Below are 576,716 nucleotides of genomic sequence, written 5' to 3'. Positions count from 1 at the left end.
CCTACCTTCCAGTCCATAGTGCTTGAATGAAATATATAGACCCACCCTGGGCTAGAAGGAAACACACTGCCCAGAAAGGAAGGAGCCAATTCTGGCAGAACCTACCACCTGCTGATGAAAAAGCCCTTGAACCTCGAATAAACATCAATGGTAATCAGGCAGGAGTCACCATAGGCCTTGGGCAAGACCCAGTATTGTGCTAGCTTCAGGTGTGATCCAGCACATTGCCAACTGTGGTGGCCTCAAGCAACCTACAGAATGGGAGAAAATTTTTGCAATCTATCCATCTGACAAAAGTCTAATATCCAGAATCTACAAGGAACTTAAACAAATATACAAGAAAAAAAAAAAAACAACCCCATCCAAAAGTGGGCAAATGATAGGAAAAGGAACTTCTCAGAAGAAAACATTTATATGGCCAGCAAACATACGAAAAAAAAATTCAAGATCACAGATTATTAGAGAAATGCAAATCAAAACACAATGAGATACCATCTTATGCCAGTCAGAATGATAATTATTTAAAAAGTCAAAAAACTGTAGATGTTGGTGAAGCTGTGAAGAAACAGGAATGCTTTTACACTATTGGTGAGAACCTAAGTTAGTTCAACCATTGTGGAAGACAGTTTGGCTATTCCTCAAGGATCAAGGACCAGAAATGACCCAGGAATCTCATTACTGGGATTTAGATTTTTTTTACCCAAAAGAATAGAAATCATTCTACTATGAAAACACATGCACATGTATATTTATTGCAGCACTGTTTACAATAGCAAAGATATGGAACTAACCCAAATGTCTGTTGATGATAGGCTTGATAGAGAAAATGTGGTACATATACACCATTGATTACTATGAGCCATAAAAAGGAGTGAGATCATGTCCTTTGCAGGGACATGGATGAATCTGGAGCCATCATCTTCAGCAACTAACACAGGAAAAGAAAACCAAACACCACATGTTCTCATTAATAATTAGGAGTTGAACAGTGAGAACACATGGACACAGGGAGGGGAACAACACTCACTGGGGCTTGTTTGCGGGGAGGGGGTGAGGGGAGAAAACCTAGATGATGGGTCAATAGGTGCAGCAAGCAAACCACCATGGCACACGTATACCTATGTAACAAACCTGCATGTTCTGCACATGTATTCTGGAACTTAAAGTAAAATTTTAAAAAAAAAGAAATAAAAAATATGGAAGCACATATACAAGATTTGAAAAATAGCCTTATTTTTCAAACAAGGGCAAATTTAACATTTATTGGTCTCAGAGGGAAGGCAGAGAGCGAGATCAAAGTAACAGAGTTTATTCAAAGAGATAATAACAGAGAAATTTTCAAATCTGGAGAAATATATAAATATTCAAGTAAAAGAAGGTTGTGGAACACCAACAGACTTAATACAAATAGCACCACGTCCAGACATTTAAAACTCAAACTCTCAAATGTCAAGGACACAAAAAGTGTCCTAAAAACAGAAAGAGTAAAGAAAAGAAAAATACAGGAGTTTCAATACATCTGGCAGCTGACTTTTTCAGTGGTAACCTTACAGGTCAGAAGAGAAACTGACATGATATATTTAAAGTGTTGAAGGAAAAAACAAAACAGAAAAAACAAACAAACAAAAACACCTTTTATCCTCAAATATTATACCCAATGAAAATAGCCTCCAAACATGAAAGATAATTAAAGACTTTTGCATATAAACAAAAGCAAAAGTAATTATCTATATCTGACCCATCATATAAAATATGCTATAGGGATTTATTCAACCTGAAAGAAAAGAATGTAAATGAACAATACCATCAGAAGGTACAGGATTCAGTGGTAACAGCAAGTACACAGACAAATACAGAATATTATAAGGCAATAATGGTGGTGTGTAAACTGCTACTATCTTCAGTAGGAAGAAAAAAATTTAACCTATCTAAAATAATAACTACAACAAGCATTTAAGACATAGACAGTATAGTAAGCCATAAATAGAAACAAAAAAAATTAAAAAGTGAGGAGATGATGTTAAAGTGTAAAGTTGTATTAGTTATCTCTTTGCTTTTTTGTTTTTGCAATCTATGTTGTCATAAGTTTAAAATAATGGGTTATAAGATATTTGCAAACTTCAGAGTAACCTTATATCAGAAAAACATACAACAGATACACAAAAACATGAAGCAATACATGTTAAAATACCACCAGATAAAAGCACTTTCAGATAAGGGAAGAAAGGAAGGAAGAAAGAGGAAACAACAAAACAAACAGGGAAGAACAAAATGTCAGAAGTAAGTACAAATCAACAAAAGCATTGAATTTAGATAGATTAAACTCTGTAATCAAAAGACATACAGGGTTGAATAGATAAAAATCAAGTTCCAATGATCTGTTACCTACAAGAAACACGCTTCATCTATAAACACACACAGAGATGGAAAATAAAGGGATGGAAAAAGATATTCCATGCAAATGGAAAGCAAGAATCAAAAAAAAACAAGAGTAGCTATGCTTATATCAGATAAAATAGATTTCAAGGCAAAAAAAAAAAAAACATAAAAAGAAACAGTCATTATATAATGATAAAGAGATTAATTCAGCAAGAAGATAGAACAATTGTAATATATATACACAATGCTGATATATATGAACCTACAAGCACCCAGATATACGAAGAAAATATTATTAGAGAGATAGAGTTCAATACAACAATAGTTGAAGAGTAAACATTCCACTGTCAACATTAAACAGATCATCCAGACAGAAAATCAACGAAGAAACATGGGACCTAATCTGTACTGCAGACCAAATGGAACTAATAGATATTTGAAGAACATTTTATCCAACAGCTACAAAATACACACTATTCTCCTCAGCACATAGATAATTCTCAAGGAAAGACCATATGTTAGGCCTCACAATGAGTCCTAAAACATTTAAAAAATACTGAAATCACATTTTCTCTGATCAAAGTGGAATAAAACTGGAAATCAATAACAAGAGGAACTATAGAAACCATGTAAATACAGGGAAATTAAACAATATACCCCTAATTAGCAGTGGGTCAATGGAAAAATTAAGAAAGAAATTTAAAAATTTATTGAAACAAATGATAACAGAAACACAACTTACCAAAATGAATGGGATATATCAAAAGCAGTAGTAAGAGAGAAATGTATGGCTATAAATACCTACATGAAAAAGAAAGACTTCAAACAAACAACCCAAAGAGACATCTTTTTTGTTTTTTTTTTGAGATGGAGTCTTGCTCTGTAGCCCAGGCTGGAGTGCAGTGGCTGGATCTCAGCTCACTGCAAGCTCCGCCTCCCGGGTTCACGCCATTCTCCTGCCTCAGCCTCCTGAGTAGCTGGGACTACAGGGACCCGCCACCTCGCCCGGCTAGTTTTCTTTGTATTTTTTAGTAGAGACGGGGTTTCACCATGTTAGCCAGGATGGTCTCAATCTCCTGACCTCGTGATCCACCCGTCTCAGCCTCCCAAAGTGCTAGGATTACAGGTTTGAGCCACCGCGCCCGGCCCCTCCAAAGATACATCTTAAAGAACTAGAAAAACAAGAGCAAAGCAAGTCCAAAATGGGTAGACAAAAAATAGTAAATATCAGAGCAAAAATAAATGAAATTAAAACAATAGTACAAAAGATCAACAAAATGAAGAGTTGTCTTTTGAAAAGATAAGCAAATAGACAAACGTTTAGTCAGACTAAGAAACAAGGGTGAAGACCCAAATAAATAAAGTGAGATATGAAAAAGAAAGTGTCACAGTTGCCACCAGAGAAATGCAAAGAATCACAAGAGACTACTATGAGCAACTTTATACCAATTAAATGGGAAACCTAGAAGAAATGGATAAACTTCTAGACACATATAAACTACCAAGCTTGAACCATGAAGAAATAAAAAACCTGAAAGACCAATAACAAGTAAGGAAATTGAAGCTGTAATAAAATGTCTCCCAGCAGAAAAACAAACAAACAAACAAAACAAAAAGCAAAAACATATGGCCTGATGGATTCATTGCTGAATTCTACCAAATGTTTAAAGAACTAACACCAACCCTACTTAAAGTATTTCAAAGAATAGAATAGAAGAGAATAACTCATTCTACAAAGCCAATATTACATGGATACCAAAACCAAATAAAGACACATCAAAAAGAGAAAACTACAGGCCAACATTCCTGATGAACATTGTTGCAGAAATCCTCAACAAAATACTAGCAAATGGAATTAAAAAAAAAAAAAGTTAAAAAATTATTCATCAAAGCCAAGGGGGATTTATCCCAGTGATTGAAATATGGTTTAAAATATGTAAATCAATCAATGTGATACATCATGTCAATAGAATCCGGTCTGATCCGGTCCGATCCGGTTTTATGCGGTTTGATCCAGTCCGATCCGGTTTTATCCGGTTTGATCCGGTCTGATACTGTTTGATCCGGTCTAATCCGGTTTGATCCGGACCGATCCGGTTTTATCCGGTCTGATCCGGTCTGATCCGGTTTGATCCGGTCTGGTCCGGTTTCATCTGTTCTGGTCCGGTTTGGTCTATCCTTATCTGGTCTCGTCTGGTCTGGTCCGGTCTAGTCTGATAGGATCTAGTCTAGTTTGATATGGTCTAGTCTAGTCTGATGTGGTCTAGTCTGATATGGTCTAGTCTGATATGGTCTAGTCTAGTCTGATATGGGCTAGTCTGATATGGTCTAGTGTAGTCTGATATGGTCTAGTCTAGTCTGATGGTCTAGTCTAGTCTAGTCTAGTCTGATATGATCTAGTCTAGTCTGATGGTCTAGTCTAGTCTAGTCTGATATGATCTAGTCTAGTCTGATGGTCTAGTCTAGTCTGTCTAGTCTAATCTGATTGTCTAGTCTAGTCTAGTCTGTCTAGTCTAATCTGATTGTCTAGTCTAGTCTAGTCTGATATGATCTAGTCTACTCTGATGGTCTAGTCTAGTCTAGTCTGATATGATCTAGTCTAGTCTGATATGATCTAGTGTAGTCTGATATGGTCTAGTGATATGATGTAGTCTAGTCTGATGGTCTAGTCTAGTCTAGTCTGATATGATCTAGTCTAGTCTGATATGGTCTAGTCTAGTCTGGTCCGGTTTGGTCAAGTCTGAAATGGTCTGGTTTAGTCTGGTCTGGTCCGGTTTGATCCGCTTTGACCAGGTCTGATCCAGTTTGATCCGGTTTGATCTGGTCTCATCCGGTTTGATCCGGTTTGATCTGGTCTGATCCGGTTTTATCCGGTCTAATCTGGTCTGATCCGGTTTGATCTGGTCTGATCCGGTTTTATCCGGTTCGATCCGGTGTGATCTGGTCTGGTCCAGTTTGATCCGGTAAAAACCGGTTTGATCCGGTCTGATCCGGTTTGATCTGGTCTGATCCGGTTTTATCCGGTCTGGTCCAGTTTGATCCGGTCTGCTCTGGTCTCGTCTGGTCTGGTCCAGTCTAGTCTGATATGATCTAGTCTACTCTGATATGGTCTAGTCTAGTCTCATCCGGTTTGGTCAAGTCTGATGTGGTCCGGTTTAGTCTGGTCTGGTCTGGTGCGGTTTGATCCGGTCTGATCCAATCTGATCCGGTTTGATGCGGTCTGATCCGGCTTGATCCGGTCCGATACACTTTGATCCAGTCCGATCCGGTTTGATCCGGTTTTCTCCGGTTTGATCCGGTTTGATCCGGCCTCATCCGGTTTGATCCGTTCTGATGCTGTTTGATCAGACCGGCTCAAACCGGTTCAGAGCGGATCAGACCGGATGACACCGGTTCAGACCGGATGGAATCAGATCAAACCGGATGAAACTGGTTCAAACCAGTTCAGACTGGATCGTACCGGCTCAAACCGGATGGAACCGGATAAAACCGGCTCAAAAGGGGTTCAGCCGGATCAAAGCGGCTCAAACCGGTTCAAGCCGGATCAAACCGGCTCAAGACGGTTCAAACCGGATCAGACAAGATGAAACCGGTTAACATCAGATCAAACCGGATGGGACTGGATCAAACCTGATCAAACCAGCTCAAACCTGTCAAACCAGATCAGACCAGATCAAATCGCATCATGCCAGATAAAACCGGCTCGAACCGGTTCCAACTGGCTCAAGCCGGTTCAAACCGGATCAAACCGGATGGAACCGGATAAAACCAGATCAAACAGGATGGAACCGGATCCAACCGAATGGAACCGGATTAAACCAGCTCAAACTGGTTCAAACCGGATAAAAGCAGCTCAAAACGGCGCAAACCGGATCAGACCGGAAGTAACCGGATCAAACCGGTTCAGACCGGATCAAACCGGATCATCCCGGATAAAACCGGCTCAAACCGGTTCCAATTGGCTCAAGCCGGTTCAAACCGGATTAAACCGGTTCAGACCGGATCATAACGGATAAAACCGGCTGAAACCGGTTCCAACCGGCTCAAGCCGATTCAAACCGGATTAAACCGGATGGAACCGGTTCAGACCGCATCAAACCGGATGGAACCGGCTCCAACCGGATCAAACTGGTTCAAACCGGATGAAGCCGGCTCAAACCGGTTCAAACCGGATTAAACCGGATGGAGCCGCTTCAGACCGGATCAAACCAGATGGGACCGGATGAAAACGGATCAAACCGTTTCAAGCCGGATCAAACCGGATCAGACCGGATCAAACCGGCTCAAACTGGCTCGAACCGGATCAGACCGGCTCAAACCGGTTCAGACCAGATCAGACCGGATGACACCGGTTCAGACCGGATGGAATCAGACCAAACCGGATGAAACCGGTTCATACCAGTTCAGACTGGATCGAACCGGCTCAAACCGGATGGGACTGGATCAAACCGGATCATGCCTGATAAAACCGGCTCGAACCGGTTCCAATGGGCTCAAGCCAGTTCAAAGCGGATCAACCCGGATAAAACCGGATCGAACCAGATTAAACAGGATGGAACCGTCTCCAACCGAATGGAACCGGATTAAACCAGCTCAAACTGGTTCAAACTGGATAAAACCAGCTCAAAACGGTGCAAACCGGATCAGACCGGATGAAACAGGTTCAAACCGGTTCAGACCGGATCAAAACGGATCATCCCGGAAAAAACCGGCTCAAACCGGTGCCAACGGGCTCAAGCCGGTTCAAACCGGATTAAACCGGATGGAACCGGTTCAGACCGCATCAAACCAGATGGGACCGGATGAAACCGGATCAAACCGTTTCAAGCCGGATCAAACCGGATCAGACCGGATCAAACCGGCTCAAACTGGCTCGAACCGGATCAGACCGGCTGAAACCGGTTCAGACCGGATGGAATCAGATCAAACCGGATGAAACCGGTTCAAACCAGTTCAGACTGGATCGAACCGGCTCAAACCGGCTTCAGCCGGATCAAACCGGCTCAAACCGTCTTCAGCCGGATCAAACCGGCTTCAACCGGTTCAAGCCGGATCAAACCGGCTCAAGACGGTTCAAACCGGATCAGACAGGATGAAACCGGTTAACACCAGATCAAACCGGATGGGACTGGATCAAACCGGAAGGAGCCGGATAAAACCGGCTCAAATCGGTTCCAACCGGCTCAAGCCGATTCAAACCGGATTAAACCGGATGGAACCGGTTCAGACCGCATCAAACCAGATTGGACCGGATGAAACCGGATCAAACCAGTTCAGACTGGATCGAACCGGCTCAAACCGGTTCAAACCAGATCAGACCAGATCAAACCGGATCAAGCCCGACAAAACCGGCTCAAATCGGATGGAACCGGAGAAAGCCGGCTCAAACCGGTTTCGGCCGGATCAAACCGGGTCAAACCGGATAAGACCAGATCAAGCCGGATCATAACGGATAAAACCGGTTCAAACCGGTTCCAACAGGCTCAAGCCGATTCAAACCGGATCAGACAGGATGAAACGGGTTAACACCAGATCAAACCGGATGGCACTGGAGCAAACCGGATCATGCCTGATAAAACCGGCTCGAACCGGTTCCAACGGGCTCAAGCCGGTTCAAACCGGATCAAACCGGATGGAACCGGATCAAACCAGATCAAACCGGATGGAACCGTCTCCAACCGAATGGAGCCGGATTAAACCCGCTCAAACTGGTTCATACCGGATAAAACAAGCTCAAAACTTTGCAAACCGGATCAGACGGGATGAAACCGGTTCAAACCGGTTCAGACCGGATCAAACCGGATCATCCCGGATAAAACCGGCTCAAACCGGTTCCAACTGGCTCAAGCCGGTTCAAACCGGATTAAACCGATTCAGACCGGATCAAACCGGATGGAACTGGCTCAAACCGGAAGGAACCGGATAAAACCGGCTCAAACCGGTTCCAGCCGCCTCAAGCCGATTCAAACCGGATTAAACCGGATGGAACCGGTTCAGACCGCATCAAACCGGATGGAACCGGCTCCAACCGGATCAAACTGGTTCGAGCCGGATGAAACCGGCTCAAACCGGTTCAAACCGAATCAGGCCGGAGGAAACCGCTTCAGACCGGATCAAACCAGATGGGACCGGATGAAACCGGATCAAACCGTTTGAAGCCGGATCAAACCGGATCAGACCGGATCAAACCGGCTCAAACTGGCTCGAACCGGATCATTCCGATTCAGACCGGATCAGACCAGATGACAACCGGTTCAGACCGGATGGAATCAGACCAAACCGGATGAAACCGGTTCAAACCAGTTCAGACTGGATCGAACCGGCTCAAACCGGATGGAACCGGATAAAACCGGCTCAAACCGTCTTCAGCCGGATCAAACCGGCTCAAACCGGTTCAAGCCGGCTCAAACCGGCTTAAGACGGTTCAAACCGGATCAGACAGGATGAAACCGGTTAACACCAGATCAAACCGGATGGGACTGGAGCAAACCGGATCATGCCTGATAAAACCGGCTCGAACCGGTTCCAACTGGCTCAAGCCGGTTCAAACCGGATCAAACCGGATGGAACCGGTTGAGACCGGATCAAACCGGGTGGGACTGGATCAAACCGGAAGGAGCCGGATAAAACCGGCTCAAATCGGTTCCAACCGGCTCAAGCCGATTCAAACCGGATTAAACCGGATGGAACCGGTTCAGACCGCATCAAACCAGATGGGACCGGATGAAACCGGATCAAACCGTTTCAAGCCGGATCAAACCGGATCAGACCGGATCAAACCGGCTCAAACTGGCTCGAACCGGATCAGACCGGCTCAAACCGGTTCAGAACGGATCAGACCGGATGACACCGGTTCAGACCGGATGGAATCAGATCAAACCGGATGAAACCGGTTCAAACCAGTTCAGACTGGATCGAACCGGCTCAAACCGGATGGAACCGGATGAAACCGGCTCAAACCGTCTTCAGCCGGATCAAACCGGCTCAAACCGGTTCAAACCGGATAAAACCAGCTCAAAACGGTGCAAACCGGATCAGGCCGGATGAAACCGGTTCAAACCGGTTCAAGCCGGATCTAACCGGCTTAGGACGGTTCAAACCGGATCAGACAGGATGAAACCGGTTAACACCAGATGAAACCGGATGGGACTGGATCAAACCGGAAGGAGCCGGATAAAACCGGCTCAAATCGGTTCCAACCGGCTCAAGCCGATTCAAACCGGATTAAACCGGATGGAACCGGTTCAGACCGCATCAAACCAGATGGGACCGGATGAAACCGGATCAAACCGTTTCAAGCCGGATCATACCGGGTCAGACCAGATCAGACCGGCTCAAACTGGCTCGAACCGGTTCAGACCGGCTCAAACCGGTTCAGACCGGATCAGACCGGATCAAACCCGCTCAAACTAGCTCGAACCGGATCAGACCGGCTCAAACCGGTTCAGACCGGATGGAACCGGATAAAACCGGCTCAAACCGGCTTCAGCCTTATCAAACCGGCTCAAACCGGTTCAAGCCGGATCAAACCTGCTCAAGACGGTTCAAACCGGATCAGACAGGATGAAACCGGTTAACACCAGATCAAACCGGATGGGACTGGATCAAACCGGAAGGAGCCGGATAAAACCGGCTCAAACCGGTTCCAACCGGCTCAAACCGATTCAAACCGGATTAAACCGGATGGAACCGGTTCCAACGGAATGGAACCGGATTAAACCAGCTCAAACTGGTTCAAACCGGATAAAACCAGCTCAGAACGGTGCAAACCGGATCTAACCGGATGAAACCGGTTCAAACCGGTTCAGACTGGATCAAACCGGATCATCCCGGATAAAACCGGCTCAAACCGGTTCCAACTGTCTCAAGCCGGTTCAAACCGGATTAAACCGGTTCAGACCGGATCAAACCGCATGGAACCGGCTCCAGCCGGACCAAACCGAATGGAACCGGATTAAACCAGCTCCAACAGCTTCAAACCGGATAAAACCGCCTCAAAACCGGTTCTAACCGGATCAGACCGGCTCAAACCGGTTCAGGCCGGTTCGAGCCGGACCAAACCGGCTCAAACCGGTTCAAACCGTATCAGACCGGATGAAACCGGATAAAAACGGTTCCAGCCGGCTCAAACCGGATGAAACCAGCTCCAACTGGTTCAAACCGGATAAAACCGGCTCAAACTAGTGCAAATCGGATCACACCGGATGAAACCGGTTCAGACTGGATTAAACCGGATGGGACCGGATTAAACCGGATCGAACCGGTTGAAACCGGATCAAACCGGCTCAAACCGGTTCAAACCGGATCAGACCGGATGAAACCCGCTCGAATCGGTTTGATCCTGTTCTATCCGGTTTTATCCGGTCTGGTCCGGTTTGATCCGGCCCGATCCGGTTTGATCCGGTTCGATCTGGCTCGATCCGGTTTGATCCAGTTCGATCCGGTTCGATCGGGTTTGATCAAGTTCGATCCGCTCTGAACCGGTTTTAGCCGGTCCGATCCGGGCTGATCCGGTCCGATCCAGGCTGATCCGGTTCGATCCGGTTTTATCCAGTTTGTTCTGGCTCGATCCGGTTTGATCCGGTTCTCTCCAGTTTTATCCATTCTGAACTGGTTTTATCTGGTCCGATCTGTTGTAGTCTAGTATGATGGTATGGTCTAGTCTAGTCTGATATGATCTAGTTTAGTCTGATATGGTCTAGTGATATGATGTACTCTAGTCTGCTGGTCTATTCTAGTCTAGTCTGATGTGATCTAGTCTAGTCTGATATGGACTAGTCTAGTCTGGTCCGGTTTGGTCAAGTCTGATCTGGTCCAGTTTAGTCTGGTCTGGTCGGGTCCGGTTTGATCCGGCCAGATCCGGTTTGATCCAGTTTGATCCGGTCTGATCCCGTTTGATCTGGTCTGATCCGGTCCGATCCGGTTTGATCCGGTCTGGTCCAGTTTGATCCGGTCTGGTCTGGTCTCATCTGGTCTGGTCCGGTCTAGTCTGATATGATCTAGTCTACTCTGATATGGTCTGGTCTAGTCTGATCCGGTTTGGTCAAGTCTGATGTGGTCCAGTTTAGTCTGGTCTGGTATGGTCTGATTTGATCCGGTCTGATCCGATCTCATCCGGTTTGATGCGGTCTGATCCAGCTTGATCCGTTCCGATACGGTTTGATCCGGTCTGATCCGGTCTGATCCTGTTTTATCTGGTTTGATCCGGTCTAATCCGGTCCGATCCGGTTTTATCCGGTTTGATCAGGTCTGATCCGGTTTGATCTGGTCTCATCCGGTTTGATCCAGTCTGATGCTGTTTGATCCAGTCTAATCCGGTTTGATCCAGTCTGATGCTGTTTGATCCAGTCTAATCCGGTTTGATCCGGTTTTCTCCGGTCTGGTCCAGTTTCATCTGTTCTGGTCCGGTTTAATCTGTTCTGGTCCGGTTTAGTCTAGCCTTATCTGGTCTCGTCTGGTCTGGTCCGGTCTAGTCTGATATGATCTAGTCTAGTCTGATATGATCTAGTCTAGTCTGATGGTCTAGTCTGATATGATCTAGTCTAGTCTGATATGGTCTAGCCTAGTCTAGTCAAGTCTGATATGGTCTAGTCTAGTCTGATGGTCTATTCTAGTCTAGTCTGATATGATCTAGTCTAATCTGATGGTCTAGTCTAGTCTAGTGTAGTCTAGTCTGATATGATGTAGTCTCATCTGATATGATCTCTTCTAGTCTGATATGGTCTAGTGATAAGATGTAGTCTAGTCTGATGGTGTATTCTAGTCTCGTCTCATATAATCTAGTCTAGTCTGATATGGTCTAGTCTAGTCTGGTCCGATTTGGTCAAGTCTGAAGTGGTCCGGTTTAGTCTTGTCTGGTCGGGTCTGGTTTGATCCAGTTTAATCCGGTTTGATCCGGTCCGATCCGGCTTGATCCGGCTTGATCCGGTTTGATCTGGTCTGATCCGGTCCGATCCGGTTTGATCCGGTTTAATCCGGTCCGATCCGGTCTGATCCAGTTTAATCCGTTCCTATCCGGTCTGATCCAGTCCGATCCGTTTTGATCCGGTCTGATCCGGTCCGATCCGGTTTTATCCGGTTCTATCCGGTTTGATTGGTCTGATCCGGTCTGATCGGGTCTGATCTGGTTTGATCCAGTCTGGTCCGGTTTCCTCTGTTCTGGTCCGGTTTGTTCTAGCCTTATCTGGTCTCTTCTGTTCTGGTCCGGTCTGTTCTAGCCTTATCTGGTCTCTTCTGTTCTGGTCCGGTCTTGTCTGATATGATCTAGTGTAGTCAGATATGGTCTAGTCTAGTCTAGTCTAGTCTGATATGGTCTAGTCTAGTCTAGTCTAGTCTGATATGGTCTAGTCTAGTCTGATATGGTCTAGTCTGATATGGTCTTCTCTAGTCTAGTCTAGTCTGACATGGTCTAGTCTAGTCTGATATGATCTAGTCTAGTCTGATGGTCTAGTCTAGTCTAGTGTAGTCTAGTCTGATGGTCTATTCTAGTCTAGTCTGATATGATCTAGTCTAGTCTGATATGATCTAGTCTAGTCTGGTACGGTCTAGTGATATGATGTAGTCTAGTCTGATGGTCTATTCTAGTCTGGTCTGATATGATCTAGTCTAGTGTGATATGGACTAGTCTAGTCTGGTCCGGTTTGGTCAAGTCTGATCTGGTCCGGTTTAGTCTGGTCTGGTCAGGTCCAGTTTGATCCGGTTTGATCCGGTGTGATACGGTTTGATCCGGTCTGATCCGGCCCGATCCAGTTTGATCCAGTTTGATCCGGTCTGATCCGGTCCGATCCGGTTTTATCCGGTCTAATCCGGTCCGATCTGGTTTGATCCGGTCCGATCCCGTTTGATCCGGTCTGGTCCAGTTTGATCCGGTCTGGTCTGGTCTCATCTGGTCTGGTCCAGTCTAGTCTGATATGATCTAGTCTACTCTGATATGGTCTAGTCTAGTCTGGTCCGGTTTGGTCAAGTCTGATGTGGTCCGGTTTAGTCTGGTCTGATATGGTCCGGTTTGATCCAGTCTGATCCGGTTTGATCCGGTCTACTCCAGTGTGATCTGGTCTGGTCCAGTTTGATCCGGTAAAAACCGGTTTGATCCGGTCTAATCCGGTTTGATCTGGTCTGATCCGGTTTGATCCGGTCTGATCCAGTTTTCTCTGGTTCGGTCCGATTTGAAGCAGTCTGGTCCGGTTTGATCCAGTTTGATCCGATCTGATCCCGTTTTATCCGGTCTGATCCGGTTTGATCCGGTTTGATCCGGTCTAATCCGGTCCGATCTGGTTTGATCCGGTCCGATCCCGTTTGATCCGGTCTGGTCCAGTTTGATCCGGTCTGGTCTGGTCTCATCTGGTCTGGTCCAGTCTAGTCTGATATGATCTAGTCTACTCTGATATGGTCTAGTCTAGTCTGGTCCGGTTTGGTCAAGTCTGATGTGGTCCGGTTTAGTCTGGTCTGATATGGTCCGGTTTGATCCAGTCTGATCCGGTTTGATCCGGTCTACTCCAGTGTGATCTGGTCTGGTCCAGTTTGATCCGGTAAAAACCGGTTTGATCCGGTCTAATCCGGTTTGATCTGGTCTGATCCGGTTTGATCCGGTCTGATCCAGTTTTCTCTGGTTCGGTCCGATTTGAAGCAGTCTGGTCCGGTTTGATCCAGTTTGATCCGATCTGATCCCGTTTTATCCGGTCTGATCCGGTTTGATCCGGTTTGATCCGGTCTGATCTGGTTTGGTCCGGTTTGGTCTGGTCTGGTCCAGTTTGGTCCGGTCTGGTCTGGTCTGGTTTTGTGTGGTCTGATCTGGTCTCGTCTGGTCTGGTCCGGTTTGATCTGGTGTGGTACGGTCTGGTCCGGTTTGGTCCGGTTTGGTCCGTGTGGTCTGGTCTGGTCTGGTTTTGTGTGGTCTGATCTGGTCTCATCTGGTCTGGTCCGGTTTGGTCTGGTCTGGTCCGGTCCGGTTTGATCTGGTTTGATTCGGTCTGGTCTGGTTTGGTCCAGTTTGGTCCGATCTGGTCCGGTTTGGTGTGGTCTGATCTGGTCTCATCTGGTCTGGTCCAGTTTGATCTGGTCTGGTCTGGTCTGGTCCGGTCTTCTCTGGTTTGGTCTGGTCTGGTCCGGTTTGGTCTAGTCTGATCTGGTCTCGTCTGGCCTGGTCTGGTCTAGTCTGATATGGTCTAGTCTAGTCTGATCTGGTTTGGTATGCTCTAGTCCGGTTTGGTCTAGTCTGATCTGGTCCGGTTTGGTCTAGTCTGATCTGGTCCGGTTTAGTCTGGTCTGGTCGGGTCTGGTTTAGTCTGGTCTGGTCTCGTCTGGTCTGGTCCCGTTTGGTCTGGTCTGATCCGGTTTGGTTCAGTTTGGTCTGGTCTGGTCTGGTTTGGTCTTATCTGGTCTCGTCTGGTCTGGTCCAGTTTGGTGTGGTCTGATCCGGTTTGGTTCGGTTTGGTCTGGTTTCGTCCGGTTTGGTCTGGTCTGGTCCGGTTTGGTCCGGTCTGGTCTGGTCTCGTCCAGTTTGGTCTAGTCTGATCTGTTCTCATCTCATCAGGTCCGGTTTGGTCTGATATGGTTTCGTCTGGTCTGGTCCGGTTGGTCTGGTCTGGTCTCGTCCAGTTTGGTGTGGTCTGATCCGGTTTGGTCTGGTTAGGTCCGGTTTGGTCTGGTCTGGTCCGGTTTGGTGTGGTCTTATCCGGTCTGGTCCGGTTGGTCTGGTCTGGTCTCGTCCAGTTTGGTCCGGTCTGGTCCGGTTTGGTCCGATTTGGTCCGGTTTGGTCTGGTCTGGTCCGGTTTGGTGTGGTCTTATCCGGTCTGGTCCGGTTGGTCTGGTCTGGTCTCGTCTGGTCTCGTCTGGTCTGGTCCAGTTTGGTCCAGTTCGGTCCAGTTTGGTCCGGTCTGATCCGGTTTGATCCGGTCTGGTCCGGTCTTGTCCAGTTTGATCTGGTTTGATCCGGTCTGGTTCGGTCTGGTCCAGTTTGGTCCGGGTCTGGTCTGGTCTGGTCCCATCTGGTCCAGCTTGATCTGGTTTGAATCGGTCTGGTCCGGTTTGGTGCGGTTTGGTCCAGTTTGTTCCGGTTTGGTGTGGCCTGATCTGGTCTCGTCTGGTCTGGTCCGGTTTGGTCTGGTCTGGTCCACTTTGGTGTGGTCTGATCTGGTCTCGTCTGGTCTGGTCCGGTTTGATCTGGTTTGATCTGGTCCGGTTTGGTGTGGTCTGATCTGGTCTGGTCTGGTCCAGTTTGGTCTGGTCTGGTCCGGTCCGGTTTGATCCGGTTTGATCCAGTCTGATCCGGTTTGGTCTGGTCTGGTCCGGTTTGGTGTGGTCTGATCCGGTCTGGTCCGGTTGGTCTAGTCTGGTCTCGTCTGGTCTCATCTGGTCTGGTCTGGTTTGGTGTGTTCTGATACGGTCTGGTCCAGTTTGGTCCAGTTTGGTCCGGTTTGATCCGGTTTGATCTGGTTTGGTCTGGTCTGGTCCCATTCTGTAGGTTGCCTGTTCACTCTGATGGTTGTTTCTTTAGCTGTGCAGAAGCTCTTTAGTTTAATTAGATCCCATTTGTCTATTTTGGCTTTTATTTTCATTACTTTTGGTGTTTTTTTCAAGAAGATTTGCCTATGCCTGTGTCCTGAATGCTACTACCCAGGTTTTCTTCCAGGGTTTTTATGGCTTTAGGTCTAACATTTAAGTCTCTAATGCATCTTGAATTAATTTTTGTATAAGGTTTAAGGAAGGGATCCAGTTTCAGCTTTCTACATATGGCTAGCCAGTTTTCCCAGCAACATTTATTAAATAGGGAATCCTTTCTCCATTTCTTGTTTTTGTCAGGTTTATCAAAGATCAGTTGGTTGTAGAGGTGTGATGTTATTTCTGAGGCCTCTGTTCTGTTCCATTGGTCTATATCTCTGTTTTGGTACCGTACCATACTATTTTGGTTACTGTAGCCTTGTAGTATAATTTGAAGTCAGGTAGCGTGATGCCTCCAGCTTTATTCTCTTGGCTTAGGATTATCTTGGCAATGTGGGCTCTTGTGTTGGTTTCATATGAATTTTAAAATAGTTTTTCCAATTCTGTGAAGAAAATCATTGGTAGCTTGAATGGGATGGCATTGAATCTGTAAATTACCTAGGGCAGTATGGCCATTTTCATGATCTTGATTCTTCCTATCCATGATCATGGAATGTTCTTCCATTTGTTTGTGTCCTCTTTTATTTCATCAAGCAGTGGATTGTAGTTCTCCTTGAAGAGGTCCATCACATCCCCTGTAAGTTGGATTCCTAGGTATTTTATTCTCTTTGTAGCAATCATGAATGGGAGTTCACTCATTATTTGGCTCTATATTTGTCTGTTATGGATATATAAGAATGCTTGTGATTTTTGCACATTGATGTTGAATCCTGAGTCTTCGCTGAAGTTGCTTGTCACCTTAAGGAGATTTTAGGCTGAGATGATGGGGTTTTCTAAATATACAATCATGTCATTTGCAAACAGGGACAATTTGATATCCTCTTTTCCTAATTGAATACCCTACCTTTATTTCTTTCTCTTTTCTGATTTTCCTGGCCAGAACTTCCAACACTATGTTGAATAGGAATGGTGAGAGAGGGCATCCCTGTTTTGTGACAGTTTTCAAAGGGAATGTTTCCAGTTTTTACCCATTCAGTATGATACTGACTGTGGGTTTGTCATAAATAGCTCTTATTATTTTGAGATATATATCATCAATACCTAGTTTATTGAGAATTTTTAGCATGAAGGACTGTTGAATTTTGTTGAAGGCATTTTCTGCATCTATTGAGATAATTATGTGGTTTTCATCTTTGGTTCTGTTCATGTGATGGATTACCTTTACTGATTTGCATATGCTGAACCAGCCTTGCATCCCAGGGATGAAGCCAACTTGATCTTGGTGGATAAGATTTTTGATGTGCTGCTACATTCTGTTTGCCAGTATTTTATTGAGGATTTCCACATAGATGTTCATCAGGAATATTGGTCTAAAATTCTCTTTTTTTGTTGTCTCTGCCAGGCTTTGTTATCAGGATAATGCTGACCTCATAAAGTGAGTTAGGGAGGATTCCATCTTTTTCTATTGATTGGAATAGTTTCAGAAGGAATGGTACCAACTCCTCTTTGTACCACTGGTAGAATTCACTTGTGAATCCTTCTGGTCCTGGACTTTTTTGGGGTTATTAATTATTGCCTCAATTTCAGAGCCTGTTATTAGTCTATTCAGGGATATAGCTTCTTCCTGGTTTAGTCTTGGGAGGGTGTATGTGTCCAAGAACTTATCAATTTCTTCCACATTTTCTAGTTTATTTGCATAGAGGTTTTCATAGTATTCTCTGATGGTAGTTTGTACTTCTGTGGGATCAGTGGTGATATCCCCTTTATCATTTTTATTTCATCTATTTGATTCTTCTCTTTTCTTCTTTATTAGTATTGCTAGCAGTCTATCAATATTGTTGATATTTTCAGAAAACTGGCTCCTGGATTCATTGATTTTTTGGAGGGTTTTTTGTGTCTCTATCTCCTTCAGTTCTACTCTAATCTTAGTTATTTCTTGCCTTCTGGTAACTTTTGAATGTGTTTGCTTTGCTTCTCTAGTTCTTTTAATTGTGATGTTAGGGTGTTGATTTTAGATCTTTCCTGCTTTCTCTTGTGGGCATTTAGTGCTATAAATTTCCCTCTACACACTGCTTTAAGTGTGTCCCAGGGCTTCTGGTATGTTGTGTCTTTGTTCTCATTGGTTTAAATGAACATCTTTATTTCTGCCTTCATTTCGTTACGTACCCAGTAGTCATTCAGGAGCAGGTTGTTCAGTTTCCATGTAGTTGTGCAGTTTTGAGTGAGTTTCTTTATCCTGAGTTCTAATTTGATTGCAATGTGGTCTGAGTGACAGTTCATTGTGATTTCTATTATTTTACATTTGCTGAGGAGTGCTTTACTTCCAACTATGTGGTCCATTTTAGAATAAGTGCAATGTGGTGCTGAGAAGAATGTATATTCTGTTGATTTGGAGTGGAGAGTTCTGAGAATGTCTATTAGGTCTGCTTGTTGAAGAGCTGAGTTCAAGTCCTGGATATTCTTGTTAACCTTCTGTCTTGATCTGTCTAATATTGACAGTGAGGTATTAAAGTCTCCCATTATTATGGTGTGAGAGTCTAAGTCTCTTTGTAGGTCTCTAAGAACTGGCTTTATGAATCTGGGTGCTCCTGTATTGGGGGTATATATATTTAGGATAGTTAGCTCTTTGTAATGTCCTTCTTTGTCTCTTTTGATCTTTGTTGGTTTAATCTGTTTTATCAGAGCAGCCCCTGCTTTTTTTTTTTTTTTTTTTCTTTCTTTCCATTTGTTTGGTAGGTCTTCCTCCATTCCTTAATTTTGAGCCTATGTATATCTCTGCACGTGAGATGGGTCTCCTGAATACAGCAAACTGATGGGTCTTTACCCAGTTTGCCAGTCTGTAAATCAATCAATGTGATACATCATGTCAATAGAATGAAAGAGAAAAAAAATATCATTTCAATTTATGCTTACAAAACATTTGATACAATTCAACATCCCTTCATGAAAAGTACCATAAAAAAATTGAGCATATAAGGAACACACCTCAACACAATAAAAGCCATATACGAGAGACTCATACCTACTATCACACTGAATGTGGAAAAACTGAAAGCATTTTTCTCTGACATATGGAACAACACAAGGATGCTCACTTTAGCAGTCTTTATCCAACATCATTGGAAGTCCTAACTAGAGCAAACAGATCAGGGAAAGAAATAAAAAGCCACAAAATTGGAGTGGAAGAAGTCAAATTATTCTTGTTTGCAGAACATACGATCTTATATTTAGCAAATCTTAAAGACTCTCCCAAAAAACTATTAGAGCTGATAAATAAATGTATTACAGTTACTGAATACAAAATCAACATACAGAAATTAGCATTTCTGCATCACAACAGTGAACAATCTGAGAACAAACTCAAGAAAGTAATCCCATTTACGATGGTTACATATAAAATAAACTTAACCAAAGAGGTAAAAGATTTCTACAATAAAAACTATAACACGGTCATGCAAGAAATTGAAGAGTACACACAAAAAATGGGAGGATATTCCATGTTCATTGATTGGAAAAAAATCAATATCATTAAAATGTCCATACCACTCAAAGCATTCTACAGATTCAATGCAATCCTAAGAGAAATATCAAACATATTCTTCACAAAAACAGAATAAACAATCCTCAAATTTATGTGAAACCACAAAAGACTCAGAATAGCCCAAACTATCCTGAGTAAAAAGAACAAAACTGGAGGAATCACATTATATTACTTCAAATTGTACTACAGAGCTTTAATAAGCAAAGCAGCAGCATGGTACTGCATAAAAACAGACACATAGATCAATGGAACAGAATAGAGAACCCAGAAACAAAAGCACACCCCTACAGTGAACTCAATTTCAATAAAGTTGCCAAGAACAAACATTGGGAAAACAGTCTCTTCATTAAATGGTACTGGGAAAACTGCATATCCATATGCAAAATAATGAAACTACACCTCTATATCTCACCATATACACAAATTTTAAAAAATGAATTAAAAATTTAAATCTAAGCTATCAAACTTTGAAATACTAAGTGAAAACGTTGGCAAAAATCTCCAGGACATTGATCAGGGCAAAGATTTCTTGAGTAATACCCACAAGCACAGAAAACTGAAGCAAAAATAGACACGTGGGATCACATCAAGTTTAAATGGTTTGGCATAGCAAATGATACGATCAACAAAGTTAAAAGAGAATCCATAGAATGGGGTAATATATTTTCAAACTCTCCATTTGACCAGGTATTAATAATCAGAATACACAAAGAGCCCAAACATCTCAGTATTTAAAAAACGCTAATATCTAGTTTGGAAAAGGGTAAAAAAATCTGAATAGACATTTTTCAAAGTAAGAAAAACAGATGGAAACAGGTATATAAAAGACACTCAACATCACTGATTATCAGAGAAATGTAAATCAAAACTACAATGTTATCTTATCCATCTAAAATGGCTTTTATCCAACAGAGAGGAAATAATGAATGCTGGCAAGAATATGGATAAAGGACAATACTAATAAACTGTTGGTGGGTATGTAAATTAGTATGGTCACTATGGAGAACAGTGTGTAGGTTCCTCAAACAACTAAAAATAGACATGTATATGATCCAGAAATTCCAGTGCTAGGTATATGACAAAAATAAAGAAAATTAGTATATTTAAGAGATATCTGTACTCCCATATTTATTGACTATTCACAATAGCCAAGATTTGAAATCAACCTGTGTCCATCAAAAGATGAATGGATAAAGAAAATGTGGTACAATGAAGTACTATTCAGCGATCAAATAGAATGAAATCCAGTCATTTGCAACAATATGGATGGAACTCAAAGGACATTATGCCAAGCAAAATTAACCAGGCACAAAAAGACAAACTTTACATGTTCTCACTCATTTGCAGGAGTTAGAAATTATAACAAACTCATGGAGATACAAAGTTGAATGACAGAGATTTAAAAGGGATGTAAAGGACCTCTTCAAGGAGAACTACAAACCACTGCTCAGTCAAATAAAAGAGGACACAAACAAATGGAAGAACATACCATGCTCATGGATAGGAAGGATCAATATCATGAAAATGGCCATACTGCCCAAGGTAATTTATAGATTCAATGCCATCCCCATCAAGCTACCAATGACTTTCTTCACAGAATTGGAAAAAACTGCTTTAAAGTTCATATGGAACCAAAAAAGAGTCCACATTGCCAAGACAATCCTAAGTCAAAAGAACAAAGCTGGAGGCATCACGCTACCTGACTTCAAACTATACTACAAGGCTACAGTAACCAAAACAGCATGGTACTGGTACCAAAACAGAGATATAGACCAATGGAACAGAACAGAGTCCTCAGAAATAATACCACACATCTACAGCCATCTGATCTTTGATAAACCTGAGAAAAACAAGAAATGGGAAAATGATTCCCTATGTAATAAATGGTGCTGGGAAAATTGGCCAGTCATAAGTAGAAAGCTGAAACTGGATCATCTCCTTACTCCTTATATGAAAATTAATTCAAGATGGACTAGAGACTTAAATGTTAGACCTAATACCATAAAAACCCTAGAAGAAAACCTAGGTAATACCATTCAGGACATAGGCATGGGCAAGGACTTCATGTCTAAAACACCAAAAGAAACAGCAACAAAAGCCAAAATTGACAAACAGGATCTAATTAAACTAAAGAGCTTCTGCACAGCAAAAGAAACTACCATCAGAGTGAACAGGCAACCTACAGGATGGGAGAAAATTTTTGCAATCTACTCATCTGACAAAGGGCTAATATCCAGAACCTACAAAGAACTCCAACAAATTTACAAGAAAAAAACAAACAACCCCATCAAAAAGTGGGCAAAGGATATGAACAGACATTTCTCAAAAGAAGACATTCATGCAGCCAATAGATGCATGAAAAAATGGTCGTCGTCACTGGCCATCAGAGAAATGTAAATCAAAACCACAATGAGATACCATCTCACACCAGTTAGAATGGCAATCATTAAAAAAACAGGAAACAATAGGTGCTAGAGAGGATGTGAAGAAATAGGAACACTTTTACACTGTTGGTGGGATTGTAAACTAGTTCAACCATTGTGGAAAACAGTATGGCGATTCCTCAAGGATCTGGAACTAGAAATACCATATGACCCAGCCATCTCATTCTGCGTATATTCCCAAAGGATGCTGCTATAAAGACAAATGCACATGTATGTTTCTTGCGGCACTATTCACAATAGCAAAGACTTGGAATCAACTCAAATGTCCATCAGTGACAGACTGGATTAAGAAAATGTGGCACATATACACCATGGAATACCATGCAGCCATAAAAATGGATGAGTTCATGTCCTTTGTAGAGACATGGATGCAGCTGGAAACCATCATTCTCAGCAAACTATCCCAAGAGCAGAAAACCAAACACTGCATGTTCTCACTCATAGATGGGAATTGAACAATGAGACCACTTAACATGGGAAGGGGAACATCACACACCAGGGCCTATTGTGGGGAGGGGGGAGGGGGGAGGGATGGCACTGGGAGTTATATCTGATGTAAATGAAGAGTTGATGGGTGCTCATGAGTTGCTGGGTGCAGCACACCAACATGGCACATGTATACATATGTAACAAACCTGCATGTTGTGCACATGTACCCTAGAACTTAAAGTATAATAAAAATAAATAAATAAATAAATAAAATAATGAATAATAAAAAGAAAAAAAAAGAAAATGTAGTACAATGAAGTACTATTCAGTGATCAAATAGAATGAAATCCAGTCATTTGCAACAATATGGATGGAACTCAAAGGACATTATGTCAAGTGAAATAAACCAGGCACAAAAAGACAGACTTTACATGTTCTCACTCATTTGCAGGAGTTAGAAATTACAACAAACTCATGGAGATACAAAGTTGAATGACAGAGACTGGAAAAACTAGTTACCAGAAAGAGAAAGGGGGATGGCAAATGGGTACAAACACATAGGTATTTACAATGACTAAGATTTAGCATTTGATAGCACAACAGGGTGATTACAACCAACAATAATTTATTATGCATTTTAAAATAATTCAAAGAGAATAGTTTGATTGTTTGCAACACAAAGAAAGGATAAATGCTTGAGATGATGAATATCCCCATTTACCCTGTTGTGATATTACACATTGTATGTCTATATCAAGTATCTTATGTACCCTATAAATATTTACACCTACTATGTACCTGTATTTTTTAATTTTAAATTATTAAAAGATTTTAATAAGTATTTAACTTTAGTTAAGACTATGCAGATAATTATTTAAAGGGTATATAAGGTTATCAAATTTTATAATTCAATTTTCTACATTATGGTAAATAATTAATTTTTCTACAGTAAGCAACACCCAGTTTTGAGTTCAGCTTTGTGAGTTTGGAGAATACAATCTTTAATCCTCAAAATATCACATTATAGAACCATTAAAGCTTGGTACAGTATGTTTTCATTGTTCTAAAAGTTCCCTGTGCTCCATCTACTCATCCTTCTCTTCTTTCCTCAACTTCTGGCAATCACAGATTTTTTTTTTTTTTACTGTTCTATTATTTTCCCTTTCCAGAATGTCATATATATTTGGGCCGCTGTACCCACCAATTTGGCATCAGTGGATTCAACCAACTGTGGGTTGAAAATATTTGAACAACAAAAATGACAATAAAACAACAAAACACTAAAAAAAAAAATTACAGTACAACAACTATTTACATAGCATTCATAGCATTTATATTGTATAGGTATTATAAGTAATCTAGAGATGATTTAAAGTATAGAGGAGGATGTGTTTGGTTATAGGCAAATACTGTGCCATTTTATATAAGGAACTTGGGCGTTTGCGGATTTTGTAATCTGCAAGAGGTGGAAAGGTTCTGTAATAAATTCACCCACAGATACTGTGGGGAAACTGTAGTTGGAAACATACAGTATGTAATTATTTCAGACTTGCTTCTTTTGCTTAGCAATATGTATTTAAGTTTCCTCTGTCAGAGGTGTTCAAGCCAGAGCAACTCCATCTTGAGTGAGAGCTAGGAAAATAAGTCTGGGAGATGCTGGGCTGCATTTCCAGAAAGTTAGGTATTCCTAGCCTCTAGATGCTTATGGTTAAGGGAACAGGTTGATAAGGTTTACTAAACAGTCCCAGACTTATGAGTGTCCTGATATCCCAATATCATGAGAACACAATTCCTAATTTTGCTTTAAAGATAATATTGATTCTTGCAAAACATAATAATTAAGAAAATTAATCCTTTACTACAAACCCTTGTAGCAGAGTACATCTGCCCATGATCTTTTCTTAATCCTATATATAAACAAGTACTGTACCTAGGATGGACCCCTTCCTCCTCTTACTATCGTGAACACCCTGCACTGTTTCTGGAGTAGCTGTTCTTTCACCACTTTACTTCCTTAATAAACTTGTTTTGCTTTGCACTGTGAACTCACCCTGAACTCTTTCTTGCGCAAGACACAAGAACCTTTTCCTGGGGTCTTGATTTAGACTGCTTTCTGGTAACATCTCCATGTCTTTACATGTTAGCTCATTTTTTGGTCATGGATAATGTTTCACTGTTTGAATACGCTATAGTGTGTTTATCAGTTCAGTTAAATAAGGATATTTTGTTGCTTCTAATGTTTAGCAATTATGAAATGAAGCTGCCATAATTATTTATGTTAGGGTTTTGTGTAAGTTTTAAATTAGGGGTAGAAAATACCTAGAAGTGTAACTGCAGGACCACATGGTAAGACTATGATTAATTTTATAAAAAACTTTCAAACTCTCTTTCAAAGTTTCTCTATCATTTCGTATCCCAACAATTGATGGATGAGATTTGTTCTTGCTTCATATCCTGGCCACCATAGCCAGTGTAATTACTGTTTCAGGTTTTAGCAGTTTTAATAAGTGGGTATCTCACTGTTGTTTCAATCTGCAACTTTCTAATGACATCAGAAGGTGAGTTTCTTTTTATATGCTAATGTTCTATCTATGTATCTTCTTTGACGGGGTGTCATTTAGCTCCTTTGCTTACTACTTCATTAGATTTTTTTCTTATTGTTGAGTTTAAGACTTCTTTGTATATTTTTGATACACGTTCAGTATCAGATACGTGTTTTGCAAATATTTTCTCGCTGTTAGTGGCTTGTTACTGTATTAGTTTGTTCTCATGCTGCCATAACAACAAATGCCTGAGACTGGGTAATTTCTAAAAGAAAGATATTTAATTGAGTCACAGTTCTGCAGGGCTGAGATGCCTCAGGAAACTTAAAATCATGCCGGAAGATGAAGTAAACACAAGCCAGCAGGAAGGAGAAGAATGAGCAAGGAGGGAAAAGCCCCTTATAAAACCATCAGATCTTGTGAGGGCTCACTCACTATCATGAGAACAGTAGCATGGGGCTAATTGCCCCCTTGTTTCTACTACCTCCTATCGGGTGTCTTCCAGGACATATGGGGTTTATGGAAACTAAAATTCAAGATGAGATTTGGGTGGAGAAACAGCCAAACCATATCACTTGTGTTTTTATTATTTTACAGTATATTTCACAGAGCAAAAGTTTTTTATTTAATGAAAGCCAACATCATATTTAGATTGCACTTTTGGTTTTGTATATAAGCAATCACCACCAAACCCAGGGTCATCTATAGTTTCTCCAATGTTATCTCCTTGAAGTTTTGTATTTTTGCATTTTATATTCATATCTATGATCTATTTCTAATAAATTTTTTGGAAGAAATCGAGTCAGTGTCTAGATTTATTTGGGGGTTGTGTGGATGTTCAGCTGTTCCAGCACCCTTCATTTGGAAGGACTACACTTTCCCATTGGATGCCCTTAATCTTTTGTCAAAGGTCAAGTCACTAATTTGTGTGTCTATTTCCGGACCGTCTGTTTTGTTGACCTATTCATCTGTCCTTCCACCAATAACACATTGTCATGGTTACTGCAACTTTACAGAAAATCTTCAAGTCCCGTACAGTGTCAATCCTTTGACTTTGTTCTTCTTTAGTATTGCCTTCCCTTTTCTGTGTCTTCCTTCTTTCCATATAAGTAATAGAATAAATTTGTCAGTGTTCACAACCTAACTTGCTGATATATTGAGTTGGAAATATTAAATATACAGATCAAATTGAGAAAAACTTATTTCTTATCAACACTGAGTCTTCTTCTTCATGAACAAGTAACATATCTCCATTTGATTTGATCTTTGATTTCTTTAATTATAGTGTTATAATTTACCTCATCTTACTCTATACATATTTTATTAAGTTTATACCTAAGTATTTCTCTCTCTTCTCTTGTTGATGCTGAAATATACAGTGGGGTTTTTTTTTTTAATATTGAATTCTGATTGCACAATCCTGTTAAATGGGAAAGCAAGTAGCTTCTGTATATCAACCTTGCATCCTGAAGCCTTGCTATAATCACCTGTTAGTGGTAAGTTTATTGTTGTTATTGCAGATTTGAGGGGATTATCTACATAGATAATCATATCAACTGTGAACAAAGACAACAGTATTCCTTTATTCCCAATCTGTACACTTGTATTCCCTTTTCTTTTATCATTACATTTAGCTGGAAAGTTGAATAGGAGCAATGAGAATAAACAGCCTTGCCTTGTTCCTAGTCTTGAGGAAAACGTGTCTAGTTTCTCACCATTAGATATGATGTTAGTTATATGTATTCTACAGACATTCTTTCTCAAGTAGAGGAAGGCCTCTTTATTTTTAATTTGCTAAGGTTTGGGGTTTTTTGTTTGTTTTGCCATGAGATTATGTTGAATTTGGTCAGCTACTATGATATAACTTTTTTCATTAGCATGGTGACATGATGAGTTACAGTAATTAATTTTAAAATGTTGAACCAACCTTACATACCTGGAATAAATATCTCTTGGTTATGGTATGTACTTACGTTTATTATATTTATTGGCCTATAGGTTTTTTTTTTTTTTAATTTTCTTGTAATGTCTTTGTCTGCTTTTGGTATTAGAATAATACTGAACTCATAGAATGAGTTAGGAAGCATTCTCTCTGCTTTCATTTTCTGGGAAAGATTGTACAGTATTAGTGTCATTGTTCCTCAAATGTTTGGTAGAATTTACCAGTGAAACTATCTAGGGCTGTTTTCTATTTTTGAATGTTGTAAATTATCGATTCAATTTATTTAATCAGTCCGGGTCTATTTTTATTATATATTTTTCTGTGAGTTTTGGTAAATTGTGTTTTTTTAAATAAATTGTTATATCTCATCTAAGTTATAAAATTTGTAAGCAAACAGTTGTGCACAATATTTTTAATCCTTTCAACGCTTGCAAACGGTAGTGATGGTCCCTCTTTCATTTCGGATATTAGTAATTTCTGTTTTTTATTTTTCCTTGTTAGCCTGTCAGGTTTTATCAGTTTTATTGAATTTTTCAAAGAACCAGCATTTAGTTTTCTTTATATTCTCGTTGTTTTTCTGTTTAAAATTTCAGTAATTTTTTTTCTCTGACTTCACTGTAAGCTCCGCCTCCTGAGTTCACGCCATTTAGCCGCCCCAGCCTCCGGAGTAGCTGGGACTTCCGTGTCCGCCACCACGCCCGCCACCACGCCCAGCTAATTTTTGTTTGTTTGTTTGTTTGATTAGTAGAGAGGGGTTTCACCATGTTAGCCAGGATGGTCTTGATCTCCTGACCTCGCGATCCGCCCCCCCCTCGCTCTCCCAAATTGCTGGGATTACAGGCGTGAGCCACTGCACCCGGCCTTTTTCTCTGACTTTTATTATTTCTTTACTTCTACTTACTTTTGATTTACTTTACTATTTTATCCAACTTTCTAAGTTACATGATTAGATTACTAATTTTAGATCTTTCTTTTTTCTTAATAAATTAATTCAATGCTATAATTTTTTCTCTGAGCATAAGCTTTTCTGCATCCCACAAATTTTAATCTGTTTTATTTTAATTTTAATTTAGGGTAGGGATGGGATTTCATCATTTGGCCAGGCTGGTCTCGAACTCCTGACCTCAAATGATCTGCCCACCTTGGTGTCCCAAAGTGCTGGGATTACAGGTGTGAGCCACCGCAACCAGCCTTTCCTTCTCATATCTTATAACACTAGTATCATTAATTTAATTATCTTATAACACTAGTATCATTAATTTAATTAATTTAATTATTAATTATTAATACACTATAATAAACAAATACTTTGTGCTATTTTTTAAACACAGTTTTATATGATAGATCAATTAATAATTAAATAATTATATTTTACCTTTTTTATTTCTTCTTGAACCCTCTCTCTTTATGTAGGTCTGAGTTTCTGAACAATATGATTTTCTTCTCTCTGACCAACTGTAAACATTTACTGCAAAACAAATCTATTGTCAAATAAATTTCCTCAGTTTTTGTTTTACTAAGAAAGACTTTGTTTTTCTTTCACTTTTGAAGAATAATCTTACTTGATACAGAATTGTAGGCTGATAGTTGTTTCTTTCAACACTTCAAATATTTCACTCCACTCTCTTTGGTTGCAACGATTTCTGAAGAAAAAATCCAATGTAATTCCTACCCTTGTTCTTCTGTAGATAAGGGAATTTCTTTTTTCTCTAACTTCCTTCAGCATTTTTTCCTGTCTTTGATTTTCTGCAGCTTGAATATAATATGCCTAAGCATAGCTCTTTAGTATTATTTATTCTTCTTGATGTTCTCAGAAACCCCTGAGTCTGTGCTCATATCTGTCATTAATTTTGCAAAAATCTGTTATGATTACTGCAAATATTTCTTATTTTTTCTTCTCTATTTTCTTTTTTGTGTTTTCTCTATTCTCTTTCTGGTACTTTCATTATATATGTTACGTATTTTGAATTTTTTCCCAATTCTTTGGTATTCTGTTCTATCTATTCTGTTCCTTTTTTCTCTTTGCCTTACAGTTTTGAAAGTTTCTTTTTATTTACAAATATTCTAGCTCACTGATGTTTTCCTTTTTCATGTGTAGCCTAGTGATGAGCTCATCCAATGTATTTTTAATTTCTTCTAACAGTATTTTGATTTCTAGCATTTCTTTGTGATTTTTTAGTTTTCATTTCTTTGCTTACAGTAACCATGTTGTACATTTTTCTTATTTGATCCTGTAGAATATTTATCTTAGCAATTTAAATGCCTTATGTGATGATTCCAATTTCCTAGAGACTTTTTATATAGTTAAATAGGGTTTGAAGCTTTAAGGTTTTTAAGTTATAAACCCTGTTATACAGGAACCCTGTTGATGTGGTGGTAAGGTGTGGGACATTGTGAAACATTATATAATTTTATGATTAGGTACTCAATCTTTTAGTGAGCCAGAGTTGGGTATTTCACATCCCCCAAATCAGTTTGGTTCTAGAAAACTTCAACCAGTTTGGCTTTGGCTAAGTGATTTCATTTGAGTTATACCATGTAAAGGTAAGTGGAAATATCTGTTTATTTCACATTGGTTACCTTTTCCCCTCCCACTGCTTGGAATGCACATTTCTCAGATTTTTACTGTGAGAACCTAGTTGTACTCCTGAAGTTAAAACTCATGAAACTGTTGCTCCTACCAAGACTGGGCTCCCTATGAGTTTTTAATTTTCAAGCTAGTCTTCACTGACCCTCCAGCCATTTCTCAATCATAATTTAAAGTTTACTTACCTTTGTTGGTTACAGTTGTGAGCTTTAGTCCCCAGGCTTTTGCTCCTGGTAAGTTGTAATTCTCCATATCTACTTGTCTGTTTGTTTGGCTTTCGGGGTACAAGTTTGTCTATGATCTCAATTCTCTGGTGAATCTAAGAAGAATTCTTGTCTTTTCAGATTCTGCAGGTTTTTCTGGTTTGATAAGATGGACGTAGTGACTTTGAAGCTCTTTTATGTCAGGTGGAAAGGCATTAGGTGCTTTCATTTAATATTTAAAAATTCAAAACAAATTATAAAGTCCATAACATTATTGACCAAAGTAGAACTCCAATTAATATATTTGTAGGATATGCTTCAATATCTTAGAATTTAATAGGCAACTGGGGCATAAACTCTCTTAGGACATTATGAAGTGTATTTATCTTAGGCAATTGATTCCTTCACCATAACTCATCATCTATAGAAGCCAAAATTTATAGGAGTGGCTTATGCTTGCTGTAAAAGAAATTTAATGTAATATTTACCAGAATTCAGATTTTAACATTAACATCAATTTAAATTTCGGAATGATTTAGTGAAGCCACTTAAAGACTTCAGTTTGCTTTAGAGAACATGGGAAGCTCTTGTTGACTTTATAAACTTTTTAAATAATAAAATTAAAAGGTAAATGTCCTGAAGCTCAGGAGATATTGAGATCTTAAGATAAATAAGGAAATAGGTTTTAAATACTGTAACGACACAGGTAATAATGTTTCTTACACCCTACAACTTGCATTTTTGCAAATGCTTAATGGGTCCAATGCCTACAGCAGTAAATTATTTAACTATCAGATCATAAATGACTTTGGAAATTAGTTGGAGGTTAATTCTTTGCCTCATTGTCCCCCCTCAAATGGATAAAGAGTAATTCATTTTGATGGCATTCTCAAAGTATTTTACCCTATTGAATAATGGAGTAGCACTCCCAGAGACATCCCTGGGTACCAGATACAATTAAGTGGATATCAATGAGATGTCATTGAGTTTATGCTCATGCATATAGTCAAGCTGGGCCTACCTTTAGCAGTTGTATTGCTTTAGGGAAACTATAAATTCTAACATTTCAAAATGCTTTATATGTTCGACAAAATATTTTTTACTTAAGTAAAATATCCTGAATAGATCATGCTAAGTTTTTGAAGGCAATAAAGCCAACATTGAATCCACGAGGGGCATTATGGTAGGTAGAGTTTTTACTTCCCTCTCACTCTCTAAAAGATATCTGCTTCCTAATCTCCCAAAACTTACATGGCAAAAGAGATTTTGCAGATGTGATTAATCTTGAAATTGGAAAGCTGTCTTGTATCATCCAAATGAGCCCAAATGAGATTTTTGTAGGTAAAGGAAAGACACAAGAGGGTTAGAATTTGAGAGAAAGTTGACGATACTATTCTTTTAGCTTTGAAAATAGAAGAAGGGACCATGAGCTAAGGAATTCAAGTGGATTTCTGGAGATTAAAAAAAAAAAAAAAAAAGACAACTGATTCTCCTCTGTAATCAACAAAAGGAATGAAGCTCTGTTAACAACTTGATTTAGACCAGTAAAACATACTGAATACATCTGACCTCCAGAGCTTTATGACCAATTTGTGTTGCATTAAGCCACTAAGTTTGTGGCAATTTGCTACTGAGACAAAGTAAAATACTACACACTGAGTTGAAAAATTCTGGGATACTCTTGATGATGAGGGCAACATAACAATGAACAATTGCTGAGTTACTACTGTGTGCTAAGCAGTAAGTCTAATGCATGTTATGTACAATTTAACAACCATCAATTATTTATATATAGGTTTGGTGATTATTTCCATACTACAGTGTCAACCTTGAGATTCTATGTAGCTGGCCCAAACAAATGTAGCCAGACTAAAGCTAGAATTCTAACAAAGGAAGTCAGATATGGAAGACAGTGTTCCAAGGTACTAAAATACATCATTTTCCTCTATAAAATGTTCTATTTTTACATAAAGGCTAATATTGAGCTAATATATTCATTGCAGTTCCTCCACCAAAGGCACTTGTAAGGATTAAATGCAACTCCTGTCTTTAGGACTACCAAAATAGTAGAAAAGAAAAATTCAAAACAAATTACAAAGAGTCTTCTATTCCTATGATACTAGAATAGGGATTATGAAAGTCACACATTAAAAATATATTATTCCTGTCTTCAGGAATTGTATATTCTATTTGAAAATAAAAACATCTGGAATATTCAAATACACTCCTCAATATTTAATTAAAGTCTGTTCTTGGATATTTGCCCTTGGGCTAGCATTTCTATATGCAGTTTAATAATTGGGAAGAAGGGATGATATAGACGGGGGGGCGGAGCACGATGGCCGAATAGGAACAGCTCCAGTCTCCAACTCCCAGCATGATGCGACACAGAAGACCGGTGATTTCTGCATTTTCAACTGAGGTACTGGGTTCATCTCACTAGGGAGTGCCTGACAATCGGTGCTGGTCAGCTGCTGCAGCCCGACCAGCGAGAGCTGAAGCAGGGCGAGGCATCGCCTCACCTGGGAAGTGCAAGGGGAAGGGAATCCCTTTTCCTAGCCAGGGGAACTGAGACACACAACACCTGGAAAATTGGGTAACTCCCACCCCAATACTGCGCTTTAAGCAAATGGGCACACCAGGAGATTGTATCCCACACCTGGCTGAGAGGGTCCCACGCCCACGGAGCCTCCCTCATTGCTAGCACAGTAGTCTGCAATCTAACCGCAAGGCAGCAGCGAGGCTGGGGGAGGGGCGCCCGCCATTGCTGAGGCTTAAGTAGGTAAACAAAGCCGCTGGGAAGCTCGAACTGGGTGGAGCTCACAGCAGCTCAAGGAAACCTGCCTGTCTCTGTAGACTCCACCTCTGGGGACAGGACACAGTTAACAACAAAAGCAGCAGAAACCTCTGCAGACGCAAACGACTCTGTCTGACAGCTTTGAAGAGAGCAGTGGATCTCCCAACTTGGAGGCTGAGATCTGAGAAGGGACAGACTGCCTGCTCAAGTGGGTCCCTGACCCCTAAATAGCCTAACTGGGAGAATTCCCCCACTAGGGGCAGTCTGACACCCCACACCTCACAGGGTGGAGTACACCCCTGAGAGGAAGCTTCCAAAGCAAGAATCAGACAGGTACACTCGCTGTTCAGAAATATTCTATCTTCTGCAGCCTCTGCTGCTGATACCCAGGCAAACAGGGTCTGGAGTGGACCTCAAGCAATCTCTAACAGACCTACAGCTGAGGGTCCTGACTGTTAGAAGGAAAACTATCACACAGGAAGGACACCTACACCAAAACCCCATCAGTACATCACCATCATCAAAGACCAGAGGCAGATAAAACCACAAAGATGGGGAAAAAGCAGGGCAGAAAAGCTGGAAATTCAAAACATAAGAGCGCATCTCCCGCGGCAAAGGAGCGCAGCTCATCGCCAGCAATGGGTCAAAGCTGGATGGACAATGACTTTCACGAGATGAGAGAAGAAGGCTTCAGTCCATCAAACTTCTCAGAGCTAAAGGAGGAATTACGTACCCAGCGCAAAGAAACTAAAAATCTTGAAAAAAAAGTGGAAGAATTGATAGCTAGAGTAATTAATGCAGAGAAGGTCATAAACAAAATGAAAGAGATGAAAACCATGACACGAGAAATACGTGACAAATGCACAAGCTTCAGTAACTGACTCGATCAACTGGAAGAAAGAGTATCAGCGATTGAGGATCAAATGAATGAAATGAAGCGAGAAGAGAAACCAAAAGAAAAAAGAAGAAAAAGAAATGAACAAAGCCTGCAAGAAGTATGGGATTATGTAAAAAGACCAAATCTACGTCTGATTGGGGTGGCTGAAAGTGATGGGGAAAATGGAACCAAGTTGGAAGACACTCTGCAGGATATCATCCAGGAGAACTTCCCCAACCTAGTAGGGCAGGCCAACATTCAAATCCAGGAAATACAGAGAACACCACAAAGATACTCCTTGAGAAGAGCAACTCCAAGACACATAATTGCCAGATTCACCAAAGTTGAAATGAAGGAAAAAATCTTAAGGGCAGCCAGAGAGAAAGGTCGGGTTACCCACAAAGGGAAGCCCATCAGACTAACAGCAGATCTCTCAGCAGAAACTCTACAAGCCAGAAGAGAGTGGGGGCCAATATTCAACATTCTTAAAGAAAAGAATTTTCAACCCAGAATTTCATATCCAGCCAAACTAAGTTTCATAAGTGAAGGAGAAATAAAATCCTTTACAGATAAGCAAATGCTTAGAGATATTGTCACCACTAGGCCTGCCTTACAAGAGACCCTGAAGGAAGCACTACACATGGAAAGGAACAACCAGTACCAGCCATTGCAAAAACATGCCAAAATGTAAAGACCATCGAGGCTAGGAAGAAACTGCATCAACTAATGAGCAAAATAACCAGTTAATATCATAATGGCACGATCAAGTTCACACATAACAATATTAACCTTAAATGTAAATGGACTAAATGCTCCAATTAAAAGACATAGACAGGCAAACTGGATAAAGAGTCAAGACCCATGAGTCTGCTGTATTCAGGAGACCCATCTCACACGCAGAGACATACATAGGCTCAAAATAAAGGGATGGAGGAAGATTTACCAAGCAAATGGAGAACAAAAAAAAGCAGGGGTTGCAATACTAGTCTCTGATAAAACAGACTTTAAACCATCAAAGATCAAAAGAGACAAAGAAGGCCATTACATAATGGTAAAGGGATCAATTAAACAGGAAGAGCTAACTATCCTAAATATATATGCACCCAATACAGGAGCACCCAGATTCATAAAGCAAGTCCTTAGAGACTTACAAAGAGACTTAGACTCCCATACAATAATAATGGGAGACTTCAACACTCCACTGTCAACATTAGACAGATCAACGAGACAGAAAGTTAACAAGGATATCCAGGAATTGAACTCATCTCTGCAGCAAGCAGACCTAATAGATATCTATAGAACTCTCCACCCCAAATCAACAGAATATACATTCTTCTCAGCACCACATCGCACTTATTCCAAAATTGACCACATAATTGGAAGTAAAGCACTCCTTAGCAAATGTACAAGAACAGAAATTATAACAAACTGTCTCTCAGACCACAGTGCAATCAAACTAGAACTCAGAACTAAGAAATTCAATCAAAACCGCTCAACTATATGGAACCTGAACAACCTGCTCCTGAATGACTACTGGGTACATAACGAAATGAGGGCAGAAATAAAGATGTTCTTCGAAACCAATGAGAACAAAGATACAACATACGAGAATCTCTGGAACACATTTAAAGCAGTGTGTAGAGGGAAATTTATAGCACTAAATGCCCACAAGAAAAAGCAGGAAAGATCTAAAATTGACACTCTAACATCACAATTAAAAGAACTAGAGAAGCAAGAGCAAACACATTCGAAAGCTAGCAGAAGGCAAGAAATAACTAAGATCAGAGCAGAACTGAAGGAGATAGAGACACAAAAAACCCTCCAAAAAATCAATGAATCCAGGAGTTGGTTTTTTGAAAAGATCAACAAAATTGACAGACCGCTTGCAAGACTAATAAAGAAGAAAAGAGAGAAGAATCAAATAGACGCAATAAAAAATGATAAAGGGGATATCACCACCGACCCCACAGAAATACAAACTACCATCAGAGAATACTATAAACACCTCTATGCAAATAAACTAGAAAATCTAGAAGAAATGGATAATATCCTGGACACTTACACTCTTCCAAGACTAAACCAGGAAGAAGTTGAATTCCTGAATAGACCAATAGCAGGCTCTGAAATTGAGGCAATAATTAATAGCCTACCAACGAAAAAAAGTCCAGGACCAGATGGATTCACAGATGAATTCTACCAGAAGTACAAGGAGGAACTAGTACCATTCCTTCTGAAACTATTCCAATCAATAGAAAAAGAGGGAATTCTCCCTAACTCATTTTATGAGGCCCACATCATCCTGATACCAAAGCCTGGCAGAGACACAACAAAAAAAGAGAATTTTAGACCAATATCCCTGATGAACATCGATGCAAAAATCCTCAATAAAATACTGGCAAACAAGATTCAGCAGCATATCAAAAAGCTTATCCACCATGATCAAGTGGGCTTCATCCCTGGGATGCAAGGCTGGTTCAACATTCGCAAATCAATAAACATAATCCAGCATATAAACAGAACCAAAGACAAGAACCACATGATTATCTCAATAGATACAGAAAAGGCTTTTGACAAAATTCAACAGCTCTTCATGCTAAAAACGCTCAATAAATTCGGTATTGATGGAACGTACCTCAAAATAATAAGAGCTATTTATGACAAACCCACAGTCAATATCATACTGAATGGGCAAAAACTGGAAAAATTCCCTTTGAAAACTGGCACAAGACAGGGATGCCCTCTCTCACCACTCTTATTCAACATAGTGTTGGAAGTTCTGGCTAGGGCAATCAGGCAAGAGAAAGAAATCAAGGGTATTCAGTTAGGAAAAGAAGAAGTCAAATCATCCCTCTTTGCAGATGACATGATTGTATATTTAGAAAATCCCATTGTCTCAGCCCAAAATCTCCTTAAGCTGATAAGCAACTTCAGCAAAGTCTCAGGATACAAAATCAATGTGCAAAAATCACAAGCATTCTTATACACGAGTAACAAACAAACAGAGAGCCAAATAATGAATGAACTTCCATTCACAATTGCTTCAAAGAGAATAAAATACCTAGGTATCCAACTTACAAGGGATGTAAAGGACCTCTTCAAGGAGAACTACAATCCACTGCTCAGTCAAATAAAAGAGGACACAAACAAATGGAAGAACATACCATGCTCATGGATAGGAAGAATCAATATAGTGAAAATGGCCATACTGCCCAAGGTAATTTATAGATTCAATGCCATCCCCATCAAGCTACCAATGAGTTTCTTCACAGAATTGGAAAAAAACTGCTTTAAAGTTCATATGGAACCAAAAAAGAGCCCGCATCTCCAAGACAATCCTAAGTCAAAAGAGCAAAGCTGGAGGCATCACGCTACCTGACTTCAAACTATACTACAAGGCTACAGTAACCAAAACAGCATGGTACTGGTACCAAAACAGAGATATAGACCAATGGAACAGAACAGAGTCCTCAGAAATAATACCACACATCTACAGCCATCTGATCTTTGACAAACCTGACAGAAACAAGAAATGGGGAAAGGATTCCCTATTTAATAAATGGTGCTGTGAAAATTGGCTAGCCATAAGTAGAAAGCTGAAACTGGATCCTTTCCTTACTCCTTTTACGAAAATTAATTCAAGATGGATTAGAGACTTAAATGTTACACCTAATACCATAAAAATCCTAGAAGAAAACCTAGGTAATACCATTCAGGACATAGGCATGGACAAAGACTTCATGTCTAAAACACCAAAAGCAATGGCAGCAAAAGCCAAAATTGACAAATGGGATCTAATTAAACTAAAGAGCTTCTGCACAGCAAAAGAAACTACCATCAGAGTGAACAGGCAACCTACAGAATGGGAGAAAATTTTTGTAATCTACTCATCTGACAAAGGGCTAATATCCAGAACCTACAAAGAACTCAAACAAATTTACAAGAAAAAAACAAACAACCCCATCAAAAAGTGGGCAAAGGATATGAACAGACATTTCTCAAAAGAAGACATTCATACAGCCAACAGACACATGAGAAAATGCTCATCATCACTGGCCATCAGAGAAATGCAAATCAAAACCACAATGAGATACCATCTCACACCAGTTAGAATGGCGATCATTAAAATGTCAGGAAACAACAGGTGCTGGAGAGGATGTGGAGAAATAGGAACACTTTTACATTGTTGGTGGGATTGTAAACTAGTTCAACCATTATGGAAAAAATGGTGATTCCTCAAAGATCTAGAACTAGATGTACCATATGACCCAGCCATCCCATTACTGGGTATATACCCAAAGGATTATAAATCATGCTGCTATAAAGACACATGCACACGTATTTTTATTGCAGCACTATTCACAATAGCAAAGACTTGGAATCAACCCAAATGTCCATCAGTGACAGACTGGATTATGAAAATATGGCACATATACACCATGGAATACTATACAGCCATAAAAAAGGATGAGTTTGTGTCCTTTGTAGGGACATGGATGCAGCTGGAAACCATCATTCTTAGCAAACTATCACAAGAACAGAAAATCAAACACCGCATGTTCTCACTCATAGGTGGGAACTGAACAATGAGATCACTTGGACTTGGGAAGGGGAACATCACACACCAGGGCCTGTCATGGGGGGGGGAGGGGAGGGATTGCATTGGGAGTTATATCTGATGTAAATGACGAGTTGATGAGTGCTGACGAGTTGATGGGTGCAGCACAGCAACATGGCACAAGTATACATATGTAACAAACCTGCACGTTATGCACATGTACCCTATAACTTAAAGTATAATAATAATAATAAATTAATTAAAAAAAAGAAGGGATGATATAGTGTTTTGTAAAGTATCCAAACAATGAGGGGAATTATTAAATCAAATCTAGGCCCCACCATAAGCTCTCAAATTTCTGCCAAGGACGTTTATTGAAATATTCCTTAATTTACTTCAATTTTATTTAAATGTCTCCCTTCTGAATCTTTCAAACGGTGAAGGTTTGTGAATCTAAAACAGGAAAACTATTGGAGCTGAATTTACATATAAATAATTCAAGATATGGAGTTCTTCAAAGCATCCATTTCTTCATTGATAAAAATAGAGATTAAAATGTTTACTTTTATGATTAGTACACTGTTTAAAGGATTTAATGGACATATTACACCCAGGACAATGCCAGAAATTCAAATGTACAAATAAATAATGCTTCTACTATTTTGTAGTTTATATTTTTAAAAGTAATCTTTAGTATAAGCTCCAATTTCATCTCAGTTCATGAAGTTTGTGTAAGATAATTTATGTCATAGTTCTGTAAGTTTCGCCCACTAAGTTTGCCTGATTAAATCCTACGCCCCTTTCTCTTTTAAAAATTGTTTTTCCTTTGTTCTCTTCTCTGAACCGTGTTTGACAAGGTTGAGCACAGAGTCCTTAGAGGCTGGATAGAGCTACTAATAGGTCTAATAGCTGGAGAGTAATTGTTCCTCAATTCTATAGCTTTACTAGGAGACTATTATTGTTTTCTTCAAGCTGTCCCAGAGCTGACTGCTTAAATAATGAAATTGTTTCAAAATAGATTTTTACTGACAATTTTTCCACTCAATAATTGGGGTTTCCAATGAGCTGCCTCTGTGAACTTGGTTTGCTTTTCTTCTTTTAGGAGGCTGATGGATGTCTGAGGTTGTTCAGAGATGCTGCAAAGAATTAAGTGTAATTTCTTCCTCCCTTGACTGCCTCTTAATATGAGTGGTGGGTTTTCACAGACAAAATGTAGCAGGAAAACATTCTCAAATAATTGATTCTGACTTAGTAAAGTGTATGTTATCATTGTTCTTTTCACATTTCGTTCTTGAGATGATTACAAGGGTACTTTTATTTTGTGGTATTTTTGTCTTATAATTTTACCAAAAATACTACCTCATATATTATTTCAATTTGGCTACTCTCTATACATGGTGGTTTCTTTCTACGGTTCACAGCCTTGTATTTGATTATAATTTAATGAGTGTTGTAATAAATACATAGTAAATCAAAATACAGAACATCTAAAACAGCCTGAAAAATGTTTCCAGAACTTAATCTAGTCTATACTTCATCTGATTACTGAAAAATATTAATTTATGCTTTCTCGGCAGCAGGAACAATCTCTCTCTCATATTTGACTCAACTATATTCACTGAAAAAATTTTTCTGGATGTCTGGATCTTTAAAAATGGAAAGTATCATTCCTAGTAATAACTTTGGTACTTCAATGATGATGTATTCAAAAGTGCAGATGGTATTATCAGATGGCAAATAGTTACGGTATATTTACTTTTTATTATTATGAAATAGAATATACCACAAATAGCAATGCTTCCTTATTGTAAGATATGTTCTTGTTGATGTACAGTTGCCAAACAGTTAATAATTATAAATTAACTAAACGGTGAAAATTTGCATCCAATATGGATATATAATAAATGTAGCATATAAGAAATAAAATATTCACAAAACATTTATTTTCTTCTTCCTTCTTTTTTTTTTTTTTTTTTTCTTTTTCTTTGAGACAGAGTCTTACTCTGTCACCCAGTCTAGAATGCAGTAGTGCGATCTCATCTCACTGCAACCTACCCGTCTTGGGCTCAGATGATTCTCCCGTCTCAGCCTCCAGGGTAGCCGGGATTACAGGCATGCACCACCATGTCCAGCTAATTTTTTTTCTTTTCTTTTTGGTAGAGATGGGTTTCACCATGTTGGCCAGGCTGGTCTTGTACTCCTGACCTCAGGTGATACTCCTGCCTCAGTCTCCCAAAATGCTGGGATTACAGGCGTGAGCCACCATGGCTGACACAAAACAACATTTATTTAATGTGCTCAGAAACAGTATTACTATATTATTCTATATATTTTGCTAGAGATGTTAAAGACACAAACTGAGTTCAATGCAATCATGTTTACAGATATGAAAAGAAACAATATGATATGACTCAGGGTGTTCAGTGGCAAAAATAGGGCAGTTCTCATTATTGTGAATACATTCAATATCTTATCAAGATTAAATATGACTCAGCAAAAGTGCTTTGATAAAATGTTTTGTAATGGATATACATTTTAATTACTGATGTGACTTTTTTCCCCTAATATAGGTATAAATTAGATCACATTAAAAGTAACCAAAAACATTTCACTTCTATGTAAACTAGAATAGCAAATTCCTTCAAATTTCTCTCTTCAAATTATTTCTTGGTCCCTCAGGGGTATGTCACACACATAATCCTTTTGTGTCCTTTTACTCCAGCCTCCGTCATTGATATCTGTCTCAGAAGCCAATTGAGATGGTATTCTGCTACTGCTACCAGCATCCTCCATTATAACCAAGGAGGGCTTTGATAAAAGTCCTGTTCGTTGACATGTCATGGTTTTAAGCCATGCCCTATTCTACCTCAAAGTGGAAAGAACTCTCCTGTCTCTACCCGCCCCATATTTCGTTACCTGGGTATCAAAATGGTCATGCTTATGTCTCACAGAATCCCTCATGAAAACAGTTACTTTTTTTTTTTTTTTTTTTGCAGACCATCTCTCTCTTTACACGTTCTCTCCAGACAATGTATCTGAGAGGCTGTGATAACAAGTGAGTTTTAACTACTTAAGACAAATAACACACTGGCTTCCAGGGCTTCAACTGATCTTCCACCTTGTAAAAACTCTTTCAGCAACAAACTTTCCATCAGATTCCTCTGGGGTGCTTCTGTTTGCTATATCATTACATAAGTCTAGTATTTCAGAGTCAAACATGAGCTACAAGCTCTATTTACATGGAAACCTCATTGAAAGGAAATCATAAATGATTCTTAAAGTTTCATGTTTGTATCCCGTTCAAAGGCTAATGAAAAAAATTAACAAAAATACACTGTATTTTTTATATCTTGTGATTGGAATGTTCAATAATTTTCTGAAATAAGCTTTTAAATAAAAGAGAAGTCAGTGTGTCTCATCTCCATTTCTAGGATCGGCTTACTTAATCTATTCTTTACTTAGTGCTTTCAAAAAGAAGATAATTTTGTTTTCTTTGACAACAGTAAACTTCCTAAAAATAGTTTGAAGCTCAGAATCATTTTTATATCTTTATATACTCTCATTTTGATATAAGTTGATTAGTAGCCTAGTTTTTAAAGCACAAATGGATTCTCATTTTGTTCTCATGACAATTTTTTTCTAATAATTCAAGGCATGCTCATGAATTCAATGAAAATGGGAAAATTATTGTGTCCAGAATTGGTCGGTTCTTAGTCTCACTGACTTCAAGAATGAAGCTGCGGACCCTCGTGGTGAGTGTTACAGTTCTTAAAGATGGTGTGTCTGGAGTTTGTTCCTTCAGAAGTTGAGATGTGTCTGGAGCTTCTTCCTTCTGGTGGTTTCGTGGTTTTGCTGTCAGGAGTGAAACTGCAGACCTTGGTGGAGTGTTGCAGCTCTTAAACGCTGTGCGTCTGGAGTTGTTCGTTCTTCCCACTGGGTTTGTGGTCTCTCTGGCTTCAGGAGTAAAGCTGCAGACCTTCACAGTGAGTGTTACAGCTCATAAAGGCAGCATCAAAATTTATTCCAAAGAGCAAAAGAACAAACCTTGCACAGTGTGGAAAGGCACCAAGCAGGTTGCTGCTGGTTAGCTTGGGCAGCCTGCTTTTATTCCCTAATCTGACCCCACCCACATCCTGCTGATTGGTCCATTTTACAGAGAGCTGATTGGTCCGTTTTGACAGAGTGCTGATTGGTGCGTTTACAATCCTTGAGCTAGACACAGAGTGCTAGAGGGAAAAGTTCTCCAAGTCCCCACTAGGTTAGCTAGACACAGAGTTAGCTAGATACAGAGTACCAATTGGTGTATTTACAAACCTTGAGGTAGAGACAGAGTACTGATTGGTGTATTTACAAACCTTGAGCTAGACACATAGTGCTGATTGGTGTATTTATGATTCTCTAGCTAGACATAAAAGTTCTCCAAGTCCCCATCCAGCTCAGGAGCCCAGCTGGCTTCACCCAGTGGATCCTGCACCAGGGCTGCAGGAAGAGCTGCCTGCCAGTCCCAAGCCATGCCTGCACTCCTCAGCCCTTGGGCGGTTGATGGGACCAGGTGCCACGAAACAGGGGGTGGTGCCTTCCGGGAGGCTCAGGCCTCCCGGAGCCCATCGCAGTGGGGGAGCTCAGACATGGCGGGCTGCAGGTCCCCAGCCCTGTCCCGCAGGGAGACAGCTAAGGCCCAGCAAGAATTTGAGTGCAGCGCGGGCGAGCCTACACCGCTGTGGGACCGGGCACAACCTCCGCAACTGCTGGCCCGGGTGCTAAGCCCCTCACTGTCCTGGGCCGGCAGTGCAGGCTGGCGGCTGTGTGTGTGGGGCCGCCAAGTCCTCCAAGCCGGCGCCACCCAGGAACTCACACTGGCCCGAGAGCACAGCCCGGGTTTCCACCCGCGCCTCTCCCTCCATACCTCCCTGTAAGCAGAGGGAGGAGGCTCTGGCCTCAGCCAGCCCAGAGAGGGGCTCCCACAGTACCGTGGCAGGCCAAAGGACTCCTCAAGTGCCGCCAGAGTGGATGCCGAGGCTGGAGTCGTCGAGGAAGCGCTGAGAGTGAGGGCTGCTAGCACACTGTCATCTTTCAATATTACTTTTTATTCTAAAATGTTTGCATCACTTATCTCTAAACCATGTTTGCATTCTTATCAATCTTTTTAACTAAAGGTGTAAAAAAAATCAATATAGATAAATAATGATTAACAAACCTTTAGAGATTTTGCCATATGAACACGATATTAGTGAATATTATTTCTTTCAATTTCTGTTGCCTTCTGTGTCTTTCTAGGAGGCAATTGTAAATACAAATCCATGGTGAATATATATATTTACAACATATATATGTCATCTATCTCTACCTATTATCTGTCTATCTACCAATGTAATTATTATTGAGACCATAAATAGTGGATGTGTGGGATAAGAGGAATCTGAGTACAAATTTCTGAGTAAAACCAGTGTAGAAACAAAAGTGATGAAAAAAAGAAATCCTGTATGTGATTAAGTTGCAGTGGTTAAACAGGTAGGAGAAATAGAAAAAAGAGGGAGAGACTTGTCAAGTTGTACATATAATAGAAGTGTGCAACTTCTATTCCCTTTAAACATTTTTCTCTGTTATGCATTGAGCACAATATAAATGTTATTTTGTTTGTTTGAAATCATTACCATGGCTGCCACTCAAACTGTATCATCTTCCTGCAATTATGTACATATTTTCTTGTTAAATTAAAGAAAATATTCTCGAATGACTATTGTCTCTCCCTATATTTTTAACATTAACAGTAAAACATCATATTTATATGATCCTTTTTATGAAAAACACATTTGACATGTTTCGCTTGATCAAACTGCATGACAGATAGAACAATTTCCTAATATTTCACTTGCATTATTTTTCACAACTGCAGGCAAAGACTTATCAGCATGACTTGTCTCATAAAATCACGAGGTTTTCACATATGTTGACATCTAATTTTTTCAGGGATTGTTCTTAGAAAGGGATTTTAGAAAAAAGCATACTTTGTATTCCATTTATTAGAAGACTCACTTCTACTGAATCTATTCCTGTATTCATTATACTTTTACAGAACAGAGGAAATTTGGTGAACACTATCTAAACATCTGTTTCTTCTATTTCACATTTTGAGGTGTGAAGTTTTGAGATCATTTAGACTGATAAAATATCTAAAATATCATCTGTTTTGGAGCCTTATATTTTGACTTTTACTCAGGTATGAGATGAAGGTCTTAGAAAAAAAAAAACAGTATTTCTTTTTATATTAAATATAGAAACGAATAATATGTGTGGCCGTGACATGTATTTTACCAATCATGATTTGAATGTGGAAAACAAAAACAGTACAGATATTTTGTGCAAAGATTATTTCTATTTGCAGGAATTCCAAACCTTTTAAACATGTAGGTTGTCTATTTTTTTTTCTTACTAATAGTCAATGAGTAAGCAATGTAAGTAATAACTTTTCATTTTCCTTAAGCCAATCCTAATCTCAAAATCCTCCTAGTCTCAAAATAAGTATTTACTGCCAAAGCAGCAAAGTTATTTCAGATATCTTCCTTTTGAACCCAAGCTAAATTTTCACTTATGGATCTTTTCAGCCTGATAAATACATTTCTTTCTTACTTAGGCTGAATTATGTAAAACAAACAGAAATACTGGAGTTTTATGAGCACGAATTAATTCTTCTAACAGTTAAATTCAATTTTCTCTTTTTCTCTCTAAATCAGTGAAAATTATGATAAATCAAAATGAAATTGTATGTTTCAGTTACCTACCTACTTCTTATGTTTTAATCAGAAACAATCAATGGGTTCATCAACAAGCTAAGCCTCTGGCATCCAGCAATTATAATTACTTAATAGGTGGTGAAAGGCAAAGCTAGTCTCCAGTAATCTTTACCCTAGCTCCAGTAGGTGCTGTGTCTATACACCCACCTAGAATCAACAGGGCAGAGCAAGGTGGTTAGAAGTTTGTTTCAGCTTCAAATGGTTTTTTTTTTAATTAAAAAAAAAAAAAAAAAAAAAGACTTTCAGGCCAGACGTGACAGCTCACGCCTGTAATCCCAGTGCTTTGAGAGGCCAAGGTGGGCAGATCATGAGGTCAGGAGATCGAGACCATCCTAGCTAACACAGTGAAACCCCCTCTCTACTAAAAACATAAAAAAGTATCCAGGCGTGGTGGCACATGCCTGTAGTCCCAACTACTCGGGAGGCTGAGGGAGGAGGCTTACTTGAACCCAGAAGGCAGAGGTTGGAGTGATCTGAGATCACGCCACTGTACTCCAGGCTGGGCGAGGGAGTGAGACACCACCTCAAGAAGAAAAAAAAAAAAAGGATTTTAAAGAAAATATCATAAAAATGTTTCAACAAGCAATTACATATTTGCTTGAAAAAATAAAAATCTTAGGAAAATAGAAGTCATAAAGAGAATCAAATGGAAATTATAGAATTGAAAAATAAATTAACACCAACAAAAATGTGCTGAATATGCTCAACAGTACAATGGGGATGATAGATAGTATCAGTGAGCTACAGGACAGATCAATAGAATTTACACAATGTGAAAAAAAAGAATATAAACTGAAAAAAAAAAAGATGTCTCAGGGATCTGTGTAAAGAAAGCAAAAAAACTAACATTCATAGCATGGGGGAGGACAACATGAATAGTTGTATATATTCTCCATATCTAAGGAAATGAGAGAGACTGTAAAAAATATTCAAGGAGATGATGGCTAAAACTTCCAAAACTTACAGACAGACATGAATGATTTCATTGTTGAGTGAACCTCATATAGAATAAAATAAATTGAAACCAAAACATCATAAACTTCTGAAAACGAAATACAGAGAAAAATCTTGAAAGCAGCCAAAAGGTAACAGTGTTATTACTTATATAAATTTGCAGTAGGTTTCCTATCTAAAACTACTGAGGTCAGAAGGAAGTGGTATAACATCAACTACTGAAAGAAAAGTACTGTCAACTGAGTTTGATAGCTGATGAAATAGTCTTCAGGAATGAAAAGAAAATAAAGAAATTGCAAGGAAAGATAAGAAAAAAAGGTCGTTACTTCTAAAGAATGGCTAAAGAACTTTAAACAGAAGGAAAGTGAAAGCAGAAGTCTTAGAACTTCAGGAATAAAAGAGGAACATAGACTTAGGTAAAAACATCTGTAAATATATTTTCTTTTCCTGGGTTTCTTAAATCACATGTACAGGTTGAAGCAAATGTTATAACAGTACACAATGTGGTTTTCATTGTGTATAGAGGAAATATTTAAGTCAGTTATATTTTTTAAAAGTTACAAGGGTAAAGCAATTTAATGGAAGTAAGGTTTCTATACTGTACTTGAAGAAGTAAAATGCCAATGCAAGTACATTGTGATATAAAATATATATGTGTTGTGTATATATACAATGTAATATGTTATATGTTACATAATACTAAATATATAAAATAATATATAATATGCACATTATATATGTTCCTATATGTATATAATCTCTATAATTTTCACAACTACATATAAAGTTAACCTTAAATCAAAATAAAAATTTCAATAATTGACATAAAAAGTAGAGAGAGACAAATCCACAATTATAGTAGGAATACACACACCTATCCAATTGCTAGTAAGACAAGCAGAAAGACAAACCACCAAGGACAAAGAAGATCCAGACAACACTCATAAGTTTACCCAATATCTGTCTAGAGAACATGGCAATCAATAATCACAGAACTCACATTCTTTTCAAGAACACTTGGTTTGGTTTTCCAAAGCTGATCACGTACTGAGCCATAAAAACACCTAAATACATTTTAAAAGATTGGACTAATTTGTCTTGTTCCCTTAACCACAATGGAATCAAACTAGAAATCAATAACAGAAAGGTAACTAGGAAGGCCATAATCTTCTCAAAATTAAACCATAGATTTAAAAATAATCCATGGTGGAAATTTGAACCAGTTCTGCTCTTCAGTCTTATTAGCCATATTGAAACTGCTCAATGTATATGTAGGTAGTACAATCAGAAAGTGAAGCAGAAGCAAGTAAGACCATATTAAGGCCAGAAATCGCAAAAGATTTCTCACTTGAGTATCAGTATTTCCTATTGTACATTCATAGTATCAACAGTAGATAACTGATACAAGAACATGCTAAATATATATAATTCTATGTTAACAGACTTTTTGTCTTTAAGCATTTTTAAGTTATTATTTCATTGCTTGTTTGGATGTTTTTTGCTAAGTTCTATTGGTTACTCTTCTCTTAATTTCCTTATGTGTAATGGTATGTTTTTTTCTGGCCATTTTTAAATTGTTTTATTCAAGGTGTTTTATAATAATTTTATTTTAATGCACCTTGGTATTTGTTTGAGTTTACTTTGTTTATTTTTCATTGAGCTTAGTTTATCCATGAGTTAATTTTCTTCCTTGAGTCTGGAAGTTTTTAAAAATTATTTATTCAAATATTTCTTCTGCTCCCCACCCCCGCCAAAGAACTCCAATTACAGATATATTGAACTACTAGGTATTCTCCCACAAATGACTGTCTCCCTTTAGTTTCCTCATTTTTGCCTTTTCCCTCCTTGATATTTCAATTTCAAAGGCTTCAGTTGTCCTCTTTTTCATTGAAACATTTTCTTCTATATTATACAATTTGATATTAAGCCTGGTGAGGAATTTTTTTTTTTCATTTCAGCTATTGTTGGTTGAGATCTGGAAATGTTATATTTTGATTTACAGTATCTTCTATTTCTATAATCATTCTATTCATGCTTTTCTTTAAATTCTTTTTTTTTCTTTTTTAGAAATGAGGTCTTGCTTTGCTGCCCAGCATGTAGTGCAATAGCACGTTTATAGTTTGCTGCATGCAGCCTCTAACTCAAGTGATCCTCCCACATCTGGGACTGCAGGCACTTGTCACCAGGCTCACTATGTTTTCCCAGCTGGTCTTGAAACCCTGGCCTCAGTGGATCCTCCCACCTTGGCCTTTCAAAGCATTGGGATTGCAGGAATCAATCATCACACCTGGCTCCTTTAAATTCTTGAACATCTTTTAAATACATATTTTGAAGTTCTTGACTGACAATACTACCATCTTAATTTTTGGTTCTGTTTCTATTGATTGGTTTTTCTTGTAGTTGTGTCTTATGCTTCTTGCTATTTTGAATATCTATTAATGTCATTATTGTACACTGGATATTTTGAATGGGTATGTTTTCTTTTAAACAGTATTTTCAGATAGTTAACTTAGTTTTGCATAAACTTAACTCATCCAGGCCTTCTTTTCTAAACTTTTTAGAGTAGAGAAAGGATAAATATTACTCTAATGCATAGTTCTAGCTGTACTCAGGTTTTCAACAGTATCTCCTCTGTGGCTAATTGAGACTCCAACATCTCGCAGGATTTCAGAAACTCTTGTTCTCCAGCTTATTGCTCCTTCATAGTTACTCTTGGATCGTCACTGTGGAAGCTCATTCTCAAAATGTACAAGGTAATATTCAGCAATAATCCCAAAGATACTCTTAAAGACATTTTTTTTTCTTTTTTATTTAAGTAGGTTTCTCCTTTCTGCTTCTCTGGTACTCTTACCTGAAAACACCAACTGCTTCTAACCATTGTCCACCACTTCGACTACACACCAAAAGAAAAGACAAAAGAAAAGAAAAAAAAAAAAACAAAAAAACTCTGTTATCTCCCCCTGGCTTTTATGGTCTAGAAAATGTTGTCGGGGAACAAACATGGACTGCCATAGTGGGTGCCTCTCTTTTAAAAAATCTCTCAGGAATAATATTCTATTTCCATGTTTCCAATTTCTAAACATCTGTTTTTCCCAATATATTTTGTCCAGTTTTCTTTATCATGGTCAGAAAATGCTAATTACAACTGATCTTATATTGACAAATAATACTGTGTATATATCTAAGTTAATTAATTAAATATCTGAATGTATTTTACATTTTAACATCATAAGATAACCACTAAATTTTACTACTGAATACTAATTTACAAATGAAATGTCTTTTTCTTTTTAATTGAGTAAACTTTAACTTGCACTTGTCTGTATTCTAAATAAAAAATAACTCTAGAGTGTTATCAAAATATAACAACAAAAAGGTAAAACTAAAATTGTAAAAATTAAGTCTTCACATGCAGTTCTGTCTTAACTGAGAAATGCCACCTAATACAATCTCTTACCTTAATGGATAGTGATCTCTTCTGACAGATCTGTCTAAATTTCTCATTCTGTAAATTATAGGTGTATTCAAATTATATTATGAGCATATATGGCTTTTAAATTACCATGATTTCAAAAGCTTATCGATAGTATAGCAAAATCAAAATTTTACAACTTTAATATTGCTATTAACTTTCCAGTAGCAATTCACTTACAATAAATAGTATCCTACTTTATTGTGCTCAAGGTACTATTTACGAAAACATCTTAGAACTGTTTCCAAGTTACCACATTTAATATACTAAAAATATTTTTAAAGAAATTATTGTATTTAAGATATATGTATATTTACCAACAGTTATTAAATGCAATGTAATGTTTCAATAGAATGTTTTACACTGCAGAATATTGAATAACATATTTAAATTGAATATTATATTATTTTCCTCATGTGACTACAAAAAAGAGAAAAAATGATGTAATAAAGCTACGTCTCTTGAACATTCTGGTTATTTACATATTTTAAAATTCTGTTTTATTAAAAGCCAAATAGAACATGAAAAATATAATGCTATTCAGCAAAAGAAAGATGTTAATGTAAAAAAATGGATTTCCTATTTGTTGGTTGCCTTTATGTTCAGTGGCTCTCCAACAATGAAAGAAATGTTGTATTATGTACTGGCAGCATGGGGCAATAATATTATGTAGCAAAATATGAATTAGCCATGATTAAATCAATAGGTAGTTCACCTGTTTGCCCATTACTTGAGCATGAGATAAAGAATAGCTGAAAGTTTTATTTTTTAAAAGTCAGCTGTATAGTCTTTTTGGTCATCATAGCTAGCATTTGTAATATAAATTGCTATTATTAATGTGTTTTCACATATGTTATTCAATTGAGACTCCTCTAAACTTTGTGAAGGATATTATATTAAAATGTACACTTTAACATTGAAGTAAATGTTAGTCAAAGTAGTTAAATGACTTACTCAAGGAGATACATAGAAGTCGCATCAGCAAGAAATTAACCTTTCTTCCAATTCTGTGTTCTCCAGTAACCACTATCCATAAATGTTTATTTAAACTTATAAAAATTACACAAAATGAAAAGTTCTGCTCTTCAGTGTCATTAGCCATACTGAAAGTGCTCAATGTGTATGTAGGTAGTACAATCAGAAAGTGAAGTAGAAGCAAGTAAGACCATGTTAAGGTCTCTGTGAAACCTCAGTGGTGATGTTTCTGCTGCATTTTAGAGGGTAAATGTGTGTAGGCCAGAGATTAAAAGGTAAGGGAACAATGATATGTTTCAAAAAGAAGGAACAGCGTATCTCAAGGCATGGAGGTATGGAAAAGCAGCAGTAGTCGAGAACCGGCAATATATTTAATATGAAATGTGTATTCTGATAAGGTTATATATGTAGCAGGACTTTAATAGGATGTAGTTGAAGTGATAAACAGAAGCCAAATAATAAATTACTTTCCATCACAGACTAAATTTTGTTTTCCTGAAGGGCAATTTTAAATGATACAAGTATGGGGGTCAGAAGACATAATGTATGTTTACCTTAGAACTATCACTTTAGCAAAAGTGAAGGTAGTGCATTATTGGCAGGCAACACTGGAGGAGATGACCAAATGAGTAGATTGCTGATTTAATCAAGACAAACAGTTCTTCAACAAAAGGAGAAGCTGTGAAAAAGGGTGAAAGCAGACAGTTTCCAAAACTATTCATAAAAGAATGAATCAATTGGTTAGTACAATAAAATGCGTCTCCATAATTTTTTATCACTAAAATATACAGACTGTTTGTTTTAACAAGGTCTCAAACTACAATGCAATATACATTACGTTGTATGTATACTGCAAAGTATGTAATTTATGGGATTTACAAAAGTTCAAGGTGTTTCTATCATATGTCATTTTAACCTTTCTATTTTGCAAAGTCAACGATTGATTACAGTGGAAAAGCAATGACATATCAAATAAGCTTTGGCATAAAGTTATTACATGACATTAGTACAAATTGTAAATATAATAAAGAAAGACACTTATGGGACTAAATATCCCACTCAAGAGGCCAAATTTCTGGAAGGTCCAAACTGTGTATACACAATCAGTTTAACCAAACATACTTTAGCACTGAATCCCCAAGAATTAAAACACAAACTTTCCAAATTTAGGACTGAATTTTAAATGATTGCATTAATCATTTTACAAATATTTATAAGAATTTCTTGTGTATACGCCTCATCCAGAAACTGGAAGTAAGGATTGCAGATGTAATTTTAAAACAGATTCTCTGTTTGAGAATATCAAAACAGAAAATTCCTAATCAGTTTTACCAAATGTACTTCAGAATTCAAATTTTTATTTGGCTGGTTGCATTATTCATATATTCATTCCACTCATATTTATGTAGCCCCTACTTACAAATACTATTCAAGCAAGAACTAGTAATAAGAATGAAGGTATATTTTCTTCTTTTCTTGAGTTTACAGATTGAAATGTGATTTCTGTACTATCCAGCTGGCTGGCAAGTAGACCTTTGAGGATAACTTTACATTATGCTAGGAGATACATCTAGGAGATATATCTTACAACTTCTCATAAGATTGAAATGCTTTACATGTATGGAAACTGAAGGAGAAATGGGAGGAAATTACTTTCAATGTCATGATTTTTGAGTAGCAAAGCCTATATTCATATCCAGGACTAATTTTAATATTTCTTCTATACCATGTATTTTAACTATCCTAATTTCCTTTTCATTATAGTCAGACATACTTTTTTCCAAGTCATTGACTAACCTTGAACTACTATAAGTGAAGAGGAAATGTAAAATTGATATGAAGAAATGCAGAGCAAAAACATTGTTACACAATGGCTCTGATAAGGGTTTGGTAATCTTATCTCTGAAGGTTTGCTAGCAATACTCACTTCGTTTTTAACAAAAATAAATAAATTTTCTGATTAAAAAAAAGAAAGCTGACATCTGATTAGCCAGATGGCCCCGTGTGGTAGCATTTTCACATCCAGGACATATCTGTTAGTCCCCTCAAAGTTTACTTAAGTGAATAGAGAAAATATGAGTTATTAATTTACTGAGTGTGACATAACATTTTACCAAATTCTCACAAGTTTATTTACTTAAAATTGAGGATAAAAATGCAAGCTACCTTTGCATATGAATCCTTTAAAATGACAAGTACTGATGAGAATTAAAGGGAAATAAAATGATCTGTGATTCTAATTTACAAGGCATCATCCCCTGAGCAGAAACAGTTGGCATAAAGGAATCTCCTGAGTAGCACAAAGCACCAACAGGCTAAAATTACTTTCTAGTACGTCACCTTCAAGCTGGTGCCCAGCTTCTGCCTTCTTACCTTATGTTTGCTTCTCATTCCCATATTGTGCCTGTTGCCTTCTATTACATCAGGAGTAAAAACTTGCTTTCACTCTTCTGTGTTCTCCCCAAAATAATTCTTTAGAGATCAGTTTTCACTGAAGGGTTTATTTTCCCTTTTATTCTTAACAATTAAAAATTATATGCTAAGCAGCCTGAATGTTAATGACTGGTAATATTTTCTCCAAGAGGAACATACTCTCTAAATTTCTAAGTGTCAAAATCTTGGCAGGCATCAAGGTGTATCTGAAATGCCACTTCCTTTATCAATCACTCTTGACTTTTCCCTGTCACCATCGACAACTCTTTGTTTCCCTCACTAAAATGTCAGTTAGTATATATTCCTGTGCCCCAATGAAAATTTATCAATAACTAATCCATACAACTTTTGATAATCTCAAAATGTATTTTACATTTGTATGTACCAATTTCAAACAGTTCAGGGCAACACATTTGCACTAGTTTACCATCAAGAAATGCTGAGCTAACCAGAGACTTAAAATTACTGTTTAATTATCTTCTGTTAATATAATGTTTAAACTTATAAATACCCCAGAATGTGAACTACAGATACTTTCAAACAATCAGAATTCATTAAAAGACTGTTTCTTATCCAGTTCTTCCTTAAAAATCATAAAGGTATGAATGCACTTAAACAATAAATTATAAATCATTTTGGAAATTATATTTAGATTGACAATGAATAAATATAATAGTTCCTGCATTGTTCTACCCTAAAATATGACCATATAAATCATTAATTATACATCAACACAAATAGAACTTTCAACATGTTCTAAAGTTTTATCAATTATTTACTAGATTTTCCATAATTTAATATTTTGGTTGCGCTTACATATGTTAATTGTCTTAGGAGTTTCAACTTAGGAGGTTCACAGTATTTTAATCCAAATTTTCAATGTAATTCTATGATTATCTATGCGTTTCCACTGCATAAATTATCTAAGCATTTCCACTGCATAAAAATGGCATGGGGAAAAATAAAGTCTTCTAAATGTCCTCACTTTTTCTCCATCTTTAGGAGTATGTATAAGTTTGAAAAAAGTTATCTATTCTGTTTCTGTCTATCCTCTATGATTGATGTATAATGAATAGTGTTGCAAAATTTGTGTCAACTAAACACTCTTAAAATTTGTCCATTTATAAAATTCTAATTTGTGTATATCCTAACATTTTGAATCTAGAATTATATTCTATTAATAAATGCCAATGAAAATTAAATTCTAACTTGGAATCCATTTATAACCAAAACATCCAGATACAATGAGCGGGAAGGAGTCAGTTTAAATCTCATCTAGAAGCTGCCAGCTATAAAAGTGTTTCCAAATAGGCTATTAAAGAAAGTTGTGGAGTCTCCAAGATGTCATGATTTCATGACTCCCAGGGAACATGATGGTGGCTGACCACGTTTTAGTACAGCACGGGGAGCATTGAAAAATTAGCAGACAGTCGGGCAAAGGGAAAATGCTGTGCAAGGCATTCGTTCCTCTAAATGATATTATTGGATTTTTACATGATTCTAGATAATCAGAAAATCTGGGCTTGAGATGATGAATTTCACAGCCACCTAGTAACAACCATTTGAAATCTTAGTCAAACAAACCCTCGGGGAAATTTATGAGTGGTGCTCCCTAGTTACAAAGAACATTATGCCAGTGAGCATAAAGTCCATATACACAACATGAAGACTGCATGGTGGAGAGGCTCGGATAACAAGTTAAGTAGCTCAACTGGTAGGAATATAAAGAATCTTTCCAGGAATAATCTTCATATAAAAACAAATGTGAATTTATTATGTAGAGGAAAGCAAAATTAACATGACTCTTTCTCATGTGAAAATCTGATTTGGAATAAGATTCAAGATACAGAGAAATGGAAATCAAACTTCAGATTCTACTCTTAGCCTTCTGTGATAAAATATATTCCTTTGCCTCTCTGCACATATTTTACCACAAATATCTGTAAGTCACTGCTATAAAGTGTTCTAATATCAAGAGATCATGAATTTCCCCCCAAATTACTGAGGTTTAATATATGGGGTTCATTTTGATAACTGAAGAGTTCTTGGAATTTTACCTAAAGTGTAAGCTAACAATTTAGCCTGTTGCAGATTTATATATGTTGACAGAAGATTCAAGACTCCTGGGACAGCCATAGAACTTTATCATTCAGGACAGAGCAGACAGCATGATCTTGAAGTACATGCCAGCTTTGCTTGTACTGCGAGTCCCACAGAGTGATGGAGAATGGACCAAGAGGATGCTGTCTTTGCTGCCCCATGACCTTTTTTGGACCACAAGTGAACATAGCTGACCTTTGTCCCAAAGAGAAACATCATTTTTATTACACTTAGGAATAAATAAACCTGCGATTAGTTCTGGAATAAAGCAAAATCTCCATCTCCTTTTCAGTCATGTTTTTGTGCTATGCAAGCATCATTGAAAAGACAGTACAGAGCAAAAGCCATGAGTGCCTCTGCTTATAACACATGTGTGAAGCCTAGAGGCCCATTCTTCTTTTCTCCCCTGTCTTGGTTTCTGGTAAATTGTCCCATGAGAATGTTGTTCTGCCAACTGTTGTGATTAATAACAATGACAGACAGTCGGGGGAAAAATAATCTCAGTTGTTTCATACAGCATTTAATTCAGACTATCAGCAGAATTCCAAGTTTAAAATAAGGCTAATCTGTCATATTAACCTTGAACCTTCCCCCTAAGTTTCCAGACTCAACCAGCTAAAAAAAATCACAAAGTCTACCTTGGCCCTCAAGCATGAATTATAGTGAAATTCTAGCATCCAAAACAAACTTGGCCACTGAGTTGAGGCTGACCTGAATGTCTTCCATGGCAGATGTGGTATTTCTATGAACACTTAAAGATCTCTTATGACATCACATAGTGTATGAACTGTTATATTTTTGAAATAGGAGTGCATTAATGCCTGGCTTTGTATAAAGATGTGCAATTTTGGGGTTATACATGGTGACCCTAGAAAGAAATATATTGCTTATACTTTGTTGCCACCCTCCCCAAAAATGGGGGACATTTGCTGGTAAGCTTCTGCTTGACAGTGCCTCCAGTGTGGTCTCCTGCTCAGCTAGTAGGTTTTAGGGATCCTAGTTCAGTTCACATAATTGAGTCTAGTTGTTGTTAGAGAAACTGTCCAAAGTCAGGCAGTCAGATCTGACCTACTTGTTTACACTGGCAGTGGTGGCACTTTCAACTTCCCTAGGGAATGAGAGAGTGATGTCTGAGGAGCATGATAGAGAAGATATCTGAAGAAGTCGAATGGTGTCTTTTGTGAGAGGTGCTGAAGCTGGGGTCATACCTTACTGTTCTTAATAGAATTTTGAGTAATGTTGAGGGAAATGGCAGTAATATCATGATCAGAACTTTGTTGCTGGAATAGCAGACCCAAGAGTTACACTTAAGATACTTGCTAAAGTTTTCAAAAGGCTATTGCCTATATTTAAATAGAAATCTACATATAATCAGCTACATATGTATATACGTTCAATTTTACTGGATATTGTTTATAATCCATCTAAAACTATGTGTTGTCACACTTGGGGGGTCTTATATATATGTGTGTGTGTGTGTGCGCTTGTGTATAGGTGTACAGAGACTGCTAGATTTTGTCATACTGATTGATTTTTTTTTTTTTTTTTTTTTGAGATGGAGTCTCGCTCCGTCACCCAGGCTGGAGTGCAATGGCACAGTCTCGGCTCACTACAACATCCGTCTCCTAGGTTCAACCAATTCTCTTGCCTCAGCCTTCAGAGTAGCTAGGATTACAGGTGCCTGCCACCATGCCTGGCTAGTTTTTGTATTTTCAGTAAAGACAGGGTTTCACCATGTTGGCCAGGCTGGTCTCCAGCTGCTGACCTCGTGATCTGCCCGCCTCAGCCTCCTAAAGTGCTGGGATTACAGGCGTGAGTCACTGCACCTGGGCATACTGATTAAAATAGTGTACAAAATCATTATTAAATTTAGATAATGAAATTAAACTTTGACATTTATAAATATGTTTTATAATATAGTATATGACTAACTTGGTACGTATTGTGAAGTATTTTATGCTTCGTAAAGAAAAACAAGAGTTTCTATTCCTGTCAGATCAATTAATTATAAGCACAGCTTTGAACATTGAAACTAATCTATGCCATATTTTCATATTTATAATCAATCTTCAGTATGACAATATGTATTTTATGAGAAAAGCCACTAAAAGTAGGCTATTAGACACAACATTTAATGGAAATCCCACAACCCCTGCCATTCACAGCATCTTCTTGTTTTGTCTTGGAATGGCTTCCTCAAAAATTAATTCAAAATGATTTCTGATCCAACCTTCCTCACCTTCTCTTGTTCCACATATAGGTAAGAAACTCTTTTATGTGGGGGTATAACTTTTACATGAATATATTAAATCAATTATCAAATTAATTGAAATTTTACATAATCTAATATTATTTAATATTTGCTTTAGTCACCAATTATTCATAAAGATATGTTCAAAACCACTTGTTTATCAATATTTTAAAAAAGACTATGAGGGGAATCTGAATAGTCATTTTATTTTTCAACCATATTTATATAGACATAAACTTGTATTATGCTGTTTTCTGTAAACTGTGCTTTCACTACAAAGTCTTCCATTTTATTTTTGTCTCTTAATTATGCTTTGTTTTCACAGCAACATCTAATTAAATTAAGACCTTGAAAGCAAGCAAATTAATGAATTTCATTTTAACAGCCTCGGCTTAATTGGAATTGGTTCTCATAATATTCAAATTTAATATATATACACACATATGTACATATACATGTATAATACATATAATTTACATAATATATAAACCTACAAATATATATATACATAGATCTTAGATATTTATATATTTTAATAAATATTAAATATATTTATATAAACAGTGTGTATGCACATTATATAAATATCTGTATAAATAGATATAGTGGGAGAAAGAGCACACACACATATAAATTATTACTGGTTTCAAAATCCACCGTATTATTCCCTAGATATGTACCTTTAGAAAATATGCCACATAAGTTGTTATGAGAACTAAATATTTATAAAGTTTTGTTAGTAATGTTGTTTAAGTAGTGTCTGGTACATCATAAACATTATATAACTATATTTGAAGTAAAAGATAAATAGACAAATTTCTTTAATTCAATCTGTCCGTATAGATGTGGGCTATATGTCAGATAAAAATATTTATTTTGCTTATACATTTTTAAAAATGTTTACATACTCAGGGATATTTACAAATAAATATCTGCATATTTCATTGGTATGTTTACAAGCCTTCAAATAATATGCAGGATGATGCTTTACTTAATTCAGCTATTATTTTTTTAATTGCTCTTTTCCTTCCTAAATGTTGCATTAATCGTTTTTACTTTTATTTGAACATAATTGTATTCTATCCCATCTGCCTTTTATTACCACTAGAAAACTGTTGGTAAACATCAATTTTATAGGTGGATTCAGATTATTTTATGTTTTTAAATATTAGAAATATGCACATAAGAGCTATAAAATAAACTCTGTTGATATAGTAAGAATGTTCTAGACAATTATTGAAGAATTCAGTAATGGTATTGAATCCCAATAGCCTGTGAGTTACCATTAATGTTATTTTAGAGGCAGATATATCCCTTGATGACTATGATTTTTTCTGTTTATTTCTCAATTACCTATGAGCTATCTTAGGATGAAAATCATAAAAAAATTAACATATCAACATATCCAATGCCTATACATTTGATTAATAGAGTTTAGTATCACAGATCTAAAGTCAAGACAGGGCAAGTGAATTGCAATGGTACTGGTATTTAAAATTCGTTAGTCTTGGTGAGCTGCTATAGTAATTGTCTTAAAATAACTACTTTTATCTAAGAAAATAAATGAATTAATACAGGGACAAATGTTAGAATAGATGCATGTAAAATTTGATTACAAACACAATTATTACCAGGCAATTTTAGTATAACAAAACAATCTCAGTGCCTTGGTGACTGATAATAAGAATTAATGATTTGTTCTCTTGTTAAAGTTAGAAACTCCATATGCAAGTGCTTTATTTTATCCCAATCCCTGTAATAAACACTTACTTTATAAAGAAAAAAGAATATGACAGTTTATGTTTTATGTTGTCCTCAGAGAAAACCCATAATCTAAATTATGAATTTATTTATTCTGCTATCAAGGAATAATTATTTTTTAGTTTCCCTCACTGCTTCAAAATTTAATGTATCTGTTCAGTTAAATAAATTACATATTAAACATTTAAAAAAAAAAACCAAAAAACAAGAACTCCAGACACTTGAAAGAGAAAAACTGTGGTTTAATACATGTGTCTGGCACCTTCACATTTCTGTAATATGATTCTTAAGACTGCTGTAATAAAATACCACAAACAAATTTGCCTAAAACAACAGAAACTTATTATCTCATAGTTCTGAAGGCAGAGCGGTCTGAACTCAAGTATCAGTAAAGTCATCTTCCTTCTGAAGGCTCTAGTAAAGAATCCTTCCTAGCTTTTGATTGTTGCTGGAAATAATTTTCATTACTTGGTATGCAGCAGAAGATTCTGCTGTTATTGTCACATGGCCTTCTCTCTATGTCTGCCTCTTACCAAGCATCTAGATTGCTCCTCTTATATGAAAATCATTCATTGGTTTAGAACCCACCCTAATCCAGTATAAGCTCATTTTACATTAATTATATATGCAAAAAACCTATTACCAAATAAAGCTACATATACATATCTTGGGAGTTAGGACTTCAACATATTTTTTGGGAGAAGTAACCTACAGCATTACTTCTTTTTTTTTTTTTTTTTTCCTTCTGTGACATTTTCTGCACTTCTTTACTGCTACTCTTTTTTCTTTCTCTCTCTGTCTTCTGTCTTTCCTATCAGTTGTGTAATTTTTCTCTTCAAATCTAAAAATTATTTGAGCATTTGCTTTACAAATAGTGAGGTAAGCTGCATGATTCTAGTTTTGAAATATATGAAGCTATGTTGTAAAATCATGTTTTGTTTTAAACAAAAGATTATTAAAATAATAACTTTTGTTTAAGATCATGCACATCAAGACTATAACTCTGGCACCTATAATATACAATGTAGCCCTCCACCATGGATGTATCTTCCATGGCTTTGTAGATTCAGTTATAAATAGCATGTCACATATTACCTTTTTATATAAAAATCAAAATGATCACAAGTTCTATTTGAGAATTATATTAAGCGGGGCGGAGCAAGATGGCCGAATAGGAGCAGTTCCAGTCTCCAACTCCCAGCGCCAGCGACACAGAAGACCGGTGATTTCTGCATTTTCAACTGAGGTACTGGGTTCATCTCACTGGGGAGTGCCGGACGATCGGAGCTGGTCAGCTGCTGCAGCCCGACCAGCGAGAGCTGAAGCAGGGCGAGGCATTGCCTCACCTGGGAAGCGCAAGGGGGAAGGGAGTCCCTTTTCCTAGCCAGGGGAACTGAGACACACAACACCTGGAAAATCGGGTAACTCCCACCCCAATACTGCGCTTTAGGAAACAGGCACACCAGGAGATCATATCCCACACCTGGCCGGGAGGGTCCCACACCCACGGAGCCTCCCTTGTTGCTAGCGCAGCAGTCTGTGATCTACCGGCAAGGCAGCAGCGAGGCTGGGGGAGGGGCGCCCGCCATTGCTGAGGCTTAAGTAGGTAAACAAAGCTGCTGGGAAGCTCGAACTGGGTGGAGCTCACAGCAGCTCAAGGAAACCTGCCTGTCTCTGTAGACTCCACCTCTGGGGACAGGGCACAGTAAACTAAGACACACAGACACCTCTGCACAGACGCAAACGACTCTGTCTGACAGCTTTGAAGAGAGCAGTGGATCTCCCAACACGGAGGTTGAGATCTGAGAAGGGACAGACTCCCTGCTCAAGCGGGTCCCTGACCCCTGAGTAGCCTAACTGGGAGACATCCCCCACTAGGGGCAGTATGACACCCCACACCTCACAGGGAGGAGTACACCCCTGAGAGGAAGCTTCCAAAGCAAGAATCAGACAGGTACACTCGCTGTTCAGAAATATTCTATCTTCTGCAGCCTCTGCTGCTGATACCCAGGCAAACAGGGTCTGGAGTGGACCTCAAGCAATCTCCAACAGACCTACAGCTGAGGGTCCTGACTGTTAGAAGGAAAACTATCAAACAGGAAGGACACCTACACCAAAACCCCATCAGTACATCACCATCATCAAAGACCAGAGGCAGATAAAACCACAAAGATGGGGAAAAAGCAGGGCAGAAAAGCTGGAAATTCAAAAAATAAGAGCGCATCTCCCCCGGCAAAGGAGCGCAGCTCATCGCCAGCAATGGATCAAAGCTGGACGGAGAATGACTTTGACGAGATGAGAGAAGAAGGCTTCAGTCCATCAAATTTCTCAGAGCTAAAGGAGGAGTTACGTACCCAGCGCAAAGAAACTAAAAATCTTGAAAAAAAAGTGGAAGAATTGATGGCTAGAGTAATTAATGCAGAGAAGGTCCTAAACGAAATGAAAGAGATGAAAACCATGACACGAGAAATACGTGACAAATGCACAAGCTTCAGTAACCGACTCGATCAACTGGAAGAAAGAGTATCAGCGATTGAGGATCAAATGAATGAAATGAAGCGAGAAGAGAAACCAAAAGAAAAAAGAAGAAAAAGAAACGAACAAAGCCTGCAAGAAGTATGGGATTATGTAAAAAGACCAAATCTACGTCTGATTAGGGTGCCTGAAAGTGAGGGGGAAAATGGAACCAAGTTGGAAAACACTCTTCAGGATATCATCCAGGAGAACTTCCCCAACCTAGTAGGGCAGGCCAACATTCAAATCCAGGAAATACAGAGAATGCCACAAAGATACTCCTCGAGAAGAGCAACTCCAAGACACATAATTGCCAGATTCACCAAAGTTGAAATGAAGGAAAAAATCTTAAGGGCAGCCAGAGAGAAAGGTCGGGTTACCCACAAAGGGAAGCCCATCAGACTAACAGCAGATCTCTCAGCAGAAACTCTACAAGCCAGAAGAGAGTGGGGGCCAATATTCAACATTCTTAAAGAAAAGAATTTTAAACCCAGAATTTCATATCCAGCCAAACTAAGTTTCATAAGTGAAGGAGAAATAAAATCCTTTACAGATAAGCAAATGCTTAGAGATATTGTCACCACTAGGCCTGCCTTACAAGAGATCCCGAAGGAAGCACTAAACATGGAAAGGAACAACCGGTACCAGCCATTGCAAAAACATGCCAAAATGTAAAGACCATTGAGGCTAGGAAGAAACTGCATCAACTAATGAGCAAAATAACCAGTTAATATCATAATGGCACGATCAAGTTCACACATAACAATATTAACCTTAAATGTAAATGGACTAAATGCTCCAATTAAAAGACACAGACTGGCAAACTGGATAAAGAGTCAAGACCCATCAGTCTGCTGTATTCAGGAGACCCATCTCACACGCAGAGACATACATAGGCTCAAAATAAAGGGATGGAGGAAGATTTACCAAGCAAATGGAGAACAAAAAAAAGCAGGGGTTGCAATACTAGTCTCTGATAAAACAGACTTTAAACCATCAAAGATCAAAAGAGACAAAGAAGGCCATTACATAATGGTAAAGGGATCAATTCAACAGGAAGAGCTAACTATCCTAAATATATATGCACCCAATACAGGAGCACCCAGATTCATCAAGCAAGTCCTTAGAGACTTACAAAGAGACTTAGACTCCCATACAATAATAATGGGAGACTTCAACACTCCACTGTCAACATTAGACAGATCAACGAGACAGAAAGTTAACAAGGATATCCAGGAATTGAACTCATCTCTGCAGCAAGCAGACCTAATAGACATCTATAGAACTCTCCACCCCAAATCAACAGAATATACATTCTTCTCAGCACCACATCATACTTACTCCAAAATTGACCATGTAATTGGAAGTAAAGCAGTCCTCAGCAAATGTACAAGAACAGAAATTATAACAAACTGTCTCTCAGACCACAGTGCAATCAAACTAGAACTCAGGACTAAGAAACTCAATCAAAACCGCTCAACTACATGGAAACTGAACAACCTGCTCCTGAATGACTACTGGGTACATAACGAAATGAAGGCAGAAATAAAGATGTTCTTTGAAACCAATGAGAACAAAGATACAACATACCAGAATCTCTGGGACACATTTAAAGCAGTGTGTAGAGGGAAATTTATAGCACTAAATGCCCACAAGAGAAAGCAGGAAAGATGTAAAATTGACACTCTAACATCGCAATTAAAAGAACTAGAGAAGCAAGAGCAAACACATTCGAAAGCTAGCAGAAGGCAAGAAATAACTAAGATCAGAGCAGAACTGAAGGAGATAGAAACACAAAAAAACCCTCCAAAAAAATCAATGAATCCAGGAGTTGGTTTTTTGAAAAGATCAACAAAATTGACAGACCACTAGCCAGACTAATAAAGAAGAAAAGAGAGAAGAATCAAATCGACGCAATTAAAAATGATCAAGGGGATATCACCACCGACCCCATAGAAATACAAACTACCATCAGAGAATACTATAAACACCTCTACGCAAATAAACTGGAAAATCTAGAAGAAATGGATAATTTCCTGGACACTTACACTCTTCCAAGACTAAACCAGGAAGAAGTTGAATCCCTGAATAGACCAATAGCAGGCTCTGAAATTGAGGCAACAATTAATAGCCTACCAACCAAAAAAAGTCCAGGACCAGATGGATTCACAGCTGAATTCTACCAGAGGTACAAAGAAGAGTTGGTACCATTCCTTCTGAAACTATTCCAATCAATAGAAAAAGAGGGAATCCTCCCTAACTCATTTTATGAGGCCAACATCATCCTGATACCAAAGCCTGGCAGAGACACAACAAAAAAAGAGAATTTTAGACCAATATCCCTGATGAACATCGATGCAAAAATCCTCAATAAAATACTGGCAAACCGGATTCAGCAACACATCAAAAAGCTTATCCACCATGATCAAGTGGGCTTCATCCCTGGGATGCAAGGCTGGTTCAACATTCGCAAATCAGTAAACATAATCCAGCATATAAACAGAACCAAAGACAAGAACCACATGATTATCTCAATTGATGCAGAAAAGGCTTTTGACAAAATTCAACAGCCCTTCATGCTAAAAACGCTCAATAAATTCGGTATTGATGGAACGTACCTCAAAATAATAAGAGCTATTTATGACAAACCCACAGCCAATATCATACTGAACGGGCAAAAACTGGAAAAATTCCCTTTGAAAACTGGCACAAGACAGGGATGCCCTCTCTCACCACTCCTATTCAACATAGTGTTGGAAGTTCTGGCTAGGGCAATCAGGCAAGAGAAAGAAATCAAGGGTGTTCAGTTAGGAAAAGAAGAAGTCAAATTGTCCCTGTTTGCAGATGACATGATTGTATATTTAGAAAATCCCATTGTCTCAGCCCAAAATCTCCTTAAGCTGATAAGCAACTTCAGCAAAGTCTCAGGATACAAAATTAATGTGCAAAAATCACAAGCATTCTTATACACCAGTAACAGACAAACAGAGAGCCAAATCAGGAATGAACTTCCATTCACAATTGCTTCAAAGAGAATAAAATACCTAGGAATCCAACTTACAAGGGATGTAAAGGATCTCTTCAAGGAGAACTACAAACCACTGCTCAGTGAAATCAAAGAGGACACAAACAAATGGAAGAACATACCATGCTCATGGATAGGAAGAATCAATATTGTGAAAATGGCCATACTGCCCAAGGTAATTTATAGATTCAATGCCATCCCCATCAAGCTACCAATGAGTTTCTTCACAGAATTGGAAAAAACTGCTTTAAAGTTCATATGGAACCAAAAAAGAGCCCGCATCTCCAAGACAATCCTAAGCCAAAAGAACAAAGCTGGAGGCATCACGCTACCTGACTTCAAACTCTACTACAAGGCTACAGTAACCAAAACAGCATGGTACTGGTACCAAAACAGAGATATAGACCAATGGAACAGAACAGAGTCCTCAGAAATAATACCACACATCTACAGCCATTTGATCTTTGACAAACCTGAGAGAAACAAGAAATGGGGAAAGGATTCCCTATTTAATAAATGGTGCTGGGAAAATTGGCTAGCCATAAGTAGAAAGCTGAAACTGGATCCTTTCCTTACTCCTTATACGAAAATTAATTCAAGATGGATTAGAGACTTAAATGTTACACCTAATACCATAAAAATCCTAGAGGAAAACCTAGGTAGTACCATTCAGGACATAGGCATGGGCAAAGATTTCATGTCTAAAACACCAAAAGCAACAGCAGCAAAAGCCAAAATTGACAAATGGGATCTCATTAAACTAAAGAGCTTCTGCACAGCAAAAGACACTACCATCAGAGTGAACAGGCAACCTACAGAATGGGAGAACATTTTTGCAATCTACTCATCTGACAAAGGGCTAATATCCAGAACCTACAAAGAACTCCAACAAATTTACAAGAAAAAAACAAACAACCCCATCAAAAAGTGGGCAAAGGACATGAACAGACATTTCTCAAAAGAAGACATTCATACAGCCAACAGACACATGAAAAAATGCTCATCATCACTGGCCATCAGAGAAATGCAAATCAAAACCACCATGAGATACCATCTCACACCAGTTAGAATGGCAATCATTAAAAAGTCAGGAAACAACAGGTGCTGGAGAGGATGTGGAGAAATAGGAACACTTTTACACTGTTGGTGGGATTGTAAACTAGTTCAACCATTATGGAAAACAGTATGGCGATTCCTCAAGGATCTAGAACTAGATGTACCATATGACCCAGCCATCCCATTACTGGGTATATACCCAAAGGATTACAAATTATGCTGCTATAAAGACACATGCACACGTATGTTTATTGCAGCACTATTCACAATAGCAAAGACTTGGAATCAACCCAAATGTCCATCAGTGACAGATTGGATTAAGAAAATGTGGCACATATACACCATGGAATACTATGCAGCCATAAAAAAGGATGAGTTTGAGTCCTTTGTAGGGACTTGGATGCAGCTGGAATCCATCATTCTTAGCAAACTATCACAAGAACAGAAAACCAAACACCGCATGTTCTCACTCATAGGTGGGAACTGAACAATGAGATCACTCGGACTCAGGAAGGGGAACATCACACACCGGGGCCTATCATGGGGAGGGGGGAGGGGGGAGGGATTGCATTGGGAGTTATACCTGATGTAAATGACGAGTTGATGGGTGCAGCACAGCAACATGGCACAAGTATACATATGTAACAAACCTGCACGTTATGCACATGTACCCTACAACTTAAAGTATAATAATAATAAATAAATTAAAAAAAAAAAAAAAAGAATTATATTAGATTTTCCAGAGTACCAGTAGGAGATATAGAGATAGATATATTTATGTAGACATATAGATATGGATATATACATCTATCTACCTCCCTATCTGTAAAGAGAGAGATTATGAAAACTTGGCTCATATGACTCTGGAGGATAAGAAGTTCCACTATCTGATGTCTACAAACTGGAGAACCAAAAATGGAGTGGTGTAATTCAGTTTTAGGCCAAAAACCCAAGACCAGAGGGGCTGATGGTGTAAATCCCAATACAAAGGTAGAAGAAGCTTAAGAAGTAATGCTAAAAGGAGTGAAAGATCTATTTCCTCTCCTTTGGTTCTATTCAAGCCTTCAATAGATAGGATGATACTTACGCACACTGGGAGGACAACCTACTTTACTGTGTCCAGTGATTCAAATCTAATCTCATCCAGAAACACTGTCACAGATTCATCCAGAAATAATGTTTAATCTGCTATCTGGGTGCAATGGTTTGAATGTGTCACCCCCAAAATTCGTATTAAAATGTAATCCCCATTGTAATGGTATTAAGAGATGGAATTTTGGGGGAAGTAATTAAGTCATGAGCGCTCTGCCCTCATGAATGAATTAGTGCCTTGTCATAAAGGGTTAGAGGAAACTAGTTCAGACCATTTTGCCCTTCTAAGTCCATGATATGAGGACACAGTGTTTGTTTCCTCCAGGCTACATAGCAACAAGGCATCATCTTGAAGTAGAGAACCCTTGCTGGACAATGAATTGACTTGTACATTGATTTTGGGTTTCTGAGCCTACAAAAGGGTGAGAATTAAATATCTTCTTTTTATAACTTACTCAGTCTCAGGTATTTTGTTATAGTGGCAGAAATTTTTTTTTTGATTTTTTAATTTTAAAAATAAATAGAGTAACATATTAATGTCATTAGTAAAATATATTTTTCAGAAAGTTAAAATAATTTGCAGGTAAATATAAAAGGAACATGTGTCGAAAATTGTGTTTACATCGTTAGTTAATACAGGAAGCCAGTGAGATATTTTTTAGCACTTTCATCCCACTGCTTTCAGGCCTTCATGGTTTCTGATGAGAAATTGGCTGTTAATCTTATTGAGAATCCTTTATATGAGATGAATTATTTATCTCTTGAAACTGTTAAGAGTTTCTCTTTGTTTCTTTGTCTTTTTAAGTTTGATTATACGTCTAGATGTAGATCTGATTAAGTTTTCCCTACATGGAACTTCTTAGATGCTTTAGGTTTTTCATCAAATTTGGCAAGTTTTCTGCCATTAGTCATGCAAATATTCTTTCTACTCTTTTTGTTTGTTTGTTTTAATCTCTTCTCTTTTGATATCCCATTGTATATAGTTAGTGTGCTTGCTGCTGTCCCAGAAGAGTCTGAAATTGTTTATTTTTCTTCACGCATTCCTTTTTTCTGTTACTCAGATAGAATAATATCAGTTGATCTATCTTCAATTGATTAATTCTTTTTGCACCTTTTCAAATCTGCTGTGATTGTAATTGAAATTATTTTGGTAATAATTTCATTTATACTTTTTAGCTACAAGATTATTATTGAATTCTTTTTAATAATTATTGTATTTTTATTTATATCCTCTATCTGGTGAGAAATTGTTCTCATGCATTTCTTTATTTCTTTAGATGTGGTTTATTTAAGCTCCTTGTGCATATTTAAATTGGTTGATACAAGGCCTTTGTCTAGAAAGTCCAATATCTGGGCTTCATCAAGTATAGTTTACATTTATTGGTTTTTGTTTCCTATGTTTTGATCTTTTTTTCTGGGTCTTTGTATGCCTCATAATTGTTTTGGTTATGAACTAAACATATTGCATATCATAATGTGATAAATTTGAAAATTATATTCTCTCCTATCCCTATGATTTGTTGCTGTTGCTGCTTATTGTAGTTTATATTGTCTGTTTAGTAATTTTTCCACGTAAATTCTAATAATTAGATGATTATTTCATTACATGCCTGAGATCAAAAAAAAAAAAAAAAAGCCCAAACTTTACTAAGGGACTCTGTGAATGTGCTGGCTTTAACTTTCAACACCCAGGGGTTTATAACTTTGTCTTAGTCTTCATTTACTGCTTCTGCAAAGCCTCAAGGTCAACTACAGGTGAGAACTTATGATCTTCTCAGGTATTTATTGAGCATGTGCACAGCCATTGCCAAGTGTGTGGCCTTCTACAATCCCAGTAATACATCAGAACTTCTCAAAGCCTTTAAGGATATCTTATTTCAGAACATTTGTTATGAGCTCAATGTTAGTGTCCCTTCAAAATTGATATGTTGAAGCCAGATCGCCAGTGTGGCTGCATTTGAGGATGGGGCCTCTAAGGAAGGGTAATTAAGGTTGAATGAGGTATAAAATTGCGACCTTGATCTGATAGGATGCATGTTCTTAAAAGGAAAGACATCAGGGGCTCTTTTTCTCCATGCTCACTGTACATGCACAGAGCAAAGACCAGGTGAAGACCTGGTGAGAAAATGGCTGTCTACAAGGCAGCTGCAGAGCCCTCACCAGAATCCGAACCTGATGGACCTTGATCTGATACTTGTTGCCTCTAGAACTCTGAGAGAACAAGTTTCTGTCACTTAAGGGATGCAGCTTTTGGTGTTTTGCTATGGCATCTCAAGTAGACAACTATAGCACTTTTTCCTTCAAATTTTGATTATCATATCATTTGCCCTCACTATTATCTGTCACCTCAGGCAGCTATTACTAAAACATTTCCCTGTAAATGTTTTGGAAAAGGTCTCATGCACCCCGTACACACACATATCAGCTTTAGGACAGGACTAGTTCCAATAGTCCAGTAAAATAAACACTAGCCTTCTCAACAAGTGTCCCACAGAGTCATGAGACACGAGAAAGCACATCATTAAAATTATTTTTTAATTACTTCCATTCTTCTCCCTCTGGCACTCAACATGCAAGCTGTTATATTAACAAATACCACTGAGCTGGGAATTAGGGGACAGAGTTGAGTTTGTCAACATACTACAAAACTTGCTGCTTTTTTTTTTTTTAAGATTACCCCTTTGTCTTAAGAGTTTCCTGTGTTGCTGCAATACTTTGCTTAATTTCAGAGATTTGAAAAATTGACTTTGCTATTTTTGCCAATTTTTTCATTGCTTTTAAGGAGATTGCAGAATTTTGGAGTTTCTTTCTCTGCCATTTTTGTTGATGTCTTCCTTCAGGTGGTATATTTTAAAATATTGTTAGAATACAACTTTTCATTCCCTTTAGGAAGATATTTACCTGCCTGTGTTGTGGTTTCTCTGCTATGGATTTTCCAGCAATCTAACCCCATTTACAGTATATAATTCAGAGATTACTTTAAAGATCTGTCTAAAGTTGATAAAAGTATACTTTAGGGTGGATTCATAGTATCATTTTATTTTAATGTGTGAGTGTGTGTGTTTGAGAAACAAGAAAGTGATATACAGGCTCTGTCTACCATCTTTTATCCAATTTTTTTTTTTTTTAGATTATGTTCATGATATGGTTTAAATTGTTCATACCCGAATTTCTCATTTTATAGTCAAGCAATTAAAAGATTAGAAAGGTAAGAAATAATTACAGAAACTTGATGTTTCAGTATCTAGTAAAAGATGGGTGCAGTGGCTCATGACTATAATCCCAGAATTTTGGGAGGCCGAGTGGGGAAGATCACTTGAGCCCAGGAGTTTGTGACCAGGCTGAGAAACAAAGTGAGACCACAGTTTTACCAAAAAGTAAAATAAAATTAGATGGGTGTGGTGGCACGGGTCTGTGGCCCCATCTACATGTGAGACTGAGACTTAGGATCCCATGACCCTAGAAAGTGAGGCTGTAGGGAGCCAAGATCCTGCCACTGCACTCTAGCCTAGGTGATAGAGCAAGACCCTGTCAAAAAAAAAAAAAAAAAAAAAAAAAAAAAAAAAAAAAAAGAGAGAGAGAGATGTGAAAAGATTTCAATAAGGGTTTATTTTCTTATTGGAGTGAAATTCAGGATGGAATGAAAGGCACTAAAGGGAAGGGAAATTTGGAAAATAGAGACTAATAAAATAATGAAGTCCCAATAACAAAGGGCAAAGTAATGTAGTTATATAGATCACGTAAGACAAGGTAGTCTCAGAAACAGGAACTGGCAACGCTTCTCCTGTAATAGAATGGAAGGATAAACAATGGATCCAAAGTCATCTATACTTGAAGTTTTCATAAAAACAACTTTTGGGAGTTTCACACTACTGTGTTCTGTATGATGTAGGAAGTGTCATCTGCTAAAAACAAGCAAGTGAAAAAAAATGAAACAGTTCTATCTAATGAGCTGGAGCATTGGCAAACCGAGGACATAGTTGATGTTGGAGTTGGAAATTTAAGTGATACAGGTGTTGAAATTTTCATTTAGCACTTCAGGCTCTAGGTATAAGTGAAGAGAAGGGTGAGTTCTTGATTAACTCAGGCTTGGTCCTATACCAAGAATATGTGATGAAAAAAATAAGGTAAAAAGTTGAATAAACTGGCAGGAGTTTGTTGGACTCAGTGTAGGGGAGACTCTACTTTAGATAGTGGAAGTAAATGCAGTGATGTAAAGGGAGGAAGTAACAGTGGTCTGAAGACTAGAGTTCCAAGATATTGATGACTGTTGAAGAACAGGTGTAGAAAGACTAACAAAGTGAGTGAAATGGAAGAATACTCTGTGTTCTAAAAATGAGATGCTTGAATTTGTGTATTATAAGTATTTGCAGGTAATTTCAAGGTCTACAGTGTGGTCATAGGTATTGGTGGCTAAATTAGTATGAGTATAATCACCGAAGATAAAAATGTAAAGTCACCAAAAGGCAATAGTGACCAATAGGACATTATCAGGTAGATTTTTGTATTTATGTATCCATGATAATGGACTGAATTTCATTTAAGTACCAAATTATCAAGCAACTTGAAAGATTAACAGGGGCCCTCAGTTAAACAGTCATGAGAAAAACTAGTTTGCTCAGATTGAGTTTAAGATGGTTAGAAAGCAAAATGAGCAGGATATTTGTACAAATTTAGAGGAAGTGTAAAAGCTCAAAGTAGCCCTGATATCAGAAATGTGTAAGATGGAAAATGGGAGTATAATCCAAATATGATATGCCACTTGAAGTGTAAGATATTGGAGCTGAAAAGAAATTTTTATATCATTTGAATGCCTTCCTTAAAGCTAGTGAACAAATGATTAAACCATTTGTGTATATATTTTCACCTGCGTGTAAGATATTGGAGCTGAAAAGAAATTTTTATATCATTTGAATGCCTTCCTTAAAGCTAGTGAACAAATGATTAAACCATTTGTGTATATATTTTCACCTGCGTGCATTTGAGGGGTAAAATGTTACCAGCTCACAATGACATCATAGTGTGTTATTTCTCATAAAAATGTACAGGGCATCTTTTAAAGGATGAAACATATGTTAGCACAACTGCCTCTAAGATTAAAAAAAATAGTATATCATTTTGTACCTGTGAATGCAGACAAATATAAAAAATGATGGTGACTATGATGTATTATGCCTATTTTCTTTGAAAAGTAAAATGCCTTAATATGAAGTTGGAGTGGAATAGTAAAAGAAATTTAAATTTTAAAGCATCCAACAATATTCACCTCCAAAATAGTATCCTGTTTAAATACTAGTTCAAATTATCTTTAAAGTAACGACCAAAAGGCATTTTGATATACATTGCCTATTTTTCCCATGCAAAAAAAAATACGAAGACCTTGTGTGGATTCCAAAAGACATGAATTTTCTTACCAGAGAAATACTATGCAATGAGATGATATTATTTCAACTTAAATACATAAAATAATAACCACAGAGAAAACCACAGGACTTTTTTTGTGTTGATCTATACACTTTAATTCAGAATTTCAAAGAACATGAACAATATTTTCACATACTTTAGGTAGATAGTTAAATATAATAATTTCAGATCAAAATATATTAAAAATAAAAATTAAAACACAAATTATAGAAAAAAGATATACACAGAGATGCAAAAGAAAATAAATGGGAAGGAGAACAAAAGGAGAGAAGGAGAAAGGAAAAAAAAATTACACGAACCATCTAGTTGGTAATTTGGTTATTAAGAAGCCAGAAATTGCTTTGTGAGGGCATACAAATTGTGACATCTGATACTCCTGCAGGCAAAGAGGGTTGGGAGATTGCCATCAAATATTGAAAACCATTCCTTTCTCCCCAATGAATTAAGTAATCTAATATATGTCAATTTATTTCTGGACCACTCTTCTGCTCCATGACGTGTCTGTTCCAACAAATACATGTCCATGCTTGTGCCATTAACAGACTATTAGTTACTGTTACTACAGAATAGATATTCAAATGTGGTAAGATCCTCCAAAGTTATTATTCTTAAGATAATTTTGACTATGACTTGTCTTTGCAGTTTCATATATAGTTTTGATTTAGCATGTTAATTTACACACACGAACACACACATACAAATGCATGAAAACTTCTGAGAGTTTCATTGGGATTGCTTGGAAACTATGGATCACTTTGGAAGATTTTACATAAAAATATTGAGTTTTCTGGTACATTAAGATGTCAGCAATGTTTCATAGTTCTGAATGTCTTGTCAACCTTTCATTATATTAATTCCTAGAATTTCAGAATTAGATCTGATAACCTTGCAAAATCTATTTCTCCCTTCTAGTTGTGTGTGTGTGTGTATATATATATGTGTGTGTGTGTGTGTGTGTATATCCTTTTGGATTTTCTATGTATCCAGCCACGTAACCCTAAATGGACTAGGAGTTCCTTCATTTTTTCCTATATTCACATTCTATGTGATGATAGACTTTTGTATCTGTTTATTATTTATCATACATAACATTATTCCATTATTAAATATTGTGATTTAATTGAGGTTATATCATGTATTTAGGTCAATTCATCTAAAATTTCAAATAATCTCAAAGTTGTTTATAATATCCATTTAATACTCTTTATGTCTGTAAAGTCTGCTGTAAAGTCTATTTTTATTAAATTCTTAACATTGGTACTCTGTTTCTTTTTTATTTTTCTCAATAAATTTTGCTAATACTTCATCAATTCTACAAATGGTAAAAATGTAATCCCTTTCATGGAACTTACTTTTGATTTTGATTTCCTCTACTGTATATTTGTATTATTTTAAATCTGTCATTAATGTATGTTTATATATTTACTTCTTTCTTAAAGTTGTTTATTTCAGACTTTAACCAACCTTATATTCCCATCATGATTATCTTTTTTATACACTGTTATATTTGATTTGCTAAAGTTTTGCCAAGAATTTTTGCATCCCAGTGCATGAGAAATATGGCTCCCTGTTTATCTTTTCTGAAAATCTCTTACTGGTTTTGCTATCAGCATGAGGTTATTCTCACAAAATGCATTGGGAAATGTTCTCTTCTCCCCTGTTCTCTGAAAGAGCATATGTAGGTTTGATATTAACATTTTTAAAAATTTATTTATTATTATTATACTTTAAGTTGTAGGGTACATGTGCATAACGTGCAGGTTTGTTACATATGTATACTTGTGCCATGTTGGTGTGCTGCACCCATCAACTCGTCATTTACATCAGGTATAACTCCCAGTGCAATCCCTCCCCCCTCCCCCCTCCCCATTATAGGCCGCGGTGTGTGATGTTCCCCTTCCTGAGTCCAAGTGATCTCATTGTTCAGTTCCCACCTATGAGTGAGAACATGCAGTGTTTGGTTTTCTGTTCTTGTGATAGTTTGCTAAGAATGATGGTTTCCAGCTGCATCCATGTCCCTACAAAGGACACAAACTCATCCTTTTTGATGGCTGCATAGTATTCCATGGTGTATATGTGCCACATTTTCTTAATCCAATCTGTCACTGATGGACATTTGGGTTGATTCCAAGTCTTTGCTATTGTGAATAGTGCTGCAATAAACATACGTGTGCATGTGTCTTTATAGCAGCATAATTTATAATCCTTTGGGTATATACCCAGTAATGGGATGGCTGGGTCATATGGTACATCTAGTTCTAGATCCTTGAGGAATCGCCATACTGTTTTCCATAATGGTTGAACTAGTTTACAATCCCACCAACAGTGTAAAAGTGTTCCTATTTCTCCACATCCTCTCCAGCACCTGTTGTTTCCTGACTTTTTAATGATCGCCATTCTAACTGGTGTGAGATGGTATCTCATTGTGGTTTTGATTTGCATTTCTCTGATGGCCAGTGATGATGAGCATTTTTTCATGTGTCTGTTGGCTGTATGAATGTCTTCTTTTGAGAAATGTCTGTTCATAGCCTTTGCCCACTTTTTGATGGGGTTGTTTGTTTTTTTCTTGTAAATTTGTTGGTGTTCTTTGTAGGTTCTGGATATTAGCCCTTTGTCAGATGAGTAGATTGCAAAAATTTTCTCCCATTCTGTAGGTTGCCTGTTCACTCTGATGATAGTTTCTTTTGCTGTGCAGAAGCTCTTTAGTTTAATTAGATCCCATTTGTCAATTTTTGCTTTTGCTGCCATTGCTTTTGGTGTTTTAGACATGAAATCTTTGCCCATGCCTATGTCCTGAATGGTACTACCTAGGTTTTCCTCTAGGATTTTTATGGTATTAGGTGTAACATTTAAGTCTCTAATCCATCTTGAATTAATTTTCATATAAGGAGTAAGGAAAGGATCCAGTTTCAGCTTTCTACTTATGGCTAGCCAATTTTCCCAGCACCATTTATTAAATAGGGAATCCTTTCCCCATTTCTTGTTTCTCTCAGGTTTGTCAAAGATCAGATGGCTGTAGATGTGTGGTATTATTTCTGAGGACTCTGTTCTGTTCCATTGGTCTATATCTCTGTTTTGGTACCAGTACCATGCTGTTTTGGTTACTGTAGCCTTGTAGTATAGTTTGAAGTCAGGTAGCGTGATGCCTCCAGCTTTGTTCTTTTGACTTAGGATTGTCTTGCAGATGCAGGCTCTTTTTTGGTTCCATATGAACTTTAAAGCAGTTTTTTCCAATTCTGTGGAGAAACTCATTGGTAGCTTGATGGGGATGCCATTGAATCTATAAATTACCTTGGGCAGTATGGCCATTTTCACGATATTGATTCTTCCTATCCATGAGCATGGTATGTTCTTCCATTTGTTTGTGTCCTCTTTTATTTCACTGAGCAGTGGTTTGTAGTTCTCCTTGAAGAGGTCCTTTACATCCCTTGTAAGTTGGATTCCTAGGTATTTTATTCTCTTTGAAGCAATTGTGAATGGAAGTTCATTCCTGATTTGGCTCTCTGTTTGTCTGTTACTGGTGTATAAGAATGCTTGTGATTTTTACACATTGATTTTGTATCCTGAGACTTTGCTGAAGTTGCTTATCAGCTTAAGGAGATTTTGGGCTGAGACAATGGGGTTTTCTAAATATACAATCATGTCATCTGCAAACAGGGACAATTTGACTTCTTCTTTTCCTAACTGAATACCCTTGATTTCTTTCTCTTGCCTGATTGCCCTAGCCAGAACTTCCAACACTATGTTGAATAGGAGTGGTGAGAGAGGGCCTCCCTGTCTTGTGCCAGTTTTCAAAGGGAATGTTTCCAGTTTTTGCCCATTCAGTATGATATTGGCTGTGGGTTTGTCATAAATAGCTCTTATTATTTTGAGGTACATTCCATCAATACCGAATTTATTGAGCGTTTTTAGCATGAAGGACTGTTGAATTTTGTCAAAAGCCTTTTCTGCATCTATTGAGATAATCATGTGGTTCTTGTCTTTGTTTCTGTTTATATTAACATTTTTTAAATAATAGGATTCAAAAGAACCACTTCATCTTTGAGTCTCTTTTTAAAAATACTTTAATTCTGATTTTTCTTTTTCACTGATATTGCACTGTTCAAATTTTCTGTTTCTTTTTGTGCCAGTTGTGGTGACTTACAACTTTCAAGAATGTGTCTATTTCATCTGATATCAGTTTGCCAAGGGCTGCTGTAACCATATATCCCAAGTTGGGTAGTTTAGATAATGGAAATTTGTTGCCTTACAGTTCTGGGGCCTACAAGTCCAAAATCAAGATGCTGGCAGTGATGGCTCCTTCTGAGGGTTGTATGAAAATTATCTTTTCCAAGACTCCCTTTGGTTTATAGATGACCACAACTGGTACTTGAACTTCTCCCTGCATCTTTCCATCATCCTTCCTTCATAGATGTCTCCCTTCACACGAGGTTCCTTTTACAAGGACACAAGTCATATTGGAATAAGGACCCACCATATTCAAGTATAGCTTCATCTTAAGTAATTACATATACTTAAGATGTGACCCTATTTCCAAATAAGGTCACATTCTCAGGTACCAGATATTAGGAAGTCAACGTGAAGTTTGGCGGACACAATTTAACCCATGGCATCATCCAAACTGTTGGATTATTTGATATAAAAGTATTCACAATATTATCTTATTATACTAATGTCTGCAGGATCTGTACAGATGTCCCCTCTTTTGTCTCTGAAATGTGTAATTTGTGTCTTTTTCCTCTCTTCCTCTTTTTCTCCCCTTCATCAGTTTACCTAGATTTTGAAATTTGAGTTTTGTTTATTCATAGCCACTCTTAAAATCACTTAAAAACCTCTTTGCTAATTTCCACATGGTAAAATACATTTTTTAAGAAGGAGAAATGTTTATGAATGAATCAATTTATTTGTTACTCAAATATTTTTGCTAAGAGAATTGTGCTAAGCATGCCCTCTTCAAGGGCTGACAAGTTACCTTAAACAATTTAAATAATTTCTGTTTTCTTTTAATCTAAAGACATTAACAAAGTCTTAAAAATAAAAAAATAAAAAATAACCCCTCTGTTTCAATCAGTTTGGACTGCTATAACAAAGGTACCATAGACTGGGTGGCTTATAAACAAGATACATTGATTCCTGGAAGTCCTGGAGGCTGAAAGTCTGAGATGAGTTGCCAGTATGGTCAGGTTCTGGTGAGTGTCTTCCTCTGGGTTACAGACAGCTATCTTCCTGAATCCTCACATGGCAGAAAAAGGGCAAGCTAGATCTCTGGCTTGCTATTTTATTTTATTTTATTTTATTTCATTTTATTTATTTTATTTTTACAGATGGAGTCTTCCAATGTTGGCCAGACTGGTCTCTAACTCCTGGACTCAATTGATCTTCCTGCCCCATTTTTAAAGAGAAACTAATTCCATCCATAAGGACTCCACCCTCATTACCTAATTACCTCTCAAAGTCTCTCCTCCAAATACCATCTATTGGGATTAGATTTCAACATACGAAATATATGAAGACATAAAATTCAGTCCTCAAAAATCTCAGTTGCAAATATAATTTCTATGTGCAATGATTGAATGTGTGGTTAAACAGAACATTTTAAAAATATAAATTTTTACTGAAGATATTTTAAATAGTTTACTCATCACATAATGGCCTGATTTCAAAGAAACTTTTCTCTCAAACTCATATTGTATGAGTACACATAAGATGCTCCTGATGTGTGCCTTCTTGGATATGTGTTTGAGTCTATCATATTCCTCAAGCTTGTAATTCACACCATTTATGGTTATAAAATTTAGAAATCAATTAGATTTTTAGTTTCTTTTAATATTCTGAGTTTAAGTGCATTAAAACGAAAACTGACAAAAATTTCATGAAGACTTGTCAAAATTGTTTTACTCGATTTCAATCGAGTTAATATTTTTTATTTATAAATGAATTCATGTAAATGCACACTGAAATAAATTTAGAAATACGCTACTGAGTCTAAGTACAAGAAGTTAGACTAAGTTTCTAAAACTACTAAAGTTAACTGGTTACTAATCATAATTTATTCTCAGTTTTATAGCTTCTATATATTCACTTATGTACAACAAAATAATGAGACATTTTAAAACCAGTAAAATTGTGTTAATATTTTCTGAGCTTTATCATGATTAGATGTGGATTACAGGATTTGAGGGAGGTTCACATAGGTAAGTTGCTATTTTCACCATGTTCTAATAAGGATGCATACTACTATCTATGTCATTTGAGACTGTGAATGTTGACCTAGCTAATGTGGCTGAAGTGATTTTTGTCAAGTTTCTCCAGAGTGATGCTACACATTTTTTTCACCCTTTTGCAAACTGTACTTTTAGGAAGAAGTCACAATACACAACCCACATTCAAAACGTGAGGAAATATGCTCTCTCTATTTTAAAATATAATATATACATAATTTCTTGGAAATTCTTCTGCATGGGAGATTTATCTCTGCTCCGTTACTTTATTTATTAAATTATTTATTGATATTAATATGGACTCATGAGTATTTTCTCTAAATTTTGTATTATAATTATATCATGCCAAAGAGATAATCATGTCATCTTCGAACACAGTTTTATTTCTTCCTTACTAATCTGTATTCCTTTATTTCCTTATTATACTAGGTAGAAGTTCCAGTAGAATGTTAAAAAGAAAGAGTGGGAGGAAATATTATTGCCTTGTTCACAGTCTTAAGGAAATCAACCAATTTCTAACTATTAAGTATAAAGTCTGCAGGATTTTTGATGGATTTTCTTAGTTATGTTGAGAATATTTCTTTCTATTCCTAATTTGCTGAGTTTTTATCCTGAAGGGCTAATGGATTTTGTTACATTTTTTGTTTCCTTCAATTAAGATGATTATATAATTTTTCTTCTTTAGCCTATTGATGTGATGGACTAATTGGTTTTTGAATGTTGAAACAGACTTGCATACTTGGGAATAATTCTCCTAGGTCTTGGTATATAATGCTTTTAATATATAGTTGGCTGAAATTTGCTAATATTTTATTGAAGATTTTTGTGTATATGTTTATGAAAGATAATGGTTTCTAGTTTTTCTTTCAGTATTTTATCTAATATTTGTATTAGGGTAATGGTGACATAAGATAATTAGTTAGGAAGTATTCTAAAATACTATATTTGTAATGGTTTTGTATCCATTACTGCATTTTTTCCCTTTTTGTGCCTTCTCATATTCTTCATTATATATTTAAATGGAATATTTTATGTGATTCCATTTTCTCTCCACTCTTAGTATATCAATTATATGTTTTTACACATTTTAGTTGTTACTTTAAAGTTTATTAAATGCATTTACAGCTTATCTATGTCCACTGTCAAATAACATTGTACTGCTTCCTAGGTAGTACAGGGACTTTATGAGAGGGTATTACCAATTCCTGCCTCTCAGTACTTATAGCATTGCTTTTATTCCATAAGCTATAGTCACATAATACACTGTTGTGTACTACATTTCTTATAAGGTGGTTCTACTGACAACAAACCATTTGTTTTTGTTTGCCAGAGAAAGTCTGTTAAAATAGCATTGACTGGGTGGCTTAAATATTAAGAATAATTTCTCACAGTTATGGATACTGGAAGTCGAATATCAGGGTGTTAGCAAGGTAAGTGTCTGGTTGGGGTTCCCCCTTTGGTTTGCATATGGCCGCCTTCTCACTGTGCCCTCACATGGTCTTTCCTAGTCCTTTTTAGGTGGAGAGAGAAAGAGAGAGAGAAACAGCTTGAAGCTAAGCTCTCTGTTATCTCTTCTTATGAGAGCACTGGTTTTATAATGAAGGCCCCACCCCCATGATCTCATCTAAACCTAATTACATCCCAGTATCCCCATGTCTAAATATCATAACTTTGGGTGTTAGGGCTGCAACATATGAATTTGAGGGCAGGCAGGGTGGACCCAATTCAGTCCAAAGCAAAGTCTTTCTTTTTCACTTTTGAAAGATAATTTCACCAGATGTAGTATTCCAGTTTTATGGGGTTTTTCCTTCAACACTTTAAATATTTCACTCTATGGTCTTCTTGCTTACACGGTTTCTGACAAGAAATTCACTGTAATTGTTATTCTCATTTTTTTATAGGTAACATTTTCATACTCTGGTATTTTTCAAGGTTTGCTTTTTGACTTTGTTTTTCTACAGATTGAATATGACATTAATATATGCAGATTTGTTTTTTCAAAATTATCCTGCTTCATTTTCTCAGTGCTTCCTGGACTTGATGTTTAGTCTTTGTCATTAATTTTGAAAAAACTCTTAACCGTTATTACACCAAATATTTTTTCTGCTTTGTTCTCTCTTTCTCTTTGGTTTCAGATTATGCATATACTACACCTTTTGTAATTGTCCCACACTTCTTGAATATTCTCTTTCATTTTTTTTTACAATTATACTTTTTCTTTGCATTTAAGTTTGAGAAGTTTCCATTGCCATTTTCAAGCCTACGGATTCTTTCCTTAGACACAATTCAATGTGTTATTTCCATGAAAAGCATATTTTCCTTATATATTTTTTATTTTTAGCATGTGAAGATTCTTTCTTAGAGTTGCACTCTTTCTGAAGAGTTGATCTCTCCTTGCATGTTCACCACATTTTTCATTTGATTTCTTAGCATATTATACATAGATACTTGAAATTACCGCTGTGGTGATTCCAAAATTTGTGTCATGTCTGAGTCTGGTTCTGTAGGTTGATCTATCTCTCCAGAGATGTTTTGTTGTTGGCATTTTCTTTGTGTGTGTGTGTGTGTGTGTGTGTGTGTGTGTGTGTGCAGGTGCGTGCGCCCGTGTGTTTGCCTGTTAGCATGCCCTGTAATTTTTGGTTGAAAGTCAGACATGATGTATTTGATAATAGAAACTAAGAAAAATAGGTCTTTATTGTGAGAGATTATGGACACCTTCCTGGGAGGTAACTTGTGATTATAGTTTTCTAGAGCTGTTGCTGCCTGAGACTTTAATACCCTCAGGTGTTCTTTTTTGTTCCTCCTGTGGTCTTTAGGTCTTACTAGAAACAAAACTTCCTGATGTATAGTCTGACACTTGAAATTCTTTCAGCTATAATCCCCTGTTTTATACAGTAGCACTATTAGTATTGTGGTGAAAGGTGAAGAAAAGGAAAATGCTCTATAATCCTTTTATTACGTCCAGATATTTCAGTGGGCCTGTGTGTCTGAGCTGTTACCTTCATAAATGCTTCTTTGATCTCCTTGTCTGAAACTCAGTTGATACAGGAAGCTCATCTGGGAAGGGTAGACCGGCCTCAACTTAGGTACTTCCTTTTTCCCACAATAGTTAGGCTTGGGTATTTTCCCTTGAGGGCAGTTAGAGAACAGAAAGTTCGGTGTGTATTTCAAAATTGCCATGCTTTCTCTTTCCCCATTGGAAGCATAATGGGATTTCTTCACTAATCTTCAGCACAAAAATCTGGTGGAGTTCCTGGAGGTAAAATTTATGAAAATTTGGGGCTCCCTCTAACACTAAGTCTCCTGGTGTTTTTAACTCTCAAGCTAGACCACACTAAGCACTCAAATTGTATGAGAATGTAAGTGTTTCTACTAGTACTGGCTCCAGGAGTAGATTTCTGCTCCTGGGTTTCTATTTCGAGTAAGCTGTGATTCTCTGTATCTGCTTTTCTCTTCAGTTTTCAGGACAGTGGTTTATTAATTCTCTTCAATTTTCAGAAGAATCTAAGATGAGTTGTTGATTTTCAGCGTGTTTAGCTTTTTTCTTGTTATGAAAATAAAAACAGCAAATTACAAGGTCTTCATATCTCAAAGTAGAAACTAGAATTCTCTAATATTTGTATTGAATTATTTATAAAATACAAAGAAACCTCCAAGACGTTCTAGAATGCTTTTATTTCTAAATGAAACCTAGTGACATTTCCCTCTTTATGTAATGTTCGTATTTCTAAATGTGTGGTGATAACTGTACTCCCTGAAATTAAGTTTCTGCAATTAGCACCTTAATTTGCCTTGCTTTGAAATGTGGATCTGGGAATTAGCACCTTCCAGATGTAGACTTTCTGGATTATATTAAAGAACAAAGATACAAACATATGGGAAAATGTTAATGTGAGACAACTATGTGGGATACACTTTTTTTATTGTAGTTTTTCTTTAAAAATTTTGTTTCGAATGCCTTACTTTAAGAAAATAAAATTCACTGATATAAAGTATGGATTTAATAATGCTTTAATGATCAAAATAAATGATACGTGCAAATAAACAGAATAAAATGTTAAGATCAATTCAAAAAGATAGTTTAGATGTCATGAAAATGGATATGACTTCATTTTAAGCCTAAATTATCTTATTTTTCATTTAATATTTTCACTATCATCTTATCTTTACATGGGTTATTTGTCGAGAATAGAATTACAAATATAGATAAAGCATACAGTTTTCTTGAAATCCTTAGGTTGTTAGAGCATCAGTCTATTCATCTTTATCACTACCTGTTCATCTTATAAAAAACCTCTTTATTTATCTGTTGGTAATTGCTAATAAACTTTGTTAATATATAAATTCAAAAAGTATTTTGAGGAATTATCCAAATTGTTATGTGTTAAAACAAGTTTATGAAGTTGCATACTAGAAGGAATCCCAAGGGTTTCAGGTAGAATGGAATTATTTTATTTATGTTATTAATATAATAATTAGGTCTTAAACAGGTGAGTAATAGGTGCTTCCAGTTTCCAAACCTCATAGAATTGATTAAGATCTATGCATTTTATTTTGTTTATTAGATCTAAATTTTTTTAAAAAAGCAAAATGCAAAAGTGATGGCATTTAAAAGTTTATTTTAGTTATAATTTACACTACTTGTTTGAATATCTGTTTATATTTGTACTTTTTTCAGGATATATAGAAGCCTAATCATATGTAAAGACTGATAAATAATCTTGGGAATATATACAACTTTTGTTACTTTAGGATGCTTTTATCTATTAATGTTAGTGGGCTATTTTTTGTTTTTCAGATAATAAAGGCTACTATAAGCTTTATGCATTCCACATGCTTACTCTCAGCATGACCCAGGATGATCTTGTACAGTACAAATCAAAAACTGAAACTTTAATATAAGAATTTCTTAATATTTGGATAGACCCAGATTGAAATGGCTTATTTGATCCATGAGCTTATAGATTATATTGTATGTGCAAAAAATCTATTGCCCAGAGAAGAAACAAAATATATGAAATAGAATTGGGCAGGTTTACGAGGCTTATTTTGTTCCTATTAGTCACCCAAGAACAGAGCATTTACGAACAATATATTTTGCTATAGTATTGCCAATTTTAACAAAGCATTTAAAAGGATTATTTTCATAGTCATGGAAAACTCTAAATCTAAATTTCACTGAAAAGTTAAAAAGTCCCACACCAGATTCTACTTACTTACACAACTATAAATTACAAGATCTTCCATCTAAGTCCATGCTTTCTATTATACGACAGCCACTTTTAATATGCAATACCTTCTTAAATTTCTTTCTGTGTGTTGCATGGGTAGCCACATAGCAACACATTTCAGTATGTTTCTTTTGGTTCAGGTATTGCTTCCAGGTATTTTAGCTGATGCTTTCACAAATACAGCTATGCTTCAGTGACTTCCCAAGCAATAGTACAATGCACAATAGTACACTAATTTCAGTGTTAAAAGGCAAAGCTGTTACAATGGTAAGCTTTCCTGGCAAGAAAAAATTCTAACTACCTGTGCAAGAAGGGGTTAATTCACCAGGCTGCTTTTACTGTTATCTCTGTTATATAAACGCTCTACTAAATGTAGATGCTCAGAAAAGTATGATCATTTTCCTGGAAAACAGCCAAGGGTATTTTGCTGGAAAACAGCCAAGACCAGAAGGATGGGCTGTACAGGAAAGGGTTAATGCAGCAGCAGACCTGGGTTTCTCCAACCCTGCAAATTTCTAAGAAAAGCTTGTATTTCTCACTGATCCTTAGATGGCTGAGCCTTTAGAATATTCTACCTGTTAAGAGGGTTTTCATATTTCTGAATCCTTGGGCTATGCTGTACTATTTTGACCAGAGAGTTTATGCTAAATATATGATTTAAGGTGAATATATCTTTGTAAACCTGAAGCTGTAGATGTACAATGACCAGTATAACAGGACAGTTTATGCTAATAAATGTGATTTATGGCAAATGCCTGTTTTTACCCTAGATAAAGGTAAAGGTTTTTTTTTGTTCCCTCCCCCCCCGCCCCCCACCCCAGATAAAGGGGTTCTGGAGTCTGAGTAAGGCCAGTCATGCAGACATTCCATGTTTATATGACTCACAGTAAAAGCCTGGACATCAAGACGTAGTGAAATTCCATGGTTGGCAACACTTTGTGTATGTTTTCACACAGAATTCCTGGGAGAATCAGGCCTTTCCTTGTATGCCTCCACTGAATGAGAATACCTGGAAATGTGTGCTGCTTTGACCTGAACTTCTCTCCATATGCCTTTTCTCTTTGTTTATTCTAATTTGTATATTTGTGGTGTCATAAATGGTAACCGTAAGTGTAACAGTATCTGAGTCCTGTGAATCCTCCTAGCTCATAGAATCTAAAGCAGTCTTAAGCGCCCCTGGCACAACACTGTTTCCCATGAGATAAATAAGAATTTAGAAGACATATACCCAACAGCTTAAAGGCATAGCAATTTTGCTAGAAATTTTTGTCTGTTACAGAAAACTACTCAATAGCAACTAAAAAGGTTATCCAGGCAATTGCAATAAAAAAAAAAAAAAAAGTCTCATTAGAGGCTTGCTTTCTTTTCTTTTCTTTTTTCTTTTCTTTTCTTTTCTTTTTTCCTTCCTTCCTTCTTTCCTTCCTTCCATCCTTCCTTTTCTTTCTTTCTTTCTTTCCTTTCTTTCTTTCTTTCCTTTCTTTCTTTCTTTCTTTCTTTCTTTCTTTCTTTCTTTCTTTCTTTCTTTCTTTCTTTCTTTCTTTCTTCTTTCTTTCTTTCTTCTTTCTTTCTTTCTTTCTTTCTTTCTTTCTTTCTTTCTTTCTTAACCATTCTTTCTAAAACCTCTGATTTGTTTATTATGTCTCACCACTTAGATAAGGAGATTTTTTTTTAGTTCATAGCATGGAGGATTTTTCCATGAATTCCTGAGGAAAGTTGTTACTCATTAAAATGAAGATCTGTATCCATTTTTGAAATATGAAAATATCGCTAAATGTTAATTATGCTATTTTGTTCATCATAGATCTGGAAATGGTATCTCCAGAATGCTACTGAATTTACACAGTATTTATATATGTGATAGCAAAAATACCAAAGAAATTTCTTGTGCTAGTCTAGAATCTGTTTTCACTCAGTTTTGAGAATGTATCTCATCCAAACATAAAATTTGTATTTTTATACCTACCTTTAATGAAAAAGCATTGAGATCCTTCTTCATTAGCTTAAATCTCCTGGACTTTGGATATTGTGTTATGATTATAACTGCACTGTTTGTAGAGATAAACATTTGTAATTCTAACTTAATCTGTATTGAAAAGTCACTAGGAAGTATGAAGCTCTTCATATCTGGCACAGTTAATGTAACTATGAGGATGAAGGCATGAAAAAGTGATTATTTGTGGAACACAGGCTTATTCATATCTACCACATACCTAATATAGCTTAAACCATGTAGGGTCTATGATGCTAAATATTCACTACTTACCAAGCATGCAGAAATAAATGGTGGGTGATCTCCATGTCATAGCTAATATCAAAGATACTTTGGCATTAATTTCCAATGTATGAATTTTTTAGTCTAACATTTTTTAGATATTTAGCAAATATTTTAGAATAAATTAATAGAAATACAGCTGTTTCTCAATTACAATTGCCACTATATCTCTGAAAGCTAAATGACTTTGAATTTTATTTTGAGTAGTAAAAGATGCATAAATTTCTTTCCTAGAGGAGTATGCAATATTTAAAGTTCATTACAAGTTATTTAACCAGTCATTTTAGAAAGAAAACCTGCCAAATTCCGTGAGACTATGAGTTGGAAATGATAGTTGTGTACAGGTAACTCATTATGAAGAATAAGAATTTAAAAAACGTGCAGTTACTAGGAATAATGGTTTTCTTCTATATGGCTGAATGCTGAAATGATGCTGTTTTCACTGTGTGCAAGAGAACTTATTTCAAACAACTTAACTGACATTGGACAGAGCTTTTGTTTAGAAAGTTGAGAAGCTATTCAGCAAAGAGGAAGATAATAAAACTCATATAAGTTGAAACTGAAGCTTGGGTATGTCATATTAAAACACATACCAAATACCTTCCTACATGTATACACACACACACACACACACACACACACACAGAGAGAGAAATATATAATCAAAAAATATAAAAAAAGAAATTTATACATATTGCTGATTATAAAAATATCATTTTTCTACCTAAGAAGAAAAATGTCTTTGTTAGATTTAAAGAAAATTATGATGAAATTTCTGAGAAGACTGTAATATAGGGAGCATCAAGAATATGTCACTTTGCCTGGTGTGGTGGTTTACACCTATAATCCCAGCACTTTGGGAGGCCAAGGCTGTTGGATCACCTGAGGTCAGGAACTTGAGACCAGCCTGGCCAACATGGCAAAAACCCATCTGGACAAAAAATAAAAAAATTAGCCAGGCTTGATGGTGCACACCTGAAGGCCCAGCTACTCGGGAGGCTGAGTTAGGAGAATTGCTTGAACCCAGGAGGTAGAAGTTGCGGTGAGCCAAGATCACACCACTGCATTCCAGCCTGAGCAACAGAGTGAGACTCTGTCTCAAAAATGAATAAATAAAATAAATAAATAAATAAATAAATAAATCAGATTTTGTGACTTATTAACCATCATGAGAATAGCATAGGAAAGACCCGCCCCCATGATTCAATTACCTCCCACCAGCTTCCTCCCTCAACACATGGGAATTCATGATACGATTTGGATTGAGAAACAGCCAAACTACATCATTCCATCCCTGGTCCCTCCCAAATCTCATGTCCTCACATTTAAAAACCAATCATGCCTTCCCAACACTCCTCCAAAGTTTTAACTCATTTCAGAAGTCTCAGAAGTCCACTCTAAAGTCTCATCTGAGACAAGGCAAGTCCCTCCTGCCTTTGTGCCTATAAAATCAAAAGTAAGTTAGCTACTTCCTAGATACAGTAAACGTAAAAGCATTAAGTAAATATAGCCATTCCAAATAGGAGAAGTGGTTCAAAACAAAGGGGCTACAGGCCCCATGCAAGTCCAAAATCCACTGGGGAAGTCAAATATTAAAGCTCCAAAATCATCTCCTTTGACCTCATGTATTATTTGGGTGATGCTGATGCAAGAGATGGGTTCCATATGGTCTTAGGCAGCTATGCACTTGTGGCTTTTCAGGGTACAGCCTCCCTATGGACTGCTTTCATGGGCTGGCATTGAATGTCCTTGTCTTTGCTAGGAAAATGGTGCAAGCTGTTGCTTGATCTACCATTCTGGGGTCTGAAGGACAGACGGTGGCCCTATTCTCACAGCACAACTAGATGATGCCCCACTAGGAACTCTCTGTGAGGGCTCTGACCCCACATTTTCATTTTTGCACTGCTCTAGCAGAGGTTATCCATGAGCACCCCGTCCCTGCAGTAAACTTCTGCCTGGACATCCAGGCATTTCCACATATCCTCCAAAATCTAGGCCAAGATTCCCAAACCTCAATTCTTCACTTTTGTGTACCCACAGGCCCAATATCATGTGGAAGCTGCCAAGGCATGGGGCTTGCATGCTCTGAAGCCACAACCCGAGCTGTTCTTGACCCCTTTTAGTCATGGCAGGAGTGACTAGGACACTGGGCACCAATTCCCTATACAGCACACAGAAGAGGGACCCTGTGACCCGCCCACAAAACCATTTTGTTTTTCCTAGCCCACTGGGTCTGTGGTGGGAGGGGCTGCTACAAGAATCTCTGACATGCCCTGGAGATATTTTCCCCATTTTCTTGGGGATTAACATTCAGCTTCTCATTACTTATGCAAATTTCTGCAGCCGGCTTGAATTTCTCCTCAGAAAATCAGTTTTCTTCTATCACATTGTCAGGCTGGAAATTTTCAAAAATGTTATGCTCTGCTTCCCTTTTAAAACTGAATGTCTTTAACAGCACCCAAGTCATCACTTGAATGCTTTGCTATTTAGAAATTTCTTCTGCCAGATACCCTAAATCAACTCTCTCAAGTTCAAAGTTCCACAAATCTCTAGAGCAGGGATGAAATGCTGTCAGTCTCTTTGCTAAAACATAACAAGAGCCACCTTTGCTCCAGTTCCCAACAAGTTTCTCATCTCATCTGAGAACACCTCAGCCTGGATTTCATTGTTGCTATCATTATCAGCATTTTAGTCAAAGCCATTCAACAAGTCTCTAGAGAGTTCCAAACTTTCCCATGTTTTTCTGTCTCCTTCTGAGCCCTCTGAACTGTTCCAGCCTCTGTCTGTTACGCAGTTCCAAAGTCATTTCCATGTTTTCAGGTATCTTTTCAGCAGTGCCCCACAGTACTGGTACCAATTTACTGTATTAGTCTGTTCTCATCCTGCTAATAAAGACATACCCAAGACAGTAATTTATAAGGAAAAAGAGGTTTAATGAACTCACAGTTCCACGGGGCTGGGGAGGCCTCACAATCATGGCAGAAGGCAAGGAGGAGTATGTCACGTCTTACATGGATGGTGGCAGGCAAAGAGAGAACTTGTGTAGGGAAACTTCCCCTTATAAAATCATCAGTTCTCATGAGACTTATTCACTATCATGCGAACAGCATGGGAAAGACCAGCCCCGAGGATTCAGTTACCTCCCAGCTGTTCCCTCCAACAACATGTGGGAATTTAAGATGAGATTTTGGTGGGGATAGGGTCAAAGCACATGACCTTCCAATGTTCAATATCAACTAAGCACAAATAAATATGTTAATGTAGGAAATGAGGGACAAAAAAGCTATAAGGCATATAGAAAGTAAATAGTAAAATGAGACATAAAACTCCCTCCTTATTAGTAATAACTTTAAATATAAATGGATGAAACTCTTCAATCAAAAAACAGAGTAAAAATACAAGTGTTGACTATGTGCTGTATAAAAAAGACTCATTTTAGATCTAAAGACACAAATTGATTGAAAATAAAAGGAGGGAGAAGTATATTCCATGCAAATAGTTACCAAAAGAGAACAAGGATGGTTATACTAATGTGAGAAAAAAATATACTTTAAACCAAAACAGTTAACAAGAGACAAATAAAGATATTATGTTTTGATAAAAGGTTAAATACAGGAAGATAAAAATGCCAATTATAAACTTATATGCACCTAATAGCAGACCATGAATATGTATGTAGCAATAACTGACTGAATTGAGGATAGAAATAGATAGTTCTATAGTAATAATAGAAGACTTTAATATCCCACCCTCAATATTGCATAGAATAACCAGGCAGAAAATTCATAAGGAAATAGAAGAGTTAAACAGCATAATAAGCCAAATAGATCTAACAAACACTTAAATAATCCTGTAGCCAACAACAATATAATACACAATTTTCTCAAGTGTACAAGGAACATTTTCCAGGACAGACCACAATTTAGGCCACAAATTAAGTCTCAATTGATTTAAATATATATAGAATCATACAAATTATCTTCTCTAACCACAACAGAAGAATATACTTAGAAATAAAAAATATAAGGGAAAATGAAAAATTTATAAATATTTAGAAATTATTTAAAAATTATACAAACAAAATATTAAAGAAAAATCACAAGGGAAATTAGAAAATACTTCAGAGATAATTAAACTTAAAAACATAACCTACTAAAACTTTTGGGACATGACAAAATCAGTGCCAGCTGGGAAATGTATAGCTTTTAATTCTTACAGTAAAAAAAAGAGAGAGATCACAAATCAGCAATGTAACTTTAAAATTTAAGAAAATAGTAAAAGGAAAACAAATTAAATCCACAATTAGGAAAAGTAAGATAAGAATAAAGAATTGAGTAGAGGCAAATTAAATAGAGAGTGGAAAAAATAGAGAATATCAATGAAACCCAGAGATAATACTTCGAAAAGTTCAGCAAAATTGGCAAATCATTACCCAGATGGACTAAACAAAGAGACAGAAGAATCAAGTTACAGAAAATAAAAAACAGCAGACTTAAAATCAGAAATGAAAGAGGGGAGACTACTACTTATTCCATAAAACTAAGAGGATCACGAGAGTACTATGAACAATTGTGTGCTAAAAAACTGGATAGCCTACACAAAGTGAATAAATTCCCAGAACACAAATTTTATCAAGACTAAATCATGAAGAAATAAAAAGAAAAGGAATACAACTATAAAAAGTAGGAGAATGAATTAGCAATTTAAAATGTTCTGACAAAGAAAAGTCCTGGACCTGATGTAATCACTGGTGAAGTCTACAAAATACGTAAACAAGAACGAGATATTTTCTCAAAATTTTCCAAAACAATGAAGAGGGGGGAACACGTCTTAATTTATTCTATGAGGCTAGCATTATTGTGATACCAAATACACTAAAGGAAAAAAATCAAAGTTTTTAAATAAATATTTATGCAAACTTCTCAACAAAATACTAATAAACTGAACTTAGCACAATTTAAAAGTATTATATACCATGACAATATGGGATTTATTTCCAGAATGCAAGAGGGGTTCAATACACAAAAATTGATCAATGTAATATACCATATTAACAGAATTTTGAAAATGCACATTATATCTAAATTGTTGCAAAGAAAGTATTTGACAAAATACACCCTCACATGGGACAAACATTCAATAAAGCAGAAGTAGAACTACCTCAATATAATAAAAGTCACATACAAAAATCTCACAATGAGCATTCTACTAAGTAATGAAACATTGAAAGTTTTTCTTCTAAGATTAGTAATAAGGCAAATATGCTCATTTTTGCCACTTCTATTCAATTCAACACTGGAAATTCTAGCCAGAGCATTTACACAAGTAAAAGAAATAAAGTCATCCAATTTGGAAAGAATGAAGTAAAATTATCTATGTTCATAGGTTATATTATCTAATATGTAGAAAACTCTTAAGTGTTACACACACACACACACACAAACACATACATATGCACTGTTAGAAATAATACATAAACTCAGCAAAGTAGTAGAACACAAAGTCAACACACACACACACACACATACAAGTTACACTTCTATGCACAAACAATAAACCTTGTGAGGAGACTAAGAAAAAAATACCATTGACAATAGCATAAAAAAAACTTGAGAATTAAACCCCGTCTCTACTAAAAATACAAAAATTAGCCAGGCTTGGTGGCAGGCTCCTGTAATCCCAGCTACTCGGGAGACTGAGGCAAGAGAATGGCTTGAACCCAATAGGCGGAGGTTGCAGTGAACCGAGATCGCGCCATTGCACTCCAGCCTGGGTGACAGAGCGAGACTCTGTATCAAAAAAGAAAAAAAATATGTACTTAAGAATAAACTTAACCCAAGGAGGTGAAAGGCTTTTCTATTAAAAACTGTGAAACACTGCTGAAATAAAGAGGACATAAATAAATGAAAACATATCTAATTTTCATGGACTGGAAGAGTTAGTATTGTTAAGTTGTCAATATTACCCAAACCAATCTATATATTTAATGTAATCTCTATTAAAATACCAATAACTTTTTTTGTAGCAATAAAAAAACCCTTACTAAAATCCAAATGGAATCTCAAGACACTCCAAAAAACAAAAACATTCCTGAAAAAGAACAAACCTGGAAAACTCACACTTTCTGATTTCAAAATTTACTACAAACTACAGTAATCAAAGCGTTGTGGTATTGGCATAAAGACACACAGAACAATAAAATACAATGAAGAATCAATAAATAAATCCTCTCATATATTGTCAAGTAATTTCTTACAAGAGTTTCAAGATGGTTTGATGGAGAAAGAACAGGTCTATTCAACAAATGTTGCTGGGAAAAGTAGACACCCATATGCCAAAACAAACAAACCAACCAACAAACAAAAAAGCCTATTTGGGTCTTTACTGAACACTACATATGTAAGTTAACATAAATTGAATGAAAACTTAAATGTAAGACCTGAAACTATTAAAATCTGGTAGGAAAACCTACACTAAAAGCTTCATGATATTGGATTTGGCAATAAAATTTTGGATAAGACACCAAAGGCACTAAAAGAAAAGAAAAAAACTTGACAAATTGGAGTTGATGAAACTTCTTTAAAAATGTAAATCAAAAGACATCATCCAAAGAGTAAAAAGGCAACCCACAGAATGGCAGAAAACATTTGCCAATTATATATCTGATAAGGAAATAATAGCCAGAATATATGGAGATCTACTTAATCACAACAACAAAAAAATGTAAAAACCTAATTCAAAAAATAGGCAAGGGACTTGAAGTCATTTTTCTTTCTTTTTTTTTAACCTATTGAATATTTATTTATTTTTTATTATTATTTTTTATTATTATTATACTTTAAGTTCTAGGGTACATGTCCATAACGTGCAGGTTTGTTACATATGTATACTTGTGCCATGTTGGTGTGCTGCACCCATCAACTCGTCATTTACATCAGGTATAACTCCCAGTGCAATCCCTCCCCCCTCCCCCCTCCCCATGATAGGCCCCAGTGTGTGATGTTCCCCTTCCCGAGTCCAAGTGATCTCATTGTTCAGTTCCCACCTATGAGTGAGAACATGCGGTGTTTGGTTTTCTGTTCTTGTGATAGTTTGCTGAGAATGATGGTTTCCAGCTGCATCCATGTCCCTACAAAGGACACAAACTCATCCTTTTTGATGGCTGCATAGTATTCCATGGTGTATATGTGCCACATTTTCTTAATCCAGTCTGTCACTGATGGACATTTGGGTTGATTCCAAGTCTTTGCTATTGTGAATAGTGCCGCAAGAAACATACGTGTGCATATGTCTTTATAGCAGCATGATTTATAATCCTTTGGGTATATACCCAGTAATGGGATGGCTGGGTCATATGGTACATCTAGTTCTAGATCCTTGAGGAATCGCCATACTGTTTTCCATAATGGTTGAACTAGTTTACAATCCCACCAACAGTGTAAAAGTGTTCCTATTTCTCCACATCCTCTCCAGCACCTGTTGTTTTCTGACTTTTTAATGATCGCCATTCTAACTGGTGTGAGATGGTATCTCATTGTGGTTTTGATTTGCATTTCTCTGATGGCCAGTGATGATGAGCATTTTTTCATGTGTCTGTTGGCTGTATGAATGTCTTCTTTTGAGAAATGTCTGTTCATAACCTTTGCCCACTTTTTGATGGGGTTGTTTGTTTTTTTCTTGTAAATTTGTTTGAGTTCTTTGTAGGTTCTGGATATTAGCCCTTTGTCAGATGAGTAGATTGCAAAAATTTTCCCCCATTCTGTAGGTTGCCTGTTCACTCTGATGGTAGTTTCTTTTGCTGTGCAGAAGCTCTTTAGTTTAATTAGATCCCATTTGTCAATTTTGGCTTTTGCTGCCATTGCTTTTGGTGTTTTAGACATGAAGTCTTCTCCCATGCCTATGTCCTGAATGGTACTACCTAGGTTTTCCTCTAGGATTTTTATGGTATTAGGTGTAACATTTAAGTCTCTAATCCATCTTGAATTAATTTTCGTATAAGGAGTAAGGAAAGGATCCAGTTTCAGCTTTCTACTTATGGCTAGCCAATTTTCCCAGCACCATCCAGCATATAAACAGAACCAAAGACAAGAACCACATGATTATCTCAATAGATGCAGAAAAGGCTTTCGACAAAATTCAACAGCCCTTCATGCTAAAAACGCTCAATAAATTCGGTATTGATGGAACGTACCTCAAAATAATAAGAGCTATTTATGACAAACCCACAGTCAATATCATACTGAATGGGCAAAAACTGGTAAAATTCCCTTTGAAAACTGGCACAAGACAGGGATGCCCTCTCTCACCACTCCTATTCAACATAGTGTTGGAAGTTCTGGCTAGGGCAATCAGGCAAGAGAAAGAAATCAAGGGTATTCAGTTAGGAAAAGAAGAAGTCAAATTGTCCCTCTTTGCAGATGACATGATTGTATATTTAGAAAACCCCATTGTCTCAGCCCAAAATCTCCTTAAGCTGATAAGCAGCTTCAGCAAAGTCTCAGGATACAAAATTAATGTGCAAAAATCACAAGCATTCTTATACACCAGTAACAGACAGACAGAGAGCCAAATCATGAATGAACTTCCATTCACAATTGCTTCAAAGAGAATAAAATACCTAGGAATCCAACTTACAAGGGATGTAAAGGACTTCTTCAAGGAGAACTACAAACCACTGCTCAGTGAAATCAAAGAGGACACAAACAAATGGAAGAACATACCATGCTCATGGATAGGAAGAATCAATATCGTGAAAATGGCCATACTGCCCAAGGTTATTTATAGATTCAATGCCATCCCCATCAAGCTACCAATGACTTTCTTCACAGAATTGGAAAAAACTGCTTTAAAGTTCATATGGAACCAAATAAGAGCCCACATTGCCAAGACAATCCTAAGTCAAAAGAACAAAGCTGGAGGCATCACGCTACCTGACTTCAAACTATACTACAAGGCTACAGTAACCAAAACAGCATGGTACTGGTACCAAAACAGAGATATAGACCAATGGAACAGAACAGAGTCCTCAGAAATAATACCACACATCTACAGCCATCTGATCTTTGACAAACCTGAGAGAAACAAGAAATGGGGAAAGGATTCCCTATTTAATGAAGTCATTTTTCTAACGAAAAATATATAATGTCTAATAAACACATGAAAATAGGCTAAAATTCATGGATCATTAAGGAAATGCAATTGAAATTATAAAGAGAAGCCACCCATTAGGAATATATATATGTATGTGTATATATACATATGTATGTACATATATACATACATATATATATCCCAGAAATATGTATCTGTGTATATATATCCCAGAAAAAAATATATATATATATCTCCCAGAAAATAAAAGTTACTGGAGCATTGGTGTGGCTATGTAGTAACTGAAATCCTTGTGACCAGTTAGTGGTAATATAAAATCATACAGCAACTGTGAAAAACAGTATAATGGTTCCTCAAAAAATTTAAAATATGATCTGACAATTTCACTTCTGTGTATACACTCAAAGTATTGGAAACAGATTCTTAAGGAGATATTTGTACATTTGGGTTTATTGCAGAATTATTCACAATAGCTAAAATTTGGGGGAGGCCAATCCAAGAATCATTGACTGATAAATGGGTAAACAGAATGTGGCATATAGATACAATATTATTCATTGTATACAGTATTATTATTATTATTATTTTATTTTTTATTTTTTTTTTTTTTGAGACGGAGTCTCGCTCTGTTGCCCAGGCTGGAGTGCAGTGGCTCGATCTGAGCTCACTGCAAGCTCCGCCTCCTGGGTTTACACCATTCTCCTGCCTCAGCCTCCCGAGTAGCTGGGACTACAGGCGCCCGCCACCTCGCCCGGCTTGTTTTTTGTATTTTTTAGTAGAGACGAGGTTTCACCGTGTTAGCCAGGATGGTCTCGTTCTTCTGACCTCGTGATCCGCCCGTCTCGGCCTCCCAAAGAGCGTATACAGTATTATTAATTGTATGTATATACTCCATTCTGTTTACCCATTCATTATTATACCCAATAATATTATTCAACTTGGAAAATAAAGGAAATTTTGACATTTGTTTCAACATGAATAAACCTTGAGTATACTGTGCTAAATGAAGTAAGAAACAAAAAAGACAAATATTATATGATTGCAATCATACAAAGTACTTGGAGCATGCAAAATCTTGGAGTCAGAAGGTAGAATGGTAGTTGCCAGTGGCTGAGGAAAAAATAAACTCTAGATCTATTGTTAATGGATATGGAAATTTGCAAGAGGAATAGAATTCTGGAGATGGATGGTGATGATTATTGCACAACATTATGAGTGTATTTTACTCTACTGTACTGTATACTTAAAAATGGTTTAGATGGTAAATTTTACGTTATTTGTATTTTACCACAATAACAACAAAACTGGACCAAAGAAAATTATGGGCAAAATAGTTTTGCACAGAAAGAAAGTAATCCCTATGGAAGTAATATTCCTCTTTTATTCAGATGCTGTTCCATAAAACCTTCTGTAATAATGTATTCCTTACAAGAAAACTGACTTTATAACCTGCTATAACTTTGTTAGCTATATAATCATACAGTGTTAAAGATTTCAAGTGATATTAGTGTACCCACTGCTGTTTATTTTGTTTTATATTTTCTCTGTATGTAATTATTTATAATTTTTTATAATTTAGTTTAAAGAGAGAATGAATAACTTATTTCCAAATTGTTATACAATGGAGAAAACAAATGTGAATAGCAAACTTTGCCTTAAAGTCTTGTATAATTTTTTTCAACATCAGCAAAACTTTTTGAGAGAATGTAGTAGTTATATAAAACATTTTATTTAATTTTACATGTAGTAGTTGCTTATTTCAGTAATTTTCATAACAACCAGTAGAAAATAAGTGCTGTCAGATACAATAGCCATCAGCTGAATTAAAGAATTTAAAGTATGACCTTTATGCTTTTTGTTCTTTTCTTTAGTCTTCTTTAAAGGAGGTCTGTTTTGATGTTCATAACGTGGTCTACTTTTACAAATTTTAACAACAATAACACAATTAAGATCAATTTAGGGCAGAAAAATATTGCCATATTAAGAGTGCAGCCAAATTTCTTGTGGAGTGGGAGTATAATTACTTTAACTTTCTTACTTATAAGAGTTGCAAGAATTCCAGGAGAGCTCAACTTTGGGCTGAAGTTTTCTTGGGTGTTCTATTGAATGCCAACTTTCTGTTTCAACAATTAGAACAAAAGCAAGATGTTTAGATAATTCAGGAGTGAGAGGAGTCTGATAGTTATTCAGCCATAATGCACCTTCTAATTTTAGCCAAAAACAATGTCTTTGGAGATGATAGACCTGATATCCTATTCTGGATAAAATTAATAAATGATTCTTTACTTCTTATATCTTTGTACGTGTATTAGATTTCCTCCTTTCTCCCCAGTTTTCTACAAAATTTTAAATTAATAATGCATGCTATGGTCTGAATGTTTGCATGTCCTAAAAATTTATAAGTCGAAATCCTTACCTGTAACATGATGGTATCAGGAAGTGAGGAATTTGGAAGGTGATTAGGTAATGAAGGAAGAACTGCAATTATTGGGATAGTGCCCTCCTAGGAAGCTCAAGAGAGACCCCCTCATCCTTTCCACCATGAGAGGACACAGAGAGGGGGCACCATCTACGAACTAGAAAACAGACCCTTCCTAGACATCAAATCTGCTGGCACCTTCATCTTAGACTTCTCATCCTCCATAACTGTAAGAATTAAACATGTTTTTCTTAAAATAAATGAAATAATGACTATAAGATATGAAATAACAATATTTTAATGTCCCTGAGATGTTGGGCTAACAAGAAGATATAAAGCTACTGAAAGACATGAAAGTATAATGGGATGAAATGAAAATCAATAAACATAGAGATGTAGATTTGAGATTAAATTCTGTTGCTACTTTGTTGGAACAAGCTAAATATTTGGCTAAAGGCTGTTATTTCCATATGCATAAAGAAGGGGGTCTGCAGAGGATCAAAATGATATCGGTGCACCTCAAAGTAGCAGCATTCTAGGAGTTTAGGTTGCACTATTGACATTCTTCCTTTACAGTTCTCCTTCATATTAATGATGAGACAATGAGTCAATGATTATTTTAATCATTGTTTGCATAGCAGCCTCTACTTAGGTAGATACTCAAAACCCAGATTTTGAAGTTAATTCTGACTGCTGGGATATGTTTCTCTATAAAACATTTCTTTTCAAAACCCTTTACTTTTTCCCTTCATTTAAGTGTACTGAAAACTGTTTTACGTAAAGAGAAATTATATAACACCTCAAAGTTTATGAATTTATTATTCCTAAAAGCAACCGTATAATTACCTAGCAAATATGAAGACAAATCAAAATCTCAGCATATTTTGCTGAGATACAAGTCCAACAATAGTGAGGGTAACATTTCTTTTTAAAAATTACATTTGTATTGTTTTTCTCTTACCAAAAATTGGTCCTTTAAAAATTTTAACAGATATGGTCTATTACTCTACTCAGGAAAACAATTCACAGAATCCCTGTAATTTTCTTGTAAAATTAATTAGCTCTTTCAAAACTGTAGAATTCAAATGATATTAATTTAGTAAAGGCTTGTACTCACTTCTGTGACAGATCTAAAAGCATATTTGGGATTAAAATTATTTAGAAAGTAATAATGACTAAAATAATGATCATAAATAGTGGACTAATTTCTCTATGTAATGTCTAAATGTAGAGCCTCAAAGGAGTGTCATTGCAGAAAACTGACCATTTGAGGCAAAAACTCGTATACTTCCATCCCCCTTCTTATGTGGTTTGTTTTTCTCTGGTCTATGGCAAAGCACTTGTTAAAGTATTCAGAAACATTGTGCTAGGTCTCAAAGGACAGGTGGGTATAGGCACTGAGCAAAAATGAATAGTTAAAGCAACACAAGTGACTCTACATTTTTCTAAATATTACATGTTTTCTCTTTTTTCTGATATACTTCTAGAATTGAATCAATCTCATAAATCTCACATTTTCTGTAATTTTTCTATTTTTCTATATTTTTCATCCTTTTAGCTCTGCATGCTCGCACTTTTCTACTCCTTTATATAATATATATATATGTCTTCCAACCTTTCTGTATACATATATACAGAGTGTTTATTTTGTGTGTATATATATATACACACACATATGCACACACACACACATATATATACCTACAGATGTGTGTGTATGCATGTATATCATGTATATATAAAGAGAGAGAGGTTGGGAGAGATATATATATAAAGATATATTTATATAGGTTATATATAAAATATATACTTACAATTATATATGAGTATAGGTTATATGAATATATATATATATATTTATACATAACCTCTACTATAACCTCAGCCTATATTGGCAGACATATCGTATATATAAACTGTATTAATCTGCTTTAATATTGTTGTAAAGACATACCCAAGACTGGGTAATTTATAAAGAGAAAAGGTTTAATTAACTCACAGTTCAGCATGGCTGGGGTAGCCTCAGGAACCTTACACTCATGGCAGAAGACAAAGGGGAAGCAAGGTGCCTTCTTCACATATTTGATATTGCATCTTTTCTCAAGAACCTGAGATATATAACTATCAAAACAGATAGAACCCAGATCTCCCAGTCTCTTCTGGGAGGGTGGGAACCTAATTTCAATAAGTGGCAATTAAAAAATACGGATATACTATTCACATTGACCATCCTTCTCCTTAATGTCTTCCACTACTTTTCCACTAACTAACCACAGCTCTTGAAAACTCTCTACCTTTTGTTACAGTGAAGTTGATTTTCAGTCTTTCTCTGATTGCAGTAGTCCTGAATGTCAAGTTTTCTGTTCCTTTAACCTGCCTAGTACAGTATTTCTTTGACATTTATATCACACTTGCAAACACCAAGCTAAATACTGTGCACGCTCTATCTACTCTCCACCTCCTCTATCTCCTCTAACCAATCAACGCTTGTCCGGTCAATGTAGCCTCTTGCAAGACTCAAATGTGTCTTCTCTTTCTCATGCCTATTGTCATTGTCTTAGTTCAGACTGTACCATTTCTACCTAGAGGGCTGAAAAAAACGTTTGCAATTTTTTTTAACTTCCAGTTTATCACTCTTAAAAACAATTTTATGGCCTCAGACAAAACAAAATCTCATCTTTTCACTCCTGTTCTCAATATCTTTGAGGACTCCAATGCATGATGTGTAAAGCCAAGAGGCATAAGAATGGTGTGGCAGTTTATACTCTGTCACTTGTTTACATTGGACTATATTTCCTGGAATCCCCATTCACCACATGGTTCTCTGCTAGAGTTGACCAAAAGTTAACGTTGAACAGAATTTGGAAAACAGAAGCAGAACAGTAGCCAGCAAGTGGGGTAACAGGCACTCCTTCCTGAAGGTCATCATATTAGGTATGTGTACATACAGACACAGTAGTACTGTTCTTATTCTTGTCCTTTGTCTTCTCCATTCCATGACAGCTCTCCTTACCAGTTGTCAGCCCTGCTGAACAACAGCAGCTAGCAGTTATTCAGATATGATAACTTTCTAATAGCCCTCTGCACCAGCCTCAATTCATGGTCTTACTCTGGCAGCTGAACATGGCTGTCTTTCCAGAATTCCCTGCAAGTTCAGACATGCCCACACGTGTCAGTGTTTCTGAAATAGTTGCTAACTTTACAATTATTCTCCAAGTTATCTTCTTGATTGTTACCACCCCAGTTGTTTTTCTTTTTTTCTGCAACTTGGTGAGGCCTATTACTAAAATAATCACATTGTTTCTGTTTTTCTAATTGAATCCTGACTGATAAAGTTGGCTCTAGGCCTTTCACAACCTTGTCTCTATTTACTTTTCCAACTTCATACATATTACAATTGTCTTTGTGGTTCTGTTTACACTTCTCTCTCCACCTATAATTGTGAAAATGCTCCTTTTTCTCATATTTGCTTGTTGGAATTCCATACATCTTTCACGGCACCAATTTATACACCACTTTCATGAAGATTTCTAAACGCTCCAGCCATTAACATTGTCTAAATATTGTCCATTTACAGTCTGCATTTGTAACTTGCTTCTGCTTTCATTGCAGTGTATCTAGAAACAGGTAAGACATTGCCTGTTCAATAATTTAATTCCTTAATAATTAAATATTTGAAACAACAGCATTGGTATCTTTTTTGTAAGCAAAGTTTGTTTAATTGTGATTATTCCACTAATATTCAGTACAATACAGGCCTAATACCTAATTTTACATCTCTTTATCATTATATCATGAAGAACACTTTTTATTAGAAATTTATTACAAATTCATTTATTAAATGTGTTACAAATTACAAATAATTTATAAGTTTCTGAATTTAATGATAATTTTTTTATTTTGAATATAATACTATATATGCACATACTTTGTGGAATACACTGTTTTATATTATTCTGTTATGGTCATTTCTGTCTGTGACTGATCCTCCCTAGTAAAGTATTTTGTACAGATATATATTTGAGACAGGGTTTCACTCCCTCATCTAGGCTGGAGTGAAGTGGTGCAATGATGGCTCACTGCAACCTCAACCTCTCGGACTCAAGTGATTCTCTCACCTCAGCCTCCCAAGTAGGTGAGACTACAGGCCTGTGCCACCAAGCCCGGCTAATTTTTGTATTTTTTGTCAAGATGGGGTTTTGTCATTTTGCCGAGACTGATTTTCAACTCCTGGGCTCAAGCGATCCTCCCAAGGCTCCTTGGCATCCCAAAGTGCTGGAGTTACAGATGTGAGCTACCATACCTGGTCCTAGAGTATTATATTTGAATCAGACAATTATATTTACTCAAAAAACTTCTCGAATATCTTAAATGTTCACAACATGTACTGATGTATGTGCCTTATATAGCTTATTTCAATCATCGTGCTAAAATTAGATAATTAAGTGTCAGAAGACTGCGAACACACTAAACCTTCAGCTGATTACAAATTTTCAAATATTTTGTTCTGTTTTGCCTGAGGTATCAACTGCTCAGAAATTAAAATTATCCAGCTGTCAGATTCTGAGCTCATCTATGGCTAGCACACACGCATCTTGGTACAAAAGCTTTTATATGGATAATTTTGTTTTCACACTTTACCAGTAAACATTTGTGATGCTTTATTTCCTACTTCATCTTTAGGTAACAGATGTTGTCAATTGATTTTTTTAAAAAACGATTTCACCAGGTGTGATTTTGTGGGTGGGCTGCTCAGATATTGTGTTTTGGCTCAGTGGCTTCATAATTTCTTTCTTTCTTTCTTTCTTTCTTTCTTTCTTTCTTTCTTTCTTTCTTTTTTTTTTTTTTTTTTGAGACGGAGTTTTGCTCTTTTTTTCCAGGCTGGAGTGCAATGGGGCGATATCGGCTCACCACTACCTCTGCCTCCCGGGTTCAAGCGATTCTCCTACCTCAGCCTCCCAAGTAGATGGGATTACAGGCATGCAGCACAACGCCCGGCTAATTTTTCGTATTTTTGGTAGAGATGAGGTTTCTCCATGTTGGTCAGGCTGGTCTTGAACTCCCAACCTCAGGTGATCTGCCCGCCTCGGCCTCCCAAAATGCTGGGATTACAGGAGTGAGCTACTATACCCAGCCCATAAATTTTTATTAAATGTGTTTTCACAAAAATCATGCCGTTGATTTTAAATATATTGAATTGAGGCTAAATATATTTATTGATAGTTAAGTAAAAATAGGAATAAAACCAGTTTGGGAATGATAAAAGACAGAGAAGAAGAGGGAAAAAATATTTTGTATTAGTGGTCACCAACCTGTGAACTTTCGATACCTTGAAAGCTATGAGCTTGTTGTAAGTGATCTGTTAAATTCAAGCATTCAAGTATCATGGTAGTTGCGTTTGAATAACATTTCAGTTGCATATATGAGTTTTGCAAAGTATATAAATATTCTGATTGACAATATGCAAATAAATTGAAATATAACTTTGTTACAATATTTTTGTGTAATATGTTTTCTCCACATACAATTGCTGAAAGTAAAATTATCCTTCTATACAAAGCTTACCCATAAAATGTGTTCTTGTTCTCAAATCGGTTAGAAACTACTGCCTTACACAATTAAAGTACATATGGTATGTTTTTCATGGTTTGTCCAACTGGGTAATATCTGCAGATTAAGGGCTCTGAGTAACAGATTATGTGTATTTGTAACTTCTACATACAATATCATACAAACTGCTCCTTAAAATAATTACAAAGAACAATAATGCCACAACACCTTCAACATTTCCAGTTTTACCACTAACAACAGAACCCAATTATTTGAACTTAGAGAAGATGTTAAGGAAATTCAAAATCAAGACAGAAGTTTCAGGTGTGGGAATCAAATGAAAAATAGTGATAAGGCAAAGCATTCAATGGAGTATTTTTAAAGCCTAAATTTTACCCCCCTAAAAAAAAAAGCTTTGTTTTAGACCTAATACCAAAGTTAAAGTCAAGTTTTACCTATGTATTAAAAAGTTCTAACCAAGTATGATAGAATGTCTGTAATATTTTATCACCTTTCCTTTTTACTCAGAGATTCTGAAACTCTAGACAGCCTATCACAGAGAATTCAATGAGGCTCATTGTGGGTTTTAAATTCCATGTTCTATATAATTTTCAAATACTTCTCAAGGTGATTACAATACACATAGTTGCAATACATTTAATCATAGGTGTTTGACTTTCAACAATCATGTTTCCTAAAATATTGCTTACCTAATTACATTATTTATATTAAAAAAAAACTGTCAAGTTTTTGGGATATGTGTATGTCTGCATCCTAAACACAGACAGAAAATGCTTAGGCTATTACTGGAACAGGGATCTTGACATCCACTCAGCAAATGACCAGAGCTATATCACAGAAGGTCAGTCAAATTCCTAATGAATGATTCATCTCCTTCCTCCATCTGTTCTGAATTTCCCCTGGCTTTCACTCATTGGAAATCTCTACTCAGTAATTTCTGACCCTTGAGAAAATATAAATTATGGCATTTCTTTCCTGATAGAAATTTTAAAAGTGGTTCGTGAACTATGTTCCACAAGTTCTTCATAGATCATTTATATGTCTGACCCTTCAAATAATCTCAAATGTCTCCCCTTTTATCTTTTTTATATGTTGAGATTCCAGATTTTAAAAAATCACATTTATAAAGGCTTTTAAATTTTCTTTAAATTACTCTATAAATTAAATACTTTCTGATAAATATTCCAGCAACAGATTTTTAAGGAACTTGACAAGCTCAACCTAAAATTCACTTAGAAAAGTGAGTAAAAGTTGTAAGACTTTTTTTTAAGAAAAGCAAAAAGAAAGTAATTGTCTTCCCAAATATTAAAACAAGTTTGAAAATTGTAGTCATTGAAATGCCTTAAATTTGAAGCTGCAATGGGAAAATAGATCAATAAAATGAAAAAGGAATTCAATAATGGAATTTCAGTGCACAATAAATATGGCATCTCAATTAGATGGGAAAATAACAGTTTAAAATTACCTGATGTTGGACCGTCTGATTTTCTATTTAGAAAAAATATAAATAGTATATCCTATATTATGATGTCATAAAAAGAATGCAAATAATAAACACATAAACCATAAATACATAAGAAGAACACCAAAGAAAATTATGTAGTGAGTTATAGCGGAAAATAATTTTTCATAACTTTCTAACAGCAAATAAATAAATGATACACTTGTCTAAATGAACATTTGTAACTTCTATAATATTCAAAACCTCATGAATAAAATTCAAACATAAGCAAGCCCATAGACAAATATAACCTAAAGGGAAATATTACAATATGCAGACAATAAATTAATAGCCAAAATTTATATTACAAAATCAACAAATAAAAAATATTCCACAAGGAAATAAAAGACTAGAAAAAAAATGTATACGTGGGGATGATAGACATGTGAAAATGTGTTCAACCTCCCTCCGTATCAATCAATTAAAACATCAGCAGGTATAAATCTTCATCCATTTAATGTATTGAATATACATCTTGGGCACCTTTTCACTTTCCCTGTACCACCTCATTCTTTCTCTCTGGACAATAAATGGTTATTGATAATTCTCAAAGGAAAATTTTTATCTTCCAGCCTTCAGGATCCAAACTAAGCAAATCTTGGTTGAGTCTTTCAGCTTTCAGACTCAGAGAAAATGCTGCACTGAGGTCCCTGAGATTTTGCTTCCAGAGTGCCTGCCAAGGAACAAGCTAACACAAACTGTAAGTTACTGAGAATTAGCTCCTGGAGGGGAGAACCTTAGCAAGTAGAGAAATAGGGGGGGGGGGAAAAACTATGGATAAATTTGTTTGTTCTCCCCTCTGGGCACTATCACAAGGTGCAGTTCATGTTTGCAAACCTTCCGAGTGTATCAGCTGAAAGGTATTTATTTATTTATTTAGCGGCTAGTTGTAAAGAGGAGTCAGGCTGCTAATGATTGATGTTGTGTTGCTTTGCCTCTCTTCTCTTCTGTGTTTCCACCCAGCACCTACCTCCCTTTCCCAGGCACTTTTATTATTTATAAAATAAGTTATTTATTCTATAAGTTATTTATAAAATAAGTTAGTTATTCTAACTTCCCGTGGTTTATCCATAACAAATAAAATGTCACCATTTTAATCTCTTATTCAGGCTTTGCTTTTGCAGGACCCAAACTAAGGCAGATAATATCAAGTTTCCCTGAGTGGGTAAGAAAACAATTTTCTGACACTGCTATAAATCTGCTCTTTCTACAAAGTTTTGTTCTTAGATCACCTTTTAGGAACATAAATCTCTAAGCTATTTTTGTCGAGATATATTAAAATTAAAATAATTTATGCTGTAATTCCTCTATTGAATATGTACCCCAGAAAGACAAGCATATGTGTACAAAGGTGGCCATATTTACAAATGCTTGTTGCTGATTGTTCATAACAGATAAAAATGGAAATAATCTAAAAACCCATTTGAAAGAAGTCAATTATTATTGATATATATTCTTTATTCCATTTATATGAAGTTTGAAATATGTCAATAGTATAGTGCCAGAAAGCAAATAAGTGGTTGTCAGGGGTAAGAGATGAGAAGTGACCTTGATTGTCAAAAAGCACATAAAAATGTGGGGGTTAATGGAAATATTCTCTATCATGTTCGTGTTGGTGTTTCTATTATTATACACACAGCTCATGAAATCATTGAAAATTGGAGGATTTGCGTGTAAATTATATTTTACTAAAGCTGATTGAAAACTGAAGGAGAGAATGGTGATGATGAATATGTAGCATCTTGCTAATTCATGTTGTTGGTTTTAATCTCACTAAGAATAAACGCTCCAACTCTTCTCTATGACATTTAGAATCAATACTAATATTGCTAAGTAGTTGTCTTAGACTGTTCATGCTACTGTAACAAAATACCTTGGACTAGGTAATTTATAAGTAAGAGAAATTAATTTTCTCTATGTTCTGGAAAATAGACAGTCCAATATCAAGGGGCTGGCAAAGTTGATGTCAACAGAACTGTCAGCAGTTCTTATACTGTTCCTTCCTGCTGTGTCCTTATGTGGTGGAAGGCAAGAGGGCAAAATGGCCTAATTAAATCCCTCCAGTTCTTTCATAAGGTCATTGATCCATTCATGAGGGTAAAGCCCACCTAACTTAATCACTTCACAGAAGGCCCCAGTGCTTTACAGTATCACATTGTCTTATATTTCAATCTAAGAATTTTGGAAAAATACATGCATTCAAACCATAGCAGTAGCTTATTCTATTTATTGTGTTGTTCTATTTCTACATCTCAAGGCAAGAAATGTGAAGTCAAATATTTTATTTTCACAAACTTTTCTACAGAGAATAATATCCACTTTTACTGGTTGTTTTATATAGTTGGTAATTAAGAGGAGAATAATAAATGGAAAGTATGAAGGATAAGTAGCAACAGGGTATCTTTATATTGTAAAGGTGCCTCCTTAGAACTCCACTAAAGGTCTATAAAGTAATCCTTCAAAAAAATACAAATAAAAATTATACAACAACAAAAAACAAAACTGGTAACCAAATGGCTTCATGATTGAGAGCTCAGTTGCAGTTGTCCTCTGACGGCCAGGGGTGATGGTAAGACATGATTTTATAGAATTAGGTTCACTATGCTCAACCAATCTACCTGTATGCCACTTTCCCCATTTTCAAATATGCATTTTATATAGACATACCTAACAGTCAGCAGAATATCCACACTAATCCTTTGATTCCAAGATATGAGTAATTATAGTAGAAAGTAAAATGGAAGAGTTTCCTGATTCCCCTGGCAGGAAATGTGACAGGGTGTGGCTCGCCTGTTCAGTCGCCTGGCTGCTTAAACCCCTTGCAAGAGGTGGAGCACACAGACTGGCAGGTGAAGGAGCCCTGGTGGGCGCATGTTACAGTGTGCCCTTTAGCTTTGCCATTTGAGGATGGCTTGAGTATTAATCAGCTCAATTAACCCTCTGCCTTTCTGCAAGGGCAGAGGGCCAGTGTGACAGCTTTCTGGATCCTGAGCTTCTGTCCAGCATCCAAGAAAAATCGAGTTAATACATGGACTCCAAGGATGAATGCTAGGTTTTATTGAATGATGGAGATGGCTTTCAGCAGGATAGATGGGGAGCTGGAAGCAGGGAGATGGAGTAGGAAGGTGATTCTTCCCTGGAGTTGGAACTTCCAACAGCCGAACCCCTCACCGACTGTCCCCAGCCGAACTCCTCTGGGTGTCCAGACACCCGGCCTTTTCTCTGGTGTCCTGCCCTGCTGCTTTCTGCCACTTTCCACCACTCTCTGCTGTTGTCTGCTGTTCTGTTCCTCTGCTCCTCTGGACGTTCAGCCACTTGTTTGTGTGCCTGCTAAGGTCTCAGGTTTACATAGGCACAGGATGGGGGGCATGCCAGGACAAAAAGCAACTTTTTGGGCACAAAAACAGAAATCCCATTTAGAGCCGCAGTCCCCAGGTCTGAGGGTGGGGCCTTTGCCAGGGAACCACCCTCTTCTACCCAGTATTTCCCTGTCTCTTTCCTGTATTAAAAGGACAAACAAAACCCCTGATATTTGCTAGCCAGGATTTCAGCAAAGAAGATGTAGAGGAGAGATGGGCCAATTTCTTGGGATCCACTGGTCCTCCCATATAACTCCGGAAGCTGCCAGCAGACAGTGATGAACTGGCCTCTTAAAGGTGCTTGTTAGATGCCAGCAGCTCAGTGATACCCCATGATGAGTGGGCACAGCTCTTTAGGATGTGGACAGCTCTTAAACTGATGCAGTTACGTAAATTTATGGGTCTGAGAATAAGGAGGTAAAAGTAATAATGAGGATACTTGAATTTTTACTTTTCAGCGTCTAACTTTTGGATAAAAAGTGGGTTCCTTGTCACTGTCTAGTCACATTTGCAATAATCTATCTGGTGTTTCTGAGAGACAGAGTGGGCAAGTGAATGGCCATGAAAAGGACAGTCACTCCTGTGTGCTAAAAATTATTCGAGACTTGAGCTACATAAGAGTCATTAAATATAATTTCAATGAAAATTGTACTTTCTGAGTTTAAGGTATTCAGACACTTGATTTAAATGTTTGCTTTGTTTTTGTTTTTTTTTTACAAAAAGATTAAGTTAACAAATAAAATGGTTGTAATTTTGTTTCTTGCCCATAATACATATTTTTGTCTTAAAACATTAATATTCAATTCTGCTTCCTTATTTAATATCAGTAAATATCATGTTATCTCACTTGCAAAAATTACGATCATGATTGTCACACTGGTGCACTACATCAGTAATTAAGAGTTCTGTAAAGAACACCATGACCTCCAAGTACTTCACATTATAATCAGTTTTCAGGACGACTAAACCCCATGAACACCAAGATCCTTTTTATCTTTAAATTTTTAATAAGCATTACACTATTCATTTTCATCTTTCACATTTTCTTGATGCACTTACTATCCGTCCTTCTAACATAATGGCTAAAGGCTCCTGTACATATTTGTGGAGACAATAGCATGTCTAGTAATGCCTATTTAAATAAGTCACTCACTGATTTGTATTTCTAAGTATCAGGAGTCCAGACAATGGGATGTTTTTAAGTAGAAATTTGGGAACTTTTTTTCTTCCTCACATGCTGACAAGATAGTTTTTATTCTATCTGGTATCATTTGTATTTAGATTGGAACTTTTCAAAAGAAGTCTTTTTTGCGTTTTACTGAGAAAGCTATTACAATAGATTGCCTTTCCTATGATGATAAAAAATATATAATTTTCACATTCACTTAGCTTTAAAACAGCTGAATAGATTTTCCTTAATCTTAGAAGAAAATTATCTTGGGGTTGAATAGAAGCATAGAAAGCTTAAACTGAAAAAGAAATTTTAAGAAGTTTATGACCCAGATAAAGTAGAGAATTGTAAAAATAAACATTCTATAATATCATTTACCATCTCTAATATACATCCAAACATAGATGAATTTAATATATCTTTTCGTCCTCTTGTATAACATGTGCCAACCATTTATATCGAATCCTCAAACCTACATAAGCATAAAACTCCATCCAGAAAAATGTATTAAAGCAACATGGAATTAGCCATCAAGTCTAGGAAATGGTTGATGTGACATGGAACTGAAATGTATCAAAGTTATATCTACATACTAGCCTATGACTATGTGTATGTATGGAGATACCAGATCAAATCAGATACCATAGTTCCAGTGTGCTCTCATCAACCTGCCTTATAAGAAACATGATGGTCTTGTTATACTCACTGGGAAGTCAGATTCTGTCAGATAAGTTTGACAGTTTGCGCTCTAGTTCTGTCTATGCTAAGATCACTTTTCGAAGTCACTTCTTTTGCTTTTGTCCCATTCCCATGTTTATCTGTGTATGTATATTGTTTAATTTAGGGGAATATTTTTATTTATTCTAATTCAAGAGCACTGTCCATCACACTATTCATTTCAGCTTAAATCAATGCCAAACTGTATGTAAAAATATAGATTACAAAAGAGATTTAAATAATTTGTTGTGAGGATGACATATGCTCTGAATCATTTCTCTGCATAAGGCTTTATGTAGTTGCTGGAATGGAGCCCTCAACAAGATACTTCCTAACAGAGGTTGAAACCTAGCTGAGCACTCAGATATTAAACAAATAACTAGCTTGGTCGATTTCACCCCTCACCTCTGCCTATTATTCATGTTTTAACTCTGAGTTTCCTTTCTACAAATTATGAGAAATCTAATCTTCTTTGATTATAGGTTTAACTTCCTTAGGAGTTTAATTCCCAGATATCCCTAAGACTCTAAGTGCTAATCACGGATTCTTCTGAAGAGCAGAGAATGTGGTCCTCATTCTCCACAGCTGATGCCATCAGACTGTGTGGCCACAGGTGTTCCAGTCGTTGCCTCAACCCCACAGAAGTTCCTCAGGGGGATGGACAGGAGAACATCAGAGCATTGTCTAAAATCTTTCATAGTAAGTGTGGCCTAGCATTTTCTGCCAGTTTCAACATAATCCTCTTTCTCAAAAGTCCAAAAATCACAGCTAGAAAAAGCGTTAAGCTCCACATCAAAGAATAGAGAACAGTACATTTCTCAAATAACCCCATGATTACAAAAGTATTTTTTTCACTCTGCTTTTAGGAAAATTATTCCTCTTTCTTGCATTTTTCAGGCAGAATGAAAATGGAGCCGGTGAAAGTAAATTAAATTTTGGGACCCCCGAACTCATGTAGCCAAAGGGAAAAATCAAGCTGGGAACTGGGTCACGCAAATCTGCCTTCTCCATTTGGTTCCTAAGTAAGATGGCTACAAGATGAAAAGCTACATGCCTTCCCCATATTTTGCCTACAGGGAAATTCCTGAGGAGCTGCAAGATCTTTTAAGGTGTTTCTGTTAAAATTTCAACATGCCAATGCAAATTGATAGCTTGTCTTTACAGGTGCAGTTACCCATGGCTCACCAGACACAAATGCATATCTGATTATTCCCTTACTCCATTTTTGCCTGTGTTATCATATGTAAAATGCAGATTCCTTGCATTTTTCCTCTGCCCCATTTGTCTAGGTCATCTTATGGAAAAAAAAAATGTCGATTCACTGAGGCAGACAAAGGCATGAATAACTATTTTTCCCTAACTCCCTGTTACATGCAAATTGTGTACTTCTCAACACCCTGCCTTTTCCCCTTTAAATTTGGAGCCCTCAAAATCATCTTCAGAGAAAGGCATAGACCTGTCTTCTGGGTGTGTGTCTTTAATTTTGGCAAATAAATCTCCTAAAATGATTGAAACTTGCCTTATCATTTTTCTCCATTGACAAGCCTAGTAATACTATTTGATAGATCTTTTAAAATCAGTCTGTAGGCATACGTATTCAAATTTAAAACAACCCTAGTGTTTTTCTTAAAAACAATGAGTAAAGCCTTACAATTGTGAAAATAAAAGTCTATCACTGCGAGCTTCCCAAAATCAATGGAAAGCTGAAATTTACCACAAAATCCAGGATCGGGAAATTATGAAATGACCAAATAATCAAATGCTAGCAGCCTTCCAAATACCGATACTTTGTGTGTGTTAGTATGTGTGTGTAATTTCATGTATGTGTGTATATATGTGTATATATATAATATTATTCACTTTTATAGTAATATATATATTTCATGTACATATCAAAATACACTTAGATATCATTATAATATGTGGTAAAAGAAAAAATGTAGTATATAATATGTGAGTCTGAGGATCTAATTTAGTGTTTCCTGAGAGAATAATATTTAAGTAATAAATCCAGGAAAGACAAAAACATTAATAAGAGTTAACTAGGCAAAAACGAGAGTATTCTATTGAGGAAAACTTAGCATGAAACGTTTGGACAAATATCAGTCTGGTTTATTTCAGATGTCATATATATGTGTGTTCATTTGGGACCCATCATGACTCCCAAAAAACATAATCTCGAATGCCATATTACCAAATGTTGACATCCCAAAAGATTTTTGATGCCCAAAATAAAATTCTGGAAAAAATAATTACAACTCTTTAGAAGATATTTATTTACATTTTTTAAAAGGAGATTTGAGAAACATAGAGAACATGACAGATCACTTCATAGACAACTTTACACAATAAAATAGGCAGTAATAACATACAGATTTTTGTAAGCATAAACATTCAGCTATACTAATGATGGTCTCATAAATCCAACAGGTATGAGCAGACAACTTGTGTATAAATAAGTAGGTCAAAAGGGGAAATGAATAAATGCATATTACTACAGTTGAGATTTTTATGCATCCAGCTTTCTAACGGTTGTCCTCTGAAATATTGTGACAATCTCATCCTTTTTAGGAGATTAATTGAAAATCATAATGGGTCATCATGTCATATGCAGTTGCTCAAAGAGCACAAGTCTTGAGAAATTTTATCTCAAAAATACAGATGTGTAAAAAGGGCATCTTTCCATTTACTGAAGAAGTTGCAACATTTTTATGTACACGAGCAATACTTACACGTAGTCAATATACATAAGTAAACTTTTGTATAACCAAATTAGAAAAAAATGCATAAAATGAATTAGAACTCGCTAAAGTGTCTATACAATTTAGCACTCCAGTATTAAAAATGATGCCAAAGATAAATACATAGTATAGCAAATTGTAAAAAATAATTCTGACAATTTAAAATACTAAAAGAAGGAAAAGAAAAGAAAAAAACTAAAACAGAAAATTTGAAATGAAAAAGTGTGTTGCAGAGATAGATTATGGGCAATTGCTTGAAGATTGTCCAGAAGAGCTGGCTGAATTTTGTAATCATTATATGTTGAAGTCTTGCATCATGACGAATAGCTGCTTATTTTTTGTTTGTTTGTTTTGTTTTTCGTTTGCTTGTTTTTAGTTTAGTTTAGTTTTATCTTTTAGGACATTGCTTTCCTCAGAGAATGCATTGATACTTATTTTCTAGGAGTCACCGCCCTTTTTGAAATCCTTCAATGATTCGATATACAATAACATGAGGATTCCATATTAAATACCTTCATCTCCTGAGCCATGCTTCTATGTTGTTTTTGGTATGCAAGAATCTATACACACTCTTATACAGTCCATATGCACTAACATACATATCACAAATTAGGTGGAAACAATACAGGTGATGGAACAGCAACATTGTTCCATAAGTGTCTTCTTATCTTATCAGGCACAGAACTATCAGCAAACCAGTAACTTCAACGGCTTCTTCAGGCAAATGCAGCTTTAATTCATTAGGAGTTCCTGCAATGTCAACAGCTAGAAAGAATGCCACTTCAGGCAAATCATATGTTTTTAAATTGAAGTTTTTGTTACTGCCATATCATGCTGCCAATCCGCTGATCATGATTTTCCATCAAACACAGTGGGCTGAATGGGAAAACAAACATTATTGGTAACACCTTGACATTCACTTTTAGAAGACTTGATCACACCTAATTCCCAAACTGTCATTATAGTTTAAAGATTCAATTAAAATCCATTCTCTTCTGCAAAATCGACCAAATCTTCAAATAAGAGTGTGTAAATCAATCCACTTTTTTTCAGTCACTCATACCTAAACAAGTGGATAAGTTCTAGAATTTTTTTAATCCAATGGAGGCATGAATTGTATATAGTTGATTAAAGAAACAGCGGGGACAGTTTTGAAAGTGCCATCCATTAGTCAAAGTGAAGCATGTGCTAGTTTTTCTGTGATAGAATTAGTGGTAAATGTAAGAAGTATATCTTCTTTGACAGTCAAATCCATGCTTAACCAAGAATAGTTCACCAGTCAATGTGTTTTGTAATACAAGGGGGACCACAATATTAGCAAGTGCCTTTGGTTCAGAAGATCACCGAGCTTGTCGAATTCTTTTTCTTCTCTGATGAAGTGTGTTTTTTGAAGGCAAGCATGGCACTATGTGTGAAGGCAAAAACATTATACATGACTGTATAATTTTGAAGGTGAGATTTCTTGTATTGTTTTCTGTTTTTAATTCTTCCATGATTTACAAACACTCCCCATACTTAACATTTGGAGAGTGGTTGTGGTCTACACATTTTTTAAGTATATGCTATCCATTTGAAAGTCTAGTTATTGTTTGACTATGGCAATTAAGTGATTTTTCTGCTTTCTCAGCACCAATAATAATTAGCTTTTAAACTTTTATCTTTTACCATTAAGTAGCCTCATACACTTATCACAGCTATTTTTTTTTTTTTTTTAATGAGGGAACAATTTCACAGATCCTTTCACTGTATTTTAAGAAACACAGTAAAAAAGAATGACACTTGGCTTTCCCAGTGCAAAATTGTTATTAGGATTCTCCAGAGGGAGAGAACCAATAGGATATATATATATATACACACACACACACACACACACACACACATCCTCATATACATATATATATATGTATACGAGGATTTATTATGAGAATTGGCTCACACAATTATGGTGGCCAAGTAGTCCCAGGACAGGCAATCTGCAAGCTGCAGGCCCTGGGATGCTGGTAGTGTGGTTCAGAATGAAAGCTCCAGGACCTGAAGGATGACTGATGTAAGACCTGGAGTCCAAAGGATGGAAAGCCTGGGTTCTGGTATACAAGGCCACAGAAGAATTTTGTCCCGGATTTCAGAGACCAATTCACCTGTATTTGTTCTCTCTTTGTCCCCAGTTGATTAGATGGGGCTCACCAACATAGAAGGCAGATCTTCCCTACCAAATCCACTCAGACTCACACTATTTGCTTTTGGAAGCACCCTCACAGGCATACCCAAAATAATACTTTACCAAGTTGCTATTCTTTAATTCAGCCAGGTTGATACATAAAATTAAGTTCACAAGTTCACCCTTTGTCAATATGGCATCAATACACATCTTAAACCACACTTAATTTCCAAATAAATAAAGTAAGAGGTGACACTTACACCTAACACGATGCAATTATTCTGTGATTGTGATTTTTCAGGATTTTAGCATTTAGGGACTTTTTATTTTAGGGATTTAGACTTTAGAGATTTTGATCTTTAGTAATTTTGATCTTTCATGATGTCAGCATTGGGGATTATGGCATTTGGGATTGTGTTTTCTGGGATTATAATCCAAACTCTTCACATATGCATATCTGTGCATGTGTACATATATGGAGGTGTCTGTGACAGTGTGTGTGAGTGTGTTGCCATCCAATATTGGGTGATTTTAATTTCTCTACATTTCCTTATTTCACCACCTATTTTTCAAGTCTCTACATTGCATCATACAATGTACTGCTCAAGAAAATAAAATGGTGATAAATAAGATAGTCCTTATCATAATAAAATGTAATCTCAGGGGAGAGATATGAATTTATATGTAAAATAACTGGCAAGTGCTCTGAAGGAATTATTCATAATCTTATGTGCATCTGCAAGAGGACACTTGGCCTCATCTGAAGGCCTAGCAAAGCCTCACAAAGAAAGTGGCATTTGTGTTAAAATCTGAAGAATAAGCAGCACTTAACTATGCAAAAATGTGGAAAGTTTTTTAACACAGAGAGATATCAAGTGAAAGTACCCAGGGGTATAAAGGACATGGCACTTTTGAAAGCCAGTTTGATTAAAATGCAAGTACAATAAAGAATGGATCTGGAGTGTAGCTATTGGGGCAGGAAGGGACCAAACTATTCACTACAGTAGGGCTTTACATATGAGCTCCACAAAACCTGTCCTCCTCTCGCATCATATTCCCACCCTCATTCAGTCCAAACCAGGGACAAACATTCTTCTGAATTTAATGTGTCCTGTTTTGCTTGTAGGTCTTCATATAACATATGTATCTATTTTGAATATGTGTAAATGCTATCATGATATACATTTCTTTCTGTTTTCATCTTTTGTTTCTCACTCAACACTGTTTTAAAAACTCAACATTGTTATGTGTGTACTTCATCCAGTACTTCTAGCAACTGTGTTGTACTCAGCATTTCATGAAGTGCATTTCAAATATTTTATACAACTGTTTCCTTAAAGACAAATACTTCAAATTCTTCTTCGTTACCATAATTATGTTCCATTAAATATTCTCATATATGTACTTTCATGGCTATATGTGTGATATGTCTTTAACATACATATGGATGAAATACATTTCTGGATAGCAGTGTGATGAGTTGCAAAATGGTCACAAATTCTTTCAATTAACTTTTTCCATACTTGGAAAATAAATGGTCTCATTTTCTAACTCTTGTATCTGAACTAGCCTTGTGATTTGCTTTGGCCAAAGAGACAATAGGAAATGCATTGCAGGCTGGGACTTTACAAATACTTGCACATTAGAGCTTGCTGTATTGACATTTTGGACAACACCCCATGAGCAAGCCTGGACTAGCCTTCTGGATTTTGAGATACATGGTCTAGCCACCAAAGTCACCCCAACTGAGAGCAAGTCAACTCACTGAAGCAGAGCAGGCTAATGTGCCTGCAAGGCACTGCAAATATCCGAGCAAGTCCAACTCAGATCACCAAAGGACATGTCCAACTGAATTCAATTCAGTTATGAATTGCATGAGGATTTGTGTTTAGAGTAACTGTTTGAAGTGTTAAAATTTTTTAGTTTTAATGCAATGACAGATAAATGGTATAGAAATGGGCACGTGAACCTGAAGTGCTGCTGTAAGAAAAGCCTAAAATGTGGGCAGAAGAAGAAAATGTGGTAATGAAAGTGGTAAAACAGGCTTGTAATGTGGCAATTCATGACATACAGTAGGAGAGCAATTAAATCTAACATTTTTGGCAAGTTGGAAATTAGAAAATGCACATAATGGACCCGTGGAATTCGGCAAGATGATGCCAATGCAGAATGTTGAAATATCGACTGGATTTATTCTGCTTCCTATGTTCAGACACAAGGTAAGAAAGATGAGTTAAAGTCAGGGTTTCTAGAACTCAGCACTATTGAAATTTGAGGCTAGATAAGTCTATGTTGGGGGAAGGGGTTGAAGAGTCCATGTTTGACAGAATTACTGGTCTTAAACACTAAATGTCAGTTGCACCATTACCCCCAGGCATAGCATCAAACTTAACTCCAGACATTTCCAAATGCCCTCTAAAGGGAAAATCACAACGCTGAGCTAAGTAAGAACTTTCTGGTTTGTAAGCAGGTTTTGGAGAGAATACAGTAGATTCTGCAATGGCTGCATTGAGAAATAAAAGTGTTTTTCATCTCCAATTTACCAGTCAGTAAAAGATGCTCAAAATGAAACAAGACCTAAAACAAGGCCTAAAGCCTGTGTCTATAAGACCTTATGATAAAACCTTTGAAAAATTTGAAGTGGTGGTGCCTTATATACCATCTAAGTTAAGTAAGAGACTTTCTAAAAAATAGTCTTATTCTAAAGAAGCACAGACATGGAGAAGTGTATCTTGAAAAGCATTGGGATGGGGGGTGTGGTGTATCTCAATGGAATAGTCTATACTGTGATATATACAACTTTTTTCTTTCATAAGTATTTTAGAAATAGGTTTTTGATTTCCACGTGAAATATTTTATTATTTTGTTACCTAATAAATTTGTTTGGAGAGACCAAGCATATATCTAATATTAAGTCACTTTATCCAAGAATACTTACAAATTTATCATAGCTTCTATATTATTTTCTTGATCTGTAAATTTTTATCCTTTGGGAACTTGTGAAATATTAAATTAATTATTAGAGATTTTATTTTGATGATATTGTGAATGGCTTGCTATTCTTAATACGTTTTTACTGTAAACGAGTTCCTGCATGATACTCATCACACCATAAATTACATTTACTTATTTTTAGAAAATTGCTATTGAATTTTATAACTTGATCTGGTATCAGTCAACCTTGCTAAGTTATTTGATTAACAACTTACGATTTTCTTGGCTTTTGAAAGTAGAGGATAATGTCATCTTTCAAAAATGAGAATTTTATGTCTTTTATTCAGGTTTTATAAAGCCCTCATAGGTTTGTTTTTATAGTTGCTATTTTGTTTGTTGGTTTGGTTTGGTTTTGACATATTGCATTGTCTAAGACCTTTATTCTTGTGTTAAGCAGTAGCAATTATGGTGCTATTCAAGTCTGTTTGCGAAACTTTGGGACACCATTTTACTTTTTATCTATTAAGGATACCTTTGCTAAAGGCTTTTGGTATTCAACTTTTTAACGCGTCAAATAAATTTCTCTATTCCTAGTTTTCTAACATTTATTATCTAAATAAGTTACAATCTTTTAGATGCTTTTGATTCTTTATTAATTGATCATAACAGATTTTTAGTTGCTCTATTAATGTGGTTATTTCTTTGTATATACTTTCTAACATTGAACCACTTTTACATTCCTCATTGTATTGGCCCTCTTGGGCCACCATAAAAAAAAACCACAGACCGGGTGGCTTAGACAACAGACGTTCGTTTTCTCACGGTTCTGGAGGCTAGAAATCTATTTCACGTTAGGGCTCTTTTCCTAATTGCAGGAAGTCTCCTTTTTGCTATGCTCCCACGTGGTCAGAGAGAGAAACAGCTCTTTGGAATCCTCCTCCGTTTATAAAGACACCAAATCCATAGGATTAGGGCCCCACCCTTATGACCTGATTTAAACTTAATTACTTCCCTAAAAACCCTATCTCAAAATACCTTAACATTAGTGTCTAGGAGTACAACATACGAATTTTGAGAAACACATTTCAGTATATAACACGAGCTAAAACTAATTTGATTGTGTTGTATATTCATTGTGGCACTGCTCACAATAGCAAAGACTTGGAACCAACCCAAATGCCTATCATTGATAGACTAAAGAAAATGTGGCACATATACAGCATGGAATACTATGCAGTCATACAAAAGGATGAATTCATGTCCTTTGCAGGGACATGGATGAAGACGGGAACAGTCATTCTCAGCAAAGTAAGACAGGAACAGAAAACCAAACACTGCATGTTCCCACTCATAAGTGGGAGCTAAACAATGAGAATACATGGACACAGGGAGGGGAATATCACACACTAGGGCCTGTCAGGGGGTGGGGGACTAGGGGAAGGATAGCATTAGGAGAAATACCTAATGTAGATGACAGATTGATGGGTGCAGCAAAACACCATGGCACATGTATACCTATGTAAAAAATCTGCATGTTCTGCACATGTACCCCAAAACTTGAAGTATAATAAAAAAAGTAGCCGGGCACGGTGGCTCAAGCCTGTAATCCCAGCACTTTGGGAGGCCGAGATGGGCGGATCACGAGGTCAGGAGATCGAGACCATCCTGGCTAACACGGTGAAACCCCGTCTCTACTAAAAACACAAAAAATGAGCCGGGCGTGGTGGCGGGCGCCTGTAGTCCCAGCTACTCGGGAGGCTGAGGCAAGAGAATGGCATGAACCAGGGAGGCGGAGCTTGCAGTGAGCTGAGATCCGGCCACTGCACTCCAGCCTGGGCGACAGAGCAAGACTCTGTCTCAAAAAAAAAAAATAAAATAAAATAAAATAAAATAAATAAAAATAAAATAAAAAAAGTAATTGTAATTGAATTGAAGTAGTAGTAATACATAGAAGTCAAAGGAAAATTGAAAAGTGAGAAAAAGTGAAGATTAATAGATCAATTCAATGAAATCTGGTATGAAAGTTATGATGGGTTGATTGGCAATATGGAAAAATGTGATGTTATGAAACCATGATTAGATAAAGTAACTCCATATTTTTCTGAGGCAGACACAATTTTCAGCAAAGATATAACCTAGTTTTTAAATTCTCAACTATTGAGTTTGATGAGACAACACAGAAAGATTCAGCTCCAGTAGAGAAAGGAATGCCTTATTCTTAATTTCGGGGGAATATTTAAATATCAATACATATTCACAATTTTTTTCTTAAAAATTTAACTGAAATCATTAATTAGAAAGGTTTCCATATATTCCCAATAGATGTTTAAAGTGATAAATATAGTAACATTTTGGGAAGAGAGAGGGATTATTGTGTAGTGCATAAGATAGCTACACCTTATTGGATTCACATTGTGTGATATGATCCCTTAATCTGCCACATTGAGGTTGTGGCTTTTCGCAGTTACCAAAAAGTTCTGTCTTAGTTTTATCAACTTTAATATGGAACAATATTAGTGCACACCTGATGTGTTTACCATGATGATTAAGTTACATAATTTGTATAAAGAATATAGAATACAGCCTAAAGCAAAATAAGCTGTCAATATTTATTATATTTATTATTATTTTGTAAATAAATTCTTGCAAGTTGCTACAAGGCAAGGAATAAAAATCAAGTCAATGATTGTCCAAATAGAGAAAAGAATTGATTGATTATGTTGTTTATATTATTGAGGGCAGATACAAAAAGTAAAGACAAGTTTAAAGCATTACTTATATTGTTGTTCTGAGAACCCTAGAGCATTCCAGAATTGAATTAAATAAAAACATCAAGTCACTAGTTCCAGTATAATGAATGTAACGATATAAAATTTTTTTCATTATTTTGTTCCAGATATTGCAACATATTTTATTACAATATGAATTCACAAGCAATATCCTAAATTAAAGATTGTTTTTATGTGCCTTAAAAGCATCAACATGTGAATTAACCTCATTTTGTTCCCAAGGTCTTATTTCCTTCAAAGGGCTTTTCAAAGGCTGTCTGGATTAATTGACAAGAAAAACAGTGAAAAGATCAAAGGACTGTCAAAGACATTCAATGAACGATTTAAATAACTGGTAACAAATCTTGAAAGGTGGTCATTGAAATAGCATTAACATAATTTTGTAGAATATAATTTGTTGTCTTGAGAGAATTTTAAATACTTTGTCTGGAACCCTGTAACAGGCATCATCAAAACTGATCAATTATGTGTTTAATATATCAAGTGAAACAAGAATTTTCTGCTTTAAAGATTGTCAAGTGGTTGATGTTTCATTCATAGGAGCTTACTATTGAAGATCATATTGACATTAAAATGTAAAGTTTAAAAGAAGAAAAAAAAAGTAGTGGTAACAAGGAATACAGTTCTCCTAGAAGTTGTTTCCGTAGAATAATCTCACAGGATTTTGCCTTCATAAAATGTTTGAATCATAAAAAAGTTGTATTTAAATTTTAATGAATTAAGAAGTTCTTTGGATCCACAAGAGCGCTTACTCTTACCCCGAGAAAATGTATTAGGGAGAGTAGATACTATCTGTCTCCACCCCAAATTCAAATGACTTTACATTAAAGTGGCCTCAGTAAAGCCAGCAGCAGAAATCTATAAATTCTGTCAAGGGAACATATTGACAGATTTTTATAGAGTATTTTACTTTTCATAGTTAATAAATATTCAAAAACCATTCATTATTATTTCATGTTATTTTCAAATTTACTTTATCTAGTTTGATTACTGTGTTATAATAAAAGATGTAGAACAAAATCTCCATTCATAATATTGCAGCTTTAGAAAAGGTTTCTACCACAGACAGCTTGATATTGTAGCAGAGATATAAATCAGATTGTATGTTAGAATCTGTGTGTGTGCACATGCACACATGCCTAGATTCTGTGTGTGTGTGCACATATATATACATATAAACACACACACGTATATATATGTATATGTATCTATCAGGTTGGTGCAAAAATAATCGCTGTTTTTCCCATTACTTGTAATGGTGAAAACTGCAATTACTTTTGCACCAAATGAATATGTCCAATGTAGGGCAAATTTTGTCTTCTCAATTCTTCCTTTGCTTCAACTAATCTGAGTCCCTACACTGGACAAGACAATGTGCTATATTAGAATAAAAATATAACAACAAATAAGATAATTTTTATTCTAAGGAAACTTCCAGTTTGGGGTAAAGAGGCATATTAATTTAAATGTGAAATAACAATTAGAAGTGCTGTGAAGAAAATACGCAGGTTTTCATGAGAGTCTGTAAGAGGTTACGTGGCTTGGTCTGAAGGTGTAGTGAAGGCTTCAATGAGAAAATGAGATTTTAGTAGGGATCTGAGGATGAGGAGGAGTTAACAGGCAAGGAGGTAGAATACAGAGGTAGAAAAACATAAGGGTGTAAGGATCATTTTTGTGGTACTGAAAAAAGATGTGTGACTAAAATACAAGTTCATGGCCAAGATGGATGTGAGGCCAAATAGCTATAAAGAGACCACAGTATGAGTTGAATTGCATTTGACTGATAGAATAACACATAGAAAACTGGCATCTTGAAAATGTTTAGTCTACTCCTTCATGAATCTAGGATACCCACCCATTAATTGAGGCCTTTATCTGGAAGTTATTTTGTCAGATACAGCTCTAACGGTTTTACATATTTTGCTTCTATTATCAAAGGTAGTTTTTTTCAGTGGATCACCTGAGGTCAGAAGTTCGAGACCAGTCTGGCCAACATGGCGAAACCCCATCTCTACTAAAAGTACAAAAATTAGCCAGACATGGTGGTGGGTTTCTGTACTCCCAGCTACTCAGGATGCTGAGGCAGGAGAATCACTTGAACCCAGGAGGTGGGGGTTGTAGTGAGCTGAGATCATGCCACTGCACTCCAGCCTGGGTGACAAGAGTGAGACTCCATCTAAAAAAAAAAAAAAAAAAAAAGACAAAAAGAAAGAGAGAAAGAAAGCTGGAGTCCTAAATGTATCTAGCAGCCTTGCTAAATTTATTCATGACTCCCATTAGAATTTGTAGCAGAATATTTGTCTGTTTAGATGAACAAAACATTCATAAGAACTTGCTCTCCAATCTGTATGCCTTTTATTTTCTTTGTCTTAAGGTATTATTACTAAATTTATAATTTAGTAATAACAAATTAATTAATAAGGTCATGGGATATGTTAAGAAAACATACACCAGCAGTGTAGACTAAAATTGTAGTTAATTACTTAATAAGTGTGGTGAGAGTGAACATTTAACTTTGTTTCTGATATCAGACAAAATGTAGTCTTTCACCATTATATATGATGGTGGCTATATGTTTTATATAGGTCACTTTCAATATATTGAGAAGATACATTTTTATGTCTAGTTTTTTGCAGGTTTTTATCCTGAGTTTGTTAAATTTGCAATTTAAAAAATTCTGCTTAGGTTAAGGACTGGCAAACAGCTCGTGGGACAAATCGGGCCTGCAGCCTATTTTCGGTATGACCTCCAAGCTAAGGAGAGATTTTCGTTTTTAAAGATGTGTGTGCACATGAGAGAGAGAGAGCCAGAGAGAGACAGAGATACAGAGACAGAGCAAGACAGAGGCAGAGACAGAGGAATATTGAAAAAAGAAAGAAGTGGAGGAGGAGAAAAGAATATGCAATAAGGTACATGTGGTCCCATAATCAAAATCTCTTCTCTTAATATCTTGCCTTTACAGAAGTAGTTTGTTGACCCTAATTCAATACATGTCTTTACTTTTTAATTTTGTTAATCTATCAAATTGCAGTGATTAATTTTGAATCAATCTTGTTGGGGATAACACCCAATTAGCCATTAAGTGTCATCTTTTTTTTATGTTTCTGAGTTCAATATGATAATATTTTGGTAAAATTTTTTTGTTTAATATTCATGAGAGATATTTGTTTGTAGTTTTCTTTTTTTCTATGTCGTTGTCTCTGATTGTGGTAGTGGATAGTATTGCCCTTATAAAGAACTTGAATGGGTTTCATCTTTCTCTTCTTTCTTGAATATTTCGTGTGCTATGGCTATCATTTCTTTCCTAAATGTCTGGTGTAATTTCAGGGAAGTTACAGTGAAGGAAACTGATCCTGGAGTTTTCTGTGTTGCAATCTTTTAATATTTAATTCATTTTCTTTAATAGATATAAAGCTATTCAAGACATACATTTTTATTTTCAATGAGCTTTAGCATTTGTATCTTTCATGGAATTTGAACTTTTCATCTGTTTTATCAAATTTATTGCATAAATTATCTACAATATTTCCTTATTATAATTTTAATACCTGTAGGATATGAAGTAATTTTTTTCTTCATTCTTGATTTGTCTATTTGAAACTTCCTCTTACTCAGTTTCTTCAAAGATTTTATCACTTTTATTAATCCTTTTAAAATTTCAACTTTTATTTTTATTGATTTTATTTGCTTTTATTCCTTCAATGTTATTGATTTTTGCTTTTATAGTCCACATCTGTTTATCACTGTTTGCTTTAGATTTAATTTCCTCTTCTCTTTTTTTCTCTTCTAATCCCTGATATCTCTATATCTCACAAATTTTGGCTGTGATTTAATTTTTATTTATTTCAAAACAATTTAAAATTTTGGGGAATTTTTCTTTGATTCATATTTTACTTAGTTTTGTTGTTTGATTTTAAGCATTTGGAGGTATTCAGCTATTTCACACTTTTTGATTTCTACTTTAATTCTGCTATAACAAGAGAACATACCTTGTATAAGTTAGTTCTTTTAAGCTTATTAAGGTATATTTTATTGGTCTGAACGTGGTCTATCTTGTTAATATTTCATATTACTTGGAAAAACTTTATATTTTGCTGGTAGGTGAAGTGTCTTATGAAAATCAAGTAGGTTAATAGGATTGATTTGTTTTGCACGTCTTCTAGATTCTAACCGATTTTCTTATTTTTTTAATCAATAAATGAGAGAGTAGCTTTTGTCTTCCAATGTAACTATGTTTTTAATCTATAATGCTGTCCTTTATTTATGAATTTGGAAAACCATTCACTTGGAATGTTTTCATATTATTCACACTCAATGTGTTATTAGTATAGTTGTATAAAATCTATGTACTTATGTAAGTTGTATGTAACACATTCTTAATATGATTTGATCTAATAGTACCATATTATGAACATTTGTTTGTTTCATCTTTCTTTGTTCCTTTCTCCTCTGTTTTTGCATTCTTGTAGATTAGAGTCCAATTTTTTATTTCATTTTTTCCTCTGTTTTGACTTTCTAGTTATAAATTTTTATTTAACCTTTGCCCTAGAGGTTATACATCTTTGAGTTTACTTACAAAAAAAATTATACCAAATAGTATAATAATCTTTCAACAATATAATGTTTCTTACCACCTACTCATTATACTATTGTTGTCATTTGATTTCTACTTATGATAAATCCTCACAATACAATGTCACTATATTTGCTTGAGATAGCCAATTCTCTTTTAAAAAGCACTTTTGCTAAGATATAATTGACATACAATCAACTGCACATACTGTGTACAGATTTAGATATTGAGATGGGTATATACTTCTAGGAACTTTTCATAATAGTCAAGATAATGAATAAACTTTCCTTGTGTCCCTATGTAATAACTGCTCCCAGCCTTTTCGTTCTGCTTCTTTTACCAAGCTAATCACCAATGACTTTTCTGTCAGTAAAGATTAGCTTGCATTTTCTAGAATTTTATGTAAATAAATTCAAAGAGTAATGTTTTTTTCCAGCTTATGTCCTTCAACATAATTACTTGGAGATGCATCTATGTTGTAGTGTTTATTGGTGACACATTACTTATTATTGAAGAATAGTATTTAGCAGTTTATTGATTCACCTGTTGAAAGACATCTGGATCATTTTCAAGTTTGGCAATTATAAATAAAACTTCTATAATATTCACGTTCATGTCATCTCTGTCATTTGATATTATTTTTGAATTATTTAAATGACATTAGAAAAGACAATGAAATTACAAGTATAATAATTAAAATGAAAGAATTGGTTCAATTTCTACTTGTAGATGGTATGGCAGGAAAACTAAGATGTACAAGTAAAAACAAAAAATCCCACAAACAAAAAATAACACTACTAAGATATTGCAAAATATAGCATTAATGTGAATGACTTTCATAGAATTAGGCACAAACACTTAAAAATATCATTATATCCCTTCTTAAGAAATGCCTTTTTAAAATATCTAGTTTTAACCTTTAGAAATAATGTACAAAATATCTTTGTGAGAAAAATTTCAAAACATTTCTGAAACAGAAAAATTGACAAGTAAAAAGAGTAACACACTATGTTTTTTGACAGAAATATTAAACAGAATATATCAATAACATCAATGATAACAAATATAATTATATCAAAATTAAAACAGTACAAAGTTTTCCCAGAACTCATAAAGTAAATTCTAACATTAATATAGAGGCAGTTGTATACCTGAAACTGTGGTACATTGGAGCAAAGAGGAAGTCTATATTAATCATATATTAAGTACTCACACAGCTTTGATAACTAAAAAAGTGTGTCTTTGGCATATGCATAGACAGCAAAAAGAAACAGATTGGAAGATACAAAAATAGACATCATTTCTATGTATCAAATGAAACATCAAATTAATTACATATAAAGATTAACCTTTCAAAATTAAACAAAATAGTCTCAAAGCAGGTGAAACTAAAGAACATGTGGTTTATTAATATATTCAGGGAAGGTGAATCTATAAAGAAAAACAGGAAAATTATAAACTGAAATTCAGGATTTTGAACAGAGAAGAGCTAGATGAGAGTCATATACAAAGAAGCTTCTAAGTTACAGAAAAATAACTTTGGTTCTTAAATATTTAGATCTTATAGCCATGATCATTCAGCAACTACGCAAACCACTTCTTAGTAATTGGTTTGACTCTTTTAACTGTCTGGTTTAGTAAATGCCTCAAGTTAAAAAAGAATAATAATAATATTATTTTCTTTTTTTGAGATAGAATCTCACTCTGTCGCCCAGGCTGGAGTGCAATGGTGCGAACTCAGAGATGGAGTTTCACCATGTGAGCCAGGCTGATCTTGAACTTCTTGACCTCAAGTGACTCACCTGCCTCAGCCTTCCAAAGTGTTGAAATTACAGGAGTGAGCCACTGCACCTGGCTAAAAAACATAATAATCCTCTATAAATAAAAGCTACTTTTCTAATAAAAATAAAACCATTTCAAATAATATTAATTTCTTTAATTGGTGAAGAATAATACTTAATGTGAATATTGTTCATCTTTAAAAAAAACTATGTTTGTGTTTTCTTACGTTTTCATACTAATGCCAATGATTGTTATAGAATTAACATAGTTATAGAATCTTTGATACCAGAGCATATCTCTCACTGCCCTTGGGCAAGACGCCCACAAATTCAGAGTCCCCAGCTGAGGTGGGTTATAGTCCCTGGCAAGTGTCCTTGGAAGTAACAGCTGGTCTTGGATTTTAATTAGTGTGGGTTTATTTAGGATCCCCAAGCTACTTTTTCCAAATACAAACTAAAAAGTGAACTGAACATATATTTAGAAGTATAGTGCAAATCTATATGAAAATTTTCTCATTTTCAACTAAAACAAACAAAAAAAATTGCTTTAACACGTGTCAATGGGAAAAGCTTTAAATCAACTAGCTGCTTAAACATTTCTATTCTACTTTGCAGTTCGAAATAAATCGTAATGGTATTCTAAATTCTTACAAAAGGTGGACAATGATAACTTACTCTAGGGAGAAAAAAAAAGTTGTTTTTTCTATTTTAAATAAAGTGCTAATGGCTATTACTACTCAATAAGATCATAACCTGCTAACTAGATATAGGTATTTCCTGTGAAACTTAAAGCTTATTACACAGAGACAAAAATCTAAAAGTTTTACATGTGATTGCTGCAAGATTTCTTTTCTTATTAATTTAACCCATTGAAAATAATGAGTCTTTATCATTTAGCACTGAAAGTTAAGGGTTCTTTTAAACTCAAGATGAACATGGAAATTGTTATTTTACTTTGTCATTATTGTTATTTAAAACTTAATTATAGCAGATCTTGCTGGCAGCATTCTATTGTAATTGCAGTTTGTCACGAGTTTATGACTCAATGATTTTAATTCATATAAAAACAAACCAGAACACAAAGTTGCCAGCCTGTATTTAATTTGTTTTCTGAAAAAACTTAAATGAGTTATTTTTATCATTTATCACAAAAGACACAGAATATAAATGAACGTATAAACCAATAATACATTTTTTAAATATCCATATTTTGTTGTTACAGAAAATGAGGTCATGTTAATTAAAAAATATATTTATGAATATTTTTCTCACTTAAATTCAGTTGTCAGTTGCAATCTAAATTTGACATCAGCATGATTACTATTATTAATAGTAATGGTAATTAGCTTGAATAATGGTAATTATTAATAAAAATTCTAAAAATACTATTTTACACACTAATATGACCCTAAAATTATGTTGAAAATGACGTTAAGTGGACACTGAAAAAATTACTCTTCATCAGAAATACTTGAAATTTTTAAAAAAGCCATCATGAAAAGATAAAGGTAGTTTGCAGTTTTGTAAATTAAAACATTGGTTAAATATAATGAGAGAGTTGCATATAAATTGTTTCATAAAATCATGTTTTCTCCTGTGTGAATTAAGCCTCATTTATTGATATAATATTTTCTTTTTACTGTGACTTAAAATGTGGCAGAATAATTAAGAAAAATATAGACCCTCATTATGATGACATAGAATGTGGTATAATGCATCTGGCTGAGATGCATTACACAGGATAATAATTACTTAGGGTACTAGAGGTATTCATCCTGACTCACAAAATAGTGTTGCTAGTATGGCATTATAGTGTAGTTTATGTAGTGTAGGTACATTTGAGAGTTCTATGTAAATGAAAACCCCTATAAGTAAATAAGGAGAAATAATTATTTAAATTCAAAGTCAAAGTTATTTGAAAAGACTGATAAAACTGACAAACCTTTAGAAAGTCTCACCAAAAAAGAAAATTAGAGAGTAAAGACACAAATTGCTAACATAAGAAATACAATAGTGCATATAACTACAGACACTGCAGAAATCAAAAGGATAGTAAGGGAATAATAGAAGTAGCTCTACATATCTGAACTGAACAATTTGGACTCTATAAAGCAATTCTTTTAAAAGTACATACTAAAACAATTATTTCGGTATCAAATACATAATTTAAAAGCCTTGTAACTATTAAGACATGAATTCATAATTTTTAAAACATCCCAACAAGAAATCTTCTGGCCCCGACATTCATTGAAGAATTCTATGAAACACTTAAAAAGGAATTAAAACAAATTCTACACCTTTTTTTATAGAAAAGAAGTAAATACTTCCCAAATAATTCTTTAAAGTCAGTATTACTTTAAAACTAGATAAGACACACACACACATACACACATACACACACACACACACCTCCGAAAAACAACACATCAGTATCTCTCACAAATATATATGCAAAAATTCTATACCAAATATTAGCAAATAAAACTTAGCAGTACACAGAAATATCTATATACACTCTGACTAAATGAGGTTTATTTTGGGGATGCAAGGCTGATAGTACATTTGAAAAGTAGTTAATTTGTGAAATTAGCAAGGTAAATTTTAAAAAATTACATAATCATATCAATAGATATAGAACAAGCCTTTGACAAAATTCAACATCCATTCTTGATTATAAAAAATCAGAACAATAGTAAATATGTGGGAACTTCCTTGGGTTGGTAAAGAGTATCTCCATAAATTGAAGCTGACATCATATTTAATGGTGAAAGACTGAATGACTTTCCTCTAATATGGGAAATCAAGCAAGGATGCTCACTTTCACCACTAATTCTATTTGATACAAGTGGTTCTAGACAGGGAAACAAGGTAATAAAAAAATTTAAAGCATACAGTTTCAAAAAGAAGAAATAAGACTGCTATTTTGTGCAGATGTCATGAATGTCTGTGTTAGTCTGTTTTCACACTCCTGATAAAGACACACCCAAGACTGGGAAGAAAAAGAGGTTTAATGGACTTCCAGTTCCACGTGGCTGAGGAGGCCTCACAATTATGGTGGAAGGCAAGGAGGAACAAGTCATGCCTTCCATGGATGGCAGCAGGCAAAGAAAGAGCTTGTGCAGGGAAATTCCTCCTTATGGAGGCATCAGATCTTGGGAGACTGACTTACCACCATGAGAACAGCATGGGAAAGACCTGCCTTCATGATTCAATTACCTCCCACCAGGTCCCTCCCACAACATGTGAGAATTCCAGATGAGATCTGAGTGGGGACACAACCACAGCATATCAATATCATAGAAAATCCCAAGGTATCTACAAAATTTTGTAAAGCTAATTAATGCGTTCAGCAAGGTCACAAGGTACAAGATCAACATACAAAATCATTGCATTTCTATATTCTAGCAATGAACATGTAGACAAAAAAAAATCAACACTACAATATTATTTATTTAAAAAATGAAATATGTATAATTTTTTAAGTGTCTAGGATTTTTTTGCAGAAAACTATGAAACACTGATGAAAGAAATCACACCATATCTAAATTAATGAGAGACATACCTTGATTGTGAATCGGAAGACTCAACGTGATAAAGATGACAATTTTTCTTACAGTTAGATTAAGAAAACTTCTTATCAAAATTTCAACAAGTTTTTTTTAGATATAAGGAAGATTCTTCTAAAAGAATATATGAAAAGGTAAAGAAACTAATTGCTAAAATAATTTTCAAAGATATAATTACTGTAAAATTACTAGACTCATTATATAGCTACAGTAATCAAAGATTACATGACATTGGTAGAGGAGAAAACATAGATTAATATAATAGAATAGAAAGTTCAGTAATGCCCTTGCAGGAGACTAGCCACATGAATTTTTTGACAAATATGAAAAAGCACTTCAATGGAGGGGCAATAGCTTTATTTAACAAATAGTGTTGAAAGTAGACATCTATGAACAAAAAAATAAAAATTAAAAATTAAAATTAAAAAATAAGCTTTCCTCATCATACCTTATTTAAAAATTAACTCAAAGCAAGTCATATAATTAAATATAAAATCTAAAATAATGAAGGTTTAAAAGATAAAAGAGTAGAAAATCTTTAGAATCTACATCTCGGCGAAGGTATGATGAAGGAAGGTATGATGAAGGTATGGCGAAGGGTGAAATAGGGCACCAAAAGCATTACCAATAAAATAACTGATAAACAGGACTTCATCAAGATGAATTTTTTCTCAGCAAAAGATCATGCTAAGAGGAAGAAAAAACAAGGTATGAGCTGGAACAAAATATTTGCAAACCATAAATCTGACAATAGAAATTATATCTAGAATATATAAGAAATTCTCAAAACTCAAAAATCAAATCCAAGTAGAAAATGGGCAAAATACATAAACAGCTATTTTTTTCTGAAAGTACTGTACATATAATGGCTAGTAGGCACATGATAAGCTTTTCAATATCATTAATCATCAAGGAAATCCAAATTAAGACTATGATGATATATCACTACAAACCAATTAAAACAGCTTTAAAAAGGAACAGTAAAATATTTAATGATGTTTCTTTTTTTTTATTTTTTATTTTTATTTTTTTTTTTGCGACGGAGTCTCGCTCTGTCGCCCAGGCTGCAGTGCAGTGACGCGATCTGCAAGCTCCATCTCCTGGGTTCAGGCAATTCTCTCGCCTCAGCCCCCTGAGCAGCTGGGACTGCAGGCGCCCGCCACCACGCCCGGCTAATGGTGTTTCTAATGCAGAGAAACTACATCTCATTTATTACTTGTGAAATCCAAGTTAAATGTCACAGTCGGCCGGGCGCGGTGGCTCAAGCCTGTAATCCCAGCACTTTGGGAGGCCGAGGCGGGCGGATCACGAGGTGAGGAGATCGAGAACATCCTGGCTAACCCCGTGAAACCCCGTCTCTACTAAAAAATACAAAACAACTAGCCGGGCGAGGTGGCGGGCGCCTGTAGTCCCAGCTGCTCTGGAGGCTGAGGCAGGAGAATGGAGTAAACCCGGGAGGCCGAGCTTGCAGTGAGCTGAGATCCGGCCACTGCACTCCAGCCTGGGCGACAGAGCGAGACTTCGTCTCAGGAAAAAAAAAAAAAAAAAAAAGTCACAGTCACTCTTGAAAACATTTTGGCAGTTTCTTAAGAAGCTAAATATACCCACTCACATAATCCAGCAATTTCCCTCCTAGGCTTTCATCCCAGATAAATGAAAACCTATATGCACACAAATAGGTGTATGTGATTGTTGATAGCCACTTTATTTGCAACAGTCAGAAAGCGGAAACCACCAAAATTCTCCTCCATAGGTGAAAACGATTAAAAATTACCCTGGTGCATCCATATCATGGACTACTACTCATAAATAAAATGTAATGGGCTATTGATACAGGCAAAAACTTCATTGGATCTTAGAGGTATCAGGCTGAGTGAAAAAAAGCCAGTCTCAAAAGGTGTCATTATAAATTATTTCATTTACATCACATTCTTCAAATGACAAAATTGCAGAAATTGAAAAAACATTAGGGTTTGCCAGTAAGAAGCGTAAGTTCTGGGAAGAAGCTGGAAAGAAGCATAAGTTCAATTATAAAAGAATACCACCAGGGACATTTGTGGGGTATGGGATAATTCTGTATGTAGATTGTGATGCTGGTTACACAAATCTACATATATGATAAAATGGCATAGAATGTATATTTTGCCAGTGTCAATTTTTAGCTTTGATATCATAACTATGTCAGATGTAACAACTGGGGGAAACCAGATGAGCAGTACAAGGGTTTTCTCTGTATTAGCTTCACAACTTTCTCTGAATATATGATTTTTCCAAATTAATAGGTAAAAGTAGACAGACAAAAAAATTAAAAAGAAAATAAATAAACTTGCAGAAATCTCCAAAGCTGGAAATGTAGTTGCAATATTCTTTGGAGGTTTTCAGAATGTAAAAATTAAAGTAGAGTTATTGTATCAGAACTTTATTCTCCTAGCATCTACTTTGAAATGTATATAAATGCATACACACACACACACACACACATAAAACATTACTTCAAATCCTGTGAACATAAATACTAACCCAGAAAACACACTGGGTCTCAAAAATAACAACAATAATGGTAAAAGATATGTATGCTACTAAATATCCTACTATTAATGAAAAAGCTTCAGTTAAACTTTAATTATGACAATCACAACTGGAAATATGCCAGTATCTTAAGAATATTGCTGCAATACTTTTTTTTGTAAATTTAAACAGATCATAATCAAAATAAGGTACCTTAACTTCCATTGGGAAATCAAATCACACTGAAAACAATTTAATCAAATATTTAAAGATTGAACATTTAAAACAAATTTAAATAATTATTAAACCAAATTTGAAACAATACATCTACAAATGTATTAACTAAAAGATTAAAAGTCATAACACACTCCAGACTACACAGATGTTTCACCAAAAATGCAACATCCATTATAAAAAGTGGAGGGATTCCTACTATCTGTGAATGTGCATGCAAATAGGTGTTTGCAACATTGCCAGGCATTGTGTGACAGCTGGTCTTAGCAGAATGCTGAATAAATTCTTTAGTTAAATTTAACTATGTGCTTTTTTTTTAGGAAATGAATGTCAAATGTCTGTAAAGCTAATAATTCTCTTATTAGATTAATATAGTAACACTTCCTCTTACCTAGAGTAAAATTCTGTGGGATTTCATGTCACTACTTACGACAAGTGAAGCAATTATTTACATTTTTGCATCCAGTCTAAGCCTTTTAGAGAAACATTCTTCTGGCCTTACTCAGGGGCAACTTATCTTACAATATTTCACATGTGATAGACTTTTTAATCATATTTTGAAGGCTTAGATGCCAACAAGGTCACAGAAATGGGAATTAGACAGAGGGCTCTTGTTTCAATAGAGGAATTGATGGGCTATCCAGTATAAGGCAAGCTGTGCCTTCATTTCACATTCCCAGTCCTATTTGTCTTCTAAATGCTAGCCCAGAAAACAAAGAGTCTCAAAGATCATAATAATAATGGTACAAAGATATATATTTCTCACCATGAGCCAGCACTAGATTAAATATTTTGTGTGTCAATTTATTTACTCTTCACAACATTCCTGTGATAAAATAATAATCCATTTTTAAAAAATTTTTATGAAAGGAAAAGTAATGGACAGAGATATTGAATCTCATTAATATTTTCATAAATATACATTTAAAATAGCATTTGCTAAGTGATAATAAGTTGCACATGTATTCCTGTTTCTTCTCCAGCATTTTTATCAATGAGACAGAGATGGCTGGCATAACTCCAGGAATTTGAAGTGCCTTTTCCATAGCATATATTCATCACAATATAAATCTTTGTGAAGTCAGAGATTATATTCGCCAGCCCAATAGGCTTTCCTCCACCACCACTTTTTAAATGAGTAAAACGACAACACAAATCATTAATAGAATGGCAGCAAAATACATAGAGGTAAGGCACATTTGAGCAAAGATAATTAAGAAGTTTTACTTTCTTTATACTCTCTTTCTCTATCTTCTAGGTTTCTATAGGGGACTTTGAGGCCTGAAAAGAAGGCGGACCCAAGAATAGAAGAAGCTGATTCTGCTGTTAATATTTCTGTTTACTCTTGGTTATGTACACTAATTTCTCTTGTTTTGTAATCTTCCATTATGGGCACTTCTTTCTTAGGATTTTGTAGGAGGTGAAACTGTTTTGTAGAAGATTTGAATGTCTTTACCCAAAATCTTGGAAGTCCTTTCAAATCCATTAACTCTTAAAATCAAATTATCTACTTGAATTTTTTCAGACCTTCAGACAGCAATCCAACATGAAGTCTTGGTTATAATTTTGAATTTTTAGTGGAGGATGTTTCTTCTCCTCAACTTACCAGTGTAAAATTTATGACACCAAGTTTAATTACCATCTAATTTTGTGATGATTCTTTTCTTATTTATACTTTCATTGATAGTCTTGACGTTTGTGGGTTCCTGTGACCCTCCAGTTTAGCTTTCCGTCTTTCACAGTCCCCGAGCCATGGGCATGCCTTTTGCATGTCTATTAACATTGGAATTTCCGCTTCATTCTGTATTTCAGATTTCAGCAATTCAGTTTGCTTTTTGTCAAGCTCAGTTAATGTTTAAAGGAATACATTTTCATAAATAATATGTAATAATTATATATAACACCATATAATATAAAAAGCATTAGATAATAAGACATATATAATATATAATAAAGAATTTTACATTACTTACATTTATTTTTAAATTAAATTATCTTTGCCATTTAAAATATTAGTCCATCATTATATTATCCCATAGCACATTTAGTTAACAAGTCATTTACTCAACTTTCATTTACCAAGTATTTATATTGTCCCTACTAGGTCTGTGCCAGCTAACTGTGACCTTTGGGTGATTTGTCTTTCCTAAATGTAAATAATTAATGTGTGGTGACTTCGATAAAAACTTACGTGTACAAATAAAACTACCTTGCGTATAAGAAGTCCAGAATGAAGCCTAGTAGAAATTACATATGATGTAGTACGAGTCTGGTTACATATGTGGTCCAAGCATTTTCTCTACTCAGATTATTTACCATTATTCTTAGTGCACCTTGACTATTGTCTGTTTGTGGCCTTCTTATCCTAAAAATTAGGGTGTAAACTTAAGGTCATTTTCAATGACACTGGTAGATTATTTGTCTTTCCTACTATTGGTTGCTAATACCTATTTGTTTTTCATTTTCTAGCACAAAATAAAGACTCAAATCTATTTTTATAAATGAATCTATCTTTGAGTCTAGTCTGTGCTCATACTATCAAGCTTATTCTTACAACAATAATTACTAAACATCTGACTTTGTAACAAGCTGAGTAATTTCAGATGGACTTTACATTTTATATATATATATAAATATTCTATTACATAGATGTTTTACCTATATGTAGTTAAAAATTTAATGTATTAAGTATATATGTCTGAATTGAAGCTTTCAAATATATATTTTTTAAACTTGAGAATTATAAAATGCTTTAATTTAAATTTTTCTTTCTTAGGTAAAGGAAAAAATAAAGATTAGCTTATAAATTGTTCTCAAGTGCTCTGGTAGATTCTTTAGCACAAATTATATTTATCCTTGGGAATATTTTCTCAGCTTATGTAGAACAAATGAATGGCTTAAAGAAAGAAAAAAACATTTTATATTAATGTTTATAAAGAAATACAAAATACTACTTTCATAACGAAATAACAAGATTACATTTATTGGAATAATGTTGTTGGTAATTTTAGAAACAATTTTGTTAATGGGAGAGTGTTACACTGCTAGGTGATATTTAGACATATAAACATCATTAGCAATGACTTACCATATTCCCTAGAGCCTCTTAGGATACTCTTTGACAGTTTCTTAAAAGAGGAGGCATCAGTGTCTGTCAATTATCCTCAGTGGAAATGTAGACCGCTAACGCATTAGGAATTACTTGATTTAGTTTAAGGGAAAAAGGGATAGTACAAGTTTTTCTTTGTCTGGAAATTTCAACTTAGTGAAGCCTTACAAAAATCATTTTTAAACAGGAATATACTGATAGAATTATTTATATAATATACAATAAGACATTAAATAAAATTGATAAATAATGCTTCGCACTAAATATATCAAGTAATTATAATATGTAAACAATTAGTGTATCATGTTCTGTGGGATGGGACTGGGTTATATCATTGACTGGAAATTTGATGAGCTATTCTAAGATATTCTGAATATTTACCTAAAATTCAACAGTAAATAGAAACAAAATCTAAAATTACCAATAATTATATTAAGTTCACATTATTTTTATTTGAATTCCCTGCTCTTTTCTCTCATGCACAACTTAACACTTAAAGCACTTAAAAACTTGCTAAATATGGTATGTGTGTATACATATTCTCTCTCTCTTCACATATATATATGTGTGTGTGTATATATACGTATATGTATACACACACATATACACACATATATATACACACACACATATATATGAAGTATATAAGTATATATAGGCACACATGCACACACACACACATATATGTCTAAATACGTGGGGGAGTACATAAGACTCACTTGAAAATTAAAAGTCAGTTTTTTTCCTCATTAGAAATATCCACATTGTAATTTCCACTTCCAGGCATACTGAAGTAGCATTCGTCAGAGTTACTGTTAAACAACCTGGCCAACAACTTGAAGATTTCTTGTAAAAGAAGGACATACGAAGCGATAAATAGGACCACAAAAGAGAAGAAACAGAGGGTGATAAAACAAAGAATTTGAGGGTAATTCAAAAATTTGAAAGCAAGAGAAAATAAAAATTTACTTAATAGACTTAAAAGCAGTTTGTTCAAAATTAATAAACATAGGACAGGGCAATGGAAACTATCAAAATTGAAGCCCATATATAAATATGCCTGAAATAAATAAAAATGCATCAATGTTCTATGGAAACATTTTAAAGTTATAACTGGAGTCCTAGTAGGAAAGAGAGAGATATTGGGGAAGAAAAACTATTTGAGGAAATAATAGCCAAACTTCTTTTTAAATTTGGATGTAAAATTTCCACCCACAAATCTTAGAAGCTCAATAAATTGAAAGTAATATAACAAAAGAGAGAAAATTACTACTGTGCACATAATAGTGTGGCTAAAGAGAAAGTCTTAAAATAATCTGAGAGCTGGAGCATTTTAAAGAGGGAGCAACAAGAATGTTGATTAACGTTTTATCAACAGCAATGAGAGACAAAAATCAACAGTACACCTGTAATATCAGCTACTTCGAAGGCTGAGATAGAAAGATCACTAGAGACCAGAAGTAAGACAAGCCTGGATGGCACAACATAACAAGACCCTGTTTCTAAATAAATAAATAAAAATTAGCCTACATTATGGCACACACTTGTAGACCCAGGTACTTGGGAGGCTGAGAGAGGAGGATGGCTTGAGCCCAGGAGTTCTAGGCTGCAATGAGCTATGCTCATGTCAATTGGACTCTAGCCTGGGTGGCAGAGCAAGACTCCATCTCTAAAAATAAATAAATAAATAAATAAATAAATGTGATAATAGCAGAAAAAAGACAACTAAATTGAGAAGTATAAACCTAGTTAAAATGTCACTCAAATTTGAAGATAAAACGAATATATTTTCAGATAAATGAATGCTGAAAGATCTACATTAAGTAAAATATTACCGCAGTTTTTCAGGCTGAAGGGAAATGATACCAGATGAATCTAAATTTCAAATCTAAGTTATCGAAAATACAAAAAGCTCCAGTGATGGTAAATAGGCAGGTACATATCACATTTTTCTCATTTCTTAATTTATTTAAATAAAAATTAATTAGAGAAAGTAAAATATAGGAATACATTTTGGAGTTCATTACATTTGTAGAGGTAAAATGTAAAATGATAACATAAAGAACAAAAAAGGAGGAAAACAAAAGCATAAGGTTAGACAGTTGTTTTAAGTTAGGAATACATATTGTAACTCTGGATATGTGCCGTCCAATGCAGCTGCCATTAGTCATATGTGGCTATTATAATTTAAAGTAAATTAATATAATAGAAATCCTAAAAATTCAGTTCCTCAGTCACACATCACATTTTAAATGATCATTCATCAAATGTGGCTTTTAGCAACTTTTATTGGACAGCACAGATATAAGCCATTATTTAATTGCAGAAAATTCTCATAGACTGCATTGTTCCAAATTAAACACTGTGGCATAAAATTTGGATTGAAAAGTGAATTGGAGGCAAAACAAAAATAAAATATGATAAGAAATTAAAAATTAGGATTGAAGTTGGGGACAAAGGTAGCCAATGAAAAAAAGAATAAAAATAGCTAGTCAAATTTTAGATTTAAACTCAATTAATAACTATGTTAAATATAAGTGGCCTAAACAGTCGATTAAGAAAGCAGAAATTTTCAGATTGGATAAAAAAGAAAGGCATGTTTATATGCTATTTACAGGCATACTACATTAAATAGAATGAAACCAATAGGATTATGTAACAAAAAGATACAGAATGTAAAGCCTGATTATGAAAAACATTAAGTGAAAAACATTAATATTAAAAAGTAAATTATAAAACAATGATCAACTAGGATATTTAATATTATAAAGAGACTTCTTCAGGAGGACTTAACAAAATCAAATGTATATGCTTAAATTGATGAATATATAATCATAGTTCAAGATGTTAACACTTCTTGTAATAATTGATAGAATAAGGCTTGGTGCAGTGGCTCACGCCTGTAATCCCAGCACTTTGGGAGGCCGGGGCAGGTGGATCACCTTGGGTCAGGAGTCTGAGAACAGCCTGGCCAACATGGTGAAACCCCAGTCTCTACAAAAAATACAAAAATTAGCTGGGTATGGTGACATGTGCCTGTAATGCCATCTACTTGGGAGGCTGAGGCAGGAGAATCATTTCAACTCGGGAGGCAGAGGTTGCAGTGAGCCGAGATCGCGCCACTGGGTAACAGAGTGAGACTCTGTCAAAAAAAAAAAAAAAAAAAAAAAGGAAATTGATAGAATAAGTAGGTAAAATATCAGATGGATTTGGAGCTTTCATTAGAACTCCGTAGTAGCTTAATTGGATTACCATTTATAGTACTACAAATGTGTATACATACTGATACACGTTGAAATACTGCAGAATACATGCTATTTTCAAGTACACACAAAACTTTAAGTATGACTGACTACATTCTGGGACATAAATCCTAAAACATAAAATGTTTGAAATCATGCAGAGCATGTTCTATGATAAAAATGGAATTAAATTAGAAAACAATAACAAAATAATACCTGAAATGACTCATCATAGTGAGGAATTAAGAAATACATTTCTAAATAGCCCCCAAATAGAATAAGTTGCCAAGAAAATGAGAAAATACCACTGTAAGAAAATAAAATCACAAGATATCAAAATTCGTGAAAAGCAACTAAGGCAATGTGAAAAAAAAAAAAAGGATTTAAATGCTTATATTAGGAAAAAAATAGAAAGTTATTGATCAAGAACTTAAGCTGCTTCTTCAGAAGTCAGAAATTTAAGAGCAAAATAAATACATAGTATACAGAAGGAAGGAAATAGGTGTTAAAAAGCATCTAGAAAAGTAATAATAGATAATTTACAAAGTGAGAAAAATGACATCATAAGGTGCTTCTATAAAAATAACAATAAAAAGGTAAACAACTAGATAGAATGAACAAGTGGAGAAATAGAGACACAGAGAGAGAGTGAGGGAGAGAAACAAAGAAACAGCAGCACTAAAGCTCCCACAGACATTATAAAGTAAGTGCAAGAATATTTGAAAACTTGTACCATACAAAATAATATATAAATTATACCATTAAATTAGCCTCAATGCCATACATACTGCTGTATGAATTATACCATTAAAAAGTTCACCTCAATATAGTGCAATTCCTTGAAAATCAAAAATTCATAGAACTTCACAAAGAGATACAAATAAAATATTAATATTCCTATATATTATTTAAATAAAACAGATTTGTAATTTAATGAAAATTTAACATGAAATCTCCAGTTCCAAATGACCTCACAAGTATATTATATTAAACCTTTACAAAAGCAATCAACAGGTATCTTTACAGAAACTGACTTTCCTTTGGTATGTCAATTTGGTGAGGTTACAGTCCTAGTCATTCAGTTAAGCACTAATTTTAGTGATCCTACGAAGAATTTTGCAGATGTCACTAAGGTACAACAGCTTCTGCCTGTGCCCATGGAGCTCCATCCTGCTCCTGATCGCTTCTTGAATACTGTGAACAATAGCTTTATCTAATGCCCGTATGTTCCATCCTGTCTATGATCTTTGGTCCATAGGGTTTGATCTTGCTTAGACAGGCACTAAAATCACTTAAGTCAATTTCGTATAGTAAGTCAGTCTCTCTTTCTCTCTCTCACTTTATCATCTATATGTCTCCCTATCTATCATCTATTTATGTATATGTATATATGTATGTACACAAGCACACATACGTATGTTATAAACCTTAACAATTCTGTTTCTCTTCCTGAATGCTTACTGATACACAAAATAAATGAAGAGGAAATATAGGCCTACTCAGTTCACGTGGAGAAGTCCAAAGTGGTGTTTGGAAGGAAAAGTAAAGCCCTGTTGGAGTAATAAATGATGACAAAATGGAGGAGAATATGTATGCAAATTCTCCATAAGATCCCCAAATTGTAGAATATGAATAATAAACTGAAAAATTGAGGTGAAAATAAGAACTAGTGAGCAGAATGGTGGGGGAGGGAAGGGGTTACAAATAAAGATTTTGATGGTGGAGTAGATTCTGGCTCTACAGCTGCTGCATGTGACTATGAGAGTGTTTAAAAGAGAAACAAAAATAATGTAAGTTATGTGAAGAAAGACCAGAGCGTAAGATATTCCTTAGGAATGGAATCTCTAGAAATAGAGATTGGTTATAAAGCTGAAGAAAGACTATTGGAGTTGAGATTTGCACTAAACTCAAGTTTCCTATAGAAAATCCCATAATCCTGGTGATTAATTTCAAAGGCAAAAACTTTTCATCAAATTTTCCTAATATCAACGTATTTTCCAGCAGTGAGTGTATGGCTAGTCTCAGCCATCATAAGTATTGAAAACTGCAACGTTTCTGGCAAGTACCTAATTACCAATTAATGGGATACAATTCTGTCTTTTAACCTGCTGGTAAAAAGTTAATCCTTTTATAATTTTGAGTTCATGCATGGTCACTACTCATTAAAAGTTGAAAAGAAAACAATGCAAGTGGAAATTTTATTAACATCTATTTTTGCATACACATTCCATATTTTTGTAATTATTTTCAGTCACAGTAAGAAAAGATTGAGGCTATCTGGAGTGCCAGCATTTCAAGTTTTACATGTCATTGTATCAAGTATAGATAAATATTTATTAGCTTCCAAATAAAACTAATTATTTTCATTTCTGTCATTTCCCTTTTAACTGTAATGAAACCAGATCATTAAGCAATAAAGATGTTATCACAAAAATTAGAAACAAAACAAAGTAAACAAATAAAAGAGCAGTGGGGAGGTGACTGTGGAAGAGTTAGTGAAATCAATTGACTAAATTGATAAACTACTAAGCACAAATATGCTGTTAGGATACATAAAGAACAAGATTTATGTAAATTCAGTTCATACAGCTGTGCGCTCATTGTGGCAGGTGAGGCCAGTTCATTTGCCAGACTATCTGCTCCTGCCCCTCCCCTCTCTGGTCATCTTTCTGCTGCGCGTCGAAGTCTGACAGCATTCTTGTCACCATGTAAGGTCAGTCAGCCTCCCACTGGGAACAAAGATATATGTGCTCCATTAGTTCTCTTCAGAACAACAATATTCTAAGTAAATATTACTATAGCTTTATAAGTACAAAGCTCCCAGAAATGTCCTTTCAAAACAGTATAGAAAAAAGGCTCACATTTATGGAATGTTTTATTTATTGAATTTTTGATTATATACATTGTCCAAGAGATTCTATTGCAAGAGAAATCAACCATATAACAAACTGTCTAGAGGAAGGTGTGTTTTCAAGAAATACCAGTAAGAATTATTTTGTGTTTGGAAAATAATATTTTCTATACGTAATTATGTGAAAGCTTTTGGCAGTCTTTTGATTCCAATACAAATTTCATTTTGAAATTTTACTTCAAAATTATTCAAATATTAAAAGTGTCTTCAAAATCAGAAGCTATTTTCTAGGTCATTACACATTTACTGAGAGATTATTTATAGTACATTATCTAAAATCATAAAAATGTAGTCTTTTTGGAGATGTATACTTTACAGAAGAAAATAGTATAATAGTAAACATTCATTTGTACTTCACAAAATGTCTATAGGCCAGGATATTCTGATTAACTTAGAATTAAGAAATGTTTAGAGAATTCGGAAATGTAAGTGGATCTTTCTATCTTATCATGTATATAAAAGACAAAATTATCATAAAAATTCTGATTTTCACAAGCTACTCATAAATATTTAACTTGCAATGCTTTAAATAAGTACTGTTTATATCAATTGCCATTTTCTACTAAAGGAGTAAATAATTCTGTTAGAGTTTTCCCTTGTTTCATTAGGTACAGAGTTAATGTGATTCAAATAAAATTGCCATTCTCCAAAAGTTTAAAATAAGATTCTGTTACAATATGAATAACAGAAGCCATAGCAGTTTTGGTGTTTAAAATGATATATTTTAGAAAGCAGACAGTTACTTACACTTTTAAATTAATTTCAGTGCCAGTCATAGAATGGAAGATGCTTTATGAAGGTATAACAGTGTCAATGTGAATGTAATTTACTGTTCACAACACATCACAGGAGTCCACAGATGGCCACAAGAAATAGCCCGACCCCCTGCAAGTCTCACAAAGCTTGCTGAGATTAGCAGGAAATGTATTTTTCTTCTCAATCAATTCATATTTAGATAAAAACATACCATTCCTTCTTATCATTTGAATGCAAGAAAGTATAGGTTTAGTTGCAACCTTTCTTACTCAACGTAAATGAGGCAAACTTTCCCTAGAAAATAAAAACAAAATGGCATTTTTAAAAGGTAAGACATTTTAATGCCTTTAAAAAATTATAGGTAAGTTAAGATGAAAAATGTTTGTAAGAGAGACTTGAAATTAATTGTTCTTCTTATCAGAATGATATATTGAAAACAGTATTAGGGAAGATAGGCTTACACAACTGAAAACATTCAGATGAATGTCTTTGAAATGTTTTAATGTTATGGATCAATAGCTACACATACACACACACACACACACACACGCACACGCACACATTTGCTCCAGCCACTAGATAGAGAGTGTATCTGTGTTTCGTCTTTGAGAATGCCCCCCCAGCAGACTCTGAATAGAATTCTGGGTGGTGGTTTTGAGCTAAAAATAATTCAGGATTTGGATTCTCCAGAGATTCACCTGCTCCCTCATTATGCCAGAGTTTCAGAATTTCTGAATCATTTTTGTTGACAGGCACTGGATTTGCCCTTTTCAGGCCTAGGGTTTGTTGTCTTCTGTTTAGTGTTGTCAGATTTTTAATGGTCTTATTTCAAAACTCCAGGGACTAATGTGTAGTTCTTTGGTTTGTAAGTGCTTGCTTTAATCTCTGTTGTTGTTGTTGCTTGTAACAGAATAACTGAGCTGGATAATGTATAAAGAAAAAATTGATTTCTTACAGTTATAGAGGGTGAGATGTTCAAGGCAGAGGGGCTGCCTCTGGTGAGGCCCTTCCTGCTGATGAGAATCACATAGTGCTTCGAGACAGTGCAGAGCATCTCAAGGTTAGGGGGTTGAGCTTGTTCATGTGCTATCTCAGGTCTGTTTTTCTTACAAAGCCACCAGTCCCCTTTTCATAACCTATTAATCCATTAATCCATTGATCCACGAATTGATTAATTCACTCATGAAGTCAGAGCCCTCATAATGCATTCATCTCTTAAGGATCTAACTCTCATTACTGCCACATTGGGCAATAAATTTCAACATGAGTTTGGGAGTGGACATTCAAACCATAACAGGGCTTTGTATATGAATAAGCCTGTTACTGTAGGAAGTTTACAATTTGGACCTAATTAAATTTAAGGTATTTGATAATGTTTTCTCACATATTCAAAACTTACGTACTTTATGTCTCTAATATGAGGCTTTTCATAAAGTTATTTAGTTTTCAGAGCATTTTTTTCCTATCACAAGATAGTAATCAGAATTATTCTCTTAAGTTGAGATATAAACATAAACATAAACTGAAAGACTAGTTAACACTTATGAAGAATTCAACAGACATTGCTTTTTTAATTTAGATATCAGCTACCACTTTTTACTAAAGACTAAATTGAATATACATTTTTATGACACTAAACTACTAGAGAGTTATATTTTAAAAATTGAGAAAAAACAAAGAAATACTTTTAAGTAGTAACTTGTGAAAATGGATATATAGCAATTAATTTTTATCAGTTAAGGGGTTGGAGTCTGACTTCACATAGATCAAAGTTCAAATCTTGGCCGTAAGAATAGACTATGGGGCACTTGAGAATGTTGCTTAATTTCTTCAAGACTAATTTATTTATCTATAAAAAGATGATAATAAGGATAAATCCTCATAGGAGTTTTGAGATTTAAATTGTATCATTCACAAAAAATTTTTGCATAGTACATGACATAGTTTTTACACTCCAAATTTAGCTGTTGTTATCATCATCACATTATTATTAGTATTCATCATTTTCTTCATGAATGATAAAATCACACATGGTAATTTTTCCAGATACATTTCTTCATATTTGTTAACTAAAGTGAATAAAATATAAAGACTGACTCTATTTTTTGTTACTCTAGGACCAAGTTACCATTTCCTTCTCCTTTTCTAATTTTTAGTACATTGATAAACATCCAGTCTTTGAAGGACTGATGTTAAGGGCAGAGTGACATGGTACTTCATGTGTGCTGGGCTCCATGCCTTTGATGACAATTTCATTCAAAAGAAACCTTAATGGGAAGAACCCAAATAACTTGAACAATATGGGCAAATAATATGCAATATAATTACTACTTCCCACAGGATTATGACTTAATAGGAAAAGATATAATTTCTCTTTTGTTAAGGAGGGTGGCAAATAATATAATCTTAGTTCTAAATTTTATTGCAATAATATTTGGAAAAGATTTTTTAAATGCACTATATTTGGAGAAAGATCTGGTTTCTCTTTTGAAAGCTAAAACAGCGGCTCAGTCTGACCCACGGCTTAAAATGCCTAATGGAACCTAACAATTTTATGGTACTGTACAGAAAGTGATGCACTAGTTCCACCACTGTAATTTATTAGATGTTCAGTTTTAAGTAACATTCCTACCTTTCAGAGTTTAATTATTTTCAGATGTCAGATGATATTAATCATATCTGAGCTTACTAGCTCACAAGAATCAAATAACAAAACTGCAAAAAGCAAAATGAAATCAAACATGTAAAAGTATACAAAGTACTCTATCTAATAGGTATTCTAATAATAACTGGTATATGATTTTAACAGTTTAAAGGCTTTGGGTTTTAATATAATTATATATACTCTGAATTACATATTATACGTGTTTGTTTGTATATGTACATACATGTATAGTATACATGGGATTCACTTCCACCTATTAACTTCTTTGTTTAGTTCTATTTTACCAACGTCTTTTTGTAGACTGGGAAATTTATTTTCACATCTCTCTTTATTGTGAAACCCCCCAGGCATAAAACTAGCAATAGGGAGGAGAAGCCTGGTTCTCACTTGTTAGCACCTATCCGATCAGGCTTTTGTTGAAATGAAAAATGCCTGATGGACTTACGCATTTGTATTTTATTCTGGAATGTTCTGTGATAACCCTATCTCCCCATGATTTCTGATCACCCCACTTTTCTCATCTCAAACTGGAGGCTTACATAGATTGTCTAATTCTCTCTCAGAAACTTCTCCACTACTTACTGTAGAGAACAGACATTTGGATGTTCTTTTCATAATATGTGGGGAGCTCAGTATTCTGTGAGGCTGCCATCAAGTATTTACCTGGATGCTTTATCCAATAACTGTCAGTCAATAGTTGGTGTGCTGCTGGGTGTGGAGTGGGCTCTTCTATGAGAGATTCACTTCCATAGTCCACCCCATTGGAACCTAGCCATAGATATCTTTGGTTTCAGAAGTTTGAGGTTCCCTGAAGTTTTTTACTGAGGAAGAAAGCAAAAACCCTTTTAAGATAACCACAGGAAAAAGCGTGACCTCCATTAAGCTATTTTTTTTTTTAATGGAGTGTTGCTCTGTCACCAGGCTAGAGTGCAGTGGCGCGATCTCGGCTCACTGCAAGCCCCGCCTAGTGGGTTCAAGTGATTCCCCTGCCTCAGCCTCCCGAGTACATGCTATCTTTATCCTTAATTATCCTATAAGCATACTAACTCTCCTTTTTAAACCAGAAAAATTCAGTCTCACATGCCAGTGCCTTTCCCTGAACTCTGTTACAGAGTAAACTGAAAGTTCTCTTTGATTAAATATTATCTTTTGCTTTAACAAAGACAGTATTGGTGTTGAAATAATGTCATTCACCTTTTCTCTTTCAAGACCTTAGTTCTTCGTAAATAATTGCATCTTTGCCTTCAAAACTCTAATTTACATTAAAATATTAAGCATCTGATTAGAAGATAAATTGACTTATTTGTTCTTTTTTAGAAGGTCATTTTATCAGCTTCTCTTCCGTGAAGTGAATTAATAAGGGCCGATTAGGTGACGAATGTCATTGACTCTTAGTAGAATGAAAAGGTACAGGGGTCATATATGACTGCTATGGTTGCCATAACAAAGTACCACAACAAGGTGACTTAAAGAGCAGAAACATCAGAGTCTCATAGTTCGGGAGGCTAGAAATCCAGTTGCTGGCAGCATTGGTTCTTTCCAAGTGCTTCGAGGGAGAATCTCTTCTATGCCTCTCTCCTACTATTTTTTGTTTCTTGGCAAGCTTTGACATATGAATGTCTGTCTTCAAGTTCACAAAGTTTTCTCCTTCCGTGTGTGTGTGTGTGTGTGTCTATGTCCAAATTATTTCTTTTTATAAGGACACAAGCCATATTGTATCATAAGGCTTATCCTACTCCAGTAGGACCACTTCTTAACAAATTATGACATTCCGATGTACCAAAATTTAGAACTTCAACATATGAATTTTAGGGACAGGACATACCATTCAACCAAAAACAAGCCACAAAGACAAAACTTTCTTAGTTAATACATCTGAAGCCTGTTCCGCTATGAATTATCCTTGGTACTTTATTCACTGTAGCTTGTCTTTACTATCACAGGCCATGCAATTCTTTGTAATCTAACTTGTAGCCAAAATGCTGATTTCTATTCATTGTGTCCTCTCCATGTATCCATGCAAAAAGGGTGCCCTTGCATATCTGCATATGAGAAAGCTATATTTACCCACATATATCTGTAAAAATAGTACCAGAAGAAATAACACAATAAAATGTACACAATGAGGAATATACAATTCTTGTTACCATACATTAGATAAGAAATAACAATCGATTCTTCGAGCTATTGAAAACGTCCTTTTTATATCCTTCCTAACATTCAACATATAGCAGACATCAGCAAACTTCAGAAGAAAATCATACTCCTACGTAAATTATTCTGCTTCTTTCTCATGAGTTAAACAAACTTTATTTTGAAAAGTACATTTAAACAGACTTGTAGTTTGAAAAGTAAAGAGCTTATTAAATAAGTTAAATTAGGAGTTAACACAGCTTATTCTTTCAGCAGTACATAGATGTGTTACTCATTCTTCTTTAACCCAGAGTATTTTTAGTAAGAAATAATATTCTTGTACCCTTTCTGTATACTGCATTACCAAAAAGAATGGGCACATATTTTTCATTTACCTTAAAGTACTATTATAATGCTCTACAATTTCTCAAACTATGTAAATTATGGAATAAGAAACATATTATCCTTACCTCTCTCTGCCAAGAATTGAGAATAATTAATAAAAAGCATAAGGTAGAAAAACAAAAGTTGTATATTCATTGCAATTACTGCATCAAGTATTTCTGGAGAAGACAGTAGACGTCAAAATATTTTTTCAAATATTCTTAACTTTCTCGTTGTTTTAACACACGAATGAAAGCTTGAATGCATACAGGATTCTAGGGTTATGACATTTCTCCCAAGAAATACCATAGTAATTCTGTATTATTTTCTTTGTAATTGATATATTTAAGGAATAAATATGTGCCTAGCTTGATTTTATCTTGTTGAAAGTAACCTATTTTTAGTCGTACAATTTATTTAAGAAAGCAACAAATAAAATACCAATTTACAAGGAAAAAAATTATGAAGACATTTGTTGCAGCTGTCAGGAAACAATGATCAATAAGTATTTTCACGTGTCTTCATACTCAAGGTTTACTGAGAAAAGATTACTGACAACCTGTGTTAAAGGATGACTGAAGGAAAAACAAGCCTTGGAAATTAAATATAGGAACCTTCTGAGAGATTTATAAACAATTTTCCCTGAAGCCATTTGTTTACATTCTGGGGTTTATAAACCTAGAGACCTTCTCTGCTCTCTAGAGAGTATTTCTTTATATTGAGAGCAAACATCAATTTATTTTCATCTCTAGAGAAGTAGATTGTCAGTTACCTTATATAAGTTCCCAGTTTCATAGGTTTGGAGTTATCCTCCTCTGATACATACCCTGAAATATATGGAGTGACTTTCTTCTTTTATTCCTTCATGCCATGGGGGTTTGGAGTATGTGGAACTGGAACAAAATGTTCTGTTACTAATTGTTTCACCACCTCTGATTCACCACTGTCTATGGTAATGTATAATTGTCCAAGTAGGGCAACATCTTAAACCATTCTTTCCACTTCAAAATTTTCTATATTATTTGAATTATTTATATTTGTAGAAAGGAGGAAGAAAATGTGGGAAGGAAGAAAAGATGGAAAGAAGGAAAGTTGTGTCTAAATATTATATATAATGGAAAAGCTAACTAGATGGATGCAAAATTTTATAAGTGTAAACCATTTGAAGTAAGATCCAGATACATATGTATAGAACAATCTTGATAATTTACAAATGTAATGTACAGAAAAGAAGGTACTAAATAATATAGAGAGTTTGATACAATTTATATTAAATGTAGTTTGTCTTTGAAGTGTTATTTGAGGATATTCATGACTGCTCAAAAAGACTAGAGAAACACAAGAGAATTGATAAAACACTTAAGAAGTGTTATGAGGTACAAGCAATATCTCTCTCTCTCTATATATATATATATATATACACACACACACACATATATGTAATGATTAAAGAAGTTGCCTGTGAGATAGAATTCATGATATGCTTAAGTATATATTGCAAGTTGGTAATATTTAAGACATGTTAAACATAGATGAAATAAGTGGAACAAACAAGAGTGCTACTTTTCAAATAGATTCAATAGATAAAGGGAATTTCAAAGATTCAATTTCAAATAGATAAAGGGAAAGATCAAGTCATAGGCTATGATTATGGCACCACTGGGCTGACAGTTGTTATCCCTAAATCCACCGTCTGCTTGTGACTCCCATTATGTTCTAATTTGGCCCCTCCTTGGCTCTTTCCAAGAAACAGCTACTACAAGTTACTGTTCATTAGACTAATTTGTGAGTTACAGCTATGACCAGGACTGCTTGCCCTGGCATCTCTTTGATAGAAAAAGTACATTTGTGTTGGCACAATCATTCTGTTGGACTCCCCATTCAAACCTTAACCACCATCAATTGGAAAGACTGATATGGTAGAGAGAAATAGACATAGAAATAAATGTTGCATAATCCAGAGTTCAGGTAGTATAATCTTTCATCCTATTCTATTGCTTTCCTCTTGCTTTTACTATATGGTTTTAACTAAGTTTATAAACCATGTCATTCAAGAATTTTAGTCTGGCCAGAGATCCATTCTGTTCCATAACTTCTGAAATAGCTTGCTTTACAGTAGCTTTAAGATCTCCATTACATAAAGACAATTTCTTACACCTCATTAAAATATAAACTAGTGCTATATATTATTCTTATGCATATTATATTACCAAATAAAGAGGTTATGAAGGGACATGCTGAATGCATTAAAATGCTATCATAAGGCAAAGGTAGCAGGATGTTATGAGGATTCAGATATCTAGAGAAATTTAGCACTGTATTATTGTTCTGATTTCTAAGAAGAAGGATATATCACTTGACAAATTAAAGATTAATAAAACAAACACAACAGTTTTCTTTTTTGGCATGGATTGGTCATTTTTAATAATCGGATTAAAGCACTCAATCAAGAATATGCTCTTTTTATGGTTGTGTAGTATTATATGGTGTATATGTGCCACATTTTCTTTATCCAATCGAAATCGTGCCATTTGCAGGAGCATGGATGAAGCTGGAGGCTATTATCCTTAGAAAACTAATGCAGAAACAGAAAACCAAGTACTGCATGTTTTCACTTGTAAGTGGGAGCTAAATGATAAGAACTTATAAATACAAATAAGCAAAAACCAGACACTGGGGTCTACTGGAAAAGGGAGGATAGGAGGAGGAAAAGGAGCAGAAAAGGTAAGTATTGGGTACTGTGCTTAATACCTGCATCTTTTACTACATTTAACTGCAGATTTTATTGCAGTAATTCTAATCTGTTCTCTACAGGTGCCCTGTCACTATTGCTTCTATGGTTATACTGGTCTTCTTGGGGTTCTGCAGCTTCAGTACACTTCGCTCTACTCTCTGACAATTGTATAAGCTTCTGTGTTTGCCTGGAATACTCTTCTCTTCGCTCTTTGTCCTAATTCTCTTTCAGGTTTCAGCTCATAGACTGCCACTATCCTTATTTTATATTCATAATGTACTCTGTTACTTTCCTCTGATACACTGAATCGTTAATTATTAGGTTAATATATTTCTTTACCTCTTGACCGTGAGCTTTAAAGATAAGAATTACATATGGATTTGATCATTATGGTGTTACAATAACCCAATTGCCTAACAAATAGAAGATAATTGGTAAATAAAGTAATAAAAACTCCTGAGAGCTCAAGAAAGATAACAATGTGAAAGAGTTTTAATGAACTTAGTGACATGGATATAATTTGAGTTTTGAGTAATGAAAGTTATGTTGAAATAGAAAGATGGAGTCAAAGTCATGTTGAAATAGAAAAATGGAGTCAAGATCTGGTGCAATGAGAAGTTGATTGTGAGGATATTGGAATAGTAAGTATAGAAAATTTATTTCAGAAGTTTGGTTTTGAAGAAAAGGACAAGTATCGGGGAGTATGTAGAAGGTGGAGTGAGGTTGAAAAAGATTTTATTGTTATTTGTCTTACTAGTTTGTATCTGAGACAGAATATATATATGCTGTTTATAATAACTTAATAAAATAAGATAAATCAAAGATATGACAACAAGAGAGATGCAATTAAAGTACAAGGACCCGAATGAGGTGAAAGGGTAGGGAGTATAGGCAAACATGGGAATACATCAAATTTGGGGAAAGGTACTTACACATTTGTAATAGGGCTGAAAGAAGATGAGGGTATCATGATAGAATGCTAAGATGGCGCAATATGTTTTTATTATGTGAATTAAGAAACTGGGACATCTCCTTTAAGAAAGGTAAAGATATAGGGTTATGTTGATAGGATAAATGCTTAAAAATGATAATGAATTTTTTGTCTAGTACTCACTACATAGAATTAGAGAACTAAGAAATTTGTAATAGCAGGATTACAATATTTAGAGTCTCGTTAAGGTTGATGACCATTACTTAAATGAGTAGAATGTATCCCCAGTGGGAAAATTTCTCAAAAACGATTGAACATCTCAGGGGGAGGCCTGGAAAAAGAAGAGAGTTGGGGGTTTTTATCACTTTAGTATAGCAAAAAAAGGAAACGGATAAAATGCTTTCAGAATATTGAAAAGAGACTGCTAGAATTGAAATTAATAGACATTAATTTTAAGCAGGAAGGTGTTGTGTGGGGTAAAATAAAAGTCGTAAAATCTAGTTGTGTTAATTACTATTTCATTATAATTAATCTTGATACAATAGAAGAAAAAATCCTTTATATTCTTCTTCAAAATGCTTTTGTCTATCCTTGGACCATTATTCTTAATAATAATTAACGATTGTCATTCTAAGTTTCATTCATATTCCTTTGAGAAATTATAGGTGAAAAATTCTGAGTCTTTAAATTATTTTGGGAAATTTTGTCATCACTGAAGTTTTTCATATATGAAAGCAATATTCCATTCCATTTGGTCAAATCTTTGACTTTCATGAAAAATGATTTCTAATTTTCTTAATAAAAGTTTTGTACATCATATTAAATGTATTTCTTTGTACTTTATTATATTAGTTGCCAGGATAAATAATAAATCTTCTAAATTAGATTTCTATATTACTTTGTTGCTGGTCTATAGAAATGCAAGTGATTTATTTTTATTGTTGTTATATATAGCCACCTTACTAAGCTTTCTGTGTAATTTTAGCAATTTTCAGATTTTCAGGTTTTTATGGAGGCAAATTATACTACCCTTGAATAAAGACAATTTGATTTATTTCTTCCTAATTCTATATTTGCATTTCCATTTTGATAATGCTGGAGATGTATTATCTTACCATGTTTTGTTGTCGTCGTCGTTTGTTTTTCTGTTGTGAGAAAGGGTCTTGCTCTGTTCCCCAGGCTGGACTGCAGTGGCCAGATCATGGTTTATTGCAGTCTTGACCTCTGGAGCTTAAGTGATTCTCCTGCCTCAGCCCCTGTGAAGCTGGAACTACAGGTGTGCACCACCATGCATGGCTAATTTATTTTATTTTTCTTTTATATATACACATATATATACACACACACACATATATATACATTTTTTTTTTTTTTTTTGGAGAGACTGGGTTTCACCATATTGTCCAGGCTAGTCTGCAACTGCTAGACTCAAGTGATCCACCTGCCTTAGCCTCCCAATGTACTGGGATTACAGGCATGAGCTACTGTGCCCTGCCCCCCATCTTACAATGTTGAGTAGAGATGACGTTAATAGGCATCTTTGCTTTATTAAAATCTTCATACCAATTTACTTAAAATAAATCTTGAAATGCCAAGTTTTCTTTACCATTTAGTTCGGAGTATTATTTTGTTTCTGTTATGATCTCTTCTATACTTAAAAATTATTTAGAGTAGAAGACTTATGTGGTTTAACTTTGTGTCCCCACCCAAATCTCAACCTGAATTGTAATCCCTGGGCATTAAGAGAGGAATTGGTTGGAAGTGATTGGATAATGGGGATGGTTTCCCCCACGCTGTTCTCATGATAGTGAGTGAATTCTCACAAGAGCTGTTGGTTTTATAAATTCCTATCCTCTCACACACTTCTTCTCTCTCCTGCCGCCATGTGAAGAATTGCTTCAGCCATGACTGTAAGCTTCCTGAAGCTTCCCAACCATGCAGAACTGTAAGTCAATTAAACCTCTTCACTTTATAAATTACCCAGTCTTGGGCATTACTTTATAGCAGTGTGAAAATGGACTAATACAGAGACACACACATAATACACATTGACTGGGATGTTAATTTGATTGTCATGGAATTCATGGACAAACGTGAGGAGAATCAATATTGTTACAACACTGAGTTTTCAAATGCATTTCATGTTGTATTTAAGTAGGTTTTTTGTAGATTAATCTGAGTTTTCTATGTACATAATAATGACACCTGTTAACAATGACAAGTCAGTTTCTTATTTTATGTTATTTTAATCCCTGTTTTATTTTACTGCTACAGTAAACGTTGAATAAAAGAGCAGACAGAGAGCATTTTGTCTCCTTCCAGAATTCACAGAGAAACTAACTTTTCAGTTGCTGTAAGATTTTTGTAGAATCCAAGAATCACTGCCTCACAAATACAGTTCTTGCTGCTTGGAGTGCAAGTAAATCATCATTTTTGTTTGCTTATTTTCAATATTCAGTAGTGTTCTCTACCTTTGATGCAAGTTACCTGAGATATCAGCTAAATATATTTCCTTCAAGTAAAATAACTGTCCTGTTGCTGGGCTTTCCAGGTAAAAGAGTTTCCAGCACTGACCTATCACAAAATTCTGAGTCAAAATTACTATTACATGATGACTAATCAGGTAGTCATCAGGATAAATTCTAAGTCATCAGGAGAAATTCTAATCAGGATGGAATAGGTCGGCAGCACTCACCGATAAAATGGAAATGGTAATAGAGGAGCATGTCATTCTAGCAACAAAGGATTAAAGTGTTTATTTTATTTATAGATAGCATTATATTCCACAAATATTTTGGGCACTAAAGACAGAAATCAGAGAAAAACTAAAAGCACTGGATTATTTGATACATCCTAGTATTCAAGAGATATGTACAAATAGTAATTATAAGGACCGAGAATTTTATTTAACAATTTGTACTGAAAAAATAAATTTAGAGACAAATGTCAAAATATTATCAATTTAATGTCTGAGATAAAAGCAGACATGTTTAATAAAGATGCTCCTCTTGTATAGCTGAAAGACAGACTATGCTAAATAACAGGCACACAACTTGATTATAAAACTATCAGAATTTCAGAAAAGCCCGTAGTCAAGGCCTCAGTGTGTTTCTACCTTGCAAGTTGGATGTTCATATGAAAGTAGTTAAGCCCTAAGAGTTGGGAAGGGGCCATATGGGTAAGTAGCTTGAATATACTGACCCCCTGATTCCCATCCCAAATGTTAGAAGATAGCAGGGTCCTCTTTGCTGATGTCTGTGTAGGTGCTGTACCATACAACACTTGTCCTCCTCAATATTTTCTCCTACTTTGATCCTTGGATAATTACTTTGCAAAGCATCACTAGAAGTGATCTTGAATGTCCTGAACTAAGAAAAACAAAGTATAAATCTGAAGAAAGTGAAGTTTGTTGACACAGAGACAATCCATATCCCAAAGTTTAATGTTCCTGGAACCTGTCTTAACACAATGCAGGGATACAGCTTGAAATATTGGAAAAAGATATGGTCCACAAGGTATGGAATGCAAGTGTCAGAAATACGTTGGCAAATTTCTAGGAAAATTTTAGAAGACATCCCTTTGGAAGAAACAATAATAATATCACGAGTGAATATAATATTGGCATCATTTAGAAGTTCTAAATTGTCACAGTTGATACTAGGAGATGCTGTTAAGGAACTAGGGATTACCAATGATGAACAAAAATGATTTGTAAAATATAGTGGGGCAGGAGCATATCTGTAGGAAGCTAATCTATACCCTGTTCTGCGAACACGAAATTGCTTTGCCTAAAAGCTCTAACATTTGAGAATTTATATGTGAGATACTAGGAAACGGTTGACAACGGAAGAAGAGAAAAACCTCTATATGACAAAACTAATTCACATTAATAACACAATTATCTTGGTCAGAATCTCCAAAGGACAAGGATGATTATCCAATTGATAGTGTTGAATTATTTTCTGAATTGCCTTTGAATCCCAGTTCAAATGACTTACTGAGTTTCTGTCGTTTTTAGAAGGCCTTGCTCACTGTTTGAAGTCTAGTTTCATGGCTATGCCATGTTCTCTGTTTATTTTCTTTTGTCTGTTACAATTAGCACTCTCATATTACTTAAGTGAATTCTCATCTAACAAAATGCCCTATCCACCACAATGTGGCATCTGTTTCTAGTTGAGTGTTTTCGTAAGCTTCATAATGTACCTACCTATCCATGTGGCTAGGTTTAAAGCAAAACTGATGGTTATGCCACGGAAATCATTATTCACAATCTTTCACTGATAAACAACATGAAGATCCTACGTGCAAAACTCCTTACAGAAGTGTGCAGTCTGTGTGTATGTGTACATTCCTATATTTTGAGGCAAAGTTATAATTATGTTTTTCCCAGAGCACAGCCAGTTTTTATATAATAACAAATTAAGGATTTTGACCATATGTGCTAATTAACTTTCTTCCTGAAACCTTTACTTATTATAGGGTTGACGTGATCTATTTGATTAAAAAAGAGAGAGAGAAGCTTTGTGAGATTTCCCATTTGCCAGCATGCATGCATAGCACTTTCCACCAAGTATGACTATGGGATGGTATTACATGATAAAAGTCATCTCTCTTTATCAATATTATGCTGAAATGTGCTAAGTCTCTGCTATCACAAATTCAAAAGTTAATATGTGGATTGAGTAGACCATCTGTATAATTTATTTTAGGTCATTTTTCACAATTATTTTATAAAAGCATTATTTGTATTTTTCCCTATGTGCATAATTCAGATACTAAACCATATTCAGATCTTCAACTTATTTATGTCAAATTACCATAGTATCATAAAAGTTATGTTAAAATTAGTTTTTAGATGCTATAATGGCTTTATAAAGCTAATTACATTATAGAAAACAAGAAGTTTTTTTCCACGCTCTAATAAGAGGAAAATAAAAGGTAACAAGTTTTGGTGAGGATGTGGAGAAAAGAAAATCCTTGCACACTGTTGATGGGAATCAAAATTAGTATTACCATCGTAGACAATTATATGGTAGTTTCTGAAAAAAAATGAAAATGGAATCACCATATGATACAGAAATCCTATTTCTGGGTATTTAGCAAAAAGATTTAAAATCTGTAAATCCAAGAGATATCTGTACTCCCGTATTCATCATAGTGTTATTCACAGTAGCCAAGTTACAGAATCAACCTAAGTGTTCATCAACAGATGAACACATAAAGAAAATATGGTCTGCATAAACAATGGAATACTATTCCGCCATGGAAAAAGAGAGAAATGCTATCATTTGCAACAACATGGATGAAGTTGTACACTATAATGTTAAGTAATAGTCACAGATAAGACAAGCCAGTCACAGAAAGATAAATACTGCCTCCTTTCACTTATCTGTGAAAACTAAAACAATCGAACCCATAAAATCATAGAACAGAATAGTGGTTACCAAAGGCTAGGGGATGGAGGGACTGGGGGGATGATGATCCAATGGCACAAAGCCTTAATTAGACAGGAGAATTAATTTTTACTTTTTCTTTGAGATCTATTGTACAGTGTGCTGAATATAGTTAACAGTGTATTGTACATTTCAAAGTAGCTGAGAGTAAGTTTTGAATATTCTCATTACAAAAAATGATTTGTAATTGAGGTGATGTTAAGTAGCTTGATTTAATTATTTCACACTTTATTTATAGATCATAATATCATTTTGTGCCCCTTAAATATATACAACTATAATTTTTCATTATATAGAGCATATAATGCTATGATTTCATAGTATCATTTTTATGCATCTCTTTCGGTTATACCTAAAATCCCCTGAAAATAAAATTTCATGGACTGTCACTAATAATTTAATTTTTAATATAATAACTTTTTTGGCTTAGAAATATAATTTAAAAATTCATATCACTGAATTTATAAAAGCTATACTTCTAAAATTAGTGTGACATTCACAGCACAACACAGAAAATTATGTTTGAAGACATTTTTCCATTTGACTTAGAAATGCTGTTGCCCCTTTTCCCATGTCTCTCTCACTATGGAAGCTTTATATCATCAAAGTGAATCATAGCTATGCCATGGAAATCACTGATATACTGGTGGGGGCTTCATTTAATGCTACAAAGAATAATCAGCATGTACAAATGCCTCTAAACTTCTAACGTTTTTCTACTGAGAAGAATACCTGGGAAGAAAAATAATCAGTTTTTAGATTTTTATTCAGCACCTTCAGTGCTATATTACTGCTGTGGATAGTGCAGATACATTTCCCTATTATATCTCCTGAAGAGATGTTTCCTCCTTTTAGAATTTACTTAATGAGAATGATATATATAATACATTAAAAGGTGAATTAAGGAAGTAGCAATATCAAAAAATTTGCTCATTTAAATACAAAAACAAGTACAAATGGGAAAAATTATGCCTTTTACTTAGGAAACAAAATAAAAATGTTTAAACTCCACTTTAAAAAGCCGCTGAATACAGGTTAATCTTAGACAATGTGTCCAAAAACTTGAAATTGGTAAAACTCTCTAAACTTATTCTGTAAAAAATAAACAACAATCCTCTTATAACTAGTTATCAGATTCTCAGTTATTTTGCCATGTAGAGTAGAAATTAAAAAATAATATACAAAACGTTTATTTCAGAGATAACTATTTGAGTCATAGATCATCTTAAACCTTATCAGAATGACCAATGGATTTCAGACCCTATCAAATCTATTGTTTTAGGTACATTTTCACAAATTCTGTGCATTTAAGCTTAACCAGAATGAGTAAGTGTCAAACTCCCAAGGATATTAGCTGCTGATTACCGGCTCAGTGACAAGTGGCTGAATCAACATCTTTAAGTTGACTACTCTTCCCAAATCTTCTTTCTATTAGACTATTTTAAACTGGTTACTATTTATTTGTACATATGTGCTTTAAGAATCACAAGAGGAAGATGAATAAATAATGACTAGTAAAATTTTTGTTGTTTCAATTGCTATATATTCTGTTGCAATTTTGTTTTGAGATTTTTATAGCAATTGTTAGATAGCTCACATTCATTTTGCATTTACTGTATTCCACACACTGAGGTAAGGGCTTTCGGTGGGTAGTCTCTAAAATGACCTTTAATAATTCCTGTCTTCTGATATTTACATCATTGGATAATCCTCTCCCCTCTGGTGTGAATAATACCTGTGGCTTACTTCTAAGTAATATGATGTGGCAAATATAATGAGATACTACTGTGTCATTACAGTATATTCTGTAAGACTCCATCTTGATAGTTAATTTACTCTCTTTCTATTGCTGGATTTGAAGAAATAAATTTTCATAAATTAAGTGGCCTTGTTGGATAAGCCCACATGGCAAAGAACTTCAGAAGGATTCTAGAAATTGAGTGTGGCCATCAGCAAGAAACTAAAAGCCTCAGTGTTGTGGCCAAAAAGGAAATGAATTCTGCTAACTTGAGAAAGCTTGCAAAAAGTTCTTTCTCCAGTTGAGTTTGTGTAAGACGAAAGTACTGACTGACACATGCCTTACAGACTAATAAGAATCTGAAGCAGAGAACTCAACCAAGCCATGGTCAGTCTATAACCCACAGAAAACTTGAAGACAATGTGTATTATTTTTAAATTGCTTAGTATTTGATGATTTGTTATGTGGCAATAAACAATGATTATATGGATTTTCATGTATTAACTTGGCCAAATTTCCAATGACCTTGTGAGTCAGAAGCCAGTGTTTGACTGATGAGAAAACTAAAGGAAAGAGAGATTAAGTAATGAATTTGGGTCAGTATCAGAGCCAAGATTACCAATGAGAACTGCTACTTCCATAGTCCTTGTTCTTAACAACCTGCTATATTTCTTTGCTAAAATACTGTTTCTGAAAATTTGACTGACTTATTAACCAAGAATACTAATCCTTCTTTATATGTTGATTCAATTTTGTTTATGAGTTATTTTTGTTGATTCAACTCTATTTTCTATGATTTTGACTAATGTAACACAAAAACAATGTTTTTACCATCAAGCCAAACATATTATCTAGTATGTATATAAAAAAATCAAATCATTTAATAAAATTAAATACATGGTGGTAAGCATTTTATTTTAATTTATTATTAGGTTAGCTGGCAGCTAAAAATACCCAATGACCCTAGATGGCTCTCAGGTGGTCTTCTCTCCTAATATTTCAGGCTGTTTTTACCCAGTAATCTCAGAGCAGCAAGAAAATCAGAGCAGAAAAAAAAGCAGGGCTTCTTGAGCCTTGCCCAGAATTTGCACAAAATTCACTTCTGCTGCATTCTGTTGGTTAAAGCAGTTCCCAAATCCAGCACAAACTCAACAGATAGGGAAATGGAACCCACCTTTTAATGCAAGGAGAGGCAAATTATGTATGATAATTCTAGTCTTTCACCCCAAAATTCTGAAGCTAACTCATGAGCATATTATTTAAATAAAATGCCTACAAATTGCCTAGGCAAAATAGAATGTTTAGAGGAAGGGCTTTCTAGTCAGAATAGCATAATAAGATATACTATAGTCTGCCATAGAAATTGAATCTACCTAATTTTATAATGTCAAGAAACAAAAGTAGTATGTCATCTCCATAACATGGAGCATACTTTTGGGAGATATGAGAAATTATCTTGAGGCAAGTGTATCTTCTAACTTTTATTTGAATTATTAAACAACAGAGAAAGAATGTCATGTGTGATGATAAATATAGGTGAGCAAGAGGAATTAATGTGAATATTTTCCATGGAAAGGAAATTATATTTTCTACGTACTTATATTAGAGAGGGACATGTGTTTTATAACTCCCATACTACCTCTTCTTCATTTACTTATAAAAACATACAAATCAAAAAATGTTCCTCTAGGGTAGAGTTATTTTAACATACATATTTATATGCTTTTATAAATTCTATTGAAGTCCTTAATAGAGTAAAGTTTTTAAATAAATATTTAGCCTGAATGTAATCAAACATATTTCTTGTTTCTAATTAGAGAAGGAAAAACAAGTATTTTAGTCCGGTGGCATTACTCAAAATTCAGGCAGAATTTTAAGATGGTCTCTCAAGACTGATGGCTTCTGGTGGATATGCCCTTCATAATCTCAGGCATGGCGATTTTGATGGGTAATATTCCAATGCTTAGGATACATTATATGTCACAATGGACTTTTAAAAAGGGATATTATCCAGTCAGACTTGACCTACTCACATGAGCCCTTTAAACCTGGATTTTGAGGTCAGAGACAGGAAGTCAGGAATTCTAAGCACAAGAGATTCAACAACAACAAGAGATTCTAAGCACAAGAGATTCAGCTGAAAATTTCTGCTGCTGGCTTTAAAGGTAAAAGGCACAATCCCTGAGTCCTTAGAGAAAGTGAATCTAGGAACTGAATTCTACCAACAATCTGAAGGAGCTTGGAAGAGGATTGTAGCCCCAGATGAGACATTATCTGTGACACCGTGATTTCTACCATGTGAGACCCTAAGCAGGGAAGCCTGGTACACTGTATTCATGGTCTGATTTCTGTCATACAGACTGTGAGCTAATACAGTGGTATTGTTTTTAGCTGCTAAGTTAGTAATTTATTGCCACATCAATAGAAAACTAATGCATTCAGAGAAAAATTAACATTACCAAAAGAAGAACAATACTGAAATCATTGTTTTCTGTTACCTTACTCTTCTATATCCCACACAACATCATGGTTTTTTTTTTTTTTTTTTTTTTTTTTAGACTCTAAGGTTACTTAAATAACATGAGGTTTATTTCCTACAAAATTCCCCATCAATACTTACAGGCCACAAGGCAAAATGTCTGGCTTTCTAAAAGATAACATCAGCTACTCTTAAAAAGTTGTGTCAATATTAATTTAAAAGGTCTTTTACACAAATGCTAGTATTGGTAAATTCATTTTCTTCTTCTAATTCATTTAATTTACAGAATATATAGTATACATTAGTTTAAATTATGTATGTGAACATTTATATTTCCAATGGTTATTAATCATCCACAAGATGAATGTAAATGACAATTTCACAATGCATGTTTTAAATCTGCAGAACAAAGAGACAAAATCAAATATAATCTAGGTGATAAAAGGTTTCTGCACTGATCATACTGCTAAATCATTATATGCTTTTGAGCAGAATGTGTTTTTTTCCCCAGACTCACTATTGATCTGTGTACTACTTTCTTCCAATAAATGACTTCACATTAAACTCAACTAACTCAGTTAAAGATTTTGTCACCCTGAAAACTTACCATCTTCGTTTAAATGACTAGAATTTCTATTCTCACATTTCCCCCAGAGTTCAATGAAAATTAGGTCCCCAAATAAAGTATATATTTTATATCTACTAGAGTAAACTCAACTCTGATATATGTATGGTGTTTTATAATCCTTATGTTCCAAATAACATCTCATTACCATCATAACTTCGTATAATGTCTTTATAATTATTTGCAATACAATATTTGCTATGTTTAAAATATGTTGACAATTTAAAAAGTATCCTATGATTGATTTCATCTGCTTTACCCACATTTTACATCAGAGGCTTAATTCCTTCTGTTAAAGTGATGACATTTTTGCCTCAAGGAATTTACATGCTAGTGAAAGAAGATGACAATTAAAACATGAACTAACAATGAGAGTGTAATTTCAGATTGTGAGGAATGCTATACAAAGGGATTAAAAAAAGAAAGAAGGGTAAACAAAGAGCATGAGTGGAGTATTTTATACTGGATGGACAGGAGGTGTAGCTATGTGAGGAGAGAACAAAGTCATGAGAAAGAGTCAAGTAAAGATGGAAAAGAAAAGGCACATGTTACAATAAATATCATGGTCCTTGCCAGGGACAAACTTGTAACATGTGAAAAATAGAAGAAAAAAAAACAGAAAGACTTGGACATAGTAAGAAAGAAGAAGAATGTTTTGAGGGGAAGTCACACATGAAGAAATGAAAGAAATCATGCCAGCCTTTAAAAAATAGACTTACATCTGATGGCAAATTACATATAAATAAAGGATTTGCTTTATTTTGACTTTAGAATGTTCAAATTGTATGACTAAGGGAAACTTGCTAGGGAAAAGAGAAGAAAGGGTATTGTTTACGGCTACTGATTTACTCCAAGGAATGCAAGTACATGTAGTTCAACCATAAAAAATGAGGATTTTGTAATTTATCACAGCAAGAGTATAAGTGATGAGACATGGTTGAATTTAAGAGATATATTTTGAAAATAGAGTTGCAGATGAAGTTTAAACTGATGGCTTAAGGGTAGATGGTCAGTCTAAAATAAATCAAAGATAACTAACTTAATTTGGATTTTCCCTAAAAGCAGGCCTTGAGAATATTAGAATTTCAGATTTTTAATGAATTAATCTCATAAAAGACATGTGAAGGAGTGAAGACAGTGAGACAGAGAAGGAAGACAAGGCAATAGAAAGATATGCTAATCTTGGAAACTGATTCTTTTGAGATCTCTAGGGGAGTACATAAAATGCCTTTTTACATGTCTTGTATAGCCATATAAAAGACAACACTGGGCAATTTACTCACCAACTTTTCTCCCTCATTTATGAGCAATGGAACTTTTGGACATTTAATTCTCCTCTACACACACACTTCTAAGCTATTCTTATTCTGGTCAAGTTGCTACCAAAAGCAATCTGACTATTTTGAAATTTGGGACATCAATATTGGGTAAATAGCAGGGGAGGATGAGATGTGAAAGACACAACCTGCTCAACATGGTGAAACCCCGTCCCTACTAAAAATACAAAAATTAGCGAGGCATGGTGGTGCCTGCTTGTAACCTTAGCTACTCAGGAGGCTGAGACAGGAAAATCGCTTGAACCCAGGAGGTGAAGGAGGTTGCAGTAAGCCAAGATCGTGCCATTGCACTCCAGCCTGGGTGACAGAGTGAGACTCTGTCAAAAAACAAACAAACAAACAAAAAGCATCAAGCAGGCATTCATTAAATATTAGTTGTACAACACGAAGCTTAAAACTACTGACTGGTTAGCTATGCTAAAAGGTGATGGAACATCGAGATGTGAGAAAGTGAAAGTAGGAAGCATGACCAACTTGCTAGAGTTTTTTCTATGGTATAGAACAAAACAGAGCAGTAGCTAGAAAGCAAGGGCTGAATTATTCATCAAGAATGTTACAGCATTCAGTGTATCTTCAGAAATGTTCGGAAGAGAGAGAGGAAACTGATAATGTACTACAGGAGTTAATTATAGGAGAAGCCATTCAGTAGGTAAGAGACAGAATACTCTTACCAATTCATGGCCCATACTTTTAATAAAACTGGAATGAAGGCAAAATTTGTAAGATTCAGAATTTGTAGGTAAGCTAGGATAGTAAAATTTGAGGTGGGGAAATAAGATTGTAATGTTACCGGGTTTATTTTCTTAGTGAAATTAAAAGCATGGTCACATGTTACATTATGAGAGAAAAAGGAGAACTATTTGAAGTAATAGCGGGTAAGAATTAATGACAGTCAATATCCCACAGATCCAGGAAGATCAAAGAAAACCAAAGAAGAAAAATGTCAAAATATTTACATATAGTCATTTAATATTTAAACTGCAGAAAACCAGTGATACAGAGAACATCTTGATAGAAATCAGAGGAATAAAATAAATATAAATATACTTTATCTACTGAGTAATAATAAGACTTAGAGTAGTCTTCTTATAAGAAAGCATGAAACTAAAGTAAGAGTAAGCAAAACATCTAAAGTGCTGATAAAAACAAACAAAACATCCAAACCACCAAACTAGAAATATATTTCCAATGAAATTATTCTTCTATAAAGAAAAATAGTTTTTCAGACATACATGCACATGCACATGCACATACACACACATACACACACACACACACTCACAACTGAAGGAAATCATCACCAGTAGAACTTCTCTGCAAATATGTTAATAAGAAGTTCTTTAGGGAGATGAAAAATGACATAAACCAGAAACTGAAATCTATCAAACAAAAAAGCAGCAGAGAAAGAAGGCAAATGAAGAAAAATAAACAAAGATGACAACTTTCTTATCCTTAATTATCTAAAAGATAACGCTGTATGTAAGATAATAATAATAACAATGTATTGAAAGATTAAAGCATACAAATAAATGACATAAATGTGACAACAATAGGTTCAATGATGAAAGGGAAGAACTGGGAATTCATTTATATAAATTACCTTCATTATCCATGAAGTAGTATAATGTTAATTTATGACAAAATTAGATTTGTCAAACATGTATATTGGAAATTCTCAAAGAAATATTACATCATTTTTAAAATGAGTAAGATTAATATGCTAAGGGATGAGATAAGGGAGTCACAAAAAATAATTACAACCGGAAAAGTTAAAAACTGAAGGAAAAGAAAAAAATTAATAAATGTGACTAACAGAAATCAGTTACAAACATATTATATAGTAAATATTTTCATCTAAAAATCTACATAAAATTATAGCTCAGAGTTGGTCTTAATGTTAAGACCAAATTAACACGTGTAAATTAATACATAATTTGTTAGGTGTTTGGCAGATCCCAGGATTCAGTACAGAGTATGTCCACACAATCTAATGGTACTACAGATGTATGAAAGATTTTCACTGAAAGTGTAGGAGAAAAAGTTGCTGAGCTAAATAACTAAAAGGGAAAGAAATTGCACATAAGAATTGTATGTAAGCACTGGACTCTTCTCAGTAAATCTCTTCATGTGGAATTGGGTTAACAATTCTGAAATGCTTATACAAGTATACTGGAAAGGAGCAATTTGGTAAATGAATGGCGGAGGATGGGAATTAGATAGATGACTGTTGGAGGAAACAGCTGCAGATAAGCAAAAGGAAGATGCTAGAATTATCCATGTAATAATATTAGAGTTAGAGTCATCAGTATGAACTAATGCTTAGCTTAAAGTTGATACCAATGATTATGTATAAATTTATACATATGTGTGTATACATATATACATTTCCTATTCTATCAGCTGAGACTAATAGTAATAAACCCCCGGAAGCAAGAAGTACACCTAACACTAAAATCTGCACTTCTATTTTATTTATTTATGTATTTATGTATTTATTTATTTATTTACTTATTTATTTATTTTTGCGGTAGGATCTCTCTCACCCTTGCTGGTGTGCAGTGGCATGACCATAGCCCTCTGCAGCTTCAACCTCCTGAGCTCAAGGGGTCCTTCTACCTCAGCCTCTCAAATAGCTAGGAATACATGTGTGTGCCACCATGTTTGGCTATATTTTTTTTAAATTTTTGTAGAGATGAGTTCTCCCTATGTCGGCCAAGGCAGTCTTAAACTCCTGGCCTCAAGCAGTTCTCCCACTTTGGCTTCCAAGAAGTGCTAGGATTACAAGCATGAGCCAGTATGCGTACCCTAAAATCTTCATGTCTAATGTCATTCTCCAGTAAAAGGAGATAGGATTCATTGAAGAAACAGCTGACTCTAGGACTAGGAAAGAAAAGACACAAGAAGAGCTGGTGCATTTCAGAGTGCCATAATGTAAAGCATGCTGAAAACACAACACACACACACACACACACACACACACAAATTGATTTTGATACGTCAAAGGTACACAGGAGTCAACTGAAAGAGCTCCCATTGTCTACATCTGAAAAAAGTTGAAGAACAAAATAAAATTGTATTAAAATACAACCCGTAATATAAAATATATATTGATCAGTTTATACTGATATAAATAAATAATTCAATAAATAAATTAATGGAAGAGAAGAAACAATCTCCCATACAGAAGAATCTCAAATAATGTAGGTAGCTCTCAAGAAAGTGGAACATAACTCTAATTATTAGGTGTGAGCTACACATAGAGATGTCCTTCTAGATGATTGTGGTAAAGGAGTAAAAAGAATACCTTCACAATGAAGAAACCTGACAAAACTACCTCAGCCAGGAGATCAAAGTAAATATCAACAGTGATATGTCAGGTTGATAGTTTGGACTGCTGATATGATGTTCGGGAAAATGGCACTTTACATCTATGCCTTTCCTCCCCATATCCCATAACCCTAGTCAAATTATGAGAAAAACACCAGACAAATCCTACTGAATAATATTCTACAAAATGTCTGACAAGTTATTCTCTAAATTGTGAAGGTCATTGAAAACAAGACAAGTCTGAGAAATCGTCAAAATTAAGGTAGCCTAATGCAACATGACAACTAAATACAATGCACTATACTGAATGGGCTTATGCATGAAACATAAAAAGAAAATATGAATAAAGCATGGCATTTACATAATGATAACAATAATAATATAAAAATCAATAGCATTTCAGTAATTGCAATGAGTGTACCATGCTTACATAAGAGTTTAATAATAGGGAGAACTTGTAGCAGGGTATGTGGAAATTAGAAACTCTGTATTATGATACCTTCACAGTTTTTCTGCAAATCTAAAATTGTTCTAAAATAGTTTATTCAAAGCAAAAGAATAAATAGTGACAAACTGTGTGATAGAATTTATTTAGATGGTCTTTAGAGAAAAATGATAACTTAATTCAATGTCTCATCCTAGGGTTGGTGGCTTTTTAGGCACTTTGCAGTAGTGACACAGCAATGAATTAAGTCTCAGTAGCAGGCAGAGAGGTCATTTGTTGGCCTCTTTTAAAACCTACAAAGTGGGCGTGGTGGAAAGTGCCTGTAATCCCAGCTACTAGGGAAGCTGATGCACAATAATCTGTTGAATCTGGGAGGCAGAGGTAGCAGTCAGCCAAGATTGTGCCACTGCACGCCAGCCTGGGTGATGGAGTGAGACTTTGTGTTTCATTGTCTCAGCCCAAAATCTCCTTAAGCTGATAAGCAACTTCAGCAAAGTCTCAGGATACAAAATTAATATGCAAAAATCACAAGCATTCTTATACACCAGTAACAGACAAACAGAGAGCCAAATCAGGAATGAACTTCCATTCACAATTGCTTCAAAGAGAATCAAATACCTAGGAATCCAAATTCAAGGAGAACTACAAACCACTGCTCAGTGAAATAAAAGAGGACACAAACAAATGGAAGAACATACCAAGCTCATGGATAGGAAGAATCAATATCGTGAAAATGGCCATACTGCCCAAGGTAATTTATAGATTCAATGCCATCCCCATCAAGCTACCAATGAGTTTCTTCACAGAATTGGAAAAAACTGCTTTAAAGTTCATATGGAACCAAAAAAGAGCCCGCATCTCCAAGACAATCCTAAGTCAAAAGAACAAAGCTGGAGGCATCACGCTACCTGACTTCAAACTATACTACAAGGCTACAGTAACCAAAACAGCATGGTACTGGTACCAAAACAGAGATATAGACCAATGGAACAGAACAGAGTCCTCAGAAATAATACCACACATCTACAGCCATCTGATCTTTGACAAACCTGAGAGAAACAAGAAATGGGGAAAGGATTCCCTATTTAATAAATGGTGCTGGGAAAATTGGCTAGCCATAAGTAGAAAGCTGAAACTGGATCCTTTCCTTACTCCTTATAGGAAAATTAATTCAAGATGGATTAGAGACTTAAATGTTAGACCTAATACCATAAAAATCCTAGAGGAAAACCTAGGTAGTACCATTCAGGACATAGGCATGGGCAAAGACTTCATGTCTAAAACACCAAAAGCAACGGCAGCAAAAGCCAAAATTGACAAATGGGATCTCATTAAAGTAAAGAGCTTCTGCACAGCAAAAGAAACTACCATCAGAGTGAACAGGCAACCTACAGAATGGGAGAAAATTTTTGCAATGTACTCATCTGACAAAGGGCTAATATCCAGAACCTACAAAGAACTCAAACAAATTTACAAGAAAAAAAACAAACAACCCCATCAAAAAGTGGGCAAAGGATATGAACAGACATTTCTCAAAAGAAGACATTCATACAGCCAACAGACACATGAAAAAATGCTCATCATCACTGGCCATCAGAGAAATGCAAATCAAAACCACAATGAGATACTATCTCACACCAGTTAGAATGGCGATCATTAAAAAGTCAGGAAACAACAGGTGCTGGAGAGGATGTGGAGAAATAGGAACACTTTTACACTGTTGGTGGGATTGTAAACTAGTTCAACCATTATGGAAAACAGTATGGCGATTCCTCAAGGATCTAGAACTAGATGTACCGTATGACCCAGCCATCCCATTACTGGGTATATACCCAAAGGATTATAAATTATGCTGCTATAAAGACACATGCACACGTATGTTTATTGCAGCACTATTCACAATAGCAAAGACTTGGATTCAACCCAAATGTCCATCAGTGACAGATTGGATTAAGAAAATGTGGCACATATACACCATGAAATACTATGCAGCCATCAAAAAGGATGAGTTTGCGTCCTTTGTAGGGACATGGATGCAGCTGGAAACCATCATTCTTAGCAAACTATCACAAGAACAGAAAACCAAACACCGCATGTTCTCACTCATAGGTGGGAACTGAACAATGAGATCACTTGGACTCAGGAAGGGGAACATCACACACCGGGGCCTATCATGGGGAGGGGGGAGGGGGAAGGGATTGCATTGGGAGTTATACCTGATGTAAATGATGAGTTGATGGGTGCAGCACATCAACATGGCACAAGTATACATATGTAACAAACCTGCACGTTATGCACATGTACCCTACAACTTAAAGTACAATAATAATAAATAAATTAAAAAAAAAAAAGGAAAAAAAAAAAAACACAAAACTATGTGTCACTTAAGAGCCTAATATGTGTGGGTACCTCATACTATGCAGAAGAGAAATAGTTACATTCTCTTTATTTTTTGGTTCATAGTTTTATTCTCATAGTTAAAATATAGTACATGTACAACTATCTATTACAACTGTCTGTAATAGAAAACAGACACTAGAAACATTAAGCTCAAGTAATACAGTACCCATACTATGCCCTCCCCACGACACACATACTAAGTTTAATCCGAACATCATTATTTATACTCATTCAGACACATTTCAGAGATGATTTTCTGAATAAGTCTTTGCTTTTTTACAGCTTTTATCATACAAATTACATTGGTATATTTGGTTGTTTTCCTTCTGCTTTGAATAGTGCTTTTTTAGGTACAGTTAACAGAACAATGTTGTCTGACAGAATGAAAAATGTAATGCTTAGCTTGAAATAAAAGGGAGGATTTAGTGTTGTGGATATGGAAAACAGAATTGGTGTGTATGGCATATTTTTGAGATAATTTAGGACTCAAGAAGTTCTTTTCTTTTTTTGTTTCATTTTTTATTGTCCCAAGTTTTATTAAGGAAAATTCACTATTTTATTTTCTGATATAACAACTTCAAGTATCCCATTAGTAGAGTGATTTTATTTTTATTTAATGTAGTGGAAACGAATAGTTCTTCTGGCATTTGTTACCAGGAACCTTTCTATTTCGGTTTCTATTAGTAAATTCTGATTTTGCCTCGAGGCTAGACAAAATCCAGAATTTGTACGGAGTTTTTCACATGTAGGGAAGGGAATTGGAAAGTAAATTTGATCTGCTGAGACTTAGATAGGCTTATTATCTTTAACACGTTATGTAGTCAAATATTGACTAAGTAAAACTTTCTGAGGAGAAAAAGAACTTGTATTCTTAAGTTTCATTGCCAAAGTACTTCTAAGTTACTATGTATTTTAAAATAAAATATTGGAAAATATATTACTGTTAATGTGAGATAAAGAAGTAAAATATGTTAATGGGTGTTTTGATGCCTAAGTAGAATACACAATAAATACTTTACAATATTTAAATTGCACATATCTGAAAATCAACGTTAAATATTCAAATACATCTTTAAATATGTCAATAAAACATACTACTTACTGTGTAATATCAATGAAAATGCTAAACATGAGAGTTTGAGGTTGAAGCACGCTCCAGACAAATTAAGATTTAAAAACATAAAATTGGCCAGAGGGCAGGAAACACCAATAATAAGAAACCGATTGAATTATAAATAAAGAAACTATAGTTGCATATTTTTCATAAACAAGGCACATGTTAAGTTGTTGGAGTCTCTATCCACTTTTGAAAGAACAGAAAGAAATCAAAAGTCACATTATCCAAGGGAACTAGAAAATATCATAAAGAGGAAGTCAAGGACCCAAAATATTATGACAGAATTAGAACCTGGAATTACTGCAGGAAATGACCCCATGATTTGTACACATCGTGAATTTTGAATGCCAATGGGACTGGTATAGAATGTATGGATAAAATAGAAGAAGGTAAGGTTAGAGATATTGTAGCTGTGAGTCAATAATGAGATCCTTTATAAAATTCTTTGTGTTTTATTTTGAGAAACAAACTTTGTCAACTAAAGTACAGCATTCATATGTAATTTCCTTGGTCTTTTGTCTTATACTTGCCAGTCAAACATCATTTTGCAAAGTTACTTGGTTTATCAGTCTGTTTTCCCACTGCTATAAAGATATTAGCCAAGACTGCATAAGTTATAAACAAAGGATGTTTAATTGACTTACAGTTCTGCACAGCTGGGGAGGCATCAGGAAACTTGCAATCATGGCAGAAGGGGAAGCAGGCACGTATTACATGGCTGCAGGCAAAAGAGAGAGAAAAGTGAAGGAAGAACTTCCAAAAACTTATAAAATCATCAGATCTCGTGAGAACTCAGTCACTATCATGAGAACAGCATGGGGGAAGCTGCCTCCATGTCCAATCACCTCCCTCGCTCAACACATGGGGATTATAGGTTCCCCCCTCAAAACGTGGGAATTAGAATTTGAGATGAGATTTGGATGGGGACACAGAGTCAAACCATATCACTTGGGTGACTTTACACCATTTTTCTACACTCTTTTAATTAGGTTATATTATGTATTTCTAATAGTTTGATTCTCTTGTTATAGTCTACCTTCCATGCCAGGATTCTCTGACACCTATTTTGACTTTTATTTTTTAATTGCACACGCTAATGTTCACACTTTGTGCTGAAAATTTCTGTGGATGCTGAAAATGCATAGAGTTATATATTTACCACTCCAGTAACACAAAAACATTAGTTCTTTCTTTCTAATAAAACCCCCTTCTCAAACTTCGCACCTTCACAAATCCCTGGCAATCACTGATCTATTTTACGTATCTATAGCTCGACTTTCACATAATGCCATATAAATGAAATCATACAGTATGCAGCATTTCTCCCTGGTTTATTCCACTTAGCACTATTAATCTAAGATGCATTCATATTCCTCCATGAATAAATAGCTAACTTTTTATCATTGAATATTATTCCATTGTATATTTGTACCGTAGTTTATACATTCACTCCAGGTTTGCCTTCTAAAAATGTTTACATACCTATTTTTGTGTAGGCAGAACTTTTTCAATATGTTGGATAAATATATAGGAACGGGAATACCAAGTATTGTGGTAGGATTATTTCTGAGTATATAAGAAATCGACAAACTCTCTTTCAAATTGCCTTTACCATTTTTGCATTCCCACCATTCTCTTATTCTGCATTGACTCCAGCAATTAGCATCATCGTGTGACTTTCTACAGCCATTCCAATAAGTGGACAGAGATATTAAATTGTGATTTTAACTTGCATTCCTCTAATGATAAATGACGACATGGTCATCTTTCCTATGTTTATATGTCATCTGCATAATTTTGATGAGTGGTTTGTTCATACTTCTTGTCTGTTTTTTCATTTTCTTATTGTTAAGTTTTAGGGGTTTTACTAAATCTTCTAGATAAAAATTGTTTATTGGACATATGAATTTTAAATGTTTTCTCCAATACGTATAACTTTTATCTTTTCTTGCCTTATTTGCACTAGCTAGGACTTCCAGTATAATGTTGAAAAAGGGTAATGCCAGAGGATATCTTTGCCTTCTTCTTAATATTTGCGGGTGTACTGGTCAGTATTTTGTGTCAATTTGGCAAGATATCATCATCCCCAGATATTCCACCAAATACTAATCTGGGTGTTATTTGAAGTTATTGTGTAAGTATGATTAACAGCTACAATCTGTTGATTTTAAGTAACACAGATTATCCTTGATAATCTGGGTGGACCTGATCCAATCAGTTGAAAAACCTTCAGAGCAGAACTGAGGTTATGTGAAGGAAGATATTATGCTTGTAAAGTATACCATCAGCTCCTGTTATAGTTTCCAGCCTCCCCTTTCTGAGAGTCTGTCCTTCTTGGCAGCCTGCCCTATGGAGTGCAAACATGCCTCATCAGTTCCCACAATAGTATAAGCCAATGTGTATAACACTATCTATCATCTAGTTTTTTTTTTTTTTTTTTCTGGTGGAATCCTGATTAATACAAAGGTATGGAATCCTCATAAAATATTATTGTGAAAACAAGCTTTCAATTTATGCCATTTATTAAGCTATTTATGAAATATTTTAAGCTAGGTTTGACTTCAGGATTATTCATAATTTATTTGTATTTTTAGTTATTTTATAATTGACTAAATCCCATTACAAGCATGTTGGACTTTACAGTCTCAATCTACTTTGTAGCCATGTATGAGACATCAAGTTCTAAATAAACATATTTTAATAGAAGTGCTGAGTCATTAATGACTACATGCCTTCCACCAAGAGGCCAGTCACCACATGGAAACAAAGAACATTAATCTTTATCTGTGGTCAGAGCTAGTCTTCACTGCCAAGTTGACTACTGCTTACAGGAGCCTTAATGCAAGAGAAGGTTTTCCTTTATAGCAGGTTCCGAACAAGCCAGCAAACAAATAAAGCATAAAAAATTTGAATTAAAAAAATTGTAATGAATTTTGACATACAATTTAAATCTCTGGCAAAGAACTAGTATTTTCAATTGAAACAGTACTGTTTTGCAAAATGTCTTAACATCTGTTATGTACAGACCATTCCTAGATTATCTGAATATTTTCATTGAAAGCAAGCATAATTTGCAGTTTCTTGATCATTGATTTTTTAAATTAATGATTATATATAATTGAATTAATAGATGTATACATCTTCTTTATATTTAAGTTATTAAAATATTGGTATCAAGTGTTTTAATTGATATGGCAGACTTATAAACTACTGAAATTGTTTTTAAAAAATTACAAATGGAAATATAAATGTCAAAAATACAAATTTTTTGAAAAAGGGAATAGTCATTACTTAAATAGGCAACAAGGTTAGAGGTTCTATATCATCCATTTTGTATCTACATTTTACTTGTGACTTTACTGGAATGTATTGTCCTTGCTATAATTTTGTCCTGAAATAATTTTAATTCACATATGCTTATAGGTTCTCATATATCCTAAGTATTATATATACACATTTCATATTATTGACCCAGAAATTAAATGTCTCAGTCTCAAGTATTTCAGAAGTACTAAGATATGTCAGTTCTCTGGGGGAAAAAAATGCTCATACTTAAATGTACATTTACAATTTTTCAGAAGTGTTTCCTTCCTATTTTACAATACAAAACGTGAAAACTAAAATTTTCATTTCTTGAAATAAACATTTTTAAGAAGATAGCATTTCAGGTTTGGACAATGTGTTATATCTCGCATGTCATTTTGCATAAGATGTACTGGTTCCATAGCTTTACCTTTAATGTAATTGAAGCTATGGAACCAGTACACCTTATGCAAAATGACATGCGAGATATAACATATTGTCTAAACCTGAAATGCTATCTTTTTAAATTAAATGATGCAGGAGATTACATAGATTACAAAATATATTCATCTCCACTTTAATATTGTTTATTTAGAATTCCTTTACTAAGCCTTAACTTTAAATCTTCCCACAATTTGGGCATATTTTTTTTATCATCCAAAATTAACTATCAACTAGTTATTCACACACAAAACATATTCCTGCCTTGAGAATTTGTCCATGCATTTTTTCTACTTTATATATCCAGCTTCTCAAATATACTCATTCCTGTTCCAACTCATATTCAAATTCTCTCCATACTACCAGACAGAAATCAAATAACATCAAGTTGCATAAAACATACTCCTGAGTAAAGGGAGAGCTCATTAAGTTCTTTTATCAAAACCAGTACTTTACAATTTTGTACTACACTTACGATGCACTTCCAACTTTTTATTACAACCATTTGTATAAAAATTCTCCTAATATACTGTACAATTTTTAGGGCAGTTTCTCAAATTTCATGCTGTATTCTACTGCATGGAATAGTCACACAAAATGAGTAAGAATTAAAGTACATATAGATATCGAGGCAAGATCGTTTGTGTAGTTAATGATTAAAAAATGACTATATCAAGCAGCTCTTATATAGAGTTATGGCCTAAAGGTTATTTACTAAATACTTTATTTCTAGGGAACAAAGATTTCGATCACATGTGACACTTGTAGCTCTTTTATCTTTTACTTTTATTTTAAAATTTCAACTTTTACTTTAGATTCATGGAATTCAAGTGTAGGTTTGTTAACTGGGTATATTGCAGGATGTTGAAGTATGGGGTACAATTGTTGCCATCTCCCAGATACTGAGCATAGTAATCAAGAGTCTTTCAATCTTTATCCCCCTCCACTCCTTCCCTCTCTCTTAGTCCACAGTGTCTATTGTTGCCCTCTTTATGTCCATGAGTTCCCAATGTTTTGCTCCCACTTATAAGTGAAAACATATGGTATTTGGTTTTCTGTTCCTGTGTTAGTTCACTTAGGATAATGACATCCGGGTGCATTCATGTTGCTGCAAAAGACATGATGTTGTTCTTTTTGTAGCTACATAATATTCCATGATGTATACGTACTACATTTTATTTTTCCAGTCTAGCATTGATAGGCACCTAGGTTGTTGATTCCATGTATTTGCTATTGCGAACAGGGATGTTATGAACATACATGTTCATTAATCTTTTTGATTGAATAATTTAATTTCCTTTGGATGTATTTTCAGTAATTAGATTGTTGGACCAAATGGTAGTTCTGTTTTAAGTTCTTTGAGAAATTGCCAAACTGCTTCCCACAGTGGCTGAACTAATTTACATTCTCACCAACAATGTATAAGCATTCCCTTATCTCTACAGCCTCCCCAGCATCCATTGTATCTTGACTTTTTAATAATAGTCATTCTGATGGTCTGAGATGGTATCTCATTGTGGTTTTGATTTGCATTTCTCTGATGATTAGTAATGTTGAACATTTTTCAATGTCCATTCGCTGCTTCTATGTCTTCTTTCGAGAATTGTCTTTTCATGTCTTTTGTCTTTTGTCCATTTTCTCAGTGGGGCTTTTTTTTTTTTTTTTTTCTCACTGATTTGTTTAAGTTTGTTATAGATTCTGAATATAAGACCTTTTTCAAATGCTTAGTTTGTGAATATTTTCTCCCATTCTTCAGGTTGTCTGTTTAATCTATTGATAGTTACTTTTGCAGTGCAGATTTTTTAGTTTACTTATTTCCACTTGTCAATTTTTGTTTTTGTTGCAACTAATTTTTGAGAATTCAGTCATAAATCATTTCCCAGGGCTGGGGTCCAGAATACTATTTCCTAGGTTTTCTTCAAGGATTCTTATAGTTTTGAGTTCTACATTTGAATATTTTATCCATCTTGAGTTAATTTTGGTCTATGATGAAAGGGAGGGGTCCAATTTTATTCTTCGGAGTATGACTAGCCAGTTTTCCCAGTGTCATTTATTGAATAGGGAGCCCTTTCCTCATTGTCTTTTTTTGTTGACTTTGTTGAAGATCAGATGGCTGTAAGTGGCTGTAAGGTTGCAACATTATTTCCGGGTTCTCTATCCGGTCTCATTCATCTCTGTCTCTGTCAATAGAATACCTACAAACTGAATCCAGCAGCACACCAAAAGGAATAGGATCCTGTCATTTGTAACAACATAGATGAAACTGGAAGTCATTATGTTATGTAAAATAATCCAGGAACAGAGACAAACTTTGGATGTTTACATTTATTTGTGAGATGTAAAAATCAACACAACTGAACTTATCAATATAAGGACTAGAATAATGGTTACCAGAGGCTGAAAAGTGTAGTGAAGGTTGGTGCAGGGGATATGGGAATGGTTAATGGGAACATAAAATAGAATAGATGAATAAGATATAGGACCTGTTAGCACAACAGGGTGACTATAGTCAACAGTAATGTAATTGTGCATTTAAAAATAACTAGAAGAGTATAATTGAATTGTTTGTAACATAAAGGTTAACATGCTTGAGAAGGTTCAATCCAATGTACCCTGACATGACCATTACACACTGAATGCATATATCATAATATGTCTTGTACCCCATAAATACATATGCCGACTATGTATCCACAAAATTTAAAAAATGAATATATGTATAAATACATATATGTATATATTTAACACTACTAAACTATACACTTAGAAATGGTTCAGGTGATACATTTTATGTTACATATTTTTTACTATAATAAAAACTGTATTACTGAAGCTTCTCAAAACTTCCTAAAATTGTAATAAATTTAAATCATTAAAAAGAAAAAAAAATTGGCCATATTTTCCAAAATAATCTATAGATTCAGTGCTATACCTAGCAAGCTACCAACATCATTTTTCATGGAATTAGAAAAATGTATTCATATAGAACCAAAGAAGAGCTTGGGACTAGTCAAAGCAATCCTAAGTGAAAAGAACAAAGCTGAAAGCATCATATAACCCGACTTCCAACTATACTATAAGGCTATGGTTATGGTAACCAAAACTGCATGGCACTGGTTTATTTTTTAAAAGGAAAACAACAACAACAACAACTTTGAAATGCATAGCTCAGATAATTAAAAACATACTAGATTTATTTGTCTTTGCTGCTAATAATATTTATTCCAATATTTTACCACCTTTAGAAACCCTTCAGTCACTCAGAACTATATTGTTATTTGCAGCCATGAACAAGAAGTTTCTCAGAAGACATACTTTTCATTTTCATCACAATTTTAGGTGAAATACACTCTCCTCTGCCCCACAAAACACCTCTATAGAACCAAAAATGAAATAATACAATAACTTTTTATGATGCAAATTAGGTTTGGTTGAGATAAAATTGATATTTTGCTGTGGAACTCCTAGATATGTTTTAGCAAATAATTGTTTACACCAGTTTATAATGATAGAGTAAAAGGGGTTATTTCTACCACAATTAAATAAACCATTCTTGGGTCTATCCTTCTCACAAACAAAACTCTTTTTCTCATATTACTTTTCCTCTGGAGTGTTTCTATTTCATTGATATACATCAACCAAAACTTCACTGCACACAGTATTCTAGTAGACTAGACACATGGGTTTATGAGAGTAATATGCAGGTGTTTTGTTCATAATGCTCCTTGTAACAAATCCCGCCATTTTGTTGGCCATTTTGGCTACAGCAGCTCATTGGAATGTGGTCCTTCAGAAGAGTCTGCCAAATCTCCTTCTATTTCATCTTCTAGATTTGTTACACATGGCCCAATGCCTATTACAACCTAAGTACAACATACTTCTGACTATTGATTATAACAATGTTCCTTCTCTAAAAATTCCTTAAATATATTTCAGTAATACTATACTGGTTCTAAGTATTATGGGCATTTTTCTAAAATCAAATAAATGATATGACACTAAATAACTCCTTGTGATCTAAGTGCTTTTTGGGTTTGGGTTAAATTTATTTTCATTGGGATTTGGCTTAAGACCACAAGGTCTACTTTTTAGAGGAAATACAGGATCACCAGTAGCTATCAAGGACAGATTTTCTCTTCAGGCCTCTGGCTATATCCCACATTAGTCAATGTCAAGCAAAAAACTACGGCAAGATATTTTTTAGAAAGGAATTTAGTGCTTTATTGCTGAAAAAGTATGTGATAGAGTTTTCAAATATAATGTATACCATATTTTTCTTACTGTCTAAAATCTGAAATAACCTAAAATGTCCTTAGAGTCCATTAATTACATCATTATTTATATAGTGTTCATTTATACATAAAAATATCTTTTTCTGCTATGTGCTCTGAAATGAGCTATGAGCAAGAAATGCAATTCCAAATAAGTAATTTTACTTGCCCTCTAGAATTTAAAGGTCTAATGGGAGAGATAGCACCATAAGTAAATAATTGCTAAAAGGTAATAAATGTTATCTTAGAAGTTTGTGCAAGAATTACAGAAGGTTAGCAAAGGGATCCACTAACATAACTTCCATAATAGGAATTTATCCATAGGATAAACAGAAAATATGAGAGAAGAAACACAGCATAGAACCTATTTTGCACATGAGCTATAGTGGTGTTTAGAAAAATAAGTTACGGATTCTTAAATATTTTAAATATAAGCAAAGTTATGTTTCTATTTGCATCTAGGTAAGTGTACGTGTGCACATGAACATATGTGTGTGTGTGTATATAGTGTCTTTTTGTTATTTGAACCACTTACAAGTGAAATTTCAATATGTATGAGATTATTGCTCCATCAGTCGAATTACCCATGTACATTCACCATTTTAGGTTCAGTAGCATCCTGTTAATTTTCATTTAAAAAATTAGTATATTACGAATGTTGTTTAAACTTCTGGGGAGTTCACTGAGACATTTTCTTAAAGTTGCAATCTAAGTCTACCTTGTGTTGATATAACAGAATACCACAGACTGGGTAACTTCTAAAGAAAAAAATATTCATTAGAGTTCTTGAAGCCAGGAAGTCCAAGGTCTTGGCGCTATCTAATAAGGTCCTTGTTGCTACATCATCCCATGGATGATGAAAGTGAAATAGCAAAAAAGTCCATCTGAGAGCAAGGAGGTGGAGTAGGGTGAGCTCACTTTTATCAGAAATTTATTTCTGCAATAATGTCATCAATCCACTCACGAAGGTGGATCCCTCATGACTTAATCAGTTCTTAATACTGCCACAGTGGAGATTACATTTCCACATGGCTTTTGGAGGGGGCATTCAAGACATAGCATATTCTTAAAAAGTACATTGATTCTAATCATTTATGGGATCAATTGTATATGTTGTGATCCGTTTCCTTAAAAGAGTAAATACAATGAAAAATGACATGTGATAAGAAAATAATGGCTTAATATGTTACTCCAACTTCCCAGTATTACAGTGTCTAAATGCTTTAACGGATGCATTAATTTGCAAATTCTATAATGGTGGTCCATTTTGGCCTATATATAATCTCCAATCAGACTTTACAGTCAGCCATTTTTAAATCATTTTTGTTCAGAACAAATAATGACTCCATGGGGAAAGTAGTGAGATAGAGAAGAAAGAGTGCTTGTCTTGGTTTAAATCCTGGCTCTGCTTCTTACTTCTTGATGTTTGGTTAAACATCAAATTATCTAGAACCCTTCTTTCTCTTTGGATATGGCGTATGTTTAAAACATGAGAATTTAAGGAAGAAACAAATGAGTTTCATAATGTTGCCAGTAGTCTTTTCCTCTACACTTTTTTCAGCTTTCTAATTTTTTAAGTATTTCCTGATCATTAGCTTTCTTCAAGCTAAACCCATATTATGACATGTTTTTTGGATTACCTTTCTACTTCTCCTTCACTCTCATTATCTAATGGCTTTCTTTTTCTTTCCTGTATGTCCTTCTGCCTCACATGTATCTTTCCACAGTAATGTTTATTTTGCTAATAGATAACACAAGGTAGATAAAGGTAACTGTACTTTGGATGTAAGCTATTTTAACTGGGGTAAGATGATCTCTCATTATTGTTTTGATTTGCATTTCTCTGATGATCAATAATATCGAACACCATTTTATATGTCTGTTTGCTGTTGTACGTCTTCAAGCAATGATGCCTATTCATATCTTTTGCCCATTTTTTGAACAGATTAATAGGCTTTTTCCTATGGAGTTGTTTGAGCTCCTTATGTATTCTGATTATTAATTCCTTGACAGATGGGTAGTTTCCAAATATTTTCTCCCATTCTGTGAGCTGTTTCTTCACCTCGTTGATTGTGTCTTTTGCTGTGCTGAAGCTTTTTAATTTGATGGGATTCCATTTTTCCGTTATTGTTTTGGTTGCCTGTGCTTGTGGGGTACTGCTCAAGAAATGTTTGCCCATACCAAAGTTATGGAGATTTTCCAAAAAGAGTTTTCTTTTAGTAGTTTCATAGTTTGAGGTCCTAGATTTATGTCTTTAATCCAATTTTATTTTTGTATATGGTCTCATTTCATTCTTCTGCATATGGATATGCAGTTTTTTCAGCACCTTTTATTGAAGATCTGTCTTTTCCCCAATGTAAGTATTTGGCATTTTCTCAAAAATGGGTTTACTGTAGTTGTGTGGATTTGTTTCTAGGTCCCGTCTTCTAGTCTATTGGTCTGTTTTTATGCCCGTAACTTGATGTTTGTGGTTACTAAAGCACTATAGTAAAATTTGAAGTCAAGAAATGTGATTCCTGCAGTTTTGTTCCTTTTGTTTAAGACAGTTTTGGCTATTCTGGGTCTTTTGTGGTTACATATAAATTTTTGGATTGTTTTTTTCTATTTCTCTGAAAAATGTTTTTGCTGTTTTGAAAGGAATTGCATTGAATCTGTAGATTTTTGGGGGTAGTATGAACATTTTAACATTTTTGTGATTCTTCCAATCCACTGTGTCCCCTTCCATTTCTTTTCTGATGTCTTCACCAATTTATTTTATCAGTGTTTTATAGTTTTCATTTTACAGAAATTTCACTTTTTTAGTTAATTCCTAGGTATTTAATTTTATGTGTGGCTACTGTAAATGGGATTACTTTTTCAAAATTCTTTCTCACGTTGTTCACTTTTGGTACATAGAAATGCTACCAATTTTTGTATGTGGATTTTCTACCTCGCAACTTAATAAATTTATTTATCAGCTTTAATAGTTTTCCTGTTGAGGCTTTAGATATTTTCAAATATAAGATTATATCATCTACAAACAAGGAAATTTTGACTTTTCTTTTACAATTTAGATGCTCTTTACATTTTTCTCTTGTCTGATTGCTCTAGCTAGGACTTCCAGTACTATGTTGAATATCAGTGGTTACAGTGGGCATCCTTGTCATGTTTCAGATCTTAGAGGTAAGGCCTTCACTGTTCCCCATTCAGTATAATACTATCTGTGAATCTGTCATATATGTCTTTTATTATGTTGAGGTATGTTCCATCTATCCCCAGTTTTTTGAGGATTCTTATCATAAAGGGATGTTGAATTTTATTAAAGGCTTTTTCAGCATCAATTGATCATATGGCTTTTATCCTCGTTTTGTTGATATGTTGTATTACATTGTGTGTGTGTGTGTGTGTGTGTTTAAAAATGTTTTATTGAATATTTTAACATATTATGTTGAAGAAGGGGTTTAGGATCTGTCGTCAGTTAAAATTGAAGTGGCAATAGCTAATTTATCCCCTGTTTTATTGGATCCTTTTCTCTCTTTTTTTTCTTTTATTTTAATTTCAGGGTAACATGGGCAGGATATGCAGGTTTGTTACATAGGCAAACATGTACCATGGTAGTTTGCTGCACACATCACCCTATCATATAGGTATTAATGTCAGCATGCATTACTTATTCTTTTAGATACTCTCCCTCCCCCACCACCCAACCTCCCACAGGCCCCAGTGTGTGTTGTTCCCTGCCATGTGTCCATGTGTTCTCATCATTCAGATCCCACCTATAAGTGAGAAGATGTGGTGTTTGGTTTTCTGTTCTTGCATTGGTTTGCTGAGTATAATGGCTTCTAACTCCATACATGCCCCAGCAAAGGACATGTTCTTATTTCTTTTCATGGATGTATAGTATTCCATAGTGTACATGTACCATATTTTCTTTATCTAGTTCATCATTGATGGGCATGTAGGTTGATTCATGTCTTTGCTATTGTGAATGGTGCTGCAGTGAACATATGCACATCTTTTAAAAGCATGATTTATATTTCGAGGGGTATATACCCAGTAATGAGATTGCTAGGTCAAATGGTATTTCTGCTTCTAGGTGTTTGTGAAATTGCCACTCTGCCTTCCACAATGATTAAACTAATTTACAATCCCACCAACAGTGTAAAAACGTTCTTTTTCCCTACAACCTCACCAGCCTCTGTTGTTTTTCGATGCTTTAGTAATAACCATTCTGACTGGTGTGAGATAGTATCTCATTGTAATTTATGATTTGTGTATATTGATATCATTTGCAACTTAATAGGTTGTATGTAGCTAGAAATTTGTCTGACTGGTGTGAGATGGTATCTCATTGTGGTTTGATTTATGTAGATTGATATCAGTTTACAACTTTGTAAGTTTTATGTAGCTAGAAATCTATTTTTTGTAGATTTTCCAATTTGTTGGCATATAATTGCTCATAGTAGTCACTAATGATCCTTTGAATTTCTGCAGTATCAGTTGTAAGGTCTCTTTTTGCATTTCCAATTTTATTTATTTGCATCTTCTCTCTTGTTTTCTTAGTCGGGCTAAAAATTTCTCAATTTTACTTAACTTTTCCAAAAAAAAATACAACTTTCTGTTTTACTTTAGTATTTTTTATTTCAATTTCATTTATTTATGCTCTGATCTTTATTATCTCTTTTCTTCTACTAATTTTGAGTTTGGTTTACCCTTGCCTTTCTAGTATTTTACGATGCACCATTAAATTTTTCATTTGAAGTGTTTCCTCCTTTTTGATGTAGAAACATATAGCTATAAAATTCTCTCTTAGTACTGCTTTTGCTGTATCTCATAGGTTTTCGTATGTTGTGTTTCCATCATCAATTGTTTAGATAAATTTTTCAATTTTCTTCTTAATTTCTTGACTTACCACAGGTCATTCAAGAGCATATTGTTTAGTTTCCGTGTGCTTGTAAACTTTCCAAAATTCCTCTTGTTGTTAATTTCTAGTTTTATTTCACTGGAGTCAGAAAACATGATTGATATTTTTTTAAAATCTTTTGCATGTTTTCAGATTTGTTTTGTGACCTAACATATGGTCTATCATTGAGAATGATCCAAATGGTGATGAGAAGAATGTGTATTCTGCAGTTCTTGGATGAAATGTCCTATAAATATCTATTTGACCCATTTGGTTTATACTGTAGATAAAGTCTGATATTTCCATATTTATTTTCTTTCTGGAAGATATGTCCAGTGCTAAAAGTGGGCTTTGAAGTCTTCAGTTATTATTGTATTGGGGCCTATCCCTCTCTTTAGCTCTAATGATTTTTTTAATACATCTGGGGGCTCCAGTGTTAGGTGCATATCTATTTAAAATTGTTATATTCTCTAGTTGAATTGGCCCCTTTATCATTTTATAATGACCTTCTTTGTCTCTTCTTACAGTTTTTGTCTTGAAGCTTATTTTGTCAGATATAAGTATCGTGACTTGTGCTCTGTTTTCGCTTCCATTGATGTGGAAAATCTTTTCCTATCCCTTTTTTCTCCAGTTCATATGTGTCTTCATAGGTGAAATGTGTTTCCTGTAGGAAACATATCAATGAGTTTTGTTTTTTCATTCATTCATCTAGCATATGTCTTTTAATTGTAGAATTTAGCCCACTTGCATGCAGTTACTATGGATAAGTAAGATCTTACTCCTGCAATTTTGTTATTTGTTTTCTGGTTCTTTTATGATCTTATGTTCCTTCTTTCTTTTCTTGCTGTCTTCCTCTAATGAAGGTGATTTTCTCTGGTAACATTTAGTTTTGCGCTTTCTATATTTTATGTATCCATTGCATGTTTTTGGTTTGAGGTTACCATGAATGTTATTATGATCTTATAACCCATTATATTAACCTGAGAACAACTTAATAACTATTTGCATAAACAATAAACCAAACAAGCAAAAAAAAAATAAACTAATAATAACTCTATGGTTTAATTTCAACCCCCTGCTTTTTAACTTTTTCTTGTTTCTACTTATATCTTATTGTGCTGTATCTTAAAAAGTTGCAGTTATTATTTTTGACTGGTTCACAATTTAGTCTTTTTACTTAGGATAAGAGTAGTTTACACACCACAATTACAATGTTATAGTATTCTGGGTTTTTCTGTGTATAACTATTACCAGTTAATTTTGTACCTTCAGGTGATTATTTATTGCTCATTAATTTTTCTTTCTGATTGAAGTATTCTCCTTAGCATTTCTTGTAGGGAGATCTGACATTGGTAAAATTACCTCAGCTTTTGATTGTCTTGAAAAGTCTTTTAATAATTCTTCTAGTGTGAAGAGTATTTTCACCAGATATCTTATTCTAGAGTAATAGTTATTTTTCTTCCACACTTTATGCCATATCCCTCTCCTGGCCTGTAAGATTCCATCTTAAAAGTTTGCTGATGTATTGGAGCATCATTGTCTGTTATTTGTTTCTTTTCTCTTTCTGCTTTTAGGATCCTTTCTTTTATCCTTGACCATTGGGAATTTGATTATTAAATGCCTTGACATTGACTTCTTTGGGTTAAATCTGGTTGGTGTTCTATAACCTTCTTGTACTTGGATATTTATATTTTTCTCTAGGTTTGGGAACTTCTCTGTTATTATCCCTTTGAATAACTTTCTACCCTTATCTCTTTCTCTACCTCCTTTTTAAGGCCTGTAACTCTTAGATTTGCTCTTCTGATGCTATTTTCTAGAACCTGTAGGTGTGCTTTATTGTTTTTACTTTTTGTTCTTTGTCTCCTCTGACTGTGTATTTTCAAATAGTCTGTTTTCAAGCTCACTAATTATTTCTTCAGCTTGATCAATTCCACTATTAAAATACTCTGATGCAATATTCAGGATGCCTATTAAATTCTTCAGCTTCAGAATTTGTGCTTGATTCTGTTTAATTCTTCTAATCTCTTTGTTAAATTTGTCTGATAGAATTCTAAATTCTTTCTTGGCATTCTCCTGAAATTCTTGGAGTTTCCTGAACACAGCCATTTTATATTCTCTTTCTGAAATGTTGCATATCTCTGTTTCTCCATGATTGGTTCTTTGTGCCTTATTTAGTTCATTTGGTGATATCATGTTTTCGTAGATGGTGTTGATGCTAGTAGATGTTCTGTGGTGTCTGGGCACTGAAGTGTTAGGTATTTATAGTAGTCTTTACTTTCTGAGCTTATTTATAGTCATTCTTATTTAGTAGAGTTTCCAGATATTTGAAAGGACTTACATGTTGTTATCTAATCACTATGTGCTTTAAGGGGCACCCCAAGTCTAGTAAAACTGTGGTTCTTGTAGACTCATAGAGGAAACACCTTGATGGTCTTGGACACGATCTGGGAGAATTATCTGGATTTTTTTCCCATTTCTTTCTGTCAGGCATTCAGAGTCTCTCATTTTGTTCTTAGCCACCTAAAGCTGGGGGTGGAGTGAGATAAGCACCCTCAGGGCCACTCTTGATAATACTTTGCTGGGTCAGACCTGAAGCCAGCACAATTCTGTGTCTTGCCCAGGGCCCACTGTAACCCCTCCCTGGCTACTGCTTATGTTCACTCAGGCCCTGGGGCTCTGTAATCAGGGATCAAAGCCAGCCAGACCTGGGCCTTCCCTTCTGAGCAGTAAGGTCCCTAGACCCTGAGTAGGCCCACAGGTTCTGTCCAATAGTCAGGGCCAAAAACCTTAGAAGTCTACATGATGTTCTATTGTATTCCAACTGAGCTGGCAGTCAAATCACAAGACGCTGACCTTCCTAATCTTCCCTTCCCTTTTCAAAGGCAGAGGAGCCTTACTTTGCAGCCACCACCATCCCGGTATAGAGAGTACTGCCAGATTACTACAGACGCTTCCTTAATGCCCAAGGTCCTTAAGTCAACTTGTCATTGAATGCTGCCTGACCCGGGACTCACCCTTCAGGGCAGTGAACTCCCCTCTAGCCCAGAACAGATCCAGAAATGACATTCAAGAGTCAAGTCCTAGAATTGAGGACCCCAAAAATCTGCTTGGTTCTCTATCTGCTTGTGGCTATGCTGATCCTAAGGTGCAAGACTAAGTCCCCTTTAATTTTCCCTCTGTTTCTCTCAAGCAAAAGGAGTTTTGCCCCATAGTCATCACAGCTGGTAATGTGCTGAGTCTCATCTGAAGCCAGCATGTTTCAGAAGCTTATCCAAGGTTCTCAATGTAGAACTTGAGTATTGTTGCTGGTTACTCAGGACCCAAGGGCTCTTCAGCTAACAGAAGATGAATGCTGCCAGGACTGAGTCCTTTCCTTTAAGACAATAGGTGACTTTCTGGCCCAGGGTATGTTTAGAAATGTCTGGGAGCTAGATCCTGAAGTGTAGGCCTCAAAGTTCTGACATGTTCCCTATCCTGCTGTGGCTGAGCTGGTATCGAAGATGCTAGACAAAGTCCTCCCCACTCCTCCCTCTCCTGTCCTCAAGCAGAAGGAAGGGGTCTCTTTCAGAGCCTTCATGTATGCAAGCTGGATTTAGGGAAGGGGTGGTGCCAGCACTCCTTTGGCTTCCCCAGCTGGTGTTTCATGCACCCCCTCAGTCCACTGTTTCCAGGCCTAGTTCAGCTCAAGGACTGACCTAAGAGTCGCAGTCTTTATGGACTAGACTGCCTTTCAAGTTTACTTGGAGACACAGAGTGCTGTAAGTATCGGTGGTGGGGTTGGCAGGCACTCAAGTTTGGAATACTGTGACCAGGGATTCCCCTCTGGCTAGGGCTGGATTCATTGTCCCTCTGTGGCAGATGTCAGCTGAGTTTGGTCTGATTTTCCCTTCTCTATAACAGGACAGGATCTGCTCTAACAGGACAGGACAGAACTGAGTTAATGCCTCACAATTGCTGTGTTATCTTTCTCTTAGTATTCAGGGATACTCTCCACACCTCACCACTGCTGCTACCAAGGGTGAGGGAGGGGTGGCCTCAGAGATTTAGAACTGCTTTTTCTACCTCCTCAGTTCCTCTTTCAGTGATAGGCAGTTAAAACGAGGTACTGTGAGTGCTCACCTGATTTTTGGTTCTTATGAAGGTGGTTTTATTTTTATTTTTATTTTCTGTGTAGATACTTGTTAGCTTGATGTTCTTGTGAGGGGCATGATAGAAGGAGCTTTATATTATCCCATCTTGCTCCGCCTCTATCACTGCATCATTTATATAAGAGACTTGATTTTCCATGGATTTTGGTATCTGCAGCAGTTCTGAAACCAATCCCCAGCATACAGGGGTGACTGTATACTAATCATAGAAAATGACAAAGCCAATCAAAGATGATTTATCTCCACTGAGAGAGTTGCACTTGGTACTTTTTTCGAACATATTACACTAGTTATTATTACCACATGTGCACAAGCCTAATGAGAAATACTTTAATATGACGGTTATCATAATAGCATTTTGCTAAAATCATGTTCATTATTAACTTGTACACAGATATACTTCCATTTTCATTCTTTCTAAGCTTTGATGGTAAGTGAATCTGTTTTATTTTGAAAAAAAAAAAAAGTGTGTATGTCCATGTTTTGCTTCTTGTTTTGTCTTGTTGCGTGAACAGATGACCAAAGTAGACAATACGGGTTTGAACTTCAAGGGTCCAATTATGCATTAATTTTTTTTCTAACCAAAGAGGGATTGAAAATATACTATTTGGGGGGGGGGTGCCCAAGATGGCAGAATAGGAACAGCTCCAGCCTCCAGCTCCCAGAGTGAGCGACACAGAAGACTGGTGATTCCTGCATTTTCAACTGAGGTACCGGGTTCATCTCACTGGGATGTGTTGGAGAGTCAATGCTGGTCTGTGGGTGCAGCCCAAGCAGCGAGAGCTGAAGCAGGGTGAGGCATCGCCACACCTGGGAAGCTCAAGGGAGGAGGGAATTCCTTTTCCCGGTCAAGGGAAATTGAGACACACAACACCTGGAAAATTGGGTAACTCCCACCCTAATACTGCGCTTTACGAAGGGTCTTAGCAAACAGCACACCAGGAGATTATATCCCACACCTGGCCTGGAGGGTCCCACACCCGTGGAGCCTCTCTCATTGCTAGCACAGAACACAACAGTCTGAGATCTAACTGAAAGGCAATAGTGAGGCTGGGGGAGGGGCACCCACCATTGCTGAGGCTTAAGTAGGTAAACAAAGCCCCCAGGAAGCTCGAATTGGATGGAGCCCACTGCAGCTCAAGGAGGCCTGCCTGCCTCTGTAGACTCCACCTCTGGGGACAGGGCATAGCTAAACAAAAAGCAGCAGAAACCTCTGCAGATGTAAAAGTCCCTGACTGACAGCTTTGAAGAGAGCAGTGGTTTTCCCAGCACGGAGGTTGAGATCTGAGAATGGACAGACTGACTGCTCAAGTGGGTCCCTGACCCCTGAGTAGCCTAAGTGGGAGACATCCCCCACTAGGTGCAGACCGACACCTTACACCTCACACGGCTGGGTACACCCCTGAGATGAAGCTTCTAGAGCAAGAATCAGACAGCAACACATGCTGTTCAGCAATATTCTATCTTCTACAGCCTCCGTTGCTGATACCCAGGCAAACAGGGACTAGAGTGGACCTCAAGCAAACAAACAGTAATCAAAACAGCATGGTACTAGTCCCAAAACAGAGATGTAGACCAATGGAACAGAACAGAGCCCTCAGAAATAATACCACACATCCACAGCCATCTGATCTTTGACAAACCTGACAAAAACAAGAAATGGGGAAAGGATTCCCTATTTAATAAATGGTGCTGGGAAAATTGGCTAGCCATAAGTAGAAAGCTGAAACCGGATCCTTTCCTTTCTCCTTATAAGAAAATTAATTCAAGATGGATTAGAGACTTAAATGTTAGACCTAATACCATAAAAACCCTAGAAAAAAACCTAGGTAATACCATTCAGGACGTCGGCATGGGCAAGGACTTCATGACTAAAACACCAAAAGCAATGGCAACAAAAGCCAAAATTGACAAATGGGATCTAATTAAACTAAAGAGCTTCTGTACAGTAAAAGAAACTACCATCAGAGTGAACAGGCAACCTACAGAATGGGAGGCAATTTTTGCAATCTACTCATCTGACAAAGGGCTAATATCTAGAACCTACAAGGAACTCAAGCAAATTTACAAAAAAACAACCCCATCAAAAAGTGGGTAAAGGATATGAACAGACACTTCTCCAAAGAAGACATCCATACAACCAACAGACACATGAAAAAATGCTCATCATCACTCGCCATCAGAGAAATGCAAATCAAAACCACAATGAGATACCATCTCACACCAGTTAGAATGGCAATCATTAAAAAATCAGGAAACAACAGACGCTGGAGAGGATGTGGAGAAATAGGAACACTTTTACACTGTTGGTAGGACTGTAAATGAGTTCAACCATTGTGGAAAACAGTGTGGCAATTCCTCAAGGATCTAGAACTAGAAATACCATTGGCCCAGCCATCCCATTACTGGGTATATACCCAAAGGATTATAAATCATGCTGCTATAAAGACACATGCACACGTATGTTTATTGCAGCACTATTCACAATAGCAAAGTCTTGGAATCAACCCAAATGTCCATCAGTGACAGATTGGATTAAGAAAATGTGGCACATATACACCATGGAATACTATGCAGCCATAACAAAGGATGAGTTCATGTCCTTTGTAGGGACATGGATGCAGCTGGAAACCATCATTCTCAGCAAACTATCACAAGAACAGAAAACCAAACACCGCATGCTCTCACTCATAGGTAGGAATTGAACAATGAGATCACTTGGATACAGGAAGGGGAACATCGCACACCAGGGCCTATTGTGAGGAAGGGGAAGGGGGGAGGGATAGCATTAGGAGATATACCCAATCTAAATGACGAGTTAATGGGTGCAGTACACCAACATGGCACATGTATACATATGTAACAAACCTGCACGTTGTGCACATGTACCCTAGAACTTAAAGTTTAATAATAAAAAAAAACTCCTAAAATTATATTCAAATAAAAAAGTCTCAGATTTATTATTATTATTATTAGAATTTCATTGGCCACAGACATAGCCTCAGAAAGGGAACAAAACATGTTTCAAGCCACTTCAAAGTATTAAAAACTACACTGCATAAGTTATACTTAAATTTGAAAGCCCTATTCTGCCTTGGATCCAGGCTTGTATCTGATGTGCTATTAACTAGCGTTGTCAAGCACTAAGGGCTTTCAAATTTAAGTAGTTGATTTTATGAATTCCTATATGTTATTGAAGGTAGTAAATGTCACATTTTGCCAAGATTGAAGTTGAATATGTCATTTATTATAATTTTATTAAATTGTTGAGTTTATTTTTTCTATCATCTATTTACTCAGCCAACAAGTGAGCCTAGGACATCCCTGAACGTACAGTGGTGAGTCAAGACAAATGAAAATCCTAAGAGAAATATCTGTAAATAAGTTGAATATAGGATTATGGCACATTTAAAAATAGAAAAACTATATTTAAGCATGAGAACTTTGAAGCTATTTTGTCAACATGACAACTTGCTTGAAAATTTTTATAAGAAAATAATACATGGATCCTACCCTAAAACACACACATTATGCATTTTTGTACCATTTATACAAACCACCAAGGGTTGTGAAAAGCACATATTATTTGTAACCCATGAAAAGAAATGTCTTACTCCTTTCTAGAATTTTTTCAGTGCTTAAGTACTATTTTTAATACACATATTCCAAATTCTCATAATTTTTCCTTTCATAAAGATATAAAGAAAATATTTATCTACAGTACATACATACACGTTCATGGACACACAGACACACACACATATACATGGCGGGGTAGATTATGTAATTAGAAAACAGTATATGAATGCCTAAGATTATTTCCCCAAACTTTTGAATTTTATTTTGTAAAATTGCATAGTAAAATCCCTTATAATGCAGCAGATGGAAAACCAAGGAACTTGGTTTTATTCCCAGACTGCCACCAGTTTGCAGCAAGTCTTGAAGAAATGATTCAATTTGTCTGTACCATTTATGAATGTAGAAAATTTCATCGTTTTCCAGTTCATGGAGATGATGTCAAGGTTAATTATAAAAATACTTAAAATTTAAAATTCAAAATATATGTCTAACTAATTGAAATTTGAGAAGCATATTCAAGTCATTATTTTGTTAGCATTGAAAAAACTTAATTATGAAGACCTCCACTACAGGGTACATTATATCGAGTCACAGAATCTGAATGTTCCTGATGTAATTAATAGAAAAGGCTATTCTTTTTAATTTCCACTTTAATTTTAAATCATTTGACAGCTGTAGGAACAACGTAAACTACATGAATTGGGATTACACATGGTTAGGAGGATCTTTTCAAGGTGAGTTTATAAGTGGTCTTTCCTTCTTTGGGTACTGATACGGTTTGAATGTGTGTCCCCGCTCACCAAATCTCATGTTGAAATGTGACTCCCAATGTTAGAAGTGGGATCTAGTAGGAGGTATTGGGGGTGGACTCCTCATGAATGGCTTGCTGCTATCCCATAGTAATGAGTGGTAATGAGCTCTCCTGAGAGGGGACTATTTAAAATGAGCCTGACAGTTCCTCCCCTCTGGCTGTCTCCCTCTCTTGACATGTGACAGGCCTGCTCCTCTTCTTCTTCCATCATAAGTAAAAGCTTCCTGAATGCTGGTGCAATGCTGGTACAACCTGCAGAACTAACAGCCAAATCAAACTAATTTATTTACAAATTACCCGGCCTTGGGTATTCATTTATAGCAAGGCACAGTGAACTAACACAGACACATTTGCCATATTTTGGCGGAGTGAGTATCAAATTTTGCCTACACACAAGGATATTAATAGGAGAAGGAAAAATCAGTCCTTTGGTCTTGAGCATGGTAACAATTTTTTAAACATTGAAGAAAAAAAATCCACCAATATGAAAAACAGATAAATAATACTTTATTAAAATTAAGAACTTCTCATCCACTTACAACATAACAAAGTATGCAAGTAAGCCACACATTGAAAACAATCTAAATGTGTTGAGGAGAATTGGTAAGTACATTATATACTACCTTGCAATAAAGACATTCATAAATTGCTATATAAAACAATATGGATACATTTCACAATGTTAAGTTAAAAAAGTCAAACTCAAAAAGTATATAAACTATATGTTTCCACTTATACGAATTTCCAAAATAAGCAAAGCTAATATTTGATAACAGAGATCAGTTATCTTTGAGTAGAAATACTAAGTGTGCAACATCCTGAGGGGTTTGATGGGGTTTTGGAAATAGCCTACTTATAAACTTGTATGATATTATCTTATTATAGTAGAATAAGATAGTATTTCATATATATGTATAAATTTACTGGGATTATACTTAAAATATGTATGTTTTGCTGAATGTAATTTATACCTCAATATATAGAGAAGGAACTAAAACAAACAAACAAACAAGAAAGTCAGATACAACCTAAAGTTCTATTCTTTTTATAATGCCACCAAAATTATAGCTCAAAGTAACCTACTGGGTTCAAAGAAGAGAAACATTAAATATATGGTGGGGAAATATTACTGTAGTCAATTTTAAAGAAATAGTGTTCACTAAAATATCAGGCTTTGTAATATAAACACAATATTCCTGAATAACTTGAGAAAATGTCATATCACTGTATAAATTAAGCATGTTAGACAGAGATGTAAAAAGTGTATTTGTTCAGGAATAGTAAATAAATCTCATTAAGATGGTTGTTCAGACAAACAGCTTATAGCAAATATATTCAGGCATATGTTTTATGTAAACTATAGTCTACTATCAAAAACAAAGTAGAGACTATTATGTCTCTATTATTTATTCATAAAATTAGAAGTGCTGCAGAGAAAATTTCATTTGTTTCTTTAGTAAACATTGTCAATGCATTTCAGAAATTACTTTTCAAAGTTTTCACTTGAAAATATTTGTTTCTCTTATCTCTTCCATCAACTGCTGCATTTTAGTTGTAGTTCACCAACTACTATTTCCTGAGGGTTTTATATCCATTTTTTTCTCCTTTATGAGACTTACTAGATCTTTATAGAGAGTATCTCAACAGTGAAAAAGGTATTATAATAAATGAAAGGATGTCTTTACATGGGAACTCATGTGATAGAACTACAAGGCAGAACACTGAGTAGCCATACTTTTAGATCTTTTTAAGACTACGTTAAAAGCTCAGCTTCTTTAGAATATAATAATTTTAGTGCTGTCTGTGTTACCAGAGGCAAAGCACAAAACCAATTCAAGAAATATATTCTAAAATAATAATCTAAGCATTTGTTATTTACACATTATATTCACTGTATTTCTTAGTTACAGTAAGATAAAATTGGCATTAAGGCAATGTAGAAAGCAAAGCATTTAATTGAATTATTATATTGCACAAATAGAGCTTGAAGTACTCAGATATTAATTCAATATGCTCATAATAAAAGTGTTATTGCTATTACCTTAATATATGTATCAAGTCAGAGGCTTATTTCATGAGCTCTGTGACATTGTAACATAAAACCTTTCTAGTGCATACACAATTGTAGGTCATTCTGTCACCATTTACTGATTAGGTATTGAACTTTCACTGTGTGACAAGCACTACCTTAGGCAATGAGGAAATAGCAGTAAAGAGAAACTTTCAACTCTCATGGAACTCCCATGATGGGGTAAAGAAAACAGATATTAAAAAATAAAAATAAACACAAGGGATGATATGTACCATAAAAAGTAAAGCTGGCACAGAATGATCTGGAATAGAAAGGATTTGACTGCTTTTAAAATTCTCTGTGCAATATATATATAAATGTATAGCACCGTTCTGAAAGGAGTAAGAGGGTAGTCATGTGACTGGAGGGAAACACTGGTGTTTTAATAAACAGTGGCTATGAGTAGGTTCTGAGGTGGGAGAAAAAAGTGCAGTTTGGCTAAAGCTAAGGGAGTGAGGATAAAAATGGTAGTTATGACTTCAGAAATTTAACTGGTTATTCTAACAAGTGGAGTGCTACCTTATAAACTAAATAGTATTTTCAACTTTCAAATAATGTGGCTAAGATCAATATAATTTTTCTACAAACCATTCTTCTTTTCCTTATTATTATTAATCAATATCATGTTTCTATTCTTTCTATCTGGAGCACTTCAGTAATGTTGACCACTCTGGCCAAATAAACACATCAATGTTCCTATCTTGATGGACCATTTTGAAATATTAAGTACACTTGTAAATTTCATAAGAGACAGAGGAGGAAAGTATAGAAGGAGAGAAAGCATATGAAAGGCATTTTATAGTTTATCAAAATATGTATACTAACACTTCTTTTAAAAAATAGAACAAAAAGCCCACTATCTATCTCTATATAGAGATATATATTATATATATATATATATTTGATAATAAAGATAGCATTTAATTTACTCATATTTACAAAATCAAATATTGGCTTATTATAAATGAAATGATCTCCTGAGACTAGTAATATATTCCATTCTACTTTCTACACTATTGGATTTTGTCTTTCATTCATTAAACATTTGAATTACACAATATTTCAAAATATTTGATTGTCTTAATTAAAAGTATTTGTACTTAAGTTAGCATATGGCTTAAACATCCATTTCTTCCTTTTAATCACCTGTGAGTTATCTTACCTTCTCCCCTATTTGTTTTATTTGTTACATTTATGAAAAATTCAAAGTACTTTAATTGCCAAAAGTTGAACCAGAACTATTATTGCCAAAAAAAAGATGTTGAAGAATAATACAATCTGACACATGGTCACTTACCACTCAATGATTTTTCTATTTACTTCATTTTATAATCATGTTTTGGCTAAGAAGCTGTCAGAAAGTAACAAAAATGATAACCCCAAAAGACAACGATATGTCACTTTACCACACCAAACTGCAATCTTCATGTCATTATCATCATAACCATCTTTTACAATGCACTACACTAGTCACTAAATTATTTGACATTTATATTTTTTATGGTTCACTAAAACTATTTCACATATTAAAATAATCTTCTATTCATCATTTTAGGAGCAATGCAAAATTAATTTACTGCAGCTACAGCACATTTTTGAAAGCCAAATATTATTTTTAAAAAGCTTTCATTTGGGGTTTATAAATAAAATAACCTTGTATTTTATATTAATAATCAGAAAGCCATATATAAGCTTTAGAACAGGTAAAATGTTCCTGTAATCCAGAGGGAGAGATTGGCAAGAAATTTTATAAGGAGCCTTTCCATAGTTGAATTTGTTTTTCTTTCTGAGTCTTTGGATCACTTATTACTATACTAAAAATAAAACGCTAATGTGATATCAAGAAAAATATCAAAATTATTACAAAGCTACAGTAATTATGGGAGTGTGGTTTTGGAATAGGAAGAGATAAATTCACCAAAAGTACAAAATGCAAATTCCTGAAATACATGAAATCTATAAGAGAATCTATATGAATATATATACATATATATATATGAATCTATAAAAGAATTGGAACAAAACATTAATGACAAATAATGGCTTTGGCAAGTCCATATGGAAAAAAGAAAGAAAAGAGAAGAGGAGAGGAGAGATATTACCCATGTACCTCACACCATACAAAAGAAGGCTAATGACCTAAAAGTAAAAATGAAAACAATAAAAATCAAACAATATCATTATCTCAGAAAATAATATTATTTGGGTTTTAAAAAGAAGGAAATTGTGCAATATGCATCAACATGGAGGAACCCAAAAGGTGTCATGTTAAGGGAAACAAGTCAGTCACACTAAGACAAATACTGCTTGATTCCACTTACAGGTGGTGCCCAAAATAGTCAAATACATAGAAAGGAAGAATGAAATGGTAGTTGCTAGAAGCTGGGGGAGAGAAAAATGGGGAGTTAATAATCAACAGGCATAAAGTTTCTGTTAAGCAAGATGCATAATTTCTAGAGGTCTATTATAAGGCACTATGCTTAAAGTGAAAAATACTGTTTTATACACTTAAAAATGTGTAAAGAGAGTAAATCTCATATTTAATATTCTTACCACAATAAAATAAAATTGATAAGGAGGAAATAATAAAGGACATTGAACAGACACTTCACAAAAGTAAAAGTTCAAATGGCCAAAACCTGAAAAATAAAAACCTTAACTTTTTTAGTTGTTAGGTATATGTGAAAACAAAAGCAACAAAACATCATGTGCTTTCATTACATATCCACCAGCCTAACAAACATTTATGGTTTATATTATGTAGGAAGGTATATTAAAATATTAAACTTACAAAACAAAAAAAGGGGTCAGCGCAATTCAGAGTAGTGTCCTACAGCTGAAACAAAGAGATAAGCCTGGAGACAGGATATCTAGGATATGGAGTGTTTCAACGCTGATGCTTTTCCATTTATGATCTATATTGGGCTAATAAAATTTTGTAATTTAATCAGAATTTTAATTTCAGCTTATTATTACTGTTGAATTGCATACATACATATATGCACACTTCTGAGATATACAGTGTGCACAATAAACTGTTTTTTAAAGGAATAAGACAGAATAGTGAGAAAGAAGAGAGAAAGATAATATATCCAATACTTATTATATAAAATTGGCTCACATGATTATGGAGATTGAGAAGATTGCAAATGATCTACCATTTGCAATCTGAAGCCCCAGAACAGCTGGTAATTTCAGTCTCAGCTTGAAGATCTGAGAACTAGAATAACTGAGAAAGTACATTCTAGTCTGACTTCAAAGGCCTAAGATCAAAAGAGATGATGGAGTTAGTTCCAATCCAAGGGCAGAAGACTGAGTTCCAGCTCAAACAGTTAGGCAGAGAGAACTAATTCTCCCTTAGCCTAACTTTTGTTCTATTCAGGCCTACAATGGATTGAACGAACCCAACCGTATTACCGAGTTCAATCTGTTTTACTCAGTCTACCAATTTAAATGTTAATTTTATGCAGAAACACTCTCACAGACAAACCCAGAATAATGTTTAACTAAGTGTCTGGGCCCCCATGTCTCAATCAAGTCGACCCATAAAATTAAGCATAACAGAGAATATAAATAATTCTTTTGGGGATATATTTTTTAAAAGGAAAGATAAAATATGAAGTAACTAAAGGAGTAATAAGATAAAGAGAAAATGTTTTTATACTTATGTGAAAGATCTAGTAGATGTGGAAAATGATGATGCAGGAGAGAAAGGAAGAAATGGCTAGTTCGATGTTTTTCTGTGGGCATGAATAAATCGGATGTAGTGTCCATCTAATCAGTCTTTGCTATGATAATAGGCAAGTCATTCACAAAAATAGAATTAAAGGTAGCATATAAAGACATAAATAATACACTGCTTGTATCTAAGAAAACTAAATCTTATAATCATGCTAACATTCCCCAAATTCAACTATAATTTAATTACTATTCTAATAAAAGTTCTAAATTAACTTTTATTTGTGAATATGTGTGCACATACATAGCCAGTAACATGATAATAAATTGCATTTAGTTGTAGAAGTATTCAAAGTGAGCAAAGGAAATTCTAACAAAGAGGAAAAAGGCAGATAGTATTACCTTACTATTTAGCAGTACTTACCATAAAGCACCTGATGGTTATATGGTATTATCATTGCATTATTATTTGATAGAATTAAATTACTTTAAGTTCTGGGATATATGTGCAGAATGTGCAGGTTTGCTACATAGTTTTACATGTACCATTGTGGTTTGGTACCAATAATAGACAAACAGAGAGCCAAATTATCAGTGAATTCCCATTCACAATTGCTACAAAGTGAATAAAATATCTAGGAATATAATTTACAAGGGATGTCAAGGACCTCTTCAAGGAGAACTACAAACTACTGCTCAAGGAAATAACAGAGGATGCAAACAAATGGAGAAACATTCCATGCTCATGGATAGGAAGAATCATATCATGAAAATGGCCATACTGCCCAAAGTAATTTATAGATTCAATGCTATCCCCATCAGACTACCATTGACTTTCCTCACATAATTAGAAAAAAACTACTTTAAATTTCATATGGAACCATAAAAGAGCCTGTATAGCCAAGATAATCCTAAGCAAAAAGAACAAAGCTGGAGGCATCATGCTACCTGACTTCAAACTATACTATAAGGCTACAGTAACCAAAACAGCATGGTATTGGCACCAAAACAGATATATAGACCAATGAAACAGAACAGAGGTCTCAGAAATATTTAATTTTTAGTAAAGAAGCTTAAGTTACTGGTTATATATTTTCTCTCTTTTGTAGTTATTAATATTTATTTATAAAAATAGTGTGTAAATATATAGTCCATTTAACTATAAATTATTTATTACAGTGAATTTAGAACTCTATAAGTTGCTTAATTAGGGAAATAATAAATTTCTGGTAATAGCATAAAACATTTTGAAGAAAATGAAGGTGGAAAAGAAAAGCTTAAGTGACTTGCGAAAAGAAAACCATCTGAAAATATACAAGATTGAAAAAAATGAAAATCAGGTTTTAGATGTGTTCATGTTTTCTATGGGAAAAAAGAAGAGTTGATGGAGAAAAGAAAATAAGAAACAAGCATCTTCTTAGTGTGATTGGAAAAGGATAGAGGAACATCTCTTAAATATCACATAAGGTAGATACTCGAATAGACAAAGCATTTATCTCAGAATCACCTGAGGTCTAGTTAAAAACACAGAGAGTTGGGTCCTACTCCAAGCCTACTTAAACAGAAGGTTTAAATTTTTGGCCTAAAATCCACATCTCTGTGTGTTTTATATGCACATTAAATTTGAGTAGCAGTCCTTTAGACAGACATTTGTCAGAGAAGCCATTTTACAAAGATTTTGTTGCCTTTCAAGAGATTATTTGGTAGGGATCTAGCTATTAATTCAATTGAGATCCACCCTAGGGACATATTTGAAGTAATTTAAATCCTGCTAACTAAGGAGTTTGATGTGTGCTACAGATCAGCACATGAGTTCAATTTATTTTGAATACTATTAGGAACAAAAGGCACAGAACTAATCAAAAAAATTTGGTATTTTCTTAAAACTGGCTGAGTTGAAATAGTGTTATTTCTCTTCAGAATAAGAGGCTAGAGGAATTTTGTTCTACTTTAACATACAGTAATGAATTAATTGTATCCATTAAAATAGTAATTTGGCTTGCAGGCTGCATTAAGAAATACAAATAAGAGGGTGTGATAAGATATGGAATGTAAGACAAGATCATCACTTTCCTAATTTTGAAACTTGTTTAAAGCCCCAGAGCCTCTCAGTCTAGCCTAAGCTTCTTTTATTTTTCTTTTCTTTCACCAGCCCTGAGATGATTATCTTCCCACCAGATTATAACACAGTATGGTGTGGAGAGATCAACTGGACTCCTAAACTCATCCTCTTCTGCCAAATTTGAATAAATTCAGCCCTATTTTTAAACATGAGTAACTATAAGGGACTTCTCAAAGATTAACAAAAATAACACATGATTGATAATGTAGGGAACTATGAGAACTATTGAAAATGCCAGGATTTTTTCTTCCTAAATATCACCCAATTTAAAGAAAATTAGAATTTTTCTCCATCTCTAAACTAATTTTATTTTCATTGATTTCACAAATATTCACTCAGTAGTCAGAATAATGATTTATTAAGTTTCTATTAGTAGTTTCTTCCTCTGCATATTTCTACACTTCCAAATATGCTTCATTTAGAGCAGGTAGCCATATTTTGTACTGGCTCAGTGAAAGGAATATAACAAGTAGAAAAGAAAATAAGAGTTTCTAAAGTAAACTTTTCTTCTAGGATACTTGTTATTATTATTTTTGAGATCTTGGAGTGAGAATTTTTTCTAAAGTAGAAGACAGTGAGGGGAAAAAACAACAGAAAGAAAGAGGAAAAGATATCCCTATATTAGGAAGGAAAAAGGAGGTCCATAAATCCTATGATTGTTACTCCTACATGTCTCTGTCTATAGAAGGTGAGCTGGTAAAGGGAAATGAATAATCCATAGTGGTCCTATAAGTGGCTCCTGGTTTTCCACTTCAGCATCATAGGACTCTCATGTCGAAGTAATTCAAAGGTTTCTCTGTGCTAATGCCCCAAGATTCTTGGAGGAAAGACATATGAACCAAACTTGGAGGCATCAGCCTTTATTTGTGTTGGCTATACAGATTTTTGAGGAATATTGAGTTGGTAAAGGTGGAGAAGAAGCTCTTTTAAAGATTTTGTAATACACTTCTGGGTGATCCAGTATTATTAGAGCTTTTTCATTTATATAGTAAGAAATATAACATTTTAAAATTTTACTTTAAGTTCTGGGATATATGTGCAGAATGTGCAGGTTTGCTATATAGGTTTACATGTACCATGGTGGTTTGTGCACCTATACACTGCAAATAGTGGTTAAAATTCCAAACCTTCTATTTCATCATCATTCAAATTGCTCTGTATGGTAATATTAAGCACAGTCCTGGAGGACACAGAAAGATTGCAGAACAGAAGCCTACATCATTTATGCCTCCACCAGGAACACCACATTTTAACAACTATCAGCACACAGAAAAACACTTGTCAAAATAACCAAAAATCAGGTAAGCAATCACAGTACCTGGTTTTATATCACTGAAAGAGGTATTGAAGGGGCTAAGAAATAGAATCTTAAATAACCAATACCACCCTTTCCCCATCCCCTGGCAGCAGCTTTGTGTGGGGAGGAGAACCTGTACTTGAGGGAGAGGGAGCACAGTGACTGGAGAATTTTGCATTGAACTCAGTGTTCTCTGTCACAGCAGAAAGCAAAGCTGTGCTGGGCTCAGCCACTGCCCACACATGGAGGAGGCATTTGGACCAGATCTAGCCAGATGAGAATTGAATATCTCAATGGTTGGAACTTGAATGTCTTGGCACTGAGGGCCAAAGTGCTCTAGTGTCCTAGGTAAACTTGAAAGGCAGTCTAGGACATAAGGATTACAATTCATAGGTAACTGCTAGTGCTGGGCTGGGCTCAGAGTCAGTGGATTAGAGTAGCATGCAACCTAGGGAGACATCAGAAAAGGCAGCTAAGGGAGTTTTTCCATCACCACTCCTGCAACCCCAGGCAGTATAACCCACTACAAGGAAAGTGACTCCTTACTTCTGCTTAAAGAGAAGAGAGCAAAGAGTAAAGAGAACTTTATCCTGCACCTTAGATAACAGTTCAGCCACAGTAGAACAGGGCACTGGGTGGAGTTATAAGGTCCCCATTCCAGGAGCTAGCTCACTGACAACATTTCTATGCATACCCCAAGAAAAAAAGGACATCTGCTGCCTTGAAGGGAAAGACCCAGTCCTGGAAGGATTTAACACCTACTAACAAAAGAGCCTTGGTTCCTGAATAACCAGCAGTGATAATCAGGTAGCATGTCATGTGCCTTGGTATCTGAAACATGCTGACTTCAGCTGTAACCCAACACACTCCCAGCTGAGGTGATTATAGTGGAACTCACTTCGTTTGAGAAAAGCAGAAGGAAAATTAAAGGGAATTTTGTCTTGCATTCTAGGTACCAGATCAGTGACAGTGGAGGAGAACAACAAACAGGATTTGGGGGTAAGTGAGTCCAGAGCTAGGGACTTGGACAGCATTTTTGGACCAGTCCTGGGGCAGAGGGGAGCCCAGTGACCTGAAGAAGTCCCAGGCTTGGCAGCATTCACCACAGGATGACTGAAGAGCCCATGGGCTTTAAGTGAACATCAATGGTGGTCTGGCAGAACCCCCCATTGGCTAGTGTTGGGGATAGCTACAGGGATAGGATCCCCTGCCTGTGAACAGGGAAGGGTAGAGTGGGAAGGACTTTGTATTGTGCTATGAGTGCCAGCACAGATGTAATAGAATAGAATATCAGGTAAATTTCTATGGTTTCTGACTCTGATCTCTGGCTTCCAGATAGGATCCCTGGACCCACCAGGGGCCTAGGGGAACTCACTACCCTGAAGGGAAAGACATTAACCTGGCTGGCTTTGCTACCTGTTGATTGTAGAGCCCAAAGGCCTTAAGTGAACATAACTGGTATTAAGGTAGTGGTTAGAGCAGGCCTTGGGTAAAACCCACTGCTGTGCTAGCTTCATGTGTGACCCAGCACAGTCCCAGTGGTGGTGACCACAGGAGTACTTGCATCACCACACTCCCAGTTTAAGACATATCAGGGGAGAGAGAGAGAGAGAGAGAGAGAGAGAGAGAGAGAGAGAGAGAGAGAAACTCCATTTGTTTAAGAGAAATTAAGAGAAAAAGACAAAGAGTCTCTGCCTGGTGATCCAGATAATTCTTCTGAATCTTATCCAAGACCACCAAGGTGATACTTCTATCAAAGTACTGTGCGAAGCCACGGCATTATTGGGCTTAGGGCCAAAGTTCCTTCTAATCCTGGAAAGCATTGCCAAGAAGGATAGCCTGAAACAAGCCCAGACTGCAAACATTATGATAAATATCAAATTCTTCAATGCACAGACACCGACAAACATCTAAAAACATTAAGACCATGTGAGAAAACAAGACCTTACAAAATTAACTAAATAAGGCACCCATTCTGGAGAAACAGAGATACACGACTTTTCAGAACAGTTGTTTTAAGAAAACTCAGAGAAACTCAAGATAACATAGAGAAGTAATTCATAATTCTATCAGATATTTTTTTTAAAAAAAATTGAAATAATTACAAAGAATCAAGTAGAAATTCTGGAGTTGAAAACTGCAGTTGGCATACCGGAGAACACACCAGAGTCTTTTAATAGCAGAATTACTTAAGCATCAGAAACTACAAGTGAGCTTGAGGACAGACTATGTGAAAATACACAGAGGAGCAAAAAGAAAAAAAAAAAGACAATAAAGCATGTGTACAAGACCTAGAAGTAGCATCAAAAGAAAAAATCTAAGAGTTATTAGCTTTAAAGAGGAGGTAGCAAACAAGTTAAGAGTAGAAAGTTTATTCAAAGGCATAATATCAGAGAACTTTCCAAACTTAGAGAAAGGTATTAACATTCAAGTAAAAGAAGATTATAGAAAAACAAACAGGTTTAACCCAAAGGAGATGACAAGGCATTTACTAATTAAACTCCCAAAGGTCAAAAAGGAAGAATTCTAAAAGCATCAACACACACACAGACACACACACACGCACACACACACACACTCACACACAGACAATAGAGTTCCGATATGTCTGGCAGCAGACTTTTCAATGGACACCCTACAGGCCAGGAGAGAGTGGCATGACATATTTAAAGTGCTGATGGAAAAAAATAATTTTACTCTAGAATAGTGTAACCAGTAAAAATATTCTTTAAGTATGAATAAGAAATAAAGATATTCCTAGACAGACAAAACCTGAAAGATTTCATCAACACTATACTAGTTTTATAAGAAATGCTAAAGGGAGTTCTTCAGTCTGTTAAAAAGAAGTATGTTAGTGAGCAAGCAGAAATTATGCAAAACTCACTGGTCATTGCAGGCACACAGAAAAACCCAGAATATTATTATACAGTACATGTATTATGTAAACTGCTCTGAAGTAGAAAGACTAAAAGATAAACAACAACAACAAAATACTATGACAACTTTACAAGACATAGACAGCACAATAAAACATAGAGAAACAATGAAAAGTTAAAGACTGGGGAGACAATGTTGAAGTGTAGAATTTTTATCAGTTGTCTTATCACATGTTTGTTAGTATGTTTATGCAGTCGATGATAAATTGTCTTCAGTTTAAAAAAATGGGTTATAAGATAGCATTCACAAACTTCATGGTAACCTCAAAGTGAAAAAGATACAATAGATGCACAGAAAATATAAAGTAAGAAATTAAATCATACCACCAGATAAATATTCACTAAAAGGAAGACAGGAAGGAAGGAATAAGTGAAGAGAAGGGCACAAAACAACAAAAAATAACAAAACGACAGAAGTAAGCCCATATGTATCAATAATAGTATTAAATGTAAATGGACAAAACTGTACAATAAAAATAAAGAGTGGCTGAATGGATAAAAAATACAAAGGTCACTGATCGTTTTTCTACAAGAAACACACTTCACATACAAACACAAACATAGATGGAAAATACAGGGGTGGAAAAAGATATCCCATGACACCGGAAGTGAAAAAAAAAACCAAAAAACCAGGAGTCGCTATATTTATATCAAACAAAATAGATTCCGAAAAATAAAAAACATAAGACACAAAGGAAGTCATTATATAATGATGAGCAAGAGGATATAACAATTTTAGCTATATATGCACCCAACACTGTAGCACCCAGATGTATAAACAATATTAGAGCAAAAGACAGAGAGAAATCTCAATACATTAATAACTGGAGACATCAAAGCTCCACCATCAGCACTGAACAGATCTCCTAGACAAGAAAAATCAACAAAGAAACATCTGACTTAATATGCATGATAGAATAAATGGACCTAATAGACATTTATAGAACATTTCATCCAATGGCTGAAGAATACACGTTCTTCTCCTCAGCAGATGGATCATTCACAAGGATAGACCGTATGTTAAATCACAAAACAAGTCTTAAACATTGAAAAAATTGAAATAATATTAAGCATCTTTTCTAACCACAATGGAATAAAACTAGAAATTAATAAGAGAAGGAATTTTGAAAAGTATACAAACATATGAAAATTTGAAAACATGCTCCCAAATAACCAGTGGGTTAATGAAGACAGAAGAAAATGGGAAATTTCTTGAAACAAATGATAAGGGAAACATAACATATTGAACCCTATCAGATTCAGGGAAAGTAATACTAAGAGGGAAATTTATAGCTGTAAGTGCCTATGTCAAAAAAGAACTTCAAATAAATAACCTAATGATGCATCTTAAAAAATTAGAAAAGCAAAAGCAAAATAAACCCAAAATTAGTAGAAGAAAAGAAATAAAAGGCAAAATTAATGAATTATAAATGAATAAATCAATACCAAATTTCAATTAAAAAATATTTTTTAAAAAGGTAAACAAAATTGGCAAACCTTTAATCAACTAATGAAGAAAACAAGGGAGAAGACCAAAATAAATAAGGTATCAAAGACGATAAAGAAGACATTACAACTGACACCACAGAAATTCAAAGGATCATTAGTGGCTACTCTGAGCAAAGATACGTCAATAAATTGGAAAATTTAGAGGAAATTGATAAATTCCTAGACAAATACAACCTACCAATATCGAACCATGTAGATATCCAAAATCTTGACAGACCAACAACTAATAATGAGATCAAGGATGTAATAAAAGTTCTCCCAGCAAAGAAAAGCCTGGGACCTGATGGCTTCGCCATTGAATTCTAACAAATATTTTAAAAAGAACTAATACCAATCCTACTTAAACTATTTCAAAAAATAAAGTAGGGAATATTTCCAAACAAATTCTATGAAGCCAGTATTACTCTGATACTAAAACCAAAGACACATCAACAGAAAAATACTACATGTTAATGTTCCTGGTGAACTTTGATGTTCAAATCCTCAATGCAATGCTAGTAGCAAAGCAAATTCAACAACACATTAAAAAAGATCATTTTTCAAGACCAAGTGGCATTTATCTCAGTGATGCAAGGATGGTTCAACATAGGCAAATCAATCAATGTGATACATCATATCAACAGAATGAAGAAGAAAATCCATATGATCATTTCAACTGATGCTGAAAATTCATTTGATAAAATTTCATATCCCTTCACTATAAAAATCCCTCCAAATTGGCATAGAAGGAACATATATCAAAATAATAAGTCATATACACACACAGCTAGTAGCATACTGAATGGGGAAAACCTGAATTTTTTTTCTAAAATCTGAAAAATGACAAGGATGCCCACGTTCACCACTGTTATTCAAAACAGTGCTGAAAGTCCTAGCTAGAGCAATCAAAAAAGAGAAAGAAAACAAGGCCACCCACATAGAAAAGGAAGAAGTAAAATTATCTTTGTTTGCAGATGATATGATCTTATATTTGGAAAAACATAAATGATCCACTAAAAAAAATTATAATTGATAAATGAGTTCACTAAAGTTGCAAGAGACAAAACCAACATACAGAAATCAGAAGCATTACTATATGCCAACAGCAAACAATATGAAAATGATATAAAGAAATTAATACCATTTAAAATGGTTAAACATAAAATAAAATACTTAGAAATTAATTTGACCAAAGAAGTGAAAGATTTCTATAATGAAAGCTGAAAAACACCGAAGAAAGAAATGGAAGAGAACACAAAATAATGGAAAAATATTTCATATTCATGTGTTAGAAGAAGTAATACTGCTAAAATTTCCAAACTGCCCAAAGCAATCTACAGATTCAATGCAATCCCTATCAAAATACCACAAAAGACCCAGAATAGCTAAAACTATCTTGAACAGCAACAACAACAACAAACAAAACTGGAGGAATCAGATAACCTGATTTTAAATTGTACTACAGACCTACAGAATTCAAAATATTATGGTACTGACATACAAACAGACACATAGACCAATGGAACATAGTAGCCAAGAAACAAATCCACACACTCACAGTGAGCTTGTTTTCAACAAAAGTGCCAAGAACATACACTGGGGAAAGGAAAGTCTCTTCAATAAATGGTGCTGGGACGACTGACTGTGCAGAAGAATGAAACCAGAACGCTATCTCTTGCCACATACAAAAATATAATCAGAATGGATTAAAGACGTAAATCTAAGACCTTGAACTATGAAACTACTACAAGAAAACATTGAGGAAACTCTCTAGGAAATTGGTCTGGACAAAAATTTCTTGAGTAGTACTCACAAGCACAAGCAATCAAGGCAAAAATTGACAAATGGGATTATATCAAGTTTAAAAGTTTCTGCACGGCAAAGGACACAATCAAGAAAGTGAAGAGACAAGCCACGGAATGGGAGAAAACATTTGCCAATTAGCCATCTGACTAAGAATTAATTGCAGAGTGTATAAGGAGTTCAAACAACTCCATAGGAAAAATATCTAATAGTCTGATTTAAAAATAGGCACACGCTTTGAATAGATGTTTCTTAAAAGAAGGCATGCAAATGACAAACAGGCATATGAAAAGGTGCTCAACATTATGAATTATCAGAGAAATACAAATCAAAACTACAGGGAGATATCGTCTAATCCCAGTTGAAATGACTTTTATCCAAAACAGGCAATAACAAATGCTGAGAAAAATATGTAAAAAAGGAAAGCCTCAAACACTGTTGGCAGAAATGTAAATTAGTATAACCATTATGGAGAACAGTTTGGAGATTCCTCAAAAAACCAAAAATAGAACTACCATATATTCCAGCAATCCTACTGCTGAGTGTATACCCAAAAGAAAGGAAATCTGTATATTCAGGAGGTATCTGCACTCCCATGTTTTTTGCAGCACTATTCAGAGGAGCAAAGATTGGAAGCAAGTTAAGCATTCGTCAACAGATGAATGAATGAAGACAATGTGATACTTATACATAATGGAGTATAATTCAGCCATAAAAATGAATGAGACCCTGTAAGTTCCAACAACATGCATGAAACTAGAGGTAACTATGCTAAGTGAAATAAGCCAAGCACAAAACGACAAATATCACATGTCCTTATTTGTGGAGATAGAGAGTAAGAACGCTCATTACCAAATGATGGGAAGGGTAGTAGGTTATGGCGTAGGTGGAGAATTGGGGATAGTTAATGGGTACAAAAGATTAGAAAGAATGAATAAAAGCTAGGGTTTGATAACAGAGTGACAATAGTCATTAATAATTTAACTGTACATTTAAAAAATAATTAGAAGAGTATAATTGGATTGTAACAAAAGGTTAAATGCTTGAAAGAATGTGCACCCCATTTTCATGACATGATTATTATGCTTTGCATGCTTGTATCAAAAGATCTCATGTACACCATAAATATACACACTTACTGTGTACCTAAATAAACCTTTTGAAAATATAAATAAATGAATAAGCATCATGCTCATTCTCAAATAATTTACATAAATGAATAAATGTGCTTCACCATTGTAAGTATTATAAAAAATGAACAAAATGCTATAGGATCATAGCCAGTAAAATATTGCAGATACAGTTTTATTGAGTAATATGTTTTTGGTTTGGGGAGTCACATTTCCATAACTTTGTGGGAGCTTAAAAAATAAATAATTCTTCATGGGAAACAAGTCAAATTGGTTAAATAAGGCTCAAATACATATTGAAGATTATTTAAACTGAGATTAAAATATCATTTCGTATTTTTTTTTAGAGAATGATTTTCACAATGTTAGAAAAAGGAAGAATTTTCATCCCCTTGTGAAACTTATCTCATCTGTTCTTCAAATAGATTTTCCCAGATTTTGACCTCATTATCATTACATTTCCATTACCACTTCTACCTTAGTCAGCACCCCAATACTACTATCCCCACCACCACTAATGATATAATCATCACTACCAGCATTGTTACCACTTTTACCATCATCACTGTTACTACCATCACCACCCCAAAACTACACAAATTACCACACTGCAGACTATTCTGTACTTCTATGCTTAAAATAATCTAGACATCTTAGATCCCATCATGGCTTTTATTTCCGGTCTCCAAAAACTTGTAGTCTGAAAATTCTTCGTTTTGCCTCAGTGTTTTTACTATTAATATAATTTAGCCCACTTAATTGTTTCTATAACTTAGCACATCTGGAGAATGATCCTCTCCCTTGTTCAGTTATACCTTAGTATAGTCAGTAGTTGACTATTAATCATTGGTTATTTATGTAGATGTAATAATGTTCTGCATTTATTAGCACATAAAATTCAGATATCAAAAAATAATTTATGTAACTTTTACAATTGACCACAATAGAAGTGACTGTATTGGAATACTCCCTGCAGAAAAACAACTGAAACATAATATAAAAACAGGTACCTGAAAGTATAGTAAGTCCTTTATAGCATTGACAATTTCTTGGAAACTGTGAATTAAAAAGGAACGATGTTTAAAGAATCAGATTTTACCCTATACTAATAGATATTAAAAACTGTTAAGTTCCTATGGCATATTCCTGGTCACAACAATCACCAAACTTCTACATAAAGACAAAATTAACTTCTAATATTAAACATTAAAATAAATGTGAGCTATATATGCATTTAAGAAAACAAATAAAATAATAATTGACTCAATTTTTGGTGAATCAGTAAGTGATGGTGGTCATAGTGGTGGTGGGTTAAATCAAGCAATAAATATTCACTAGGTGAAACTTGTAAGCAGCACGTCCTACTTCCAAGCAGTTCAAAAACCATAACAAAACATGATGGTTCAATGAAAGTTTTTAGACTACATTGTTTATTATTATCCATTTGTATGATTATAATTTACTTGGCAAATATGTATTTTACAATTATTCATTTTTATTCAGTCATTCACTTTCCGACATACTTAGTTCATTTCAGGGTTGTGCATGGTAAGTACCCTGGCCAAGGCTGTATTTAATCACAGCAGCACTCATACACAAAAGTACATTCACACAGACTAGAACAACATAGACACGCCAAGTCATCTAATATGCACATCTTTGGCAGGTGGGAGGAAACCAGAGTACCTGAAGAAAACCCACATACACACAAGGAGAATATGCAAACTCCACGCCAACAGTGGCCCTAACTAGAAATGTTTTTTTGTTTGTTTGTTTGTTTTGCTTTTTTTTTTTTTTTTTTTTTTTTGCTTTTTTTGCCTCATCAACACTATAATAAAACAACATTAAATGAAAATGATGTCATTGAGGACTCGCTGTACTGGAAAAGGAACAAAAGAAAACAGTGCCCTTTGGGGACTGAGTACATGAAGGAGAGCATACAGAGAAATATATATATATAGCCTCCTCCTGTTTAAGGTTTTAGTCTGTAGCTAGCAGTTCATGATGCATGCAAAAACGTGTTGGAGACACTTGCGGAAATAATTACCCTTGCATGGGGAAAGAAAAGATTGTATACCATGAACACTGAAAAGAGTGGAGGAACCCTGAAAGGGGAAGGGCCAGACAGGATAACATCAAACTCACCCAAGAACGTGTGATGAACCACGTATTTCAACTAAATTGCAAGGATTTAAAAGAATCTGCTATAACTATGTGCAATACATGAAAATAAAGCATGATCAATAAAAATCTCAACAGATAAATAGATTTGAGCTGAGAGTTAGAAACCATGAAAATGGAAAATCTAGAACGGGGCAATGCAGTTTCTGGGGAAAAAAATGGGAAATTTTACAGCCAAATCAAATGGCAGAATAAGGAGAAAGTACATTTGAAGATAGATTAATATGAAGGATCCAAGTAAATAGCAAATAGGAAAAATATAAAAAATAAAGAACAGAGTCTTTGGGACCTGTTAGATTATAGCAAATGGTCCTTGGACATTGTATAATTAGGGTATTACAAAGAAAATAGTTTAAAAAATGGAACAAAAACAAGGTGAAGATATTATTCTCTAAATGTTTTCCAAATTTGGCAAGGTATGGAAATTTCCAAATCCAAGATATTGAGCAAGTACCAACCATAATAAACAGAAGGAAGTTCAAGCTCAGGAACATCATATTCGGACTGCTGAATACCAGAAATAAAGAACAAATATTGAAAGTGACAAATGAAAAATGACATGTTAGATATACAGGAACAACAGTCTGCTTAATTTCTAACTCTTGATCAAAATTCTTGAAGAAGGGAAGAGAGTCGAACATCTCCAGGTTTCTTTTTAAAAAAAAAAAAATCTGTAAAGAATCCTACATTCACCTAAAATATCATTCAAGAAAGGATTTCTTATAGATATTTTCAGATAAAGAAAAGTAAGAGAATCAATTTTCATCAGACCTGAACTATAGGAAACAATGCAGGAAGGCATCTAAGAACAGAAGAAAAAAATGTGTGAAATGGAAACTACTCCTCAGAAAAGAAAGAAGAGTTTTACAATAAAAAACATCGGAGTAAATGCAAAATAATATATTTGTTTTTTTCTCTATTAATAACACCTTAGTTCCTGATAAGCATATGCTGTTAAAAAAAAAGTAACACTATCTTATGATATTTATAATGTACACAGGAGAAATAGATGGAAAAATGTATAAAGCTGTCTAATTCAATCAGAAAAGAAGTTTTCAATAAATTGTGTGTAATAACTGAATGGAAAATAATTAACCATGACTCTCTTCAAACCATACACAAAAATCTAACTCACAGTTTGTCTTTTACATAAATGTAAAACCGAAAACTATTAAAATTCCAGGAGAAAATAGGAATAAATATTTGTGATATTTGGTGAAGCAAAGTTATTTTTATTTTAAAACTAGGCAACATAAATCCTAGGTATAGTGGGGGAAAAAAAGGTAAAATAGACCTTAGGTTTATAATCTTTTGTCCTTCAAAAGGCAGAGTTACAAACACCAAACAAATTGACCAGCTGCAGAGTGGGAGAAACTTTTTGACAAACATGTATCTTTTAATTGACTTGTATACAGACATCTAAGGAATTAATATTATTTAATAATAAAAAGACAAACAACCCAATTAACACACACCAAAAAACCCCAAAGATTTGACCATTTTTCCAAAGAAGCTATGCAAATGGCCAATAATCACATGAATAAAAAGCCAACATCACTAGTTATCATATAAATGCAAATTCAAAAATCAAAATTATATGTCACTACATATTCATTACAATGGCTAACATTTAAAAAAATGGTATCAAGTACTGGCAAAGAAGTAGAGCAAATTAAACTTCCAAATGCTGCTGATGATAATACAAACTGGTATAGACACTTGGGAAATACTTTAGCAGTATCTCAATTTAAACATGAATTTAATATTCTACCTGGCATTTTTGCTCATTGGAAATTATCCAAGACAAATGAAAACACAAATCCACCCAAATATGTACAAAAAAATATTGTTAGCTGCTTTATAGATCATATCCCAAAAGCTATAAATAACACACCATTCCAACACTAGGAATGAATAAACATACTATTCTGTTTTCATCACAAAAATCATATGAGGTAAATGTCATTTCCCATGTATGGGTTGAATTGTTTCTCCAAATTGAAATGTTGAAGCCCTAATGCCCAATATATAATAATGTGGCTGTATTTGGAGATAGGGTCTTTGAAGAGGTAACTAAGTTAAAATGGGGTCATTAGCACGGGCCCTAATCCAATATGACTTGTGTCCTTTTCTTATGCAGAGGGTATTAGGACACAGACAACAGAGACAAATAAACCATATGGGGAAAAGGAGAAAGGTTAGCAATGTAAAAGTCAAAGAGGGAGGCCTCAGAGAAAACTAAACCTGCTGACACTTTAATCTTGGATTTTTAGCCTCCAGATTTGTGAGAAAATAAATTTCAGTTGTTTAAGCTACCCAGTCTGTGCTACTATACTATGGCACTCCTAATAATCTAATATACCCCGATTTATAGTAGAACAAGTGTAAGGAACATACAACAACCTCTCAAGTGGATGTGTTCAGAAATGTCTAATTTCACATTCAAATCCACACCTGAAATTTCAAAGATAATTTTTATTTTACTACACTGCACTGTTACCTTTCTTTGCCTTTCTTTCATAATAAATAGTACTACTAAAATTGTAGTTTTCTTTCAAGATGATAGATTTGAGGCTTCTAGCATGTCTCAGCTAATTGGAAATAGTGTCATAGTCCATAAAGATAAACTCTGTGAGCTTTAAGTCAAAAAAGAAAATAGGAATCCACTAGATTTTTGAAGGAAACCCCAGGTCATGAGGAAAACATGGGTAAACAGCCTCTATGACAGTGTCTGGCTGAGTGAGAGAAGCCCAGGAGACAGGCAGAGACCCTCCATCTATGACTCACTTTTCCAGTGGGGATCCAAGCAACTCAGGCCAAGGGAGAGCATGTGGTTTCTTTCAAGCCCTGGAGCTAACTTGCAGAGAGACTTGGAGACACTGTGAGGAAAAGGCACCTGGAAGAGCTGCAGACATTTTTCCAGATGCAAGATCAAGAGCAGCACACCATTTTTAATTCAGGCACACAAACAATTAGATATCTTTGGGTGGCTTGTCAGCATGGCTGCTCAGTCATTTCAGTTTTGGGCCAGAGATTGGAGTGCCTAATCTGGAGCAGAGATTGGAGTGCCTACACTTACATAGCCAGACCTGTGGAAAGTGCATTAGGAAATGTAAGTGCTGAAACTGTGCTCTCCCCTGTCACAGGCCTCAGGGAGGAGAGCTGCTACAGCGGTAGTTTCTCCTGGGCAATGACACTTGCAGCCAGTGTCAGGTGGGCAACCTGGAACCAGTCTGTGTGGGTCATTGCAGGGCACCCCAGCCTGCTCTCTTGAGAGAGTGATGCAGCAGGGCCCTCTCTAGTCCACCTCCAAGCAGAAATCCAGGGACTCGGAGTAAGTTCCTGCCTGGATCAGCAGTCTGAGATGCGCTACTCTTTGTGGAAATAGACTGCGGCAGTCAGGCCCTCTCCCCTCCACACCCAGGCAGATCTCCAGGCATTCAGAGCAAACGTTTGCCTGGCTCAGCAGCCTGAGATGCCCCACCCTTCCTGGGCATAGATTACTGTGCAGTGCGGCTCTCTCCACTCCACCCCTAGACAGATCTCCAGGCATTCAGAGAACTTACCTGCCTGGTCCAGCAACCTGAGTCACCACATTTCTCCTGTGCAGAGATCTTGTGCATGGAAATTAAACATGTTGATTCTGAATGACTTTTGGGTAAACCACAAAACAAAGAGAGAAAGAAGTTCTCTCCACCCCACACCCAGGCAGGTTTTCAGACATTCAGAACACACTTTCACCTGGTTCAGCAAGATGAGCTACCCCACCCTTCCTGTGCAGAGATCTTGGTGCAGGAAGGTCTTCTCTGCTTCATGCCCAGGCAGATCTCCAGGAATTCGGAACACTAGCTCACTTGGATCAGCTGCCTGAGTGACCTACCTCTCCTGCTCAAGGATCTTGGTGCAGAGAGCCACTTCACATTTGACGCTCAGGAAGATCTCCAGGCACCTGAAACAATCTCAAAGATTAGTAGTTCTGGCTGCCCCATTCCTATGCAGAGACCCTGCGGCTGAGAAGGCTTCCCAGCTCCACCCTTAGACAATCCTCTGGGTGCCTGGTGGCTACTCTGGATTCTCCCTGGGTGCTGGTGTTTTTGCTGCCATCAGGGGACCTGTAGGCAGACCTGCCAGGTCTGGCCCCTCATTGTGGGACTTGCCCTCCCGAGGATGAGAAAGGAACTCAGGCCACTGTGCATTCCACGAAACAGCTCATTGCCTGAGGCAAAAGAGGGTTACTCAACAGTAAACAATAATAAAGCATATACCCATCTACATCGGCCAAAGCCGGCTCTTACCTATATGCGCCATCTGCTGGCTGGTGGGTCAAACTGCATAGCCCAATATAAAACCTACCGACCGAAGTACATAGGGCTGCAGAAGCAAAGCCAAAATACTCTACTCAGCATTCTCAACAGTCACACCCCATAGGGAGGGGTGGAAAGGGAATGGGAAACAAAAAATATAGAGATATTATTACAGGGGGAAAAGTAAAAAAAAAATTCTACCGGTATGATAATAAGTACATATTTAGGAGTGCTAGTATCTTTGCACAGGAAGGAACCAGTGCAATAATACTGGCACCATGAAAAATCCAAATGCAACGACGTCATCAAAGAATGACATTAGTTATCCAGCAATGGTCCCTAACCAACATGGAAACTCATAAATAATAGATAAATAATTCAAAGCATAGGTTGCAAGGAAGCTCAATGCGATCCAAGAAAAGTTTCAAAATCAACACAAAGAAACGTCTAAAGCAATCCAGAAAATGAAGAAAAAGATACAAATCTTAAAATCACCAGACGTTTTTAAATTGGGAAACTTACAAAATTTCAAAACACACTTGAAAGCTTTATCAACAGATTGGATCAGGCAGAAGAAATAACTTCAGAGCTTGAATACCAGAGTTTCAAACCAACACAGAAAAAATAAACAAAAATTTGAGCAGAATCTTAGAGAAATACAGGATTATGTAATGTGGCTAAATCTACAAATTACTGGCATACCTGTGAGAGAAGGGAAAAAATAAGCAACCAAGAAAGCTGGATATTTGAGGAAAGAATTCAAGATAATTGAGGGAATAATTCATGAAAATTTCCCTAATCTTGCTAGAGAGGTAGACATCCAGATAGAAGAAAAGTCCACAGAGCACTTGCAAGAAACTATACAAAGTAAACATCACCAAGGCATATAGTCACCAAGGTCAACATTCAAGAAAAATTCTTCAATGCAGCTAGAGAAAAAGACCAGATCACATACAGCAGGCTAATAGCAGGCTTCACAGCAGAAATGTTAGAAGCCAGAAAAGACTGGGGACCATTTATTAGCATTCTAAAGAAAAGAATTTGCAATCAAAAATTTAACATCCCACTAAACTAAGCTTTGTCAACAAAGGAGAAATAAAATCTTTTCCAGATAAGCAAGCACCAAGGCAATCCATTACCACAAGACCAGACTTATAAAATATCCTTATGGCAGTTCGAAATATAGAAGCAAATGAACAATACCTGCTACCACCAAAAACACACTTAAATACATAACCCACCACAGTACCTATATAGCAACCACAAAATAGAAACTACAAAGAAACCAACTAACAACTTCACAATAGGATCAAAACTTCACATATTAATGTTAACTTTGAAGGTAAATGGTCTAGGTTCCCCATTTGAAAGGTGTAGACTGGCAAGTTGGATTAAAATAACAAGCCTCATTCTGTGCTGTCTTCAAGATAGCCATCTCACATGTAATGACAATCCTAGGCTCAAAGTAAAGAGTTGTAGAAAAATGCAGAGGTCTATCTTCTTATAGTAGATAAAACATACTTTAAGATAACAACAGTAAAAAAAAAAAAAAAAAAGTGTATTACATAAAGATAAAGGGTTCAAATTCAACAAGAAGAATTAACTATCCGAAATACACATACACTCAACATGAGTACCTAGATTCATAAAACAAGTACTTCTAGACCAAAGAAAACAATCAGCAAGTCACCCAATAATAGCACAGGGTTTCAGCACAGATAGCATTAGATAGATCATCTAGAAATAAATTAACAAATAATTTCTGGACATATATTAGACACTTGACCAATTGGACCTAATAGACATCTGCAGAACACTCCATCCACCAACCACAGAATACACATTCTTCTCATCTATACACAGAAAATACTCCAAAATTAAACACATACTCATAAAGCAAGTCTCAGTAAATTCAAAAAAAATCAAAATCATACCAAGCATACTCTTGGAATAAGGTGAAATAAAATTAGAAATTTATATCAAGAAGATCTCTCAAAACCACACAATTACGTGGAAATTAAACAAGTTGATCCTGAATGACTTTTGGGTAAACAACAAAATTAAGGCAAGAATCAAAAACTTATCTGAAATGAATAAAAAGGACACAACATACCAAACCCCTGGGACACAGCAAAAGCAGAGTTAAGAAGAAAGTTTAAAGCACTAAAAGGATACCTCAAAAAATTAGAAAAATATCATATTAACAGTAATTATCACATCTAGGGGGACTAGGAAAGAAAGAACAAAAGAACCCCAAAGCAAATGGAAGAATTTGCTAAAATTACAGCAGAAGTGAACTAAATTGAGACCAAAAATTCATACAAAGAATCAAGGTTACCAAAGTTTGGGTCTTTGAAAAAATAAACAGGATTAATTGATCACCTACTGGAGTAATAAAGAAAAAAAGAAAAACAGATTCAAATAAGCAGAAATAACAAAGGTGACATTATAACTGATCACACAGAAATACAAAAGGTGCTCAGAGACAATTATGTACACCAACTAGAAAATATAGAGGAAATTGACGTATTTCTGTTATATGGCCTGGGTGTGTTTAACCACCCAAATCTCATCTCAAATTGTCATCCCCATGTGTTGAGAAAGGGACTTGGTGGGAGGTGATTGCATCATGGGAGCAGTTTCCACCATGCTGTTCTCATGATAGTAAGTGAGTTCTCATGAGAGTTGGTGGTTTTAAAATGTGACAATTCACCCCTTACACTGTCTCTCTCCTGCCACCTTGTGAAGAAAGTGATTGCTTCTCCATTGCTTTCCAGCATGATTGTTAAGTTTTCAGAGTCCTCCCCAACCATATGGAACTGTGAGTCAATTAAACCTCATTTATTTATAAATTATCCAGTCTCTGGTATTTCTTTATAGTAGTGTGAGAATAGGCTAATGCAGACAATTGGTACCAGAAATAGGGGTACTGCTATAAGGAGACGTGAAAATGTAGAAGCCACTTTGAAAATAGCTAACTGGCAGAGGTTGAACCATTTGGAGGGATTACAAAAAGACAGGAAGATGTGGGAAAGTCTGGAACTTCCTAGAGTCTTGTTGAATGGTTTTGCCCAAAATGCTGATAGCAACATGAACAATGAAGTTCAGGCTGAGATGGTCTCAGATGGATATTGAGAAATTATTGGGAACTGCAGCAAAGGTCACTCTCGCTATGCCTTAGCAAACAGACTGGCAGCATTTTGCCCTTTCCCTAGAGATCTGTGGAACTTTGAACCTGACAGAGATTATGTAGGTATCTGGCAAAGGAGATATCTAAGCAAGAAAGCATTCAAAAGCTGACCTGGCTTTTTCTGAAAACATGCATTTATATGCATTCGCAAAGAGATAGTTTGAATTTGGAACTTATGTTTAAAAGGGAAGCAGATATAAAGGTTTGGAAAATTTACAGCCTGACAATGTGGTAGAAGAAAAACAATTTTTGGGTAAGAAATTCAAGCTGGCTGCAGAAATTTGCATAAGTATTGAGACATCAAATGTTAATTGCCAAGACAATGGGAAAAATGTATCCAGGACATCTCCAGAGATCTTTACAGCAGCCCCTCCCACTACAGGCCTGGAAGCCTAGGAGGGAAAAATGGTTTCATGGGCCAAACCCAGGACCCCACTGCTTTTTGCAGCCTCAGGACATGGCACCCTATGTCCCAGCCACTCTATCTCCAGCCATGGCTAAAAGGCACCAAGGTACATCTTGGGCCTTTGCTTCAGATGGTGCAAGCCCCAAGCCTTTGTGGCTTCCCCCTCATGTTGGGCCTGACGGTATGCAGAAGACAAGTGTTGAGGTTTGGGAACCTCTACCTAGATTTCAGAGGATGTGTGAAAATGCCTGGTTATCTAGGCAGAAGTCTGATACAGGAATGGAGTCCTTATGGGAAACCTCTACTAGGGCAATGCAGATGGGAAAATGTGGGGTTGGAGCTACAACACAGAGTCCCCACTGAGTCAGATTCTAGCGGACCTGTGAGAAGAGGGCCACCATCCTCCAGACCCCAGAATGGTAGACCCACCAACAGCTCATACCATATGCCTGAAAAAGCAGCAGGCACTCAACATCAGCCTGTGAAAGTAGCTGAGGGGCCTGTACCCTGCAGAGCCAGAGATGCAGAGCTGCCCAATGCCTTGGGAGTTTACCCTTTGCATCAGTGTGAACTAGAAGTGACATACAGAGGCAAAGGAGATTATTTTGGAGATTTAATATTTAATGACTGCCTTATCAGATTTCAGACCTTCATGGGGCCTGTGGTGCCTATTTTCTGGCCAATTTCTCCAACTTAAAATAGGAACGTTTACTCAATGCCTGTACCCCCATTGTGTTTTGGAGGTAACTAACTTGTTTGTTATTTTAGAAGTTCATAGGCAGAATGGGCTTGCCTTGTCTTAGATGAGATTTTGGACTTGGACTTGTGGGTTAATGTTGGAATGAGTTAAGAGTTTGGGGGACTGCTGGGGAGGCATGATTTGTTTTGAAATGTGGAAGGGTTGGGGCAGAATGATATAGTTTGGCTCTGTGTCCCAACTCAAATCTCATCTTAAATTGTAATCTCCACATATCAAGAGAGGGACCCGTGGGAAGTCATTGGATCATGGGAGTGGTTACTCTCATTCATTCTCATGACAGTGAGTGAGTTCTCACAAGAGCTGATGATTTTAAAGAGTAGCATTTCCCCTCTTGCATTCTCTCTCTCTCCTCCTGCCTTATAAAGAAGGTGCTTGCTTCTCCTTTGCCTTCTGCCATAACTGTAAGTTCCCTGAGGCCTCCCTAGGAACTGTGAGTCGATTAAACCTCTTTCATTTATAAATTACTTAGTCTTGGGTAGTTCTTTATAGAGGTGTGAGAACAAACAAATACATACTGGAAACACACAATCTCCTAATTGATTCAGGAAGAAATTGAAACCCTAACAGACCAATATCAAGAGCTGACATTGAAATAGTAATAAAAACCTAGAAACCAAAAAACCCCTGGACCAGATAGATTCATAACCAAAGTACAAATAAGATCTTGTGCCAATTCAATGAAACTATTCAAAAAACTGAGAAAATATTCCTTTATAACTCTTTTCTGAAACCAACATCACACCCTAATACCAAAATCTGACAAGGAAACAATAAAAGATAAAACTACACACCAATATCATTGATGAACATAGACACAACAATTCTCAACAAAATGCTAGCAAACAAAATCCAACAACACAACAAAAAGTTAATTTATCATTAACAATGAGGCTTCATTCTGGGGATGCAAGTTGGATTCAACATATGCAAATCAACAAATACAAATCACAACATAAACAGAATTAAAAACAAAAACCATATGATCATTTCAATAGGTCTGGACAAAGTTCTGAATAATATTCATCATGGCTTCATCATAAAGTTCCTCAATAATCAAGGCACCAAACAAAAATACCTCAAAATACTAAGAGCCATCTATAACAAACTCAGCCATCCAACATCATACTGGACCAGCAAAAAGTGGAACCATTCCTTTTGAGAACTGGAACAAGACAAAGATGCTCACCCTCACCATTCCTATTCAACATAATACTGAAAGTGTTAGCCAGAATGATCAGTCAAGAGAAAGAAATAAAAGGCATCCAAATAGGAAGAAAATGTCAAAAACCTCTCTGTTCTGATGTTAAGATTCTATACAAAGAAATCTCTAAAGGCTCTATTAAAAGGCACCAGTGACTGATAAATAATTTCAGTTACTGTAAGGATATTATATATAAAAATCAGTAGCATTTGTTTATACCAATAATTTTCAATCTGAAAGCCAAATCAAGGATGCAATCCCATTTACAATAGCCAAAAACAAAATAAAATACCTAGGAATAGTACCAAGAAGGTGAAAAAGCTCTGCAAGGAGAACTCTAAAACACTACTAAAAGAAATCATAGATGGGCCAAGCAAATAGAAAAACTTTTCATGCTCATAGATTGGAAGAATCAATACCTTTAAAATAGCCATCTGCCCAAAACAATCTGCTGATTCAACAATATTCCTTTCATCTACCAATGTCATTTTTCACAGAACTAGAAAAAAAAACCACGACTCTAAAATTCATGTGGAATCATAAAAGAACCTGAATACCTGAAGCAATCCTAAGCAAATAACAAAGCTGAAGACACTACCTTACCTGACTTCAAACTATACTATATGGCTACAGTAACTAAAACAGCATGGTTTTGGTACAAGACAGACACATAGGCCAATGGGACACAATAGAAAACCTAGAAATAAAACTGCACACCTGCAGCCAATTAATCTTCAATAAAGTCGACAAAAATAACCAATGAGGAGTGAAATTCCTATTTAAATGGTGCTAGAATAGCTAGCTAGATATATACAGAAGAAATAAACATACAAACAGCCAACATACATATAATAATCCTCAGAACTCATCATTAGAGAAATACCAATCAAAACCACAGCGAGATACCATCTTGTATCAGTCAGAATAGTTACTAAAAAGTAAAATAAACAACAGCTGGTGAAGCTGCAGAGAAAGGAGAACACTTACATACTGTTGATAGGAATGTAAATTAGTTCAACCACTGTGGAAAGCAGTTTGAAGATTTCTCAAAAATAAATAAATAAAAACAGATCTACCATTTGACCGAGCAATCCTATTACTGAGTATATATACAAAACAAATGGTTCTACCAAAAAGACAAATCTATTCACATATTTAACAGGCACTATTTACAATATCAAAGACATAGAATCAACCTAGGTGCACATCATAGGTAGATTAAAACAAAAAAGAAAATGTAGCACTTGTATGCCATACTTAATACAATGCAGCCACAAAAATAATAAAATTATGTCCCTTGCAGCATCATGAAGGTAGCTAGACACCATTATCCTAATTAACGCTGAAACAGAAAATCAAATACTGCATGTTCTCACTTATATGTGGGAGCTAAACATTGAGTACACATAGATATAACAATAGCTACAATAGAAGCTGGGAACTATTGGGGGGGTGGGAGGAAGAGGGCAAGAGTTGAAAATGAAACTTCTGGGAATTATAGTCAGTGCCTGGGTTATGTGGTCATTCATACTCCAAATCTCAGCATCAGGCAAAATATTCTTGTAACAAACCTGCACATGTACCTCCTGAATCTAAAATAAAAGTTGGAAAAAATAAACAAACAATTAAAATTTTACATTTCTCTGTGCAAGTCTTTGATCAATGAGAATGGTAAAACATTTAGATTCCCCTTTCTATTCACATACACTTTTGCTTTCTTCATGCTAGACAATGGGACAAATCGTGTGTGGCAGAATGATAACTGATATATTAATTTTGATTTGTTCCCATTGCTCTGGGTGCATGGAAGGAAGAAGAGATGAACTTCTATCTTCTTTCCTTAGAGATGTGTTAATGTCTTTAATCCAAGGAAGACACTTTCTACCCTAAGATATTAATGTCTTTTTTAAAGACAAACTTCGGCAGAATTTGCCCAAGCAGGAGGATGGGTGTCTAAAAAGTGTTCAACAGGAACTAGGAAGAGAATTAAGACTTGATGGGTCAAATCCTTTCTTGAGTCCCCAAGAATGACTGTGGTGCTGTCTCCTGGAGACTGCACTCAGGGTGTCCCATCCCTCAGCTCTAAAATGATCACTGAATTTAAGCTAGAGTCAAAGGGAGGAGAAAAGCTATCTCAAGGTACCTGGGTCAATGAACACATCATTGTGGACCTAGTGTGGTGAACTGAAGAATAGTCTTTCTTCTGGAGTCTTAAGTAGGATTATAAAAAATAGTAATCTTCCTCATTTAAACCATTGTTCATGACTGAGAATGAATTTCATCCCATCCTGAAGAATAGTTGCATGGCAGAGCTTAAATTCAGTCTCAAAAATAAGTAGATATGGTATTTTTTGCACCCCAGTATTTTTATTACACATCTACTTATTGCATAATTAAACTTTAATTATTCTGTCAGACTCACTCACATAGCGTTGTTCAGTATTGCTGTGGAGAAAAAGTAGAAGTCAGTAGAATGCAGTGTGGTTTGTTTATATTGCCTTTCCCTTCACCCTTTGCAAAAAGTGAGATAGATGCTTCTGTTAAAGTGGTGACCGGAAACCAAGTGGGCCATAGTTCACAAAAGATAAGAACACAAATGAAGAAACAACAGGCTGAGGTACAACTTCTGAGCAGATCACATGGAAATTATTTAAAAGAGAATATTTATTTTCCATTTTTAATGTAGAAGAGAGGATGTTTACTTAAGAAAGTAGTGTGCGAGGGAGTTGGTGGTATTATTTTGAGAGATATATAGATGTCTTATTACTACTAAAAGACTTTTAACCAGTATGCCTAATTCACTGGCCATGAAGCATAGTGGTTTACCCTACATATTTAGATTTACGATGTCTTAAAAACAACAACTACAAAACTTTCTGAGTTTCATTGCACAACAGAATTATGTGGTGATACTGGCTACCAGCAATAGTCAGGTATTACTTTGAGGACCAGGTTCAAAATTTCTAATACATTTTTTTCCTATTTTAGCACTTGGAAAATGTATAGTTGTCCATTAAAACATTAAGGACAGATATTTGCATACAAGGTGTTTTCCATTAGCCCACCTATTACTGCATTAGAGAAATGTAACATTTGGCCAATTAAGATAAAAATAATAAAATAAAATGTTTAATTTCATTAGATGTAATTTAATTACAGAATTTAGAAATCATTTTTATATTTCTACAAATGTACTGGGTTTTTATTTCATAATAACAAAAATGCATTGACTCACATCAATTAGAGCTAGCAAAGTCTATTTCAATTATTTAGTGAAATTATCTCATTTTTATAGTCACAGACATTGTAACATAATAATTAGTGAGGTATTTTCAATCAACAATTTAAGATATTTTCATTATGGTAAATTCTTCATATGTCACCTATTTTAATAAAAAAGCATATTGAACATTTTGGAGAGTTTGAATACTATTACAAATTAGTTTTATAAGTTAAAAAATGTTTAATCAGAAGTAAAAGAGGATCTAATACTTTTCACTGTATTTACACTTAAGTTTTTAAGGAAACAGATTTTTGAACCAAAAACACTTCTGAGATTTTTTTCTAAGATCTTTTCTGAGCAAAATATTTCTGAGTTAAAATAGAGTTTTCCTTTTACTGACAGGAAGAAAGGTGGAAGAAGGGTAAAGGAGGCTGGATAAGAAGCATCAGAACCTCCACTTGCATTCTACAAAATATAGTTGCATAGATAAGGACATAGATTCATAGAGTACAATACTGTTTATCCATTTCTTATAACAGTTTTTAGCTTGAATTTTTGGCCTTTAACTCCTGTTTTATTGTTTTCTATAATGAATATTCTTCTCCATATCTTTTTGTGAAATTTAACATCTAACAGTTTTCACGGAGGCTAACAATCGAGACAAAAATTTTCAGTTCTTCTTTACCCTTTTTATTTTCGTAAACACCTGCATTGTTACATTTTAAAAATTTTCATTATAATTTGATCATATGGTGTTAATAAGAAAAGCTGCTAGCTATTCTCAAAGCAAGCCATTTATTTCCTTGCTTGTGTGTTTAGTTATGCTCTGCCCTTTTCCTATAATTTCCTTCCATGTTTCTAGGTAATACAGTCATCTCCTGATTTTCCCAATACTTTCAGATGTAAATACCCATTCCTTTATTGGATATTCCTAGTTTCCTTGCACTCAGCCTAAACATAACATTAAATTACCCTACTGTGTGATGAAGTGATTCATAGCACAGTATGTGGCACAAAGACATAAAAACATATTAATAATTATGCTAACATTTGTTGCTATTTCAAGTGCAGAAACTGTTTGATGCCCTACTGTAGATTTTTTTAATTGTGTTGTCTTTTCTATGTTGATAATTTTGTTTGGAAGCTAAAAGAACAAACTAAATGTATTAGGTACATGAAAAAAATAAATATTTAAAAGTAACAGAAATTAAGAAAATGGGAAATAATAGAAAATAATTAAAATATTTGCTTTAACAATAATAAGCATCAAGAATAATCAAAGAAAATGAATAACAACACGAACAATATAAGTAATAATACTCTGTCAGTACTAGTTGATCATGGCCAACAGAAAAAGTAATTCTGCTAATACATAATTTGAGAAGGGAGATATTAGTTACTCCCATGTTTCTCTGAACATTCTCTTGCTCTTCTTCAACTCACTTCTAACCAGAAAGAGAAAAGTGCCAGAGCCACAGCCTGAGAAGTGATCAGGGGCTGAGACTCATTATTGATTAGGGTAAGAAACATGACATTGCCGGGCGCGGTGGCTCGCTCGTGTAATCCCAGAACTTTGGGAGGCTGAGGTGGGAGGATCACAAGGTCAAGAAATCGAGACCATGCTGGTCAACATGGTGAAACCCTGTCTCTACTAAAAATACAAAACTTAGCTGGGCGTGGTGACAGGAGCCTTTAGTCCCAGCTACTCTGGATGTTGAGGCAGGAGAATCGCTTGAACCCGGGAGGCGGAGGTTGCAGTGAGCCGAGATCGCGTCACTGCATTCCAGCCTGGAGACAGAGCGAGATTCCGTCTCAAAAAAAAAAAAAAAAAAAAAGCATCAATACATTAGGTAGACTACCTCATCTCAGGAGCTGTTTCCTAGAAAACCAGACTTTATCCCACCAAAGCACTTAATGAAACAATGTGTCAGCTTTGAACCCTGCTGAGCCTACAGAATGTCAACACTTCAAGATGGTATTATTCAAGAAGTGTCTTTGTAATTACACCCCCATTTTCTTCTCTGTTGCCCAAGTACCATCCTGAAATTAGCAAATGTAGAGAATAAAGTTGAATTTCCATAAACAAATTTATGTTTTCTAATTACAAAGGTCTCTCTTTTACTACTGCTGTAAAGGATCCTAAAGTACTCCAGAACAATGAACACAATTTTGTAAGTTTGGCTTATGCTAAAACCTTGTTAATTATATACTGAGAATATTCTGTGGGCCACTGTGACCAGAGGATTTTTTTTTTTTTTTTTTTCTGAGAAGGAGTCTCGCTCTGTCGCCCAGGCTGGAGTGCAGTGGCGCAATCCCGGCTTACTTCAAGCTCTGCCCCCGGGGTTCACACCATTCTCCTGCCTCAACCTCCCGAGTAGCTGGGACTACAGGCGCCTGCCACCACGCCCAGCTAATTTTTTGTATTTTTAGGAGAGACAGGGTTTCACTGTGTTAGCCAGGATGGTCTCGATCTCCTGACCTCGTGATCCACCCACCTCGGCCTCCCAAAGTGCTACAATTACAGGAGGACTTTTTACAATATGACCAGTGAGAACGCTTTGGTATCTAACCCATGCAGAGATAGCAAGGAAATCTTCAGAGAAAGGAAAAGAATCAAATTATATTTTTTGCATCAAGTGCTCAACTTGTTCAATCTTGTGGATGTACACATGAAAATAAAACAAAGTAGTGACAGTGTTTGCAAAACTTATACCAGTCTCTTTGCTGAGACACTGATTTCTATGTACTTTATTTGTTCTTGCCCAATTACTGAATCTGGTAAGTAGAAATGACTTTCAATACGCTTCATCAGTGAAGAACGACCAGCCACTTTTTCAAACTACACTGATAAAAATATATAGATACATAATGGATTTTCAAAGCAAAATTGTGGAGAAAAGGAACGGGAGCTGGTAGTGCTATGGGAAATGAGATCTGCTCACAGCTTTTTAAGTGACTTTTATCATGACAAAATTATTCAGGAAAAGCTATTTAATTCTCTCACATAATATCATATTCCTATGACTATCTTAATACTTCACATGACATATTTCTAAGACTCAAAGAAACAAAATGATATGAAATATTTATTGATAACCTACAAGGCAAGGTATACTGAGGTGGTATTAAGTTCTTCTGAAGTCCAGAAACACATATTGACATCATAGTTGTGATTCTTAACTGCATGCTAAAGTAGACCCTGAAAGAAAAAAGTAAATTCAGATAAATGACTAATAATAGAGAAGATTGTTCTCTCTTAAACACAAGGCATACTGTTTCATTTATGGGTTTATAAAAGAGTCATACGTAAATAATCAAGGAAAATTAGTCATACTAACATTTTTATCTCACATATTTTTTCTTCTTTGATTTTCTCATATTAAAAAGGGGATGGGTCTCCAGTGAGGCCCTACCTTCAGGCCAGGGAGGGCCTGAAAGCTGGGGGCCGGGCTACCAGTCCCACAGACTAGAATAGGGTGCCTCTTACAGGCTCGCCTATGGAAAATTGGCAGGGTCTCTTGCCTCTCCAGGGCCTCCTCTCTGCTGAGAGTTGAACACTTGAAGGTCTGACCTGCCTACAGAGAGGAGCTACCCAACTGCAGGTCTCCTCAGAGCTTTTCTAACATTCAGTAAAGCTCCTCTTCATCTTGCTTTCCCTCCACTTGTCTGCATACCTCATTCTTCCTGGGTGGAGGACAAGCACTTGGGAAAAGGCACCATCGGTCAGAGAGATTTCTGGCCAGAAAAGCAACACCCAAAGATCCCATAACAATACTAACATTTTTATCTCAACTATTTTTCTTACTTCTTTGATTTTCTCATATTAAAAAGGCATTTGCTAACTGTGGACATGAAGAATGAGAAAAGGAATGATGATTATCTTATTGCTAACACAAATCCTATTCTGCTAGTTGAGTAAAATGGATTTGACAACAGAATATTTTAAACCAAATACATGAGGTTGTCCACCAAATCCCCATTTTCTATGTGTTTTATGGGGAAACATAATTATTTGCTGTAAAAACCATCTGCTTTTCTTGCCAACAACTTCACTTTTAATCATTGGTTCAACAGAATGAATAATAAAGAGACATCAAAGCAAATAAAGGGAAGAGCCTTTTTTGTGTTTACACTCTCAGAACCAGTAACTCGTTACACTTACACTTTGTGTTTCCAAGAACATGAAATGTTAAAACAAAATTCAATCCCAGAGAGGTGGCTCACTAATTTTAATAACTTTATATATGCTTTCTTCAAATCCAAAATATATTTAAAGTACCAAATCTTTTATCTATGATACACTATAGTTAAAATTACAAAGTAATAATATCAACTATTTCATAAATCTGTTTTTAATCCATTTTCCTGGCTTTACAGGCAGAACCTTGTAAAGTAAGAAAGAGGAATACTAAGTACTGCAGGTGTTTAATCAACACAGTCCCTTTTGTATTCTATGATTTGGCTCTTCTTTTCATCATATATCATCATAAAATATGGATTTTGTTCGAAACTTTCCATTAAGAATCCAAGATCATTACTGAAGATGATGATAGAATCAAAGAGTTTTTCTCGGGACAATCCTCGACTCTGGTATACTCTTGCCTTTCCACCTCATCAGCTCTACCAAGTCTGAATTTCCTGACCTTTAAGGCACTACGCCAGCTCCATCTGTTTGCTCACTTAATATGAGTTAAATTTGTTTAAGGATGAGTTTATCTACTAAGGGATTATCTTTTAGTTGCTTATTATTAGTAGTAGGAAACAGTGTGTAGTTTTGTCCATGTTCTGTACATATGTGAGTTCAGAGGTTTAAATGATGGGAAATGGAATATATGCTTTTTTAAAAAAGCAATATAATTTACATTAATTAATTTAACATACGGTCTTGGGTCCAGCCAAAGCCAGGGTTCCACTGTACAGTACATTTTCTCCCTAAAGCCAAGGAAGGAAATGAGAAAATCTGTCTTTGTGTGTCTTGCCAGCACTTTTGTTCTTTTAAGTGTTATTATACCTTAGTAAGAAGCGAGCTTCATATGTTTTATCTCTTTTTCATTCATAATCATGCTGTTTTCATATGTTAGAAATACTTTGTCTTTTATAAGTAAGTCTATATTATGAAATAATTTACTCAGTTCTTAATATTGACATCTACTTCAGGGATGACTGTACAATTTTTGACATAATATCCAATTCTTGCACTCACACACACACACACACACACAAATCCTCCAAATTTTTACAATATTAAAGTTTTTAAATTATTTTAAATACATTAGTACAGGGAAAATATAAGCATAAAATTATAAAATACTAAATGAAAGGCTCTCACGACAACAGTACCATCACTGCATTGCTCCCAAAGTAAAACGGATGGTCAGATGGCGAAGTGCCATCAGCCTTAGTGTTCTGAAACAGTTGCGAAGCTACTAACATGAAAAGGTTCACTCTGGACACTTCAATTTCAGTGTTTGTTATAATACAAGTGAGATGTCTCCAAAATATTAAAGATGAGCATATTAATTAGACGGTAAGATGTTAAATATTTTATTTTCTATAGTTTTGAAAATGTGTTACTGTTAAAACCAAAGAAGCAATCACCAATCAGACTGGTTTAGAAGCCTTCTTTCAATAATATGATGTAATATAACCTAATTATTTTGTAATTATAATTTATGTCCTAATCATTGCACTCCAAATACAAAATTATGCTGGTTTTGTTTTCATTTTCTCCCCTTGTAGAGCTTGAAAACCTGCAAAATGCTAAGCTAATGATATTTTCCCTTTAAATGTTAAAAAGATAGCTATGTATACTGGATCAAAGTAAAATTTAAAAGCCTAAAATATTTTATCAACTCTGAAATATTTTAATTAAGTCATATTTATATTTTTGTATGACTAAATATTTCCATTATACATATAAGTATATTTATATATTTCCATTATAAATTTTATAAATATATTTACACAGGCTTACTTTGGATATATTTTTGTCAGTTTTTCAGATGATCTGATATGACAGAATCATTTACGTTTCAAATAAACATGATGCAGCATTTCAAATGCACATAATTCACTCTTTAGTTGATGGGTCTTTTATTGTATTTATTTTCAAAATCCCAGTTTCTTCTATTATTTTTTCCTTATAAGGCAGATAAATTTGAAAAAACATGATTATAAAAGTAAATTTAAATCTCACATTTCCCCAAAGATAGGAGAGGAAAACAATCAGCAATTTGTCTATGGGGAGAAAAATTTTCCATTCCAAGGATATAAACACCTTCATAAAGATTAATATTTTCTATCGAATATTTAAAATTTCAGCATTGGTATTGGGGTAAGACAGACTATTTGTTAGATCATCTTGAATCAAAAATAATAATAATAATTGCTGTGAATGCAAGTAACATAAGCCTGCCTGACAAACAGAATGACATTTCGTATTCTAAAATATGTCACAATTATATTTGAATCTAATTTAATTTTTCTACCAGCAGGATATCTTAAAACAGATGCTTTTAAGAATGTCATACACATCTACTCTGTTTATCTCACATTGCTTTGCTTCCTTTTTGTTTTTAATTGATTCTCTCTATCTAGCAGCAGTCTTATAATTCCTGACTGGTTCAGTAACCCCATGACTCACACATAAATTACTCTATAAAATTGCTTGTACAATCTATACCCTACCTAGACGTTTCACATGTAAGGGCTGACAAATAGAGACTATCACAGAATTAAATTTAGGGCTCTAAACCAAAGTTAAAACTCAACTAAGTAAAACTGATTTTGTGAACTGAGCTTAGGTGAGCTGAGGTTATTAATTTAATATTTCTCAGTGCACTTCCTATCTGCAAAATGGGAGGATTAGGTGAAACATTAGTGGAGTTCTGAGTAAGAAGTTTGAATCAATGGATTCTCATCACTTAAAAGTTAGAATAAGATGACTTTGCCCTTTCAAAATACATTTATATAATTAGTTAATTTTCAAAAATTTTACTTTCATTGTCTTTATGTTTAAAAATATTTTAATATGTGAGTATATCTGAAGACCAGATAATTTGGTATCATCACCAATAGAAGTACATCCTTCTGTGTTCAGACAAGAGCACTGAATTGACTCAACTTTGTCTTTATAAGGACCACTGGGTAAAAGTCTTACTTCACAATTAATCTCTGAAATTTTAGGGAAAGGTTTTTACTCTTTTTTTACCTATCTAATGAAGAATTAGTTAAAACTGATTCTTTCTAAGAATGTTATTTAGTCTCCTTTATAGTTACAAATCTAAAGACTGAATATAACAGAAAGTTATATAGGTTCCAACTATGTAAGAAAACATACAAATGAGTAATTTTTTCAAAGCCTAACTCAGAATTACACATTTGTATTATTATCATAGATAGATAAATAATAAAAACTTCCCTAAAATTTCAGAGATTGTGAAGTACAACTTTATCATTTCTCAAAATCCTATACTGAAGGCAATCAGCACGAGAAATATACTAGTTAAACTTGCATCAGTGCCTTTGAGACAGTAATTTCATTTTTATCAGTTTAACTTAAGTGCCTTTCTCAAATATGATAGAGCCTAAACATCCTTAAATGAAAGAAATCTATATACAGTGTTTAAACAAAAATCATGGGCAAAATAAAGCAAATCCAGACTTATTCTGGTCTTTTGTTTGTTTTGTTTACAGTCATTGAATTTTCTAGCAGCATTTATTTTACCGCCACTCTACCTTGGTAGTATCAGAAGTAATACAAAGCAGACATTTTCCACCTGGGGAGATTAGGGTATCTGTAAGCATCAGCACTACAGAACTCATCTGAAAATGCATATCTTTATTGTAATGTTATGTGTACACAAGTGTATGTTCAGTCATATGTATTTTAGGTATACTATTTGTGTGTTTTATAAGTGTCTTTTCACTGAATTTTTATTATCACATACCAGTCTCAAATTACGGGGAAAACTGCAAATGGCAATTTTACAATAATGGAGTAATGTTCTTAAGTATATATCATATACGAAAAGCAATAATGTTCACAATTATTTGTTTTTAATTTGGTTAATTAAATTGAGAAACCAATGCAACAAGTGATAGAAATTATTGCTAATATGATGGTTTAAAAATGAATTTATTTGAGTGTTTAAAGAATACTTTGGTAAATGTATGGCAAAGAAGAGATAAATCTTTCTTACAAAATAATTGCAAATAATATATGCAGATATTTCTTATTCCAGAAGGTAGAACACAATTCCTATCTCCCCACTCTCCACTTTTGATGTTAGAGTAAACTTAATGATTCACTTCCAAAGAGAAGGCTAGAAAAGCTACAAATAGCAACTTAAAGAAGAAATACCTGGCAAGCACACACAGGTGATGAAACATTATGGGGGCCATCAAGTAGATACTATAATAGGCCATGATGAGATTACTTCACCTATGTGGTATTCTGTCCAAGACCTCATAACCCCAGTCTAATTATAAAAAACAAATAAGCAAGGCCTGGCGCAGTGGCTCACGCTTGTAATCCCAGCACTTTGGGAGGCCGAGACGGGCGGATCACGAGTTCAGGTGATCGAGACCATCCTGGCTAACCCGGTGAAACCCCGTCTCTACTAAAAATACAAAAAATTAGCCAGGCGCGGTTGTGGGCGCCTGTAGTCCCAGCTACTCGGGAGGCTGAGGCAGGAGAATGGCGTGAACCCGGGAGGCGGAGCTTGCAGTGAGCCGAGATCGCGCCACTGCACTCCAGCCTGGGCGACAGAGCCAGACTCAGTCTTTAAAAAAAAAAAAAAAAAAAAAAAAGCAAACAAATAAAACATTGAAGAAACTCAGATTGAGGCATTCTACAGGATACTTGGCCATTTTACCCCAAGACTATCAAAGTAAAAGGAAAAATAAAAAGGACACAACTGAGAAACTGTCACAAACCAGAGGAAACTGGGGAGACACAGTAACTAAATGCAAATAAACCCAATACTCTTGACTGGATTCTAGATAATAAACAGTACAATAATGGAAAAGTAATTATTAATAAAAATCAAATACATCTTGGAGTGTGGTTAATCAATAGTGCACCAGCATTCGTTTCTTAGTTTTGATAACTGTGCCATAGATATGCAACTTGTTAATAATAGAGGAAACTAAGTGAGATGTGTACAGTAATTCTGAATTGTCTTTGAAACTTTTCCATAAATATCATATTATTCAAAAAAAAATGTATTGAAATATAAAACAGAACCAAAACAGTATTTGGGTCATGGTACAATATAACACATACAATCAATGGAAGCTCTCTTTGCTAAATATATCTTAGTTTTCTATTTAGGTTAAATTGTGTCATTTATCCTCAGTCAAAACATATGCCCAGAAGCCGCTGCCATGAGAACTCATAACTAAGAAGATGTTCTGTCTCCTACCAGTGAAGTCTATGAAATTTCAGGTATGTTTGGCACCAAAACTTTATCCTACTTATATTTGTTTTTAAGTCTGTATAATAAAATTAACTACCAATACCTTTGAGCTTCAGGAGCATTAATATTTTGAGAACTATGTATTTTGTAAAGGCACCAACAAGGTGAAGGTGAAATACCTAAATTTTGCTGTAATACTGATACTACCACTTTTTCCATGAGAGAAAATCATAAAAATCCAGGTTTATCTACTGATATTATTTCACAGTTTTTTTTTTAAGTTCCTGTTATCCTTCAAATGAAATAGACCAGAAGGTAAGAGATCATATTTCAGGTGACATATAGCAAATATAGTGACTAAGCAGAGAATTCATATTTAGGTGCAAAGTAAGGTCAAATTTTGTTTGTCACTGTCTAGCTATGCAATCTTAAATAATTTTAAAGTTCTTTCTATTAATCAGTATCCTCACCTATAAAATAATAGAACCAAACTCCTTGAGTTCTTGTGAAGATTAGATGTGTTAATATATGAATAACACGTAAACTAGTACAAAATAACATAAATTCCGTATAACTTTTAGATATATTAATTTATTCAAAAAGACACAGTAGAACCCCAATAAACAGACTCGTTCTCAAGAATCAGCCTCCATTTAAACCAACTGGTCAAATTCAGTTCAGACTACAAAGAGTAAGAGGGTAATTTTGTGATAAACAATAGCTATAGAAAACACAACAATTCTAATGAATACCAATGTGACCAAAATATACTAGACCATGGATCTGCAAATTATATGAATCTTACAAATATTAGACAGTATTATTCCAAAATATTTTAACAGTATCAATACACAAATAACTTTTACAATATGAAATATGCAGCAATGAGAAAGTGTGAAACTATGCAAAATAAGTCACAACTGAAATGTCTACTTTGGTATTGAAGCTATTTAAATGGGTCTGCTGATTCTGAAGCACTGGTAAGAATTTCACTAGTTTTTGGTCACAGATTACAAATCAGTTCCATGATCAGGCTTTTTGTACTGTTAAAGAAAAATTATTCAATGGCACTTGTTAAAGCAAGTAGTAAGGTGAATTTTAATTAGTACTACTGCATAGTATTAGATTTTGCAGTAGAGAAGAGACTGGGTTCAACTCAGAATACAGCATACACAATTGGAAATTTACAATCAAGGAGCAGGGGGTGGTAAGGCATGTCAGTGCATGGAAAATTACTAAACATGAACCTCAAGAGTTAGTGGGATTCTAGTTGAACCAACCTGATAGGATTTGTACTGAAGATAAACCACGGTAATGAGACATCATCTGAGGGATACTGAAGGATGAGAAGCTTGATCAGATATGGAGGATGATCAGATATCAAGTGTTGGGAAGTTCTTGATAAAGTGACCTGGCAGTGTTCTTCTTCAAACTAAATTTTACAAGCAGGTGCATAGATGTGCCTAAGAGAAAATTCAAGAGTATGACTGAAGTTTGATCAAGCCAAGAGTCTTTGTGAATATCCCCTTACTGGTCAATGAAGCATGAATGGAGCTAAAGGAAGTTCTACCTACTAATGAAAAAAATAAGATTAAACACCGATTTTACTATCATTGATCATATTTATCGTCTTCAAATAAGAAATCATCTGACATGTACAAAATCTACAGTGCATTATAGTATTGCTAATTATAGTATTGCTAATCAAAACAGGCAGAATCTATTTTTCAATATAACTTATCCCTGAAAGTATATGCTAAAATGAGTAATAAAAAGAGTCATATTGTCTCAAACAAAAATATGCCATCAGTTAAATTCTCAATATATTTTACATAAAGTCATGTTAAAGGAACTTATATTAGGAATTTGATAGATTTTTCTTTGAATTTCAAAGAGTTGTTATCATATCTGGTGAGTTTTAATGTATAATCAGAGGTTTACAAAAATGGATGTTAGATGATAGCACAAACACACACATTCACACATACACACCTAAAATACATATGAGATAGTAGAATTATTGTAAATTGCTCAAAGCTCTGCAAAGTATTTTACTCAAAGTCCTATTATATTGAAATACATACTGATTGTAAGAGATCACCTGATGCATTTCAATGTGTACACAAAGAATTTTAGAAAATAACATCAAAAAGAATAGAGACTTGAACAATAGATGTATGAGTCAGGCTGAATCCTTAAATTTAATATGACAAAAGATAAGAAGTGAAAAACAGCTGAAAAGATTAAGTAGTAAAACATATAGTCTCAGAATAAAAGGTTTATATGGTATTAGGAAAAAAATTAAAATTATCAAATAATATTAAACACACTTAAAATACCATTAGGAATAATCAAGTCAATGGATAATGCCGGGTGAAACCAGGTTTCTCATTGTTGGAGCGGAAATTTATAGATAATTAAGGGGAAGAGGCTAGAATGATACATTTATTAATGGCTTAGAGTTGAGACACTAGTAAGGAATCATGGTTAGGATAATAAAATTAAAGGTGGTTACAGATACAAATATTTATAAATATGTAAATACCTAGATTAGTATTTGCATATATATTTATGCAACATGTATATGTATATGTATATATGCTGTGTAAGTAAGTCTTCAATGGCAATGAGCACACTTAGTGTAAAATCTTGGTTGTTAATATGATTATCTAATAAAGAAAATAAGGGATCTTTGGAGAAAAGATGGTTCTAGGACTTACGCAGGAAATATACGTGATGAGATTGAAATACTTTGGTTTAATATAAAGTAAGTGCAAAAAGTAAATTTTTTAAAAGACTACATCTTGGAACAGAAAATGACATTAAGTAAAGAATAAATCTGAATAAAATGTGAGCTATTGTTAACAATACTGAATCAACATTTGTTAATTAATTGTGACAAATATATCTTGTTAATGTAAGATGTTAACAGTAGGGGAAACTATGTGCTAGTATATTTGGGCATTTTCTATATGGAAACTATCTCATCAATTCTCACATAAGTATAAAGCTGCTTTAAAAATAAGGTCTGTTATGAAACAATAAACCTTCACTTACATTAAAAATAAACTTACAACACTTACATTACAAAGAAAGTCCTCTCACCTTTCTATTTTATATCTCTAATTACTTTTCTCTAAGTTGAATAAATTAAGAAAGTTGATTATGAAAGTTCCCCAATAATAAACACATATGTGACAGCAACCATAGAAATAGAGACTTGAACTAAAGTTATGTCCCAATAATAAACTCAAATCATTGCCAAAAGCTCTACTTAAGAACTACCTGGATTTATGTAAGTAACTAGCACCATTCTAGATTGTCATAAATTTATACTTTGTATCTTTGATCCCTATATCTGTATAGTTGCAAAAAAGTTAAATACCCTACTATAAAAAGTATGAATATGTGACAATTATATATACATAAAGGTAAAGAAAATAGTTGAATGAAAGTTTGACATATAAGCTATATCAACACATAGCATAATGTAACAAAAAATTGATTTCAAATATGACCTTGGATTTCACTAGGGAAATTAACTCATGGGAAAAGTGATTTTTCAGTCTGATTCTGAGCGAATTAATCAACATGTAATAAGAGAGAAAAGGCCAAGTGTCCTCGAGAGTGAGGAGGACAAATGTCATAACATTTTTTATGTATTTTTGTTATTAAATTAAGGTTTCCATTTTATTTATGATCAAAAAGTGTATTCTTTCATTTTATAATCATTTACAATATATTTTTCCCTAAAAACTTTGCTTTTTAAAAATTTCAGTAGTCATACTATATGGCAACATTTTGTTATCCTCCCTTTTCTTTGAAAGGATGCACAAATATTCCAAATTACTTTTGTTGCCTAATCACAGAGGAAAACAAAGCAAAACAAAACAGTTGTCAATTTGTTACATAAAATCCTCCAGGAAAAATAAATGCACCCAGGGAAATACTGGCTTGCACAACAAAAGAAAAATACTCTGTCTTTTCCATAATTTAAACTCTTTATTGGGCCGGGCGCGGTGGCTCAAGCCTGTAATCCTAGCACTTTGGGAGGCCGAGACGGGCGGATCACGAGGTCAGGAGATCGAAACCATCCTGGCTAACACGGTGAAACCCCGTCTCTACTAAAAATACAAAAAATTAGCCGGGCGAGGTGGCGGGCGCCTGTAGTCCCAGCTACACGGGAGGCTGAGGCAGGAGAATGGCGTAAACCCGGGAGGCGGAGCTTGCAGTGAGCTGAGATCCGGCCACTGCACTCCAGCCCAGGCGACAGAGCGAGACTCCGTCTCAACAACAACAACAAAAAAATAAAATAAAATAAAAAAATAAAAAATTAAAAAAAAACTCTTTATTAAACAATAAACAGTTTAATATTAAACAATGAAGAGTTTAATATCCACGTCAGTTCTTTTCTTAATTTATTAGTTTCTTCAGTCATTTAACTTTTGAATGATCCTTCAAATCTTAAAGAAGAGTCAGTGAGCTGAAGTTTATCTAAATAAATCAAGAAAGCGTACGACGAAATTAGTCATTAAGAGTCTCTGAAAATAATAGACTACTTCTGCCATTCTGAGACTAGAAGGAAGCTAAACATATTTACAACTTAAGCAATTCAACAAAGTACCCCTCAGAGCAATATTTTTTATATAAATAATGTTAACTGAAGCTATAAGTCTAGTATTTAAATCACTGTGAGTACAGAAATAGTCAAATATTATCATAGTAAGGAGAACTTTAGAAGAAAATTGTCAGGATACAACAAAGAACAACCAGAAAGCACCCACTTACTGACAATCTCTTATCTTGCATAGCCTAGTCATTGAGTCATTGCTAGGTAGACCATTGGATCCTGTACGTGCCTGCGTCACCAACACAGTGCATTATGTAACACTATGGATAGTCTAAAGTCTCCGCTTCATGTTTCCTTTCTTCCTCTCCATCCCCTCTTTGAGTAGATGTTTCTATGGCCAAGATACTCAGCATCAGGAGTCTGAATCTCTCAGATTCTTCTCCCATCTCGCTTATCTCAGAGAATCTACAAGATACTGAGAACTTCCCCTGTTTACCAAGGGCACTTATGAATATAAACATGACAGATTATTACTTTATTAAGCTAAAATAGGACAGTCCTCTGATATCACATCAAAACTTAACATAATATTTTAAATCTCAAATCAGTCTAAAATATGTTTTAATCCCATGTAAAATACATTTTTTATTGAAAATGTAATTAAATGCTTAGAAAATAAAGGTTTAAAATAAATTTATTATTTTCAACATGGCACATTGAAAATAGTACAGGAAAATATGTTTTTAATAAATTCAGTATGGATAGAAGAACGTATATTAATTTGCCCAATAAATGTCTGCATCATTGAAATAATGCCAATGCAGAAAAACCAGTCAGTGCGAGAATGCCATGTGAGAGCTAACAACAGTTTTTTAACATTACTTTTAGTTGCATTTAGACACCTTACAAATTTGGTATGTGATGTGACCAAACATGATGAAACTAGTTTTCTGATCTTTGACAAGGGTGTCAAAAACACACAATTGTAAAATGGTAGTCTCTTAAACAATTGGTGTTGGTAAAACTGGATATGGGTAAGAATGAAATTAGACTCCCATTTTACTCCATACACCAAGATAAACTAAAAAATCCATTAAAGATTTAAGTATAAGACCTGAAACTGTAAGCTCTTTGAAGAAAACATAAAGAAAAATCTTGGCATTGGTCTTGGCAATGATTTCTTGGGTTTGACACCAAAAGCACAGGCAACAAAAGCAAAAACAGACAAGTGGGCTACATCAAAATAAAAGCTTCTGCACAGCAAAAGAAACAATCGACAGAGTAAGAAGGCAACCTACTAAGTAGGAGAAAATGCCTTCAAGCCATAAATTATTTATTAAAAATGGATAAAGGGCTGAAACAGACGTTTTTTCCAATGAAGACACACAAATGGCCGCCAGGTATATGAATGGGTGCTCAACCTAACTAACTGTCAGAGAAAGGTATATCAAAACTATCATGACTATCACCTCATACCTCTCAGGATGGCTGTCATCAAATGAAGAAAAGATACTCAATGGCAAGGGTGTGGGGAGAATAAAACCCTTATACACTTTTGGTGGAAATGTATAATAGTGCAACCACTATGAAAAAAAATATGGAAGGTCCTCATTAATTAAAAAAAGACTTACCATATGATGCAGCAATCTCATTTGTAAGTACATATCCAAAATGATTAAAATGGGAATTTCAAAGAGCTATCTGCACCTCCCATTTTTTATTGCAGCATTATTCACAATAGCCAAGAGGTAGAAACCAGGCATATGCCCATTGATAGGTTAATTGACAAAGCACGTGTGGTATATATGAACAATGGAATATCATTCAGTCTTAATAGCGAAAAAATCCTACCATTTTTGATAATACGAATGAACATAAGTGACATTATGCTATGTAAAATCAGTCAGTCACAGAAGGACAAATACTACATGGCTTCACTTATATAAAGTATTTAAAAATAGTAAATACTTTATATAGTAACAGAAAGCATAATGATGGTATCTCACTTTTCTGGAAAAGGAACAGAAAATAAATCCTAAATAAAGATGTAAGAGACCAATAAATACAACAGAAGATAAAGAGAAAGCAAACATCAAAATATAGAAAATTGTCAATGTAAATTATTTATTTGAGAAGTCTAATAATATTAATAAAATTCTAGGAAGACAGATCTAGGAAAAAATGTAGAAGAAGGTATCCACCAATGCCAACAATGGAAAAATTAAAGAGTCTAAATATGTAAATAAGACAGTATATTTTGAAAAAGAATAAAACTTTTCTCCAAAAAAAATTGGCAAAATATTTGGAAGACATAAATTTATTGAAATATATTACTTAGAATAGCTCTTTATTTTAAAGAAACTATATCTAGTTTAAAAATATCATGAAGAAAAGTCTAACCTCAATTAACTTCATTGTTGAATTATCACAAAATTCTACGAAAGAAATAGTATCAATTGCACATGCTTATTTTATGGAAGGAGGAAAGGAAGAAATGTGCCCCATCTAATTTTATATGACCAGTAACTATTTTATGTGACAAAAAGTATGCAAAGAAAAATGATAGGTCAATCTCTTTCATAAACATTAGCAAACAATCCTAACAAATACATTAGTAAATTAGTTTCAGTGATATGTAAATAGAATGTCATTGATTTATTCTAGAAAGCAACTTTGATGAAGCACTCAACAGTCAATGTGCACATCAAGTAAAAATAGAGGAAAAAACATGATTGAGTAGGCGCAGAATAAACATTTCTGTTTTAAGTAGTCTAAACTACAGTATTTGCAAAACAAGCAGTATTAAAATAATACAGTAAATATCATACCTAATGGTTAATTATTGAAATATTTTTCTCTGAGGTTGGGAAGGAGACAAAGATGACTGCTACTAACACTTCCATTTAAAATAATACAAGTAGCCTTTACCTGACCTAAAGGTAAAAATAAATTTAGGAAAACATGCAAGTACATACAACAAAGACACAGGAATAAATAAAACTATCATCAGGTATGTCATAGCATTGTAAATAAAGATAATCCGAGTAACCACAAACAAGTTTATAAATGAATTTATAAATGAACGTACCAGTTTGAGAAGATCACTAGATACACAGTAAATAAGCAATAAATCAAATTTTAATTTTATAATAACAAAAAGATAAACTTTTGAGTAGTATTGAAATATCACAAAATATCTAGGAACATTTTTTTTAAAAAATTGTGCAAAACCTCCCAACTGAGGCATAATTTTTAAAAGTAAAATAAAAAGGCAAATAAAGAGAGGGTTACACAATGACTACAGTTTGAAGAATTTAACATGGAAAGATGTCAGATTTAAAATAATCACAAATGAAATTCCATCGGCACAAAAATAGAGAAGGTTATTTAAAGAACAAAGCTGAAGGATTTGAACTAACAGAGAGCATAATCTACTGTTACTAAGACAGTGTAGGTGCAAGAATAGTCATACTGACCAAGTACCCAGAATAAAGTAGAGGAACAGATGCACATATACATAGATGATTTATGCCAAAGGTGACACTGTGGTGTAGTTGTAAAAAAATAGAATTCAAGATATGTTAGTGGCTCAATTGTATAGTCATCTGTGAAATAATATGTATCTGGATCTTTATTTTACCCTCTTAAAACACACACACAAACACACGAACTGAAGATCTTAATACGAAGTCAAACAATAAAGGAAAAACATGGGAGTGTCTTTGTGAACATAGAGTAGATAAGCTTTCCGAAAGGGGCTCAGACAACACCAATGATAAGAAAAAATGATAACTTAAACTAAATTATACTATGTTCAAATGAAAAACTTCTCTCTAAACTCTTAACAGAGTAAAAGGGCATCCAGGAATTGGGAGAAGATACTTCTAATAAATTTTTCAGCAAAAGATTTACATAATATACTGCATGTCTTCCCTTAGCATTGTAGATAGGTTCTTAGAAACTGTAACTTTAAGTGAAATAAAATCTAGCAGGACCTCAAATAAATTAATTTTGTTATAACACTGATGAGAAAGAAAACTTTAAAAAAAAATCAGTTTTCTTAAATGTATAGTTTCAAAGAAGTTGTGGGTGCTGTTCGGTAAGGTTTTGCATATATATTAAAAAAGAAAAAAAAAAAAAACAGAATAACCCAGAAAAAATGGTAAACATTTGAGCTCACACTCCATTGATGAGAATATGCAAATAATCAATAAATATTTGAAAATATTCCCAAGTTAAACAGATATTATTAAAAGAAATGCAAAACAATAATGCAACATCATTTTTCCACCCACCAAAATGGCTGAAACGAAACAAAAACAATCACATCAAATTTTGAATTTGTGATGAAATTGGAACTCTCATGCACTGCAAATGCTTTAGAAAACTTTTCAATGATATCCACTAAAAGTAAGCATTTGCAAATCCTCTGGTCCAGCAATTCCATAGGATACACCCCCAGTAAATGTGCTCACATAGTTTCCTAAAGATGCATACTATGCGCTCAAACAATTAAGTCTCTTGAAAAAGATATACACTATAATTTTTAAAGCAAAACTATTTTTAATGGATTCAAACTGGAAATACCCAAGTGTCCATCAACAGAGGAATGATAAATGTGTTGTGCTATAGTCACACAAAGAAATACTGTGTAGCAAGGAGAATAAATGATCTATAATTACACATAGTTATGTGGCTAAATCTTATGATACATTGTTAAATGAAAAAAGCCAAATGCAAAACAGTACATTATGTTAGTATTTTTTTATATCAAGTAAAAAAAAAAAATGGGTGGAAAGATGAGCTTCTGTGTGCTAAGTTTCTATTCCTTGATCCAGTTACTAATCACATGAGTGCATCCCATTTCTGAAAATCAATTGAGTTGTATGCAATTAAACATGGAATTTTTCATATACCTTACAGTTCTGTATTATGTAGGAAAACAAAGGAAATATAGGGCCATAATCAACTAATGTTGAGGAAGACTCTTGCCTTAGCACCTATGCATTCCGAGGATGTCAGCTCAGTAAAAACACCCTACTGTGGGATATTGGGTGGAGATGGGTGGATGGAATTGTTAAAGCCACTCCTTTATTTGCAATACCCTTACAAATAGAACTTTTCTCTTATTATTGTGGTATAAAAAGTACTTAAGAATTCAAATAAGGATTCTGATAATTAGGTCACATTATAAAACATTCTGCATTAAGCAATTCTAAGATAAGTATGGTACCTGTTGAAAGGAGGTAAGAGAAATCTTGGAAGTCCTGTTCAGTTATTTTAGTCCAGGAGGAAGTCTTTAGAAGGTCAGAAGATGACTGGAAGAAGGCGTTTTTCCTCTCTCTCAAGAAGAGTTCTTTTGTGAAGAGAAAGGGCAAGCCAGAGCTTAAATATATAAACTCTTATTAGACATATGAAGGGATTGCTGTTGTAAAGGTACTGTATAAAATATATAATAATAAGTACAAAAGTAAAAATAGAATTCTGTGAGTTTATGTTTTTTATACATTCTCCCAATTTCTTACATTCTCATACATTTTAGAACCCCAGACTCACTGTAAGAAACCCAACATCATCTCCAAAATACCAAAACACACACACACACTTGCACACACACACTTTTTACCTCTTAGCTTTCATTTGTTTTGATGCCTTTATATTACCATACTCTAAAAAGGTCTAATTTATACATCCTAAGGTGAAACATGTACAATGACTATGACTCAGGGAACTGAATGGTGAGCAGATGTAAATGAAAGAAATAGGAAGTAGTGTTTTGTGAAAAAACCATGGGGGTCATTAGAATAATAAGGTAGAAGACAGTTTAGGTGGTATTGCATGTTTGGCCAGATAGTTTGCCTTTTAGATTAGGAAACAGACTATAAACAAGGAAGACATTTAATTACCTATGGGTATAGAAGTTCAGAAAATGGGCATTACTCATTATAAGTTTACATGATACAGATATAACTCTCAGGGACTAAGACATCTGTCCAATAGTATATCCAGCAGTTGCTCAGTCAACCAGGGAACCCATTAGTGATGTTTTACAATTAATATATTCTGAAAAGCTAAGGCTAGAGTCTGACCTTTTGAAAAATGTTCTTGACATGTTTCTGTTCTTAATATATTTGAAAAATAATAATCTCGGATTGTCAAAATCTGGGAATTTTAGTATTTTTGCCCCAAACTCTAATATTCCTTCACCTATCACACAAATAATCGAAATTTAGCAGATACTTAACACAGAAGACAACATTAATGAACATTTCCAATTTATCATTGTGACCAAACAGCGTGGTTTGTTAGTAATAGTTTTTTTCTATGCTTCCTATATTTATACTTGTATATAATTGTATTGAAATATGATTTATTAGACAATTGCCTTATTATTTTACCTATGATTTATTTTCTACAACAACCTGGTTGTTGGTATGTATTAATGTGTAGGATATCTATTATACCCTCTAAACTTTATTTTATAAAAATGGTCTGAGTGCAGTGGTTCACACCTGTAATCTCAACAGTCTCAGAGGCCATGGTAGGAGGGTCACTGGAGCCGAGTTAGAGGCCAGCCTGAGCAATACAGCAGCACCTCATCTTTACCAAAACAAACCATCTAAAAATTAAGAATATTAACTGGGCATGATGGTGAGCACCTGTAACCCTAGTTACTTGGGAGGCGAGGTGGAAGAATCCATTGAACCCAGGAACTCCGGGATGCAGTGAACTATGACCACACCACTGTACTCTAGCCAGAGTAACAGAGTGAGACCTTGTTTCTAAACCAAAACAGACAAACAAAAACTTTAGTCCATAACCAGCGTTAATTAGAGTTGCCTATGTTATGTATTGTATGCTGGCAGCAGAAAGTTTAGTCAAAATATCATATCACTTCTATGGGTTAAGAGCCACCTATGTGATTAACTGAATACAGTAACAGGTTATGAGTTATCTGTATGGAAATATGTTGTAGTATATGCTATGTGTATGCATATGTACACACACATATCACAAGTGTGATTTATACCTGTGTATACGCAGGTGTCTATCTGTTCTATTTTTTGCTCTTGTCCTTTCACTCTCAAAGTTCTCCTGATATTTTATTATGTACTCATGTCTGTCAAATCATTTCTGCCTGCTTGTTGCTAATTTGGATCAGAGTACTTATTTCTTCATTTGGGGTTCTCTCAATACCTATTTGCAATGGTTAAAACTTTGCTTTGAAGTAACAAGCTTTTACCAACAGTATTCCTGAAGATATGTAGGCCAATATGTTCTACAAATGCCACATGCCCATCTATCACCCTTGGCACAGCCATTTTTTATGGTTTCTTTAATTTAAGCTCTATATCCCTAGAACTTTGTGTGTGTAGACTTTGCACTCACTAACACCCCTACTACTCCCCATGATTTCTCTGCTTGGCAGCAGATTAGTCAAGAAAGCAATGTGCTTTGGATTGAAAAGTTAAGGTTTGAGGAGAGTTTTCAATCTGCCACGTACTGTTCTAAGTATTTAATAGTGTTAGCTTAGTTAATCCTCAAAGAACCCAATGATCAATTAACATTGTTATTTCCATTTTACTAACTGGGGCATAGAGTGATGTATCCCGGGCAGACCCTGCCTGTGCAAGCAGCAGCTTTCCTTTGGAGCATATGCTCTGAGTCTGAATGTGCTATGCAGCTTCAAGTAACTTCCTGATTTCGTTTCCTAGCCGCTAACCCAATTGAATGCATTATTAGGTACCTTTGGTTTTATTCTCTCTTGGGATTTTTACATGAAAACAAAAATTCCTTCTGAATTTTTTCCTTGGCACAAAATCAAAGAAAACCAAAAACTTCCCTTTCTACCTCACATTCCATCAGCCCCTAAGACTTCTATCAACTTAGTCTATTGTTTTGTAATTGTGATTCGTGCTTCCCATTTCTTACCTAGCCTACACACTTTGTTATGCTTTTGAAAATTCAGTCTATGCTTCCCTACAATGTTTTTAATAGTATGTCTTCATATTGTTCTCAAAATAAACCCAAACTTTCCAGAAGTAATAATTTCTATGTGCCCTTAGAAATCACAACAGCAGTAAACTATTTTTAAGTAAATTACTTCTGTAGAACAACACCACTTAATTGAAGATGATTTAAGTAAATATCATATTTGTCTAGAATATTCATTATTTTCTTATAAAACAAAATAATATACATAGATGAGTTTTGTAAATATTTAATTAAATTCCATGCTGATTCAGTTTTATTTTTCATCTTAGTAGAAAATGGACTATTGATTTTAAAACATCGAAGAAGAAGTAGACATAAAATAGTAATAGTTTATTCATGCACATGTCTTCATGTTTGTTAGGGGAAAAACAATCTGAATATTTCTTTGTTAATAGAACCTAAGTGTCTTTGGTTGAAATGTTTATAAAATGTTAAAAAAAATTCTAAAATATGTAATTGCTTGATAAAAAATGTATTCCCAAAACAACGGCATTTAGCTGCTCTGTGTTAAAAATCAATAATCTAAGAAATCTTATTAATATTATTGTTCCCTAACTTTTGTTTTTTTATTTTTACTACATGGAATAACGTGTATTCCTGATTCACATAGTGTTTATGCTGCCCTGAAGTTTACTCTCCATTTGAAATATTCTGGGATAAACCTATAAAAATAAATCTATTTGGCTCATGTTGTGTTATGGAGGCTATATATAGTGTGTATTTTTAGGGAGGAACTATTTAGGTTATTTTGCCCATAAATAAGTTTAGATTTCAATTGAAACAAACTATTATTCAGTTGAGTCCCACCAACTCCCTTTGCATTTTTATAAAGTGAAAATGATTAAATTATAACAAAAGTATTTTAGTAACTGGCTACAAAGTTTCATGAAATTGACTATGTACTAGACTCTCAAAGATAGTGCTTCATGAGTTTCCCTTTGAGAGTCTAATGTGCAGCCCATTTCATAAATGTTTATAGCCATGAATCTTTTTTATTCTAAAGATGCTATTCTTTACTTATCCATATGTATATATGGTTTCAATATATATGTATATATGTACAGACATACACAGAAATTTACTTCCTTTCATGTACTTCTAACAAGCATAATTTAGATTTCTTTATATGTTATTCATAAGGAAGAAGGGAGAAGTCATGTGGTTTATCATAATTTATTACTACCATCACAACTGGTAATATTCTGCTGCTATTTTTACACTTATTGTAAAGAAATACTTTATATTGATTAGATATATTTGTATATTATATATTTTATCATACAAATAATTATACAATTATCTCAATGATACCAGTTATTTTCTTTTATTTACACAAAAAGAGATTTTTAAATTTTAATTTGATTTTTTAAATACGTGTATTAATTACATTAATTAGTGATTTGAAGTTGGGCTGAAAAATAAAAGCAAAACTACTATCATAGCTGGGGTTAATCAGATGATTAGATCATCAGTAAAGGTTTTAAGATGTCCAAAACAACTTCCCAAGTTATGTGGGCAAAATATTTCAAAATCAAATTTGATCGAAGATCTGCATGAAGTTATATAACTGCAATCCTTAGTCTAGGAAACAGAACACGCCTGTGTGTGTGTGTGTGTGTGTGTGTGTGTGCGTGCGCGTGCATGTACACGTGCATATTTGTATATTATATATAAATTTATATAATCTCTATATAGCTGTATATATATTTGATCTCAAAATATATATGAAATTAGTGCAGGATGTATTCCCAACCTATTATTTTCCACCACCAGAGGAGTAACAACAAAATAAACTTATTTACAACAATAGTAACAAGGACCAGATATTAAATGAGTTTGGTTTTAATTGTATTTATTTTTGTGCATGGTTGTTGATATGGTTTGGCTGTATCCCCACCCAAATCTGATCTTGAATTGCAGTTCCCACAATTCCCAGCTATTGTGAAAGGGACCAGGTGGGAGGTAACTGAATCATGGGGGCAGGTCTTTCTTGTGTTGTTCTTGTGATAATGAACATCTTATGACATCTGATGGTTTTATAAAAGGGAGTTTCCCTGCACAAATTATCTCCTGCCCGCCACCATGTAAGAGTGCCTTTTGCCTTCTGCCATGACTGTGAGGCCTCCTCAGCCACATGGAACAGTGAGTCCATTAAACCTCTTTTTCTTTATAAATTACCCAGTATCAGGTATGTCTTTATCAGCAGCGTGAAAATGGAATGGTACAGTTGTGTAATAGTCCTGTTAGCAGATTATCACAATAAACTCTCACGGAAATTCAATGTGTTAGATATTATTCTTATTTTAAAATGACAAAATAGATGCTTTATTATAGTAGATGACTTTCCAAGGACAGAAACAACAAGAATCCACATTACTTCAACTATGCCATGATGCTTTTGCTTCTACCATTTTAACTCCATTACTTCATACATTTCTCTTATAACTTTCGCATTAGAAATACAGACCCAGTCGGGCGCAGTGGCTCAAGCCTGTAATCCCAGCACTTTGGGAGGCCGAGACGGGCGGATCACGAGGTCAGGAGATCGAGACCATCCTGGCTAACACGGTGAAACCCCGTCTCTACTAAAAAATACAAAACAACTAGCCGGGCGAGGTGGCGGGAGCCTGTAGTCCCAGCTACTCGGGAGGCTGAGGCAGGAGAATGGCGTAAACCCGGGAGGCGGAGCTTGCAGTGAGCTGAGATCCGGCCACTGCACCACTCCAGCCTGGGCGACAGAGCAAGACTCCGTCTCAAAAAAAAAAAAAAAAAAAAAAAAAAAGAAAGAAATACAGACCCAAAACATAAGATACTAGATTCCCAGATCATTTAATATAGTAGCATTAATTAGTACATCCCACCATAAGTGATAAAGGGAGTATGCACACATGAGTAATGTACATCCTCTTCAGAAGTCAAAATTGCACCAACAGATTTCACATTACTATCTGAACTCCGCCTCCTGTCAGTTCAGCAAGGACATTAGATTCTCATGGGAGCACAAATCCTATTAGGAGCTGCATACAGGAGGGATCTAGGTTGCACAGCTCCTTATGAGAATCTAATGCTTGATGATCTGAGTCGAAACAGTTTCATCCCCAACCCATCCCCCCGACCCTGTCAATGGAAAAATTGTCTGCCACGAAATCAGTTCCTGGTGCTGAAAAGTTTGGGAACTGTTTTAAACATTTTACATGCCACTATAATAATTCAACAACACTCAGGTCCTACTTCACTGACGGAACTGGGCAAAGGCTTTTTTCAACTGTCAACCTCATATCTATCCATGTGCTGTAGTCTGTCTCTTACATTCTACTTTCCTGTTTCCGTAAATATACTTTTCATGTTCTTATTCATGCTTTAATCCTCATTTGCTCAATCAAGGAAATCTTTCCAGAAACTATTTTCTTTTACTTTTACATCAGTGTTTTTGCTATTATCCTATGCCCATCAACAAAATATGTTATTTTTCACATTTTAAATTAAAAGAGGAAAACAAGTTATTAATGGCACTTCTGCCAATGAGTACTCAATTATTCCTTCCATGGTTTTCATCAAATGTCCTGAACAGTATTTTCTATATCCAATGGCTACAATTCTCTCCTTCCTTAATCTGCCTTCAGACTGGACACTTTGTCTCATCAAGTCCCATCCTAGTTTTTTTCTAGATCACCAATAATCTTCACATTATGTGACCTGTGGTAGGCTTAATAATGGCACCCCAAAATATCCATACTCCGATCCCTGGAAGCTGTAAATATTTTACCTTACATTTTTTTTAAAAAAAAAGGTCTTTGCAGGTGTGATTATGGTAAGGGTCTTGAGATGGGAAGATTATCCAGGATTATATTTTGGGGTTAAATATAATCACAAGGGCCTTTATAAGAGAAATATTAAAGTCAGAAAGAGAGAATTTAAGGTGGTAAGAAGGGACCAAACACAAGAGAAGACAGAAGACGTTTCACTGCTTGTTTTAAAGATGGAGGAAGGAGCAATGAGCTAAGGAATGCTCCTGTTCTCTAGAGGCTGAAAAACTCAAGGATGTAGATTCCTCGCTTTAGACTCCAGAAACTTCAGCTTGTGGAAAACTTGATTTTAGTCCAGCAAAACTGATTTCAAACTTCTGACCTTCAGAACTGTAAGAAAATAAATTTGTGTTGTTTTATGCCTGTAAATTGGTAGTAATGTTTTACAGCAGCAATAGAACATTAATATGTAACTAAACGAGCAGTCCTCACCTATCAAGTGAATTATGGGATAGATGACGATGATGATGAGAAAGAGAGAGAGAATGAATCAGCAAAACTTACTTGAAAAGGCTTTACATCTTTCATATAATTTCACCTCCTGCTTTCTTAGATACCACAGTCCTTACCTTTGTAATTAATGCACTCCATTTTTATTGTTTATTATTCTACATTTCTCTATTTCAATTAGCAGAAACTTAAAAAAAAAAATCTGAGAAAAAAAAGTATATGTAAAATTATCCAAGAGAATTTAATAATTTAGAAGACCAATATATCCTGTCTATATTCTAAGATAATATTACACAAACAGTAACTTTTTAAATAATACAATTTAAAATTAAATTTAAACTTATTGTATCATAGCCAGTCATTGAATAATTCTATTATTCAATTAAAATTAATACATAATATTTGAGAAAAAAATATTACTTTAGTTCCAAGATTTAGTTTGCTGTTGTTTTTATACTGAATCTAGTTTATACCTTGAAAACTAAAATTTATATTTATTTAAATAATTTCTATATTTTTTCTTCCTTTTACTTAGCTTTTACTTTATTATTTTATTATTTCTATATTTTTTTCCATTTACTTAATTAGCTTTTATTTTCTAGTTTTTAGGGTAGAAATGCCAATTATTAATTTTAAATATATTTTTTTCTAACAGCATTTAAATGTACTATAAATTATGACACTAAGCATGGTTTTGCCTGTATCACATACATTTTGACATGTTACATATTATCATTAAGTCCAAAATATATCCACTTTTTAAATATCTAATAACCACTTCTTTTATCCCAAAATTATTTAGAAATGTGCTATTTAAGTTCCAAATGTATTCATTAGCTATTTTTCCTGATCTGCTCCCTCCTCTCAGCTTCCACTCTCTGATAGGTTCCAGTGTGTGTTGTTCCCATCATGTGTTCTCACCATTTAGCTTCCACTTATAAGTCAGAATATGTGAAATTTGGTTTTCTGTTCCTGAATTAGTTTGCTAAGGATAATGGCCTCCATCTCCATCCAGGTCCCTGCAAAGGACATGATCTCATCCTTTTTATGACTGCATAGCATTCCATGGTGTATAATTGGTTGATGAAGTAATCGTTCAACAAACCCCCAGACACATCTTTACCTATGTAACAAAGCTGCACATATACACCTCAACCTAAAAGTTAAAACAAAAATAATAAATTCCAAATGTTTAGTGAGATCATTGATATTTATTTACCAATAATTTCCATCTTATTTAACAATGATTTCAAATTCAATTCCACTGTGGTCAGAGAATATTTTCTGAAATTTATGTATGTCCTTTAGAATTTCAGATCTTATAATTTTCAGTCAAAAAGTCCTATTTTATTTTTATGTGTCCTTTTCCTTTTGTTTTTACATATCTTTATTGATGATATGCATCCTTTGCTTTAAATTGTCAGATACATATTTATTTGTCAGTTTTAAGTTATTTTTAAAATATAGCATCTGAGTCACCACATGCCTATTTGTATGGTTTTTTTTTTTTAATTATGAGTTATATTTTCTGATTCATTGCATGTATAATGTTTCTGGTTAATTTTATGCCAATCATTGTGGACTATACATTGTAGGGAACTGGTGTTACATTACTGTCCTTTAAAAAGCATTGCATTTTGTTTTGAGATACAGTTAAAATAGTGGAGGCCTCTATTAGTAATGTCATACTTGATTTTGTGTTTTGCTAGGGCAACTCTATTTTAATTTTGTCCTCACTCCTAGAATTTGGCAAATACTCTAGAACAAAAGTAGGCAAACTAAAGTTCACAGGCCAAATAATCTGGTTTTTATATGTTTAGTTTTGTTTTAAAATATATTTTTTCATCATACCAATGCCTATTTGCTTATGAATTATCAGTAGCATCTTTGCCACTAAAATTTCAAAGCTGAGTAGTTGATATGGAGATCATATGGCCATGAAAACCTAAAATAATAGCTAGCTGGCCTTTTATGTAAAAGCTCTGTGAATCTATACTTCTAAACCATAGACTTGCTTTCTCAATAGAATATAGGGTATCTCAAAGGGAATATCTCTACTCCATATGGGTTGGAAGTCTAGAATTTCCAACACCATGAAATCTCTAGTATATTTATTTAGCAGTTGGTATTGCAGTAATTCTTTTTCTTTTTCTTTCAGCCTCATAACACATAGCCAAGCTTTCAATGAGGTCTCTAGAAGAAACAACAGACATTCTGGAGATTTATCTGGGTGTAGCTCTCTCCTTTGTGGTATAATGCTTGACAAATTCCAAAATTCACCATCCTCAAACTTCTATTTCTATTTCCTCAGCTTCTCAAGAGAGCTGCTTTCCACTTGGCCTTCATACCCTTGTTCTGCAGTCAGAAAATGCTGTAGGATGAAAGCTCAGACATGTATTTCCCTTCTCTCAAAAATCTAAGACCTGTGCTAACTATAGTAGAAAGCCTGAAAAATGTCATCTTTCATATCTGTTCAGTGCTATCATTGTTTACAATAATAAGGTAAACCTAGCACAATTATCCCACTGTGTCTAGAAGTGAAGCTAACAATAATAATTCAATATTGATTTATACAATGAAAATGTGATAAATTTCTCTTTCAGTTAATAGTGAGATTTGGGGTATGTCATAGAAAAATTGTGTGGTTACCTTCCACATTTAAACCTGCTAGACAATCTGCCAGTGAACAGATAATCAAATTTTGAATATAGTCTACAACTCTGTAGGAATTAGAAACAGAAGTTATAGAAGAGATAATGAAAGTATAATTTTTTAATTAACAGAAAAACTTTCTCAGTATTTATTTTAATTTAGATACTGAGTCTCGCTCTGTTGCCCAGGCTGGAGCGCAGTTGCACGATCATGGTTAACAGCAGCCTTGAAATCCTAGTTTCAAGCAATTCTCCCACCTCAGCCTCCTGACTAGCTAGGACTACAGGTGCATGCCACTGCACTCAGTTAGTTTTTTAATTATTTATTGTTGAGACAGGGGGTTGCTATGCTGTCCATGTTGGTCTCAAAGTCCTGAACTCAAGCAATACTCCCACCTCAGCTTATCAATCAATTTGCTGGGATTACAGGCATGAGCCACCATCCCCAGCCTAAGATACTTACTTTAAACTAAATACATACAATAGCATAGTAGCTCAGTCCTGTGTCTCCTAAAAACTATGTCTTAATTATTAAATGAAGAAGTATATATGTATGATTTATAGATTAATTGAAGATATTAAACTTGGCATTTCTAATATGTTTATATTAATAACCAGTTTAAATATAATGAATGCCAACAATACTAATAATAATTACATATAAAAAGATGCATTGTTAATTTGCTAAAAAATTGTTGACATGGAAAATTACAGTTAAAGGAAACAGTTGCAGAATTTAATCCTAGATTAAAATGACAGAATTGTGCTTTATATTAGGAGGGTCACATTTTCAACTGAACAGACGTAATCTTCAATTTGAGATCCCTATATTTAGCCAACTTTTTCCAACACTCATCCATCTCAATTAAGCAAATTATATGTGTAATTATCTTATTGAATTAGCCTTAATCATGTGCATTATAATCTTCAAAATGTCAAAGTACTAAAAATTAATAGTGTCTATATTTTAAGACTCATTAAAGTATTTTAAGCTCCCAGAATTATTAGCTAATAAAAGGTTCCAAGCCATATAAGCACTAATCCAAATGTCTGAAGAATTTGTACCTTTATTTCTGAACAGAAATTGTACCGAATTTATAAAACCAATTGTAGATAATTAGTGAGTATTATTTGAACAGTTCTGGTAAGAGCTGAGAAAAGTATGTATGTATGTATGTATGTATTTTTGACAACATGTTTTTTGGTTTAGAAACAGTCAAATCGGAGCTAAAGACTATTATCCTTAGCAGACTAAGGCAAGAACAGAAAATCAACTACTACATGTTCTCACTAATAAGTAGGATCTAAATAATAAGAACTTATGATCATGAAGAAGGAAACAGCAGACATTATTAGGGTCTATTGACACGGGAGGGTGGGAGCAGGGAGGGGAGCAGAAAAGATAACTGTTGGTTACTGAGTTTAATACCTAGGTGATGAAATAATATGTACAACAAACCCACTTGACACATGTTTAACTATGTAACAAACCTTCACATCTATCCCCAAATCTAAAATAAAAGTTTAACAAATAATTAAGAAGATAAAGAAAGAGAGAAAAAAGAAGCTAATTAGTAATTACATTGTTAAAGAAGCTAATAAGTAGCATACCAACTATTGACTGCTGACCATAATATAGTTTGCATTTTAGTGTCTATATGTTACTGTTTTATATAAATATTTACCTTTTCTTCTTTAATATCTTCCAACATAGAAATAAGTCACACAAATCTTAAATGTATTTTTATAAACACACCAGGCAGGATATTTTGCTTAGCTTTAAGTAATTGGAAGTAATTTGTGGTACTAATTATGGACAAAAATGACAAGGCAGGCCATGTGAGAGATAATGTTTTAAATATATTGGCTTTCTGCAAGAATTATATAGGCAAAATACTTTCATAGCTGTAGATAACACTGGCTTCAAAAGTGTACAGAACAAAAACAAATGAACGAAAATATATATAACCTCAAACAATGGCAGTGTTGGCTTTGGAGTCTCAATCACCGGATGCAAACACTTTCTAACAAAGCCGAATATGTTAAAGTGTATTACGGAAGAAAATTTTAAATACCTCCTCATCCCTCTCATTCAGTGCATAATAACAAAAATGTTTGGTCTGGAGTCAGGTACAGCATGGAACAAAATAACCATTACATTGCATCAAAATATAAAGTTAGTTATACAAGCATTTTTAGCTCTGGGCATTAACAATTACCAAAAATATTTGAATGCAATTTTAGGTGTAAATTATATATTTGATTATCATATTTAGGACTAATATAAGTAAAATCCATATCTATCTGTATTTCTAAATAGCAAAAATTGGCTATATGTCAATTACTTAATATTTGCTAATTATATTCATGAGCTTATAAAGGGCATTTGGGAGAAAAGAATAAATTAAAATCCAACATAGATTGTTTCTAACTAACATTCTAATTATTTAAAAATCTGGTAGAGGAATACAATATAAAAAATACTTTACTCATACATGATGCTGTTAAAAGAAATAAATATACATTTAGAATGTTGAGGCCGGGCGCCATGGCTCACGCCTGTAATCCCAGCACTTTGGGAGGCTGAGGTGGGCAGATCACGAGGTCAGGAGATGAAGACCATCCTGGCTAACAGGGTGAAACCCCATCTCCACTAAAAAAAAAAAAAAGCTGGGCGTGCTGGCGGGCTCCTGTAGTTCCAGCTACTTGGGAGGCTGAGGCAGGAGAATGTCATGAACCCGGGAGGCGGAGCTTTCAGTGAGCTGAGATCGCACCACTGCACTCCAGCCTGGACGACAGAGCAAGGCTCTGTCTCAAAACAAAAAATAAAAGAATGCTGAATGTAGGTTCCCAATCTCTTTTGGCTTGTAGGTTTCCTACTAAAAAGTCTGATGTTAGCCTGGTATCAGGGGTTCTCTTTGTAGGTAACTTGCCCCTTCTCTCTAGATGCCTTTAACATTTTTTTCTTTTACTTTGATCTTGGAGAATCCGATGATCACGTGTCTTGGGGATGATCTTCTTATGTAGGATCTTTGAGCTTTCTGCATTTCCTTAGAATGTTGGCCACCTTAATGAGGCTGCAGGAATTTTCATGGACAATATCCTACAACATGTTTTCCAAGTTGCGTGTTTTCTCCACATCTCTTTCAGGGATGCCAATGAGTTGTATTCAGTAGGAGCTGGATATCAGTGACTGAGGAATAGGATTTCCCGGTGTTCTTCTCCTTGCAGTAATATCAAGTTAAAAAATTATCCATGCACAGAAATACCTTACAGGAGCTAAGGAAACAAAGTGAGAAATTACAGCAACTGACCGTAACACAGAAATAAGAAAAAAAAAATAAAGGGAGTCAGTAGGATAATTTAACATTTTTGTTACCATTCTCCCAACCCCAGGTGGCAAAGTGTAGAAAGACACACCTTCCATGTGGGAAAGGAGAGGAAAATGAGCACCGACTTTTACCTCAGACACTCACACTAGGTCTGCCTGAGTAAAACTTAGTGTTGGGAAGACCCCCACAGACCCAGAGACTGGCTACAGTCTACAGCTCCAGGCCCACCCAGTGCCAATCAGAATCCCACAGGCCCAGTCTCCCGGTGTGATAGTTAATATTGAGTGTCAACTTGATTGGATTGAAGGATGTAAATGATTATCCCTGGGTGTGTCTGTGAGGGTGCTGCCAAAGGAGATTAATATTTGAGTCAGTGGACTAGGAGAGGCAGACCCACACTCAGTTTGGGTGGGTACTATCTAATCAGCTACCAGTATGGCTAGACTAAAGCAGGCAGAAGAATGTGGAAGGAGTAGACTGGCTGAGTCTCCTGCCCTTCATCTTTCTCCCTTGCCGGATGCTTCCTGCCCTGGAACATCAGACTCCAAGTTCTTCAACTTTTGGACTCTTGAACTTACATCAATGGTTTGCAGGGGCTCTCAGACCTTCAGCCACAGATTGAAGGCTTTATTGTCAGCTTCCCTAATTTTGAGATTTTGAGACTTGGACTGGCTTCCTTGCTCCTCAGCTTGCAGAAGACCTATTGTAGGACTTTACCTTGTGATCCTATGAGTCAATAATCCTTAATAAACTCTTCATATATACATCTATCCTATTAGTTCTGTACCTCTAGATAACCCTGACTAATAGATCAGGTCTGTCAGTCTCTGTCTCTAGGACTGCCCTCAATCAGACCAACCCCAGTGCCTCCGGGCTCCAGGCTGGCCTCAGCTTCAGGTCAGCTCCAGTCCAATGTCACTAAACTTTGGTCCCAACCCAGGACCAGGCCACTCCCAACAGACTCAGGCCCCAGGGGTAGTCCCAGGATTCTAGACTCTAGGTTAGCATACATTGCCCCAGGCTCCAAACTACTCACAACACAAGGCTGGCTGCATAGGCCTGGCCTAGCACCAGGTTGGCCCCAAATTTCTAGTCATGAGGCCAGCGCTCACAGACCTAATCCCCGGTCAGCCCCTGAGGATGCACACTTCAGGCTTTCCCGGCCACAAGTAATCCCTTAGACTCTAGGCCCACCCCGCTGTTATAAGCCAACCCAGAGCCAAGTCTGCTCACCAGGCCAGTTCCATAGATAACAAGTTACAGTCCTGCTACATGGAAGACTGCCCCACCTTCTAGGCCTGGCCCAACTGTTCCATTTCTAGTAGACCCAGATTCAGGCTCACCCCAGTAGTCCCTCGGCACTGAATTGGCCCCTAAAGACATAGGCTGCAGTGCATACAACCCAAGGCCCTAGACCAGGCCACATGACTTCAGGCTCTAGTCCAACACCTGCAATCTCAGTCTCCAAATCTGCTCCCACAAACTCAGTTTCAATGTCTGCCTAGCACCATCCTGGCCTCACAATTTCAGGCTGGTCCATATGACCCCTAGTTTAGTGAACCCAGGGTCACAGTCAAGGTCCAGGCCTGCTCTAGCAGAGCCAGCACGTAGACCCACTCCTGTAGCCCATGGTTCCACCAGCCTCCACAGAAAGAGGCTACAAGACCATCCCTGCAAACTCAGGCTTTAGGCCCGTCCCTATGGACTAAGCTCCAGGCCCACCCCAATGTCAGGCCTGCCCTTGGGGATTCATGTTCTAAACCCATCACAGAGGATGTGGGCACCAGGGCTATCCCAGTATCTGGTTAGCATCTGTATATTCATGCTAAAGGCCTACCTCAATGATAGGTCAGTGTCTGTGAACCCTGGCTATGAATACAAGCTCTATTCCTATCCACACAGACTTACTACACCTACTCAGATTCAACCGGTCCAAAGCAGTCAGCTTATACTCCAGGCCTAACCCCATGAACCTAGATGCCAGGCACATCTACCTGCTTGCCTAGGAACCAGGGAAGACTACCTGGAGACTGTAAACCAAGGCTATATACCGGCCACTCCAGATGACTTTCCCAGAATTTTTGAATGGGTTGACTAGTCAAGAGTTATCTCAGACAAAACCAGTACACAAAGAGTGGAATAAAGTTTCTACTTCTTCGTATCTACAGACATCAATGTAAGACAACAAGAAACATAAAAAAACCAAGGAGATATACTACAATCAGAAGAACACAGTAATATCCCAATAACAGACCTCAAGGAAATGAAACTATATAAGTTACCTAACAAAAACTTCAACATAATTGTTCTAAGAAAATTCAACAAAATTTAAACAAATAAAGAAAAGCAATTTCATGAAATCAGGAAAACAATAAACAACCAAAACAATAAGTTTAACAGAGATATTGAAGTTTAAAAAAAATCAATCAGAAATTATGGAGTTAACTGCATACATCACTAATCATCAGAGAAATGCAAAATAAAACCACAATGATATACCACCTTATCCCAGCCAGAATAGAAATTATTTAAAAGTCAGAAAACAATAGATGTTGACATGAATGTGGTGAAAAGGAAATGCTTATACATTGCTGGTAGGAGTGTAAATCAGTACAACCTCTATGGAAAACAGCATGAAGATTTATCAAAGAACCAAAGTAGACCTATCATTTGATCCAGTAATCCCACAACTGGCTACCTACCTAAAGTAAAGGAAGTCCCTATATCAAGAAGACACCTGCATGCATATGTTCATCATAACACAATTCACAATTTCAAATCTATGAAATCAACCTAAGTGCCTAGCAAGTGATGAGTAGATAAAGAAAGTGTGATACACATACACACACTCACACATATATATGATATATCACTGTGATTTTAGTTTGCATTTCCATGATTAGTGATGTAGTTACCTCCATAATTTCTGTTTGTTTTTTTTAAAATAACTTTAATATTCTCTGTTAAACATATTGTCTTGGTTGTTTATTGTTTTTGATTACACACACACAAATACACAACACACCATGGAATCCTACTCAGTCATAAGAAAGAATAAAATAATGTATATTGTAGCAACTTTGATGGAACTACAAGCCATTATTCTAAGTGAAGTGCCTTAGAAATTAAAAACCCAACACTACATATTCTCACTTATAAGTGGTATCTAAGTTATGGTTACACAAAGGCATAAAGATTGGTATACTGGACACTGAACAATCAGAAGTGGAAGACTGGAAAGGAGGTGAGAGATTAAAAAAAAAAAAAAACACTACATATTATGTACATTGTTCACTGAAATCCCAGACTTCACCACTGTATTAGTCAGGGTTCCCTAGAGGGTCAGAACTAATCGGATGGATAGATAGATAGATAGATAGATAGATAGATAGATAGAAAGAAATATAGATATATATCCTATATATAATAACCTCACAGATACACTCAGGATTGGTACTTTGCATTCTTCAATCCAATCAAGTTGATACTCAGTATTAACCATCACAACCACTATCAAATTCATCCATGTAACCAAAACCCATTTGTACTCCTAAGGCTATTAAAATAAATAAATAATGCAATTATGGAGCTACATATATCCTATATATCTATATCTATCTATCTATCTATCTATCTATCTGTCTGTCTATCTATGGGAAGTTTATTAAGTATTAACTTACATGATCACAAGGTCCCACAATAGGCTGTCTGCAAGTTTGAAGAGCAAGGAGAGCCAGTCTGAGGCTCAAAACCAAAGTACTTAGAGGCTGACGATTGAGGGCAGGAAGCATCCAGCATGGGGGAAAGATGAAGACTGGGAGGCTAGGTCATTCTCACCACTTCACGTTTTTCTGCCTGCTTTGTATTCACTGGCAGCTGATTAGATTGTGCCCACCAGATTAAGTGTGAGTCTGCCTTCCACAACCCAGTGACTCAAATGTTAATCTCCTCTGGCAATAACCTCACAGACACACCCAGGATCAGTACTTTGCATCCTTCAATCCAATCAAGTTGATACTCAGTATTAACCAACACAACCACCATCAAATTCATCCATGTAACAAAAAGCCACTCGTATTCCTAAGGCTATTAAAATAAACAAATAATGGAATTATGGAGCTATAAAATACAATGAATAAAATAAGAGGGCATAAACAATATATTTTTTTACACACACACATAAAGAAATCTGTGAACTCAAAGACAGGTTATTTGATAATACATAGAGGAGGAAAACAATGAAACAGAATGATGAGAGAATAAAGAATGTATGGAACAGCATCAAAAGAGAAAATATTAGAGTTACATAAATTGAAGAAGAGATTATCAAAGTATTAGATTATTTTTTAAAACAATAGCAGAATGCTTTTCAAATAGAAGAAAATATAAAAATATCCATCTAGAGGAAAATCCAACATCTCTAATCAGATTAACTCCAAATAAGACTACATCAAGACATATTATAATCAAACCGTCAAAAAGTAAAGATAAAGAGAAGATCCTGAAAGCAGCAAGAGAAAAGAAAAAATAATCAAATGTTAAGAGAGTTCCAAGACGACTGGAAATCAAAGATCTCTAATCAGATTAACTCCAAATAAGACTACACCAAGACATAATATAATCAAGCCATCAAAAATTAAAAATAAAGAGAAGATCCTGAAAGCAGGTAGAGAAAGGAAATAAATCAAATGTAAGGGAATTCCAATAAGGCTACCAGCAGATTTCTCAGTAGAAATACCACATGCCAGGAAAGAATGAAATGATGTAGTCCAAGTGCTGAGGGAAAAAGAACTGCAAAGTAAGCATACTGTAAATAAAAATGCTGCTATTTAGAAATGAAAAATAGATAAAGAATTTCTCAGAAAAATAAAAACTGAGGGGGTCCATTACCATCAGACCTTCTTTACGAGAAATACCATGAAGAGTTGTTCAAGGTGAAATAAACAGGACAATAGTAACCCCTTATCAATTAACAATTACCTTGAATGTAAATGAATTATCCAATTAAAAGGTAAGGAATAACTTAATGGATTAAAAAATAATAATGATGCAGCCAAGACCCAACTACATCCCACCTTTAAGGGAAGCACATAGACTGAAAGTGAAGGAATGGAAAAAAAAAATCTGTACAAATGAAAACAAAAAGAGAGCAGGAATAGCTATATTTATATCAGATAAAACAGACTTTAAGAAGTCAGAAACTATAAGAAAGGAGGAGAAGGTCATTATATTATGTTAATGAGGTTAGTTAATCAAGAGACTGTATCATTTATAAATACATATATCTTCCAAAATTGGAGCTCCGAAATATATTAAACAAATATTAATAGATAGCTATGAAGGAAGAGGTAGACTGTAATACAACATAATTCAACAGCACAACTACAAATTATTCACCATTTTCAAGTGGGATTTATCCCTGCGATGCAAGGATGCTGCAATATATGCAAGGCAATAAGTGTAATACACCACATGAAGGGAATGATGAAGAACAAAACTATGTGACCATCTAAATAGATACAGAAAAGGCATTTAATAAAATTTATCATATTTTCCTGATAAAAGCCTCAAACAAGTATAAAAAGAAACACCTCAACACAATAAAAGCCATAGATAATAAACCCACAGCTAACATCATCACACTCAATAGGGAAGAGTTGATAGCTTTTCATCTAAAATCTGGAACAAGACAAGGTGTACTCCTGCTACTACTAATTAAAAGGATATTGCAAGTCCTACCTAAAACAAACAGGGAAGAACAAAATGAATAAAGGGTATCCCAATTAGGAAAGAAATAATATTGTTTGTATTTGCAGATGAGAGAATCCAATATTTACAAAACTCTGAAGACTACACAAAACTGTCTGAACTAGTCAACAAATTTAGTAAAGTTATAAGGTACAAAATAAATACACAAAAATCAGTAGCATTTGTATATGATGACAACAAAGTATCTGAAAAAGAAATTTAAAAAAACATTTTTGATGACTACAAACTCTAAAATAAAATACTTCTGACTAAATTTATCCAAGGAGGAGAAAGAACTGTACACCCAAAACTAGAAAACATTAATGAAAGACATTTCCAAATATATAAATAGACGGAAAAAAATTAGTGTTCCAAGATGAGAAGAATTAATATTATTAAAACGTCCATACCAATCAAAGTGATAAACAGGTAGAAAGCATTTTCTATGAATATTTCAATAACCTTTTTTTTCACAGAAATAGAAACAAAAATTCTAAAATTGTTGTGAAACAAACAAAAAAAAAGAAATACAGGATAGACAGAGCAGTCTAGAGTGAAAATGAACAAACCTGGAGGTACCACACTCTCTGATTGTATTAATCTGTTTTCACACTGCTAATAAAGACATACCTGAGACTGGGTGATTTATACAGAAAATAGGTTTAATTGACTCATGATTCACCACGGCTGGGGAGGTCTCAGGAAACTTACAATCATGGTGGAAGGGGATGCAAATATGTTCTTCTTCACACTGCAGTAGCAAGGAGATGTGCCAAGTGAAGTCGGGCACATCTATAAGATGTGCCAAGTGAAGTCGGGCACATCTATAAGAAAAGCCCCTTATAAAACCATCAGGTCTCATGAAAACTCCCTCACTATCATGAGAACAGCATGGAGGTAACCACCCCTCATGATTCAATTACCTCCCACCAGGCCTCTCCCACAATAAGTGGAGAACCACAGTTCAAGATGAGATTTCAGAGGGGACACAGCCAAACCATATCATTCTGCCCTCGGACCCTTTGAAATCTTATGTCCTCACAATTCAAAACACAATCATGCCCTTCCAACAGTCCCCCAAAGTCTTAACTCATTCCAGCATTAACTCAAAAGTCCAAATCCAAAGTCTCATCTGAGAAAGGCAGGTCATTTCTGCCTATGAGCCTGTAAAATCAATAACTACTTTCTAGATACAATGCGAGTACAGGCATTGGGTGAATACACCCATTCCAAACAGGAGAAATCAGCCAGAATAATGGAGCTACAAGCCCCATGCCAGTCCAAAATCCAACAGGGCAGTCATTAAACCTTAAGTTCCAAAATGATCTCCATTGACTCCATATCTCACATGCAGGACATGCTGATGCAAGGGGTGGGCTCCTATGATTTTGGGCAGCTCTGACCATGTAGTTTTGCAGGGTACAACTCCCCTCACGGCTGCTTTCATGGCTGACATTGAGTGTCTGCAGCTTTTCCCAACGCATGCTGCAAGCCGTCAGTGGATGTCTGAAATCTGTTCTGGAATCTGGAGGAGGCTGGCCCTCTTCTCACAGCTTTACTAGGCAGTGTCCCAGTGGGGATACTGTGGGGGCTCCAACCCCACATTTCCCTTTTGCACTGCCCTAGCAGAGGTTCTCAAATGAGTGTTCTGCCCCTTGCAGCATACCCCTGCTTGGACATCCAGGCCTTCCCATACATCCTTTGAAATCTAGGTGGAGGTTCCCAAACCTCAATTATTCTCTTCTCTGTACCTTCAGGACAAACACCAAGTGGAAGCTGCCAAGGCTTGGCCCTTACACCCTCTGAAACCATAGACCCGGCTGTACCTTGACCCTTTTTTGCCATAGCCGTACTGGCTAGGACACAGGACACCAATTCCCTAGGCTGCACACAGCAGGAGTCCCTGGACCCAGCCCAGGAAACTATGTTTTTTCTCCTAGGTCTTGAGGCTTGTGATGGGAAGGGCTGCTGTGAATGTCTATGACATTTCCTGGAGACATTTTCCCCATTGTCTTGGCAAGAAATATTTGCCTCCTCATTAGTTATGCAAATTTCTGCAGCAGGCTTAAATTTATCCTTAGAAAATGGGTTTTTGTTTTCTATTGCATTATCAGGCTGCAAATTTTCCAAACTTTTATTTTCTGTCACCTCTTGAATGCTTTGCTCCTTAGAAATTTCTTCTGCCAGGTACCTTAAATTATCTCTCAAGTTCACAGTCCATACCTCTCTAGGGCAGGGGCTAAATGCTGACAGTCTCTTTGCTAAAGCATAATAAGAGTCACCTTTGCTCCAGTTCCCAACAAGTTCCTCATCTCCATCTGAGACTACCTCATCCTGGACTTATTGTCCATATTAATGCCAGCATTTTGGTCAAAGCCATTCAACAAATCTCTAGGAAGTTCCAAACTTTCCCACATTTTCGTGTCTTCTTTTGAGCCCTCCAAACCCTTCCAACCTCGTCCTACTACCCAGTTCCAAAGTCATTTCACATTTTTGGGTATCTTTACAACAGCACCCCCACACATGGTGCCAATTTACTATATTAGTTCATTTTGATGCTGCTAATAAAGACATACCAGAGACTGGGTAATTTATAAAGGAAAGAGGTTTAATTGACCACAGTTCAGCATGACTGGGGAGGCCTAAGGAAACTTACACTCATGGCAGAAGGGTAAGCAAACACATCCTTCTTTACATAGCAGCAGCAATGAGAAGTGCCAAGGGAATGCGGGAAAATCCTCTTATAAAAACATCAGATTGCATGAGAACTCACTATCATGAGACCAGCATGGAGGTATCCACTTCTATTATCCAATTACCTCCCACTGGGTCCTTTACAGAACACATGGAGATTTTTGGAACTACAGTTCAAGATGAGATTTGGGTGGGAACATAGCCAAACCACATCATTGATTTCAAAATGTATTACAAAGCAATTATAATCAAAATAACATGGTATTGGCAAAAAATATCCTCTTCCCCCCAATAAAAACAGACACATTGACCAATAGAACAGAATATAAAGCCAAAAGATAAAGCTACACATCAGTGGTCAATTAATTTTTGTGAAAGTGCCAAGGATGCACGGGAAAAGGACAGAATGTTCAAAAATGTGAAATAACTGGACATCCACATGCAAAAGAATAAAATCGGACCTTACTTCACACCGTATAAAAAAGTCAACTCAAAATCGATTGAAGACTTGAATGTAAGACCAGAAACGTTAAAACTACTAGAAGAAAATTTAGGAGTAAAATTCCATTATGTTGATCTCAGTAATCATATTTAAAATTGTATTTGATTTGTATAACTTTATGAGGTACAAGTATTATTTTGTTATATTGATATATTGCAAAGCATTGAAATCAGGCTTTTAGTGTATATCTATCAGCGATTAACATACATTATACACATTAAGTAATTTCTCATCACCCACCCTCTTCTAAGTCTCCACTGTCTGATATTTCACACACTACCTGTATGTGTACACATTATTAAACTCTCAATTATAAGTGATAACGTGTTATTTCTCTCTCTGTGTATTTCAATTAAAATAATGACTTCCAGTTTCATCTATGTTGCTGCAAAAGACATAGTTTCAGTTTTACGACTGAATAGTGTTTCATTGTGTATCCTTTCCCTACTCTTCGGTTGATGGGCACTTAGGTTGGTTCTATATCTTCGCAATTGTGAATTGTCCTACAATAAGTATGGACATGCAGTTGTCTTTTTATATAATGATTTATTTTTCTTTAGGTAGATAGCTAGTCGTGAGATTGTTTGATTGAATTTAGTTCTGTTTTTAGTTGTTTGCAAAATGTCCAAAAATTTTCCATAGATGTTGTACTAATTTACACTTACTACTAACAGTGGAGAAAAGAAAGCGCTTATACACTGTTAGTGTATCTATTGAGATTACATAGTTTTTGTCTTTGATTCTGTTTATGTTATGCATCACATTTATTGATTTGCATTATTGAACCATCCTTGCATCCCTGGTATAAAACCCACTTGATCATAGTGTATCATCTTTCGGAAGTGCTGTTGAATTCAGTTTGCTCATATTTTGTTGAGAAATTTTACATTTGTGTTCGTTGGGGATATTGGTCAGTAGTTTTATGGTTTTGTATTGGTCTGAATTTAGTATCAAGACTATTTATTAGATATGAAGCCATCTCATAATGTACACATATTTCAGAATATCCTCCTGTGTACAATAAAGATAAATAATTTTCTATGTCAATTAAATTTAATAAATAATTTAGAAAAATAAATATTTTGAATTATATTGAAGAGTACTTATAGTAAAAAGTACACATATAATGTAAATATTTTCAATAAATATGTAAATTCAATTTTAATAGAGCAAAACAATTTTTAAAGGATAGAAGATAGATAAAATAAAGTGAAAATTTTGACAAAAAATTCATTCAAAATTAAGTAAATTCACTGGAATATACTTTAATTTTTAAAATTTATTTTTGGTAATTCCCTGAGTTTCATGAACTGGCAGGAATCTACAAGTTGGTGTATGGATGGACTGTTCAGTCTTGAATTATCTTGACACTATTGGTTGTATGTGTATTGTTAATAAAAATTATGGCTACCTCAATAATGGCCTTCCAGTGTGATACTCATTAGACACAAGCAGCTTTTTCCATGACCTCTGATAATTTAATTCTACCACAGGGTTCTTAAGAAAACTGTCATGGAGTAGGTACTAGTCACGTGCACATGGTTATCCATTTCTCATGTTTCAAGCAAGACTTTAGCCTTGAGCTGACAAGTCTGGAATGTATAATATACCCTGGATTTAAATAAATGTCTCAACATTTTCTAGACAGTAACCTCTAAACAGCCCAATTCATACAAAAAGTAAAAGTGTGTGATATTCAAGCAATCAAATGCTCAGAAAAATCAAGTGACTTTTTTAAATTAGAAAAACTGTAATTTCCTACTCAAGAGGAATGAATACAGTGACTAGAAAATCATTTTTTCTTTACACCTGCAAATAGTAATTACAGCTTCAATTTGCACAACTTTTTACTTGTTCAGAAAAGGTACATGTTATATTACATCCCACCTGCATTCTTATTCTCTCTAGAGGAATTACATAGCTTTATATAATTAAAGGGCAAATATAGCAGAAAATTACACCCTTAAAAAGCAGTTTGAACTAACAGTTAAATTTGGGCTTAGAATTTTACCAATGTATTAAATAGAAATGGAAGACAAAAGAAAATAACTTGTAGAATGCCGTAATCACTGGGAAAGTGGGAGAAAGGTGACAATTGAAATGGTTGATGTAATGAGAACTGAGCATGAGAGTTTCCAACATCCAACATCACAGCCTTTCTATCTAGTAAAGTCAATATCAAATATATATTTCATTTACGATTTTACAAAGAAAAAAAGCAAAAATTTTAGATATAGTTAAAAGGGACTTGGAAATAATTGGGTGAGAAAATCTATGTCAAGAAAAGTCTAAAGACTTTCTTAAGTTCATACTAGTAATTATCTAAATAATAAAAACTACATCCCAATGTTCTGATTCTCAATTGAAAATACTCTCCAATAAAAAGAAAATCAGTAAGAAGTTTACTGTAACTTAAATACTATCAATCAAGATAATAAAATCATCTGAAAGTATATTAAGTCTTCTTTTTTTTTTTTTTTTTTTTTTTTTTTTTTTTTTTTTTGAGACAGAGTCTCGTTCTGGAGCTAGGCTGGAGTGCAGTGGCACAATCTTGGCTCACTGCAACCACCACCTCCCTGGTTCAAGTAATTCCCCTGCCTCAGTCTCCTGAGTAGCTGGGATTACAGGTTCATGCCACCATTCCACCACACCCAGCTAATTTTATTTTTTTTTTAATTTAGTAGAGACAGGGTTTCCCCACGTTGGCCAAACTGGTCTCGAACTCCTGATCTCAGGCAATCCTCCCACCTCTGCCTCCCAAAATGCTGGGATTACAGGCGTGAGCCACCACGCCCGGCCTATTAAGTCTTTTTTTTTTTTTTTTTTTTCCCAGCCACAATTTCCTCTAGCTTTAACCAAATCAAGGATCCCAAGTAGTTTTGCTAAAGATTTCTCTCCAAATGAACTGTAAAATGTCAAGTTGCTGCCTAGGACAAATAGACTAGGAAGTAGACAAATGTATTTGTCAAGGTTAGAAGTCTTACAGAATTATTACATGAGTATGGATAGTTGAGGTTTTGTTGTAAACATACTTCAATTTCCAAAATATTTTATTCATGTCTTGATATTAATAATATATAGGACTAGATGATCTTTGAGATCCCTTCCATTATTGACATTTTAAGAAATGTGAGTATTTTAGTGTTACTTATCATATATGGAAATATGATTTTCCTTTCATTATTTTTTAAAAGTGCCAAAGAAATGACTGTTCTGAAAAAGAATAAAACACTATTCAATATTTAAAGTCCCAACAAATGTCAGTTTACCTGGTTACCTTCTATAGAAGCAATTGCATCTATCAGCATTTTCCTGGAGTATGCTTTCACCTCTCTGGGGGCACTTAGCATTTCATTCTGTATCATGGCTATTTATTTTCATGTCTCTCTCCTACTAGTTTTTAAATTCCTTAAGGGCAGAGTCAGTATTTTATTCATTTTACATACCCCTAGAACCACTATGGTGTCATACATAGAGGAGGCATGCCCTGTCAAATTAATGAATGAATGCCTTTAAAAAGTCTGTACATCAAAACACACAGAATGCAAAGATAAATCAACCTGTCCTATATGCAATTCTAGAATAGCATTATCTTTTCCATAGCAGTTCTTATATATGATGAATCATGATATAAAACTGGACATGCTTTGGAGAACATTACCTCATTGTTCATTTATTCATTAAGCTATAAATTTTTATGAGAATGAAACTAAATATATCCCTAAAGTAGTCAAAAAGAAAATATGATCATGGTGTATTATTCTAGTAAAACAGCCTTGATACACTAACTAAATCAATATACAATATTCTTTATTTTCCATTCTAACATAAGAAGAAAAAAATGAAGCTTACACAAATTATGGATAATTAATGATCATTTACATTTTGGTACTGTTGAGCAATATACTTGGAAGAGTAAGTTTGTATAGTATGTTTGAATGCCCGTTTAACAAGACCAGAAACATCTGTGCATTATTTGGTTCCTCAACTTTATACATAGAAATCTATATAAGACAACAATTAGCGTGGAAAATTTAAATGTTTTATTTGCAGTATTCTTTATTATAGTAATAAAAATAAAAATGATCCATAGGTCCAGCAATGAAAAATGTTTTTAAAATCATGATAATTTTATAAAATGAATACCTATGTAATTACTTAAAAATATTTATGTAAAAGAATATTTAATGACATACAAAGATGTTTAAAACTTAATGTTTTAAAAAGTGAAATTATAAAGTAGCATGTTAAATCACATGTGAAATCTTAACAGAAAACAAAATGCTAAAAATTTAATTAATTACTTTATAAGAATACAGTAAAAACCTTTTATTTAATTCACTACGCTTCATGTCTACTATTAATTCCTATGTCATTGTTGTTCACCAAAGTTCTGATGTAATATGATTCAGGAAGTATAATTATTTAGTCAAGATAGTGAATAATAGTATGTCCTAGTGAGCTTAGAATAGAAAATAAAATACACAATCTAATCTCTCCTCCATGTTAGATATAGTGTGTGCCTTCTTGTTCTAGTGTGACTCAAATACATTAATGAGTATAATACACATAGAAGGGAAATTTCTGTTTCATATCTTCTTTATGACCATCAACATGAGATCCATTTTGTATCCATTAGTAGTTACTTAGTCAGCATCTACTCCTTTCTTTGAACACTAGGCTAACTGATGCTGATAATAAAAAAAAAATCAACAACAGTACAAGTAAGAGTTTCTGTGAGAAGGAAAAGTTGCTACCAAATATCATGTCGAAGGAAATCTACTAGAATATATAATTAAGTGGTCCTTTGTATGTGTGTTTTAGGGGAGAAGTGCCCCTTGACATGTATCAAAATTGCTCATTTCTATTCCCACTCTTTGCTCCTCAAGGCTCCAAAGGCTTTCAGAGCATAAGACTAGATTGTTCATTCATCACATTTTAGAATTTTTGAAGCAGGCTGCTCAGAAAATCCCCACAATATTCAGTAATATTTTAAGAGACTTAAACTAATCTGCCCTTTGATGTTCTCTTTATTCAGATTTAATTGCTTTGAAATCAAAAGTACATCAAACATAAAAAAAAAAGTCCTGTATTCCTGCCAAAGTCTACATGTATTTAAGAGTGGGTGAGGAGGGAATGGCCATTTCTAGATTTATAGAAACTAGAAACCACATCACTCATGTTAACAACTTTTCCCCTTTATATATGGAAATTTCATGGCTTAGCACCAAAAATCTGTGTTCTGAAGAACTCCCCAGTCCAAAGAAATGCGTATTATTGGACATTCTAATTTTACCTGGACATAAGGGGAACCATAATGAACTAATTTAAGTGTTTGATTCAAAACTAGTATCATCTATGGCAGAGAAATTTCAGTCATATATACTAAGAGATCTTTGAAATAAGTTTTCTAGTTATTCTCTATGTTACTAAATTGTTGCAGATATGTAGGATTGCTACAGTCTAATGATAGTGTACTAACACACTTGATGTGTGTTTATTATGACCACTACCAGTGGCCAGTATAATGATGATTTTGCGCACTTTTAAAGTTGTACTCTCAAACTCCTCAAGGACTATGCAAATAAAAAACTAAGAATACTAATGCTTCACTGTGCATTCTAGTTGCATAAATAAAGAGGTAACCTTTGGACTAGTATCCACATATACAAGAAACTCAATTCAAGAACATCAACAAAATGAAACAATTCCATTAGAAAGTGGGCAACACACATGAATAGATATGTTTTTAAAAGAAGACATAATGGCAAAAGGTATATGAAAACAATGGTCCATATTACTAATAATCAGATAAATGCATATTAAAACCACAATGAGATATGTTACTCTAGTTAGAACGGCTGTTTTTTAAAAAGTCTGGTTTTAGTTCTCTGCATATGGCTAGCCAGCTATCGCAGCACCATTAAAATAAGAATTCCATTCTCCATTGTTTATTTTTGTCAACTTTGTTGAAGATCTGATGCCTGTAGGTGTGCAGCTTTATTTCTGGGTTCTTTATTCTGTCGCATTTGTCTATGTTTCTGTTTTTGTACAAATACCATGATGTTTTGGTTACTGTAGCGTCTAGTATAGTTTGAAGTCAGGTAAGATGATCTCTCCAACTTTGTTCTTTGTTCTTTTTTTTTTTTTCTTTTTTTTTCTGAGCTGGAGTTTCACACTCTCTCCCAGGTTGCAGTGCAGCGGCGCAATCTCAGCTCACTGCAACCTCTACTTCCCAGGTTCAAGCAATTCTCCTGTCTCAGCCTCCTGAGTAGTTAGGATTACAGGCATGCACCACCACATCCAGCTAATTTTTGTATTATTTGTAGACATGGGGTTTCATCATGTTGGCCAGGCTGGTCTCAAACTCCTGACCACATGATCCACCCGCTTCGGCCTCCCAAAGTGCTGGGATTACAGGCATGAGCCACTGTGCCCAGTCAACTTTGTTCTTTTTGCTTAGGATTGCTTTGGCTATTTGGGTTCTGTTTTTTGTTCCATATAAATTTTAGAATAGTTTTTTGTTTTTTTCAAATATAGTGAAGAGAGATATTTAACTTATTATTTTCCTATTTGGATGTCTTTTATTTCTTTCTCTTGCCTGATTGCTCTGGTTAAGTCTTCTAGTACTATATTGAATAGGAGTGGTGAGAGTGGGCATCCTTGTCTTGTTCCTACTGTTAAGGAGAATGCTTCTAGCATTTGCCCTTTCAGTATGATGTCTGTGGGTTTGTCATAGATGTATGTAATTATTTTGATGTATGTTCATGTGATACCTAGTTTGTTGAGAATTTTTATCATGAAGGGATATTGTATTTCATCACTTTTATTCAACTATTAAGATGATCATACGATTTTTGTTTTAATTCTGTTTACATGGTTAATCACATGTATTGATTTGTATATGTTGAACCACCCTTGCATCATCCCAGGAATAAAGGCTAACTGATCGAGGTAAATTAACTTTTTCATGTGCTATTAGATTTAGTTTGACAGTATTTTGTTGAAGATTTTTATGGCATCAAGGACATTGTTCTGTAGTTTGTTCTTGTTGTTGTTACGTCTTTGCAGGTTTTAGTGTCAGGGTGATGCTGACTTTGTCGAATGACTTAGGGAGGAATTTTTCCCCCTCAGTTTTTTAGAATAGCTTGAGTAGAAATGCCAGCAGCTCTTTGTACATCTGGTAGCATTTAACTGCAAATCTACCTGCTTCAAGGCTTTTTTGGGTTGGTATGGTTTTCATTAATGATTCAATTTTGCAACTTGATATAGCTCTATTCAGGGATTCAATTTCTTCCTGATTCAATCTTCAGAGGCTATGTGGTTATAGGGATTTATCCATTTCCTCTAGACTTTCTAGTTTGTGTGCATAGAGTTATTAATAAAAGTCTCTGATAATCTTTGTATGTATCTGTGGAATGAGTTGTAATGTTACCGTTGTTTGTGATTGTGCGTATTTGAAAATTCTTTTTGTTTTGTTTTTGTTAATCTAGCCAGTGGTCATTCAATTTTGTTTATCCTTTCAAAGAACCAATGTTTGGTGTTAGTTCTTGTTTATATAGTTCCTCTAGGTATGATATTATAATATTAATTTGAGATCTTTCTAACTTCTGGGATAGGTGCTTAGTGCTATATATACGTTCCCCGTTACATTGCTTTTGGTGCATCCCAGAAATTTCAGTATGCTATGTCTCTGTTTTCATCTATTTCAAAGATTTTTGTATTTCTACCTTAATTTTGTTGCTTTGCCAAAAGTCATTCAAGAGCAAGTTGTTCAATTCCCATGTAATTGTGAGGCTTGGGGAGATCTTCTTGGTATTAATTTCTATTTTTATTCCACTGTGATCTGACAGTACAAGTGATATGATTTTCCTTTTTCTTCAGCTTATTGACACTTGCTTTGTGGCTGAGCATGAGTCCAACCTTGTAGTATGTTCCATGTGTGGATGAGAAGATAATATATTCTATGGTTGATGGGTGAAGGGTTCTGTAGCTGTTTATTAGGTAGGTCCAACTGGTCCAGTGTGAATTTTATTTCCAAAATTCAGTTTTTAGTTTTCTACCTAGATGATCTACCTAATGCTCTCAGTGGGGTTTGAAGTTTCCCACTATTATTATGTGGATGTCTTAGTTTTTTCCTAGGTCTCAAAGTACTTGTTTTATCAATGTGGTTGCTCCAATGGCAGATGCTCTAAATAGGTTAACTACCTCATTTAAGTATGCGATCTTCTTGTTGAACTGAACTTTCATCATTATGTAATGCTGTTCTTTGTTGTTTTTTGAAGTTGTTGGTGTAAAGTCTGTTGTGTTCAATATAAGCATAGTGACTTAGGGTTTTTTTAAATGTCCATTTGTGTGATAGATGTTTCTCCAAACCTTTACTTTGAGCCAATGAGTGGTGTTATGTGTGAGATAAGTCTCTTGAAAACAGCAGATGAATGGGTCTTGTTTTTTACTCAACTTGAAACTGCCTCTTAAGTGGGGTGTTTACACTGTTTACTTTCAATGTTCGTATTTATTTGTGAGGTTTTGTTCCTACCATGGAGTTGCTAGCTGCTTCCTTTGTAGCTTGCATTGTGTGGTTACTTTATAAGGTCTGTGGGCTATGTAATAAAGTATGTTTTGTGTTAGTAGGTATCATTCTTTCATGTTCTTGTTTAGAACTCCTTAAAGATCTTTCATAAGGCTGGTATTATAATAAATTCCCTTAGTTATTGCTTATTTGGAAAAAGGTTTTATTTTGCCTTTGCTTATGAAGTTTATATTAGTGGAATGTGAAATTCTTGGGTGGAATTTCCTTTCTTTAAAAATGCTTAAAATAAGCCCCTAGTCTCTCTTGGCTTGCAAAGATTCTGATAAAAAGTCCGCTATTATCCTGATGTAGTTCCCTTTGTATGTGATTTAATCTTTTCTTTTTTAATATTTTTTCTTTAACATTGACCTTGGACAGTCTTGTGACTATATGCCTTGATGATGTTCATTTTGTATAGTATGTCACAGATGCTGTATTTATTTCTTGGGTCAGGATGTCTACCTCTCTAAAAAATAGAGAAATTTTCTGGTATTATTCCCTCAAATAGGTTTTCCTAGTTGTTTACTATTGTCCTTTTCTCTCAGGAATGCCAATAATTCATATGTCGTCACTTTACACATTCCCATATTTCTCAAAGACTTTGTTCACTTTTTTAATTTCTTTTTTTCCTTGATTTTTGTCTGACTGGGTTATTTGAGAAGACTGGTCTTCAAGCTCTAAAGTTATTTATTTTGCTTGACCCAGTCTTTAGATAAAGCTTTCAATTGTATTTTGAAATTATTTCAGTGAGATTTCTCCTTCTAGAAGGTCTGGTTGATTTATTTTTAAGATGTTTATCTTTTCTTCCTTACCTGCATTGCTTTAGAAATTTCTTTGTGTTGATTTTCAACCTTGTCTTGGATCCTGTTGAGTTTCCTTGCAATCCATGCACTGAATTCTTTATATTCATTTCTGAGTTTCTATTATAGTCAGGCACCATGGCTAAAGAGCCAGTGTGATCCTCTGGTGTCACCACTTTCACATTTTTCATGGTGCCAGTATTCTTTCACTGGTTCCTTCTAATCCAAAGATACTAGCACTTCTAAATTTTGTAATTATTTTCATGTAGGTAAGATTTTTTTCTTTCTTTTTCTATAATATTATTTGTTTCCCTTTCCCTGTACCTGCTCCCTAGTGGGGTGTGACTGTAGAGAGTGCTAGGTAGGGGTCTTTTCACTTTGCCTCTACAGCCCTATGCCCTTCTGTCAATAGGTTTTATATTGGGCTTGCAGTTTGACCCACAAGCCAGTAGATGGCGGGGATAGGTAAGAGCCAGCTTTTGCTGATGTGGCTGTGAATATACTTTATTCTTGTTTACTTTGAGAAGTCATCTGTTGCCTCAAGCAATGAGCTCATCGGTGGAGTTCACATAGTCTCACCTTCCTGATCAGCCTCGGGGGGTTGGGATGGGAAAGATGAGGGGGACCAGGCCGGGCAGATCCTTCTACAGGTCCCCTGTTAGCAGGCAGAAGCATCAGTAGGGAGAGAGAATCCAGTGGTTGACCACCAAGTGCCCGGAGGTTTGCCTAGGCATGGACCTGGGAAACTGTCTTGGCCTCAAGTTTTCCGCACTGAGGGTGGGAGTGGCCTAAATTTCTAATTGAAGAGAATAGGTCCTCTAGATGTCTAGCGATCAGCCTGGGCATGGAGTATAGAACTATGCCCTATACCACAATCCCCGCACAAGAAGGGTACTGCAATTCCGGCTGGTAATCCAGGTAAATTTGTGTTCGAAATGCCGAGAAATTTTCCTGGGCACGGATAGGACAGGGCCCCGCTACACTACGATCTTCACATAGGAAGGGTAGGGTAGCTCAGGATGCTGAGACAAGAAAGTAGGTGCTCTGAATGCCTGGAGGTCAGCCCGGGTTGGAATTAGAGAGGTATAGGATTTCTGCACAGGAAGGGCCTGGCAGCTCAAGCTGGGCAAACAGGTCCTTTGAATACCTGGACATGTTTTGCCTGGGCCTGAAGCAGAGATGTCAACCTGGACCACAGTCCACATGCAGGAAGCATAGGATCATTCAGGCTGCTGATCCAGGTGAGCAGGTACTCCAAATGCCTGGAGAGCTGCCTGTGTGTGGAGTGACAAGGGCCTCACTGTACCACCATCCGTTCCCAGGATGTGTGGCATGTCTGAAGCTGCTCAACCAGGCAAACAGTTGCTCTGAATGTCTCTAGATCTGCCTGGGTATAAGTGGAGAAGGTCTACTTGCCCCAGGATCTCTGCATAGTAATAGTGGGACACCTCAGTTTGTTCATCCATACAAATGGGTGTTCCAAATGCCTGAAGACCTGCCTGGTTGTGGAACAGAGAGGGTCTCACTGCATCACAATCGATGCAGAAGGAAGATGAATGGATATTCTCAATGCCTGGAGTTTCGCCTGGGTGTGGAAGGGAAAGGCCCTGCTGCACTATCATCTCTGCTCATGGAGGGTGGGGTGCTTCAGATTGCTGGTTCATGGGAATGAGTGCTCTTAGGTGGAGCAGAGAGAACCCCACTACAACATAAGCTCAGGAAAGCAAACTGGGGCATGCAGCAAGGGCACACAAACACCATTTCCAGGTCACCAAGTTGGCCCTGGATGCAAGTCTTATTGCCCAGGGGAAATGGTCACTGTGACAGCTTTCCTCTCACCCCAGGCCTGTGGCAGGAGAGAGCACAATTTCAGTGCCTACTGCTGGGGTGCTTGCCACAGTTCTGACCGTATAAGTCTCTAGCCCACTCCAGAGCAGGCACTCCAATCTCTGGCCCAAGACTGAAATGCTTGCATAGATGGCCATACTGCTAGGTCTCCAAAGAATAGCTTTATATGCAACTGGATTAAAAATGGTTGGCTTTGTATGCACCTGGGATAAAAATGGCTTCCTGCTCTCAGTACCAGATCTGGGAAAATTCCTGCTACTTTTCCCAGTGTCTTTTCTTCCCGCACCTCCAAGCCTCTCCATATGTTAGTTACAGTGCATGGGAGAAACAAGGTGCTCTGCTTCAGCCTGGGTTGCTAATATCCCCTGTGGAAGGTTGAGTCACAGAATGAAGCTGTCTTCCTCTCTCATGTTTTATGGTTTCACTCACTTTTATCAGCTGGACACTGTCACATGGGGGTGGTTATCCTCATTCTCTTCCCCAGGATCTGAAGCACCCTTCATGATTTCAGTGGATTCCCATTTTTTTTGTATTAAAGCTAACAGAGTTTATCTTAATGCATTATCTTGCTATTTACAAGCGGCTGAGGCATGTTAAAAGCCTCTAATCTACTCTCTTGGAAAACAATGGCTATTACTAAAAAGACAAAAAAAAAATCACATTGGTGAGAAAGTGGAGGAAATGGTGGAGGAAAGAAATACACTTACACACTGATGGTGGGAATTTAAATTAGTACAAACTCTATAGACAACAGTATAGAGATTTCTCAAATAACTAAATATAGTGCTATCATTCAATCCACTGCAGAGTATCTATCCAAAGGAAATCGATATATCAAAAATATATCATACCTGTGCTTTATGTTTACCACAACATTATTCATTATAGCAAGTATATGGAAAATTCAAAGTGTCCATCCATGGATAATTGGATAAAGAAAATGTAGTATATATACACAATGAAGTAGGATTCAGCCGTAGAAAAGAATGAAATCATGTCTTTTGTAGCAACATGGATGGAACTAGCAGTTATTAACTGAAACAAACCAGGCACAGAAAGCCAAACACTGCAGGTTCTCATTCATAAATGTGGGCTAAGAAATGTGTACACATGGATATAGAGAGGGAGATGTTAGACTATGGAGACTTAGAAGGGTGATAGGTCGGGAGAGATGTGGATGATTACTTAATGAGATCTTTTCAGTAGCAGCTCTTTTTTGGTTTCTGACTTGAAGGCTTCTAAATATTAGTGAAATAATCCTTAGAGTTTAAGCAGCAACACTTAGCCCATTCATAGACTCTAAAGGAAAAAAAAAAGTTCTTCAAATGAAGAGTCACTATTCTTAGGAATTTCTATGTGTTTGTATACTTTTCAAAATTTCTAAAATCTGGTAATTATCACATAAGAATTCAGTACTAGATAATTCTTTTTTTTTTTCTTTGAGATGGAGTCTTACTCGGTCACCCAGGCTTGAGTGCAGTTCCGTGATCTTAGCTCATTGTAACCTCCGCTTCCTGGGTTCAAGCAATTCTCCTGCCTCAGCCTCAGCCTAGCAAGTAGCTGGGATTACAGGCATATGCCACCATGCCCAGCTAAATTTTGCATTTTTTGTAGAGACAGGGCTTCACCATGTGGCCAGGCTTGTATGGAACTCCTGACCTCAAGTGATTCACCTGCCTCAGCCTCCCAAAGTGCTGGGATTACAGGTGTCAGCCACCGCACCTGACTCAGTATTAGATAATTTTAATTATCTAACTTATAACTGCCAACTAAATATAACTTCAACAAAGTCTGTCTCTGAATCACCCCACTGAGTCATCTAAATTGTCTCACTCACTAGCTCCTTTATTATTAATGGACCCTAGTCTGGCACTCATATTGCATATGACACTGTCCAATATTGTGTCTGGTCAATATAAGGAAATACAATATTTTTCTGCATGGTTAATTTGAAATATTGTGACTTATAAAAACAGAACCTCAACACTCCACCATTACCACAAAGTGCATTAAATTATTGTGTTTTTCATTCTTGAATCAAAGAGAGAAATCAAATTCTTTTCTATAAATAGTAAAGTTTATTTTTTCTTCATCTGTTGAAATACCATTTGTCATCTGTACAGTTCTAGATTAGTGCATTGAAAATTGCTTCTCACCTTAATTCACTTATACTATTCAGCCATAGTAAAGAAAAAAATATATCAGTGCTTATAAAACTTCATGGTGTATCAAAATTAGCTTGAGTAATTGATAAAAATGTTGACTCTTCTCTCACTCTTATCCCCAAAGATTTAAAATGTCAAATGGCACATATGTATATTTTTATCAAGAATATACATATCAAGAATATACATATCAAAAATATGTATATTTTTATCAAGATTCTCACCTGATTCTTAAGCACATAAACCCATACAAATGTCAGGAATAACATCAGCAATTTTAACAAATCTATGATGTGTAATATAGATTTCTTTGGATTTAATTTTATTTTAAAATGTTTTTGTAGAGGGGGCGGAGCAAGATGGCCGAATAGGAGCAGCTCCAGTCTCCAACTCCCAGCGCGAGCAACACAGAAGACCGGTGATTTCTGCATTTTCAACTGAGGTACTGGGTTCATCTCACTGGGGAGTGCCGGACGATCGGTGCTGGTCAGCTGCTGCAGCCCGACCAGCGAGAGCTGAAGCAGGGCGAGACATTGCCTCACCTGGGAAGCACAAGGGGGAAGGGAGTCCCTTTTCCTAGCCAGGGGAACTGAGACACACAATACCTGGAAAATCGGGTAACTCCCACCCCAATACTGCGCTTTAAGCAAACAGGCACACCAGGAGATCATATCCCACACCTGGCCGGGAGGGTCCCACACCCACGGAGCCTCCCTCATTGCTAGCACAGCAGTCTGTGATCTACCGGCAAGGCAGCAGCAACGCTGGGGGAGGGGCGCCCGCCATTGCTGAGGCTTAAGTAGGTAAACAAAGCTGCTGGGAAGCTCGAACTGGGTGGAGCTCACAGCAGCTCAAGGAAACCTGCCTGTCTCTGTAGACTCCACCTCTGGGGACAGGGCACAGTAAACTAAACAAACGCAGCAGACACCTCTGCAGACGCAAACGACTCTGTCTGACAGCTTTGAAGAGAGCAGTGGATCTCCCAACACGGAGGTTGAGATCTGAGAAGGGACAGACTCCCTGCTCAAGTGGGTCCCTGACCCCTGAGTAGCCTAACTGGGAGACATCCCCCACTAGGGGCAGTCTGAAACCCCACACCTCACAGGGAGGAGTACAGCCCTGAGAGGAAGCTTCCAAAGCAAGAATCAGACAGGTACACTCGCTGTTCAGAAATATTCTATCTTCTGCAGCCTCTGCTGCTGATAACCAGGCAAACAGGGTCTGGAGTGGACCTCAAGCAATCTCCAACAGACCTACAGCTGAGGGTCCTGACTGTTAGAAGGAAAACTATCAAACAGAAAGGACACCTACACCAAAACCCCATCAGTACATCACCATCATCAAACACCAGAGGCAGATAAAACCACAAAGATGGGGAAAAAGCAGGGCAGAAAAGCTGGAAATTCCAAAAATAAGAGCGCATCTCCCCAGGCAAAGGAGCGCAGCTCATCGCCAGCAACGGATCAAAGCTGGACAGAGAATGACTTTGACGAGATGAGAGAAGAAGGCTTCAGTCCATCAAATTTCTCAGAGCTAAAGGAGGAATTATGTACCCAGCGCAAAGAAACTAAAAATCTTGAAAAAAAAGTGGAAGAATTGATGGCTAGAGTAATTAATGCAGAGAAGGTCATAAACGAAATGAAAGAGATGAAAACCATGACACGAGAAATACGTGACAAATGCACAAGCTTCAGTAACCGACTCGATCAACTGGAAGAAAGAGTATCAGCGATTGAGGATCAAATGAATGAAATGAAGCGAGAAGAGAAACCAAAAGAAAAAAGAAGAAAAAGAAATGAACAAAGCCTGCAAGAAGTATGGGATTATGTAAAAAGACCAAATCTACGTCTGATTGGGGTGCCTGAAAGTGAGGGGGAAAATGGAACCAAGTTGGAAAACACTCTTCAGGATATCATACAGGAGAACTTCCCCAACCTAGTAGGGCAGGCCAACATTCAAATCCAGGAAATACAGAGAACACCACAAAGATACTCCTCGAGAAGAGCAACTCCAAGACACATAATTGCCAGATTCACCAAAGTTGAAATGAAGGAAAAAATCTTAAGGGCAGCCAGAGAGAAAGGTCGGGTTACCCACAAAGGGAAGCCCATCAGACTAACAGCAGATCTCTCAGCAGAAACTCTACAAGCCAGAAGAGAGTGGGGGCCAATACTCAACATTCTTAAAGAAAAGAATTTTAAACCCAGAATTTCATATCCAGCCAAACTAAGTTTCAAAAGTGAAGGAGAAATAAAATCCTTTACAGATAAGCAAATGCTTAGAGATTTTGTCACCACTAGGCCTGCCTTACAAGAGACCCTGAAGGAAGCACTAAACATGGAAAGGAACAACTGGTACCAGCCATTGCAAAAACATGCCAAAATGTAAAGACCATCGAGGCTAGGAAGAAACTGCATCAACTAACGAGCAAAATAACCAGTTAATATCATAATGGGAGGATCAAGTTCACACATAACAATCTTAACCTTAAATGTAAATGGACTAAATGCTCCAATTAAAAGACACAGACTGGCAAACTGGATAAAGAGTTAAGACCCATCAGTCTGCTGTATTCAGGAGACCCATCTCACACGCAGAGACATACATAGGCTCAAAATAAAGGGATGGAGGAAGATTTACCAAGCAAATGGAGAAAAAAAAAAAGCAGGAGTTGCAATACTAGTCTCTGATAAAACAGACTTTACCATCAAAGATTAAAAGAGACAAAGAAGGCCATTACATAATGGTAAAGGGATCAATTCAACAGGAAGAGCTAACTATCCTAAATATATATGCACCCAATACAGGAGCACCCAGATTCATAAAGCAAGTCCTTAAAGACTTACAAAGAGACTTAGACTCCCATACAATAATAATGGGAGATGTCAACACTCCACTGTCAACATTAGACAGATCAACGAGACAGAAAGTTAACAAGGATATCCAGGAATTGAACTCATCTCTGCAGCAAGCAGACCTAATAGACATCTATAGAACTCTCCACCCCAAATCAACAGAATATACATTCTTCTCAGCACCACATCATACTTACTCCAAAATTGACCACATAATTGGAAGTAAAGCACTCCTCAGCAAATGTACAAGAACAGAAATTATAACAAACTGTCTCTCAGACCACAGTGCAATCAAACTAGAACTCAGGACTAAGAAACTCAATCAAAACCGCTCAACTACATGGAAACTGAACAACCTGCTCCTGAATGACTACTGGGTACATAACGAAATGAAGGCAGAAATAAAGATGTTCTTTGAAACCAATGAGAACAAAGATACAACATACCAGAATCTCTGGGACACATTTAAAGCAGTGTGTAGAGGGAAATTTATAGCACTAAATGCCCACAAGAGAAAGCAGGAAAGATCTAAAATTGACACTCTAACATCGCAATTAAAAGAACTAGAGAAGCAAGAGCAAACACATTTGAAAGCTAGCAGAAGGCAAGAAATAACTAAGATCAGAGCAGAACTGAAGGAGATAGAGACACAAAAAACCCTCCAAAAAATCAATGAATCCAGGAGTTGGTTTTTTGAAAAGATCAACAAAATTGACAGACCACTAGCCAGACTAATAAAGAAGAAAAGAGAGAAGAATCAAATCGACGCAATTAAAAATGATCAAGGGGATATCACCACCGACCCCACAGAAATACAAACTACCATCAGAGAATACTATAAACACTTCTACGCAAATAAACTGGAAAATCTAGAAGAAATGGATAATTTCCTGGACACTTACACTCTTCCAAGACTAAACCAGGAAGAAGTTGAATCCCTGAATAGACCAATAGCAGGCTCTGAAATTGAGGCAACAATTAATAGCCTACCAACCAAAAAAAGTCCAGGACCAGATGGATTCACAGCTGAATTCTACCAGAGGTACAAGGAGGAGTTGGTACCATTCCTTCTGAAACTATTCCAATCAATAGAAAAAGAGGGAATCCTCCCTAACTCATTTTATGAGGCCAACATCATCCTGATACCAAAGCCTGGCAGAGACACAACAAAAAAAGAGAATTTTAGACCAATATCCCTGATGAACATCGATGCAAAAATCCTCAATAAAATACTGGCAAACCGGATTCAGCAACACATCAAAAAGCTTATCCACCATGATCAAGTGGGCTTCATCCCTGGGATGCAAGGCTGGTTCAACATTCGCAAATCAATAAACATAATCCAGCATATAAACAGAACCAAAGACAAGAACCACATGATTATCTCAATAGATGCAGAAAAGGCTTTTGACAAAATTCAACAGCCCTTCATGCTAAAAATGCTCAATAAATTCGGTATTGATGGAACGTACCTCAAAATAATAAGAGCTATTTATGACAAACCCACAGCCAATATCATACTGAATGGGCAAAAACTGGAAAAATTCCCTTTGAAAACTGGCACAAGACAGGGATGCCCTCTCTCACCACTCCTGTTCAACATAGTGTTGGAAGTTCTGGCTAGGGCAATCAGGCAAGAGAAAGAAATCAAGGGTATTCAGTTAGGAAAAGAAGAAGTCAAATTGTCCCTGTTTGCAGATGACATGATTGTATATTTAGAAAACCCCATTGTCTCAGCCCAAAATCTCCTTAAGCTGATAAGCAACTTCAGCAAAGTCTCAGGATACAAAATTAATGTGCAAAAATCACAAGCATTCTTATACACCAGTAACAGACAAACAGAGAGCCAAATCAGGAATGAACTTCCATTCACAATTGCTTCAAAGAGAATCAAATACCTAGGAATCCAACTGACAAGGGATGTAAAGGACTTCTTCAAGGAGAACTACAAACCACTGCTCAGTGAAATAAAAGAGGACACAAACAAATGGAAGAACATACCATGCTCATGGATAGGAAGAATCAATATCGTGAAAATGGCCATACTGCCCAAGGTAATTTATAGATTCAACGCCATCCCCATCAAGTTACCAATGAGTTTCTTCACAGAATTGGAAAAAACTGCTTTAAAGTTCATATGGAACCAAAAAAGAGCCCGCATCTCCAAGACAATCCTAAGTCAAAAGAACAAAGCTGGAGGCATCACGCTACCTGACTTCAAACTATACTACAAGGCTACAGTAACCAAAACAGCATGGTACTGGTACCAAAACAGAGATATAGACCAATGGAACAGAACAGAGTCCTCAGAAATAATACCACACATCTACAGCCATTTGATCTTTGACAAACCTGAGAGAAACAAGAAATGGGGAAAGGATTCCTTATTTAATAAATGGTGCTGGGAAAATTGGCTAGCCATAAGTAGAAAGCTGAAACTGGATCCTTTCCTTACTCCTTATATGAAAATTAATTCAAGATGGATTAGAGACTTAAATGTTAGACCTAATACCATAAAAATCCTAGAGGAAAACCTAGGTAGTACCATTCAGGACATAGGCATGGGCAAAGACTTCATGTCTAAAACACCAAAAGCAATGGCAGCAAAAGCCAAAATTGACAAATGGGATCTCATTAAACTAAAGAGCTTCTGCACAGCAAAAGAAACTACCATCTGAGTGAACAGGCAACCTACAGAATGGGAGAACATTTTTGCAATCTACTCATCTGACAAAGGGCTAATATCCAGAACCTACAAAGAACTCAAACAAATTTACAAGAAAAAAACAAACAACCCCATCAAAAAGTGGGCAAAGGATATGAACAGACATTTCTCAAAAGAAGACATTCATACAGCCAACAGACACATGAAAAAATGCTCATCATCACTGGCCATCAGAGAAATGCAAATCAAAACCACAATGAGATACCATCTCACACCAGTTAGAATGGCAATCATTAAAATGTCAGGAAACAACAGGTGCTGGAGAGGATGTGGAGAAATAGGAACACTTTTACACTGTTGGTGGGATTGTAAACTAGTTCAACCATTATGGAAAACAGTATGGCGATTCCTCAAGGATCTAGAACTAGATGTACCATATGACCCAGCCATCCCATTACTGGGTATATACCCAAAGGATTATAAATTATGCTGCTATAAAGACACATGAACACGTATGTTTATTGCAGCACTATTCACAATAGCAAAGACTTGGAATCAACCCAAATGTCCATCAGTGACAGATTGGATTAAGAAAATGTGGCACATATACACCATGGAATACTATGCAGCCATCAAAAAGGATGAGTTTGAGTCCTTTGTAGGGACTTGGATGCAGCTGGAATTCATCATTCTTAGCAAACTATCACAAGAACAGAAAACCAAACACCGCATGTTCTCACTCATAGGTGGGAACTGAACAATGAGATCACTCGGACTCAGGAAGGGGAACATCACACACCGGGGCCTATCATGGGGAGGGGGGAGGGGGGAGGGATTGCATTGGGAGTTATACCTGATGTAAATGACGAGTTGATGGGTGCAGCACAGCAACATGGCACAAGTATACATATGTAACAAACCTGCACGTTATGCACATGTACTCTACAACTTAAAGTATAATAATAATAAATAAATTTAAAAAAAATGTTTTTGTAGAAATTATAAATCTTATTAATTTGAAATCTTACAGTTTTTATTAATAATGGATACACAATTTAGTAAGAATTAATTAATAATGGATACACAATAATGGAAACACAATTAATTAATAATGGATACACAATTTAGTAAGAATTAAGCAACAATATAGTATTAAAAGATGGGAATAATATAGAAGTCATTTAGTTCATATTTTAACTAAATATTTTTTTCAAAAAATTCTGTATGTAGATTTTATAAGTAAGTCTTAGGTATTTTCTAAGTAAGTCTTAGGTATTATAAGTAAGTCAGGTATTTTTCTTCAATTTACAAGGGATTGGTAGCTTGTTGTTGGGAACTGTTGTGCCTATTTTTTTTCAATAAACAACTCTGCTACCATTAAATCAATATTCTCCATGTTATCAATAAAAATACACTGTGTTCTATTCTCTAAACATGTCAGTCAGCATCAGGGGAATGGTACTGAATGCAGAGAAAAACCAAAAACTACATATAAACCCTTAGGGAAGTTAGACTCTTTAGTAAGAAAGAAAGCCTAGGTCCATGAATATACTGCTAACTACCAGATGTTACCATAATTGATACAAATGATATCAATTTTGTGGCTCTAAAAGTTTACATTTTCTTTCTTTAAGAGATACAAATGAAATGCTAAAAAGGATGATAAAAATAGAAGTTAATTATAAGTGGAATATGTTAGAAAGAAACTTCAGAAATAATAGTTTTATCCTTAAGCTAGCACTGGATTGCTGGAAAATTTGACTGCAAGAAGTATGAACTTCCATGACTGTATATTATGCTTCACATAACTAATGAATTAAATCTGCTTCTTTGCACAATCTGTGTTTTATCATCATCGTCATCTAATCTTAAACCTCAGCTTACATAACCATAAGCTCATATTTTTTGTGAAAAATTTTATTACAAATATAGTTGCATGAATTTACAAAGATACCTCAAAACATGGTATTTTTCCAAATTCTATTTCTTGTTTTCTACAGTTTTATATACACTTTACCTTCCCTGTCATATTTTATATTATATTTCTACAGTTCTACATACACTTTAACTTCATTAACTGTCATGCTTCATAGTATATAGTTTAAAATGTTTTCTAGACTTTTTTCTCCAACAGTTCTAAAAAGTCTTTAATGATCAAGTCTACGTATTTCCTGCCAAAACACCATACTGATGGTCAAAAAATGCACTTGATCTTTGGATTTTGTTATATTTTGTGGTGCAATTCACTTATTGTATTCATTTATTTATAAATTCACTTGAATACATTCAAAGACAAGTTCAATACAATAAGATTTTATAATTCTTAATGTTATACTGATTTTATCTTTATTTTCATCTATTATAAAAGCTTTTCATTCTATTTGAAAAACAAAAAACATTGAAAGCATTTTATTTGCTTATGTATTTAAATCTAAGTAATAGCAATGATATCAATAATATCAATTATGTGGCTCAACTAATTTGCATAATTTATCTCTCATTGTACCCACCAGGAACTTTTGATTTATTTCTCCCATAATTTCAGTTCTTCTGCAAAGATTTTAGGTTGAAGACTATTATTTCTACTCGCATTTTTGCCTGGTAACAAAACCCTAATTTTTTTTTTCTGGTATAGACATAGATCTTTTGATTTCATGAAATAAAAATCCAATCCCTGGCAAAGGAATAAGCTGTGACTCAGTGTTGACCAATGAGAAATAAACTGAAATTTGTTAGAAATTTTTACTAAATATTTTTATTTCCTATTGACTCATCTGAGGGAGAAGTAACAAGATCTACCTTATAGTTTTTCTGTAAGGATTAAATGCAAAAAAAGTTAATCTATTTTAAAAGAAAAGGTTGTCACAGAGTAAGTGCTAATTGCAGGTTGAGTGTAAAGGGTACTACCATACAAATTAAGGTACTATAAGATGCTGACCTAGAGTTATGACACTTTACCATTAAACCTTTGCTAGCAAATTCTGTCATCCAGATTTTTTATGAACTGAGAAGACTAAATCTTAATTATTAAGGCATTATTAGTTTAGTGCTTACCTGTTAGTAAAAGCACACTTAACATAGTACAGTGGCCTGAAAATCTATATGCTGGAATCCTCAACCACAATATGATGTTATTAGGAAATAACACCCTTGAGAGGCAATTACATAATTGGTGAGGTTCCCTCATGAATGAGATTAGTACCTTTTTAAAGTGGCCCAAGGGGCCTTGCCAACATGTGAGGACAGAATTCAGAAGGTGCCATCTATGAACCAGAAAGTAGGCCTTACCAGATGTCAAATTCTCTGGCATCTTTTTCTTAAACTCCCCAGCCTCCAAAAGAGTGAGAAATGTTTTCTTTTTCATTTATGATCTACTCAAACTTCATAGTATTTTGTTATAGCAGTCAGAATGGGCCAAAAGACATAGCAAACATCTTCGAGTTTTATAGCTATTCTACCTGTCCTTGCCAGTACTTTAAATTTTTTTCTGAGATCACCTCCTAAAAAGGTGGTAACTCTTGGAAAGGTGTTGGAATTCCAGCTCCCTCTCATACACCCAGCACGAGAGACAAAAAGTAGGTAAAGACAGTCTGAAGGTATAGCATGAAGAATAGCATGAGAACTCTTAGAAACCCTTTTTAGTATCGTGAATTTGATTGGCATGATTAATAAGTTTAAGCAAATCCAAAGGATATTTTTTGGAGAAGACTGAAATGCAAACACAACTCTAGAAAAACTTCTACAATATAAAAGAAAGAAAATAACAGTAAACAAAACATCTAAATAAAACAAGTTTAGTCAAAACAGAATATATATGTAGAGACATATGCATTGTGCATATAAATATGTGTGTGTGTATATATGTGTGTGTGTGTGCACATATGCATACATTTATATGGACACACACACAATTATATGTCAGTGTAATTTTCAAACCTAGATAAAATGAATATGCTCTTCGGGAAAAATTTAAAATGCCAAAGTTATCATAGTAGACATATAGAGAAGCATGACAGTAACTGAAATGTTACTTAGAGACTTCTCATTGCTCACCACTGCCACATCCAACACCCATCCACACATACTTTATGCCCATACAAGATTGTATTACAGAAATGTTCTACCAAATTATCAAGGAAAACTCTATTGTATACAACTTTCACAGGAAAAATAATACATGAGAAAAAAAGGCCTCGCTTATTTGTCAAAGTTAGAATATACTTATATTAGGGTTCTTTAAAGGTATGAAACGAATTGCATAGATAAATATATGTAGAGGAGTTTATTAGGATAATTGACTCCAATAATCACAAAGTGAAGTTGCACTACAGGCCATCTGCAAGTTAAAGAACCAGGAAGCCAGTACAAGTCCCAGAACTTCAATAGCTGCGAAACCGACAGTGCAGCATTTAGTCTGGGGCCGAAGGCCTGAGAACCCCTAGCAAATCACTGGTGTAAGTCCAGGAGTCCAAAAGCTGAAAAACTTGGAGTCTGATGTTTGAGAACAGGAAGTATCCAGTAAGGGAAAATGATTGAGGCCAGAAGACTCAGCCAGTCTAGTCTTTCCATGTTCTTCTGACTCCTTTGATTCTAGTCACACTGGCAGCTGATTAGATTGTGCCCATCAAGGTTGAGGGTAGGTCTGCCTCTCCCAGTCCACTGACTCAAATGTTAATCTACTTTGGCTACATCCTCACAGACACACCCAGAAAAAATACTTTGCATTCTCCAATTCAATCAAGTTGATACTCAGTATTAACCATCACAAGTCTACCCTTGTCAACTTGAATCCATACACATCTCCTGAAATCATGCATACTCTTCAAATAAAGACAATGATAAAGTTATAATTACACCTAATATAATGCAGCTCTTCTTCATACAAGTGGAAACTCACCAATCCCCAGCCCAAATGCTATTACATAAACTTAACAACCCTTAAATGTTGATATGAAGCCAGTAAATCTTATGTCATACGATAAGGGAAAAAGAAAGGAAATAAAATGAAGATATTCTCTTCCTACAACTGTATATATGCACAACCATGTTCTTAACAAAATAAGGAGGAAATACTAATGACAATTACAGCTCCCATTTCTACAACTGGTCATGTAGTCATAGCTGGTATTGATAACTACCTTCTTCTATTACCCATTCTGTATTCCCTTTGCCTTCAGCAAGCATCTCTGCAGGTTGTGGATTTTTACCTGGTTGAGTGACCTAAACCTTTATTCCTGAAGGGTCTTGGCCCTTTGTAGTCCTGCCTGGATTGGGTTGTTGTATTTTTCCATTGACCTTCATCACAAGGAATGCTAATATTAAGAGATACCCTAAGGGACACTCCTGTATTCCACACATACTCCACCTTACCTCCATTGTGGAGTAGTAGACTGATTTCATCATGATAGTCTGGGTCAATCAACCCAGCCAACACTGTGGCTCCCTTCTTAGCCTGTTTACTTAGAGGTAGGAGGAGCCCAAAGTGTCCAGGTGGCAACCTTAACTTTCAGTTTAATGGAACCATTGCTGTGTTTCCTGGTGACAGCATTCCTCCATCTGGAACTGAAAACCTCTAGGCCAGCAGAACATAGTGTTGTGGGAACAGGAAGCAAAATTTTTGCTAGTGGATCACTAGGGGTGATGGTGAGTGGTACCACTTCCACTTCCACCCCTTGATTCCTGGAACTGTGAATCCTGACTGTGGGAGAAACAGTATCGTATATTGGATGCTGATTCAGAGCTTACACAACCTTCTGGAGAACTTTGCCCCAGCCCTACAAAGTGTTATCACCCAGTTGTCATTGTACTTGTGACTTCAAAAGGCGATTCCACTGTTTTATCAATCTAGCTGCTTCAGATGACAGGGAACATGGTAAGATGAGTGAATTCAATGAGCATGAGTCCACTGCTGAACTTTACCGGTAAAGTGAGTGCCTTGGTCAGAGGCAATGCTGTTTGGAATACCATGATGGTGGATGGTGGATAAGGCATTCCATGAGTTCACAGATGGTAGTCTTGGCAGAAGCTTTGTGTGCAGGATAGGCAAACCCATGCCTTGAGTAAGTGTCTATTGCAGTGAGGATAAACTGCAGCCCTTTCCATAAAAAAAGTGGTCCAATACAATCAACTTGCCACCAAGTAGCTGGCTGATCACCCCAAGTAATGGTGCCATATCAAAGGCTTGGTGTTGCTCTCTGCTGTGGCAAATTAGGTACTCAACAGTGGTTGTAGCCAGGGCAGCCTTGGTGAGTAGAAGTCCAAGTTGTTGAGCCTATGCATAACTTCCATCCCTGTCACCATGGCTACTTTATTCATGGGACCATTGGGTGATGACAGGGATGCTGGGGAAAGAGTCTGAGTGGTGTCCACAGAATGAGTCATTCTATCCACTCCATTATTAAAATTCTCCTCTGTGCAGTTTACTCTTTGGTGAGCACTCATATGACATCCATATATTTTCACAGGGCATTTTTTTTTTTTTTTTGGAGACGGGGTATCGCTCTGTCGCCCAGGCTGGAGTGCAATGGTGTGATCTTGGCTCACTGCAAGCTCCGCCTCCCGGGTTCACACCATTCTCCTGCCTCAGCCTCCTGAGTAGCTGGAACTACAGGCACCCACCACCACACCTGGCTAATTTTTTGTATTTTTTAGTAGAGACAGAATTTCACCTTGTTAGCCAGTATGATCTCGATCTCCTGACCTCGTGATCCGCCCATCTCTGCCTCCTAAAGTTCTGAGATTACAGGCATGAGCCACCGTGTCCGACCCTCTTCACAGTTTTTGACCACTTGGTTAGGTCCATCCACATATTTCTTCCGCAAATTTCTTTGTCACCAATTTTCCAGTCACGCTTCTTCCAAGTCCCTGACCATCCAGACGAACCATTAACTGCAGCCCATGAATCAGTATATAATCACACATCTGGCCATTTCTCCCTCCAAGCAGAGTGCACAGTGAGGTACCCTGCTTGAAGTTCTGACCACTGAGAAGATTTCCCTTCACCACTGTCCTACAGGGATGTCCTAGAAAGGGGCTGTAGTGCTTCAGCTGTCCATGTTCAAGTGGTGCCTGAATATTGTGCAGAGCTGTCAGAATACTAGGCCCTTGCTTTCCCTTTCTCTGTCAACTGATTATAGAGAACTCCCCATGAGACCATTGGTGTAGGCTGGGAGAGAGAAGGCAGGGTGGCAGGAATGGAGACCATGGGCATTTGACCTACTTTCTCATGTAATTTACTTGTCCCCTCAGAACCTGCTCTAGTCCGATCATGTATATACCACTGCCATTTGATGATGGAATGCTCCTCTGCATGCTTAGATTTATGGCTAGATGGGTCAGAAAGCACCCATTTCATGATAGGCAGTTCAGGTCACATGGTGACTTGATGACCCATGGTGAAATGTTTAGTTTCTACCAAAGCCGTGCAACAGGTCAACAGGTGTCTCTCGTAAGGAGAGTAGTTATCTGCAGAAGATGACAGGGCCTTGCTCCAAAATCCTAGAGTTCTCCTATGTGATTCACCAATGGGGGCCTTCCAAAGGCTTCAAACAGCATCGCTATCGGCCACTGACACCTAAAGCACCATTGGATCTTCTGGGTCACATGACCCATGTGGCAGAGCAGCGGGCACAGCAACCTGGACCGGTTGCAGAACGTTTTCCTGGACTCCACAAAACTGGCAGCCTTTCAGGTCACTCGATAAATGCATCAAAGTAACATATTCAAATGAGGAATGTGTTACCTCCTAAATCCAAATAGGCTCACTAGATTTTGTGCCTCTTTCTTTGTTGTGGGAGGGGTTAAAGGCAGCAACTTATCCTTCACCTTAGAAGGAATATCTTGACAGGCCCCACACTACTGGACCACTAGAAATTTTACTAAAGTAGAAAGTCTTTGAATTTTAGTAGGATTTATTTTTCATCGTCTGACATACAAATGTCTCACCAGTAAGTCCAGTATGTTTGCTACTTCTCACTCACTGGATTCAATCAGTTTATGTGATCAATGTAATGGACCAATGTGCTAACTTGTGGAAGAGAAAAGAGATCAAGATCTCTCCAAACAAGATTATGACACAAACCCAGAGAGTTGATATACGCCTGAGATAGGACAGTAAATGTATATTTCTGACCTTGCCAGCTGAAGGCAAATTGCTTCTGGAAGGGCTTATGGACTGGAATGGAGAAAAAGGCATTTGCCAAATTAATGACTGCATACCAGGTACCAGGAGATGTGCTAACTTGCTCAAGCAATGAAACCACATCTGGTACCACAGCTGCAATTGGAGTCATCACTTTGTTAAGCTTACGATAATCCACTGTCATTCTCCAAGATTCATCTGTCTTGCTCACAGGACAAATGAAAGAGTTGAATGAAGATGTGATAGGAGTCACCACCCCTGCATCTTTCAAGTTCTTGATGGTGGCACTAATCTCTTCAATCCCTCCAGGGATGTGATATTGTTTTTGATTTACTATTTTTTTTAGGTAGAGGCAGCTCTTATGGTCTCCATTTGGCCTTCCCCACCATGATAGCCCCCACCCACAATAGCTACCAGTCAGGGAGTCAATGTGGGAGTTCTGCCAGCTGCTAAGTATGTCTATGTCAAATACTCAAAAGTAGGGAAGCTGATGGTGCAACCTTCAGCCTGTAGCTGACAGACCAAGAGCCACTGGACAATCACTGGTGTAAGTCCAAGAGTCCAAAAGCTGAAGAACTTGAAGTTTGCTGGTTGAGGGCAGGAAGCATTCAGGATGGGAGAAAGATGAAGGCCAGAAGACTTTGCCAGTCCAGTCCTTCCACATTCGTCTTTCTGCATTTATTCTAGTTTTCTTGGCAGCTGATCAGATTGTGCCCATCCAGCTTGAGGGTGGGTTTGCCTTTCCCAGTCCACTGACTCAAATGTTAATCTCCTTTGGCAGCACCCTCACAGACACACCCAGGAACAATACTTTGCATCTTTCAATCCAATCAAGTTGACATACAATAATAATCAACACAATAATTAATTTCAAAATTAGTTAAGATGACATGAAAATAGAAAAGTCATTTCTCTTGTGCTCATCCACACCAAAATTCTAAATGATTGTATTATCTGAGTCCATCTTTAGATTTTTACAGTGGATCATAATTATGAAAGGTTTTGCCCAGATATTTGAATGTTATCTTAATAACAGGAACTTTTATCAATATATTTTACCATTAATTAGTTAAGAAATGAATTATAAATTAAGGTCCCAATTGTATTTCACATCATTTCAACATCTAAAATATTTAATAATGCACAGAATAAGTAAATTTGAGTAGGAATTCTCTTTATCTAATATAGCTACCAACATATTATAGAAACATCAGAGTTAAGTATACATGTAATCCCTTTTCAAATCAGTAACAACACTGGAATGTCCACTATTGTTCAACACGAACAGAACATGATAACAAGATGATATACAATTGTTCAATATAATCTCAGAGGAAGAAAAATGAGAGAAGTAGAAGCATGATTCTAAGGGAAATAAAATGTCTTAGGAAAAGCAAGAGTATTAATCTACAACAAATAAAGCATTCAACACACTCTCCAGATACAAACTCAACCAACAAAAATCAATAATAGTATTATCACATATCACCAATAAGTTCCTAGAAAACATAGTAGAAAGCAGAATACTATCCATAACAAAAATACACTCTTTGAGGTATTATGAGTCTGTTTAAGAATATAAAGAAATGCTAGGATAAATGCCAAGTTAATAGAATGGACTACGTACTATTGTAAGCCTGCCAATTTTTCCCAACATAATTTAGAATCCACTGCAAGCCTAATTATATTCGTAGAAAGACTTTTAAGAAGTTTATTTTAATATAGGATTTAGTTGATTTCCAGAATTTATACGGGTTGGAAAATTGAACAATTTTTCTTTCTCCTCCTAGAAATCACTCAAAAGTATAAGAATGTGAAAGATAAAAAATCCAAGCTTATTTTTTTATGAAACCATAATACATTAATGACTGTCAAAAGCAAGGATATTTATTCAAAATACACATGTACTGAATAGGAGAAAAACTGAGGATAGTTTACTGATGCTGAACTTAGCTAAAGTAGATGACAAAATATAATTTCTGAGGAGAGAATATGGCCTAAAGGCAAACAAGTTGCAAGACGTAGAAAATATAAAGTGTGCAGGATGTTGGCAGAGCTCTTCCAGCCCAGTTAATTGAAGATAAAGGCAGTAAGATTAGAAAATATAAAGTGTGCAGGATGTTGGCAGGAGCTCTTCCAGCCCAGTTAATTTCAGATAAAGGCAGTAAGATTTACATAGACTAAAATTCACATAACAAGCCATATTTGCAGGAAGCAGTGTGTGTTTGTGGTTACTAAGAACGAACGAACTTTGGCATTGTGAAAATGAGCTATCCAGATATGTTTAACTTACCAGTTCCTAATAATAAGAAAGACTTAGAAAACATCTGAATGAGAAAAAACAAATTCTTTCAATGAAAACTTTTAAGAAAAGAAAGAACTAGCACAGGATCTATAAAAATGTTCTACAAAGAAAATGACAAAAAAACACTAGCAAAATGAATTACCTCACAAATAAAAACTATCAGAAAAAATTGCTGTATTGTGTTAAGTGTGTATGTAATTACAGATACAAAATTCAATATATATGTAATGAATACACTATAATAGGCTTCACAGATCCCCCTTTATAAAAAACTTACTGCCCTAGCTAGTGAGATTGCTTCCAGAAGATAACTTTCAATGTTCAATTCCTTTGCAAGGTGCCTCAATTGAAAAACAACTGATTTGCCTAAAACCATGTCTATTCCATGAGAAGCCTACATCCAGTGACTATTTAAGGTAGCAATATACAATAACAGCCTCTTTTCTCCAACTCAGAATAACTTTAAAAGAGTCTGGAAGATCCAGAGATCTTCATCAGGTAATCTAAACCCTTCATCCTTCATTTGGGATGCCTAGTAACACTTTTCCTCCTGTCCAAACCTGCTTCCTTCATCCCTATTCTATAGCTGTCAATTCTCCAATACAATATTGCATATTTATTATCATCTACTTACTGGACACCATCATTTTGGCAAGGCAAGTATTACCAAAAATGGAGTCATTAAAAACAGCAGAAGCTAATATTGGATTTTGTGTCTGGATCATTTTCCATCCTGATGGCAATGAAGATTCAATCACCTATAGTAGATGGCCCACAGGTAAGCTTCTGGCATAAGACAGTGAAACAATTTTTATAACATTTGTCAATGTAATCTGGGATGGTGTCAGTTTACAACAAATAAAGCATTCAACTCACTCTCCAGATAAAAACTCAACTAACATAAATCAATAATATTAATAGTATTATCATATATCAGCAATAATTTCCTAGAAAACATATTAGAAAGCAGAATACTATCCATAATAACAATACACACTTTGAGGTATTATGATTCTGTTTAAGAATATACAGAAATGCTAGGATAAATACCAGTTTAATAGAATGGACTACTTACTATCATAAGGCTGCCAATTTTTCCTAACATAATTTAAAATCCACTGCAAGCCTAATTATATTTGTAGAAAACATATTTACTCTTTCAAGTACACTCTTGGAAAGGAGTGTACTGGCTGGTGCATTTTAGACAAATGGAGGAAATATTAAGTAGACCACTACATCTTATAACAATGGCATGCCATCTGCAGCAGAGAATTTCACAAGTTTTGAAAAGCAGTTACTGGCACGTTACTGGATGCAAGTAGAGAAAGACCTCTTGACATGAAACACTAAGGAACAACATGGAAAGTAGTACTCATCATGAGCTGGCTTTTCTTAAACTCATGGAGTTATAAAATTGAGTAGGATAGCCATACTTCAACATAAGGTAAAAGAGTACATCCTGGAACAAACTTTACTAAGACCGGAAAACAAAACACAAGCAAGTCACATGAGCCAGTAGCCTAAATATCCATGATATTCACCAATATTGCACAAGATATTGCACCAATATAGCAATATGTCATCTTGGGACATCATTTGTGACCAGATAACAGAAAAGGAAAATCTCCAACTGTGTTTTTGAGTAAGGCGGCTTAGTAAGTAGGCTGGAACTATACTAAATTCCCACTCAAAAGTGGCCTTTAAAGATAGTAGTGAAGCAAAAAATTCCCAGTAAGTAAAATTCCCAGTAACCTGATTACCCATTTTGAAAGTCAACTCAACTTGTGAATGTTAACAAATTCATTATCCAGCTAGTCAAAGGCCTGCAAGGAAGAAGAATTAAAGAACTGAAATGTAGAAGACTGGAACTGAGGCAGCTACTGTGTTTCTGAACTGCTGCTACCAAATGTACAACTTGCCAACAGAAAGCAATGATGATCCCCAACACTGTACTTCCATTAAGAAGCTTTTCATCAAATGATAACATAGATTACATCGAAGCCCTTATTTACAAAGAAGAGAAGCAAATTACCTAGAGAAATTCACATGTTTGCACAATTGCACTTTTCTTCAATGCTGTGGCCTCAGTCAGCACCACTACCAAAGGTTTTTAATCCATGGATGCAGCATACCATGTAATATCACTACGTAATATCACCACAGTAGATCTACTGTATAGCTAAAGAAGACCAAGAGTGGTTTCATAACTATGAGATTGACTTGCCATGTTACATAGCATACAAGCCCAAACTTGCCAACTAGGTAAAATAATGATATAGCCTGTTGAATGCATATAGAAAGGTGTCTCAGGTGCTGACAATGCTGGATATCTTGATAAGCTTGGGAGTAACATAGGTGTGATCACTTTGCAAAAGTGTGTCTAGCTTCACTTTTGGGATTTGAGCACCTTCCTGTTGTATTTTATACTTAAATCTAAAAGTGTGCTAAACGTTAGGCAGGAGATGTAATTTGAATACCAAACAGGTTAACAGAATTTCAGGCCAGGAAGAATTAAACAAGAAAAGCAGAACACTTTTATAATGCTAAAAATGCAAGTCATAATTGTGATGTAACAAAACTTACAAACATCAAATTGTACCAACAGTCAGGAAACAATTTGTTTAAAAAAATACAAAGAGAAATAGAAACCCACTGGTAGTAAGATTTACTTTATCCCTCTCAGTTCACGATGAGTTAGATGGGATCCACCCCCTCAAAAATGTATATGAAAGATGTAAGTATATATATCACTTAATAGGGTAGGCCTAATAGTTACACACACACACACATAAATAAATGGAGAGAAACAATATATTATACATTTATCTCATCTATTTATTAAATACTCCAAATTACCATATCCTAAGCCAGAATAAAAGTTCAGGCTTGCCACATTCCCTCTAGAAAGACCTTCACATAGGAAGTCTGACCATGCTAGAAAGAGAAGTCACAAACAGAAAGGTTTAAAGCCATCTTTGATGTATTACTTGAACTGATTATACTATATTGATTTATTTTCTTGAACTATTTTCTTCTATGTATATTTTTTAAAATTTTATTTTAAATTTCTAAAATACTTCACAAATCAAATAACAAAACATTTCAAAGAGCCACATAGTGAAGTGTTTCTCCAAGCTCTGTTTCTCATTACTGTTGTAAACCCAAAAGGAAACCATTGCGGTTAAATTGTCTTGATGATCACATAGGTAGATAGATAGATAGATAGATAGATAGATAGATAGACAGACAGACAGACAGACAGACAGACAGACAGATAGATAGATAGATAGATAGATAGATAGATAGATAATTCTTTAGGCAATACATTCTGAAGGTGAATTTGTACATTTTTATTGTTTAAACACATATCTTCGAAATATTTCTTAAAAGTATATTGCTGGGGAAACAGACTTGAATGTTTAAAGAAACAGCAGGGCATTGCACAAGAAACTGCATACAATTCATGCCACAGCAAGTTAGAAAGAAAAAAAAATAAAATGAAAGTTGAAGACTGGAATTACAAAGACAGAAAAGAAAACACACACACACAGAGACACACACGCACACACATCGTAAATTTTGACAGCAGGCACGCTGACTTCCAATAAGAATCTGGCTCTGACACACGGATAAATTTTAGGGCAAAGTTTATATGACAACAACAGCTGTTAGATGATTCCAGTTCTGCTAGAGGTGATGATGATCTTAATTTCTGGACAAACATTATTACTTCAGCTTTTTCATTCTCAAAATGCAGCATTTTGTGAATTTTAATACAGAAAAATAGAACCTTTGTAGTTCTATTTGTAGTTCTGGTATCTAGAAATACACATGAAAGTGAAATGCATTTTGGAACAAGAGCAGATATATAGGCCTATTGAAAAGAAAACAGTTTTGAAATTAAGGTAGTGACATGAAAACTGGCTGGAGAAAATCTATCATCCTTGTGTTAATACCAGTCAGAGAGAACACACTCAACTAACAGGCAAATTCTTTAATGTGTATTGCCTTCAGATGTCTACAGGTAAGTTAGATATGTAAGTTCCTGTTATGTTCTTCAAAACCTGTGCTATAGAAAGTCCAGAATTCCTATTAATGTCTGCAAAATACCATCAGAGGAAGTTTTACCATGGAAACCTGATTTCCTGACCTCAGGGGCTGAATTTCTTACTAATTTCTTGCTAAAATCTTACTGAATAGAACAGTAGAAACAGCTCCACAAATTGAATAAAAATCAAAAAGATTCTTTTTCCAAATCTAGTAGCCAAAAAAGTACTTCCCTTTTTAAAACTATTTTAAGAACTCAGTTCCTTAGAATGATAGCTCTGTCTTACTCTGAACCATATAATAAATATATCTTGTTTGCTTTGAGCAATGTCAAAAACAAAAATAACAACAACAAAATATATTTCATTTGTGATTATGTAAATCAATGGTAGCTAAGATTAGTTTCCATGCACAAATGGTGAGACTTACGCACATGAGACTTGAGTCTGGACTCTGAGAAGCCGACACTAGACAGAGTACAATGATTTTCTGTGTGCATGTGGACATTGCTCAGTGCAGAATCTGGTGAAGTATATTAAATGGAGATTACAGTAACCACAAAAGATATGTGATCTCAGATTTGGGAGTCAACTTGGTCTTCTGCCCATAACACCAAATATTAAGATAAAATAAATCTAGAGGGAATAGTGCTTTCCCTGTAACCAGATACTGCGTAGATAAGGAGATTCTTGAACAAATTATTAGTGTATATTACATCTGTTTTGAGTGTAATGCCTGAGATGTATACCTATATAAACAATCTGAATATTACATGAAAAATTTTAGTTTCCTAGCAAGTGATATAAAAAGGTTTAAATTAAAATACAATTTTGCAGATAAAAAAAATTCATCTGGAATATAGAATTGGTTTTACTAATATCTGCTTTAAGTAGCTTGGTGCCATTAGCTTATAGAATTTTATATCTATTTGATTACCAACTAAAAGTAAAAAGTACTACTTAGTAGGATGATACTTGTAGGATATGGTGGTGGATCTTAAAGTATTGAGGGGGATTTTTCCAGCAGAAAAACAAAAATCTGAATTTACATATTGCTTAACTTAAATGTGTTACAGTATTGAATTTTTCATTAGTTTTTGATTTACTTCAGTGCTCCAAATGGCAAAAATTCAAAAGATTTGGGTTGCCGAACACTAAGTTGCACATTTCTTTTGAAATGAGAATAATGTACTATATGTTTTTGTATATAAAATTACATATATATATAATTTGAAACCTTTATTTATAAAATAACAGAGCTAAAATACATAGTTTAAACACCAGAATAAGGTTTTCATTTATTTTAGTGTTAGTAAATTTCAAGTAATAATATTTGCTCTATTTCTAATGTTTAAACTCCAGTCAACTACATGTTATTTTTGTCCACACATAATAACCTTCAGGTAACTGCAGTACTTCTCATATGTTCATTCAATGGGCAAGACAGATATACATGAGAAACTCTACCAGAAGAAGCAACCTTCAGAATAAACTATATTCAAGTAGACTTCTAAAAAGATATATTCATTAAATATTTTATAAATCTGGAGGAATTGCCAATAACATGATAGAGAAACTCATCAGTGGTTCTCAAACTTTGGCTTGCGTGAGAATTACCTAGATATATTCTGCAAATACAGATTAATGGGCCCAATCCTCAAAATGCCTCATCCAGGAGGTCTTGGTTGGGGCCTGACCTCAGAGACTGAGGTCAGGACACAACCTGACCTAGTAAGTTCCTGGGTGACAGTGATGCTGCTGGTCCCAAGATCACACTTTGAGAAAAGCTGTTTTAATAGACTATGGCTGGACACAGAAACAATGAAAAGATTCTGACATACTCCACAACTCTTAGAATTTAACAGAATCTGTTATATATATACTTTTTTTTCTTCATAAAATCAGTTACACTGGGTCTAAGTTCAGACACAGTCTTTCAAATAAGGCAATTCTGGTAGAGAAAATATTGGGTTGGTGATATCAATTTTCATGAACTTGGTGAGTTAAATCTGGAGATTCCTGAAAATCCTAAAGATTTTTTTTCCAGTCCAAAATATAACTGAGAATAGGGTAGTATAATTTTTCCTAATGATGTGTGTCTTATTAAAATGGAAGCTTATTTTATTTTATAGAAATCCTTACTGTTGATGCTAGTCCTTCTCCTGTTTCCACTTCTTTTTCAGTTGTGAAAATAATAAATAACATTTTATACCATATTAATTGCCTTTAATGAACAGTATATTATTTAAAACATTATGTAATAGTTTCTACTATTTCCCATATGCCAAAATATTTAATATCTACGTCTGCCTATGTAGGTATCCATCTACCTGTGATCTTTCCAGATTTCATACATTTTCCATCATAAATGTTGTCATGTGAGTTATTGCCTTCTTGCTTCTCAGCTCCAAATTCATTTTTCTTGGCCTTTCTGAACTCCATTGTTTCAATTAAAAACATTTTAAAAATATACATTTCTCCTATGCCAACTGGCAAGACGCTTAAGGTTTGTCAGTAGATGGCGCTGGTGGGACACAGGAGTAGAATGGGACTTGATTCTAGTGTGCTCATTTCCTTTTTTCTCCTACTGTGTGTTAGCTGCATGCAGGAAAGGCAGCCAGTGGCGTTTGCTCCAGGGAGTTCCAGCAGCGTCACAGTCAGTTCCACAGGAGCCTCACAGGACACCTCTGCTTCCTTGAAGCACCTTAGCAAACTCTGTCATCCAGAGCCAGAGTTGTGCTGTCTGCAATGAGGCCTGAATGGCCAGGCCACTGAAGGAAGGGAATCTTCGAGATTTATTGGTTCCTTGGGGGCTCTGCCTCCACCTTAGCAATAGTGACTGCTGTCTATACTTCTCTATTCTTTAGAGTAAATCCCTTCCTGCTTCTGAATAATTCTCCATGTTGCATTTTCTTTTATTCCAATTACTGAATATTTTCTGTCCCATGGTTGAACCCTGACGAATGCAGTTGGTTTCTATATTCCTTAACAGTAGTGTTATTCTTTAACAGTAAAGTGTGCGCAGTGTGTGATTTTTCCATACATTATAGGGCAACATTTTTGATGAGTATATTATACTTTAATATGGAATAAATACATATTTTACTTGTTAAATTTCCATATTTACAAATATTTTAAATAAATACTTAAAAGAAACTAATTGTATGCTGTGCAAATTTCAGAATCTATGATAATTTGAGTTAAATCCATGGTCTTTTCGAGTGTGCAGTTTTAAAAAATACACAATTTAGCCAAAAATGGCAAATGCTCAACTATATTCTCTATTTTGATATTAAAAACTGAGATGACTGATGTGTTCATTTGTTTCACTATAACAACCATTTTAATATATGTGTATTTTATAGCATTATATGTACACCTTAAATATACATAATAAAATTTATTTTTTAAAGAAGACAGCAAAAATAAATAAATACATAAATGCCTTATCTAAAATGTTAAGGAAAGTAAAACAATAACTATATGATTATAAACATTCAAATTTTCCAATAACTCTTATGAATCGTACATTTTGGAAAAACAATCACTTTGACTTCCTCAGTTGTGTAATGGCTTAATTAAATAATTTGGACTGAGTAGGATGAAAATACAACTCTCCTTATCTTCCCTGCTATTGACCATTTATGTCTTCTCTCTGGATTTCTCCTTTCCTGCTGCTGGATTAAATGTTGGAATGTTTCCATAATCTTTTCAATCTTTTTAAGCCTACAACCATAAAATGAATGCGTTCATGTCCTTTGCAGGCACATGGATGAAGCTGGAAACCATCATCCTCAACAAACTAACACAGGAACAGAAAACCAGACACTGCTTGTTCTCACTCATTAGTGAGAGTTGAACAACTAGAACACATGTACATGGGGAGGGGAACATCACATACTGGGGCCTCTTGGAGTGTGGGCGGAAAGAGGAGGGAGAGCATAGGACAAACACCTAATGCGTGCGGGTCCTAAAACCTAGATGACGGGTTGATGGGTGTAGCAAACCACCATGGAACATGTATACGTATGTAACAAACCTGAATGTTCAGCACATGTTTCCCAGAACATAAAGTAAAATTTAAAATAAATAAATAAAAATAAATGGAAAAATCCTCTTAAGCCACATAATACTCATATTTAAGTGATCAATAGAATCCACAATATTATCAAGACTTCCAGGTTTTTCTCGTTTAAAGCCTTCCTCTCCACACAGTTTCAACACTTGCTTGAAAAATTATGGCAAGATTGCTCAGCTGACCCTTTCTCTTCTTATTGTACTTAATCCTTTGCTCATAGACTACTGTTTCTGACTCTTCCAATGTCTGGGTGAGGGATAGAGTTGGTGTTGGGTAGGGAATTTGAGGCGGAGTCCAGTCTTGTGTTCATATGCTATGGCTGTGCTCCATTTGGTGAGTCACTTATGGAGATTCTCTGCTATCTCCAGTTGAAAATGTTTGAATATATTTGCTTTGGAGCAGATAATTTCTCTTTGTCCTCTGCTATAGACACTTAGGATTCTTTCCTGAACATCTGGGGTTTCAGTCATCCACCCTTCCACTGGTAAACTTTTATGTATTCTCTTGAACGAGATGCTTCTAAGATGAGTCACTCTTATCTCTGCCTTCTCTCTCAGGGACTAGGCCCTAGAGACATGCACCTTGCTCCACGAATGGAAAGTTAACAAACAGTTACATTTTTTTTTTCATTCTTCCTGAAGACAGGGGTAGGTTTAACCATAGCTTCTGACTGTTTAAGTCTTCATACTTCAGTCAAACGTGATACCTTTTGTTCTTCAAACTCTAGGGTACACATATCAAGCTTTGTGAGTCCATGTATTTCCTTTGAAGAATCTTTCTGATGAGTTTCAAATTGAGGAGAAGGTGGGCATTATTTCCTTGCTCATTGAGGGAGAAGAAACTAGCACATTAACATTGTCTCTAAGGAGAACTCTCCTAGACTATTCAACCATTTTTATAAGCTGAACGGGGTTATTAACTAATCTTAGTAGAACCAGTTTTCTTCAGCTCCTTCATAAGTCCTTAAAGAATGAGATGGACCTCCATCTCATTTTATATTATGGAGTGCCTTGTAACCTATTACTTTGTTCTCCATATTTGAAGCTTCTCCCAACATTGAGAAAATAAGAAGAATAACATTTAATAAGCCATTTATTTGCATAATAAGAATGACATTATATTTCTGTGACTATCTTGTTGGATCTAAAAATTCTGCATATGAACAAAGATAAAAATTCTGCATGCAAACAAAGATAAAAGAGTTATTTCAACTTCCTGGCACTACATATTTTCCTATAACTCAATCCATAAACTTTTTTCGCAGACAACTCTGTAGAACAGGACTTAATTATTAAGTAATATGTCTATAGTATCTATGGGAAGGGCTATAATTTGGAAGTGGCAAAATTCTGTCATATTTCTGAACAGTAAAAATATATTGTTTAATAGTCACTGCTCAATGGGTGAAACTTACCACTATAAATAAGCCGGACTCTTAAATATGCAGTAGTCCCACAACACTTTCTTCAAGTTTTAGGAACTATGTATTAACAACCAATGATACTAGAATCCAACACTCTCCTGTCTGCTTTTGATTATCCCACCGTAAGATAAGGGTATTATTAAGGTCTGTATTTCTGTTCCTTGTGTTTAATCGAAAATATAAAATTGTAACATAGCAAAAAACTTTGAAATATCTTGCTGTGAATACTTATGAACTTGCTTTTACTAGACTTGAGAATATTTCTGAGACCCAAACTCCTTAATTTCTTAGTAATTTAAAAGTGAATTGTGGTTTATTTTATACAATGAAATATATGAATAGTATGAAATTTTAAATTAGCATTATTAAACACTTAGTATGTTCTAGGCATAGCCATCTACTAGTAAACATTCTATGAGGAATAATTAACATATAAATACATCAACAGCAAGTTAGATTATTAAATATTTTAACATAAGTACACATGAAGAGCAACAAATTATAAGAAAAATTATGTCTGTCATAGGGATTCAGGAAATCTTCATGAAGGGCATTTTGCTTTTTTGTGTTTCTTGAGCAATGAAACTGCCAGCTCCATGACAGCAGGGGTCAAGTCTGTTTTCTCCATCTTTGTACATACTGCATTTGGCATAGGCCATAAAACTACTAATTTTTATTGAGTTTTTTTATTGTAATGATGTTTCACTATTTATGAGTGTTAAACAGTATACTCTACAGAAGGTATCCTAGAGTAATGCAACATAAAGCCTAGAAAATTATTAGAATTGGAGGTATGGACATGAAAACCCAAAAATCATTTTTATAGAAAAGTGACTGTTTTAGTCTCCTATCTTATTCTATAAAAGATAAGTTACTCGGCCTAAAATTATCTGACATATATTTTAGGACTGTAGGGGGGGCCATAAATGACAAAACAGAGGACATAAAACAAGGCGGTATATTTTTTTTCTCTATCAATCCTGGAAGCACTATTGCTAGAAGGCAGGTGAAATGTCTGGGGAGTACATTAGAGTGCCAACAGTGCTGTAATATTCATAGAGCTATAGCAGACAGTTTTGAATGTGATGCCTTCTGGATTTGAAAGATAAACGAGGAGGCAATTCTTTGGGGCCTTGAGTGTGTATATTTCTGTATTTCTCTGTGCTTCTCCGTTAGAAATGTGCCTGTGATACAGAGCCCTGAACAGGGCCTGTCACAATTAAATCCCCCATAAATATTTGTTGACTGAAGATTTACACCTCCAAAACCAACCCCTAGTAAACAAAAATGTATTTCCTCATTTTCTCTCAATTTTTTGTCTACATTCTTTGTTTCAACTATTTCCTATCACCAAATTTTAAAACAAGTTTTTGTTTTAATTCCTTCACTTTATGCTTAAGATTTTACTGTCATAAAATTGCTCTCTTTATGCTTACCAATTTGACAGATTTTTGGAACTAAATTTGACAAAGTTTTTGGAATATTTGTTCTATGCAAAGCATATTCTCATCAATAATGAAGTAGACTTTTTCTGAATCTTGCATATGTTTTCTCCTTTCTGGAGCATGTTGCATGACTGATCCTTTAAATTGAAGCATATGGATTCTTTGACCCTGCCAAAATTTCATGGTTTATTTTCTTTCCTGTCTCTCTCTCTCTTTTTTTTTTATGTCCAATCTTTTCTTCTCCTCTATTCAGTGTAACTGTTCTTTAAAAGCTGGAATATGTCCTGTTCTCTCCTTAATTGACTGTTTCCACTGTCAATTCACATGTTGACAGAGCAGATCTAATTTTACATCTGCACAGAATATTTTTAAATGACCCTCTAGTCTTTCCTTTGGACTCCATATATTTTTTTCACTTTAAATACCGATAAATCACTTAGATATAATAATGATAATAATAATCATAAATACAAGCTGATATTTCCTTGACATTGTGCCAGTGCTGAAAACCTAGCATATAAAAATAGAACATATCTTTGCTTTAACTCATCACAGCCCATCCAGCTCTTCTAAAGAATTGACATCTATTCTCCTAGATATATTGTGTTATATCTTATGTGCCATTGCAAACTTTTTCAATTTATTACTATTGGCATTTAGAGTACAAACTTTTTCAAGGTATGTGACTATCCCACACATTTAACATTCTTGATTTATTTCTCTTTCTTGTGGTAAAGAAACACCTAACATGATATCCACCCACCTAACAACTGTTTTAAGTGTCCAGTTTTAACTATAAGCACGATGCTGTACAGCAGAGCCCTAGAGGGTTTTAATCTTGTTAGACTGAAACTCTATACCTATTCAATGACAAACCTTCATTTTCTCTCCCCTCGATGCCCTGATAACCACTGTTCTACTTTCTGCTTCTATGAATTTGACTGTTCAATATACCTCACAGGGGTGTAATCATGCCTTATTTGTCCTTGTGTGACTGGCTTATTTCACTTAGCATAGTGCCCTCAAGATCCAAAAATGTTGTAGCAAAGGATATAATTTTCCTCCTTTTTGATGGTTGAATTATATTCCATGGTACATATGTAAGTATACAATTTTTAAATCTAATTATCTGCTGATGGACATTCAGGTTGTTTCTATCTCTTGGCTGTTGTGAATAATGCTGCTGCTATGAGTGTGGGAATATAAATACCTCTTTGAGATCCTGATTTCAATTCTTTTGGATAAAGACACAGAAATGGGCCTTCTGGATCACATGGTAGTTCTATTTTTAATTTTTGAGGGAAACTCCATACTGTTTTCCACAATGGCTGCACCCCACAGCACAGACAACAAAAGTGAAAATAGACAAGAAGTACTGTACCCAAAACTTCTTCACAGCAGAGAGTAATGAACAGAGTGGAAAAGCTACCTACTCGATGAGACATAATATTTGCAAATCATATATGTTGCAAGGGATAAATATCCAAAATATATAAAGAGCTTCTACAACTCAATAACATAAGAAAGCAAATAACCCAATTAAAGAATGGTCAAAGGTTTTGAAAAGACATTTCGTCAGAGAAGACATACAAATGGCCAAAAGGCATAGAAAAAGTTGCTCAATATCACTAATCATCAGGGAAATGAAAGTCAAAGCCACAGTAAGATACCACCTCACACCAGTTAGAAAGTTCATTATAAAAAAAAGAAAGAAATAAAGGAAAAAATAAAGGAAATGTTTCAGTGAGGATGAGGGGAAATATTGAAATACTGAAACCCTTGGGCCCTGTTGGTGAGAAAGTTGGTTTCAATTTCTCTGCATTGTCACTAAAATATTTCATTTTATTTTTTTCCAATGGCCTTCCTAACAGGTGTGAGGTGGTATCTTACACTTTTCCAAATACATCCCAGGGGAGTGATACCAACCCCAGTTGAGGATCACTGGTACAGACAGCACTGCCATTTTAAAAAATTATAAATTTACCTTGAAGATAATACACATAGATTCATGGTTTAATTGATGCAAAAGCATGATAATTTAGCTTGACAAAAACTCACTTTGGCTGATTCATGGGGAAATGGCTTCAAAGAGTTTTCTGAGTCAGGCATTTATTTGCTAGTTACCATAGTAATCCAGGTAAGAGGTGATGTGGTAGTCTGTGGTAGAAGTTTTGAAAGTGGGAAGATTCAAGAGGCACTAAGAATTTAAAAATAACAATAAATGAATTTTGATGTTATAGAGACCTGAAAGAGATGGTAGACTTGAAGATTATTCCATATTCCTGGCTTGAGTATAGGTAGAGATAATGACCATTCTCTTTATAAGACATACAAATTCTGGTGGGGTAATTCCTAGCAGAGTAGGAAGTAGATGTACAGAGATACCACATCTACCCTATGGTCATTGTTAATTTTTCATTTATTGGACTTATTTTACGATGCTCTTAATATTTCCCAGCATGATATAAGTTCTCAGAATTACTCACTGAAGTTTTAAAACATAAAAATGTCAGAAAAATTAGAACATGAAAATGTAAGATGAGAGCTGTTTTTGAGGAAGCTTTTTAAAGAAGGAAGAAAATATCGGAGAAGGCAGACAAAGGATTGCTAAAAGTAGGAGAGGAAAAATAAGGATAGGATAGGATAGAATAGAATAGAATAGAATAGAATAGAATAGAATAGAATAGAATAGGAGAGATTGATTATCTGCTTTGTAGATGGCATAGGAAGGTAGTTATAGATACACTTGTTTTATATCCTCATAAAATGTTCCTACTGTGGTGAAAATAAGCTCTATAGAAGGGCACTTCATGGTTTAACTTCCTGTCCTTGATTTTACAATTTGTGACTGATAATTACATTTTGCGATCTCCACACTCTACAAATAAATAAAATATGTCAAGCAGCAAAGCCACATTGTTGAAATGAGAAGTGGCATGTCCTGAAATGTATTTTGGTCACATGATCAAAATTTATTCTGGATGATCTAATACGACATGAAATCTTCATTGGTAATATCTTTGAATCTCTTTTTTCTTTGAGATTTTCTTGAATTCTTAGATAATTATTAAAATTATAAGTAAAAATAATATTTGTTATGTAGCACTAGATATATATAACATGAATTCTTTTGTAATGAAAACATAAAATAATTATTATCAATATAATAGACTTTCATACATGTCATATATATGGATATATATTAAAATAAATAGATATATGACATTTTAACTTCATATATATAATTTAGGAGCAGAGAACTATTTGAATGAAGGCCTACTGTAATACTCAGGGGAAATAATACCTTAAAAGCAATGTGAAATTCAGATGAGTTTTTATTCCTTTTTTATTCCTTTTTTAGTACATTCTCAGAGGACATTTATTATTTAACATACATTACTTGCTACATCAAAAGCAATCAATTCCACAGGTAACAGAGTTTTATGTTTTATCTTTGAAAACAAAGTGACATAAAATCAAAGCAAACATATGTTTCTAATTGTACAACTATTATCTGATAAGCAATTCAGAAAAATTCTACCTAGTATAAGTTGAACCTCGAGAAACCTTTGGGATTTTTAAACATTTATAAAAAATTCATCTTGCCAAAATTAAGAATATGTAATGAAGGAGTGATCCCAGGAACATTTTACTTCAGGCTGTTTCAATTTTTAAAATGCATGAGCTAATGGCTGTATTTTTCACTAATTTTTCAAATCACCAAAACTACTTTTCAAGGAATTTGTCGATTCAACTTAAGAGCAAAGAAACAAACTGTATGCATATTTTGTCAAAGAATCGTATCATAGAAGTAATCTTAATATCCAAAAGTTGTTACATTTGGAAAACATAAGATTACTGAATCGTAAACATGCATTTATAAAAAGATGTACATCATAAATGCTGGTCTGGTAAAAAATGTAGTAGAATTTGGAGTCACTTATATGTTATCACAACTTTGTCATTGCTTAGTTTAGAAAAGTTACTTAATTTCCCTAAAATTCATTCTCTTTGTCTGTAACAGATTTATTAAGGAAACAACAATTGGAATAAAGATTAAACAAAGATACAACCTTGTGGAGAATAAAACAAGGACCTTAAATCCTGACTGGAAGACTTCTAATACAGGCTCTACCACTTAGCAGTTGTGTGAACTCATTCAGCTTAGCTTCTCCACATTTAATTTTCTCTTCCAAAAAATGAAAGTAATGATAATACTCAAACCACAGGACTGACCTGTGTATTAAAAGAATTAAGGGGCTCAAGATGGCTGACTAGAGACATAGGACACTTGCCTTCTCCAGAAAAAAGAACCAAAATGATAAATAATCACATCTTGAACACAACATCTAGGATAGAATGCTAGAGTCCAATAGAGAAGTCATGGGAAACACCTGTGACACAGAAGAATATGAAAGTGAGTGATTGGCTTGGCTGAGATTGGCTGTGAGCCCAGAGGGATTCACTATTGCAGGGAAAAGTAAGTGAGAGACCCTCAGGGGTCCACATTCCCACCATGAGCTGCTGAAAGCTGCATGCCTTGGTCTGTGGGTGGTGACCCCACATTGCAGCCACTGCCAACACGAGTATCCACTGCTTCAGACCCAGAGGATCATCCTGCCACTGCTGCTGTCATTGACCACACCGTGCAGGATGCTCAGTGACCCAAAAACCCACTCACTTGGTTTGCCCATCACTGATACTACCAGCATCTGAGGAAGCCACCAGAATGTCCAATAGTTGGTCCACCTAGCCCTGCTAACACCTGTTCCAGTGAATGCTGACTTGAGGCCTGAGAACAGCTATGCTCAGCCCAATACTGCCATTCCTGGGGCCCAAAGACTGGCCCACCTGGCTTCCTTGTGCCTAGCAAAACTTTACTTTAGCCTTCACTAATAACTGCACTCTAAACCACTGAGAAAATCACAGATACTACTGATACTGTTTACAGCAGAAGAAATCATGCAGAGACTACACCATTGCAGGCATCAAAATCAAATCCAAAGGGCCTTACTCAACCAACACTCTTGATACAACATAAGAAAAAAGTCCTCCTGTATGAAAACAAACTCAAATAATCAAGAGTTCCTTATTAAACCAGATGAGCAGATACCAATGAAAGAACACAGTGACCATTAAAAAGAAAGAAAATTTGACACCTCTAAAGGAACACAACAATTCCCTAGCAACAGATTCCAGTTTTTAATAATCCACAAAAGTCACAGAAAAGTATTTATAATTATGTGACTGAAAAAGCTCAATGAGATACAATAAAGTTCGGAAGAATAATCCAAAGAAAATTTTAAAAATTAGGATATGAATAATATATTAACCAAAGAGATAGGTATCATAAAGAATGGTAATTCTGGAAGTGAACAGTTTATGAATGAAATACAAAATACACTTGAAAGCTTTAATAATAGAGTAGCTCAAGCAGAATGAAAGAATCTCAGAACATAAAGACAAGCCTTTATAAATAATCCAGTTAGACAAAGATAAATAAAAAAAGAACAATGAACAAAGCCTTTGTGATATATAGGACATATAAAGTGACCAAATGTATGAATTTTTGTTATCCCCCAAGATGAAGAAAGAATAACCTATTAAACAAAATAACAAATGAAAACTTCTCAATTCAGATATAGGAGTCCCAACATTTCACAGATACAATGCAATAAGGTCTTTTTCACAGCACATTATAGTCAAGCTGTATAAAGTCAATGACAAAAAGAAACTTCTAAAAACTGCAATAGAAAAACATTTAGTCACCTATTTTTTAAAGTCCTTATCAAAGTAGCAGTGAACTTCTCAGCAGAAATTTCACAGTCCAGGAGAGAATGGGATGATGTAGAAACAGTACTGAAAAAAAAAAAAAAAAAAAAAAGAATAAAACTGTCACCCAATAATAAAGCCAGCAAAAAGTCTTCATAAATGGAGAAATAGTCTTTTCCAGAGAAGCAAATGCTGAAGGAATTCACCACCACTAAAACAGGCCTAGTAAGAATTGCTCAAGGGAGTCCTAAACCTAGAGGTGACAGGTTGACAGTATAATCATGGCAGCACACTAAAGTATAAAACTCACTGGTAACTCAAATGCACAAATGAGGAAAAGAAAGGACTCCATTGGTTCCACGACAGAAAACAAGCAAACCAACAGATAAACAATAAGAGAGAGAAAACAAAACAAAACAAAAAATATACCAAACAACTACAAAATAATTAACAATATAATATGAATAAAATCTCCTATAGAAATAAGAACCTTAAGGGTAAACAGATTAAATTTTCCACCTAAATAATATAGAATAGGTAAGTGGATTAAACAAAAAATATATTTCTAAAAAGAAACACATTTTTCTTATAAATATACATAAAGACAGAAAGCAAAGAAATGGAAAAATATATTCCATGCAAAGGAAAACCAAAAGCAAGCAGGAGTAGCTATGTATGTATCAAATGCATCATACTTTAAGTCAAAATAGTAAAAAAGAACAAAAAAGATCATTGTATAATGGTAAAGAAATTGCTACATCAAGCATATTATAATTCAAAATATGTATGCCCCCACACTGGAGCACCCAAATCCATAAGGTAAATATTACTAGATTTAAAGAAATGGATAAACATCAATTCAATAATAGTGAGAGACTTCAATACCCCACTCTCAGCATTAGATAGGTCATTTAGAATAAAATCAACAAAGAAACATTGGACTTAAACGGTGCTTTCCAAATTGACCTGACAGATATTTGCAGAAAATTTTATCAAACAATGGCAGAACACACTTTTTTCTCATTATTATATAGAACATTGTACATAATTGACCAAATTTTAGGCCACGAAAGAATTCTGAACCAATTAAAAAATTAAAATCATATTAAGCATCCTCTCAGATCACATTGGAATAAAATTAAAAATCAATACCAACAGAAACTTTGGAAACTTTACAAATACATGGAAATACAACAATATGCTCCTCAATGACCACTGGGTCTATGAAGAAATTAAGGTGGAAGTCAAACAATTTATTGACACAAATGAAAATAGATATAAAACATACCAAAGCCTGTGAGAAACAGCAAAAGTAGGGCTAAGAAGGAATGTAATAGCAACAATGCCTACATCAAATAAACAGAAATGTTTCAAATATGTAATACAATGCACTTCAAAGAACTAGAAAAACAAGAACAAACCAAACCCAAACTAGTAAAACAGGAGAAATAACAAAGATCAGTGCAAAACTAAATTAAATAGAGACTAACAATAACAAATTTACAAAGAATCAACGAAATAAAATGCTGGCTCTTCAAAAGATAAACAAAATTGATAAACTGCTAACTGGTCCAACCAAGAAAGTAAGAGAGAATACCCAAATAAAATCATAATTGAAAAATAATACATTATAACTTGGCCGGGCACAGTGGCTCAGGCCTGTAATTCCAGCACTTTGAGATACCAAGGTAGGTGGATCACGTGAGGTCAGGAGTTTGAGACCAGCCTGGCCAACATGGGAAACACCATCTCTACTAAAAAAAAATTACAAAAATTAGCTGAACATGGTGGCACGCACCTGTAGTCCCAGCTACTTGGGAGGCAGAGGCATGAGAATTGCTTGAACCTGGGAGGTGGAGGTGACAGTGAGCCAAGATTGTGCCACTGTACTCCAGCCTAGGAGACAGTATGAAACTGTCAAAAAAAAAAAAAAAAAAAAAAAGACACCATAACTGATACAACAGAGATTAAAAAAAAAAAAATTAGAGTGTATAACAAACAAATAGATGCTTACAAACTGGAAAAGGAAAAAATAATGGGAAAAAAAAAACTATCTAGCAATATTGAATCAAGAAGAAATTAAAAATTGTGACCAATAAGAAATAGCAAGATTAAATCAGTATTAAAAAACCATTCAATGAAAAAATAAAGGACAGAAATGGATAGATTCAAAGCCAAATTCTACTAAACACATAAACAGAAACTAATATCAATCCTCCCAAAAGCATTCCAAAAAATAAAAATGGAGAGAACTATTCTTAACTTATCCTACAAAACCAGCATTACCCTGACAGAAAACCAGACAAGGGTACAAACACAAAAGACAGCTACATCATGAACGTGGACACAAAAAAATTCCTCAAAAAGATACTAGCAAATCAAATTCAACAGCATACCCAAAAGATAATACGCCACTTATAAGCAGGATTAATCTCTCAGATGAAAGAATGGTTCAACACATGCAAATTGATTGACGTAACACATTACATCAATAGAATGTAGGACAAAAACTCTATGGTCTCTCAATAGGCACAGAAAAAAGCATTTGACAAAATTTACACCACTTACTGGTAAAAACTCTCAACAAACTCAACATAGAAGATACATACCATAAAATACTAAAAGTTATATATGACAAACCTACAGTTAACAATATATTGACTGAGGAAAAGTTGAAAGCCTTTCATCTAAGAACTGCAACAAGAAAAGTGTCATGCACGTCCGTGTGAAGAGACCACCAAACAGGCTTTGTGTGAGCAATAAAGCTTTTTAATCACCTGGGTGCAGGCGGGCTGAGGCCGAAAAGAGAGTCAGCGAAGGGAGATAAGGGTGGGGCCATTTTATAGGATTTGGGTAGGTAAAGGAAAATTCCAGTCAAAGGCGGGTTGTTCTCTGGCAGGCAGGAGTGGGAGTCACAAGGTCCTCAGTGGGGGAGCTTTTTGAGCCAGGATGAGCCAGGAAAAGGAATTTCACAAGGTAATGTCATCGCTTAAGGCAAGGACCAGCCATTTTCACTTCTTTTGTGGTGGAATGTCATCAGTTAAGGTGGGGCAGGGCATTTTCACTTCTTTTGTGATTCTTCAGTTACTTCAGGCCATCTGGGCGTATATATGCAAGTCACAGGGGATATGATGGCTTGGCTTGGGCTCAGAGGCCTGACAAAAAGAATGCCCATTTTCACCACTTCTATTTAACACAGTACTAAAAGTCCTAGCCAGAGAGATCAGGCAAGAAAACGAAATAAAAGGCATTCAAATTGGAAAAAAAAAAAAAAAAAAAAGACAAATTTTCCATATTTGCAGATGACATGAAATTATATTTAGAAAAACCAAACACTCTATCAAAAATCTTTTAGAACTGATAAAAAATAGGTAAAGTTTCAGGATACAAAATCAATATACAAAAATAGTAACGTTACTATAAACCAATAATAATATAGCTAAAATAGAAATTAAGAAGGTAATCCCACTTACAATAGCTACCAAAAAAAAAAAATACCTAGGAATAAATTTACCCCAGGAAATGAGAGATCTCTGCAAGAAAAACTACAAAACATTGATGTAGGTAATTGAAGAGGACACAAAACCATGAAAAGTGAATCCTCTGTTAATGGAGTTCATGAATCAATATTGTTAAAAAGAACAACTGTCCAGAGCATTAGACAGATTCAATGCAATTCCTAGCAAAATACCAACATTCATTTTTAAAGAAAGAGAAAAAACTCTAAAATTCATATGGCTCCAAAAATGATCCTGAATGGCCAAAGCTGTCCTGAGCAAAAAGAAAAACTAAAAACATCACATCATGTGACTTTAAAACATATTACAAGGCTATAGTAACTAAAATAGCATAATACCTGTATAACAATAGATACTTAAACTAATGGAACAAAATAAGGAACATCAAAATATAGCCATTGATCTTCAACAAAGCTTTCAAGAACATACATTGCAGAATAAACACACTTTTTAATAAATGATGCTGGAAAGTCAAGATAACCTGAGACACTAGAATGAAACTGGATCCCTACCTCCCACCATATACAAAAGTCAATTCAAATGGGTTAAAAACTAAAATGTAAGACCCAAAACTATAAAACTACTGGATTAAAATAAGGAAAACTCTTCAGTACAAGGGTCTAGGCAAATATTTTTATGGTTAAGACCGAAAAAGGCACAGGAAACAAAGCAAAAATTAGACAAACAGTAGTATGTGAAAATAAAAAAGGTTTGCATGTCAAAAGAAACAATCAACAGAGTGAAGAGACAACCTTATGAATGGGAGAAAATATTTGAAAATTACTCATCTGAAAGGGTAGTAATATCCATAATATGCAAGGAATTCAAAAAATTCAACAGTAAAACAAAACAAAACATAATGTTTCTATCAAGAATGGGCAAAAAACATGAGTAGACATTTCCCCCTGAAAAAAGGCATCCAAATACCAAGCAGGCACATGAAAAAAATTTCAACATCACTAATCATCAGGAAAGTACAAATCAAAAACCACCATGAGACATTATCTTACCTCTGTTTGGATGGTTATCATTATAAAGCCAAAACAACAACAACAACAACAACAACAACAACAACAACAACAAAACACTGTCAAGGATGCAGAAAAAAGGAACCCATATACTGTTGGCATAAATGTAAATTAGTGCATGCACTATGGAAAGAAGTGTCTAGATTTCTGAAAAAAGAAAATGAAAATAGAACTACCATATGTTCCAACAGTCTAACTACTGGGTATCTTCTATGCAAAGGAAAAGAAATCAGTTTATCAAAATTATAACCTGCATTTTCATGTTTATCACAGCATTATACACAATAGCCAAGATATAGAATCAAACTGTCTTACTAATACATGAATGGATAAATAAAATGTGATATGTATATATATATACAATGGAATATTATTTGACCATATAAAAGAATGAAATAATGTCAGCCAGTTTCAGTGTCTAACACCTGTAATCCTAGCATTATGGGAAGTCAAGGAGGGCAGATGGCTTGACCCCAGGAGGTTGAGACCAGTCTGGGCAACATGGTTAAACCCCATGTCTACAAAAAAATAAAATAAAAATAAAAATAATAACCAGGCATGGTGATGCACACCTGTAATCGCAGATACTCGGGAGGCTGAGATGGAAGAATCCCTGTAGCCTGGCGGGTAGAGGCTGTGGTGAGCCACGAATGTGCCACTGCTCTCTAGCCTGTGCAACAGAGCAAGACAAGATCCTATCTCAAAAAAAAAAAATAAAATAAAATAAAATAAAATAAAATGGAAAAGGAAAGAGAAGAAACCATGTCATTTGCAACAACATAGAGGGCATCAGAGGTCATTCTGTTAAGTCAAATAAGCCAGGAACAGAAATACAAGTATTTTATACTCTCACTCATTTGTGTAAGCTAAAAAACTTGACCTCATGGACATAGAAAATAGAATGATAGATACTAGATACTAGAGAGTGGGAAGGGTGGGTGAAGGCAAGCATAAGGCTAAACAGATGTTCATTATAGGTAGAAATAGAGAATTAAATAGAAAAATGAATTCTAATGTTTGACAGCAGAATAGAGTAACCATACTTAGCAACAATATTATGTATATTTGTAAAAAACTGAAAGAAAGGAGGACTTTCTTTTATATGTTTATATATAAACATATAAAAATGATACTTAAGGTAATGGATATTCCAAATACCTTGATCATTATGCATTCTACGTATGTAAGAAGGACCCACATGTACTCAATAAATATGTAAACTACTATGTATCAATAAAGGTAAAAAATTAATATAGTTACCGACTAATACCATCTGTACCCCCAATAACTTAAGGAAAAAAATAGGCTAATTAATAACAATACAATGGCTTGTAAGGAGGGAAGGAAGATTTCCATGTTTTACTTTAAATTAAAAATTACAAATGATTGAGCTTATTGAGGAAGGTATGTTGAAAGCCAAGATAGGTTGAAAGCTAAGTCTCTTGTGAGGAATAGTAAGCCCAGTTGTAAATGCAAAGGAAAGTTATTGAAAGAAATTAAAAGTGCTACACAAGTGAACACACAAATGGCAAGAAAGCAAAATTGATCGCTGATATGAATAATGTTTTACTGGTCTGAATAGAAGACCAAAAAAGTTACAACATTCTCCTGAGTAAAAGCCTAATTCAGAACAAGGCTTTTAACTCTATGAAGGATGAGAGAGGTAAGATAGCTGTGGAAAAAAGTGTGTGAAGTTACCAGAGGTGTATTTATAGGCGTATGGAAAGAAACCATCTCCATAACACAAACAGCAAGTGCTGACATAGAAGCAGCAGGAAGTTATCCGGGAGTCTAGCTAAGATCATTCATGAAGGTGGCTACAGTAAACAACCTATTTTTAATGTTGATGATGCAGACTTCTATCTGACTAAGAAGATGCCATCTAGGACTTTCTTAGCTAGACAGCAGAACTTAATGCCTGGCTTCGAAGTTTCAAAGGACAGCTTAACTCACTTATTAGTAGCTAATGCAATTGGTGACTTTAATTATTACAATTATGCAAAGTCTACTCTGACTGCGCTCTAGAAATGGAATAACAAAACCTGGATAACAGCACACCTGTTTACATCGTGGTTTACTGAATATTTTAAGTGCAGTGTTGAAATCTATGTGTCAGAAACAGATTTCTTTCTAAACTATTACTGCTCATTGACCATGCACCTAGTCATCTAAGACCTCTCATGGAGATATTCAAGGGGATAATGTTGTTTTCATGCCTGCTAATACAACATTCACTCTGTAGCCCATGAATCAAGAGAAATTTGAATTTTAAAGTCTTGTTATTTAAAAAATACATTTCATGAGGCTACTGCTGCTACCTTAAATAGTGATTCCCCTGATATATCTGGGCAAAATAAATTGTAAAACTTCTGGAAAAAAATTCACCATTCGATATGCGTCTAAGAACATTTGTGATTTATGAGAGAAGGTCAAAATACCCACATTAACAGGAATTTGGAAAAAGTTGCGTCTAACCCTCCTGAATGACTTTGAGGGGTTCACGACTTCAGTGGAGGAAGTAACTGCAGATTTGGGGGAACTAGCAAGATAACCAATATTAGAAGTGTACTGAATTGTTGCAGTCTTATGATAAAACTTGAATGAATGAGCAGTTATTACTTATGGGTGAGCAGAAAAACTGGTTTCTTGAGAAGGAATCTACTCCTGGTGAAGATGCTATGAAAATTGTTAAAATGACAAAGAAAGATTTAGAACATTACATAAACTTAGTTGATAAAGTAGTGGCAATCAGTTTTGCTTTCTTGTCATTTGTGTGTTCACTGGTGTAGCACTTTTAATTACCTCCAGTAACTTTTCCTTTCATTTACAACTTGGCTTGCTGTTTGGCACAAAAAGATCTAGCTTTCAACCTATGAGATATGGATAGTATTTTCATTCTCAAAATGCTATCAAACAGTTTTGCATGCTCCAGAGATAACTTTAATGGAAAAGTCAATTGATGTGGCCCATTTCATTGTTGTCTTATTTTAAGAAATTGACACAGCCACCTCAAATTACAGAAACGACCACGTTGGTCAGTCAGCAGCCATCAGCCTTGAGGCAAGAATCTCCAGCAGCAAAATTATTATGACACTTCAAAGGCTCGATTATTTACTATTTTATTTTGGCAATAAAATATTGTTAAATGAAAGTTTATACATTGTTTTTATAGACATTATGCAAATTAACATTTAATAGACTATAATATATTGTAAGCATAACTTTGATATGCATTGGGCAACCAAAAAAGTTGTGTGACTCACTTTATTGTGATATTTCTTTATCGAGGTTGTCTAGAACTTAACGCACAGTGTTTTTGTGGCATACCTATAATTTTTGAGTTGGGACACTTTGACAAAGTGCTGTTTTTCAAATGTAGTAAACCCCAATTAAAAATGAAAACCACAAAATTTAAAACAAAATCACAGTTATAGAAGTCAAGATTCTGGTACCCACATTATACAGAAGCAAGTAAACCAACCTTTTACACTCTCTTGAGGCTTAATTCTAAGCTGTTATATTACACCTGATGCTGGGATAACTCTCCCTTAGAATAGAACCTAGCAATCTGATGGAAATCTAGCAAACCACAATTATAGAAAAATGAAAAAGTGGTAAAGTGTAAAGTATACATATTTTACATACATATGAATGTCAAAACTAAAGTTCAAGACTCTAAATAATAGGAAATACGAATACCTTTTTAATTTACTTTTTAAACTTTCTCTGTTTATTAATGAAGATGTGGAAATGATATATGTTATATAATATAAGGCATATTAAATGAGTTTATTTAAAATGATACATTGTATAAAATTATTATGGTCAACCTGACTTCTATACAATAATAACTCCCAAACCTGGATATACATTAGAATCAACTTGAGAATTTGGATTCTTTAGTGGTCTTTTACAATATTTTTAAAACTTTTTGAGGGTTACATTTGCAGATTTGTTAAATAGGTAAACTTGTGTCCTGGGGGTTTGCTGTACAGATTATTTTATTAGCTAGGTATTGAGCCTAATACCCATTAGTTCTTTTTTCTTATCCTCTTTCTCCTCCCACACTCCACTCTGAGAGGTCCCAGTGTGTGTCGTTCCCCTCTAAGTGTCCATGTGTTCTCATCATTTAGCTTGCATTTATAAGAGAGAACATGTGGTATTTGGTTTTCTGTTCCTGCATTATTTTGCTAAGGATAATGGTCCCCAGTTCCATTCACGTTTCTGCAAAGGACATGATTTCTTTGTTTTTCATCACTGTATAGTATTTCACAGTGTATATGTACCACATTTTCTTTATCCGGTCTACCACTGATGGGCATTGAGGTTGGTTACATGTCATTGCTATTGTGAATAGTGCTGCAGATACATGTGCATACATGTGTCTTTATAATATAATAACATATTCATTTGGATATATACGTGGCAATTAGATCACTGGGTCAAATGTTATTTCTGTCTTTAGGTTTTTGAGGAATTGTCACACTGCCTTCTACAATGGTTAAAGTAATTTACACTCCCACCAGCAGTGTATAAGTGTTTCTTTTTCTCTGCAACCTCACCAGCATCTGTTGTTTCTTCACTTTTAAGTACTAACCATTCTGACTGGTGTGAGATGGTATCTCACTGTGGTTTTGACTTGCATTTCTCTAATAATCAGTGATGTTAAGCTTTTTTACATGTGGTTGTTGGCTGCATGTTTGTCTTTTAAAAAGTGTCTGATTGTATCGTTCGCTCACTTTTCAATGGGGTTGTTTGCTTTTTCTCATAAATTTGTTTCACAATTCCTGGGGGAGGTCTCTTCTTAATTTAATCATAATATCTGAGGTGGGACTAGGTGTTGGTAGGTTTTAAAATTTCTCATATAATTCTATTTTTCTTTTAGTGTTGAGAACTATTGGTGTACATGATCACATCGATGGAGCAAATTAGTATAATAGGTCAATGGAAGTGAAAACACTAGAGACAATTTAAAAACATATAGCACAAGAACTCACATTTTCCTACTATTGAATTTTCTAGCAAATCTATATATAAAACAATATGGAAATATTATAATCAAATAGAATTGGAGGATATAGCTCATAGATTATAATTCCAGTAGGCTATTCAGTGAAAATAATAAAGTTGACTTTATTTTATTAGAATATATTTGTAATATAAAAACATACATGCACTTTTTCTGTATGATCAGAAATATATGCTTTGCTATTTGTCCTTTTTTTCTCTTTACTTTGTAGGTAAATTAAAGGATGCAAAATATTATTTTTAATTGCATTAAAGCATATAATATGAGTCTAGACAATCCTTTGTTTCTTATATAAAACAAATTCCTAGAGATTCTAATAGCAATACAAATTAATTTATTGAAAAAAATTCCATTATTTTTCTTTCAAAAACTTATTGCAAATAATGATTATTACCCAAGTGTTGAACAATGGAGATTCTTCTGATTTTGATATAGTGAACAGGAAATAATCATTTGTAATACCTAAGGCATTTATGCAGTCAAAAATTGTGCTAACTCTTGAAATTAATCCATTGTCTTTCAGGAATTGCACAGGAATATTACTTGTACATATTTCACTTTATTAATTATATATTACATGATTTCATGTATATTACAATATGAATGAAATTATTACAGATTTTGAATTGCAGAGATTTCATACTATAAGTGCTAGAAATCTCATCTTAAATCACTACGAGATCTTGGAAATTTAAAGTAAAATGATTACTCTACAACTTATCTTTACTCTTTATCTTTACTCTTTATCTGGTCTACCACTGATGGGCATTGAGGTTGATTACATGTCACTGCTATTGTGAATAGTGCTGCAGTGAACATACATGTGCATACATGTGTCTTTATAATATAATTTATGTTCATTTGGATATATACATGGCAATTAGATCACTGGGTCAAATGTTATTTCTGTCTTTAAGTTCTACAAGTGAATCAATAGATTCACACATGTCAATTTATTTCTTCATAAATGTATGTATGAAACATCCCTGATTATATGGGACATTTTACTATGATAGCATTTTCTCTATGGGTTCAATTTGAAAGTCTAACCAATCAGAGGCAAGTAGCCATGATGAGAGATTTATCAACATTTCATAAATACTCAGAGTTTTCCTCAACAAACATTTTAATGTATTATATTAATTTCAGTCTTACTGGAACTTAAAAAAAGCTCTATGAAAAACAAAAACCAACAGGTATCAATAAAACAAATTTTCTAGCTTTCTACTGTAAAATTCTACCTGTGAAGGAGACCAACACTTTCTTAATGTTAATGCCTCAAGTAAAAATAAGGATGAGTTCTCATATCCAGATACTCAAAATAGCCTTTAAAGAAAATTGTATTACATTAAGTGACTCCTTTGGCACAGTGTCAAAGTTCTTCCCTCGGAGCCTCTGTTAGGATGTTCTCTCCTGTTGGTACAAACAAGTCATCTTCAAAATCTCATACACTGTAAGATTCTGTAAATTGCTCTTGTACGTTTCTCTAAGAGGAATGTTTACTTTCAAAACTCTTATTTGGACTACTGACTTCTATCTACCTAGAGAATAGGATTATATTATTAATCAAGTGCCAGCATCATCTCAGAATCTTTCAACAAATTGAATTGAAATATGCAGTCAATAGACGATTCCACTTCACACATGATAAACAGGTGAATGTGTAGGATCCACATATAGTGGTATCTTTCGGAATTACTCTTTAAAAATAAAAAAAGAAAAGTTTTCTTTTTCTCTCTAAACGTCTCGCTTCCAAGTATTTTTATCCCTTCTGCAAATTAGACTGGGCAAGAAAGTCAGTCTATGGTAAAATGATTGTGTGTGAAAATACACCCCATCGTGCACTGAAGTTGTCCATTAGGGGATCATTAGTAGGAAGACAATGAATGTTTCCCAGCCTGGAGCACAAGCCTGTTAGTTTTAACATCGTACATATGCTACTGGCTATCTGTAGTAGATTAAATATTATGTAATGCTGTAATTTTGTCATCTCTTAGGGCACCTTTTTCTTGTTTTCCATTTGCTTCGCAGGGCTATTACTGATATTTTCCTGTTGCTCAGTTTTACCTACCAAAAAAATTTTGGTCAATGCAATGCTGGGGGAAAATCAACATGTTTAATATAAATGTTTTGTCATTACTGAAACTTTACCGTGTTGAAAATTGTAGACGGTCTCAGCTCTTTCCTACTCTTTAAGGATTTTCAGTGTGCTTCTGCTTGACTATTAAGTATAACCTGCATATGAACACTTAGTTCATCCTTGAAGAAACACACTGAGTTTGAAGTTATTTAGCGCTACCATATAAATTTCTATTTGAAGATATTTCCAGTCTCTTTATGAAGTGTATAAAATAATGGGGTAGAGCTAGCAGCATGATTTAATGTCTTTCTCCAGAAATAGTTCTGCCTCTAGCAGAAAAACTAGATTTTTAAAAAAGGAAAAGAGAAAAAGATTACTGAAGCATCCTCACTCATTGCAAGCTCTTACAACAGAGGGCAAATTTTTTTTGTAAAACAAACTCCAGATAAATAAAATATTTAAATATTTAAGTGCTTTTATAATATTTTCCCTTAAGATGTTTTCTTGAATTTTTCTGTAAATTATTTGTTTTGACAATAAGACTTGTTCTTGCCCTTAAAGTAGTTTAAGCTTGTCAATTTAACAATTGTTTTTTTTAGAGTAGCCAAATTGTTTTATTCTTAATTCGCAAGAGCAATTCAGAAAGAATGATTATATACTGTACAGATTTCTTAAAGTTCACTTTGTTGATTTCACTAATAAGCCTGGGCTCATGATTGTTTTACCATCTTAACTAAAATGGTAGCCTTGGCTGGGAGCAGTGGCTCATGCCTGTAATCCCAGCAATTTGGGAGGCCGAGGCAGGCGGATCACCTGAGGTCAGGAGTTCAAGACCAGCCTGACCAACATGGTGAAAACCCATCTCTACTAAAAATACAAAAAATTAGCCAGGTGTGGTGGCACGTGCCTGTAATCCCAGCCACTTGTGAGGCTAAGGAAGGAGAACGACTTGAACCGGGAGGCAGAGGTGGCAGTGAGCTGAGATTGCACTCCAGCCTGGGCACAGAGTGAGACATAAAATATATGTGCGTGTGTGTGTGTGTGTGTATGTGTATATATATACACACATATATATGAATCAATGTTGAAACATGCTTTTTTGGGAGACTGAAACCAAGTATCTAAGAATGTTATTTTGTTTATTTAGGTTTTCTGTTTTTCTTTTTTTTTATCAATATATGTGTATATATATATACACACACATATACACACACACACACACACACACACATATATATATTCCAAATATATATATATTCCAAATAAACCCCTTAAATTAGGTTAGAGGGTAAAGGGTTCCAGAAGAGCAAGCACAGGTTGTATCCTACTTTCTCCTAAAGGGAAGCATTATGGGTCAAATGTCAGTAAATGTCAGCAAAATGATGCCTAAGAAAATGTCTGAATTTGTCTGTGTACAGGAACTTTATTGTATAAGGGATCCCTTGAGAAAAGACAGCACTTATAGCATATAAGCATTCATTAAGAAATGCATTTGTATTGCAATGGCATGGGTGGTAGTGTATTTTGCCTTTTTTTTTTTCTGATTTCTAACCATTATACTTATTAGCAATGCTGCTGATGTGTTTTATTTGAGAAGACAGGAAATCTGAAATTGAGGATACCTGAAAACAAAGAACTTGAAATGGTTCTTCAAATAGTTCTTGAAACCATTTTTCTAATTATGTTTGCAATTATATTCTAGTCTTAACTTCAAAATTATTCCATGGTTTCAGAAGATAAAAAGACTATACAATTCATTCAGGAAGTCTTCTTTTATACCCCTTTCCCCTGGGGACACTATACTACCTTCACACACTTTTTACACTGTATGTTCTCAGATTTGCCCAATGACTAAAGTTACTGTCTCTCCATAGAATTTCATCTGTAAAAGAATATGAAACAAAATGAATCAATGCTGAAAAATGCTTTTTTTGGGAGACTGAAACCAAATGTCTAAGAATGTTCTTTTGTTCATTTAGGTTTTCTGTTTTTTGTTTTTGTTTTTGTTTTTATTAAGAGAGACTTTTAAACAACTCTGGACTAACAAAACTCCGTTACATTGGGTTGCCTGAATTTTCTTCATTCTTAAATTTGGGGACAACATACAAACAGTAAAATACACAAATATTAAGTATATATTCCAAAGAATATATACACACATATGTACATGTATGTGTGTGTATGTAGCAACACTAATTATATCCACCTAGAGAATATTTCCAATATTCCTCCCAGTCATAATCTCCCATAAGTAACCACTATTTGGACTTCTGTTACCTTAATTATGTCTGTTGAAAATTTTATATAAGTTGCATCATACAGATATATTTTTTGACTTCTTTATTTATTATGGTATTTCCTGTAACAGTAGTAATTATTTTTCTTGTTATTCACATGTAATATTGCATTTAAAATTGTCTTTATATATTCCATTTTTGATAGACACTTGGTTTATTCCAAATCCCCCATGAGGAAAGTTCTCTGAAGTTTCTTGTGAATGTCTTTTGGTAGAAATATAAATTTATAAATTTGAGGCATACAGCCAGGAGTGAAATTGTTTTCAGTAGATACTCAGTTGGCATAAGTGTCATAGATATTGACAGATAGTCTTCCAAAGTGATTATTTCATCTGGATATTCCTAAATAGATCGCTAAATGGTATCACTGGGACTTCTTCTACAGAATCTCTATATTATAATGTTTACTGGAAGTAGTATCACTGTTATATTATGCATTTTGTAAGTAGATAAGACTTCATTCTGTATCATAGTCTTTCCAGGTAAAGTAAGTCACAACTAAAAGACATGGGGCAAGTCTAGTAGTAACACCAGAGAGCAAGAATGATCTGCAAAGGACTGTGATAAACACCAAGTGGTTTCTAATTATTTGATGCTCTTACAGGGCTACACTGTGTTCTAGAGGAGTCAGTAATCTTTTTCTGTAACAGGCTAGACATAAAATGTTAGCTTCGTGGTTTCCGTCACAATTACTCAACTTTATGAATTTTGTAAAACATTAATATGTCAGAAAATATCATTCCACTTTTGAATTTTGTACAACCATTCAAAATTGTGAAAACAATTCATAGCTCAAAAGGCATTCACGAAAGTGGGGCTGACCAGGTTTGGCCCATGGGCTATATTTGGTGACATGGAACAAGGAATCTTTTTAAACAACTCTGAGCTAACAAAGACTTCCCTCTTGAACTATGCTATCTTACTTTCCCTCATATTTTAAAGTGAATAAAAAAATACACTGTTCTCACCAAAAAAGATATGTGAAATAACACATATGCTATTAATAGTTCAATTGAGCTGTTGCACAAAGCATACATTATTTCAAAACAACATGTTCTACCTATAGTTTTATATGTCAGTTACATAAGTAAATAAATATACAAAGAGAAAGAAATAACATAGTTTTTCTTAGGCTTTTGAAGTCACTAGGTATAACTCAATTTAAGGAGTAGAAAGTTACACTCAACCTCTTTGAGAGTAAAATATCTATTATAAATAAATCATTTTGAATTATTCTGCATGAGAGATATATCTTTATTAATAAAAATAAAAAGAAAATAAAATAATTACATAATTTTAAAAGATAAATGTTGGTGAGGATGTGGAGAAAGGGAAACTTTTACTTACTGTTAGTGAGAATGTAAATTGCTACAGCCTTGATAGAAAACAGTACGGAGTCTCTTCAAAAAATTTAAAAATAAGTACCGAATGTTCCAGCAATCTAACTCCTGGGTATACATCCAAAGAAATTAACATTATTATGTTGAAGATATAGCTATACTCCCATGTTCGTTGCAGAATTATTTACAATAATCAAGACATGGCAATAACCTGAGTTTCTACTGAGAGATGATTGGCTAAAGAAAATGTGACATAGATATATACAATGGAATATTATCATCCTTAAAATAGAAGAAAATTCTGCCATTTTTGACAACATGTAAGAACCTTAAAGACATCATACAAAGTAAAGTAAGTCATAAAAATGACAAATACTGCATGTTCTCACTTACACAAGTTATCTCAAGAGGCAGAACCTATAGAAACAGAAAGTAATTGTAGTTGCTAGGGTTTGGGAGGTGGTAGAGATGAGATGATGTTGGTTAAAGGGTACAAACTTTCATTTACAAGACGAATATGTTAAAGGGATCTAATCTTTATAATAGTGACCATAGTTAATCATACAATTGTATACTTGAAATTTGCTAAGAAAGTAGACCTTAAATGCTATTACACACACACATACACATATTAAACATGTGAGGATGTGATAATTAGCTTGATTAAATTATTTCACAATGTATACATGTATTATCACTTTATACACTCCAAAGACATATAATTTTGTCAGTTATACCTTAATAAAGTTGAAAGCAAAAAGATGTATGCTTCAGGTATCCCTGTGTAGCCCCTATCAGACTAATTCCCATGCAGAGTATCTGAAAAATTTAGAAATGTGGGCAGATAGCAGAGGGAATTTAACACTTTAAAGAAGGAAACATTATAAGATCAATACCCTATTTTTTATGGCTTCTCACCCTATGGAATGATGGTCTACACTCTGCAGATGACTGAAACTTCTAAATAAAAACACACTTGCTAGCTTAAAAGAAATACCATAGGAAAATGTCCAGAGAAACATATGCCCACATCTACTGGAAATTGAGGGCTAAATTTTAGAAAGAAGAGAGCCAGAGAAGAAGAACCTAAATCCTATTTAAACTATTTCTGAGTCTATGGGTAACACCTGAACTACACAAACTCAAAGCAGACACCCATGCATTTTAAATCCTTTCTGGAATTCTGCCTACTGCACTGAGCACATATTAATGGTAGACAAATTATTCCTTGAAAAATGGGAAATGTAATTTCAACTCTGCCAAGAAGAAGCAAAAATGGTTTACATTTTCAGAGTCCAATTGTGCTAGAATGAATAATTCATAGGACCTCAAAGTAAGAGATAAGACAGATAATTCATCCAATTCACACTAAAATGTCCCCTAGCTCTTAGATGGTGTGGTACATGCACATTCCTTCCTGCCACCTGAAGTCACATTATTGTGCAAATTATTGGATATCACATAGAATATAATAGGAGTTATTTTCTGTAGTAAGCTGAATTATGGCTCTGTGTTTTTCATAACATTTTTGTTAGATTGAGGCTTTAGATTAAAATTTTTAACTTAATCTCCTCTCATTAAAACTTTAAAATAAATTGTAAACTGTAACTGGATTAAACCAATGCCTCACGGTAGTCTTCAGTACTGATCTATAGCATTTCTATTTCTCTTCCTCCTTAATATAAACTAAAATTGCATTTCACTCTTATAGCTAATGAAATATGAACATAGATGACATATAAAATCACTGGAGTATAGCCTTGAAGAGTTAATGCACATTTTTTTTCTGTCTTCTCCTATTTCTATAGTAATTAGTGGTATTTCACATGGTAGTTACTTTTGACTCCCTGAGAGACAATAACAGAGAAACAGGAAAAATATTTAAAAAGACGAAAGCATATTATGTGTCTCCACACAAACATGCAATGGACAAGTACCCCCCCCAAACTAGGATGGAGGGGGAAAAAGAATGTATATTATTGAAGAAAAGAGTAAGCCAGAAATAAAGAGGAGGTGGTGTATTTGGTGGGTATTGACTGAGCACCACAAATTAAACAGGAATTTTTGTCAAGACTCACCGTCCCTGAGTCTGAGCCAGAAAATACTCAATGACTTTTGTGAAGGTGTCTCTTTATATAACCACATATACTTGTCCATTTTAAAATGGCTTTCTAAAACTTTCAATCATGTGGAATACTAATTTGCCAACCAAAACATAAAAACTTAAAAAAAGCATCACCTTTCAGGAGAGTTGCATATTACTTCAATATCTGAAAACTAGAGAAATACATCACCACATGGTAGCTATAGCATGTAGAGAAGGATTATATACCCGGCATGTAAAAAGGCAAAGACCCTCTCAACCAACTTCGTTACACAGCCCTCCACCACACATGGCATAAAATGAGAATCCAATATATAGAAATTAACATACATTTAACTTGACTCTAAACTATTTTGGATGGTATAATATTCACAATACTGTCTCTTTTTTTTTTTTCCAGGAAAAAAATAAACTGCTTAGGATAGCACAGAAAAATCAACCAATATTTTATTGATATGTTTCTCCATAACAGGACAGAAAATGATTTTCTAAGTTCAAAGAAAAATGAAACTCACTGGTGGTCTCTAAATAATTCAGACTCCATAGGCAAAGTAGATCCTCAATGTACTTATACTAGAAAATGAACAACTCTAAATGTAAAAGAGCTCTGATAATACAAACGGAAGCAGTCCTACTTCACGGAATCTGGAACTAAGGAAACATAAAAACTGATAATGTGCGAGAAGCAAATATAGCAATGAAAAATATACCCAGAAGTTCCTTACATTTTTCAATTATTCATCTTATATTTTCATTTCGTGTGTGTGAGGAAAGAGATCTTGAGTATAAAACTATAAATATGTGAGCATTTTATTCTCTTCCTACCTGTTTGACTGTTCACCCATATAATGGAATGTGACAGAAAAGTTATTTTTGTAAACATATTTAGCTTAGCCAGACATACACAGAGAATAATTTTCTATTTTCTTATGGGCCAACAAGTAGCGTTGTTATATATCAGAATTCTACAAGAACACAAGTCTTCATTTCTAGTAAAAATGCATCTGCTCCCTTGCTGCTCTATCAAGTTTAGTTACTCAGATACTATTCAATGAAGCTGGACTCCTAGACTCCCTGTGTAGTCCTGCCTGCTAATAGTGCATCTGTAAAACTCCTCTAAAGATTGCTGTGGAAATGTTTCAATAAATGTAATAACTTAAGAAAAAAAGAAGAAAAGAAAAAAAAAGAGCTAAAAAGGAAAAGTTGTCAAGTGGAACAAATATCAGCAACTTGGAAAACAGATGTTTGAATCCCTTCCACCTGAAAAGTATTTAAGTCTGTTATGTGCCTAGCCCTGTTTCAGGCACTGAATGATATTAGTTAATGTTGCTGACTTGAATTTTGCCATTAAATATTCACGTAAAAGAAATAACGTATCCCAATATGTGTTTTAGATATTGAACACCAAAAACACCCAAAGGAAATATAACGAGGAAAGTTTGTTGAAAATACCAACTTTCGGCATTTAATTCATTGCATGATTAAAACACTGTGTTAAAATTTGAGACACACATAAATGTTATAATTGAATTATATAGTACAACTTGGATTTAAATAAATACATTCTGTAGCTGAGGTACAACACATGACCTCTGGGAACACATGAGAATGCATAATTTACGTTTCTACAAAACTAATAAGAGGATGTTAAATTTAAGTCAAATACAATATTAATATTGTGAATATATGACAGATGAATATGATTTTGACTGGAGAAAAAAATAGGGTGATGTTAGAAAGACTAAAATAGCATAGCTTAAGAGGATAAGATGCAACTTGGATACTGCTTTGAAGAAATGATTCATTCTGATTGCAAGTAAAGGAAATTTAAGAATGCAAAATATAAAAATGCGGTCAGAGACAGTGGCTCAAGCCTGTAATCTCAACACTTGGTGAGGTAGAGGTGGGCAGATCACCCGAAGTCAGGAGTTACAGCTCAGCCTGGCCAACATGGTGAAACCCTGTGTCTACTAAAAATACAAAAATTAGCTGGATATAGTAGCAGGCGCCTGTTATCCCAGCTACATGTGAGGCTAAGACAGGAGAATAGCTTGAACTGGCAGGCGAAGGTTGCAGTGATCTGAGACCACGCCACTGCACTCCAGCCTGGGCAACAAGAGTGAAACTCCATCTCAAAAAATATATATATATGAAAATGCATATTGAATACAGAACATAGCAATTATTATCACATATATAAATATTTAATAAAATATACATGTACTTATACACAGACAAAAATGTGTCCTTTGGACTTTTTTCCAGAAGATAAAATATGTCTTATTTAATTTTATTGTTATTTATTTTTTAGAGACAAGTTCTCCCTCTATCACCCAGGCTGGAGTGTAGTGGCATGATCATGAGCATAGCTCACTGCAGCCTTGAATTCCTGGGCTCAAGTGATCTTCCTACCTCAGCCTCACCCAGTTAATTGTTTAAATATTTAAAAAATAATAAAATATTGGAGAGATTGGCACTTGCTATTTTGCCTAGGCTGATCTTGAACTCCTGACCCCAAGTGACCCTCCGGCCTTGGCCTCTTAAATTGCTGGGATTGTATGTGTGAGTCACTGCACCCAGCCAAAATATGTTTTAGAAAGCAACTCTGAAAATAGTATACAAGGGAAACTAGAGAGATAAGAGTTAATAACACTATTTTAATCAGTCATTCATATATCTGTTTTGGCACAATTTCTTTAAGGTGTTTGGCAGAACCCCAATTCCTTGAGATGTTAAGAAGTGTTATGTTAAAAGAAAACATCTGAGATAAAATACAAGAGTGTTAAAGAATGTTATGAAACAAAATAAATAATTTTGGGGATCAAATAAATTTGGAAATACTGATTGGAGAGTTAAGCAAAAATATTAACTAGAGGTCATAGGATACATTAAAACATGTTAATGTATTTTCAAGTGGAGACTATTTCATGCAGAATTTCTAAGATGTTTACATTTCCATTTTTTTTAAGGAGAGTTTCAAGGGAGTGGTATGCCAACTAATACATTTCCGAAGGACAGCTTTTAAATTACTAACTGATATTACCTAAAACTTCCTATAAATGCTAAAGTCAAAGCGATGGGTCTAACAAAAGAAAAGGGGTAAAGTGGAAATTGAGGGCCATATGATGTTTCTACCTCCCCTTTCACCCTAATTCAGTAATGTCACAAGAGACTATCCTAATTCCTAAATATTTTAGAAACCTTCTGTAGCCCATATGCTATAACTCAAAAAATCATCTTTGGAGTCCACTGAAATCCATATTATTTAGGGCATATAATGATTAATCTGTAAAATCCACTGGCAGCTACTGTTGCCTTGGGTTTTTATTTTATTGTTATGCCTACAGGTTTTTGATGACATAATAATAGATGAAGTGTGACAGAATAGAGAATCTATTACATTTCTTTCCACACATAGCGGATTTAATATGTCTCTTCTTTATTGCAGAACACTGAAAATAACATGGCAGAGAAAACACAGGAGAAGAGAAACAACAACAAAAAAGAAAAACAAACAAAAAGAGAAACAAAGGGCATTGAGATAAGAAAGAAAATGGAATAATTAGAAAATGTCTCAGTTTCACATCTACAGCAGGAGTCCAGCGTTTGTAGAACATAATGGGGGCAAGGGGAAAGGCTGAAACATAGAAATTGACCAGTAGAGGTTGGGCACGGTGTCTCATGCCTGTAATTTCAGCACTTTGGGAGGCCAAGGCAACTGGATCCCTTGAGCTCAAGTGATAGAGACAAGCCTGGCAACGCTGCGAAAATACATGTCTACTAATAGGCATTGTGGCAGTTACTAGGGAGGCTGAGGTAGGGAATCTCTTGAGACCAGGCTTGGAGGTTGAAGTGAGGCAAGATCATACCACTACACCCCAACCGCCTAGCCTGGGTGACAGAATGAGACCTGGTCAAAAGAGAGGAGGGGAGGGGAGGGGAGGGGAGGGGAGGGGAGGGGAGGGGCGCGGAGCGGAGAGGCGGGGCGAGGCGAGGCGAGGCGGGCGGGGCGAGGCGAGGCGAGGCGGGGCGGGGCGGGGCGGGGCGGGGCGGGGCGAGAGAGAGAGAAAGGAAGGAAGGAAGGAAGGAGGGAGGGAGGGAAGGAGGGAGGGAGGGAAGGAGGGAGGGAGGGAAGGAGGGAGGGAGGGAGGGAAGAAAGGAAAGAAGGAAAGAAAGAGAGGGAGAGAGGAAGGAAAGGAAAGAAAAGAAAGAAAGAAATTGACTAGAAACCTTCTTGTATTAAAATACAATTTTTCTTTTACTTCTTTCCAATGCCTTGAGTATACTGTACTCCTTCCCTGTTTGTATCACTTTACACACAGGCCTCTATGCTAGATAAATCTTAGCTTTCTGTTCAAATTCTGAAAGCATCACCATTTTCAGGGAACCGTGTCAATAAATATGATTTCTTTCTTTGTCTGCTATTATTTAAGCTATCATAATGAGAATTTGATCAATTGGACAGGATGAAGTAGATAGCCCTTCGATGGGATCATGCTTTGTGAAAAACGATAGTTACTTTGACGTTTCCTTGGGGGAGTCAAGGTTATGATCAGAGTTGCTAAGATCAGATTATTAAAGTCATGTATAATTCATTTATTTGGAAATGTTTCTTTTGTTTGTGACCCAATGCTTCTCTTCACCTTTTCTGAGGAAAGGTTTCATTTTCCTCTCACAGGAGCTACATTTGAAAATAGAAGAACAAAGTCTTCAGGAATTCACTGTAGAGGGAAAACCCACATTCATCATGACTCTCCCATACTGGGCTTTTCACTCCCTAAAGAATTTTACCTACATGCTAAATCTGAGATGGTAGAGTGACCTGAAAAAAGGGAAATTGTACAAAAAGCAGGCAAGACTAATTCAAAGATGCACAAAGCATAATACGAAGCAATGTGCCATCTACGTCAATGGCAGGGAGAAGCAGCAGGAGGCTAAGATAGAAGAAAACAAATGGCAGAAGAATGACTCAATTTGAAGGAATACATGGTGTGCTGCAAGGGTAAGGGGCAGCCTTTCTGAGGACAGAGAAAATCTCTATTGGCAGAGTCCAAAGTAATAATTTGTCAAATAGCTCACAAGAATGTCAGAACAGAAGGGGCAGCTGGTCACTGTGTATTTTATCACAGTCATAGATATGGTGCATAACAATAGCAAACAGAACCACTAGTTTGAAGGACAAATACATGATTATAATATAAACAAAACACACATTCATATAAAGGTACATTAAACCATCTGCCCTAGTTATCTCAGTTGATGTTTCCCTAGATTTCTATTCTATCTATGACGTATGTTTATATAATATGATGAACATAACATGATACTATGTGATATAATTGTAACATAATGTTGTCTTGCACTAGACAAATTAACTAAGTTCCAGGGTCCATGATTTTTTACCTAACTACAGATGTGTTCAATTAATATGAATTAAATGAGTAAATACTGACTCATACATTGCAACTCTCATGCAATTATCTTCCACATTCAGAGGTTAGAATAAACTCAAGAGCAAATAAATCTTTACATAATTTGCCTTTCTCCCCATTCCTTACCTTTATTTTATATGAAAATTTAATGATTACAGAACAAACTTAGTATAGGAGGGTCTGTTTGTTTTCTTTTTTTGAGTCAGAGTCTTGCTTTGTCACCCAGGCTTGGGTGCAGTGGCACGATCTCGGCTCACTGCAAGCTCAGCCTCACGGGTTCAAGTGATTCTCTTGCCTCAGTCTCCTGAGTAGCTGGGACTACAGGTATGTGCAACTGCGCTCAGCTAATTTTTGTATTTTTAGTAGAGACGGGGTTTCACCATGTTAACTAGAATGATCTAGAACTACTGACCTCAGGTAATCCACCCACCTCGGCCTCCCAAAATGTTGAGATTACAGGCATGAGCCACTGCACTTGGCTGAGAAGTTATTTTCCTTAAAATAAAATTAAAAAGATGTCAGTGTTACTTTTGCTTATGAGTATGGCAGAGTGATGTGAGACATTATGTAAATAGTGTCAAGTCCAATGATATTAGTAGTGAAGGAAACAACTATAAATCGTGGCAAAATCCAAGACACATAAGAAAAACTGTTATGTTTCTCAGCTAGATTTTTTGTTTTTGTTTTTATTTCTGTTTTTGTTTATTTAATTTGGGCCAGGGAGGTGCTAAAGAAATTGTACTAGGAGATACAACATTTGAGAGAGGGGAAATACAGAGATGTTAACTGTCAGTCAGCAATCACAACATTCTGGTCACAGAGTAAATAGGTTTGAATCCAGAATTTGCTAGTTCGCAGACATGCTGTTGAAGAATAAACAGAAAAAACAAGCAGAACTTCTGGTGGTCTCAAGGGATGAGACAGAAAAAAATAGAGACTTCAAAGACAAGATAACATTAGGTTGTTGCAAAAGTTGTTGTGGTTTTTGTCACTAAAAGCAATGGCAAAAACTGCAGTTACTTTTGCCCAAAGATAACTAGTAAAAAGCAAAAAGCAGTGAACTGAGTGAGACACACTGCTAGGTTTCCCTTCAAGGCAAAATCTGAAAAAACCTTCCTACTTATTCCAATAAGCAAATCAGAGTATTCAGAAATTCTACTTTGCTAAAAAGAAAAGAATATATTTCAGGACTTACAAGGACTACTGCAGGATTATAACCAGGGTCGTGACCATTATCAAAAAGAGTAGACATAAAAAGTATTGTCAAGAATGTGGAGAAAAGGGAGACTGTGCACTGTTGGTGAAAATATAAATTGGTATAAACCTTATGGAAAGGAGTATGGAAGTACCTCAAAAAAAAACTTAAAATAGAACTACCATATGATCCAGCAGTCCCACTTGTCACATATCCAGGTACACAAAATTGATGTTGATACCCCGGCCACATCATACAAAAATTCTACTCCAGCTGAATAATAGCTTCATAGGCAACGCCATTTTACAAAATGTAACTGTCCCATGTGCTTATAATTTATATGCTCTTCTAAATTCATAAAAACATTCCTCTTAAGACTATCTTGTCCTATCTCCTTTCACTGCTTTCAATTAATATAAATTATCTTTAAATTTTCTCTTAGATTATAGAAAATTATGTCTGTAATAATGTGAAGTAATATTTTCTGATTATTAAATTATTGCACATTCATTGTAGAAAATTAATTTCAGTATATTTATATGACTTTTGTATACTTTATTATATAGTTGAGTTAAAAGTACAAGCTGATTTTAAAGCAGAACTAATTAAGCTATAGTTAATGATCCCAGAAGGAAGAAGATTTAACTACTGCTTGGTGATTTTATGATAAATATCTGCCACTGCGTTTATTAGTTTGCTAATCTTCCCCAATTAGAAATACGGCTTGAGACATTTAACATCAGCTTCAAAGATGCAAACTAAGATGGCTAAAATTTCTTGGCAAAGAAAACAGCCATTCTGTTGTAGCATTGCTTTTCAGTTTTACTATATCATGCTAGTTTTTATGTTAACTAGTTTTCTAATCAATTTTAGCTTGCCTATAACTTGTTGATATTTTCCTAACTTCATTTTTGTTACAAATGTGAAATTTTAAACATTTTATTATATACGGTTATAAAGACATTTGAAAACATACAACGGGTGTGAATCAAATAAGCATTAAAAATTCATGAAGATCATCACAAATGTCACACCTAGTCATTAATCCATTAACACGAGGATATATCGTCATTCAGATGACTGTCATTGATATGGTTTGACTCTGTGTCCCCACATCTTGAATTGTAATCCTCAGAATTCCCAGGTGTAGAGGGAGGGAGCAGATGGGAGGTGATTGGATCATGGGGATGGTTTTACCCATGCTGTTCTCCTGATAGTGAGTCTCACAAGATGTGATGGTTTTAAAAGTGGCATTTTTTTCCTGTGTTTGCATTAATTTTCTTTCCTGCCACCTTGTGAAGAAGGTGCCTGCTTCCCCTCTGCTATGATTGTAAGTTTCCTGAGGCTTCCCTAGCCATATTTTCTATTAAGCCTATGGAACTGCGAGTCACTAAACCTCTTTCCTTTATAATTACACAGTCTCAGGTAGTATCCTTCATAGCAGTGTGAAAAGTAACTAATAGAGTCCTTTCCTAAATAAACTTATTTATAAATCCCAAGTTCTCAAGATCATACCCAGCACACAAATCGGCCATTTTTTAAGTAATGACTTTATTATAATATACAAACCATAAAATTTACTTTCAAATTTGTGCAATTCAGTAGCTTTTAGTATATTCATGCAGTTGTACAATTATCACAACGGTCTAATTTTAGAACAGTTTATCACTTTAAAAAGGAAACAATTAACTAACTCTTCTCTTCTTCCCAAGCTCCTAGGAGACACAAATCTACCTGCTGTCTCTGTGCATTTGCCTGTTCTGCAGATTTTACATCAATTGATTTATTTAATATGTGGCCTTTTAAAGGTATCTGGCTGTTTAAAATTTGTTACAATGTTTTCAGTCTTCATTTATGCTACCACATGTATCTATACTTCATTCCTCTTTATTGCCAAATACTATTCCATACTATGACTATGCTATATTTGTTTATATGTTAGCCAGTTGTTCAACTTTCGGATCGTATCTGAATTTTTGCTAATATGAAGAATGATGCTAGAAAAATGACATGTTTTAATGTAGATATATGTTTTTAATTATCTTGAGTATATGCCTATATATATATATATACACACACACGATATATATATATCATGTTTTGAAACTTTTGAACTGCTTTTTGAAGGGTCTGCATCATTTTACAAATCCACCAACACTTTAGAATTCCGATTTCTCCAAATTCTTGGAAACACTTGTAATTGTGTTTCTTTCTACTTTTTTACGTGAGCCCTCCTATTGGGTATAAAGTAATATTGCATCATGGATTTGATTTTAATGTGTCTAATGACTAATAGTGTGGAGCATCTTCTCATGTGCTTATTGATCAATGTATATTTTCTTTAGAGAATTGTTCATGAAAATAATTTTCACCTTTTAACTAAGTTATTCACATTTTTATTAGTGAGTTATAAGTGGTATTTATATTTTCTAGGTACAAGTCTATTATCACGTGTATAATTTTCAAATGTTGCTATGATTATATTTGTTGAGTTTCCCTATTTGAATGATGTCCTTTGAAGCACAAAAGTTTTTAATTTGATGAAGTCAAATCAATGCACTCTTTCTCATTTTGCTTTCTTATCTTGTTTCATATCCAAGAAACATTATTTACAGAACTCTTACTCCTATATTTTCTTATAAGAATTTTATAATTTTAGCTTTCATATTTAGGTCTATAATCATCTTGAGTTGATTTTTGTATATGTTTCAGGTAGGGCTCAACTATCATTGTTTTGCATGTGAATATACTTTTGTCTCAGTAACATTTGTTATAAGTATTGTTTCCCTATTTAATTGTCTAAAATCAGTTGACCATAAAAAGGAATTTATTTTCAACTTTTATTACATCCAGTTTATCTACATGTTTATCCATTTGCAATACCATCTGTACTGACTACTGAAATTTTGTAGTAAATAATAAAAATCTGGACAAGTTAGCCCAAACTTTGTTGTTCTTTTCAAGGTGTGTTGGCTAATCTGGTTTCTTGGCATTTTCATATAAATTGAATGGTCAGTTGTGAATTTATACAAAAAGGTAGCTGGGGTTTGAGAGCAATTGTATCGATTTAGTAGATCATTATAAATTATTGATATTTTAACAGTTTTGCATTCCATTTCATTAGTGTGGGATGTCAGTTTTCAATTCTTTAGACCTTCTGTAATTTCTGTCAACAATGTTGTGTAATTGTTAATGTACAAATCTTGAACTTATTTTTTAATTGTACTGTTAATTATTTTCTTTATCTTCATGCTACTGTAAATGGAGTTGTTTTTGAAATTTATTTTTTGATTTTGCCATTGTATAGAAATGAAATACATTTGTTTGTAAATCTGGTATTCTGCAAACTTGATAAACTTGTGTATTAGTTCAAATAGTTTTGCATGTATGTGTATGTATGGATTTCTCAGGATTTTCTATATATAAGATTATTTCACCTGCCAATAGAGAGAGCTTTTCTTGTCTTCAAATCTAAATGGCTTTTATTTCTTATCCTTGTCTACTTATCCTGGCTAGAATTTCTAGTACCACATTGAACGGAAGTGGTGAAATCAGACATTCTTGTTCTCTTTCTTATCATAGGGGAAGAATATTCACTCTTTAAGTATTATATAAATAAGTATGAGTATATAATCCAATGCTTTATCAGATTCTGAGAGTTCTCTTCTAATCATAGGTTGTTGTGTGATTTTATCATGAATGTGCATTGGATTTTATCAAGTGTTTTTTTTTTTCTGTTTCTATTGAGACAATAATGTATTTTTTATCCTTTATTCTAGTAATATGATGTCTTACACTGATCCCAATAAATCATGTTTTATAGTTCTCTATATGTTCTTAAATTCAGTTGTTAAATATTTTGTTGAGGGTTATCATGTTAATGTTGATAAATGATACTTTATTATTTTATGTGACGTCTTTGGTTGTGGTATCAGGGTATTTCTGGCCTCATAGAATGATTAGGAAAGTGAATTTCTAATTTTTTTGAAGTGTTTTGAAGGACTGGTGTTAATTCTTCTTTAATCACTTGGTAAAATTCATCAGCTTCACTGGTACCTAGGCTTTTCTTCCGTGATTTTAAGTTTTTAAATTAATGTAATACTTGATATAGGTATACTTTATGATGTGGAATACAGGGGCATCCTCTTGAACACAGTTTAGGCAAATTATATGGTGATGTCTTTGCAGATGTGATTAAATGAAAGATTTTGAGATAAGTAGATTATCCTGGTTATTCAGATGGGCCCTAATTGAGAGCACAAGTGTCCTACTAAGATAAGGGCTAAGAGAGATTTGACACAGATAAATCGGATACTCACACAAGAAGATGCTGTAAGAAAATAGAATCAAGCAATTTAAAGATTTTGGACTAGAAAGATCAGCATAATGTAGCCATAAGCCAAGGAAAACTCACATCCACAAGCATCTGGAGCAGACAAGGAATGATACTCATCTAAAACCTCCAGAGAACATGAAGCCCTGCTAACACCTTTGTTTTGGCTCAGCGATACTGATTTTGGATTAGTGGCATCCAGAACTCTGAGAACATAAATTTCTGTTGTTTTAAGCCACCAAGTTTGTGATACTTTGTTTTTATTTTTTCTTTTCACCACTTTTATAATAATAGAAGTGTACATATCTATGGTGTAACATGTTTTGAAATATATATATATAATATATATATACACACACGCATATATATATAACAAATATATACACATTGTGGAATGGCTAAATCAAGCTAATTAACATATCTACTCACATCACACACTTTGTGTGTGTGTGTGTGGTCAGAACACTTAAAATCTATTCTCTAGTATTTTGTTATAGTAGTTATAGAAAACTAATTCATAGATCTATATTTGGATTTTTAAAAATATTACTGAAGTCAGCTTTGTAGTCTGTGACTTTTCAAAATATTTATACTTTTTTATTTTTATATATTTTTATTTTTTGAGATGGATCTCACTCTGTCGCCCAGGCTGGAGTGCAGTGGCACGATCTCAGCTCACTGCAACCTCTGCCTCCTGGGTTCAAATAATTCTCCCTGCCTCAGCCTCCCAAGTACTTGGAATTACAGGTGCCTACCACCATGCCTGGCTAATTTTTGCATTTTTTTTTTTAGTAGAGATGGGGTTTCACCATGTTGGTTGGACTGGTCTCGAACTTCTGACCTCAGGTGATCCATCTGCCGGCCTCCCAAAGTGCTGGGATTACAGTCAGAGTCATAAGCCACCATGCCTGGCCAATATTTATATATTTTATCATTTAAATAATTAGTTGGGATTGAATTAAGGTTCCACCTTGTAATTCTTTGTATTTGTGTATGGTTAGTGTTAATTTTCCCTTTTTTCATTCTAGATTTTTCGTAATTTGATGGCTTCACTCTGTTTTCTAGGCCAAGTAACAAAATTTATCAGTTTTATAGATCAAAACATCAGCTTTGGTTTTGTTGATCTTCTTTATGACTAGTGCCCTTTATTTCTGCTGCCATCTTCATTATTTTCTTCCTAGTGCTTGCTTTAGGTTTAATTCTTTTGCTATTGTTATAAGGTATTATAAAATTCTCATGTAGCACTGTTTTAGCTACATCCTATACTTTTTGTGTGCTGTATTTTTATTTCCATTTCTTGTTATAGCATGTCTAATTTCCTTGAGATTTATTCTTTGTCTCCCTAGTTACTTAGAAGTGTGTTTAATTGGTACATATTTGTATAAACAGAAACAGATGTACTTAAGCTCTCTCTCTTCTCTTACAACTCATCTTTCTCAACCAAACTTTTTATAATGGTTGTCACCAAGACCCAGTGCCTCCGCTTCTCCTCCATTCATTCTGCACTGTGGTTCTCACTCCTCACTGCACTTCATGTTACATGGAGAGCTTCCACTGCCCTCACCAGCACCCCAATCCTGCAGCATTGACCTTCTCTAGAGTCAGGCTCTTCGTTGTTCCAAGCTAATGTTACCTTTGCCCAGAGAGCTCTTCTCTGGGCTCTCTGTCACATCACCTTTATCATATCTTGGATGAAGTGTCAGCTCTTTAGGAACTTTTACCCGTTCTATCCAGGTCAGGTTAACTTAACCTAGGTCATTTATTCGTTAGCATTCTGTCCACTTTCTTCATGGAACTTATTAAAACTGTGACTGTATTATCGTTGGTATTAGTTGAGTAGGCTGCCATTACAAATTATCACAGACTGGGTGGCTTAAATAAACAAACAAACAAAAAATTCTTTTCTCTCAGTTTTGGAGGTTAGAAGTCCAATTTGTCAGGAGGTTGGTTCCTTCTAAGAGTCATGAGGGAAAGAGCTATTCGAGGCCTGTCTCTTTGGCTTAGAGATGACTGAAATCGTTGGTATATTTGTGTCCTTCAAATGTCACTTTGAAATTTGATCCCCAATATTGGAGGCGGGGCCTAGAGGGAGAAATTTGATCATGGGGGGCAAATTCCTCATGAATGGCTTGGTGCCCTCCTCGAGATAATGAGTGAGTACCCCATCTGAGTTCACCAGAATTGGTTGTTTGAAAGACTGTGACACCTCCCACCTCTGTGTCTCACTCCTGATCTCACCATGTGATGTGCTGGCTACCCCTTAGTCTTATGCCCTGAGCAGAAGCCTACCAAGGTCCTCAACAGCAGCATTTGTATGTGCCATGCTTCTTGACAGCCTGCAGAACTGTGAGCCAATTAAATCTCTTTTCTTTATGAATTACCCAGTCTCAGATAGTTCCTTTATAGCAATGTAAAAACAGCCTAACACAATGACTCTGTTCTCCCTATCTTCTTATTATTTTTTCTCTGTATGTCTCAGGTCCAAATATTCTCTTTCTATAAAGACTGTCATGTTGAATTTGGGTCACGTTAATGATGTCATTTTAACTTAATTACTACTGTAAAGATCCTGTCTCCAAATATGGCCACATCCTAGGTCCTGGGGGTTAGGATTTCACATATAAATTTGATGGTAGCATGGGGCAAAAAGACAAAATTCAGTTCATAACACAAGATATACAAGTAGCCCTGACTATCTAGTTCAATGTTTTATCTGTGTTACCATGGTATAGATAGATAACTTTATATCCTAAAATCTATACACAGCAAAGTTTATCTGGCCTTCAGAGAGATGCATGTACATTCTAAGAGTTTAGAGTGAAATCCTGGAATCCTTCCCATTCCGTCTCCAAGGGGTGAAAATTTTGTCTCTTTTCAAGAAGAGGAAAGTCAGTAGCCATTTTTTCCTATATATAAGCAGAGACTATCCTTTTTGTTCCATCCCTCTCACATGGAAGTTCTGGCCACTCATGTAGAAAATGTTTTCATCTGGCTTTCATTGCAACACCTGAGGGGTGAGCACTGGGAAAAGGGAACACAGTTATTTGTATGTGAATAATCTATTACTTATAAATAATAATGTACATATTGTTGATAGAATTATTAAAGATGGATGGTTACAAACACAAATTTGAGTATCTTTTCACACACATGTTAGCCATTTAGAATTCTAATTTTGAAAGTGCCTGTTGAGTATTTTGCTCAATTTTCTATTAGGTTCATGTCAATTTCAACTATAGGTTTTAGTTACGAAGTTAGGAATTTAATAATAAGAGGGGAATTCATGGGAAAGAGAACAAAGGAAAAGATGAAAAGACACAAAAGAGATAGGAACATAAAGGAAAGAATCTCTCTGTGAATTACTCTTTTCAAGTTCCATGTTTATTAAAAGATGTCAGTAACAGCTAGTGACTCTTGTTTATGAATTTTGGAAAATAATGATTTGAAGGCTTAAAGCTATTATTGGAAAGTTCTGGTTTTTTTATAGACAACCAGTGATTTTCCATACAATTAGAGAATAATTGATTTTTTTGATTATCAATGAATCGATGAATCATAAAAGGCAGTGAATGGGGAATATTTCTGTGATGCTAGAGATTTCTATGCTAGAGATTCTTACAAAATCTCATTCTTTACATTTAGGACCCCTTATGATGGATTAAATAAAATTAGTCACGTCTTAAATCTGCTTTAAATCTGTTATTTGTAGTAGGGAGTCTTAAGACATTTTTTAAAGTACAAGTTCTTTTGTTATGTGAGAGATTCACCATGCTGTTGCAATTTCATCTTTCTGAGGAGAAAAAAACTGTCCTGCTGTTATATAGGACAGAGGCTGCAAATAAACTGAAGTGATGGTAATTCCTCAGACAGCAAGTATTTCAATAGTAAACTTTAACAGCATGATTGAAAAAGAGTGAACTGGCCCATTAAATTTGTTTTACTACTGCAAAATCTTTCACTCCAAACAGAAGCAGTTGCTACCATTCCCTACACTGTGATGCAGTCTTATCTAAGTAATTCCCTCTTCCTCACTGGGCAAAATTATGAACTCAATTTTTATTGCATAGAGCTACTTATAAAAAAAATCAGCTGGACAATTGACATTCTTCAAATAATGCATCTGGTGATCCTTTTCCAGCTGTGAACTATATGATTATCTTCAGTAAACTACATTCAACTTTATTGTTTTATTTTGGAATTTTGAAATTTTCAAATAATCCTATTATTTTGTCTATTTAAAAACAATTGGGTTGTCTGTTATTTTATAGCTAATTTGACCATTCTTTATTCATTTATACTTCTTTAGATACGAAAAGCATATATCATTGTCTTATTATTGTTTGTCTTTTTTCTACTAATAGTGTTTGATAAATAAAATTTCTTAATTTTAATGAATTCTAACTTATAAATCTTTTAAAAGATGATTAGTACTTTTTGTATGTTGTAGAAGACATCTTTTCCTATCTTAAATTTTGGAGTTTTTTCTAGAAGCATTTTTGTTTCATCTTTCATATTTAGGTAAATGATCCCGATTAAATTAATTTTTGTGTTTGGTGTGTGGTAGAATTCAAGGTTTTTTTTTGTTGTTGTTGTTGTTGATGCTTATGTTGTTGTTTTTTTATACAGCTATCCAGTTAACCAACAACCACTCTTATATAAGTTTACCCTTTCAGCCGGGCGCAGTGGCTCACGCCTGTAATTCCAGCACTTTGGGAGGCCTAGGCGGGCGGATCACAAGGTCAGGAGATCGAGACCACGGTGAAACCCCGTCTCTACTAAAAATACAAAAAATTAGCCAGGCGTGGTGGCAGGCGCCTGTAGTCCCAGCTACTCAGGAGGCTGAGGCAGGAGAATGGCGGGAACCCGGGAGGCGGAGCTTGTAGTGAGCTGAGATCTCGCCACTGCACTCCAGCCTGGGAGACAGAGCGAGACTCCGTCTCAAAAAAAAAAAAAAAAAAAGTTTACCCTTTCAACTTTGATATGTTTAGCTTTCCTTACACCATCAGTTTGCTAAAGAAAGCAAAAGATTAGATGATTTGATAAGATATTAAACTTACTATGAACCCACTTACCAATATGAGTATTTTAAAAATTTTATTGTTTATATTGGGTTAGAATTACATAATTTTCAATCCTATACTAATTAGTTAAGCTGCATACTATTTCTTTTTACATTTTTTACATCTTCCCAATGGAAAACTTGTTAAAATAAAAGGCATTATTCATATTGGGAAAACTTATAATTGAGTTGGTAAGATATTTAACAAGATCATTACAACATATTCAAACGAGTTTGACAATGCAGGTAGATTATTTATCTGTGCTATGGCTTGCAAGTGTCACCCAGAATTTGTGCAGGAAATAATGCCCAAAGCAATAGTGTTAAGAGGTAAAACCTTTAAGAGGTGATTTGATCATGAAGGCTCTATTGTTACGAATATATTAATGTCATTATTACAAAAGTGCAATGGGTATAGCTTGAATCTGACCTCCAGTTTTATATTTCTTTTTCTCTTTTATGCTCCTTTTCCCTTCCGCCTTCTGCCATGGGATGATGTAGCACAAAAGCCCTTGCCAGAGGTGGGCTCCTTGATCTTGGACTTCCTGGCCTTCAGGACTATACGAAATAAATCTCTGTTCATTACAAATTACTCAGTCTCAGACATTCTAATAAAGCAGCACAAAACAGACTAAGACAACATGCAAAACTGAAGAATAAAAACAAAATAAAATGATGGTTCAAAATTAATTTCAATCTATCCTTAAATTAACACCATGATTACAACCTATGAATGACTGACTAGAAAGTTTAGTGTAGTAGTATTAATGAATATGCATACTTGAGTTGTAACAATACTCAAAAATTCACACATTTTATCTGGAAGCAAGCTAGTGTATCTAATAAGATAAAATATTTTATTTGTTGAGTCAAAACAAACTCTCAAAATATTGCTAATCAGGAATAAGTCATTTTTCAATATTCTGTTTAACAAATTTTCTATTGTGTGGTCAGAAAGCCATTGGAGAATAAGGGCACACTCAGAAAAACCTTTAGGGTTATATTATGTTACACTTTTACTCTCTGATATCACAGATACCTATCTCATCTATTCAGTTCTTTAATCAATCAGCCAATATTGAGTAACTACTATATACCAGGGACATTTCTGATTCAATGTTTAAAATCTTCAAGAAAATAAACTTTTGACCCCTAAACAATTTTCACATTAAATTATAAGTATTTTTCTTCTTTTTCACCTCCTCTTCTTTCTCCTTCTTCTTCTTTTTCCCCTAGTTATGGATATTTTTGTTGTTGTTTATATAATAAAGCTTATATTCTAAGGACATTTTCTCTCTTTTTTTAACTTTTATTTTAAGTTCATGGGTACAAGTGCAGGTTTGTTTTACAGGTAAACTCACGTCACGGGGGGTTATTTTACAGATTATTTTATCACCTAGGTATTAAGCCTAGTACCTACCAGTTATTTTTTTCTTGATCCTCTCTCTCCTCTCAACTTCCACCCTCAATTGAGTCCTAGTATTTGTTGTTCCCCTCTATGTTTTCATCATTTGGTTCCCACTTATAAGAGAGAACATGTGATATTTGGTGTTCTGTTCCTACATTAGTGTGCTAAGGAGCCTCCAGCTCCATCCATGTTTCTCCAAAGGATGTAGCCTTTTTTTATAGCTGCATAGAATTTCATGCTGTATATGTACTACATTTTCTTTATCCAGTCTACCACTGATGGGCATTTAGGTCGATTCCTTCTCTTTGCTCTAGTCAATAGTACTGCAGTGAACACACGCGTGCATGTGTCTTTATAATAAAATGACTTACATTATTTTGGGTATATACCGAGTAATGGGATTTCTGGGTTGAATGATAGTTCTGTCTTTAAGCCTTTGAGGAATCGCCACACTGTTTTCCACAATGATTGAACTAATTTATATACCCACCAACAGCGCATAATTATTCTTCTTTTCTCTGCAATTTTGCCAGCAACTGTTATTTTTTGACTTTTTAATAATAGCCTTTCTGACAGGTGTGAGAGGGTATCTCTTTGTGCTTTTGAACTGCATGTCTCTAATAATCGTTGATGTTGAACTTTTTTCCATATATCTGTTGGCAGCATGTATGTCTTCTTTGCAAAAGTGTTTGTTTATGTCCTTTGCTCACTTTTTAATGGGGTGGTTTATCTTTCTTGTAAATTTGTTTAAGTTCCTTATAGATGCTGGACATTAGACCTTTGTCAGGTGCATAATTTACAAAAGTTCTAAGGACATTTTCAAGAGAAATAAGATGTATCATTAAATCCCCACAATAGACCTAATAAACAAATGTGAAAAATCAGAGGAAAGTTTAAAAATTTAACTAAGAGATTATACCTGTGAAATTGAAATTAGAAAATGAGTTTATCTGACTATAGTGTACTGCGCTGTAAACTTTCAAACATATTTGAGTGAATGAAATAATAAGGAAGTGAAATAATGAAATTATTAGGAAGTAAGAACCTCATTTTCTTAGATTATATTATCATAGGATTCTCTCCTTGTTCAAGATTTCCATACTATAGACTATTTTTAAATAGACCAGCTGTAATCTCAAAGAAGATTGAGATGGAACACACCAAACTACTGAGTAAAGTGTCTTACACATTAATAAATTAGCAGCTAAATAGTAATAACACTAATGCTAATAATAGTAGAGAACTTACCATATGTCAGGCAGTTTGATATTCATCTAACTAATTTTATTAACTCTATAATGTAGATGACATTGTTATCCTTGTTTTACAGGTGAAGAAAATGAGGCTGAAGTATTTAATGACCTCCGCAAGATCACAAAGCTACTAAGTGACACAGCAGGATTCTGATTCAGGTGGTTTGGATCCAGAGTCCACACTTATAACTTAGCCTGTTGGCTCTCTAAGACATGCCTATAATATATATTTAATATATGTTTCTTATATGACCTTACCATTTGTAACCTAGATTTCAGAAACATATAGTTTATTTAGGATTTCTCTTATTGTATTATAAATTAAACCAATCACCATTTTTGGTTGAATATTTTATTTCAGATGGCCAATAAAAAATGTGACTCACCCTGACTTTGCTTCCAGTAATATGATCACACATGCCTAACAGGAAGGCAATTGATATAACATTATTTATGTTTTAAACATTATAAAATGATAGTCATGGAAGAGAAAAAGTGTAGAAGATAATTAATACACAGCAGAGCTATGACCAAATCTAAGATGTTCTGAATGCTATAATCACCACCTCCTACAACAACACTTTTTGCAGAGAATGCTATGAATCTTTCATGTTAGATATGCAAAATTGCTATTTTCCCCAAGGAAGTGGTGCCTATGGCAAGGCAGGTGCACTTTCTCTAACGTGTTCCATGAAATGACATCTGACTGACTCATTTCTGTTCTGCAGTCTCAGCTGTTGCATGTAAATAACAATTATGCAAAGATTTGAAATGAAAAGGATGTCCTTTCCAATGGGCCCCATTTGGTAATTCCCAACTCTATAAAGATAATGTTTTATAGATATTCATCTGTGCAGATGTCTAAGGTGGAGGCCATAAACTCTAAAATTATTGACATTCTGTTTACAAAGCAAAGGTCTGTTAAATCTGTTCAAGGAGGGCATCATTTTGAATGCTCCTATTGACAAATGTATGTAGTAGTATTTGAGGCATTTATTCTACTGTCATTTTTGAAAACTAAAAGGGAAAAGACTGACAAGCATGCGCCATATTCCCAGAAATTATGCAGGTATCCATTTCATTATTCTGGTTAATTTCATGTTTCTTAAAAACCAGATTATATTTGAAATAGAGACATGTTGAATAAATTAGAGAACCATGATGTAAATATTAGCAAATTGAAGCAGATAGCCATAAAACAATAGGGGAATTTTGAATCATATAAATGAAAGCATTAAAAGGATTTTCTAGAGTACCAAACACACAGTTTGCTGAATAAGCATATAAAAGTAAGATGTGGTTCTTTATATGGTATATTGTATGTACCACTTCAGCTGAGCAAAAACAAACAAAAATATGTTCTTTTTCCTCTTTTTGGAAAATTTATTTATATCCTTAAGAGGAATTTCACTGCAATTCATACATAAGTCACACTACTTTAAATAAAGCATGCTTACGTACATCTATTGTAAATTACCAAATCACACAGAAATGCTTGGACTCACTGAAAATTAAAGGTAAGGGAGTACCGCTTAAACCATTTTTACTACAGAGGTATACTTTGAAGTCTAGTTTAATGCAAGTACATACTTAAGAATATTTTATACATACTTTTGGAGGGAAATCAAAATGACCCCAGACAGTAGGAAACACAAAGTTATCTTCTTCTTTCAGGCAATTATAGAATCCATATGAAATAATTTGAGCCATGTAACATAGCATTACATTTTTATAAATAATTGGCATATTTCACCATTCTTGTTTTCAATCCCATAAGGACAGAGAATACTACCCCATTTTTTCATGCCAATGACAATATTAGTAGCCTTTCTTTTCCTTTTTTTTTTTTTTTCTTTTTTTGAGACAGAGCCTGATACTTTTGCCCAGGCTGGAGTGCAGTGGTGTGATCTTGGCTCACTGCAAGCTCCACCTCCCAGGTTCACACCATTCTCCTGCCTCTCAGTCTCCGGAATATCTGGGACTACAGGCACCCGCCACCACACCTAGCTAATTTTTTGTATTTTTAGTAGAGACGGGGTTTCACCGTGTTAGCCAGAATAGTCTTGATCTCCTGACCTCATGATCCTCCCGCCTTGGCCTCCCAAAGTGCTAGGATTACAGGCTTGAGCCACCGCGTCCACCCAGCCATTAGTAGTTTTTCTAAAATTGTGTAACACATGCTTTCAAGACCTAGCTTTAAAGTGATTTTTATAATCTGAAAATTTTCAATGAATATGGATCATATATCCTCCACCTGCCTACATCCTATATAGTAGAGAATGTGTTTATCTGCCGACATACATAAACTAGAGGCAATTTCCATATTCGCATAAAGATCAAAATATCATTAGCAAAAATTCAGGAAAAGTGATTTTTAACTTATTTATCTAAGTATAGATGAAGAATATTTCTTTTACCTAATTATTCTTCCTCCTCTTGAAAAAATTATAGGGTTTTGACAGTGAATGTAGACTCAGGATCAGGTATCCTTGGATGTTACAGATATCCTGTCTGCTCCCAAATCCATAATGGACTTTGCACAAGTCAAATGATATTTATAAAAATGATTCTCTTGTTGGGTTCCATAACTTAGAACAGGTGAGCACAGTCAAGGGGGTAAACTTATCTAAAGATCTTTGCCCATTACTTGATCAAAAGAGAAGTTTCAACATAGGCCACTGAACACCTTTTCAGAATGCAAAAGGTAATCTCCCTATTTCATTAAACATACTTGGTTTTAGGAATTTTAAATTTATATAACTCTAGAATAAGAAAATTTCCTCCATCCGAGTGCCCTCATATGCTACAAAACATTCTATCACCTGGGCTATGTAAGAATCCATTTCATGTTTTCTGATTTCAATTCTGAAGACACCTTGACATGTTCTACAGACCAAGACTCATCCATCATGGTGAAATGAAAAAATGAATCAAGAAAATGTGTTGTTTTACCCTTTGAATAAAGCAGTGGTGATGTTTGGAAGTAAGGCTTCAGAGAGAGAAAAAAAATGTGTTCCTTGTATTTCTGCAAGGATCATTTGCATTTCTATATGGATGTGCTTTTAAATGAAGTTTTTTTCATATAATGCAAATTTTGGTTATACATTTATTTCCTCAGCTGTTCCTTTTGAATTTTTAAAAAAGAATTTGACCAGGTAGATCTCACCTATTTCCATTTAATTTATAAAACAAACAGAAGGAGAGTTCCATTATGTATGAAAAGTTTAACATGCAAAAAGTACAAATGAAATAACAGATTTTAAAATTACACAATACCATACAAACTAAATAGATAAGACTCAGAGTCTAGATGGAGAACTTATTTTAATCTCAACCCTTTCTTTCCTAGCTTTGGCTGAGTCTAAACATTGCTAGGAATGAGGCATGTCATCTGGACAACAAAGGAATAAGCCTCATACAAAGTTTCATTCTAGCTTTTTTATTTCTTACGCTGATCTCAATATGTAAGATTACTAGTCCTTCAAGATAGTCCTCCTCAAATCAGTTTCATAATCAAATTCATTGGAGAATTTCCCCATTTCTTCATTCTAAGTACATTTACATAATAACTTATGATGGTGTGGCCTAGGACTAGCTTAAGGAGTCAGAAAACGTGTATTGTCAAGAAGACAGGCATTGATATGGTAATTATACATACCAAAAATAGCAACTATAATATGTCATACATTTAAAGGAACTTGATAATATGAGGATTTGAATAAGAAGGTTTGATCTAACCTGGGAAGTCTACAAAGTCTTCCCTCAGAAAGTGATGATTGAAATGAGATCTGATGCATGTGTAGGATTTATCTATGAGGAGAGAGAAAGGCAATAAAAAATACATAAATGTCTCATAACAGTAGAGAAGATAGCACTGTATAAAAAAAAACTTTTTAAAGAATGTATTCCTTAAGTGAAAGAAACCTGCCAAATAGAAGTATGTAAGACCAGGCTGTGTAAAACCTTACAGGCCAATTTTAAAATGTGTCTTTAGCTAAGAAAGGAAATCATTCAGGAGATTTCAAAATTGAATATTTGTGCTTCAAAAATATTAATACACTAGGTGCTAAGGAAATATTGGAGTGAACCTAGGTCTTTTGTGGATAAATCAGTTTGAAGATTTCTACAAAGGTCATATTAATAATAGTTTTTGATTGTCTCAGAGCAGAAATTGAGTAGCAGAGATGCCTTTGTGAGATAGTCAAATAATGAATTAACAATGGAGATTGGGGGAAGAAAGTGGCAAGCTCTAAGTTCTAAGCCTTCCAGAGGTAGATAGAAATGGTGAAGAGTGTTGAAATAGGAGAACTGGAAAAATGCAAGAAGGACAGAAGATTATGAAGTTAGCTTTTGATATGTTGAATTTAAGTTCATTTGAAACTTCCAAAAGGATATACATGTTTGAAATAGATTTCAAATCCAAGCCATTTAATGCATTGGATGCATTAAAATTAGAATGTAGTCTTTCTTGTAAGTAGCAACTGACATTTACCAGGGTAATGTTACATTAATTAGTACTCATAAATGGTATCTATTAAATATTCTCTAAATTAATAGAGGACTAAGGTATTAGTATGAACATGATTATAAAAGAATTCACTTAGACCAAAATATGGAAATCTTTTGCAGTATCAGAAGAAACATAATCTCTCTCTTTCACACACACACACACACGCATATATACACACACACAGAGAGAAAAGGAAAGCAAATAGATTACACATGAAAAGTCTTATTCAAAATACATAATTCAAAACTAAGGAAAAAATCTGTCATTAACTAAAAAACTCCATTAACATAATATTTCAGAGTGAATCACCAAGCAGACTCCCACTCTATACTGTATGCAAAACAAACAAACAAACAAAAACAAATAAAAACTGACAAATTCAGAAAAGTGAAATATAAGAGGATGGACAGATGTACAGCAAGAAAGAAAGGAAGGACGGTAAAAAGGAAGGAACAGAAAGAAAGTAGAAAGGAAGGCAGAGAGAAAAAAAGGAAGAAAGAAACAGAAGACCGTGATCATAGAATCAGAGAAAGTAAATTTCATTTAAAAAAAAAAATTTAAAGTTAAGAAAGAACAATTTACAATGCAAAAGAGTATCATTCCAAAGTAATTTTAACTATTATTAATATGTATGCACCGAACACATAGAGTCACATTCATAAAACAGTCGTCAAAGAAGATACAAACAAAGAGAAGGGGATTGAAAGTGCCAGAAGTTGGAAATCTTTACTCACCTAATGCTACAAGAGTCTTAGATAAAATAAGATAAATAAGAAGAAAGCTACTGATGTAGAAGAAATAAATACCATAATAAATTATTTAAACTAGGTCATATATGTGTGTTTATATGCACATACAACATTCAACATGGCTAAAGAAAATGTTTTAATGCAAATGACTTCACAGAACACAGAATGTATATTAAACCCAACGGAAATTCAATAATGTAAAAAGTAGCAGGTACAATATGCATCTTCTCATCTGAACATACTGAAAAGGGAAAAGTTCCCTTATTACCTTCTCAGGGTGTGAGATGGGGGTGTGGCTCACTTCTTCGGTGTCCCAGTGCTCAAACCCCTGGGGGACATGCCGACGGTTAGATAGTGGGGAGCGTGGGTGCTGACCCTGTGGCAGCATGTAGGGTTGAGTGTTTACATCTCCTGAAGCCCCAGTGGGTGTGTGTTACAATGCTCTTTTTTAGCTTAGCTGTCCAACGGCAGCTTGTGTTAATCATCTCAGTTAGACCCTCTGCCTTATCACAAGGACAGAAGGCTTTCTGTATCTAGGGTCTTGCCTTGGTGTACCAGAGAAATCAGATCACACATAGGCTTGAAGAATGAAAGCAAGGTTTTACTGAGTGGAGGTAGATCTCAGAAGATGGATGGGGAGCCAGCAAGGGATGGATTGGAAGGTGATCTTGCCCTGGAGACTCTCCTCTAATTGGCTCCAGCCAAATTCCACGTCATCTGTGTCATTCTGGCGCTGATGGCCTGCCAGAGTCTGATGCTGTGTTTCTCTGCCACTGTGTTCCTCTTAACTTCCAGCCACTTGTGTGTCTGCCTGCTAGGGTCTCAGGGTTTTTATAGGCACCATAGAATGGGTGTTGTGTTGGGCCAGGGTAGTCTTGGAAAATGCAACATTCGGGCATGAAAACAGGAGTGCCTATCCTCACCTAGGTCCATGGGCACAGGCCTGAGGACAAAACCCTCACCAGGGACCCCACCTTTCTCTAGCTAACACTTCCCTGCCCCATTCCTATATCAATATCAATATATAATTAGTAATAATATCACAGCAAAAAGATCCTCTCCCCTGGAAACTCAAAATCTAATTTTTAAAATCCCCTGAGACAAAGAAAATACAAGTAAAACCTTTAGGTTATCTGGAAAATAATGATAAAGTTTTTCACTAAATAAAATTATATTATTGTCTATTAAAATAAATTTATTTTATTTCATTTTGGAACCGATACAATGCAGGTGAAACAATGCCTACAGAAAAATTTATAGTTTAAAATGCATATGCTAATGACAAATAATCAGTCAATAAACAGTTAAAGCATTCATCTCACAAAGTTACCAGGAGACAAAGTATCCTGAACAAAAGAAGGAGCAAATTAATATGATGAAAGCAGAGACCAATAGGTAAGAAAGATTTAAAAATAGATTTAATAAAGATTGCTAAAAATTATACATTTCAAACCTATAAAAACAACAGATAAATCAGTAGCTGTTATAATTATTGAAAGAAAAGGCTGTATAAATGCTTAAAATGTTGAGGAAATAAATAACTAGAGAAAAAATAAAATAAATTTGCTCAGTTCTTTGCTAACATATTTTAAGCTTTCATGAAGTGGATAATGCTCAGAAAAATATGATTTACCAAAATTTGCTCCAGGAAAGATATGTAATCTAATCACTTGACTTCCAAATAGACAATATAGAAATTATTCCAAGAGTTGCATCCCAGAACAGCACAATATCCAAGTGTTTTCCCAGTACTCAATCAAATCATTAAGGGGCAGGTTATTCTAATGTTATCTAAGTAATGCCAGAACCTAAGTTATAATTTAGTTGTCCAATTTTATGAAGCAAATATAACGTTGATATTAACATGTATCCAAAATTATATAACAAAATAAAAATACGAAGAAACTTCACTTAAAGCCTTCGGTAAAAAACATCCTAAATTTAATGTTAACATCAGCAACCATAAACAGATTAGAAGAAAAACACATCGTGAGAAAGAGGGGCATAAAGTAGAGAACAACCCTGGAAAACTTAACGTTTGTTAAATTCTCTCTGCCACACTGTGTAGAAATAAGCACTCTTTTACTAATGTGTGATATAACTACATATGGTTGACAATTTGGTAATATCTATCAGAATTATCAATGCAATAATTTTATATTCAGAAATTCTACTTCAGTAAAATTATCCCTAATATATACTAGCACATGTGGAGTGATTTATCAACAAGGTGACTGCACTTTTATAGTAGTAGTACACTGGGAAAAAACTTAAATGTCTATCAATACAGGATAGATTCGATAAATTGTTATATCCAAAGAAGAAAATATTGATCTATAAGTACCAAATTTCTATTTCTGTACTGATAAGGGAAGAACGTGAAAATATTTTAAACAGTGAAAAAGGTGTTAAATACTGTAAATATGTAAATGCATATGTTAAACAGAAAAATAAGTGTACATATATGCATGCATATGTGTGTATGTCAATATAGAGTACATGATGACAGTAAACATCTGAACCGGAGAAAAAGCAGTGTATGAAGAAGCATAAACTTTTTATCATGGTGTATGTATATAAATATGTATATATATTATACATTATATAATTATATATATACATTATATATAATTATATAAATTATATATATACATTATATATAATTATATATTATATATAATAGTATATATATAATAGCGTGTGTATATATGTATGTATGTGTATGTGTGTTCTCTCTTCACTGCATCCCCACCAACATCTTTTATTTTTTGATTTTCTGATTATGGCCATTCTTGCAGGAGTAAGGTGGTATTGTATTGTGATTTTGATTTGTATTTCCCTAATCATTAGTGATGTTGAGCATTTTTTCATATATTTATTGGCCATTTGTATATCTTCTTTACTGAATTGTCTATTAGTGCCCTTAGCCCATTTTTTGAAGGATTTTTTTGTTTGTTTTTTGCCAATTTGTTTGAGTTTGTTGAAGATCTAGATATTAGTACTTTGTTGGATATATATATTGTGAAGATTTTCTCCCACTCTGTGCATTTTGTTTGCTGATTGTTTCTTTTACTGTGCAGAAACTTTTTAGTTTAATTAAGTCCCATCTATTCATCTTTGTTTTTGTTGCATTTGCTTTTGGATTCTTGGTCATGAAATCTTTGACTAAACCAATGTCTAGAAAGGTTTATCTGATGTTATCTTCTAGAATTTTATGGTTTCAGGTCTGAGATTTAAGTCCTTTAACCACCTTGAGTTGACTTTTGTATAAGGTGAGAGATGAGGATGGAGGTTCATTCTTCTACATGTGGCTTACCAATTATCCCAGCACTATTTGTTGAATAGGGTGGCCTTTCCCACTTTATATTTTTGTTTGCTTAGTCAAATATCAGTTGTCTGTAAGTATTTGGGTTTATTTCTGGGTTCTCTATTCTGTTCCATTGATCTATGTGCCTATTTTTATACCAGTACCATGCTGTTTTGGGGACAATGGCCTTATACTATAGTTTGAAGTCAGGTAATGTGATGCCTCATATTTCTTCTTTTTGCTTAGTCTTGCTTTGGCTATGTGGGCTCTTTTTTCATTCCATATGAATTTTACGACTGTCTTTTCTAGTTCTGTGAAGAATGATGGTGGTAATTTGATAGGAATTGTATTGAATTTGTATATTGCTTTTGGCAGTATGGTCATTTTCATAATATTGATTCTACCCATCCATGAGCATGGGATGTGTTTCCATTTGTTTGTGTCATCTATGATTTCTTTCAGCAGTGTTTTGTTGTTCTCCTTGTAGACATCTTTCACCTACTTGGTTAGGTGTATTCCTAAGTTTTTTTGTTTTTTCTTTTCTGCTATCATAAAAGGGTTTGAGTTCTTGAATTGATTCTCAGCTTGATCTCTGTTGGTGTGTAGCAGAGCTACTGATTTGTGTATATTTATTTTGTATCCTGACACAACATCATATGTACTAACTCATAAGTGGGAGTTAAGTTATAAGGATGTAAATTCATAAGAATGATACAATGGAATTTGGGGACCTAGGGGAAAGGGTGGGAGGGTGGTGAGGGATAAAAGTCTACAAATTAGGTACTGTTTATACTGCTCATTGATGGGCACAAAAAAAAAATCTCACATATCACCACTAAACAACTGACTCATGTAACCAAACACCACTTGTTCCACAAAAATCTATGGAAATAAAAATTATATTAAAATAAATAAATAAGTAACTTGATTTTTGAAAAATAACATAAGCAGTCAACAATAGTGTACACTGCTGGGAATCCCAGTAAACTGTATAAAGAGAAGTGTGGAATGTTTTCACTGTCACTGACATTGGTGACATATGTTAATGCATATATCAGAGTTTAAGAAGTCCTGCAGTATTAAAATCCATATAAAAAGTTTTATTCATAGTTTTTCACATTTACTTGTTCATTTGATCCTTCTCAAATAGCACATATTCAGGGAAAATAGAATTAGCATTCAATAAAATGCATTTTTGAAACATAAAATTGTAATAATTGTTCCATAAAATTAAAGGAAAATACCAAATTTCTGAGTACCATATCAGGCACTGAAAGTTACTGCCTTAAACATTTCATAATCTGGTGGACGTGTAGGGCATGTGTTTCTAACCATTCAATTATAAATGCTTTCATGAAACTTACATATAATTTTAGAACCACTGCAAACAATGGTTTGCAATAGAGTAAGATCAAAGACTTCTGGATATAGGTGAGCTTGAAATTACTTCATGCTGAACTAGCACCATTAGTCCTTTGAATGACCTACATTTTTAATTTGGCATGAAACCATTTCAAGCTATGTAGTGAAACTAATGAGGCTGCTACAACTGTGCAAAGCAATAATCAACATTACTTTATTGTGGAGAGTTTATTAAGTCCATGCATGAGGTGAACTAAGACAGCTTTTCTTTAAGAAAGGAGACATGTGTTTATGTTGTTTTTCTGAATAAAAATAAGTATTCCAAATGTGTATGATGCCTGGAAGAAGTCCAAGATCATTAGTTATCTTCAGACAAATGTGCAGCTCTGAGAATCCCTCAGTGCAATGATTACAGAGACAGTTTTAGTGTTTCTTGGAATGTTTCTTCAACTATTAAGGAAACAATGGCCCTGTGAGAAAACTAATGATGTTAAAAGGCTAAAGCAGCTGCCCTGGCTTTGGCTTTGGATAGGGTAAAAACATGTACTTTATATAAGCACTTTTCTCCATCCAAAAGAGCCTTCTTAATAAAAGGATGTGTTTCTTCTATAACGATTGTGATCAGTGACAATAAATCTAAATATGTTACCCTAAAACATACAAAAATTACCCTAATAGCTAAACATGGGTTCATCCAAGTGCTGTGGTATGACAGGAAAAACAACAAGAAAAGTAAGAGAATAAGCCTGATTGATCTCATTTTTAAAACATTTGTTCTTTTTTCAATTATGTAAGCAAAATCAAATTAAATGCTTCTTCCTGCCACTTCACTGAATGTTGATATTTATTATATACAAAAGTGATCAGCCATACATGCTTTCTTTCATTCATTCAACATCCACCAGCCACCAAACCATTCACTGATTTCTCCAACAAATACTGAATGTCATGTGGCCTCAGTGATGGGAATGCTTATACAGCTAAGCCACTGCTCATGCAAGGAGCTCACAGCCTGGTGGAGGAGGAAGCATATTTCTACTACTAGGCATCCTTACCTTAGGAGCAGTAGTAGAAGTGGTGCTTCTAACTCAAATGGGGGACCTGGGAGGGCATCTTGCAGTATTGACACTGAATAAACCCTTGAAGATTAGCTGCGAGTTAGCCAGGTTAAAAGGGGAGGTAAAGCTCTGCCAAGGCCAAGGGCAAAGGCACAGAAGGAAGAAAGTGTCACATGCATACAGGAAGTGAGAAGGATCCCATTGTTAGGATCAAGGCAAGGTCAAGACTTGAGGGTAAACGGGCAGGAAGAGATAAACCAAAAGTGCATTTGAATTTAATGGTTTTAGAAATAACTATGTGATTATAGAGATCCTCAAAGTAAATGATGTAGAAAGTAACAGAAATGTCCTGAAAAATATCTTTAAAGCATAGCATTTGAAGCACTTTGAGTCATACCTGATGTTTAAATTTGTATATAACTGTTAGTCTCAATCACTGAAGATGTAGTGTCTCCAGTCTCTTTTATTAGGTTAAATGATGCTTCAAAAATCACAATTTAAACTCATGAGCAAAATGATACTGCCTGATAAATAGAAGTACCATATCTTGTGTGACTAAGAAAAGTCTTGGATAATCAGATTTGAAAAGGCAAGTAGCACCACATCTGGAAGGTTGTTTCCATTATTTAGTTTTGCATGAAGGGCATAAAATTGATATAATCAGTTGTTTTTTTGTCCTATAGAAATAATGGTCTTTGACTAAGGGAATTAGAGTATTATAATGCTTAGCTTCGTGCATCTCCATGGATACATTTTTCTTGGTCATATACTATATATTTCATAGGTATAATTATTTAGAGAAAATTTTATATACATATATAGAAAATTTTACATATGTATATATAAAATTTGCCTCACAATCAAGTACTGACATTTATTGACATTCATACTAAATTATTATGTATTTAATTGTACTAAATCCCTAACCTATACTAGGTCACACAATTTTGAAGATGCTAACTTCATAATGTACACTACCTGTACACAGAAATGCTGGGTATATCTACCCCACCCATTATCTACAGCCAATTCTATCAAGCTGGATATCAATACTAAAGAATATTTAGAATCATAAAAAGAATAGAAATGTAAAATAGAAACAAAAAGTGCTCAGAAATCCTGTAGTAGGCAGCAAGTCAACAAGTCACTAAACAGCATGTAGGGATGTTGCAAACAAATTAATCAACCCAACAACTTTAATGCACAGATTTATGGGGCACTCTAAGTACACCTTAGATAATTCACTTTCATTTGCCAACTATTATCTACAGCTGCTAAGGTTTCCTAATTAAAAAGATGACCCTGTAACTGTGTAATCTATATTCTATTATTTTCTCTATTTATTACAAAACCTATTTCTCTTAAACAGGGTTCTGAACTTTTTTAAGCTTACAGTAGTTTTTACTGTGGCAATTTTGAATATCTAGTATATTTCAGGAACACTAGTTTTAAATGTAAATATCACCCTAAAGAAATCATCTTTCTAAATATAGAGCCATAGTGGCATCATGACAAAGACAAATGATTTAAACTGGAAATAAAAGTAAAAAATGGTTATTGATATTTACTGAAAATGACATCTATTGTTTTCTTCAGCAAGAGAGATTTTTCATTTTTCTATATTTATAAGCTTCAGTTTATTGATATTTATATGTTTGTGCGAGGCCTAAATTGTAAGTGTTTACTCCAGTGATTTTTTTTTTTTGGTAGCAGTTGAAAATTTGGGATAAGTAAAATATACAGGGCTCTGCTGTTTGATATGGGAGTGACCAGACACATGTGGCTACTGAGCACATGAAATAGAGTTGATCTAACTTACATGTCCTGTAAATGTAAAACATGCACTAGATTTCCTAAGTTAGTAAGAAAAAAAAAATGGAAATTGTCTCAGTGATTTTATGTTGAATACATGGTAAGAATAATAATTTGACATATTGGTTTATAGAAATATATTAATTTTAACAATATAGGCTTATTTTCACTTTTTCAATGTGACTACTATAAAACTTTAAATCACATATGTAGTTCATATTTGTGTCTTGCCTTATATTTCTATTGGACAGTGCTGATCCAGAGATTCATGGAAGACAATACATTTTAGTAAAATTACTCTCAGTTTACTGGTTTGCAGTGGTGTCTAGAATGCATGTGACTCTTTGTTATGAGTAGGCAAAACACAAATGAATGACATTTCCTCATTAAGTGTATACAATTTTTAAATGTTTCTCAGTTATTTTCATGAAATAATAGGATGGATTCAAATAAAGCATCTACTTGTTCATTCTGTAACTTTGATTAACTGCTTTGACTAATAGTATAATTCTCCAGTTGTTATTTAAAAACTAGTCTATAAAGAAAAATAAAGTCACTCTCTCGGCTAGTCTGTCTTTTTCTCACAGGAAACATATAAAAATTCCTGAAGTACTATATCATTTTTACTTCACAGCCAGGAGTATATTTGATATGGAGCATTTTCCCCCAAAAGTTAAAGGATGCAAGTTTCAGTCTATTGAGAATGTCACTGATTTTATCTTTAAAATTTGTCTTGGGGATGGAGCAAGACAGCAGAATAGAAGGCTCTACTGATTATCCCTTCTACCTCCTTAAGGGACACCAAATTAATAACTAAACAGGAAAAAAACAAAAACAAAAACACCGTCATAAGAACCAAAAATCAGGTGAGCACTCATAGTACCTGGTTTTAACTTCATATTGCTGAAAGAAGCATTGAAGAGATAAAATAACAGTCCTGAATGAGGGACGCCAACCCTCCCCCACCCACTGCAGCAGCAGGATGGTGAAGAATGGGTCTCTGAGGACTGAGAGAGGGAGAACATGAGAATTGTGAGGCACTGATCTCAATGCTGGCCTGTTAGAGCAGAAGGGAAAACCAGACCAAACTCATCTGTTGCCTGTCGATGGAGGGTGCATTTAAACCAGCCCTAGCCAGAGGGGAATCGCCAATCCCAGGGTTCAGAACTTTTGTTCTCAAAAACCTCACCACAACAGGCTACAGTGCTCTGTGTCTCCAAGTAAATTTAAAAGGAAGTCTAAGCCATAAGAACTGCAACTCTTAGATGAGTTCTAGTGCTGAATTAGGCCCAGAGACAGTGGACTTGGGGATGGTGGCGGGACACATGTGACATATTGAGACACCAGCTGGGGTAGCAAAGTGAGTGCTGGAATCAACCCTCCCCTAACCCCAGGCTGCACAGCTCATGGCTTCAAAAAACAAACAGATGCCTTCCTTCTGTTTGAGGAGAGGAGAGGGAAGACTGGGGAGAACTTTGTTTTGCATGTAGGATACCAGCCCAGCCACAGCAGGATAGGACACCTGTCAGAGTTCATGAAGCCCCTATTCCATACCCTAGATCTCAAATTCTAGGTATACCCTGGGCCAGAAGGAAATATGCTACCTTGAAGGAAAGGACCCAATCCTGTCAGCATTCATCACCTGCTAACTGAAGAGCCCCTGGGCCATGAATAACCAGCAGCGATACCCAGGTACTATATCAAGGACCTTGGTGAGCCTCTGAGACTTACTGGCTTCAAGTGAGACTCAGTGCATAAGCAGCTATCATGGTTATGAGGTAAAACTCCTTTTGTTTGAGAAAAGGAGAGGAAAAAGGAAAGGGGACTCTGTCGTGCACCTTAGGAACCAGTACGGCCACAAAGGAGTACAGCACCAAGCCGGCTCTTGAGATCTCTGATTATAGGACTTCACTTTTGGAAGGCATTTCTGGACCTGCCCTGGGCCAGAGAGGAGCATAATGCTCTGAAGGGTGAGTCCAAGGCCAAACAGTATTCACCACAAGCTGACTTAAAAGACCTTGGGATTTAAAGGGAGATCAGTTGTAGTCTGGCAGTATTCCTCTTGACCTGGCATCTTGATGGCTATGGAGTAAGGCTCCTTTGCCTTTGGAAAGGGGACGGAAAAGTAGGAAATACTGTGTTGTGTGGTTTGAGTGCCAGCTCAGCCAGAATATATCAGAACACCAGATTGATTTCTAAGGTTTTTGACTTTAGTCCCTGACTCCCAGATAGCACTTCTGAATCCACGTAGGGATTTGGGGACCTTGCCATCCTAAAGGGAATGACACAGACCTGACTGGCTTTTGCCACCTGCTAATTGTAGAGCCCCAAGGCCTTGAGCAACTACAGACAGTAGCCAGGGAGTAGCTAGAGCAGGCCTTGGTTGAGACCCAGTGATAATCTGGCTTCAGATCTGACTCAGTGCGGTTATACTGTTGGTGGCCACAGGGCCACTTGTGTCACTCCACCCTCAGATTTAGGTGGCTCAGAATGGAGAAAGAGAGTCTGTATCTTTGTTAGAAAGTAAAGGAAGGGAGCCAGAGACTCTGCTTGATAATCCAGAAAACTCTCTCAGATCTTGTCCAATATCATCAAGGTTAGGTATCTTTATGAATCTGCAACAACCACAGTGTTACTGGGCTTGGGGTGCCCACTAAAGCAGATACACCTTAGATTACAACACCCAACTCCATTCAAATATCTGAAAAGCCTTCCCAAAAAGAAAGGCTACAAATAAGCCTAGACAGTGAAGACTACAATAAATACCTTGCTCTTCTATGCCTAGACACCAAAAGACATCTAGTGTCATCAACACCATCTAGGAAAACATGACCTCGCCAAATAAAATAAGCCACCAGGAAACAATTCTGAAGACACAGAGATATGTGACTTTTTAGAGAAAGAATTCAAAATAGCTGTGGTGATGAAACACAAAGAAATTTAAGATAACACAGAAAAGGAATTCAAAATTCTATCAGAAACATTAACAAAAAGGTTAAAATAAGAAAAATCAAGTAGAAATTTTGAAGCTAGAAAATGCAACTAGCATACTAAAAATGCATGAGTCCTTTAATAGCAGAATAAATGAAGCAGAAGACAGAATGAGTGAGCTTGAAGACAGGCTATGTGAAAATACACCGTCAGAGGAGGAAAAAAAAGATTTTTTAAAAAGGAAGCATACCTACAGAATCTAGAAAATAGTCTCAAAAAAGCAAATCTAAAAGTTATTGAGTTTAAAGATGAGGTAGAGAAATAGATAGGAGTAGAACGTTTATTAAAAAAATAATAACACGGAACTTCCCAAACCTAGAGAAAGATATAAATATCCAAGTGTAAGAAGTTTAGAGAACACTAAGCAGATTTTACCTCAAGGCATTGAATAATCAAATTCCCAAAGGTCCAGGATAAAGAATCCTAAAAGCAGAAAGAGAAAAGAAATAAATAACATACAATGGAATTCCAATATGTCTGGCAGCGGCTATTCAGTGGAAACCGTATACACCAGGAGACAGCCATGTGATATATTTAAATTTCAAAGGATAAAAAACACTTTCACCCCAGAATAGTTTATCTGGTGGAAATATCCTTCAAACATGAAGGAGAAATAAAGAGTTTCCCAGACAACAAAAGCTGAGAGACTTCATCATTGCAAGACCTGTCCTATAAGAAATCCTAAAGGATTTCAATCAGAGAGAAAAGGATATTAATGAGCATTAAATAATCACCTAAGGTTACAAAACTCATTGGTAATAGTAAGAGCACAGAAAAACACAGAAATAAAACACCGTAACTGTGTGGTGTGTAATCTACTCTTACCCTAAATAGAAAGATTAAAAAATTAACTACAACTACTTTTTAAGGCATAGTCAATACAACAAGATAAACAGAAATAACAAAGAGTTAAAAAGCAGGAGACAAGATTAAGTCATAGAGTTTTTATTAGTTTTTTTTTTTTTTTTTTTTGGCTAGTTTATGTGTTTATGCAAGTAGTATTAAATTATTATTAGGTTGAAATAATGGGTTTTAAGATAGTGTGTGCAAGCCTCCTTGTAACCTCAAACCAAAAAACCTGCAACAGATACACAAAACATAAAAAGCAAGAAACTAAATCATATCACCAGAGATAATCATCTTCACTAGAGGAAGACAGGAAGGAAAAAACCAATGAAGAGAAAACTACAAAAAGATCAGAAAATAAAATTTAAAAGGCAGGAGTAACTCCTTACTTACTAATAATAACACTGAAAGTAAATGGACTAAATGATCCAGTTAAAACACATAGACTGGCCAGATAGATAATAAAACAAGACTCATTAATCTTTTGCCTACAAGAAACACACTTCACCTATAAAGACACACACAGACTGAAAATAAAGGAATGGAAAAAGGAATTCTATGACAATGAAAAGCAAAGAAAAGCAGGAGTTGATATGCTCATATCAGACAAAATAGATTTCAAGACAAAGAAGATCACTATATAATGATAAAGGGATCAGTTCAGCAAGAGAATATAAAAATTTTAAATATATATGCACTCAACACTGGAGCATCCAAATATATAAAGAAACTATTATTAGAGCTAGAGAGAGATAGGTTTCTATACAATAATGGTTGGACACTTCAACACCTCACTTTCAGCACTGAACAGATCTTCCAGACAGAAAATCAACAAAGAAAATCAGACTTAATCTGCATTATAAACCAAATGGATCTAATACATATTTACAAAATATTGCATCCAAACCTACAGATTATACATTCTTTTCCTCAGCATATGAATCATTCTTAAGGATAGAACACATGTTAGGTCACAAAACACATCTTAAAACATTAAAAAAGTATACAATATCAAGCACATTCTCTGAATGCAATAGAATAAAACTGTCAATTAATAATGAAAATAATTTTGGAAACTATACAAAAACATGGAAATTAACAATATGATCCTTAATTACCAGTGAGTCAATGAAGAAATTAAAAAAGGAAATTGAAAAATTTCTTGAAACAAATGATGATGGAAACGAAACATACCAGCACCTATCAGATACAGCAAAAACTATACTCAGAGGGAATTTTATAACTTTAAGTGCCTACATAAAAAATAGAAAAACTTCAAATAAACAATCTAACAATGCATCATAAAGAACTAGAAAAACAAGAGCAAACCAACCTCAATATTAGTAGAAAAAAATATAGATCAGAGCCAAAATAAATGAAATTGAAATGAAAATACAAAAGACTAATAAAACAAAATTCAGTTTTTGAAAAGTCAATATTGACAAACTTTTAGACTGACTGAGATAAAAAGAGAGAGAAGATATAAATAAATAAAATCAAAAATGGAAAAGGAGACATTATAACTGATACTGCAGAAGTTCAAAGGATAATTGGTGGTTACTATGAGCAACTATAGGCCAATAGAAGAAATGAAAAAAATTCTAGATACATACCACCTACCAAGAATGAGCCAGAAAGAAATCCAAAACCCGAACGGGCTAATGACAAGTAATGAGATCAAAGCTTAATAAAAACTCTCCTAGTAAAGAAAAGTCCAGGACCCAATGACTTCACTGCTGAATTCTATCAAATGTTTAAAGAACTAATACAAATCCTACTCGAAATTCTCAGAAAAAGTAGAGGAGGAGGGAATACCTCCAAACTTATTCTACAAATCCAGTATTACACTGATGCCAAACCAGTCAAGGAGATATTTTAAAAAAAAGAAAACTGTAGGTCAATATCAATATCTTTGGTGAATATTGATGTAAAAATCTTCAACAAAGAATTAGAAAACAAAATTTAATGATACATTAGAAAGATTATTCATTATGACCCAGTAGAATTTATCTCTGGAATGCAAGAATAGTTCAACATATGCAAATCAATCAATGTGATGCCTCCTACCAACAGAATGAAGAATAAAAACATGAAGAATCATTTCAATTGATGCTGAAACATCATTTGATAAAATTCATTATTGCCTCATAACAAAAATCCTGAGAAAACTGGAGATAGAAGGAACATACCCCGACATAACAAATATAAAACATAAATATATGACAGACCCACAGCTGGTATCATACTAAATGGACAAAAACTGAAAGTCTTTCCTCTAGGATCTGGAACACTACAAGGATGTTGACTATCACCACTGTTATTCAAAATAGTGCTGAAAGTCTGAGTTAGAGCAACCAGACAAGAGAAAGATATAAAAGATATACAAATTGAAAAAGAAGAAGTCAAATTATCCATGTTTGCTGATGATATGATCATATACTTGGAAAAACCTGGACTCCACAAGAAAACTATTAGAACTGATAAAACAAATTGAGTAAAGTCGCAGGACACAAAAATGGCACACAAAAATCAACAGCATTTCTATATGCCAACAGTGAAAAAGAAATAAAGTAATTTCATTTACAATAACCACACATACAATTAAATACCTGGAAATTAATCAAAGGAGTGAAATTGCTCTATAATGAAAACTATAAAACACTGATGAAGGAGATTGAAAAGGACATCAAAAAATGAAAAAAATGCTTGTTTATATATTAGAAGTATCATTATTGTTAAAATACCCATACTACTCAAGGAAACCTACAGATTCAAAGCAATACCTATCGAAACATCAATGACATTCTTCACAGCAACAGAAAAAAAAATCCTAAAATTTATATGAAACCACAAAAGACCCAGAATAGCCAAAGCTATCCTAAGCAAAAAGAACACAACTAGAAGAGTCAAATGACCTGACTTAACATTATACTGCAGAGCTATAGTAACCGAAACAGCATGGTACTGGCATAAAACAGACACACAGACCAGTGGAACAGAATAGAAAACCCAGAAACAAATTCACATACCTACAGTGAACTAATTTTTGATAAAGGTGCCAAGAACATACATTGGGGAAAAGATAGTCTCTTCAATAAATAGTATGGGGAAATTGGATATATATGTGCAGAAGAATGAAACCAGACCTCTCTCTCTTACCATATACAAAAAAAAAAAATCAAAATGGATTAAAGACTTAAATCTAAGACCCCAAACTATAAAACTACTACAAGAAAATATTTGGAGATATCTCCAGGACATTGGTCTGGACAAGGACTTCTTGAGGAATAACCCACCAGCACTGGCAACCAAAGCAAAAATGGACAAACGGGATCACATCAAGATAAAATGCTTCTGCACAGTAAAGGATACAATAAAAAAGTAAAGAGACAACCCCCAGAATGGGAGAAAATATTTACAAGGTATCTGTAGGGAGACCCCCCAAAACTATTGCTATGGAATAAAAAATGAAATGCTCCCGATTATTGTAAATACAAAATTGCATGAAGGATTGTGTAAAGACAATGACAGGTTGGACTGCCAGAATGAGCCAACAGCGTGTGATGTGCTTCCTCCTGCAGAGAGCCTATGAATGGACGCGCAGTCAGGGAGGTTTCACATCACCAAGATTCCTATCCCAGAAAAGCAGATGTCATAGCTCTGGGAATGGAATGCAACCCTTGTGGAGAGCCTATAAATGGATGCATGGGGGGCTCCTGTCCATATGGATAAGATAGGGCTATAAATGCCCTCATCTTGCCATGGCTCTTCTAGGTCTCTTTAGGGTTAAGGCATACTCCCTTCTGAGAATTTCTGGTCTAACCGGTTGTCTAGCTTCATGTCCTGTTTCTATGGATTGTTTGTAACCAGCTTTTGCTGCCACTGTTACTGCTGATTAATATCTTGCTAATCATAGGTTATGGAAAGACTGTGTTTCTGTTTTAAGGCTCTGTTAGAAATTACTGAAGCACACACTATATCGTAAATTATTACCTCTGTATACTGCACTTCTGCATACAGATGTTATGTTAAAGAATTACTTTATCCCCATGTGACCATCTCACCTCATAATCAAATGACCCTAAACCCCTCACTAACCTACCCCCGCCCTCACTAAACTTAATAATAAATGCTGGTATATCCAGTGCATTGTTGGCACCACGGGACCAGAAGGCAGTGACTCCCCTGGACCCAACTTTCACTATCTTGTGTGTGTCTATTATTTCTCGACCTGCCAATTCGCCTGGGAACAACGACAGAGCCCCGTTGCATTGCGGGCTGCTGGCCAGATCCCGCAATACGTATCCATTTGATAAAGGATTAATAACCAGAATATATAAGGAGCTCAAACAACTCCATAGGAAAAAGATCTAATAATCCACTTCAAAATGGGCAAAAGATTTGACTAGACATTTCTTAAAAGAAGACATACAAATGGCAAATAGGCATATGAAAAGGTGCCCAACATCATTGAAAACTCATTGATCATCAGAGAAATGAAAATCAAAATTGCAATGAGACGTCATCTCACCTCAGTTAAAATGGCTCATATCCAAAAGATAGGCAATGACAAATGCTGGTGAGGATGTGAAGAAGAAGAAACCCTTGTACCCTGTTGATGCACAAGTGAGTGCAAGCAGTATGGATAAAAGTTTGGAAGTTCCTCAAAAAGCTAAAACTTAAGCTATTATATGATCTAGTAGTCTCACTGCTGGGTTATATACCCAAAAGAAAGGAAATAAGTATATCAAAAAGATACCTGCACTCCTGTGTCTGTTGCAGCCCTGTTTACAATAGCTAAGATTTGGAAACAACCTAAGTGTTCATCAACAGATGAATGGATGAAGAAAAATGTGGAAAATACACACAATGGAGTACTATTCAGCTACTGAAAAGAATGAGATCCAGTCATTTGCAACAACATGAATGGAACTTGAGATCATTATGATAAGTAAAATAAGTCAGATACAGAAAGATAAATATCACATGTTCTCACTTATTTTGGGGATGTAAAAATCAAAGCATTTGAATTCATGTATGCAGAGACTAGACGGATAGTTACCAGAGGTAGGGAAGGGTTATGGGTGGGTGTCTAGATGGAGGTGGGGATGGTTGATGGGTATAAAATATAGAAAGAATAAATAAGTCCTACTATTTGGCAACACAATAGAGTGTCTATAGTCAGTAATAACTTAATCGTATATTTTAAAATAACTTACAGAATGTAATTAGATTGTTTGTAACTCAAAGGGTAAATTGTTGAGGGGATGGATACTCTACTCTCCATGAAGCGCTTATTTCACATTGCTTACCTGTATCAAAACAGCTCATACACCATATATACACACACACACACACACACACACACACACACACACAATGTACCTATAATTTAAAAAAAAAATAGAGTTTTAAAGGTATAAAATTTATGTCTTTCAAATTTGCATAAAAAGCAGAATTCCTATAATTTTATTTTTAAAGATGAGAAATGCTACCTATACTAGCATCTTTTAGGTGATGACCAAATAGACATATTTACTTTCAATATTCTAAATATCATTTCCAAATTCACACCCTGTAAGAAAATCTGTAATGAAGGGAGTTTGTAGTAGCTGCATGGATTTGAATAAAATTGAATACTCTTAAAAATTAGGAAGAAAGTTCAGTTAGATGATAGTACTGCTTGTGTGTTGGAGGCAGGATGTGTCATTTGGACAGAAAACTTACTGGGGATAGGGGTGGGTTGCAGTTACCTCTAAAACTAACTTTAGGAACAGAATGGGAGATGCTTTCCAGAATGCTTTAGGAAAATATGCATGTCTTTGACAGTTTTGAAGGTAGGAGAGGATCACACTGAATAACGAATCAAGAGATAATTCAAGAAAGTGAGGAAAAGAGAAAAGCTGTCATAGATGTGAGGAGCAGACTAGAGAGTATAAAGGGTCTTTGATAGAGACATTTTTAGGTGAGGTTTCCAAGTGCTCAGAGAGAAGAGTGAGCTACATTAGATTTGTTTGGGGTCAGGAAGGAATTCATTCTCAACTCCTGGTTCTCAGAGAGTTATATTTTCAAATAAATCACTAACATGAAACATTAACAAAAGCAAATTACAAGTAAAAGAAAGTAAACTCTACAAATGTTGACAGAGTATAAATTTAAAGCAGCCTGCCACACTAGCACAAAACTCCTGGAAGGTTTCAAAACCATCTGTATCCTATTTTTGGTCCAGTTCTACTTTGTGACACTTATTCTTCTTCAACATGCCCATTTATTTCAAGCACACCTTTAAGCTTGTCCAATGTGCAAAAAATCATGTTTATCTTTGCCAGGTTCATTAACTATCTATATGGGCACATAACGTAATAAATAGAAACTTGAAGCCAAGAAAGAACTTGAAAAAGGCTTTTGGAACATTTAATTCAGAATCCTAGAGTGAGAACCAGTGAAAAATTGCAGGACCTCAGAACAGCTTTCAGAAATCTAGTAAAATGTTAATATTCTTTACTGAGTTTCATTAGTAACTAAGAGTATAAACTAAATAGCTTGGTTTCCAGTGCCATTTATCTTTAAGTACCAAACTCTTAATTCTAATAACAGTGGATTAACTATGAATTTTTTTCATTGTCTTTATGTATACAATTGACTGTGTACATAACAGTGTTGTAATTTTTAATTAATACATTAAAATTTGATATGAACTATATTTTAGAAGGAAGTTAAAAAGTTACTTTGATCAAGTGTTTGTTTTCTAATAGCATACATGTATCTGACATTCATAAGAGCAGGTAAGCAAGACATATATTAGGTATAAAAAGCATAAATTTACTACCATTCTAAAGTTGCAGCCTGGCCCATCAACTGATAAAAACATGGTTTTAACTGCTGCAATCCATTTCTAAAACAAATACTGTCATATTTAAATAGTCGATTTTCGCATCTGTCTCAAAGTGTCTAAATATTTTCTCTTTTCATCAATTTCTATGAAGGCTGACCTCTATCCCATTACAACCCATGACACCATGCTTGGAACAACGTAAATGCTCAAATGTTGGTTAAAATGACTTCACTACTTCATTTATCAAGTTAGTGCCACAGGTTATGACCTGGGCTTTCTATGGTGCTACAAATCTATCTCACTCCACTGTCCTTTACCTACTATGAAGGTTGCATTGATGGCTCCTAGCCTTACCAGCGATGACTGTAAATTGCAGTTATCACTTCCAATCTTTTTTGAATTTCCTCTCCAAAATACCAGCTACAGCTTTGTTCTCAGGTCCAATAGAGATAAAATATAAACGTTGCCAAATTACCTCAAGAATAGGGGCTGGCTTGTTATAGCTCTTGATATTCTGGTGAGCAGCATTTTAATTAGCACAAATGCAAATATTCAAATGCTGATATGTATCATTTTCTAAATAACTTACTATTTGAGAATATCGGCCTATAACTCTTTTGCAACATTAGACTGCTTTAGAAAAATCATAATTATAGCAGGTTTTAAGTTTTCACATATTTTATGTCAACAATTTGGATTCTGCTCTGAGATGTGGAATATTCAGACAATGGCCAGACCATAAATGAAACTGGAACTCTGACCTACAGCCTCTACAGCAACCAGTCCAGGAAGCCAAACCTCTGCAGCAGTTGGCCAGAGCAATTAGGATTTAGTTGATTACTTCCAGCTTTCCTAATTTTTGCCTCTGCTACCAACTCAGAAACTAAATAAATAAGCTCTCCAAACCACTTATATAAGATGTGATCATAACTTGCCCACTTCCAAGTACCAAATGCCAACAACCTTCAATCAGAGCATACCAAACATATCTGAAGGCTTTCGTTTTTTTCACTATGACACTTTGTCACTCCCTCAGTTGCCTGAGCCTCTGACAAATGCAAATGATCCTTTCTGACACCCATCCTATGACAAGTTCAAAAAACAAGGCTCTTTTTGTTCTTTGGGGGGTTATTTTCATTTATTTTTACAGCCCTAAAGTGATCTATGTTTTGAATGTTCCAGGGCAGACTGAGAATTAAGATTGGCTTCTGCTTATTTTTCTTACGAGTTGAGGATTATCAAACAATTTTTTCCTCCTTAATTTACTTTTTAAATATTTTCCCACATTATGCTAATTGTTTTAAAAAATAGTAGTGCATTGCTTAATATGATCATCTTCATTGATTCAGTGATTTACGTAGTATTCTTGGAAGTTTAAGATTATTATGAAACAAAAAGTTATTGTTATTTCTGTTATTCTCCTAATCAATAGGGTAACTAAGTAGCACAATTTCTTCTAACCAAATATGATCCCTAAAAAGTATATAATAAACTTTTTGCCAATATTTTACAAATCATAGAATTGAACAAGGAAAATAGTGGATCAAAATTTGAGATAAATTACTTTCAAAAGATTCCTAAAATCAGTGATTTGAATAATTGGCAAATACCCATGATGCATATCTGATCTTAATTTGCAGATACTCCAGGAAAAGAAAATATAGACTGTGAAAATGTAAGATTTATTTCTGTTTAAATCTACTCAAGAACTTAACTTAAGTTTTATGTGATTGACTGTGGGCCCCTTTTTAATGCAGATTGAATGGTAGATCTATTAGGAGAGAAACTCAGCTCAATTAAGGAACATTTCCTCTGCTGAATGCTTCACCTTCATTTTCCCTCTCACATTCCTCCTTCCTCAGTACCTGTGCTGAACACTCATGAAATTGCTCCCAAGTTGAAGCTGAAGATTAAACCGCAAAGTTCAATGAGAATATGTAGCTATTAAAAATAGATTAATTAAGAAATCATGGCTGCTTTTGATTAAATGGCATGGGAAAGAAACACCTAAAACTGATTAAAATTGAATTTTTAAATTTTAACAAGCAAATAAATCATCCTGGGATGGGGGTGGGTCTTGTTAAAAATACAGATTCTTAATCAGCATTTTTTTTTTTTTTGACAGAAAGTCTTCTTTTCTAACAAGCTTCCAGGTGATGCCAATGATTCAGATAGCATTTTGAGTATCAAGGGCCTGTAGATGTTCAATCTGGGGATAATGGGCACACATGTAATTATGCCTTACACAGATCAGATATATGCTTTAAGAATAAAGTGAAAACTCAGGCTCTTCTACATTTGTGGAAATTCTTCTCATTACTCATAGCGCTGACTGAAAATTTGAGGAGAGCAAGTATTTTAAACTGCTTATCTCAATATCTGGTAAACACTCAATACATGATAAATGTCTGCTATTATTGTGGCCCAGATATTGAACAGAATCTTAATATCTAACATTAACTTCAAAGTTTAGCGTTAGATACTGTTGTGTGTTTTATATGCATTATTCAAAATAGAAACCTAACCTATTCTATTCCTAACGTTATTCTCATGGGTAGAAACATGAATCATTGGGAGGTGAGGTAACTTACCCAGAGCCCACAGGTAAACATTGGGGAAAAAAGGATTCAAATCCAAGCAATCTCACACTAAAGCCAAAAAATCTTGAGCTCATTCACAAAATGACATTGTCAAATTCACACAGAACAGAGTTCAGATTCACATAGAACAGAGTTCTTAATTATTATAAAGCTTTACTAAATAATGTCAAGGACACAGGCAATTAAAAGACTCAGACAAGGTAGAGAGATGCCAAGGGCTGTTCCCACGGTTCTTTTTGGGTTAGATAAGCTTCTCTGGTCCAGAATCCATGAGGTGTTTCAGTGAGGTGCACAGGATTACCTCACAGAAGTCTAGCTTGTCAAGTATTACACATCACTGTTTTATAGTCCAGAGAGTTATATTACCTATGTGATGTTTTCCAAGAGCCATGCTGGTAGACCTGAGTAGTCCTTAGCTGGGGACATCGAGCTAAGAATATTTAAGAGATAAAGTCTCTTCCTCCTGGGCAAACATCATTAGTCTATTTACCCAGAGGTCAAGTTAACAAGAATGGTAGCCCAGATGACCTGCTTATTCCCCACACAATGACTACCTCAAACTTTACACCCCACCCAACAGGCAGAGGGATGAGTGGACCAGTGGCCAGATGCTTTAACTTCCTTTTTCCTTTAACTAATAGGCAAAAGTAGTTAGTATATCTGTTATAGACACAAACAGAGCCCCTGTAAACAATAATGATGATTAGAAAGTGAGAAACAATATTCAGATTTATGTATCTGGAAAACTCCCACTGAGAAAGACAGGAATTAGGCAGACGGACAACAATACAAAGAGGGAAATGCCAAAGTGCAGAGAAGGGCATATGATTCATCATGAGGAAAAGCAGGAACATATTTTGCAAAGAGCATATATTCCAAAGAGTTCAAAAGTGCAAGGCAGCGGGCAATAGCCAAGAAGGACACGGGGAAAAGAGACCAGAGGTAAACAATAAGTACCTTTTTGTTTTTTTAATTATTATTATACTTCAAGCTCTAGGGTACATGTGCACAACATGCAGGTTTGTTACATATGTATACATTATACATGTGCCATGTTGGTGTGCTACACCCATTAACTCGTCATTTACATTAGGTGTATCTCCTAATGCTATCCCTCCTCCCTTCACCCTCCCCACAATAGGACCCGGTGTGTGATGTTCCCCTTCTTGTGTCCAAGAGATCTCATTATTCAGTTCCCACCTATGAGTGAGAACATGTGGTGTTTGGTTTTCTGTTCTTGCAATAGTTTGCTGAGAATGATGGTTTCTATCTGCATCCATGTCCCTACAAAGGACATGAACTCATCCTTTTTTATGGCTGCATAGTATTCCATGATGTATATGTGCCACATTTTCTTAACCCAGTCTGTCACGGATGGACATTTGGGTTGATTCCAAGTCTTTGCTATTGCTAATAGTGCCGCAATAAACATATATGTGCATGTGTCTTTATAGCAGCATGATTTATAATCCTTTGGGTATATACCCAGTAATGGAATGGCTTCGTCAAATGGTATTTCTAGTTCTCGATCCTTGAGGAATCGCCAGACTGTCTTCCACAATGGTTGAACTAGTTTACAGTCCCACCAACAGTGTAAAAGTGTTCCTATTTCTCCACATCCTCTCCAGCACCTGTTGTTTCCTGACTTTTTAATGATTGTCATTCTAACTGGTGTGAGATGGTATCTCATTGTGGTTTTGATTCATGTTTCTCTGATGGAGAGTGATGATGAGCATTTTTTCATGTGTCTGTTGGCTGTATGAATGTCTTCTTTTGAGAAATGTCTGTTCATATCCTTTGCCCACTTTTCGATGGGGTTGTTTGTTTTTTTCTTGTAAATTTGCTTGAGTTCTTTGTAGGTTCCGGATATTAGCCCTTTGTCAGATGAGTAGACTGCAAAAATTTCTCCTATTCTGTAGGTTGCCTGTTCATTCTGATGGTAGTTTCTTTTGCTGTGCAGAAGCTCTTTAGTTTAATTAGATCCCATTTGTCAATTTTGGCTTTTGTTGCCATTGCTTTTGGTGTTTTACACATGAAGTCCTTGCCCATGCCTGTGTCCTGAATGGTATTACTTAGGTTTTTTTTCTAGAGTTTTTATGGTTTTAGGTCTAACATTTTTAAGTCTCTAATCCATCTTGAATTAATTTTCGTACGAGGAGTAAGGAAAGGATGCAGTTTCAGCTTTCTACTTATGGCTAGCCAGTTTTCCCAGCACCATTTATTAAATAGGGAATCCTTTCCCCATTTCTTGTTTTTGTCAGGTTTGTCAAAGATCAGACGGCTGTAGATGTGTGGTATTATTTCTGAGGGCTCTGTTTTGTTCCATTGGTCTCTGTTTTGGTACCAGTACCGTGCTGTTTTGGTTACTGTAGCCTTGTAGTATAGTTTGAAGTCAGGTAGCGTGATGCCTCCAGCTTTGTTCTTTTGGCTTAGGATTGTCTTGGCAATGTGGGGTCTCTTTTGGTTCCATATGAATTTTAAAGTAGTTCTTTTTTCCAATTCTGTGAAGAAAGTCACTTGTGGCTTAATGGGGATGGCATTGAATTTATAAATTACCTTGGGCAGTATGGCCATTTTCACAATATTGATTCTTCCTATCCATGAGCATGGTATGTTCTTCCATTTGTTTGTGTCCTCTTTTATTTCACTGAGCAGTAGTTTGTAGTTCTCCTTGAAGAGGTCATTTACATCCCTTATAAGTTGGATTCCTAGGTATTTTATTCTCTTTGAAGCAATTGTGAATGGGAGTTCATTCATGATTTGGCTCTCTGTTTGTCTGTTACTGGTGTATAAGAATGCTTGTGATTTTTGCACATTGATTTTGTATCCTGAGACTTTGCTAAAGTTGCTTATCAGCTTAAGGAGATTTTGGGCTGAGACAATGGGGTTTTCTAAATATACAATCTTGTCATCTGCAAACAGGGACAATTTGACTTCTACTTTTCCTAATTGAATACCCTTTATTTCTTTATCTTGCCTGATTGCTCTAGCCAGAACTTCCAACACTATGTTGAATAGGAGTGGTGAGAGAGGGCATCCCTGTCTTGTGCCAGTTTTCAAAGGGAATGTTTCAAGTTTTTGCCCATTCAGTGTGATATCAGCTGTGGGCTTGCCATAAATAGCTCTTACCATTTTGAGATATGTTCCATCAATACCGGATTTATTGAGAGTTTTTAGCATGAAGGGCTGTTGAATTTTGTTAAAGGCCTTTTCTGCGTCTGTTAAGATAATCATGTGGTTTTTGTCTTTGGTTCTGTTTATATGCTGGATTATGTTTATTGATTTGCGAATGTTGAACCAGCCTTGCATCCCAGGGATGAAGCCCACTTGATCATGGTGGATAAGCTTTTTGGTGTGCTGTTGGATCCGGTTTGCCAGTATTTTTTTGAGGACTTTTGCATCGATGTTCATCAGAGATATTGGTCTAAAATTATCTTTTTTGTTGTGTCTCTCCCAGGCTTTGGTATCAGGATGATGTTCGTCTCATAAAATGAGTTAGGGAGGATTCCCTCTTTTTCTATTGATTGGAATAGTTTCAGAAAGAATGGTACCAGTTCCTCCTTGTACCTCTGGTAGAATTCGGCTGTGAATCCATCTGGTCCTGGACTTTTTTTGGTTCGTAGGCTATTAATTATTGCCTCAATTTCAGAGCCTGCTATTGGTCTATTCAGGGATTCAACTTCTTCCTGGTTTAGTCTGGGGAGAGTATAAGTGTCCAGGAAATTATCCATTTCTTCTAGGTTTTCTAGTTTATTTGCTTAGATGTGTTTATACTATTCTCTGATGGTAGTTTGTATATCTTTAGGGTCAGTGATATTATCCCCTTTATCATTTTTTATTGCATCTATTTGATTCTTCTCTCTTTTTTCTTTACTAGTCTCACTAGCAGTCTATCAATTTTGTTGATCATTTCAAAAAACCAGCTCCTGGATTCATTGATTTTTTGGAAGGTTTTTTGTGTCTCTATCTCCTTCAATTCTACTCTGATCTTAGTTATTTCTTGCCTTCTGCTAGCTTTTGAATGTGTTTGCTCTTGCTTCTCTAGTTTTTTTAATTGTGATATTAGGGCATCAATTTTAGATCTTTCCTGCTTTCTTTTGTGGGCATTTAGTGCTATAAGTTTCCCTCTACACACTACTTTAAATGTGTCCCAGAGATTCTGCTATGTTGTATCTTTGTTCTCATTGGTTTCAAAGAACATCTTTATTTCTGCCTTTGTTTCATACTGAAGGCAGAAATAAAGACGTTCTTTGAAACCAATGAGAACAAAGATACAACATACCAGATGGCCAAATAGGAAGAGCTCCAGCCTCCAGCTCCCAGTGTGAGCGACACAGAAGATGGGTGATTTCTGCATTTTCAACTGAGGTACTGGGTTAATCTCACTGGGACTTGTTGGACAGTCAGTGCTGGTCAGCGGATGCAGCCTGACCAGCAAGAGCTGAAGCAGGGCGAGGCATTGCCTCACCTGGGAAGTGTAAGGGGGAAGGGAATTCCTTTTCCTAGCCAAGGGAAACTGAGACACACAACACCTGAAAATTGGGTAACTCCCACCCTAATACTGCACTTTACCAAGGGTCTTAGCAAATGGCACACCAGGAGATTATATCCCACGCCTGGCCTGGAGGTTCCAACGCCCACGGAGCCTCCGTCATTGCTAGCACAGCAGTCTGACATCTAACTGCAAGGCAACAGCGAGGCTGTGGGAGGGGTGCCCGCCATTGCTGAGGCTTAAGTAGGTAAACACAGCTGCTGGGAAGCTCGAACTGGGTGGAGCCCCACCGCAGCTCAAGGAGGCCTGCCTGCCTCTGTAGACTCCACCTCTGGGGACAGGGCATATCTAAACAGAAAGCAGTGGAAACCTCTGCAGATGTAAATGTCCCTGTCTGACAGCTTTGAGGAGAGCAGTGGTTCTCCCAGCATGGAGGTTGAGATCTGAGAACAGACAGACTGCCTGCTCAAGTGGGTCCCTGACCCCTGAGTAGCCTAACTGGGAGACATCCCCCACTAGGTGCAGACCAACACCTCACACCTCACACGGTTGGGTACATCTCTGAGACGAAGCTTCCAGAGCAAGAATCACACAGCAACACTCACTGTTCAGCAATATTCTATCTTCTGCAGACTTTGCTGCTGATACCCAGGCAAACAGTGTCTGGAGTGGACCTCAAACAAACTCTTAACAGACCTGCAGCTGAGGGTCCTGACTGTTAGAAGGAAAACTAACAAACAGAAAGGACACCCACACCAAAACCCCATCAGTATGTCACCATCATCAAAGACCAAAGGCAGATAAAACCACAAAGATGGGGAAAAAGCAGTGCAGAAAAGCTGGAAATTCAAAAAATCAGAGGGCATCTCACTCTCCAAAGAAACACAGCTCATCACCAGCAATGGAACAAAGCTGGACAGAGAATGACTTTGACGAGTTGAGAGATGAAAGTTTCAGTTGATTAAACTTTTCAGAGCTAAAGGAGGAACTACGTACCCAGCACAAAGAAACTAAAAACCTTGAAAAAAAATGGATGAATGGATAACTAGAATAATCAATGCAGAGAAGACCATAAAAGAACTGATAGAGAAGAAAACCATGACACGAGAACTACGTGACAAATGCACAAGCCTCAGGAACTGACTCAATCAACTGGAAGAAAGAGTATCAGTGATTGAAGAGCAAATGAATGAAATGAAGCGAGAAGAGAAGTGTAGAGAAAAAAGAGTAAAGAGAAATGAACAAAGCCTCCAAGAAATATGGGATTATGTGAAAAGATCAAATCTACATCTGATTGGTGTGCCTCAAAGTGACGGGGAAAATGGAACCAAGTTGGACAACACTCTGCAGGATATCATCCAGGAGAACTTCCCCAACCTAGTAAGGCAGGCCAACATTTGAATTCAGGAAATACAGAGAATGCCACAAAAATACTCCTCGAGAAGAGCAACTCCAAGACACATAATTGCCAGATTCACCAAAGTTGAAATGAAGGAAAAAATGTTAAGGGCAGCCAGAGAGAAAGGTCGGGTTACCCATAAAAGGGAAGCCCATCAGACTAACAGCCGATCTCTTGGCAGAAACTCTACAAGCCAGAAGAGAGTGGGGGCCAATATTCAACATTCCTAAAGAAAAGTATTTTCAACCCAGAATTTCATATCCAGCCAAACTAAATTTCATAAGTGAAGGAGGAATAAAATCCTTTACAGACAAGCAAATGCTTAGAGATTTTGTCACCACCAGGCCTGCCCTACAAGAGATCCTGAAGGAAGTACTAAACATGGAAAGGAACAACAGTACCAGCCATTGCAAAAACATGCCACAATGTAAAGTCCATCGATACTAGGAAGAAACTGCATCAACTAACGAGCAAAATAACCAGCTAATATCATAATGACAGGATCAAGTTCACACATAACAATATTAACCTGGAATGTAAATGGACTAATTGGTCCAATTAAAAGACACAGAATGGCAAATTGGATAAAGAGTCAAAACCCATCAGTTTGCTGTATTCAGGAGCCCCATCTCACATGCAGAGACACACATAGGCTCAAAATAAAGGGATGGAGGAAGATCTACCAAGCAAATGAAGAACAAAAAAAGCAGGGGTTGCAATCCTAGTCTCTGATAAAACAGACTTAAACAATCAAAGACCAAAAGAGACAAAAAAGGGCATTACATAATGGTAAAAGGATCAATTCAACAGGAAGAGCTAACTATCCTAAATATATATGCACCCAATACAGGAGCACCCAGATTCATAAAGCAAGTCCTTAGAGACTTACGAAGAGACTTAGACTCCCATACAATAATAATGGGAGACTTCAACACTCCACTGTCAACATTAGACAGATCAACGAGACAGAAAGTTAACAAGGATATCCAGGAATAGAACTCAACTTTGCACCAAGTGGACCTAATAGACATCTACAGAACTCTCCACCCCAAATCAACAGAATATACATTCTTCTCAGCACCACATCACACTTATTCCAACATTGACCACATAGTTGGAAGTAAAGCACTCCTCAGGAAATGTAAAAGAACAGAAATTATAACAAACTGTCTTCTCAGACCACAGTGCAATCAAACTAGAACTCAGGACTAAAAAACTCAATCAGAACTGCTCAATTACATGGAAACTGAACAACCTGCTCCTGAATGACTACTGGGTACATAAGTACCTTTATAATAATATGAAAACTGTAGCAACTCTTTGGGCCAGGCCCAGGCTTTCTAAATGATTTCTGATGAAAACAGTAGCTAATCCGTGTGTGCTTCACCTGGCTCTTGCAGGTGGAAAGAGATAACTGGTAGTAACTGTCTAGAAGCAACATGCCCAACCCAGGGAAAGGAGCAGCTCCAGGCCAGCAGATTAGCCTGACAGATCTGGGAGAAGGATAAATTGGGGCCATTCCTGAGCATAATCAAAGTTGCATAATTGTCAAAGGAAAACCAATCTCATAATTTCATTCTGATTAACTATTTCATTTCTACATTCTAATTCTGTTGAAAATTTTGGCTGAAATAGTAAATTCTGTTCATTATCGCTTCATTTTACCTAAAGTGCTTTTTTGAATGCTCATTTGCCAGAGAGGAATTGTGCAGACATCCAGGATAAAACCCTTGAGTTGAAGAACACAGCATGTCAAGAAATTACTCTCTTATGTGGTGATTAATATAAATTTAAGACTTTTGGCTGAATCAGCACATTTGAAATAACACTCTGCACTTTCAAAGATGCACAACACTTCTGTTTATCATGTTTGTTCTGATATGTTGAGAAAGGAATGAGGTGCAATTGATTTTAAAAGCTAAGTTTGTCCGGAGATTTGTCAGGAACCAGCACCAAGGGAGATAACATTATGTCTTGAGATTGAAGAAGAATAAGCTCAAAGAATTGCACAAATATGTTTTTGAAATGTGTAGATTAATAAGAATCGTTTAAAAAATGGTGACAAAGTTTTCATTCAAAAGACCTCTCATAAAATGCAGTAGCAAATCTCATCATAAAGTGTGCAGAATTCTGTTGCCTTCACCATGTTGTCACCTCTAATATTACTGGGTGATGGATGAAAAAACATTCACGTTTGCTATTGATTTAGGACTCTGAGCTGTTTTCCAAGTCATTCAGCATTTTGTGATAGATTATATCTAAAGTTCCCCCAAATAGTTTATTTGTTTTATTGTCCTTTTTAGGTGACCACCTATCAGATATTTGAAGAGCTCCTACTCTAGTAAATGAGATTGAAATTGCTTGCCTCAAACAATCAATTTTATAATTTTGATTGTTGAAAATTTCTAAAAGTACTGAGTTCTTGTTGTGGATCAACCATGTCTTTTCCTGTGACTTTATGTAAGACAATTCTGTGTGTGTCATTTTCCTGTGCTCTAAAAAAGGCCACAATTTCTTGTCCCGCAAATCTTACAAATGTTCGAAGCACAAAAATGTGTCTGATTGAAAAAAAAAATCATTGAAAAACTTAAAAGCAATCTGAACATTAAACTTTTATAGTTATGAAAATTATGTTTGGTCCATGATTATTTTTTGTTATCTGGGCAGTTTTACTAATGACAGCCTGCTCTACTTTAACTTCAGCTTAGCTATGTCACTAAGCCAAAGGAACATGATCAGTACTTCATAGAAACTGTATGTGTGCTCAAATTCCTGTGATACAAAAACAGTATCAGGCAAAAACGAGATAGTCTATGAGTCAGGGGTAGAGAGTCCAAGACCATGAGAACACATCTCTTGCATTATTAGCATGACATGGAGGTGAGACTTAGAGTCAAAGGAGATCATTTTGGAGCTTTAAGATGTGACTCCCCCACTAGATTTCAGACTTGCATGGAGCTGGAAGTCCCTTTGTTTTGTCCAGTTTCTCCCATTTGGAATGGGTGTATTTACCCAATGCCTGTATTCCCATTGCATTTGGGAAGTAATTAACTTGCTTTTGATTTTACAGGCTCCTAGGTGGAAGGGACTTGCTTTCTCTGAGATGAAACTTTGGACTGTAGACTTTTGAGTTAATGCTGAAATTAGTTAAGATTTTGGAGGACTGTTGGGAAGGCATACTGTGTTTTGAAATGTGAGTACATGAGATTTGGAAGGGGCCGGGGTGAAATGATATGTTTGACTGTGTCCCCATCCAAATCTCATCTTGAATTGTAGCTCCCGTAATTCCCACATACCATGGGAGGGACCCAGTTGGTGGTAATTGAATCATGGGGGTGTGTTTTTTCCTGTAATGTTCTCATGATAGTGAATAAGTGTCATGAGATCTAATGGTTTTATAAAAGATAGTTCCCCTGCACACGCTGTCTTGCCTGCTTTCATGTCAGAGGTGCCTTTGCTCCTCCTTCACCCTCCACCATGATTGTGAGGCCTCTCCAGCCATGAGGAGCTATGAGTCTATTAAATGTCTTTCTCTTTATAAATTACCCAGTCTTGTGTATGTCTTTATTAGCAGTGTGAAAACAAACTAATACAGTAGCCTAGGCTGGAGTGCAGTGGCATGATCTCTGCTCACTGTGGCCTCTGCCTCCCAGGTTCAAGCGATTCTCATACCTCTGCCTCCTGAGTAGCTATGATTATAGACATGTGCCACCACACCCAGTTAATTTTTGTATTTTTAGTAGAGATGGGGTTTCACCATGTTGGCAAGGCCCCACCTCAGGTGATCTGCCCACCTTGGCCTCCCAAAGTGCTGGGATTACAAGTATAAGCCACTGCATCCAGGCTGAAAAAAACTTTATGGCAACAAATTATGCAACTTTGAAAAAGTGGACATATGCCTAAAAAAACACAGAAAATACCCTACTGACTCAGGAAGTATTAGAAAATCTTAAAGACTTCTAAACATAAATGAATGAAATTAACAAGTAAACATCTTTTCACAAATAAAATTTCATTCCCAGATTTCTTCACGGATAAATTCCATCAAATGTTTAAGGAATAAATACCATTATTAGATGAAGAATTGCAGATAATAGAGGAAATTATCTGATTTGGCTAATGTTGCTTTGATACTTAAGCCAGATAATGAATGCATAAAAAATCTATAGACCAATGTCTCTTATAAACCTACATGCAAAAATCCATAAGATAATATTGGGAAACTAAATTCAGTGACACATAAAATAATTTACACACCATGGCCAAAAGGAATATATCTCAGGAATAAAAAACTAGCTTTAACATTTGAAAATCGGTTAATGTATTATGCCATATTAACTGAATAAGGAATAACTACATGATTGTATCAATAAATACACAAAAATAATTTGATAAATTTTAAAATCCTTTGATAAAAATTGTCATCAAACTACTAATAGAGGAAAATACCTTTAACCTGATCAAAGGAATCTAGAAAAAATTATTTAGCTAACATCATATTTAAAAAGAAATAAAAAGCAAAGAATAAAAAAAGAAAGCTATAATTAAACAATAAAGAAGGAAAGAAAGAAGAAACAGCTTGAAAATAATTGCAATTATGCTTTAAAAGTCTGTTTCCTAGTCTATTGTGTCTCATAAGAATTTTCTTACCCTGAATAAAATAAATTATAATAATTGCATTCCTATTTATATAATAAGCAAATAATGAGGGAGTATTTAGAGTTAACAGATAACTTCTTAACAATTTTGATTACAAAATATCTGCACATAGATTTTGTGATTCAGAAAATGGGCAGAAGTGAGTTATCTTTTTGGTGTTTGTTTTGTCATTCATTCAATCATTGATTTACTCTAAAATCTTCATTCAATGACTATGACAGTTCAGCCACTATGCTACTTTGGTTAGTGTTGGTGACACAAAAGGAAATTTAGTAATTGTTCTTAACTTTGATTGTTCACAAACTATGAGGAAATAAAAGGAGAGAAGAAGGGAAGTCAAAAGAAGGAAAAGAAGCATAAGGGAATAAAAGGAAAGAAAAACATAAAAAATATTGACAACTTACTACATTCCAAGTTCTATATGCTGTACATTCACACACTTTATTTAACTTAATTTGACTTAATTCCCACTATCTTCCTATAAATTGCCTTATTTTTTTTTTTAATTTTAGACTTGTAGAAACAGTCTCAGAGAGATTATGAAATGAGCCCTTAGTTATTCAGCTGGTAAGAGACAGATGCTTCCACTCTTTGCAAGAATAAAGGCAGATTTCCCAGGCATAAAAGGTGCCCTGTAAATATAGAAAGAACCTGCCAAATACTGTGTTTATTAACACAAAGCTTGTGTAGAAGTGTTGTGGAGGTACAGAGAACAAAGCCTCTAATTCTGCATCAGGACCCAGTGGAGGGATGCTCTCTAAGAACGTAGAGAAGGATGCCCTTATCACCAGGATCAGCTGGAGCTTACCAAGAGCACAACAGAGAATTAGTCTCAACAGATACTTTTTCCATACTAAGAGGAAGTACTATGTTAGATACTGAGAAGGAAGTGGGGGAAAAGACATATATGGTTCTTGCCCTTATGGAGTTTGGAAGTCATAGTGTATCATTTTTTTAAACTTTTATTTTAATTTCAGGAATACATGTATTTTTTTTTTTTTTTACATAAGTAAACGTGTGTTATGAGGGTTTACTGTACAGATTATTTCATCATCCAGGTAATAAGCCTAGCACTCAGTTATTTTTCCTGATCCCTTCCCTCCTCCCACCTTCCACCCTCTGATAGACCCCAGTGTGTGTTATTCCTCTCTATGTGCCCATGTGTTCTCATCATTTAGCTCCCACCTATAAGTGAGAACATGTGGCATTTTATTTTCTGTTTCTGAATTAGTTTGCTAACGATAATGCCTCCTGCTCCATTTATGACCCTGAAAAGGACATAACCTTATTCTTTTTATGGCTGCATTGTATTTCATGGTGTATATGCACCACATTTTCTTTATCTAGCCTATCATTGATTGGGTCTCACTTTGTCACCTAGGTTGGAATGCAGTGGCTCAATCTCAGCTTACTACAACCACCATCTCCCAGGCTCAAGTGCTCCTCCAACCTCAGTCTCTTGAGTAGCTGAGACCATAGGCATGGGCCACCATGCCCAGCTAATTTTTCATATTTTGGTAGAGACAGAGTTTCACCATGGTGCCTAGGCTGGTCTTGAATGCCTGACCTCACATGATCTGCTCGCCTCGGCCTCCCAAAATGCTGGGATTACAGGCATGAGCTGCATAGTTTCTTTTAGTCTATAATTATGATAACTGGTACCAAAAAAAAGTGAAAAAAAATAGTTTGTGTAAGACACTCTTGAGGTATGTGGCTTTAATCCAATTTAAGGGGATTAGGAAAATTTTTGTGACAGAAACAAAACTTGCCTTAGTCTTCAGGGATTAACAAGAATTAGTCAAGGGAGAGAGGACCTGAAGTGTAAAAAGGATATTCCAGGCCAAAAGAAGAGCAAGTGGAAAGTCAGGGCAGAAACAGAGATAAAAATATAATAAACATTTAGAATGAAACCCATATCAACTCTCTCTCTCTCTCTCTCTCTCTATATATATATATATATATAACACACATAATATATAATATATAACATATATTATATATATTTTATATATATAACAGACATATTTGAACCATAATACTCTACAATAATGGGTGCTATGTAATGTGGTAGTTGCTCTAAAATCATTTCATTTCTAACACAATCCTTTGAAGAAAATATGCTATGTTAGTATTCGTGATTTCTGAGGAATTCTAATTATCTTCCACATTATGTAGGGCTCAGTATCAAATTGAAGAAACAATCTTACATATAAAGAGAGAAAATTAATTTAAAAAAAAGGTTGGGGAAAACAAGAGCAGTAGTGTTAATAGTGACAAACTAAAATTATAAATAATATTTTTCTTCTACCTAAATAATCATTGGAGATTTCGTTATTTACTAAAAAATATTCAATACTTGAGGCAAATACATATGGACGCTCATTGACTTTGCAATCTAATCTAACCTCTTAATACCTTGTTTTTGTTTTGTTTTTAATCTATTTAATGAGTGTAGGTTTTACCTACCTCAAAAAGTTATTCTATGTGAAATACAATGTTTAATTTCTGCTGCCATTTTCCTACCATAGAGCCTCATCATTCCAATCCTGGAAAACTGCAAAGACCTTCCTTTTTGATATATATTCTTTGTCCTTCTAGTTTAAACTATAATATTAGAAAACTTCCTAAATATTTATCTTAGCAACTTATTTTATATTTCAAAATCCTATATTGGATTTCCGTTGTGAGTAGAGTTATGCTTACATAGTTCTTTCTATATTTCAGTCTGTCTCTTTGTATCCAGGGAACCACTGTTCCACACCCAACCAGAGGTCTTTTTATCAGCTAAAGTTTTTCATCACACTACTGAGAACATACCATCAACATGACTGTACTCACCAAAACACTGGCCTTGTCCTTATCATCATATAAACCCTATCCATTCTTCAATATACAACTCCAGTCAACCTTTTTATAACCTTCATGACAGTTTTTGAAAACTACTACAATCCACATTAATCTATACTTTCTATGAAGGCCAAGACTATTGATTAATACATTTGATTAAATTAACTTAAATAACAGTTTCTTTTGATTTCCTGTGCTCTACCCTCAGTAAATTTTAAGCTCCTTAAAGGCAAAGTCATATCATGCTTTTCTTCTAAATCATCTGCAATTGCAACTGCTGATCATTTATCAAATCAGTAAATATTCAGAGAATTATATGAAGCAAAATAGTTTTGTGCTAGAGTAAGTTAGGAAACATGATACTATGACCTTCTCTCTGGAATGGATCATACCAGTTCTGTAGGCTCAAAGGAAGACAAGAGTCTAGCTATCATAACCAAGTCTTTTCTTTCAATGGCTAAAAGTGTTGCTTTAATTTCCTGTGTTATTAGTATTCAGAGTAAACTAATGTTCAGGATTTGTGATTTTTTAAAGAAGTACAAACCTTGATCAAAAACAGTTGAGATATTTTTAAAATATCTCCTCTATCAAGAAGGCAAACCATAAATTAAAAATATAGAAAATGTTCCATAAATTTTGCTCTTTATGACAAGCTCAAATTTTTCAAAACAGCTGAATAAAAAAGGTTGTTTTCCTCTCCAGACCTGCTGCATGCCACAGTACTATCTGTGAAAGAAGTGTCCCACAGAATTTTACTTGCCATGGCAAATGAAAGAAATTTTGCTCTTGTCATCATCTGACTTAGGGAGTTTAATCAAATACTCTGAACTAGCCTTTAGAATATCTTACATGTTTCCTTCAAAAAGAATGTGAATAGAAGTATAACAATCACTATATCGTGTCATATCATACACTATTATAGCAATTATTAAATTCTGATAAGATTACCCCCTGGCAAAGGAAAACCAATATAAATTTCAAGACGCATATATTCAGAGTCTGACTTTAAAAAACATAGAGGAAAAGCCCCATGACATTGATCTAGGTAATTAGTTTTTGAATACGACCCTAAAAACACAGAGAACAAAACCAAAAATAGACAAATAGGATTATGTCAAACACAAAACTTCTGCAAAGCAAAGGAAACAACTAACAGAGTGAAGAAATAATACATGGATTGGGGAAAAACATTTGCAAACCATATATCTAATAAGAAACTAATATCAAAAATATATAAAAATCTCAATTCAATAAAAAAATCCTGATTTTAAAATGGGCAAAGGGCCTAAACTGATATTTCTTAAAAGAAGACATATATATAGTCAACTGCTATATGATAAAATACTCAACATCACTAATCATCAGGGAAGTGCTAAATAACACAACAATGAGATACCACCTCAGACCTGTGGGAGTGATTATTATTAAAAAAAAAAAAAAAAGCAAACACCAGAATATGTCAATTATTGTCAAGAACATAGAGAAAAAGGAACCTTTACACACTGTTGATCATGTAAATTGGTACAACCATTATAGAAAACAATATGAAGTTTCCTCTAAAAAACTAAAAATAGAATTGCTATATAAACTAGCAATTCCACTTCCGGATATGTATGCAAAGGAATTCAAATCAGTATGTTACAAAGTTATTTGCCCTCCTATGTTTTTGAGATGTAATTCACAATAGGCAAGAGATGGAAGCAAACTAAGTTCTATCAATAGATGAGTGGATAAAGAAAATATGGTATACATGCACAATAGAATACTACACAGCCTTATAAAAGAAGAAAATTGATTATTTCTGGAAACACAGATGAATCTGGAGGACATTATGCTAAGTGAAATAAGCTAGACAAAGACAAGTACTGTAAAATCTCACTTGTATGTGAAATCTAAAAATGTCAAACTCATAGAAGCAGGGCATAGAATGGTTGTGACCAGAGGATGAAGGGGAAAGGTTGAAGAAAGAGGAGATGTTGGTAAAAGGGTACAAAGTTTCAGTTAGAGAGGAGGTATGTTTTAGTGACCTACTGCATAGCATGGTGACTATAGTTAATAATAATGTATTGTGTATTTCAAAGTTGGTTAAAATTTGACTTTAAATGTTCTCATCACAAAATAATAGTAAGTATGTGAGGTGGTGGACATGTTCATAAGCTTGATTTAATTATCGCACAATGTGTAAATATATCAAGACATTACATCGTGCCCCATAAATATACACAATTAATATTTGTTAATTAAAATAAAATCTATAACAGAGGTTTATTGTTGACTTTTTATTTTTCTAAAACCACAAATTGGCTTTATCTGTTACCTTATTTAATTTAATCTTTCCATGGAAACTGGTAGGTGGGCATGATTACATCAACTGATTTTTCTTTTTTTTTTTTTTTTTGAGACAGAGTCTCGCTCTGTTGCCCAGGCTGGACTACAGTGGTGCAACCTCAGCTCCCTGAAACCTCTGCCTCTCAGGTTCGAGCGATTATATTTTTAGACTATTAACTGAAATTTAGATTCGATGTGAAATTTGTCCAAACTCATGATATTGGAAAAAAGACTCAAACACAGATCCTCTGCCCCAAGTATATTCTTTTTATTATACCAGTTGATAACAAACAATTATTATTACAATTACATCATTTCATATACTTATTATAAATTAATAACATCCAGTATCATATTTAATCTTACTAACTACACACATTTCTTAAACTTACGGAATTCAATATACTGTATTTGAAACAAACATGAGCTGGGAAGTGTTTCTTCTTTGACACACCTGATTTTCATTAAAATCTTCCCCAAAGTGTGTTGGTTACAAAAACACTTAATCGTAACCGGACACACATATTTGGTATTTTTATTATAGTATTTCTTTTCTTTTATGGTGGCAGAACTTTCATTAGCATTCCCTATAGCTCACAAATATATAATCTAAAAATATCAGAACTTTGTCAGTAGAAGTATTTAAAGGAATTTTGGGATCTCTAATATTTTTTAAAAATTGGACTACAAAACATACATACATTTCTTTATTTTACAAACTGAAATTCTAATGGCTTGTATATAGACTAGTAAGAAAAAGAGACGTGATTTGTTTCAGCATGGAAATTATACACTACTCTCTTATGATTAATGTTGACTTGTCTCCTTGGTGATTTTGAACTATTTTTTATGAGTTTGGTTTTAAAACTGAGATCACAACCTTTGTAGGGCTAAATCCTCCAACACTGTCCATTATAAGTAAAGTCCAAATCACATGCGTTTTTGTACTTGAATGTTCTACAAAAACACTCAGAATTTTATTATGCTTTCATTTCTTATAAGAATCAGCAGATGTACTGATGCTATGGGAGGGAATTTTAGGTTCATCTGCACCAAGGATTCATATCACGACTTACAAATTAAGACTAGAACACAGTGGAAACAACAAGTTTATGAGTTTGGGTGCAAAAATAGATAAGACGTGCAAAACTATGTGATTCTGTTTTGAAGGAGCAAATGGTAGGAAGATGTAACCATTTCAGAAGTATAGTGAATTTAATGGTGCCCCCCCCAAAAAAATTTTTCTTTGGAAACTGCGAACATGATCTTACTTGGTAAAAAGGGCTTAAAGGATGTAATTAAATTAATAATCTTAATATTCCATTAGCCACTCTTCATTATTTATGCTTACATGGGAAACAAGTACATTTTAAGGTAATAACCATACTAATAAATATTGTATGTATTATCATAAATAATAATTCTGCTATACTGCAATAGACTGAAAGTGTGTGTCCGCCAACCCTAATCCCAATGTGATAGTATTTGAAAGTGGAGCCTTTGGGAGGTAATTAGGTAATGAGAGTGGAGCCCTCCTTGATAGAATTAGTGCTCTTCTAAGAAGAGGCCAGAGACCTAATGAGCTCTCTTTCTGCCATGAGATGATACAATGGGAAGTCATCAGTCAGCAACCTAGAAATGGCCCCCCATCAACCAACCATACAAGGACTCTGATATCACACTTACAGACTCCAGAACTGTGAGAAATAAATTCCTATTGTTTATAAGCCACCCTGTCTATGCCATTTTGTTATAGGAGACTGAACTAAGACCTTCCCTGATCTCATTTAATGCTCACGGTAACTGACAAGCCAATATGGTTATCACTTCTTCACAACAGAGGAAATTGAGGAAAAGATATAATGACTGACTAAGGCCATACAACTGGAAAAGGTAAAAAAATCAGGATTTGAATGTTGGTGTATGTTTTTCCGTGGTCTGGGCTATTAACTATTTCACACTGCTGCTTGTAGAAATAACATATAATTAAAGACTAACTACCAATTCCCAATAAGTAATACATTTTACTAATCTGTCCATTTATCAGTTGATATCCAGAATTCCACAAACATCACAAGTGATGAGTACTTTTAAATATAGCAGGATAAACCTGGTTTGATCTAAATTATAAATTATTAGCCAAATGGAACATAACTGAAATTTAATAAGACACTTTGGACTTGATGTTCAGTATACCCATTAGTTATTATTACACAGATCATATGGAGTGTATATATTTTCAAAACAGCAAAGGTATTTCTTTGATGATTTTCAATAGATTTTTATGAAACATTTTATTGTGCTAAATAAATGAAGCACTCTCTCTGTGGTCTTTCTTTTTGCATATACATATTCTTTTCTTTATGATTTTGAGTTTTTGCAAAAATGGCATACAAACAGATGGTGGGTTTTGAAACTTTTGCCTCATGCAGTAAATGTACCTTTGTCCAGATGGACATCAGGCTTCAGTGCCAATATTGTACCTTTAACATATGGACAAGAACATTTATGGCAGAACACATTATGTTCAGCTTTGTACTTCAGCACAGATAATGTTTGATTAATTGTTATCCATCATTAGTTTCTGTGGTCAGGGAATCAGGGAGCAAAAGATGGTTAAATAAAATATCAGAAACACTATCTTCAAGTCATTTAACTATGTGAATTTAGCAAAATCTTTCTTACCACATTATAAATTTCAGTTCTATGAATGTGGTTTTTAAAAGTTTTATTTATATAAAAGTTATATAGGCTGGGCACAGTGGCTCACGCCTGCAATCCCAGCACTTTTGGAGGCCAAGGCAGGCAGACCACGAGGTCAAGAGATCGAGACCATCCTGGCCAACATTGTGAAACCCTATCTCTACTAAAAATATAAAAATTAGCTGGGCTTGGTCGCGTGCACCTTTAATTCTAGCTACTTGGGAGGTTGAGTCAGGAGAATGGCTTGGACCTGAAAGGAGTTTGCAGTAAGCTGAGATGGCACCACTGCACTCCAGCATGGCAACAGAGTGAGACTTCGTCTCAAAAAAAAAAAAAAAAAAAAAGTAATATATATTTTTTTAAAGTTAAAGTTATATATATATATAGTTTACCAATTAGAAGTCAACCTTTTTAGAGAGATCCACAAGTTTTGCCAGGTAATATCATCATATAACCACCATCAAAATAAAGATACAGAACATTTCCATTACCCAAAATAGTTTGCTTATGTCATTTGTTAATATAGTGAATTACATTATTTTTTTTCAAATTTTAGACCAATGTGCTTTTGGGGGATAAATCACACCTGGTCTTGAGATATTGGACTTTCTCTATAGCGCTGTGCTGAATTTAATTTACTGAAATATTTAGAATTTCTGCATCTATGGTCATACAGGGATTACTCTGTAGTAGCCTTTTTATGCAATGTCTTTGTCTTATTTCAGGATCAGCCAATGAGGCCTCATAGAATAAATTGAAGAATGTCACATAACTTTTTAATTTGTGGCAAAGGTTCATGGGAAAATGGCATTTTCTCCCTTAAAAACATTTGTAGTATTCACCAGAAAAAAGTTTCTGATTATATGTACTATGTCTTTAAGAAATAAAAGACTATTTGAATTATCTATTTATGTGTTGGCTTTGACAATTTGTTTCTTTTGTGAAAGGAAATTAGATGTGGGGACCCCAAACTTATTTAGCCAAAGGGAAAAGTCAAGCTGGGAACTGAGTCATGCAAACCTGCCTCCACCATTTGGTTCCTAAATAAAATGGTTAGGAGATTAAAAGCTAACCACCTTCCCCATTTTTTTGCCAACAAAGAAATTCCCAGTGAGCTGTTAAAACTTAGCTGTTAAAACTTCTCCATGACAAGGCTAATTGATAGTTTATCTTTACAGGTGCAGTAACCCAGCCTGCCAGATACAAATGCATATCATATTGTTCCCCTACCCCATTTTGTCTGTATTATCTTATGTAAAATGCAGATTCCCCACATTTTTCCTTTGCTCCTTTTGTTTGAGTGAAAACTGTGGGCTTCTCAATATCCCGCCATTTCCCTTTTAAATTTGGAGTCCTCAAAATCATCTTCAGAAAAAGGCATAGACCCATCTCCTGGACAAGTCCTTAACTTTGGCAAATAAATCTCCAAAAATGATTGAGACTTGTCTTGTCATTTTCTTTGACTGATACTTTCAAAGAATTTGGCTATTTCATCAAAGTTGTAAAATTTATTGGTATGATGATATTATAACATTACGCATTATCCTTTCAATAGTTGTAAAATTTATACTGATGTCATCTCTCTCAATACTGATATTGATATTTTGTGTTTTCTCTTTCCCACCAAACCGTAATCAGTCTGACTGGAGGTTTTTCAATTTTGTTGATCTAAAAGAACTAGCTTTGGTTTAATTGATTATATATACATCTATATGTAAGAAGATATACAGAATATTTGTTAACTTTCATTGGTTTCTGATTTGTCTATGTTATTGTCTTTCTTCTACACACTTGGCTTTAATGTCTTCTCTGTTTCCTAGATTTTAAGGTGTAAATTGAAGTTAATAATTTGAGATCTTTTTTATTTTTTTATATATACATTTAGAACAAGATATTTCTCTTTAAATACTGCTCAAGAAGAATCCTAAACATTTTGATATGTTTATTTCATTTTAATTTAGTTTTCAAATACTTTCAAATTTCCACTTCCACATTTTTTGACACTAAGGATTCCTATGATACCAAATGGATACATACATCTAATAATTAGAAATTAAATAGCACAATGACCAGATCTTTAAAACTACGTAACACAGTTTTTATTTTATTTTATTTTTTATTTTTATTTATTTTTTTGAGACGGAGTCTCGCTCTGTCTCCCAGGCTGGAGTGCAGTGGCGCGATCTCAGCTCGCTGCAAGCTCCGCCTCCCGTGTTCACGCCATTCTCCTGCCTCAGCCTCCAGAGTAGCTGGGACTACAGGCGCCCGCCACCCCGCCCGGCTAATTTTTTGTATTTTTAGTAGAGACGGGGTTTCACTGTGTTAGCCAGGATGGTCTTGATCTCCTGACCTCGTTATCCTCCTGCCTCAGCCTCCCAAAGTGCTGGGATGATAGGCGTGAGCCACCGCGTCCGGCCTGTAACACAGTTTTTAAATTTCCAGCAATTACTATATGAAATTTCAATACCCATCTCTCAATAAGTAACAGAACAATTAGACAGAAAATTATTAAGAATAGCGAAGATTTGAACAACAGTGTCAATCAATTTGACCCCATTGACATTTATAGAATATGACACTAATCATCAGCTAAATACATGTTTTCCAGTGCTAAATAGCACTGAAAATTTAAATTTTCTATTTAGTTTCCTAGATTGTGGATTGTTTCAGAGATTATTCTGTTGATTTCTAATTAAATCTCATTTTGCTCAAAGAACATACCATATTTGGCTGAAAATCTGTTAAATTAATTGATAAATATTGTATTGCCCAGAATATAGTCTATTTGTGCAATGAACAAAATGTTTAGCTGTCACAGGATGGTGTGTTCAATATATGTCAATTGGGGCCAAGTGCGGTGGCTCGCGCCTGTAATCCCAGCACTTTGGGAGGATGAGGCAGGTGAATCACCTGAGGTCAAGAGTTTGAGACTAGCCTGGCCAAAATGGTGAAACCCCATCTCTACTAAAAATACTAAAATACAAAAATTAGCAGGGTATGGTGGTGGGCACCTGTAATCCTAGCTACACAAGAGGCAGAAGCAGGGGAATTGCTTGAACCCAGGAGATGGAGTTGTAGTGAGCCGAGATCATGCAATTGCACTCCAGCCTGGCGACAAGAGTGAAACTCCATCAAAAAAAAAAAGTCAATTGGGTCAAATTGGTTGATAGTGTTGTTCAAATCTTCTGTGTTCTCACTTTACGTCTACTTGTTCTATTAATAATTGATAGAAATGTGTTATAATTTCAAATAAAATTGGTGCTTTTAAATTTCTTACCGAATTTCAATTAGTTTTTGCTTCATGTTCCTGGATCTATTACTAGGTGCAAAAATTTTAGGGTCATTATGCATTCTTGATGAATTACTCACTTTCTCATCATGAAATTTGTTTCTTCAGCCTAGCAGTATTTTTTTTTTCTGAAATGCACTTTGCCTAATATTTAAAAAACCGCGTCAACTCACTTTTCATAGTGGTTGAGTCTTAATTTTTAGTACAATCTGACAATCTCTGACAATTTAGTAAATGTTTATAGATTATTTATACTTAATTTGATTATAGATATGGTTAAGTTTAAATCTATCATCAGGATACTTGTTTTATATTTATACTTCTCTTTATTTCATTTTTTTTCTCTTTTTCTGTCATCTGAATTAATTGAATTTTGTGTTGCATTTTATTTCATTTCTTGCCATATTAGTTATAATTCATTGTTTTATTAATTTTGATGTTACCTTAAGATTTAGAGTATATATTTTTAATTTGTCAGGCCACTTTCATGATGTTCACATATAGTTGAAGAAAAATAAAATAGTATACTTCTACTTCTCTGCCAAATTTGTGCTATTGTTGTGCTTTTTATCATTAGATACGTTTGAAGCATCCTATTATACTGTTAATATTTTTTATTTAAGCAGTAACTTATGCTTTCAAGAGATGTAAATAAGAATAATTATGATTTTTACTTATGTAGTTTCCATTTCCAGTGGTGATCTTTTTGAAAATTAAATGCATACAGCCTTATAGTGTTAATTTTTTTCTGCCCAAAAACTTTTTAAAACCTTTCTTGAATTATGGCTGTTGGAGATACATTCTTTATGATTTTATACCTCTAAAAAATTGTATTTACCCTTTGTTTTTGAAATGTATGTTTACTGGTCATAGTATGCTAAAATGATAGTTTATTTTTTCTTTACTACTTATAAAATGTTTCTCCATTGTCTTCACACTTGCAGTGGTTTCAATGAGACATTTACCTTTATTGTTGTTTCTGTTCTTCTGTATCTAACACTGTCTACTCTGACTGTTTTTAAACTTTTTCAATTTGATTATTGCATGATTTGATATGATTATCTTTTTCTTACATTTTGGGGTTCATTGAACTTTTTGGTTCTTAGGCTTATAATTTTAATCTAATTTCTAAGATCTTTGGCAGAGATTTCTTCAAAATATATACTTTTTTGTTTCCTCTTTCTTCTCTCCTTCAGGGACTGTGATTACATGTATATTAAAAAACTTGAAATTTTTCTACATCTCACTGATACTATACTCATTGTTTTTATTACTGTTTTATCTCTTTTTTCATTTTTGGTATTTTCTATTGCTATGATATCCAGTTTACTAACTTTTCTTCTGTAATATCTGATTAGTCATTAATTTTGTCCACTGTATTTTTATATTCAAACTTAGAGTTTTTATCACCAGAGCTTCAGTTTGCATCATTTTATGTCCTTATGTCTCTATGTTTTGAATACAGTTATTATAACTAATTTAATTTTCTTGTATGGTAATTATGATACCTACGTTAGTTCTGGATTAGTTTTAATCATATAGTTGTAGGTCATATTTTCCTGCATTATTGAAGATCTGTAGTTTTTTTGCTGGATTCCTATTTATTTTACTAGCATCACAGCATGTTTGTGTTTTCATAAATATTATTGAACTTTGCTCTGTGATGTAGTTAAGTTAATTAAAAACAGTTTAATCCTTTTAAATGACTTGCAATTTGCTAGTTCTGAGTTGAGCCCAAAAGCTTGGGGATAATCATTCTCTACTGAGTTAAAATTTCTCTATAAATTCTATCTAGTGCTCCACAAATCTTGAGATTTTACAGTTGACTTGTGGAACAGGCACTATTCCAGCTTAGTTTGAATACCTGGCACTATTATCTTTAGTTCTATCACATAGTTCTCTCTTACCCAAATGATTTATTCACACACGTGTGTTCATTAGCACTCAGGCAAATACTCAAGGGCTAATCTTTACACAAATATACAGGTCTCTATCTATCTAATCTAGTGCTGCATCCTGCATACTCTAGATTACTAGGTTTTCCTAGAATCTCATTTTAATCTCCTGGACTAACGGAATGCATTGGAGTCTACCTGGGTTCTGTCCTCTCACACCACATACCAGGGCCATTTTTATAGCAATCCATTAGAGCTATTATAGGCTTCACCTTATTTGTTTTCTCTATATGTTTCTGAGATTACTGTCATTTCTGTCTTATTTCCTCAAATTGACCATGTTATTTTTTGTAGAATAAACAAACAAACAAAAAAGCTATTGATGTCTAATAAATTTTATGCAGAATATAGGCACAGAAACACTCACAAATGATTTAAATCAGAAAAACCAAAAACGACTGAAGTCACTGTTTCAAGTTACTGGAAATCTCCTATAACTACATGTGTATTTTTGGGGCAATTAAGATTTTCTGTAAGAAGGGAACAAATTATTCACCATGGGTTTCAACTTCCTTTTTTCAAAGGGATATATAGAAAAGCTTGTTGTTTATAGGTACCTGTTTTTTATTGAGAAAAAACTTCACATTTATCATGGCATTTTTAAGTTTAGAGATATGTATTTGTTTATAATCTGAAAGATTTTTCAAATGTTCTATAAGAGAGATATTTTGTTTCTAGTTAAATATCAAAGTTCCATCCAGACCATCTCTGCTAAAAAGATGTCACATTGACTATAGAAAGAGCAAAGCCTGTATCAATTATGATAACCCATCCTCTTAAGGCTTATGGTATGTGGCAGAATGATTATACTTTAGGTTACTCTAATTTAGATTATTTGAATGTACATGTTATTTGATATTTTTAAAAAATTATTAGCAATAGAGCTATTGCAAAAGAGTTTTGAAGAGCATTATCTCAATAACATAACTCAAATGAAAACATTTTACATTCGAAATAGTAATAAATGTTTAGTCAATGATCATGGAATATTGAGACTTAAATTCTTAAAATTTGATTTTAAAATTTGCTTTTGATTGCGTTGATTTATCATTTAACAAAGTATTCTAACTTCCTTTAGCAAGTTTTCTTATAAGTTATACATTAAGAAGTAATCTACTGAATGGAACAATGAGTGATATAATAGATTTGGAAGAAAATTAAGGAGGTGAACAGGAAGACTGCAGCCAAAGGAAGTATGACACGTTCATAAAATAACCTAAACCATAATTTTGTAGCCAAGTCTGACATCATCATAATCAGTGTTTATGTGGATTATTATGCATTCTACATCCTATAACATACTTTGGCTCAGTAGATGCTAAATTATTTTCAGCAATGTATTGGTGTTAATGGTTGTATCCTTGCACCATTTTGCTACACGAATAGCTATTCCCTGATTTTGTTAAGGCAGAAAATTGCCCATTCCAAAGGAATAAACCATACATCAAGACATGGTACTCCAGCAGCCAATTTCAGTAATTATTTAAAATAAGGACATTATATAAGGCACAGGACAATATGACATACAAGAATGCTGTAGGCTTCTGGGAAAGTCATTTCATTTATGATAAGGAATAGAAATATGTGACGTGAAGGCTCTCTTGCTAACAATTCTTTTCTTCCTCTGAAGACCGATGTTTTAAGGAGGTATGGTGTTTTATGCCGAAGCAGCCATAGTGTAACCATAAGGGGATAGTCAACCAAAGAACTGAAAATGGCAGACGGGCAAGGCTAAAGGATTCTGGATCCTTGATAACACTGATAATCATAAGGCCCACCTCTAAACTCTTTCTTAAAGCACATTATCATGAGTATTCTTATTAATTCAGGCTACAGACCTTTGGATTTTTCTCCTAAATAATAAAATTATATGTAATTTTTATATTTTGAAAACTAGCAATGCCTGTGTGTTAAAGAAGGAAAGTAAGCATATACCAGAGTAGGTGATTAATTAGAATGTCTTATTCCCTCTACTTTCTATAGAAAATAATTTTGACTTCTCTTTCCTTTTACTCTTGGTGCTCAACAGATTCTGTGGATTTTTTTTTCTAAAACTGACTAATAGTAAATAATTTATTTCTTAAATTTAAGGATAACAAAACCATTTCAGTTGAGTTGCTGATTGATTAGGCTCAGATTAGGATCCATGAATCTGTATTTTAAGAAACTTTCAAACAGAAATGTTCGTAACAGAAACTTGAGAGATATGAGTCTATTATAAAGCAACACCTCCTTATCTGTAGGATCTCAGATTAATGTGCGTTCCTTAAGAGCTGGGTACTAAGCTCCATTCCCTTGGGAGTATAGACAAAGGTTTTTTAGCCAACAATAATATTTTGAAAAGCCTGAAGAACTATGTGATTTTAAGTAGATTACTCAAATCTGTGCAAGATGCAGACACGTGGTGACAGCTATGGACAGAAAGCTATTAGCTTCCTATAGCTGTCTGGGCTGGTAAATCTGATTTATCCTCTATCAGTGAAAAGGAGGAGAGAAAGTTCTGAAGTTTTCAGATGTTGGTTTTCTCTCTAACTTTGCCATCTATGAAACTGTCAGGCTTAATAAAAATGATGTATGTTTATTATTGTAATCAAATATAACAAATTTCAAAATAAAAGTGTGTTATTATAAGTCTTGCATATTGCATGGAATGCATTTGTGTACTTAAAAAAAAAGTAATATAGAATCAACTTGGGTCCAGCATTACACAGAGTAAGCAAATTGGCCTTTATAAAATGCACGTTTATATGAATGCACTGTCCTCTATCCAAAACTCATGGAGTCCAGTGAGTTCAAAACCCCAAATTTAGAATTTGGACCATGTAATCTATATTATATAATATCTCCATCTGTAGCTGGAACATCAGTGAGTAATTACATATACAAGTGTTGCTGAAGTGAAATATACAATTATTTAAAGTAAATGGGAAAATTACCCTATAAATATTTTCATGTCACTTTAAATCATGTTCTCTTGGTTTTCTTTCCCCAAAATAAGTTATATGTCATTTACTTCCTTTCTAGAGCCTTTTGGACATTGGGGTTTTTCATAAGGGGTTATGGACCTGTATCTGTGTCAATCAGGACTCTGTTAAAAAACCTACTAACAATATATATTTGTACTGGTTACTTAATGTACTCTACCTATTTTATCAAAAGAAAATAAGACAGTGATCAGATTAATAAAATATAGATCCATCTATATAAAAATGTATGGCATATATTAGTAGAGGAAGACAAAAAAACATAATTAAGGATTAGCACATATTAATGGAAAAGGGATGGAGCTCGATTCTGAGAAAGGGAAACCTGAGCCAACGTTTCTGAACACCTTGCTTTATCAGGATATCCTAGTTAAATTCCTCGGGAAACCAATGCTATCCTATTGGAGCCAACCCTCGGATCTTGTGAGATAGCATTAATAAAATTGTTATCCTGAGAATTCCTGAAAAAGTTCCAGGTATAATAATGTCTACTTGCCGCCAATTAAAGCTTAGTTGCTTAATACAGTGGCCCCCAACCTTTTTAGCACCAGGGACCAGTTTTATAGAAGACAAATTTTTCACACATGGGGAGCAGGAAGGATGATTTCTGGATGATTTAAGTGCATTAAATTTATTGTACACTTTATTTCTATTCTTATTACATTGTTATGTATAATGAAATAATTATACAACTCCCCATAATGTAGAATCAGTGGGAGCCCTGAACTTGTTTTCCTGCAACTAGATGGTCCCTTCTAGGGGTGATGGGAGACAGCAAGAGATCATCAGGCATTCAATTCTTATAAGGAACATGCAACCAAATCCTTCTGACACACAATTCACAATAGGGTTCACGGTCCAATGAGACTCTAACGCCATAGCCAATCTGATTGAAGGCAGAGCTCAGGCAGTAATGCGAGCGATGGGGAGTGGCTGTAAATACACATGAAGCTTTGCTAATTCACCCACTGCTCACCTCTTTCTGTGCAGCCCAGTTTCTAGGTTTCTAACAGGCCATGGACCAGTACCCGGGGTTGGGGACCCCTGGCTTAGCATGTTATTCTTTGTTTTGCAGATTCTGAGAGAATACCACAAAATCCACATTTTCAAGGGTATGTGATGTAGGGGGATGAAGGTGGGATCACAATTTATCTCTAGGAATAGGGAAAAGAGAACCCTCTAGCCACGTAATGCAAGTAGTTCTGAAAGAGGCTTGCTCTTCTCGTTCATGAAGGGAGCATTAACAGCAATTTGCTGTGTAGGTCTTAGACAATGATTCTCAAAGTGCGGTCTTTGGACCAGCAGCTTCGGCATCACTTGGTGACTTATAAGAAATGTACATTCTTGGACCCTACTCTAGACCTTCTGACTTAGAAACTCGGGGATGTGGCCTAAAAAATCACTTTTGGCAAGCCTGCAAGTCAATGTGACATTCTATTCCCGTTTACACTTGAGAAGGCCAGCAACTTGTTCTTTATCTCTCTTTCACACATGCACCAGAGGTGAAAGGCCCAGCCAGCCAGTTTAAAGTCTTCCAGGCCATTATTATTATTATTATTATTATTATTTTATTTTTATTTATTTATTTTTTTTGAGATGGAGTCTCGCTCTATCACCCAGGCTGGTGTGCAGTGGCGCGATCTCGGCTCCCTGCAACCTCCGCCTCTCAGGTTCAAGCAATTCTCCTGCCTCAGCCTCCTGAGTAGCTGGGACAACAGGCACCTGCCACCACAGCCAGCTAATTTTTTGTATTTTTAGTAGAGATGGGGTTTCACTGTGTCAGCCAGGATGGTCTCGATCTCTTGACCTCATGATCCACCCGCCTCGACCTCCCAGACTGCTGGGATTACAGGCATAAGCCACCGCACCCAGCGGCCATGATTCTTTCTACCTTTTGTGAAACTATCACTGCCATAGAAATTCTGAATAACCTCGCTTGCACAAATTTTGAGACTTTTGCTTGTGAAAACAAGTGAGCAGGGGAAGATCACAAGTCGTTTAGGAAGGATATAGGCAATGAAAAGAGAAATCAAGCTGACCTGGAACAGGTGGAAACTATAAGGACATAATTGGGGAAAACATAGAAGAAAAATAATTTAATATGAACTGTTAAAAAATGAGTAAAATCACGTATACAACATTTCTGTACCTAGAAAACACATTTACTAAGTATTGACTATTACAATAAATTGATCATGAGATTGGGTCCTATTGAAACTATATGCACTTGAGTCAAAATATGGCCCCATCATATACACTTGTAAACCAAGATTCTCTATTCAAATATTTCTTAATCATTTTGCAATGAATTTTAATTGCCAGTGTATATTCTTGATCTTGCACAATATGACAGAAATTTCACAAACAACTTATATTTGGAAAGATCACCAGTGAGACTGTGATTGCTGTATAAAATATTTTCACTTTGTTGAACTAGAAAAGAATAAGCTAGCTCAGTTCCTTAAAATTTCATGTGATCTTAAATTTGAATTGTTTAAAAAATAGATGTCTATTTTAAAATTAATGATAAAAAGTCTTGAGGTTTTAAAAATTCCATTTTAAATTAGTATTGAATTTGTAAATTTCTATTGGGGAAAGTGGACAGTTTTTTTAAAAGCATAGCCAAAAGCAAGGCATCAACAATTTTATTCATAAAAAAGATGTTTACCAAACTTTAGCTGAAAAGTGAACATTTTTAAATTCTCTCAGCCCAGTAGGGAGTAGAAGTTCTCAAATAGTGAGACTGTAGTAGTCCTAAGTATAAAGGCAAGACCACCACAGAAAATGTCCTTTTAAAGAAATTTGAGGATTAAAAATCATACCAAAATAACAAAACCAAAACCAAAACTAAGAAAAGGAAGTAGTACTTATAAATAGCATTTTACTGGAAAAGAATATTATTCTAAAACAGTTTTCTCTCATATTCTATTACTGTCATTTCATTCATAATGCTTCTGGCTGAAAGTCTAATTTGAGTGAAAGTCAAAATTATTCAAGTCGTTACCCAGTTATGTGCAACAACTCATCATTTATCCATCATTATCTAGGAACCGAGATTTCAAAGTTAAATTCTCCAGAGTCCCAACACTTTAAACAACCACAGGTAAAATATTTCTAAAACATTTTTCGTGCGTGATAACATTGGCTAATGCTTCACAATTATTTCTCTTTTATGTAATATGTCAATGCCTTCAAAAAATTCCTGGCCAATGAATCAGTTCGCTGAATGTTAAACTAAGTTGGTATGCTGTGGTTTTTAGTCCTGTCATGATGATTTTAAACCTTTTCTATTTTGTCCTTTGCTGAGCTATCATTACTAACTGATTCATTGCCAAAAACAGATAACAAACTTCATAGGATTTAGTAAAATGTATATTTTCATGATAGGTTTTGAGGGTTCACTTGAAACTAAAACATATAGACTTTTTATAACTCAGAAGTTTTCATTTTAGTGTTTTGAAGGATACTCAAAATATTTCTACTTATTTCCACATTATTCTCTTTTTTATGAGAAGTTTAGTTTAGGGCACTGGAAAGCTTTTGGATAAATAAATGTTGAAGTATTTCAAAGGCCCCAAATGAATTATATAAACACCTCCCAGAAATTTCAGTAATAATCAAGAAATAATCAATTTGGAATGCTAATATGTAATAGTCTAGAAAATATGTATTTGAGTGCTTTCTCATTTAAATAATTTACTATATCCTGAAACTCAGAGTGAATCCATGACACAAAGTGAAGTAAAATAATAAATATATACAAACCAGCAAAAAAAAATAAAAAATAAAAAAACCAGGTATTCATAACGTGTCAGTTCTTCTTCAGTTACCTTAAAAGGGTGGCTGAAAAAAAGAGTTTTTATGTAATAATTCACTTGAGTTTGGGAGGCACCGATATGGTTTGGATGTAGGTCTCCTCCAAATCTTGCCTTGAAATGAACCCTCCAATATTGAAAATGGACCTAGCGGGAGTTGTTTGGGTCATAGGAGCAGGTCCCTCAGGAATGGCTTGGTGCTGTCCTTCCCTTTGTAATGAGTGAGTTCTCACTCTGTTAGTTCACAGGAGAACTGATTGTTTAAAGGAGACTGGAACATCCTCCTCTCTCTCTCTCTCACTTTGTGATTCACCTGCTCACTCTTTGCCTCCCGTGGTAAGTAAAAGCTTCCTGAGGTCCTGACCAGAAACAGATGCTGGTGGCATGCTTCTACTACAGACTACAGAACTGTGAGCCCCCAAAAACTATTTTTAAAGTAAATTACCCAGCCTCAGGTATTTCTTTACAGCAAGGCAAAACAAACTAACACAAGCACCAAAACTTCTTAGGCTTAAGACACAGACTTTCTAAAAGACTGGGACCTAATTATAGGGTTATATAATGCTTCCTCTCAAATGTTACCACTGAATCAATAGGAAATCTGTAATTTACTCAATTTTTCCGTAAACCTAGAACTGCACTAAAGAATAAGGTATGTTAATTTTATCAAAGGAAACAAAGCACCATACACTTTACTCCAGGATTTATTTACAACACAGAAAAAAAGATCTATGAGAAAAGCAGAGCTGTGAACATACATAATATACATGTGAGCATTAACATAACATTTATAGGGAGTACTCTACATGACACACATATTGCATCTTATGGCTCCTATACATGCAGCCCATGGGTTAACAAAGACAATTACTTTGTACTTTTAATGTACTTTGTTGCTCATTTAGCTGTAAAGAAGAGTGCATACAAATCTTTTCTCTGTTCGAATATAAGAAGTTTGGAACTGTAAGCTAAAATGAGGTTTAGTAATTATTTGGAGATTTGGATGTTTATATTCTCTGTCTCTAGTGAATAAAATATATATGTTTTAGTGCTCTAAATAATGAAAATGTTGAGTTTATTTGTTGCCTGTCCTTTGCTATTTTGCATGAGAACACTCTCATTTCAAAGCCAGGTAGCAGACAATTATAGAACTTCTATATTGAAACCAAAATATTCAGGCACTAGTACCTTTCATAAATCTGTTTATTTTCATGCAGAATAGCTTTACCCAGAACTCCATATAAATAAATATTATGAAAGCACATATGCTTTGGACTGAAAAAAAAAGAAAACTACAATAAAACACACTTCCTCAAAAGTCACCACTATCTTCAGATTTAAAAATTGTTATATTTATTCACTTACAGGAAAGAAAGAAGAAACAGGACAGAATACAAACAAACAAAAAGAATTCCCTGATCCTTAATTTGACACAGACAAATAACTTTTACAATTGTTTGGGGGATATTATATCCATTAATTACTGCAAAATAAAATTGGTTCTTTAGGAAAAATGAATTGTGCTCAAAAGCTTGACAATCCTGTTTAACACAATAAAAAACTTCGTATTAAACCAGTTCGGGTCTTTCCAAAGAAACTGAGACAAATAGTGTGAAGTTTTAACTATTTATTTGTGGTGCTCCTAGAAAAGAAAAGAGGACATTTGCTGGTCACAATCACAATGACTGACGCTTGTTTCTTAGCTTAGCTGTAAATGAGCTAAAATCATCGCCAAAGAGTAAATATCCCACAGAAGCCACTGGGTGTAAGGTGCAGACAGGAGGAGAGAGATAGGACATCTCAAATGGAGACAGAAGGTTTAAATCAGCAGAGCATTTGGTCCCATCAAATACTAATTTAAGGTATTAATCTAAAATGTTTATAAGACAAAGGTCAGTCCTAAAATTTAGTATGGTGATTCCTCAAGGATCTAGAACTAGAAGTACCATATGACCCAGCCATCCCATTACTGGGGATATACCCAATGGATTATAAATCATGCTGCTATAAAGACACATGCACACGTATGTTCATTGCGGCACTATTCACAATAGCAAAGACTTGGAATCAACCCAAATGTCCATCAGTGACAGACTGGATTAAGAAAATGTGGCACATATACACCATGGAATACTATGCAGCCATAAAAAAGGAGGAGTTTGTGTCCTTTGTAGGGACATGGATGCAGCTGGAAACCATCATTCTTAGCAAACTATCACAAGAACAGAAAACCAAACACCGCATGTTCTCACTCATAGGTGGGAACTGAACAATGAGATCACTTGGATTCGGGAAGGGGGACATCACACACTGGGGCCTATCATGGGGACGGGGGAGGGGGGAGGGATTGCATTGGGAGTTATACCTGATGTAAATGACAAGTTGTTGGGTGCTGACGAGTTGATGGGTGCAGCACAGCAACATGGCACAAGTATACATATGTAACAAACATGCAGGTTATGCACATGTACCCTAGAACTTAAAGTATAATAATAATAAGAAGAAGAATAAAAGAAGGAAAGAAAATGTTATCTATATTCCAGGTAGCACTGGGCTTTGAGTCTAATTTGGCTTTTTAAGTGGCTGATGAAAAATATCTCCATCTATCTAGATTATTCCCTTTGTTCTGAGACGTGAGGGTACTGGATAAACTTAAGAAAAACACGATGTTGAAACATTTCAAAAACCCCAAAATGTATTAGACGAATATATCCTAGATATTTCAAAAATGGTCTAGATATAATAAAAATTTGCAATCATCTTGGCTCATCCAAAACCAAGGACAATATTAAAATATGAATTACCCAATAGAACTAAGAAAAAATAAAGACAAAATTTTAAGAATCTATTGACCTTCTTAGAGTTTATTTACATTTGAGTAAAGCAGCCTGAGGGAGAGTGAGTGAGGGACAATAAATGATAGGCCTGCTCAATGTTTGAGTCCCACAATATGGAATGCTCCAGTGTGCCCAGAGAGAATTTGGTCCACTACCGGGGGCTCAAATGCTCTTTCATTCCTTATTTACACACTTACACACAACACACACAACACACACACACACATTGATGCTTCATTATCTCTTTATTTGAAGGCCATATCTGCACCTAACGACCTTGTTCTATTAGTTGTTCTATTATATCTTCTATAAACAGTTGCTACGTTTATAAATGTGCCAGCAAAATGACTGTGTAAAATCAGATTTAGTGTTCATTTCCTAAAACCACAGATTAAAAATGTATGTTTATCTTATCAAATACTTTTTCTTCTGATTGTGTTCTAATATAAAGAGGAGTTGGCCAGACACACTCTAATCAATGGCTGAAGTTAATCAAGACAAGTTTTCTAAGACCTTTAGTTGCCACAAGAAAAAGAAAGGTATGTTTGACAAATGAAAGTTATATTAAATTCTCAAATCCCTCATTTTTCAGACTTTTTATAGAATTAGTAATCTTGCAAATGATCTTATTTTATTTTACCTTACTTCCAGCTGTTCTGGGGAGAAAATATCTAAGTGTCTATGATTATAGACAGCAAACCTTTTCTTGGTCTAATTTTTATTTATAGAAACACAAAGAAAGCACTCTGCTTATTACAATATTCTCCTTAAGCAAGGCTGCTTGTAAGTAAAACTGAATGTTGTGTGTTGCCTTTCCCAACAGATCTTGTAATTTAGAATTCATTTCAACTACTGAAGCCTCTACTCATATATTGAATATCATTGAAATGGGTCACTCATTAAAATGTTTTCTCTCAGCTAGGCTTTAGCTTTTTTATACAAAAGTATGACAAAATATCCTTAAATAAATGAGCAACTAAATAAGCATCCTAATATTCTTATTACTAATGTTCATGATAACTAAAAAAAATAGAGAATCAAAAACATTGGTATAAGTAATGGATGAGTAAAACTATAGCCTCAGTTTGATATAAAACAACAACAAAAAATTACTATTAATTAACTGTCCAGGAAAAGTCAATTGGGTGAGGTGTAGAAGATAAACAGGTGTCAGGCAAATCTAAGTTTGAATCTCAACTCTACTTTGGGCTTTAGTAACGTTACTTTCTCACTTGGATCCTGTCTCCTCGGTCATCAAATGATATATAATGTATCTCTTGTGAGGGATAGAGGAGACAGCAAACTGAGAACAAAAATTATACCCATAAACAACTATTCAGAAACAAAACAAAGTAAAATATATTAGACACGGCAGGATGTTGAATTGCTGACAGAGAAGAAAATTTTGAATTAATCACAGTAAATTCAAAAGATAAAAAACTGAATAGTGGAGGAGGTGATTTCTTTGGAGCAATAGAGATAAACCCAAAGGATAACTAGACAGGCAGAGACAGAAAATTTAACAAATAATACAGAAAAAGTATTCAATGCAGTAATGCAGATTTTTGTGATGAATAAGTATTATATTTTTAGATGAAAAAAGTACAGTGTGTTTCAGAAAATGATGCAATTAAAATCCATAGTTAAGTCACTATATTTTAAGTATGATAAAAGAGAATCAGACATCTCAATTACAAAATTAAATTTCAGAAGACAATGCAACCATATATAGATATCAAAGAAAAATAAGTCTGATCCAAGAATACTAGAACAAGGCGTATTTGCATTTCAGTTGAAAATAATGAGGAAAGGTTGGGCGCCCCGTGGCTCACACCTGTAATCCCAGCACTTTGGGAGGCCAAGGAGGGTAGATCACAAGATCAAGAGATCCAGACCATCCTGGCCAACATGGTGAAACCCTGTCTCTACTAAAAATACAAAAATTAGCTGGGCGTGGTGGTGTGCACCTGTAGTCACAGCTTCTCAGGAGGCTGTGGCAGGAGACTCGCTTGAACCCAGGAGGCAAAAGTTGCAGTGAGCCGAGATTGCGCCAGTGCACTTCAGCCTGGCAACGGAATGAGACTCTGTCTCTAAATAAATAAATAAATAAATAAATAAAATTAAATAAAAATAATAATAATCAGGGTGTCAAAGTTCCTGGGAAAACAACTGAGAAAATAGAATCTATAGTCACTTAAAAAATGATTTGATAGAACTGGGCGCGGCAACTCACGCCCATAATCCAAGCATTTTGGGAGGCTGAGGTGGGAGGATCACGAGGTCAGGAGATCAAGACCATCCTGGCTAACATGGTGAAACCCCATCTCTACTAAAAATACAAAAAATTAGCCCAGCGTGGTGGCACGTGCCTGTAGTCCCAGAGAAAGGAGAATCGCTTGAACCTGGGAGGCGGAGGTTGCAGTGAGCCAAGATCGCGCCACTGCACTCCAACCTGGGCCAGAGAGTGAGACTCCGTCTAAAACAAAACAAAACAAAACAAAACAACATTCAAAATTTAGCACTGGGAAATGGAAATGATATACTTAAAGAGCAGGTGTCATCCTTTTGATACATGTAAAATAAAAAATTAAGTGTAAGTTCCTATACGGATTATTTTCTTAGCAGAAATCTAAATGCTATACACTCAAAGAATTTCAAATGTTAACTTATTTGAATAAGAATTATTCTATTAATAGAATTATTCAAATATAAACATATAATCAGGAAAGAAGATGAGAGAATGTAGCCAATTTATAATTTTCACCATCTTCCCTACTATGTAAATGTAAACCAGTAATTCAAATATTACTAACATAAATTTCACAATTATTTCTATAGCTTGAGAGGTTAATTAGAAAAAAGTTATGTTAGGAAAAATAATATTCTTTACATTAAAAGAACCATTTATAAGCATATCTTCAACTGTTTCTTTTACCTCTTTCAATTCATTAACACTAATATTTTCACTTTTAAAAGATTAAACATAGCAAGTATGTTCTCCTATTCAAATATCATCTTATTTTCTTTGCATATTGCATAGATATTTTTGATAATATTTACATAATGTTAATAATAGTTATTTTTTTTTTCTGTCACTCTGGATGTCTTTTATTCGTGTCTTCTACCTTGGCTGTATTGTCTCAGTTGCTTTTAATGAATGTATTGTTTTCACTAAAATTTTTTAAATGACCAGTTTTCTTTTAAAAGTATTTTAAAAGCCCCTGTTCACACAAAAAGATAATGTAATAATTTATTACTGTGTCAGACATATAGCAATCTATCTATAAATAGAAACAAATATTAGTATATTCTAATATTAGTGATCGGTTTGACTAGTATCACTCTGTTTTCTTCATATAGATATTTTAACATATTTATCATGCTGAATTATTGGCTTTTTAAGTACTTAACTACTTTATTAGATTGTAAGCTAGCAAAGATATTTTATTTATTTCTGTATCCTGAAAATGTAGCACAATGTCTGTCCAAAGAGACTTTTACTAGTTAAAAAAAAGCAAAAACTAAACCATGCACTAAAAACATAGAAACAGAGAAGGAAAAAGTAAAGAAGTGGGAATACAAATGATAATATATTTTAAAATAAAAGTCCTACTTTTTAAATACTAGGTAAAGTAGGGGGCACCTTCAGCTCAGAATGCAGCCTTAAATATATCTAGTACACCTGTTTGTCCAACCCTATTCAATTATGCACCATCTGTTCCAGAAATACTTATTGTGAACACAACCTGTTTCCTGCACTGTGCTATATGATGAAATCGAAGTGCTTCCCAAGAGTCTATGTTTATGGCTGTTTAATAAATTTTTTTTTAGAATTATAGCATTCAGTATAGCATACTCTACTTGCACATCTGAACATAGAGTAAAATGAAGCATTGGTAGGATTTTTCATTACCAAAAACTGAAAGCACTGACATTTTTAGTTCCAAATCCAGTGCTCACTCCGGTATTAATAGGTTGTTTCACCTTTCTCTGAAGGCTGTGAGTTAATAAAGAAAAAATCAAACACACAAACTTTGCTTACGTTATATAATAGTGAATTAAGTCTGGAAGGAAATATAAAGGAAAGGAAAAAGATGAAGAATTTACCATGAAGTAAAGAGAAGTACTGGAACCAAAGATAATCTGACTAGATAATCTTTAATGATAAATATGAACTATAAAAATATATACTATATTAACTGAAGGCAGATTTAAATATTTAAGTACAAATTTTTATTTAAACTGCAGCAATTTCTGCCCATAGTCTACAATCACAATGACTGACGCTTGTTTCTTAGCTTAGCTGTAAATGAGCTAAAATCATCGCCAAAGAGTAAATATCCCACAGAAGCCACTGGGTGTAAGGTGCAGACAGGAGGAGAGAGATAGGACATCTCAAATGGAGACAGAAGGTTTAAATCAGCAGAGCATTTGGTCCCATCAAATACTAATTTAAGGTATTAATCTAAAATGTTTATAAGACAAAGGTCAGTCCTAAAATTTAGTATGGTGATTCCTCAAGGATCTAGAACTAGAAGTACCATATGACCCAGCCATCCCATTACTGGGGATATACCCAATGGATTATAAATCATGCTGCTATAAAGACACATGCACACGTATGTTCATTGCGGCACTATTCACAATAGCAAAGACTTGGAATCAACCCAAATGTCCATCAGTGACAGACTGGATTAAGAAAATGTGGCACATATACACCATGGAATACTATGCAGCCATAAAAAAGGAGGAGTTTGTGTCCTTTGTAGGGACATGGATGCAGCTGGAAACCATCATTCTTAGCAAACTATCACAAGAACAGAAAACCAAACACCGCATGTTCTCACTCATAGGTGGGAACTGAACAATGAGATCACTTGGATTCGGGAAGGGGGACATCACACACTGGGGCCTATCATGGGGACGGGGGAGGGGGGAGGGATTGCATTGGGAGTTATACCTGATGTAAATGACAAGTTGTTGGGTGCTGACGAGTTGATGGGTGCAGCACAGCAACATGGCACAAGTATACATATGTAACAAACATGCAGGTTATGCACATGTACCCTAGAACTTAAAGTATAATAATAATAAGAAGAAGAATAAAAGAAGGAAAGAAAATGTTATCTATATTCCAGGTAGCACTGGGCTTTGAGTCTAATTTGGCTTTTTAAGTGGCTGATGAAAAATATCTCCATCTATCTAGATTATTCCCTTTGTTCTGAGACGTGAGGGTACTGGATAAACTTAAGAAAAACACGATGTTGAAACATTTCAAAAACCCCAAAATGTATTAGACGAATATATCCTAGATATTTCAAAAATGGTCTAGATATAATAAAAATTTGCAATCATCTTGGCTCATCCAAAACCAAGGACAATATTAAAATATGAATTACCCAATAGAACTAAGAAAAAATAAAGACAAAATTTTAAGAATCTATTGACCTTCTTAGAGTTTATTTACATTTGAGTAAAGCAGCCTGAGGGAGAGTGAGTGAGGGACAATAAATGATAGGCCTGCTCAATGTTTGAGTCCCACAATATGGAATGCTCCAGTGTGCCCAGAGAGAATTTGGTCCACTACCGGGGGCTCAAATGCTCTTTCATTCCTTATTTACACACTTACACACAACACACACAACACACACACACACATTGATGCTTCATTATCTCTTTATTTGAAGGCCATATCTGCACCTAACGACCTTGTTCTATTAGTTGTTCTATTATATCTTCTATAAACAGTTGCTACGTTTATAAATGTGCCAGCAAAATGACTGTGTAAAATCAGATTTAGTGTTCATTTCCTAAAACCACAGATTAAAAATGTATGTTTATCTTATCAAATACTTTTTCTTCTGATTGTGTTCTAATATAAAGAGGAGTTGGCCAGACACACTCTAATCAATGGCTGAAGTTAATCAAGACAAGTTTTCTAAGACCTTTAGTTGCCACAAGAAAAAGAAAGGTATGTTTGACAAATGAAAGTTATATTAAATTCTCAAATCCCTCATTTTTCAGACTTTTTATAGAATTAGTAATCTTGCAAATGATCTTATTTTATTTTACCTTACTTCCAGCTGTTCTGGGGAGAAAATATCTAAGTGTCTATGATTATAGACAGCAAACCTTTTCTTGGTCTAATTTTTATTTATAGAAACACAAAGAAAGCACTCTGCTTATTACAATATTCTCCTTAAGCAAGGCTGCTTGTAAGTAAAACTGAATGTTGTGTGTTGCCTTTCCCAACAGATCTTGTAATTTAGAATTCATTTCAACTACTGAAGCCTCTACTCATATATTGAATATCATTGAAATGGGTCACTCATTAAAATGTTTTCTCTCAGCTAGGCTTTAGCTTTTTTATACAAAAGTATGACAAAATATCCTTAAATAAATGAGCAACTAAATAAGCATCCTAATATTCTTATTACTAATGTTCATGATAACTAAAAAAAATAGAGAATCAAAAACATTGGTATAAGTAATGGATGAGTAAAACTATAGCCTCAGTTTGATATAAAACAACAACAAAAAATTACTATTAATTAACTGTCCAGGAAAAGTCAATTGGGTGAGGTGTAGAAGATAAACAGGTGTCAGGCAAATCTAAGTTTGAATCTCAACTCTACTTTGGGCTTTAGTAACGTTACTTTCTCACTTGGATCCTGTCTCCTCGGTCATCAAATGATATATAATGTATCTCTTGTGAGGGATAGAGGAGACAGCAAACTGAGAACAAAAATTATACCCATAAACAACTATTCAGAAACAAAACAAAGTAAAATATATTAGACACGGCAGGATGTTGAATTGCTGACAGAGAAGAAAATTTTGAATTAATCACAGTAAATTCAAAAGATAAAAAACTGAATAGTGGAGGAGGTGATTTCTTTGGAGCAATAGAGATAAACCCAAAGGATAACTAGACAGGCAGAGACAGAAAATTTAACAAATAATACAGAAAAAGTATTCAATGCAGTAATGCAGATTTTTGTGATGAATAAGTATTATATTTTTAGATGAAAAAAGTACAGTGTGTTTCAGAAAATGATGCAATTAAAATCCATAGTTAAGTCACTATATTTTAAGTATGATAAAAGAGAATCAGACATCTCAATTACAAAATTAAATTTCAGAAGACAATGCAACCATATATAGATATCAAAGAAAAATAAGTCTGATCCAAGAATACTAGAACAAGGCGTATTTGCATTTCAGTTGAAAATAATGAGGAAAGGTTGGGCGCCCCGTGGCTCACACCTGTAATCCCAGCACTTTGGGAGGCCAAGGAGGGTAGATCACAAGATCAAGAGATCCAGACCATCCTGGCCAACATGGTGAAACCCTGTCTCTACTAAAAATACAAAAATTAGCTGGGCGTGGTGGTGTGCACCTGTAGTCACAGCTTCTCAGGAGGCTGTGGCAGGAGACTCGCTTGAACCCAGGAGGCAAAAGTTGCAGTGAGCCGAGATTGCGCCAGTGCACTTCAGCCTGGCAACGGAATGAGACTCTGTCTCTAAATAAATAAATAAATAAATAAATAAAATTAAATAAAAATAATAATAATCAGGGTGTCAAAGTTCCTGGGAAAACAACTGAGAAAATAGAATCTATAGTCACTTAAAAAATGATTTGATAGAACTGGGCGCGGCAACTCACGCCCATAATCCAAGCATTTTGGGAGGCTGAGGTGGGAGGATCACGAGGTCAGGAGATCAAGACCATCCTGGCTAACATGGTGAAACCCCATCTCTACTAAAAATACAAAAAATTAGCCCAGCGTGGTGGCACGTGCCTGTAGTCCCAGAGAAAGGAGAATCGCTTGAACCTGGGAGGCGGAGGTTGCAGTGAGCCAAGATCGCGCCACTGCACTCCAACCTGGGCCAGAGAGTGAGACTCCGTCTAAAACAAAACAAAACAAAACAAAACAACATTCAAAATTTAGCACTGGGAAATGGAAATGATATACTTAAAGAGCAGGTGTCATCCTTTTGATACATGTAAAATAAAAAATTAAGTGTAAGTTCCTATACGGATTATTTTCTTAGCAGAAATCTAAATGCTATACACTCAAAGAATTTCAAATGTTAACTTATTTGAATAAGAATTATTCTATTAATAGAATTATTCAAATATAAACATATAATCAGGAAAGAAGATGAGAGAATGTAGCCAATTTATAATTTTCACCATCTTCCCTACTATGTAAATGTAAACCAGTAATTCAAATATTACTAACATAAATTTCACAATTATTTCTATAGCTTGAGAGGTTAATTAGAAAAAAGTTATGTTAGGAAAAATAATATTCTTTACATTAAAAGAACCATTTATAAGCATATCTTCAACTGTTTCTTTTACCTCTTTCAATTCATTAACACTAATATTTTCACTTTTAAAAGATTAAACATAGCAAGTATGTTCTCCTATTCAAATATCATCTTATTTTCTTTGCATATTGCATAGATATTTTTGATAATATTTACATAATGTTAATAATAGTTATTTTTTTTTTCTGTCACTCTGGATGTCTTTTATTCGTGTCTTCTACCTTGGCTGTATTGTCTCAGTTGCTTTTAATGAATGTATTGTTTTCACTAAAATTTTTTAAATGACCAGTTTTCTTTTAAAAGTATTTTAAAAGCCCCTGTTCACACAAAAAGATAATGTAATAATTTATTACTGTGTCAGACATATAGCAATCTATCTATAAATAGAAACAAATATTAGTATATTCTAATATTAGTGATCGGTTTGACTAGTATCACTCTGTTTTCTTCATATAGATATTTTAACATATTTATCATGCTGAATTATTGGCTTTTTAAGTACTTAACTACTTTATTAGATTGTAAGCTAGCAAAGATATTTTATTTATTTCTGTATCCTGAAAATGTAGCACAATGTCTGTCCAAAGAGACTTTTACTAGTTAAAAAAAAGCAAAAACTAAACCATGCACTAAAAACATAGAAACAGAGAAGGAAAAAGTAAAGAAGTGGGAATACAAATGATAATATATTTTAAAATAAAAGTCCTACTTTTTAAATACTAGGTAAAGTAGGGGGCACCTTCAGCTCAGAATGCAGCCTTAAATATATCTAGTACACCTGTTTGTCCAACCCTATTCAATTATGCACCATCTGTTCCAGAAATACTTATTGTGAACACAACCTGTTTCCTGCACTGTGCTATATGATGAAATCGAAGTGCTTCCCAAGAGTCTATGTTTATGGCTGTTTAATAAATTTTTTTTTAGAATTATAGCATTCAGTATAGCATACTCTACTTGCACATCTGAACATAGAGTAAAATGAAGCATTGGTAGGATTTTTCATTACCAAAAACTGAAAGCACTGACATTTTTAGTTCCAAATCCAGTGCTCACTCCGGTATTAATAGGTTGTTTCACCTTTCTCTGAAGGCTGTGAGTTAATAAAGAAAAAATCAAACACACAAACTTTGCTTACGTTATATAATAGTGAATTAAGTCTGGAAGGAAATATAAAGGAAAGGAAAAAGATGAAGAATTTACCATGAAGTAAAGAGAAGTACTGGAACCAAAGATAATCTGACTAGATAATCTTTAATGATAAATATGAACTATAAAAATATATACTATATTAACTGAAGGCAGATTTAAATATTTAAGTACAAATTTTTATTTAAACTGCAGCAATTTCTGCCCATAGTCTACAAGCACCAAGGATAGGTGATTGATGACAACGCATTTCTTTCTCGTTACTTCCCTCAGGGTCCTTCTCAGAAAGGACTTTACATTTTTTTCATGAGTTAAATGTGATGGAAAAGCAATGTCTTCCCCCATGAACTTTCCCTGGGTGCAGCTTACTCTCTCAAATCTAAGCAGTTTGTGGAAGGCTTATACCTCTAGAGACTGAGTGGTCCCACCTGCTCTGCAGAGGTACTGGCTGTCATCTGGCAGTTGAAGAACATCTGTGGCACAGCTGTGAGATCTACAGGGAGCTATTCTGTGAACTGAAGTTTTTCAAAATAAAGAAAAGGCAACTTTCAGACTAAAATCAGTCTCCCAAACTTCAGGAAGTCTTAGGCTGGGGGAATGGAGTACAGAGAAAGAAATAGAACAAGGAATAGATAAGCTAAGCAAGGAAAACACCAAATGAGAAAAGTATGACATAGTCAAGCAAAACAAAGTCACAGTAAACACAATGGAAAACTAGAAGAAAGTATAGAAAGAGCAACACACAATGAAGGAAAACTTAGGTGGCAAGCCAAAACTTTTCTTTTATCCCTGAATTTAAATTATTTTAAATCAGTGTGTTTTTGAGTAGAGAAAGGCAATGTTCTTTTTCCAGCACTGCAGGCATATTTTCAGAGCTTCACACTAAATTGACTCTAAACATTCAATTTAAAAGACACAAAAGAACGCTTGGAGTCTGAATTCAAAGAGGAACCAATAGGGCCATCTCATTATTTTAAAAAACATGAAGTTCTCCAAATTTGAGGGCAATAGGTAAGTCTGTTTGGGTCACTTTCTCTCTCTCACTAGAAGGCTATTTGTTAGAATGCTTGATTTTCTGATTTTTTTGTCCAGGAAAATAGAGTTCAGCCAGTGAAAAGCATTATGATGTTTTAAAAACAAAACAAAACAAAACAAAACAAAACAAAAAAAGGACAATGTTGCTTTAAATCTTTGAATGCTCATGAGAAACTGTACAAATTCATTTTGCAGATGTGTTTTTATTTGTTTGCAATAGAAATAGAAAATTGCACTAGCTACTTAAAAACAGCCCCACTGAATAAAATAGTGGGAACTTGTTATAAAATAGAGCTACTTTCAAAGGTAACTTTGTACAGTTTACAGCTACCAACAGTCATTAGTGTTGTAGATAGCATAGATAAAATTGAAGGCCAGTATATACGAAGGATATTTAAGAATATACTTATTGAGTAGCAATTACAAGCAAAACTCTGCTCACTGCTAATAATGAAAAGAAGGAATATAAATACTGTCCTTGGTCTTAAGACATTTGAAATAGAATTCCTTTACATCTATCATGATATGTCATTACAATTATTTTATTTAGAAGGTATTAAAGAAATTAAAATACAAAAGAACAAATGCTTTATTGGTTAGCACTAGAAAGATTCCATAATATATTGGCCAATGTGTATAATAGAATCTCTGATTCTTAAACCATAAAAATAGATTAATATATATTAAGAATCGTTCTGCTATACTTCCTTTCCTCCAGTTTTTTAATTGTGGTATTACATATATATTACCATCTTACTTTTCTTTTCTTTTCTGAGATGGAGTCTCACTCTGTCGCTGAGGTTGGAGTGCAATGGCGTGTTCTCAGCTTACTGCAACCTCTGCCTTCCAGGTTCAAGCAATTCTCCTGCCTCAGCCTCCTGAGTAGTTAGGATTACAGGCACTTACCACCACACCCGGCTAATTGTTCTATTTTTAGTAGAGACAGGGTTTCACCATATTGGTCAGGCTGGTCTCGAACTCCCGACCTTGTGATCTGACCGCCTTGGCCTCCCAAAGTGCTGGGATTATAGGCGTGAGCCACTGCGCCCGGCCCCCATCTTTCCCATTTTAAGCATACAGTTCAGCGATATTAATCACCCAACATTCATAATGTCATAGAACCATCCATCTCCCTAACCATTTCATCTTGTAAAACTGAAACTCTTTATCTTTTAAACAATGACTCCCCATTCTCCCCTTCCTCCAGTCTCTGGCAGCTACTATTCTGTCTTTATGACTTTTACTACTTTATTAACTCATATAAGTGAAATCATAAAGTATTTAGTTGTCTTTTTGTGTCTGACTTATTTCATTTAGCATTAATGTCCTCAAGGTTCATTCATATGGTAGTGTATGCCAGAGTTTCCTTCCTTTTAAGGCAAAGAATAGTCTGTTGTATGTATATTTCACATTTTCCTTTCCATTCATACCTCCATTGACACTTGGACTATTTCTGTATTTTTAGGTATTGTAAATAATTCTGCTATAAACATGAATATGCAACTATCTTAAAGACCTTGTTTTCCATTTTGGGGAGTATATAACTAGAAGGGAAATTGCTGATTATTATGGAAATTCTACTCTTACTTTTTTGAGAATCTACTGTAATGTTTTTCATAGAGGTTGTGCCATTTTACATTCAACCAACAGTGCTAAGGGGTCCAGTTTCTCCATATTCTCAGCAACACTTGTTACTTTCTGTTTTTTGTTTGTTTGTTTTTTATAGTAGTCATCCTAATGGGTGTCAGGTGATATCACATTGAAGTTTTGACTTGCATTTTCCTAACGACTAGTGATGTTGTGTATCTTCTCATGTGGTTTTTGATCATTTTTATGTATTTTTTTGGAAATAAGAGCATGGGTTTAAATTACATAGGGAAATTCAAAACCTAATTGTCACTTCTTATCCCTGTGTTTTAAAATCAACCTCCCGAAATTCCAGGTCCCCCAAATGTGAACAGAGTGCGTTCACTTTGTCTCAGAGAGTTGCCACAAGTGTTCCCTGAAATAAAGCATTTATCACTGTTTTACTATAAATATTTATTGAATTTGAATAAATGATACCTGTTTTTAATCACATCTACAAGACTCTAATATAAAGTCTAATTTCAAAATATTAGCTTCATAATATTTAATTATAGAGTGCTGTATTTTTCATTTTGATAGATGTAATTTATCTAAGAAGGATATATTAAATAATATTTGGGGGATAAAAGGTTAAAATGAACTTAAAAGAAATTTCCTTTCATCAAATATTTCAAATATGTTCTTTTTTTTCCAAAAATAAAAACCAATCTGGAAATTGTGATTTTGATCCAATTTCTAACACAAATTGTTATCACAGAAACAAAATGTACCAAATTAAAGATTACTTGTTGTTTTATTATATAGACATAAATCATTGAAGTTGTTTTGTTAATTACTATATATTAACTAGTACAAATCCAGTACAGTAAAACCTAAAGTATATAGAAAGACAGTATAATGGTCCATTATAGATCCACTATAATGGATTTATAATGGTAAATAAGATTGCTGTTACAGTGGTATAAGATTGCTAATATGGATCATCCCTCTTTTTTTCTTAAAGATAAGAACTAGGACCTTGATCTTTCTGTTCCTGGTGTTTCTCACAATGTTAGCAGTTGGGCCTTGCTCAATGTTTCTTGGATGTGACAACAAAATCATTTCCATAATGTCAACCCTTAATTTTATAGAATACCTTAGACTAGATAATAACTATATCCATAACTTTCAGGTTGTGGTCTAAAATAATACGTGTTATTTTTTGAATGGGCATAATTATCTGCCATTTATATATCTCACTTAAAAACAAAGAAACTTCTACAATGATGCAGGTACACTTGAAATTCAGGTATACTCTCTGTTAACAAATATGATAATTACAATCAAAATAATTAAAGAGAGATTGAGGAATAAGATAATGATATTACTCCTTATAAAATTATATTGTTTTCTTTTTAGCCCCATATACATTTTGTTCTATTGATTTTGAAATTATACTTTCTTTCTAATAATTTATATTATCTTTAGTGATTAGTATTGAAGGTTACTATGCCTATTTCTGACTACAACTGTTGCTGAAGAGGGTTCTGCTATTAGCTTAATTGTCATTCCTTTCTAATTGAAGTATATTTAATCTCTGGCTCCCATCAAGATGTTTAGGTCCTTGAACGTCTTTACAGTGTGGACTTGTTTTATTTATTTATATTTTAGAACTGCTCTATCAAAATATGATTTACATATAAAAAAACTATACATATGTAATCTGTACAACTTGATGAATTTGGGGATAAATATATACCCATGGAACCATTATCAAGAACTATGCTATAAATATGTCCATCACCTCCAAATGTTTCCTCCTGTGAAAGAAAAATAAATCTTGGGGCCCCCAAATTTCCCTGAAGCTAAAGGGAAAATTCAAGCTGGGATCTGCTTAAGACCATCCTGCCTCTCAATCTATTATTCAAAGTCACCACTCTGCTCACTGAGACAAATGCATACATGATTACCTCCTTTGGAGAGGCTAATCAAAAACTCAAAAGAATGCAACCAGAGACCCAATTTGTCTCTTATCTACCATGACCTGGAAGTTCCCTCCCTGATTTGAGTCTTCCTGACTTTGCTTTGAGTTGTCCCCCAATGCCAGACTGAAGCAATGTTAATCTTGCACATGTTGATGTGTCATGTCTCCCTAGAATGCATAAAACCAAACTGTGCTCTGACCACCTCGGGCACATGTCATAAGGACCTCCTGAGGCTGTGTCACAGGCATGCATCCTCAACCTTAGCAAAATAAGCTTTCTAAATTAACTGAGACCTGCCTCAGATTTTCAGAGTTCACATTTTGGTAACCACAGAGGGATTCTGAGTGGAGATACTCCTGATTTTGATAAATATCCTAACAGTGCTTGATACCACCATCAGATGACTTTATAGCTCAAACCAATAAGACAATTTGCTGAGGTCTGAGAGCACCCCCTCCAGATAATCCCTGTTTTCCCCAAAGTTGGTCAAGATCTAAAGTTTATTTTGCTGTACACCTCTTCTTTTTCTGCAGTTTTACTTGTTTCCAACAAAGAAGGCAAGATTTCCTGTTTCCATGATGATAGAAGGCAAATAACTCCTTTATGGAGTTTGAGTACTTCCAACATGAAAAGTAAGAAAAAATCAGAAAAAAAACCCAATTTTAATTTTTTTCCTGTTTCTAGAATGGTAGAGAGCAGTCTACAGCAAGAGACCCATCTCTGGGAAAGTAACTGAATTGGAGTTTGTCTTGGTTAAAGTGACAACCAGATGGTCTTAATTTCTCCTTACCATTAGAACACTCAGTAATCACATAAGTTGTGCAATCATTTGTTTTTGTTTTACTTAACTGTTTTATTGTTTTTTGTTTCTGTTGTTGTTGTTTCCATCTTTTTCACACTGGGTTTGACCAACTCTATCTGACTTGATCAAATCCAAAGGAAAGTTCCAAATTATGGGGAACTAGGCCTCTAAAGTGGCTAAATTCCCTCCACCCCAAAAATAAAAGGTGGTATGGTGGGAGGAGAAAAAAGCCTGCAAAAGAAAAAAAGAAATACATATTTTTATTTTGACTACTTAAGGGATTATATTTACATAAAAGGCCACCTTTCTGCTAGCCAGGCCAAACTGAAAGAGCAATGTCTGTAAAGCCATGCTGAGGTCCTGTTTTTTTCTTTCTTTCTTTCTTTCTTTCTTTTTTTTTTTTTTTTCCACCACAACAGCCTAAGTTTGTTTCCTAAAACTCTTTCTGGTTTGATACTTGGTACTTCTGAAAGAGCAGGAATTTGTCCTAGCTTAAATATGGTAATGAGATTTAAAAGGATTTCTTTTAAGAAGTTCCATGGTTAAAAGCCAGCTTAATAGGCTCATATCCAAGATGTGTGTTTATATGTACATGTGCACCCTTGTGTATTTAAAAGACCTTCATGTTTTCTTTCTCTCCTATGACCTTGTCTCTCTTTTTTTTTTTTCTTTTTTTTTGAGCAAAAGATTTTTTTCTTCTCAGTTCATTGAACTCTGTTTTCACCTGATTATTTGACTTAAATCATTATTGCAACAGAGGCTACTTTTGGGTTTTTAAGTAAGATAGCAGTTTATACACTTAGAAATGTCTTTGTTTAAACACAATATATTTTAATTGCACTGTAAAAGCATCACATGGTCTAGCCTCATAATAACTCTCCCTTTTTGGAGACCCAAGATTCAGTGTGGGCTCTGTGCAGAGCTCAGAGATCCAGTTAAAAAAATAGGTAGTCCCTATCTAAAAAAAATTGCTCTCCTTGTACAATCCTGTGATAAATTTTTATACTTTTATGCTTGATTTGACATCCTCTTTAATCTCCCTCTATCATCACCAGACATTTTCTCTCTATATCGTGAGATATAAATTTTGCTATCTAATTTTTCATCTAAGAGTTGTTTCCTTTAATATGCAAATCGAAGGCAGTTTAGCTCACAACTGCCTAGGGTAAGATATGAAAAAAAAAAAAAGAAAAAATAGAAAGTCTTTATCAATCTGTAAGATGTACTTCTATCAGTATGCCCAACACGTCTATATAGTTATGTGTTGTGTATGCAATGTTTTGCTACTAAAAATATATAAAATATCTCTAATTAATTGGGTTAAAATAATAAAAGTGCTTAAATCAGATACTAAAAAAAAAGAATAGTCAAATGCTTTTCAAGTTCATATGACTTAAGTAAAATCTTCATAAGTTGGCTTTAAAATTATTGATAAAATAATATTAAAAATGTCAAGAGTTTGCCAGCATACACTTATGTTTGCATTTGTTAATCAAGCAATTTTATTTTTAACCCTACCAAGTACTACAAGGTGTCAAAATTTGACAGAGGCGATACAAAACTAAAACTCATCCTGAAAGAAGATGATCTCTGCTTGTGAAATTTTTAATAAATTTCACAATTTATTGTATTGGTTTAATAAAGGACATTGTATTGGTTTAATAAACAATAGGTACATCTTAAATTTAGTAATATTACCATAACTTTAACCTTGTGGTTTTTGGTAGTCTAGCCCACAGGCAGTAAGGTTTGTTATTGCCTTTGTTTGAAAGGTAACTATGCACTAAGTTCCTCCAAAAGTTAGTTTGGCCTACACCCAGGAATGAACAAGGATAGGTTGGAGGTTAAAAGCAAAATGGAGTCAATGAGGTCAAATCTTTGCCACTGTCTCAGTTACAATTTTGCAATGGAAGTTTTATAACTTTAAATCTCGACCATCACACTTTTCATAAATAATCTAGGTAAACAATTAAAATAATAAAATTAGGTAAATGTAATGGGATAAATACTTGTAGACAAGCTTGTCGTAATTTAGAACATAAAGTTATATTAAATTAAATAATAGGCATTTCATTATTTGGGTATTTTCCAATAAAAATATGTTTTAGGAAAACATTCTTTCTTTAAAAAAAGTCCTTTTTAAAAGAGTGGACATTTTTTGTCTAAATCAAAGCTTATTTAAAGGATACGCAAAAAACATGGTAAAAGGAACCAGGAAATAAGAGAGAAGTAAAAAAAGTTATAGAAATAAAAGGTATTTTTTGGTAAGAAAGCTTTAAGAGAAATGATTTTATATGAGAAAGAATTGTGTATGGTATTTTAGAGCTAGAATAAAATGACCAGTTGTTTAAGAAAGAGGGATGTTCAAGACAAACTGGAAAGTCCAAGCATGTCATGAATGGTCTGTGTAAGTCACAATAAAAGGATTTACAAAGAATAACTTACATGATCAAGTTGTCTATAATTAAAGGAAAATTAAATGGTTTTAGAGATTGGGTTTGATGTAGAAAAAACACATATACTAAATATTGTTTAGAACAATAAAATTTTCCTAAGAGATTGATTTAGTCTTAAGAAATTATAAAAGATTTTATTTTATTTTTTAACCCAAAGTTCAACTTTTATTGTGTCTCTCCATTTTTGGTTTTCTCTCTCCTTTAAAAGGGCATGAAATAGTAATGCTCTCCAAATCATTTTCAGCTCATATAATTTTTTTTCTGGAGTCCTGTTGTAGTGGCCTGATACTAATAATATTTTCTTAAAGGCCTAAAGGAAACATTTTCTGCCAACTTAATCTTCTGTGCAGCGCAGAAGGTCGTTTCTTTTGCTAACTGGCCTAAAAGATTTATGTTTTATCAAAACAATTCCTATGACATTATTATTAAGTCTTAGTTTGCTTCGAAAAAACTGACATGACATTTTTTATTTTAATTAACGTTATTACATTAGTGAATCTTTGTGTATGTGCTTTTAAAATTTCTTGTGACATTGAGTTACAGGGTTTTAACTCCTGGGTCTAAAAAGGACATCAAGTCCTGAGAAATCTGAAACCCTGACAGCAACTTAAGCCTCATCTTCATGCCCAGTAGAGGATGCCAATTGGAATAAAATGCATTCCCAAGACACAAGACCAGAAATTTAAGCTAGTCAACTCCTCAAGACCCAGGGGCTATCGCAGAAGAGGTGGGCAAGTGAGAATATAAACACCAATTTTTGAAAGATAAAATAGGTTCAGTTTCTCTATAAATTAATCATGAATGTCAAAGGCACACTAATGCAAGACCAGAATATGAGCTCCTGTGTCAGATTAGATTTTATTGAAGCGTTAACTGACTTCTTGATAAAGATTATAGGGTTATAAAAGGTTAGTGGAAGTTATATCTTATAGCCAAGATTAAAATTTTATAGATTGTTAATAAAATTTTGAAAAATAAATGTAATTGGGTTTATGCTATTTTTATTAGGGTTTATTGTTTGGAAAATAAGACTACTCTCTCAAAGAATGAAGGTTTTTGCCCTTTTTTCTTTTTCTTTTGAAATCCCTGAATTATCACTTTGGTTAAATGAATGACTGATTTTACAATGACCTCTGATCCTATTTTGTGATACCAAATGCTTTAAACCTTTGATATTTGACAAACTTTCCAAAATCATAAATGATAAATTATGTCTCTTTCTGACCTAATCCTTTAAGATATGAGTTTTGCTAAAGTCCAAAAATGACACAAGTTGCCTTATTAGGTAGAAATATTATACAGGAAACATTGTCAAATATGAAATGGTGTTTGGTTTTCTTTGGATTGTATTTGTATAAATGTTATTGGTATGTGTTCCAAAATCACAGGAAACTCCTATAATTCTGATATGACTTAATGTATACAATTAGGAATAATTATAATGGTTATATGAAATTATTTTGTGCCACAGAGGTAACAAATTTCTCTGTCAATTGTGTTTTTAGTTGTGGCTGTCCTAAAATCTTTTGTCATCTATGGACAATTGTCTTGTTTTGGTCTTCCTTAGAAGGTGGTTTTATAATCAGCTGTAGAATTTTAACATGTGTTCCTAATTTCAGGTTTCTGATAATTTGGAGACTGTGAAATTAGAACAGAGGAAAAACATTTCAGCAGTCTTATGGAGAGCTGAAATGTTCATGAATATCAAGCAGAAGAGGGGTTAACTGCATAAACTAAACTGGTAGAACACTAAAGTAATCTTTTTAACTTTTTTTCTTAAAATATTTCTGATCCTTTGTTTAGTTTTTCAGAGTCAGGAAAACTTTTATTTTAAGCTATTTAGAGCTTTCAGCAGTTAAGTAAGGTATATTCTTAAGAAAAAAATTTGGAGCATATCTGTTTCTCTCTACCTGATTTCTCCAAGATTTGAAAACTATTTGAGAGTATTCTTAATCTATAACAATACAGATATTTGCACAAGTGCAATCTGTTTTCACTTGTAAGAGGACACAATTGAAGAAACTGGTTATTTTACCAAGATTTTGACTGAAACGATGCACCCTCCTTTAAAGAATCAAACTTGCCTTATAGAGCCAATTAAAGTTCCCCATGGAAAAAATAAAAACTGGCCTCATACCTTTGCCTACACAGCCCCTGTGGTAGGTAATGAATGTCACTTTATGACAGGCCCAGGAGCCTCAAGGTTATCTTGGAACCTCAAGGGGAGAGTATCACCCAAGTCATAGGTATTTGATGGCTCAAATCCATGACTGGGTTAGTCTTTTGAAAAGTCTTACCTGAGATTCCTCCTATTGAACACAGTTCCATCAAAGCCAATTGAAACGACTATGTAAAAATAATTATTCTTGTTGCACTGTATACAAATATTTAGGCTAAATCTGATAAAACAAACCAGATCTACCATAATTTGTCTTTAGTAAAAATGTGAAACTGGGGAGAGAAATATTATATTTCAAAACTATAGGTCACCTGTTGTTACAGTCTAGTCTTTTCTAATGATTTTCAATTTCTATTATTTTTTACAGTTTGGGCTGAATTCTAGTTTTTCCTGCCTACAAGTCTCTAAAAATTCTTATTTTTCTTCTTTATTTTCCTGAAGAGAAACCTCATTTTTCCTAATTTGAAATCACTGAAAACTAAACTGTGCTTTTATAAAGCCCTGGATAGACAACTTAAACTTCAGAAAAAATAACAACAACCTATTTACATACATAAGCCACTTTCATACCTGCCTACTGATGTATGGACTTCACAGTAATGTGGCCTATATCAATTTTCCAGGATTATTCTTATGTTTGTTATTTTTCTCCTTTCATCCCCCTATTTTCTCTACATATGACATGAGACTTCACAACCTGCTAAAAATGAGCTTTACTAATTAGTCGGGACCTAACCGTTTAGGATTAAACCATTCTAGCTAGCAATGAGAGATGAGATGAAACCTGAGACCAGAGACTCATTTTTTCTAAGATATTTTCCCCAAAAGATTTTAAAAAAGAAAAGCAGGGATATGTGAAAGAAAAATAAATCTTGGGGCCTCCAAATCACTACTGCTTAGGGCCAACCTGCCTCCCATTCTATTCAAAGCCACCCGTCTGTCACTGAAATAAATACATATCTACTTGCCTCATTGGAAGAGGCTAATCAAAAACTCAAAAGAATAAAACCATTTGTCTCTTAACTACCTATGACCTGGAAATCCCTTCACTGCTTTGAGTCTTCCCTCCTTTGCTTCAAAGTTGTCCTGCTATTCCAGACCAAACTAGTGATCATCTTGCATATACTGATTGATGTGTGATGTCTTCCTAGAATGTATAAAACCAAACTGTGCCCTGACCATCTTGGCACATGTCATCAGGACCTCCTGAGACTATGTCACAGGTGCATGTCCTCAAACTTAGCAAAATAACTTTATAAATTACCTGAAAGCAGTCTCCAATTTTCAGGATTCACACTCTTCTTTTTACTATTATTATTATTTTTGAGAATAACATTTAACATTATATCTACCCTCTAAGCAAATTTTTAAGTATACAATACAGTATAAATGCCACTATGTGCAGATTTCTAGGATGTATTCATCTTTACTAACTTAAACTTTGTACCCTCTTTTAAAAATTTGTCTTGATTGGTACATTCTATGCTTCCTGTATTTGTGGAATCATTACTTTCATCAGTTCTGGAAATTCTCAGACATCACCTCTATGAATATTGCTTCTACTCTATTTTCTCTAATCTCTTCCTCCTAGACTCTGATTATGCACTTACACATTTTCATGTTCATGTATTTTATCACTTTTGCATTGTCCATTCCCTTGTCTTTCTATGCAGCTTTCTGGGTTACCTCTTTGTGTATATACGTATAAACCAAAAATAAAATTCTAAGGAACCCCCAGCCATCTGGATGGACTTCTTCCTCGGTCAGGTCTCTTAAAACATAACATGAAAGACTGGTTCAGACCATGAAGGGAAGTGGGGGTTGAACATGTCTCATTATACCTCTCCAGAATTAACATCAACACAGACTTTAAGTCTGATAAGAAACATTTTGCAATATATTATCTCTGAAGCCTGCTAGCTAAAAGCTTCGTCTGCATAGTAAAACTTTTGTCTCCGCAATCTCTTATCACAAACATTCCTTTCTATTGATCCCAGGTCTTTAGAAAACCCCAACCAATTACCAACCAGAAAATTTTTAAATTTGCCAATAGCCTGTAACCTCTAGTTTAAATGTTTAAATTTACCTATATCCTGGAACCCTTCCCTCCCTTCAAGTTGTCCTGCCTTTCTGGACCAAATCAATGTATCTCCTAAATGTATTTGATTGATGTTTCATGCCTTCCTACAATGTATAAAACCAAGCTGCGCCCCGGCTATCTTGGGGACATGTTCTTGGGACCTCCTGAGGGCTGTGTCATGGGCCATGGTCACTCATATTTGGCTCAGAATAGATCTCTTCAAATATTTTACAGAGTTTGACTCATTTCATCAAAATATTCTTCAAAAATTATCTTTAAAATGATGTCCAATGTGTAATTTCATCTATCTAGTAGCAGTTTTCTTGTACTTTTCATATATTTTATATTTATACTTCTTATTTCAGGAATGTTTTTCTTTCCATCTGTCTGTTAATTCTGATTATTACTCAGTATATGCTTATATTTAAATGCAGCCAGTATATCTTTAAACATTTTGTATACAGCTATTATATATATTTAAAATAGGATTTTCCAGCATATACAGACTGTTGTGGCTACATCTGTTACTTGTGTATTTCATTGATTCTCCTTATGACTGCTGGCCTTTTAGCTTTCTGAATATTATTCTGTTTGCTCATTTCTTCATGTTCATTTATGTACTGTATTATGAGATTTATATAGGAACAACTAACTACATGAGTTTATTACAATAATAATAGAAGTTTGAGAATAACCTCAACCCAGAACCATTATAGTTTATTTGAGAGTTTTGCTTCAAGAAGGAAGTTCAAGTTCAGAAGTTCAGGAACCCTACCACTGGAATCCACTCCCAAGCACCTCCACCCTACTCAGTGTCTGCTGGAGTCTCTGGCTCCCATCTATTCTGGCTACCTACCTCTGTGGTCCTGATCAGGCTCTGGAAACCAAACCCAACTCCTGATCTTACAGATTCCAATGTTGTTTCACAATGCCCCTAGCTCATATTAATTCTTTGTACTTTTAATTAATTTATTTATTTTTGGATAGTGAGGGTGTTTCCTGGATAACGTTTTTAGATTTTTTTTTTTCAGAGCAGCAAGTATATTAGATTTCTTTTTTCTCTAGAATAAAAGAAACAATAAACGACAATAGGGAAGATCTATCTATCTGCACAGCAAAGGAAACAGTCAACAAGTGAAAAGACAATCTACAGAATGGGGAGGACATACGTGATAAGGGGTTAATTTTCAAAAGATATAAATAACTCAAACAACTCAACAGCAAGAAAATAAATAACCCTATTTGAAAATATGCAAATGACCTGAATAGATATTTCTCAAGACATGTAAATGGTAAATGAAAAAATGCTCATTATCACTAATTATTAGGAAAATGCAAATCAAAACCACATTAAACTATCATCTCACACCTGTTAGAATAGCTATCGTCAAAAAGACGAAGATAACAAGAATTAGGAAGGATGTGGATAAATGGAAACCCTCATCCATGTTGATGGAAACGTAAACTAGTACCACCATGATGAAAAGCAGTATGAAAATACCTATAAAAATTAAAAATAAAACTATCGCATAATCTAGGAATCCAGCTACCAAATATATATCTGAAGGAAATAAAATTAATATGGCAAATAGACATCTGTACTCCCATGTTTATTGCAGCACTATTCACAATAGTCAAGATAATGACCAAACTAAGTGCCCATTAATGGAGGAATAGTATTTAAGACATAAAAATAATAAAATATTGTCATTTGCAACAGTGTGAATGAATCCAAAGAACATTATGTTAAATGAAATAAACAAGAAAAAGAATGACAAATATCCCCTGATCTCCTTCATATGTGGAATCTAAAAATGTTGATCTCATAATAGTAGAGAGTAGAAAGATGGTTACTTTTGGCTTGGGTGGTTACAGAGGATGTTGTTGGTGAAGGGGTATGGAGAGATGTTGATCAAAGGATATATAATTATAGCTTGATAAAATAAATATATTCTGATGTCCAGAACAGGGAAATGAATGGAGACGAAAGTAGATAAACGATTGCCTGGAGTCAGAGGGTGTAGGACGTATATGTGGTGGGCGGGTGGGTGGGGAATGACTGTTAATGGCTATGAAGTTTTTTGGGGGGTCATGAAAATGTTCTATAATTGATTGTGGTAATGGTTACAAACTAAAACTGTAAACAAACTAAAAACCATTAGATTTTACACCTTAAATAAGTGAATTGTATAATATGTGAATTATATTTTAATAAAGCTGTTTTTTAAATTTATCTATTTACCCATTCATTTGAGAGAACAGAGAGAGATTTTTCAATTAAGTAGTTTATCCATTTATAGAAACTGGAAATTCTGAAATGTGGGTCAGGCTGGAAGTTCAAGGGACAGTTGATGTTACGGTCTTTAGTCTGAAATTCACAGGATAGGACAGCAGGCTGGGAACTCAGTCAGGGCTTCTATGTTGCACTCTTGAGGCAGAATTTCTTTTTTATCAGATGACCTCAGTCTTTTTCTTAAGGTCTTCAACTGATTTGATGAAGCCCACCCACATTATGGAGATCAATTCATTTTATTATTATTATTTTTTTTTTTTTTTTTTTTTTTTTTGAGACGGAGTCTCGCTGTGTCGCCCAGGCTGGAGTGCAGTGGCCGGATCTCAGCTCACTGCAAGCTCTGCCTCCCGGGTTTTTACGCCATTCTCCTGCCTCAGCCTCCCGAGTAGCCGGGACTACAGGCGCCTGCCACCTCGCCCGGCTAGTTTTTTGTATTTTTTAGTAGAGACGGGGTTTCACCGTGTTAGCCAGGATGGTCTCGAACTCCTGACCTCGTGATCCGCCCGTCTCGGCCTCCCAAAGTGCTGGGATTACAGGCTTGAGCCACCGTGCCCGGCGATCAATTCATTTTAAAGTCTACTTATTCTAAGTATTAATTACATCTAACAAAATACCTTCACAACATCTAGACTAATGTTAGACCAAACAACCCAGAACCACAGCCTATCCAACTTGATGCATAAAATTGGCCATCACAGCAAGTCTTCAAAAACTGTGTCTAATGCGGGTCTAATTTTTATCAAGTAGAGGTTCCCTCTAAATTTCTGCTCAATTATGACACTAAAATTAAAAATTCTAGATAGATATTTTTATTAAAATTATCACTTAAGACACAGAGTATAGAAAAAAAATATGGGCAGGGGAGTATAAATGACATTTTCCCCAAAATTCTCTTGATCTTTTCTTCCTCTCATTTTACTCTCTGTTGTAACTGAATTTAAGAGTGTATTTCTAGTGGTTCATTTTTTTTAAACAACTCCACTTCTGCCTGATAATATGGCTTTATAAGAAGATTTGATAGACAGAAGTACCTAGGTGTGGGAAAATTACCCAAAATAGCCACTGAAGAAAAGTGACTCTCTCTAAATAGTTGCATAGCATTTGTTAATAAACCTACAGGATGGAAAACACAGAAAAAAATGTGATACCACTTTTTTTCTGGTTTTATTTTTATCCAATACATGGTGGGGGTGGGGGCCGCCAATCAACCCCCAAGGAAAATCTATTGCACAGCAACCAGTAAATCAGTCCATTCAGGAGAAGGCATTTTCTACCATAAGTATTCACTCAGCCACCTTTGTAGACTTACAAATGTTCGTGATATGTTCATGGGATAAATCTTGTCATGCATTTTACTCTGTCTGCAAGAAATGTAGTTCTGAGACAGTAACCCCTTATCATCTAATTCCTGTTTGTTCACATATACTGATTGCATTCTACTGTATGGACTTCACCAAAGCCGGGCGCGGTGGCTCAAGCCTGTAATCCCAGTACTTTGGGAGGCCGAGATGGGCGGATCACGAGGTCAGGAGATCGAGACCATCCTGGCTAACACGGTGAAACCCTGTCTCTACTAAAAAAAAAAAATACAAAAAACTAGCCGGGCGAGGTGGCGGGCGCCTGTAGTCCCAGCTACTCCGGAGGCTGAGGCAGGAGAATGGCGTGAACCCGGGAGGCGGAGCTTGCAGTGAGCAGAGATCCGGCCACTGCACTCCAGCCTGGGCGACAGAGCGAGACTCCGTCTCAAAAAAAAAAAAAAAAAAAAAAAAAAAAAAGATATTCATGGGCCATTTAACTTTACAGCTATGTTGATATAAAGCTGAGTAGATTAAGATATTGAATTATTTTCTCCAAAATAAAATATGCTTTTATGATAAATACATTAAAACATTTTCTGTACTCCCTAGAAGTTTCATGAGCTCTGGACAAACTGTGCCCACTGTGTCTAATACAGAAATTGTCTTTGGCTTCATTTTCTCCCTAGTTTCCAACTTTCACTACTCTCCAAGCAAAAATGTTTACCTTTCTAACTTTGAGAGAAAAATAGAATGCCCAGTTTTAGAAGTAATTACAGAAAAAAAAAAACTATTTCACTCGAGTAAAAATATACTTCTCTGTGGTAATTTAAGGGATCAGACTTTTTATATGACTAGCAAAGATCTTCTGGAGGTAGAAATATAAGAAAACTTAATGTGTATATTAATAACCCACATTATCACACAATCAAGATTTTACCATGAGGCTTTATATTTAATCACTTATTTTTGGGATGCTAATTTTATATAATATAAAAGAAGATATTTTAAATCAAGTCTAAGAGAAAGGGAATTAAAAAGACTGTTGAGGTACAATATTGGATACATGTAAATATTAAGAAATATCATTTTTTATCAGGAAAAGCTATCATTGACTCTAAACTTTGATTAGAATATTTAGGAAAAACTATTAACAGTCACTTTTGTATCTTTTATTTCTTGAATTATTGATTCCCAAAGAATGTTTGTCATGTAGTTCTCAACAAATCATTTATAGATTCCCTTTCCTTAGTAGTACGTTTAAATCAACCTGATCAAGTACCCACATTTAACAGAAATAACGCAGAAGTATATCTGTAATTTAAACCAAATTTGGCATGGCAAATAAATTTACAAGAACTCCAAAGAATACCCAGATTTGTAAGAACATACATGTATGTGTCTATATGTATATATAGACACAAATGTATAATACATGTATGTGTACATATACACTTGAAATATAGTATACAGATGAAAAATGTAATATGTAAGAATATGTAAAAATATAAAAATATGAATATGGATTCATATATGAATCCACATATAAATATGGATTATCATATATGTACTTGAAGTATAGGTTATGTTTGAAGTGAAATGCAATACAATTTAGGTGCACCAGAAAACAATGTGTAAATATACACATTCATATATTATATAAAATATAATATATAAACATATCATATATTTATAGACATATGTATCAATAACATAAACATCATATATTTATATATAGACATATGTATCAATAGTATATTAATATATATTAATATGTATAACATATTTATATATAAATAATATATTTAGACTATAGCTTATATATATGAAATATATATGAGACGTAGTTTGTATTTGAAGATTAGCTCGATTTGGGAATACAAAATAGATATGCTCTCATTGTGTATGTATAATTCTCATCTTAAATATGTGTCTATATCTACTTACGTATTTGTAGCGATACTGCTATAAAAACACCTACAGCACCACCAGTCATATAAAAGTCTGGCACATACAATTATGTGTACATAATATATTTAAGTACATAATACTTGATATTGATAGTAAACAACTATGATAATGGTTTATGTGTTTACTATACTGTAATTTTATTTGATAGTTTATTATTTATTAACATTAATACATTTACTATAAACTGTATGTTGTATTAGGCTTGCAGCAGCCTCATACATCTTGGACTACCATATCTTCTGACTGCATCAGTTTCTCTGTGCTTGATTTAATCTCTTGGTATTTTGTTCATCATGACCCTTAGCATACAAAGTCCACTGTTAATGTTGCCAGTAAGAAGCCACATCAAGTGATTGAACTGGAAACAAAATTAAAAGTGATTAAGGACTAGGAAACTGGAAAATCAGTGACGGTTATTGTTCATCAGTCAAGCATGTCCCATTCCACCATAGCTACAGTCATGAAGAATGAGGTGACATAAGCTGTTAAAAGATCTGCTTTATTGAAGAAACTAGACCAACAAAAATTTGGGCAGGCCTTTATCAGATATGGATAAACTTCTGTGGGTCTGGATTGAAGACAAGATGCAGATGTTTAACTTAACTCTCCTAGAAATAATATCCTGAAAAGACTTTCATCCAAAAAGAGGCAAATAAATGTTGGGTTTCAAAGTCTTTAAGGACAAGATAAGTCTGCCTTGGGGGCAATGTTGTGACTATAAATTGCATCTCTTTGTGATCTGACACAGTGAGAATTCCAGGATCTTTGAGAATATCAGTAAACACACTGCCAGTATACTCCAGGACCAATAAGCAGTCATGAATGGCGAGCTCCTCTTCCAAGATGCCCTCCTAAATTTCCTATGCCAGCAAAATAGAGAAATACTCTTTGGAGAATAACTTATCTTTCAAGATTTTGTTTATTGTTAGCAATGCTGCTGCACATTCTTCTTTCATTGATGATCATTATCCCAATATCAAAGTAGTGTGTCTTTCTTCAAGCACCACCTCTTTGATCCAGACAATGGGTTGTAACCCTTTCAAGTCTGGCTGCTTGCAGCTCAGAGGCCGAAAACATGAGAAGCAAGGATTAGTAAAAAGAAAGAAGCTTTGACAAAATGATAGCAGATGTGAGATGGCTGGGCTGACATCTCCAAGAAACTATCTCAGCCTTATGAGCTTACTGAGAAGGTTTAAGAAGGAAAACTTGGTGTGGAAATATGTGGGAGTGGTGCAGGAGGGTGCAGGTCTGCGTGTCTTGTTCCAATGGTTATCTTGAGTAATTGCCTATCCAGAGCTCCTGTTTGTGTCATCATGACTTCGACTTGGTAGTGGTGGAGTAACTGTTCATAACTCCCCCTAAGCAGGAAAATTCTACAGCTAGTTGACTATGCCTGGTCTGTTTCAAATTAGCCCCCAGAATTTCTAAGTGAGCATATAATCAGATAAATGTGCATCATGCAAGGGAGTATCTGGTGGGAAAGGGAGAGAAACAAAGAGTTTCAAACATATGTTTCAAGGCTGAAAGTTAAAAAGGAAAAAAAAATGTTTTAAAGAACATTTTGAAGCTAAACTACTTGGTTACAGAAAGAAGGAAGTATAGCAGCTTTTAAGGCCTACTACCTGAGGCGGACCTTTGCCCTGGGTATTGAGGCAATTGAGGAAGATTCTGAGAACACACATGAAATCTTGGAAGGATTACAACTTCTATGACTGTATTAAGAAACTTCTTTGGGCTTGGATTGATGTTACCGAGGAGTATATGAATGGCATCTGGTAAAAGATACTTAAGAGGTTTGTCCATGAATTTGAAGGATTTGTCAAGGATGCGAAGGTTGCAAACATTAACAAGACTGTGGTTAAAATGGAAAACAACTTTAGCCTGGTGTGGATGAGGATGACATTGAGGAATTTCTACAGGTGGTTCCTGAGGAAATTACTAGTAAGGAGTTGTTGAAACTGATAAAAGAATGCAACTGCTGAAGAAGAGGCAAGAGAAGTGAAAACTGCAGGAGAAGATAAAGAACACCCTCCATGAATATTCACAGTGAAGGGTTTAGCAGGAGCTTTTACAGACCTCAACAAGCTCCTTAAAAAGTGTAAAAACATGGACCCCAACATCAAAATGTTTTCATTAATAGAGAGGAATATTCGTGAAGTATTATCTGCTTATAAGCAAATCTATGATAGAAAAAAAAAAAAAATCAAGCAAACCACAATCGATATTTTTCTGAAAGAAAAAGTGACACCTCTTAAGTGCCTCAGACAGGTCCTTCAGGAGGTTTTCCAGAGGAAAGAATTGTTATCACAGAAGATGACATGCATGTTATTGCCCCTGAAGACTGTCTAGTGGGACAAGATATGGAGGTGGAAGACAGGGATTGATGATCTTGATCCTTTGTAGGCTTAGGCTAATGTGTGTGTTTGTCTTAGTTTTTAACAAAAAAGTTTTAAAATTAGAAAACTAAAAATATTAAAAATGTTAAAAGCTTACAGAATAATATAAATGAAGAAAATATTTTTAGACAATGTATGATGTGTTTGTATTTTAAGCTAAGAATCATTACAAAAGACTCAAAAAGTTGAAAAAGTTTACAAAGGAAAAAGTTACAGTAAGTTTATTTTTGAAGAAAAATCATGTTTGTTTAAATGTAATGTAGCCTAAGTGTTCAGTGTTCATAAAGTCTACAGTAGTGTACATTGATGTCCTCCCCCTTTCCATTCACTTACCACTCACATCCAGAGCAACTTCCAGCCCTGTAAGCTTTATTTATGGTTAAGTGCCCTATACAGGTATACTGCTTTTTATTTCTTACATCATATTTTTCCTCTACCTTTTCTATGTTTAAATATATTTAGGTACACAAATACCATTGTGTTACAATTGCCTACAGAATTCAGTATAATAGCATGCTGTACAGGTTTTTAGCCAAAAAAACAGTAGGCTATACCATACAGCCTTAGGTATGTAGTAGGCTATACCACCTAGATTTGTGTAAGTACACTCTATGATGTTCACACGATGGTGAAATTGCCTAAGAATGCATTTCTCAGAATACATTCCAATCATTAAGCAACACACGAATCTCTCTATATGTGTATGTATACACACACAGATACCAGATAGATAGATAGATAGATAGATAGATAGATAGATAGATAGATAGATAGATAAATAGAGTATATATAGCAAGGTGTATATATATATAGCACAAGGTATATATATACAACAATGTATATATAGAGATCAAATATATATATATATATATATACACACACACACCTTGCTTTTCTAAAATTATTTCAAATGTGGTCATAATTTAAATTGCATCTAAATTGTATATGAACTGCAATTTAAATTGTGGTCACATTTGAAATAATTTTAGAAAAGCAAGATATCACAAAATCTTTAGGCATATTAGTGAAAAATAGTAGTTCTCAAATCATCATAATAACTTTAAATTTTGAAAATAAAACGTTACAGGATGCAGACATGTGCTTATTCATTAGAAATTAAGCCTCTTACCTTATGACTCGTTTTCTTGTTTGAAGAGTAACTTTTAAACCTTCTTGCCGTGTTAATTGCTCTCTGCTTTCTTGTCTAGAAGAAAATGACACAAAATCAGTGATATGTTTATTTTAGTTTCTGAAGCCTAGTATAAGCAAATAAAATCTACTCTGCATGAAAATACATTTTTTTTCCTACTTTAAAAAATTAAAATACAGAGTTTTGGTGTCTCAGTTCTTGCTAATATGATTATGAAAATAGTCAAGCTATGAAACCTGAACAAAATGCATTTATGAAACAAACATGAAAAGGAGCAGTATTTTTAAACTTATAAATTATCATTTCCTAGAGAATTTAAATACAGGTGAAACTGGAAAAGTTAAATTTATGAGATTCAAACTAAATTATTTTAAACGTCTTTTACGGGGAGAAAATAAAAACTGAAGATCCATTACGTTGATACCATGTTGAGAATTACAAAATGTAACTTAGGAGAATAACATACCCTTGAAAACATCTATGTAACATAAACAATAAGAAATAAAATTGAAAAGCAAACTTTCAACAGAAATACTGTACTTTTGAGTGCTGAGATTTTAAGCAGTTTTAAAGCAAGCAAAACATCATCAAAAACAAAACAAATGACAATGTTCTGATATTTCTGAAACTGCACAATCACAGAACTTCGCTGTAGAATATTTTAGAATTCAACTATTTTCATCTTTAACCCGACCTTATTTTACTTTCCTTTTGCTCTTAGGGCTCTTTAACATGAACAATTTAGGAAAAAACACTTGCTTTCAAATTCATATAATTGAAATTTTTACAGCTCATGACTACTTTTAAACAAAATATATACAGATTGACCTAATTTATGCCAGTTTCTGTGCTACATATCCACCAAAACTTGAGTAATTAAATGATAAATTATTTGTTTTATTTAAACGCAGGACTCACAACAAAAAACAAAATTTTTTAAAAATGCGATTTCACCATCTCTATATTAACATATTGTGATGAATAATATATCAATTCGCAATAAATTTTTATTTATATAACCTTTATCCTACCTAAATAAACTCTCAGTTTGAACCCAGACTTTGTTTTTAAACATTAAAGTGATAAAGAATATGCAGAAATAAGTTTTACAAATTTGTTGTTATACAATGCAAACCTCCTCAGAAAATAACAATTAAAATAAGAAGAAAATTCATGATTTGATAGATTAACAACACACACAGTGATACAGATTGCAATTGAGCCCAGATAAACAATTTCTGAATGAAACAAAAATAAGCACCATAGTAGCCCGGAAGAATGCTGTGGCTAGGTGGTTTTGCTTGGGGTGATTTGGGAAAAATAACGCTTATTTGACAAACAATAGCAGTTCCTGGAAAATATTAAAAGAGGCATTTAAAAATTATACATCTCTACCTCTAAGTTTTGATATTTGGGAACTATTCAAAACACTTGCAGACACTTTTAAAATATCATGATAATTATATTAGCAAAATCATACCAGTGATCATCACGTCCCTCAGGTAGTCAAAATCACTTCCTTCTATTTTGAATATTTCTAGTGTCCAACAAAGATTATCTCAATCAGGAATAACTGTATTCATAATGCTACTTAATTTCCTACTAAATTTTTGGAGAAGGTTATAGGGAAATAATTATTAACTTCCTTTGAATTTGAATTGTTCATTTTTCTTACCAAAAATAGTCTTTGCACAGCTATAAACACTTATCTTGGAGCTAATCTTCAGAGAGTTCCTTTATTTCCATTTACTTGTGAAAGTAATGAAATTCAATTTCTGTGTACAGCTATACCTCTGCAGTACAGTCTTCAGTTAATATGAAAGCAAAGCAGGGAGGTATGTGGGTAAAAGGGGAGAGAGAGCAGGCAATGGGTGTAGGATAGATGGACATGGGAAGCTGGGCTTATATACCTGCTTCACTAATGTCTTAAGCAATTTTCTGTTGTTTATAATAGAGTACCTAAAGCAGGATAATTTATAAATAAATTTTACTTTTATAGTTTTGGAGACTGGAAAGGTCGAAGTTAAGGGGCATATCTGGTGAGGGCCTTCTTGCTGATAGGAACTCTGCACAGTTGAGAGGTGGCTCAGGGTATCACATAGAGGGGACTGAGTGTGCTAAATCAGGCACCTCTTTATTCTCTGATAAAGCCACTAATGCCACTCCTATGATAATCCATTTTTCCATTATTTGTTTTATTTTTTTAATTTTATTTTACGTTCTGGGATACATGTGCAGAATGTGCAGTTTTCTTACATAGGTAAATGTGTGCCATGGTGGTTTGCCCAACATTTCTCCATTATTTATTAATCCATGAACAGATGAATTCATTCATAACCCAATCACCTCTTAAAAGCCCCATCTCTCAATATTACCACACTAGGGATTAAATTTCAACATGAGTTTTTGAGGTAACACTCATCTATAGCATTCTGCCGCAGCCACCCCAAACTCATAATCTTTTCACATGCAAATACATTTATTCAATCCTCATTGCCCCAGTGTCTCAATTAATTCCAGCACCAAATCAAAAGTCCGAAATTCACAGTCTCATCTGTGTACCTTATCTCATCTTTAATCTGTGTAATTAAAGCAAGTTATCTATTCCCAGTATACATTGGTAGAACAAGCATACAAAAGATATTCCCATTTCAAAAGGGAGAAATAGGCAAAAAGAGAGAAAGCCTGGAACCCAGAAGGACAGGCATTAAATCTTATAGCTGGAAAATAATAGCTTTTGACTCCATGTACTACCTCCTGGACAGAATGGTATGGGAATTTGGCCCCCAAGGTCTCAGTCAGCCCAATCTCTATTCCTTTACTGGGTGCAACTCATATGGCTGCCCATACAGGTTACAGTTCAGTGCCTGAAGCTTTCCCAGGGGAGTCTAGAAGATTTATAAAATGCTTTCTGGGTCTTCCATTTTCTTGAGAAATAGCATCTGGCTCCCTTCTATTTATGTTAATCTGCTAATCTCTTCACCAAAATGTCACTGTGCTACAACCTTCGTTTTCTCTCCTAAACATAATTTTTCACTCTCATGGTCAGGATGAGAGTTTTCCAAATGTCTTTGCTCTGCTTCCCTTTTGATTACAAATTATGTCTTTAAATTATTCTTTTGTTCTCAAATCTCAGTAAGTGGCCAAAAGTAACCATGCAGCTCCTTCTACATTTTGTTTAGAAATTCCTTCTGCAAGATACCCTAGTTCCCCATGCACAAGTTAGACCTTCCACAAAGCCCTTGGGCATGGACACAGTTCAGTCAAGTTAATTGTCAACTTATAACAAGAATAGCCTTTACTTTAGTTGCTAGAAAATGTCCTTTATTTTTTCCTCAGTTTATCTGAATCCTTGTCAGAATAACTTTTACTGTTTATATTTTTATTAGTGCTCTGGTCATGACTAGTTAATCAAGCTCTAAGGAGTTCTAAACTTTCCCAGTCTTTATCATCTTCTAAGACCTATTTAGAGTCTAGAACTTTTCTATCCCACTTCTGCAATTATCCCCACCTCTGCCCGTTACCCAGTCCTAAAACTGCTCTGACACTTTGAGGTGTTTATTATCAGCAACATCCCACTCCCAGTACCAATTTTCTATCTTCATTGGTTTTCTGTTGCTTAAAACAGAATACCCAAAACTTTGTCATTTATAAAGAAAAGAAATTTATTTCTTACAGTTCTAGAGGCTGGGAAGTTCAAGGTCAATGGGGAACATCTAGTGACGGTCTTCTTGCTGGTGACGACTCTGCAGAGTCCAAAGGTGGCACAGAGCATCACATGGCAAGAGAGATATACATGCTAGCCCAGGTCTCTGTTTCTTCTCTTATAAAACCACTAATTCTACTTCTGTGATAACCCATTAATCTGTGTATAAATTAATAAATTCATAAGGATGAAGCTCTCATGATCCAATCACCTCTTAAAGCCCCCATCTTATTTCTACGTGAGTTTTTTGAAGTAATAAACATTCAAACCATAGCACCCATAAAACACACAGTTATCATATTTAGTAGATTGAAATACTCAAGGTGAAATTTGCATTTATATATAAGACTGGCTTTAGCAACTTTCTTTGAAAATGTAAATACCACTGAGTGGTTTAATAGTTCAAATGGACATTGAGTTTTAAACACTTCAACATTCACTGGTTGGTTAGCATCCTCTTTCCTTTAGGTGACATCAGTGTTATGAACTGTCAGTATTAGGAGAAACGGAAAGGCTAGGTATGGAAGGTGGTCACTGCAGAGAATGAACAAGCAGGAATGGAATACCACAGTAGCAGCAGATTCAACAGGAAGCAAATGAAAGATAGGAGATACAAGAAAAGTAGCCTTAGACAGTTCACTCATTGTGTGTTTTTTCTCCTGTATATTTAGTCTTATGCTAAGGGTTGTCAAAGCCACGGCATAAACATAGCTTATCTTCATAAAGCATTGATTATATCCCAGCTTTTGGAGGTAGAGATCAATAATTTGACCAAGTAATTTAAATATCTATATGTTGAATACCTATATGTTAAATCCAAATGAAAATATTATTTACAAGAACACATACATTGTGTGTTGTTTTAGGTTGAAATAGGAATTTCAAAACATCTTGAGGCTTTAGGGTAGCTATTCTAAATTAAATCCCAGCTCTGTGGATAGACAAGTTTTATTACCAGCACTTTAGATGAAAAGTTTGAAAAGCACCACTATCTAATCTTGCCTGGTCTATACCTAACTTACATCATTATTATGCATAGAAAACAGTCTGACACTGGTAAAGCTGTTCAAAAGAGAATGTAACTTAACAACACAGACTTTTAAAAAAGTGATAAATAAAAATGAAGAGATGTGATGCTTCTTTATATAAAAGGAACGTATTATACTTGTGGGAGGATTTGTCTCAGCAATAATGTGATACCATCAAACGTCTTAACAGAGATGAAAAAGAAATAAAATGAATAAGCTGCTTGACAAAGGAAGTCATTAAAAATTTTTGGCTCCTCAAAGTCTTCTCTGAGGTACCATCATTTAAGGCCTTTCTAGAAAGATATCGTATCCTTTTTTTAAGAAGTCATATTTCTTCACTACATTCAAAATAGGAATACATACACCTGAAAATATAGATATTTTATTAATTTTGGATGTACACAATGCTTGATTTATTCATTATAGCCATTCTTTCAAGAGCACCTGTGCACAGCTCTCACGGAGAGGACACAAAAGGGCTGGCGAACACTAACCCTGCAGGTCGATCATCTGAGAAACCATGTCGGGATCCTTCAGGGCTGTGGGGGAGCACATACAACAGAGAGGAAGGAAGCTGGGCACCAGCCTGTCTGAGCTCAGATTTTCCCAATAACCCCATGGCTTTGGAATTATTTTTATGATCATTTTACGGATGAAGAGAGGAGAGTTTTTTTTAAAGGTTATGCAATTTGATAAAGTCACACAGGTCGTGAGTTCTAGAGCCAGGTTTCATCCACATAAAATCTGGTTCAGAGTTTGTAACCACTATGCTATAACCTTTCTCCAGTTAACTCACAGAACAAACTAATGGTTTTCCTATATAAGATTTTTTTCCCTCATGCACATTTCTGTTTTTCTTTGTGGATTTCTAGGTCCAAGAAAGTCTCCTTAGATATCAGTAAACACAAAAACTTAAAAAAAAAAAAAGCTTAATAAATATGTAAGTTAGAAATAGCTATAAAACTAAACTAGTATTTCTGTAAACTAAATGAAATTCAGATAATTTCACAAGCCATGGAAATTCTATCTACTCAGGTGCAGTGACTTGCATCATTACCTAGCCAGCTTTTCTCAGAGCCTTTACATGGTGCTAAGGGAACTGTTAGCTTGGCCTAAAAGTGTTCATTTGTTACCCAGTGATGACAATTACCTGTCTCCTCCTCTTCCATAGACTCTTAATCTCCAAATGGAAAGTGCTGCCAGCCAAATTTATAGAGATCCTCATTTAAGGCAAGGACATCAAATTCAGAGATTATGTTGAGCAGTATGTATGTCGGCAAACCAAGCCCACAGCATCAAAAGTATATAACACAGAACAGTGCCCAACAGGCAGCAAAGTCAAGCGATGACTGCCAAGTAATGGTTGTTTGGTCAAAGGCAGTGGGCCAGGTTTCCAGGATCAGGTTAGAATTAAATGATTAACTCACAGGGTTGAAAGAGCTCACTAGGATACCAAGTAGAATCCCAGTGCCCTAGAGGGACCCCCACAGACTGAAACAGCTGCTGCTTCTGCTACAAGCCTAGATGCCAGTAATACAAAGACTAAATTCGCTTCTATTTCTTCAGCTTTCTAACTGTATGAAACACATGCCATCTTTTCACCCATGTTTCATCAAAACATACTTGGATTAGATTGCTTCTTTTTATTCTAAAGTTTAATTGTTAATATGTTTCAGAATTTCTCAATATGATGCTAACAACAGCCTGCCTGTCTCACTCACGTGGAGTAGACTTGAAGCTAGTACATTTTGGCCACCTTCTTCACAGGGTATTTTAGGCAGTAACATTATGACCTTCTGGAAGGGCAGGGACGTCACAGCATATGCCCTGCTTTTCTTTCCCAAGTTCCACTTGTCTGAGAGTCTGTCTTATGCTGCTCCACCCTGCTCTAAAAGCTTTAAAACAAGATTGCATTGCCAGTCTATACCACAGTATAAGCACAATATAAATAGTGGTTAGCAGTTTTCAAGGTGATATCACCTTATTTTCTCATTTCAGCTTTAAATCTGCTTTAAATTTAAATCCACTTCAGATTGCGGAATTATTGTTGTTGTCATTGTAGAGATGAGAAAAGGAAGCTCAGAAGTCTGAAAGTTGGCTGGGCGCAGTGGCTAACGCCTGTAATTCCAGCACTTTGGGAGGCCGAAGCAAACAGATCACGAGGTCAGGAGATTGAGACCATGCTGGCTAATACAGTGAAACCCCATCTCTACTAAAAATACAAAATATTAGCCGGGCATGATTGCGGGCACCTGTAGTCCCAGCTACTCGGAAGGCTGAGGCAGGAGAATGGCATGAACCTGGGAGGTAGAGCTTGCAATGAGCCAAGATTGCACCACCTTACTCCAGCCTGAGCAACACAGCAAGATTCTGCCTCAAAAAAAAAAAAAAAAAAAAAAAAAAAAGACCTCAAGGGCACATAGTTAATAAGAGAAAAGCAATGCTTGACCCCAAGTCTGCCATTTGCACCTCCCAACTTCTCTTGTTGCTTTGTGTAGTTATAATATGTCCTTCTCCAGAATATAAGCTAGGAGGCTCTGCATCTCCTCTGGCACTTAATTACGTAAGATACACATAATACATAACCAACAATCTGTAAAGTATCTGAAGTACCATTCCAGAAATACTATCATACAAATGGAAAATTCATTTCTTAAGATCAACAAATATAAAATTTAACTATAAGCAACGTAAGTGACTTTGATTAGAGAAAACCACAATATTAGTGTCAGAGAAAGAGACCAGTTTTCCTTTCCTTTTTAAATTGAAAATGTAATACATTATTGATGCCCTGAACCTTAGTTGTCTGAAAAACAAAATAACATGAAGAGAGTGTCTCTATATTCATTCATTAAACTGGCATCTATCAAGAACCTACTTGGAAAAGGCACCACTTAGGCCGACACAGGAACATTTGTAGGATGTAGAAGATGCAAGGAAGAACAAGTTCTACTACTCCCCTCTTTTGAGGGGCATAAACTATCTTGTGAGCAAAAACTTGAAACATAACCAGAACATTTTATATACCTACTGTGTGCAAGGTATGTTGTTGAATACTTAATAGGCCTTTATTTTATAGTTCAGTAATCTGAGCACAAAAATTAAATCAAACACCAAGCCCAGTTGCCTTGTGGGGAAGTCAAAATGAGTTTAAGTCAAAATATACTTAAGGCAAAACAAAATAAACTGATGAAGCACACCTTACTGGCCCCTTGTCCCAAGTTATTTGCTTCTTATGTATTTTTTTCAGTATATATATATATATATATTTTATAAAATATATATATGCCACCAAAATGTTAACAGCCCTATGCATTTTTGGCATAAAAGTGTTCATTCGTTACCCAGTGATGACAATTACCTGTCTCCTCCTCTTCCATAGACTCTTAATCTCCAAATGGAAAGTGCTGCCAGTCAAATTTATAGAGATCCTCATTTAAGGCAAGGACATCAAATTCAGAGATTATGTTGAGCAGTTTTATATATATATATATACTGCTCTTTCTCTCTCTATATATTTTTTTGTTTGTTTGTTTTCTTTTCTTTTGTTTTTGTTTTTTGAGATAAGAGTCTCACTCTGTCACCCAGGCTAGAGTACAGTGGTACCATGCCTGGCTAATTTTTGTACTTTTAGTAGAGATGGGGTTTTGCCATGTTGGCCAGGCTGTTCTTGAATTTCTGCCTTCAAGTGATCCATCCACTGCAGCCTCTGAAATTGCTGGGATTACAGGCGAGAGCCACTGCGCCTGGCCCTACATTTATTTTCTATACAGTCAATCATAAAGCCCCCAAATATTTTACAAATAAACTAGTAAGGGTCACCAAACTAGGAGAACAAGAAATAGTCCCCCAAATACGTATGAAAAAGTGATTCTTTTAACAGCTGTGTTTGTCATTCTTAATCAGAGAGCGCAAAACTGAATCTGATTCACTAAATGAAATACTGTATGACAAATATAAAAGGAAAATATTCCTTACCCAATATTTCCTGTGTGTGCAGAATGAGGATCATTACAGCAGGGAATGTAGGAAAGAGGATGGAGATCAATACAAGAAGAGTTCTAAAGATCTTCACAGGGATAATTATGCTAGAGAACAAGGACGGACAAGCAGCCTCATCACCAGGACTTCCATATCCCATTATCACAACACAGCACCCTTGTCCTGACAGCATCAATAGTTGTGTAATTGCCATACAGAAGCCACTATAAATATAGCCATACCTCATTAATCAGTAAGAATATCGGCACCTATTACTCATGTAGGGAATAATGATTTAGCAGCTGTGCATACTAGAATAAGGTATGTGTGAGAGTTAGAAAAATAGGGTTAATGCTTATATCATTTTGACAGAGACTCAAAGTTTTATGATTTATTCTACACCCTCTAGGAATAAATACAAATGATCTCTCCTGAAGAAAGTAAATAATTGCTTTTTTTCCATAAAAAAAAAAGCACAGGGCTGTTAATAATTGCTTTTTACCTTAAAAAAATGCATAGGCTGTTAACATTTTGATGGCATATATTTTGTTAATCAATAAAATAACTATAAAATAAATTGCTTCATTGCTGTAGTTTCATTTAAAGGTTTTCTCTGGCTTCAAAACGTACATCAGTTCAATAGATTTTTTTTTTTTTTTTAAGTGGCAGCCCTTTTATTTGCAAATATGCACACACTCTCGGGTGAAGTTCTCTGGTCCTCGGGTGTGGGGGGCCAGGGAAGTCGCGCCAGCACTCTCGGGTGATGTTCTCCGGTCCACAAATGCGGGGGCCAAAGAAGTCACACCGGCTCCTGCCGGCTAGATTTTTTAAATAATGCAACTTTTCTATGATTAAATCTACAGTGATCTCCATTGTCTTATTGAGGATCAATGTTTTGTGGTACCGAACCAAGATAAGAGCCAGACTACCTGAATTCAAATTGTAGTTCTGCAATTCATTGCTGTGGGACTTTTTTTTTTTTTACTGAAATTTTTCTGTTTAACATGAAGAGAATGTCTTTATGTTCATTCATTCAACAGGCATTTATCAAGAACCTACTTGGTATAAGCACAACTAAAGCCTGTACATGACACATTCTATGATGTAGAAGATGCAATGAAGAACAAGTTCTACTCCCCTCTCTTTGACTTCCTCATTCCTCAGTTCCTTCACTTCGGCATTTTAAAGTTGTCCACTTTCTCTCTTCAGTAAATAAAACTCATTCCTGCCCCAATTCATGTGACTATACTCTCCATCTCACAGGATTCATTCACAGCCAGACTTCCTGAGTGATCTGTGCTCATTATTCTTCTTCCTCTGGACTTTCCCAATCCTACTTAGGCCAACCTGGCTTCTGCCACCACCATTTCACTGAAAATATTTTTATGCTTGTCCACAAAACCTCCAGGTAAATTATCCAATGGACATTTTTTATTCCTCACCCTATTTTTCATTTGTCACCATTTGGCAAAATGTTCTATTTCTTGCATTCTTACTCTCTCAATTTCCATGACAATATGTTCTCTTATTTTTTCTGCAAAATTAATTTGTTGTGTTTTTCTCCTTCGTTCCTTATTAATATATTATTGTCTTAGATCTTTCACAGGTAAAGTTATTTAGAAGAGAACACTGAGATGAAGACTGGAACGAGGTGCTATTTAGGGATCCTTGCCTGTGATAAGAAGGGGAGAATGCAGCATTGTATAGATGGGTAGAAAAGGAATGGCTATAAAAACTATTAATGCATACAGAGGTGGGGGGCGGTGTTAAGATGACATACTACAAGCAGCTCATGTGCACAGCTCTCATGAGGAGGAAACAGAAGGGCTAATGAACGTTGACCATGCAGACAGATCATCTAAGAAACCATGTCAGGATTTATTAGGTCAGCAGGGGAGCACATAGCACAGAGAGAAATGACAGAAAGGAGGAGGAACTCTTTCCTAATTCATTCTATCTGGTATCACTGTGATAGCAAAACTTGGCAAAGACACAATAAACACAGAAAATTTCAGGCCAATATCCTTGATAAACATAGATGCAAAAATCCTCAACAAAATACTAGCAAACCAAATCCATCAGCAGATCAAAAAGCTAATCCACCACAATCAAATAGGCTTTATACCTGCAATGCAATGTTGTGAACATCAGAGTGAACAGGTAACCTACAGAATTGGAGAAAAAGTTTGCAATCTATCCATCTGACAAAGGGCTAATATCCAGAATCTACAAGGAACTTAAACAAATTTACAAGAAAAAATGAACAACCCCATCAAGAAAAGGGGAAAGGGTATGAACAAACACATCTCAAAAGAAGACATTTATGCAGTCAAGAAACATATGAAAAAAACCTCTTCATCACTGGTCATTAGAGCAATGCAAATCAAAACCACAATGAGATACCATCTCATGGCAGTTAGAATGGTGATCATTAAAAAGTCAGGAAACAACAGATGCTGGAGAGGATGTGGAGAAACAGAAACACTTCTATACTGTGGTGGGAGTATAAATTAGTTCAACCATTCTGGAAGACTGTGGTGATTCCTCAAGGATCTAGATCCAGAAATGTCATTTGACCCAGCAATTTCATTACTGGGTATATATTCAAAGGACTATAAATCATTCTACTATAAAGCACATGCACATGTATGTTGATTGCAGCACTATACACAATATCACAGACTTGGAACCAACACAAATTCCAATCAGTGATTGACTGGATTAAGAAAATGTGGCACATATACACCACAGAGTACTATGCAGCCATAAAAAAGGATGAGTTAATGTCCTTTGCCGGGACATGGATGAAGCTGGAAACCATTATCCTCAGCAAACTAACACAGGAACAGAAAACCAAACACCGCATTGTCTCACTCACAAGTGGGAATTGAACAATGAGAACATATGGGAATAGACAGGGGAGTGTCACACACTGGGGTCTGTGGGGGATGGGGGGAAAAGGGGAGGGATAGCATTAGGAGAAATACCTAATGTAGATGATGGGTTGATAGGTGCAGCAAACCACCATGGCCCATGTATACCTATGTAACAAACCTGCACATTTTGCATATGTATTTGAGAATTAAAGTATATATATAAACAAATTTTAAAAAATCAGTGCACAAAAATTAGTAAAATTTCTATACACAAACAACATGCAAGCTGAGAGCCTAATCAAGAATGCAATCCCCTTCAGAATAGCCACAAAAAATACCTAGGAATATAGCTGATCAAAAGATCTCTACAACGAGAATGCTGAAAGAAATCAGAGGTGACCACATTTTCCACGACTTGTTGTAGAAATTATTTGCCTTTTGTTTGCCAATGACTTGAATGACAACATTGAACTTCCTTTGCTACTGGCTCTCAAATATAGAAAATTCCAAACTACTCTGTTTAACATAGTTACTTGAAAGAAGGCTACCTATTTTCTTGTCTAGAGGAAATGAGAGTTTTCTTTACAAATAAATTTGTAATATACTTGCAATCATAGTTTAATTAAGTAGAAGCTAAATCCTATGGAAAATTGTTCTCACTTTAGAGGATGATTCTTTCCGTCCTTCTTTGTAACAAACTGTATTGCACCAGCAAGCACATGTATCTCTTTGTGGAAAAAATGCAGAAACTAAAAAAAGGAGGAAAATAGTATTCATTGAATGACCTCATGTGAAATACTCATTTATATTGGAGCTACAAAATCACATATTAAAAACATGCTTCATCAATTGAATTGTTTAAAATAGTTTATCATTTCTAATGAGCCTTATTCAGTAATAAAGTACAACTTACAGAACATTCAACACCACTTAGAGCCCACAAATGGTTATGTATTTAGCCAGTATAATTTCTTCTGAGGTTTACATAATTTATTGTAAACTTCAGGGGTTTATAAAGGTAGAATCAATTATGCTTGTAAACCCTACACATTACACACAGTAAATGAAGGGGTGGCCTGCCCCTCCACATCTATGGGCATTTCTCGTTAGGTGGAACGAGAGACTTGAGAAAAGAAATGAGACACAGAGACAAAGTATAGAGAAAGAAAAAGTGGACCTAGGGGACCCGCGCTTAGCATACAGAGGACCCACGCTGGCACTGATCTCTGAGTTCCCTCAGTATTTATTGATCATTATCTTCACCATCTCAGAAAAGGGTAAGTGGCAGGACAATAGGATCATCTAGGGAGAAGGTCAGCAGTAAGACATATGAATAAAGATCTCTGTGACATGAATAAGTTTAAGGAAAAGTGCTGTGCCTTGATATGCATATGCAAATATCTCCATAAACCTTTTTAGTGCATAAAGAGCAGCACTGCCGCTAGCACTAGCATGTCCCACCTTCAGCCCTAAGGAGGTTTTCTCCTTTCTCAGTAAATAGAACATACAATCGGGTTTTACACGGAGATGTTCCATTGCCCAGGGATGAGCAGGAGACAGTTATCTCTATCTCAACTGCCAAGAGGCCTTCTTTCCTCTTACACTGGTCCTCCTCAGCACAGACCCTTCACAGGTGTCAGGCTGGGGGACGATCAGGTCTTTCCCTTCCCACGAGGCCATATTTCAGACTATCACATGGGGAGAAACCTTGGACAATACCTAGCTTTCCTAGGTAGAGGTCCCTGCCACCTTCCGCAGTGTGTGTGTCCCTGGGTACTTGAGATTAAGAGAATGGTGATGACTTTTAACCAGCAAGCTGCCTTCAGGCACTTGTTTAACAAAGCACACCCTGCACAGCCCCAAATCCCTTAAACCTTGAGTCACCACAGCACATGTCTCTTCAAGGACAGGGTTGGGGGAAGGGTTACAGATTAACAGCATTTCAAATACAGAACAAAATGGAGTCTCTTATGTCTACTTTTTTCTGTATAGACACGGTAACAGTCTGATCTCTCTTTCTTTTCCCCACAGTAAATAATTGACAAAGAACGTACAATAGAAAATTTTGTAAGTCCAAAATTATCTAATATTTTTTCATTGGTCACAAATGTCTGGCTCTCTGAACGTATTTTCAAAACAAATTCAATGTATATACATATCCAAATCACTACCACCAGATGTATGCAGTACAGTTGCATTCAAAATATTATAATCCCATCAGTTATAAAATATCTGCATATATTTGTATATTTTTATGGAAATAATTGGTGAATAATTATTAAATGAATGAATCTATATTGAATGAATATGTACAATGCTGAAAAATAAAAAAGAACTCAAATTTTATTTTGGCTTATAGCAAATCAATTACCAAATCACTGTAAGGTACAGTGGTAGAAAAAATAAAATAATTTATATACTAGAAAAAGCACATAAAATGTGGCACGTTGGTACAAGTTGTAAATTTTACAAATTGTATTATTTATAAAATTATAATTTTACAATTGTAAATTGTAAACTTTTATTACCTTTTATTGTTTTAAAATCTTAAGAATACACCCCTCCACCATAACAAATAAACAAATAACATGCTTCCAACAACATAACTGAAATTGCTCACAAACAAAATTTATAGGTAATTGAGGTTTCAGAAAATGTGTTTGACTACCTCTCTTAAGAAAACCACCATTTTCAAAGAAAATAACATCTTTTTGGATATATGTTATCTATATGTACTACATATTATAATTACATATCATGTACCATGTATTTGGATTACATATGTATATATTTTAATCAGCCCTACATTTCAATGTACTAAATCTTTAATAATTCAAACTAAAATTATGTAAAATGAAGAATATTTATTGCATTCTTAAATAGCTATAAGTCATTTACATTTCTACCTGTACTATATACATTACAAAATACTTAAATAAACATAATCCAAATAATTATATCACAGCAGACTATGAAATTTTATCCCAGAATACTACAAACCCGAATTAAAAGATGTTGACAGACTATATATCCTATTAGCAAAGGAAATTGACAATTAGGGTAATTGCTTGATTGAAAGAAAACAAATAACTGTGATCTGAGATAATGTACTGAGCATAATTTATTTTAATCTTAATTAAAAGACAAGTATTTTCATAGAACACAACGATGTATTTTCAATGCTGTAAATGCAATTTAAACATAAAAGAGGCCATATAATAGTGGATTGGATTTTATTTAAGATTTTACATTTTTAAGTGTAATTTTAGCTTCACAGCAAAATTGAGAGGAAAGTACAGAGAAAACCCATATGGTCCTTCGCCACATATGCAAAGCCTCCTTATTATCAGTATCCCCCACCAGAGTGGTGTATTTGTTACAATTTATGAACTTACAGTAAAACACCATTATCACCCAAAGTCTATAGTATTTATTAGTGCTCACTCTTGGTGGTCTACTTTCCATGAATTTGGACATGTTCTTAATAATGTTTATCCACCATTATATAATTATATAGAGTATTTTGATTTCTCTAAAGATTCTCCATGCTTTACCCATTTATCCTTCCTTTCCTCCAACCCCTGGAAACCACTGATCCTTTAGGCGTATCTATAGTTTTGCCTTTTCCATAAAGTCATATAGTTGGACTCATATACTATGTAGCCTTTTTAGATGAACTTCCTTCATGATATGCCTATAGCTACATGCATTTAAGTTTCCTCTGTGTCTTTTCATGACTTGATAGCTCATTTATTTTTAGCACTGAATAATATTCCATTGTTTGGATGTACCACAGTTTATTTATCCATTCACCTATTGAAGGACATCTTGGTTGCTTCCAAGTTCACTAATTGTAAATAAAATCGCCATAAACAGCTGTGTGCAGGTTTTGTGTGCAAATTCCCCCAGTATCTAAAGTACATGAAGGAATCTATAGATACTCCTGACCCATGTTTATACTATGCACAATTTCTTTCTTTCCCCTTTTCACAATTTCACAGATAGAAGACTCATTCTTACTATAGATCTTTGTGATTTCAACGTGAAATTATTTTTCCTTACTGTGTACAATGCCTTCACTTTTTTACTTAAAACACTTTACAACATTGTTTTCACACATCTCAGTTGTCAGCATCACTACTCTTAAGTTTTGGAGAGTTTATTAAGTAAAATAAAGGTTTCTTGAACACCAGCACTGCAATGCCAAAGCAGTTGACCTAATAACCCAAATGGCTATTAGCAGGCAGGTAGCAAATATAATGTGGGTACACTGGACAAAGGAATAGTTCAGGTCCCAGGCCGAATAAAGTGGGATAGCATCACACTACTCAGAATGACTCACAATTTACAGCTTACAAATTATTTCAAAAAGTTGCCATTTAATATTTTCAGATTGAGACTTAGCTGAACTGAACCACAGAAAGTAACACTGCAGATAAGGGGGAACTGCTTTATCTTCTTTTAATTTGCATTTCTCTTATGACATGTGATGTGGAGAGTCTTTCATATACTTGGTGCCATCTGTATATCTTATTTGGTTAAGTGTCTGTTTAGATTTTTGGCTCATTTATTAATCAGGTTGTTTTCTTATTGTTGGGTTTTAAATGTTCTTTGTATGTTTTGGAGAAAAGTCTTTTACATGTGTTTGCAAATATTTTCTCCCAGTCTGTGGCTTATGTTTTATTATCTTGACAATGTCTTATGCAGTACAAAATCTTTTTAACAAAGTCCAGCTTATCTATTTTTTAGTTTATGGAGTACGCTTTTGTGTTGGAGGTAAAAAGTCATGAGCAAATCATAGGTCATCTAGATTTTCTCCTATGTTATTTTCCACTGGGTTGTGGTTTTAAAATTTACATTTACATCTGTGATTTATTCTGAGTTAATCTTTGTGAAAGTGTAAAACTTGTGTCTAGATTCAGGCTTTTGTGTGTGTGTGTGTGTGTGTGTGTGGATGTCTAATTGTTCCAGCACCATTTGTTGAAAATACTATCTTTGTTCCATTGTTATGCCTTAGCATAATCATGATAAATTGAGTATATTTATGCAGCTGTACTTTAGGGCTCTTTATTCTATTATATTGATCTATTTGTCTATTCTTTTACCAATACCCCACTATTTTGGTTACTCTAGCATTTTTGTAAATCTCGAATTTAGGTAGCGTCAATCCTCCAACTTTATTCTACTTCTTTAATATTTTTTGGCTATTCTTGGTCTCTTATCTTTCCATATAAACTGTAGAATGAATTTGTTGTTATCAATTAAGTGAATTGCTGGTATTTTTATTGGGATTGCATTATATTTATGGATAAGTTAGGAAGAGCTTATATCTTGACAATATTAAGTCTTCCTATTCAAGAAATATCTACTTATTTGATTTCTTTCTTTAGAGTTTTTATATATTTTTTCAGATTTATCCCTAAGTATTTAATTTTTGTGGTGCTAATGTAAATGACATTATACTTTAAATTTCAAATTCTACTTGTTCATTTCTGGCATATAAGAAAGTGATTTGCTTTTGTATATTAACATTATATAATGAAACTTTGCTATAATTGTTTAGGTTTGTTTTATTTTTCAAACTTTTTTTTCCTAAAAATATAAACTAGTGTTTCTTCCTTTTATAAACTATACTATAAAAAGACAGTTCCAGCTACCCAATAGACTTTTAGTTTCAAGCTAATATATTTCCAGACTTTAAAGAAATCATTTTTCTTAAAACAAGAGTAAACATTCCTTATCTTGATATAAAGGGCTTCAAATTAAAGATGATATAAAATGATCAATAAATAAAAGAGTTCATATTTTAGGGATTTAAGGGAATGAATAAGGAAAGTACATAAACATGTATCTGTAAATGTTCTTCTCAACATTGGTTACAACAATAAAAAATGTAATGCAATTCAATTGTCAACACTAGAAGACTGATAAAACAAATTATTTCAATACCCAAAAGGGGTTAAAATATGCTAATAAATATTTACAAAGGTAAATAGATTCACATTTTATTTAAAGTATACTTCATCAGTTTGAAGAGTGTTGAAAAGCAATGTTTAAAATATAATGATTCTAAACCCAGGAAAAATAGCTTAACCCAGATGTTTTCCTTAACCCAGGAAAAACACCAAAGTTGGCACAAGCATGAAGCAAGGCTTGGGCAAATGACTCTATTACATATATCTAGCAATAATATTAGCTACTTTCAGAGATAACTCCCAAAAAATTCAAAACATTAATGATTAACTGTTAAGCAAATATGCCATATTTTGCTTGTACACAGGAGCGAGAAATTACAACGTATGTTTCTAATTTATTTAATCTTTGTTTATTAAAAGCATACCTCTATCTTTTCTGAAGGTTATTTTCATAAATAGATTTTGTGGAAGCACCCTATAAGAGATTGTCACCCAATGATTCATCATACAATTCCAGTAGAAAAACTAATTCATTTAATCTGTGTTTTCTCCTGTCTGACCATGAACCAGAGATAATTACTATTTCTTGCAAATGAGGTTCAGTTCTAAAAGAGGAATAGTCTTTCCAAAGGCAGAGAAACTTTGACAGTGCAACATTCCCCATTCTGGCTGTGAACGTCACCCTCTATAAGCAAATCTGACAAATAAACCTGGTCTCCAAGCTATCTACTTTCCTGACCATCTGTTTGTATGGCATGGTGCCCTTACTGAAAGGGCACTGCCAATTTTGTTTTGAAAAATAAAATATAGTCAAGTTAAGGTGACTAAAATTGCCTCTGCAGAAGCAGGATCTATATTGCATAGATATGCATACTTGGTTTTGTTATTTTTGCTCTTGCATCTCCTTTACTAGAGGAGAGGAGAGGGTATACTAAATGAATACTCAGATAACATGGGGAGAAAAATAGACTCGGAACAAAATAAAGTATTACTTTCTCAATAAAACCAGCAATGTGTGAAATTACATGTATCAGTATATCAATGTGATGGTCATTCTCAACATCATCACCCACATTTACCAACTCACACTCTTTAAAAAACAAAAAAACAAAACACCTTAAAGAAAAAATAAATGAGAGTGAGATTAAGAGAGCCCACGCCTTGCTTCACAAAACACTTTGCAATTAGAGATTAGGCAAATGAAGAACACATTGGTAATGTGCCTATGAGATAATGGAGTCAACCAGCAGGTACTTCATTCAAATGAAATCCCTTGAAAGACATCACCATATAATCTAATATTCACAGAGAAATAAAAGTGATCTTGACCATATGCCTTTTATACTATTATTTTGATTTCACAACTTTTTTCCAAGAAGTTCAAGTTTATTGGTTAATAAGCAATAAGAATACAAACCTAGTAGATCACTAAATTTAATTGAGTTTGGTTTGTTTCTTTCCTCTTTCAGTATATCGGTCTTATTCTAAAAATACAGTCCCATTAAAATCAAACACATGCTTTCCACAAGGCTTTCTGTTTCTACTTATACTATGCTTACAGAATATTGGCATTATACACTTTCATTATTGAGAAACAGGACAAATAACTTCTCACTAGTCTTTCTTCTCAGAGGTGTGGAAGGTTGTAGACCAATCTTTACATATCTGTCATTCATATGCTACCTACAATAAAATGCATATGACTTTTTCTCAAGAATCTCAAGAATTTATATTGTACAAGAACACATGGACACAGGAAGGGGAAAAACACACACCCTGTCCTGTCAGTGGTGGGAGGGGTGAGGAGAAGGAGAGCATCAGGACAAATAGCTAATGCATGCGGGGCTTAAAACCTAGGTGATGAGTTGATAGGTGCAGCAAACTACCATGACACACGTATACCTATGTAACAAACCTGCAAGTTCTGAACCTGTTTCCTGGAACTTAAAGTAAAATAATAATAATAATAATAATTTTTAAAAGGTCATCCTAAAACAAACAAATAATCTATATCGTAAATAGGAAAAAAATTTTTGCTAAATGTTGCTTTCTTCATAATGTATACTTTTTGATATAGGCTCCCTATTTCCCTCAAGGTATATATCTTGTGTTATATCTCAGTTAGAGATACTCTGAGATATAATTTTACCATTTACTGTTTTTACTTAATACAACTATACAACATATAATCAAATATGTAATATACATAATTGAAGACACACATGGAGATTATATCATAAATAACTATATTTCTAAATCTTAACATGTTTTTATCAATGTTGTATTTGAAACTGGCAAATGCCAAAATAACAATTTTTCACTCTGTACCACTTAACCCATCCATTTATCCATCCATCTATCCATGAGTCCATCCATACACCACTTCACATTTCTTTAAGCCCTACTGCCATGGACTGTGAAGAACATCCTGATAGTAAGCAGTGCTTGTTGAATGCTGATGAGAATGATGCAGTGGTAGACTGCTGACCTGAGAGAGTTTAGGAAGATTAAAAAAAGTAACTAGGCCGGATGTGGTGGCTCACGCCTGTAATCTCAATACTTTGAGAGGCAAACATGGGCAGATTACCTGAGATCAGGAGTCTGAGACCAGCCTGGCCAACATGGTGAAATCTCTACTAAAAATACAAAAAATTAGCTGGGTGTGGTGGTGCACACCTGTAATCCCAGTTATGCAGGAGGCTGAGGCAAGAGAGTCGCTTGAACTCAGGAGGCAGAGGTTGCAGTGAGCCGAGATTGTGCCACTGCACTCTAGCCCTCCAGCCTGGGTGACAGAGTGAGACTCCATCTCAAAAAAAAAAAAAAAAAAAAAGGTATATAAATCCCTGAGAAGGTTAATATGGATGTTTTCCACAATTAAGAACCAATTTATTCATTGTAAAAAGAGGAAAAGAAGTAAAGATAGCACAATTGTTGGATTACAAATTTGACTATGGAAAGTTAGGGAAACAGTTCTCTAACACCTTCTATTTGCTCAAAGAAGAAAGATTGAAGGCCATCAACTAAAATTTATATAGGACAAGAGATGAGTGAAAAAATTGGAATCAAGGTGTGAAAAAGTGTTGTGAAATAAGGCAGAGTGAATTTACTACAGAAAAACAAAAGGGATCTCAGGGCAGTATTGAGATCATTTGAGTTATTATCAGAATAAAGTCAGGACCACCCACCTTTCGGGTTACGTGTTTTTCTGTAGCAACAATTAGCTACTTGGACAGCTGGTTAAACCAAGCTTAGGTTTTGTCAAGTAAATGCAACAGAGTTGAGAGCATTTGTAGAAGAGTTACAATAATTATCAACAAGGAATCCAGATTAGAAAGGAATACAATAAAGGCAACAAAGGAGTTAGTCTCGTGAACCTTGTGTAACATTTGCAGTGCCCATAAAACATAGTAGATATTGAATAATAATGTAAAATGCATCCTTTTATGGTTGTTTCTGCATTAAGTTCAGTATTGTTTTTTGTCTGTACTAACGAGCAACATAGGCATACTTAAAGGCAAAGATTCAATTGCCCATCCACATTCCAGGAGTTTTGAGAAGCTATGGGTAGCTATATGAACCCATGTATGTATGTGAGCATGTACTACACAGCATGTACACACGTGTGTAGTATTTAATCAATATGTCTCAGCACACATGCTAGACTAACATTCAAAAAACCCACAGCTGTTCATAATTCAATATTCGTTAAATTATGTATTTTCTTTTTTGCCATTTAGGTAATTTTATTATTTTAATTAGCACATAATTTTACACATTCATAAGCTACAGTGTAATATTTTGATACAAGTATGCATTGTGTACTGATCAAATAAAAGTATTCAACATATCCATCACATCAAACATTTATCATTTCTTTGTGGTGGAAACATACAAATTCCTCTCTTTAGCTATTTTGAGATATACAGTATCTTATCAATTACTATAGTTACCCTACTGTGCATTAGGACATCAGAACTTACTTTTCTTTTTTAATTAAAACTCATACCTGTTAATCATCCTCTCCACATTCTCCTCTCAAACTTCCCTCCCATTCTCTGGTAATCACTGTTTTATTAACAACTGCTGTGAGATTAACATTTTAGATTCCACGTATAAGCGAGAATATGTGGTATTTGGCTTTCTGTGTCTTGCTTATTTTTCTTAATATACTTAATACAATGTCCTCCAGGTTCTTTCCTGCTGTTGGCAATGACAGGATGTATTTGTTTTTATGGATGAATAGTATTCCATTATGTATATATACTATATTTTCTATAATCATTTCTTTGTTGTTAAAATAAAACTCCATCTGTTTTTGAAGACTAATTACTTAGGCTGTTATCTTGGCTATTATTAATAGTGTTGCCAAAAACATAGGAGTGCAGATATGTCTTTGGCATATGGATTTTGTTTCCTTTGGCCATATAACCAGTAATGGGGTTGCTGCATCATGTGGTAGTTCTAATTTTAATATATGAGAAACCTTTATTTCTTATAAGGTCAGTCAAGTGGTCATGGATTCCTTAAGCTTTTGCTGGTTTGAAAGGACTTTATTTCTCCTCCATGTCTGAAAAACTACTATGCTGGATACAGTATTCTCAGTGAACAGGTCATTTGTTGTTTTTTACTTGTTTGTTTTCCTTTCAGCACTTTGAATGTATGTTTCTATTCTCTCCTAGCCTACAAAGTTTCTGCTGAGAAATCAGCTACTAGTCCAATGAGGATTCTCTTATTGGCTTTAGCATTTTATTTTGTTTCTTTAGCATTCTTTCTGTCTTTGATTTCTGGCAATTTGATTATAATTTGCCTCTGAGAAGACCTTTTGGGACTGAATATATTTAGAGATCTTTGAGCTACTGGGATCTAGATGTCTACCTCTCTCTCCAGACTTGTGTAGTTTTTCACTATTATATTTTAAATATATTCTCTGTACCTTTCTCCATCTCTTTTGCTTTTCGAATATTAATATTGCAAACGTTTGTTTGCTTATTGACGCCCAATAAGCAAATAAACTTTATTTCTTTGTTATTTGTTATTTCTTTATTCTTTGTTATTCTTTTTCCTCCCTCTGTCTAAGTCATTTCAAAAGATTAGTCCTGAAATTCAAAAATTATTTCCTCTGCTTAATCTAGTCTGCTGTTGAAGCTTTCAAAGCATTTTTATTTCACTTATTGAATTCTTCAGTTCCAAGATTTCTATTTGCCTTTCTTATAAAATAATATCTCTTTGCTGAATTTCTGATTCAGGTCATAAATTGTTTCCCCGATTTTGTTATTTACTTGTACTCTATTCTATCTGGCTGATGTTTCCTAAGATCATTATTTAGAATTCTTTGTGGGCATTTTATAAGTTTCCTTTCTTCATGATCTATTGAATAATTACAGTATTGTGTTTCTTTGGAACTATTATTTATTTTGTTGTTGTTTTGTTTTTTTGACATCTGCAAAAAGTGGTCAAACAGTCATCTCTTCCAATTTTATGAAAAAAACTTTTGGTAACAAAACGTTTTCCTGATGTTGGGTTCTAGAGTGCCAGTTGGGTAGGATGTATTGAGTTTGGTTCGATGTGGATGCATTATTGAAGTTTCTGTGTAGTTTCTTTAGCTATAGTCCACATCAGTGATGGCTATGTATGCCTCAGTGGTGTAAGCTTTAGGAGCATCTGGTGGCAGTGTTGCAGCTTCATTGGGGGCAGTACACTGGGCTGGTTCTCAGGCCAGAGCTGTATACACCTTATTATGCACCCATAACCCTGGCCTGAAAAACAGGCTAGTGGTCCTATCACCAGCAAGCCAGTCCTCAAGTGCCAGCAGTTAACACTATATTTATCATTGCCATTTCTTACAAATATTTGTTCCTCCTTCCCACTCCATCCCGCCAAAGAAATTTTCATGCCAAATTCCTACACCTCAGTGTGACTATATTTGAAGAACGGGCCTTTAAGATATTAATAGTAATTTAGGTTACATGAGGTTGCAGAGGTAGGGCCCTGACCCTGTAGAATTAGTTTCCAGCTTGAGCATGTGTTTGAGGACTGGTTTGCTGGGGGTGGGGCCACTGGGCTGTTTTTCAGGCCAGGGTTATAGGTGCGTAACAATTCAACAGGTCCAAGTTTGGCTTTCCTGCTGTGTAGAACCATCTGTTCCTTAGGGTACAGAGCACTGCATGGTCTCAGGCACAAGCATCACAGCCATTCCACTGAACCCAAGTTCTGAGCAGCCAGAATCATGGCACTGCAACTACCTGTGTGAGCACGGTTGAATGACGATGGAGCCTCAGGGATAAAGAGACACAGTAGATACTGGTGTCAGAATAGTGTGTAATCCAGAAGTGGCTTAAAATGTCACCATGTTTTAACATGTTGGGTCATGGAGTTTGTGCACAATGTGGGTTACTATTCTGGAGCAATACAGTCATGTAAATTCCATGCAGCTCCCCAAACTGGGCTCAAGCCTCTAAACTGCAGTATTCTCTTGTGCCACAAACTGAAAGTGTTTGCAGTGGTAATGGGAGCTGATAGGGGCTTCCTTTTTACCTTTTCTCCACAAGAGAAAGTCCCTCGAGGCTCTAAGCAGATCCCAGTAGGGGAGATAAGGTGTGGCAAAGGCTAGATGCCTCACTCCTTTCTCTATGTTGCAATCCTGAGTTTCTGTGCTTCACAGGCTTTTTATTATTCCATTGCTGTGCTCAAATACCCTCCTTCAAAAACTCTAATCAAATTTTAGCTGTTTGTTTGTTGTTTTTGTTTTGTTTTGTTTTGTTTTGTTTTTGGAGGAAGAGGAGGTATGTGAGCACCAGGCATCTGTGGTCAGCCATCTTGCTGATTGTTTCTCTTTAGAATCTCTGTATTTTCTCTCAAAGTTTACAAATTGTTTTTAGTAAGCAACCCCCAATTTTTTTGCACATAAATTTGATGAATGATCTATTATGAAGCCCTGTGTAAATGTCCCTTATGAAACTGAACATTTATAAAACTATTCCCTATCATTCCACAAATACAACTGTGAAACTAATGATCCAAAAATTACTTTACATGTGACAAAAATAAATTTAGTAAAATTTATCCCTTTAACATGAACTTATTATTGCAAAAATCTTTCCATTTATTGTAATTATTTAATAATTTTACATATTATGATAAAAAATCTCCAAAATATATGAAGGTGAATACAAATGTAAAATGAGACAGGGTGCTATTTTTCTCTTTTGAAAAGCAGCTTCCCTAAAGAGAAATATCGCAGCTCATCAGAATTTGCACATTAAGACTCCATATAACTCCTCACAGAAATTCATTTGATGTATTTATTTTATAATAATGGATTTCTCTCAACAACACATGTTTAGTCTATTACAGAAAAATACTGCTGATAAGTTATAGTTTAGCTTATATAAAGAAGTTTTCTATGGGAAGAAAAAACTTTCTAATATGAAAATAGTAAATATTTTAATAGATTATTTTTAGTTTGGAAATCATTTGGAAAACAACCAAAAACCTAGATACAACTATAGTTACATTATTATACTGATACCCATACCTTATCTACTACCTTAAAGTTAACGTTGAATTATCTTCTACTAAAACTAACTTCTGGTGACCACAAAAATAATCAGCATAGTATATAATAAAATAAACCTACAGAACTTTAATCATGTAATACTTGATTTTCATAGAAACTCTTGAATTTATAATGACCAAAATATGTTTGTCTGCTTTTTTTAGACTTCAAACATTCCCTCTTTAATGAAATGAAAAATTTAATGTGTAAAGTGAATATAAACTCAAAGAATCCAATAATTTATTTGAATGTTATACCTTTCAGATAAGTAGCACTCCATAATGTACAAAAGTTATATCAAGAGTAGTAAAGTTTACTGCTTGGAATAAATTTATCTTTCTGTGTTTGCAGTTTACATAGATTTAAACATTGAGGCAAGGAAAGATATGAGAAATAGTCTTAAAAATTGGGAATTAAATATAAAATCTGATAAAAAATAATTCAATTATATGCATAAGATATTATCGCAAATATGTTTCAAATGTTAAAATAAATTAATATGTTAGCAGTAGCTCTTATTAATTATGTATACAACCTGACAGTTTATTCTTTGTCTGTAATCAATATGCGCTATAAGCTATAACTTTTAACAACAGAGTCTAGCTAGAGGAAATGTATTTGGAATCTGAGCAACACAACAGTATTTGTACCCAATAGCCTCTATATAGGTATAAGTATCAAGTAGAAACCTTCTCAGAGTTATCTCCATTTCCTCCCACTCTTTGCAGCAACTTTTTGCATCCCTATGTTCTAATCTTCTCTGAGACTTTATCTAGAAACAACAAGTTTGTGGTCAAAACATTAAGATATAATATTGAAGCCAACTTTATAGATGCAACAAGAACACATAAGTAGTTCAATCTAAACATAAGTGTTTTATTGTGGTGAATTAACTCTGTTTTATTATTATACTTTAAGCTCTAGGGTACATGTGCACAACATGCAGGTTTGTTACATATGTATACATGTGCCATGTTGGTGTGCTGTACCCATTAACTTGTCATTTACATTAGGTGTATCTCCTAATGCTGTCCCTCCCCCGACCCCACAACAGGCCCCGGTGTGTGATGTTCCTCTTCCTGCGTCCAAGTGTTCTCATTGTTCGATTTCCATCTATGAGTGAGAATATGCGGTGTTTGTTGTTTTGTCCTTGTGATAGTTTGCTGAGAATGATGGTTTACAGCTTCAGCCATATCCCTACAAAGGACATGAACTCATCCTTTTCATGGCTGCATAGTATTCCATGGTGTATATGTGCCACATTTTCTTAATCCAGTCTGTCATTAATGGACATTTGGGTTGATTCCAAGTCTTTGCTATTGTGAATAGTGCTGCAACAAACATACATGTGCATGTGTCTTTATAGCAGCATGATTTAAAATCCTTTGGGTATATACCCAGTAATGGGATGGCTGGGTCAAATGGTATTTCTAGTTCTAGATCCTTGAGGAATCGCCACACTGTTTTCCACAATGGTCGAACTAGTTTAAAGTCCCAACAGGGTAAAAGTGTTCCTATTTCTCCATATCCTCTCTAGCACCTGTTGTTTCCTGACTTTTTAATGATCGCCATTCTAACTGGTATCTCGTTGTGGTTTTGATTTGCATTTCTCTGATGGTTAGTGATGATGAGCATTTTTTCATGTGTCTGTTGGCTGCATAAATGTCTTCTTTTGAGAAATGTCTGTTCATATCCTTTGCCCACTTTTTGATGGGGTAGTTTGTTTTTTTCTTGTAAATTTGTTTGAGTTCTTTGTAGATTCTGGATATTAGCCCTTTGTCAGATGAGTAGATTGCAAAATGTTTCTCCCATTCTGTAGGTTGCCTGTTCACTCTGATGATAGTTTCTTTTGCTGTGCAGAAGCTCTTTAGTTTAATTAGATCCCATTTGTCAATTTTGGCTTTTATTGCATTGCTTTTGGTGTTTTAGACATAAAGTCCTTGCCCATGCCTATATCCTGAATGGTATTGCCTAGGTTTTCTTCTAGAGTTTTTATGATTTTAGGTCTAACATTTAAGTCTCTAATCCATCTTGAATTAATTTTTGTATAAGGTGTAAGGAATATTTCCTGTTTCAGCTTTCTACATATGGCTAGTCAGTTTTCCCAGCACCGTTTATTAAACAGGGAATTCGTTCCCCATTTCCTTTATTTGTCAGGTTTGTCAAAGATCAGATGGTTGTAAATATGTGGTATTATTTCTGAGGGCTCTGTTCTGTTCCATTGGTCTATATCTCTGTTTTGGTATCAGTACCATGCTGTTTTCGTTACTGTTCCCTTTGAAAACTGGCACAAGACAGGGATGCCCTCTCTCACCACTCCTATTCAACATAGTGTTGGAAGTTCTGGCTAGGGCAATCAGGCAGGAGAAAGAAATAAAGGGTATTCAATTAGGAGAAGAAGAAGTCAAATTGTCCCTGTTTGCAGATGACATGATTGGATATTTAGAAAACCTCATTGTCTCAGCCCAAAATCTCCTCAAGCTGATAAGCAACTTCAGCAAAGTCTCAGGATACAAAATCAATGTGCAAAAATTACAAGTATTCTTATACACCAATAACAGACAAACAGAGAGCCAAATCATGAATGAACTCCCATTCACAATTGCTTCAAAGAGAATAAAATACCTAGGAATCTAACTTACAAAGGATGTGAAGGACCTCTTCAAGGAGAACTACAAACCACTGCTCAGTCAAATAAAAGATGACACAAACAAATGAAAGAACATTAAATGCACATGGGTAAGAAGAATCAACATCGTGAAAATGATCATACTGCCCAAGGTAATTTATAGATTCAATGCCACCCCCATCAAGCTACCAATCACTTTCTTCACAGAATTGGAAAACAACTAAAGTTCATATGGAACCAAAAAAGAGCCCGCATTGCCAAGTCAATCCTAAGCCAAAAGAACAAAGCTGGAGGCATCACGCTACCTGACTTCAAACTATACTGAATGAAATCTTTAATGTGCCGTTGGATTCAGTTTGCTTGTACTTTGTTGAGAATTTATATATACATATATATATATATATGTTTATCAGGGATATTGTCTGGTAGTTTGTGTGTGTGTGTGTGTGTGTGTGTGTGTGTGTGTGTGTGTGCCTCGTGTTTGCCACATTTTAGTATCAGGATGAACTTGTTTTATAGAATAAGTTAGGGAGGAGTCACTCCATCAATTTTTAAGCATAGTTACCACAGGATTAGTACCAGTTCTTCTGGTAGAATTCAGCTGCAAATCCATCCAGTCCAGAGCTGATTTTACTGGTAGGTTGTTTATTACTGATTCAGATTTGTTACTAGTTATTGGTATGTTCTTGGTTTCCATTTCCTCCTGGTTTAATCTTTGGAGGTTGTGTGTTTCTAGCAATGTATCCATTTCCCCTAGATTTTCTAATTTGTGTGCATAGAGATACATAGTAATTTCTGAGGATTTTTTGTATTTCCATGTGATTGGTTGTGATGACACTTTTATTACTTCTGATTGGGTTTATTTGAATCTTCTCTCTTCTTTTGTTATTTTACCTAGCAATGTATCAATCTTGTTTGTTCTTTCAAATAACCAATTTGTCATTTCATTGATCCTTTCTGTATGTTCATCTCAGCAATACTCACAGTAGCAAAGACATGAACTGACATTGGTGCCCAGAAATGATACATTAGATAAAGAAAATGTGGTACATACACACTATAGAATACTACACAAGCATAATAAAGAATAAAATCATGGTTTTTTTGGCAGCAACATGAACGCAGCTGGAGGTGGCTATCCTAAGTGAACTAATGCAGAAGTAGGAAGTCAAATACTACATGTTTTCACTTTTATATGGGAGCTAAATGTTGGGTTCAAATCAACATAAAATTGGGAGTTATAGACACTGGGGACTCTAAAAGGAGGGAGAGAAGGATTGGGGCTTGAACTGAAAAACTTACTTTTGGATATTATGTTCACTATAGGTTAATGAGAGCCATAGAAGCCCCAACCTCAGCACCACACAATAAACCCTTGTAAAAAACTTGCACATGTACACCTTGAATCTAAAACAAAAATGGAATTGTAGAACATAAATTTTAAAATGTGATTAAGACAAAAAACATAAGAGCTGCGAGAACTACTTGTGGAGACAGAAGACAATCAGGTCCATTTTGTGGGAAAGAGAAGCCTAACACGGAAGAGACTGGATTTCTAGGTAGATGGCAACCTAGAATTAACCTTTTTTATGTTCCTTTAACTCTTTATTTTATTACCTTGGAGGGATCACTTTCTATCATATTTGATATGGGGAAGGAAAACAGCAGTACTTGTCTCTTGGTCACTTTCAGCTATGAAATAGTATCAAAACAGTACCAGAGCTAGGGTCTGTTGGCAGTGAGATAATGAACTGAAATACAATTGGCTAAACATACTCTCTTCCATCCCTGCATTCCACACTATTCTATAACCGGTTTTGATGATTTCAATGATGGGGAATCATTCTTAGAATATGTGTAATTTCTACATATGTAGGTAGAGAAAAAGTCTCTGAGGATAAAGAGGGGAAAAGTCTATCTCCTTATCCACAGCAAGTTCTTTTTTTATCTTTACCCAAGATCTCTCTCTTGTTGACTGAATATTCACAAGCTAGACCCTGGGATTTCACCCCTCCCACTAATTCACATTATCTCACAAAGAATCTGCCATGTTTAAGTAATCATGCATTTCCAGGGATAAACAACACAGTATTTGGGGACCACAACTACCATGAAAGAGATAACTCACTGACTAAGTCATGTTGATGTTCCCTTCAGCTTGACTGAACATTAGACTTCTCCCTGACTCTAGGCCCGTGACTTTCCTTTTCTTAGAGCAATTACTTTAAGAAACTTTCATTGGAAATTCTTTCTCTGTCCCTTTGAGATGTAATATTTTTAAAAGCCTCCTGCCAGTTTTACACTCCAAGAACTTTTATCTTAAGGACATAGGAGCTATTTATTTGAAATGTGATCAACAGGAAGATAAGGTCCCAATTTCCCAGTTTCTGTGGGACAGTGGGAGCCTCTCCCACAGAAACTGCGAAATTAAAGTACTTAAGCAGGTACCTTGTTCCAAGTTCTAAACTACTTTCTGTCATAAAGATATATTAAAGTATATTTTCCTTTGTATTAATCCAATTAACAAACAAAAGTAGCTTAAGATATCCCTCTCATTCCAGCTATTAATAAATCCTACTACTATTGTTTCAAAAGAGTTGAGTTCAGACTAATATTCTGGTCTCTCTCTCACCTATTATAATAGGCTTGAATAGAGTCTCCCTTGCCTACTTAACATTGTCTGGTACAATTTTTGCTTTGATGCAATGGGTGAAAAAATAAGCAAAATTGAGGCCTAGAATGACTTATAATTTAAATAAGCATAAAAGTAAATTTAATGGGAAAAAATGTTATGAGATGTATGAAGCAAAAACAGTGTCATAAAAGTAACCAATTGGAATCATTGGGTATGAAGATATAATAATTGAAATAAATTATTCAATAGAGCGATTAAATAGCAAAATAGATACTGCCTTAGGGTAAATGAAAGAGCAAAAAATGAAGATCAAGAAATTCAACCAGAACAATATCAGGAAGAAGTAGAGTGGAAAACATAAAATAAAACTTGAGATATAAAATGCAAGCCTCAGAGGTAGGAAAATAGAGAATTATAACACAATATAATTAGGAATCCATAGAAAAATAACAGCTTAAAATTTCATAGGCTTAAAAATTAACAAAACAAATTATAACAATACAAATATAAATGTGGACCCATGAGAAAAATGTGTGAAATAAATATATACAAAATAAGTTATATCAAAAATTTATGCAACTTGTTAATGCAGTAGTGGGAAGAGAACTAGAGCTTTAAATATATTAATTTAAAAAAACATAAATAAATCTTGAATACATTATTTATCACAAAGTACATGGAAAGAGTTATACATTTAACCCAACAACCAGAATAATGGCATAAAGGAACATCAAAGAAATGTGAAAAGATAACAATATATGAGATGGCATATAAATCAAAGTAAAAACAAAACAAATCTAGAAAACAAATGATAATATAAAAGACTATATAATTTTTAAAATCTCTAGCAAGATTCATAATACCTATAGAATGAAAATGCAAATAAACTATAGAATGAAAATATTAAATAGCTAAAGACAAACATATTTTCAACAATAAAGTAACTAAATTTCTTGAAAAATATAAGATGCCAAAAATACATAACAATGAACTAAAATTGATGAAAAATAGATACTGATAAAAATGGTTATGGTATTCATAATCTACCTTACCAAAATAAACGTAATGTCTGAATGATATTTTTAGATGATTTCTAGCAGTGTTTCAAATATTTAGCACAATTTATATGAGTTGACACAGGTAATAAAAGAAATAAGTAAAAGAAAATAAGAGGGAGATATGTCCACTTTAGAGTATGTGGCCAGTATACCTTTATTTAAAAAAAATATAGAAAAACTATAGACCAAATGAATATGTAAATATACATGATAAAACAGATAAATAGAACTCTTGCTAATTCTGTGCAACAAGGCATCAGAAATTATAGATTATGATCAAGTAGGGCATCACTACCATCCCTTGCCTGCAAAATTGTGAAATTCTCCTAGTTGGTCTTCTTACTTCCACCCTCCACCTCCATATAGTCTCTTCTCTATCTGGCAGAGCTCTTTGTCAAGCAGGCCTAAGTTCATGCCATTCCTCTCCTTAAAACCCTTTATTATCTTCACATCTTATTCATAGTAAGAGCCAAAATCCTTCCTAGACTTATAAGGTACTGCACCATATACCTTCTCCCCCCTTTACATGCCTATTTTCACCTCCTCCCACCACTACTCAGCTTGTTGGTCACTCTGTGCCAGTCTCACTTGTCGCTCTGCTCAAATTCCCAGAGCCTGTTCCAGCCTTGTCATCTGTTCCTTCTGCCTGAAATGCTGTTCTTCCAGTTATTCTATTGGTGTATTCTTCTATTTATGTAAGTTTCTTCTTAAATATCACAACAGAATCATCTTCTGTAACAAATATTGTAGAGAAGTTTAGGTCCCTGCATGCCTTGGCATTGCCTATTATCTTTTTTTCTCCCAAAGCACCAGTCAAAATATACCTCTATGAGATCAGGTACTTTGTTTTGTCCACTGACGTATGTCAGTATCAGTAGAGAAAACAGGCAAAAAGTAAAAATGGAGAATACGTTAAAATCCAAATGGGTAAGAAGTACATGAAAGGAGGTTAGGAACACAGACCCTAGAACCAAAGAGCTCGGTTTGAATCTCATTTCTACCATTGATTAGCAGTGTGATGTAGAACAGATTGCTTAACTTCTCCGTGCCTCAGCTTCCAGTTATAGGTAATTGAGATAATAGTACTTAGCTCATAGGTGAGTTATTAGGGGCTGTAATGAATGTTAATTTAAATCAAATTAAGGGCTTAGAAGGATACCTGAAATATAGTAATTGCTCTCTAAGTGTTTATTAAATAAACACAAAATATTCTTGAAATCACAAGGAGTCAGAGAATTTCTAATTTATATCGAAACCATCATCAGAAAACAAAGCCAGATCACATGAATTGTTGATCCAGATGTAAGAAAATGAAAACTAGAACGTAAGTAGTACAAACCGTTTGGAAATACCTGTGGCAACACTTAGGGAAGTTGAATATGCCTGTACTCCATGACCTAGAAATGTTACTGCTAGGTTTAAACACCCCCCAACACTCATATACATATTTGGCAGTGGTCCTTGTATACATATATATACATATACCTATATATGTATATATAAATATACAAAAACATATTTTATATATTATATATACAGATGTTTACTGTAGCATTGCTTGAAATAACAGTAATTTTGAAGCAAGAGTGGGATATGTATCAATAGCTAGAACAATACATAAAATGCAGTGATGTATCGATGTATATTGTAGAACATTAAGGAGAAATCAGAAATGTAAAAACAATACTGGAGAAACAATTTTAAGAGCAGATTCCTAGAGATACCCTAATATTAATCACATTTGAGTAAACGAATATGATATAAGAATGGGATTTGTGATGGGTAAAAAAAAAAATAATTTAAGAAAACAGATTTTTCATTAACAAAGAAGAAATTAGGTTTTATATTCTAATGAGAGAAACAGTTTGAAAAAATTAGCACTGTGGCCCCCCTTAAAACATGCTATGCAGGCTTTTCCTACAGCCTTCCATGTAAGGTCAGTCTGGAACATTGTATATCTCTAGATAATTAAAACACTTACTAAAGATGAACATGATCCTTTTGGCAAGAGCAGCAAAAAGAGAAGACACTCACAATTGTAACATTTGGAGATTTTATATTGATTCTCTTATTCATTGCTGTTTAGTAATTTCTAATTTAAACCCTAATGCTTAAAGCTCAGAATTAATGAGCACTTACAGGACAAAAACAAAAATAAAAACAAAAAGCAAAACGAGCCCTCCAGATAGTTATTGCATAAAGACAAATGGTATTCAAGAGCAATCAGAAATATTTTTTATTGAAATCACATCGCTACTACGTAAGAAATTAAACTTTTATACAGAATTTGAAATGCTTCAATTTAACAAACATTTATTGAGATTCTCCGAAGTTCCAAGCATCATGCTATCCTGGGAAAAATAAGGCCTGGCTTTTGATTTTGGAGACTCCAGTTTTTAGTCACTGTTAAATAAACAGTTAAATACTCTCTAAAGCAACTATCGGGACACAATTTAATACTTTTTTTTCTTTTAAATGAATCATTCCTTAGTGATTAAGTTTTACAGTACTCAAATTTGAAATTACTGAAAATAATTTCATATATATTATGATTGCATCAACATTTGATAGTTAAAGTCCTTATTTAAAACATATTTTGGTTAGGGTTTATAGTATAGTATATTATCTCACAAATTTTTCTTTTTATTCCACTGAAACAAACAGGTACAAAACAAGAGCTTTTTTAGATTAAGTGGGGTAAATGCTAGGCTAAATAAAAGTGTGAATTATGAATTATTTTACAAATAAAGTTATTGCTGTCCTTTCAGCCATATATAATCACTTGAACTTAGCTCTCCAAGAATTCTCACTACTGGAAAAGGAATAAGATGTAAAAGCAGAGAAGGAATACCAGTCCATCAAGTAGGGAAGTAAGAGTTTGGGCTGTTCTCTGCTAATGAATGGCTGGCAGTGCTCATATTGACTTATCTTCCTGGTAACGTATATTTATTCAGCAAATTTTTCTGTAGACATTTCTATGTGATAGGAGCTTTGGATAAATCAAGAAGGAAACAAACTTCTTTCACTCCTGGAGATTCTTGTAGTGGGGAAAGCAGTTAATTAACAAGTAAAAATAGAAATAAAAGATCTTCCAGTGTTAATTACTATAGAGAAAAATAAAAGGTACAGAGATATAAAATGACAGGCATGCTTTTTTAGAAATTGTGTCTGGGAACAATTTCTGGAAATGAGGTGGCAGAAATTGTGTTCTGAGGGGTCCAGTTTAAATCTTCTGCATGTGTTCTCTGAGGAAGTGGCATTTGAGTGAAGTCCTGAATGAAATAAAGAAGTATGAAATACAAGTATATAGGAAAATACTATTCCTCCCATAGGAAACGGCATCTTTTGTTTTGCTTTTTTTGTTTTGTTTTCACTTTTAAGTTCAGGATACAAGGGCGGGTTTGTTACATAGGAAAGCGTGTGCCCTGGGGACGTGCTGTACAGATTATTTATCACCCAGGTATTAAGCCTAGTACCCATTCGATATTTTTTGTGATCCTCTCCCTCTTCCCAACCTCCACCCTCTGAAAGTCCCCAGAGTGTGTTGTTCCCTTGTATGAGTCTATGTTTCTCATCATTTAGCTCCCTCTTACTAGTGAGAAGATGTGCTATTTTTGTTCCTGTGTCAGTTTGCTAAGGATAATGGCCTCCAGCTTCATCCATGTCCCTGAAAAGTACATGATCTCATTATTTTATATGGCTACAGAGTATTCCATGGTACATACATACCCACATTTTCTTTATCCATCCATCATTGATGAACATTTATATTGATTCCATGTCTTTGCTATTGTGAATAGTGCTGCAATGAACATACATATGCATGTATCTTTATAATACAGTGATTTATGTTCTTTGGGGTATATACCCGGTAACGGGATTGCTACGTCAAATGGTATTTCTGTCCCTAGGTATTTGAGGAATTACCACACTGTATTCGGATGTGTTTACAGTATGGTATAAACTGTATATGGATGAACTAATTTACACTTCCACCAACAGTGTATAACCTTACCTTTACCTCCACAACATTTCTACTATCTTTTATTTTTTGACTTTTTAATAGCAATTCTAATTGCTATGAAATGGCATCTCCTTGTGGTTTTGACTTGCATTTCTCTAATAAGTGATGTTTCGCTTTTTTTTAATATGCTTATTTGGCCACATGTGTATCTCCTATTGAGAAGTGTCTGTTCATGTCTTTTGCCCACTTTTTTATGGAGTTGATTTTTCTTGTAAATTTAATTTACTTCTAGATGCTGTGTATTATTAGGCTTTTGTCAGATGCTTAGTTTCCAAAAACTTTCTCCCATTTGGTAGGTTGTCTGTTCACACTGTTGAGTTTCTTTTGGTGTGCAGAAGCTCTTCAATTATATCCCACTTGCCAATTTTTTGTTGTTGTTGCAATTGCTTTCGGTGTCTTCATGAAATCTTTGCTCATGTCTATTTCCTGAATGGTATTGCCTAGGTTGTCTTCCAGGATTTTTACACTTTTGGATTTTACATTTAAGTTGTTAATCTATCTTCAGTTAATTTTTGTATATGGTATAAGGAAGGCATCCAGTTTAAATCTTCGGCATATGGCTAGAGAGTTATCCCAGCACCATTTATTGAATAAGAAATCATTTCCTCATTGCTTGTTTTTGTCAGGTTTGTGAAAAATTAGATAGTTGTGAGTGTACAGTTTTTGAAACAGCATTTCAGGAAAGATAATAACAAGGTACAAGGCCTTGAGGTAGAAATGACCTTTGTGATTTGAGAAAATGGCAGGAAGCCAAGTGGCTTGAGTTCAATGGTCAATTGGATGAGTGGTGAGGAAATGAAGTGAGACAAATAGCCAGGAGGCAGATCCTGGAGACCAAAGGTCCCCAAATCCCAGGCCATGGACAGTTAGCCGTCTGTGGCATGTTGGAAACCAGGCTGCACAGGAGGAAATGAGCAACAGGTGAGCAAGCACTATTGCCTGAGCTCTGCCTCATGTCAGATCAACAGCAGCATTAGATTCTTACAGGAGTCTGAACTCTATTGTGAACTGTGCATGAGAGTGATCTAGGTTGTATACTCCTTATGAAAATGTGACTAATGCCTAATAATCTGAAGTAGAACACTTTCATCCTGAAACCATCCCCCACCTCCATTTGTGGAAAAATTGTCATCCATGAAAGTGGTCCCCAGTGCCAAAAACATTGGGGATCACTGCTATAGACCTTGCTGCCATAAAATTTATATTTCACTGGTTGTTACCAGGTCAGCAGGAAAATAAAGCATTGCAAGAAATCTACTCCTAAAGGATAATGATGGCTAGTTCTTGGGTAGTAGGAGTAGCTGTTGTGTGGCATGGCAAGACTTGGGATTATTGTAGAGTAGAGTGGGAAAAATGTGCTAAGGATTTGAATGCGGTTTATGACAGAAAGAGAAGAGCAAAGATAACATCAGTGTTTGGGTCTTGAGCACTTTGGTAGATGGTGAAACCACTTATTGAGATAGACAACTGGTATGAGCGTGATGGGAAAGAAAGAGTGACTTGGAACAAGTTAAGTTTAAAATATTCATTTGCGTTTACAATCCAAGAAGAAATGTTGAGTGGAAAACTGAATATATTTTTCTGGATTTCAGGTGCAAAGGTGTAACTAGAGATACATGTTTGGGAGTCAAATTTTCTCATTTCTCTATTGAGGGTACTAAAGTCAGACGCTGAAGGCTCATAATAGTTAAGAGAGCTATATATCTATTTATAATTGGCATGTTTATATGTACAAGTATGTTTCTCTGCAGGAATATAAAAAGAAAAAATAGCTCACTATGAAGAACTTGAGATAGAGTTAGTTATTACTAAAGAAAAGCATTTTAATAAATCATCTGCTATAGATACAGCAGATATATTAGATTTGCTATAAAACTATAATAAGGGTAATTTCATAAATGTACTCTAAAGAATTGAAAATTGTGCATCAATTAAACTAAATATATAGCATTACATACTCTTAGGTATTTCACCTAAAAATGACATATTTATAATTTGCTGGATATGTCAGTGATGATATTTTAGAGTTCATCATGAAAATATAAGCAAAATGGAATATTCTTGATAAATGCAAAAAAACACTTGATACCACAAAATATTAAGGTAAAGATCAATTGTTAATGCACCATCAGAATAGTTAGTGGGTGAACAGGTAGTAATTACTTTAGTGATAGTGGAAAGCAATGCAAAAATAAGTGCTGGATTAGTGAATATCATAAAAGCTTTAGTTGAACTATGTTCAAGTAATCATTAAGTGAACAAGCAATAGTATTTGAAGAGTTCAGGATTTTTCAAAACAGAAATGGGTAATTCCATAAAAAGCTTAAGCTTTATTAACTTGGTTATTTGAATAACTGATTTTTCAGAATTCTTATAAATCTTATAATGATAATTCTAATGCTACTGGCAATAAATCACAATATTTGCTTTGCCACACAGATGTGCTTCCAGAGGCAAAGTGATGACATAATGTTTCAGATTAAATAAGTTGCTTTACTAATGTAACAACACTATTAGCTAAATATCACTCAAATATATCATAGTTTAGCCACCTGGAAAGCATCCCAGGTATTTTTAATTTAACTGCAATTCGATTTGCCAACATAGGGTCAAAAGAATATTCTGCTTAACAGATAAATTGAAAGAATATTTGGATTTAACATGAAAAACAAATTATAATTATTTGGAAATTTGAGAAAATGACAAATACATATTCAGGTTTATAAATTTTTAGTTTCTTTTTTATTCATTTTTTAAGTTGTCAGAAAGTAAAATTTGCTTTTGTTTTGGTTTTGAGACAGTCTTGCTCTTTCACCCAGACTGGAGTGCAGTGGTGCGGTCTCAGCTGACAGCAACCTCTGCCTCCTGGGTTCAAGGAATTTTCCTGCCTCAGCCTCCTAAGTAGCTAGGACTACAGGCGTCCACTACCATGCCCAGCTAATTTTCATATTTTTAGTAGAGACAGGGTTTCACCATGATGGCCAGCCTGGTCTAGAACTCCTGACCTCAAGTAATCTGCCTGCCTTGGCCTTCCAAAGTGCTGGAATTACAGGCATGAGCCACCGTGCCTATCCAAAATTTACTTTGGTATACAGTTCTATGAATCTTAACATTTAACTTAACGTTCTAGCAACAGAATTAGAAACAGTTTAATAATCTCTCCCAACCAAAAATATTTCCCTCATGTTAACATTGGTATCCAAACCCTTTCTCTAGCCCCATATCCTAACCCCTAAAAATCACTGAACAGTTGTCAGCCACTGGAAAATTGAATTTTCAAGAGTGGGTTTCTTTCCTTTTATAATATAGATAATTGGGGCTGTATGTTTGAGATAGTGTCTATTTTCTTAAATTTATAGTAAATAATGTTCAGTTTTCTTCTATTCCATGGAAGCATTTTCCTGAAATGTTTGTAACTTACAATCTTATATTTTTCCTGTTTCTTGGGCATATGTGTATATACCTATCAATCTCTTTCTCTTCATACATATATATGTAATTTCCTTTTGATTACTAATTTTTGAATGATTATTAAAATGGGATAATATGTTCTTCTGGGAAAGAAAGGAAAAGCCTGGATTCCAGGCTTACAGTAGATGTCTTATTTTATATAGTCTTTATGTCTTCCCCAGCTAATAAAGGTAGGAAACTATGAGTTTTCTCAAAAAGAAATATTTTCTTCTTATCTCTCTTGAAAATAGACTGCTACTTACAAATATGGCTTATTTTTGTGATTCCATATTTATATTTAACAGCTTATTTCTTAGAGTTAAAAAGTCTAGGGAAGATCCTATAGCCATCCCTGCACACTATCCCGATTTTTAAAAACATGAGATTTAGGCTTCCCACGTCCGGTTATGTCAGTCCCCTTCTTAGAGCATACTTTGTTAGGTTTTTTTTGGAGAAGCTCTTGTGGACTCTCTTATCTGCTCCTAACGACAGGAACCCCATCGTTCTCCACAGCTACAGCCAGCCCTTCTGCTTACCTATGGATTTGGTAAATCTGTGATCTACTAGTTTCTGCAGAAAGACAGTTTTCGTATGGGTTTTTTCTTGTCTTTTTATGTTTTGGAGACTTTTTGAAAACAAGGTGAAGTATAGCTTAACTTTATGCCCCAGCAGTCATACTGAAAAGAACAGATTCACCATTTCTCAAACAGCTTCTCTCAGCTTCCAAAGTCCCCTCAACAAGGGAACTAGAGCTCACAAAAATATCACTCACATGTTGTAGTCTGACAGATCTTGTTTACAACACAATTCTTTCATATTTTTGGCTCATATTGCTCTTCAGGAAGAATATGCATAATATAAGCATTTCCATTTAATAGAATTTTGCCAACACCAGGCTCCCACGTTTTGTTTTGGTTTTAACCATATCCAGAACTAAGGAAAAAGCAGAGTGAACGCAGAGATGTCTCTCTTGCTAATCTGAAAGTATTACATCAAATTCAAGTTTCTTAGACATATATTTTTCAAAAACACTTAAGAGATCTGTTACAAATGTACTCTCTGAAGCCCCATCTGAAGGATTTTATCACAATTAGGTCTCCTATTAATTTACACTATGTAGATAATGCCAGAATATTCAGATAACTTTTTAATTACAAAATGACTATAAGTGATAGATGATAAGCTAGCAGTTGACATACAGTAATTACGTTGTTATTATTGTTTTCCCCAAGATTTTTATGCTGGGAGATGCTGGAAAGTCTCAAGAACCCACTTTGTAACAGTATATGTGCAATGAGAACTAATTCAAATTAATAGAGATCACCACAGCAATTTCTTTCTTTTCAGGGGAATTATATGGTCTTTTAGTTAACGTATGTAGAAATCTGTAATTAGACTAAATTTTCTCTCTGCACAAGTCAATGATGACTTGGAATAATCTTCTGTTAGAAGACTTCAGATAGATGTTAAGGAAACTGAGGTCCTTTGCAAAATTATGAAATTCAGTGGTTTTCATAAGCAGTGGCCTGAAATATTATTTTATAACCATTCTGAAAAAACTCATCCTGCTCCATTCAACACAAATAGATATATGTATGTACATACAAACTTGCTTACACATATGTGCACACATATGAAAATACATTCATATACACAATACATGAGTATGTGTTAGAAAACTAACAGATTTCTAACTCATTTATATAAAGTGATATAAGCACTCTATATAAGTAAAAATAATTAGTTTCTAATTTCAATACAAAATTCTATCATATAAAATACTGAGAGTTGAGAAATGTGATTATTTTCTGTTTCATTAAGTTAAAAAAATATATATCCAGTGATTTTAGTACACTGGCATCTCATGAAATGGATTTTAAAAAAATTAAATCTTTAATTCACACTAAACTGTTAAGGATTATCCATTCTCAGCTCCAACACTGGTACAATTTTATTCAACTGTTAATTTAATCAGGTCATTTTGTGTTACATACATCTTAAGCATCCTCCATGCTATTTTCTATGCAAAGCATTCAACCACCAAAAGTTTCCCTCTTATCTTGCCAACCTCTTCTCTCATTTATTCCTCCTCACATCTCATCTCTAAACTCAACTCTGTCCTAAATCATTTTTCAAAGAGTTCCATGACCTGCCAACCTCTATGGTGTTGACCCTCTTGAATTACTTTAATATTTACAGTTTTGCAACTCATTGACACACTTTATATACACACACACACACACACATATATATATATTTAATTTTTTTTGAGACAGGGTTTTGCTCTGTCACCCAGGCTGGAGTGCAGTGGTACAAATACGGCTCACTGCAGCCTCAACCTCCTGGAATCAAATGATCCTCCTGCCTCAGCCTCCCAGGTAGCTGAGACCACAGGCTCACATCACCATATCACCATACGTGGCTATTTTTTAAATATTTTATTACATATGAGGTCTCACTATGTTTCCCAGGTGCTTGTACTCCTGAGATCAAGCAGTCTTACCACCTCAGCCTCTCAAAGTCCTGGGATTACAGGCGTGAGCTACCATGCCTCATATATGCCCAGTACCTCATATATTTTTGTACCATTATCTTTTCATATAGTTTTCTTACAACTCACAAATATATTTTAATTATACACAAAGCAGAAATGGACTTGCTTATGTTTTAGTAATAAAATATTCAGTGCGTTCCTTTTATTAAATGCTGCTGACTGTGAACATTTTTTTTTCACACATTGCTTAACTGTTGATAAATCTTTAATGATGACATTTAAGTTAAAACTCTGAGTAAAACCATTTGGTCAGGAAACCTTTTCGTTTAGTCTCATATTCAATGATTTATCTATGCATATAATTAATCCTATACATAAATTAAAATATCTATTATAATAGATATTATTCTAGAAATGTATTTGATGTTAAGCTTTTGTTGATATTTTTAGTCTGAAAAAATGTAAGGCTTATAAATATTTTTTTAACATTTTAAGAGGGCTTAAGCAGGCAGTATTGGCCACTGGCTAAATGAAATTGTTTAGAGAAAAAGAGTCATGAATTTCTTACTCATTTTCTGTACGACCATGGCAAATCTCTACATTTATTTTTAGTTAGTTAGCTTAGAATGCTATAACAAAAGTACCATAAACTGGGTGGCTTAAGTAACAGACATTTTTTTCTCACAGTTGTGGAAGATGAGAAGTCCAAGATGAAGGTTTCAGCAGATTCAGTGCCCAGTGAGGGCCCATTTCTTGACTTGCAGATGTCCACCTTCTTGCCATGTTCTCATACAGCGGTAAAAGAGAAAACCCTGGTTTCTCCTTCTATTCTCATATGGTCACTAATCCTATCATTCGGGCTGAACATTTATGGCCTCATCTGAACCTAATTATCTCCCAACAACTCTACGTCCAAATACTGTAACATTGTGGGTGAGGGGTTCAACATATGAATTTGGGGAAAATACAAATATTGAGCCCAAACCAATATTCATCCGTTTAATTAAAATATTAGGAATCTTCAATCACATTATTAAATAAGACTTGAGACTTTCAGGTACAAACCTTGCCCAAGTATCTATTCCATGTCCTGTCACTCTGTCCTCTGGTCAGTCTACTGTAGCCACAGTGGTCTCCTTTCAATTATCTTAAAACAATCTTACTCTTGTTGTTCTCTCTGCCAGGAAGTTTCTACCCCAAGTCTTTAGTGAGAGTTTCTCTTGCCAATGCTACTAAAATACATTCTAGATACTTTATTATCTAGACCAATTTTTTTTTTTACCTCCTACTTCTTGAAAATTTTTTATTATCATTACTTTCATACATTTTACTATTTGAAATTTTCCTGGTCATGCATTTATTTACTTCTGAATTGTCTCCACTAATAAAAGTTAACATTATAAAAGCAGAGACTTGGCCGGGCGCGGTGGCTCAAGCCTGTAATCCCAGCACTTTGGGAGGCCGAGACAGGTGGATCACGAGGTCAGGAGATCGAGACCATCCTGGCTAACATGGTGAAACCCCGTCTCTACTAAAAAATACAAAAAAAAACTAGCCGGGCGAGGTGGCGGGCGCCTGTAGTCCCAGCTACTCGGGAGGCTGAGGCGGGAGAATGGCGTAAACCCGGGAGGCGGAGCTTGCAGTGAGCTGAGATCCAGCCACTGCACTCCAGCCTGGGCGACAGAGTGAGACTCCGTCTCAAAAAAAAAAAAAAAAAAAAAAAGCAGAGACTTTGTATTTTTATTGCTGAATCCCCAGTCTCTAAATTGCATATGGTATAGCATAAGCATGCAGTAAATACTTCTGGAAGAATTAATCAGTGAATTAGGAAATTAGAATTTAGTATCTCACATGAAAACATTCAATAAATAGTACCTGTATTAACATATATAGAATAGAATAATAGAATTGATAGCTTCAAGTTTAAAAATAATCAAAATACCTGTGTTTTAATATGTAAGCTCAAGAAATATAATGAAAACTTGGAAATAATAAAGATATTTTATGTGATTCTATTGGGTTATTTGCATATTTTCAAATTGTTTCCTTTCCTATATTTGTTACGTATACATCCTACCATAAAACAAGCCTTCATCAATTTAAAATTATTGAAATAATATAAAGTATACTTTCCCACCACAGTAGATACAATTAGACACTGATAATATACACTTTACAAATTCACAAAATTCAAGAAAAAGACAACAAGGAAATTAAAGATAAATAAAAACAAAAACACATCAAATTAAAATTATGGAATGCAGTAAAAACAGTGCTTATGGGGAAATGTATAGCTATAAACATTTGTTTAAAATAAGAGAAAAAAATATTCAAATCAATAACCCAACTTTCTACTTAAAGACAATGTGAGAAAGAGGAAAATAAACATAAAACAATTGAAACAAAAATAAATAATGATTTAAGTAGAAATATATAAAATCAAGAATAGGAAAAACCATAGAGGAAATCAAAATCAAAAGTTGATTCTTGGAAAGATTCAGCAAAGTTAACAAACCACCTAGAATAACCAATAGAAAAAAAGAGAAGATTAAAGTTACTAAAAATAGCAGCAAGATGAGGACATAACTTCCAGTCTTACAGAAATAAAAATTATTAGAATATTTGCCAATAAATTAAATAACTTAGATGAAATAGGCAAATGTGTACAAAACTACCAAAACTGACTCAAGAAGAAATAAGAAATCTGTATACACCTATAACAAATTAAAGAGATTGAATTAGTAATCAAAATTCTACCCACAAAGAAAATCCCAATGCCCAGAATTCACTAGTGAGTTCCACCAGCAATTAAGGAATAATTAATACCAATTATTCACAAACTCTTCGAAAAATTAAAAGAGCAGTGAATACTTCCTAATTCATGCTATGAGGGCAGTATTATCTTGGTACCAAAACCAGGCAAAAATATCACAAAAAGAAAACTACACATTCTCTCTAATGACAATAGATGCAAACATCCTAAACAAAATTTAAAAATCCAACCCGTTAAAAAAAGATTATTCAATACGACCAAGTATTTTTCCCAGGAATGGAAGGATGCCTTAATATTAGAAAACCAATTACTATGAGGTACCATATCAATAAAATAAAGGCAAACTACATGATCATCTCAACAGATACAGAAAATCATTCAACAAAACCCAACGCCGCTTCCTAATAAAAAGACTCATAAAGTCAGAATAGAAGGGAAATTCACCAACTTGATAAAAACCATCTAGAAAAACCTGTAGCAAACATCACCCTCAATGAAGAAAGACTGAAAGTTTCTGCCTAAGGTCAAGACAAGACAAGGATGTCTGTTCTCACCACCTATATTCAACATCGCACTGCAGAGACAAGGCGGTGCAATTAGGTAAGAAGATAAAATAAAGGTCATCTAGATTTAAAAAAAAAAAAGCAGTAAAAATATCTATATTAGCAGGTAACAAGATATACAGAAAATCCTAAAGGATCTACTAAAAACCTATAAGAAGTAATAAAAATTTCATCAATGTTGCAGGATAAAAGATTATATTAAAAAAAGCAATCTCATTTCTGTATTTGCAATGAATCTGAAAATGAAATTAGGAAAATAATTTTGTTTATAACAGCATCAAAACATTTGGAAAAAAAATAACAAAATAAATGTAAGGCTTTTATTCTGTGCTATGACTTAATTGCTTTTGATACCCCCAAATATGGTATGTTGAAATCATAACCTGCCGGGTATTAGGACATGGGCCTTTGAGAGCTGATTAGGACATAAGGGCAGCACCCTTATGACTGGGATTAGTACTTTTATAGAAGAGGCCCCAGAGACTATTTAGCCCTTTCCACTCAGTGAGAAGGCAGCAAGAAAACATCATCCATGAGCTAAAAAATGAACCATCACCAGACATGAAATCTGTCTTGATCTAGGACTTCCCATCTTCCACAAATACGAGAAATGAATTTATGTTGTAAATAACCTAGTTTAATTCAATATAAACATTACCAAATTTCCAACTGTTTCATTTGCAGTCATTGGCTGATATTAAAATGTATACAGAAGTCTGAGTGACCATACTAATCAAAGAATCCCCCCAAAAAAAGGAACAAAGTTAAAGCATTCATATTTCCCAACTTCAAATATTATTCAAGCTTCATTTATCAAGACAGTATGGTACTGGCATGAGGGCTGCTATATTGACTTTTTCTCTTATTTAAAATTTGAGGAATATCAACTTGAGCCAGCAGAGATATTGGATATTTAGAAACAAAATTAAAATAGTAAAAAATAAAGTAAATTTGCCTTCCAAGTGCAAAAAGATGTTCTGGAAACAAACTAAATTGACAGGAATACTCAGAAAAAATATAATAAAACTGAGGAAAATGTTTCAGTTAAATTTATTTTTATTCTCTTTCATCATTATTTAAATATATTAGAACACTTGTAATTAAAAGTAACAGCAGGATACAAATTTTTATTTAATTTTTGATAAATCAAACCTTGTAATAACTTGGGATAATCTTTCTAAATCCTTATAATTCCTTATAATTGTACCCCCTCCAGGGTCAATACAGAAGATTTAAGGGGGTAGAGATGTGGGTAAGTACCAAGCAATTTTACTGTGCCTCAGAAACACCTGGAGGGGTCTTGTTATAACACAATCACTAGAATTTCTTATCTGGAATATATCCAGAGAATATACATGCCTCATAAGTTTCCAGGTGATGCTGATGCTCGCAATCCAGGAAATAAAACCCGAGAACAAGTAGACTAGGTTATTATTTGAACTCTGAGCCTCCAAGAGAAGGAGCCAGATAATGTGCCTGTGAAGCCACACTGAATATTTCAGATAAACTCTGGATAAATACAGCTCACAGGGTTGTATTGTACAACTCTGCCAGCTGTATTTTATCCAGTGTTCTCAGTCTATATCACAAAGAAGAAAAGCATCATAAGGTTGAGCCAGGTCCCAAATTCCTGACCCACAAATCTGTGAAGTATAAGAGCATGGTATCTGTTTTAAGCCCTAAGTTTTGTTGTCAGTTGTTACACAGCAATAGACAGCCTGAATATCTAAGTGTCTGCATATGAGGACAGGCCCCATCTTTTTGATGCACTAGAATTTCAGCAGGTATCAGCATTTTTGAGAGAAGTCCAGTAAGGGCTCTGGGACATGATGTAAGAAGGACCAGAATCCTGCTCGAGGCTCTGACTAACTTTTTAGATTATTCTGTTCCTTGTGCCAAGGTCCTGCCAACAGCTCCGTGGATAAAGAACAAGCCACAGAGTAGCAATATTTTTACTAATCATAATGGTACTTTTATTTAATGATAATTTTAGTTCTTTAGTTATGGGTAGGGGTGAAATGAAAATACAGTCCAGATAAACTTGGTAGTTTTATATTTTGCTTTGTTTTATTTTTTCCAAGGAAGAATCAGAGAAATAAGTTTTAGATAATTGGCCCAAGTTGATATTTAAACTCAGTACTTAATTTTATTTAGCATATTTACCTATGTTAATATAATTAAAATCATAATTTTTGCTATAATGTTTTTTTTTACCTTATGTATAGGATAATTATGCTTCTCTTGTCTACTTTCATGTGAAACTTAAGTAAATTTTCTATAGGAAAGATATTGCACTTGGATATGCAAATATAATAATGAGAATAACATCTGATATCTAAACTAAACACTAAGTTCTAATAAGCAAAAGCGAATTCTATACCAGTTACTGAATTCAGTAATTATGTAGGGAGAGAAAGACTAGTAGTACTATGGAAGGTCATTAATTTCTTATTGAATAAAGGCCTCTGGAGACACCAGTTTACCAACCTAACCTTGAAGGCTGGATCTTTGTGTGTGTGTGTGTGTGTGTGTGTGTTTGTGTGTGTGCACATACACATGTGTGATGCTTTCTATGAGTAATTTCTTCTGTAAGTCAGCCACAAGTACCATGTTCTACATATAGAGAGACCAGTTAAAGCCCTCCAATTAGTAAAGACTTATATTCTTCAAAACAAAACTGAAAAGTATTATTTTTTGTTTTTGTTTTTCATTTCACAGCTTTTAGTCTGGACTCAAACTGCATCAGTGAAAACAGGGTCCCTCGTGAGTGGCAGGCTGGCAGCTCCGAATGAAACATTGACAAAGGTAGCCAACTGTCAGGATAATAAATACATACTATGAGCATCTACTTAGTCTCTCGATAATATTTTCCATTTTGTAAAATCAACTATTTATAGAGAAATAGCTCATTTGAACAAAAAGGGATAAATACAACAAACATATTTCTCACCATACTGACGCTGCTGTCTCCAACAACGTAACCAGATATTATAAAGCACATACCAATAATAGCTTAAATATTCATGTAAGATACACTTTTGATCTAAGATCTTGAGAGGAACAGCTATAAGAATTGAAGTCAGATACAGATTGTGACAGAGTTTAAATACTAGCTGAGAAATCATATGGTTAGTCAAGGAATCAAGAGTCTGGTATGAAATATCAATTTCCAAATTCTGATAATTTATTTTCTATAGCTTTATTTGTACTAAGTTTGATTTTTATTGTTTACGTTCATGTTAGTTGTCCAAAAACGTTCTCTGATAATTTTAAGTGTCAGTGTCTGCCAAAAATCTTACCAAAATTGTTCATTTTTCTTTAATGACTCGAAGTGGCAGAGCTAAGTCTTAGCATTTCAGAACTCTGATGCTGTTGTTTATCTTTTAGACACTAGATACAGTTGGCCTTTTGATCATTTCACACATTCCTCAACTTTGAATCTAAAAACCCTTGACTTTCTTTACTGTTTGCCATTTACTTTTTGCTGTTATTCAGATCCCTCATTCTTCTGACATGTGGTTCTCCTTGGATATGACTCAAAGTATGTCAACATACGTACAATGTCTTAATTTCAATCTTAAGTAAGCTCTTTTCCTGAAATCTAACCTCCTCTATTGCCAACCCTAACTTCTAATTTGGCACTGAAAGAGTCAGGTAAGAGTGAAAATGATCAAACATGAAGATCTTGGTATGTACTGATGATTATTCTAGCAGCTTCACATATGCCATCTTATTAATTCTTAAATGGCAACTTCAATGTAACACTGTTCATGTGTTTTACACATAAAGTCAGTCTCACTGTAGCTAAATAATATCAAATGAGTATAGAAAAGTTTTCTCAAAGGAGCAAAAACTCCATTTCATTGTTAGTCCACTTCTGGGAACTTTATATAAAATACGAAAGGTGAATACAGACTAACTGAAACAATAGTGCTTACTTTTTAAATACTAAAATGTAAATCAATGTAATTTAATGAAACAGGTATTTTAATCATCACAGACTAATACGTGAAATCTTATTTTTCATACCTGATATTCCATATTTATGGAGTTAATATGTGAAATTATCCTAGAAAGTTATCAAAGGTAATCACTGAAGACTAGGACTATAACATCCCAAGAGATAAGTAGAGAATGTCATTCCACTTTTCTCATGTTGAAAATTAATATAAAATTCCATACAACTTGCATGTACATGTCATTGATTTACCAGCTTTTGACTAGTATTAATTGCAATGTAGAAACAAAGTATTATTGTATTACTATAATAATTTATTATGAATATGGCATTCAAATGCAAGATTTAGGTACAGAATTTTCATGAATAATGATCATTTTCATTCCTGAATGAGTATACATATTCATTTGGTGGTGTGTGTGAGTGTAAGAGCCAGCGTATACTGACATGTAAATGATAATTACTAAGTTCAGAATTTAAAAAGTATTGTTAAATACAACTATCATTAAAAGTTAAATTATACAAATATACGTAAATTTTACTAACTTTAAAAATAATTGATATTAAAAGATCATTTCCTGATTATTTTAACAGTCATAAATTACATATATGCTTGAGAATTACAGATATTGCATCTGTATGGCAGAAATACTACATAATGGTGTACTTCTGTACTTCTTTGTCTTACTTTGATCAGTGATATTACATTTATAACTTGAAATTGGCCAAGGGAGGAATATGTCAACCATGAAAGTCAGCATACACTATGGATTGAGGCTACTTTTCCTTGAGACTCAATTGTACACCATTGTATATAGTTATATGATTATTTTCATTGATTCCCAATGACCATCATGTCAGTAACATCAACATAACTGATACACAAGTCAGGCAGATGGAGATAAAGAAATGACCTTTATTAATGATAAAGCTATTTGCAGAAGCTGCTTTAGAGTCTGCAGCCAATTGTGCTTTCTAGTTTTTTAATACATAATTAGGTAGATTTACTCCTTCTTTCCAACCCAGCTGACATCTGCAAGCTACCCTTAAGCAATCGGTTCTGAGTGCAGCCACTCTTTGGGCAGACAATTCTAAGGATCTGGAACAGAGAGAAGAAAGGCTGAGCCAAATATGCTCTGTAACTTCTCTCCAAGTCAGGGTATCAATTAGTTTATGTCTGACTGCTTGACACTGAAAAAAACCAAAATAACAACGAGTAAATAAGATAGAGCCCATGTCATGACAGTTTGGATGTATGCATTCTATGAGTGCTAGACTCGGTTTAACTTGCTGTTCTGCCATCCTGAAAAAGTCACTTCCTGGTCCAAGGTGACTGCAGGAGCACCATTTCATATGCATTCAGCCAGCAGGAAAGATAAATGAAAGAACTCATCTTTCCTTTTAATGGGACTTCTTTAAACACCATACAACATTTTTCCTTCTCATCAGTGAAAACTTAGTCACATGGCCACAACTAGCTGCAATGAAAACTAGTCAACAGAGTCTTTAGTTAGACACATGGAAGCTCAGAATAAATTTTATATTTGATACTAAAAATAAGAAAGGGAATATTGTATGGAGAATCTTTGCCATACTCACCAATTACATGATTAATTGAATGGGAAAAGAGGCCAGATATGTCAATGTAGCTGAATACTAACCTAGAAATATAGGGCATGGTAAATGTGTTCTAATACAACATCTGCATTTTCCACAACTTGAATCTATTACAATGAAGATGGAAAACTCACTCATAAGAGTACATGTAAAATGCAAAGCAACTGCAAGTGACTCTACAAAAACAAAGGACTATATACATGAACTAAAGAATTCTGCACACCTATAATCCCAGCACTTTGGTAGGCCAAGGCAGAAGGGTCACGAGGTCAGGAGTTCAAGACCAGCTTGACCAACATGTTGAAACCCTGTCTCTACTAAAAATACAAAAACAAACAAAAAAATTAGCTGGCATGGTGTCACACACCTGTAATCCCAGCTACTCAGGAGGCTGAGGCAGGAGAATCACTTGAACCCAGGAGGCAGAGGTTGCAGTGAGCAGGGATTGAGCCACTGCACTCTAGCCTGGGCAACAAAAGAAGGATTCTGATAACTTGGTTTGTAACATAGTGGGGAGAAATTACATATTCCTATAAAGTACACCATATATATAATTTAAAAGTTAATATTTTTAATATGTAATCATGACTAATTGTCACAAGTTTGGAAGAAAAATGTATATTACAGGAGGGTTAAAATATGGTTTATTATAAAGAAAAACATATTTGATTATACCACATTATCAATTATCTGCAAAATTTGATTAAAAGAACATGATAAATCTCCAAGAGTGAGCCATAATAAGCGGATAAAAATAACTGAAAAACAAATGACTTTGAATTAAAACTGATTTCCTGAGGAAGTTTAGGGTGTTTAAAGTGAATCTTCCCAACTAGCTCTTTCATTATATTATACATTTGTATATCACACAGTTTCTTTATAGAGAATATAAGTCTATTTTCATTTTAATACTTGTCTAAATTTTGGTACATTCTGAAATACTGATGTTTGGATTAATGAGATTTTACTCTAAATTCTAATTTTTACAAAGACACAGAAAGTTTCACAATCAGTAAAATACTTTTCCATCCTTGATGAAATGCCTGAAATAAGTACTGTGTTATTATAAAGTAATTCCAACTAGAAGAGAATATTGAACGTGTCTTAATATTCCTTGGTAATGAGACTTTGCAGTACTTTTGTAAGCATCATTGCAGAGACACTTAACATTATGTGATTAAGTTAGCATGTTTAAAACATTTATGTTTACGCAACTGGCAATAAATCAGCATGTTTGTTGATGCTGCTGAGGAAGAGTAATCTTCATCTACAGAACAGAAGTTTAACATTTGCCTAATGTCATGCCCTTGCTCTAGGATTTTTGTGTTCAACTCCAACATATGAATCATTTTTAATCGGAGAAAATAAGCATGATAATCAAATGCAAAGCAGCATACGCTGATACTGAATGGTTGTTCTAATGAGAACTTAACTTCTGCTTGTGTCAGACAATTTAGCTTTCAAAAATATGACTATTAAGCCAAGGAAAAGTCTAAGCAAATCTCTTAGGAAGTTAGAAAAATTTCCTAAGGAAGTTAGAAAAAGTCCTCTATAACCTTTGTACATTTCACCATCATTAGAGAGGTCACAGTCCTCTGGTGCCACAAGTACAGCCACAGCATATGCCTCATCAATTTTCAATCTGTGTATATACCTTCAATTAGTATCTAGGATCATGTTAAAAACACTAACAAAAATTCATTTCATCTAGCTTGGTTCATTTGTTGAGCCTGCAAGTTAAATAATTTTAATTAAACATAGTGGTGAATTTTAAATGATTTTTGCATCCATTCTTCTATCCTCCAGACATTGTTCAAAAGACTTGAATGTTAACAGTCTCTAGGCTCATTTTCAATTATAGAAACCGTACATAGGGTGACTCAGCTCATGCAAGGGGGGGGGGGGAAAGAAACTAGGCAAATGATGTAATATGAGAAGTGATCATTATTTTTTTTTTCTTTTGAGCAGGAGAACAGATAAGCTTTGGAGGGTTGCTAACTGAAGTTTCCTCTTAGTTTTCAGAACCTAAAAAGTAATACATCAATTCATGTATGGTTATGGAAAAAAGACTGATGGGTTTTAAAATATTGTAAAATGTCTATGACTTACTTTTACTCAAGTAGATTTAGACTGGTGATGAAAAATGGTACAGTCAGATCTCAAAGAAAAGAATATGACATGAAGTTGGGAATCATTTTTGAATTTTACTGAATTAGTCAGATCAACCACTTTCTTACTTCTCATTTAGAATAAGTAGGATCCTCAGACACTAAATTTAGACAAAATTCCTGAGTGTTTGGTGTGGACATTGAGATGATACTAAATTGATACCATAGTTGCACAGTTGAATATGAAAGATAGAGAAAGCATAATATCAAAAGTCAGGTACAGACTTCTGGCTTCCACTTAAGTTATAGAAAGCAGAAAATATTGCTCCGAATATAAAAAAGAAAAACCTCGGTAATGTATAAAATCATAACTTTTTGGAGTCTTTCTGAGAGCTGAGATTGCAGGTCAACCAATTAGCTTAAAATCTAAGGAAACACAAGCTCCTCCAAGAAGAGACAGCACATTAACATAGACTCATATAGAGTAAAGAATGGGAGGAAGACTAGGCCGCCACGCCAGAAGTTAAGAATTCATCTATTTTTTTTAACAAATTGCTAAAAGTCAAGTGTGAATTAGTGTGGTAGCACGGAAACACTTGTATCTGAATACGAAAGTGTAATTATTAACCCAATCACGGGCTCTTCTCCACGAAATACCATTGAGTACTTAGGAAAAAGAATATGGGCAGGTGGGTAATGGACAAAGTCTCTATCAGTGATGCTGGATTGTGGGAAAGGGAGTGGTCACTACTCAAGAAAGGAATAAAGCCCTGCTGAAAGTCCTTCCTAGATTACTACTTCCACAGAATAAAACCATTAATCTGCTATGGAAAGGAAAACAAATCTGCTATATCCCAAGACAGGTGGTAAGACCCACTGTGGCCAGGAGAAGAGGAAGTGGCATGCCATATCCTGATGAAACAGGGTCATGGAACCACCCTTGTCCAGACCACAGAAGAACACCTCCCATTAGGGGAAACTGTGAAAGCCCTACTCCAAAGAACTAGAAACCCAGAGACTGCCTATGTCCGCCTCTGGATCACAGCAAAGAACATTCTCATTCTAACAAAGGCTACCAAGTGTTAACAATCTTCTACTGGGGGGAGAACAAAAGCATGGAGACAGACTCTGAGAAAATAGTGAGAAAAGTCCTAAAGCTGAGGGCAGAAAAGCATGAAAAACTCTTCAACAATCCAGCCCTCACTTTATGCACTAGTTAAAACTTCGTAAATTATAAAGACAGTGGTATGCCAAGGTAATCTAAGTAATAGCAACACCCAAATTTAGGTCAACTTCTGGCTACATAAATTCAATTCCCTGATAAAGTCGTAGGAGACAAGAAGTCACGCCCATACTCAAGCAACTAAAAGACTACCTCGGTCTCTACATTCCAATATGCAATGTCCAAGTTTTAACAAAACCCTGTTAGACATGCAGGAAAGCAAGAAAAAAAAAGACCCGTCAACAAGGGACAAAGTACTTAACAGATTCAGATTTAGATATGGTCCAATTGTTGGAACTACTAAAGAATTTAGAAAAAATATAATTACCATATTTAAGACATTGAAATAGGTACAATGTGTATGAACAGATAAAAATACAGATGGGAAATTGAAACTATAAGAAAAAAATAAAGTTAAAATGCTAGAAAAAAATTCCACATTAATAGATATGATCAATGTCTTTAAAGGATTCACTGTGTTACTTAAACAGACAACATGAAAATTAGTAAACCTAAGGATAGGTCAGTAGAAATTATCCAAACTAAAACACAAACTGAAAAATAATAGATAAAATACATCTTAAAATCCAAAAACAATAGCATTGAAGAGTTGTTGGAGACAATATCAAATAGTTTAGCATATGTATAATTGTTATCCGTGAGAGAAGAGAGAGAAAAGAACTATTAAATGAGATAATGGCTTGGAATTTTTCAAAAATAATACAATATATTAATCTATGGAACTAAGAATATCAGAGATCCTAATCAGGATAGATAACACCACCCTCCCACACCAAATTTAAAAGCCCTAGATGCACGATATATAATTTCCAAACACAAAAGATAAAGATAAAATATTGAAGTCAACCAGAGATAAAGGCACACAATACACAGAAGAACTGTGATTAAAATTTTATCAGATGTCATATTAAAAATATACATCAGATGACAATGAAGTGACATCATTACTTTAAAAATCTACCCACTTAGAATTCTCTATTCTGTGAAAATATTAAAAAACGAAGGAGTCATAATATCAATTTCAGACAAACAAAACTTTCTAGTATAGATAGTTACTAGCAGTATTGCTATTCAGGAAATAAAATTCAGGCATAGGATTATTATTAACAACATCTACATGAAGAAATGAAGATCTTCACAAACACTTAAAACCAATGTAAACATGTTAGACTTGTTTTTTTATCACTTTTTTTCACCAAGCAATTATTTTCTGACTATAGAAAAATTAGGAGGAAAAATGTGAGTATATATCATTCCAAATTAAAATATTTTACAAAAAGTTACAAAAAAATTGGGGAAAAAGTATTTGCTTACTGATGTAGGATTCTTATACTACATATAAAGTATAATTTTGTTTGAGGAGAGCCAAAAATTAGTCAATATTACTTAATATGTTAAACATAACCATTAAAATATAAAAAAGAAATATAGTGACCATAATAGAGTGTAAATGTAAATATATTAAAAAATCAAAACCAGGTGGAATAAAAGGAAAATGTAATAGAGAAATTATAGAACAAATAGATTTGAATCCAACAATGACTGCATTGAATGTAATTGATCTAAATACAAAATTTCAAATTTTTATGAAATACCGAGACTCAACTATATACTCGATAGAAGAAATTACTTTAAATTTAAAGAAAACAAGTAAAAAATTAAAAATGAAGTGACTATATGAATACAAGGCAAAATAGATTTCAGAATTAAAAAAAACACCGGAAATAAAGAGAAACATCGCATCATGATAAAGAAATATTATACCATGAACATGTAACAATTGTGAAGTGTATGGATCTAAATAGAGCTTTAAATTCATACACACACACAAACTTGGCAGAACTCAAAGGAGACATTAAAAATGCAATTATCATTGGAGCTGCAACTCTTCTACCATGGTAATAGGAAATGTAGGTATAAAATCAGCAACGATTTAAAGGCCTGAATAATACAACCAAAAACAGACTTAATAGATAATTAATAACCCTGTGCACAATAACAAGTAAAATAGATATTTTCTCAATAGCACATGCAACATAAACACAAACAGACAATATTCTGGGTGATCAAAAAAAATTCCCCAAAATAATACAAGACATACTATCCAACCATAGCAGAATTAAATTAGAAATCAAAAGCAGAAATATAGCTAAAATATTAACAAACATTTTGAAATTAAACACTTCCAGATAACTTATGATTCACAAAAGCATCAAAACAAAAAATAGAAAACATTTAAATTGAATGAAAATTAAGCATAACTTATTCAAATATGTGGGATGCAATTAACATAGTGCTTAAAGGAAACAACATCAAATATTTATGTTGTGCATATATTAGTAAATAAGAAAGGCCTCAAATCAGTTTCTAGGGTTTTAGCTTAGAAAACTTTCAAAACAATAACAAATCTAATCCAAAGTGAACAGTAGGAAGAAAAAAAAATGAATAACTCTATGCATTTGAAAGAAATCTAAAGAACAGAGAAAATCAATATAATCAAGATCTGATCCTTTGAAAAAGAAGAAAAGTGATAAAACATCACAATAAAAAAAGACAAGGCAAAAGTCACCAATGTCAAGAAATAAAGATTTTACATTCACTGAAAACTCTACAATCATTTAAAGTATAATATAGACATTTATAGCAAAATAAATAGCAAATAAATACAATCACAAAAATGTATGCTTCAAATTTTGACAATTTTGATGAGATGGACAAATTCCTCAAAAGAATCAATCCACTAAACTTACTTATGGATCAACTGAACAGTACCATATCTCTTTAATTTTGTAGTTTGAAAACTTCCAAATAATTTTCCAGATCATTTCTTCACAGTGGCACTTAAAATTTACCCAGGTCAATTCAATGTACATTCAGATTTTAAAATTCCAGCCCTTGGCTCTACATCAAGAGGTGGTGGGAGTTATTGGTGAGCCACGAGATGATTGTGAGGATTAATTAAAAATTCTGGAGCATCTGGGCTGTTTCATTAATCTCAAACAATGAAGAGTCAAGGCATTTGTTTAGGGTAGAAATTGCAGGCTGAATTAACAAGTGAGGAAAACCCAGGATATTCCTCTGGATCAATGATTCTCAGCCAAAATTCAAATGAATAAGAAACACTGGGGGTGAGACCCAGGCATCAGTAATTTTTAAACTTTCCAGGTGTTATCAATAAAAGCCAATTTTGAGAACCATGAAGCTGACAGGTGGAGATTCTTAATGAGATTAGTGTTAAATCTTTATAAACACAGATGAGTAAAGTGTCTTAAAGGGCAGTATTTTGTATCAGAAAGCTGTCTTTACCTCAGTTAGGAAAGAAATCAACTTGTCTAAATGCTTTGCACATATTAAGAAGGGAAGCCTTTCTGTCTATCTAAATATCCAGTCTGATTACCTTTGTAGCATCCTAGAAATCTCTTCATATGATTCTTGCCATGGATAAATACTCTATACATATTGTAGAAGAGGCAAAATTTTACCTCTACCTTCTGGGTGTTTTTAACTAGGACTGACAAATTGACAGGAAACATAACAGAAGAAAAACATACACATTTATTTAATATTAGTTTTACGTGACATGAAAGTCCACGTAAGAAAATGCAGACTCGAAAGAGTTTAATGCTTAGATATTGTATTGGACTAAGAGTAGTAAGTTGTGAAAAAGTAACTAGTTTAAGTGGTAAGGCTAGAAGATAAGTTACTTTCTTTGTAGTATAGGGAGAACAACTTTCATATGGGAGTTATACGTCATGCTTTAAAGAACTAGTAAGAAGGTCAAAGTTATCTTATACCTGTTATTTTTCAATTGCTTTTAACACAAAATAGTCAATATACCAGAGTTACATATTTGTGGGTATTTGGGACATATGTGAAGGATATTCTTAGCTCCTTCAACATCAGGGATTCCATATCAGATACAATCAATTTAAAAAAAAAAAAGATAGCAATGCCATTGTATGAACAGACAAAACAGATGATCTTGAAGGTAAAAAAGTAATGCAGAGAAAAAACAAAAGAACATACAAATATTCTAATCTGCATTTTCAGAAGTTTGTATTGAACATAAAACCATAAACAAGTAATTCCAGTAATTGGAAATGAACAAGATCCACAGATTGTAAACTACATTATTACAGAGAGAAATGGAAGACTAAATAAATGGAGATATATACTATGCCTATAAGTCAGAGAACTCAATAATATGTAAATTTAAATTCACCTCCAATTTGCTTAACAGGTTGAATGTTATCCCAGTATAAATCCCAATAGACACTTTTGTAGAAATTGATAAAACGATTCTAAACTTTTAATGAAATGCAAAGGACCTAGAGTTGACAGAGTAACTGTGACAGAAAAAGTTATTGGATAGCACTGATTTCAAGATGTACTAAGAAGCTACAATAATCAGCCCAGTGTCATGTTGATATAAAGAAAGACAGATTAATTGAAGAAAATAGCGACACAAATTTGAGTAAGATTCAGTGCATAACAAGTATTTATTTTATTGTATTAGAGACAGTGTCTCACTCTGTCACCCAGGCTAGAGTGCATTAGTGTGATCCTAGCTCATTGTAACCTCTAACTCCAGGGCTCAAGTGATTCTCCCATCAGCCTCCGATAGAAATTTTGAAATGATACTTACCAAAGAAGATATATTAATGCCAAATACATAAAAACTATGCTCAAGAAGGGGCTAAAGAGACTTGTGGGGATAATGGGTAGGTTCATTCTCCTGATTACCGCAGTGGTTTCTTGGTTGTATATATATGCCAAACTTACCTAATTGTAAAAATGCTACTTTGTAGGGACTAATTTTGTAGAGAAATAAATAGATGGGGTGTTTAAGTAACTTTTTTTTATTATCTTGAACTGTAAAAGAAGTGATCATTTGATGTTGGTTATTGTGTCTAATACCTGACATCTAAGATTGTTCATGTAAATTATCTTAATTTTATTTAATTATATTTAATAAGAGAAACAGAATTTGGAGAAAATAAGCTACTGGAAGAAATAAATGTGTGAAAGATTCATTTGGTGCATGAGAATGTCCTCGATAATATCCTCAAAGAATGAAGTGTAAATCAGAAAATGTCTGAAAAGTATGATCATGCTAAACTCTTGTCAGTTACACACAGATGCTCCTCCCTAGTAGATATTCTACAGGAGAGTATCTAGAAATATAAAGAAGTTTTGGTTGAGGATGTTATACAATTTGCATCAAGAAAATAGAGCCAGTACAATTTGTGTCAATTATAACCTTGTAAGAAAATGAGTAAAATGTAGACAATTTATGACTAAACTTTTAACCAGCCAACTCTTCTCTGTACACCCTCATAAAAATGGCAGTAACAAAATGATATAAAAACAAAGGAAAACCCCTACACAGTACATAAATTGGACACATCTTCTTAAGAAATTTTCTACAGCTTATAACAGCGAATATTTAAATTTTTTAATAACTAAAAGCATCTCAGAAAGTTTCTCATTCTACTCATGAAATGAGGTTAAAAATATAAAGAATGTTATTCTTTATTTTTTCTCTCCTCCTGAAAATCTTCAAATACTATAAACTCAGAATTTAGCCTTTTTGGTAAATTTCTTTATTTCCATAACTAACTTTTAGAATAAAAACTACTCTGTTCTGACGGGTGCTTTGTGAATTTGTTAAATTTGGAATAGAGCATCTTTACTGTTTCATTCAAACTCTCAAAATAATTGTACTTTCTACTTAAGAAATCATTCAGATAACTTCTCAGGGCATTTGTTCCTCAGTTAGATAGAAGTTATTGTTATCTAAATCACCAGAGATCTAATTTTAACCTTTGGCAGATGTAATATCCTAAGATTGTGAAGTAAAAGTGACAAGACTAAAATTTGTATGTTCTGTTTCGTTATATCCTGCCTATATTTAATTAAATATTTCTTTGTATTCCATACAAGTCAAATTCTAATGCAGTGAAGGAAATTTTTTCAAAAGTTTTCACATATAGAAGATTTATTTGTCTTTGCTATCCGTGATTCACGAAGTCAAATAAACCCAGGCTTATTTATGTTGCAGGCTAAACCTGCAAAAAATAATGTATCTTAAAAAACATTAAAACAGAATTTTTCCTCTCAAAATAGCTTGACACAGTCTGCATGACTACATTACATTGCAGTCTTAAATGCTTATGTTACATCTGAAGTGTAATTTTCAAATTCCTGAGAAAAGGGATTTGAAATATTCAAGATGGCATTATTTTGTCATTAAAAAGCGGATGTCACTTGCGCCCCTTACATATATATGAATAAAAAAGTAAATGTTAACAAAATAGCATCAGTTTTTACCAAAAAAAAAAATAAAAAGGTTTTTACCAGATGAATGAGCAACCGTTTTTAAATACTTATTTAGAACAATAGTATTTATGTTCCATGTGAACAATTATTTCTCTAATGTTAGAAATGATGTTTTATTAATTTTTTAATGCACAAGTAAATAGCAATTAATAATGTAAGAGCTTTAATGCAGCCAACCTTAATTGTATTACACCTCCAGTAATCATTAAACCACTAACTGATATTAAGAATACATGTATTATACAAAACAACCCTGTAATAATATATGTAATAAGTATTTTACAATACAAATTTAATGCAGAGACAAATCAGAGCTTCCCTATGCTTATAATGTTTCTGAATTCTCTGACAGATTTAGTGAGAATAGGATAAAGACTGAAGAAATATTATATTGAGCCAAATTTTCATTCAATAAATATTGTTGCCATACTCTTTTTAGATACTGAGATATATCAATAACACATGCCCTCATGGATAGTATATTCCAGTGGATATACATTTGGAATACAGTATTAATTAGGGTTGTAAAAAACTGTAGAGAATACAGTTTTAGGAGCATAAGCAGGCATTTGGTTTGAGATTTGTTACACTGATAAAACCTATCAGTCATTAAACTGAAGTTGTTCAGTAAATATTTGTGTCTGGAGATGAAGTTTCAGGCAATGCAAGAAGTATACATTTGAGAGTCACTCTGGTGGATGAATAAAATTTTAAGTGATGAGATCGGATGAAATAAGGGAATGAGTGTGAATAGAAACTATGATCTGAGGATCATGCTCCATGGCACTCCATGATAAAAAATCAGGGAGATATGGCAAAACTAGTAAAAGTGACTGGAAAACCACAGCCAGAGACACTTAAAGCTGACTGTACTAGTCTATTTTCATGCTGCTCATAAAGATATACCAGAGACTGGATAATTTATGAAGAAAAAGAGGTTTAATGGACTCACAGTTCCACGCAGCTGGGGAGGCCTCACGATCATGGTTGAAGGCAAGAAGCACATCTTACATGGCAGCAGGTGAGAGAAAATAAGAGCCAAGAGAAAAGGGAAATCCATTATAATACCTTCAGATCTCATGAGACTTATTGACTACCAGGAGAACAGTATCAGGGAAACCGCCCCTATGATTCAATTATCTCCCACCAGGTCCCTCCCACAACAGGTGGAAATTATGAGAGCGATAATTCAAGATGAGATTCAGGTGGGGACACAGCTGAACCATATCACTGACTATTCCCAAACAGTTTCCCCACTAAATTGTCTTCACATCTTTACGAAAAATCAGTTATCACATAAGTTTGGGTCTTCCTACAGGTGGAACTATTTCCAGACCCTCTATTGTTTCATTTGTCAATATTTCCATCTTGTTGGGAACCATACTTTGATTACTGCAGCTTTTAATGATAATTGGTTTCAGATCTTACAGCTTCACTCTTTTTAAAAGTTGTATTAGCTATTCCAGAATATTTGCATTTCCATATGAATAGAATCAGCTTGCCAATTTCTACTAAAAACGAAATTTTTATTGGAATTAATTTAAATCTGTAGACCAATTTGGTGAAAATTAACATCTTAATATTAAATCTTCCAGTTAATGAATATAGTGTATCTCTTTATTTAGATATTCTTTATTCTCAGCAATACTTAGTAAGTTTTACCATGTAGGTGTTGCACATCATGTATAAGATATACCACAAAGTACTGACTATTTTATGCTATTGTGATTTTTAAAATTTAAGTTCAATATCTAATTTTTATTGTTTACACACAATACTTTTAATTATCCTGTGCTATACAAACTTGATAAACTTGCTACAAGATTTCTAGTAGAGTCCATGAAATGGCCTGCGTAGATAAATATGCCATCTGCAAGTAGTAAGAATTTTACTTTTTTCCTTTTAATATTGAGGGCTTTTGTTTATATTTTTAAAGAACCAGAAATTGTCTCTATTGAATTTCTCTACTGATATTTTTCTTTCCTATGTTATTGGTTTTTCCTGTTATCTTTATTATTTTATTCTCTCCTTTTGAATTTTATTTGCTCTTCATTTTCTATTTCCACAATAGAGTAGTTGAAGTATTTAGTGTGATAAATTTCCCTCTAAGTACTGCTTTTGATATATCTCACATATTATAACATTGTATTTTTTTATTTGCTTATTTAAAAATTCTTTCTTCTTCCTCCCTCTCTAAATTCTTTAACTTTGGGGTTATTTAGAAGTATATTACCTAGTTTTTGGCTGGGCACAGTGGTCGCGCCTATAATCCCAGCACTTTGGTCGGCTGAGTTGGGCGGATCACTTGAGGTCAGGAGTTCGAGGTCAGCCTGGTCAATATAGTGAAACCCCTGTCTCTACTAAAAACACAAAAATTAGCCAGGTGTGGTGGCAGACGCCTGTAATGCCAGCTACTCAGGAGGCTGAGGCAGGAGAATCACTTGAACCCAGGAGGCAGAGGCTGCAGTGAGCTGAGATCGTGCCACTGTACTCCAGCTTGGGTGACAGAGCAAAACTCTGTCTCAAAAAAGAAAAAAGAAAAAAAAGGTAGTATCTTATTTAGTTTTAAAGTATTTTGAGATTTACCAGATATTTCCCAGTATTCACAAAGCAAAAACTAATAGATCTCTAAAGACAAACAGGCAAATCCCCCAAAACAGTTGAAAAATTTACCATCCTTTTCTCTCTGATTGAAAGAACAAGTAAACAGAAAGAACAGGATATTTTTAGTATATTTTTCTTATGAATTTTTTGTTTAATTGTATCATAGTGACAGAATATGCCCTGCATAAAATAAATCCCTTAAAATGTATCGCAAATTTTATGGCCCAGAATCTTAGCTATCTATAAATGTTTTATATTCACATTTAAATAATATATATCCTGCTTACATTGGGTAGCATATTCTAGAAATTATAATTGTTTGGTAATGTTGTTCAGGTCTTTTACAAATATTAACTTTGTGTCCACTTGTTCTATCAATAATGAAGAGAAAGGTGGTAAAATTTGCAACTACTGTTGGGGGATTTGTCTAATTCCCTTTGTGAGGTTTTGCTTTGCGTATATTGGACCTCTATTAGATGGTTTATAAACGTTTATCATAGTTATGTTCTCTATTCCTTGTAATAATATGTAGTCTGAAATATGCTTTGTATGATATGAGTATAGCCATTCCATCGTTCTTTTGTTTATTTTAACATGGTATATCTTTTCAATACTTTTATTTTCAGCATATTTATTCTTAATTTTTAAATCAGTCTCTTATGAACTTCATGTATTTAGACCTTATTTTTAAAATTATATTGACAATGTCTTTTAATTATAATTTTTAGATTACTTCTATTTAATATGATTATATTGTGTTAAAGTCTACCTTGTTGACATTTTTTCTATATATTTCTTGTTTTTTATCCTTTTTTCTGATACTTTTGAATTAATTAGTTAATTTTATGATATCATTTTAACTCTATTATTGACTTAATAGTTATAAGCTCCTCCCATTTTTCTATTTTAGTGCTTAATTTAGGGCTTATGAAGTATACGTTTAACTTATTAAAATCTACTGTCAAGCAATACTATGCCTATGCATCTATCATATGAGAATCTTATTATAGTTCCCTTTCAATTTTTTCTCTTTCAGTTTTTGCATGATTGCTATCATACATTTTATCTTGGCTTATAAGTTCTCAAATACAATGTACTGTCTTTGCTTTAAACACACATATAACTTAAAAAGATTTGTTTAATAATAAGTAAAGGTATACCTTGTTTTAACTCACATATTTATTGTTTCTGGTTCTCTTCACTCCTTCACTTAAATCCAGAATTCCATCTGATATTTTCCTTTTTCTAAAGGATTTCCTTTAACATTTCCTATAGTACAAATCTGCTAGTGATGAAATTCTATTGAGGACCGTGCCGGGGGTGGTGGAGAATGAACAGACACAAAAGACAAAGACAAACAGAGAACATGGCGGCCGCACCCAGAGCCTCCGCCTCACTTTATTTATACTCCATAAACCCCACGTCAGCAGAAAGAACACAATGCAAAACAAACTTTCTTTACCCAGATGTAACCTTCTGCTTAGTTCCTTGTCTCTATGCTCTTCCTTATTTGTCCGCCTTCTTGGCGCCTACGGGAGTTCATTAAAAGTTCAATTGGAGATACTGTCCTTGAGCCCTATCTATTCTCAGCATACTGTTTTCAAGGGCCCCTGCAAAATTCGTCAGCTTTTATATATCCAAAATGGTCTTCATTTCACCTTCATTTTTGACATATACTTTTGCTGAGTTGATTATTTTTTCTTTCAATACTTGGAAGATAATTTTTCACTGTTTTCTAGCTGTATCATTTATAATGAGAAATTAGCTGTCTTTCTTTTGTTTCTTAGTTTTTAATTTTTATCAGTACTTTTATTTTTTGTAGCTGATTTTAAGCAATTTGATTATGATATGCCTTTGATCTCCTCCTCCCCTTCTTCCTCCTCCCACCTTCTCCTCCGCCTCTTCCTCCTCCTCTTGTTCTTCTCCTAGGGTTTATTTAGTTGTTTGGATCTGTAAGTTTATGGTGTTTATTCAATTTGGACAATTTCAGCCATTGTTTCTTTAAATATATTTTCTCTACATTTTTCTTCTCTCCTTTGTGGTCATAAATTACATGTACTTCTGGCTACCTGAGATTGCCCAATGGTTCACTGATGCTGTCAAATTTTTCTGTCTGTTTTCTTCATGAGTTTGACAGTTGATAGTTTCTCTTACTGTCTTCCAGTTCACAAATCTTTTCTTCTGCAGGGTCTAATATGACGTTTTTCTCATCCATTATATTTTTCTTTTAACATATTGTACTTTTTATCTCACAGACTTTGGGTTATTGTAATATTTTACATATTTCTGTTTAACATGATCAATCTTTTTTATCTACACTCTTGAACATACGTAAGACAGAAGTAATCATCTGTGTCATTTATGTGTTTGTTTTCATTGAGTGCATTTTCTCCTCATATGTTCCAACTTTTTAATGCTATAGCTTTTTTTTGGATAGCAGAAATTGTGAATTTCACCACATTGTGTGTGGGATAGTTTCTGTAGTCTCATGCTTTTTTTTTTTTTTTTTTTTTTTTTTTTTGAATAGAGTTAAATTACTGGGAAGCAATTTGAACTTATGTTTTGTTCAACATGAGCAAAGAGACCTTTAGGACTAATTTTGCCACAATACTGATGCAAAAAATAAATAAGTAAAATAAAAATAAATAAAAAACTTCTATGAATGTTATCCAATGTCCCATTAATTATAATGTTCATTTGTTGGTTAGAAACCTGGCCCTGGCCCTGTGTGATTGTAAGCATTATTTTTCCCCCTGCTCTTTTTGAGTAATAGTTCCTTGTCTTGTATACATTTCTCACATATGTGCACTGAGAGTGCTTAGTTGAAAACACAAGAGTGGTCCTCGGCAGATATCCACTTTGGACTGCTCTCTCTTTCCTTTTCAGTGCTCTGCCATGTCAACTCTAATTGCTTTGGTCTTCTATGTCTTTTAACTGTTTCCTCAATTGAGGACAGCTGTCTCCATCCCCAATATTCCCTCTACTACCACCTGAAAATCCTCTCGTCAGTAAACTGTGGCAATTTTAGGATTCATTTTATTTGTTTCCCTTCTCTCAGAGATCACTTTTCTGCACTGCTTGATGTCCAAAGTCTGAAAACCATTTGACATATTTGTAATTGTTTCACACTCAGGATAAATCTGATATAAGAAATAAACCCCTCACTCACCTTTCAGTAACTTACTTACAGTTATTTTTTAATTTTTATTTCCAAGGAGTGCTTTTACATATTTTTGCACTAAATGTGAGCTTTGTCTCTTTCGGGTGATTTTACTTCAATCTTGAGCCTTTTTTTCCCCTTCTTTTCTTTTCTCTATAGTTTTCATTTTACTTCAGACTCTACCTTGCTCTTCACAAGGTGTTAAAGTGAGAAGGAAAAATATTTTGGCTTTAAATACTGCTTATTTTTGTCTACTGCTAATAATTCTCTTTTAGTTACACTGAATGCATTAGATTTACATAGATTTGTTTATGCTTCCTATTCTGCATAGTTTTGGAGGGTTGGAGGATGTTTTGCGACATTCAGTTTTGTCTGGAACTAATATCTCTGGAAGTCTTTACTATATTTTTTTAAAAATATGTGACTGTAGAAACAATATAAAAGACACATAGAGAAACAACAGATTTGTTTAATGTTAAAAGAATGTCCTCAAGTGTCTGAGCATTTTAGAATAATTAAATATTCAATTAAAGTTAAAATATACAGTTGCATAGCTCCACATTTTGATTTCAAACTCAACAATATGTGTAAAATGGGAAAGACATAACTATAAGAAAATATTTAAAAGGATATTTACAGCTTCATTTGACTACAAACTCATACAAAATGGTTATTATAAGACAATGAGAAAATTTAAGATATATTCTTAACATCGATACAATAATATCATTCAGAGAATGTATCTCTCAAGTATAAAAGCATCAGTATTTAAAGATAAATTCAAGGATTTTATTTAAAACATACTTATAAATGCAAAAACCATGAAAAAAGCAAAAACTACCTAATTGCCTATCTATAGGAGAAAGACATTTGACTAAATATCAATATATTATACCATAAAATTTTATACAACTATAAAGTGAATCACATCTGAATTTTAGTAATTTTTGAGAGAACCTCAAGTTGAAAATTAAAACAGAATGTCTGCTATAAGTCAGTTTTTATTTTATAAGAATAATTGATTTTATTCATGTTTATATATGTGAAGAAAGTTAAATATGTGAAGAAAGTTAAATATGTGGAGAAAGTTAAACATCAGTCCTCAACAGGACATCGACATTAACGTCAGTTACATATATGCAGAAAATTAAAGATTAATACTCAATAGGCCATTGACATTAGGTCCAGCAGTAAGATTAGACCTTAGAGGAAACCATATATGCTGTTTTATTGTTTCACCTGCTAAAAAGTAAGTGGATACTATGTTAGAATTTTTCAAAATATATAAAAAGTAAAGAAAGGGACATGCATTAAAAAGTTACATCTCACAACAAATATTAGCCTACGAAAATCAAAATACAAGGAAAGGATTATCGACAACATGTCTAGGACTCCTATTTGTTCAAAAGCTGAATTAAGTAGCTCTTTTGAAAGAAAAAAGTTTGCCTCCAAAGACTGGCACCAGAATATGTCTACAGCTCTTTGGCTTTTACCACACTATGAGTATGTGCACTTTCTCATTTTGAATCATACCTTATAATTGAAGGGATTTATAGAAATCTTAAAGGAATCATTTCAGGAAGCAAACTATCACAAGTGAGAAAAATTGAAAAGATTCAGAGCTAGTAAGCTTTGAAATAAACAGACAGAAAAGGAACTTAATGAGTTTCCACAAATATTTAAAGAGTGATTAGAATTGTACTTACAAATTTTTATTACTTTTCATAGAGAAAGAAGCAAGAGAAAATAATACTAAAACCACAAATTGTTCGGTTAGAATTTAAGTAGGATGTCTTCCCTGGAAAGACAATAAACAAATGAAAGATGCTAATTAGAAACGCTATTAAATAATTATACATAAAAATAAATTACATAATCCTTTATGTTAATATAACTTAATATTTGTCTTACACATGTATATATTACATTTTATTTTTGTTTGCTTTTTAATCTTCAGAAATACTCTATGTCATCAAAAAGACATTATTATCTCCATATTTATCTATAAACATTTCTCTGTTGAACGATGTACACTATGTCACATAACTTCTTTTGGTAACAAAACACATTTTTATATAGATCATCAATTGCATATTTTATACAAAACTACAAGCATATTTTAACTCATTTTCCAAGAGTGAGATTCTTCAAGAGCCAGCACATATTTTAAATGGACTCCCAGCAGAGCTTCAATAAATACACAGTAAAAAGACAGTATGTTTTAAAATAAAATTTTTGGAGTCTCTTTCCATTCTCTGATCCTAATAATGAAATAATCTATTTTAAAAGAGAAGCATTATTGAAAGAGATAAAATGTCTTTCTTATAGAATACATCTTCCCTGCACGGTACAAAGTTTGCTATGAGCATTCAGTATTTCAGTACATTTCCATTTCATTATTTCTCACCACAGAAAGAAGGTCTCTTGAATTTACATTTTAAGGAATTTCTTCTGTTATTTGAAATTCAATGAGATTGACTTAAATTCTTAAAGTATTTGTATCTGGGTAAAATAATTTTAAAATTATGTTCTGAAAAGTATACAATTTTCATATGCTTACTTAAGGAGAATTAAAATGTCCAAATTTTATGTCGACACAATAATTATCTATAAAAATTATTTTGAATTATCTAATCAAGTCCTATCATATATCTAGAAGATACATTAATTCAAGAAAATTAGATATGTGTTTACTTTAGATTGCTGAAGTGTACCACACATGCACATTTTTAAAACTAAGATAGCAGTTTAGAGAAAAGAGTTTTGTCCCAGAACAGGTTCTCCAGGAAGCAACATTTGAAATTAAATTCAATGTGCAGAAGGTCTATTAGGGCAGGGTCTTGGGATCAACAGCTACTTACGGCAGCAGCAGCAGCAGATTTGAGTAGCTGGAGAAGTGAAAGGGCAATGCCAACTGGGCAAAAGCCTCCTGTGATTCAATGGGAGGATCTGGAGTAAATACGGCTCATTGGAGTTGTCCTGGTTTAGTCTGAAATGGCTAAGACTTTATAACCTCTCCTATAAGTCATTAGAGGTGGACTGCTTAGGGAATGAAATGACTTTAAGCAAAGTAATCTTTGGCACCCGAGGTAGTCCCTGAAAGGGGCTGACACCTGAATGACATCTAATGCTCCCAGCAGCTGGTACAGTAAGCCCTTTCAGGAAGATAGATATGGGATGAACTTTACCATGTCAACGACAATCAGTTCTAGTTGTAAGGTATACAATCAGTTGTAAGGTATACAGCTTGAGTTATAAAACACAATTGTACTCGCAGAACATTATTCATACACTCAAATATTAATGAGAGATAATAATTTATTTTACCTCTGGAGGTTATTTTAAATGATATTGGTTTGAATGCATATTGTTGTGATGGTATATGGATTTTTAAATTTTGATTCTATTTTGCTTGGTCCTGAAGGGGTGGGTCCTATCTGTTGTCATTTTAACTTTGTTTTGTTTTTTCTCCTGAAACAAACCCCTTTATTCAACATGTCAGGTATGTAATCGCAGAAGAAAATTAAATGAGAGATGTTTATTCAGATTCTGAAATGTTTATGTTAAAAATAACTAAGTAATACTCCCAGATTTTTATGCTGTGAGTTTTTTAAGTGGAATTTTAATGGCTTGGAGATAATTATTCACTAAAGAAGTATCACATATGTTTTCTATTGTTAGTTTTAATAATACCCAGGAAAATCTACATTAAAAATATCCTTTTATGAGATGTCTTCCTGAGGCATATTAACATAAATCAATTTGATGATTCACACTTATTAGATTCCTTTTAGTTGGAGGTAGGTAATAAATACAGGCCTTCTAACTGACAACATTTTTATCAGGTATAATATTACAATAATTGTAATTTTCAGGAGGAAACCTACTACATGTATCTTTATGGGCAAACAGATCCAAAATACTTTGATAGCACCGGTTCTCCATTCTCACTGCAGTCACAGATCTTTGTTCTTTGGGTGGTACGATGCCACCTTATATGAAAGATTCATTCACAGTAGGTACAGCCATATTCTAGAGATACAATTTATCTCAACTTTTACATAGTCATGTAACAAAACATGTTAACAGACACAGAACCTATTTAGAATCATAAACTTAAGGTATTATTTCCAGTGGAGTAATTTATACGGCTGAATACATTTTTAAAACTCTGTTGTTTCAAGGGCACATTACTATACAATATTTTAACAACTCACATGCTATGAAAACCACTCACTTTATCAATAAAAAAGTCATTTCTATGACATATTAGACTAGAACACTCTAAGGTGTTGAGTAGATATCATGTTAAAAGAAATACTTAATAGTAGCTTGCTCTGTTTTGTGGCCTTCTAAATAAAAATCACTTCAACCAGGGGTACCCAACCTCTGGGCCACACACCTATACCCCTTTGTGGCGTGTTAGCAACTGGGCCACACAGCAGGAGGTGAGCATCAGGTGAGCAAGCATCACCGCCTGAGTTCTGCCTCCTATCAGATCAGCGAGGGCATTAGATTCTCATAGGAGTTCAAACCCTATTGTGAACTGCACATGCAAGGGATCTAGGGTGTAGGCTCCTTATGATAATCTAATGCCTGATTCTATTTCATCCCAAAACCATACCCCTCCCCATCTGTGGAAAAATTGTCTTATAAGAAACCAGTCCTTGGTCCCAAAATGGTTGCGGACGACTGATTTAAATGCTAGCTGACATCCTCTCGAGGGTGCCTTCCTAAAGAGTACAGTTTAGAAATTAACTGTTCTTGGTGAAGGGGGATAGTTTACAACTAATTAATGCACAGATATATTTCTTAACCAGGCTGATATATGTTAAAGTAAATTATATATAATTTAACATTGGCATGAGAACATACAAGTAAGACTAAACACAAGAACATAAAATTAAAAAGCAGGATAAGGTTTAAAATGTTATTTTTTAAGTAACTTTTTAACTATAGTAACTACATTTGGAGATCATCAAAATGTACCACCAATATATCGTACATTGTTTTCAGTATGCCTGACAGCTAATGAATGACACCATGCCCAGGATCAAAACAATCTATTATGGCCCATACCTGTAATCCTAGCATTTTGGGAGGCCAAGGCGGGCAAATAGCCTGAGTTCAGAAGTTTGTGACCAGCCTGGCTAACATGGTGAAACCCCGTCTCTACTAAAAATACAAAAATTAGCCAGGCGTGGTGGTGGGCGGTCATAATCCCAGCTACTCGGGAGCTGAGGCAAGATAATCGCTTGAACCTGGGAGATGGAGGTTGCAGTGAGCCAACATCACGCCACTGCACTACAGTCTGGGTGACAGAGGGAGACTCCATCTCAAAAAAAAAAAAAAAAAAAAGACAGTGTATTAGATGTTACTACCTAATTGAGGTCCATGACCAAACAGTATGATATAGACTCTAAAATATACCTAACATTAAACTCCAACATTTGATAACTTAGCATATTGGTTTAAATAATTAAAATTTTAAATATTTTCAGTGAAAAGGTGAAGTTAGAAACTGAATCCGAAGAGAAGGAAGTGTGCATGTGTGAGAGACATTATAAGAGTGTGTGAGAGACATTATATGAGTTTGTGAGAGAGTATGTGTATATCTTTATTTCGATAACAGGCAAACAAATTCTGGACACCAGATTGTCATGCATGTCATGAGGTCAGAATAAAAGAGAACAGAGTTTTAAGTGACCAGAAAGCTATGGGGAAAGACAACTTTTAATATCGTAGAAGTATCAACAATGTTAAACTCTCAAAGCTCTGCTTCAAGCTATTTGGAATGTGTACAAACCTGGGACAATCAATGCATGGCACATATTATTAGAAATGGTTTTCTAATGATGATTACCCTGATATACAGGATGGTGGGGCTGTTTACTTCACAAAACAGTAATTACTATCTTCTGTGTGATTCATGTCATTAAAATGTTGCCTGTGCTTGGAGAGCCCTGACAGAAATAACCCTAACATAATCAAATCCATGACTTTTATCCGAACAAAAAACTAACTCATCAGCCATGACAGAGCACCCAGTGTTTTGACAGAGTATCAGAAACTAGCATCTGGGCAAGTCATTTTAAGAACACCTCAAGTTTTCACTCCCCCAGCAGTGTAGAAGAATAAAGAGAAAGACAGTACAAGAAACACATAACTACAGCCTCTTAGAGACAGAAGGGTCACGTCGCCCAATCTCCATCTCAATGAAAGAACACCTTGCACAGCATCCTTCAGAAATGGCCTTTGGTCTCCCTTAAATGAGTCCCATGGCAGGGAGTATGTTGTGGAGAGGCTTCCTTATTTGGAAAGCTATTATTCTCAGAAAGTTCTTGATTATTTAGAGTGAAAAATGTGTCTGCTCTTTGTTTCTTGTTTTACAATTTGAAAGCACACAAAATAAATCAACTCCCTCTTCTAAATGAAAGTTCTTAAGATACTTTAAGATGCATTAATGCCTCTGGTTAAGCTTTTTCTGTCTAGGCCAAGACTTTGCAGTTTTCTGAACTTGTCCCTCACATAAACCCTTCAAATTTGTTTAGAGAGTATTAGTTGGTCAATCTTCTCTTTCTGTGTGGCACCTACAATACAATATAATGTGCTATTTGTAGAATAGCAAAGAATCATGGTCAGAGACTATGTTCTCATCTGGACACCACACTGCTGTAAATGCAACTGAATGTGGACATAATTAGAGTTATATGTGTATGTCTTCTTGCTTGCATTCACCAAGAATATCACACACTTTTTTCTGTAGAACTTATCAAAAATAGATATCCTATTTCTAATCAAGATTTCTACTTGATATGCAAATATATTATTTTACTTTTGAAAGCTTTTTAGTTTCTGTTCATCATTACAGCTTGTTCTGATCTTCACAGTCCAGGTATACTGAATTTTGTCACATACGTGTACTCTTATTCTCTTTTCTACTTCAAGGTCTGTGCAGCTCCTGTTTCTCTTCCCAAAAGGTTCTTCTCAATCTCACATTGCCTTAGTCAGCTTGGCTGCTAGAAAAACAATACCATCAACTGAGAGGTTTAAGCAACATTTATTTCTCACAGTTCTGGAGGTCTGAAGTCGAAAATCAGGGCACCAGTAGCATGAGTTTCTTGGTGAGGTCCCTCTTCCTGGTTTATAGATAGACATTAGTGCTGTGTCCTCACATGGCAGAAAGAGCTAGCTAGCTCTCTAGCTTCTTCTTACAAAAGCAATTATCTCATTCATGAGGGTTCCACCTTCATGATCTCATTATCCCCAAAAGATCCTCACCTTCAAATACCATCACGTTGGAATTACGGTTTCAACACATGAATTTGTGGGGGACATGAACATTCAGTCCATTGCATATACACACCGACTCACATTCATTGTTCTCAATTTCCTTTAGCTGGCTCACTAACTTGCATTTTCTTCTGTTCCAAATTTAAAATCCTCCAGGACGGTCTCAATGAACAGCCAGTTATATGTAATTTATATACTGAAGAGCTCCTTGTTAACACTCAATATTCTCACCAAACAGCCAGCTTTGGTTTACAGTGTTAAACACAGCATGCTGTGCGTGCAGCATCCATATTTGCCCCCTCTCCTGCTATAAGCCAGGCAGGACACAGAGGGCTTGGTACCTAGTAAGGGCTCAGTATGAATCTACTGAGCTAGGGAGTCAATGTGGAATTTTGATTCTACTCAGCAGTATGTCAGCAACCTCTATCTGTTTTCAGTCATCCTTTTTGATACCTGCTAGGGTAGTAAAGAATGTAAAATAGAAAAAGGCTAGGGTTGTGCTATGAAATTACATTGTAGTACAACTTTTATCTGATTTTTTACAAATTTTAGAGAATATTTTGCTTTAGGTAATATTTTAGGTAATAACATACTATGAATCTTCCTATTTGTATTGCTTCCTCCAAATTATAACACATTTTGCTAAAGACCAAAATAAAATGAAAATACAGTATATCCATGGCATCTTCCTAGTAATGCTACTTGAAAGAACATGGCAGAACTCACACAACTTCTTAGTGAATCTGTGTAATGGGATATGGGGTGAGCAAAATAAGAAAATCAAGGTGTCAGATTATTGCTAGCTATGTGAATTTAGGTTAGTATCACATTTTCTTCATTGGTAAAGTGAAGATATTAACATAATTATATCATAGACTTTGGTGATAAAAAAGTTAGTAGCTATCACCACCTCTAGCAATTTGTTGATTGATCTCAGTATTCAGAAAACCACTTGTCTAAAAATTTACTCTGGAATTTTACAAAGGATCAGTATTAAGGTTATCATATTATCCCCAGACTGAACATTTAAAACAATAGAAACTTAAACAAAAATAGTCATCTTTCTCCAAACTTTAACTCCTCTCTCAATTTTGATTCATGAGAGATTACAAAAGTAGATACCAAACCACTTCCTGCTGGGCGCTGTGGCTCAGGCATATCATCCTAGCACTTTGGGAGGCCAAGGCAGACAGATCACAAGGTCAGAAGATCGAGACCATCCTGGTCAACATGGCGAAACCTTGACCCTACTAAAATAGAAAAAAACGAAAAACAAAAACAAAAACAAAAAATTAGTAGGGCGTGGTAGCACACACACCTATCGTCTCAGCTACTCGGGAGGCTGAGGGAGGGGAATCGCTTGAACCAAGGAGGCAGAGGTTGCACTGAGTTAAGATCACGCCACTGCACTCCAGCCTGGTGACAGAGTGAGACTCCGTCTCAAAAAAGCAAAAACAAAAAACCCCACTTTAATAGTTTAGAACTCCAAAAATTCATTTGTCTTAATGTATGCCACGAGCTGGCAAACTTTGTCTATGAAGGGCCAGAGGGCAAATATCTCTCACTTTGCAGACTCTATAATCTCTATCTCAGCCAATCAACTCTGCCTATAGAACAAAAGCAGATATGGATAATATATACGTGAATGAGAAGGGCTGTGAACCAATAAAACTTTATTTACAAAAGCAGGCAGCTGGCTGGATTTGGCTTGCAGACGGTAGTTTGCCAACTCCTTGGCTATGATTTCAAACTCACTTAAAAATGGCAATTTGCATTCATATTTTCTGTCCTGTTTTAGCGTGCATATGTAACACTCTCATATTTGAATAGTGATATAGCAGAAAAAGGAAGAATATAGAAATTATAAATTTTGCCTTTAAGAGAATAAGTTTGATTATATTGACACATCCTTTCTTTTTCCATCTTATAACTGTTCCTTAGGTTTTACATACACTTTGTTGCTTGTAGTACTTTTCAAAACTCAATCTGTGTTTTAGATGAAAGGACACAAAGATAGATGTGTACCCGCCCCCCACCCGCTACACCCTTGTTCTGCTCTCTAATCTTTGCACATACCAGAGATTTCGTAAGTTCTGTGAGTACCTGGTTTTCTGCACGTACCAGAGATTTTGTTTTGCACATACCAGAGATTTTGTAAGTTCTGAGGCAAGGTCACAAGACGTGTTTAAGTAAGATAAACTCTTGCTGCCATAAACCTGCTCTCCCGCCTCAAAGTTTGAACCAAAATATCAGAAATGGCAGGAACCAATCATAGTTAGCCAAATCGCCTTGTTCAAACACTAGCCAATCATATATCTGATTTGTATAATAACTCTATGCCCACTTTTCTTAGACTATATAACATTGTTCAGAGCTGAGTGGCGGAGCTCTCCTGCCCGTCTCGTTTCACGAGCGAGGGAGAGTTCCAGGTTCGAACCTGTAATAAAGATCCTTGCTGCTTAGCTTTGACTCTGGACTCTGGTGGTCTTCTTCGGGGAATAAACGGTCTGGGCATAACATAGACTTCCCAAGGCTATTCTTAGAGTCACAACAATGTACAATGTTTTTCAACGTTGATATACATTGCCCTTTCTGAAATTTGAGTATTTTCTTTCACAATTTGAGATTATAATATAGTGTTAATAATTTCTTTAGATTACTGTCTTTTTTCTTCCTCATTGAAATTGTTCTCAATTGCAGAGTTGGAATTGTATTTTAGAAACTCTCATTATCCTTCATCTGTGAAGCCTTAACAATTTTTTTTTTTAAGTATAAGCTCTTATATGAATGTGAGCAAGTCAGAATTGTGTGGCTTAATTATTTCTCACCAAGTAAGTATACCGTATAACCTTCTCCAGGTCAAAAAGTTAAAAAAAAGAGAGAGATATATATATCTAGAAATAGAGAAACTCCTAGTCTATACATGCCCTAAAATCAAACGTCATCCTTAATTATAATGCCATATGGTAGATTTATCTGCTTTTGTATTTAATGGAAATGAAATAATACATTATATATTGCCTTCTCTTGTTCATCATTATGTCTGTATGATTCATTCATTATGATAGAAGTGGCAGTAGTCATCTTTTCGTTCTCATTGAGGTATTTGGTTTTATTTTTAATACACACTGGTTATTTATCCTATGTAACTTCAATGAACATTTACATGATTTTCAGTTTGTGACTATTTCATATAGCTCTATGAACATTCTTGTACATTTCTTTTGGTAAACACATAGATAAATTCTGTTGGGTTATGCCTAGGAGAGGAATTGCTGGATAATAGGTTATACCTATGTTCAGCTATAGCCAACCTGTTTTCCAAAGTGATTGTACCAATTCCCATTCCTCCCTGCGATAGATGACACTTCTAGCTTCTCCACATCATCACTCAAAATTAGTTTTATTAATAATAATAACAATTTGAAAAACCTTCATGCATGCTTAATGAAAAATAGAAACAAGGCAGTTTCTTTTTCTTTTTTTTTTTTTTCACTCACCAATGTCTTGACACTGCCTTTGATTTATTTCCACACTGAAAGTCATTTTCCACCTGGCTTTTTTGAATTATTGCTTATGGAAAGACAGGTGCCTGCTCTTCAAGCTCTTACCCCTTAGGCTCTAGCAGGAAAGCTGGTGTGCATTTGCAGCATGCATAGTAGGTATCACCTCAGGCAAGGAACCCATCAGACAGGTCATTATGTTTCCATACTGTCTGAGTATCGCTATCTGTTGGAATCATCCACTAATTAGCCACTTTTCTGGGTCATAGTCACACACAGAGTTATCTACACATAACCAAAAACTCAGTCCACCCAGATCCAAGCAAGTGTGAGCTCTTGTGACATACAGTGAATAATTTGACTTCTCAGAGCTTCAATTTTCTTACCCACAAAATAGAAATCATACTGATCTCTCACAGTATCTGGGGGAAGAAAACACATATTAAGCATGTGATTAAGCATTCGGTGTTTTATATATACTAAATAGTGGTTATTTTATTGTTCTTTCATCTAACTTTTCTCAGTGTTCTTTATTGACTATGTGGAAAAATCTTCAAGGCCAGACTGAGTTTTAGAGTATATATACCCTTGTGTTTACTAAATTCCAGGCAGTCTTAGGGCAAGAGAAGTTAATTTCATTTCCCTCTTCCACAGAGCTCAATCTAGGATTTCAGAGGATAATAAATGTGCATTCTCAGTAGCATTCCTATTCTACATGCTTTCCGTGAGACTATTTAGCCTCTCTCTTTTGCTGCTAAATATACATACCATGTTTTGTTCATATTTTATGATACATGGTGAACAGGGCAAAACTGTCTATAAATTTTTTCACAGTTCTTCTGGAAAATACACCACATCACCCAGCAGTATCCAGTGGGCCGCTTTTAAGTTACTTCTGTTTTGACTATGTCAGAAGTACTTAACTTCATTGAGATTCTCCTCTACCTCTTTTTTAATCAAATACACTGGAACACAGAAAATTGACAAATAGAGAGCAAATGGCTTTCCTGACTCTGTGACACTGACAGCTTTCTAGCCATTCAAATGAAACAAGCAGAGCCTTTTATTTTCACTTTAGGCTATCAACATTAAGTGCAACACATACTGGGCTAAACACCCATTTAACATTTAATTCATGTACAATCTTGGACACTTGCTTATCTTGCTTAAGTTTTTTAAAGTGTGATGTCTCAAGAACATTAGCCCATTCATATATCCCTTCTTTTGCCTATACTCTCTAATACAGGAATAAGCTGGTCAGCAAGTATTTCTTGTGGATTATATAGTGAATTGTTTAATAAAATAGAAGGAAAGGCATGCAAATATTCAGGCACAATATATATTATATCTCAATAATGTATCCTTGAATATAGTTAATGCTGTTTACTTAGACAATATTCTCAATGCATTTTTGCTTATCTTCAACTATACTACTTCTATATTTTCATTGAATAATAACCTGCTATCTTTATGGAAATGTTTCACTAATATACCCAGAACCATTGCTAGTATTTATTTATTTACTTACTTTAAAGATACTGTCTCACTATGTTGCTCAGGCTGTCCTCAAACTCCTGAGTTCATCCTCCCATCTCAGCCTCCAGAGTAGCTGGGACTATAGATGTGTGCTGCCTTGCCCAGTTTGTTAACATTTATTGAGCATTGTTTACCTGTCAGACCCTCTTTTACGTTTCATGTGTATTGTTCATTAACCTTCACAACATCTTTGTGAGATTGGAGTTATTATTACAGATGGACAAATTAAGTCTTTTAAATAACTTACCAGAGATCACTCTGATATCTAGTGACAATGACTAAGATATGAACTACCTTGCTATGCTGATTCCTGATCCAGTGTATCCCAAAATATTTGAATATATAAAATACACTGTTAGAATGCTTCTTTCAAAAAGAAATAATGTCTACCTTGTCAGGCCTCCCAGCCCAAGCCAAGCCATCGCATCCCCTGTGACTTGCATGTCTGCCCATATGGCCTGAAGTAACTGAAGAATCACAAAAGAAGTGAAAATGCCCTGCCCCACCTTAACTGATGACATTCCACCACAAAAGAAGTGAAAATGGCCGGTCCTTGCCTTAATTGATGACATTACCTTGTGAAAGTCCTTTTCCTGGCTCATCCAGGCTCAGAAAGCTCCCCCCTTGAGCACCTTGTGACTCCCACTCCTGCCTGCCAGAGAACAACCCCCCTTTGACTGGAATTTTCCTTTACCTACCCAAATCCTATAAAACGGCCCCACCCTTATCTCCCTTTGCTGACTCTATTTTCGGACTCAGCCCGCCTGTGCCCAGGTGATTAAAAAGCTTTATTGCTCACACAAAGCCTGTTTGGTGGTCTCTTCACACGGACGTGCATGACATAGCTTACTGAAATATTATTGATAATATTGCTGCATACCACCCCCACAATAGCATTCTTTTAAAAAGCAGTAAGAAAACCCTACAACAGCTTGGTTATTTGTTGTTACTTCATAACTATCTCTAGCTTAAAAATCCTTCATCCAAGGCTGTACCAAAGTATCTGACAGAAAATCCGCTGACTGTTAGAGACAGTGGACTTTTTGTTTTGTTTCTTTTTTACTTTTATTTTTATTTTATTTTTATTTTTTTTGAGACGGAGTCTCACTCTGTCACCCAGGCTGGAGTGCAGTGGCGCGATCTCGGCTCACTGCAAGCTCCGCCTCCCGGGTTCACGCCATTCTCCCGCCTCAGCCTCGGAGTAGCTGGGACTATAGGCGCCCGCCACCGCGCCCGGCTAGTTTTTTGTATTTTTAGTAGAGACAGGGTTTCACCATGTTAGCCAGGATGGTCTCGATCTCCTGACCTCGTGATCCACCGGCCTCGGCCTCCCAAAGTGCTGGGATTACAGGCTTGAGCCACCGCGCCCGGCCCTCTTTTTTAAACAAGCCTGTGAATTTGTCTTTCTCCCTCTCTAATCAAGAGTCATGCTCCCTGAATCAAAGATGTTGCACAATCAGCAAAGCCTGGAAACATGGATGCTCCAAGCCTACCTAAGGAAGGAGATGACAGGAAAGGGGATATTCCCAATGGAGTTTTTCCACATGCTCTACAGTCTTGCCAAAGTGTCCTCTGTGTACCAGTAGTATCCGCATCACCAAGCATTTTGTTAGAAATGTAGACTCTCAGGCCCTACTTCACACATAGCATGAGAGAACCAATTTCAAAATGATCCCTGGGATTTCCTCCTCTTGATGCGGACACTCTCTGTGAGCATCTCCCCATGATTGCGAGTGTGACACGTGAACATGACTGGATTTATTCCAATAATTTGGTTTTATTACATGGCAAAGGTAAGAGGACTTTGGTGATATGCTAAAATTTCCTAATTAGTTGACTTTAATACAACCCAGGGGGAGATTATCCTGGGTAGGCCTTGGCTAATTGGGTGAACCCCAAAAATGAGAGTCTACAGGTTATTCAGAAAGATTTGAAGCAGGAGAGATACACTTCTGTTTGTTGTGAAGAAAGAAACTGCCTTATGCAGATGACCGCATAGCAGGAAATGGTGGGATGCCCCTAGGAACTAAGTTCTTGGTTCCACAACCACAAGGAAATTTATGTTGCCAACAATCAGTGAACTTGAGGGGGGATACCAAGCCTCATGTGAGACTACAGCCCCTGGCAACAGTATGGTTCCAGCCTGCTGAGAGGCTGAGCAGAGGAACCAGATAACTTGTACCTATAATCCTGACCCAGTGGAAATGATAAGATAATAAATGTGTGTTGTTCTAAAGCATTTAGTCTGTGGTATTTTGTTTATAGCAATAGAAAACATACACATGCTAAATCAGAATCTGCATTTTTTATAAGAATCCCAATTGATTCTTATTCCCATTAAAGTTTGAAGCATTTCCCTATAGTCTACAGCGGAAGTAACACTGTCAACATCATCTGCAAAGGAAGAAATTACATATAACAGAGATCACAGGAATTATTTATGATGAAACTTAAAAGTTAGAAATTAGCCTACATGCTTAATATTTGAAATTTTATTTATTTTTAAATTGGGCACACTTATGATTGTAAAATATATTTTGCACATTATAAAATATACATGCAATAGAAATTTTAAAACTTGAAATAACATTTGACAATATTTTATTTTGTATTTGAAAATACTTTTTCTCATTGAATTTATTAGCAACAATAAGTTATTGTTGCTAACAATATTAACATATCTGTGTATTTATATTACTTACATAATCATGGTGGCAATTTACTCAATGCTCAGGGGATTTTCTAAAAATTTTTAGATCACATTATCATTTAGAAATTCAAATGTAAGGAATTAAGTTGAGATGTACACTTAGTTTTTATATGTGTAATAGCTATTCAATTAATATGTTTACATACAATGTAATATGTTATAACATTGGCCAGGAACGAGAAGCACATAGAGTGCACAAATTTTGCTTTCTACAAATACTATTCTCCAATAAGAGGAAGAGTGAATAAATGGCCCATTCTAGGCCTGTGCAGAACACATAAAAGACGAGCTTGGAGGTTTTTCTAGGCTAGAAAAAAGAGAAATGCTCAAAAAATAAAATAAAGAAAGAAACAAAAGAAAATGTACAATGATGGGCATATTCCTAAGGGATACGAGAGCCAATTGTGTCTCTTTACCAGTGGCCAATGCTGTAACAAATTTTGCAACAAAATAAAGAAAGCAGTACTGGAGTGTAACCCAAAGTATGAAATAAATATCCATGAGTCCATGCTAACATAAATAAACATGAGATAAATAAATAAATAAATAAATAAATAAATAAATAAATAGGACATATAAGACAAATATCCACTGCAGAATAAATCTCCACTCCTCAGGTGTGGGCTGCACATGGAGAGACTTCCTTCCACAGAATTGAGTATGGAAATGAGGGGAAAGAGTGATTTCACAATATGGAGTGACCCGACAGACACTACTTCAACTAGGGAATCAAGGTTAAGACACACAGTGATGTCATGTTGATGGATTTTATCTTTGATACAACATGATAAAAATGGCAGTTTCCCCTGTGTTCTTCCTCACTAAACCCCTTATCTCCAGTATTATCATGAGGAAATAATAATAATCAGACAAATCTCAATTGAAGATTCTATAAAATACCTCACCAGTACTCCTCAAAATGCTCAAGTACTGCTCGAAAATATAGAAGAAATGCAGTATCAAATATATGAAAACTCTCTGTATTATCTTTTTGATTTTTCTTTAAACTTAAAAGTATCCTAAAATAGAATATTATTTTTTTTAAAAAATTGATATGAGAAGTAGATACTAGGCAAAAAACTGATGTATGGACAGAGAGAGGAATCTAGTCCTCAGGACATAGGAGATGCTAGAAGGAGGAGGTCAGGTCAGCACATGAAGTTTCTTGTTAGAGAAATAAATGGCCTATTACCTGGCATTATTGGTGAAATAAATTGGTCCGAATTCTAAGGTAAGTCATCAGTCAGTCTAGCTATAGTTTGTTTTTGTCTCTGCTAATAAGCAAAGCAAAGTTCTAAGCCAGACCACATATAACAGAAACTCAATTTACATTTGTGGTAAAACCATAGGAATTCCACAGTCCTTTCTCATGGCAGCATCGAACTTTGTTAGGGGGTCAAAGCAAATACATTCAGAAATAAAGTAATCAAGGAAGCCAATAAGTGTCATTTTATAGAATGTCTCCTCTTATGTGTCAAGAAGAATTTTAGCTGCTTTGCATACCTAATCAAATATCAATTTGGTAAATTGGATATTATTATTCTTATTTTAGTTGTAACTGGGACTCAGAAGGATTAAGTCATCTATGTTCAAGTTTGTGTCTTCATAAGGGCTAAGTGGCAAACTTGATGTGTGAACCCAGGAAGCAGGAGAGACCTTGTTCTTAACCATCAGTGTACCTATATAAAATTAACCACCCACACAAAATTGACTGTCAAATAAGGGGCACAGAAAACAAATGCTTTGAGAATTATGCTGTGAAAGTGCTTTTTTCTTATATAGGGAAATGTGCACGTTATCTATTTGGTAAGCAGACAAAAAATTCTAATATATGTGCAAAGGCTACTTAAATCTCTACTTTGTTCTTGCTGTTGAAGAGGCACAAAGATGAGATGTTGAACAGCTAGAAGCTGATAATCAATTTTGGATTTGCTATGAATTGCTGGGTTCAATGGCTCTACCTTCCTTTACTTCCTAATGTGTTCAAGGATAAAGTTAAATGATCTATGACAAATGCTGGCATAAATTCCCCAGAATCTCTTCAGTTATGCCAAAATTTCTTATCTCTAGCCCATAGGTTTCCTCACCTCACTTCCCTCTCTTACTGTCATCTACCAACTATTATATTTATTTGTCTTTATCCTTCCCCATGAGAAAAACACAACAAAATAGAACTAGTTCATTGAATCCTCTTCTGATTTCCATATGGTTGATGTGTCTGAGAATTCTGGTAAGTCACTAGATATATGCTGCTAAACAGCTACTTTGCTTTGCCCCTACAAGATGACACTAGGATCCAGGTACAAAGTTGTATATAATTTACACGTTATCCAATCAGATTTTTAAAAGATTTATTCTCATCAATCATAATTTAAATTATCGAATCCTTATTGAAAATAATGACAAATTATAAAAGCAGCAACTACACAATAGGAAAAAAATATGGTGGCATGTTTGTACTTTATGGTATATTGCTCTTAGGTTGTGAACGCTACAGCATCTCCAAGTTGGATTTTAAAAACTAGTTTTAACAGTGCTCTTTGTAAAGGCAGCAAGACTGAAGGCACTTCACTTATGTGGAATATTTTGTGCTGTTTAAGCATTATATTTGTTGATGAATTAAAGTGCCATAAAATAAATTAATAAAGATATTTGGAAACCAAACCATATAACAAATAATGAAGAATAAAGGACAGGTCTGTTTAGTCTGGAAAAGAGAAAATGTATGAGAGTAATAGCAGCCTTCTTTAAACAGTTGAATGCCACTTCCATTTACTTCAATCTGTATGCAAATTATAGGAGACTCATTCTCTGCTTTTGTGTTAGGCCTTCATGCTCCTGTCTGCACTGAAGACAGTCTAGTCAGAAGTCTTTTCCTTTTGAAGGCTTTTTTGATATCCAACCTCACTGGTGAGTCGGGAGTTCTTTTATTCAGCTTCTGTAAGATCTTTGGCTGTACTTTCTTCACAGGATTAATCATATTGGCTGACTGTGAATTTGACTTGTTCACTTTTCAAGGGTAGAGATTTGTAATGTGCATTTCTATATTCAAGATCTGATAGAAACTTCGACTGTTAGCTACGTGATGGATGAATGAATAAATGAATAGCATACAGAAAGAAGAGTGGACTTGCTCTCTGTTGCTTTTATATGCCTTTCACTGGCTGCAATTTATAGAGATGCAGAGGTAGGGTCAATATAAAAACAGTATGACTTTCAGAACTGATAAGCAGGGTGCAGATATCTCTATAAGGCATTAAGCTGACAGCCTTTAGTGTTTACACATAAAATCCATGTCTGAGGAGCTCTGGAAAGGATCATTGCATTTGGAGGAATTTGGAGTACATAACATCCAAAATACCTTTTAGTCACTTATGAATCAATTCTGATTTAGCAGGATATTTTGATAAATGTCTGTATCCTATGAACTTACACATTTTGAGTAAATGTATCCCACATTCTAATTTTCATCCATATTCAAGTAGTTATTTTAAATATAAAAAGGATAACTGTCTGCCAATCACATATCTGTCAGCTTCTTTTAAAAAAATTAATGTAAAGTACACTGTATAAAGTGAAATTAAACTTTTTAAAATTTATCTTCAACTTAATCAAGAGTACTTAATTTTACCTTTGCCTCTGTTCTGAATATCAGAATATTCTTACATAAGTCATGTTGATGCTGCATCTTAACTATGAATGAAATACCATCATCTCCCTCACCTGGGTAACTGGTGCATTGTCAGATTAACTTTTTAAAGTTATTCAAAATGTTCTATGGTATGTAAAATTCAAAGGCATCAATACTATTACAATCCTGTTGAGATACACCATTAAAGTCCTTCTTAACACGTCTTAACTTTTTAAAAATGAAATATGTTTTCAGAATAGGTTAATAAATTCTAAGAATTTTACAAAAAACTATTATCAATTAAAGTATTGTCCATGGAGAGATAACAGTAGTGAAATCATGATATCAAATAATATGACAGGACTATGTAAAATTTTAATTAGCGAACACACCATACTTAATTTTATTTAAAAATAAATAACTGAAACATAGATGGGAAACATTGAAATCACATGCTGCTTCAGAACTCTAATGTAAATGTGATTTGATCAATAAATAAACAGAGATAAAGAAATTTAAATGCCATTAAACATATTAGTTGACATTAATTTGATGTAAGTTTCATATTGGCATGTGAAATTGCAAATAGCAACAATTTTTCACCATGCAAATGTTTATTTTAATTCCATAAAATACAATAAAGATAAAAGTCACTTTATTAAAAATTTACATAATAAATATGCTCTATTATTTTTATTTTTCAGAAAACATGATGTTCTTTAGAAAATCTGGCATTATATCTAAACTCAAAACAATAAGGGAGGTTCCCAAGCATAATGTTCTTTAAAATTGTTCTTAAAATAGAGAGGATAATAGTATAGTGCCCACCAGAGAATACCTACTAAATGAATATGAGTTTATAAAGAGAAAAAAAGAGAAATTAAGATTTTTATCTTACTGGATTAAGAAATTAAATTTTCAGCTTACCAATATAGATATATTATATATAAAATACAACCACACCTCGCCTTTTCCATTAACTTGTGTTCATGAAGCACTAGCTATGTGACAGGCAAGATTTAAAGCACACTAGTCTATTTAATCTTTATGCTTTTCTTTTTTTCTTTCCTTCTTTCTTTCTTTCTTTCTTTTTTTTTTTTTTTTTTTATATGCCGCTGAGTTTCCCTCTGCAGCTCAGGCTGGAGTGCAGTGGCGCAGTCTCGGCTCACGACCGCTGCCGCTTCCCGGGTTCAAGTGATTTTCCTGCCTCCGCCTCTTGAGTAGCTGAGACTACAGGCGCGTACCACTACGCCCAGCTATTTCTGTATTTCTAGTAGAGACGGGGTTTCACCATGTTAGCCAGGATGGTCTTGATCTCCTAACCTCGTGATCCGCCCACCCACCTCGGCCTCCCAAAGTGCTGGGATTAACCGCCAGGCACAGCCAGTCTATTTAATCTTAAGAATGATTCTATAATTATTCTACTTACACAAGAATAAACTGAAAGTAGAGGCATACCTAACTGAACCTAAGTTAAAAAAACTAAGAAATAGAACCTGAGGAATTTATGGGTTCAGTCCTCAGAACAAACCCTTCTAGTTATTCTACTATCTCTCTGGGTAGAAAGCTATTCATAGGAAAGTTTCATTATAACTGTCAGAACAAATAATAGTGGATCTTCCTATAATTTTAATTTTACTTAAAATTAATAACAAATTGATAGAGTTTTGACATTCATTTAGAATAAAAAATCATTAGAAGAAATGACATTAATAACAAATGACAAGAAGATGAATAATCAAGAAAATTATGAACTTTCTTGAGCTCATCAGAGAGGTGAGGTGACAGGCTAACCAACTAAACTGAACTATCTAAAGAAAGTGCTTCCCAGAAGAGGCGGACCTATGGTAGAGGGCTTCTACCATAAAATACAGGTAAATAATGAAACTAGACCCCCACCTCTCATCCTGTACAAAAATCAACTCAAAATAGATTAAAGACCTTAATATAAAACCCAAAAATACAAAACTACTAGTAGAAAACATAGGGGAAATGCTTTAGGACATTGGCCCAGAAAAATATTTTATAAATAAGAACTCAAAAGCATAGTCAGGGAAGATGGTAGATAGTAGATAAGGCTGGCATGCAGCTCCCACTTGGACAAACAGAAAAGTGTGTAGACACTCTCACCATGGACTTTTGCTCCAAGTACCACCACAAGTGTGTACCAGAAAAACTGAAAGAATTCACAGATCTTTGGAAAGAAATGGCAGGCCACTGCCAATTCTGGAAGACAGGTACAAAAGTATGAATTTCCAAAGTGTGAGAAGCGGGGAAGCCTGCTTCCAGACACATGTCCCCACCAGGGAACCTGAAAATCCATATTAGGAGAAGAATTAACTGTACCTGGAGCTGAAACAGATTTAGTATGAAATATAAAATTAGAAGCAGCAGTGGAAAGAGCCTTGTAAGAACTCCCTTTCTCCAGCTGGAGCCCAAGGAAACCATTCCTGATTACATATCAAAGTGACCCTCAGGGAAGGCAGCTAGTGAAATTTGGGAAGGGACACGGGGTGAAAGAGCTTCCAACAGAACTTTGTAATAATTTTGACTGATGTAAACTCCCTAGAGCAGAATCTGGGGGGAACCAAAGTGCTGCAGAAAGAAGAGCAGGGCTCACCTCCAGCAGCATGAGCAGACAAGGAGGGGCATAGCCTGAAAGCTGTGCTTGCTTTCTCAGCAAGTAAAGTTACAGCCTGAGGTTAGGTCTGAGTCCAGCATGCAAACTGCCTGGAGATAAACTGGGTGCTGTTAGCAGGGCATGATGGGAGTGATGCCCCACCAACTGCATGGAAGCTGGGTGAAGCCTATCGCTACCAGCCTTCTCCCACTTCCCTGGCAACAGAAGCAGCCATAATCGCCTCTGGAACATAACCCTGTTAGCCTGAGAACCGCCACCAAGCCCCAACAGTGGCTGTGGCAAGCCGCACCCAAGGAGAGTCTGAGCTCAGACCCGCCTAACCCTGTTCCCATCTGATGGTACTTTTCTACCCAACCCAATAGTCAATCACAAAAGACCAACTCTTGGGATCTTTATGACCTCGTCCATCACCTGAGAAACCCAAATACTTATCCTGGCCATCTTAAGGCAGGCTTATATCCCCCTTCTATTATTGCAGCTGATGTTCTCTTGAAATTGCCACCTCCTGGCTGGAAGCCAACCGACTTAAGACATTATAGCAACTCATGACAGAATAAATCTGCTCCAAGAACGAGAAAAATAACAGCTTATTCCAATGTCTGCAACATCATGGCTAACCAGTGGTCTTGAGTCTGTCCATGTGACAACTTCACAGCTAGCATAACCATCATTCAAGAAAGTCAGCACACTAAACATACCTACAAGCAAGGACTCTCACAGAGTCTACTTCACATCCCTGCCACCACCACTGGAGCAAATATTGGTATTCACACCTGGGAGATCTGAAGATGGATTGCATCACAGGATTCTTTGAAGACATTCCCAGAACCAGGCCAGAGCATAGTAGCCCTGCTGCGTGGCTAGACCCAGAAATCAACAATCACTGCAGTCTGGCTTGCAGGAAGCCCCATCCCTAGGTGGAGGGGGAGTGCACCACATTAAGGGACCATCCTGTGGGACAAAAGAATCTGAACAGCAGCTCTTGAGTTCCAGATTTTTCCACTGACATGGTCTACCCAAATGAGAAGGAATCCGAAGCATAATTCTGGTATTATGACAAAACAAGGTCCTATAACACTCCCCCAAAAGACCAAATTAGATCCCTAGAACTGAATCCAAACCAGGAAGAAATCACTGAATTGCCAGGTAAAAGAATTCATAAGGTTGATTATTAAACAACTCAAGGAGATAAGGAGAAAAATGAAAACCAACTTAAAGAAATTTTGAAAAATACAGAATATGGATGAAAAATGCTCCAGAAAAATAGATATCATAAAAAAAATACAATCACAATGCCTGGAATGAAAGAAACACTTAGGGAAATACAAAAAAAAAAAAAAATGCACTGGAATTTGTCAACAATAGAATTGAACAACTAGAAGAGAGAACTTCAGAGCTGGAAGAAAAGGCTTTTAAATTAACCAAATCATAGAAAGATAAAGAAAAAATAATTTAAAAAATAAACAAGGCCCCCAGGAAATTTGAGATTAGATTAAATGACCAAACCTAAGAAAAATTAGTATTCCCGAGGAAGAAGAGAAATCTAAAAGTTTGGAAAACATGTTTGAGGGTATACTCAAGGAAAACTTCCAGGCCCTCACTTGAGATCTAGAACCCCAAATCAAAGAAGCTCAAAGAATACCTGGGAAATTCATTACAAAAAGATCATCACCCAGGCACACAGTCATCTGATTATCTAAAGTCATGACAAAGGGAAGAATCTTAAAAGCTGTGAGACAAAAGCATTAGGTAACCTATAAGAAAAAATATAACATGTTAATAGCGGATTTCTCAGCAGAAACCCTACAAGCCAGGGGTCCTATCTTTAGCATCCTCAAGCAACATAATGGCCAGCCAAAATTTTGTATCCAGACAAACTTAGCTTCATAAATGAGTGAGAGATAAAGTATTTTTCAGACAAATACTGAGAGAATTCGCCACTACCAAGCCAGCACTACAAGAAATGCTAAAAGGAGTTCTAAATCTTGAAACAAAACCTCAAAATACTCCTAAATAGAACCTTCTTAAAGCATAAATCTCACAGAGTATATAAAACAATAACACACACACACACACACACACACACACACACACACACACACAGTATTCAGGCAAAAACTGCCATGATGAATACAATAGTACCTCACATCTCAATACTAACATTGAAATGTTCCACGTAAAAAATTCAGAATGGTAGAATGAACAAAAATTCACCAACCAAGTATCTGCTGTCTTCAAGAGACTCACTTAATACATAAGGTAAAAGGATAGAAAAAGATATTGCATGCGAATAGACACCAAAAGCAAGCAGGAGTAGCTAGCTTAGCTTCTTTTTTTTTTTTTTTTTTTTTTTTTTTTTTAGACAGAGTCACATTCTGTCTCCCAGGCTGGAGTGCAGTGGTGCAATCTCTGCAATCTCTGCTCACTGCAACCTCCACCTCCCAGGTTCAAGAGAGTCCTCTGCCTCAGCTGCCCAAGTAACTGGGATTTTAGGCACCTATCACCATGCCTGGATAATTTTTGTAGTTTTAGTAGAGACATGGTTTCATCATATTGACCAGAATGGTCTTGAATTCCTGACCTCTTAATGTGACCGCCTCAGCCTCCCAAAGTGCTGGGATTACAGGTATGAGCCAACCCCCCTGGCAGGAGTAGCTAGCTATTCTTATATTAGCAAAACAGACTTTAAAGCAACCACTGTTAAGAAAGACAAACAGTGACATTATGTAATAATAAAAAAAGACCAACAGGAGAATATCACAATAATAAATACATTTGAACCTAACATGAAAGCTCCCATATTTATAAAACAATTATTACAAGAAATGAGAGGAGATAGGTGGCAACAAAATAGTAATGATGGATTTCAATACTCCACTGACAGCACTAGACAGATCATCAAGACAGAAAGTCAACAAAGAAACAATGGACTTGAACTATACCCTAGAACAAATACATTTAACAGATATTTATGGAACATTCTACACAACAACTGCAGAATATACATTATTTTCATCAGCAGATGGAACATTCTAAAAGGTGGACCATATGATAAGCCACAAAACAAGTCTCAATAAATTTAAGAAAGTCAAAATTATATCAAGTACTTTCTCAAACCATAGTGAAAAAAAAATAGTTCTAAAAGGAACCCTCAACACTATGCAACTATATGGAAAGTAAAGTTCTGCTCTTGAAGAATTTTTGGGTCAACAATAAAATCAAGATGGAAATTAAAACATTATTTGAATTAAGCAATAATGGTAACACAACTTATCAAAACCTCTGAAACACAGCAAAAGCAGTGTAAGAGGAAAGTTCATAGTATTAAATGCCTACATTAAAAAGTCTGAAAGAGCACAAATAGAAATTCTAAGATCACACCTTATGGAACTACAGAAACAAGAACAAAACCCAAATTCAGCAGAAGAAAATAAATAACCAAGGTCAGATCAGAGCTAAATAAAATTTAAATGAAAAAATACAAAATAAATAAATAAATCAAAATGCTGTATTTTTGAAAAGATAAGCAAAATTGATAAACTATTAGCAAAATTAACCAAGAAAAGTAAAGAGAATATCCAAATAAGCTTAATTTGAAACAAAACAGGAGATATTACAACTGATACCATAGAAATACAAGATCATTCAAGGCTACTATGAATATGTTTTCACAAACAAACTAGATATTTGGAGGAGATGGATAAATTCCTGGAAATATACAACCCTTCTATATTAAATCAGGAAGAAATAAAAACTCTAAACAGATTAGTAGCAAGTAGTGGGATTGAAACTATAATAAAAAATTGCCAAAAAAAAAAAAAAAAAAGTCCAGGACCAGATGGATTCATAGCTGAATTATATCAGGCATTCAAAGAATAATTGTTACCAATCTTACTGAAACTATTTCAGAAGACAGAGAAAGAGGAAATCCTCCATAAATCCTTCCATGATTCTAGTATCACCCTAATACCAAGGCCAGGAAATAACATAACATAAAAATAAAACTATAGACCAATATTCCTGAATATAAATGCAAAAACCCTCAGCAAAACACTAACTAACAGAATTCAACAGCCTATCAAAAAGATAATACTCCATAATCAATTTGGGTTTAAATCAGTGATACAGGAATGGTTTAACATATGCAAGTCTATAATGTGATACATCACACGAACAGAAGTAAAAACAAAAATCATATGATTATTTCAATAGATGCAGAAAAAGCATTTGACAATCCAGAATCCCTTTATAATTAAAACTCTCAGCAAAATCAGCATAGAAGGGGCATACAAAGTAATAAAATTATCTATGACAAAACCACAGCCAACAATATACTGAACCAGGAAAAGTTGAAAGCATTCCCCCTGAAAACTGGAACAAAATAAGGATGCGTGCTTTCACTCCTTCTATTCTACCTAGTACTGGAAGTGCTAGTCAGAGCAATCAGACAACAGACAGAAATAAAGGGCATCCAAATGGTAACGAGGAACTCAAACTGTTGCCGTTCACTGATGATATGATTTTAAACCTAGAAAGCCCTAAAGAATCATCCAAAAAGCTCTTAGGTCTGAAAAATGAATTCAGTAAAGTTTCAGGATATGAAATCAATGTAAACAAACTAATAGCACTGCTATACACCAACAATGACAAACCTGAGAATCAATTCAAGAACTCAACCCCTTTTACGACAGCTGCAAAAAATAAAATACTTAGGAATATACCTAACCACGGAGGTGAAAGACCTCTATAAGGAAAACTGCAAAAGATTGCTGAAAGGAATTATAGATGACACAAACAAACAAATGGAAACAATCCCATGCTCACGAATGGATAGAATAAATATTGTGAAAATGACCATACTGCCAAAAGCAATCTACAAATTCAACTCAATTCCCACAAAAACACTATCATCATTCTTCACAGAACTAGAAAAAAAATCCTAAAATTCATGTACAACCCCCCCCCCAAAAAAAAAAGGCCTGCATAGCCAAAGCAAGACTAACCAAAAAGATCAAAAGATCTGGTGGCATCACATTACCCAACTTCAAACTATACTACAAGGCTACAGTTACTAAAATAGCAGGATACTGGTATAAAAATAGACACATAGACCAATGGAACAGAATAGAGAACACAGAAATAAAGCCAAATTTTTACAGCCAACTTATCTTTGAAAAAGCAAACAAAAACATAAAGTGGGAAAGGATGCCCTATTCAACAAATGGTGCTAGGATAATTGGCAAGCCACACGTAGATGAATGAAACTGGATCTTCATCTCTCACCTTATACAAAAATCAACCTCAAGATGGATCAAAGACTTAAATCTCAAACCTGGAATCATAAAAATATCCAGAAGATAACAACAGAAAAGCTCTTCCAGACATTGGCTTAGGTGAAGACTTCATGATCAAGAATCCAAAAGCAAATGCAACAAAAACAAAGATAAATAGATGGCACCTATTTAACTAAAAAGCTTTTGCACAGCCAAAGAAACAATCAGCAGAGTAAACAGACAACCTACAGAGTGAGAGAAAATACTCACAAACAGTGCATCTGACAAAGAAGTAATATCCAGAATCTACAAGGAATTCAAACAAATCAGCCAGGAAAAAAAATAATAATAATAATTCCATCAAAAATGGGCAAAGGGCGAGGTGTGGTGTCTCATGCCTTTAATCTTGCACTTTGGGAAGCCGAGGCAGGTGGATCACGAGGTCAAGAGACCAAGATCATCCTGGCCAACAAGGTGAAACCCTGTTTCTAGTAAGAATACAAAAAGTGGCTGGTCATGGTGGCACATGCCCATAGTCCCAGCTACTCGGGAGGCTGAGGCAGGAGAATCGCTTGAACTCAGGAGGGGGAGGTTGCAGTGAGCCAAGATTGCACCATTGCACTCTAGGCTGGTGACAGAGCAAGACTCCGTCTCAAAAAAAAAAAAAAAAAAAAGACAGAAAGAAAGAAAAGAAAATGGGCAAAGGACATGAACAGACATTCTCAAAAGAAGATATACAAATGGCCAACAAACATGAGAAAAAAAGCTCAACATCACTAAATGTCAGGGAAATGCAAATTAAAAGTACAATGAGATATCACCTTACTCCTACAAGAATGGTAAGAATGGCCATAATTTAAAAAATCAAAAATAATAGCTGATGTCATGGATGTGGTGAAAAGGAAACACTTCTACACTGCTGGTGAGAATGTAAACTAGTATAACCACTATAGAAAACAATATGGAGATTCCTTAAAGAACTAAAAGTAGAACTGTCATTTGATCCAGCAATCCCACTAGTGGTTATCTTCTGCTGTACAGGACAGAAGGTAGAAACTTCTCTGTCAACTTGGTTGTGCCTCAGTCTTAGGTAGGCCCTGTGTCCCATGGTGCCTGGGGTGAGGCTTTCTCAGTTACCCTGCCCCTGCTCAAGTAGCCAAATGTTGCCTTGTGCCTTTGGAGGCTCAGAGATAAAGGCTCTTTATCATTAATGTCTTTCAGTAATGTAAGGACATTATTGTTTACTGAAAAATATATGGAAGACAAAATATACCATTACAGATCAATTCATGTTCTACTTAATTAAATCCTAAATGTATTCTTGTATTTTGGCTACAAAATTATTGTAAATTATTTAAATTAAAATAAGGAAAATATTACTTTCACCCATACAATCTTGATGAATTTTTCTACTTCCACCCTAAATTTTGATTATAGAAATAATCTTTATGCTAAGTTTGAAATTATTTTTTACTTTCCAGCTACACATCAAACTCTATTTTGCATCTTATTACTTTCAGAAATAAAGTTTTCTAACAATTATGAATAATCCCTGCTTTACTTGGTGTTACACTCTATAAAATGTCAAGGGTGCTCTTGTTCACATCTCAGTTTCTCCTTAGGCAAAATCTTAAAGTCAACTATTCCAAATTGAATCTTGTGCGGTACATTTACTTATGGCATTTGCCATATTTTTGGACCCTGTCTGTATTATGATCTATTAAAAGGATCAAGGAGTCCTTCCAGAAATAAGAAACGAACCACTAGAATGTATATGGTCCCCATTGGGATGATCGACAATGTGTGGTACTCTGTGAACGGTGAGAGGCTGGGCACCCACGTGGGTCATACAGGAGCTGTGTGCTGCATGGACAGTGACTGGGACAACAAGCATGTCCTCACTGACTCAGCTGACAACAGCTCAGAACTGATGTAGCTGTCCAGACCTGTGGCAAGGACTTTGGAAACAATATCGCTATATTCTCTACGGACAAGCAGATGGGCTACCAGTGCTTTGTGAGCTTCTTTTATCTGCAGGACCTAAGCCAGATTGACAGCAATGAGACATACATGAAAATTCTTTACAATGACTGTAATATCACCAGTGCTTTGTGAGGACTCCCCAGGGGAGTGCATCAACACAGGCCATAAGAGTGGAGTGTCCAACCAGTATAATGCCAAGTCTGGAGAGGTATTGGTGAGTGTTAAATAGCACTCCAAGGAGATCAGTGACATCCAGTTATCCAGGGACATGACCAAGTTCATCACTGCAACCAAGGACAACACAGCCAAGTTCTTTGATTCTACAACTCTTGAACATCAAGAGATTTTCTGGACAGAACATCTCATCAACTCAGCTGCCCTTTCCCCAATTATAGTGACCATGTGATACTGGGTAACAGACAGAAAGCCATGGATGTAACTGCAACCTCCAACAGGACTGGCAGGTTTGAGCCCAGGTTCTTCCATCTGGCCTTTGAAAAAGAGTTTGGAAGTCAAGAGTTACTTCACAACTGTCAACAGCATTGCCTTCCCTTCTAATGGCAAGAGTTACAGCAGCAGAGATGAAGATGGTTATGTTCACATTCATTGTTTAGGCCCACAGTACTTTGAATTTGAGCTTGAGAATTAAGAAGCTGGATCTACATACAGACCAGGCAGTCGTCTTAAGAAAGTTTTGAACCCTAAGAAATAAATTAGCTTGGTAATAAAAAATGTGATGAAATTTATAGTGCTTTTCATTTTGGACTTGGGACTGGTTATAAAAGTATATGATATAAGAAAAAATCTGTCATTTCTATATTTGAAAACAAATTTATTCTGCTCAATTGCAAGTAAACACAAAAGCTCAGTAATTACCATGCAAACATATGTTTATGTCTCATCTTCATCCAATTATTTTCTCTTGATTTATGATCCCCATACCTTGTATATTTCAGGAAATTATGAGTATAAAAACCTACATAACCTGAAATTTTTTAAACTGGAAAATATCAAAAATTGTAATTTTTCTTTGTTTTCCTTTTATAGCATTAATATATCTTCATGATTAAATTTGTGTTCAAACTAATTACCTAACAACATTTGTAGAGTATCTCTGGAATACTCTGGAATATTTTGCATAGCTTTCTTAAGTTCTTTTTAAAAACAAACTTTGAGAATTTTAAATAATTATTACGAATATTTAAGTGTTTTCTTTTTCAGTGAGTGTGGTTGTTAACAACAGGAAAATGGTAAAGAGTTTAAAATAAGAAGCAAAGTGATCAGGCACAGTAGCTCATGCCCATAATCCCAGCATTTCGGGAAGCTAAAGCAGGAGGATCACTTAATCTCAGGAGTTCCAAACCAGCCTGAGCATCAAGGGACACCCCATCTCTACACAAAATTTAAAAATCAGCTGTGCAGGAGGTGTATGGCTGTTGTCTCAGCTCCCAGGAAAGCTGAGGTAGGAGGGTCGCTTGAGCCTGGGAGTTTGAGACTGCAGTGAGCTGTGATTGAGCACTGCACTCCAACATGAGTAAGCCCTGACTCATAAATAAATAAATAAATAAGAATTAAAAGGCCACAATTTTTATTAAAGAGGAAAAGCAAGTCTTGAAGGATTTACTACTTTTTCTTTACATTATATATTCCTAACAAAGAACTGAAAGGAAATAAATAGAGGTCTTCAGGAATGCTGATTTACATTTTATTTACATAGCACATCATAATACTGCAAATGCTTGTAGAATAAATTTTTTTTTTGAGTGAATGAAAGTGTCAAAAGTGTTATATTGGCACAAAATTGTTCTGGGTTAACTCTGCCCTAAATTTTCTGAACATACACTGAATACCACTGAAAATGCTGCAGTCTCCTAAAGCAATTTGCTCTAAACTCTAATTAGAATATACCTCCTGAGATTTAGTTTAATATGATTTTTCATGACCACTTGATAGATAATTGTAAGAACTATGATTGCCCTTTCATAATAACACTCCTTTAAACTCATGTTCGTAGTGTATTCCCTGTAACAGACATCTTAGTCCATACTCTTGAATCTCTAAGCAGTGGTCTGGAATAACACCCTCCCTCTTAAACTAATTGATAGGTCTGAAGATATGAAAATTCTCTGAAGAATATGCTCTATGTATTCTACTGATCCTGTAGAAAGAGCCCTGTGTCTCAGTTTAATGGCCAACACTGAAAATAAATGCTGCTAATTTAATATCTATGATATATTATTATTTAGTCTCATCTGTTAGGGAATTTTCAAGGGAAATTTCTTAATAGTTGTACACTTCAGAAATAGGCAGTTTGAGAAGTACATTTTAAAGAAATTTGTTGTAAAAATCTACGTGTAATACTATCAAGAACACATTCATTTAAGAAATTATCAAAATTGCAATGCTGACATAATTTGAGCAATAGCAGCTGATTTGATTTGAGTTTTGAACTTTAAATCTCTAATGACTGTCTAATCCTATATTATAGCCTTACAAAATTCTCAGATCAATTTTTTTTTTCAGGATGAAGCACAGTAAAAGGTATCCTTGACACATGTTTACTTTTTATAAACTGTAAGGATCCTAACACATATCCAGTCAGGACTCTGCCCCGTGCTTGGTTTGATAAAAATGAAGGCTGTATATCTGTGATAAATGCAAATTTAGGAAGCCCAATCATCAGCATGAGGCTTTTCATAATCTTCTTGTATGTTTTCAGAGTCAATTAAACTTTAGGAATATTTAAGAGTAAAGTTATATATCATAATATTAAAATACATGTAAATTTATAAATCATATTACATATTAGCCAAATCACTGGCATTAAGCCACAAATAAATAAGAAAATTGTGTTATTTCTTGTCCCAAAATGTATTTTCAGTGAGATAAAATAAAACACCTATATTAAATTATTATAGCAGTGTAAGAATTTATTGCTCGTAACAACAACAACAAAAAAAAAACTGAACTGCAGTCAATTACACTATGTAGTTCTAGCAACTTTATAGTTTCTTGTCTGGAGTATTATATAAATACCACAGAATTTTATTCAAGAATGAAACCAATGTATTTCTGCTAGATTCAGCTTACATCTATTACTTGAGTTTATGCATTTGGTAATTTATCCAGCAAATATTTAATGACCATTTATTATATGCAGAAAAAGAATAAAAACTTGTGATTCAATCTTTTCTACATCCATGCATTAGTTTACTCGCCTATTACTGTTTACATTTTCACTTAGGAAGAGTATTACCAGTCTTTCCAAGCTAATATGATTTCTTACCCAAAGAACTGCCTGTCTATGCCAATATGTATATTTACTATATTTTCTTATACTCTGACTTAAATTACCTCTAGAAATTCTAATTCAAAATAGAAAACACTTACATTTGCACAGTTTCACAACAAACTTTAGAAGTATATAAATAATTTTTGAAGTTAAATAGAAAGCAACATACATCTATAGAACAGCTATAGAATAGTATATAGCAACTATATTATGTATCAAATATTACATAACATGTATAGATATTATTTTCTTTGGGAAGCTATGCCAGCATCCTAACTATCCTTAATGTCTTTGTCAAAGCCTTTTTTTTTTTTTTTGGTAATAATCATTGTGTAAATAGAATTTTTATAATGACAAGAGGTTATCCACAATATCGAGGCTAAGGGTTGCCCTAAGAGATGGAACCTGAAACTGGAAAACTCAAAATATATCGGGAACCCAAGTATGACTATTTTTCGCTGTCTTCCTTTTCTCCCTCTCCTTTCCATGTTTCTCTTTGCATCCCTGAGTTATTATTTTACTTGTTAATACACTTTATAGAAAGGTCCTTCTGCAGCCAAAGCGACTCATTTATGTTCAAGAAAATAGCCCAGTCAAATATTTTTCAGGATGTAAGATTATGTGGTAAAAACATGGCCGACAAGGACCATCAGTGTGGGAAGTGAGAGGAGGCAGTGCCATTTTGAGAAAAGAAGGAATCTTCATGGGGTAAGTATCTGCTCAAAAAGTGGCTATTATGGTTATCAACATTACATTTTATAGATTTTTAAGGTCTTTTTCATTTTATATAAAATGTGTTTCTCTAGTTTAATTCTAATAGGAAGACAAAAATACGTTAATTTTACAGTGAATCTCCCAGAATTTAATCAGGGACCATGTAAGTTCAAGTGATTTCCAAAATATTTTAAAAATGACAAAATTGTTGTCAAATCGTCTGAAAATTACACAGCATGATAAAAAATATTAATAAATGTATACAAAAATATAAACAAATATATTAAAATAAAAACAAGGAACATATATTTATAGCAAAATTTTTAAATTCTACCTTTTTTAGACTGGTAAGAAAACTTTAACAGAAGAATAAGCAAATGACATGGAAAGATTATTTATGTAAAGAAAATATAATTAATAAGCACATATAAGTTTTTCATTTATTATAATTTATCAAACTGTTTTCACTGTAGGGATAGAGTTGGTCTGCTGTCCAGTTGTTAGAGCCATGTGTCCACAGAAGTTTTGCCCTAAATGAGTCATGAGGACTTGTTATTGTCAGATAAGAAAAAAAAGTAGAATTTTTCAAATGCAGTATGATTGCAGTATTTTGCTTTAGCCTGCATTATATATTCATCAAACCAAGATAATAGACTTGAGTTCTACTCTAATTCCTCTAAAAATGCATTGTCTTTATATTTTCCAGCTTATGCAACAACAAAAAAGCTTTGACTTTGTGCTCATTTTGGAAAAATAGAAACAATTTATTGGAATGACATTTTTAAGCATTACACATTAAAAGAACATTTCCGATTATTTTATCTTCAGTAATGACTGAACTCTTAGTGACATTCTATGTCACATTGCCCATATAATTTTTTTTGATGACACATAGAGAAAACAAGGAGTAGCTATCAGATTCTGTGAGATTTGCATGATCTATGCATATATTTATTGTTTTTATTTATAAAATTGGCATCTTCTATTTATATTATAGTTATATTTTTTCACATGTATATTTTAATGTATTTTCTGTAATAAGAGTTTATCTAAAGACAATAAAGACTTGGCAAATAATTTTTTAAATGTGATTTTCTGAGGTTCAGTCAGACAAAAAATATTTAGTATGAGTGTTCATGATAAGGATAGACATTACACCAGTTGCTGGATATACAAATGTGACAAAGACTCTCCCTGTAAGAATCTTATAATGTAGTAAGAGGACAGACAAATAACATCAAAATTTTGTAAAAGGAAACAAGACAATGAAAGTATAATATGGTAAAAAGCTAAGAGGAGGAGCTATTGGGCTTTGAAGGAAGAGTTCTTTCAAGGAAATGGGGGGACATGTGTTAGAGAAGATGATGGTGAACTGAATTTTGCCAGCCATCTCATTTGGATAATCAAATGTGTGTGTGTGTGTGTGTGTGTGTGTGTGTGTGTGTGTGTGTGTGTGTGTGTAATTTTCTTCTGCAATTATCAGCTATCTTTAAGAGTGAAGAATCTGTTAGTGACAGTGTAAACTCAGAAACCAAGTGTAGCATATTAATCCTGGGTATGTGAAACCTAATGTGCAGCTTGATAAATGATCCAGGTTAATCAATAGCACCATTTAGAGAATATAAATATCATTTTTAAAACTTTTAATATATGAACTAGCTGCACTGGCCACGGTCACACGGAGTTCAATGATCAGTCAGCATTAAATACTAGCAGAATAATAAAATAAGTGATAAACTTTCCAAATGGAATTTCTTCATAAGTAGAGTCATGGAAATACTGCATACATTGCAAAAAATGTATAGAAATATTAATTTCCCAAAATATTTGGAAGTATGAATTCTCTTGAAAAGAAAAGGGAACTGAACTTGAAGCTTCTGTTTAACCAATGTTGATATACTGGTCAAAATTTTCACCAGGCTTCATGACTGAAAGATTGAACACTGATTTGTAAGATGCCACCTATGTGTCTCTCAGTGGGTGCCTACAATGGCTTACTTTGTGTTTTAGAGTTATGTCTTTTTCAGATTAACTAGATTATTCAGATTAACTAGATTTTTCAGATTATCTAGAACACGGTCTCCAAATCAATGTGAGAAAAGTTGAAGCACATTCACTTGCCAATCAGGTATCAAAAGAACCAGCAGATTATAAGCAGCAAAACTTCTGATAACAGTGAAAGCTATCAGAAAAAAATAATATGAAATAAATTATAAACACTTAAAGACCATAAAGTAGAGACCGTTGTTGATGGTGACATGGCATCCTTGTTTCACAGCCCTGATTAGCAATTCCAGTCTCTAATAGAAGAACCAAACCATCAATATATGTTCTATATACTATTTTTAAAGAGACATGGAGATACATAATTCACTTTAGATAGACTTAAATTAAATTATAATTGTAAAGTGTCTATAAATATTTTGAAATAGAAAAATTATATTTACATAGAAAATTTACTTTATGTATTATAATTTATAATCTCAGAAAAAATTCTGTATATAATTCATCTTAATTTTAATGTTTATAGTAATTATACTTCAACAAACTATGCTTTAACAATTTCTGATGTTTAAAGGTAAGGATAACTTCAAAAATCTTATAATCAAGCTGACTAAAAATTTTCCCTCATGTCAAATTGCTTTTACACATACTGTCTCTTTGATATAGTATGAAACCATTGAAACATATTTTCCATAGGTATGCTCCAAAAGTTAATCACTACTTTCATAAAACTCAATATATTAATAACTTGCCCATCTTAAGTTTCCTGAGCCTAGAATGTGTTGCATTTTTAAGAAAACTTACTTTAGTATGCTTCAATAATTTGTTCTTCTAGTAATATGTAATCCTTGGCTTATAAGTGTAATTTTTCCATTTCTTCCATAAATGAAGGTCTCCTCTAAAACAAACTCATTAGTACCAACAGATATCAGAATGAAGTTTTTCATTTAATAAACACTTTTAATAAAGAGAAGTATTCAACACTCCTCAAAAATTTCTCTATATCTAGCTTTCCTTCCTGAAATGCAAAACATCTTAAACGTTTTTTATTTTACTTTAGCATCACATTATATACTCATTTGCTTAATTTAAATAAAATGTCACTTGTGCCTTCATTCTGACAATACCCATTTGCTCTAATCAATTATTTAATATTTATTATATTCTTCAAAAACTATTATGGGTTCAATTTTTGTACAGCAAATAAACAAAATGATATTTTTAATTTTGAAAGCATGCCAAGTACATAAAACGGTCCCAGTTTATTTATTTCTTCCACTAATATTTCTATATGCTATAGCAACCATAATCTCAGTGTTTTTTTTCTCAGAAACATCTTCTTTAAGACTAGCAATATACTGATTGATATATCACCTGAAAACCTCCCATTACTTTTAATAATTTTAAAAAAAATTTTTAACACAGTTAAACCTAGATATTTACCCAACTGATTTAAAAACTTACATCCACATAAAAGCTCCCCATGAATGTTTACAGCAGCTTTATTCATAATTGCCAAAAACTGAAACAAACAGAGATGGTGTTAAAAAGGTCAATAGATAAATCAGTTGAGATATACCCATATTATGAACAATTATTCTACATTAAAAAATGTTACCAAGCCACATAAAGACATGGAGGAATCTTAGAAGCCATTCTGAAAGTGCACATGCTGTATAATTTCAATTATATGACATTTTAGAAAATTCACTACTAAAAACATTATAAACAGATGATTGCCATGGGTGCATAAGAGGGAGAAAGGATAACTAGGTGAAACACAGGGACATTTTTAGGGCAAGAAAATTATTCTAAATAATATTGCAATGGTAAATACATGAAACTGAAAAAAAATTCATGCCTAATGGATACAAATTTTAAAACGTCATTTACAAGGCCACAGAATCCTAGATAGAGTTTGTGACAAAGTAATCTAACTGTATTATAAATGTATGAGACAATCTCACTAAAGAAAATAGGGGAAAAAAACTGCTGAGCTAAGTAGCTTTGGAAATGAGACTTTAAGACTAAAGGGAAAGGAGCTGTGCGTAAGCACTGTACTGTACTTGATAAAGTTGTTTCCCATGGGGGTACAAGTGAACAACTCTGATATTATTATGCATATATACTGGAATTAAACAGTAAGTCAATGACTGGTAGTAGTGAAATGGGAAAAGTTCCCTTGTGCCCTCACAGGGCGTGGGATACAGGTGTGGCTTGCTTCTTCGGTGTCTCGCTGCTCAAACCTCTAGGGGAGGATACAGAAGGGCAGGCTGTGGGGCTCTGACCCCACCGCAGGGTCTAAGGATGAATGTTTACAGCTGAAGCCCCCAGTGGGTGGTGGTTACAGTGTGCTCTTTTAGTTTAGCTGACAATAGGCAGTTTGTGTTAGCCAGCTCAGTTAGACCTCTGCCTTGTTGCAAGGACAAAGGGTTTTCTGTATCCCTGGGTTCTTGCCTTGGTGCACTGGAAGAATTGGTTCACACATGGACATGGAGAATGAGTACAATATTTTATTGAGTGGAAATAGCTCTCAGTTGGTGGGGGAGGCAGAAAGGAGATGGTTTTCCCATGGAGTTGGGTGGCTCCGTGGCCCAGGCTCTCTCCTCTGACTGCTCCACCTGAACTCTGTGACATTTTGCTGGTCAGTGGCCTGCTGGTGTGCCAGTGCCTGCTGATGTGCTCCCCTCGACGTCCAGTCACCTGAATGTCTGCCTGTCTGGGTTTCAGGGGTTTTATAGGCACAGGACGGGAGCATGGCAGGCCAGGGTGGTCTTGGGAAATGCAACATATTGGCAGGAAAACAAGAATGCCTGTCCTCATCTAGGTCCTCTGGTACAGGCCTGGGGGTGGAGCCACAGCCAGGGACCATGCCCTCCTCTACCTAGCACTCCCCTTCTCCCTTCTGTATCATTTATTTATTTATTTATTTATTTATTTATTTATTTTATTTTTATTTTTTTTTATTTTTTATTTTTTTTTTTGAGACGGAGTCTCGCTCTGTTGCCCAGGCTGGAGTGCAGTGGCTGGATCTCGGCTCACTGCAAGCTCCGCCTCCCGGGTTTACGCCATTCTCCTGCCTCAGCCTCCCGAGTAGCTGGGACTACAGGCGCCCGCCACCTCACCCGGCTAGTTTTTTGTATTTTTTAGTAGAGACGGGGTTTCACTGGGTTAGCCAGGATGGTCTCGATCTGCTGACCTCGTGATCCGCCCGTCTCGGCCTCCCAAAGTGCTGGGATTACAGGCTTGAGCCACCGCGCCCGGCCCCTTCTGTATCATTTAAAGGGACTATACCCTTAGTATCATTTAAAGAGACTACACCCTTCTCTTCCCAGCACTTCCCTTCCATGTCAGTGCGAGCCCAGTTTCTCATTATCTGTGTGAGTTGTTACAGATAAGAAAGGGGAGGAGGTTGGAATTCTCCGTGTAGATTAGGGTTGGATATAACAGCATAAACATGTTTTGATTAAAATAGATACGAATGAATGCATAGAGGAAAATTTATAGATATGGATTTATGTTCATGTTATTATACATACATGTATCTCCTTGCTCTACCTACTGAGAAGGCTTAGAAGCAAAGTCATCCCAACAGCAAGGACCACACTTAGCACATAGATCCTCGTTTCTAATAGCATTCTCCAGCAAAAGACACCAGGGATCCTTGAGAAATAACTAATTCTAGGACTGAGACATGAAGTACACAGAGAAGGCATTTTGTAATGCCAGAATATAAGAGAGTGCCAAAAAAAAAAAAACACACACACACACACAATAAAACAAAAAAACAAATTTTAACATTCACATGCTTTTTTTTTTTTGAAACTGAGTTTCACGCTTGTTGCCCAGGCTGGGGTGCAGTGGCACGATCTCGGCTCACCGCAACCTCCACTTCCCAGGTTCAAATCTCCTTCCTCAGCCTCCTGAGTAGGTGGGATTAGAGGCTTGCACCGCCTTGCCTGTCTAATTTTGTATTTTAGTAGAGAAGGGGTTTCTCCGTGTTGGTCAGCCTGGTATCCAATTCCCGACCTCACCTGATCCGCCTGCCTCGGCCTCCCAAAGTGTTGGGATTACAGGTGTGAGCCACTGTGCCTGGCCCATATTTTTAATTAAAGGAGATTATGAGGTTTTTTTCACAACACCCAAATAGTTGATGCAGATAGAGTATATTTAATAATGCTGTCAACTTATTCAATGATCTTGCATTTCAGTTGAGGTTTATTGAATGAATAGCATGCTTTAAACCAATATCTTACCATATGTTGAATATTTATTATTAGTTGAAATGACTATTTTGTTAATGCAGTAAATACGTTTGAACTGTGACAATGATTTACATCAAAATATTCATATTAACTTAGTTAAGACAATCTGAAAGAACATTTGTTACTTCAAGGTGACGTCATTGAAAATTACATATTTTCAATCTAGGTACCAATGCCCCAAATGAGCCCTTTTTTTAAAAGCCTAAGTTTTAAAAAGTCTGTCAATAGGTTCACATTGTTTAAAAAATATTTTTTAATTTTTGTAATTTTAAAAATATTACTTCACAGAAGATGTTACAAAACTATGAAGTCATTTATTTTAACCACAGAAACAGTCCAAGGATAACTATCTAAATACTTATGGACACACTCATATATATCGGCACAAAGGCTAGCTAGCCATATATATTTACATTGGTGCATTCCAGAAAAATTCTATATTCTGTGAGGCTGAAAATACAGCAGTTTGAGGCTCAATACATATCACATTTTCAGGACTCTCTTAGTGAACGTAATTCTTAGACACTAAAGCCAGGTTGTCATTGATGAGAGCCAACTTTCTTCTCTATCATTTGACAGATGTGTTTGGACAAGTGATGTCTAGATTTGTTATTAAACTCAGAGTACAAAGGAAAAAATCTAGATAAGATTTATAGGTATTATTTGAGGATTCCAAAATAAATGTTTGATGTGAAGCTTTCTCTACCTACCACTCATCTACTCCTGACTATAATAACTGCACTCTTCCATTTGTATCACTTGTTCTATTAATTATAATATGCTATATCCATAATTATTTTGTGTGCAGTACTTTTTTCTATGCTGACATGATCTACAATTGGAGAAGGCAGTTTGTAACAATATTCTGTAACCAGTAGCTTAAACATAAGTTGCAGTTTGTAAAGGTAATGCTTTTATTTTATATATTGGAAGAATAAGTTGATGACTACAGAAACTTAGAAATAATTTATCTATTAATTCATATGCTCTAAAACAAAAATTTTCATGCTATACAATGCAAACTACATTTGTTATCCTTTGACAAATCTGTTTTACAAAAAATTTTATTGTAAACCAAGAATTTAACATCAAAATTAAATCAAAACAAAATCTTTTTTTTTGTAAATCAGATTTGTCATTAATGGATATCTTCTTAATAAAAGCTGCTGAAATCATAGTCTTGTTCTTGAGGCGTTATTACATTTCCACAATGAACCATTTCACAAAACAAGAAATGTGCTAAGTGGTTAAGTGACTATATCCTTGCTTCCTGTGCCACACTGGTTTTATTCAGGGTCTTTCCTAGATTATGACAATCTGTAAAACAACAGAAAGTTAACTTCTCTGTAAAATATAAATTTTTGAATTATTATTACATTTTTATTGAAAAAGCAAAAGCATGCTTCTTGGAACAACTTCCAAAGAAAACTCTCCTTGTAGTAAAAATAAAATGTAGCTCCTGACAGCTGTGCTCATTCAGATCAATCACATCAATGTCAGCAGTCTGGACTATTGACAGTATCTCTTCAAGATAACCCAGAGATGCTCCAGATAGAGAATGAGCTCATCTTTGTAATATTATAAAATGAAAAGACTTATTGCACTCCTGCTTAGACATGTTTCTAATTTGAGTACACTAAACTATTTTATGAATAAAATTATTTGATCTGTTAACATATATTCACAGACATTTTATCTATATTTATCACTAATATTGTAGAGCAACATCTGCTAACAATTTCTTATGAAGTTTCTTCAGTGCTCAAACACTTTACTAAAAATGTAATTATCTGTTTTCAACACTCTCTTTGGCCAATTAGGAGAACATATCAAAGAACTGCACAGTGAACACTTTCAGAAAAATGTCTAGTTCTTGTATTCTATTAATTTTTTTTGTAAATCAGATTTATTTAAATGATAAATGTCATGGTCCCTAAATGAAAGTAAATTTATTCTCAGATCATTGGTCAACCTAGAAACTTTTAGAATATTTTCAACATTATGCATTTGGAGGTGATGGTCTAAAGAATTTTTAATGAACAGTAATAAATATCACATGGAATTGTAACCAGGAATTGTGTTTATTCTTTCTGCAAGTACTTATTGACTGTCTTCTCTATTTGACACTATGAAGTTATGCTCTAGAAACGAAGATAAACAAGCTAAGAATGATTTTTTTCCTAGGGGCTTACACTGAAATAGGTAAAGGAAAAAAAAAACAGTAAATTAATTAGCCAAGTTACTTTATTATGTCAGATAATAAATTTAAGCAGTTATTCTAGAAAACAATTTGTCAGTATTAGATAAATAAGATGCATCTGTAACTACACACAATTAACAGGGAGTCGAATAACTTAGATGTTCCTCATTAGTATATATCATCAGTAAAATGTGGTGGAACTTATCAGAAAAATACAATGCAGCAGTCAGATGCAACATAGAACTATTCTAAATGTATGTTGCCTCAAAAAATTAGGAAATACAATAAAAGTTATAGCACAATACCTCTTATGTACTTATGCAAATGAAAATGCATACTTAATCAAAACTGATGATAGCAGAGACACAGAGACAAAACCAAAAAGTGATAGAATAGCAAAAAATAAAACAAGAGGGAAATAACACACAATATTGTTGATAATTTTCCATGGATTGAAAATATTTCTAACCAACTCTCTGTGTCTGAGATTTAGAAAATGTATAAAGAACAAAATCAGATGACTATATGATCAGAAAATTTGCTGAAAAGTAATACAAATGGGGATCAATAGCATCATATGTAATTAGGAAGTAGAATGTAAAGCAATGATAGGTTGCTTATTTCTTCCTTTATGGTGACAAAAATGATAAAGTTTGTTAATATCCAGAATTGATGAAAACGGAGGAAATGATAAATTCTGTAAAATGTTGAATGAAGTATAAGTATTGCCCTGAGCAATATTCTTTCAGGGCAAAAATTTTAAAGGTACATGCTTAATGAGTAGCTATTTCAATTCTAGAAATACATCATTAAAGTAAACATACTAGCATGGCTTTAAAGAAGAATGCCACATTTCTGCTTCTGGTATGGCTGTATTACTTTCTTAAGTACAGGCTATCCTGATAACAGCTAAAATTCTAGATAAAATTGGAAATTTTATTTTTTAAACAGGCAACTTTCTGAAAATTCTGTAGTGTAAACATAAAGAGGCAGATTGTTGAGGGGAGTCAAAAATTTGATAAGTGATTGCCAATTAGTTTCCTGTAATTTCTTTTTGATAGATATTTTCAGAGAGAAAGTCTAAGTCATGAAGTAGTATGAAGAGTTAAAACCATGACACAAACTCTGATGCCCTTTTGGATGGGGGAAATAGAGGAAAAAGTCTAGGATATCTTGGTGAAGTAAATACATGTATAAAAGGATCCCTTATTCTATGCATGAACACCACAGGTATACATGTGACAGATTCAAGGAAGCATTGCAAAGGCTTAAGGCATTGAACTGAGATTTTAAAAGAGATCATATACAGTAGGAGAAATAGTGCTTAAAGATTGAGCAAAATGTACATGTTAAATATAATTATAACATAATTAGATAAATAGATGCGTACATATGTGCTAATAGTATAGTGAAATATAAAATATATCATATTTAATCGAAATATATATATATATATCTCTCTCTAAAAATGCACAAACATTTCTTAAGACCAATAATCTCCAGGAAATGAATAGAAAATATGGTATACCAATGGAAAATCTATGAATTCAGGATAAAACTAAACTTAAACATTTTAAGACTTCTCCCTATTAATGGCATAGGATTATATAGCATGTCTATAAAGGATACAAGATACATAAACAATTAAATAGCTAGTCTTTTCATATCTCTTTCAGGCCACAGCTCTTCTCTATATATCATGAATTCCTTAATTCTATATAAAGATTTTTCCCCTTTCTACACATCACCTTGCACATGGCCAAATATAATTACTCCAGCCCATACACGTTGTTTCAGATTTCATCCATGGGTTCCCACCTATAGAGTATCAGGATATAATTTTGTAAGTGAGAATCAGATTGTCCTGCTTTACTCGCCTAAGATTGAACTGTTCTTAATTTGTCCACCTTGATCCAGGCAGATGTGACCAAAGAAAAAGTCATGTTTTACAATGCTAAACTGGCTCTTCAGTATTCACTGTTGAGGGGCATTTATTCAGGGAAATGGTCTGGACTAACTGCGAACTTCAGTCTACCGCTCCTTCATCATCTGAAGAAGACACTAAGTAGAAAATTTTATCCTCCAAAGGCATATGAGCAGATTTACTATTGTTTAAAAGGTAAACTGAGACACAGTACAGTTATAAGAGTTTATTAGGGAAAAGGGGATTCATGAATCAGACAGCTACAAACAAGAAGTGGTTCAGAAGCTCCCCCAGGAGGTTTTTATAGGATGAACATGGAAGTAAAGAAAATATTTAATTGCTTTGCAATTAGAAAGTTGCCTTACTTAGTCTATTCCACTGGAAATTCTCTAGTTATAGATTTATAACTTTGTTGATGTTTTCTGATTGATTGAGCTTCTGCGTTTTCCTTTACTATCAGAATTTACAAGAAATAGCTCAAGTTACATTTTGCTTATGTTTGCAAATCAAGCAACACCGAGGTCACTTTTGAGACCTAATTGGCTTTGTTTGTTCAGGGATTCTTCTGGCTTTGCCTCCCTCTTAGTTTAATTTAACGCTAGTTATGTTCTCATCTCTCATTTTCTTTACATATACTTTTACTGTTACTGTGAATCCCTAACAGACACCCTTATACTCAATGATTAAAACTTTTCTTTCACTGACTTCCTCCTTTTAAATTTGTCAGTTATTTCTTGACATTGTTCTCAACTATAATCTCTCAGTATCTAGAAGGGATTGGTACCAGGAACTTCCCCAGGTACCAAAATGCAAAGATGCTCAAATCCCTTGTATAAAATGGTGTAGTATTTGCATATAACCTACGCACATCTGTCTGTATACATTAAGTCATCTGTAGATGACTTATAATACTGAATAAAATGTAAATGCTGTATAAATCGTCGTTGTGTGTTTTGTTTGTATTATTTGTTATTGATGTATTTTTTATAAATTTTTAAAAATTTTACCTTCAATATTTTCTATCCACAGTTGACTGAATCCATAGACACAGAAACTGTGGATTTGGAGGGTTGACAATATCAATCAATGCTTTTTTTAGGTACCTTGCCATCTATTGTTAGTAGTCGTATCCTTTAAAAAAACAAAATATATTATTCCCAACCACTAATGCTTATAAACTTACAGTATGCAGACAATTGAAAGGAGATGGATTTTATACTAGCAAAGCTCTAGTAAATTGGATTACAAACAACCAAGAGTGCCAAGAGCTGTCAGATCTAAAAGCAATTATCTTGTAAAGTACTTTTACTTTGTCTAATTCAATGCAGTATATCATGCTACCTGAATGGTGCCAAATAACATGCAAACCTTACACAGGATAGAATACTCCTGTAATATACAGATGTGTTTCTGTATTTCTTATATATATATAAGCTAAAAAAATCAGACTTTACAATGATAACCTCTTCAAGTAACATTGGGTAAAAACTCTGAGATATACTTGACTAAATTCTCACTGTGGCTTAAAATTAAAGCAAGAAAAATAAAGAATGTGAAAAATGAAGATTCAAATTATTATTAAAGATGTCTACAATTTTTCAAGTTTATTTGTAAGTTGCAAATATTTTTATAGCATCATTTTCTAAAATAAATAAAAAATTATGTCTTTAAATAAAGTAGATTATGTCTTTGTATAATTAATTTGTTAATTGTTATTTTACAGCATTATACCCTGAGATACATAGCGTAGGGAAAAACTGAACTTAAAAACATTTTAGATCCATTTGAAGCAACTTCATATTTGCATATATGGCATAATGATTCAACTGAATCTGTTGTATAGTAATACTATACAATAATCTACATGTGATTTATAAAGTCAAGATAGCATTTCCATTTTAAAAATTATTTATAAAATTTTCGTGACTAATGTATTTTGCTTTCTTGGTCTATGTCAGGAAATACAGAAATGAACTAAAAACAACCATATCTATGCTGGAATCGTATCATTGTTAAATATGACATTATTAATATCAGTTTTAGGGATTCTATTAGCTTTACATTAGCTTTAAGGATTATAATTCATATCTTATACCATTATTATTTGATTTCCAATGTTTAGTTGTCCTTTAAAATTGACTACTATTAATATAGCTGTTTCATGTGGCCAATACAGACATATAGGGAAACATGGTTTTTTAAATTCTTCAGGTTGTGTGGCTAGATCTGGACTGGATCTTACACAATTAGATTTTTGGGTGATGTAACAGAACAATATAACAGACATGATAGTGAAAATTATCTAGAAAAAGTCTGGCAGGCCATACAAAGGCATTTATTATCTTCAGTAAAAGCATTTACCTATTTTTATTAAATAGTCTTCTACCACCACACTATATTCTCTCAATATTAGGTGCAGTTTCTCTATATCCTTTCCCTTGACACTGTTGACTCTCATGTCACACTTTGTCACAAGTATTAAGTTAGCCTCTCCCTGTTGTGCTCCTTGCCACAGCACTTCTCGGAGTAGAGTACTGAGAGCATTTTCCTAATAAGTTAACCCCATTAGAGCCAAAGCATTGCAATTCTTAGAGTCTGAATGCTCTGATAGGGCTCACCCCTCCCACCAGGAATACCACACTTCAAAATACTTATTTAATAGATGTTAAAACATATAATAGTAAACATTATTGCTGAAACTGGATTGAACTTCCTAGTTGCAACAGATAATCCTTAACCAAATGTTTGTAGCCTAAGACAGACAAGCAGAAAAACTCCATTAGGCTTTCTATGAAATATTAGAGATCATTACGAGATTCCAAAGACAATCATTTTAAGAATATTTGTGAGAATCATAGTCTTGGCTTCTTTCAATCAAGTCCACTTTCTTCTTGAGATTCTAATCAAATAACTACAAATAATAAATTAGCCAGCATGTTTCTCATCTTTTATTATATATTTTTATACATATATATACAAATATACATTGCCTTTGGTTGAGATGTATTATGATAAAAAGCTAGTTGTTATTTGTTTTCATTTTTATTTTTTAATATACAGTGAGTTTTTTGCTTTGTTTTCATATTAATAAGCATTTAGCCCTTTAAGTTTTACTTTATTTTTATTGACACATAAAATTTTACATATTTATGGGGTACAATATGTGGTGTATTTTTCTCTAAAATATAGCATTAACAATTTTGGTAGAGAAAAAAATAGAAATGTTAACTATCATGTGTCATAACATTCCATTTCAAATGCATTGTAATAGTTTCAAGGAAGAGCAGAGCCTGAGGTCATTAAAACTTTGAAAAGTCTGCCAGATGATTCCAATCATAGTGATCCCTTTATTGTATTCAAATTTTCTTTATTCGTGAACATTCACATGTCACTAGCAATAATTACTTTTTAAAACTAAATATTTAAAATTATTATATATTACACAATAAAGAAGTATAATTACAAGGGTACCTTTGCTTTCTTCTCAAACGTAGAATGTGTGAGAAGAACACTTCTTGTTTCTGTCAGCCTTTGTGTTATTGCACAAGTGATGCACTCTGTACTAAAAACACAGTGTACAGTGATTTTAGAGGTAAACTTTAACACACAGAAAGTTACTCTGACCATTTTAAATTCAGCTCTTTTTCACTTTCTACAAGGACAGTAGCAATTGTGTTATTCTTTTAAAGCATGTAATTGTAGGAATAGGACAGATCTGAGGGACTACTAATAAATACCACTACTCTAAAAGAGAGTTACATGGAAATCATTACAAAAAGTGAAATATCCCCTCCTTTTAAAAACATAAAACAGAGCTTCTACAAACTCTTTAACAACTCTGACTTCTAGAGATTCAATCATTCTCTGTCCAAGCACCCATCTTTAACGTAATTGTCTAATTTTTTATTCAACTTCAACACAGAATATTTTCATTTTAAAGAGTTGTATTTTAACTCCTCCCAGGCAAATTGTTCTAATTCATTCTAGATCATCTGTCACTTTGCTTGAGAAACTAATTCATAAATTAATTTAATATTAGTGTTTGGAGTGACTTAATTTTGCCAATTGCTTGGAACAATAGAACATATAAAAATTGTCTGAGAAATTAACACTCTTATGGAGGACAGTATGTATACTACATAAAAAAGCAATGAAAGATTTTTAAAAACCTGTAGAAGTCAATACAATCAATTTCTAAATACATATAATTCAGAAAAAAATCGGTAGGAAAAGTCAGGAATGTGAGAAGAAACATGTTGTTAGGAATTACTGAGGCTTGTTTCTTGAAACATTTAGAACTAGAAATAATTCTTCATTAACCAGTACATAATGTGTAAGGGAAGAGGAGGAAAGGATAACATTCTATGTGTGAGAAGAAAGCAGAGGTACACCTGTAAATCTGAAGAGATGAGTGATCATTTATTTCCATTTTTAAATCAGCATCTCTAGAATATTACCTAGCAGTTGAAGTTCAGTAGGACAGCTTCAGAAAACGGGGATTTAATATGATGAGGATGTAAAGTTTGAGTTTGATCCATAGGAAATGAAAGCTAATGGCAGAGATTTAAATGAGAAAGTCACTTCTATAGCAAGAATTTTGGCATCACTTTATAGATCTCATTTTAAATAATTTTCATGTAATTACAGTTAAACTGCAGTTTTTATTAAGTTTTGGTTATGAAAAATACTCCCAAAAGGAAAATTAATTTCTTTTCCAATTATCCTTTTAGTGATTCTGAATGAAGTATACTTGCATAAGATGAAAGATACATGTTTCTATGCCAATTAATCTAGCACATAATCTTGTAAAAAACAGTTAAAATTCAAAAACTATATAAGGAAATACAAGATAACATTTTTCTTAAAATTGACAGAAAACTTGAAAAAGTATAAGTGTGAATGGTAGTAAGCAGGAAATGTAGAAGTGTAATAAACAAAATGTATCTACAGGGACTTCCTAAAGAGGAAGAACAGTTTCCTTCAGAAAAGTTGTACAAAGCATGCAGTAGATAAAAATTATTTTTCATTGTCTTTGGACATTACTGCTGTTCCTCTGGGACTATGGATTTTTTATTTAGAAAGTATTTTGATAGAATGATACGTTTTTAGTACTACAGACAATTTTGGAGTTTTATGCTATTTTTGCTCCTTTTGCAAAACTGTGGTCACATATTTTCTGTCATTATTTTAATCAAGTAATTTATTATTCATTTAAGTATTTTAAACGACAGAAAGCACATTAACAAAAACATATTTATATAGATATAATACACATATATTGACATATTGCTAAATGTCTCAAAAGAAGCTTGTTTCTAGTGAATCCTTTCTTAAGGTATGGTCCTAAGACTAGCAACATTAACCTCACTTGGAAACTATTGAATAAGAAACTCAGGGGCTGCACCCATCAATCTGTTTTTCCTTCCCTCAGGATGCTTCTGGTAGAAGTTATGAGAACAACTTAGATTAATGCAGTGTATTTATATGTTGCTATATAAGACACTCATAGTTTTGCATGTAATGATATTTTATCTTTTTCTGAATATTTATTATAATGTAACCTGTTCTTCCTTTTTTTATAATAATGCATATTATCTGCTATACAAATAACTCTTTTATAGCAAATTTAGAATGACATAGCACATATTGATTCTAAAATTAAATGAACAATAACACATTAAAATATGTAAGATACAAATTATATAAAAATATATATTTCCTATATAGACATGTATGATTCTATTTTATAGTAGCAGATAAAATTTAACTTAAGACAGCATATATATTTTATTATTAATTTTTATTTTTTTAGAAAACAAATCTGTTCTTTTTCTAATGTAAAATAAATATTAAAAAATAAGTGAGTGTAAATTACCCTTTCAGAATTAACAAGAGATTATATCAAATTCCCTTTTGCTTCTCTCATCAACGAGCTGCTAGAAAGCTATCAGGATTTCTATTTCTGCTTTTTCACTCTTCAATTTTGTTTTTTAACAAAATAGAACTTCTAAGATCTGAAAAATAAAGAGAACTTTTAAAATAAAAACATACACCTATCTATAGTCTTTGACACTATACTTTTTATTTAGCTTATTTTTTTATGAACGTGAAAAAAGCCCCACCTCACATTCCCCCTACAATAGTTCAGGTGTACGATAGTTGTCAAATTATCACTAATAGTTGTGTTTCTGTACTGTTATTGGGTATGTCTTAATACTAGAGATGCCTGAGAAACAATAAACATATTATACAGTCTACATTAATTTAACATTTGTCACTCTCCTCCGTTACCATTTTTCCCAAAGTTTCTAGATTCTGTATTATCTCCCCCAGCTTTGCTGTCATAACTAGCGTATTTTCTTACAAGGGTTAAAACAGTGTGCTTAGTGGAATGCTGAAACATACAATGTAAATAATGCACATTTTTTTGTATTACAAAACAAAATAAAAAATATCTTCACGTTATGAAGGAGCTTTACACACAAATACATATTCTAAAAATAAAAAGTATTGTTGTGTTTGCTTTTATTCATTAAAGATGAACTGCTATCGGAAATTCTTCCTGTAAAATAATTACAAAATCCTCCAAATAGCCATTGAAAGATGTGCATTACAGGACAATGGTCTGTGATATTATGAAAACATTACGTGAGCCTTGTAACTGTCCCCCTATCCCATTACTACAAGAGGCAGTTTCCAGATTGCAAAGTAGGGAGTTGAAACCCAAAAAGAGGCCAGTGATATCTCTGATGAAAGGAAACAGGGTCAACGTTTGAAGAGATTGAAGTGGTTAGAATTTGTAGAGCAGAATACCAAACAGGAAGCTGCAAAAAGTGGGAAATCCTATACGTCAGCAAAGCTGTCTCCTCAACATTTCAGCTGAAAGATTACTTGTACTTGTATGAGAAAACCTCAGTGGGACTGAGAGGAACAGAAGACAATAGAGTGCGTGTCTCTGAGCTCACACGGGACCAAGAAGAGGCTGTAGCCCCAGCAGCTAGAGGATAGACGTTGTGACACATGGGGCAGTTGTTAGAGTTCTAAATTAACTTTAGACTAAAGGCTCCTCTGTTTCTGACATAATCCTTGATTTTAAGGCTATTTATGTATCTTCCTTTTCAGTTCTGCTTAGAGTAATACTTTATTTATTTTCAGAGTCTTTGGGGACTTCTGCAAGGTAAGACTCATTCAGCATATATTGCTACAAAGGTAAATTTACTGCTAGAAAATTCAAAACACAATTCAAAAAATATCAGCAGAAATACTAAAGATTAGACTAGGCATTTTCCAAGAACTCAATGTATTAAGCCAATTAGTTTTAATTGTAATTAGCTACCGAGGAAGTAATAGAGCTGAAGCCTGCATAAATATCTAAGTACCAGATAGCATTGATCTATTATGTTTTGCCCTGTTAGACATTTGAGGAAACTTCTTTTTTTTCTGACTACATTTTTTTTTATTATACTTTAAGTTCTAGGGTACATGTGCACAACATGCAGTTTTGTTACGTATGTATACGTGTGCCATGATGGTGTGCTGCACCCATTAACTCATCATTTACATTAGGTATATCTCTCAGTGCTGTCTCTCCAAATGTTGCAGCCAGGATACAGTAAAGAGAGGTGTTCAGAGGGCTTTTCAATCAGTGTACTCTCCTGAATTACATGAAATAAATATGTCCAAATTCTTTCTGGAATCCACAGTTTTAAATATCTTATTAAGTGCCAATGACAAGCTAATATATTTTCTAAATTCAGATTTGCATCATTTTTTAATGAAGTTGGGAGGTTTTTTAGATTTATTTGACTATTTGGGTATATTTATCTTCAAAATATGGCAACTGAACTTATATAAAATGAACCCTAAAATTTATTCCATATTAATTAATCATAATGCTGTGTGTGCGTATTCGTGTAGAGAAAGAGAAAAACCCAGATTTTTCATTAGTTAACTTTATGGAAAGTACATCATTGTTTTCCCCAGTATTAAAAACACAATGGAATTATTATAAACAACCATTGTTAAATATTTTAAATTATTCTAATAAACCATGAACAGCTAAAATATCTTGTTGGCAAGTAAACAAAAGATAAAAACAAGTAATATGTGTTATCATTCCTTTTTTTAAACTAAACTGAATAATTTGGCCTCATGTTTAAGTTTACAAGTTTTTTGTTTTATCATAGATGTTTTCCCTGTACCTACCATCAGGAAAAATTGTGAAAGACTTTGAAATAGGCATAGTGATAAATGAGTGTTCTGGCTTCCTTCCTTACATTTTCAGGTTACTTGCTTCAATAGAAGCCTTACAATACAGCTAATGCAAATTATTCTTTCCATAGAAATGCAAATAATTACATCAGATGGTGATACAATTGGCAATTGTCTTGTGGATTTGGACAACAGTTTCTTGTTCATTTGTAAATTTGCTTCAGTGTTCATGATTGCCTGTATGTGTGCCTGAGTGTGTCTGAATTATTTGAAATAGTTGTAACGTCTCACTGGTTCTGTCATAAACTAACGACTTAAATAATATCTCTGACATGTGTTCATTTTATATGTGTATGAGAGTTTTATCTTAGATTTTTAAAATATATTTTTAGCATTATGAGAAACTCATTTACCAATAGAAAGTAAGGGATCATGGGTCCTGATTCTTTCCTAATTCTCTGCAGGGGAAATATTCTTTGGTTCATGAATTAGTAATTTTCAGAAATTAATGGTCTTGAGTAGTTATTTCTCTTATATAGATATTTGACAGAGGCGGCATGCAGTTTTTTACACAGTTACTGTTATGCCCAGACCCTCTATTCCCCAAAGAAGACCACCAGAATCCAGAGTCAAAGCCAAGCGGCAAGGATCTTTATGACAAGTTCGAACTTGGTCCCTCCATTACACAGCATATAAGAGGGCCCCGAACAATGCGAGTGTTTGCTTTTTATAGCCCAAAAGTTACAGGGGAACAAAGGAATTCTTTTGGTTCCCGCGCTTTCAGTAAAACTTTGAACGGCTGCCTCCTTATCGGAAACTTTTCCAGGTGGTGTTTGTACTGGGCTCAGGAAGTTTGAGAGATATATGGCGATATGTGGTGGGATGGGAGAATGGGATGTGTTTGTACTGGGCTCAGGAAGTTTGAGAGATATATGGCGATATGTGGTGGGATGGGAGGATGGGATGTGTTTGTACTGGGCTTGTTTGTTTTGAGCCCGGGGGCTGAGGAATGTGCCCGGCTCCTCTCATTACGAAAAGAAACGTTCCTACTTTTGACTTTCAAAAGCAACAAAAATTTCTATATCTACACTTTGCCAAATGTTTAATCCAATAGTCACATGTGGTTATTGGGTACTTGAAATGTAACTTGTTGAGCAAAGAAAATACTTTTTAAATTTTGTTAATCGTATATGGTCCCCTGTAACTAACAGCTACTGTTTTGGACAGATCAGTTCTAGATCAATCATCTTACACTAGAAAATGTACTCAAGAGGTACAGAACTTCTTTCCAAAGGGGCATACATGCATATGAACCAATGCCATATATATATATTTTTTTATTTTATTTTTCTTAAGACTGCTGATTTTCCTGTCTCACTTCATAAAACAAAGAAACTCTTTGCACTCATCCAGATATTACTATTGTACCTAGCCCCAGGGAATAAATATTTGTATAATGTTTGTTGATGCTAAAATGAGAAAATAATGTCATTTCTGTATAATTGTTTCCAACAATTTTAAATAAAATCTGCTTAAATTTTACTTGATAGACAATGAAAATATACTTGTGACGGCTTTATTGATATATTTTACCTGACAAAAAAATCACCACAGTGTGCAATTGAATGGACTTTAGTATATATAGAGAGTTATGGCAATAATTAGCACAATTTTTAAACTTTTTGTCACTCCAAAAATAAACCCCATGCCAGCAGTTGCATCCTATTTCATCCAATACCCCCAGCCCCAGCAAAACACCGAGATACTCTCTGTCTCTCTAAATGTTGTTACTGGCATTTCATATCAATGAAATCATACAATACATGATACATGAATTTTTTTTTTTTTTTTCCGAGACGGCATCTCGCTCTGTCGCCCAGGCTCAAGTGCAGTGGCGCGATCTCTGCTCACTGCAAGCTCCACCTCCCGGGTTTACACCATTCTCCTGCCTCAGCCTCCCGAGTACCTGGGACTACAGGCGCCCACCACCACGCCCGGCTAATTTTTTGTATTTTTTTAGTAGAGATGGGGTTTCACTGTGTTAGCCAGGATGGTCTTGATCTCCCGACCTTGTGATCTGCCCACCTCGGCCTCCCAAAATGCTGGGATTATAGGCTTGAGCCACCACGCCCGGCCTAATACATGATCTTTTATGACCATTGTCTTTCAGTTAGTCTACTGTTTTCAAGGTTCATCCATATTGTATCAATTATCAGTAATTCATTCCTTTTATTTGTAAGAATATTCCATATTTTATTTATTCACTTATCTTTTGATGAGCATTTGGCTTGTTTCCAATTTTTGGCTATTATGATACTGCTGCAAATATTTGTATACAAATTTTTGCATGGACAAATGTTCCTATTTTCTTAGGTATATTCCTAGGAATTGCTAGGTCATAATATAACTAACTCTATGTTTAATTTTTTTGAGGAGCTGTTTAACAATTGATTAGCATATCCTTTCAAAAAATGATGTGATTTTTTTTAAATGTGTTCACTTTCAACAATATTGAGAGATAATCTAATTGACTAACAGCCATTAAAATATATTTGATGGCATATCATGATGTGATTTTTGGCATAGGAGCTCAGATAAGTAGTGTTGTGGGGCAAAAAGAAAATAAACATACTTATCAGCAATTAAGAGAAATAATATTTTTACAAATAAGAGTAATGCAATGAATTATTAACAAAAAAAAAAATCAAAATCTTAGAAAAAGAAAGTATTCTTTAACAGCTATGCAAAACCATATTGGAACATGAAGCCAAAGACCTAAGATCTCCCCAGAAATCTGAAGCAGTTACTTTTACTAAGTTTCTGTACTTTACACTGTAATATAATTATTTCTATAATATCATCAATATCTTTTTAATTCTTTAACCAGGATGTAACTTAAGTCTATTGTGCAACCAAGACCATATATGGAGTGTCATGTTTGAATTTATATGGAGCCAAAGTTTACAAAGTCCTGCAGAAAAAGTGGCCTAACGTTGGGAGTAGAGAATCCTACCCTTATAGATGGTAAGGAAGGTCAATTGTAGGCAGGCTAGAAAATTTAGAAAATTATGGAGGTCTCATGAAGGACATAGTTCACCCACATTACAAGTACTGCATTTAAAATCTGGTGGACAAGTTTCCTGGAGGGTTTCCTATCAGCCTGATAAAAGAGCTAATAATAGAGGCTTTGAAAGTTCCATATATTCACACATTTCTGTCCTTATTAAAGCTTCTGGACAGAAATTTATCCTGTGGCCTTAGAATAAATAGTTTCTGGCTCTATCTTTGCAATGCAAACTCAAGAGGTATGTGGATACTAAATTTACTGCATGAATGAAATAATAGATAAAAATGAGTCTGGCCTTTTTGTAATCAAATAATTGTTCCAAATAATTTATTGTGTCAAGGGGAATGGCATTGCTTGGAAAATTTGCCCAATCTTTGGTAAAAAACAAAAGAGATTACCGGGTGTTCTTTCAGAGTAGCTCTGGTAATCTAGCAGATGCTCTTGGTATTAACAGATAGTATAAAAATGGGCATTCTGTTGCTCATTTGTTTAAATGAATAATAAAATTAATCAATCAACACTATGTTGACAAAGCTATTTTAAATCTCTGCTATTTTTTAAAATATCTAATTCCAGTTGTTCATTGCTGGCATATAAAAAAATAAATTTTGTATATCGACCTTTGAATCTAAAACCTTGCTATATTTTCTTATTACTTTCAATAGTTTCCCTGAAGATAGTTTTCTACATAGACAATCATGCCATTTGCCTGTTAAGACAGTTTTATTTCTTCATTTCCATTCTGTATTATTTTTAAACTTCTTCACTCCATTATTGACTTCCTGTTTACTTTCTGATTTGACAGAATACTTTGTATGATTTCAGTTCTTCTAATGTGTTGAGGTGTTTCAAGGTTTAGAATATGGCTTATCTTGGTGAACGTCTCATGTGAGCTTGAAAAATTTGTGTATCCTGCCCTCATTGAATGAAGTATTCAATAAATGCCATTTAGATCAACTTGATGGCTAGTGTTCAAGTTAACTATATCGTTACTGAGTATGTTCCTGCTGCATTTGTCAATTACTGATAGATGCTGAACTCTTCTACAATACCGTGACAACATTTTTAACACACACTTTTGTGCCTTTATCACTTTGCTTATCAAACACATATCTTGCTTTAGTTTATACAGTCTATATGCAGAATTGTTTCTCTCATATCTAGTAGTTTTTAGCTTGTAGTGACTTTAATTTCTAGTGAAAATGATAGAAAGTAATTTTGAATTGTTTTGCATCAGTGTTTGTAGATAAAAACCATTTGTATGGTCATTATTTTTTTGTAAGGTTAGAGTAAGGGGTACACTCTTATTCTGGAATGCCCTGTTTATAGGAGAAAAACAAAACCTAATCTTTTCTAAGAACTACATGTTTCCTTAAAGTCTTAGTTTGATTACGACGCATTTAGCATGAGTGACTCCATTTTGGTTTGGTCTGATCTTTTGGGGCCTTGTTCAAACAAAACAAGGGAACTTTTGTTTAAAACTTCCCTAGTTAGCTTTACCTTAATGGTTCTAATGGATGTAAAGTTTTGTTTAAAACTTCCCTTGTTTCAGTCATATTCTCACTTAGGTGAGAGTATGACCAAAACTTAGGGTCTTAGTGCCACTCTAAGTTACCATCATTTTGGGTTTCTGGTTTCAGCATATCATTCACAGGTTATGGTTCCCTCATGGTCACACATTTCTTTCAGCTATTGTCATTCCAGTTGAAGACAGAACATCTGACATTCTAGAGATGGCTGAGCGCAAACATTTAAAACTTTCAAAAGGATACATGCACAAGGGAGACTTCTACTATAACTATCAGGAAGATAATACCAAGAGTTTGGAGTATGCTCCTTAGCTAGGGTCCCCATAAAATAAACCAACTAAAATCAAATAGATCCAAGAATTAGCTAAAGGGCCTACTCACTTTAACCAAGCAGTCTCTTCATCAGTGCATTACAACTAAATCTTTGTAATACCCAATGTAATGTGTTTTGCCATGGACAACAAGAAGTGCCAGCAGCTGCACCGATACATCTCAGTTTAGCCAGTAAGTAATCTGGAGCAATTCTATTATTTAGCATAACTTTCACAAGAGAATTTGAAGTCTGTTGTATAACCGTAGAATTTAGAGTATAATCTGCTATACAGCCTATTATGAGGAATAAATTTCTTTCTTTCTTTTTTTTTTTTTTAAGACGGAGTCTTGCTCTGTCGCCCAGGCTGGAGTGCAGTGGCCGGATCTCAGCTCACTGCAAGCTCCACCTGCCGGGTTTACGCCATTCTCCTGCCTCAGCCTCCCGAGTAGCTGGGACTACAGGCGCCTGCCACCTCACCCGGCTAGTTGTTTTTTGTTTGTTTGTTTGTTTGTTTGTTTGTTTTTGTATTTTTTAGTAGAGACGGGGTTTCACTGGGTTAGCCAGGATGGTCTCGATCTCCTGACCTCGTGATCCGTCCGTCTCATCATTACTTCATTTAATCCAAACTATGGAAAAAAGGATCTAACAAACGATGCCCTTTTAGAAGAGTGAAGCCCTCCCAAAAATGTTCTTTTTTACCCTTGGTGTAGGTTAAGAAGGATGGACCAATGTTCTGTTTCTGACTATGAGGCAATATACATACCACTAAAATTTATCACCTACATTGGGACTTCATATTCCATTGATTAAGGCATGAGGTTATCCATGTATAAGGTTGACTGCAAAACCCTTCACAAACATAAGTATACTCCATGAGTGCAAAAAACAGACCTCCTTTTCACTTCTATATTTCATAGAGGTATAAGCAGTGAACAAAATTAAAGATAAGAGTCTCATGATAGTAGAGAAGTCTTGATCTGTCATTTTGGGGAAAAGCTGACCACATCAAGGATGCTGTCTTCTTCTGGGGAGAAACTTCCCTGGTTAGCTTTACCTTAATGGTTCTAATGGATGTAAAGTTCGAAAAGTGTGGAGGGAGCCTTCTGAGTTGTGAGATTATGAACCCAAGGTTCAAGGTCTTGAAATTTTACTGCAGTGTGGATAACAAGAGCAGTGTTTTTCTGATGTTCTCCGAAGATCCAACCTTGGGGTTCTAGATTGTGAAGGGGTTACTTGTCCTCAGTCAGTGAACCAGAGGAAGTTTTCTTTTCCTGGTGATAATATACTGTGGCATAATGATCTACTGTTATAACATCAGCCCTCTAGCATGGAAAAGCTTTTATACAACCAGAAAACATGAATTAAAAATGACAACTGAATGAAATCCCTCTATAAGTGTTTAAATGGCCCATCAAGTAGCAGAATATACCTAAAGTTTTTATTGTCTTCCCAGGAATATGTGTTTGACAGAGTAAACATTGGTCATAAACTATTTTAGCAATTTAGAAGTCACCACACTAATATATACATTTAATTTGGATAATTTTATCTTTTCCATGAAGAATCATGGAATGCAGAACTTTTAATAACAAAAGCTTTAATGACTCAGGAAAACATTGGTCATAAACTATTTGAGTAATTTAGAAGTTATCACACTAATATATATACTTAATTTGGATAATTTTTCCTTTTCCATGAAGAATCATGGAATGCAGAATTTTAATAACAAAAGCTTTAAGGACTCAGGAAGGACAAGGTGGTCGTCCTAGTTCTTCCAGAGTTCATATTTACTACTGAACTTATGTCCTTTTGAATACCAGTTATTTCTCCAATTTAGGTGCATAGAACTGATAATTATGGGTTATCATAGATAATTTTACTTAGACCTTGGAGTTCATTGAAACTGTATATATAAACAATTTCAGTATTGGCTGATTTATCAGGAAAATCTGGCAAAGTATTTTCCTGGTATTCTATTATTTTTTGTCTTGCTTGGGTTAGCAGTTTATAAACCAGTTAATCTCTTCATTCAAGTTTTGGGAATTCTTAAAGTCCAAATAATATATTTCTAATGTGATCAAAAACCCATATTCTAGAATGTTTCTCGGGGTCTTTTCCATCCATTCATGAAGGGACTTCCTCAAATACCCCATATTCTAGGATTTTGTGTGCTTGCGATGTTTTCAGAAACTGCATCTGAAAGAAGCAATTAACTGTGGAAATGACTTTAAACAGTCATAGTTAAAGACACAGTTGGCAAGGAAATTTGATTATTTCTGTGGTCTACAATAACTTGATGTAATAACCATAATTATGATTGATAGCATATATTCACACATATCAGAATTTTAGAAATCCCATACAGTTTTGGAACATATATTAATAACTTCACTAAAATATAATCTGAAGAAGGTTAAACATTATTTCTTATTTGACAGTGCACCGCATGTAAATGAACATGTCAAATAATCCAGTTTACCTCTCTTTCAAATGCTTCATGGGCCCTCTGTAACATCCCAAAGTTAGAGGTCAACAAAGACTTAATTTTGAAGAGGAAATTTGATTTTGGGAAGCCTGTCAAATATGTTAAAGTCTTAAAACATTGGACCAAAATAGGATCACAAATCACCATAAAACAATAGTCATTCATTCAACCAAAGTGATAATTAAAATATTTTTAAAAGCAAATACCTGTAAGCTTTGATAAAGGACACTCAGTTTTCCAATCAGAAGCCTTAAGACAGCATAAAATAGCATCTATCCTTTCTTCTTTCCTCTTTCTTCTTCATATTTTTGCAGTTTACTGAAAAGACAAAAATATTTTACTGTGTCTTGTTAATAGTAAACAAAATTTTGTTCAAAAGAGAAAAGTAAATTTTACTGTGGTATTAGTGTATCAATACTAAAACTAATTTTAATAAAACTTCAAAAATAAATTTATCAAATCTGTCATCTTTTAAAAACAAAATTTCCATAAGACTTTTGTTTTACATGTTTCCCTGACTTTCTATAGTCATTTTGATTTATTTTTTATTTCTTCAATTTGAAAACTTTAACTTCAAACCAGTTTTTAACACACACTTTTGTTCTTTTATAAATTTCTTCATCAAAAAATATATTGCTTTTGTTTATAGACTGTATACAGAATTGTTTCTTTCATATCTAGTAGTTTTTTAAATATTAGTTACCCTAATATGTAGTGAAAACCCTAGAAAGCAATTTTGAACTGTTTGATATCAGTATTTGTGGAAAAAATATTTATAATTTTTTAGAAAAATAGTTCTTCAAATTATTGTTTATCAACAGGTCTATATATATTTAGTTTTTAAATACCGTATAAAAATGTCAAAGTACCTAGACTTAAACTCATGTTTAATAATTAATATTTCAGTATCTTAACTTACAGATGAATCAGACATTTTATGATTATTTATTACTTAACCCTTTTCCCATTTAGAAAAAAAGAAGCACAGCTTGCTGGTAGCGCTCATTTAATTTTACAAAAACATGCTCCTTGAAGCTGAAGCAAATCTAACTGATTTTCAACATGACAATAAAACATAAAAACTGTTTTAGGAGTTCTTTCTAAACAGATCTAACATCAGAATCATCTGAATCATCAGAATGGTCTGTTTTGGAAAAATTGAATTCACCAAAGAATCTTTGTCTAACAACTGTTCAAAAATCATGTTAAGGTTACATGTAGTAATGCTATGTTTTCTAGAATTTGACATTTTCAGCAATTGAGAATTACTATATTTTGCACATGGAAATACCACTACTAAAACCAGAATGCTATAAAGAGAATGATGTTTTTCATTTGCAAAGTCAATATGCTTGAGAAATTTGAAAATAATAACAAAAGTGAGATATTTCATGGCAAAATCATCTCGGGGTAAATGCTGCATCTACAAGCACTACTGGTGAGTATACTTGGGGCAAATGGGGAAAAGGTTAATTTAACATAACATAATTCTAAGATTTTAAATTACTGAAAAGAGTGTTAATGCTATGACACAGGTAGCCTTCCTAATGTCTTTCTCCAGTCATTCCACGTTTCAAGGAGCCACGTGGCACCCAGGAGGACTATGAAAGTCAGGACTATAAGGACAGAAGACAGAGCTATGAAGACTATACCCGGAGGATACAACCCCTCTTAAAATATCTAGGAGGCAAAATCGGAAAAGCAGAGAAAGAAGGGGCTAAATTTGGCTCGATTCTGGCTTATAGCTGCTGGTCTAGGCACTAAGAACCTGTCTCCAGACTTCATTATGGCCACCTATCCAGAACCCTGAATTCAGCAACTGTAAAGACTTAAGTTCACAGTCAAATCAAGCAAGTATCTAATTACAATTAACTGATAATTTTGAATCCATTTCTATTTTACCAATAATTTTTAAATTAGCTTTATTTACCAACTATCACATACATATAATATATAGAGACATACAAACACACAGGAGCAGATCTTATATCTCTCATAAAGGATTTCCATTTACCAGCTTTTAAATATATATATATATTTTTCTTTTCCCCATTCGGTCTATCAATCTTCCAGTTACCTGTTTCATTGCCATAAGCAATTGTTAACTAGGTGAAAAATTTGCATTTCTAAAAGAAAAACTTTTAGGTGGAACAAAAAAATTATGTTTCATAAACACAGAGCTAAGATTTCAGGCCTAAATATTGTATCATAATTTGCTCAAACCAAGGGGAAAAAAACTGCTAAAGTAAAAATTTGCTTACGACAAGATGGCCAGAAAAGCACCTTAAATAAACATATGACTTAACATGTAAATTTAAAAGAATAGTAAGATATTTGAATATGCATTTGCAGATATCCTTAAAATTGGAGATTTCCTTAATAGATGTGAATTTCTTTTACGAAAGAGTTTCAAGATAGCCAATTAAATTTCAGAAAGGTGTATTTTAGTTTAGTAGGGTATTCTTTTTTAACTTAGATACTGTTTCTTAGATAAAATTACTAAGTTCAGTATGGAGCCCTTCAATTAGGGACAAGAAAGCATTCTTAATGCCTGGACTCAGGATGGACATATCTATAAAAGAAACAAGCCTATTCTGCCTGTGAGCCTACCTTTTATAGACACCTTATCTAGGATAGCTTTCTTTCCAGCTTTGGGGTGGGATACCAACTAAGCCAAAAGGTTAGCAGTTTTGATTTTTCTTATCAATTAGTTGCTTAAGCTTTTTATTTGCTCTTCAAAAAGTCTTTAAATAAAAATAAAATACTCAATAAAAAAATGAAATGTGTTTTGAAACTTCTGCATATCAATACAAGTGTCCCTGGAAGAGAATACTTTGGGAGTCTTCATTTTCGAATGTACTTCTTCAGTGCAGTGTTGTTTATTTGGAATGCTCCATTGTAACTTTATATTTCAGTAAGATTTTACTGTTCCTGTAAGCCTTGCTGCTTCTGGGGCCTAATAATTATGCATGCATAAGCTAGAAGGAATTCAGATCTTCAGAAACTATGCTTTCCATTTTTACTTAAAATATTGGCTTTGTCTCTCAGGTTCTCTTGATCAACTTAGCCAATGATATTTTTTTCCTTACTTAAGTAATATGGTTTGGCTGTGTCCCCACCCAAATCTCAACTTGAATTGTAGCTCCCAGAATTCCCATGTGTTGTGGGAGGGATCCAGGGGGAAGTAATTGAATCATGGGGGCCGGTATTTCCCATGCTTTTCTCAAAATAGTGCATTAGTCTCACAAGATCTGATGAGTTTATCAAGGGTTCCCGCTTTTGCTTTTTACTCATTTTTCTCTTGCTGCCAGCATGTAAGAAGTGCCTTTCACCTCCTGCCGTGATTCTGAGGCCTTCCCAGTCATGTGGAAATATAGGTCCAATTAAACCTCTTTTTCTTCCTAGTTTCCAATATGTCTTTACCAGCATCATGAAAACAGACTAATACACTAAGCATGCAAGAAAAATAAACAAATGGATAGAATACAAAAATTCCTGCAAAATTTCAAAAGACAATACTTATACCACCTGCAATATTTTAACTTACTGCCATTTTATTTCTGACCCATTCAGATGTAAGAGACCTCTAACTGAATCCAAGCTAATTAATTATCAGATCCAGTCCAATCCTGAGCCCAGTCCTATTTCTGTCATTACTTCCAAACCCAATTTGGATCAGAGATTTGCTCAAAGAAACTCAGAGAGCTCAAAACACAGATCTGTGAAGCTTCAGAATCCAAGAGAGCACTTACCACAATCCTCAGTTGCTCAGAGAAAACAATGGACACAGTGGGCCTGATGGGTACCTCATCACTTGGCACTCTTGAGGGTTGCTAAAAGCTCTACTTCGTATCCCACTTCTGACACCACCTGTTAAAAAAAAAAAAAAACAAAACAAAAAACTGTAGCTGAATTAAATTTAAAATAACTTAATTGAGCAAAGAGAAATTTGTGAACTGGGCAGTCTCCCAGGTCAGAATAGGCTCAGAGACTACAGCACAACCACATGATGGAAAAAGATTTATGGACAGAAAAAGGAAAGTGAAGTACAGAAAATAGAAGTGAGGTACAGAAACAGCTGGATTGGTTACAACTCAGCATTTGCCTTATTTGAGCATAGTTTGAACAGTTGGCCACCTTTGGCCAAATCTCAGTGATTGGCACAACATAGGCTATAGTCTGCTTATATCTCCATTGAGGTTATAGTTCATGATGTAAAGAGAAACCTTAGGCAAAACTCAAAATATGTAAGGAGGCAGCTTTAGGCTAAACTTGATTTAACAAGTGATGTGTCTATTACTCCTTTCAGTTCTATCAGTTTTTGTTTTCTCACATATTTTGCTGCTCTGTTGTTAGTTGTATATACATTAAGAATTATTATATCTTGTTGAAGAATTGACTCCTTTTATTATTATATAATGTACTTCTTTAGTCCTGATAATCTTGCTCCTTCTGAAATCTGTCTTTGATATAGCTCCTCCAGCTTCACTTAGTATTATTAAAGTATACTTTTCTCCATCCCTTTACTTTTAACCTCTTTAAGTCTTCACATTAAGTGGATTTCTTGTGGGTGACATATAGTTGCCCAGTTATTTAATCAACTCTGACAATCCCTGTCTTCAAACAGTTGTATTTATGCCACTCACATTTAAAATAAACTTTAAATATTTGGATAAATACCATTTCTAACAGTTTTATATTTGTTGTATTTATTACCCTTTTTTTCTCTTTTACCCTTTTTTTCTCTTTTACCTTTTTTCTCTTTTCTGCCTTGTTTACACTTAATTGATCATTTTGTATGCTAAATTAAGATATCTTCTCTCTTAGAGTTTAATTTTTTTCTATTATTTTTAGTAGATATCCTAGAATTCACAATATATATTTTTCATTTCAACTAACAATATACTGCTCCAAATACCGCTATGTATCTTTTATGCAAGTACCTTACTATAGAATACTTCTAATTCTTTCCTCTCATTCTTGTCATATTGCTATAATTCATTTCACATGTCATTTTGAAATAATAATTTAATAGTTATTTATTGCTTTAAACAAAGAATTATGTTTCAGATAAGTTATAAATATGAAAATACTTAAATATTTTCTTTTTATTTATTCTCTGATGCTCTTCCTTTCTTTATTAGATCCAAGTTTCAGAACTACATGGTTTTCATCGTACCTGCAGAACTTACTTTAAACCTGTAGATGAGATTTACTAGCAATAAATTCTCTTTGCAGTCTAGTTTGGGATTTTCTATTAACCCATTTTCAAGTTCACTGATTCTTAGCATATCAAGTCTAATAATGAGCACATACATCTAAAACATTCTTTGTTTCTGCTACTGTTTTTTTTCATTTCTAGCATTTTATTTTATTATTTCTTAAGAGTATTTATATCTATGCTTACATTATCTGTTTTTACACGCTGTCTACTTTTCTCCAATATAGTCCTTAACATACTAATTGTAACTTTTTCAATACCCTGTCTCATATCTGAATTCTGTATCATAATTGAGTCAGGTTCTCGTGACTCCTTTGTATCTTTAGCTTATGTTTTATTTTTTTCTCATTTTTGACATGCCTTTCACATGCCATATTACCCATTCATATGGGTAATAGGGACTGAGATAGATTGTGAATATCAGGATTTAATTTATGTTAATCTGGCTGTGGGTTGTTCTGTACTTAATGTTCGTTGCGGCTATAGGCGCCAGAGGCTTCAAGTTCTATAGTGTGTTTGTTCTTGTCAACATTTTTGTCATAATCAACATTTTGTCTTTGGGCTTCCTTTTGTACCTCTCCTCATAGAAAGAGTCTGAATCTTACAGTTCTTTAAACTGTTATACTGGAGCCCTGTTCATGTGGTATTACGTTTGGGGGATGAAATGCATTCTAAACTCATCTGAATAAATCTGTCTTTCATTGTGCCTGTGTCTTGAGCTTGTGACTTTCTCAAGTATTTGTTCGAAGGTATTGCATTATTTTCTCCCAACCCCCTATTCCTTTCAATGGCTGCAGCTTTTTTGATTTATTTTCTTGAAGAAAGACCTGACCTCTATGCACTATGATTTTATGCCTTTGGGAAGGAATCCCCTTCCCAATTGGGAATAGGTGTCAAAACTAAGCTCTGGTAGAGTCTTATTTTCCAGAGAATAGGAATTTCTCTGTGGAAAAGGTTCTTCATCTGTATTTCAATGGATATTCTTCCTGACAAGCATAATGACTACTTTAAAGACCCCCAAAAGGTTTTGTAGATACCTTTTAATTTCTTAAAAAAACTGAAGGAAATGTCCATTGTTCAGTCTTCAGCATCACACAAAAATTAACAATTTAGTATAAGTTCTCACACATGCCTCATATAAGACTTTGAGCTCCTCAAGGCCACAGATTTTCTTGTTTTTCTTTTTCTTTTTTTTTTTTTTTTTTTTTTTGAGACGGAGTCTCCCTCTGTCACCCAGGCTGGAGTGCAGTGGCTTGATCTCAGCTCACTGCAAGCTCCGCCTCCCGGGTTCACGCCATTCTCCTGCCTCAGCCTCCCGAGTAGCTGGGACTATAGGCGCCCGCCACCACGCCCAGCTAATTTTTTTATATTTTTAGTAGAGACAGGGTTTCACTGTGTTAGCTGGGATGGTCTCGGTCTCCTGACCTCGTGATCCGCCCGTCTCGGCCTCCCAAAGTGCTGGGAGTACAAGCATGAGCCACCGCGCCCGGCCTTTGTTTTTCTTTTTCATTGTCACATAACTAGTACCTATCATAGTGCTTGGTAGAGAACTCATGCTTTATAAATATTTTTTCTGAGCCATACTAATAAATAAGCATCTGATTTATTTTATGATGCTTTGGCAAATAAATATCTATATTTGGTCACATATAGTACAGTAGAATGCAATAAGAATAAACACAAAAACTAAAGGAGCAGAAAGAAAGTTTTAAGTATTAAAAAAAAAAGTTTTAAGTACTGAAAGGGTTCATTCCATATCTTATTGATGTGAAAGTCAATGTTTCTTTATATAAAAATGCCTGTCTACGAAATCTACCAAAATTACAGAATAGTAGATAAAATTCCAGGGATTCTCAAGGTTATTAAAAATGTAAATCATGTTGAATTTGGTCTTTACTGGCATTTTGGTAGATTACTATTATTTATTAAACATTGCAACATCTTACATTTTGATTCATAAATAATTTAATGTTCTTTATAAGATTAAATTTTTTCTTAAATGTAATTGCAAAATTAAACAGGTCATTTATTAAAATTATATATTATAACACTGTAGTAGAACCTGTCACACTTTTAATACAGGCCACTATAGCTAAGTAATAATCTTAATATGCAAGACCAATAATTGAAGAATATATGCATACATAGTGTGTTTAAATCACTTGATATTATATAATGCATTGCTAAAATAACCTTTGGCTTATAGATTTGCTATCTGGACTATCAAACAAAGTGCTAGAGTGCCATCTCCTGGAAAGTATGATGATCCGGAAGAGGAGGTGTGATAGAATATGAATTATTTAGTTAATAGGTAGTTCAGTTTAATCAAACAATGAGGAGGTTTAAAGAGAAGGATAAGCTTGTAGGTTTCTCTTCTGAGGATAATAACTGTGTTTTAATATAGAGTAATAGAATATTAAATATTTTACTCATATATGTAACATTATTATTTCTTTATCTTTCAGAAGGCTACATCAATGTTAATATTCAGGGCATGTGCTGAGCTTACAAAACACGTAAGATAAATCATCTAGTTCAGGAAATTAACTTCCTGTTTAAAAATCATTTAGGACTCTCACTTTATAGGGGCCCCTCACTCCTTTTCCTGATCTTATGACCATTATTAAAAAAATGTTAAAATATGAATGGCTATACAAGGTATTCAAGTCATTTAGTGAAAGACTGTAAGTTCATGGAGAATACATTTCTGTACCTCCATATCAATCCCGGCCTTAAACTGTCTTTTCTTTATTTTTCTCATGTATAACAAAAAGATTTCAATGGTTTAAATTTATTTTAGCATATTTCTTATTAGAAAAATTATTGAGCTAGTGAGTCCTCTATGCTCAAAATTTAACACATTTCATCTTAAATTTCTTTTTGTTTCTTTTTAAACTTTTATTTTAGGCTCAGGGAAACGTAAAGGTTACTTTTTTTATATATACTTTATGTTCTAGGGTACATGTACACAATGTGCAGGTTTGTTACATATGTATACATGTGCCATATTGGTGTGCTGCACCCATTAACTCATCATTTATCTCCTAATGCTATCCCTGCCCCCTCTCCCCACCCCGCAACAGGCCCTGGTGTGTGATGTTGCCCTTCCTGTGTCCAAGTGTTCTCATCATACAATTCCCACCTATGAGTGAGAACATGTAGTGTTTGGTTTTCTGTTCTTGTGATAGTTTTCTGAGAATGATGGTTTCCAGCTGCATCTATGTCCCTACAAAGGACATGAACTCATCCTTTTTTAGGGCTGCATAGTATTCCATGGTATAGACATGCCACATTTTCTTAATCCAGTCTGTCATTGATGGACATTTGGGTTGGTTCCAAGTCTTTGCTATTGTTAATAGTGCCGCAATAAACATACATGTACATGTGTCTTTATAGCAGCATGATTTACAATCCTTTGGGTATATATCCAGTAATGGGATAGCTGGGTCAAATGGTATTTCTAGTTCTAGATCCTTGAGGAATCACCACACTGTTTCCCACAATGGTTGAACTAGTTACAGTGCCACCAACAGTGTAAAAGTGTTCCCATCTCTCCACATCTTCTCCCGCACCTGTTGTTTCCTGACTTTTTAATGATTGCCATTCTAACTGGTGTGAGATGGTATCTCCTTCTGGTTTTGATTTGCATTTCTCTGATGGTGAGTGATGATAAGCATTTTTTTCATGTGTCTGTTGTCTGCATAAATGTCTTCTTTTGAAAAGTGTCTGTTCATATTATTTGCCCACTTTTTGATGGGGTTGTTTGTCTTTTTTCTTGTAAATTTGTTTGAGTTCTTTGTAGGTTCTGGAAATTAGCCCTTTGTCAGATGAGTAGATTGCAAACATTTTCTCCCATTCCGTAGGCTGCCTGTTCACGCTGATGGTAGTTTCTTTTGCTGTGCAGAAGCTCTTTAGTTTAATTAGATCTCATTTGTCAATTTTGGCTTTTGTTGCCCTTGCTTTTGGTGTTTTAGACATGAAGTCCTTGCCCATGCCTATGACCTGAGTGGTATTGCCTAGGTTTTCTTCTAGGATTTTTATGGTTTTAGGTCTAACATTTAAGTCTCTAATCCATCTTGAATTAATTTTTGTATAAGGAGTAAGGAAGGGATCCAATTTCAGCTTTCTACTTATGGCTAGCCAGTTTTCCCAGCACCATTTATTAAATGGGGAATCCTTTCCCCATTTCTTGTTTTTGCCAGGTTTGTCAAAGAGCAGATGGTTGTAGATGTGTGGTATTATTTCTGAGGGCCCTGTTCTGTTCCATTGGTTTATATCTCTGTTTTGGTACCAGTACCATGCTGTTTTGGTTACTGTAGCCTTGTAGTATAGTTTGAAGTCAGGTAGCTTGGTGCCTCCAGCTTTGTTGTTTTGACTTAGGATGGTGTTGGCAATGCGGGCTCTTTTTTGGTTCCATATGAACTTTAAAGTAGCTTTTTTTTCCAATTCTGTGAAGAAAGTCATTGGTGGCTTAATGGGGATGGCATTGAATCTATAAATTACCTTGGGCAACATGGCCATTTTCACGATATTGATTCTTCCTATCTATGAGCATGGAATGTTCTTCCATTTGTTTGTGTCATCTTTTATTTGACTGAGCAGTGGTTTGTAGTTCTCCTTGAAGAGGTCCTTCACATCCCTTGTAAGTTGGATTCCTAGGTATTTTATTCTCTTTAAAGCAATTATGAATGGGAGTTCATTAATGATTTGGCTCTCTGTTTGTCTGTTATTGGTGTATAAGAATGCTTGTGGTTTTTGCACATTGATTTTGTAACCTGAGACTTTGCTGAAGTTGCTTATCAGCTTAAGGAGATTTTGGGCTGAGACAATGGGGTTTTCTAAATCATGTCATCTGCAAACAGGGACAATTTGACTTCTACTTTTCCTAATTGAATACGCTTTATTTCTTTCTTTTGCCTGATTGCCCTGGCCAGAACTTCCAACACTATGTTGAATAGGAGTGGTGAGGGAGGGCATCCCTGTCTTGTGCCAGTTTTCAAAGGGAATGGTTCCAATTTTTGCCCATTCAGTGTGATATCAGCTGTGAGTTTGTCATAAATAGCTCTTATTATTTTGAGATACATTCCATCAATACATAATTTATTGAGAGTTTTTAGCATGAAGGGCTGTTGAATTTTGTCAAAGGCCTTTTCTGCATCTCTTGAGATAATCATGTGGTTTTTGTCTTTGGTTCTGTTTATATGCTGGATTACATTTATTGATTTGCGTATGTTGAACCAGCCTTGCATCCCAGGAATGAATCCCACTTGATCATGGTGGGTAAGTTTTTGACGTGCTACTGGATTCAGTTTGCCAGTATTTTATTGAGGATTTTTGCATCATTGTTCATCAGGGATATTGGTCTAAAATTCTCTTTTTTCATTGTGTTTCTGCCAGACTTTGGTATCACGATGATGTTGGCCTCATAAAATGAGTTAGGGAGGATTCCTTCTTTTTCTATTGATTGGAATAGTTTCAGAAGGAATTGTATCAGCTCCTCCTCCTTGTACTTCTGGTAGAATTTGGCTGTGAATACTTCTGGACATTTTTTGGTTGATAGGCTATCAATTATTGCCTCAATTTCAGAGCCCGCTAAGAAACTGCGTCAACTAATGAGCAAAATAACCAACTAACATCATAATGACAGTTTCAAGTTCACACATAACAATATTAACCTTAAATATAAATGGGCTAAATGGTCCAATTAAAAGACACAGACTGGCAAATTGGATAGAGTCAAGACCCATCAGTTTGTTGTATTCAGGAGACCCACCTCACATGCAGAGACACACATGACACACATAGGCTCAGTATAAAGGGATGGAGGAAGATCTACCAAGGAAATGGAAAACAAAAAAAGGCAGGGATTGCAATCCTAGTCTCTGATAAAACAGACTTTAAACCAACAAAGATCAAGAGACAAAGAAGGCCATTACCTAATGGTAAAGGGATCAATTCAACAAGAAGAGCTAACTGTCCTAAATATATATGCACCCGATACAGGAGCACCCAGATTCATAAAGCAAGTCCTTAGAGACTGACAAAGAGACTTAGACTCCCACACAATAATAACGGGAGACTTTAACACCCCAATGTCAACATTAGACAGATCATCTTAACTTTCTATCAATGGAATTATTATTTATAAATACATTGTATTTTTTACTTTTCATGTTTGTATGATTTTAGTAATTTTGTGTTAAATTTCTAAATATTTTAAATTATTTTCAAAAATACTTTCTTGAACTATTAACAAACACATAAAAAATTTTGTCTCACAAATTAATATTAGGTTTCATGCTCATTTATTTTTTAATAGTCAATATATTACTCATACTATTCTTATGATATTTTTGTAATATTACATGGGAAATATTATTTTAAAAGTTATAACTTAAACTTACCAAAATATCATATTAATAGGATTTATTGGTTCACTATGAGTTACTAGTTGACACTCCATAAAGCTACAAATAAATATACTGTAAAAATACAATAAAATACATTGTAAAATAAAAATTAGCCCTATTTTCAACCTAAACTGTCCAGCAAACAACCATAAATGTCAAAACTACACTCTTACTAGTTTTTTTTTTATATATACCAGTTTCTATGTTAAGAAACTTTCCATGGCAGTGATTACCATATAAGAATTAGTGGAATTTAATGTTTTTTAAGTTTTCAATCTTTCTTTAAAACTTTATCAAATTCATTGTAAAATTATACACAACATACTGCATCCATTTAAAGTAGGCAATTCAATCAGTTTTGACAGCTGTGTACACCATTGTAACCATCAGCAAATTGGCAATAGAGAACAGCTCTCCAATCCCAGTCTATCACTTGCTTTAGGCAACAATTACTGGCAATTTTATCATCATAATTCTTTTTATTTTTATAAAAATGTAAGCTTGCAATATGTAATCTTTTTTCTCAGTTCTTTTAGTCAACATGTTAATTCTGACATTACCCTATGTGTTTGCATTTACCAAGAAAGTTTATTTTTATTGTTTATTTATAGTAACTAATTTATTTACTGTTAATAAAATTTTCCACTAATTTTAGACTTGGATGCTATAGCTGATGTAAATAGTAGTGTATATATCAGTTTTCACTTTTTCTTGGATAAATAACCAGGGGTACAATGGATGTATCATACAGTAAATTTACATTTAATGTAACTGCAAAGTCTCTCTTGTATGTATCAGCAAAAAGACCCTTCTTTTCCCCCATGAACTCTCATGGCCTGCCTTATGTATCTGCTTTCTGGAAATAATCATATCGTCTTGTGTATTTCTTAATGTACACATGCTTACTTTACTTTACATAAACTCTACTGCTAGAAACCACAGGAAAACAGAGACTTTTTCTCATTTTTCTATTTTCAAATGCAATACTCTCTCCATCAAAGAAGGTGTTTAACAAATATGCATTTCAAAAATGAAAAATCTTAATTTTAATACAGAAACCTTTTCATATACTTCACTTTGGTCCCACTCCCCTCGACATGAGGTACTCACCAGTCTACCTCCTGCTGTCTTCAATACCTATTAGTATTGTTTTAAAAGATAATTCAGTATTGCTTTTAAGGACATGTGAATGGTAAGAGTGCAGTCACATTGTTTTTCCTATGAGAGAAATGAGATTATGACATGTGATCAAATCACAGGAGTATTAAAAGCCTGTAGAGACACAGGTGTTAAAACAAATAAACTTGATACTTGGAAAAAACTTCTTCAAGGCCTATTTGAAATGACTGGTATGTAGCAGATTTAGTTCTAAGTGAGACAGGAATGAAGTTTAAAAAGGGGTTCTTGCCTGGCATAAATTATCAGTGAACTTCAACATTGATTATTCTTACTGCCTTCTTTGAAAGTCCAGATTGCTTGCTGACAATCTTGACTTTCAAAGAGACAAAGGTAAGAAGACAAGAACTTAGCCACCAGAAATGAGATTAAATATGATTTCATGAATGTGAAATACCTTTTAAAAAGTCAATGTGCTAATTAAAAGTGCTCTTGGACATGAATAAGACAGATATCTCAGCAATATTTATAGATACAATCACTGCTTTAGACAAGCCAAATGATACATCCCATACACTAAGAACTTTCCTCATCAGACTTGAAGATATAGTAATTATCCACCCCCTTTAGAAAATGTATTCCTCATGCTCTATAGAAAGATTCTGAATCCACAAGAGAGTTTTAAAGGTCTTTTGAGAGAAAAGATACTACCATAAAAATTTACTATGGCTTGAAGAGTGACAGCACAGGGACACAATCATTGGCTACAAATATTTTAATCATAAAATTATTTTTAAAAAGAATTCAGTTTTACCCTTTTAAATAGCCCTTTGTTTTAAATTATTTTACTGGAATGATTAAAAATCAGTTGAAAATTGTTGAAAGTTGTGTCAAAGTATGTTAAATTTAAAAGTTAAATAGGTAATTACATATGGAATATTAAATATGTACTACAGAGATGATATTATCAAAGAAATAGATAACTGATTTTAAAAGATTATTTCTAAGAAAAAAATGAGAGAAAAATGATCAATCTGTAAATTCAATATTTCATAGCATTGATTTAGATTATTAAGGTAAATAACTTTAAAAGGCAAATTTTCCTGTAGTATTTCCTGTAGTATTTTAATTTTCCTGTAGTATTCCTGTCTCAATTTTAATCTATCAATCATTTACATCTGACTGTACATTAGCTCTGCTACAGATCACCTTACTCTTTATTGTATTTACATTTTTTCTTCTGTTCCATCGAAACTTACACATTTCTAAGGAGGAGGTCCTTCTTTGAAATGTACACCAATTCCCAACTAAATACAATTATGAAGCTTTCAGGTTTACCTCTTGACAAGAGTCCTGCTCCCATTGGAAAAATCACACCAATCACTATACACCATTTGTGTTCAAGTTTAAAGCCAAAACGAATAAAGCCTAGGGGATATCAGTTCAAAGTCTGATCTGAGTAATTCCTAACTATGTGATCTTTGATAAATTACTTAGCCTTTTGTGTATTGATACATAATAATCATACATATCTGGGGGACACATGCAATAATATATTTTGATATATAACATAATATATTTTTGATATATAATATAATATTTTGATACATGCATATAATGTGTAATGATTAAATCAGGGTGATTACAATATTCATTACTGCAAACATTTACTATTTCTTTGTATTAGTAACATTCCTAATCTTCTAGCAATTTTGAAATGTGCAATAAATTCTTGTTAATTATTGTCATGCTACTGTGGTATCGGTAAATATAATTTATTGTATATTATACAGTATCAAACACTAGAGCTTATTCCTTCTAATCTTATTTTTGCACCTGTTAACCAGCCTCTCTTCATCCCCCCACCCGCTTACCCTTTCCAGCTTCTGGTAACTATCAGTCTACTATCCTCTTTCACGAGAGCAATGTTTTTAGCCTCCACATATGAGTATGGGCGTGCGATACTTGTCTTTCTGTGTCTGGTTTATTTCACTTAACATAATATCCTTCAGTTTTATCCATGTTGCTGCAAATAGATTTTGAGCCACAGTTTCTATATTTGTAAAATGACATCAGTAACTATTTCTTTGCATATTTTTTTGACAATTACAGAATATTTATTTAAAAACCCTGAAACCCAGTAATGGTCCCATTAATAATAGTTATTTTATAATCAGATACTTCTAACTTGTAATTAAAAGTCTCTAATGTCTTTCAAAACTGCTGAGTGTTTGTTTTATATGTCAGAAAATTTTCATGATTTATCCATTGTACTCCATGTCTATTCAAGCTTCCTCCAAGATTTATGTAATCAATTTGAGGCTTAAAGGCATAGTTAGAGACACACCTTTGTGAATTGCTTTGAAAAAAGTGTGGTGGGTGAAGCAACACAGCATGTCATATACTGTTTGGACAGTCTCCTCAGTTTGCCTCTGCAAATTAAATTGAGTGGCAGCCCCTGGACACAGTATGCAGAAGTACTCTTGGAAATCCTTATAGATTTTCACGTATTTAAATCATGTATCTTAATTTCTTCATTATGGCTTTTTCCCATCTAATTAAAATATAAACTACTGTGATAGTTCTGTCTTTTCTCCTTTATTTAATTTAAAATAAACTTGATGTATTTCTCCAT

The 576,716-nt window shown here is 34.8% G+C and overlaps 2 long non-coding RNA genes and 1 pseudogene across 9 annotated transcripts; 2 read left to right on the top strand and 1 right to left on the bottom strand.

Annotated features, from left to right (window-relative positions):
• The first annotated feature begins 81,112 nt into the window (after positions 1-81,112).
• On the top strand, positions 81,113-110,829 carry LOC106997628 (uncharacterized). Its single transcript, XR_001443822.3, has 4 exons — positions 81,113-81,228; positions 104,647-104,774; positions 109,804-110,020; positions 110,219-110,829. It is a non-coding gene; the product is annotated as an uncharacterized LOC106997628 (long non-coding RNA).
• Positions 110,830-226,166: 115,337 nt separating this feature from the next.
• LOC106997627 (uncharacterized) lies at positions 226,167-503,259 on the bottom strand. Of its 8 annotated transcripts, none has more exons than XR_013415935.1 (5): positions 500,776-503,259; positions 497,949-498,002; positions 437,024-437,098; positions 234,316-234,498; positions 226,167-226,815 (listed from the first exon to the last, which is right to left on the bottom strand). It is a non-coding gene; the product is annotated as an uncharacterized LOC106997627 (long non-coding RNA). The 8 variants fall into 8 exon arrangements; XR_013415936.1 differs by lacking the exons at positions 226,167-226,815; positions 234,316-234,498 and adding exons at positions 254,283-255,786; positions 363,138-363,185; XR_013415938.1 differs by lacking the exons at positions 226,167-226,815; positions 234,316-234,498 and adding exons at positions 353,452-353,578; positions 363,138-363,185.
• Positions 503,260-531,136: 27,877 nt separating this feature from the next.
• On the top strand, positions 531,137-532,042 carry LOC100425853 (eukaryotic translation initiation factor 3 subunit I pseudogene; annotated as a pseudogene).
• The last annotated feature ends 44,674 nt before the right edge of the window (positions 532,043-576,716 follow it).

This window comes from Macaca mulatta, chromosome 3 (genome assembly GCF_049350105.2).
Source record: "Macaca mulatta isolate MMU2019108-1 chromosome 3, T2T-MMU8v2.0, whole genome shotgun sequence".
In the NCBI taxonomy this organism is placed as follows: domain Eukaryota; kingdom Metazoa; phylum Chordata; class Mammalia; order Primates; family Cercopithecidae; genus Macaca; species Macaca mulatta.
The sequence above is the reverse complement of the archived record's forward strand: the minus strand, read 5'-3'. Positions and strand labels throughout refer to the sequence as shown.